Source organism: Dermochelys coriacea, chromosome 2 (genome assembly GCF_009764565.3).
Source record: "Dermochelys coriacea isolate rDerCor1 chromosome 2, rDerCor1.pri.v4, whole genome shotgun sequence".
In the NCBI taxonomy this organism is placed as follows: Eukaryota; Metazoa; Chordata; order Testudines; family Dermochelyidae; genus Dermochelys; species Dermochelys coriacea.
The window spans coordinates 211,242,062-211,818,777 of record NC_050069.1 but is presented as its reverse complement, the minus strand read 5'-3'; the positions used below and the strand labels follow the sequence as shown (position 1 = coordinate 211,818,777).

Here is a 576,716-nt window from a genome sequence, read left to right as displayed (position 1 = left end):
GAGACAAAAGTTTGCATTGTTGCTACTGAGTTTTACCAGTTCTAATGCAGAATGCCTCTGTTCTCCTGTCTCCTTGCTCCTTCAGGAGAAACTCTCCGATGGAATTATGGCATGCTTAGACAAGGATGACAGTGCCTTGTCTGCCTTGGGTACTTGGACTCAGTATGTCTTGGTTTCCTGACTTTTGTAGAGCCTTGGTTACTGTCTGCTCATATGCAGGCACCTATTGAGCTGCCCAGTCTCCCAGGAAGGCATCTTCTGCCCAATTTGTCAGGTGGCTTAGAGGTTCCTTTTTGTGTGTGTTAGAAGGAAGATGTACTTTGTCTTGAGACTGGAGGGTTCTACTTCTTCTTTCTGTAATTCTGAGGTGGAGGCAACATTTACCATCTTAAAGAATTTAGCTGCAAACTCTTTGCGAGGCATTTCTTGGTCCAATTTCTCTGTCTCCATGCTCTTCTGGAGAAGAATCATCTGCGGAAAGTGAGGACATCTTTTTAAGATTTTTTTAAATCTACACTTCCTTTTTTACTCTTTTTGGGAAAGGGAAAGAAAAGAGGACAAGAAATCTGTAGAGACATCCCATTCAGAGGACTTGAAGGGATTAGAAAGAATCTCAGCTGCCTTCTCTTAAAGTGGTCATGTTCTTTCTTAATCAAGGATTTTTGCTGCTCTGAAGTTTGGGAGGGTTACCCTGGTACCTTAAAGCTCAAACTCATACTTATGAAGAAGCTGAGAGGGCTCAGGAAGACATGAGGGGGCAAAGCTGAAACAGACTGTCTTTGTAGAATCCCAGCTTCTTTGCCTACAGCTAAAGGGGATTTGGTAGCAGTGGAGGAAGGCATCCCTGCAGAGGCTGACAACCCTAAGAAACTGATCAGAACTCTGTCAGAGTGAACTACACTGCTAGACACAACCCCCCCTCCCCGAACAATGGTAAAAAAGCACTTTAATAATCAAAAACAACATTTCTGCTACGACAGGGAGTGTCGCAGATGGCCTGCAACTCAGCGGAGGCAGGACATCTGGGAGTGTGACTGGGGACACAGCTGGCCAAATATTGAGGGCTTTCTTCTCTACACTGTAATCATGTCTACACGGTTTGAAGAGCATTATAGTAACGTGAACTAGGAATCTTTTAGTTCTCGCTTGCAGCATCCACATGGGTGAGTTACAGAGCAGTACTCTGGTGCACACTGCTACTTGTGCCCCTGTAACTCAAACTGTGGGGTCAGTGTAGACAAGTCCAGGTCTCCGCTGGTTTCCTCCCCATCACTACCAAGTACATGAGAATCCCCATCAGAGAGGACTGCCAACCATGCACTCAGCTGAGAACAGAATTTTGATTGACCTTTCTTAGGATCAGAGCACAGAGTACTTGCAAGCTTTGCTTGCAAAACAGATTCTTCTCTTTTTATGTCACTTACTTCTAAGAATTGTTAGCTTATTAACAGGACTTGTTAGCTTCAAATAGATAAAACTACTGAACAAAATTATCTTGTATAGAGCTTGTAAGGTGCAAATACAAACAGAATGAGCATGTTTTTTCAAATCTCTGTGGTTTATTGTTTCAGTCTGTACACCAGCTAGTCATGTAATTTCACTGAAATACCTTTCAAAGTTTCTTGCATTAAGTCTGATGATGAGTAATTCTAATGAAAAACTAACAAAATAATAGACTATAAGAACATAAGAACTGCCATACTGGGGCAGACCAAAGGTCCATCTAGCCCAGTATCCTGTCTTCTGACAGTGGCCAATGCCAGGTACAGAGGAAATGAACAGAACAGGTAATCATCAAGTGATCCATCCCCTGTCACCCTTTCCCAGCTTCTTGCAAACAGGAACTAGGGACACCATCCCTGCCCATCCTGGCTAATAGTCACTGAAGGACCTGTTCTCCATGAACTTATCTAGTTCTTTTTTGAACCCTGTTATAGTCTTGGCCTTCAGAACATCCTCTGGCAAGGAGTTCCACAGGTTGATTATAGAGTCCTCTGGATTATGGTTTACTCTAAATACTAGATTCTTTCCCATATTTAGAAAAAATAAAAATACCTCAAAAAAGTAGGTGTATGTTAAGCACTGTACAGGAAGCATGATACACGACATATGCTGACTCCCCTGAAGAATCCTGATTGGGAGATAGGACAGCCAGTTGGACCCTAAATGTTTTGTTGAGAGAAATGAGACTTCCAGCTGCATCCTAAAAACCTCAGAGGAGTTTACACATTGGCTACTCCTTGAAAATACAAAAGGGGCATAATGGCTGCCAGGTTTTCACCCTCCCCCAACCAAGAAGGCCAGGTTCAAACCTTCCTTCCTCAACCCTAGCAATGTCAACACAAAGCTATGTCTATCTGACAAAGCGTTTACACCAGGCTCATCATGGTGAGAGCCTAACATGTACATCATGCCTCTGTGCCATCCTAATCACCACAAATGCAACAGGAATGCATACAAGTCCACCTCTATGAGGGGCCTATCAACCAGTGTAGAATAATCCTGGGGCCCCACTATCACCACCACAACTCTGAATGTGTATCGATAAACACTGTAATCACAAATACAGTTACATGTTCCCATCACATATGACTCATGAAATGGCTCACTTAAGTAAACAGTTGTGTAAGTCATCCACTAACACATAGTGCTGCAGCCAATTACTCCTCCCTAAGTATGATTATAAAGTGTATAACACTTCAATACAGAAATAAATACAAATGTGCTATATGGAACGGCAGCAAGCTTCACGCGACTTGACCTGTGGCCAAACTCCTCCAGAGAACCTGGAAGTAACCCAACATTTTAATTTTAGATTGGTAATATATTGCCTAAATATTAAACTGAAGGGATTCCAGGTGATCCAGTCCAGATTTTATTATTTTAAAACCTCCCACATTTTGACTTCTGGGGCCACAAACTTTCCTGGTGATCTGCACAATTCATAAAAACTTTTAATCTAAACTCCTTTTTTTTTAAAAAAAGGCAACTCTTAAATGTATTGCAGTCTTATGGCGTACCATTCAGATTGATTTATAGGAAACATCTTGGATTTATTATAGCTGAATTAACAAGCATAAGCCAGGTAAGACATCACATTAAAAATAAATTTACTATGGGAACTGTATATTAAAAGTTAAATAATGGCTTGATTTTTTTAGCTTAAACTGAAATATTTGCTTTTCTGCCAACTAGTCAAAAACAATCTCTGAAAGATTGCATTATTTTTGCTTCCAAAATGATGGTTTTTGTTCACTGAAAGTCATAATCATTTGGACAAAACATATAGAATAAAAAGTGTTATTTTACATATTCTGACCTGCAGAGTTATTACAAGGTCACTTTCTCACATCAAAAATGGACAGGTATAGCCTTACTCTGGCATAAGGATGGAGTTATTTTTTTCCAGCTGTAGTCATTATGAGAAGTGATATACAGATATTTATATTTATAGCATGTATGCACACAGATGCAATATTTTAGTATTTTAAAAACAGAGAATTACAAAAAAAAAATTGTGCATGGTACTATTTTCATATGCCTCCTGAAAAAACAGGCTGTCTTGTTGTTTAATACTACTTGCTACTTCAACTGCACAAGCCTTGAAAAGTGAGCAACATTCTCATTAATACCATGTAGAACCTTTTAAGAATGATCTAATATTTTTCTAATCATAATAATGTCTGCATTTTAAGCTTTTGCAATCTACAAGGCTAAATGAAAATGCCTTAGACGAGTGAAAAGGAGGGATTCCAAACTGTCCAGTGCTATAGAGAATCCGCTTCCATTCATAAAGTTCTCCAAACCTTAAACTTGGCACTGGTTCAGGATTGAATATTGTCTATCCTCTACCTCAGAGCGGTGTCATTTTCAGAAAATAATCTATATTTGAGAGAAAGAAGGAAATATTTTTGCAGCAGAGATGATATCAGAAGTAGCATCACCATAATCAGTAGTTATAGGTGAACTTCAAAAGATCTGAGTTTGTTAAATATCTACTAGCTCAGATATTTATTACAATATTAAACAACACTTTGAGTGGGAAATTGGTCTGAAATCTCCTGAGAACGGACTTTCTCCCACACGATCTCCAGCACTTATTCATTCAACCAGAAATACCCGAGAAGTATTTCTTATGGTATAGCCACATCTTCACATTCACTTTCAGCTGAAGGCACGGGGAAGCCCTGAAATACAAAAAGAAAAAAGTTAACAGTTTTTTTTCTCAAACATTAAATGATTCATTTGGGGATCAGCTGAGATTTTGGACAAAATGTCAGGTCATTTCTTTTTATTTGAGCTAGGGTATCCATCCCTAACAAGGAGACATGTGAAGCAAACACTTAATCTTACAAATTGATTAAGACTTTTTTTATGTTGCTGAAACTTAAGCAAAGTTCTCATTCTGCATAAAGATCCAAGTAGTTCCCTTCATGAAATGAAAGGGAGGCCCTCTACCCATGTTTAGAATCCTCACTCTGTTTATGACCAAGGAGTGCTTTACATTAATCAGGAATGTGCACTATTTGGTTGTATTGCAAAGTACACACTATAACTCTCCCTGCCTCCAGTGACTTATGTTTCTTCTCTTCCCCCTTTTCCCTTTGGTTACCCTACATATACACACAAGGATAGATTCCCCCGGGCTGGAGCAGGGAGGTGCAAATTACCATACTCAGGGCAGATGCACTCCCAGGAAATGCCCTTCCCTGCCTCTGCCAGGTGACACATCAGGGAACAGCAGCGTTAGTTTCTATTATGTGGCCTTCACTGGCAGAGACCGTGGCAGGAACATGCTGAAGCAAAACATCCTATGGTCACACTAGCTATGCCCTCATTCGGAGTTGCCCACTTTTTGGACTCCATTGGTTCCCTGCTAGACTCCCATTAAGAGGAATTGCAGTTACCTTGTACTCGTGGCAGACTTTCTATATTCGGAGATTTTAAGGGTGGAAGGGACCCGCACCCAGTAATTTCTGCTAGCTGCCCTGCACACTCATTATGCTAGAAGAAGCCACTGTAAACAAGGGGCATGTCTGATCCATAGATCTTATTACTAGGAAGAGCAAGCAAAGGGTACTGCAGGGTAGTGGACTCAACCAGCAAAGGTATAGCTATCCTCATCAGAAAGTGGTATAGGATATGAAAGAACATTTATAAAAAGTGTATAAGTAGTATGTCCATGCAGAGTACTGAATATTCAAGTTCACTGGTATATTATAATATTTGGGGGTAGTTTTCCAGTAACTTCTCATAGCTGCTAATGGTAATTTTAAAGTAAAAATGTAATTGCAAAGAAAGCATGTCTTTTACCTGGTCAGTGAGATACTGTACAATAGATATGATTTACTGCATGTGTTGTGAAATTTCATGATTGAGCAGCACTGCTGCGAATGCTATAAAAATGCATAAAGGTAGAATTATTTAACAACTTACTTTCTAGCTTCCCAACTGTGGTGTTAGTTGTGTTTTTATATGCAAGTATTCTTTTTATAAACATTAATTATTTGATTTTTATTCTCTGAGCAATTAATGACAAATGAAGGCAGAAAACCATTGCATAAAACAGTGCATGTCAGCACTTATAATTTATTCTGGATGTCAGCCTTAAAAAACATTCTCTCACATTTTCTTCTAACTGTAAAATATATTTCATTGACAGGAAATACAAATGGCTTTTCTATAATGCCTAAGAATAGGTATGTGATTCATCTACCAGACAGGAAGTCTGAAGTTGTGATGGTGAATCTGTGCCATGCAATGTCAAGTTTACTAAAATACACCTCCGGTATGATGAATGGGGTCAAGCAAGTGATGTGGCATAGTCTGACAGCATGCAAGGGCACTATCTCGCACCCTGCGAATATGTGGGTTAATTCAAGCTCTGCTTTCCCCATACTTGTACAGGAGCTCAAGAGAAGGACTCTAAGAGTGGCCACTTAGGAAATGAGGGAGGAGAATGCCACCACATCCTATGGACGCCACATCCTATGACCATAAGGCTGACTTAAACCTGGAATTGGGGACTTTTTTGTTTATTGTTCTGCCTATTTTACTAACATTCCTTGAGCAAATGGATTTGTGCCTGATATTTTTTTTTTCAATTGAGTTATTTCAACAACATACACCTCCCTCTGCTTTTCAGTGCAAGGAGAGGCCTTTCAGCTCTTGAGAGTTTTCATGCCACACTCCTACTAATTAATTAGCCTCTTACAGTTTGTATGGCAACTTCCACCTTCTGTGTGTGTGTGTGTGTGTGTGTGTATATATCTTCTTACTATATGTTCCATTCTGTGCATCTGATGAAGTGGGCTCACAAAAGCTTATGCTCTAATAAATTTATTAGTCTCTAAGGTGCCACAAGTCGTCCTTTTCTTTTTACTCTGACTAGGGTGCAGCTAACCAACCTAGCGCACTTATTTGCTCAGGCATTTGCCTGCAGTGGAAAGAGGAGGGGAGTGGAGGGATGTAGTTTACCTTTGAGTGGGCAGGAGATTTTTATGGAGTTCTTTAAAGTGGGTTTTGTATGAGTCCTCTGATTGACACTGGGTCATTTTGCCATGCTGCATCAGTTTACCGTGTTTTGCATTATTAGTATAAAGAGTCCTTTGTACATACGCTTGGAAAACTGTAACAGTGCATTTTATGAACTAGATAAATAAATCAATGTAGTGAAAGCCAGCCTCACCTCATGCCTCCCAGAAGGAGTTTACATGATCTCATGCTGGTCAAGAGCTTTCTGTTCCCTTACCATGAGGGGAAAAGATGTGTATGAAACAAAGATAGATGGCAGCTGTGGTTGAGGGAGGAAAATGCGGGAGACTGTGATGGCCCTCACTCAGGATTGGCTGGTAGGGGAGTGCTGCCTAGTGGTCAGGGCTTAGGCCTGTGACATGCAGGGGGGTTTTTGATGGGGAAGCCCAGGCCCTCCCACTCCACCAGGCTCCAACCCAGGGCTCTCTGAGGGCTACCAGTGCTCTGACAGCCAGAGATTCTTAAGGCAGCCCTCCTTGAGCCACTTTCTACCAGCTCCCTGTGATGATCCCAAGGTTTCTATCTGAGGTAAGGCAGCACGAGGGTTATCCGCTCGCCAAAGGCACCTTCTGGTGGCTGTGTGTAGCGAGGTTGTTCTCCTTTCCTCTCGGACGGCACCTGCTTCCTGCTGGGTATGGCCCAGCCTCCCGGGGCCAGCTCAGTCCAAGCGCTTTCCCCTGCTGGGGTAGTCCAAACAAAAAATTAAGAGGATCAGTGAAGTCTAGCGTTCATATGAGAGGGAGTGCTTCCCTCTCAGGTGGTCCCTGCAGTAGGGCCTCCCTTCCCTGAGGGGCAGTTGTTTAGCTCATCTCTCCTGGAGCTGCCAGTAGCACACGTCTGCTGTCTTAGCCGGTCTACCTCAAAATGAGCTGTTCTCTTGCCTTTTAACTCCTCCTCCATTTGGCACATTTGCTACAGGTGTGGCGGGGCTGGCTGCGCCCAGAGTATTTCTTTAACCCATGGTTGCTCAGTGTGGGGTTTGTACACCCCAGCACACAGAAATTACACTAACTAAGGGAAAACAGAGGATTTGCCTAGAGCACTGGCTCCACACATTCATAAAATCTAAATCATAACACTGAGGTCAAAGGGTTAAACTTCAGCAACAGTTAACACTATAACTGGAATAAGGGGCAGAGAAGCTTCTGATCACTACATGCACAGGCTGGCCTTTAACATATGTTTGTAAAAGGGAAAATAGACTGCCTTTGGGAGAGCTGACACAAGACATAACCGTATTCCTCCCCTTGATCGCCTGGGTAGTGTCTCCTCAGTGGGTCTGTCCTCTTTGTGGTTTACAATTCAACATCAGAGTTACATCCAACGAGTTCTTTATCTGGTCAATGCTGACCTCTCAGTTTTACATCAACAGCTGTCAGTCATATAAGAAGGATCTCACCCCAGAAGCTGAGATGTCAGGGAAACCTTTCCTCCCCAGATATCTATTGCCCAGCATACTGACCTCTGTATTGTTGGCTAAAGGCTGCAGTGGCAGACCCTGGCCCTGGAGGGAAATTCGGTGACTTCATTACTGTCCATTATCTCTGTTCGCCCCCTTAACTGTAGGAGGCAAACATAATTTTTCTATTGTCTTTCGAATTTTCACTTCAGATAGCTGGAAAGTAGAAAGCAGATTCTCTTCCTCTTCTCTTCTCTTTTGTTACAGTCTCTCTGACTAGGTCTTCTTGACATACCCATTGCACATAAGCCAGTAAGTATTTAACAAGGCATTTTTCCTGGAAAGGGCCTATTTACACAAAACCTGTTTAATATTGATAGGAACTGAGTCATAGATCTCCTTTAATTGCTAAATCTATCTGTTAATTTAAAAAGAAAAATGTGCATGGAGGCATTTTTCAGTAATAAATACAACTTACACTTAATTCTGTCTTAGTTTATTTGCACTTAGGACCAGATAGTGAAAGAATGGGTGTTTCCCAGAATCCTGACTCAGTAATGTGTGGCAAGTAATTTCCTTACAGGACCATGGAGAGTGCATTTATTGGCCCTGAGAGGAAAGTCTCTGCTCTCTGCAGTTGGAATATAGTTAAAATAAATAAATGTTTACAGGTAAAAGGATCCTTAAACTGAAGATAAGGCTGAAGTACCTATAAATGACTTGAGAATGACAACATTCTCTTAAGAAAAATCCCTTAAGAGAATGTTGTATTTAGCTCAGTCCATTGACAGCCATCCTGCACACTTGTCATTCCTTGCCTGTAAGATATTTTGCTGAAGGAAGTTTCAATAAGGACTTTAGTCCGTGCAGCCTTTCACTATGGAAATTGTAAAGTAGGAGTTCTCAAATGTTTCCATACTGTAGACTTCACTTTAGCAGAGAGATGGTCTCACAATTTGCTTTTCCTCCCATTCACAACTGCACAAAGCCTCTTCCTCCCATTGGTCATTGTGTATGTACTGTCTCCCCTTCTCATTCATGATTGCATTACATCCCTGTGTCAGCTGCAGTAGTTGTTTACATAGGGAGGTAATATTAGGAAAGCATTTAATGCATTTTTAGCTCTGTCTAATGCAATTTTAGCAGGTGAAAACAAGGAAAGTTGGCACAAGGTAGTCAGCCAGCTCTCCTCTGCGGACTGCAGTTTGAATACCTCTGCCTTAAAAATTTTAAGGTACATAGCTGCCTATGAAGATGGACTCTTGAGTGGAACTTTGATTTTATACAAACATATGTGTGAAACATAAACCAAAGACATGATTTTGCTATCCCTGCTCATGCTGAATAACACCTTACTCTGCAAGAAGTCCCTTTGGTTTCAGTGGAGATATTTTTATTTAAATGGGACTAATCATAGATTAAGATACTATTCATTGTGTGTTCCAGTGGCATAATCTGGCTCCAAATCTCACTATTGCATATGAAAACCTGTATACTTTGGAGCATTTGTCCTAAACAATTACCCTGAATATGGTTATTTTGGTGAAGAGATGTGAAAGCCTGCCTTTCTCGAATGACTCAATGACTTTCTCTCATGATTCAGGAGTAGTTGTGTGTTGGGAATAGGATTGCCTCCTGTTTTTCAGTGGATGATAATACAAGGACAAACTCTGTAGAACCAAATTAAATTAAATTACAAAACTTAATTTAAAATACTCCCCCTAGTGAAAGTCATCAGTCCTTTACCAAGACTAAAGATGGAAACAAATTTGGAGTTTCTAGTAGAAGCTGATTTGAGTTTTAAAGAGACACAAAATCATCAGAAAAAGTTATCAGTAGGTGACATCTTTTTTCCCCTTCAGATTTCCCAGATACCTTGTCTGATCTTGTCTCTAACCTTTCAGAAAAAAATCTATCTTGGCAGAAGATCAGGCTTACGAAATTTCAGGCAGATGTCTTGGCAAAGTTAGCATGAGCACAGGGCAAAATCAGGTCTTTAAATAAAAGGTTGGCTTCATCCTTTACTACAGAAAGACTAATATCTATCCACAAATGTAGCCTTTTAAAATTTATGTAGCTTTAATTACTCAAGTAGCACTTTGATGTTGTTAACTCTTTTAGAATAATTCATGATTTTTTTTAGAAAAAACTGTTCATCTATAAATCCAAATTCTGAAACAAAAAGAATTCTGGCAGTGAACCAAATCCATCAGAAGGTATCAAGCAGGAAATAATCTCTGCATGGGAAAAACTTATTCTGAAAAAAATTGCAGTCCAAAAATTAAGTGAATGGAAAAATTACCAACCTGTAAGAAAATAAGCCTATCCATATGTATAATATAGATAGATATAAAGAGTGTCTGTGTGTATTTACATGTAGATTTGATTTCTATATAAACATACACATATGTTTATATATATATAATACATATGAATAAGTTTATTTTCCGACAAGTTGGCAATTTTTCTGCTCAATTTTTGGACGGCAATTTTTTTCAGAATAAGTTTTTTTAATCAAATAAGTTTATAATTTTTTTAAGAAAACAGTGCATGACAGGTGTTTAGTTACAGGTTATTATTAATGTGGGGATGAAGATTTGAAACTGGACTCTAGGAGCAGCTGCAGAAAAGATTTTTTTTTATAAAGAGAGAAAGCAAACACTAAATTGTACTAGAAAACAACAGATTTGAACAAGTTCCAAAAGAATACCTGAAATTCCAGATCCTTTTCTCAGGCCTTCAGCAAAAAGCCTTTTGTAGTTGTTGTCAGTAAAGAAATGCTATACAGCTTGAACAAATCAAACACTTTCCATTCAAGACTGTCTCAGAGGAATGGAACTAACTAAAAGATTAGATGGAATCTGATTTTTAGACCTGAAATTCATCCTTAACAGGATTCTTTTTAATAGCAAATGCTATTTAATATTATTGATGTGGGCGTTACAGTACCCCAAAGCATGTCACCTCCTCAAGGAGCTCTATAATTCCTTTAGTAAGATGACTGTAAAGAAGTCTGCTACCTCTTTGATAACTGACCCAGAGGGCATTTACTGAGTTCAAAGAGATGGGAAAGATAATTTTTCCCCATAAAGGCAAAGTCTACACAGAATATAGAGCACAAAGTATCTCACTCTTTCTTTCTTTCTTTCTTTCTTTCTTTCTTTCTTTCTTCAACCAGAGGATTGATTTAATATGTGCATACAAGCATGATCTTTCTTTTCAAGGCTATTGACTCAGCTTTATTAAGGTCCATTTTTTTAGTATGCAACTGTGAGCAACTGTAATGGAGTAACCCTTTCTGTTACCTATGGCCAAAACTAAACCTATTCCCTCTGTCTCTGAGCTGGCTCCACCAGAAAGCAAGAACTAAAACCCACTAGGGTGCTGGGACTGAATTTAGTGAACAGACAGAATTTCAAGTGAACATGACAATGCATTTGGATACAACATCCACATTGCCCGCAGCAAAACACATGACCAAGTCAAATCAAAAAGAAAATTAAATGACTTTACAGAAATTGATCTATGTATCTTGTTTTCTCTCTCTTGACCGTGGGATGTTGTCCTAGGCCCTGGCCCATATTAACAACAAGGGTGAAGAAACATAAGCCAGAACAGAGAAAAAACAGGTTAAAGAATAAGTGGGCAGAACCTGATGAAATTCACCATAGGGTACTTAAGGAATTAACTGAAATAGTCTTGGAACCATTAGTGATTATCTTCAAGAACTCATGGAGGAGAGGTGAGGCCCCAGAGGATTGGAGAAGGGCAAAGTACCTATCTTTAAAAAGGGGAACAAAGAGGACCAAGGAATTATAGACTAGTTAGCATAACTTCAATACGTGGAAGGATACTGGAACAAATTATTAAACAATTAATTTGTAAGCACCTAGAGGATAGTAGTGTTATAAAGAATAGCCAGCATGGATATGTCAAGAACAAATCATGCCAAAAAACCTAATTTCCTTCTTTGAAGGGGTTACTGGTTACTGAAGGGGGGAAGCAGTAGACATGATATATCTAGATTTTAGTAAGGCTTTTGGCACAGTCCCACTTGACATTCCCATAAGTAAACTAGGGAAATGTGATCTAGATGAAATTACTATAAGTTGGGTGCATAATTGGTTGAAAGGCCATTCTCAAAGAATAGTTATCAATGGTTCCCTGACTGGGAGGGCATATCTAGCGAATTCTGTAGGGGTTAATCCAGGATCCAATATTATTCAATATTTTCATTAATTACTTTGATAATGGACTGAAGAGTATGGTGATAAAATTTTCAGGTGACACCAAGTTGGGAGGGGTTGCAAGCACTTTGGAGGAGAGAATCAGAATTCAAAATGACCTTGAAAAATTAGAGAATTGGTCTGAATTCAGCAAGATGAAATTCAATAAAGGTAAGTGCAAAGGACTTCACTTAGGAAGGAAAAATCAAATTCCAACTACAAAATGGGGAATAAATGGCGAGGTGGTAGTACTGCTGAAAAAGATCTGGGAATTATAGTGGGGCACAAATTGAATATGAGTTGTCAATGTGATGCAGCTGCGAAAAAAGCTAATCTCTCTGTGGGGTGTATTAAAAGGAGTGTCATATGTAAGACACAGGAAGTAGTTGTCCTGCTATACTCAGCACTGGTGAGGCCTCAGCTGCAGTACGTCCTGGTGCCACACTTTAAGAAAGATGTGGAAAAATGGCAGAAAATCCATAGAAATGAACAAAAATGATAAAAGCTTCAGAAAACCTGACCTATGAGAAAAGGTTAAAAAACTGGGCATGTTTAGTGTTGAGAAACTGAAGGTAGGGCAAGAAGTAATGTGCTTAATCGGCAGCAAAGCCAATTTAGGTTAGATATTAGGGAAAATGTTCTAACTATTAGGGTAGTTAAGCTCTGGAATTGTCTTTCAAGGGAGGTTGTGGAATCCTCATCACTGGAGATTTTTAAGAACAGGTTGGACAAACCCCTGGCAGTGCAGGGGACTGTATTTGATGACTTGTGTGGGTCCCTTCCAGCCCTATAATTCTATGATTAAGAGAATTCCCTTGTGTGGAATCCTGATCACTATAATTCTGAGGAAAGTGGCCATTTCAGATGCTATGTATGCAGTGATGAGCTGCCAAAATCTTAACAACCAGTTCCCTATAAAAAGTTCTGATTTTAGGGATGTGCCCCAGTATGTATTTTTTGTACCAACAGGGTTATCATAGTCCATATTTTCCCAGGAGGAATTTTTAAAATTTAAAAATTCCTCCTGGACGGCGATTTAAGAACCAAAAAAGCCTGACCTGTTCAGGAAAATACGGATGTATGTTAACTCTGCCTAAATTTCGTTTTTAAAAAAATGGGCCTGAATTAGAAATGAGCTCTGTTTCACATGTGTGGGTCCCTGCCACTCCCTGGGGATGTGCTAGGGTGACCAGATGTCCCGATTTTATAGGGACAGTCCTGATTTTGAGGTCTTTTTCTTATATAGGCTCCTATTACACCGCCCACCCTCTGTCCTGATTTTTCACACTTGCTGTCTGGTCACCCTAGGGTGTGCACATGTGTGGGTCCCAGCTGCTCCCTGCACCCCTCATTGAAGCAGGTGTGCAGGGTTACTGCCCTGGGAACTGCAAGGTACCAGTGGACATGGGGCCAGCTGCAGACAGGGGCATGGGGCAGGTCTGCGGGCAGGGCAGGGGGTGCGGAGCTGGCTGGAGACAGGAGGGTACAGGGTTGGTTGGAGGCAAGGGGGTGTGGGGCTGGCTGGAGACAGGGCAGGGGCTGACTGGAGGTAGGAGCTGGCTGCAGGCAGGGCAGGGGGGTGTGGCAGGGGTTGGTGCAGGCAGGGCAGGGGATACGGTACAGGCTGGCTGCGGGCTGAGGGTGCGGGGGTGGCTGGAGACGGGCTGGCTGCAGGCAGGGCAGGGGGTGCGGCAGGGGCTGGCTGCGGGCAGGGGAGGGGGTGTGGCAGGGGCTAGTGTGGCCAGGGCAGAGGGTGCGGGGGTGGCTGGAGACGGGCTGGCTGCGGGCAGGGCAGGTGGTGCATGCAGCAGGGGCTGGCTGTGGACAGGGGGTGTGTGGTTGGCTGCAGGCAGGGGGTGCAGGGCTGGCTGGAGACAGGGCAGGGGGTGCGTGCGGCAGGGGCTGGCTGCAGGCAGGGCAGGGAGTGCGGGGGTGGCTGGAGACAGGGGCTGACTGCAGGCAGGGGGTGCGGCAGGGGCTGGTGCGAGCAGGGCAGGGGGTGCGCCGGGGCTGGTTGCAGGCAGGGGGTGCAGCCGGGACTGCCTGCAGGCAGGGCAGGGGGGTGCGGGGGTGGCTGGAGACAGGGGCTGGCTGAAGGCAGGGGGTGTGGCCAGGGCTGCTGCGGGCGGGAGTGTGGGGGTGGCTGGAGACAGGGGCTGGCTGCAGGCAGGGCAGGGGGTGCGGCAGGGGCTGGTGCGGACAGGGCTGGGGTGGCTGGAGACAGACTGGCTGCAGGCAGGACCGGGGGTGAATGCAGCAGGGGCTGGCTGCAGGCAGGGTGTGCGGGGGTGGCTGGAGACAGGGGCTGGCTGAGGGTAGGGCAGGGGGTGTGGCAGGAGCTGGTGCGGGCAGGGCAGGGGGTGGCTGGAGATGAGCTGGCTGCAGGCAGGGCAGGGGGTGTGTGTGGCAGGGGCTGGTTGTGGGCAGGGGGTGCAGGGGTGGCTGGAGACGGGCTGGTGTGGGCAGGGGTGCTGGGTGTGCGGCAGGGGCTGGCTGCAGGCAGAGCAGGGGGTGGCTGGAGGCAGGGCTGGCTGCAGGCAGGGGGTTCGGGGGAGGCTGGAAACGGGAGCTGGCTGCGGGCAGGGTGGTGGGTATTCATGGGGAGAGCAGCAGGACGCAGCCCAGGCCCAGCAGAGCAGCCGGGGACCCACCAGGCAGCATCGGGAGCCCCAGGGCCAGAGGAGCAGCAGCAGCAACAGGGCTCATGCCCAGGGCCAGGTGGCAGCCCACATGGCTCCCACAGCGCAGCGCCCCCAGTGGCCGGAGCAGGAATTACATCACTTCCGAGCCGGAGCCCATCAAAGTCTCAGCTCCCCCTGCAGGGAAGCGGATTAACAACCAGTTCTAAAACTTCTTCAAAATTTAACAACTGGTTCGCGCGAACCAGCTCCAGCTCACCACTGCATGTATGGAGAGAAAAGAAGTGCAGCTGATGATCCATGATTATATTAGTTGGATATATATTGGTTGGATGGTCTAGATCAGTGGTGGGCAAGCAGCAAACCATCAGGGTAATCCACTGGCAGGCCGCGAGACAGTTTGTTGACATGGACCGTTCATGCCACCCACAGCTCCCATTGGCCATGGTTCGTGGCTGGCCAGCGGATTACCCTTACAGGCTGCAGGTTGCCCACCACTGGTCTAGATAATACTTAGTCCTGCAATGAGTTCCTGGGACTGGACTAGATGACCTCTTCAAGTCCCTTCCAGTCCTATGATTCTATGCACTGGTTTGTAGTGTTGCCATATTTTAGTTAGGTTGAATAATTGTCCATTTCTATTTGTCTTCCTTCTTATTCCCATCTCCATTACTTTTAGCAATTCCACTATCCTTCTTGGCCTATAGGCTTGCAAGTAGGTAATTTTATTAATGTCTCCCTTTCTCTCCCTCCCTTCCATATGAATCCTTTTGCTAACTCCTGTTGGCTTCTCTTCTACAACATCTATGAAATGCATCCAATTCTCTCCATTCCCACCACTAAAATATTTGCCTGGGATATAATCATCACTTCTCACATTAAAAACTGCAACCTTCTCCTCTCTGGACTTCCACCTTTGTCCTCCATCTTCCTTCTGACCAAAAAGTTGCAGCAGAAATCAACAACTTTGCCTACTGCTCTGATCGTATCCAGCCCTCCTCCTTTTTTTTTAAATGTAGATTTTTATTTAAGTCATATCCACACATCGTCTGTAAATCAGTCTAATAATACACGTTTCCAAGATGCAGTATAGGTAGTATTTTCAGTGTTCATTTTTTACTTGTGCATATGCAGAACTTGCCTGTGAACTTTCCAAATACAATCATTTTGAGCACACCCTTCCAACAGCTTATCTCCTGACTGTACACAAGCGTTGGCTTTTTGTGCCTGAAAAACTTATTGGGGGCAATGTTTTTCTTGTAGCTCTAAAATTCATTTTAATTATTTTAAAATGTCATTTTCTCCTGCAATTGTAAAATATGAAAAATTTAATGGAGACACTTATATTTGTAATTTTCCACTAGCTACAAATGAGGCAGGAAGACAATCTCTGCTATGAAACTTCTGAAAACTGCACTGCTTTGCTTCTGTATTTTTTTTATTGTCCTCCAGTTTCCTCTCTGTAAATATCTTTTTAATCTCCAACCCCTCAGTATACTATTTTTTCTTCTTAGATCCTTCTTTAAATGATTTGCAATTGAGGTAGCCCTTTTGTCATCAATTAAAAGTTGCTACTGTAGTTACACATGGCACCAAGCCAGCATTACAGTAAAGACATTATATCAATCACCTGTTTAATTTTGGCATAGACACCAGCATACTGACATGGCATTTTTAATTCTACCCTCCTGTTCTGTCACTCTGTATGCACTTAGTGTCTATCATCTGCTAGATTAACCCAGGAGTTTCACCCCTTCTCATTCCAGAAGTTGAGCACTGCCCCGATGGAATTAAAGAAGTGAAAACCAATTCAAAACAAAATGTCATTACAAGTAGGAAGCTTTTGTCTGTATTAATAAACCACAGTATTTTAACAAAGATAATTGAAACATAATACCCCTTTCCTGTATATTCCACTCTACATACATGCACACTAATTCATTAATTAATCAATCAATCATTTTATGTGCTGTTCTGGATTTGCCACCTGTTAATGGAGAGTGGGGAAGCCCCAGATTTTCTTGCCACAGGACCAACATGTACATCAGAAAATGAATCCAACCCTCTATTTACCTCTTTGTCAACAATATTGTCAGCATTGTCAAACTGAAGAGTTAGGCCTCAAAAAACTGACAGACTTAAAATCGTAACATTTAAATAAATAATGTTGTGTTTGTCTTGTGATATTGGAACCTTATGGGACAAGCTTCTTCACCACCAGTTTATGTGAGACTATTTAAGTTTGAAAGTGGCCTGACATACATACAAAAAACATGGGCCTCCCTATAGCTGCCAGAGGCAGATTCACTGACCTCTCTTACTCCCTGCAGTAAGGGAGCTCATTAGACTTAACTTTCTTCTCCATCCTACTTCCTTCTTCTGCTTCCCCCACTGCCTCCTGTTCCCTCTCCTCAGTCTCTTGCATCTTTCCATCACAGTTTCTTGCCCTCAGTCTTTCCTCACTGTCCCTGCATCCCCACATTCCCTTGGCTCCACCTTCCTCCCCTTCTCACCCAGTCTCATTTCCCTACCACCGACACACGTTTCCTTTAAGCACCTAATTGCCATTTGTGCCTTGAAAATCCCTCCACCCCAGTCAACAATATGGAAAAGCAAATATTGACCTTCCATGTTACACAAACAACCCTACCACTGACCCACAAGACATACTTACCAATCTGAAGACATACATCATAAATATGTATTAATTACTTTTTAAAAACTGCATCCCGTCCACAGAGACTGCCTGTCACCATGCTCCCAGCTGGAAAACTTTCTCAAAGGGGGAACCGGACTATAAAAAGAAGGGGGAAACACCCTCAATGGACCCCCCTCCTCCTCTCTTATTTTCTCTGCACATTCTCTCTTAGCCAATAAACCCGTTGAGAGCATGTGCTGAGAAAAACATTTCTTTGAATTTAAGCTAGTTTGTTAAGTTAGGCACTAGTTGCATTTTGTCTTTATTTTTCTAGTAACTATTTCTGACTTTTGAGCCTCATTTCTTGTATTAACTTAAAATCTAGCTCTTTGTAGTTAATACACTTGTTTTATTGTGCTATCTAATTCAGTGTATTTGACTTGAAATGTATGGGAAACTCCATTAGGGATAACAGAATGTGTGCATATCGTTTCTATTAATAAAATGATGGACTTCGTATAAGCTTATATTGTCCAGAAGAGGGACGGGCAGTACAGGACATACATTCTTTGGGGAAAATCTAAGACAGGGAGTGTGTTGCAGTCACCCTGAAGTATAAACCAGGCTGGTAAGAGCCTAGGTGTGGCTCACACACAACCCAAGCTGGGAGTGACTTACATGCTAGAGACTGTGAGCAGTCCAGGACTGGAGGCTACAGCAGCAAAGCAGTGTAAAGGGCACTCCAGGTTAGAGGGCAGGGGGACATAGCTACTCAATAGTCTGGATTGTACCCTGCGTATGTCACACCTCTATCAATAAATTTTGTGTACACAGATTATAAACTTTCATTTATAACATGAATAACAGCTAAAAATTATCCTAAATCCAACATTAAAAAAAATAAACCAGCAGCAGATCTTCTCTACCACTGTTTGTATGGATAGACAATACATTGTCAGAAATATTAGGTCAACAATTAAGAGTAGAACTGCAAGGAAAAATTTCAGCAATAGCCCAATTTCAAAGATATGCTCATAAAAATGTATGGAGATAAACGAATAAACAGTACATAGAAAATTCAAAGGGTATAAAACTGCCCTATGTGAAATGTAATACCAACTGGTCACATACTTTCATAGCTAACTGGGCATTTATGCCCCATTTTAAGCCAGTTTTAGAATGGAACCCTAGTTGCTACCAACACCTCCCTGCAACCTAAGAGGGGGGTCCACAGGACCTGGAAATCAAATAAGTACGGGGGACAACTAATGAAATAACAGGGACAGGAGTGCAGTCAAAGGATCAAACAAGGGAACAAAATGGAGACACTGAGCAGAGAACCACGGACAGCACCCACTGCTCCCTGAAGGCATCCAGGGAGTCAGTGGACGCTGCCCAGAGGAATTCTGCCTGGATACATGAACAGATGGAGGATCGGAAATAGGCCCCGCAATCACAGGAGACTCCATCGTCCAACCTCCTCACTCTGGTTTTATAGATGGCCACTTTAGCCAGGGCCAGGAGGAGATTGACCAGGAGGTCCTGTGACTTTGTGGGGTTGCAGATAGGGAGTGCATAAATAAAAAGGTGAGGGGAAAAGTGTAACCATAATCTTAATAAGATATCTAAGAGGAGCCGCAATAGGGGCTGCAGCCTGGCACACTCCAAGTATATGTGTGCCAGGGTTTCCCTCACACCACAAAAGGGGCAGGTGTCCAGGACAGAAGTGAACTGCACCAAGTACACGCCTGTGCTCAAGGCCCTGTGAAGGAGCTGCCGACTGATATTCCCGGCGGGCCTCGGAACCAGGGTGGAGTATAGGCTGGCCCACCAGGGCTCCTCACCCTCTAGGGGTGGCAGGCGGTCCCGCCACTTTGTGTCAGGGCGGGATTCGAGGGTGAGGATGTGAAGGGTGTGGCGCACGAGCGTGTATAGATGTTTTCTTGGCGCGGTCTGAAAATGGACCGGCTGCAGCTCGTGTAGCCAGCTCACAGTGAAGGAGCGGGGGGGGGGGGGGCGGTCGGGTCCACGGAGCAGGGGCCCGATGAAAAGGTCTGGAGAGTGTGGCATGGAGGGGGGTGGGGCACACCCTCCCTTAGAACCCAGTCGAGGAAAACCCAAGCAGTGGGCAGCAAAGTGGCCCTTACCTCCTGAAGTACGCGCAGGGGAGTACAAGGTCTGGAGAGCCCCATGCACTGACCGAGCATCAGGGGATCTAGCCAGTCTCCCCAGTCGTAGTCCAGGAGGTCTCCGACTCTGGTGACTTCTGCCAGGACCAACCTCCGGCACACCGCGGGGGACTCCGCCACCTGCACACGAAGCTGGGGGTTGTGTAGTAGGGGCTCCGCGAGGAGATCTTCCCACATGGAGGCCGCCTTGGACCTGGTCACTGTGAACAGTTTCCAGGTCCGGAGAAGGTCCTGGTAGAAGACTGGCAGCTCGGAGAGGTCTCGCGGAAGATCTCTCGAAAGGAGATAAAGGAGCAGCCGGTCATATCGGAGCCCCCGGAGGCGACGCAGAAAGGCGTGCGCCAATACGCTCCACACCGGACTAACTGCACCATAAAGGAGCCTCTGCAGGGCCTGGAGGCAGAAGATACAGACCTGAGTGCGAAGACACTTCAGGCCCTGCCCTCCCTCCTCCAGGGGTAGATGGAGGACCCCTGCAGAGACCCAGTGCAGTCCTGACCAGAAGAACTCCAGAATCAACGTCCAGAGGTTGGCCAAGAAATCCGGAGCCGGGACCAGGGTGTTGAGCCGGTACCAGAGCATGGACAGGACTAGTTGATAAGCACCAGTGCCCTCCCTCGAAGGGAGAGATACCGGAGTAGTCCTGTCCATCTCCGGAGACGCTCTACCACCCCTGCCCTCTAAACCGTGCCAGTTCTCCAGCGGAGAGGGATGCGTGGCAGAAAGGTAAACACCGAAATAGAGCAGCGGACCCATGCTCCACCGGATGGCCTGAAGCACAGGTGGGAGGGAGCTCGCCTGCCACCAGTCCCCTACCACCAAGCCAGAGCTCGTGACCCAGTTGACCTGGGCGGAGGAGGCTGCCGAGTAAACGGCCTGGCAAGCCTCCACCCGTGCCAAGTCGCCCGGGTCCTGGACCACGAGGAGCACATCGTCGGCATACGCCAACAGGACCAGTCACAGCTCTGGCTCCCGCAGCGCCAACCCCATCAACCTCCTTCGGAGGAGACAGAGGAAGGGCTCGATCACCAGAGCGTACAGCTGGCCCGAATGGGGGCACTCCTGCCGTATGCCGTGCCCGAAGCGGAGCGGTTCAGTCAGGGTGAAAGGGTGGGGGGGGCCGGTCAGGCCTGACCAGACACTCTGCGGAGGGGTACAGAACCTGGAGAAAACCCACAAACTGGGGTCCAAAGCCAAACGCTCGCAGAGTGCTCAGGAGATACCTGTGATCCACCCTGTCAAATGCCTTCTCCTGATCCAGGGACAGGAAGGTGAACGACAGACCGTCCCTACACCCGAGTTCCAAGAGGTCCTGGACCAGATACAGGTTGTCGAAGATGGTGCAGCCCGGGTCGGTGTAGGGCTGGTCTGGGTGGATCACCTCCGCCAGCACGGACCCTAGCCGAAGTGAGATGGCTTTCGCTATGTACCTTGTAGTCCGTGCTGAGGAGCGAGACGGGACGCCAATTTCGTAAATCGCAGAGGTCTCGCCTGCGGCTCGCCTGCACGGAAGAGGGAGGACCCTGCTCTGCGAAGACTTGGCCCTGACGGTGACTAGGTCTGGGCCAAGGATGTCCCAGAACACGCAGTAGAACTCCAGGTCCATGCCCGGAGATTTATTGGTGGGCATGCGGCGGAGGGCTTCCGAGAACTCGGCCAGAGTGAGAGGCAGCTCTAGCCAGTCTCGGTCACCCGCGCTGACCGTCGGGAGTTCACCCCAGAGCACTCTTCAAGCGTTAGGATCGGTCAGATCCGGGGAGAAAAGGCCTGCGTAGAAGGCCCTGGCCCTCCCGCACATCTCCGCCGGATCCGTGAGGGGGTGCCGTCCTCCGCGAAGAGGCAGGTGACGTGCTTCTTAGCTCCCCTCTTTTTCTCCAGGGCGTAAAAGGAGCAGAAGCCGCAATCCATCTCCTAAAGGAGATGGATGCAGGATACAACAGAGTAGTCTTATTGGGATCCGGGAAGTGGGTGGGCAAAGCCCATCCACTGCTAAAGGATCCCCCCCAGCCTAAAAGGGAGATCCACAGGACCTAGATACCCAAAAAATTCCGGGGGACAACTAATGAAATAACAGGGACAGGAGTGCGATCAAAGGGTCAAATGAAGGGAACCGGATGGGGACACCGAGCAGAGAACCCCGGACAGCGCCCACTGCTCCTCAAAGGCGTCAAGGGAGTCAGAGGACGCCGCCCAGAGGAACTCTGCCCGTATACGTGAACGGACCGAGGATCGGAAATAGGCCCCACAGTCACAGGACACTCCATCGGCCAACCTCCTCACTCTGGTTTTATGGATGGCCGTTTTTGCTAGGGCCAGGAGGAGGTTGACCAGATCCCATGACTTTGTGGGGCCATGGATAGGGAGTGCATAAATGAGAAGGTGAGAGGAGAAGTGTAACCAAAAACGTAATAAAATATTGGTGAGGAGCCGGAATAGGGGCTGCAGCCTGGCACACTCTAAGTATATATGTGCCAGGGTATCCCTCACACCGCAAAAGGGGCAGGTGTCTGGGATTGAGGTGAACCGCGCCAAGTACACGCCCGTGCTCACGGCTCCATGAAGGAGCCGCCAACTGACATCCCTGGCGGGCCTTGGGACCAAGGTGGAATATAGGCTGGCCCACCGGGGCTCCTCACCCTCCGAAGGTGGCAGGAGGTCCCGCCATTTTGTATCAGGGCGGGACACGAGGGTGCGGGCATGAAGGGTGGAGCACGAGCGTGTAGAGATGTTTTCTTGGTGCGGTTTGAAAGCAGACCGGCTGCATCTCATGCAGCCAGCTTCTAGTGAAGGGGTGAAGGGGTCGGTTGGGTCCACGGGGCAGGGGTCCAATTAAAAGGTCCGGCAGGCCTGGGGTAATGGGTGGGCGGGGCATGCCCTCGTGCAGGACCCGGTCGAGATGAACCCGAGCAGCGGGCGGCAAAGCGGCCTTCACCTCCTGAAGTATGCGCCGGGGAGTACAAGGTCTGGAAATCTGGAAAGCCCCATGCGCTGAGCAAACGTTAGGGGATCCAGCCAGTCTCCCCGGTCATAGTCCAGGAGGTCTCCGACTCTTGTGACCTCTGCCAGGACCAAACTCTGGTGCACCAAGCAGGACTCCGCCACCTGCACACGGAGCTGGGGGTTGTGTAGCGGGGCTTCGCGAAGAGATCTGCCCCCTCGGTGGCCGCCACGGACCTGGTCGTTGAAAAGAGTTTTCAGGTCCGGAGGAGGTCCTGGTAGAAGACCGGCCGCCCGGAGAGCTCTCGCGGAAGACCTCTCGGATGGAGATAAAGGAGCTGCCGGTCATACTGAAGCCCTCAGAAGCGACGCAGGAAGGCGTGTGCCAGTATGCTCCACACCAGACTACCTACACCATAAAGGAGCTCTGCAGGGTCTGGAGGCGGAAGACATGGATCTGAGTGAGCAGACATTTTAGGCCCTGCCCTCCCTCCTCCAGAGGGAGATGAAGAACTCCTGCAGGGACCCAGTGCAGTCCTGACCAAAAGAACTCCAGAATCGATGTCCGGAAGTTGGCTAGGAAACCCGGGGCCGGGACCAGGGTGTTGAGCCGGTACCAGAGCATGGACAGGACTAGTTGATTAAGCACCAGCGCTCTCCCTCGAAGGGAGAGGCACCAGAGTAGTCCTGTCCATTTCTGGAGCCGCTCTATCACCCCGCCCTCTAAATTCTGCCAGTTCTCCGGCAGAGAGGGATGCATGGCAGAAAGGTAAACGCCGAGATAGAGCAGCGGACCCGTGCTCCACCGGATGGCGGGTGGGAGGGAGCTTGCCTGCCGCCAGTCCCCTACCACCAAGCCAGAGCTCATGACCCAGTTGACCCTCGCGGAGGAGGCTGCCGAATAGATGGCCTGGCAAGCCTCCACCTGTGCGAAGTTGCCCGGGTCCTGGACCACGAGGAGCACGTCATCAGCGTATGCTGACAGGACCAGCCGCAGCTCCGGCTCCCGCAGCACCAACCCTGTCAACCTCCTTCGGAGGAGACAGAGGAAGGGCTCGATCGCCAGAGCGTACAGCTGGCCCAAGAGGGGGCACCCCTGCCGTACTCCTCGCCCGAAGCTGACCAGTTCGGTCAGGGTCTAGTTGAGCCTGACCAAACACTCTGCGAAGGCGTACAGCACCCAGAGAAAACTCACAAACCTGGGTCCGAAGCCAAACGCTTGTAGAGTGCTCAGGAGATACCCGTGATCCACCCTGTCGAACGCCTTCTCCTGATCTAAGGACAGGAGGGCGAACGACAGACCATCCCTACACCCAAGTTCCAATAGGTCCCGGACCAGATATAGGTTGTCGAAGATGCTGCGGCCCGGGACGGTGTAGGTCTGGTCTGGGTGAACCACGTCACCAGCACGGACCCTAGCCGCAGCGAGATTGCTTTTGCCATGACTTTGTAGTCTGTGCTGAGGAGCGAGACGGGACGCCAATTTCGTAAATCGCAGAGGTCCCCCTTCTTCGGCAATAAGGCCAGCACGGCTCGCCTGCACGAAAGAGCAAGGACCCCGCTCTGCAAAGACTCGGCCCAGATGGTGACTAGGTCTGGGCCCAGGACGTCCCAGAACACGCGGTAGAACTCCACAGTCAGCCCGTCCATGCCTGGAGATTTATTGGTGGGCATGCGACGGAGGGCTTCCGAGAACTCGGCCAGAGTGAAAGGCAGCTCTAGCCAGTCTCGGTCACCCGCGCTGACCATCGGGAGTTCATCCCAGAGCACTCTTCAAGCGTTAGGATCGGTCGGATCCGGGGAGAAAAGGCCTGCATAGAAGGCCCTGGCCCTCCCGCACATCTCCGCCGGATCCGTGAGGGGGTGCCGTCCTCCGTGAGGAGGCAGGTGACGTGCTTCTTAGCTCCCCTCTTTTTCTCCAGGGCGTAAAAGGAGCAGAAGCCGCGATCCATCTCCTGAAGGAGATGGATGCAGGATACAACAGAGTAGTAGAAGGCAGATATACTGGCCACTGGGTTAGCAGTTTTCTGTTCCCTGACTGACAAGAGCAGGGGCTGCTCCAGGCTAATGAGAACACCTGACTCCAATTAACCTGCAAAGAGTCAGGTGAGGCCATTAAGTTAATGTGAACACCTAACTCTAATTAAGGCCATTCTGATACTATAAAGGGCTCACTCCAGTCAGGCTGAAGAGAGCCAGGGGAGAGGAAGTACGGCTGAAGGGCTGAGTAATGAAGATAGCCCAAGCCATCAGGGAGCCCTAAGGTAAGGGTGAAGAAGAGAGAAGCGGGAGAGCTGTGGGGAAGTGTCCCAGGGAAATGTAGCAACTCTGGCAGTGAAAGGATTTGAATGAAATAGCTGTTGCTATTAGGGTCCCTGGGCCGGAACCCGGAGTAGAGAGCGGGTCCGGGTTCCCCCCAACCCGCCACTACAGAAACACCTCTTGGCAGGGGAAGATAGGCCCCTGTCAGGGCAGGAGGCTAAACTATTATGGAATAAGCCAATGGGGAAACTGAGACTGTGGGAGTTCTCTCACCAACCTCCTTGCTGGCTTATGATGAAAAGGGCTCAGTAGACTGTAACCCTGGCCCTAGAGAGAGAAGAGCTACATGGAGGGTCACAGTGAGCCTCTGAGGCTAGCATAAACCACCTGGAAGCACAGAACCCATAGGGACAAGCTCTGCCACAATACATTAAAATGATTTGTAAGTACATCTTCCTGATCACAGTTAAGATTGTTTATTAAATCTGTACAATTAATTTTTTTTTGCTACTGTGAGCAGCCTAATTTGCTTTCAGTCACAGGTCACACATTGTGCAGTGTCCAAATTCACCCTCTTTTGCGGATTTGGTTTTATTGACTCATAAATTAACAAAGTTCAGCCTTTTTCCTAGGCTTGGCTTCTCCTAGAGTTCCCATTTCAAGCCTGCTCAGCCCACAGCCTAGTTCCTTTTTTACTGGAAAGCCAATCCAAGGTTCCTTATGTTTGGGTGGGGTAATGAGCAGCAGATCCCACCTAACCCTTCCCCAGCAGGATCAATACCTGCTAACAAGATGGGGTGTTTCAGGTAAATACTCCAGCCTGTGGGAATCATTTGGAGAAATTCTGTGCTTTGTGTAAGGCAGGAAGTCAGACTAGATTATCAGAATGGTCACTTCTAGTTTAAAAATCTATGAATCTTTGTTATACCTACTTCTATTTCTGTAGATTTATTTTAATGATGACTGAAATCACTTCTTCAATTGCTTCTTCAGCCTGTGATAGTGAAGAATAAATTGTTTCAGAGCAGTGATACAGGCAGTAACTCAACTTCTAGCCATTCAATATATTTAGGGCATGCAAACACTAACACACAGCATGCCAAGTACTTCCGGTGCTACTTCTCACTCACAATACTGCTTTGCATGTTCAGGAAGTGAATAACAGAAGACAGCATGTTGGAAATCAAATTAGTTTAAAGTAGCATTATCATTTTCTTTTTAACAGTATTCATTCTTTATAAATTTTAAATTTCCTTTTGAACCAAAAATCAAATCCTTAGACAAATCTTGGAGCCCAAATATTTGCAACCCTGACATTATTTGCAACTAGGACTTCAGTGTAGTATTGCTTTATCGATGTGTTTTCTCTTACTGATGTCTATTGGTACATTCATGGTCTATGTATACAGGATTTGAATGAAATAAATTATACATTAAAGATTTAGAATATCTACTTGAAAAAACAAAAGTATTAATCTTGTTTTGTGTCTTTGCTTTGAAATTTCTATAGTATACTAAATTGTGAATTTAATTGTGAGCTGTATAACATGCTGTAGTTTTAGATCTCATATAATATATTATTAGGTAGAGCGATCCTCTGAGTATTACCCTGTATAAAACAGGCTTCAGAGTAGCAGCCGTGTTAGTCTGTATCGGCAAAAAGAATGAGGAGTATTTGTGGTACCTGAGAGACTAACAAATTTATTAGAGCATAAGCTTTCTGGGCTACAGCCCACTTCATCGGATGCATTGAATGGAACATATAGTAAGAAGATATATATATACATACAGAGAAGGTGGAATTTGCCATACAAACTAATAAATTTGTTAGTCTCCTCGTTCTTTTTCCTGTATAAAACATTTGCTAGATAAATGAGAGACTTGCAGTGATAGTGTAGGCCAAAAAAAAAAAGTTTTCCAAGTTCTAACCTCAGCTGATCTTGTGAAATATTAAATGCCTCCTGTAAGAGTCTGAGCACCCTCTTAGTCTTGTAGAATTTAACAGAGCAGGGTAATCTTTATATAGAATTGTTAAACTAGTTTATAGAATAGTTTGGCTTTATTTATCTCCCTAGGATGTACATAAATACCAAGTAGAACTATACAAATGAGCAGAAGCAAGGGATCTGTGTAGTTTAGATTTCTTCACAGAATGCTGGGTAGATGCATGGGCGATCTTCCCCTTCCCCCCATGTGCTTTCCAAGCTCCATTGATTTTTGGAAGAGAAGATAGCTATAGACTAGTTGGCAGCACTGTGTGACCCCTCTTATGGAGTCCTGGAGCATGAAAAAGGGGCAGCACTAACTAATCTCCAGTTTCCACACAGACTTCATTTGCTGCAGGAAATATGCTGGATATAGTGGCTATGCTCATTCTTCTCTCCTTGCTTTCTGGCTATGATCCCATTTCCTATGAGCCCTGTAGGATAGGAAAGTGACAACTATGTGCACATCATTTATAGCTGCCCTTCTCTCATGTATAGTCCCACTGTGTTTTTTTTCCAAGTCTTTGCTCTGCACTGCCTCACACAGAAGAGTCAGGGATACATAGAAGCCTTTGGCATCAGTTGATTGGATTCTTAAGCAGGATGATGATGTTTACATTTATATTGGAATCAAGTGACTAAACAAGACTAAGTTTAGAGATCTAAACTTTGCTCAAGACCTACTTACAATATTTACATGAACAGCTCAAGGCCTGGAATAATATAGTAACAGACTACAGAAAATCTAATAGATATGGACTATTAATCAGTGCATGACCTCTACAACTACGAGAGCTGATTTTTAAGGAGAATGAGCTGTCAGTTGCTGTCAGAGACTGGAAGGAGTAGGCTCCTTCATTTGTCTTCAGAGTTGGATCATGATAGATAGATTGCAGAAAAGGAAATGAGTGTGAGAATCAATAAGGCTACCAATACTTTTGTCTGCTATATACAATCTGGAGCACAATGTTCAATATCTACAATATAGCATTCCATTATTATCAGTCCTTTCATATGACAGTGAGACCAGACACCTATACAGCCCAACAAATGATGAGACCATATTTCTCAGACATTTCAATGTTTGAGAAAAATAACAAGGATACTCTGTCAGAAGCCTACTTCTGACACAAAAACAATTAGCTAATTTAGAGCTAAGGTTGCTCAAGTGTATTTCCTATCAAGGCAATCACTAACAGTCAGGAAAATTACTATTCACAGCCACACCAAACCAACTCACATCCTTACCCCAAAAACATCATAATATCCAAACATACTCACAGACTCCTCAATTCCATAAAAAAAATCACTTTCAGTTCGCTTCTGGAACCACCTGCAATGCACCAATCCGATCACATTGATTGGATCACATCAATATGACACAGAAATGGAGAACCTAACTTTAACTTTGCTAAATTAAGCTATATTCCTTATAGACATACAGGTAGTGGCCCGATTTTCAAAAGTACTGACAATCCACAGCTCTTATAGTGTTCAATAGGAGTTACAGATTCTCAGCATTTTTGAAAACCAGGCCATGTAATATTATTTGCACATAGAACATAGGAGGTCAGAGTTAAAGGGTGGGATCGTACACTGCATCTCCAGAAGCTGCAGCATACACAAGTGTACTGAGGGGAGGGGCAAGGATGGCTTTCAGTCACTGTTGTTTGTAGGGTTTTCATGCAAGCCGGACAAAGCACAGCAGCCAATATGGTTGGTAGCTAAGCCGTTTATCTTTTATTTTCTCATTGCTTTTATACACTCCTTTTACATAATATTTTCAACCCTCTCCAAAGTCCATCACCCGATCACGGAGACATCTCGTTGGTCGAGCAGCCTCAGCACAGGCTATGCACGTGCGTCCTTCCTCTTGATTGGAGCACAGCTGTCCGCTATCTGTTGTCAACAAGGTCTGGTGTTGCCAGTTTGCCTGGGTCACGTTCCAGCCTGTAACTATCTCTCAATGGTTCATTAAAAGTTCACCGCGATCTTAACTAGCTCATAAATATTCTTAACTAGCTCACAAATACACTATGTTCCCACATATCCCCCCTTTTTATTACATGATACACGGACCACCGGTCACTTGCGTAGTTCCATCCAATTCTCGTTCATTAACGGGGTGACCTAACGGGCGGAGCGATGCATTTTACAGAATATATCAAACAAGGAGGGGAGACATTGCAGACAGCAACAAAGGCAAATAAGACCAATACATACAAAAACTATAATTCCAAATAATTGCCGAAGCCACCCCAAAGAAGGCAACCACCCTGTAAGCCAGTCCCAAAATCCCGCAAACCCGGTATCTTGACGGATGTGCTCAGTGAGAGAAGTCAACTCATCCAGGCGCTCCTCAATGGATCGGCTATTATCCGTAAGATTAAAACAACACATATGTTTAAAAGATTCACATGCCATATGATGCTTAAGCAATAGAAAATCAATCACAGCTCGATTATCTAAAATGGCATCTCTCAATTCCTGTTGTTCCCTATTCAAAAGAGCAATAGCCTGTGAAGTAGCATTAAGCACTTTAACAGCAAAACAAGCTAATGCATTCAAGGTTTGTTCCGTGTAATAAGTTGAAAAACCAGGAATGCCTGCAACGGCATTCATTAAGGCCAAATATTCCGAGTGACTATATAAGGTAACATCGGCGGAACACGTGTTTTGCAGGGCCGTGCTTCACCGACTTCGCTGCTGATTTATTCCAGGCAACAAAAGAGTCATTCGGCTAAGGCAGCATAAGGTATTATGACTTAAATTAGCGGGAATATAACTGAAAGTCCGTGCGCCGCAGGTAAAAAACCAACCAGACGGCAAAATAATATGCCCATAATTAAAAGAGACATTAACCGCATTAGTACAATTCAAAAAGGGGGCACTTACGGTCTGGCAGCCCATGGGTACTTTTGCGCGTGTGCAATTAACCACTCGCGCACACGTTACATTATTCACCCCGGCTGGATACGGGGTATTAAAGATAGGGCCCCAGGGGGTAAGGAATAATTGGCGGGGCCCCAATTTGCCATATTCGAATACTGTGAAGACAAATTGGCATAAGCTACAAGCATGGTGTGACTGCCAATTTCTTCGGGATGATGACATATGGGCACAAGACAAGTGCCCAGTAGTTCCCCGGCTGCCACAGAATCAGACAAACAATAGTGTGTGACATTGGCTATCAATGCTAGACGTTCCCATAGGTTATACGTCATTCGCACGCGTAGGGGTACAAGGAGCCCCCCTTGCAACCCAAGCAATAATACTATAACAATTTTGGCAACCCACATCCTCATTCTGGAAATAAACAGGATATGGCCGCAAGCACAACCTCCTCTGATGCTTCCTCTCCAAGTGCGGGATCTTGTTCTCCAGGCGCCGGGTTCCAGGGCGAGCGAGGTTGCTGTAGCCACAGACGTACCCACTTGGCCGGGATCCACCGGGGACCTGCATCAGTAGAAACACAAGCATATCCCCTTCCCCAGGTTAACAATTCCACCGGCCCTTTCCACATCTGTTGGCGATAGTCAAACCAGCGCATTTGGGGCCGGGCGATTTGTTCGTCCCGGGTCAACCCAAAGAGGTGCCGGAACGCAGGGGGTGTGTCATGTTGGCCAAGCTGTAACCAATTTAAAACATATAATACCTTTATAACAGACGGGCCTGCAGAGTATGCTCAAGTGCATCTGGATGTGGGTCAGGGGTTACTCCCCCTTTTTGTTTAAGTAATAAAGATTTAAGGGAAGCATGAGTACGTTCAATAATAGCTTGACCCGTGGAATTACCGGGAACCCCGGTGATATGGGATACACCCCAACGAGCAAGGAAACGAGCCGTGCGGCAAGATATATAACCGGCACCATTATCCGTTTTAATAGTAGTTGGAATGCCCATAACGGCAAAGCAACTTTGCCAGTGGCGAATAACATCGCGAGTGCCAGTGGAAGAAAGGGCGGTAGCCCAAACATAGCCGGAAAAAGTGTCAATAGACACATGAACGGAGCGAAGGCGGCCAAACTCAGGGAAAATAGTAACGTCGGTCTGCCATAGTTGGAGAGAGGCAAGACCGCGAGGATTAACACCGAAAGAAAGGGGTAGGGAATGCCTCTGACAATCTGAACAAGAGGCAAAAATCGCACGGGTGTCTGCAAGGGGTAATTGAAACTGACGCGCAAGAGCGCGTGCAGATTGGTGAAAAAAGTCATGGGAAAGGCGAGCCTGAGCAAAGGAGTTAGGAAGCTGAGCATATAATTGTGGGGGATTAACAAATGCATCGGCTCGCGCGCTACCCTCCGCAAGGAGCCCAGGAAGACCGGAATGGCTACGGATATGCATAATAAAATAGGGGACTAAACGAGCATTAAGGAGGTGCCATAATCGTAAAAAGGCACGCCAGAGGACAGGATTAGGAACGCGGCGAAGAAAGGCACGTTCCATCTGGCATACCACCCCAACAACATACAGGGAATCAGTAACAATATTAAGAGGTGTGGTAGGCCATTTTTCAAAAGCACGAATAACGGCACAAAATTCAAGAACTTGGACAGAACCTTCTACCACAACGGCCTCATGGCACCAGCGGTCAGCACTACGCCAAAAAAGGCCGGCACGGGCAACGCGGCCACTGGCGTCAGTAAAGACCGTAAGGCCAGAGAGAGGGGCCAGAGAAAGAACGGCAGACGTTCCAACGGAAGGGGAGCAGAGAAAAGACGGTGCGGGGGGTAATGATTGTCCAGACGGCCAGCGTAATTTAAGAGGGCCAACGCAAAAGGCAAAGATTCCGCAAGTAAACGAGTAAGGGTGCGGGAATCATAGGGGAGATAAATAATGGACGGGTCACAACTGAGCGATCTCGAGCACTTATGAGAAGCCGGGCAATAGCATCGACGCGAGTGGTGATTGTACAGGAGTAACGCGAGGGTGGGAAGATCCATTCTATCACAATAAGAGGATCAGAGAGACTGGGGTCCCACTGAAATAAAAGGGCCTCCAGGGAGGCAACGTGGGAGAGTAGGGCGATACAAAAGGGGAGATTAGGAGCAATATGGCCAGAATATCGACACGCAACCTTATCTGCGATTTTTTGAAGGGCCACAATATGAGCCGGAGAAAGGGAACGGGGATCGTTAGGAGTTTGTCCGCCTTGAAGCAGGCTAAAAAGGGGTTGCAAATCATCATTAGTAATATCGCATATAGAGCGGACCCACTGGAGATCTCTAAGCAAACGCTGTACATCGTAAAGGGAGCGGATATCAGTATGAAAGGTAAGTTTTTGGGGCCGCACAACGGCATCAGTAATTTCCATGCCCAAGTATTGAAAAGGGGAACTCTGCTGAATCTTATCAGGGGCAACTACAAGGTCAGCCACCTGAAGGGTGGATCGAATTTCTTGAATAGCTGTATCGGGACACAAATCAATACCAGCAAATAGGAGATCATCCATATAATGGTAAATAAGCCAGCGAGGGTGTGTGTGGCGAAGGGGAGCAATGGCCCAGGCCACAAAAAGCTGGCAAATGGTAGGAGAATTTTTCATGCCCTGTGGGAGTACGGTCCACTGAAAACGATCAGCGGGCTCAGCTTTATTCAGTGACGGGACCGAAAAGGCGAATTTCTCGCGGTCCATCGGATGTAGGGGAATAGTAAAAAAGCAGTCTTTCAAATCGACAATAAGAAGGGGCCAATCGCGGGGGATCATGGTAGGGGTTGGCAGCCCAGGCTGCAAGGCACCCATATCTTTCATAACAGCGTTGACCACACGGAGGTCCTGTAATAAGCGCCATTGTCCATATTTTTTGGGAATAGTAAAAATAGGAGTGTTCCAGGGACTAGTGGAAGGCTCCAAATGACCTGCCAATAACTGTTCGTTTACAAGTCTTTTAACATGGGCGAGCTTTTCTGTTGTAAGCGGCCACTGTGCAACCCACACAGAAGAGTCGGTCAACCATTCGAGTCAAGGGGTCGGTCGCCCATCAGTGGCCGCTAAGCAAAAAGGGGTTCATTTTGTAGCGTGACGCCCCATTGGTTCAAACAATCCCGGCCTAGGAGCCAAACAGAAGTAGCAATAACATATGGGCGTACCCACGCAACAGTAGAGGGGTTTTGAGTGTCAGTAACAGCAATAAATTCGGTACTAATACGGGTGTTCTGAGTTCCCCTGATGCCACGCACGGGGGTGTTAAGTTCTTGCAGGGGCCAATTTGAAGGCCATGACTGGAGTGGGAGAACAGTAACATCGACCCCGGTGTCTAAAAGGGCATTATGATAAAGCAAGTGTCCGTCGGGGCCCTTATAACATACGGCTCGAAGCGGTTTGCTGGCAGTTATTTTCATTGCAAAAGCGATCTCAGGAATTCCAGTAGACCCAAAACCACCAGAGCCTCGATGAACTGGATTAGTATGGGGAACTGCGCTCTGAAAAGGGATTAATTGTGCGATACGAGTGCCTGCTGAAATGAGGACAGGAGGACAAAAAACACGCACCATGATCTTTATCGGGCCGGTATAATCTGCATCGACAAGGCCCAGAAGAACAAAAATACCCTGTCGGGAGGCGGAGGAGCGACCGATTATCAGGACACTTAGTCCATATCCCAAGGGTCCCGTGGCAGTGGATGGGAGAACATGCACTTGTTCATCATCTATGGAGGTGTCAGTGGCGAGGGCCAGGTCCACTCCGACACTGCCGGCAGTGGCTCCTGTGAGGTGTTCCAAACAGCCGGTCGAGGGGGAGGCATTTGTATCCACGCGCCCCTCCGTTGAGCACTCATCTGTCCGTTTCCCGGTAGGGGGGTTCCATCCTTCTTATAGCGAGAACGGCATTCCGAAGCACAATGCCCAAACTTATCACAGCAGTTGCATGTGCCAGCAAATGGGCGAGAAGAGACGGAAGGCACAACCCGTTGCCCACCCCTGTCGTTTCTGTTGGGACAATCTCGTTTCATATGGCCAGGGTGCCCACAGGCAAAACACGAACCTGGGGGCCGAACGGGCCCGTGAGCCCCAGGGGCATGGCCAATGAGTGGTTTAAGAGCGACGGCTAAGGCTGTCGCTTGGGCCTGCGCATGAATAGTAGCCTTTTCCGCCTCCTCAACTGCCGTGGCACGGTTACATGCCTCAATCATTTCCATTAAGGAGGCTGTTTTTGGCAACGAGGCCAAAATGCGACGGCAGGTAGGGTTAGCATTCTGTGTTGCTAAGTCCATTCCCACCGCCGTTCTGGCATCCTCCGTTAAGTTAGGGGATCTTTCTAAGGCCTGCCGAAGGCGGTCCAAAAAGGCGGAATATGGCTCCGACGCGCTCTGAACAATTTTTGCATAAGGAGGGGAAGGTTTCCCCATCTGGGATACCTCCTTAAACGCCGCCAACGCCAGACCCTGCGCCTGCTGCAGGATGCCAGGGTCTAGGCGGGCCTGGAGTTGAGGGTTGGTATATTCCCCAGTTCCCATCAAAACATCTAGGGTGACCGCCCGTAAGGGGCTGTCGTCCGGCTGATCCATATTACGAATAATCGCCACCTCAGCCCTGCGACGCCAGCTATCCTTCCATAACAGGCGCTGGGTCGGGGTCAACAGCATATCTGCAAATTTTTGCGCGTCATAAGGACACATAACTTGACTAGTGAACACTTGCTCAATTAGAGATTGGACATAATGATTATCTAAGCCATATGCCATAACGGATTTCTGTGCTTCTCTAATCAATTTCCAATCAAGGGGGGCCCACTTTCGGCGCCCGTTGGCCTCCGTAGTAACAGGGTAAAGCACGGGCGACTCAAGAACTATTGGGTACGCCGAAGGGAAAAACTCCCCCTCGATAATCGCATCCTTTATCACCCCGTGCCAGCGTCGTGCCGGATTTGGGGGGCCCTTTCCCCGCTTCTGCCCTGGGAACTCAGGGGATTCCTTCTCCTCATCAGAGGAGTAGACCGGGGGTGGGGACGAACCACCCCGAGTCCCTAATACTTTCGCCACCTGAGAAGGGCCAGGAGGCGGATCGCCTGCCATAAGGGCCAACTGCCGAAGCATGTCAGTCAGCTGCTGGCCCTGCTGGCGCATCTCCTGCAGAAACGCGTCGGATTTAGTCAATTTAGTAAGATCGGGATAGGCAGGCTGGGAGGCATGTTGGGGAACAACAGCGGGAGAAGTATTTGCAAAGGGCACTGACTGCCCCGGATCCCACTGAAGCGTATCTGAAACGACAGGGTGGGGGTCATATGTAGGCATATCTCTAACCCAAGAACGGTCGACATGCTCGGTGGCATCCATAGGCACATCATCTGGTGGGAGCGGAACAGTACTTGGGTCTGGCGCCGGGACGGGCGCGGAGGGAGCCACAGGAATCATGGTCTCGGGGGTACCAAAAAAGTCTCGAGCCCCCACAGGAAGAACCTGTGGGGGATCATCCTTAGGTTTGGGACGGAACATCTCAGAAACCGTCGCTTGCACCTCCGCCTCAGCTGCAATGGCCGCTATAGCTTTCTTAACCTTGCGCCAGGTCTGGCTAAGGGACACAGCCTCCTTATTCCCATGGGCAACGGAGTCCCAAAGATCCTGTCCCAATCGCTCCCACACTTGTCCATCAAAAGCATGGTTTGGCCTCTTCAGAAACCCTCTCCTCTGTCCCCATTTCAGCAGATGAGACAAGGATTCGGCAGTTACTTTCTCGCCCTGTCTCTCTATGATACGAAGTAAAAATTCATGCACAGTTTTCTCTTCAGCTGATACAGCGGTACCCATTGCTACTTAAAGCCGCTCACCTGTGCGCACTTGCGTCACTCTCGGACGCCCAGGAGCCGAAAAGCCGGTGCCTCCTGCCGCGGCTAGAACCCTCGCCTTTTCAGAAGGGATCACGTCGGGGTCACCATTTGTAGGGTTTTCATGCGAGCCGGACAAAGCACAGCAGCCAATATGGTTGGTAGCTAAGCCGTTTATCTGTTATTTTCTCATTGCTTTTATACACTCCTTTTACATAATATTTTCAACCCTCTCCAAAGTCCATCACCCGATCATGGAGACATCTCGTTGGTCGAGCAGCCTCAGCACGGGCTATGCACGTGCGTCCTTCCTCTTGATTGGAGCACAGCTGTCCGCTATCTGTTGTCAACAAGGTCTGGGGTTGCCAGTTTGCCTGGGTCACGTTCCAGCCTGTAACTATCTCTCAATGGTTCATTAAAAGTTCACCGCACCTTAACTAGCTCATAAATATTCTTAACTAGCTCACAAATACACCATGTTCCCACAGTTGTTCTCTTGAGATTCTGGGATGGTTGGCGGCTGATACAGCCCCAAGCACAACATACTTGCTAAGAAAATATGGGGGGGGAAATCAATGTCTTAAAATATGGCCCATGGTGTCAGTAGTCTGATAACTGGTCCACATACCAGTTCTGAGGTAAATTGTATTCATCTTACCTCTCCAAGACACTAGATCAGAATACCAGCAAACTGATTTCCTTTTTCTAATTAAGCAATGGGTGAATGTGTGTGTGTGTATGTATATATATATGCAGTGGTGAGCTGGAGCCAGTTTGCACCGGTTCGCTAGAACTGGTTGTTAAATTTAGAAGCCCTTTTAGAACCCGTTGGGGGACAATTGGTTCTAAAAGGGCTTCTAAATTTAACAAGCAGCCAAAAGTGGCGCCTTAGGCGCCGACTCCATGGGTGCTCCGGGGCAACCACGGGGAAAATTTGCTGGGTGCAAAGCACCCACCAGCAAATCCCCGCCCCATGTCTGGCCCCAGCTCACCTCCGCTCTGGCTCCGCCTCCGCCTCCTCTCCTGAACGCGCCGCCTGGCTCTGCTTCTCCGCCCCCCAGGTTTCCTGCAAATCAGCTGTTCTCGCAGGAAGCCCTGGGAGGGCTGAGAAGCGAGTGGCGGCTTCGCGCTCAGGCGCAGCGAGGCGGAGCCGAGGTGAGCTGGGGCGGGGAGGAGCGCAAGGAGGGCCGCCCTCACCGCAGCATATAACCTGGGGGGCGCAGGGAAACCGCTCCCTGCTCCAGCTCACCTCCACCTCTGCCTCCCTGTGCCTGAGGGCGAAGCCACCGCTCGCTTTTCAGCCCTCCCAGGCTTCCCGTGTGAACAGCTGATTCGCGGGAAGCCAGGGGCGGAGAAGCAGAGTGGGGCGGCACCTTCAGGGGAGGCGGAGGTGGAGTGGAGGTGAGCTGGGGCCGGGCGCGGGGTGGGGCGGGGAGCTGAGGGGGGTGCTCTGCACCCACCACATTTTCCCTATGGGTGGTCCAGCCCCAGAGCACCCACGGAGTCTATGCCTAAGATGCCACTTTTGATGTGATCAGTGGGGGGAGCGGCTGCTCCCCCTGCTCTCCCCCAGCTACACTACCCCACCCCTAGGAGCCAGAGGGAACTGCCGGATGCTTCCTGGGAGCCACCCCGGTAAGCAATGCCAGGACTCCCCACCTCACCCTCTGGCAGGTGACTCTGGCTCTTCGGGGCAGGTTGGGCACCCGCTACGGTGGCCCACAAGACCTTCCTGCCCGGTTCTGGGGTCAGTCAGGGGATGGGGAGGGGGATGGATGGGGTAAGGGTCCCAGGGGGGGAAGGGGCATCAAGGAACATGGGGGTTGGATGGGGCAGGAGTCCCGGGGGGCGGGAGTGGTCCACAACCCCCTCGTGGGGTGAGGAGGGAACCGAACCGGTTGTTAAGATTTTGGGAGCTCATCATTGTGTATATGTATATGTGCGCGCACACACACACACACACACACACACACTCTCTCTTTCTCTCTCTGTAACAGGGTGCTGGCCAGGAGCTCCTGAGCCAGCCCCTTGTTAGCCCAGCTCCAATTAAGAAGCATTAATTGGGGCTGGCTGAGTATGCCACACCTAATTGATGGAAGGGAAGCACCTGCAGACCTCATTAGCTAGGGGGCTATATAGGGCTGGCTGGCAGGCAGGAAGGAAGTGAGTGGAGGAAGGAGCGAAGCCAAAGCCAAAGCCAAAGCCAAGGAGCCATGTGTCCCTGCTGGGTGCAAAAGCTAGCTGTCCCCCAGGGTGCTTGGAGCAGTCTGTAAATAGAAGGAAGTGGGAGCTGACACTGTAAATAAAAGGCACTGGTGATTGCACCCAAAAGAGGTCTCTGGCTGATTTTGTGAGCACAGGGGTCCCATATCGTGAGGGCCAAGTGAAGGCCTTGTTACACACACACACACACACACACACACACACACACACACACGGTACATATTATCCCTGTTTTACAGCCTGTTTGAAAGTAACAACTTTCTTTTAAGTAGCTCTTTGAAGTTTGTGTGTTGTAAGTGAATGAGGGCTAGAAACTTACTTTTTTAAAAATGAAAGCTGAGATTTTCACATAATCATATGACTTCAGGGGCAGGGGTTTCAAGAAAAGCATTAAATGCTACAAGACTTGTATTAGTTAAAATTGCAATAGTTGACAACACAGCCTGAAACAGAATGAGGCGCTGACAGGGTGAATACTGAGGAGTTCAGCACTGAGGAGAGCGAGTTGCTAAATTATTTGTTAGTGGAGTAAAGCAAAGAAAATCTGTTAAATAAAATAAACAACTAAAAATCCTTAGACCTTTCACCATATTTGCCATATCTCTTTTGTGCATCATCCTCTCCTTCTTGGCTCCTCCACCTCTTGAATTCCATCTCAATCCCACCACCTGCTCCACCTCCACTGACCATGTCTCCTGCTCCATGACCAATGCAGTCCAATCGAGTGGGGGCAGAATTCAAGAGGGGCCATGAGGAAGACATACACTCCCTGCTGGTGGTCTCAGAACAGAGTTGAAGGATCTTCCCCTACCAAAAAATACTGTGACAGGAATTACGTCAGAATAATTAATAAACCCTAATGTTTGCCATAATATGTAAATAGGTAAATAGGATAAACTTTGAAATTGTATGCCATTCATGGAATTTGTATCTGCATTTTATATTCTGATTGAGTCAGTCTTTCCATGAACTACATGATGATTTCACAAGAAAAGAAATAAAAGTATTTGATATTCTCTAGAATGTACATTCTATCAACATTGGCTTCATAAAATGAATAGACAATGTTTTCAGTAAAAAATAATAAACTAGCCTTATGCATCTTTTTGTGTGCCATTTGCAGACAATCTCATGTACTTGTAATTGTTTTTCCTTGTATTCGTTTTTCTTTTTCTATTCCACTAAGCTAACAAAAAATCTGGGTTCTGAGCTCGTCACTCTATTTCTTGGGGTGTGGGGAAACAACTATTGCTAAATCCAAAGTATATAAGCTCTCTATGCTCAGTTCTGAAAAATCAGCACAGCCTTTCTAATAAAAAACAAAAGAGGAAAAAAATATAACAAAACTGTCATTATTCCAATTCCCGGAGCATACTAATATATAGTTAACCAATTTGCCATTGTTGACATTCTTATATTTTCTGGAAGCTGCCACTTGTGATCACAACACCTGTTTTATTTAGAGATAAAACATTTTTTTAAAGAGGAAGCCTACCATTTTTATGACAGCTGAGGTATGATTCTGTATTTGAACTGAAATCATCATAACTGAGATACTTTCATAAACAGCTATAGTAATGTTGCAAAGAATACAGATCAAGCCAAGTATAAGTAATATTGAGCTTGATCCTTCTTCCACTGAAGTCAGCTGAAAAAGTTCCATAGATGTTGGTGACTGCAGGATTGAGTCAATAGGATGAAATTTCCTCATGTGTCAAGGTCCAGCACAAAGCCCTCTGCTTCTCATATAGTTTCATTCATATAGTGGGTATGCTGGCTGCAGCGTCGCATACGGGTGCAAGAGAAAAGGTCTGCATGTCAGCCCTGTATATACCAGCACAGAATACTACACTGGGAGGTGGGCTGGGGTTAGTGCAGGGGGGAGCCGCCGATCCAATGGGCCCAGGAGCTGGCATAACTGGTGTAAAGGGCTATGACTGCCATTGTAGCCTTTATAGAATAGCAGCCATGGGGTGGGGGGGGAGGGAGGAAGGGGAGAAGGGTGTGTGTGCAGCAGCCCTGCATTTGGCTCTGTCTTATGAGAGGTAGATTTCACCATCTCAATGCTCTGTACTCCTCCCATATAGAGCTCAAATACATGGGCTTGATGTGAGTAGAGTGTACATCAGCCACAGCTTACAGATATAGCCTGATGGGTACTACACTTTATCCCAAATGTATTATGATGCTTTGAATTGCACCCTTAATAGGTAATGAGTTTGAGAGAAGAGTGTTCCCTTAGTCAAGAAGACAGTGAATGTCAGGCTGCTGTGATAATGAAGAGGTGAAATCTTTAGTGTATAAACTAATAGAAACCCCAAAGAACCAAAAAGGGGTCAGCTGTATCAGGCAAATATGCTAGAGCACCGTGAAAGACAAATAAACAACATAGAAACATGTTTTAAAAGATCATAGAATATCAGGGTTGGCAGGGACCTCAGGAAGTTATCTAGTCCAACCACCTGCTCAAAGCAGGAAGAATCCCCAACTAAATCATGCCAGCCAGGGTTTTGTCAAGCCTGACCTTAAAAGGTATTCCACCACCTCCCTAGGTAACACATTCCAGTGTTTCACCACTCTCCTAGTGAAAAAGTTTTTCCTAATATCCAACCTAAACCTTCCCCACTGCAACTTGAGACCATTACTCCTCGTTCTGTCATCTGCTACCACTGAGAACCGTCTAGATCCATCCTCTTTGGAACCCCCTTTCAGGCTATCGAATCCCCCCTCATTCTTCTCTTCCGCAGACTAAACAATCCCAGTTCCCTCAGCCTCTCCTCATAAGTCATATGTTCCAGTCCCCTAATTGTTTTTGTTGCCCTCTGCTGGACATTTTCCAATTTTTCCACATCCTTCTTGTAGTGTGGATCCCAAAACTGGACACAGTACTCCAGATGAGGCCTCATCAGATATTATTTCTGGTCAACAATCTTCATTATAGTCTCCCCAATTTATTGATTTAAAGAACTCAAGAAAAGGATTTCTAAATCTTTTTGGTTTATATGATACTTCACGACTAAAAAGTACATTATATATCTTATCTACTGTCTTCATAATTAACTAACCATGGGTTGTTTAACTTAAGATAATACCAGTGACGTTTCTATTGTTTTCAGTGGAGTTACTCTGGATTCTGTCTGAAAGAATTTCTTACATTATTTAAATTCCACATGTTGTTGTTGCCAGGAATATTTAAAAGGGAAAGAAAAATGAAAAAAAAAAAAAAACAAAATTGAAACCAGACTCTGTAAAGTTCTTGTTGGAGCAATTTTAAACTAGATTAATGTAAGAATAATAAACTTGTATGTTATGTTGAACAGCATTAAACTTCTCTGTAACATCTTCTTAGTAATGTTATATGTTTAATATCTTCTTAGTAATGTTATATGTTTAATTGCCTGTTGTTCTAATACTATCTACCTAATATTAGTAGTACCCTTCTTAAAATTTGACATTTAAAATGTATTTCAATTAAAGTCTAGCATTTTGAATTTCTGGAAAAGAGGAACTTGCTATTATACTTCTATAGTACAAGATAATTGGGTTTGAACTGAAAATAAATGTAAGAAAAGAGATTCTTGAGCACTAAGGTATAAGAAATTCCAAGACATTTCTTCTGCATTTAATGCTATCAGTTTACTCATTATAAAAACAATATGGTGTTAAATTATGGAAACATAAACACATTGCTTGAGACCAAACTATATTCTACAAAGTAAAGTCTGGATTGGGCATTTTGAATAATTTGAATGTCCTTTAAGCTTAGACAAAAAATAGTAACAAATATTTATTTGTTTTCTGAAGATCCATATCTCAATGGATGCCAGCTGTGTGTGTCTGTGTGCCTCCAAATGGGCTTAAGGCGGGACTCCAACAAGTCTGCAGTCTACTATCCTATCAATGCTGTTTCTAAAACTGCCAGCAAAAGGCACTTCAGAATAATGTAAGATTTACTTACTACACTTTCTACATGCCACCTGTTAATTAGTTGAGCTGCACTCCACCCCAGCTGCCAACCTGGGAATAAAGAAACCCAGTGAGGAATTCAAGCTCAGACCCCTTACATGTCAGGGCATGTTTGTGTCCTTTGAAAAACATTTATTCCATCTCTTGGGTAGCTCCAGTTTCATTTTTCCTCCTTGGCCATAAAACACCCATAAAAAGGGGAAAATATTTTGTACATATGTCTACCAAACAGACCTCTAACAAACTAACTCAACAAATTCCGGAGCCATGATCATCGTCCTGTTTGACTTGAAGGGCTACGAAGTCTTTTGACATTGAGTCAGCAGAGCAAGACTGTAATACAGATAACATAGAACATAACATCTGTGAAAACTAGACTTCTATCAGTCTATGAATCCATCCTATGAATCAATCATGAATGTGTCCATTCATTCTTTTCATAGGGCCTAATCACATCAGCCACACTATCAGAGGCTCCTTCACCTGCGCATCTACCAATGTGATATATGCCATCATGTGCCAGCAATGCCCCTCTGCCATGTACATTGGCCAAACTGGACAGTCTCTACGTAAAAGAATGAATGGACACAAATCAGACGTCAAGAATTATAACATTCAAAAACCAGTTGGAGAACACTTCAATCTCTCTGGTCACTCGATTACAGACCTAAGAGTGGCTATCCTTCAACAAAAAAGCTTCAAAAACAGACTCCAACGAGAGACTGCTAAATTGGAATTAATTTGCGAACTGGATACAATTAACTTAGGCTTGAATAGAGACTGGGAATGGATGAGTCATTACACAAAGTAAAACTATTTCCCCATGGTATTTCTCCCCCCCACCCCACCCCTCACTGTTCCTCTGATATTCTTGTTAACTGCTGGAATTAGCCTACCTTGCTTGTCACCATGAAAGGTTTTCCTCCTTTCCCCCCCCTGCTGCTGGTGATGGCTTATCTTAAGTGATCACTCTCCTTACAGTATGTATGATAAACCCATTGTTTCATGTTCTCTGTGTGTGTATATAAATCTCTCCTCTGTTTTTTCCACCAAATGCATCCGATGAAGTGAGCTGTAGCTCACGAAAGCTTATGCTCTAATAAGTTTGTTAGATGCTAAACAAAGTAATTTAAACCCTGCTTTAACTAAATTATTCAATATTGCATTAACTAGGGAGGAAGGATGGTCTAGTGATTAGGCTGCCAGCCTAGGACTCCTCAGATTTGGGTTCAATTGCTTGTTCTATTCTAGACTTTCTGTATCACCCAGGGCAAGTTACTTAGGATGTGTCTACACTTTGAGTTGCAGGGGTATTCCCAGCAGGAGGATACATATATGCTGTGCTAGCTAGGAAGTTAAAAATATAGATAAGGTTGATTATTTTTTTCTTTCTGGGTTGATGTTTGTTACAAGGTGTGTGTTTATGAAACCACCATGAATCAACATTCAAGATGTCATGTACTCTTCACAATCTGGACCTAAATTTTGCAGAAAGGCTCTAGCTGAATTCTGCAGCAAATTGGAAATTCTGCAGCAGTGATGAAAAGTACTATATAAGAGCTAAGTATTATATAATGAAAAACTGAGGTAATAACTGAATTAAATATGAAAATGAATACTACAATCAGTACATTTTTCTTTACCTTATTTATTTTGCAATTCAATTCAATTTATATTAATACTGCTCTCAGTGTGCTGTAGATTTTTGGGGGGGGGGCGGGGAGGAGACACAGTGCATTACTGCATTACAGAAGTTATCTGAGGTGTGTTCAAGAGGTTCGTGGCGAGCTGGAGGTTTTGATAGCTGTGGCCCTCAAGTCTTTGTTACCACACAAAATTACTTGTGGCTGGCAAATTTTTTAAACCACATCTGAAATCATGTTGAATGCTGTTTGTCACTAAGTTTGCAGCTAAACTCTGATCAGCTCTGGTTTCACTGCACTCACTGCTGATTCCGTTTGTCCTCAGTGGGTAATTTAGCCTATGCCTACAGTAACAAAAGATGCTCAAATTCCTGCAAATGTCACACTGATACCTTCAGTTCTTTTTTAATGTGTCCAGTATTGGTTGATGAGCCATGTCCCTTCTCTTTGTGATACTGTCTTCAGATGCAAAAAGAAAAGGAGTACTTGTGGCACCTTAGAGACTAACAAATTTATTAGAGCATAAGCTTTCGTGAGTTACAGCTCACTTCATCGGATGCATTTCCGATGAAGTGAGCTGTAACTCACGAAAGCTTATGCTCTAATAAATTTGTTAGTCTCTAAGGTGCCACAAGTACTCCTTTTCTTTTTGCGAATACAGACTAACACGGCTGCTACTCTGAAACCTGTCTTCAGATGATTTGTTTAAATATAGCAAAAGCCCAGCAACTTGGGTTACCAGCAAAGCTGAGCTCAAGTCAGTGACCAAACTGTAAAATCTGAACAAAACATTGATTAGTTTCAAACGAAAAGCTGAATTTTGTTTTTTTCTCAATGAAACAAAAAATCAATTTGTGTTGAACAAAACTTTTCAACCTCGGTGCTCCCTCATTCCTGAGTTGACTGTGTACCATCCCAGTCCCTTGGAATAGCAGGCTCTAAGTTATTCCAGCTGCCAACAGTCGTAAGGGACTAATATGGCAGCCAGGAATCCATGGAGTATAGTGAATTCCCAGCCATACCGCCTACACTGGCAGCTGGGGATGGGAGGAGGACTTAGTATAGGATCCTCTATGCTACAAGAAGATTCCCCCTCAATGTGATTATTTTTCCATGATTGGCTATGTCTGCTTTAGGGACAGAATCCTCCATTATGATGGTTCTAAGCATCTGCAGATCATGAGGATCACCATATGCTCTGCCCATCCCCGGTACACTCCTCCTCCCATATGTTGCCCATAAAGCAACCAGAGAAGGGGCCAATGTCTGCCTACTGTTGAATCTTAATTTAAAATGATATTTTTCAAATATATAAAGAGATTAATGTATTTTATATTAAGTTTTGTTTTAAGGTTACTTGTAACTTTGGTATGTTTTATATTCAATTACCAAATATAAGAGTGCCAAAAATGTAAAAGATCTCTTCAGTTGCATAGAACTAACTTACTTGTGCAGTGTTTGTCCATTTGTCATTGCAAACATGTATTCAGCAGGAAGCCACATCAGATGAATTAGGATTTCCTGTTCAGCTTTCAGAGTAGCAGAAAGCTATTGACGTGTCTAGCTAGTTTAGAGTTGTTATCTACCATTACAGGAGATACAACTTTGACATAAAAACACTTTAGTAGTTCTTCACTGGAAGGCTAAAGTGTCTGGGCTACATGGTGTCAAATTAGTTCTGTCCACCTCTGTGGATTGCTTGCAGCAACATGCAGCTACTGGGACTAGCAAAGTACAATAAATTGCAGCCTAAGGAAGCTGTCTTTGATGTCAGGCAACTGTGCTTGTGCTCTAAAATAAAAAATATGTATGTGCGGTCATAAATCGAGATGCTCTTCTTAGCCAGATGGAGACCTGTTCATGGCCATTCCCTTATTTCCAAGCAAAAGAGCTCTCTTATCTCTTAGCAACAACATCTTATAACATCACATAACTCCAGGTAGTATCAGAAAGCAATTTCCTTTTCTCTCACACACAATAACTAAGACTTGAAAAACAGAAAAGAATTTTATGATTTATAATTTGATTTTTAACACTATGTGGGTGAATTATAGCAATCTGCATGAAGTTCTTTATAAACCAGAAAGCACTTCTCATATCTCTACCATAACTCAATCACACACACACACACACAAAAAGGTGGGGGGAGGAGATATGACCAGTATAAAATGGCATAGTCATTTTCTTGACTCGTTTTTTAGCAACTTTTCCTTGAATTTCTTCTTTGGGTTTTTTTTTTTAAGTGATCACAGAATCCTGCCACAAGACATAACACTCAACAGGGAAAACTTAGTACAAAACAAGAACAAAAATATATAGGAGCTTTTCACAGAGGTTTAATTTTCACTACAAAGATCAGTTAAGTTTAAAATGTTCTAACTACTAGGTGTTTTTAAAGCATGGGGCCCCATCCATGAGGACAGAGGTATTTCCTAACTTGTCTTTCTTGGATGCCTTCCATTTATCTTCCATCTAGAGATAGGAAATGGCTTCTTTAGTTTCTATTCTGAGGAACAGATGGCAGGAGGTTTCAAAAAGAGTGGACTAAATTTTCTGCCAATTCTTAATTTTTGAAATGGCATGTACATTTTTGAGTTAAATTTGCAGCATATTTATACCTGAATGTCTTTCATTTCTGCTATAAACTTTTTGAGATAGGGTAACTAGAACTGAACATACTATTCCAGTTGAGGGTGTACTATTCATTTATATAAATGGCATCACATTTTTGATATTTTTCTCCATCCCATTCCACATGCACTCAAACATTTTGTTTACTTTTGTGTCTGCCATTGTACACTGATCAGATGTTTTCATTGGGCTCTCCATAGTCATATCTAGCATCCTTAATTTTGGCACTTTCTAACTTTTGAATCCTTGACTTTGCAACCTTAATGGTACGTTAAGTTTTTGTAACTAATTAATAAATATACAAAATTCAGTAACACCAGTTGTAGTATGGATCATTGCGGCACTCCATTACTTAACCTCTTTCAGTGCTGAGAATCAATAATTTATTCCTATTCTTTATTATGACTCTCTTAACTAGTTTCTTGATAGTCTCTATAATCATGACTACTTACCAGCCTCTTAGCAGAACTTTGTCAGACTCACATAGAATTCTAAAGGGCTGATAAGGCACAGTTTTCTTTCAGATAAGTTGTTCTGCTTTGTCCCTATCCTACCAAGTGAATTTTGATGTCAACTCTATTTTTAATCATTTTAGCTAATTTACCTGTTCCTGAATTAAGGCTCATTTTTTGTTAGCAGCTCAGCAATTTCATTTGTACTTCCTTCATAACTCCTGGATAAATGCCACCCATTCCTAGTATGCAGTGTTGTTGTAGCCGTTTTGTCCCAGAATGTTAGAAAGACAAGGTGGGGGAGGTAACATCTTTTATTGGCCCAACTTCTGTTGGTGAGAGAGACAAGCTTTCAAGCTTACACAGATCTGGAAAAGAGCTCTGTGTAAGCTTGAAAGCTTGTCTTTCTCACCAAAGAAATTAGTCCAATAAAAGAGATTACCTCATCTGTCTATTTATTCCTAATTATTTATTGCAGTTTAAATTGTCAATTTATTCCACCACTACCTCATTTACTACTTCAAGCGCTGGCAGTGCCTTATTTTCATTATCTGCAACAAGTAGCTCTTGGGTAGGTGTTTTCCTCCTTGTACTACATGGTGAAGCTGGCAGAGAAGCTAAATAGATTCTTCCTTTGCATCACTGTCCTTTTATTCCAAGTAGCTTAGTGGATCCCTTGACTCTTGCAGGATTCTGATTGCATATATAACCAAAGAATGTATTTGTCTTTGGATATTTTCTTTTCAAATTCTATCATAGACTTCCCAGCTTCCATTATATAATTTACCTGACACAGTTTGTCTCTACCTATTGGTATCACTTGGGCTGAATTTTTACTTTTTTATTGATACTTTTTTTACTTGAATAAAGTTTTTAACCAACATTGTTTCCCTTCTTTTCTGCTTGTTTCTTGGTTTTGGAATAGACATGCACCCTGTCATTCTAGCATGGCATGCTTACATATATAGATTCTAATTCGATGCTAAGGATTTTACTTTCTTAACTTTTGTCTTCAGTCTCATTTTTAAAACAGGGTTTTTTTGTTTTTTTTTAAACTTTCTAAAATTAGGATCACTTTACTAATCCTTTATTATCTTATGGTTATTCTTACTTAGTCACTCAGTTGCAATTACTTCTTAAACCCAAATCTTGTTTGTTACTTAGGACTAAGTCTCTTGTGCACTGGCAAAGCCAGATATTCCTAGAAGCTATTCTTTATGGTGTAAGGAACATGCTTCTCCAAACTGTGTCCTGAATAGACATTTGATGGCGTGGATTGCACCCTCAGCAAGTTTGCAGATGACTAAACTGAGAGGAGTAGTAGATATGCTGGAGGGTAGAGATAGGATACAGAAGGACCTAGACAAATTAGAAGATTGGGCCAAAAGAAATCTGATGAGATTCAACAAGGACAAGTGCAGAGTCCTGTACTTAGGATGGAAGAATCCCATGCACTGCTACAGACTAGGGACCGAGTGATTAGGCAGCAGTTCTGCAGAAAAGGACCTCGGGGTTACGGTGGACGAGAAGCTGGATATGAGTCAACAGTGTGCTCTTGTTGCCAAGAAGGCTAACGGCATTTTGGGCTGTATAAGTAGGAGCATTGCCAGCAGATCGAGGGACGTGATCATTCCCCTCTATTCGGCATTCATGAGGCCTTATCTGGAACAGTGTCCAGTTTTGGGCTCCACGCTACAAAAAGAATGTGGAAAAATTGGAAAGAGTCCAGTGGAGGGCAACAAAAATGATTAGCAGGCTGGAGCACATGATTTATGAGGAGAAGATGAGGGAACTGGGATTATTTAGTCTGCAGAAGAGAAGAATGAGGGGGGATTTGATAGCCTGAAAGGGGGTTCCAAAGAGGATGGATCTACACTGTTCTCAGTGGTATCAGATGACAGAACAAGGAGTAATGGTCTCAAGTTGCAGTGGGGGAGATATAGGTTGGATATTAGGAAAAACTTTTTCACTAGGAGAGTGGTGAAGCACTGGAATGGGTTACCTAGGGAGGTGATGGAATCTCCTTCCTTTGAGGTTTTCAAGGTCAGGCTTGACAAAACCCTGGCTGGGATGATTTAGTTGAGGATTGGTCCTGGTTTGAGCAGGTGGTTGGACTAGATGACCTCCTGAGGTCTCTTCCAATCCTGATATTCTATGATCAATTAAATCTAAGTAGTTGAAATTACCTATTTATTATTGTTTTACTAGTTTTTGTGTCCTCTTTGATTACTTTTAATATTGTACATCCTTTATCACTATCCTTATCCAGAGGCCACTACTAAATTGCCATTCCTATGAATTGGAATTTGTATCCAGATAGAGTACCTGGCATCTACCGCTCCAATCAGAAATATTATTTCAAAAGAGTCTGAGATTACAATTGAATCAACTTGAGATTTTGTTTCTTTGTCTTTTTTACCAAAGCTTGGGGGTGCAAATTCCATCTTGAGTCCTCCTCCAACACCTGTGGTATTTGGGGACTTGATACTTCCAGGAGGTACCCCTCATTTTCCTCCAGTAAAGACCACTATAACTACTGAGAGCTCATTCAGTATCTCCCCCTGCTACTCACTGCTGCGTTTTTCTCAGCTCTCAGTCTCCAAGTGCAGCCTGTGCTTCTGGGAACTGGCAGGAGAGGAGTTAATCAGCCTTCTTCCACCTTCTATCCTTTTGGTTTAACGGGTGAGGGTCCAGATTTTAAATGTGTTATGGATTTGGCTAACCTTATTGAAGTTGGTGGGCTTAACAATGGCCTTTCTTTCAGGATAAGTGTAAAAAGCAATTGAGATCTCTAGAACCAGATAGCCAAAACAACACGAGCCTCCACCCAAACACAGGCACATGACAAGGCTTGAGTAGAAGTTAAGCCATGTGGCCCATGGGCTTTTGTTGGGGGGGTGGGGTGGGGTGTGTGTGCGTAAAAACCAAAACAAGCACTGGGAGCATGGCCTAAGAAAGCCTAAAGGGAGAGATTTTTGGTTTGAGTGCTAGCTGAAAGTGGCTTGGAATTTTGCGCAAAGGACATGTCTGCTGTAGTTTGATTCCTACTGTGTTCAGGGATACAGGATGTTAGGCTCCTAAGTCACTTTTGAAAATGGGACTTAGCCAACTAAGGCCATATCTACACTACACTTGCTACTGCAGCTCAGCTATGGCACTGCTGCTGTGCCACCAGAGTGCAGTGGTGTAGACACTTCCTACAGTGACTGAAGAGATTTTTTCCCTTGCTACAGTTAATCCACCTTTCAGAGAGGTGGTATCTAGGTTGACAAAAAAAAAAATTCCATCAGCCTAGCCATGTCTACACAAACCGTTAGGTTGGCTTAACTACGGTGTTCAGGGATGTGAATTTTTCACACCCCTGAGTGACATAGTTAAATCAAGCTAAATTTTAAATGTAGGCTAGGGCATCATTACTTAGGCCTTGTCTACACTACAAAATTAAGTTGACCTAAGTTAGGTCGACATACAGTCATCGCAGTAACTACTGCATTTTTTTATGTCCACCCTAGCCGCTTCTGTCGGCAGTGCACTTCCTCACCAAGAGTGCTTCTACTGACTGATATGGGGCATTCTGAGATACTGACAGCTGGAGCTGCCCCCCTGCTCCGGGGCTGATAGCCCGGAGTGCCTGCCGGGGCTGACAACCTGGAGTCCGCTGCTACCTCCTAGTGAGGGCCTGGGAGAAGGGAAGGAGAACCCAAGCCTGCCAGCCTCCCAGTGAGGGATTTGGGAAGGGAGTTAAGGAGATCCCAAGCCTGGCAGCCTCTCGGTGAGGAACTGGGGTGGGAGGAGAGCCTGAGCAGTGGCTGGGCTTGGGCTCTCCTTCCCCACCCCCATCCCCAGTCCCTCACTGGGAGGTGGCAGTGCAGCTCTGGGCTGTCAGTCCTGTGTATCTGACAGACAACAGGCAATGGTAGTAATGCAGCGTCTACACTGACCTAAGCTCTACGCCTCTCGCAGAGGTGGAGCTATTAGGTCAATGTAGTGACCAGCTTACATTGTTGGGAGCACCATTGTAATGTAAACATCTATAGAGTTAGGTCAACGTAAACTGCCTTATGTCGACCTAACTTGGTAGTGTAGACCAGGCCTTAGACCTTGCAATGCTGAGAACAGCAACACCTAAATACCTTTATAAATTTGGACTAATGTATCTGTGAGAAGGGTCAGGTTCATGCGTACATGGGCAGACCAGGTGAAAGGAGAGAAAGATAGAAGGAACCTACAAGGACATAAGTGGTAATTTGGGAGCAGCAAAAGCAATTTAGGAGAGAAATGGGGATTTGGATGAAAGAGTCACATTGGAGGGCAGAGAGAGATGAGATGAAAGATAGGGAAAAGAAAAAAGTATAAACTGATGGGGGAAAGAGATATTTTAGTAGCCAGCAGACAGAAAAGTTAAGAGAAAGAAAACAAGATTGAAAACAAAAACTAGGATAGATAAGAAAGAGAGAAGTAGAGATGAAATAACTAAGATTGGACTCAACTAAGGTCAGAAGAGTGGGAACAATTTAAAAAATAAAAGGAACAGAGCCCTGGAACTATTCCAGTTAAAGGGCTGGGCAAGAATGAAAACTGGGATGGGTATTTTGTTTTCTCTGTCCCCATTCTTTATTATACAGTTTCCCAAGTTTTCTTTAATTTCTTCCAGTAGCATTTAGTGTGGCTGTCTATAACAGAAATATGTGCTACAAGGGTTGATCGAACTCCTGTTTAAATAAAAAATCACGAGTTCAGTGGGAATTGGACCCACCTAAAGCTCTTTTTCAGCAGGCAGTGGAAGTTTGCACACTGGGTCTTGTAAGGACCACGCTTTTTATCTGAATGGCTAAAGAGACAAGACTCAGAAGACTTGAGGAGGAGCTGGAGGAAGGAGTTGGGTCATGAGGGAAATATGGGATATAGTAAAGGAAGAGGGGTACTAAGTAGTATATGAGAGGCCCACTTGGATATAGCATAGTAAGTAAATATACAAATAGTTATACCTTACTGAAACTACCCTTATTTCAATTCCCACCATCTCTCCATCACTGCCTTCCAATGTCACTCTCCCCTATTACCCAGTTAGGTATCGGGCTGGCAGGGCCTTCAGAATTGAACACTTGGGGCCTGATTTTAAAAGGTATGCAGAGAGAGGCCTAGTGGAATTTCAAAAGTGCTTATACAGGTTAGGTGAAAAAGAGGGAGGTTTTTCATTATAATTCCTGCCCCTGCAGCCTAGCCTTTATGCAACCTTTGTTTGTTTGTTAGTCAACAGTTCTAACTCCAAGGTTTGGAACAGGACCTCGAAATCCAGCAGGGGAGGATAGTTCTTGGGGCAATGATGTCATGTGCTCTTCTCATGAAAATCCACCCAGATTTGGTTGAGTTATAAAATGTGGAATATTGCTATTTGCACATGTGAATTAACAATTATTCAGCGCTTGCAGTTTCATTTTCTGAACATTCTAGCTGCACCACACAGGCTCCTCAGTGCTGCTGGAAAAACCTAGATGTGGCTGGGCAATTTTAAAATGGAGTTTGTGTCCTTTTTTATTCTTTATGATGCTTAAAGAAAGCCTACAAGATGTTTCTTTTTGCTGTGTTTTTCACTTCAGAAACCTCATTAGTGGTAAGCCTGCTTGTCCTTTTTTCTAGAAGACTTGTTGGAGGCCTCAGATGGGTATTGGTAGCTTTCTCACACCTTAATGAAGGGGGAAGTTTGATAGATATTTATCAAATAAGATATTTCTCAAAAATACTTAGGTTTTGAAATTAAATAGATGTTAATAACTGGTGTCTTAAACTTTAGTCTGACTATTTCCAATCTTCAGCCTCTTCTGGTGTCATAATTTCACAGCTCTTCTTTTGTTTGGAGTATATAGTGTTGTCAAGGTCTGGACTTGTAATGAAAATGAGCAGATTTACAAAAATAGAAAAAAGGTTTTCTTGCCTTCTTTATACATTACAACATTTTTAAAAAGGGACACAAGCCTCTTGTATGAGAAAGGTATAAGGAAAATAGCCCACTGGGCATCGACTTGCGCCATTTTAAATCAGCAGCATAGGTTGCAACTGGCCATTAATAACACGGGCGTGGCTTGTCAAGTGCTTTGAGATGCCTGGCACGGAGGCCGCGGTTACTCAGACATAAGACTACAAGGCAGCGCTTCCCCTCTTGCTAGCTGGTCTGCAGCCAAGTAACGGGGAAGGACGCGCGACGGTTTCAACTGCTCATCCAACCTGGAGCCCCCCAGGCCCAAGGCAGGCTCTTAAAGCCTCACCCAGTGGGCACCATAGGGGACTGAATGGCATCTCCTTGGAAAGCCTGAGGACTGCAGCTCCTCCGCTTCTACTCGCCTGGAAACCCTCGACCTTCCCGCTGGGAGCTCTGGTGCAACCCAGCTGCGGCACGCTGCCCACCCTCTCCCGGGGCTGCCCGAGGGCATCCCTCGGCCCATGCGCAGACCGGAAACTACACATCCCGGCATGCTCCTCACCGCACCTGGGCCAATCGGCAGGGAGAACCCACTTCCCTCCCCACCCCACCGCCGGGTGCGGGAAATATCCACGCGGGGTGGGAAAAGGCACCTCAGTTTCCCCCCGGCAAAGTGCCGCCGGCTGGTGCCAGGGCGCAGGGAGGGCGCGCTGGGCAGGCTGCAGTGTCTCGGCAGCTGGGCCCACAGAGGAATGAGGCGCGGCCGCAGAAAGACCGATACAGGGGGGTAGCGGGTCCCGCACAGAGCTGGGGGTGGGCTGAGCCCGGGGTGACTGAAGGGCAGGCGGGGGAGGGCCGCGTCGGGGACTTGGCGGTTACAGCCCAGCGCGCTGTCAGTCAGGGGGCGTGAGGTCCCCGGCTGCCGTTTGGTTGGCTCAAGCCGCGCGAGCCCGCCCACGTGCTCTTTTTCTTGTTCGCGCGCGCTGTCAATCGGCGTTCTGGCGGCTAGAGACGGAGGCGCTTTGCCGCGCACCACCCCCGGCTTGGCTCCTCCCCTTCCTCGCTTCGCGCTGTCAGGCAGCTCGGGGAGCCCTACGGCCGGCGAAGGTTCTCTTAGCTCAGCTCGCGCCGCCTTGGCCCCGCCCTCCCCCTCGGCTTGTTCTGAGCTTGGGTCTCGCGCCGCCCTAGCCTAGCCCCGCCCATTTGCGAGGAGCCCAGCTCTGTCGGAGAGGAGCGGCCGAGTCGGCTGCTGGGCTCGGTTTCCTGCTCAGTGGGCGTCAGTTGGGCCTCTCTGGGCCCCGCCCCTCCTTCCCCCTCGGCTGGCTCTGAGCTGTCAATCAAGCGCCGGGCTCAGGGGCAGGCGGCGGCGGCGGGCGGAGAGAGGCAGCTACGCCACAGCCCAGCGGCGGCCATTCGTGGAAAAATAGGCCGTCCCGCTCCTCCCAGCTCCGGCTGCGACCGGCCTTCTCCCCGCTACCCCCACCCCACCCTCCGCCTCCTCCGCCTCCTCCTCCCCCCCCAGAGCGGCGCCTCAGCGGGGCATTAATGCGGGATGAGCGGTATGTAACCCCCTCCCTCCTTCAGCCCGCTCCATCTCCATCCCTCATGCCCCTTTCTTCTCCGCTCTCCCCTCCATGCCCCTCTATCCCGCCCTCTTTCAGTCCTCCTCTGACCCTCCTTCTTCGCCCCTTTCTTCTCTTCCTTCCCTGCCCACTCCGCTCTTCGTCCCTCCTCTTTCCCTCCCTGCTCCATTCCCCTCTTCTCCCGTAACCCTTCCTCCTGTGCACAGCCTTCCCTCCTCTTTTCCTTCCCTGTACAACCCTCCTCCTGCCTGGCCGTCGATGCTTTAGGGGCAGGAGGAGGAGGAGGAGGGTTGTGGGTGGGTTTTTCCCCCTACTGTCGGGGAAGAGGAAATCAAACCTCCCCTTTCTGGGTGTTAACTCTCCAGCCCCCATGGGTTGGGTTTCAAACCACGTTTTTGGGACGGGCTCTTTTGTGATAATGATTTGGATTATGGTTTTCACAGAGAGGTAAAATCGAAGGGATTGGGTACCAAAGAGGAGGTGCCAATGGGTTTTCCTTTTGTATAAAGAAAGGTGAATAATTAACCTGTTACGCTTCATCTTTTTTGCAGATCAAAAGAAGGAGGAAGTTATGCCCACAGAGGGAGAGAAATCTCCTGAGGCAGAGAACAACAATAATAAAAAAAATAAAACTGGAGGCTCACAGGTAACTCATGCACACAAAATGGGAACTGCACACCTCTTAGCATTTTAAACGAAATGTGCAGTTAACTGCATTTCCCATCCAAGGCGTCTTTCTTTGGGGTGGGTGAAACATGAATGGTAATCTTGACTGCCTGAACATGTTTTTTGGGTGGATTATACTTTAAACTGATAAACTTCTTGCTGTGTATTGAAGAATTTTGTAAAAAAGACTGGATTGAGGAAGAAACACTTCGGCAGTAGTTTAATTTATTGGTGATAAAAGGCCTTATTTTTTCAAGCATATATGAGGATGTGAGAATGTACTTCCTCATTCAGTACTGTATGATCTCTCCTGAGTACTAAAACATCTTAAGCATTTTTGTGTTTCCTGAATAAACTTTGATAGTTGAACTGTCAGAAATAACTCTCAGCCACTGTTATAAATTTGCTGCTGTTTTCTCTCTTTATGGGTAGGATTCTCAACCTTCACCTCTGGCTTTGCTGGCCGCCACTTGCAGCAAAATAGGGACTCCTGGTGAGAATCAATCAACTGGACAACAGCAGATTATTATAGATCCAAGCCAAGGTTTGGTGCAGCTTCAAAATCAACCACAACAGTTAGAATTAGTAACAACTCAGCTTGCTGGAAATGCATGGCAGCTTGTTGCTGCTGCTCCTCCTGCTTCAAAAGAAAACAATGTTGCTCAACAAGGATCTTCTATTGCATCAAGCACAGCAAGTCCTTCCAGCAGCAACAATGGGAATACATCTCCTTCAAAAACTAAATCAGGCAATTCTTCTGCTACTAACCCTGGACAGTTTCAAGTAGTACAAGTACAGAATCCAAGTGGTAGTGTCCAATACCAAGTGATCCCACAGATTCAGACAACGGAAGGTCAGCAAATTCAAATCAATCCTGCCAATGCTACAGCTCTACAAGATTTACAGGGTCAAATTCAGCTCATCCCTGCAGGGAATAATCAAGCTATCCTCACAACTGCAAATAGGACCACTTCGGGGAATATTATTGCTCAGAACCTGGGAAATCAGACAGTTCCAGTCCAAATTAGGCCTGGTGTTTCAATACCACTGCAACTGCAGACTATTCCAGGTACTCAGGCTCAGGTTGTAACAACCTTGCCTATAAACATTGGAGGAGTAACTCTAGCATTGCCTGTGATAAACAATGTGGCACCAGGAGGTGGTTCTGGACAGGTTGGCCAGAGTGCTGATAGTGGAGTTTCCAATGGGAATCAGGTAGTATCCACGCCTGTCACCACTGCTTCTGTTAGTACTATGCCAGAATCCCCTTCCTCTTCTTCCATTTGTACAACCACTGCCTCAACATCTCTGACTAGCAGTGACACTTTAGTAAGCTCAGCAGAGGCAGGCCAGTATGTAAGCACAGCAGGCAGCAGTTCAGAGCATACCCCTGAAGAACCTCAAACAACTGCCACAGAATCAGAAGCCCAGAGCTCCAGTCAGCTTCAGCCTAATGGACTACAAAATGTGCAGGATCAGTCAAGTTCACTTCAACAGGTGCAAATTGTAGGTCAGCCTATTCTACAGCAAATACAGATCCAACAGCCACAACAGCAGATTATTCAAGCCATTTCTCCACAGTCATTTCAACTCCAGTCAGGGCAAACTATTCAGACCATCCAACAACAGCCTTTGCAAAATGTTCAGCTGCAAGCAGTGAGTCCAACTCAGGTACTCATCAGGGCTCCAACTTTAACACCATCAGGGCAGATCAGCTGGCAAACTGTGCAGGTTCAGAATCTTCAAAGCCTTTCAAATTTGCAAGTTCAGAATGCTGGGTTACCCCAGCAACTAACCATCACCCCAGTGTCTTCAAGTGGGAGTGCAACTATTGCCCAGATTGCACCAATGGCTGTTGCTGGTACCCCAATCACACTGAATGCTGCCCAGCTTGCTTCAGTGCCTAACCTCCAAACAGTAAGTGTTGCCAGCCTCAGTGCAGCAGGTGTTCAAGTTCAAGGAGTTCCAGTTACCATTACTGGTGTTGCAGGTAGGTGTTCTGTCACACATATTTTCTTATATTTAATAGTGTTGGGCATTGAGAGTGTTTTTGCTTATACTTCTGGGTGTAACATTATAAGAAAATAAACTAACATTTTAAAAGTGATTTTTTTTTTAATTGATACGGAGACAGTTCAGGGGTTCTCAAACTGGGGGTTGGGACCCCTCAGGGTCATAAGGTTGTTACCTGGGGGGTTGCGAGCTCTCAGGCTCCACCCCAAGCCCTGCTTTGCCTCCAGCATTTATAATGTTTAAATATATAAAAAAGTGTTTTTAATTTATACGGGGGGGTCGCACTCAGTGGCTTGCTGTGTGAACGGGGTCACCAGTACAAAGGTTTGAGAACCATTGAGATAGATGTATCCAGATCTCCCATCTGAGGCCTTTTCTAAATATGGAACTTGATTTCATTTGATTATCATTTTTGAAATTGTATTTGAAAAAGTGTTGTTTAGAACATGAATGACAGAAAAAAGTGACCACTTACTGTCAGTTTACCAAAGGTATGCTTTTTAGGGTTCTTTGTGGTCTGAGACTCTAGTAGTAAAACTTTCTGCAACATTAAGTTTTCGGAGAACATTCAACTCTCTTGATCTAAGGCTGGTAATTGCTTGTCTTGGTGTAGGTGAAGATGGAGATAGCAAGTGAACTTGGCTAATCTTGTGGCCAGTACTCACTTCAGTTGATTATAGAATTGCTCATCATTATGTAATTGATCCCTTTACAGTCAGGGTTTCACAAATGTATCACATGGCTGTAGAATGAGTAAAATGCTCTGAATTTGTACATATAGAACAGTGATTCTCAATGTGGAGGTTGCTTGCAGCCCAATCAGCACACAGCTGCGGCCCATGTGATATCTTCAGGGCCATATAGGTAGTATATATGTTGTGTGGATGGGGCCCACAATGGTAAATAGGTTGAGAATTACTGATATAGAGCGTAATTCCCATAGTCTGTTTAAAAATTACTCTTAGCTGTGGTTCGTTGTTTAGTATTGGAAGTCTTAATTTAAATTGTAATATACTTGTCTGATTGCTCTTCTGATAGGCTAGGAAGAACAGTTTTTTAAATACCTAAATGCTGATAAGAACTTTTTCATAAATATTCTGAAAGTGAATTCTGCAGGGTCTCTGCAGTTCCACAGTCGGGGAGAGGGGAAAACAAGTTGGTAGGGGCATGTGTATGTCTGTGTGTGAGAAATATATAAAATTTTAAAGTTAATTTTCATATGTAAAGTTTTAGCAAAATATTTCACTTTTTTAATTACTTTTTAATTGACATAATTTAGAGATTCTTCCCATTTTAGTAGTAAGGAATAGAAAAATCTCCAGTGTGTAGACTTGTATCAAATTACCACTAGAAAAGGTTTGCTAGTATAGCTATACCTAGTGAAGATGCAGCTTCTACCAGCAAAAAATGTTTTTGCCAGAATACTTCATATACTTTTCTTGAGCAAAATAAGCTGTTCTGGCAAAAGCACTCTTTTTGTCAGTGAACTGCATCTGCACTAGAGGTTTTGCCAGTATTATATATACATTTTAGGCACTCCATCTGACATTATTATACTGTCAGAAGTTTTTAGTGTAGATGTAGCTTTACTGTTGTACTAGTATGCATATGCTAAGCAGGACGTTTCATGCCAAATGAATTAAAACTGTTATAGCTGTAGGCCTGAGGATTCTTCATTTTTTTTTTTCTTTTCAGGGGGGATTAGACATCATTTTTAACTTCTCATAAGCAGACCTGAAAGTTAGTATCTCCTGTGGTACGTTCTTTTTTTTTTTTTTTTTTTCGTGGTTTTAACTGTCTAGAACTAGTTTGTAGTGATGCCATCATATCTCTGTATTTTCATTTTCCTCTGCAATATGGAGTTCAGGTCACTTGCTGGGATTATCTGGGTAAAGGTCACTTAATCAGTTTCCTTCCACTGTAGGGTCCTTGGGCATTGGTGCACCTCTGTCACTTCTAGTCTCTATCTGTGGCATGTAATAGTGTGGTTTCTTATGGGCTCTAACACTTTGGTCTGATTTCAATTGTTGGATTTAATGTGCAGGTGCAGGGTGGTGGTTGTAGCCCGTAATATATACGGGAGGTCAAACTAGATGATCTGAGGGTTCCTTCTGGCCTTAAACTCTGACACCCTGTGCTGCTATTAATACTCCTGGGTTATTTGAAAAAACAGTAAGTTTGTTTCAGTGGTGTCTCATTTCTAATCAACATTACAATCTTGACCTTTGGCTGCTCTGGTTCAAACAAATAATATTGCACTCTGTGAATGGATTACATAGTTCTGCTGGCCAATTTGGTTTGGAAAATTGTCTTGGAAGGGAGATTTTGCATATAGTCAAAAGAACTCATTAGCATGGAACTCTTACTGGGAAGACTGCTTGGGGAAGCAATATAGGAAACAACAAATTTTCTGTTTCCTGTATGCTGTTTAGGCCTCAACTGTGTTTAGGCATAAGTGGGAATTTGACTGAAAGGATAATGAGGTTTTTGACCATGCTGCTGTTCACAGAGTTTACCAGCCCAGGTTATGATGTCCTCTCTTGGAAGGCAGAGGGAACAAGACAAAAGGTGGGAGGAGAGAAATCAAATGGCAGTTGTATGGTACTAGGGAGGCTTCACAGTAGATGAAGGTTCTTGTCCCTTCCTCCGAAAACATTGTTCACATACAGAGCACAATTGCTGAGTGTTCTTGTGAATGAGGTTAGGTGAATATTGATTAAATGTCTCTTAAATATACCTACATCTTTCCTTGAAATATTTCTCCATTAATATGAATATTGTGGGATAGAGGAGAGGAATAAAAATTAACTGAGTTTTACTTGTGGCTGTCACTAGTGGAAAGCCTTAGTTAATTAGGAGACTCCATAGACTGATTCACTATGATGTCACATGTAGAAATTAGATTGGAGTTTTGTGACTTAATGGAGATTCTACCACCATTTATAAACTTAATATTTTAAAAAAGACACTGCTTTTTGCTAGAAATGTTCTCAAGTGCATAATAGAGGTGAACTACTATAAGCTAATAATTATATTCCATTGTCATAGATCCATAAATACAGATGAAAAGGGGAACTGTCATAATTGTCTTCAGGTAGTGTATTTTTTTATTTTATTTTTTTGCAGAGTAATGTCCATCAGTAAGTTCTGTCTTGCTTTGGCAATTTATTTCATGTCTAACTGCAGTGGGGGGTCACCCCAGGGGCTCCTTGCATTCCTCAATTTTACCTCCTCCACCCATAGCTCTGTGTGCCAGACTCGCATCCCCCTCTATTTCAGGAATTCCTGTGACTTCCACCTCTCCAAACATGGAGCTCTCTGTGCCCCTCATTTCCCTTCTCCAACGGTAGGGGCTGTGTGGCCCCTTATTCTCCCCTGTGCTGCATGCCAGATTCCCTCAGTCTTTCTCTTATAAGAGTTTTGTGGCCTCCCATGTCCATCTCTTCTTCCACACTAGAGGCTCTTGTGCCTCTTTCCCCCTCCCCTCTTATGACAGAGATTATGTACACATTTTCCTCACTCCCATTACTCTTTCTGCCTGGGAGATGGATCATTGAAGGTTTCAACATGTTAAATTCTGTTGGGAGGATAGGCAGAGAGGAGATTGTGGTATTTTGTTGGAAGGCACTAATGAATGCCATCAACCAGTTGTTTGACCTATAGGTAGTTACAAAGGTGCTTGAAACTCTGGCTCTGCTAATCATAAGCAGGGCTCCATGAATCCTCCATGTTTCCCCTTTCTGATTTTTTCCCTAAAATCAATAGGGTTCTGGCCACTGATGCCTAGAATACTTCCTGAAATTGTGGAATTGATTGGGTGTGGACAATCAAAAATTATCACATTACAAAGGCACAAACAGAAATGCTGTCAAGTTGAATGCCAGGACTTTGTAAGCTTAGTCAATAAAGAAGTAGTAGCGCATAGAGGATACTTTATTAACCATTAAATATATGTAATGCATACTTCGCTAGACAGCCTTTTTACAATAATCTATTGCTAACTTTTTATTCTTTTGATAGTCCAGTGTAGTTAGCCGCTATGTAAATTTGTATTAGTTTTATGCTGTCCATTCCACACTCATTTGTAAATGTTTACATCTGTTAATGTCAAATTTACTAGAATTTCAACTTGCATCGTTGAATTCTGACACGATCAATGCAATTAAGCTTTGTCCAGCATTTATAGTGAAGACCTCTATCATAGCATCCTAGTGTAATAGTTAACCCTGGGCTATTCTAGCAGATAACCTCAGCTAACCCATGGTGTTATCTGCCAGATACAGGTTCTGGCATTTTATGATTGATTTCAGATGTGGAAAGGTCAGATTTACGTGCTGAAAAGTTGCTTTCGCCTAATGCTCAATATGTAGGTCATGAATGGATTGTGGCTTGAAACCTTGAACTTGCTGAGACCACCTTAGAGCCATGTAGTTCTAGTCATCCAGAATTCCTAAAGACGTACAGGGCCCGATCCTGAAGTCAGCGGAAGTTTTGCCTGAACATGGACTGTAGGATCTGGCTCAAATTGGATGTCTCAATTAACATAAGACAAGGAATCATTGCATTCTTCCAGTCTGTTAAAAGGATTGGTCTTTATCTGATCAGTTTGGAATCCAAGGTCTGATCTTGTTTTCAGTTCTTAGTAATATGAGGACTGTTAAGATTGGGCTTCTAGTCAGAATGTCTTATGTAACTTACAGTACATATCGTGTGTGCTAGATCATGCTGTCCTTTGGAATATTTTATTATATGTATTGCAGTAGTGCTTAGTAGCCACATCTGTTGTTAGTGTTAATGTAATAAAATGGTCTCTGGAATACAGACTCTAACTCAACATTTTTTTTTAATGTGGGGAGTCCCCACACCTCTCTCCAGTGGGCACAAAGAACATGCTAGATGCGGGCAACAGATAAGCCCTCTGTTGTCCCGAGTCTTAGCATTAACTAAGGTCTCTATCTGGTAGGATTGTGAAGAAAACCTTTAAAAAAAAATTACCAGTATTCACTGATATAGCAGTGTCTACATGAGTTTGCAGAAAGCATGATACAATAGCTGTTTGTGAAATGCCCTATTCATTTCAATAGGTGCTAACTCAAATTCTGATTATACTTTAAAAGGCAAAATTAATTGCTCATCAAAAATGTAAGAAAGGAAACTTGTGAAAATCTACTGTATTGTCTCATTTCAGGAAAGCTTTTAACAATACATGATAAAGTTGGAGGGGCTGTGTTTGGTTTTCTTTTTCTAAAGAGGTGGGTGGGAGTTGGATTTGGCATTGAGAAGTTCAGGAAATGTTGTTGTAACTTGATGACTGTTCAGAAATACTGTATTTTGCAAAATGTCATGTAATGTTTGCTATTAACTTGTTGGAAAAAAAAATTAAGTTGGTAGACAACTTCAATTTCAGTGTTCACGTTATAAAGACCTTTACTTATTCCACCATTAGCTGTTCTGAAGCAAAGTTTTTTAAGTCTGACAAATTACAAGAAAAACTAACTCTTGGGTTTTTGGGTTTTTTTAAGTTCTTCTCGCATAATGGAGACAATAAAAAAACAAATGATTGAACTGAAGTGTTTTGTAATACTTGAATTTCCCCCTCACAGACACTTAAAATATTTAGGAAAATATATACACGAGGGGTTAAACTAACTTACAAACATGCACTATTAAAGCTTGAAAACTCCACCTGCCTACTTAATTATAGCAAGTAGGAAGCTTTCTTTTTCGCTGCTATCAACTTCTATAAAATCAAGTTTCACACTAAAGAAAAGCTTCTAGTCATTATAGTTACAAGATATATATAAACTTTGTAACTGAAGCAGTCACCTTCAACATCTGGGGACTGACATATCCAGTACACTGACAGCAATTCTCAACTTTTGTCAATATAGATACTTGTGGGCAACAGCGAAACTAGCAAGGTAGTGGAAAGAGGGAGGAAAAAGTTAATTGCCAAACCCTGGCAGGCAAACTTCAGCCAGAGGAAAACAAATAGTCTTAACTACAGTTTTTGGTAAGATGTTCAGCCCTTTCACAGGGATAAAGCAGTCTGTTTCCCTTGTTCTCCTTGCCTCTCTTTCTCATGGGCTGGCCTGAGATTCTCTTGCCTTCCAATCTAGAGATGTAGTGAAGCCAGGAGAGAGCGCTTTCTTCTGAGAACCCCAAGCTACATCCCTTTCATTTTTATATACCTGCCTGCATGAGTCCAGGTAGGGATCTTTTCTTTCCAGTTGGCAGACTGAGCCATTTCTCCAGGACAGGGTTTGTGCCTAGTTTCTTTTGAAGGCATAAATCCTTTTCCATATCTGAGTGAATGGCTATGTACACTCCATCATGTATGGGTGGGGAGGAAGGTAATCAGCCAGAAGGTGGGTTTTTTTGGTAGGTTAGGAAAACTGTAAAAGACCCTTGTGGATCTCCCTCTTCTTCTCTTTCTCTCCCCCCTCCCCCCAGCTCCAATTAACTTATATGCCCTACTAGAATATTTAGGAGATCTTGACACCAAACCTTCCTGCTCTTGGAAGCTGTATGTGACAGAAGATGGCTTATACCTCTTGGCTCTGGCAAATAGCTACACTGATTACTGGTCTTAACAATGAGAACAGCAGGTGTAGTGCCCATAATACGCACACTCATAAGACTTTCAGGATCCCGTAGGCTCAGTAGTCTTTGGCTACACAGTCTGTTTTATTGTATACAACTGATTTCTCCTCTTCCCCTGGGTTCTCGACGCTGTTCTGGCTTGGTAGCAATGCAGAAACAGTTTAGGTAGGAAAGGAAGTTCCAAATTAATCATGTAGTCCTAGCTCTGCAAGTACCCTGTCTTAAATAAGGTCTTCGCTGGACTGTAAACTCCTTGAGACAGAGACATCTTTGACTTGCCTAAAGCACCACACAAACCTATGGTAGCATCTACATTAAAATATAACTTGGTCTCACCAGAAAAAAGTTATGCAAAAGTCTTCTGTTTAGTAAGGTAGTCCTGAATGCACAAGGACATTCAGAGATCTGGAACCACAAAAGGTATCCCTAGTTCAAATGGATTATCAGGTCACCATATAATATGTCTTTGGTATTTTTTGTTTGAGACACTGTACCTTTCTACTTTCTTAGCAATGCAAATTGCCCCCCCAACTCCTGTCTGAAAGTGCTGTCTCAGAAACAGGTTAAAAAAATCAGCGTGGAGCTACATCCAAACTACTACTTTTAGTTTGCAAAAAAACCCTGGAAAATAACCATATTGAAAGGGGATACTTTTTCTCCTCTGATGAGGGATGGACACTCACCTGTACTTTCCCACTAATTGTTCTGATAACAGGTTATGAACAAGCTCAAAAAAGACAGGTTTTCATGGTTGACATTGGCAGTGAGAAATATGGGTTATTCCCCTTATGGATTGCTGTGGCTGATCCAGCTTGCTGGATCAAATGTGGGCAAATCCTCAAGCTGGATCAGATGTGGGCAAATTCTCTTGAAGATTTGCCCACATCTGATCACACTGTATCAGGGCATCCTACATACCAACTCAGGATCCAATCTGTTTGCAAGGCTGCTGAGAAGTTTGGTATTGAGCCCTCCTAAATACGCCAAAAATGGCATACAAATTAACGTGGAAAAGGTGGGAGTTGGGGTAGTTAGTTTTACTTTAATCCTAGAGACTTGTGGGTGGTAAGAGCTAGACAAATTTATGGTTTTTATTTTTGTTTTGTGTTTTTTCCCTCTTTTCCCCACTTCAGTTTTAAACAAAAACTCAACTCTGTTTTAAAGTGTAAGCGAATTTGAAAATTCAAAAAAAAAAATTCAGCAAATCAAATGTCAGTTTTGGGTCGAATTAAATGTTTCAAAACATTTTGTTTGGATGTTTTTAAAGATCTAGATTCACAAAGAAGGAAGGATGGTGGTGCTCCCCCTTTATAAACTTTAGCCCATTGTTCAGGGTCATTGCCAAGGATGTTCAAGACCTGGGTTTATTTTCCCTCTTCGCCTGTTGTGGAGAAGGGATATGAAACTTGGATTCCCCATATTTCAAGAGTGCCCCTAATGAATTAGGAGATGTGCTTTATCTATACTCATTTAGTTAAGCAATTAAATAGTTTAACTTACATTTTTTCAGGTTCTTAATTTTTATATTTTTTACATTTACAAAACAGTGAGTGATAAATTTCTTACCTACTAGATAATTGTTTGTGATTTGTGTCAAGCCCTACTTGAACAGAAATTAAATTTCAATTTAAAATGCACAAACAGCTTTTTCAAATTGTTTATTAGTTAAATAAAATTACCTATATGGTGTAATTTTTTTAAATGTAAGTGCAAAACGTATTTTGATAAACTGATTTATTAAACCAAGAAACTGATTGTTTCTGGTCACTATGGTCTTTAAGATTTTAGAACTAGCAGATGTCCTTTTATCTCACCTTGTTTTTATTCATAGATAACTCCCGAGAGAGTTATGTGCCCCCCCCCCCAAAAAAATTTCTGTACGCTATTTTAAAATTCTGCATATTTTATTTGTCAATAAATAAATGTGGAGGCTCCAGCATGGCAGTGAGGAGCACTAGCAACTGGCTGCACAGCGGTGGGAGATCACCCTGAAGCCCGCCCCAGGATACAGACTCAGCGGTGAGGCTGCACCTGACCTGACACAGCTCAAGACCTGGGCCTGCCCTGGAGGTCTATATCCTGGGGAGGTTGAGGGGAGGGCTGCAGGGTTATCTCTCATTTCCATGCAGTCTGTGTCCCTACTGCCATGTTAAAGCCTCCACATTATTTATTGACAAAATTTGAAGAATTTTAAAATATTGGGTACTGAATTTTTTTGTTTTTGCTTGGTTGTCTCTACATCTCTATGGTTGTCTATCTTCTCACAATGAAGCAATGAGAAGATAGAGAGATGAGTGGCATTTCAGCCTTTTTCTGCAAGACCTCATGAAACTTTTTTTTTAACCCACTAGACCAAACTTTAATATGTACTTTAGGTACTGGGCTGAATTAGGGACAGCAAGGGAGAAGTCAGTCAGGGAGGGAGCTGGAGGTCTCCTAGCTGAAGAATGACTCTGCCTGTACAGCTTGTATATAGATGGACACTGGTGGGGGACAACCTTAAGTAAATAAAGATACGGGTGTTGCACGACCCTGAAGCCTCTCTGAGCCATATTGTGGAGAGGAAGTGAGCCCCAGAAAGAGTGGCGGGTCATGAACCCTGTTATAGTACATAAGGGAAAACTTCCACTTCACCTTTGATATTTTTCCTCCCCCTGCCCCTTCCAACCACAAACATTGGTCTTAAAAATCTACTTTCAGTAGACCAAGAAATGGAGAGAGAGCCCTATATTCTTCTTTCACAATGTTCTCAAAAATGCTTGAAGCATTTTAATAATCAGTCTGTCCATATATCAGACATACAAAGCATCCATTGATAAGGCCCTTTCTAAAGGCATGAAAGTATATTCCGCAAGGGGCTCATGTTCGTGGGATAAGAAACGGCTTTGACTGTGGAGTTCACAATGGTACCATTTTAGATTTGCAATTACTTCAGCAAGCATTATAAGACTGGCATTCTCTTCTTGGCTGGTGCAGACTTTGTTCCTTTTGGGTGCCCTCAGTGTTAGTTAAGCAAGTAAAATTAAAAATACAAAATCTAAAAAAATAAATTTTTCAGGATGGAATTTCTTAGATTTGTTGCCTTATTTGATATCTTGTCCTTATTGCTTGCTATTTTCTATCAGTGAAGTATGTTTTATGCTTGCAACTTCTATTTTTCATATTTGAGAGCATCCATTGGTTTGGACTCACCATTCCTATATGCCAATGTTCTTGATTTAAAAATTAAGCTTGTAGAATTTCTGTTAATTCTGTGGTGTTAATACCACAGCCTATAGTATTCATTAATATTTTCTACATAGTTTTAGTTTCAGATTTTGAAACCCTCTTTGGCAAAGGGATTGTGAACTCTGGTGTGCCGGAGCCTAAAGTGCCTCCATTATAATGGATGGCTCACGTCTAACTGTGAGCAATAGCCAAACAACTGCATGATCTCTGCTATGAGAAATAAAAATTATAGTTAAGAAAATTAATTTTGTCCTTAACTTAAAAACAGAGAGGACTAGAAACTTCAAATGTGGCCTGGTGTGAAGTAGTGCTGGCTGTCATTTTCAAGAAAAGTAGGTATATGTTTGGCAATTCCTGATTTCCCTTGAATGACTTCCCACATGTTACATTTTTCAGAGTAGCAGCCGTGTTAGTCTGTATTCGCAAAAAGAAAAGAAGTAGTGGCACCTGTTACATTAACTCATTGGCACTCCCTGTTCACTAAATAATTAGAGACTGTGGTGGTTTATATTAGAAATCATAAATGCAAGCCCTTTTCCTGGAGGGAATAGTCTTCAAAATGTAAAGGGATTGCTGAGTGTGTCACTATGATTCCTAAGCTTAAAGAAAAATCAGAGTGCCGCTCCTTTCCCCTTACAATCCAGGCACTTTTGTCGGTGATGCTAGCCTCCTCTGCTTCTGTCAGCTATAGCACTGAATTACTTTCAAAGTTGTTAATTAGTAATTAACTCCTGATGGGCAGCATCATCTCCTTCCCTTCTTGCAGAATGGGTACATAAACATACTTTCAAGTTGTTCTTGATTTTGGTGGCTACAGCAACAGCGATACCCAGAGAAAAACTGTGTTCCCTTCTCCAGTACCAGTGCACTTATCTCCAACTTTCCTATAGGAGGTCTTGCTGAGTGGAGATACCATTTCCTGACACTTTTGAATGCTGATGAAATTATTCTCACCCTGTGTTACATTTAATTTTGAAAGAGCATGCTTGGGTACTACTAAACACTATAGAAAGATCTGTTACAAACAGCTACGCTTTCCCCTCCACCACAAAAAAATCTGCATGCCCCAGTCTCTAAGAAAACAAGCCTCACACTTTTTCAGCAGCTTTTTTGTCTCCGTGGGTTTCCCTCAGATTTCTGATGCAGTCTCCTGCTGTACCCTGAGGGCTATGCTTGATCATGGAACCAGAACCCAGGTCATCTGCAGTACCTATTATACAACACTTCATTTTTCATTTTTCTTCGAGTATCTGAGTAAGAACTCTTGGGCTTGGCAGGTTCAGAGGGAAAAGGAGTGGTAGATATTGCACTTAGAGGGGGATGTGGGACTCCTCAATGCATCACAAGTGTCATGGAAGTCAGTAACCAGGAAGACCAAGGGACAGGCCATGTAGGTCTTGAAATCCTGGATCTTGGGCATATTAATAACCCAAACATTGTCGGTTAGAGGGGGCGGGGAAGGGAAGAGGGGAAACACCTGGACTTCTTCTACCATTATCTAACTAAAAAATCTAAAGCTAGCTGGAAAAGAAAGCTATTTATAGAAAAAACTGGAATTTGGAACAGCAACACTAGCACAGCTGCTTACACTGACAAGTTGAGTCTTGGACCAAGGCAATGGAGAGATAGTAGGTCTGTGCTACCCTTCATGCCCTTGGTTTGTAGCATGATGAAATGAATGGCTCAGGCACGGACCAATGGATGCTGCTAATTTTAAATCTTCAGGTCTTAGGTGCATGGAGTGCAGATACACCTTGAGTGGAATATGCATAGGAACCATCACCATAGATGTTTTGTATACGTCAATCCCATGCTGAGCTCATGCACCCCATGTACAGATCAGAATCTTTTAACAGGTGGCTGTCACAGCCACTCATGCACCCTACAATAGCCTTGCCCTCCCCAACCCCACCCAGCGTAAAGGGTGGAGCACCTCCAAGAGTTGTCATACTGTTCCTTCACCACCCAGAATCCTGGTCAAAAGAATCTAAGCTGCAGGGAAGGAGGGTGGGCCATGAGATCCATGTGTATAGAACATCTTGAAGAATCGGTTACTGTAAGATAAGAAACTGTTCTTTGACTATCTGTACACATATGGATTTCATTCTCAATGATTAGCCAACAGTTAACTCCTCCAGGAGATGGGAGCTAGGAGCTCATCTAAACAATAATTGCTGACATGCCTGATCAAACTGAGCTGGAGGCTGACATGGATGAATAGTGGTTGATGAATGTTTGAACAGAGCTCTATTCAAGCTGAAAGCTGCAGAGCAGCTCTGGGAATTCTACTAAGACATGCTGCCCAGGTCACTTGTGGCAGTAAGCAATGAAATTTAATGAGAGGTGGAGGAGTCAACTTATAGATATCATAGGCTGTTTTAATACAGTCTGTGATCCATTTTGAAAGTCTTTGTACTGAAATAGCTTGCTCTTTGGACCTATTTCCAACTGGCATGAGCAATCTCAGCAATTTGCAAAGGTAATTGGACAGTACTCTTCTCGCATCCAAAGTATTCAGTTTTACCTCCCTACAAGATGGATAATGGAAGAACACCAGTAAATGTATCTACTAATCGATATGAAAGTCAGAGACTACCTTAGGTGTAAATCTGGAGCAAGGTCTCATAGTTACTCTGTCTGCATAAAATATCATAGCAAGGGGACCCATCATCAGAGCCTGAATCTCACTCTCTGAGCAGACATGATTGCTACCACAAATGCAGTTTTAGTTGTCAGTTAATATAGTGAACACAGTGTCATGGGTTCAAATGGTGGGTATATCAATGAAGTAAGCACAAAGTTCAACTCCCACGAAGGGGAAATTTTCCTGACAAGTAGAAAACTTAAGACAATCCTTTTAAGAATTCATAAACAGTAGGGTGAGACAAGGCCAAGCCATTTTGGACTGGGGGATGATAGGCAGATACTGCTGCTACGTGAACTTTGATGGAACTAACTGAATGACCGGAGGAAAAACATTTTCATTTTGCATTATATTTACACTTAGTACAGGGGTGGGCAAACTTTTTGGCCCAAGGGCCACATCTGGCAATAGAAATTGTATGGCAGGCCATAAACATTCACAAAATTGGGGTTGGCATGCAGGCGGAGGTGAGGGCTCTGGTGTGGGCCAGAAATTAGGAGTTCAGGGTGCGGGAGGTGGCTCCAGCTGGGGGGTGCGGCTCTGGGGTGGTGTTGGGGATGAAGAATTTGGGGTGTAGGAGGGTGCTCTGGACTGGGACCAAGGGGTTTGGAGGGCGGAAGGGGAATCAGGGCTGGGGCAGTGGGTTGGGGTGTGGGAAGGAGTGCAGGCTCTGGGGTGGGGCTGGGGATAGGAGGTTGGGATGCAGGAGGGTGCTCCATGCTGGGATCGAGGGGTTCAGAGGGCCGGGGGGAGATTAGGGCTGGGGCAGGCGGTTTGGACATGGGGAGAGGCTGAGGGGTGCAGGCTCCGGGCAGCGCTTACCTCAAGTGGCTCGTGGAAGCACTGTCATGTCCCTTCTTCGGCTCCTACGCGGAGGTGCAGCTCCTTTGGAGCACCAGAGGGGGCCATTGGAGCACGTAGGAGCCAGAGGGGGGCCATGCCGCTGCTTCCAGGAGCTGCGTGGAGCGGCCTCCAACCCTGCTCTCTGGCTGAAGCGGTGGAGTAGGGCCATGCCACCGCTTCTGGGAGCGGCGTGGAGCAGCCTCCAACCCTGCTCCCCGTCTGGAGTGCCGGAGCGGGGACATGCCGCGGCTTCTGGGAGCCGCGTGGAGCAGCCCCTGACCCTGCTTCCCCAGCTGGAGCGCTGGAGTGGGGCAAGCCCGAGACCCCACTCCCCAGCAGGAGCTTGACGGCCAGCTTAAAACAGCTGATGGGCCAGATTCAGCCAGCAGGCCATAGTTTGCCCACCCTGACTTAGTGGAGGATTTTCTAGTCTGAAGTAGAACACTGCGTCTTCTACTGAACAACTTCTCTCCGCTGATGTCAGCCCCATAGCATCCATGCTATCGGGTCCAGGGACCAAGGGTCCAGGTGAAGTACTAGACTGTAGCCCTTAGAGTTTTTGCCCATCCAAGGTGGATATGTTGTTATAAAAAGATGATCTGAGAGATATAGTAGGTCTGAAAACCAAAACTGACATGGCTGTGCTGGAGACCTAGGAAGGTCACCTCTCATGGGGTCATTTCTGATCCCCAAGTGACCCACTTTAGGAGTAGTGGAGGCCCTTGGTTTGTTGTGCTTTTTGCTTCCATCTGGTGGCTGGTATAAACTAGTAGACCTTGTGATCTGTAGGATGCTATACATTATAGTTGCAGGAAGCAAGGATCAGATTATAGGGATAAATCATTTTATTCCATGAAAACTAGGGGCAGATTAAAAGGGAAAGGGAACAGGCAGGGAATCAAGAATGTTAACTAAATGAGTAGTCAGCCAATCCTACAAGAATAATTTAATAATTCAAAAGTCCAGAACAAAGTAAAAATAGTTTCCCATCCCCAATGTCTTCCTGTGGGCCTTACCTGCTAGTTGGAGTTGATGCTTAAAGAAGAGTCTGGTACCATATCTGGGAGGTCCTGGTTGTCCCCTGTCATGCAGCTGGCAGTCAGTTCTTCCTGGCAAGAATTCATCTTGGGTCTCAGTCTTTCCTTTATGGAGAAGTGTGCTGCTGGTCAGGCTCAAGCTCTAGCTATCCCCTGAATCCCAATGCAGGGGAATCATACCAGGCTTAGCTGGAAGACAGCTATTTCAGGTAGAGAGAGACAAAATGGAGTCTCAGATCTTTTGTGGAAGAGAAAAACTCAGGAGCTGCATCTTCTAATGCTGTAACCAGATTCACTGTAGACAGTTCTCTTCACAAATGCTGTCCCTGCCTGAGCTCAGCTCACATGTCAGGGTGGTCCCAGCCATGGGCAGGCTTTCTGGATCCTATAGTTGGTTGGCCAGATATGTCAGTCAGGTTCTGGTCTGGTAACTCTACAGTTTCGCCCCCACTGCTGGGCTAGATCTCAAGCACAGATTAGACAGGCAGTCTCAATTTCAGTTCCCCAAGGCTGTGTGGTGTTGCTGAAGATTGCTTTTCTCAAATCCTCAAAATCGCACACAGGGCTACATGAGTTGGAAAAATTAGTTAATTTGTTAAATGAGTAATCTCTTATACAACAAAATGGCTATATCTTCAGCTGAGGCCTAGAAACTTGAAATTATTTATGAAGCTCTGGGTGACGGTTAAGTGGCAAATTAGGAATATCAGACTGTTCCACTTACATGATGTGGACACTTAAGGTCTACTACCAAAGCTCCTATTTTAAGCTTTACTTTTCCTTGGAGAACTAGCAAGGTTCATAAAAGGTATGTCATGACAAGTTTGACAAAAGCTCAATGGACTTCAGAATTCTGTAGCTTTGGAACCCCCTGAAGACTCCAGAGGGCTTTGGAAGTTTTATATGCAGTACAGGAGATCATCTAAGCTTTGTATAAATCAGTAACTCCTCTGAAGCTCTTATGTTCCATGAGCTCATTCAAATTGCCTGCAGACCTTACAGAGGTTAAAGGAATTTAAGTAGTGCTTGTAAGCTCTTTGGGGCAAGGATCATCTTTTTGTTTCTAGCACAGTGGGGTCTTTTTTCATGATTAGGATTCCTAGGCACTACAGTAATAGAAATAATAAATAGATCTTCAGGTATAGCTTGGAAGGTACAGCACATTTTGGTGGTGGTCTGTCAAGGCTGAAACTATGATACTCTAATTAATATGGTTGCTAACTAGGGTGTAACCTAGTTTTAAAAATGTTTTATTTGGACATAAACATACAAGAACATTTCATGGAAGTATTAATACATTTTATTCATAAACTGTTATCTTCTTAAAGTACCCCTTTATGTTTTATCTGTGTTTTTGTTTATATTCCCAAAATGTTAATCAGATGATATAAACTCTACTTGATCCTAATTTAAGGCTGGCTGTCACTTTTTTCCATTGGAAGTATTTTCCATACTTTGTTTTTCATGCCAATAATGTTGAGGGAATCTGTCCTTTTCCAAAAAGCAGCTACCATGCATCTTTATATACATAGTTGATAATACATACAGGTACTTTCATATTGCAGCGATACGAATATTTTCCTTGATAACGGAAAGCGAAAATTAACTTCAGCTTTATAAAATTTTTGTCTGATAAAGATGTAAAGCAATTACTAAATAATGCTGAAAGTTTTAAAGAAATATTTGTAAGTTGTAAAATTTAAGATTAAAAAAAAAAACCTACACAAATGTTAGAAAGAATGAATACAAAGCTGAGGTATCTGTAACAGCCTTAGCTCGCCTTCTTCCACCAGCATCTTATTACCTAATATTCAGTATTATCTTTCAGATTCTGTATTTTATTTTCATTAGTGCTGTCAAATGACTAAAAAAATAAATTGCAATTAATTGTGAGATTAAAAAATAGTCACAATCGCAGTTTTAATCACACTGTTAATAACAGAAGACCATTTATTTAAATATTTTGGATGTTTTCTACATTTTCAAATATATTGATTTCAATTACAACACAATACAAAATGTACTGTGCTTACTTTATATTTTAATTTTTTATTGAAAATATTTGCACTGTAATTTTTTTTAAAAAAATAGTATTTTTCAGTTCACCTATTCAGTAGAACCTCAGAGTTACGAACACCAGAGTTACGAACTGACCAGTTAACGACACACCTCATTTGGAACTGAAAGTACACCTCTACCCCGATATAATGCTGTCCTCGGGAGCCAAAAAATCTTACTGCGTTAGAGGTGAACTGCTTTATATCGGGGTAGAGGGATTAGAGTGTACAAAGAAGTAATGTGCTTTGAAATTTTACTAGGAAAGATATTTTTTATTCCTTTATGATAAAAATGTTTGTAAACTTGCAAACTAAATCATTTTCATTAGTAGGGGCAGAGGGTCTCGGGCGGGGGCACGGAAGGGAGTCAGGAGCCAAGCGGCAAAACCAGCCAGCCCGGCAGAGTGCGCAGCAACCCTTGGCCGGGGCACAGGTGGGAGGCAGGAACCCAGCACAGCGGCAACGGTGGCAAAACCGCCCAGCCTGGCAGAGCATGCAGCACCCCGTGGCTGGGGCGCAGGAGGAAGGCAGGAGCTGAGTGAAATGGCAGCGGCAGCAGCGGCAAAACCACCCAGCCCGGCGGAGCGTGCATGAACTTCCAGCCATGAGCCGCCCCCCAGGTCGCCACAGTCTGGCCGAGCCCTGCTGCGCTGCCCCTGCACATCTGAACCGATCCCTGTTCCCCTTCCCCACATGGCCCCATTATCCAACCCCACGGCCCCAGCCCAGCACCTGTAACACACCGCTCAGAACAGTGTGTAGGAGCTAGACACGCTGATGCGCTGATCCGCCAGAGCACGCAGCCCTGGCCCCCAGAGCTCTGCTTTACTGTGTTATATCCAAATTTGCGATATATTGGACCGCGTTGTATTGGGGTAGAGGTGTACACAATCAAGCAGCAGTATGGGGAAGGGGGGGAAAGCAAATTGAGTACAGTACTGGAAAACGTAAATTACGGGGAAAAAACTTTCTATGTAGTAGAGTTTCAAAGCTGTATTAAGTCAGTGTTCAGTTGTAAACTTTTGAAGGAACAACCATAATGTTTTGTTCAGTTACAAACAGGTCAGAGTTACGGAACAATCTCCATTCCTGAGGTGTTTGTAGCTCTGAGGTTCTACTGTACAAGTACTGGAGTGCAATCTCTTTATTGTGAAAATGCAACTTACAAATGTAGAATTTTTTTTACATAACTGCACTCAAAAATAAAACATGTAAAACTTAGTCTAAAAGTCCATGCAGTCCTATTTCTTGTTCAACCAATCACTAACAGAAACAAGTTTGTTTACATTTACGGGAGATCATGCTGCCGGCTTCTTATTTACAATGTCACCTGAAAGGGAGAACGGGCATTCACCTGGCATTGTTGTAGATGTGCCATGTGAACCGCAAGGTATTTACGTGCAAGATATGCTAAACATTCATATGCCTCTTCATGCTTTGACCCACCATTCCAGAGGACATGCTTACATGCTGATGATGAGTTCTGTTTGATAATGTTCTAAAGCAGTGCGGACCAATGCACATTCATTTTCATCATCTGAGTCAGATGCCATCAACAAAAGGTTAATTTTCTTTTTTGATGGTTTGGGTTCTATAGTTTCCGCATCAGAGTGTTGCTCTTTTAACACTTCTCTCTATGTTCCACACCTCATCACTCTCAGATTTTGAAAGGCACTTCAGATTCTTAAACCTTGGGTCGAGTGCTGTAGCTATTTTTAGAAATCTCATATTGGTACCTTCTTTACATTTTGTCAAATCTGTAGTGAAAGTGTTCTTAAATCAAACAATATATGCAGGGTCTTCATCCGAGACTGCCATAACATGAAATATATGGCAGAATGTGGATAAAACTACAGAGCAGAAGACATACAATTCTTCCCCAAGGAGTTCAGTCACAAATTTAATTAACATTTTTTTAACAAGCGTCATCAGAATGGAAGTATGTCCCTTAGAATGGTGGTCGAAGCATGAAGGGACATATGAATGTTAAGCATATATGACATGTAAATATCTTGCAACACTGTCTACAACGGTGCCATGCAAACACCTGTTCTCCCTTTCAGATGACATTGTAAATAAGCGGGCAGAATTATCTCCCATAAATGTAAACAAACTTGTTTGTCTTAGCAATTGGCTGAACAAGAAGTAGGACATAGTGCACTTGTAGGCTCTAAAGTTTTACATTCTTTTGTTTTTGAGTGCAGTTGGGTACAAAAAAATCGACATTTTTAAGTTACATTTTCATGATAGAGATTGTACTACAGTACTTATATGAGGTGAACTGAAAAATACTATTTATTTTCTTTTTTTATAGTGCAAATATTTATAATAAAAAGTAATATAAAGTGAGCACTGTACACTTTGTATTCTGTGTTGTGATAGAAATCAATATATTTGAAAATGTAGAAAACATCCAAAAATATTTATAATAAATTTAAATTGGTATTCTATTATTGTTTAACAGTGCAATTAAAACTGATTAATTGTGATTAATTTTTTAATCCAGTTAATTTGTTTTGTATTAATCACTTGAATTAGCTGCAATTAATTGACAGACCTCATTTTTATGGTTATGGATTTATAGAAGTTAAATGAACCACTTATTATGGAAATGTTGTGAAAAACACCTGTTCTTCCCAGGATAAATCTGAATTTCAGACCTTCTATTATTCTCCCCCTCCTCCCCCCAACTTACTGCAGAGAAAAGCCTGTAAGGTAGACATAAGCCAAGTGATTTGACACTGCTGAGGTAGAGATGACAGTCCTGGTGCGGCTTTGACTGGAGCCAACTAGTATGGTTAGAGCTCTTTCAGACTAAGCATGTGATCCAAACAACTGAGAGCAGCAGGAGAACCCACAAGAGCTTACGATAAAGACTGTATTGCCAGTGCTAAAGGTTCAAAACTCATAAGTCAAGTTCCATAAATCAGAGATTTAAAAAAGAAAAAAAGAGTATTCATTATTTACATACTTGTTTCTGAGCCTTAAGGGTACACTTCATGTTTTCAAACTGTTCTCCACTGCTATGAGGACTAGGAACTTGATTTATTTAAAATGAAAGCTGAGATTCCTATGTAATCTGATTCCAACAGGTGAGTCTCTTAAAACACAAAATATTATGAGAGTTGCCAGTGTGGGAGAGGGGAGCTGCCTCTTCTGAAGAAAATAATACTGTCTTTCAATGAGAGGAGAGGGCCAGACTCCTTTCTTTTGAATTATTTTGTTTTTTCTTCCTCTGCTGCTACAATTGATCTAGTGTACAAGTAAACTGGCTTGGAGGGAATTAACTCCTCCTCCTCCCTGGCTCTCTAGACCATAAATGTCCTTGGCCCTACTCTCACAATTTGCCCCCACCTCTTTCTGTCAATGGTTATTTTTCACATTGATTGTAATTCATATTAAGAACTCTTTGGTCATGCTTAATATTATCCCTCCATCTTCTTTTTGGTTGAACACCATAAGGATGTCCTTCCAAGAGGTGCTTAGCAAACTGATCTGTCTTCAGTCATCCTAATTTTGTGCCCTACCTGATGAAGTCATTGGGATTTCATTACATTTACTATATTTGTTTTTTCATAGACCTCCCACAGTTAGCTATTCTATCTTCTCCACACATCATTCTCCATTACCAGCCCAAAAATTCATCTCAACACTTATTTTCTAAGGTATTTGGCTGGGTGTCTTCCTTCTTAGGGTCTCACATACATATAAAACAATAGGCCTTATAATGGTCTTATATAGCTGAAGTTTAGTCTTTTTCAGGAGTTGTTTGAAGCTGACAATTCTCTTGAGAGAAGTATCAGGCATTCCCACTCTTTAACTGTGCCTTAATTTTTTCCCTTACCAAATTATTAGTAATTAAAGCTCCTAGGTATTTAAACTGTCTGTCTTACTGATATTTATGGTCATCAACTGCTTTGTGAGCTTGTCCAATATCTTCTCATCATCTTACAACCATATATTTGAGTTTATCTTCATGGGGTTTAAGTCCCATATTTTCTGGTTGCTCTCTTCAGGTCTCCAGTCATCCTTTGCATTGTATCTCTTCTCTCTCTGCTATGATGACCAGGTCATCGGCATATTCAAAAAGTTAATGGAGGCCATTTAAATTCACTCCCATTCTGAGAATTTTGCCGTGATAATACCACTTTTTTTTCCCATAGGCAGAGTACTAGGGATAATGCCTTAGTACAGCAATGCTGTCAAAGGGGGCAGATTTCATTTCCGTATTCATACTCAACTTTTTGAACCACAAACACACTTGTGCCATCCTGTTAATTTTGTCAGGAATTCTGAATGCTTTCATTATGGCCCAGTAGTCATCTCACAAGTACTATCATATGTGTCCTTAAAGTCTATAAAAGCTATGTATTCTGATCATATTCCCATCTTTTCTCGAAGAGTTGACAAATTGAAAATATTTGATTCACAGTGAACCTATTTTTTTCGAATTCACACTACTAATCTGTCTTCTGTGTAAAGAGTAAGATCTGGTCAACATAAAAAGTTAGGTCGAAGGAAGCCGCCTTAAATCCACCTGTTTATGTGTGTCTACACTACCGGTCCTTTATGCCAACCCAAGTCGACTTCTGCAATCCATCTCTGCAAGAGGCGTAGCACTTAATTCAGTTTTCATGGGTTGACTACAAGATAGTGCAGATGCAGCGTTGTGTAATTTGACTTAATTGGCCTCCAGGTGGTGTCCCACAGTGCTCATCTGTGACCACTCTGGAGATCATTCTCAACTCTGTTGTACTGCAGCCACATACACAGGAAACAGCCCCTTCCCTGCTAAAGCCCCAAAAAACTTTTTTTTCTGCTCTCCCTCTTTACTTATGTTTGTTAAATAAAGTAAATGGATTTGAGAAATAAATGTTCTTTATAGAGTAGAAGCAGTGTGTATGGGTGGGGGGTTGGCTTTACAGGGACAGTGATACAAGCCAGGTAAAGCTTTGGGAGAGCACAATGCTGACAAGCAGCTCACATTACTGTGACTCATTATTGAAATGGCTTTTCAAAGCCTCACGGATATGCAGCATCCCTTGCTATGCTCTTGTTTTTGCCCTGGTATCTGGCTGCTCAAAAATGGCTTCCATGTGATCTGCCTCAATAGCCCACCCCTGTGGAAAATTTACCCCCCTTTTTTCCACAGATATTATGGAGTACACCGCAGGCAACTATAACCATGGGAATGTTCTCTTCGCTAAAGTCCAACCTTGTTAGTAAAAGTCTCCAGCGCCCTTTTAAACTACCAAAGGCACATTCAACCACCATTCTGCACTTGCTGAGCCTATAGTTGAACTGCTCCTTACTGCTGTCCAGATGGCCAGTGTATGGCTTCATGAGCCATAAGAGCAAAGAGTAGACTGGGATAACTATAGGCATTTCAACATTATCAGTGTTCATTTTGTGGTCCAGAAAGAAAGTCCTGGATTGCAGCTTTTTGAACAGACCCAAGGTCATAAAGATGCGTGCGTCATGAACCTTTCTCCACCATTCTACATTGATGTCAATGAAATGCCCACTATGGTCCACCAGTGCTCGCAACACCATTTCAAAGTGTCCCTTTCAGTTTACGTACTCTTTGACAAATTGGGCTGGTGCCAAGATGGGGATATGCGTGCCGTCTATTGCCCCACCACAATTAGGGAACCCCATCGTGGCAAAACCATCCAGTATGTCCTGCACATTTCCCAGACTCACGAACCTTCGTAGCAGAAGTCGATTAATGGTCCTGGACACTTGAAGCGCAGCAGCTCCCACGGTTGATTTACCTACTCCAAATTGATTCACCACTGACGGGTAACTGTCTGGCGTTGCAAGCTTCCAAATAGTGATCGCCACTCGCTTCTCCACTGTCAGAGGAGCTGTCATTTTTATGTTGCTGAACTGCAGGGTAGGGGAAAACTCTGCACAACATTCCTGGAAGGTGGCCTTCCATATTCGAAAGTTCTGCAGCCACTGTTTGTCATCCCATACCTGCAAAACAATGCGGACCCACCAGTCAGTGCTTGTTTCATGGGACCAGAAATGGCACTGAACAGAGTTCAGCTGCTCTGTGACTGCCAGCAGCAACTGTGATTTGTTTTTTTCAATGGCTTGCAGCAGGGCTGCTTGCAGGATATTGCTATGGGATGGCTCTGGAAATACTGCAGGAGAAGGCGCTAGGTGTTTGAGATGCTCACAGCAAGAGTGCACAACTGAGCTTCTGGGGTTATGGCGTATGCCTGGCGGTTTTAAGGCGCAAAAACCACTGAGTTGTTTGCCGTTGATATGAGAGAGGGAGCACAGTGCATCATGGGATGCTGATTCAATGTTCCCATTCTCCTCTGTGACAATGTTTTGGTCCCATGAGGCATTGCATAAACTTCCCACAACATGCTGCGGCAAGTTGCATTTTGGGATCGGTACCAGCAATGCACTGCTTTGTCTATCAATGCAGGCACGCTCCATCAAGACAATAAGCCTGGTGTGACCACTCATAATCAACTTCATTAATTTGGAAGCTCGAGGTTGAATTACATAAAGTCAATTTAATTTTGTAGTGTAGACAAGCCCTAAGTCTATGTAAGAGTATCAGAGATAGGATTTTATAGACCATAATGAGGAGAAACATTTCCTTCCTCACAATTGTTTTTTAAATTCCATTTTGTCATCTTTTTTTCAAAATTGGGCATATGACCAACTGCTTCCATTCCTTTGGAATTTTTCATCCCTCTAGATCCAACAAAATTACTTTATAAAGATTACTTGTGGCACCTTAGAGACTAACAAATTTATTTGAGCATAAGCTTTCGTGAGCTACAGCTCACTTCATCTTCATCCTTTTCTTTTTGCGAATACAGACTAACACGGCTGCTACTCTGAAACCTGTCTTTATAAAGATTATAATTGTACAAGGGAACTAAATTCATTGGATAAGAGGGGAGAGAGGAAATAATGAAGAGAGAAGGAAGTGTTTCTTGTTTCCACTCCCTCCTCCCTCCCAAAAGGAAATAGTTGTCTCAGGAAAGAATATGCCATTCCACTCTTCTGATTGGCTTAGTTCTCACGCTACATGGTCTTTGGTTGTCTTAGATGAGTGAATTCTGCAGACAAGCACGGCAGACTTTAAAGCAGGGTCGGCAATCTGCAGCATGCATGCCAAAGGCAGCACATGAGCCGATTTTTACTGGCATGCTGCTGCCAGCTGGGTTACCGACCACTGCCCCCGCTTAGCCCGCTGCTGGCCTAGGTGAACGGAACCCCGGTCAAAAAAACACTGTTAATATCATAATTTTTATTACTTGTATTTAAAAAGTTTTCTGTATGATCATCTCATGTTTTGCTATATATTAAAAAAATTTGAACTAGGTTGTCCCTTGCCTTAAGAGAAATTAACAAATTTGTGTTGATAGTTTCTCTGCATTGTTGGAATAATATGAAATTGTTTCCTGGAAGCACTTTGCTATACAATCAACAGTATATATGTTCTTCACCTGCTCAGAGGTCTTATGGACAAAATCAGGGCAGCCATCCAAAAGAACCTGAGGCATTATCTTGTTTGACTTGCTAACTAAAACTCTAGTTTGTTGTGTACTACAATGATCTGTTCCAGGAGCAGCAACACATTGTGAAGAACCACTGAGCACCAACAGATGAATTTATTTTATTATATTATGTTCTTGGAGTTTTATTCAGTATATTATATTGTTCTGTGGCTCTTTTACTACAGTTCAGTACCTGCTATAACAAATATGAAATAAGTAAATAATTTTTTTAATTAAATGAAAAACACTATCAAATGGAAAATCTCATTTCTATCTGAAAATTTTTGAAGCTACTATTATTGCCCTAAAGAACATAGCTAAAATTTTAGAATTCAAAAGCGATTAATTGACTTAAACTTCTGAAACCTCTTCTGCCCTTTTGCATATTTTACTCTCTGCTGGTGAGGAACAGAAATACAAATAGAAAACCTTTCTCCATCTTTTTTAAGAGGAGATTTTAAAAGTTGATAGCATCCGTCTTAAAAACAAGACTGCTAATATACCATTATTGCTAATTTTAAATTCAAAACTATTTCTCATAACAGCAGTAGCTTGGCTCCCTTGTTTGTCTATAGGGGCATATTTAGTGGTGTGCCTCCCAAGAGCTATGACACAGCAGTCACAGGCCCGGTGAGGGACAGAAGTGGCTTTACAACCCCCAGTGTGAACTCGAACAACTTCAGTGGCTGCTCTAGCTTATAGTAGCATCCTTGGAGCTGCCTATTGGCTGGCTGCGCAGCAACTCATGTTCTCTGTAACACTTGGCATTATACTACTCCCCATCCTGCCGCAACTCACTCCGTTCACTAGGGAATGCATAGGACTAACAGGGGTCCTGTACTGGGGAGTTTTTCCCTGGCCACTTGTAACACCTATACAGCCCTATTTGTCACTAGTTCAGGGCCAGAGAGTAGTACAGTATAGTGTCTTATATTGCATATTTTTTAACTTGTGCCAAAATATGTGTTATGACTTTTGTGGGAGGTAGCCTATAGGATAGTTTAAGTTAAGAAAAAAATAAGGTGAAATTCAGTTTTGGGCCTAAGTTAGCCAAAGTGTTGAGGAGTATGGGAAATTGAAGTTACCTGTGTGAGATAAGTTGAAGACAAATTGTTATGGGAAGATAAGAGTTAGAAAGGACGTGACCCAGAATAGTATTACCATTGTGCTTTGGTTTTAAAAACCACTGGAGCAAGGTTTTTAAAGAATGTTTTTGAGACTTGAGAATGTTTTATAAAAATGCTATCTATATTGATAGTATGGGAAGGACATTGTTGCAGATGTTAATTTTAAATAATGGGTAACATAAAGAGCTAAGTGAGAAGGTGGTGAAAATATAATTATGGTAAAGGACATTTTAATATTAATTATATTATATAATATTACATTACATTATATTATAATGCAGTACAAAAGGAGTAATTTCGTTAAATTGAAGGAGAGCTCCAATCAAAAGGATACTGTTAGGTTCCAAGATTATAAGGCTGTACTTCACTCTGTTGTCAGCAACTGATCACCAATTCATGTACCATTTCATTTTTGAGTGAGAGTATAATTGTAGTGTTGTGTAAGTAGCAATTGCATGCCTGTTTGTTTAATTAATCATTTTTCTTTTTAATAAAATTTGGTTGTATCATACATAGTATTGTCTAGTGGTCCTCTACTAAATACATTTTCTCTAACTGACCTAGAGGCTCAAACCTGAAAACTAAGTTGGGTTTTGTTGCATCCTTATCTTCAGCAACTTAATATTATTTCAGAACATTTCAACATACAAGTTACAAAAGGGTTACAGGGAGCCTAACTTTACATTTCTGTTGCACGTTTAAATTATAAAACATAATTAGGTATTCACAGTTTTTGTTTAAGTGCAAAATGGTACCAAATTTTTAGAGGATCACACACTGAAATAAATGCAGAGCTTCAAATATATTCCCATTAGGAATCTACCATCTCAACTCTTTTTGGTTCTGTGAGAACCTGACTAAACTTAATCAAAACCCCTGGTGTATGTATCCAGTTGCCATGAATGGGAGCCTGGTGGGGAGAAAAAAGGAGTAGATTGCTCTGAATTGAGATGGCAGGGGGAAAGGGAGAGGACTTCTATAAACTGATGATGATACATACAAGCTTGTCAGCCCCAATCCATTTCATCTAGGCCCTCCCATGAGAGTGTCTGCTCACTTCCATCCTTCACGCTAAAAGCCTGCTCTGAGTGTTTCATTCCAAAACAATGTAGCTGTTTCACTCTGTTCTCCCCACAACCCCAATTGCTAGCACTCTAATCTGGCACACTTTCCCAGTCCCTTTTTGGGACCTATTCTCCAACCCTAACAATGATACAGATTCAATGCTGGAATATCCTTTTTTAAAAGGTTTTCCAGTGATCTTTGTGAAGGGCCCATTGCTGGTCAGCTTTTGCCAAATAGTAACAGAAAAGCTTTAGGGGATACTTACACTGCTTGATCCTTAAAGCAGATTTTAAAATATCCTTTTTCTAGTCAGTCCACTTTTGCTGCACCTTCCCTTCAAGATCCATCTCCTAAAAATTGTATTTCTTTTATCCTTCTGATTTTCCAGCAGAATTATGGTTCTTTCTCCTTTCTGCTGCTGCTTTTCTTACATTCTTGCTTTCACCAGTATTGGAGGAGCAGCAGGTTTGCCTACTCAGTCACGTGAACCAAAATGATGTTATAGGGATTTCCCCTCTGTCCCCCAACTCTGTGCCACCTGGGCTAAAAGGAAACTGTTCTGTATTTATAAGAACATAAGAATGGCCATACTAGGTCACACCAATGGTCCATCTAGCCCAGTAACCTGTCTTCCGACAGTGGCCAGTGCCAGATGCTTCAGAAGAATGAACAGAACAGAACTATTACTCAGTGATCCATCATCCAGTCCCAGCTTCTGGCAGTCAGTGGTGTAGGGACACTCGGAGCATGAGGTTGCATCCCTGACCATCTTGGCTAATAGCCATTGTGGACCTGCCTTCCATGAACTTACCTAATTCTTTTTTGAACCCAGTTATAGTTTTGGCCTTCACAACATCCCCTGACAACAAGTTCTAGAGGCTGACTGTGCACTGTGTGAGAAAGTATTTCCTTTTGTTTGTTTGAAACCTGCTGCATTAATATATAATACCTGCTGTATAATACCTGCTGTATTAATTTCATTGGGTGACCCCTGGTTCTTGTGGTATGTTAAGGGGTAAATAACACTTCTCTATTCACTTCTCCACACCATGATTTTATAGACTTCTATCATCTTGCCCCTTAGTTGTCTCTTTTCTAAGATGAACAGTTCTAGTTTTTTTTACTTTCTCTTCATATGGAAGCAGTTCCATACCCCTAATCATTTCTGTTGCCCTTCTCTGTACCTTTTCCAATTCTAATATATATTTTTGAAATAGGGTGACCAGAACTGCATGCAGTATTTGAGATGTAGCATGGATTTTTTTTATAGTGGCATTTTTCTGTTTTCTTACCTACTTCTTTCCTAATGGTTCTTAACATTCTATCAGCTTTTTAGATGTTGTACAGAGGTTTTCAGAGAGCTATCAGTGATGACTCCAAAATCTCTTTCAGTGGCAACAGCTAATTTAGAACTCATTATTTGTATGTATAGTTGGGAGTATTTCTTCCAGTGTGCATTATTTTGTGCTTATCACCATTTGAATTTCATCTGCCATTCTGTTGTCTAGTCACTCAGTTTCATGAGATTTTATAATATTATCTTTGTAACGCTTCGCAGTCAGCTTTGGACTTTACTGTCTTGAGTAATTTAATATCATTTGCAAACTCTGCCTCCTCACTTTTCACCACCTTTTCCAGATCATTTATGAATATGTTGAACAGCTACCGGTCCCAGTACAGATCATTGGTGGACCCTGCTGTTTACCTCTTTGCCTTATGAAAATTGACCATTTATTCCTACCTTTTGTTTCCTATCTTTTAATCAGTTCCTGATCCATGAATACCTTCTTTCTTATCCAGTGACTGCTTACTTTGCTTAAGATCGTTGGGTATAGGGCCTTGTCAGAGGCTTTCTGAAAGTCCACATACACCATCAACTGGATGATCCTGGTCCACGTTTGTTGACACTCTCAAAGAATTTGAATAGATTCTGTAGTAGTTTAAGGAAAAGGTTAAAGTCTCACTTTCACCTATCATCTCTCCCCCGTCCCAAGAAAAAGGACTGTCTACCAGCTTTAATAGTCAGAATTAAAAATCCAGAAAATGACAGGTTCCCTATTTACTCTCAGATAACTAGGCTAATGATAAACGAGGTTAACAAAAAAGTAAGAAGTAGAAAAATAAATCTTCCCATTCCTGTCATAGAGACTGTGTAAGGTAGTTTCTAGGAGAGCTGGGACTAGATCCTCCATTTGTTATGGCAGATTTGTCATCCACTAAGCGTCAGTGGATTTCACTTTGAACATGTGAAGTCTATGTGATTGGCTCTGCTATCTGTAACCACTACTCTAACACCTTTAGAGAAGATTCATAGATACTAAGGTGAGAAGGGACCATTATGATCATCTAATCCAACCTCCTGCACAACGCAGACCACAGAATCTCACCCACCCACTTCTGCGAAAAACCTCTCACCTATGTCTGAGCTATTGAAGTCCTCAAATCGTGATTTAAAGACTTCATGGAGCAGAGAATCCTCCAGCAAGTGACCCGTGCCCCATGCTACAGAGGAAGGTGAAAAACCTCCAGGGCCTCTTCCAATCTGCCCTGGAGGAAAATTCCTTCCCGACCCCAAATATGGTAATCAGCTAAACCCTGATCATATGGGCAAGATTCACCAGCCAGATACCCAATAAAGAATTTTCTGTAGTAACTCGGATCCCACTCCATCTAACATCCCACCACAGGCCATTAGGCTTATTTACAATGAATATTTAAAGATCAATTAATTACCAAAATCACATTATCCCATCATATCATCTCTTCCATAAATTTATTGAGTTTAATCTTAAAGCCAGATGGATCTTTTGCCCCCACTGCTTCCCCTGGAAGGCTATTCCAAAACTTCACTCCTCTGATGGTTAGAAACCTTCGTCTAATTTCAAGTCTAAACTTCCCAATGACCAGTTTATATCCATTTGTTGTTATGTACACATTGGTACTGAGTTTAAATAATTCCTCTCCCTCTCCTGTATTTATCCCTCTGATATATTTATAGAGAGCAATCATATCTCCCCTCAACCTTCTTTTAGTTAGGCTAAACAAGCCAAGCTCCTTGAGTCTCCTTTCATAAGATAAGTTTTCCATTCCTCAGATCATCCTAGTAGCCCTTCTCTGTACCTGTTCCAGTTTGAATTCATCCTTCTTAAACATGGGAGATCAGAACTGCACACAGTATTCCAGATGAGGTCTCACCAGTGCCTTGTATAACGGTACTAACACCTCCTTCTCTCTACTGGAAATATCTCGCCTGATGCATCATCCCAAGACCGCATTAGCTTTTTTCATGGCCATATCACATTGGTGGCTTATAGTCATCCTATGATCAACCAATACTCCAAGGTCCTTCTCCTCCTCCGTTACTTCTAATTAATACATCCCCAGCTTATAACTAAAATTCTTGTTATTAATCCCTAACTGCATAACCTTACACTTCTCACTATTAAATTTCATCCTATTACTATTACTCCAGTTTACAAGGTCATCCAGATCCTCCTGTAGGATATCCCGGTCCTTCTCTAAATTGGCAATACCTCCCAGCTTTGTATCATCTGCAAACTTTATTAGCACACTCCCACTTTTTGTGCCAAGGTCAGTAACAAAAAGATTAAATAAGATTGGTCCCAAAACCGATCCCTGAGGAACTCCACTGGTAACCTCCCTCCAACCTGACAGTTCGCCTTTCAGTAAGACCCGTTGCAGTCTCGCCTTTAACCAATTCCTTATCCACTTTTTGATGTTCATATTGATCCCCATCTTCTCCAATTTAACTAATAATTCCCCATGTGGCACGGTATCAAACGCCTTACTGAAATCTAGGTAAATTAGATCCACTGCATTTCCTTTATCTAAAAAATCTGTTATTTTTTCAAAAAAGGAGATTAGGTTGGTTTGGCACGATCTACCTTTTGTAAAACCATGTTGTATTTTGTCCCATTTACCATTGACTTCCATGTCCTTAACTACTTTCTCCTTCAAAATTTTTTCCAAGACCTTGCATACTACAGAAGAGTCAGGGACAAAATCCTGGAATCCTGATCTTGAACATTTCACTGTTTTCTAGCATTTATTTGTGTAACTTTCTGCCATATGGTTGCTGCTACCAGTTATTCCTTTACCTTTAATGGTAGAAGTTTGCACTATGGATCTTAAGGTCTGGAAATTCAAACTATGCTGACTATCTCTGTATGGTCATTGGAGAAAAGCCGTCATTACAGTGGCATATGATGGAATTTTTATTTATTTTTAGTTTTCATTTTTAAAAACTTGGGTAATTTAATTAAGTAAAATCATTAAAAGTATAATGCTCTGGTTGCAAAATCAAGCACTAAAAAATTAGGAAGTGCCATAATTTCATAATTCCATCAGAATAATTACTATCTGAGTATGTAATTAAAGATTATTTAAATTCAGCCATACATTGGGGCAGATTTCAGATTGCACAGGCAATCTTAATTCTGGTATTTCCTACCTTTTACATGCTTGACTTTACAGCGTTAATGTTCTTTCAGTATAAATTTGTTTTGAAGAAATCCTAATGGAATACATCGAGATACTGCATTTTTTATGTATAAATGAAATTTTTGACTCAGTTGCTTGCAAAAATAGTAGGTTAATTCCATAAAATAACTTTAAAAATAAATGTGTGAGAGTTTTAAATAGAAATATGGTTTCCAAGGTTGTTCTACGGAAGAGCATCAACAGTAGAAAATGAATTCTGTGTAATGCTTTGTTTCATATCTTCTACTGATATATCTCTTCATTCTCTAAAAAAAGAAGATGCCTGTAAAACTAGTTATTTCCTGTTGAGAGCACACATTTGTCTTTACTGTACTCTTTTTCTAATGAATTACATTAATCAGGGCTCTCTAAAGTTGTGTATAAAGTCTGTTTGTAGTATACTAAAGCACACTAGTAAACTTACCCAGTTTAATATTTTTTCTGTAGTTTTCATCCATCCTATAGTCCAGGGGTAGGCAACCTATGGCACGCGTACCGAAGGCAGCACGTGAACTGATTTTCAGTGGCACTCATACTGCCCGGGTTCTGGCCACTTGTCTGGGAGGTTCTGCATATTAATTTAATTTTAAATGAAGTTTCTTAAACATTTTAAAAACCTTATTTACTTTATATACAAGAATAGTTTAGTTATATATTACAGACTTATAGAAAGAGATCTTCTAAAAACATTAAAATGTATTACTGGCATGCAAAACCTTAAATTAGAGTGAATAAATGAAGACTTGGCACACCACTTCTGAAAGGTTGCCGACCCATGCTATAGTGGATATTCTCTTGAACAAAAGGCATATAAAATATTATGTTGTGACCTTTCTGAGATGATCACTAAAATTTACAAAGTCTTTCTTATTTTACAGGTCAACAGCAAGGACAGGATGGAGGCATGAAAGTACAGCAAGCCACAATAGCTCCTGTAACAGTAGCCGTAGGAGGTATTGCTAATGCAACAATTGGTGCTGTTAGTCCTGATCAGATCACACAAGTGCAGTTACAACAAGCCCAGCAAGCTTCTGACCAGGAAATACAACCTGGCAAGAGGTTAAGAAGAGTTGCCTGCTCATGTCCTAATTGTAGAGAAGGAGAAGGAAGGTAATGTTAGTTTGTCAGTTAAACTTTAGGCATCTTGTGGGACCTGCCTTATTTTGGGGGCTTTTTTCCTTGTAGTACTGTCATGTTTCTAATCATGTCCATAGGAAATCATGCTTGTAAATTTTCTATTCAGAAAGAGGATTATAATCAACTTAATTTTACAATTTCACATTTTTCCTTAGCTGATATTTTAAAATAAAATCACCTAACTGCTTAACTTTTGATCCTGTCAGAGGCAGCAGTGAGCCAGGAAAAAAGAAGCAGCATATCTGCCATATTGAAGGATGTGGAAAAGTTTATGGGAAAACATCTCATCTCCGGGCACACCTTCGTTGGCATACTGGAGAAAGACCATTTGTATGCAACTGGATGTTTTGTGGCAAAAGATTTACACGGAGTGATGAGCTGCAACGACATAGAAGAACCCACACAGGTAAGTCGACTGTCTATATTCGATGGAGTAATTCCTTTAATGATGGTGGCCATCGTGAACAGTGATTTTAAATAAAGTAGTTACGAAGGCTATCTAAATAATATGCTGAATGTATTACATTTGAAATAATCCAGCATGTTTTAAAATTTGTTTTAAAAAGGTTATAATTTATAGGGTTATAGTTTATTAAAGGTTAATTTTCCCTTGTGCCGGAGCTCTGTGGTAGACTAGGCTAGAATTTGACTAGTTAATCAAGTTTCAAGCTGGTTCCCTGCATCTGCATTAGAAAAAGATTGAGTTTAGGACATGGTTAACTAGCATGCATTGGCTAAAAGCCTGACCTAAACTTGACCAATTTTCCTAATCAAGACAAAGCCTTGGGGTTTTTTTACACAGGGGTTTAATCCACAGTAACTCTGGTTGGTGTGATGTGAAAATACCAGCATGCACACAGCACAATTTGTTAGAATGTAGTAACTCCAAAAGCTCTGGAATACTCTTTCAAAGAGAATTATGTTTAATGCAGATTGAGTTAGTGGGGTGCATTGTTCATATGCACATAGTGCTGCTATGCACTAGTGTAGCAGTCCTCCAACTGGTTTCCAACACTGTTTGCGGGCATCCATTACTGATCTGTCTGTTTACTTGTGTACCCTCCATTGCTCTCAGATCAAGTTGACTGGATGTCCCTCCTGCATTTAAAAACTGTCATGAGGCCAGAATTTGCCCATTTGCTCCTGGATTTGAATATATCAGCATTGCTACAATCCAGAAGGCTTACAACATGCCTCCAGCAGTTGCTTAGAGCCGTGCTGAGACGCTAGATCTTATCATTATCTGGAGGAGCAAGCTCTTGTGAAATAAAGATGTTTTTGTGGATGTTATCAAGTAGATGTCCATGAGGGGCCACAACCAGGACACCAACCAGTGGCAGATCAAGAGCAAACAACTAAGAGGATTTACATTAAAATGAGGGATCCCAGGAAGAGGTCAAGCAATGGAAATGTAATTTGTCCATTTTTTGAGGAGCTGGACAGTATTTGATTAATTACACCACTGCCGAACCCAAATTGGTTGTGGACCCTGCTGCCTCCCCTACAGCCTTCCCCTGAGGACAAGCAGCAAGAGTCATCAGAGGAGGATCACGAGGAAGGCAGTGAAGAGCTCTTCCCAGAAAACCAGGATCTCTTTGAGACTCAGGATCTGATTCTGTCCACGTGGGAAGCAAGGTTATAGTTATGTCTACACTGCATCTGAGAGTGAGCCTTCCAGCCCAAATACAGTAGAACCTCAGAGTTACAAACTGATCAGTTAACCACACACGTCATTTGGAACTGGAAATATGCAATCAGGCAACAGAGACAAAAATTAAAGCAAATACTGTACAGTACAGTATGGTATAGTAGTGTGTTAAATGTAAATTACCAAAAAAGAAAGGGAAAGTTTAAAAAAAAAAAAGATTTGACAAGGTAAAGAAACTGTTTCTGTGCTTGTTTAATTTAAATTTAGATAGTTAAAAACAGCATTTTTCTTCTGCATAGTAAAGTTTCAAAGCTGTATTAAGTCAAACTTTGGAAAGAACAACCATAACGTTATGTTCAGTTACAAACATTTCAGAATTACGAACAACCTCCATTCACGAGGTGTTTGTAACTCTGAGGTTCTGACTCTACATAGTGGGGCTTGCGCTAGGGCGCTAAAAATAGCTGTGTAGATGATGCAGCTCAGGCTAGAGTCTGAGCTCTGTGGCCGTGGAAGCAGTGTCTACACAGCTATTTTTAGTGCAGTAGCACAGGCCCTTTTAGCATGAGTCTGTGAAGCTGGGCTTGGAGGCTCACTCCCAGATGTAGTGTGGACATACCCTGTATGGAAGGGGTGGCCAAACTGTGGCTCATGAGCTGCATGCGGCTCTTTTATAGTTAAAGTGCATCTTGCGGAGCCCTTCACTCCCCCTTTCTCCACCTACCAGATTATTTGGGGGAGCTCAGGGCTTCTGCCCTGCAGTAGGGTGGTGGGGCTAGGGGCTCCTGTTCCAGCAGGAAGAGAAGTCTCAGGGCTTCAGCTCCATGGGAGGCGCCTGCCAGGGCTCAGGGTTTCAGTGGGAGCGGGGCTGAAGCCCAAGCCCCAGCAGGTGTGTCCTGTGTGGCAGAAGCCCTCACCCTACCACCCCACCACAGGACTGAAGCCCTGAGCCCCAGCAGGCACACTGTGGCTCTCAAACTTCTGAAGATGGTCATATGCAGCTCAGAGGGTCAGTAAGTTCTTCTTTGAGTGCTGGTCCCTATGCGGATTCCAGACACGGAAGAGTAGCATGCAGTGGTTAGCATGGAGGGAAGGGAAACCGTGCTCCATGAATGAGTCATGAGGTTTGGGGTAGAAGACTGAAAGGTGTATACTTTGGTTGAGGTGGAAGGGGGAAGCCATCTTGGGTAGAAACTTGGGGTGTAGACATAAGGAGACTTTGTCCTTATGGAAGACAGTGAACGGTGGGTCTGCCATTATGGCTACCAGTTCACTGATATGGCAAGCAAAAGTGATAGCCATCAAGATGATGACATTCATGTAGAGGTGAATGAGGAAGCAGGTAGCAAGGGGCTTTAGTAAGAGTAGAGAGGACCAAGTTGAGATCCCAAGGCGGGGTGGACCTTTGTACAAGAGGAAAAAGAGTGAGGAGGCCCTGAGGAATCAGCAGGTCGTTGGGCGAGTAAAGACAGAGAAGCCGTCCACGGGAGGGAGAAGAGCACTGAATGCAACTAGGTGAACGCAAATAGAGGAGTGCATCAGGCCCGATTGGCGGAGATGGAGAAGGTAGAAAGTAGGAGAGTAGAAATGGAGACAGAGTCTGTTGGAATGTAACGGTGGCGTGCCCAGGCAGTAAAGCGATGCCACTTAGCAGAATAACAGGTGTGAGTGGATTGGCATCTGCTGTTAATGAGGATGTTGTGGATGGATGCAGAGCAGGCCTGGTCTACACGTGATCCCCAACCAAATACCAGGCCATGAAGTGAAGAGGGCACAGATTGGGGTGTTGAAGTTGGTTATGGTCTTGCCTCAGGAGATCCGGGATAGTGGGGAGGAGGATCTGGGGGCGAGCAGAGAGGTGGAGGAGATTGGTGTTCCAGTTCTGGTGAGGCCAGGAAGGAGCTACAAGGATTACTGGAAGTTCTTTGAGATGTGTGGTCCCTATCTGGATTCCAATCCCACCCTGCTTTCCCTCTGCTCCGGGCTTTTCTGTTGCTGAGTAAGAGAGAACTGGAGCGGCGTCAACCTGCGCAGCTTCTTAAAGCCTCAGATGCACTACATGGCCAATGGATGATGCACACACAGATCAACGGACACTGCTATGAACAGTTCCAGCGCATGGTGCCATATGCCCATTATGAATGGAATCCAGATAGGGACCACACATCTCAAAGAACCTCCAGTTACAGTAAGTAATCTTCTCTTTGGCCACCCCTGTTAATATGGCATCATTAACCACAGCAGCAGAAGATAAGGCAGCTCTTCCAGGATAACCAGAGCAATCTGTACACCATTAATGCCCATAGTGATCCTGGCAGCAAACTGTCTTTGATTCATTTAGGTAAATCCAGCTGAGCTCCAAAAGAGCCTAGCATCGTGGACCTTTCCAAATCACCCTCCTTTTATGTTTATAAACCTGCCTCGGTGGTCAACCAGCCTTTGGAGCACCATAGATAAGGCTGCAAGTCTGTCACAGTTATGGAAATCACGGATTCCATGACCTTCCACAATCTCCATGATTTCTGCGGCTGGCTGACCCCAGGGCTAGAGTGGCCCCAGAGCCAGCCGGTCGGGCAGCCCCTGCAACCAGCCCCACCAGCCACTGCTGGAGCAGCCCTGGAGCCAGCCGCCAGGCGGCCCCGGGGCCAGGCAGCCTGAGCAGCAGCGTTCCCACTGGGCTGCCCCAGAGGCAGCCTGAGCAGCAGCCAGAGCAGCACCTCCAGAGGCAGTCAGCCCCCTCTTCCAGAGCAGGGGCTAGCCATTGGCTCCCGGGATCCCCCAAAGGAGCAGCACCCCAGACAGCAGAACCCTAGGATCAGCTAAGGTTTAGTCAGGGTTTTAATAGTAAAAGTCATGGACCGGTCACTGGCAGTGAATTTTTGTTTATTGTCCATGACCTGTCCATGACTTTTACTAAAAATACCTGTGATTAAATCTTATACTTAATCATGGAGAATTGCCCCTATCTGATTATAAACTCCGAACCTTGTGTGGAGGCACATGAATCCCTGATTGCCCCAATACAGTTTGGGAACCCCAGGCATGCAAAGCCATCAATAATCTCCTGAGCATTACCAAGGTTTGTAACCCCATACAACAGTACCTTTCGCATGGCACCACACAGTTGCATGACAGTGGCTCCAACAGTCAATCTCCCTATGCAGAACCGGTTGGCTATGGACTGGTAACATTCAGGGGTTGACTGCTTCCAGATGGCAGAGGTGACCCACTTCTTGATGGGTATAAAGTGCTGCATGTTGGTATGCTGCCGCTGTAGCTCCAGGGCTAGTTCAGTACTTATCTCAAAAAAGGTCCCCTTCACCATCCTGAAATACTTTCACCGTCTTTGGTCATCTCCCCAATTGATGCTGGTTTCCCAAGCCCACAAGTGGCATTGCACTGAGTGAAGTTGCTCCAGGAGCAGTGCCTGTAATAGCGGTTGCTGGTGTAGTGCTCATCTTCGTCTTTGTCTTCCTAATCCTTCTTCCGCTGCTGCAGCTGCTGCTGGAGGAGCCTCTGCTGCTGTCGTGCTTGCCAGCATAGTGGCCAACATGGATCATTGGTCCATGCTGGCCAACAGCAATTTGAAAATGGTGCTCATGCTCCCAGAAAAAGAGGAAGTATGGGATGGAGAGAGCAGAATTATGGGTTTTTCTTTTAATTTGACTCCAAGACAATTCTATTGGCTTCCACTATGCATTCCACTGAGCAGCAAAAGAAAACTCAAAATGCACAGTGCTCAGCAGTGAAGCAAAGGACCATGGGATACCCTCTGAGAATGCCACCAGCTTAGTATGCAGCAAGTCCCCGTCATGTGTACACAATAGTGCAGATAGAAAGAGGGCACAGGTGTCCCGTGTGCACACTATTAGTGTGACTTGTGTATTGCACATTAACTCACTGCAGATTCAAACCCCCTGTGTAGGCCAGCCGTTAGTCTTGTAGGGTTGTTTAGTAATCAGTGGAGCTACTTACTCTCATGGAATTGTTTTTAAGCTCAAGAAGAATGAATTAGTTCCCTTTTTGAATTTGATCCACCTCGAAAGAGTCTTCAACATGTCTCAGATTCTAGTCTACTCTTCCCAGGAGAGGATTAGTAAGTTTTCTTAGGAGCTAAGGTTGGCAAGACATATTCGTCCATCTAATGAATATTCTAGATGCTAGGTGTATCATGTCAGTCATCACATAACTGGTCTCATGGGCCAGGAAACGCATCATCCCTTACTTCACCAACGTCTGGCTCAGAAGACCCCATGCAAAGATGATCTGCAGACCAGCATCATCCTAACTGGCCATCCAGAACTCCAAAGGAACCCTTGAATCTCTTCGGAGGGATGGCTGTCCTCGATCCTTAGGGGACAAATCCTTGGAGTATGGAAGCTACCTGGGTCCCCTCTCAGCAGTTCTTATTAAGTATTTTAGTCATGTTCTTCTTCTATCCACTGCTAGGTTCTAAGTTTATGAAAGAGAATTCTTATTGAGAAGAATAAGAATAAAATTCAGACCCCGCACTGAATAATCATAACAGAGGAAATATAGGCTGCAAGTTTATCTGTTGAAAGCATTTTAAAAGGAAAGTGTAGTTTATTCAATGGGTCTGCAAATCAGACATTTAGAGAAGATAAGGTTATATCTCTTTTGCAACTTTAGATACATCCAAACACTTTTAAAATGTTTTTGAATTGGGGGGGGGGAGGCTTGTTTGAATGAATGAAAGAAGTTAAATACCTTGAAATATCTATTTCACTGACATTTTTGTCTGTTTTTGTTTTAAATTAGGTGAAAAAAGATTTGAGTGCCCCGAATGTTCTAAAAGGTTTATGCGGAGTGACCATCTCTCCAAACATGTCAAAACTCATCAGAACAAGAAAGGTGGTGGAACAGCCCTTGCTATTGTTACTTCAGGAGAACTGGACTCTTCAGTTACTGAGGTTCTTGGCTCTCCAAGAATTGTCACAGTTGCAGCCATTTCTCAAGATTCAAATCCAGCAACCCCTACTGTTTCAACAAACATGGAAGAATTCTGAAAGGATCATTTATACAGACACCTAGTGCTGCACTTAAGTTTACATACCTTTCATGATATGGAAGTGGCCTGGTAAAATGGATTATAGAGCAGGAAATCATGTTTTCAGTCTTGACTTCTGTAAGTATTCCAAATTGGAGGGTCAGCATGAGAAGTGTACACTGGTGCAACAAGACAAATTTTCAAAAATACAAACAGCGCAAATTGACATACTGGATAAACAGTTGGGGGAATACTGCTTCCATACTGTACTTTTTTAGTTATGTGGCTCTATATTATATAATTGTTTTAAATGAAAATATCCCCTCTCTTTTAGCATTTGTGTGTTGTGTTTGTAAAATCAGATAATTTCAATATGACAGGGTGGATCTTGGTTAGGAGTGTTGTCATTTGGAGGTACTTTGTTTATAATCTGAATCTGTAATATTTTCATGGGAACTTCTTTTCCCATAAGGCACAACAAAAATGCATAAGAATTGAGTGGTAATTATTTCTTTGCTCAGTTCTGTGGAATATATAAATTGATTTTGGCCGTCTTTTCTCAAGTTTAGAAATTATTCAAATAGCAGTTGAATATACATGCTGCAAAGCAGATCTGAGGTGCAGCTCAGATAATTTTGACCACTACATTATAGTAGTGTGTATAAATGACAATCACTGAACTCAGATTTCTCTCTTTCTTTGGAGAGTTAAAAGATATTTAGATTTAATGTATACATTAGAAAAAAATTAAATTACAGAAATATATTAACATAAGATTTTACAGAATTAATATCTTTATGTAGGATAATAATAAAATATGGCAACTTGTGTGTTTAAGTTTTGATATTCCAGTTCATTACATTGTAAGGCATCAGGAATCCATTTGTTAACTAGAGTCACAAAACTCATACTTTTGAATATTTAAATTTTATGGAATACTTGGACATTAATTGGACACCTGAATTGTTTAATGAGTGTTGTAACTCATTCTCCAGTTCTGTTCTGTAAATATAAATTATTATTATATTATGGTGAAGTGAAGAATTCTTTATACTTTGACTAAACAGCCAAAGAAAAGGACAAATTATGACATTTTAACAACAAAAAAGGTAATTGTAAATTAATGTATTTTTTCTTTCTCTCCCTCTAAAGAGTAATCATCTTATTTTCTTTACAATTGTAAATGCATAGGCTGGTAAGGAATATCCACCACCCATTTTCTTATATGATCAATAATTTTGAGCCTCCAGCCACAAGAGAAACTGGGGCAAAAAAGGAATAAAGCAATTGAATATCATATTGCAATTGATTAAAAAGGTTTGATTACATTTCCAATATCTATTAACTTAATAGAACATAATTGTTGGAGAAATAAAACAACTGAGCTTTTTTTATGTAAAAACTCCAGTGCATACATGGAGGAAAGATGGCCAAATATTTCACACTCAGGATTTTGAATTATTTCCCATAGGCATAAATGGAATGTTTTACAAATTTAGCCATTTGGTATCTCATGACAGTCCATTTTTTTAAATTTATACATCAAAATATTTTTGTGATTAAAAAAGGGAGTACAGTGCAAGAAGGATAACTCTTTTTCCTGCCGATTAAAGATGAACAGTTTATTTGGGAAATGTTTGTATGAGACACATAACAGATATCTTGTGCATTCCCTCAGAAAACATACTTCTCATATGAATGCTTTATCAATCTTGTGATGTTTCATGTATTTTTGAAGAAAGAAATACCAATCATTGTTTACACTGTGTACACTTTAGGCCAGCCCTTTGTAGCGAAATATAAAGCTGAAGGTCTTTTATACTTTCAGTTTACGTTAAAAGCTTTGAGATTAAAGGAAAAACAATTTTACACTGTGGTTATAGATTTCAAGTTTCTTAAAGCTTTTGTAGACTTGTAACAAAGTCTTTAAATTTTAGTTGGGTTTTGTACATTCTTTTGTATATTTTATTTAAAGTACTCTCAGCTGATGTATCTGGATTTAAAACATCAGAATCAATTAGATTACTACATTTAATACAAATGAACATTAGGTAGTGCTAATTGTTAATTTTGTTATATAAGAACTGAAACATCAAATATATATTTTATCATTATGCTTCACAATCAGTGCTATACATTTCTTTATGCAAAGAAAAACTTTCCTAATGTTATAATCATGTTTCTTAGAAGTTAACAGTTTTTATAAACTGAAGCTATAAGCATTCTGCACAGCCATTTCATATTTTTTCATGCATACTTATGTATGCAGTTAAGAAACTGAAGTCATTTTTAATCTACAATGAGTCCCTATTACAAATGTATCAAAATCTAAATCCGGTTGGCTTCATAGTATCTAAAGTACATTCACTTATGTTAGCAGGTGCACATTTTACAGCTGGAATTAGAAACGTTTTGACAGTCTGTTCTGCATACCATTCTGAGTCCACTTTTCTGTCTTAGAAGGATCGTAAATTTCAATGTCCTTTATTTGACTGAGTGGGATATAGCTGTTGTAAGTAATAGGACACAGATGTGCAGTCGTATCTTGTTTAATGGCATTTCACTGTTCATTCCCTTTGCCACTGTTATAAAATTTTGCTTTATTGTAATTATCAGTGCAAAGTGTATTTATCATGGTAGAACTCCAGTGTTAGAATAGTTTTTTTCTTACAATATACATTCTTTGGTTAGTTTTGTGTATGTGTTGCTGATTACATTAGAAATTGGTGTTAAGTCATTATTTATCACACTCTTTCACGAGAGCAGTAATAAAAGTGTGTAATTTAGGAGAAAAAGTTAATTTGTCAAACTTAGGTAAGCATGATGTTTAGGTCCTATTTTTCAATTTTATAACTGTTTTATTGCAACAATATTTGTATTTAAGTCTTCATTTTAATGCCTTGTGGTGTTTTTTAATGCATGTCACTGAATTGTCATCCCGCATAAATTGATGTGCAGCATAGGGTATTAAATCTACATAAATGATTTTGAAACAGAGAAATAGTTGATGGTAAAAAATGTAAATGTTTTGCAAAAAATTCCTTATAAAAAGTTTTGTAGTAATATTTCACTTGTAAATTGTTTTCTAAAAAAATAGAAAAATGGAGAAAAAAAAAGAGAGAGAGAGAGAGAAATAAAACCAGATTTCCCACATTCTAGAATTTAGAACTGAATTCTGCCAGCAAAGCCTCTAAGGCATTAATTTGACATTTTTTTATTTTGCTGATTTTTTTTGGTAGATTTAAAACTAAAATTATGTACAAGTTGTTGCCTGCAATAACAATTTTGCAAGTAACCTATTAAAATTCCCTTGAGTTAAAAGTGTTTCTTCATTTAATTACTTATAATATGAAGCAGTAATAAATTATGTTTGAATGATCTGCTCATCAAGAAGAACCGTAGAAAGCAAATGCTTCTCAATGGAGAAGCATTGGCAGCAGCCTCTGGATTCATGTAATTAAGACCTGTACTTGCTGGTCTGCGTTCCCCAACTGGCAGACTCCCAGCAGGGAATTAAAAAAGCAGATTCCAGCTCAATGTGAATTTTGTCATGCTTGTTCAGCTATTGAGAATGGAAGTTATAGTTATGCCTGAACACATTCATTTTTATTAAAGAACGTTACAAGAGATGACTGAAGAAAAAAATTAACTAAGATGAGAAATAGAAGAAACGAAGAAAAAAAATTTGAGAATTGCAATTTTTTAAAGAGACAACAGATGATAAAACCAAAATGTCTTAATTGTGTTTCAGATTAGAAATGAATAAAACAAAAGTTTTATCCATAAAAAGGATGAAGGTACTCACTTGAGTTCTCAAAAAATTATTTGTGCTGCTGGAAAACAAAGTAACAATGTTTTGCACTTTTGTAATGCCTTCTACCCATCAAACTTAAAGCATTTTATAATGAAATCTCCCAGAATTCCAGTGATGGACATACATAATATTTTGCCCCCTTTACCAAAGAGGAAAGAGGTACAAGGAAATTGATTGACTTGCTCTGTGTTTCACACAAAATCTGGCATAGATGGGAACAGGGTAGATTTGATTAAAATCAATTTGATTTAAATCAATTTGACTTAAATCATGATTTAAATCACTAGTCAGGAAGACTCAATTTAATCATGGATTTCTACATAAAAGTGCATTCTTGTTGGTTGCTAGAACCTTAATACATATTCTTCACAACTCAGAGATAGATGTAGGTTTCATTTTTAGAAGGTACACACTATACATTTTTAAGTGATTTATTTTGAAAACCTTTCAGATTAGTTTTACAGTTATATCAGAAAATGAATGATTGCTAGGTTATTTCATTTACCAAAGGTAATTGAAGCAGATATTTATGAAGTCATTGTGAGGTCAGCTATCTCTAATTCAACAGGTTAATCATTAATATTTGGACGATTTTCTTGCCATGATGTATTAGGAGGAGAACGTCACCAGACAGACTTTAAATTGTTTTATTTAACCAAAACAACAACGTTACGTATTCTGGATTTTTTTCTTCAACAGCAAACATAATATTTTTACAAAATAAGCATATGAATTTTTGAATTTAAACATTCAAGTTTTTTAAAATCAGGTTTGTTTTTGTTAAAATTGTTTTTAACTAAAATAGTTAAATTAAAAAAAAATTAAATTGACTATGTCAGCCAGGTCAACATGAGAAACTTAAAATATTAGCTTCTGCAGCTAACTCAGTCATCTTCACCTTCATTTTCCTGTTTGTTCGAAATCTGGAAAAGAAAAACAAAAGCTTTCCTGCTTTTTCAGGTCCCAAATGATTTCTCAATTTGGAATGAATTAATCCAAAGGAAGAAAATATTCTTTCTACACTGGCAGAAGAAGCTACTGCTGTTAAAAGTGAGATTATCACTTCAACAGTCTCTGAATCCAAGAGCTTAAGTGCCTTCCACCTGTTCAATGGTGTGTCTTTCTTTAAAACATCAGCAGCAAACATATTTCTTGAATGGTTCATCTTTAGCTCTGAAGTTTATTATAGTTGGCATTATGGAAGGATGATTGCTGGATGTCCATGTCATAGCCAATTCCTCTTCTTCAGCAGTTAAGGTTTGACCCTGGTACCGAGTATTGAGAATATTTTCAAGAAAATGAGCTGGAGATAGTGCTTGTCCCATTTGTTGTTTTAATGCTTGTAATTTAACTCTGTCATTGCATATTTCTCTTTTTAAGATCTCAGTCAGTTCCTTCCAGATTTTAACAGAGTCAGCAATAAAACAGCTATTTCCCTGCATTTTGTTCAAGGGTACAGAAATAGGCTTCAGGGTAACTCAGCATGTGTTCAACGTTTCTCTTAAGCCCAATGTTGAGAACTTTGACTGTGACAGTGCCATCTATTTTTTCACAGTTTTGTTCACAAACTGTCATCAGATTAGGCCAGTTCTTGATATAGTGCTCAAAACAGTCCACTACTGAGTTCCATCGCACGTCTTGTGGGAGAGTTAGCTTGGTTCCTCCCACTTTTTTCAGAGCAGCTGCTGCAAAGTGGTTGTTATGGAAGTATTTTGCAAGTTTACAACAACATTAGCCTTTATTTCTGGAACACTGACATCTTTGGCTAGGAGGTGCATCAAATGAGCACTGCAACCGTATGTTATTAGCTTGGGCCTCTCTTCTAAATTTCTTCTCATCTTGGATACATTTGTAGCATTGTCTGTGACCAAGCTGCATACTAAACATTTTAATTTTTTTTCACAATTTGTTATAGCTTTTACTGGTACTTCTTGTAAGTATTCTAGTGTGTGTGCATTTCCTGATGTATCAATTGTTTCTGTAAGGAAGACATTCCCTTCTTCTGTTGTCACACAAGCACATACAACAGGATCATTGTGGACATTGCTCCACACATCAAGACTCAAGTTAACAATTTCACCCTCTAGACCTTTTGCACACTGCTCAATTTCTCCTTCATACACTTTATCCAGCAATTTGCCTGCAACATCTAATCTGTTGGGTGGACTGTATCCTGGTCTTAATGACTGAATCATTTTAATGAAGTGTGGGTTCTCAATCATATGGAAAGGAAAGTTTGTTGCATAAAGAAACCGGGCAATTTTTTCATAAATTATCTCTTTTTGTAATCTGCTGGTTCTTATCACAAACTTATCTATGGTTGTTTCTGGATGATGGAGACTTTTTTTTCTTTTTACTACAGGCTATGTGACATACATGATGGGACTGAAACACTATCATTGGCAGATAACTCTGAAACTATAGAAAATGATGGTGATCTTGAAGGTGGATAGTCTTCAAAATCCTGTATGTTGAGGATGGATTCTCCTAAACAAAATAAGTCAATGCAGTTATTTAATTATTATTACCATACTGCTCATTTAATATTACTCATTGCATTCACTGACACTTCAGTATTACTTTAAAGGCGAAATTGTAAAAGGAAGATCTGTCTATTTCAGTTATTTATTTTTTATCACAACTGCATCTAAAATGATAGTAGCATAGAGTAAAAACTATATGTTTTGCTCAAACATGATAATTCAAGAATAGTCCAGAAGGAAGACAGGCAGTCCTTAAGAAAAAAGTATGAAATAAAAAAGTTTACCAACCTGAAGATCCTGGATGTTCAGACATGTTCCATTCATCATCTTTAACGCAGCTTCCTCCTGAGAAGGAACACTCTCATGATGTTGTTTCATTTGGGCAACCAGGCCTTGCATTTCTTTGTTGCACTGTTTGCATTTTGCACACATGCCTGTCTCACCCAGAGCTAGAGGAACGTCATTAAAATATTCTGAAACTGGATCTCTTTTACAGCCTGCTGCCATTATAGGTTTTCCCTTCTTGTGAGAGAATGATATGGTAGATCTCAAATCAATGAAGGCTACACTCAGAAAGACCTCAAGACTTCTGGAATATGCTGCTCAAACAGTTTCACTTTTGTTTTTACTGCCTGTCCCTCCATTCTCACATTTATCTCCAGACTTCTTCTCCTTGTCTAGATCTATTCCACCCCCAACAATCTTCTGCTCCTTGAACTTTTTGAAACTTTGCACTTTTAGAGAGAGGTAACGGATTGACTCTGTACACAAATTCGCAGAGGGACAATAGGGTTGAGGTCTGTTATTTCTCACCTCTATATGTTGTTTGTTTGTTTGTTTGTTTTATTTAAAAACATTTTTGCTGTTAACAAGTATGTTATCTCTGGAGACACAAATCCACAGTTTGAGAACTTCAAAACTAGGCATCTCTGATGGTATCTTCTAGACTGAGCACTGAGTCCCATTGGGTAGATAGAAAGAGTTACCTAACTAATCTATACAGAAGCTCCTGGAACCCCATCAAATTGGGTCCCTAATCCATGAATTATTGGAACTAATTTCCAAAACTTTTCTTAAATATTACATTAATATATTGTCTCATACTATGGAATTAAAATTTATAATGCCTATTATATTATAGCTCAAAGATATCTCACCATGGATCTTAATTAAAACTATCTTTAGATAGGTTTTTTCCTCAATAAGCATTTTATCAAAAAAATCTATTTAAATTAAAACAATCTGTTTTTTTTTGTTTTTTTTTTAAAGAAATCATTGATTTTTATCCACCCTGCATGGGAACAGAATCTAAATTCCTGAGAGCTAGTCTTGATTTTAGACAACCATCCTTCTCCTCTAATAAAGACCTAGAATCTATGAGCTTCATTGTATCTATATGTTTGATGAGATGTGTTTAATTTCAAGTCTCATTAACTTCTGTTGGAGTAGAATGATAACTAATATTAAACAAAGCTTTCAACTGTAGCCAAAGTCTAACAGAATTTGAAGTAAGATCTATAGTTTCATGTAACCTATTACTAATTCTATATTACAAAATATTTTTAAAAAGACATTTTACAGGGGCACAGGAATTCTTGTTTTTAGCTGTTTACTGCTGCTGAATGTTTTAAATTGTTTCTTAAATTGTTGAGAAGAGAGAAATCCTCCACTTTGCATCCATCACTGTAGTGCAGTAAACCAATTAGGAGACTGAGGATAAATATTCAAACTTTCATTCTCTCCCCTTTATGTATGTGCCTTAAAATGTGACCTTTCTATCATCTACTTTTTGTCAAATGTAAAATGTAATTCCAAATGGAATTTCTTAGACAAGCTTAGATACAATAGTAATAAAAATAATGTATTGTACATACAGTATATACATTGATATACTTTTGTGAAATAGATACTGTGCAGGTAGGCTAATAACATATTTTATATCCAGTTAAGTGGCAAAATACAGTATTAGAATTTTTCTGTAATGACCATGGATCAGCTCCGTACCCTCCGCTCCCATACCCCAGCTACTTTGCACCTTCTAACAAACCTAGGAATTCCATTAGATTAAGGGGAATCCTCAGGTGGCTTAGTAGGCCCTATATCATTTTGCCCCACTCCTGTTGTCTCAGGAGAGAGGGGTATGTTAGGAGTTTTCTGAGGAAAATGAGATGTGTCTAGAGCAACGTTTCTCAAATGCAGCCACCAGGGGCTTTTCTTGTGGCCATAGCCTCCTAGGCAGTAACTGGGGCGGGAGGGGGGCAAGCTATGGGGGCAGCAAAAGTTGGACCCTACCCCTCTCTGGGACCATAAATTCCGGATGATTGGCAGCCAGTGAGCTCCCCACCTTCCCGGAGTGGTGAGGCTCAGGTTTCAGCCTTGGAGTGGTGGGCAGCAGGCTCTGGTCATAGGGCTTCAGGCTCCAGCACTGGACCCCAGCCATGGGTGCCAGCCCTCAGCTTATCACCCCCTGCATTGCCCCTGGCCCCCCCCCGCCTCCTCGGCCCCCCATCCATCCCCCCTTCACCACTGGCCCCCACTATCTCCCTATCCACCTCCCCATCCACGGCTCAATTTGTTCCTTGGCTTGCCAGGGCTGAATAAGTCTGCTGTTAAAATTGATACTTGTATGTTTGTTAATATCAATTTTCACAGACTCCCAGCTAGCTAGTAAGTCTGCTGTGAAAAGTGATATTAATAAATATACAATTACTTTTCACGAGCTAGCAAGTCTTAAAAAAACGAGCTAGCAACCAAAAAGCAATAGAAATAACAACAAAGACATGAATGTGCAAAGCACCTTATTTGTATTTCTCTTCTATTTAGGTCCAGTAAAGAATAGAGACAACTGTACATTATTATTATTGAGGCTGCAAAAAAAACCTCTACAGAAATAAATTACCATGTTTTGGACAGGTATATGTGCATATTTCCCCTCTTCCCCTCCCTCCCCCCCCCAAGTTAATTAAGTGTCTTAGGAAAAATTGTCAGAGCCGCCACCAATAAGAGTTAGTGGCCACACTCTGAGGCCACCAAAAAATGTGTTGTGAGAACCCTTGGTCTAGAGCACTGCTAAGCTATAGCTATTCTTGGCTGGAATAGCTGCTTGGTGGGTCATTGCTGCAGGATACAACTTAAAGCAGACTGGCTGTCCCATACACTCTAAGGATTGCTCTAAATTGAGCTGAATTGGCCCCACAATCAAGGGATGTAAAGGTGGCCTAAAGCCACCCTTCAGGTGGTCCATTAACACAGCTGAGGATGTGGCTCCATATGTCTGTGACACAATGGAAATGATTGCCATCATGAGAAGTGTTGTGAGGATTTTCATTTTTTCCCCAGAGTTCTAAAGTAATTGGAAAAGCACATCTGTCTTCCAGGAACACTAAAGTCCAGGCTTCCCATCCTGCTCATAGAAGGCTTTAAGTGACTGCGATATCTAAGAACGTCCATCAGATAGTTCTTATTGCTCAAATGGAATTGCTTTCTTAAATAACTCCATTGGCATTATTGAGGTGTTTTGTATTGTTTTTAACCAGATTCAAAAAATACCCATCCACAAATGACTCTGGATCAAGGAACTTGTATGCCTCACTGCCTTGCATAGATGTTAATGTTGAAGATATGTTCCATAGTTATCAGGGTTCGAGGTTAGCTTGTGAATATACTTTCTTTTCTGAATAGTCACTAACACTGAACCACAGTCTCAGTTAATTGCCTCCAATAATGAGTATAAAGCTGTTTCTTCTCTAACTTAGAATACTTTACTCATCATATTTTCCTGATTGATGTGGTAGCCTTTGAATTTCCCATAGAAGGGATCCTCTTTGGGACCAAATTGAGACTCCTGGGTACCACGTAATTTTGGCAGTCCTCAAGGTTGCACCAGCACCAGCTTGAGTAATATTTCAAAAGCTGTCATTTTCTTTCTCTTGAGTCTGCTCCCCTCCACTGCAGCCTGGCCTGATCTACTCTTAACCATGATTTACACAAGGCAGCAGTGCAGCCTGCCAGCCCCAATAGGATTTCAAAATGTCTGAAAAGCTCACTAAAATGGCCAGTTAGCAGAAAACTTCACCCTGTGAAACAGCCCAGTTTGTATAGGTAATGGGGCTCTAGCTCCCCACTTCAGGCAAAGAATACCAAGTCCACCTCTCCACTCTCAGGCTCTCATCCCCTGGCACTGTGCTCTGCTAAATTTGTGTCCCCCACTATAACCTACTCCAAAGGTAGTCCTTTGTGCAAGTTGCCCATAGGAAATAACACTTTCCAAGGATTTCTCTTTAAGCCAGTTCTTTATCTGAGTGGCCGTTTAGATGGATGGGGACAGCAGTCCATCCCCATGTATTATGGAGGCACTTGGTAGCATAGTTAGGGTTACATTTTAAAACGGGGCATAGATTTTCTAAAAGTTGGTGCACTGTTGGTGAGAAGTTTTTCTGAGCTCTTCAGGTGCTGGTTTCTGTGTATATTCCACATGCACCTGAGACCAGAGATTTTGAGCAGGTACATCTGTTGGTCTGCATTTACACAATTACTCTCTTTGTGCTATGTACTGAAGGTATAACGCAAGGTGCGTGCAGACTGATGTCTCTGCTGTTGCACATCCTGAGTCAGAATCCTCTGCTTCCAAAGCTGCTTCATAGTCTTCTTGTCTGTAAATGCATATTGTAAATAGTTGTTGGTATTTTACTGTTTTTAGTGTTTTTCTAGTTTATAGTTAATATTGACCAGTTTCTTCCTCACCTCAGGGACCCCCACTTTCTCCTCAAAAGAAGGACTATGCCCAGAGTTCCAGGGTTTAACAACTGTGTCTTCTGCCCCCATTCCTTCTCCATCAGCAATAAAAACCAGTGCTGCCTTTGCTACCCTCCATTCCCTCACTGCCAAGTGCAGCATCTCCCATTCCTTCCCTCCTTTGAACTCCATCCAGGTCCGGTGAGTCCTCACGTGGGGGTCCTGAAAATTTAGGTCCACATAAACCTGACCAAGACGATAAGGCTCCAGCTTATAGGCTAAAGGCTAGGCATCTACCAGTGCCAACTGGGAGCTCCACACTGGACTCCTCTTCAATAGTACCATCCTGCTCTGAGAAGGATCTGCTAACAACCATGCCAGTAGAGCAGTGGTGGGCAACCTGCATCCCGTCAGGATAATCCACTGGCGGGCTGCGAGACAGTTTGTTTACCTTGACCATCTGCAGGCACAGCCACCCGCAGCTCCCAGTGGTCATGGTTTTCCCTTCCCGGCCAATGGGAGCTGCAGGAAGCAGCAACCAGCACGTCCCTGCGGCTCATGCGGATTCCCTATTGGCCAGGAATGGGCCACTGGGAACTGCAGGCAGCCATGCCTGCAGACTGTCAATGTAAACAAACTGTTTCGTGGCCTGCCAGCAGATTACCCTGACAGGCCTCAGGTTGCCCAGCACTGCCGTAAAGGTACTGGATCCATAGACACCAGTTTCTGGGCCCCTTGCACTCTGGGATGTACTGAAATCTTCACCTCTCTGGATGATATTTCTCTTTGTATCCTATCCTCCTCCTCTGTTTATGGGTCCAGTCCTCCTCAGGGACATCTCTACACCATAAGAAGAAGCCACCCTGAGGGAAAAGAAATTGTCCCCATCCCTTCCACAAGTCGGAGCAGGTATCCACTAGTACCATCAGCACCTCTGGTAGAACGTGAACCCACCATCTCATCATCCGAGTCTGATGTTCTAGATGAACCTTCACCTCACAGAGAAGCCAGCCCATTCGGAGGCTCCAGGATATCTCGAGCTGTCCTAACAGATATGACTACCCAAGAGACCAACAGTACCCAGTGCCTTGGGGCCCTCCACAACCAGTCAGCCCTTTATACTGGCCATAGTGGAGTTCATGGTCTCTCTATGCTAGGCAACCCGGATCTGTGCACGAATCACAATGACCCTCTCCTTGTAGCTGACACCAGCTGGCTCTGTTGGAGCATTCAAAGGAAGAAATTGAGCTAGATCCAACAGTGCTGGCGGTTCCAATGGGTATGTCATCTCCCTCCCCTGATGATTCAGTTACTCCATTTGATCACAGACAATACCCAGAGTGTGGCAGAGGGTGGTGACTGAACTCCAGATCCCACTAAAAAAGGTCCATAACGCATAGGATCCTGCTTGTCTTACAAACCTCTGATCCTAGAAGGTGACCATCCTAGTCAATGAGGCCATAATGGAACTGGCCAGGGTAGTATGCCATACCCATCATCCTGTCCCACACCCTGAAATGGTCTCAGAGGCAATATTTTGTACTAGCTAAAGGGGTAAAGTTTCTGGTTACTCACCCATGGCCAACTCATTAGTGGTGCAGGCAGCCACTGAGAGAACCAGACTGTAGCACCCCAAGGCAGCCCCCACAGTCAAGGGATCCAAATGTCTTGATCTTCTTGGGAGGAAGATATTTTCATTGATTAGCCTTCAGTTCAGAATTGCTAAGTACCAAGCTCTGTTAGCAAAATATTTCACTAATTACTGTAAATTTGTGGAGTACAAGGACAAACTTCCCCGAGAGGAGAGGGCCCAATTCCAAGCCTTCATTGATGATGGTAAGCTGGTGACTAAGACTTCACTCAAAGCAGCAATAAAACCAGCAGATAGAGCTATAGCTATAGCCATAGTCACATGACATGAATCATGGCTTCATTTTTCAGTGTTCCCCAAGGAACTCCAGAATGCCATTGAGGACTTGCCCTTTGATGAGTCCGATCTCTTCAGCAAAAAGACTGATGAGTAGTTACACTTATTAAAGGACTCCAGGATGACCCCCCCCCCCATTCCTTGATCATTTATACATCAAACCTGAAAACATCACAGGCAGCTATATGAGCAGACCTCCCTCTCAATGGCTGATGCCCTCCTGTTATCCTGGACAGACCAACTGAGTTATGCCTTTCCTCCCATCCCACTGCTACCTCAGGTTCTGCAGAAGATTTGTCATGACAAAGGTTACGTCAACTGTGATCCAAGAACCCCTTAATGCTAACTGTCAAGAGAGTTACAGGATAACATCCTGATTCTGGTATGTACATTCTTGTTCATCAAAGAATATCATGTGAGGTCTTAAAAGCGAGGGTGTCACAGGTCATTAGTGCTGTGAAATGTAAGTACAAATGCTATGTAATGTTATGTGTAAAAAGAAAAGGAGTACTTGTGGCACCTTAGAGACTAACAAATTTATTAGAGCATAAGCTTTCGTGAGCTACAGCTCACTTCATCGGATGCATTTGGTGGAAAAAACAGAGGAGAGATATATATACACACACACACACACACAGAGAACATGAAACAATGGGTTTATCATACACACTGTAAGGAGAGTGATCACTTAAGATAAGCCATCACCAGCAGCAAGGGGGGAAAGGAGGAAAACCTTTCATGGTGACAAGCAAGGTAGGCTAATTCTAGCAGTTAACAAGAATATCAGAGGAACAGTGTGGGGTGGGGTGGGAGGGAGAAATAGTTTTACTTTGTGTAATGACTCATCCATTCCCAGTCTCTATTCAAGCCTAAATTAATTGTATCCAGTTTGCAAATTAATTCCAATTCAGCAGTCTCTCGTTGGAGTCTGTTTCTGAAGCTTTTTTGTTGAAGTATAGCCACTCTTAGGTCTGTGATCGAGTGACCAGAGAGATTGAAGTGTTCTCCAACTGGTTTTTGAATGTTATAATTCTTGACGTCTGATTTGTGTCCATTCATTCTTTTACGTAGAGACTGTCCAGTTTGGCCAATGTACATGGCAGAGGGGCATTGCTGGCACATGATGGCATATATCACATTGGTAGATGCACAGGTGAACGAGCCTCTGATAGTGTGGCTGATGTGATTAGGCCCTATGATGGTATCCCCTGAATAGATATGTGGACAGAGTTGGCAACGGGCTTTCTGAAAATATGTTCTTAAAGTCTGTATAAAGATATGAGTCGCCAGCAGAAGTGAAAAAAAACTGATTTTTAGGTCAAATGAGATGTCTCTTTACCTGGCTCTATCAGAATGTAAATTAAGCATTGTACTCTAATACAATGGATACTATTTACATACAAAGTCAACAGAGAGATGTGAAGTCAACAGGGAAGTAGCACACAAGAAAAATAAGATATAGATGGTTATCCTGTGTGAGTGTAGACAGTGAGCTTTTGAGAGTGTAAGTAGAAAGCAAAGATAACGCTTCCCTTGGGAAGTAAACGGGCAGCGTGTTTACATTCATGAAAACGGGATCTCAGCCAACCTTGGTTGAAACACTGCAGTGGACTTTGGGAGTGAGATTAACTCTTTTAGATAGGAGGTTAGTCTGTTAGTTGAGTTTAGTCTCCAGAAAGCATATTATGATCTTGTTTTAAATGTAACCATTTGTTTTGAATGCTCTTACTCACTATCACTTGAATCTTGATCATTAACTTATTCTGGTTTTCACTGTAAATATATCTAAGTCATGTGATATGAAGAAAGATGCTGATGCTAAGTTGAATCATACAAGCTGGTGCATACTATTCCTTTGGGGACAGCAGATTTCCTACTACTGTGGAAGTTCAGTGGATAAGGGGATGAACGCTACAGGGGGAACGCTTCCAAGGGACTTGGGGACTGAGGTCAAAGAAGGGCTGGCATAGCCCAGAGGAGAGTACTTGGGTAGCTAATTAACTGGTGGTGTCAGGGAGCTGACACCCAGTTAACCACAAGCAAGACTCCCTCATGCTGGAGACTGCAGGGTGTGGGGGGAGAACAAGTTGACTCACAGTCCTGAGTACCCCAAGAACTGTCATATTCTCATTACACCCAAGTGGCCCAGACAATTTTTGCTTATGGACCTCTTACAAATGTCAATATGTCTCTCATCAGCATCCATCCCTTCCTGGACCTGTTAACTCAGGAGAACGGCAAGATCAAACACCCCAACAAAAGCCATCTACACCTCATGGCCTGGTATTTGGACGCATATCAGAACATAGAGCATTCAGATTCAGAGGCAGTTTAATCTGTTCTCACTCAAAAAAGAAGACTCCAGAAAATTCTGTTTAGCTAAATGGAGTAGTTTTTCTAACTGGATGTAACAGAACTTGTTATTCCCAGAATCAGTGGACATCCCTGCTACTTTAGATTATCACCTGTCCCTGAAGCCGTCAGGGCTTTCCATTAGTTAGCTAGGGTCCATCTAGCAGCAATCGGTGCCTTCCATCCTCCAGCAGAAGGCTACTTTATTTTTACTCAGCCAACAACAGTTAGATTCCTGAAAGGTCTCGTTAGTACTTTGCCATTGGTGGTGAAACCTACACTGCAGTGGGATCTCAATCTTGTATTCTCAGTACTTATTATACTACCCTTTGAATTGTTGGCCATGTGTGTAGTGCCTCCCCATGAAAGTCACCTTCTTAGTCACCATCACATCAGCCAGAAGGGTGAATGAACTAGGAGCTCTTCTGGCTGACCCACCATACACCATATTTCATAAGGAAAAGGTATGATGGGTTGTTACTCCTGGGGTGCAGTCTGGGAGCTGTGGGAACTGCTGCACCTCTCTAAAACACACAGCTGGGTTGGGGACACAGCCAGGCTCACCCAGGCCCTGTTATCACCCAACATGACAACAGATGGCACCACTCACCCAGACTGGGCTACCTAAGTGCAAACAGCAGACCCAGCCAGTTTCTCAGCTCCCCAGGCCCCCCTACCCCCACAAGAATAAACCCAAAATTATATCATCTTGCACTGCACAGGGATCTGTACAGTGTAAGCTCATTAATATGTCTGCCCTTCCCTCAATGTGGAGAGGAATATGCACACATGGTAACCAAGCTGATATTTTCCACAGACACTTTACTTAAAGGCACACTGGTTTAGGTTAAAATATAAAACAAGTTTATTAACTACTGTACAAAAGACAGATCTTAAGTGATTATAAGTGAGAGCAAACAGATCAAAGCAGATTACTTAATACATAAACAAAAATGCAAATTAAGCCTAAGACGTTAGAAAGATAGGATATGAGTTAGCAAATTCTCAACCTGGCTGCAGGCTTGCAGAGTCTTAAGGGACAAGGTGCATTTGCTTTGCAGTTTTGGATCCCCCTCCCCCATTGCAAGTCTTTCTTTTGGAGCTTCTCTCAGGTGTTGAGTTATGGGGGAGTGAAAAATAACTGATGATGTAGCTTTAGCATATGGCGGGAACCTTTTGTTCCAAAAAACAGTTCCCAACCCAGTTTGTGGAAAAATATAGGTACCCAAAATGGAGATCAGCATCATGTGGTCTGGTCACATGCCTTTGCAGAGTCATAGCAGCCATTACTTACAGGCTGGCCGAAATGTCCACAGGAAGGCTAAGCTATTCCACAGCTCATTGTCTTTGCTGATGAGCCATTAGCACTGTTTGGCTTTTTCATTGTTTTACCGGAAAGGCTGGCTGTGGGTGTTTTCCACAGTAAGCCCATTTGAAATACAGATCCATTGTCAACATTCATAACTTCAGATACAAAAATGATACATGCATAAAATAGGATAATCATATTCAGCAAATCATAACTTTTCGAGGAGAGGAGACTTCACTCTTTCAATGTCAGATAGTCTTTAGCATTCTCTCTGCAAAGAATGAAACCAATTAGAAAATCACGGTGGGTGTTTGTTGCTATAGTAGATCAACCATGAGGAAAAGTATTATCTGCTCAGAGACTTCCTAAGTAGGTCTCAGGCTGCATCATTCTTTGTTATTAGTTGGCTCTCATTGCTCCCTTGGACAGGGTTAGGGCCCATTCTACTAGAGCACAAGCAACCTCAACAACATCTCTTTGAGAAGTACCTACACTGGACATTTGTAGGGCAGCTACCTGGAGCTCCATCCAAACTGTCACAAACATTATGCTTTAGTTCAGGCCTCTTCTGCAGATGCACCTGTTCAGACAACAGTTTTACAGACACCTATACCAACTGCATCCTCACACACACACATCCTCCTCTATGTATACTGCTTACCAATCATCCATGTGTGGAATGCATACAGGGATTGGCACTTGACGTAAGTAACCTTCATTTCTTCTTCAACAGGAGGTTCTTCGAGATGGTGGTGCCTCCTATTCTACTACCTGCCGGCCTTCCCCTCTGTTTTGGACTGCACCTGATTTGTGGTAAGGAGAGGCATTGGTCAACACCACCCCTTATATCCTCTGTATGGAGCACAAGGAGAGCAACTGCACAAGTGCTGACCAATAGACACTACTTGCAAGAAATCTCTGGTGCATGGAGTGTATGAGTACCCATGTGTGGAATACATACTGAGACCACACATCTTGAAGAACCTCCAGTCACATATAATTAACCTCCATTTTTCTATGTAGCTTTGTTTGGTTTATCTTTATAAACATTAATAGACATTAATATAAACATTAATAAGTCTTTGAAAGTGGGTTCTGACTGAAAAATTTGTCTGCGATTGTCTGACCTTTCATTGTTGGCTGATATATTTTAAAAAGCATTGTCTTTTACAAAACAAAATTTGATTGGGTTTATATTCTCAGTATATCTGGATCAGCATGTAGTTTTTAAAACAATTTTAATTTAGGATCTTTGTAGGTGTTATTTGTAATATCTGATAGTTACTGACAGCTAAATTTTATGCATCGTGTACATAAATTTGTTGGGCTATGTGCAAGTATGCATGGTGGGCAGTGTGCATATAAATTTGATAGACTTTTGGAAGGGCTTGATGCACCATGCACTCTTGCAGTCTTTCCGAGGAGCTACAATTTTTGGTCAGATTTTATTCTACAACAGAGAAGAGTTTTATGGTTAGCTGCTGACCTAATAGACATGGGTTCATATACGGTTGCTAATGGATTAAGTCTTTTCAGTAATCAGCTGCACTTCTGCTCCCTCCTTCAGGAATGTCCCCCTCTTATGCAACCCTCCACCTCTGCTTAAAACATTAAAAATAAGTAATGTGTGACAAAGTTCCTGCTCTACCTTAGTGGGTCTTGCGCTTATTGGCAGATTTGGTCACCTTGGAGCTTCATGGTGGCCCTCATCTTGGCTGTTTTTCTGAATTCACAGTCTAGATTGACTCCTCCTGTGTCTGACCAGGAGTTAGGAGGATTTGGGGGGAACCCAGGCCCGCCCTCTACTCCGGGTTCCAGTCCAGGGCCCTGTGGAATGCAGCTGTCTAGAGTGCCTCCTGGAACAGCTGTGCACCAGCTACAACTCCCTGGGCTACTTCCCCATGGCTTCCTCCCAACATCTTCTTTATCCTCACCATAGGATCTTCCTCCTGGTGTCTGATAATGCTTGTACACCTCCATCCTCCAACAGTCCATATTCTCACTCTCAGCTCCTCACACACACAAACCGAAATGAGCTCCTTTTTAAAACCCAGGTGCCCTGATTATCCTGCCTTAATTGATTCTAGCAGTTCCTTGATTGGCTGCAGGTGTTCTAATCAGCCTGTCTTAATTGTCTCCAGAAGGTTCCTGATTGTTCTGGAACCTTCCCTGTTCCCTTATCCAGGGAAAAGGGGCCTGCTTAATGTGGGACCCAGAGCTCTTGCTTTGATCACTCTTCTGTTGCCCTCTACCTTGGAGGAAAAAGGAGGAAGAGGGCTGTTGCTGCTCTAGCTGTCCCGACACCACTCCCCTTCTCTGCTACCTAGTTGCTAGCCAGCTGCTGGACCCCCCCACCCTTGGGTGCTGCTACTGCTCCCACTGCAGCCCCTTGGGAGGGGAGGGACCCCAGCCCCAGCCATTTACTGCTGTGGACACCACCACCACCACTTGAGAGGGGTCCTTTCTGTCTGCCTGAACCACCACCTGGAGTTCCTGGAGCTGCTGCTGCAGAGTCTGCTGCCTGGAGCTGCTGAAGCCCTGAGGAGGAGGAGGAGGAGGAGGAGAAGAAGAAGAGGACCATCTACCAGTGGGGGAGCACCTAGAGACTTTGCAGACCACCGTGGAGAGGGACTTAAGACTGAGTAACTTCTGAACCGTGCTCTTGTGGTGGGGGTCTTGACTGTGTTTGTAGGGACATAGGGGGTGTGGCATGGAGCTGCCCCCTGATCCATCTGTGTTTCCCCCAACCACTACCACCACCCCCACTGGCTGTTTGCCATCTGCCTCAGCTCCTGCCCCTGGACTCAGCTGCTTGCTTGGCTTGCCATGCCCAGATTACACCCTTTGGCCCAGAAGCAGTAAACAGACCAAATTGACTTTGTGCAAGCGCACGTGGGTGCACGTGCCCCACGCCCCAGACTGCCTACCTCACAGCTTTGCCCTTGCAACTGCCCCATTTGCCCTTTGCAGCTTTTGCCCCCCTTATGCCCCAGCCCCCGCTTACTATCTTCAGTTTGTTTGCCTGCAGCAACCTCCCACAGCCTCTGTTTGTTTGCCCTGCCCTACCTCCAGCCCACTTAGCCCCTTCTCCGTGTGCCCATGCCCCTCCCATGCGCTTGTGCAACTCCCCATTTTAGTTTCAACCCTCTTCACTGCACCCCCAATGTTGTATTCCCCCCCCCCCCAGTGCAGCTAGAGAAGCCGGAATTCCACCCTGGGTCGGCGACTGACCCTTAACCCCTCATTGCCCCCAAGTCCAGCCCACCCCTTTTGGTGCCCTCCTCCCCTGCCTGCAGCCTAGCATGGAGGAGTGGTTGACCTGCTTCCCCTCTCCCCTCCTCCTTCTGGTGTCTCCCCTTCCCTCCCTGCTCACGATTGTGGGGGACGAGACGCGTGGAGCCCCTCCAGCAGTCCCAGCTACCCCTCCCCCGCCTGCCCCTCTGTCACCTCCCCAAGCCTCTACCTCCACTGCCGCTGCTGAACCATCTGCCACCACCCCCGCTGGGGCGCCAGCAGCGACGGGCACCGGGATGACCTCCGCTGCTGCCACGTCCTTCCCCCCCTCAGATTCTGGGGGAGCCACCCCAGCCGGTGGGAAGGGCCAGGGTAAGAAGAAGGGGAAGGGCCCTGCTAAAAAGACCAGGCCCTCCATGGCAGGGGCTGCCCCCAATGCCCTGGCCCCACCATCAGCTGGGGCATCCCTCCCCGCTGTTCCCTCCACCAGCTCTGCAGGGGTCCCTCCCCTGGCCCCCAGGGCGTACGCCCAGGTGGCAGCAGCCCCCCTGCCTGCCGCTACATCATCTCTCCTGTCCACCGCCTCCACTACCATCTATAGCGGCCGGGGCCCCTTTCCCACCATGACCAGAAAGCACTGCGTCCGTTGCCTTCTGGTGCCCACCTCGCCCCACGTGGAAACCTATGTGCAGACATTGGCGAGGGTGGTGGGGCCCACGGCCATTATGGCAGCTTCCAAAATGTATGGCAAGGTTGTCTGCTTCTTAGCATCGGAGGCCGCCGCCCAGGAGGCAGTGGAGAAGGGCCTGGCAGTAGGGGGCGTGTTCGTCCCCTTGGAGCCGCTAGAGGACCTGGGCGTCTGCCTGGTCCTGACCTCCATCCCTCCCTTCCTTCCCAATGCCACCCTGTTACCCACCCTCTCTATCCTGGGGAAACCCATCTCTGTCATCCGCCCTCTCCAGTTGGGCTGCAAAGACCCCACCCTCCATCACGTCCTCTCATTCCGCCGGCAAGTGCAGCTTCAACTGCCGCCGGCGGCGCGTGATGGAGAGGCGCTCGAGGGGTCCTTCCTAGTCCCCTACCAGGGGGCCCATTACTGGGTGCTCTACTCCACGGGGGAGGCCCGGTGCTACCTCTGCCGGGCGATGGGGCACGTCCGGAGGGACTGCCCCTTGGACCGGCAAAGAGGGGCATCCGGGACTCCCGAACCCTGGCAGGGCACTGGCCCCGTCATTGCCAGCACCCCTGGTGGCCTGGCACCCGAAACCACCCCTCCTCCTTCCCAGTCCCGCTTGGGCTCAAGGTGCACCTCCCCAACTATGCCAGATGAGCGGGAGAGCCCTCCCCCCGCTGCTTGCAATCTGGCGGGGCCCATGGAGAAGGGTGCGGGAGGGACACTGCTGGGCATGGGAGAGGGCCCACCCCAAGGGGAATCTTCCCTCCCTTGTGCTGCCCCACCATTATCCCTCCCAAGTCCCTGAGCCATCGCCTCTGCCCCCTGACATGACCCTGCTAGCCAGCCCCCAGATGATGCCATGGAGGGCTGGGCCCTAGTCCAGGGGAAGCGGGGCAAGCGGAAGGCTCGAGCTCCGCTCCTCCCATCTGATGCGGAGGCCCCCCGGAAGACCAGGAAGGGGGGCACCAATGCCAAGCCTTCCGCTTTACCCACGGGTGTGCTCCATCCACCGATGCCAGCTGGGGAAGACGTGGCAACACTGGAAGGCAGTATCTCCCCTCCACGGGAGTCCCTCCCCTCCGAGGCCCTTGAGGGAGCCCCCCCTGCCCTGGCGCCATCTGAAACCTCAGTGTACCCCGAGGTGACCGTTGCGTCAGGTGCCAGCGGGGAGAATCCCGGGGTGGTGGAAAATGATTTCCTGTCCATATATGAGGAGATCGAGGCCCTGGGTCTGACCCCGGTCACCCAGGGGGAGGATGACCCTATGCCAGCGGGCCTCGATCTGGGTGACTTCACTCCAGCCCCCCCTTTCCCCATGCTCCCTCCCCCTAACTGTTGCTTCCACTCCCACCTCCGAGGAGCCCCTGGACTCCTCCATCAACCCGGCTGCAGATGGCACCCCGTTGAGGGCCGCCGAGCCTGTTGAGGCAACGGCCAGTGCCATGCGGCCGGGACCTGAGCCTACCAGGGGCACCCCTCGTTGGTGAGGAGCATTCAACCTCCTTCCCGGGAGGAGGCCCTACAGAAGAGAGTCCACCTCCTGATGCTGTGGCTGCCAAATCCACCATAGAGCCTGCACCCAGCATCACTGAGAACCCTCTCCCCGCCCAGAATCTCGCCTCTAACCCTGCCCCTGCCCCTGTCCCTATCCCGTCCACCTCCCAAGATGTTATTGCCGCCATGGGGCTGTCTCCTTCCCTTTTCCAATAGATGACCCCCAATAGATGTGTTTACCCGTCCCGACCCATCAGGGGCTGCTATCCTCCCTCCACCACCCCCTATCGCCCCAGGGTTCGAGGCGGGCCTAGTGGCGCCAACCCATCAGGAGCTCTGTCAGGGGTCCGCACCCTATCTGCCTGTCTCGGTGGGACACGGGGCTGTAGCAAGGGCCCTGTCGGGGAGTAACCAGGAGACAGTAACCCCACCCCCCCCCATGCACTGCGAGAGGAGTTGCAGGAGTTTTTAGAAGTCCGTGGCTCCCGCAACAAAGTACAGCTTGCTCTCCAGCGATGGGGGGACTTTCATTAAATCCTCCGGGCTGCAAGGGCCCTCATGGGGGAGGGTAAAAGGACTGGAAGGCAGGGTGCCGCGGCCTACCAGCGGGTCCGCCTCTTCCGTGACTCCTTACCATCGCAACATTGAACACCTGTGGCTGTAGGATGGGTCTCCACAGGTCCCAGGTGCTCTCCTTCCTTCGGGAGGGGGGGTACTCTGTGGTTTTCCTGCAGGAGACCCATACGGATCTGACCGCTGAAGACAGCTGGCGGCTGGATTGGGGGGACAGGGTCTACTTTAGCCATCTCACAGTTTGTACGGATGGAGTGGCAACCCTGTTCTCCCCCGACCTACGGCCCGAGGTGCTGGGGGTCGCCGATGCTGTGCCAGGCTGCCTGCTGCACCTCCGGGTCTGCATGGAGGGGCTCGTAGTCAACCTCATTAACATCTATGCCCCGGCAGCGAGCCCGGAGCGGCTGCAATTCTATCAGCAGGCATCCGCCTTTCCCGGCACCTTGGATCCTCATGAGTGCCTGGTCCTGGGAGGGGACTTTAACATCACCCTCGAGGAGCGGGACCGCTCAGGGACCAAGCAGAGCCCGGCCGCCGCCGCCGTCCTCCAGGAGATAGTCAAACACCACTCCCTGGTGGACGTCTGGCGCGACCACCACCCGGATGACACTTCCACGTTCACCTTTGTCCGGGTGGAGGCCCATCGGTTGAGCCACTCCCGGTTGGACCGCATTTATTTATCATACTTCCATCTTTCATGAGCCCACTCCTCCAGCATCCGGCCGGCCCCATTTTCTGACCATCATTTACCCACCGTGACAGCCTCCCTCTGCGCGGAGAGGCCGGGGCCGGGCTCGTGGCCGGGCTTCGTGGCATCCTTCCGGGAGTTCTGGCTGGCCTGGCGAGGGCAGCGGTGTACCTTTCCCTTGGCGCGGTGGTGGGGGGGACCTAGGGAAGGTGCGCGCCCAGCTCTTCTGCTGTGACTACACCCGGAGCGCCAGCCAAGGGAGGGATGCGGCGATAGAGCAGTTGGAATGGGAGGTCTTAGAACTGGAGAGGCATCTGGCCTCCTGCTTTTTCTACACCCTGGAGAAAGAGGGGGGCCAAGAAACATGTCATCTGCCTTCTGGCAGAAGACAGCACCCCCCTCACGGATCCGGTGGAGATGTGCAGGAGGGCGAGAGCCTTCTATGCAAGCCTTTTCTCCCCAGATCCGACCGATCCTAACGCTTGCAGAGTGCTCCGAGAGGAGCTCCCTACTGTCAGCGCAGGCGACCGAGACCGGCTAGAGCTGCCTCTCACTCTGGCCGAGTTCTCGGAAGCCCTCCATTGCATGCCCACCAATAAATCTCTGGGCACGGACGGGCTAACTGTGGAGTTCTACCACGTGTTCTGGGACGTCCTCGGCCCAGACCTAGTCACCATCAGGGCCAAGTCTTTGCAGAGCGGGGTCCTCCCTCTTTCATGCAGGCGAGCCGTGCTCGCCTTATTGCCGAAGAAGGGGGACCTCCGCGATTTATGAAATTGGCGTCCCGTCTCGCTCCTCAGCACGGACTACAAAGTCGTGGCAAAAGCAATCTCACTGCGGCTAGGGTCCGTGCTGGCGGACGTGGTCCACCCAGACCATACCTACAGCGTCCCAGGCCGCAGCATCTTCAACAACCTATATCTGGTCCGGGACCTTTTGGAACTCAGGTGTAGGGATGGTCTGTCGTTCGCCCTCCTGTCCTTAGATCAGGAGAAGGCGTTCGACAGGGTGGATCACAGGTATCTCCTGAGCACTCTGCAAGTGTTTGGCTTCGGATCCCAGTTTGTGGGTTTTCTCCGGGCACTGTACACCTCCGCAGATTGTCTGGTCAGGCTCAACTGGACCCTGACTAAACCGGTCAGCTTCGGGCGAGGAGTATGGCAGGGGTGCCCCATCTCGGGCCAGCTGTACGCTCTGGCGATCGAGCCCTTCCTCTGTCTCCTCTGAAGGAGGTTGACCGGGTTGGTGCTGCGGGAGCCGGAGCTGCGGCTGGTCCTGTCAGCGTACACTGATGACGTACTCTTCGTGGACCTGGGCGACTTGGTGCAGGTGGAGGCTTGCCAGGCCATCTATTCGGCAGCCTCCTCCGCGCGGGTCAACTGGGTCAAGATCTCTGGCTTGGTGGTAGGGGACTGGTGGCAGGCGAGCTCCCTCCCACCCGCGCTTCAGGCCATCCGGTGGAGCACAGGTCCGCTGCTCGGCGTTTACCTTTCTGCCACGCATCCCTCTCCGCCGGAGAACTGGCAGAATTTAGAGGGCGGGGTGATGGAGCGGCTCCGGAAACGGACAGGACTACTCTGGTGCCTCTCCCTTCGAGGGAGAGCGCTGGTGCTTAATCAACTAGTCCTGTCCATGCTCTGGTACTGGCTCAACACCCTGGTCCCGGCCCTGGGTTTATTGGCCAACCTCCAGACATTGATTCCGGAGTTCTTTTGGTCAGGACTGCACTGGGTCCCTGCAGGGGTTCTCTATCTACCCCGGGAGGAGGGAGGACAGGGCCTGAAATGTCCGCTTACTCAGGTCCATGTCTTCCGCCTCCAGGCCCTGCAGAGGCTCCTTTATGGTGCAGGTAGTCCGGCGTGGAGCATACTGGCACATGCCTTCCTGCGCCGCTTCTGAGGGCTCCGATACGACTGGCAGCTCCTTTGTCTCCATCCGAGAGGTCTTCTGCGAGACCTCTACAGGCTGCCGATTTTCTCCCAGGACCTCCTCCGGACCTGGAAACTTTTTTCAATGACCAGGTCCGTGGCGGCCACCGAGGGGGCAGATCTCCTCGCGGAGCCCCTGCTACACAATCCCCAGCTCCATGTGCAAGTGGCGGAGTCCCGCTCGGTGCGCCAGAGGCTGGTCCTGGCAGAAGTCACAAGAGTCTGAGACCTCCTGGACTATGACCGGGGAGACTGGCTGGATCCCCTGACGCTCGCTCAGTGCATGGTCTCCAGACCTTGTACTCCCCGGCGCATGCTTCAGGAGGTGAAGGCTGCTTTGCCACCCGCTGCTCGGGTTTATCTTGACCGGGTCCTGCATGAGGGCACACCTTGCCCACCCTCTACCCCAGGCCCGCCGGACCTTTTAATTGGACCCCTGCCCTGTGGACCCAGCCGACCCCCTCACGCCTTCACTGTAAGCCAGCTGCACAAGATGCAGCCAGTCTGCTTTCAAACCGCGCCAAGAAAACATCTATACATGCTTGTGCTCCACACCCTTCACACCCTCACCCTCGTGTCCCGCCCCGGTACAAAATGGCGGGACCTCCTGCCACCTTTGGAGGATGAGGAGCTCTGGTGGGCCAGCCTATATTCCACCATAGTCCCGAGGCTCATCGGGGATGTCAGTTGGTGGCTCCTTCACGGAGCCGTGAGCACAGGCGTGTTCTTGGCGTGGTTCACCACAATCCCAGACACCTGCCCCTTTTGCGGCGTGAGGGAAACCCTGGCACACATATACCTGGAGTGTGCCAGGCTGCAGCCCCTATTCCGGCTCCTCACCAATATTTTATTACGCTTTTGGTTGCACTTTTCCCCCCACCTTCTTATTTATGCACTCCCTATCCGTGGCCCCACAAAGTCACGGGATCTCCTGGTCAACCTCCTTCTGGCCCTAGCTAAAATGGCCATCTATAAAACCAGAGTGAGGAGGTTGGCCGATTGAGTCTCCTGTGACTGTGGGGTCTATTTCTGATCCTCGGTCTGTTCATGTATCTGGGCAGAGTTCTTCTGGGCAACGTCCTCTGACTCCCTTGATGCCTTTGAGAAGCAGTGGGAGCTGCCCAGGGTTCTCTGCTCGGTGTCCCCATCCGGTTCCCTTCGTTTGACCCCTTGACCACACTCCTGTCCCTGTTGTTTCATTAGTTGTCCCCTGGAATTTTTTGGCATCTAGGTACTGTGGATACCCCTTTTAGCCTGGGGGGATCCTTTGCCCGCCCACTTCCTGGATCCCAATAGGATTACTCTCCTATAGCCATCTGGCCCGACCCTGTCACATAAGGTAATACACAAAAAACTCTGTTATGAAGCACTAACGGGTGTAACATGCATAACAGAACTGATGCTAACTCCCAAAAGCCAAGCAATGAAAAGTTAAGCTACTGAACAGAACATGCCTGTGTCTCCACTTACAGGCGCACACCACTGCAACAGCTACCGTACGCCAGACCACAACTTTACTCTGCCCCATAAGGCTTACCAGCCTTCCACCATCCTCTTCACCGAACTACCCTCTCAGCTCTCAGAACACAAGATACTATTACACAAGACATCCACAACTAATGGTGTTGGAAGGGAATCATTTGTTAGAGGAAAAGAGCAAGTTGGGGTGTTGAGAATGACAAGTTTGGGGGTCAGGGTTACAGATGTGCTATTTCCCTGCATTCTTTGCATTTGGCAGTGAGGCTCATCCCTATTAAAAATGGCCATTATCTTCCATTGTTTCTAATAGGACTGAAGCCAAGCAAACTGTAAGGAAGGTGATTGCTTTCTGGGCTACTGGACAACAAACTATGAGGGGGCATGGAAATGGAAGTGTGCAGTAGGTAAGATTTAACATGCAAGAGGCAGGAGACTGAAAGGATTGAAAGAAGAAATGGGACATTGTGGGACAGGAAACGGGGGGAATGTGAAAGAGAATGTGAATGCGGCAGGGGAGGACTGGGTGAGGCAGAGATGGGGCGAGGAAGGGAGGTTCTAGCAAGAAGGTGAAGGCAGGACAAGTAGAGGAGGGAGTAGAAAAGGGAAAAATTAGCAGCTCCCCACCCTGCCAGATGTTAGGATAGCGGAGTGTATGTGGAGTCCCCCTCTCAGGAGCCATGAAGAAGGCAAGCATTTTTGTGTGTGAATTTTTTGTACAAATGCAGTTGAATTTTGAACCAGCTGGTAAACTTTATGGGTCTGAACACTTGGGATTTGCAATGCTGAAGATCATACAAGAAATTACCTTAACATTGACCACAGTAATAGGAATAGTAAGTTTTCAAAAATCAAAATCTCTCTCCAATCCTCTATAGACAAACTCACTGAAAAGGCTCAGGGGGTTTAAGAATCAGCTAACAGAAGGAGACCAAAGAATAGCAGCTTCGAACAACAGACACAGGTCCTTCCCCCTTATCCTGTAACTGTCTGCTTACATAACTTAAAAGACATTTTACACTCCATTTTACAGATTATCATAAAAAGAGATTTTTTTCCTACTCATGGAGTTAAAAAAAAGAGCAGAAAAGCTGAAGTCAAATTGTCTTAAGACTTCTTTTTCCATTTTAATTGTGTGTGTAATTAAAATGGAAATATTTAACTAAAATATAGATCAATTTCTTATTATTGTTATGATGTATACTTCTATTCAACACTATGCTGATTAATAGGGAATGTCTCCTGTAATTATTTTATGACAACCTAACATTTGGTATTCTTCAGACTATGTACTAATTAAGGAATCTATATAATATAATACTGTTATCGTTTTCATATAGATACACCCCCAAATTATCTCAATAGTCCTTTATTTTGTTATGGTGAAGCTTTGGCTGCTCCATATTCTGATTAAAAATTCTGAAGAAGCTCTGAAACGTGCAAAGGTTTAAGAGCAGAAAAACTGAAGTCAAAATGTCTTAACGCTTCTTGATGATATAGCCTTTAATTAGTACATAGCTTGGTAGCCCATGGGGCTACTCTCAGGTTTAAAGTCAGGCACCTATATAAAAACACTGATTAATCAGAGCCTAAGGCTGCTAAATAGGGATAAACTCACGCTCCTACTCTTACTCAAGGAGGCATTTTACCTTATTAATGTCTAACACAACCAAACTAAAAGCTTCAAATTACGTAATTTAGATTTACCATGGTTAATTTTATTTAATATTAAACTGAATACGCAATTTCATAGTGCTTGAAAAGCTCGCTCTCATAGAAATATGACTAAGGTGTAAAACGAGTGAAGACTGTAGGCTTTGTATATTATTTTATCATTGTGAATTAGCGGAGATTCACTGTGGTCTTATTACTGCATAGCTGACAATAGTCTGGCTGGACCTTTGTTCTGCCTTAATAGTTTAATAACTGCCCTACTCACTTTGCCTCAGCAGGGTATTATATATGGCTGTAGTTTAAGAATGTTATTAAATTTAGAAGTTTTATTTAATTAGTCAGTGACAACAGACTGATTACCCAATAATTTACCAGTGGAGGGTACCCTGTGGGGCAATATACATTTAAAAATAACTATTTAGATGGGAATTTCTTGGATACACACATTAATCTCATTTGGATTCTTGCAAATTCTGTACATGTAATTAACCATCCCTTGAAATGTAAGAGTTATTTCATTCTTGAAAAGGAGTTCAGGAAACAAACCTCGCAAATACTTAAGAACATATGTAATGCAATGAAAAAGGTTGAGTGAAGCAAATATTTGCCGCATTCTACTCTTCTTCAATTCTACTTGTTGAATGGAAATGATTTGTTAAGGAATAGTATAAGAGAAATTTATTAGGAAAATCAAAGCAGATTTGGAGGTCTGTCACAGAAGCAAATAAAGAATTATTTGGGACTATCTTTTTGTAATGCTGGAGAAATTTAATTTCAGACATTACATAATAACCTACACCAATCTGTTCTACAATTGTTCATGTCTTTATCTCAGTGATTTCTGTTCAGATGGTGTCCTTTGTTACCTCATGTATTTGTGCTATCCATTGAACTGCTTGCAGTAGCTATCAAAGATTTTCCAGAGGCTCAGAGCATCACAATAATAAAGAACGTAAATTGGCTCTTTGCAGATCAAGTACATTCAGTATCTTAAAGTGTTTTATAGCTCTACAACATTATATGTTTCATGTAAATATGACCTTCTCACAGGCAGGCACTGTCCTTTGCTGACCATCATCAGGACAATTGAGTATTGTTGACTGAGTGCCTGAGAAATTAAAATTGAGTAAGACTTACACACCAGTGTCTAGCTAAATTAATAAAAAGAAAAGGAGTACTTGTGGCACCTTAGAGACTAACAAATTTATTAGAGCATAAGCTTTCGTGAGCTACAGCTCACTTCATCGATGCATCCGATGAAGTGAGCTGTAGCTCACGAAAGCTTATGCTCTAATAAATTTGTTAGTCTCTAAGGTGCCACAAGTACTCCTTTTCTTTTTGCGAATACAGACTAACACGGCTGCTACTCTGAAAGCTAAATTAATGATGCTATGTCTGCTTACATATCTTAAATTGAGACTTTTAGTCTATGTTTGGCTGAATCAACTTCAAAAAATCCTCCATACACTGAACTACTTGCAATATAAACAAGATAGGCAGAATATGGAGCAACTTTATATGGAAAAGGGAGAGACACAATCAGTTTGTTCAGGCTCTAAAGTTACTTTGGCCTGATGATGAGACAGGAAGATATTAAGGGCTAGTCGGTTGGGTCCCATTCCTAAGTTAGTAGAGCTGGTCAAAACGTATTGATTTTGAAATTTTTGTTAGAAAGGCAGACACATTTATTGCAAAAAAAAACCCTCAAAAATTTACCTCCCTCTTTTTTTTGACCAGTTCACATTTCTAGAGTTCTGCTAGTGATGGTCCCTATTGTATTCTATTGTGGGTTGCACCTGAGTACCATCCTCCCAGAATCAGCGAATTTGAAAGTAGTCTCAGTTGGTCCATGAATGCACGCTGGCTTGCCTCATGCTTCCGACCCAGGTGATAAAGGGCTGGATGGACCAACTACCTCTCCAGTTCCTTCTCACCGCCGCATGGTCTGGGTCAGAAACTTTAGTGTCCTCAGTTCTGACGCCATTCTGAAAAACATTATTTTCGCTATAAATAGTTTGTAGTTTTAATAACACATAAATTTCATAGTTCCTGCACCTGTTGCAGTTTGAATTCATCTTTCTTAAACATGGAAGACCAGAACTGCACTCAGTATTCCAGATGAGGTCTCACCAGTGGCTTGTATAGCAGTACTAACACTTCCCTGTCTCTACTAGAAATGCCTCGCCTGATGCATCCTAGGATTCCATTAACCTTTTTCACAGCCACATCACATTGGTGGCTCATAGTCATCCTGTGATAAACCAATACATCCAGGTCTTTCTCCTCTGTTGCTTCCAAGTCCCCAGCTCATAGCAAACGTTCTTAGTTAGTCCTAGGTGCATTATCTTGCACTTTGCACTCTTAAATTTCATCCCATTTCTATTACTTCAGTTTTCTAGGTCATCCAGATCTTCTTGTATGATATTCTGGTCCTCCTACATATTGACAATACCTCCCAGCTTTGTGCCATCTGCAAACTTTATTAGCGCACTCCCACTCTTAGTGCCAAAGTCATTATTAAAAATGTTTAATAATATAGGTTCCCAAGACCTATCCCTGAGGCACTCCATTAGTAACCTCCTTCCAGCCTGACATTCACCTTACAGTATGAACTGTTGTAGTCTCTCCTTTAAACAGTTTCTTATCCATCTTTCAATTCTCAGATTAATCTCCATCTACTCCAATTTAACTAATAAGTTCCCATGTGGAACCATATCAAATATCTAACTGAAATCAGGTAGATTAGATTTACTGCCTTTCCTTTGTCTAAAAAATCAGTTATCTTCTCAAAGAATGAGATCAGATTGGTCTGGCATGATCTATCTTTTGTAAAACCATGTCAAATGCCTTACTGAAGTCTTAAGTATATTACATCAGCACTATTATCTTTATCAACCAAACTTGAAATCTCAACAGAAAAAAAAATTAAGATAGTTTGAAAGGATCTATTTTCAATAAATCCATGTTGATTTGTGTTAATCACATTGCCATCCTTTAGTTCTTTATTAATCCAATTCTGTATCAGCTGTTTCATTATCTTGTCTGGGGTCAATATCAGGCTGACAGGCTTATAATTGCCCAGGTCACCCATTTACCTTTTTTAAAACTTGGCACAACATTAGCTTTCTTCCAGTCTTCTGAAGTCTTCAGTGGTCTGAGACTTAATGAAAAGCAACATTAACAGTCCAGTGATCTCCTCGGCTAGCTCTTTTAAAACTCTTATGGATGCAAGTTATCTGGACCTGCTGATTTAAAAATGTCTGACTTTAGTAACTTCTGTTTAACATCCACCAGATATTCTAGTGCAAGGAAAAGAGTGTTACCATCACCATATGATGAGACTGAATAATGTATTTTTGGGGAAAAAATCAGAACAGAAATATTTATTGAACACTTCTTCCATTTCTGCATTAGTGTTCATAAGTCTACCTTCTTCTTTGAGTGCTTGCTCATGTCCATTTCATTGTAGGTGTGTGTGCCTTCCACATGCACCAGTGCTGGAAGTTTTCCCCTCAGTGGTATCCGAAGGGGACCAGCTCTGGCATTCTCTGGAGTGGCACACATATACCACGGTATAAGGGGCACTGCTGCCCCCTCCCCCCCTCCAGTTCCTTCTTGCCAGAAACTCAACTTCTAAAGGCGAACCCTGGTGTGAAGAACAGTGTAAATGCAGTTCACTATGGAGCAAGTTCTGTTACCTGGTTCTGAAGAAATAGCACAAAAATAAATTTGTAACTTTAATTGCAGGCTGGGAAGTATTGATTTATTATATAGTGTCTTTAACTTAGCAGCTTAGAAGTCCTCAGAGTGACAAAAGGTTCACTTTCCACCTGACCTGGTTTGTGTACGACATTCTGAGAGAGCAATTATGAAGGTGACATGCTTTTCTTTAATAGTCTTCTATTTTAGTTGTAATATTTATTTATCCACAGAATGGGTGCATGAAGTGGTATGGAGGGCTTCCCTACAATGCCTGCCAATGTGCCTTGACCTGATTCAGTCCATGGGTTCTCTGTCAAGATTGCCATCAAAAGTGCCAGTTAGGGCCAATTGTAATGATTAGTTTTGTGATGTCTACAGTCAGGGTTACCACCCATCCATAAACATATAAACCATGTATTTTATTTTTTAAATGGTAAACGGCCTATGCTTGCTGGAAACAAAGAAACAAGCCCTTCTGAGCAGTGAATGGTTGGCTATCTTGCAAAGGGAGGGCATGATCTCTCCGCCCTGGTGTTCACTCTTCTCCTGGTGCTGCTGCCTTTGATATAGGGATAGTGCATCCTTCTGAAGTAGATATCCTACCATATCAGCAGCAGCTGACTACTCTGACAGGTGGAGCTGCTGCTCCATTGCTGCCTGGAAATGATATGCCAGGTGCACAGGTGTAGTAAAACTCTGTCACGCAAGGAATCTCCTCCTCTATGTTCTGCTTGAATAAACATGTTCTGTTTCTATCTAAGCCTCAATATACTGCCCGTTTCTTTATTGACTCAACACAGAGCAGTTTCAAGTGGGTCAGTATGTTCTATTTCCACCAGCTGCTCTATGCTTCCTTCTTCTCTACTGCCCTCCATACCACAAGCCAAGCTCAGTGACTTTTCTGTGCTGCTATTTTTCTGCACTTTTCTCCTAGCTATTTGCCCCCAATGTGGCTATAAGGAGGTCCAAATGTGTCTAAATCTTGGAAGAATAGTGGAATGTACATCTTCACTTACTCTGAAGTGAAGAGAGTGTGTGGGGCATGTACTGAAAGCAAAGGGGTGGGTTAGGAGCTGGTACTGCCAGCACTGAACAGAGACTGGGTGGAGGGAAAGAAGAGGGGAGAAGATGATGTGTAATTTACATAATAAAGCTAAACATTTTCTAATCTTATTTTTATTTAAAGTAGTTTTATTTTTGATGAGTAGCTTTCTGCTAGCATTTTAAAAGTGTGTTTGAAAAAAACCTTTGTCATCTCCCCATATATTTTTCTGTGGGTTTATTTATGTACCTATTTATTGGGGGAGGGATTTTTCTTTTTTGGCAATCTTGTATACAGCTGTCCACTTGATACTGGACTGAGACTACCCACCCATTTCTGATAAGCCACTCATGGTATCAATTCTCAGTCATCTTGGCTATATTTGAACTGCTGACCTGAAAGAAAAGGGTTCTATAAATTATTACTAGAGCCCTACCAAATTAATGGACCATGAAATCTGGTCTCCCCTGGTGAAATCTGTTTTTTTTTGTGTGTGCTTTTACCCTGTACTATACAGATTTCACAGGGGAGACCTGCATTTCTCAAATTGGGAGTCCTGACCCAAAAGGGAGTTACAGGGCAGTTGCCAGGTTATTTTGGGGGCGGGAGGTCGCAGTATTGCCACCCTTCTGCATTGCCTTCAGAGCTGGATGACCAGAGAGTGGTGGTTGCTGATTGAGGGCCCAGCTCTGCAGGCAGCAGTGCAGAAGGGTGGCAATACTGCAACCATGCCATCCTTCCTTCTGCACTGGCAGCGGCTCTGCCTTCACAGCTGGGCTCCTGGCTAGCAGTCACCACTCTCCAGCTGCCCAGCTCTGAAGGCAGAGCCGCTGCCCATAGCAGCGCAGAAACAAGGATAGCATAGGTTTCAGAGTAGCAGCCGTGTTAGTCTGTATTCGCAAAAAGATCTTGGGAGACAGACCAGTCCTTGCTTACAGACAGCCCCCCAATCTGAAGCAAATACTCACCAGCAACCACACAATAGAACCACTAACCCAGGAACCTATCCTTGCAACAAAGCCCGTTGCCAACTCTGTCCACATATCTATTCAGGGGATACCATCATAGGGCCTAATCACATCAGCCACACTATCAGAGGCTCGTTCACCTGCGCATCTACCAATGTGATATATGCCATCATGTGCCAGCAATGCCCCTCTGCCATGTACATTGGCCAAACTGGACAGTCTCTACGTAAAAGAATGAATGGACACAAATCAGACATCAAGAATTATAACATTCAAAAAGCAGTTGGAGAACACTTCAATCTCTCTGGTCACTCGATCACAGACCTAAGAGTGGCTATACTTCAACAAAAAAGCTTCAAAAACAGACTCCAATGAGAGACTGCTGAATTGGAATTAATTTGCAAACTGGATACAATTAATTTAGGCTTGAATAGAGACTGGGAATGGATGAGTCATTACACAAAGTAAAACTATTTCCCCATGGTATTTTCCCTCCCACCCCACCCCCCACTGTTCCTCTGATATTCTTGTTAACTGCTGGAATTAGCCTACCTTGCTTGTCACCATGAAAGGTTTTCCTCGTTTCCCCCCCCCTGCTGCTGGTGATGGCTTATCTTAAGTGATCACTCTCCTTACAGTGTGTATGATAAACCCATTGTTTCATGTTCTCTGTGTGTGTGTATATAAATCTCTCCTCTGTTTTTTCCACCAAATGCATCCGATGAAGTGAGCTGTAGCTCACGAAAGCTTATGCTCTAATAAATTTGTTAGTCTCTAAGGTGCCAAGGATAGCATAGTAACTCCCTTACAACCTCCTTGCAACCCCCCCCCCTACAATAACCTTGCAACCTGCCCACAACTCCTTTCTGGGTCAGGACCCCTACAGTTATACTGTGAAATTTCAGATTTAAATAGCTGAAATCATGAAATTTATTATTTTTAAAATCCTATGACTGTGAAATTGACCAAAATGTACCATGAATTTGGTAGGGCCCTAATAATTCACCAAAGGGCAGCATTTAGATATATACAAATATTGCATGCATATGTATCTAAACTAACCATTGCACTGTACTTAGAATAATGTGCTTTCTTGGAATCTTGTTACAATCTTACATGCATGTTTAGGTTTGAGTATTGGGTATAAAACATGCTGACTAAGTACTGTACTGTTTTAAAAAGTGCAAAGGTAGAGCATTATTTTTCCACATTGACATTTTATACACCTTTTGCAGTCACTTAGTTACATTTTATTATTGCAACACCAAACAGCTGAGTTTATTAATCACAAAGTTGCCTTCCCCCCCACCCCCCATTTAAAAAACAAAACTGTCCATAAGCACTATCCCACAACCTTGGGTGTTGGGATTCATAGAATATCAGGGTTGAAAGGGACCTCAGGAGGTCATCTAGTCCAACCCCCTGCTCAAAGCAGAACAAGCCCCAACTAAATCATCCCAGCCAGGGCTTTGTGAAGCCGGACCTTGAAAACCTCTAAGGAAGGAGATTCCATCTCCCTAGGGAACCCATTCCAGTACTTCACCACCCTCCTCGTGAAAAAGATTTTCCTAATATCCAACCTAAACCACCCCCACTGCAACTTGAGACTATTGCTCCTTGCTCTGTCAAGGAAGAGCGCGCATTTCATGCCTACACCTCCTCATTGTCCCCTCTTCTGTGCTCCAAGGGTGTAGAACCCCTCCTCCCGCCAGCCGCAGACCGACAGGCCCCTCACATTCATCGCGGCCAGAATCCGATTCAGCTGGGCTCTCGGGTCACCCGGGAGGGGACCAGCGTCCTCCGACCTCTGTGAGCGGCCGGCCAGAGCCTCACCGAATGGAGACTGCACCATTGTGCGGGTGCCGGGGGGAGCGGACAGAGCGGGGCTTGGGGGTGGAGTGGAGGAGAAGGGGGAGGGAGGCTGAACTTGGAACTGTATCAGGGAGCGTGAATCATCCCCCCTCCCCTTCCCTCCCCCGCCGGGACCTTATTCTGAGCCCCCCACACCCAGCTGGCTCCGCAGAGAAGCTGAACATTCTCTGCCCCCCAGTGTGGCGGGCGACGGTGGTTGGTTCCCCAGGAGGCGGTGCCCTGATTGGGAAGAGACCTGGTTCTGCTCCCTGGAGAGGCGGGGCCGACTGTCCCCGTGGCTCCGGCATCCCCCGGGAGACGGGACGCCGCTGCCGTGCCAGGTATGGCAGCTGAGGTTGCAGCAGGCAGCAATGTGGCTAGTGCCCTGGCTGCTCCGCAGGGACCCCAGGGCAGTGAGGTAGCCGTAGGCGAACTGCAGATACAGGGCAGCGGAGGCAGGAAACTTTAGAGAAGTAACTGCGCTGCCCGGCAGCTGAGGGGATTTGTAATGCGGGACGAGCTGGGGCTGTAGAGGGCAGCTGAACTGCAAACCGCCCGGGCCAACCAGGGCTGGGGCATTTGCAAGGGGACGCAAAGGGGTAGCTGCTGTGTAGGCGGGAGTTTGAAGAAGGGGGGCAAGTTAGTCTCTGAGCAGCAACTGGTGCGGGAGTCCGCCTTGCGCTTCAGCGGCTCCCACCAGCCCCTCCAATTCTCCGGCTGGAGATGGAGGAGGAAGAGGCGGCGCAGGAAGAAAGGAGGAGGAGGAGAGGGTCCGGTTTGTGGGGCACCGCTTGGCACTGTTGCTGGAATTTCAATCAGAGAAATGGAGCAAGTAGCTTGAAAATGAGGAGAACCAGAAAATCCTGGCTGAGTTTTTGGACGAAACCGAACCAGCTTTCTTGCTGTTTTGCTCCCCTCTGGCAGGCACATTAACAGTCATGCAGAAGGTAAGGTGCTGACGTTTGAATGACAAATACTGTACCCTTTGGACTTCGGGGTGCTGCAAATATATTTGCTGGTGTTTTCTAGCGCAGAGACCTTAAGACATGCCATGAAAAGCACGATCCCCAACTACTTGGCTCTTTCAGGGTTAGGACTTCCCAATGACTGGAATCAAGCCTTTTAATATTAGTAGAGATGGGCAAAATTGGGGATAAACTGGGAGCAGAGTTTAATTGTACCTGAATCACCCTCACCAACAATGTTTAGACCCTTCTGGATTTGTCCCCACTGCAATGATTCTAAGGGGGAAATAACTGGAAATATATGAACACTTTATTGAAGTTAATTTCACTTTAATCTTTAGTATAGAAGTTCTAGCATAAACACTCTGTAGAAACTACTTTGGTGTCAGCCGTTCCTTTCCACCCCTCTGGTACTCTTATCCTTTTTCTTAAGAGTCTTCCCTTTTAAAACAGTGATACTCAGACTGAGGCTTGGGAGGAGCAAGTGGCTTTTTAAAGTGTCTCCTGTGGTTCTCTGCATCACATGATTAAAATACTGATTTTAATTATTAACCAATCAGGATCGTTTACTATGGTATTAACTAAGTAAGTTATCAGTTTGTACTATAAACTTATTTGCTGTGAGAATGTATATTTACATATTGTATTGTAGTAAATGAAACAACGAATTCACACTACTATGGCTCTGTTGGATAATGTTGATTGCTAATTTGGCTCCTGAATCACTCAAATCTGAGTATCACTGCATTTAAAATGTGATTTGGTTAAGGTAGGATTCAGATTGGGACAGGCATGCCTTTACACTTGTGAATAGTTACACAAATAGATCCATTGAAGTAAATTGGATTACTTGTGGAGTATGAGTATGGGGGACTCAGTCTGGTCCATAGTGACTGAGAGGACTCAACCCTCTTGACTATTAACCTATCCTGTTTAAAATACATGGATTAAATCCTGGCTCCACTGAACTCAATGACAGTTTTGCCATTGACTTCAGTGAGGCCAAGACATCACCCACTGTTATAGCTAACAAACTACTGGTATTAGCTAGGAATGCAAGTAACTGTGAGTACTTAATATTGTATATGTGTGTTTCTTAGTTAATACCTCAATTCCTAAAGATATCAGTGCACTTAGTTAAAATACCCACTGCACATCTATATCACTGGAGATTTAAAAAAAAATTGTTCTTGAATTATCTTGATCATTGGCTATCAGCTGCCGGAAACTTTTATTAGTAACACTATAATGCAAGTAACTGTCCTCCAAGACAGTTTCTACCACCAGAATTGGGTTTCTAGGGGAATAAAAAGAGTTACTTTGTTCAGTATACTGTCCAGTTTCCCTAAATTAATTTTTAAAAAATCTCAGCTTTAGCCCTCTTGCCCCATATTTCTTGACCTTTGGAGTACTATTTTTTGTTTTATCGCTTGTGTCCCTTTCCAAAGAATCGAAACAGAAAATCTAACTTAATTATATCAAACCAACGGGACAAGCATACACACAACAATAATGGGTGCTCCAAGCCACTGCCTGATGGAGCCGTTCCAAGGCACCCTGTGCCACTTAATTATAGTAAAAGTAATTTAGTTTCTCTTAAAATATCTTCACAGTACTGCCTTGAATGTGTGACTTAATCCAGAAAAGGAGCACTTTTGTGGCTTTGTGTTTTTTTTAAAACCGTTCATAAGACAATTTTATAAAGCCTGACCCTGGTGGCAAACCGGATCTAAGTTCTACTTGCAAGCCCAGCTACTTTCTCTGGCAGACTGAAAAATGTATGGTTGCTTTAATTCATTTAAAAATCTCAGTTTAATACGAACAGAAATAATACAGTCAGCACGCTAGCTCTGTTTTTCTCTATTTTTAAATTTATTTTACACTATCCCCACACTTTCAGTTATTGTGCAGATTTTGTACTGACAACACATAGGTTTGTAGCATTGTTGAAAATGTCAGGGGTAAAGCTATGAAAGTTTTGGCATCTGGTTAGGAATCTCTTGGAGCTTTGATTTCAGGCTGTCTGCAGACCCTGGAAGATGACAATGTGTCAGTTTTTACACTCAGTTTGTTTGTACAGTTTCTTTTGCAACCAGGAAGTCTAATATTTTTTTTAATGAAAGTTTAGATTCTGGAGCACATTCTGAATAAGGGATGGAATCAATGGCAAATTCCATAGCTGTCAAATCATGAAATACATCCACCTCAAATAAACCTAAAATTGAAAGTTTAGGGCCAGATTGTTGTCCATCTAATGGTTCCATGAAGAGGGATATGGTTTTGGAAAGAGTTAATTTATTGTTGGATGTGAATTAATAATTAGGCTAAACTGCTGTCAGAAACATTCATTTAGCTTGTAATGAGTGGAAGTTATGGGCATATATCAAGGGATAGAATTTGGCCCTATATATCATCTGAAAGTATCTTACAGACATCATGTATGGGGTTCATTTCACCAACCCCTGAGATGCAACCACACTGTTGTCTGAAAATATGGCCCTACTTGTCTATCAGTATGGTATAAAACAGGGGGTTTGGTTCTTGTTTTTGCGGGATCCTGTTTTTTTTTTTTTTTTTTTAAACTGGTGCCTATTTGCAAAAGATCAACCACAAGCAGGTGAAAAACCAGACGTTAAAACAAGTCCAAGGTCTGGGTACAGAGTTTTGGACACTCACACAACACGGGTTCTGAAAAGGTGCTTCAGAGTCCCAGGCTGCTCTACTGCCAGCTATTTTTGTACCTCTGTGCTCTGCTCCCTCCACTTAGTCCCAACATGCCTGACCAGGACTTCAATATTGTCTGTCACCTAAAAGGCAGCTATTGGTGTTTATTCTCTGACTACTTTGTACTATGAAGATCATATTCTTGTAGAATTGATGACCTATGATTCTCTTGTTTTAGATACCCAGTGATATAACACACAAATTAGTTTGCATTATGAAGACCACAGAATGCATTGGAACAGATAATTATAAAAAAGATTTAGTATTTGAAGAGTTGTCTGCAACACCACTTGAGCATACAGTTGATTTCTTAGAAGAGGTATTTATAACTAGCCATTTGTGATAAAACTTAAAATTTCAGTCTTGCATTTATTATAATTTCCACCAGATAGTGGACTGCAGAAAAATAATGCTTACACTGGTAAAAGAAAAAAAAATTACAACAAAACTGCAGCTACTCTGTTGCCTAGACATGTCACAAAGGGATGGGTAGTGGAAGCGTAGTAATATATGTTGTTTTATTATTTATTTATTGGTTTCAGAGTAGCAGCCGTGTTAGTCTGTATTCGCAAAAAGAAAAGGAGTACTTGTGGCACCTTAGAGACTAACAAATTTATTAGAGCATAAGCTTTCGTGCATCCGATGAAGTGAGCTGTAGCTCACGAAAGCTTATGCTCTAATAAATTTGTTAGTCTCTAAGGTGCCACAAGTACTCCTTTTCTTTTTATTTATTTATTGTAATTGAAGTTATTTCATCACCTGAATTGTTGTGAAGTATGAAGCACACACTGAATATTTTGTATAACCTGCCTGTAATAGGTTAAGTGCTTGCTTGATTCTCTTCAGGTATCTAGAACCCATTTTCAGCAACCCAGATTTTGAGAGGGACATTGTACAGTACTCTGTTTGTCCAAAGGATGTCAGCATGAAAGATGGGTCATGAATCGGTTCTCCTGTGGCTGATTATTATCTCTCATTCAGGAATATTGAAATAGCAGATGGTAGGGCTGCATGCCAAAAGTTAAGGGTATATGCAGTCATTATTCCAGATCAGAACTATGTTAATTTTAATAATTAAAAATAGCTTTCATAGTCACATGACCAAAGGTTTTTTTGCATCTGATGAATCTATAACTATTTCATAGGAAGAGCAGGGGCACCGGAACAATTTGTTTAGTGGGGTTGCTGACAGCCTTTGAACCAAACTGTAAACCCTGTATGTGATGGAAATCACTTCAAGTCGGGGTGAGGGGTGGGTGGGTGGGGGTGCAGCAGCCCCTGCAGCACCCTTAGCTCCAGCAGCTATGAGGAAGGGGTTATAAGCTCTGTGAGGAGGGGTGTATAAAAGAAGTTTTCCCCTCTAAAAGGAGTTCAGTTCCTGTAGATCTCAGCCAAAATTTTACTCCACTCTTGCTGAACCTTCCTCTGAAATGTAAATCAAAAGCTAAATAGATAAATATATATGTAAAATTTTAAAATCTTGTCACTTTTTGGTTATATTATTCTATTTCTTAAAAGGAGGAATATGAAAACAAGTAACTGGCTGAGATAAGTTGTATAGCATCAAACAGAAATCATTCATGTGGTATACATGTGATTTTTTTCTGTTACACAGACACATAGTCATATTATCCAAAACACTTTACTTTAGTTGTTTTTGCAGCCTGTGTTAGTAGGTTCTCTGGATCAAATTCAATGCTGATAAAAGTAGTGCAACATGTTTGACGTCCATGAAGTTGCCTGCTTGCACCAGAGTTGAATTTGGCTCTGAGTTTTAAAGTTGCATTTGGAATCTTATGGTTGGAAGAAGAGCTCTTTTTTTTTTAATTAGAAATGTAAATGCTTTATTCCCCAGATCTCCAGGTATCAGTTCTTTGTGTTTGGATCTATAGCAAGACCACTGTCTCCTTTTAAAATTGTACTTAAAATATTTCATATTGTCAGTCACTGCTTCTCCTGGCAGTCAGTTAAGACGCTCACATGTGGTCAAATTCTGGTCTGAGTTACACTGCTATAAATCCACTGAAGTAAATCGAGTTACTCTGGATTTATACCACTGTTACCCAAGGCAGAATTTGGTCCTTAGTGTGAAAATAGCTCAGTCAGAATACAAAAACTTAAAATTACTGGTAAGCATTAGAAAAACAGGACTTTGGGAATTTTAAATATGAAAATGAACACAGTAGAAATGACTATATTAATACTTTTCCAAAATTGTTCCCTCTGCATGAGTCTTTTTTTTAATGTTATAAATGTAATTTAATTTTCAAATTCTTTGATTAATTAGGAATATATTCAAATGTATTTCAGTAAGGTGAAAAATATGTGCAATTAAGACATAATCAAAAATATTTTAAAAAATTAATAATAGTGAAAGATGCTAAGACTAGACGGGCGCTATAGATTCTCACTATGTTGGCCAGTGACTTTGTTGACCCTCAATTGGTCATTATTTTGGGGTGGCCATGTCATTTGAGAGGAAGTTATTGTCTTGGAGTCAGTGGAAACAAGCTGGTTAAGAGCAAAAGAGGTAATAGAACTTTAGCAAACTTACACTGGAAAGATAAAGGATGAAATTCTGGCCCCATTGAAGTCAATAGGAGAACTCCAATTGACTTCAGTGAGGCAGGGTTTCACACATTTCGTTGGGAATCCATTTTTTATAGAGGTTGGTAAAATCAAGTGGTTTTTTTGAAAAGTTCATGGAGAGAGGGAGTGAGGCCACAAACTATAATGAAGAGAAGAGGGAAGTTTGCTGCTGATGAGATCAAGGATACATCCACTACATGGATGTCTTAATTTCAAATTCCACATTTAGTTGGGAGCCTATTCTCCTTTGTGAAAAATGATGTATTTGGCTTGGCTATGAATTCAACTTGTTCAGATGTATTTCTTATTAAAAATGAATTACTTTTTCCCCGTTTTGTTGCTATGGAGGATGTACAGCAACAAACAAGCATTTGGAATTTAGTTGTAACAAACCATACTGATAGTGCTACTCTCGCTGTTTACCTGACTAATACATTCTGTAGAAATCAACTGAGAATTTCACAACAGTAGCTCTTGTTCAAATATTTGATTTAAAGATCTTGCTTAACCTGAGACGACTCAGATTATGTGTTGCTAATTATCTACATTAGAGGGCATGTCAAAGACTTCAGCAAACACTGAAAACAAAAATGCAGTTAAACCTTTTTAAAAGCAGTAAAAGGATAGATGGATGAGAAACTGGAAGGTTAGGCATTTTAAAAGCAGCTTCATTATGTCTGTTTAGTATATAAACAAGAAATTTCATTGAGTTCCTTATGTTCTCACTTAAAAAATTGTTCACAATATGCAATAAAATTTCACACCACAAGGGAGTATTCAACAAAAATAAGAAAATAAAATGAAAAATCAAACAACTTGCTCCTTTTCACTTTCCCTTCAAAACAAAATCAAGCCGTAGCTGTTTCCATAAATCCAGGAAGGTTAAAGAGTAGCCTTCTTAATAAAGTCTAACTCTGACTCATTCTTCTTGTCCCTTTTAACACTGTAATATGTTCAAGGCCCAGCCCGTTTAAGAAAAATATGTGCAAATTCTGAGAAGAATCACCAACCATGCTGGGAATGGGTGCCAGGTGCCCAAGCCCTGTAACCATCTGCTGAGGCTTAAAAAGGAATTCCCAAGGGAGATTAGTGTCATGAGACAGCTTCCAGGAGGCTCTTCTGTGAGAGAACCCTGCTGATGGTGGCGATGGGCCACCAAGGCCAGCCAGGAAGGAGGATTGGGGAGACCTTCTCCTAAAGGAAGAGGGAGCTTTGATCTCAGGGACTGGGATATGGATCCTGAACTTCAGAAAAGCAGACTTTGACTCCCTCAGGGAACTGATGGGCAGGTTCCCCTGGGAGGCTAATATGAAGGGAGAAAGGAGTCCAGGAGAGCTGGGTGTATTTTAAAGAAGCCTTACTGCGGGCATAGGAACAAACCATCCCAAGGTGTAGAAAGAATAGCAAATATGGCAGGTGACCAGCTTCCTTAACAGAGAAATTTTCGGTGAGCTTAAACACAAAAAGAAAGCTTATAAGAAGTGAAAACTTGGACAGATGACTAGGGAGGAGTATAAAAATATTGCTTGATCATACAGGGGTGTAATCAGGAAGGCCAAAGCACAATTGGAGTTGCAGCCAGTAAGGGATGTGAAGGGTAACAAGAAGGGTTTCTACAAGTATGTTAGCAACAAGGTGGTGGTCAGGGAAAGTGTGGTCCCCTTACTGAATGGGGACTGCAACCTTGTGACGGATGATATGGAAAAAGCTGAAGCGCTCAATGCTTTCTTTTGCCTTGGTCTTCACAGATGAGGTCAGCTGCCAGATGGCAGCACAGTATGGGGAGGAGGTGAGCAGCCCTCAGTGGTGAAAGAACAGGTTCAGGACTATTTAGAAAAGCTGGACATGCATAGGTCCATGGGGCCAGATCGAATGCATCTGAGAGTGCTGAGGGAGTGGTCTGATGTGATTGCAGAGCCTTTGGCCATTATCTTTGAAAACTCATTGCAATTGGGGGAGGTCCCGAATGATTGGAAAAAGGCAAATATAGTGCCCGTCTTTTTAAAAAAAAAAAAAAAAAAAAAAAAAAGGGAAGAAGGAGAATCCAGGGAACTACAGACCAGTCAGCATCACCTCTGTCCTTGGAAAAATCATGGAGCAGGTCCCTAAGGAATCCATTTTGAAGCACTTGGAGGAGAGGAACGTGATCAGGAACAGTCAACATGAATTCATCAAGGGCAAGTCATGCCTGACCAACCTGTTTGCCTTCTATGATGAAATAACTGGCTCTCAGGATATGGGGAAAGCAGTGGATGTGATATACCTTGACTTTAGCAAAGTTTCTGTTACGGTTTCCCACAGTATTCTTGCCAGCAAGTTTAAAAAAGTATGGATTGGATGAATGGACTGTAAGGTGGATAGAAAGCTGGCTAGATTGTCAGGCTCAACAGGTAGTGATCAACAGCTCGATGTCTAGTTGGCAGCTGGTATTGAGTGGAGTGCCCCGGGGTCCATGATGGGGCCAGTTTTGTTCAACATCTTCATTAATGATCTGGATGATGGGATGGATTGCACCCTCAGCAAGATGACCCTAAACTGCGGGGAGAGGTAGATACACTGAAGAGTAGAAGACCTAGACAAATTGGAGGACTGGGCCTAAAGAAATCTGGGTCCTGCACTTAAGATGGAAGAATCCCATGCACTACTACAGGCTGGGGACTGACTGGCTAAGTGGCAGTTCTGCAGAAAAGGACCTGGGGATTACAGTGGACGAGAAGCTGGATATCTGTCAACAGTGTGCCCTTGTTGCCAAAAAGGCTAATGGCATACTGGACTGCATTAGTAGGAGCATTGCCAGCAGATCAAGGGAAGTAATTATTCTCCTCTATTTGGCACTGGTGAGGCCACATCTGGAGTACTGCCTCTAGTTTTGGGCCCCCCACTACAGAAAGGATGCGGACAAATTGGAGAGAGTTCAGCGGTGGGCAAAGAAAATGATTAGAGGGCTGGGGCACATGACTTATGAGGAGAGGCTGATGGAACTGGGCTTATTTAGTCTGCATGAGAGAAGAGTGAGGGGGGATTTGATAGCAGCCTTCAACTACCTGAACGGGGGTTCCAAAGAGGATGGAGCTAGACAGTTCTCAGTTGTGGCAGATGACGGAACAAGGAGCAATGGTTTCAAGTTGCAGTCGGGAGAGGTCTAGGTTGGATATTAATTTTTGTTTTTGTTTCACTAGGAGGGTGATGAAGCACTGGAATGGGTTATCTAGGGAGGTGGTGGAATCTCCATCCTAGGAGGTTTTAAAGGGCTACCTTGACAAAGCCCTGGCTGGGATAATTTAGTTGGGGTTCGTCCTGCTTTGAGCAGGGGGTTAGACTAGATGACTTCCTGAGGTGTCTTCCAACCCTAATCTTCTATGATTCTATTATTAGGATTCCTTGGGGAAGGTCTCCCTTGAGAGAGGCCAAAAGGTTGGAACGGGACTGGCAGAGCCTCTCTGCTCAGAGAGAGCTAGGGCCTTGTCTACAATGCAGAATTAAGTTGACTTTGACAACCATATGCTGCTTTAATTACATTGGCTGTGCATGTCCACACAATGCTCCTTGTGTCAGCAGAGTGCATCCACAATCGATCCTCTTGCATCAACAGAGAGTTGAATTGTGGGTAGCTATCCAAACCAATGGTAAATAGAAAGTCCTAAGAGAAGGAGGGTCTTGAGCCTGAAAGAGCCAGAGGAATTTTATTTATTTTTGTAAGGATTTAATAAATTAGATCCCAAGTGGAAGAATACAAGTTAATAAACACAAACAAACCCACTCCTGGGTGCATGAGAGCCCTGAAGATTCAAGGAGGCTGTGTGGTAGTAGAAACTCTACCTTACCTGGCTTATCTTTTCACCCACACAGAAAGTTCACTGTTATGCAGAAGCAGTTGGAACTGCATCACAGAGTAAAGAGGATCTTTTTCTTTTCTTTTTGGTTTGCTTTTCTCTTCTCTTCTTTGCTTTTTTAATGCTATTTATTAACGGATCCATTCGTTGATAATAGAAATCTTATAAAACTTGTTTTACAACTTAAATAGAGAGAAACTTAGTATATACCCAATTATAAATTGGCCTTGTAGAAAGGGTTTCTCCCATCCTTCATTTAAGAACTTTCTTTGAATATTATCAGGTTTGATGAGGGGGGACAGTTCTCTTTCAGTAAACTCCAAGAAGTTCCACCAGATTTCTAAGTAGTTACCATTTTAAGAGGATCTCTTTCATGCACTATGGACCACAAAAACAATGAGGAGTCCGGTGGCCCTCTGACATGAGGAGAGGCTGGCAGAACAGATTTATTTGGGCATAAACTTTCATGGGTAAAAAAACCCACTTCTTCAATTTTCCCTCTCTTGATATTGACACCTCCTCATCAATTATTGGGAGTGGATAACATCCACCTTGACTAAATTGGCCTTCAACATTGGTTCTACACTTGTAACTCCCTTCTGTTCATGTGACAATATACATTTATGCCTGTATCTGTGATTTTCACTCCATGCATCTGAAGAAGTGGATTTTTTATCCATGAAAGCTTATGCCCAGATAAATTTGTTAGTCTTTAAGGTGTCACCAGACTCCTTGTTGTTTTTGTGGACACAGACTAACATGGCTACCCCTCTGATACTGAGGACCACAGTGATTACCGAATACCAAAGAGGAGACTGAGGTGCAGTGATTGCAGTGCCATTTTGTGGGGTGGCATGCTCTGGGGATGCTTTGTGCCACATCCTCTCTTAACATGCACTTTACCATGATGCCTATAGAACACTACAGAACAACTGACAGTAGAAAGGCAGGTGAGGAGTTCAGGCCACTGTTGATCTGTTCATCTGTCTCTAACAAAACAACTAGAATCAAGGTTTAGAACTACAAATTTTGCACTTAGTCTTTACAAAAACATGATTATACTGTATCACTGTTTTCCCTTCCTTCATCCTTCACCATTTATTTCACCTCCCTGTTGTGCCTTATTTTAAACTAATACCCCTAATCCTACAAGGAGTCCTGCACAGGTAGAAGTCAGTGGGGCTCTGTATGAGCTGTTCATAGCATTCAAGCCTAAGACGATTAGCTCATTCATTGTTTTATGGCTGTACAATATTGAGCCTAATGGGGCCCTAACCGGACTGGGATCTATGTGCACTAATGTAATAAAAATAATCCTCAAAAAGGTCCCTATGTGACATTGGTATGCAGATTTAATTTACCTATTCATGATTTAGACCTGATTCATAAAAGCACTTAAGCAGGAGTTATGTTCTACCCACGTTTGGCAAAGTGCTTAAGCACATGCTTAATTGTAAACTTCAGTGAGAAATAATCACATGCTTAAAGTTAAGCATGTGCTTAAGTGCTTCAAAAGTACAGTGATATGCACTACAGAAAATGTAGCTAGGAGTTAGGAAATGTTTGTTTATATGAAGAAATTAAAGGCTTTATAAATAAATGTTTTGAATATGCAATATTCTGTCACAGACAAAACTACACATTTGCACTAATGGAAAAAATATTTTTACAAAGGCTTATTATAGAAGGGTATTTTTACTCTAAGATTATTCTAAATGTTGAACCTGACCAGAAATTCAGTGATATTTTGGGATTACTCTGTTTGTTTATTAAACCAAGGTACTTGGGGACTGAGATGTTGATGATGATTTTGTGCCCTCTGATGGGAGAGGTTGGATATAGATACTTGGCTATTTATTTCTCTCCCTCTTTTTTGTGGGGGAAAAGGTGGAGAAATAACAAAAATAGTATAATTCATGGTTTCTGAAAAAGAACCTCGATGTTGGGGCTCAGTTGATTTGTGGAGAGTGTAAATACATATTCTTTTTGTGTACAACACAATTAGAATAGGTTTGAACACATGTATATCAACAGAAAAATATATATTAAAAATCAAAAAGTTGACTTTGATTTAAGTAGTCATTTGTTTCTGATGTATGCTTTAGTTTAGTTATGGTGTGTATTGTTCCACTCAGGATTTAAAGAAGCAGTATATTGTGAAATACCCTTGAAAAACTTTAAACATTTAACTGATTTGTAACCCCTCTTTCCCTGCTCTGCCTCTAGGTTTTAGTGCTTGTTCTTTCCAATAAGAAAAACCATGGATCCTGGCCACATTTTATTTCACAAGACATGGAACATCATGTGGAAACTATGAAAAATAAGGTGCATGTTATGAAGGGAATGATGTCAAGAAGAACCCTTCTTCCCATTCCGACAGTTGCAGCGAAGGCTGACTTGCATCAGATGTGCACTGAAAATAAGTAAGAAACACAACACATACAATACAGCAAAGAGCAACTGCACCTGATGGTCTTTCAGCCACAAAAAATTAAACTGGTATTAGTTGCATTAGTGAAAGAAATGCATCAGTAAATGTTAAAAATATCTCTTTTGATATTAAACTTGGAATATTAATGATATTGAATTTGGAACACTTTTGGTTATAATATAACTCCCATGAACATTTTAAAGAGTGCCCCAAATTATGGTTATTGCCTCAAAATGCCAAAAGAGATTTTTACAAAATAATTAAATATTGAAATTGCTCTCTGGCATATGAGAGGCTACATAGAATGTATCCTTAAGGGCTTCTAGTAGTAGCCAGTTAACTGCAAGAGCAAGGCAGAAGTTGTTTGTGTATTCACCAGAACCTCTACATGAAATTATAGCCTCATAGTATGAAATATGGCTAGTTTTTTGTTTTTGTTTGGATTAAATTTTTGAATGTACTGCCAATAGGTACTACTTCCTCTCTGTGGCATAGATCCAACAGAGCGCTTGCAAACAAGTTTAACTTCAATCACATGAGTAATCTTAGTGCCTTCAGTGGAACTATTCAAGGGCTTTAAAAGTTAAGCAGGTGCTTAAGTGCTCTGCTGGATGCAGCCTATTCTCTCGCTCCCCTTCCATGTTCCCCTATCTCTTTTCCATTTACTTTGTATTTCCCTTTCATTCTTAGTGCTCTTCATTCAACATGACTTCAGTGGCTGTTTCAATGGGAATAGCAGTAATTGGTTGAATGTTCTAATTTGAAGGGGTGGTGTCATGTACAAGGTTTAAGAGGGGTTTAATTTTAAGACTGCTTTTCATGGAATTATTTATATATAGTGCCTGGATTTGAGGACAATAACAGTAAAATACTGTTTGAGGGAGGGGAAAAATATTTAAATGGTGATGTAATCACTGAAGAATTTATTGCACAACAGATCTAATTTTTGTATCCCTTGGGCAATATTTTACAATGCTACTGTTTGAAATACTAGATGTTGTTTGTTTTATTACTCTCAATTGTTTATTACATAAAAGTACATGTGGTGTTTTAAAGGGATGTGTGTGCTACATTGCTCAGGTTTTCTTTTGTTTTATTTCTAAGAAACTCAATGTATCACAATATGTGCACTGACTTATTCTCTAATATTTAGCAGCCATAATGCTAAATTTTAGCCCACCTGTTGCTGTTTCAACCAGAGTTAAGAAAATAGAAAAATGTGATATAATGGACCTGAATCTTTCTGATGTTAATTGGAGGGACCGAAATATGGGACCAGATTCTTAGCTGGTTTAAAATTGAGCTCCACTGCTGTCAATGAAGCTATGATAGTTTACAGCAGCTAAGGGTCTGGCCCCTGATCTATTATAATATTTAGACACAGTGCTTGTAAAATTCTGGAAGATGTATATTTTAGAAGTCCAGGAAATTCCATCCTTTTTGATATCGTCCTTTTAGCAGGTAGCGGTCATTGCAGTTTCAATAAACAATATTAAAGCACCATAAATTTACATGGCAATGACACATTCCAGTCCCAAAGAGCTTAAAAGTTAAATAAGACAAACACATGACAAGAGTTCAGGACAGGTTGTCTGCACAGATTATTGATGAGGGGTAGGACTTATTCTTATTGTTGTAATGTGTAGGGCCTAGGGCCTCAATCAGGTTTGAAGCCCCGCTGTGCTAGGTGGGGAGAGAAGAGTGAGGAACAGAGGGAGTGTTCCAGCAGCATGACATAAGCATGAAGCCAAAAATGGGAAAACAAGTTGCAGAGTGGAGTAAGGGGTGAAAGGACTCTGAAGGAGAATGGAGAGAAATTAGATTAAATTGTGGGTGGGAGAGTAAGATTATGTAGAGCCTTGCAGGCGAGGACAATCTTCTTGAATGTAATGTATAAAGAGATAGCAAGACAACAGGAGCAGTGTGGTGTGAGATGGGCAGTGGGAGAAGATGACTTCATGAAGGCATTTTAGACACACAAGAGGACAGGGAAGGTGAGAGCCAGGGGTCCCAGACAGAAAGGAGAAAGTTGGGGCTTATCTACACACAAACCTACCCTGAAATAACTAAATATGTTTAAATTCACAACTCTTGTTAATAATGGTTTTTTTAACCCCTTAAATGACATTAAAAAAATAAAGCTTTTAGTTCAAAGTAGTATATCCACAAACAGACTTGCACTGAAACAACAAAAGCTGGGAATTTTTAAACTAATTTAGTTATTTCTGTGCAAGATTGTATGTAGAGGAGCTGATATCTCCTAATCGGAGATAGGTGCACACCTTAATATTCTGTAAATATAATTCACTTCAGCTTTGCTTGCACCCTTCCTTGTCTTTGTGGGGCCTGAACTGTACGTTATAGCAAACAAACTAACAGGTTGGAATGTTACCAGAAAGAGTGCATGTTAGGAAATGTTAAAGAATATTCATAGGAAGTGAATTTTGAACTAATAAATGTTGAATATTTGGACTGGAAACCTGATTGTAACTTATAATCATCCAGTCAAGAAATGGGAACAGTATCGTGTGACTTGGGACTAGTAAACTAAGCAACAAAACTTTGATTTTGAATACTGAACACTCACAAACAAAGAATTATTCATGGGGAATATTTGGCCAGTAGCTTTGAACAGTGTATAGAGCTGAGGAAAATTTGTAGTCTGTTTACAGACAGTCAGACTCTTATTCTTTCGTCATAAATCAATCCTTTCGGCTTGCTGATCATTTAGTTGTAGTGGTTTGAATTTTATCTTTCTGGTAATGTGTTGGCCAGTACCAGACTCAGTATTCTAGGTGTTCACACTAAAGTGTTTTTGTGATAAAGTGTGAAGAGATGGACAAGGACACCTGTTGCTAGACCACTGCCCTTGAACATCACCTGTAATTCAGAAAACACTGATTTTTTTTTTTCTGTTTTTCAGACAATATCCATATGCTAGGGCAGTGCTACATGCAATTGAATCTATGGTTGTTAAATGGTCGCATCAGATACGGGACATACTAACAGAAGATTCTATTCAACCTCTTCTGCAAGGCCTCCATTCGGATCCCCAAATTGAGCTCAACTTCTGGAAGACAAGAAAAGATAATTTGTTGTACATATATGATCAACTATGTGTTTTCAGATATTGAGGGAAGCCCTCTATGCTTGTCATCTTTTTGCATGCAAAATGAGCCACTGTTTTCAGTGTTTCAAATAACCTACATAGAAGATGGGCACAGCTGAAGATCTGGATTTCTGATTAAACTGGCTTCATAGATATGCCCAAACAAAATGGAGTTAAGGATGTATGGTGGTGTAAATAACGGAGTGATAGTTAGTGATTAAGGACTACATGGCAGTGGGGAATTGTCTGGATCCCTTAATTGTTCATTTCTAAATTATCTAACACGTGTGTGTTGTCAAGAAAGCATAATTTTTTGTGGTGGTTAGGCAGACTCCACTGAAACACACCTTCAAACTAAACTCATTAAGTGAGCTTTTTGTTTGAGAATCACCCTTTTTATTTGGTTGGGTTTAAAAAAAAAATCAACGGAAGTTTAAAAGAGGTGGTTGTGTCAGATCTGGAGTCGGGGAAATGCATTCCAGCATTTCCATGCCCCTGCGTCCCCGGCATCCCGCTCTTTCTTCCCCGTTCCTTTTATGCCCTTCCTCTATGCTCTTTGAAAATAATAATAATAATAATAATTAATAATAATAAATAAATTGGGAGTTGGTAGCATAGGTAGGGGGGTCACAGGCAACTTTCTGAACCCACAGCTTCTTTTAGCCAATCCTTTAAAATAAACAAACGAACCACTTAGTTATTTATCAACCCTTTCTACTAGGAAAAAACTTTAATAAATGTGCTTTATCTCCCTTGCATTTGTTCCCCATCCCTCCAATTCATGTTTAGCCTTTCCCCTCCTCTGTATCTTTCCTATGTACCATTAATCTTATTATGCCTCTTCCAGTCTATATCTTTGCACTCTCCCCACACAAAACAATACCACCGAAATAAAAAGATACGAATAGGCATTTTCCCTCACAGGTAAAGTAAAATAAAATTTGGAGTTCTTAGGCCAAGCCATTTGAGAGACATATGAAGAGCCAGAAAATAATAAGGAAAACTGTTAAAACTTGAATGACAAAGAAAAAACTGAAATATCCTGGTTGACCCTGTGCAGGAGATTTAACTACACATGTTCCATTAATTTTAAGGTACGTATGGCTAACTTCCCTGTGCTGATCTGGAGCTTTAGAAATCTTTTCCTATGTCTCTCCCCCAGAAAATGCTACATAAGGGGAAAGATTTCTTTCTGAAGAAATTGGGTTTGAAAATCAGGCTTATAATGGAAAAGTAGATTCAACCTTAGCTATGGAATGGAGGCTGCTGCTTCAGAATACAGACTTGTTAAATTGGGTATTACAAATCCTCCAGCTGTGTCTTATTAAAACGTTGTGCAGCTATCAAGATTTACATTTTAAATATGAACTATTGCTTGGAGGTGGAAAACATGTTACTATCCTCTTTTTTTTAATTCTGTATTTTCACTATCCTGGTGATTAGCAATGCTCCAGTATAAATTGGATAAACATTATTAGCTTAGAGAGCCTGACCCATTACCCACGGTAGTCAATGGGAGTTTTTCCATTGATTTCCATGGACATTGGATGAGGCCCAATGTGCATATACCTGTTTTGGGGATTTTTTTTTTTTTAAATAAACACTTTGGGTGAAATCCCGACTCCATTGAAGTTGACAGTAAAACTTTTGATTTCACATTCTATATCCAGATAGACAACCTACACCACTTTGTGACAGACATGTTTTGTGTTTACTGAAAAAATTTGTTTGATTCTAGCTTCAGCCTCCTGTTGTTCAAGAAATGATTAAGATCTTAAAAGCCAAAGAGAGCAGCTATTATTCTACTTCTCAGAACATTTTGAAGGACGTAGAAAATGGTAAGGGTAGCTTGAATGAAATTTATATTTTGTCGACTTTTATATGTTTGTTTATAGAATAATCTATAATACTGATTGCAATAACACTATAATATGCCACTGCTAAGCTGATTCTGTGCCGGAGGAGCATGTACACATTAAATCAAACTGCTTTGTATTTAGACTTTGCTCATTATTTACTTTTATAAAGTTTGTCAATACTTTTCCTTCCATAAAAGTCATGGAGAGATACAGCACTAATTAAATTAGTGTGTGGGAGGGAGAGGGGGGTTCTAAACATCATTTTGAGTCTTCACATGTACTATATCTGTTGGTATGCACACCTTATTGCTAATAGGAATGACTGTGCAGTTTAATGTATTAGCCAAATATTCCTTTATCATTAGTTTGTATTTGAAATACATCAAATGAAATTTCAATGAAATATAATAAATGCCTTTTATTCTTATAGTGCCATTTATCTTGTGATTTGTTAGCTTAGTAAGAAATAATATTTAGCTCTTACATAATACTTATTAGTAATTCTCAAAGTGCTTTACAATGGAGGTAAATATTGTTAGCCCCATTTTACAGACAAGAAAATGAGACTAAAGGAGGTGAAGTGACTTGCTCAAGGTCATTCAGTAGCCAAGTGGCTGAGCTGGGATTAGAATCCAGGTCTCGTGAGACCCAGTCCACTGTGCTCTCCACTAGGTCATACTGTCCCAGTTCAGCCTCCCATCCTTGTTAAGCAGGTAAATTATGCTTATTTTATGAATGGGTCTCTTTCTCTCTTGTATGCAGATGTCAGCGTTTGATGTCCAGGTTCCATAACCAGATATATTCTGCATCAAGGGAGGTTGGGTGTTGTAAACTGCCCTCTAGATGCTACTCTTCCACCGCATGACTTATTATCTGCTATGCTGCTCCACAGTCAGTGTGGGGAGGATAGGAGGCTGAGCCAATGCATGGTTGCAGCACTTCTGTTTGAGCCAGAGGGTAGCCTATTAAGCCTGATCTAGAACATAAGAACAGCCATACTGGGTCAGACCAAAGGTCCATCAAGGCAGTATCCTGTCCTCTGACAGTGGCCAATGGCAGCTGCCCCAAAGGGAATGAACAGACAGGTTATCATCAAGTGATCCATGCCCTGTCACCCAATCCCAGCTTCTGGCAAACAGAGGCTAGGGATACCATTCCTGCCCATCCTGGCTAATAGCCATTGATGGACCTATCTAGCTCCCTTTTGAACCCCGTTATAGTACCTGCCTTCACAACACCCTCTGGCAAGGAGTTGGAGGTTGACAGTGCATTGTGGGGGGGGGGAATACTTTCTTGTATTTGTTTTAAACCTGCTACCTATTAATTTCATTTGGTGGCCCCTTGTTCTTGTATTTTGAGAAGGAGTAAATAACACTTCTATATTTGCTTTCTCTATACCACTCATGATTTCATAGACCTCTATCATATCCCCCCCCTTAGTCACTTCTTTTCCAAGCTGAAAAGTCCCAGTCTTATTAATCTCTCCTCATACAGAAGCTGTTCTATACCCCTAATATTTTGTTGCCCTTTTCTGAACCTTTTCCAATATATCTTTTTTTGAGATGGGGTGACCACATCTGCACACAGTATTCAAGGTATAGGCATACCACAGATTTATATAGAGGCAATATGATCTTTTTAAACTTATCTATCCCTTTCTTGATTCTCAAAATTCTGTTCACTTTTTTGACTGCTGCTGCACATTGAGTGGATGATTTCAGAGAACTATCCCCAATGACTCCAAGATCTTTCTTGAGTGGTAACTGCTAATTTAGACCCCCATCATTGTATATGTATAGTTAAGATTATGATTTCCAATGTGCATTACTTTGGATTTATCAACATTAAATTTCATCTGCCATTTTGTTGCTCAGTCACCCAGTTTTGTGAGATCTTTTTGTAGTGCTTCGCGGTCTGCCTGGGTCTTATTTTGAGTAGTAGTCTAGGATCTTTGATCAAGGGGACAAGGAGACAGGTACAGCAATGAGCTCTGAATTTACTTAGGGGATTAGTCTTTCCCATCGATGCTTCCACGCTGTAAGGACGTAGTTTTCAGCTCCCTAGTGGTGCTGGCATTCCATGCATGCTAAAGGGCCAGTAGTACTCTTGTCCAGGAGTGTGTCAACTGCTGTAGCAAAGGGATGTCGAGAGATCAGCCATGGTGTCACACCCCAGACCACAGAAATGGGATTCCTCCCATGAAAACAAGCAGACTTGAGTTGATTCAGAGTGTTAGTCTCTGTCTGAGAATGAGGCATCAACCAGAGACGTAACAGGTTGGTTCATCTGTCACTGCTCTCCAGGCAGACTTAACAGTAATGGCATCTTGTTGAAGGTCTGGCAGAGCTGTGTTTACTAGTACATGCAAATTGAAGGTTTGTGTATAGTTCAAACAGCCACTAATAATATAATACAAGTGGTTGAATTCAACTCCATGTTGACAAGTTGAGTATGGTAGCTGCACCCCCAGATGGCTGAGCAGTATTCTGCTGGAGCAAACATCAAGGCCAGTACAGATGTGTGAAGGACCAAAGAGTCTCTAGCTCAGGAGGTTCCTCACAGTTTTCATATCAAGGCAGCATGGGAAGAGAACTTCGTTTTCAGGTGTTGCAGGTAAGGCCAGTATGTCACGCTATGTTTGTTTGAGTTTTACTCTCAGGTATGTGACAATTGAATGGAATGGTAATGGCTGTTCTTGGATATGAATCTAGATGGGTTTATTGGCAAGAAGAATTTTTTTTTAGCTGTTCATAACGCTGAGGTTCTGATTGTATTCCTTGTAGGCTGATGTGGTTCACCCAAGGTATGATTAGCAATCTAAGCTTCATCCTGCAGGTTGGGGAGAAAGTCAGTCACTTTAACAAGGGTCAGTTTTGGCTCCCTTTTTGTTCAATATATACACATATGACCTTCTTGAAATGCAGCCCAAGAAGTATGTGTATGCTGATATCTATAGTGTTGACACTGGAAACAACTTCCACAAGATTGAAGAGAATCTCAGCCAAGACATGGATACTTTGGCCACTTACTTCCAACAGTGGAGACTAAGTCTCAATGAAACCAAGAAAGGGGCAACTGAAACAAGAGAAAGCAGTGATAATTTTCATAGCATCAGCATGGCTGGGACAGGTGTTCCCAACCCTGATTCATCTGGTGACATGTCTGCCTCTGCATGTCCTCTAATGACTGACCTAGGAGTCAGACTCCATAACGCTCCCCAGTATATCATCCCTGTATCTCAAGGCTTGGCTCCTCAATGGTTCTTGGGCCTAGAGCAGGAGCGTTCTCCCAAAGTCCGGCTGGTTCTTTTAAATAGTAGGAAATCTACCATGTATAGGACTTGCCTACAGAAGTGGAAGCACTTCAAACACTTTCTCCTACTGATTTTTTTTTTCCCTTGGCATCCATCCTCAACTACTTATTAAACATGAAATCTATGACTGTCCCTGAGCTCTATCAAGTTTTATTTAGATGTCATCATGGCATTCCATTCACCAGTAGAAGGTTTGTCAGGCTTCACACATCCTATGACAGCAAAATCCCTTAAGGGCCTCCTTAACCAGTTCCCTTCAGTGTGGGACACTATCACATCCTAGGACCTCAATTTAGTGCTTAACATGTAAGGAGACCCTCCCTTCAAGCCTGATCACTACTCAATCTGTCCTTCAAGACATCGTTCCTTGTGGCAATCACATTGGCCAGAAAGATAGGGGAACTGAGAGTCCTCAGGGCTGACCCACAATATATATATGGTGTTGTGTTGCATCTGGACAAAGTTACATTGTATCCCACCCTCACTTCCTCTCTAAAGTTTCATCAGAGTTCCACATCAATCAGGACATTCAACTGCCGATATTTTATCCCAAGCCCTGCTTGTGCAAAGAAGAGACCAGTCTCTGTACACAGGATGTAAGACAAGCTGTGAGTTTCTACCTTCACCATACTCAGCCCTTCAGAGTTTCTTCTATATCCTCTTGTTTCCTTTGCTTAGAGGATGAGGGGTCAACTCAGTCTCCTAATTGCATATAGGGGTGTGTTTTGGCATGCTACAGTTCCTCTCGAATGCACCCCCTCCTAGAGTCACTATTCATTCCACAAAGGCTCATTCTAAAAATGTTGCTCTCCTTAGGAAGGTACCCACCAATGACATTTTCAAGGCTGCCACCTGGTCCTCCATTCATACATTTTCATAGCATTATGTCTTACTGCATGCTCCAGGGTGGATGCAGTCTTTGGTGAACTGTTCTAAACTCTGTACTGGATCCACTTCCTCAGCATCCTCCTTCACATCAAGGAACTCCTTGGGAATCTCCTCATGTGGAACACCCATTGGAGCAATAACTCAAAGTACAGTGCAAGTTAAGTAACCTGTCACCTGAGTTCCTCAAGATATTTTGTTCCTATGGGTGCTCCACTATTTGCTTTCCTTTCCCTTCTGCTTTGAGGTGTTACCATGTTCTGAGTTTGAAAAGGAACAGGAGTGGTGTGGGTTTGCTCTTCACTATATGCCCTCTTACTGGAGCACAAGGAGGCATATGGAACAGACTTGGACCCATGGGCATGACTAGCAGAAAAAAATCTCAGGTTGAGAATGCATAGGAGCGTGCATGTCCTCATGTGCGGCACCCATAGTGACATCTTGAACTCCAATTACTGTACAATGTAAGTAACCTCTCCTTTTAGTGATTAGTCCAAAATGAGCGACAAATTTGCTATGGATATTATATAGACCAGGAGCCTTGTTAGACTGCAGTTGATGTATAACCAGGTCAAGCTCTTAATCACTGAAAGGAATCATCAGGTTCGTGTCTAGACCCTGAGGCCCCCCCCTCCAACCACTATCTTAACTGTAGGGCTGAAAGCTTTGTCTCAATTAAGGGTACTGTCATTGGCCACCAGCTGGGATGTGGTGGAGTTTGCTGTGATTTGTTTTTTCCTCTTGCCCAGACTAGAATCTCTGGCAAACTGTTAAGAGGCTGAGCTGACTTCGACTAGAATGTGAGATTCAATTTATAAACAGTTTCTATCATTCTTGTCTGGTTTGATCCAGAAGGTGAAAGTCTCTTTATCAAATACTTCCTGTTCATACTTGGTGGATTTAAATTCCTAATAAGAGTCTAGTTGCATGAGATGACCAGCCAGGAATGAATTGTGGATGAAATCCCAGAGGTATAGATTTCTTTGCAGCAGCCTGAATTTTATCACAGAAAGCTTGATAGATGGCACTGATTCTGTCTGGCATATCTGATTCTGAGTCTTTACCCACAAAAGATTCAAACTCAGATTGGAACAGATCCCACCTTGCTTTTCAGAAATTCCCAAGATTTCTAGAGGTGCTTGTAGTTGGAATTTGCATGCCCATTGTAATCAGGCATGGCCAGTGCTGGGATCAGGAAAACATATCAAGTACTTTATGCTCTGTGTTCAGTTGTAGAAAAGGTGAGGTCAGGAGAAGAATCTGAGGTCCACCTCTAGCTTTGGGAAGAGGGTGGCTGCTTAGGATTGTATAGAAGATGCAAGTCAATCATTGATGCCCATTCCTCTAGCCTTACTGTGTCCACATTCTCAAAGTATCCTGAGTGGGAATGATGCGAGTTAAAAATCACCACATTAGACTGAGGGTCTTGAGGAGAAGAAGAGTGAGACAGGAGCTGGCCACCTGGCAAATGGGAGTTTGAAGATGTTGACAAAATATTTCTTGTGAAAGACAAGTGTGGACAAAATTGATGAACAAGCAAACAATAAGCACTGGAAATAGTATTTTGAGAGCTATCCAGTGTGCATAACACCGTAGATAAAATGGTCCTGGAGAAGCTTCCCAGCACAAATGAGGGAGAGCAGATGCTGTAATTCTTAGAAGTAAATATCTTGATAAAAAGTTTGAAAATAAATATGTGCCAGGAGGTGACAACAAAATCACAGAGCTGAGGTGCAGGCGAGGAACACATGTAAAGGCGATGAACAAGCTATTCAACAAGATTTACAAATGAACAAGCATCGACTGAAGGCAAGAAAGTGATGATATCGATCTATGAAAAAGGAGAGAAGAGTGAGTGCAAGAACTTGAATGAATTAGCTTATTATGTGCGCTGGTAAAAGCATTCACCAAGATTTTGCAGAAGCGAATGAAGTATGTGGAAGCAGCACTTGCACAGGAACAGACCAGATTTAGACTAGGACGAATTACAATAGATCAATTGTTTGTGATCAGACAGATATCAGAAGTGTATAAACTCTATCAAATGGGTTACAACAATTTTATAGACTTCAATCAGGCTTTTGATAGCATTTCACAGAAAGGGATATGGCAAGTTATGAGAATGTATGGCATGCCTAACGAATTAATCAAGTGGATAGAAAAATTTACAGCAAGTCAATGAGTGTGATAAGAGTAGACAAGAAGCTGATGGAATGGTTCAGGATGACGGTAGGAGTGAGACAATGATGCACCCTGTTACCAGATTTGTTCAACTTGGTACTAGAAGCAGTAATGCCTGTAGCACCGAGAGATGAAATGCGAGGAATCACGTTATGTGGTAGGACCCCGCAAAACCTTAGATTTGCAGACAATATTCACCTGACCGCATTGGCCAAGGAGGGTTGACAGACATAACTGTCAACTGGGAAAGTGGAAAATTTGGATTGAAGATCAGCATGGAGAAAACACAAATTATGACAAATGGCAGATGTGACGGGATTGGGACTCACTACTGCAGCGCCTTCTGCTGTTCACTCTAGGAATTATCTCAGTTCATGCAGAGCACCCTCTGACGGTGGTGTCCTGTCTGTCTCTCACCCTTGATTGGCTTCTTGACCCACATTGCTCCCAGCTTGCAGTGTCCTCATCAGGACACTGCCCTCTGGCAGTGCCCCTCTTCAGCCCAGCCACAGTGGCCAACCACATCCCCAAAATCTAACCCCTTCTATCAGGGGTCAGGTGTAGTCCACTATGGCCACTCCTAATGGCCGGGTGTAGTACAAGGGAGAAAGGGAGGGGGGACCCAGGCCCACCCTCTACTCTGGGTCCCAGCCCAGGGACCCTCTGGCAGCAGCCTCCCTGCCCTTATTTGCCTTTCCTCCCTGGGCCACTTCTCTTTTGGCCCGCTTGCACCTTGTGGGCCCTTCTATCAGGGCCTGCAGCCTGGTGGGTATTGGGCTGGAGCTCTTCTCAGCTCCCCCAAGCCTGCCTAGCACTGCACTGTCCAGGGTGCTGGTCGTTTTCACTCAGGTGATGGACCTTCTCCCTTTAAAGGACTGAGAGAGACTGCCTGCTCCCTTCCTGGGTAGCCTTTATATAGGGCCTAGCTCTGACTGGCTGGCTGTAATACTGGCCCTGATTGGCTGCCACCTTGCGCAGCCACTCTGGCCTGTTTTGTAGCCCAATCTGGCATGGGGGTGGGGCACCCCCCACCACAGAAGATGTGAGAAAAGGTAAACAACATACTCTGAGACAAAGAACTAGAACGAAGTAGAAAAATTTGTGTACCTTGGAGGACTGGTATCGAAGAATGGGAATTGTGAAGACAACATAAGAAGAATTGGACTAGATGCTACTGCATTCAGAAGACTGCAACATCTGGAAGTCTAAAGACATTCTTATAAAAACAAAATCGGCGTACATGAGAACTGTCATGCTGATACTACTGTACTGAGAGGAATGCTGAAGTATGAGGAAGGCCTATGAATGAAAAGTTTTGACTGCAGACATGAACTGGCTGAGGGGAATACTGAGAGTTTCAGTACTGCAGAAGATTAAAAAATGAAGAGATAAGAAAATAGCCAGGGCAAGAAATAATGCTGTTACAGAAGATTCAAGAAAGATTGCTGTGATGGTTTGGATATATGTCAAGAAAGCACCCGGAAAGGATACCATACAAGGTGATACATACCAGAGTGCAAGAAACTAGAAATAGAGGAAGATCAAGGATGTGTTGGATAGAGGACACAGTTAAGAATGACAGAACAAAAAAGTTTAAAGAAGATCAAAGCTGTGCAGCTGGTACCGATAAAAAGTGGTCAATGACTGCAGTTGGCCCCATCATTGCTGTTGAGCTGACAGATGCGAATTAAAGAAGAATCAGAGGAAAAGAGTAGGTCCTTCATTTTTTATTGCCTGACTTTCTATGACATCATTTGTACCTGATGAGACAGGAGTTGCTGGAATACCTTCTCTGATGTAGGATCCCATCCCATATTACCTATGACAAAGCTGAGATATAACAGCAAAGCTAGGAATTGATAGCTGAGTGTCAGTGGTAGAGTGTGTTCCCTGAAGCAAGGTGACATGTGCTTCATGTTCTAGGGCTGACTGGAGGAGGATGTCCCTCTTGGCTGCTGAGATTCCCTCAATATTGAGGTGCAGCATCTTGGGAACTGAATTCAAGCTAAAGTTTGTGACTCTGGCCTGGAAGAAGATCCCATTTGGAGGACCACTCCTTTGGGCTGTATTTGTCTCTCTCTTTCTTTCACTTTTTTTACAAGAAGAACTTGAGCTCCAATTTTGCATTTTATCTACTTTAGCTTCCTTTTTCACTACTAACATTTGCTTTTTATGACTGTAACAATAGCACTTCCTATAGGCACCAACTCCGTGGGTGCTCTGGGGCTGGAGCATCCACAGGGGAAAAAATGGTGGGTGCTGAGCACCCACTGGCAGACCCCCATCAGCTCCTCCTTCCTTCCTGGGGAAGGGGGGGAAGAGCAAGAACATGGTGCACTCGGGGTGGCAGCAGAATGGGGTGGGAAGAGGCAGGGTGCGGGTGGGGACTTGGGTGGAGTGGGGCAGGGCCTGGGGCAGAGCCAGGGGTCGAGCACCCCCCTGCACATTGGAAAGTTGGTGCCTGTGGCACTTACCCAGAACTGAGTTCTGGCACATGCGGTTTTTCCCTTTGGTTATCTGTGGCCAGTGGTGAATATAGTGTGACAGCCTGCCTACAGTATTTATTTTAACAGTTGGAACAAAATATCTGAGAAAAACTATTTTAAAACAACCAACAGTCCACATGCACATCTATCTTACCTGAAGTCTTTCCAGCCCCTGGTGGTAACCTAGGCAGGTTTAACCTCTTCAGAAACCTGAGTGGTATGTAGGGTACATCTACTCTTCCAGTTGAAGGTGTAAATTCTAGCTTGAGGAGATGTATCTGCACTAGCTCTGTTAAGCTAGTGCAGTGAAAATAGAGTGTAGCTGTGTCTGCATGAGCGATGGGAGGGACTAGCTGCCCTGAGTATATTATAGTATCTTGGATGGGTATGTATTTGGGGCAGCTACGCTCTTTTGTGTACTGGCTCTATCAGAGCTAGTGTGGGTACATCTCCTCATGCTGGAATTGACAATTTGAGTGTGAAGTGTCAACATGGCATCCTTAGGCTGGCTTCCCTGAACACTTCCCCCATCTCTCTTAAGAGTCCCTTTTTTAAACTGCTGTAGTCCTTTTGGTCTTTGGTGTGTGCAGGCCTTTTACTGTTATGGCATTGTCTCAAAACATCCTTCAAATGTTTGGGATGAAGTGGCTTAACTTCCCTCACATTACATTACATTCCCCCTTATTACGTTAACCCAACATATTTGTACACTATCCCAATAACTAGGTCAACATTCAGTATTCATACATTATTACAGAGCAGCTCCTACTCCATCACATAGTGTGTCACTCAGTGGGCTCTACTCTGGTGAAAATATCCTCAGCAGTTATCCCATTGAGGTTTTACAGACCTCTGGACTACAAGGTCACAGAGGCCTTTCCCTATAGTAAAGGACTGCTTATGTGACTGCCAAAGCTTGCTCCCTTTTCAAAGATAGTCACAGATCCTACCAGTTGGGCTCATGGGAAAGATGTTGGTGTGGCATGTTGTGTCCCTTGATACCTTAATGCAAAGGGAATAGGAAGGGAGACTTCTTTCTTGACTGTCTGACTTTGCTGATATAGACAGCAACACAAACACACTGCTCTTTGAGCACGGTTTGGAAACATGCTGCTTCTCCAACAAACACAGTTTTTAAAGAAGACTACAGGCCTCTGACTTCTCCCTCTTATCATGAGAACTTGTTGGAATTGCACATGCCTATTACTGAAAATGTAGGTCTGCAGTAACTTCTGCATCACTCCAAGCTGGTTGGCTGAGGCAGGGGGAACAAACAGACAAAAAAGAAAGCGTTGTGATGCACAGATCCCTAACTCCCAGCAGTAGAACTGGTGAACAGGGAGTTGTCTGAGCCTTGTGCTGTGTGGTCGAGCTTCTATACCTTCACCACAATACTGTCTTATGCCCCAGAAACCTATATATATTTCTCCCTGGATAAGGACTGTTGTCATTTTATATATGTGTGGGGAAAAATTTAAAATTCTGATTAAATTTACAAAGTTAATCTCCTCCATTGACTGTGAATAACCTTCTAATTTTTACAGTTAATGCATTGAAAATATTTTCCTTTTAGACTGGAATAATTTTTCATTCCTAAATGTAAACAAGCTGATTTAGAAACAATCATATCTGAAGTTTTAGCGTTTTCTTTTTACAGCACTTATGGAAGCTCAAGATATTGAACTGTACCTGAGACCACTGAGAAGACACATTCAGTTTCTTCAGGAGACAGAATTCCCCAAGATCCAGGCTTTAATTCCCCCCTTGTTTCACACCATTTGCCTGATCTGGAGTCACTCCCAGTTTTATAGCGTGCCTGCACGAATAATAGTTCTACTGCAAGAGTTCTGCAATACGTTCATTGACCAGGAAGCTCAAAATATAAATCATAAACTATGTGCATCTAATAAATAAGGGCCAGTCAATAAGTAGTATGCTAATAACAAAAGAGAATGAATTTAGCGTGTGTTAGTTTTTTCTAATAAATAGCTGTCAAGATTCCTTCCCCACTCCGAACTCTAGGGTACAGATTTGGGGACCTGCATGAAAACCCCCTAAGCTTATTTTTACCAGCTTAGGTTAAAACTTCCAAGGTACAAACTATTTTCCTTTTTCCCTTGGACTTTATTGCTGCTACCACCAAGCGTCTAACAGATATATAACCAGGAAAGAGCCCGCTTGGAAATGTCTTTTCCCCCCCCAAAATCCTGCCCAAACCCTACACCCCCTTTCCTGGGGAAGGCTTGATAAAAATCCTCACCAATTTGCATAGGTGAACACAGAACCAAACCCTTGGATCTTAAGAACAATGAAAAAAACAATCGGGTTCTTAAAAGAAGAATTTTAATAGAAGAAAAAGTAAAAGAATCGCCTCTGTAAAATCAGGATGGTAAATACCTTACAGGGTAATTTAGATTCAAATCATAGAGAATCCCTCTAGGCAAAACCTTAAGTTACAAAAAGATACAAAAACAGGAATATCCATTCCATTCAGGTATTTTATCAGCCATTTAAACAAAACAGAATCTAACGCATCTCTAGCTAGATTACTTATTAAGGTCTCCATTCCTGTTCTGTTCCCGGCAAAAGCATCACACATGCAGAGAGAACCTTTGCTGGTCATTTTGGTCAGGTGCCAGTGTGGTTATCCTAGCTTCTTAACCCTTTACAGGTGAAAGGGTTTTTTCTCTGGCCAGGAGGGATTTTAAAGGTGTTTACCCTTCCCTTTATTTTTATGACAATAGCACAATTAGAAGATTAATCATGTTTCTGCAGAGATCTCAAATTACCATTTCGCTACTAAACCTCTAGCACAGCCAAATAATTAGAACTATCAGTGCTGCCAGTTCATAAGTTCTTTGTTTAAAAAATGCAATAATCTCTGCATAAAGAAGAAAAAGTATTCTTCAAAAATTATGTGGCGCTCAGCAAGTTGTTTCTTCTGTTGCCAGGTGGGTCTAATGTCTCTTTTCTTAGTTATCATTACACCTGCTATTTGCTTTATCAAATTGCAAACTTGTGATAAGAGCTACTCAGATCAAGAAAATACGGAATTGGCAAGCAAATTGTCAGTGAGTGACTTTGAAATGCTGCATTTTCTATACTCCCACAATTAATAAACCCTCCCTATTTAGCAGAGAAAGTACCAGTAATGTAAAACATACTGGCCTTTCCCACTTTTCCATTCAAACATCTCCTAACCTAACATATTTCAGTGGCGTTAAGCCATGTGTTCATAGTGGTAACTTTTAAATGTAGCCATTTCCTGAGGTCCAGTGTTGTGGACACTGTTCTTCTGGCCAAGCAAATATGGCCAGGACTCCCTTAAACAGTCAACAGCGTTTGTTAATTGGCCAAAAAAGTCAATTTGATAAACACGAGAAATTGACGCTCCCTAGTTTACTTCAGAGCAGGAGTGCACAGCTGTCACAGCATTCTAAGCTCCTGCTGGTCAGGGAATGAGAGATGAAGGAACTGATTTTCCTTTCACACTAGATATTACTCCTGATTTATGCCACAAAGACAGAGACTTATCAGAGTTCTTGCTGAACAGGGAGCAGGACCACTAGGAGACAGCTTTGGGAGGACCGAATGTACTGTTGCCACTGCAATATTTGCATTTCATGTTTGCATGTGCTCAGCTTTTCTCAGGAAAAAAATGGTGTGAGCACCTGTGCCCCAGAAGAAAATATATAGTTATTTTTGTGAATGCAAGATGTGGAACCAGCGTGACAGAAGCTAACAGTGGTTGCTGTGCCAGTATGCAGTCATGTAGCCAAGCCTTGAGAAGAGAATTGGGCTCCAGAAATCTACTTTGTCTCCCACATTAAACAACACTATGCCACTGAGTATTCCCTGTCTATTTTTATTTATAGATTAGGTTTTTTCAGTGGCCTGTCCCTATTTTGTCATGCCTTCATTTTTCCATGCCATCTGCTTCCCTGCTACTATGTTTATGCTGGATTCTGGAAGGCTGAGTTACAAAGTTTGAATGTTCATGTTTCCATTGAAGCTTTCCTGAATGCTCTAGATTTTCTGCAGTGACTATTATTACATTCTCCCTTTTTTATTCTGTATTTACAGAGTAATTAATCTAGTCTTACTATTGCTACCAACATGTTTTTTAAAATAAAAAACATATGCTAAAGGCCACAGAAATAAAAAACATAAGCAGAGGCCACAGAAACCACAGTATCTATGAATGCTCCAAACATAGAAGACAGATTCTATTTTAAAAGAGGAACTATTAGTAGACTAGTGTTAATGATGTAGGTGCGATTCTGTTTTACTTCTTAATTCTGATCTCTGACAGAATGGGCAGCAACATTTGGAACCAATTAGAAGTAATGCTGACTGACTTGAAAGGAAACTTCAATGACTATATGGCCACTTCTGTTCTGGCTGCAAAGTAGAGGCATGGAGAGTGGTGGAGTTAAATAATGAAAAATAACTGGGGGTGGGAGTATAATGTGTTCTCTGTTTGGGAGAGAGGAGCAGTGAGAGAAAAATAAAAGTGAGATAGCAGCAGAGCTGGATTTTTCCAGTCTGTTGTGTAGGTAACTTCTCATTTGAAGTATACAAATTTAATACATTCAGTTCTTAGATCTGATGTAACAACCGTTAATTACAAGTTTGCATCAAATTGGAATAAGCCTGACCAGGTAAAAACAATAATGCTTTACTCTTATATATAGACAGAGAATTTTCATCCAAGGCTGTTGGTTCATCTTAACAGATGTCAGCTGCATCATTTTTACAACACCCCAGTTGTTGTTATAATCCCCATTTTACTGTTGTGGAAACTGAGTGCCTAAAGTGGTACTGAAATTTATGGGTCAGTGGTAGGTCTGTGGATCTGTGTAGGTATTGGATTGCTTTTTGACAGTAGGACCCAGTTTCCTGTCTAACTGTGAGACCACTGTCTCCTGGTACTGTTCTACAGCAGTCCCATCTATCTATCTATTTATTTATTTTTTTATTTTATTTTATTTTTATTAAATAATACAGGACTGGGTGTCCAAATATCAGGGTTATTTCCAAACTCTGTCACTGACTCCAATTTGTGATGTTGAGCTGCTTTATTGACCACTCTGTGCTTCAGTTTTATTATCTGTAAAATAGAGATCCTAATACTTGTATACCTCACAGGGATGTTGTGAGACTTAATTCATTAATGCTTGTGAAGCACTTTGAAGTAATCTGATGGAAGGAGCTATTGAAGTACAAATTATTATTACTTATTATTATTGTTTTATTTATTTTAACAGTATATTTGCTTCCACAAAAGGTAGATATTTTTACCATGCACTGATCCTATATTACTCAAGTCAACTGAAAGTCAAAATGGGCTTCTGTCTCTGTATTTAAAATGTTTTCATCTAGTTATTTCATGCACTACTTTTAGCCATTAAAGGAGTCAGTAATAATATATTTACTCTGTTATTAATTAATTGTACCATACCAGTTTTAGTAGAGTAATGCTAATAATTAAATACTTTTTCAGGGGCTTTGAATGTAACCATACACAGTTATGTAATAACCTCAAGAGACTAAATATATTTGCTATGTGCCTATTGAGGCCTTGATTAGATTGGTTGTACTGAATGGTTCACTAGAGCAAAGTACTTAATATGAAAATAGACAATGAGGATAAACAGTCATATACAGGAATGCTGTCTATAAGATAGTTAAACTTAGCTATTTTTGTTGAAAAAGCTAGTAAATTTTAAAGAGCCTCATCTCATATTTAATACTTAGACAAAACTTTGATTCATTTCAGTGGGGCATTTTGAGAATAACTTTAAATGTAATAGAGATCCCACTGGTAAAGGCTTAGTCCAGGTCACTGTTGTAATGAGCAAAATAGATAAGCAACCTTTGTGTTGGGCTACAATTTTGTTAAATTATTTCTTAGATTCTTTGGAAATTGCTTTCTATTTCACAAAGAAAATTTTTTGCCTTGCAATTTTTGCTGTTAAAGAAAAGTTCAACTATAGATAATTACATGGTTGCTTAACTTCTTATTTAAAAATATTTATAGTTAGAAAACTACTATCTTGAAACCTCTGTAATTCTATCCAGAGTCTATATGCAAAATTATTACAAAAAACTATGTTAGAATGTTAAGGTTGCAAAGTCAAGCATTCAAAAGTTAGGAAATATCAGAATTAAGGTTGCTCGTGCAACCTTTGTGTGTTTGTATTATGACACCCTTTAATTACATGATCATTAACTATTTTGTGCACAGTTGGAACTTTGGGTTGGAGGAGTTCTGGGTTCAATTTAGTCTTGAGGGGAGTGTTCTCTAGTGGTTAGACCCTGCTGCTCCCTCCTCACCCAGCCTGTCCCCCCCCCCCCGCTCCTGTCCCCTGACCTATGCCTGTTCTCCCTTCTCTTATCCCTTTTCCTACCTCTGCTGCTCTGCTTCTCACCCCTCTGCATTTGAGTCAGGATACCTTCCTCCTTCTCCAAAGGCTCTACTGAGCATGTGCAAATGGTAATTTTCCAAGGTTTATAATTTGGTCAGATTTGGCTGCATTCTCAGGGAGAAAACAAAAGACAACTTGGTGACTTCCGTTGCCAAATTTCAGGTCCCTGCTCTAAAGAACAGAAGTGCTAGAGCATCTCAGTGAAACACTTGTAAGACTTTTTAACATGAATAGAACAATGTCTTTATTTCACACTTAGAAATGGCAGAACCTTTTTTTTTGCAGAACTTGAAAAAATGAATAAACATTGTCTTCATCTTGAACAATTAAAGTTTTGTAAAGTTATAAGTAGCAGGGTCTTATAATGGGAAGTGTTGGGCAACATGATTAGTGGTTGTGCTGCCAGATCTGCCTACAATAAAACAGTTACTATGACATAGCTATTTCTGGTTTTCATTTTGAATAGCTAAAAAGTCCATGAATGAGCCTTCTTTTTTTTTTATGTATGTATGTATATATAAAGTCCAGTAACTTACAAAATAAAAAAGTCATACCAGTCTGAGGCTGGCAGTTCTAACAGTATGTGTAATAAAGATTAGAGAGCTAAAATAGGAATTTAGCAATAAACAGATAAACCCATCTCTAATACTAAGTAATATTTTCCCCAAGTGTTGCCGATCTGTTTTTGTTTGTGTTTTTCCCCCCATCCCCCAAACAAACCATTAATTAATGAACAAACCATTGCACTGTCACTGTGTACAAAGATAGCACACCAGGGCTGGCTTGATTCTGTGGGTTGCATGACAAATTTGACATTTGTGGACATGATATGCTGCAGCAAATATTGATTTTTTTAAAACCTGTTTTTGTTTCAATCATCTTAAATGTAACTTGGGAAAATTGACAAGCTAGAATTTTTAGGCTTAACAATTTTTAATTATTAATATATAAATATTATAATTAATTTAAATATTTTAGCACTTGTATAGAGGGTAAGTGTCTTTTTGACTGAAGTTATGGCTAGCTTTGATAAGCAGTGACTTTTTTTGTTCTTCCCCTATCTTTTTTTAAATTCTAGGCTAGATCATACTTCTCAACACAAGATCTTTTGAAAGGAGAAATTGAAGAAACATTGGAACATGTGCAAATAGCTGTACATACCTTAAGAAGCTTTAAGAATTTCTTCTTTAGCCACAGAGAGAAGTTGGCAAGTTATTTCACCAATGGCAAGGAATTTAAACCATGGGATTTCCAATCTAATATGGTCTTTGCCAGATTTGACCTATTTCTCAACAGCTTAGTGAAAATTGAGGTATTATTTACAATTTGCAATTATATTTATCCATTTTTCAAGCAGTGTAGATTATCTGAGAATGCCTGCACCACATCTGAAGCAGTGGGGACAGTGTCCGGGCTTGCTGGAGGAAAGTAACAGTGCTTTGAGTGGGGTGGGGGGGAGGAGTTCAAAAACGGCAGCAAAAAGGTGGGTGGGGGTCAGCTTGGGCACACTGACTCATCCCATGGGAATGTAAGGCAAAAGGTTTAAAAGGTGCAAGCCCAGGCGTTAAAGCCCTTTCTCCAGGCAGCAAGCAAGGCACCACCCATCCTTCCTCCCTCCCCTTGAGGTGGCGAATATCAGGTTTGGTTAGGACCTGCTGTGGGCATTGCGCTAGTCGCTTCTTTTAGGGGGGCTCGGAAGGAATTTTTCTCTCACCACCAGATTGGCCTAGGTGAAGTGGGTTTTTTTTCTGCCTTCCCCGCAGTGGGACGTGTTGGGCGGATGTCCACTGTGGGTACTCCAGTGACTAGATAAATGGCCTCGTAAAGGACTTAAAAAGGAGGTACTGGCTAAAGGAACAGAACATGTTGGGAGGAGTTCGGGGCTCCTGTGATTGGTATGGCAGGGAGCCAAGCCCTCTTTCGTATAGCCCACTTTAACCATCCTTTGGGGGGGGTGTGAATGGTAACGTCCAAGCCATGACAGGTTTCAGAGTAGCAGCCATGTTAGTCTGTATCTGCAAAAAGAAAAGGCAGACTTGTGGCACCTTAGAGACTAACAAATTTATTTGAGCATAAGCTTTCGTGAGCTACAGCTCACTTCATTGGATGCATTCAGTGGAAAATACAGTGGGGAGATTTATATACACAGAGAACATGAAACAATGGATGTTACCATACACACTGTAACGAGAGTGATCAGGTAAGGTGAGCTATTACCAGCAGGAGAGCGGGGGGGGGGCAGGAAGGGGGGGAAAGGAATCTTTATGTAGTGATGATCAAGGTGGGCCATTTCCAGCAGTTGACAAGAATGTTGTCTGGGGGACCTGGGTGGAAAATGAAGAGAGCTGGTGGAAGTCCCGGGTAGTTATTTGAATAAACATGGAGTTGCCTGCTGCACTGTACACTTTTATCTGCTGGGTAGTCCCAGACACCTCTAATGATTAAAATTGTGACCTGATTAAATCCATATCAAGTGTCTCCTGTCCTCCTTTCGGTATACCCGGACAAACAAGTTTTCTTCTCTTCCTGAAGGGAGTTGGAAGTGTGTGTGACAGGTTTGGTCACAGAGACCCCCCTTGGGACTGTCAACTGATGTGCTGAAACTACCTCTGAGCCCATAAGGGAATAGGGACAGAAAAGTAAATAGGTGAGAATGAAGCTCAGAAGAAGCTAGAACAGCACAGGTTGCAAATTGCTAAGAAGGAAAGAGGTGCACAAAGACTTGTATCCTACAGGTGGAAGTTGGGATCCTGGTAACTGCTGCTGTGGGAACAGACCCCACGGACTCTGTAGCTGGAAGCAAGCCCAACCTGAGTGAAGGGGGATGGGGGGGGAGGATTTTGTTGGCCAGTGAAAGGTCTGTCATAGCTGTGAGCCCACAACTGGATCAGGGTCACATTTCCTTTTTGGGGACACAGGTGTGTCTTCCTCAGCAGGGAGCCCAGAGAAGAAAGTCCAGATGGAAGGTAAGGGGGAACAGGAGGGTCTGCCCACCTTTTGTACGGAGGCTATTCCCCAGGAGGAGAGTGAAGGATCTGCATCTGAAATGCCAGACCCCTCACCTGTGGATCAAGTTTTAAGGGAGGACTGGGTGTCAGATCTCCTGGAGGGGAGAGTCGTCCCAGACGATCTTTTGGGAACAGAGAGTGGGGTATCCAAGGGGATCTTTGCGATCCAAAGCACTCCATTAAAAGATGTTCCTGCTATGCTTGTAAGAAAACTCTCTTCAAGGCAGGAGGAAGAAAAACTTTGCATTGGGAAGCTTCACAAGCAGGTGGAATCAACACAAAGAGATTCCAGAGGGAGGGGCCGAGTGCAGGCATGGTTGTAGTGCACCCTTTCCTTGCCAAAACTTCAAACACATGCCTGAATTAAGAGCTTTCTCCAAAAAGGCAAGAGAATCTGTGTCTGAGCACCTACCATGGTACACAAAGGGATTCGAAAATGCAGTAGACACTGGGCAAGCCAGGCTATGTGAACAAAGTCTGTCCGTCATAAGTTGGCTGTTAATCTTGTGTCTTTTTCTACCTCATCTATGGGTCAAGACAAAGAAGTTGATGCTAATGGTAAACCCTTTTAAAAATGTGTAACATACCTGATTTGTGGAAAAAACTTGTATACATGCTTGGGATGGTGACAAAACAGCAACACACTTGTGGGACTTTTTAGCTTATACCTGGAAACTTGGCACAGCAGCAAAAGCATAACAGGCCTGCACTGTTGTGTGGAAGGGGAAACCGAGGCACATCGCCTCATGGCATTTGTGGCTATATGCCAAGATGCCTACACTTTAACAGATGTGGCCACCTTCATTCTCTTAGCAATACTACTCCAACATGTTTTCAGGCACCCGGGGACCAGGAACTGCAAACCTTGCTTGGACACCCATGAATGACATCATATGGTTTAAAGGTACTGGAGGGTGTGTAACCAGAGACAAACAGGTATTTTACATGTACTGCCTCTACCATGGACAGTGTCCAAGACTCTGGCAGTAAGTTCAAGAGGAGGGTGTGATGTTGCACTCCATATGTTTTATGGAAATATGTTTATAAGTGTGAATATGATTTAACTGGAATATGCTTCATGCAAAAGATCTCTTGTAAGGTGTCATTACAAAGCTTATGATCTACTGAGTGTGTTCATCCTATTCGTTTGCATGCATTATTTCTATGTCTGGAGTCCCAAGCCATCAGAGAAAAGGGGCTCAGAGGTAGTTTCAGCACATCAGTGACAGTCCCAAAGGGGTCTCTGTGATCGAACCCCTCCCAGTGTGCATTTCTAAATACATTATCAAACAGTTCCCTTAATCCCTCTGGGACACAAGATACTTATTTCCTTCATGTGAAATCAGAGAACATAGAAATTAAATTTAATTTGGCATAGATACCAAGAAGGTGACACTAGGTTCAGCCTGACTTCTCTGAATAAAATTTAAGTTGAACTTTCATGTTAATATTTTGTTGCGCATAATGACAAGAAATCAATACGTTATACATAAAAGTGTTTAAGTTCCACTAATTCTTTGTACCTGGATGCTGATGAAATTAAAACAAATTTTACAGTTATATATTTGGATTGGATAATTTTAATTTGTTTCCACTTGAGTTCTAATCTTGTGCATGACTCTCTGCGTGGATGAACCCTGTGTCTACATGGAGTCACTTGAAGTATCTGGACCTTCCTTTTTTACATCCTGGTTACTCAAGGTGGTGCAGATTTTAACTCGGTTTTTGTTTGTTGGTTTGGTCAAAATGCGTAAAACTAGGCAAAAATGTCTCAAATATGATGGTTTCCACTGTTTTGTGTTAAGGTATATAGTTAATTATGCTTTTCACTGATTTTAGGATATCTTTGTTATCATGTTGGAATTTCAAAAGCTGGAAGAGCTGGAGTTTGGTGGAGTCGAGGGGAAAACTTTGAATGAACAAATCTACAGGATGAATGAAGAATTTATAGAAAGCTGTAAAGTTTTTAAGGAGAAAACATACGATCCTTCAGATTACAATAATATGGTAATGTTGCACTTTTCATATTGGTGTTTCTTCATTTTTTTCTTAATAGTTATGAAAAGATTTAGTGATTGTTAAAGTGAAAAATTCATTTATTAGAGCCAGGCAGAATATAGGTAGGCATTGTACAGACTTCCCACGCAACTTCACTAATGCACCCAGGATCTTACCATCATCACTTCTTGCTATTCTATACTTATCTTCTCAAGAGCAGTTTTCTGTATGTTTTCTCCTAGCTGAATTCTTTGGGGGCTGTATGAGGTGCAAAAGTGTCAAAAAAGCTTCTATCAGGATCTTTTGAGGATTTGAACATTGGTCTTCAGAAAGAAAAAAAGGCTAATATACTAATCCATTTTGCCTCCTAGCAACCAATTAACCATTCTGTTTAAAATAGTTTGCTGACAATCTTAGCATTTATATACCGCTTAAAATTGTGTATTAAGACATACTTCATATTGACAGTTTTGACATGATTTAGGCACGAGTAATGAATTGGAACTTCAGGTAGGTTCTATTGGGAAATTGGGGTAAGAGACTTGTAAAGCATATGTGCTATGTAATGTCTTACAATATGGTAAATATTATTGTAATATCATCGTTAGTACAGTTTTAACACTTATTTTATATAGGATTACATTTCACATTATATAAATATATATTTTGATATTAAATATAGTATATTGTAGGATCATCTTTATTTATCTGAATATTGCAGTATTGACTCATTATTTATAATTAAATCTGGAAACCAAAATTCCATTTTTCAAGGATTCTGGCCCCTTTTTCAATGCTTTCAAATAAAATTTGTATCCAATCAAGTTGTCTAGTGGGATTTGAAAGGATTAGAGGAATAGGGTTAAAAATAAATTGCTATGGGTATCAACATTCTCTTTTTTTGTGCCCACACAAGGCACATATTTTCAGCTGCAATGTGCCAAATCTTGATATCCCATAATTTAAAATATTTGTTTTGGTATGTTATGTTCACAGACAGAGTTTTAAGTGAGCCAGAATAGACATGGAATACCCAAGAGGAATGGCTTATTCAGATGAATAAGACTAAAACTCTTAATTTCATGCGTCTTTCTTTTTAAAGAAATATAAGGTGACCCAAATAGAAGCTTGGATTAGGCACTATTAATTGGCTTTTGCAACTTTCATAAAAATGTATTAGAAGAAGTGAATTTCTTTAGTTTAATTTATATTCTTATATATACATGGTATTTGGGCAGCCTTATTTGTGGTCTGTGGCCCAGATCTACAAAGACCTAGGTGTTGTGATGCTGAGTGTAGCAACACCTAACTTTTATACACCTAAAAAAAATCACTGGAACAACAATAAAAGGAGTACTTGTGGCACCTTAGAGACTAACAAATTTATTAGAGCATAAGCTTTCGTGAGCTACAGCTCACTTCATCGGAGCTGTAGCTCACGAAAGCTTATGCTCTAATAAATTTGTTAGTCTCTAAGGTGCCACAAGTACTCCTTTTCTTTTTGGAAATACAGACTAACACGGCTGCTACTCTGAAACCTGGAACAACAATGTGATCCACAAAGCCTGAGTTAGCCACTTGGGGTCCCTATACAAGGAATAGGGAGAGAAAAGTGACTAAGAATGCAATCCACAAAATACAGCACTTGACGTGGCTCCATATTTAAACTAGCCCATGGGAGATGCTGATGAGGGGGTTGTGTATCCTAAGCCTCACCTCCTCACGCTACTAGATGCCTAACTCCAGGCTGCAGGCGGGTACCTATCTCTCCTAGCAATCCACAGCCAGCAGCTCCTCTCCTGGAGTCAGGTAGTTTAGAGGCCTAATTCATTCACTCCACACAAATGGGCGTTGGCAGAGGAGGAGGTGGTGATGGTGCTGCCACCACCCACCTTATGATTTTTAGCCCAATGATTAGAGCACTCAGAGGGATTTGGAAGACCCAGGAACAATTCTCGCATCTCTGACCAGGGGAGCGGGGGGAGAGAAATGATTTGAACATGGGGTCTCACCGTCCTCTCAGGAGAGTGAATTACGGGATAGTCTGATGCAGGGCTCCCTCAATCTCTCTTGTTGAAATTGTTCCACTGTGTATAAATACTTAGCTAGCCATTGGGCCGAAGAAAAAGAGAGACTGAGAATGACTCTCTAATCCTGTGGTTAGGGCACCAACCTGGGAGATGGGCATGGGCAGCGAGTATAATAGGACAGGGGAGGCAGACTCCCCTGGGGCCATCAGACCTCTTGTTGCAGGGTTTGGGGGAAGAGTTTTTGATTTATTATGCCCCATGGAGGTTCCAGGGTGGCTGAGGAGGCGGTATGTGCTATTCAGCTTCCTGGGTGAATCAGTAATCTCCTTAGGCTCCAGGGAGATTACTGATGAACTCAGGAAGCTGAATAGTACATACTGCCTCCTCAGCTGCCCCAGAACCTGCATGAGGCATATCAAAAGCTTCTTCTGGACCTGAAATGCTTTTTCCTGGGTGGCTTGGGGTCTGGGGAGGGGAGGTGCGGTGTGGCTGCAATTGGCCTGGGGCCCCTCCAGCCAAGTGTTTGGGGCTCTGGTTGTAGGGGGAGGGGGCAGGTGGTTTCAGGGCTTTGGCCATGAGGGGCATGTGGGTGGAAGGGGTGGAGCCGGGGCTAGCCTCCCCAGAGGAGGGCTCCACCCGCTGCCCATGGAGATGGGACACCCTGGGTCCAGTTCCCCTTTATCCATAGTGACTCTTTATCCATAGTGGCACAGGTTCAACAAGAGAGGCTGAGGCAGCCCCCCATCAGAATCTTCCATGGTTAAACGGTTGGAGCACTCTTCTGAGTCATGTGGGAGAACCCTGTTCAAATCCTTTCCCCAGCTCAGGTAGAGAGGAGAATTGAACCTGATCTCCCACATCCCAGCTGAGCGCTCTAACCACTGGGGTAAAAGTGATAAGCTGGGGGTGGGAGGGAGTGATATCGCTACTACCTGCTGCCACTACAAGATTTTTAATGGGACCCAATCCAGTAGGTGGCCTCTGAACACACTTACTAAATCAGGCCCTATTGGTGAGTTAGGCGCTCCCCTGCCTGTCTTTCCCGGTTCCTGGATTGTGCTGGGGCTTAATGGGTGATGCCTAGAGTGAGGCAGCAGTGTACATGCCCTAAAGTAGAAACTTGGGTGCCCAGGGAACTTTTACCCTGAAAACGTAAGCACTGAGTGAGTTTAGGCACCTACAGGGTTAAGTGGCAGCTGAATGGGGACTGTGTGGATCTCAGTAGTGTCTAAGTACCTTAGTGGATCAGAGCCTTTGTCAGTTTGATACAAATTGATAGATTCTGATTGCATGGTTCCACTCTGACCAAATGGCATTATGAGTTTCCATGTTTCTCTCTCCATGAAGCCAAATCAAGTGGGAAATCTTGGCCTTATTGAAGTCAATGGAAGTTTTACCATTGACTTCAATAGGGACAGGATTTCACCACAAGTGTTCTTAGTTTACAAGTTAAGAGGTTTTCTAACACCACCTCTGCAAACTCTACTTGCATTCTGAAAGTCAAAATAAGTTTTTCTTTCTCTTGGGTCTTCACCAGTAATAAAAATTCTGCATGCCCAAATTATAACCTAGCTACATTTGTGTAACTCCTCTGTCTTCAGATTACGGCCATCATGACATCTGTTGCAACCCACTGCCTTAATTGTGTTCGTACAGGTACAAATTATTGGAATTTAGGTTTCCTTTATCCTCCTTGTGGGTGCAGAAGGGCTTTCAGCCATAAAGCTCACTTGTTAATTATTTTTGTCACTAAAGCAAGCAGCTAGAACTCTGAATGCACATGGGGGGCACATCTTTTGGGTAAGGAGATGCCCTTTTACAGACACTGTTTAGAACAAAACCAAATATTAAGATTATGCAAATGAATTTCATGTATGTATTTTATTAATAGAGTATGGAAGAAAATGAGGTACTATGAAGCATGGTGGTTTTTGCAAATATTTGAAATATTTTAGGGTTTTTTATTATAAAAAAATGCAAAAATCGTGCAAGTATAATCTGAAATTTATTAGTTTTTATTTTTCTAGCTGTTTTACTATATTAACATTCATAAGGTGAAAGCCTGAGCCTACTGAAATCAATGGAAGTTTTGCCATTGACTTCAGCAGGATCAGGATTTCATCTGTAGTGTGTATATTGCAAAATATACTGTTTATAAGCATGAAACCATTGTTACTAAACTTCAACTTAAAACTGATCAGGCTAAAATTCTGGCAAAATATTAGGACCAGATTCTAGCCCCATTAAGGCTACTTTGCACTGCATGAAAGCCTTAAAGCCATTCTGGAAAAAAGAGCTGGTTGTTATGACTCTTATGATATCTCTCTCCTAGGCCTAAGGGATGGTGATTTGAGAGAGCATGGGCATGGCTGGAACACTGCTGTGTTCTGACAATCCTTTGTATCCCCAGCATAGTTCAGAGCCACGTTGCCCTGACTCCGTTCTGTATGCAGTTTGCACTATCTAACCTTCAACTAGTATTCCCCTACCCCTTTAAAAATATTTATTGAATGCTCCCTGTATTAACAGGTATAAGAAATGTGATTAAACATTGAAGCTTCTTTTATAAAGGTTCTAAACCTTAATTAAAATACAGCTATTGTCACTTCTCACAAAATGGAGATTGCAAGTTGTTACAAGTTAATCAGTTGTTAAGGCATCGATTCCTTATTTAGTGACTATGCAAAGGCAGCATTCACAGTGTACCTCAAACACTCATTCTATATTTAAAGCCTATTGACTTTTCAGCTTAGTGCTAACTCAAGCGTATTCAAAAAGTATTAACTTTTTTTTTTTTTGGTGAGCATTCTTACTTTTGTAGGCAGCCTTAGTGTTGACTGAACAGACAAAAAAGTAAGACCAAGCAGCAATTAACTGTAATAAGAAAAGGAGTACTTGTGGCACCTTAGAGACTAACAAATTTATTAGAGCATAAGCTTTCGTGAGCTACAGCTCACTTCATCGGATGCATCCGATGAAGTGAGCTGTAGCTCACGAAAGCTTATGCTCTAATAAATTTGTTAGTCTCTAAGGTGCCATAAGTACTCCTTTTCTTTTTGCGAATACAGACTAACACGGCTGCTACTCTGAAACCTGTAATTAACTGTAATGTTTTTCTTGTCATCACTAAAACATTACTTTTATTCAGGTTTTCAGGAAATGTTTGCCTTTGGGTTTTGTAACGCTAACAAGAAGCTTCAATAAATAATAGCTGTCAGGGTAAAGCTAATGTGTGTGCAGAAGCTTCAAAGTTCATACTATTCATTGCACAATATATGAGCTATGTCAAGCTATTTCCTCACAAATGTTCTACATGCATCTCAATACACAGTATATTCAACATGGATAGTTAATATAGTATATAAATTATTGAAAATTCAAAAACTTCTTCAAATGATCAGTTTTGTTAACATGATTCTGTTCTCAATCAAGACCGAAGAAAATCTTTGTTCTTGGAGCACAAATCTAGGCTACTTAATCTGATATAGGAATATGTCACATCTCATTGGTAGAAACATATTTGAGTTTCTCTTATTGTCTAGATGTGGGATAATACATATAGTTCTCTTCCCCCATTTGTTTTCATCTCATTTGATTGTTGTGTGTTAAGACTATTTTCTATGTAGTATTTTTGGAGATTATAAAGAAAGAACTAAAAAGACAAGAAATGATTTAAAACTTTTTTGTGAAGATTTTATTTAGCCGTCTATCTTGTGCACTGTCCCTTACCTTATCCTTATTGCTTTACTTCCAGCAGCTATCAAAGATGCATTGCTGGACTTATCCTATCAGTGACCCTTGATAGCCAACGTTTGTGAGACTTAATTAATCTAATTAACATTTGTGTAAATCAAAATTTTTAAATGTGTAAAAAAATATACAACAAATGTAATTTTTATTGTGACTATGACCGTGCTTGAAACTGCATGTGACTTAGAGAAAATCTTGCTAAAAAGATAGACACTCCTGTCTCTGGGTTTCCATTCAGTTATAACGTGAGCAGATATCAAGGCTCTTTTTCCTGTCCTGGGGTACCTTACGGAAGGTGCCCAACTTGGAACATACTTAGGCACCATGATTGTGCAAATTAGTCTTTTGAGTCTGACAAGAACCATAGTAATTTTAGTTTTAAAAAATGGTGCTAGTGACAGTGCATTTGCCTAGATTTTGGTTTTTTTTATTTATGATTTGTGAGGTCAGTCTGCATAACTAGCCAGCCATAGATGAGGGCAAGCAATGGGGCTGCCTGCGGTGCTATAAGCTGCTAGAGCCTACTACTGGAATTTGGAGTGTTTGCCCCCAATTGCTTGTTTTTAGTAGGTGCCAAGTCCTGCTTTGCTCAAGGCTAAGTTACACCAAAGGTCTGACAGATTGGCTTCTCAAAACTGGTATCACAGTCACATAGGGTCTCATCCTGCATCAGTGACGTTGATGGGAACTTTGCCATTGACTTCAGTGGGAGCATGCCCATGGTGACTTATTTTGTTGTAATAAAATCAAGAGGAAATGTCTGCTTGGAGGGTGAGGTACATAGTGGAAAGAGAATCCTGTGCATGAACTCTTCTCCATGGGAGATACTCACACTTGTTCTTTAGCCAGCTGTGTTTTCAGCTGAATTACTTAGCCAGATGGGGAGTCCAAACCTACAAACAGTGCTCTCTGTAGAAAGAGCCCCAAGATATTAACCTAAACTTGAGCAATAATTAGTTAACTGTTGTCTTTTAAATATTAAGGGAGTATTGTGTTATAGAAAGCGCTCCTGTAGAAAACAACAGTTATTCTGTTGCCTAATATACAGCAGCTGCTGATTCTCTGGTTATCTTAATAAAACATATAGTATCTTTGACTCTAACTCATTGCTTACTTAGTTGATTTGAAAGTTAGTGTATTTGAGTAGAAGTGTGATGCCCATATATCTCACTTTCTGACAACAAGTAAAGAGATAAGTTAGGCTGGTTAAAACTTGTTGGGAACCTCTGTTTGACTGAAGGACTAATGACATAGGAATGAAAGTAAGGAGTAATGTTAGTTGGCTTATATTCAAGAAGAAAGTAGACATTTCTCTCCATACCACACCTGTCCAACAAAATATTATAGAACAGCTCAGTTTTCTTTTCAAATTTTTGTGCCATACATCCATGTATTTGGCTTACAATAATATCACAAGTCAGTACAAATAATGCAATTATTAACATATAATCCAATTCGATTTATACTGGGATTTCTTCATAAGAACTTAAAAGGATGCTGTCAAAATGTCAGAGAGAAAATTTTACTATTTATTTTATGCCTTTAAAAAGTGCCTAGCCAATAGTCCCTTGCACCGGCATATCAGTTTAAATATTACTTACAAAATTTATAATAGAGACAGCCAGTCCAATCAACCTAGCTCCATATAATTAGAGCACCAGAATAATCAAACAAATCCCCCATTCCCTCTCACATCCACCAAATGACCTGGAAAAGGGATGGGCTTTACACAATGCTTTGACGTTAACAAAATTAGGTTCCTTCAAACTGAGATTGGTGGTGGAGTAAGGGGGTTAATTCAAAATTTGAGAGCAACTCAAGCAAAATGTCCTGCCAGTAGCTCCTTCTTACCAAAGGGCTCTATCCTGAATGCCTCTGCTGGTCACAAGGGTAGAAGTATACCATGGAGTGAGAGTTTCAGAGTAGCAGCCGTGTTAATCTGTATTTGCAAAAAAGAAAAGGAATACTTGTGGCACCTTAGAGACTAACAAATTTATTTGAGCATAAGCTTTTGTGAGCTACTGCTCACTTCATCGGATGCATTCGGTGGAAAATACAGTGGGGAGATTTATATACACACACACACACAGAGAAACAATGGGTTTTATCATACACACTGTAAGGACAGTGATCACTTAAGATGAGCTATTACCTGCAGGAAGGAGCGGGGGAAGGAGGAAAACCTTTTGTGGTGATAATCAAGGTGGGCCATCTCCAGCAGTTAACAAGAACGTCTGAGGAACAGTGGGGGGTGGAGTGGGGGGAGAAATAACATGGGGAAATAGTTTTACTTTATGTAATGACCCATCCGCTCCCAGTCTCTCTATTCAAGCCTAAGTTAATTGTATCCAGTTTGCAAATTAATTCCAATTCAGCAGTCTCTTGGAGTCTGTTTTTGAAGCTTTTTTGTTGAAGGATAGCCACTCTCAGGTCTGTAATCATGTGACCGGAGAGATTGAAGTGTTCTCCGACTGGTTTTTGAATGTTATAATTCTTGACGTCTGATTTGTGTCCATTTATTCTTTTACGAAGAGACTGTCCAGGTTGACCAATGTACATGGCAGAGGGGCATTGCTGGCACATGATGGCATATATCACATTGGTAGATGCGCAGGTGAACGAGCCTCTGATAGTGTGGCTGATGCGATTAGGCCCTATGATGGTGTCCCCTGAATAGATATGTGGACAGAGTTGGCAACGGGCTTTGTTGCAAGGATAGGTTCCTGGGTTAGTGGTTCTGTTGTGTGGTGTGTGGTTGCTGGTGAGTATTTCCTTCAGGTTGGAGGGCTGTCTGTAAGCAAGGACTCACCTGTCTTTCAAGTAAGCAGGTCCCAGTCCATTGAATAGACTTCGTCAGATGCACTATTGTTGCTTGTGGAAAATTTTCTTCACATGTGCCTTAGAGTCCACCCTGTGGTGGAAAAGAGAGAGTGTTCATTTAACTGTTGCCTTTTTGTGACCTTTTTTGTTTTAAGCAAAGAATACATCATTGTAAAACAGAAGCTAGAAAAGCTTTTTACAAATACATAATCAACGTGGTTATCTCCAGTTTGTCACGAGTGTGACTAAAATGAAAAGTCTTTGGAACTGTTTGGTTGATGTGCAAATCTCCAGATTCAAATTTAGGATCCTTTGAGGCTTTTGCTGGGTTCATATGGAGATACATATACCAGATGCTATAGTGTACATTTCTGTAATTTGTGTGTTTGCCACTATTTTCAGTGGACAGCATTATATCTGGTTTATCTGGGGAACAGGAATTACGCTTATGGAACACATTCACAATAACATATGTAAAACAATAGAATTCACATCTTCATAACTTGAAATTTCCATTTCTTTCCCTAAAAGAGAAGAGATCCTGGGTGATACCCCTTAATAAGCCTATCACATGTGGTCAAAAGACCCCACATTGCAGCAGTCCTTGAATTAAAGAAGGGTTGATGCTGCCCCCACTAGAAACTTCAATGTCAATCAGAATTTACCCAGGCTCCAATCATTGAAGGTATTTAGGCTCCGAAATTCCACTGAAATCAATGGTTCTGGGTCCCAGTGATTTATCTTTGTTAGATATGTTGTTTGGAAGCAGTTTCAAATTCTCATTCCCATGAGTTAAGCATGCTGCCTTCACTGCACTTAATATCTCCCAGCATGCATCCCTCAGTGTCAAAAATATAGATTATAATTTATTTGGCCTCTTCTTTTTTTTTTTTCCTTTCCTCCCTCTTCCCAGGTTCTCATTGCCATAATTTTTGTCATCAAGGTTTTTTTTACATGATTTAGTGTTATTTATTGATGTTTCCATCCCATTCTTCTGCAAAACTGTTCTGTGAGTCTGGTCTTCTGTGAACCTGTTCCAGATGGATATAAACCAGGGGCGGGCAAACTACGGCCTGTAAGCCAGATCCGCCCCCCCCCCAGCCATTTTAAGCTGGCTCTTGAGCTCCTGCTGGGGAGTGGGGTCTGAGGCTTGTCCCGCTCTGGCATGCCAGCTGGGGAGCAGTCAGGGGCCACTTCACATGGCTCCCAGAAGCAGCAGCATGGCCCCCCCTCCGGCTCCTACGCGCTCCAGTGGCCTTCTAAGGTGCTCCAATGAGAGCTGCAGGGGTGGTGCCCGCAGATGGGGCAGTGTGCAAAGCCGCCTGGCCACGCCTCTGTGTAAGAGCCAAAGAAGGGACCTGCCACTGCTTCCAGGAGCTGCTTGAGGTAAGCGTTGCCTGGCGCCAGCACCCCTGAGCCTCTCCCCATGCCCCAGCCCCTGCCTCAGCCCTGATCCCCCTCCTGCCCTCCAAACCCCATGATCCCAGTCCGGAGCACCCTCCTTCACCCCAAACCTGTCATCCCCAGCACCACCCCGAGCCCGCACCCTCAGATGGAGCCCTCACCCCCCCCACCTCAGCCCAGAGCCCCCTTCCACATCCTGGACTCCTAATTTCTGACCCCACGCCAGAGCCCGCACCCCAAACCAGGGCCCTCACCTCCTCCTGCACCCCAACCTCAATTTTGTGAGCGTTCATGGCCTGCCATACAATTTCTATTTCCAGATGTGGCTCTCGGGCCAAAAAGTTTGTCTACCCCAGTATAAACAAACACACATTTTATTTTAAATTCCTTTTCCATTTAAGGAGTGAGCAAACATTAAGACGACATGGTTGGTTCCAAGGATCTCAATAAATGAAATCACTGATGGCTTAAGTCTGTTTTGGAATCTTTATTGGTGTTTTTCTGGAAAGAGTTGTGATAGTTCTACTTCTTTTTAGTAGATTAAAAAATTCTTATAATACAAATTAAAATTTGGATTTTAAAAAAATATATTTTACAGGAATTTGAAGATCACTATGTTGAGTTTAAAGCAAAAATCCTGGATTTTGACAGACATTTTGGGTCAATCCTTTGTGTAGGATTTCTTGACTGTTCTGATTTAGAATTGGCATTCAAGGTCAATTCTGAACAAACATAACTATAAATCAGTTCTTTGTTTAAAAGTCACCATGGTACTAGATAATGGAGTTGAATATTTTTAATTTTTAATCCAGATGAAATATTACTAAGTCATATAAGTGGCTCAATAATACTCACAAATACTAGATATAAAGTATTATAATAATACGTTTTCTCAAGTGCAGTTCATCTTTAGGAGGTTATTCTAGGACATCTCTAATCAAGTTGAAAGTTGGAGACTAAGGGCAGTCGGCTCCTGTTGAAGTCAGTGGGAGTTTGTGAATGACTTCAGTGTGAGCAGGATCAGCCCTAATATTTTTAATACTACAGACATTTTAAATAAAGTTATGAATGCAAGTCCCTTCCAGACATTGATGGGCTCTGGATCAGGCTTTTGTCCCCCTAGTCCAAAAAGCACTTAAGTGTTTTATTTTTAAGTATATGAGTAGTTCCATTGGGCTCAATCCTACAAGGTGCTGAGAGCCTCCTGACCTGAGGCAGAGGCGATGTACTTGGGGGGGGGCATACAGGATCACATGCCTCCCCAGATTTCTGCCTTCCATTTCCTGCACTGGGGGGCTTGCAGGGCGGAGCCACTGCAGTGCAGGGGGCTCAGCAGAGTCCCGGGAATCTCCATGGAGGGACTGTCCCTGCCAGGCCATTGGAGCAGGTGGTGGCAGCAGGAGGGACAGGGTTGTTGCTGGCACCGAGAAGTGGGAGCCGGGCTGGGGGGGAACCAGCAAATCCCATCCTTACCTTCCCCGAACCAGCCATGGGTGCTGGGCTCCACAGGGGCTTCAGTGGATGGAGAAGCCTAGAGAAAGGAGAAGCCCTGCACACCTTGGGGCCAGAGCACAGGCCTACCAGGGCAGTAGAGGGGTGAGGAAGGCTTGAAGCCATTGCCTGGGAGGCTGCTGCAAAGCCTGCGAGTTTGGGGCAGGAAAGGGCTGGAAATCACCTCTACCTGCTCCACTCCAGCACTTACCTGAGGAGCAAAGAGGCTCTCTGTGCCTGCACTGCATGGGGCTCCGGGAAGCTTTGGCACACGCAGGGCTCGGCTCCTGTTGGGCTGCATGCTGTGCGGGAGGGCTTTCCTGGGGTCCTGGCCCAGCCAGAGGCAGCGAGGGAGGAAGGAGCCTGCTGGGCAGGCTGCAGGTGTGCTGAGTGCTCCTGCCAGGGGCTGGTTCTCTGTACAGTGCTGAGAGCAGCAGGTGCTCCACCGGGGGCATATGGAGCAGCAGCACAGGTTGGGGGCTGAAAGGGCAAAGCAGGGAGGGGACAGTGAGGGGGGAGGCAGAGAGAAGGAGAGCATGCAAAGGGCCGATGGAGAGCAGCAGAGGCAACGTGTGGGGTGGTGAGGAGCCCCCCATTACCTTTAAATTGTGCCCCCCCCTTTCAACGATTACCTGTCGTCTCTGCCTGAGTGGGAGTTTAGATCATCTAGCACTTCCCAGAAGCCCTCAGCCCCTTGAGGGAGTGGGCTCATAGAAAATTACTTTTCTCATTGTTTATAATCTTTGTGAAGTAATCTTTTCTGGTATTTGTATATATAAGTACTTTTTAAAACATACCCACTATGCTGAGCTTATTTATCTGTTTTTTGTGGCAGTAGATTTTCTGTGACTGGCATGTTTAGTACTATAGGTGGAAATTTGCCTTGGAGCTCCCAATTAATGTTTTGTCTTCTGTGCATTGCATGCAGAGGATGAAAGCTAAATAATCTCAAATGAAAAATAGCTCTGTGATTTTTTCACTTTGTCACTAAAACCTGCTGCTTTATCCAGCCTTTGAAGAACTATTTGTTTGCCTTTTGGATTTTGTAATGTTAAACATAAGGTACGGAAAACAACTGTCAGGACAAAGTCAATACTGTGATTTGTTAGTCAGGTAGTAGCTATACACCATGTGGATTACACTCAAATTGTGTCAAGGTAGGTCTTGTAAACTGTTTAATAATGCACAGTGTGTCTAGGACAATTGTAGTTAATATTCAACTAAATAATTTGAAGTGCGTTTTTCTAAGGTTGCCACCTTGGATGCAGTTGAACGTATGCTTTGTTGTAATTCTCTCTCTCTCTCTCTCTCTCTCTCTCTTTTTAAAGTTATGCTATTTCTTCCAATGAATTTGGATGCACTGAGCAGGGTTAAGAAGCAGGGTAGTTTTAAAAATTCAGTTAATGAGTAATTTATTGGCCTCAGATCTGTTTAACCTTTAAATAATCCAGGCCTAGCATATGCCATGAAAACTGAATCTAATATATTCTTCATAGAATGTAGCTGTTTTTCCTGCTTCTGGATTGTCAAATAGTAGACTTTGTTTTAGAAAGGCATTCACCTACATAAAAACAGCCATACTGGGTCAGAACAAAGCCAGTATCCTGTCTTCCGACAGCGGTCAATGCCAGGTACTTGAGAGGGCGTGAACAGAATAGGTAATCATCAAGTGATCCATCCCCTGTCACCAATTCCTAGCTTCTGGCAAAACTGAGGCTAGGGACACCATCTCTGCCCATCCTGGCTAATAGTCACTGATGGACCTGTTCTCCATGAACTTATCTAGTTCTTTTTGAACTGTTATAGTTTTGGCCTTCACAACATCCTCTGGCAAGGAGTTCTACAGGTTGACTGTGCCTGGTGTGAAGAAATATTTCCTTTTGTTTGTTTTAAACCTGCTGCCTATTAATTTCATTTGGTGACCCCTAGTTCTTGTGTTATGAGGAGTAAATAACATTTCAATATTTACTTCCTCCACACTCGTCGTGATTTTATAGACCTCTATCATATTCCCCTTAGTCGTCTCTTTTTTTCAGGCTGAAAAGTCCCAGTCTTTTTAATCTTTCCTCATGCAGAAGCTGTTCCATACCTCTCATCATTTTTGTTGCTCTTTTCTGTATCTTTTCCAATTCAATATCTTTTTTTTGAGATGAGGTGACCACATCTGCTCACAGTATTCAAGATGTGGGTGTACCATGGATTTATATAGAGGCAATATGATATTCTTTGTCTTATTATTTATCCCTTTCTTGATGATTCTCAACATTCTGTTAGCATTTTTGACTGCTGCTACACAGTGAGTGGATGTTTTCAGAGAACCATCCACCATGACTCCAAGGTCTGTTTCTTGAGTGGTAACAGTTAATTTAGACCCCATCATTTTATATGTATAGTTGGGATTGGGATATTCATCTATGTGCCCTTATCAACATTGAATTTCATCTGCCATTTTGTTGCCCAGTCACCCAGTTTTGTGAGATCCCTTTGTAACTCTTCGCAGTCTGCTTTGGACTTACAAAACTACTCAATTTAGTTATCTGCAAATTTTCATCTGCAAATTTTGCCACCTCACTGTTTTTACTCCCTTTTCCAGATCATTTATGAATATGTTGAATAGGACTGGTCCCAGTACAGACTCTTGGGGGACACTACTATTTACCTCTCTCCATTCTGAAAACTAGCCATTTATTTCTACCCTTTGTTTCCTATCTTTTAACCAGTTACCGATCCATGAGAGGACCTTCCCTCTTATCTCATGACAGCTTACTTTGTTTAAGAGCCTTTGATGAGGGACCTTGTGAAAGGCTTTCTGAAAATCTAGGTACACTATATCCACTGGATCACTTTTGTCAACATGATTGTTGACCCCTCAAAGAATTCTAGTAGATTGGTGAGGCATGATTTCCTCATGTTGATTCTTCCCCAACAAATCACGTTCATCAATGTGTCTGATGCTTCTTTTTTTTACTATAGTTTCAACCAGTTTGCGTGATACTGAAGTTAGGCATACCCACTTGTAATTGCCAGGATCACCTCTGGAGCCTTTTTTAAAAATTGGCATCACATTAACTATCCTCCAGTCATCTGGTACAGACGCTGATTTAAATGATAGGTTACATACCACAGTTAGTAGTTCTGAAGAAACTCAAATGTGAAATTGAAGAACTCTTGTGTGACTACCATCTGGCTTTGGTAACTTATTACTGTTTAGTTCAGGGGTGGACAAACTACGGCCTGCAGGCTGGATCTGGCCCACCTGCCATTTTAATCAGGCCCTTGAGCTCCCGCTGGGGAGCAGGGTCGGGGCCACTCCATGTGGCTCCCGGAAGCAGTGGCATGGCCCCTCTCTGGCTCCTACGCATAGGGGCAGCCAAGGGGCTCTGTTCTGCTTGCTGCCCCTGCCCCAAGCACTGCCCCTGCAGCTCCCATTGGCTGGGAACAATGGCCAATGGGAGCTGCAGGTGCGGTGCCTGCAGGCAGGGCAGTGTGCAGAGCCGCCTGGCCGTGTCTCCACATAGGAGCTAGAGAAAGGACATGCTCAGTGCTGCCCAGAGGATTCAGGGGTCGTGGGGCAAAGCAATTTTGGGGGCCCCTTCCATTAAAAAAAAAGTTGCAATACTATAGTATAGTATATTGCCCCGGGGCCTGGGGCAAATTGCCCCACTTCCCCCCCCCCCCCCGGTGGCTCTAGACATGCCGCTGCTTGAGGTAAGCGCCACCCAGAGCCTGCACCCCTGAGCCTCCCCCTGCATTCCTACCCCAGCACTGATCCCCCTCCCACCCTCCAAACCCCTTGATCTCAGCCCGGAGTACCCTCCTGCATCCCAAATTCCTCAGTCCCACCCCAGAGCCTGTATCCCCACCCGGAGTCCCCTCCCACACCCTAAACTCCTCATTTCTGGCACTACCCCAGATCCGGCACTCCCAACCAGAACCTGTACCCCAACCCCAATTTTGTGAGCATTCATGGCCCACCATATGATTTGTATTCCCAGATGTGGCTCTTGGACCAAAATGTTTGCCCACCCAGGTTAGTTTATCAGTTTGTTCCAAAAACTCCTCTAATGACACCTCAATCAGGGACTGTTCCTCAGATTTGTCAACTAAAAAGAATGGCTCAGGTTTGAGAATCTCCCTCACATCCTCAGCCATGAAGACTGATGCAAACAATTCATTTAATTTCTCCGCAATGGCCTTATTGTCCCTAAGTGCTCCTTTAATACCACGATCGTCCAGTGGCCCCACTGGTTGTTTAGCAGACTTCCTGCTTCTGATATACTTAAATTTTTTTTTTGCTATTTCTTTTGAGTCTTTGGCTAGCTGTTCTTCAAATTCTTTTTTGGCCTTCCTACTTATATTTTTACACTTCAGTTGCCAGAGATTATGTTCCTTTCTATTTTCCTCAGTACGATTTAACTTCTGCTTTTAAAAAAAGTGCCTTTTTGCCTCTCGCTGCTTCTTTTACTTTGTTGTTTAGCCACAGTGGCACTTCATTGGTTCTCTTACTATGTTTTTTTAAAATTTGGGATGTACATTTAAGTTGAGCCTCTATTATGGTGTCTTTCAAAAGTTTCCATGCAGTTTGCAGGGAACCTAAAACTACATGTTTTATATGAACTTGTGGGATCACATTAGATCAGGAGACCAGTGTCTCACTGGGAAAGGAGGAAGATCTCTGGATAGTGAGAAAATGGAAGAGAGAAGATCTCAGAAAGATCAGAGCAGGCTGGGATTTTGAAAGGAGACTAAGGACGTTACTTGCCCTTCTTCATTTGAATTTGAAAATCCCAGCCCCATCGTTTTAAGTGTCATAAATTAAACATTCACACCAGAAGCCTTTTCCAGTACACTTGTTTAGTACAATTTAATACCATATTGGCAAATATGTAGGGCCAGATTCTCAACTGGTGCAAACTGGGGGTCTAGCTCCATAAAGATTTGGCTCACATGTTTCAGGAATGCTATTTTTGATGTGAAATTTTCAGTGTGAAATAAGACTAAAAAGGTACTTTTAATACAAATTTGAAGTATTATAAATGATGGAATCTGACATGCTTTAATTTTTATAGCTTTTAGCCATCTTTGGCTATTTTCTGGAGAAACCTATTATTATGGAGATTTTTAGCCCAAATTACATCATCTTACTGCAAATGTTTGATGAAGAGCTGAATAATTGCAAACACGTGTATGAAGAGCGCATTAGGCAGGTATATAGCAAAGCAAAAATAAAAGCAATATTTTTCTGGTTTTTGTTAGGTGTAGCCGATGAACTCTTACTTCATAATTGATTGTATACTCATTTTGTTATATTAATGCTTGCAGGTGGAAGAGGGGAATGAAATAATAAACAAAAAAAAGCCATTTACTTCAGGAAACCTTAAATGGTCCAAAGCACTTCAAGAACGAATACAGACATTCTGGTCAAACTTTTTGTATTTGTCTCACCGGTGAGTGTTCACACTGTTGTTTATGACTGTAGCATTAACGACCCTTGAACATGGCATTGCCAGTTATTGGTGAAAAAAAGTACTTTGTCTATGTAAGCGTTGTTCATCTCTCTCCCAGGAATCTACCAAATATGCATTGCTTGCATAATATGATTTTTCAGATTTGTAGAGATTGTCTTAAGGTAAAGGGACCTCATGGCTTTAGCAATTTACTTATTGTTTCACTGTAATATCAAGATTTGAGAGATGGAGACATTTTGTTATCAGACTGGAATTGACAAGAACTCAAAACATAACTATTGTATAAAAAAAAATCTATTTGTAGATGAAATTTTAATAGCTTCATATACAATTTTATTATTTACTTTTATTATAGCACTTGAGAGCCCCAGTCATGCACCAGGATCTACTTTTAAAGGAGGTCTCTAAAATTACACGATAATCTTGTATACCATTTTAATGTAAATGTTTTTCTATGTGCATAATCTTTGATGTTAAAACAAAAATAGCATGTATATGAAATGATGGGCACAGTTTTAGAGGCTGTATTGTGGCCCCTTTGCAACTGTGGCACTTTTTAGTTTACTTCCTTGTTTGCGCATTAGAATTGTTGATGTCAATACAAGTTGAGGAACAGTTTTAGGGCCTGAATCTGCAAAATTAACCACACATATACAACCTTTAGCCAATGCAGCTCTTTGCAGGTTTGGGGCCCTCAGTAGTAAGTGCTGATACACACAGAGTGAACTCCTCTTATGGGTATCCTGTACAACCTCAGAATTGCTTTTTAATGTTTATAAAAAGTGTTGTCTGATGAGTAAATCACAGACAAAACAAAGCTGAGAACATCTTAGCTTTTGAGACAACACTAACTTGTATTCTGTTTAAGCAAAAAGTTTGTTCTACATGGGTAAAACTTTCAAAAGTGCCTAAATGGGACTTCGGGGTGTTCAGAACCCACACTGGGACTAAGGAGCAGACTCTGCCCCACCACACCTGCAGAGCCTGCTGCAGCAGGAGCTTCAAATGGAGCCAGACAGCTCAGAAGGAAGAGAGACCAGATAAGAAGGACAGACCTGTCTTGAGAGCTCTCGTGCAACGGCACAGCAGAAGCCCTTACTGCAAAGAGGGGCCTTGGGAGAGGGTCCAGGGAGGAGGCCCAGGAGAGAGGTAGCTGGAAGCTTTCTCTCTTGGGCTGAGGACTGAAAGAAGCTTGGGAGATGGAGTCTTGAACTGGGAGCCTGACAGAGTCAGGTACTAATCAGGGACTGCAGCAGAGTGTGCTAGCTCCCAGGTGGGCAGTTGGGGGAAGGGGGGCCACAATTTGTGATCTTGGACCAGTATGCAGCTGGGGCTAGCTTGCAAGGAACAAGGCTATCAGCTGAGCTCAGTTGGGCTGAAGATTCTGTTTTTGCTATTTTCTGTTAGATTTTAAGTAAAGAACTTTGAGGCCTTGTGGGAAGCAAGTGATAGGAGGTAGGTGTGGTGCTGCCTTTTGGAATATTGGGCAATAAGTACAACCACTGAGGAAGGCAAGCATGCCCTCTCCCTTCCACACAGCTTTTTTTATTGTCCTCAGTGAGGCTGTTAGGTCTAATGCATTCACACTCTTGGTCTCCGTTCAACTTTTTATGTGTTTTGACTGATGAGACCAGAATTAGGAAAATATTTATAAACAGAGGACATTCTCTAAATTTTTACAATGTCAGAGGTGAGACTTTTGCATCTAAATTTATTTGGCAATGTTATTGTTAATGAATAAAGTGGATTGAGTGATTTGTTTCTCTCCCAGAATCCTGGAAGGTTCTGAGACTGCTTTAGTTTATCAGAAATATATAGAGGTGTTGACTTTAATTGACCGATATGAAGAGCAGATCTACTGTGAATGGAAATCTCAGGTGGATGAAGTTTGTCAATTTAATTTAGATCAACCACTAATTAAACGCAATCCTGAAAATGGTCTCCTAAGTGTGAATTTTGACTCTAAGGTACGATATAAAGCATTACAGTTAAATGTGTTGTCCAGTGTTTTTTCCCCGTGAATTAGAAATGTTGACAGAATTATAAATCAGGAATATTCCTAAAGTGAAATTAATATTTCAGTATATTATTAAATCATAATGCTTGGGGAAAGTGCCTTTGTTTTATGCTACAGTTCCTATGATTGTTTATATTATTGTCTTAGTTTTTCACTTGGAAAATATGGTTGCCCTGTGCCAGCATTGGAGAGAATTTTCACCTTCAGAAATAAAGAAGGTGGTTGTAATATTGAATGCTTTCTCTAGAGACAGCTGGAGAATAATAATAATAATAATAATAATATTTGGCAGTTACAGTACAGTATATAGCACTTTTAGATTGCTAAACCCTGCCCAACCTCACCCTCACTCTCTTGGATCTAATTGAAAGAGGCTCTATTCTATAGAGGTTCTTATAACATGCTCACCACCATAGTATCTGAGCATCTTACTATCTGAGGTTACACACAATTAAACAAAAAACACATCTTCTGAAAGGAGACTTAAAAAAATACTGCTTTGTTTCTTATAGCTAGTGGCTTTGTTGAGAGAGGTGACATGTCTCCTGACGTTGAATCAATCTGACAGTCCAGATTCTGCGTTAGCAATATATGAGAAAAGGAAATTTTTTGCTAAGGTTTGTGTTTTCAGGAAGTATGAAATATATCCTTTTTATTGCAAAATTTTTTGGTGTATGTGTGTGTGTGCGCACTCTACTTATTCTTCTGTACAATATCATTGAAATATGCCTTTCTCTGCATAATCTGGGGTAACTGGGTTTTGTGTGGAGAACTCTGCAGGAGACCAAATAGTTCCTGCAACTGGCAGGGAGGTAATGGGGTTGTAGCACAGTTTGGAATAGTAGCTATAGCATCCACACAGGCAGATCCAGTTCAGGCTGGCAGATCCACTTTAACTTCATAGTTAAAGTGTGGATCTAATAGCTCCTTGACTCGTCCAGCTCCATGGTCCCACAATCCATTTCATGCTGGCCCATTTGGGGCCAGAATGGTTCTCCCTTTTTAGTGCACAGGGGTATAGTGGCCCTACTGAATAGCTGCTTTGCCAACATAAAGAGCCATGTAGGCATTCAAATGGCACTGGGGGCCCTACTTTAGAGGAATTTCACCCTATGAATGTCTTTTTACACCAACAGTATATTGGAAACCTTGAACTCATTGTTCAGTGGTACAACAAACTGTTCTGGAGACTGAATATCCTCTGATTGAAACTGGGCTGAGAGTCATTGATGATCAGCTAAGAGAAGCAGAAGAAGTGTTCACGTGGCAGAAAGAGAATTGCTGGAGATGTATTGAATAAGTGAAAGCTACAGTGTATGATTTGGAGCAGAGAGTTCAACAGTCAAAGGAGAATATTAAAACAATTCAGCAGATTATGAATGCATGGCAGAACACACACTCTTAGCCAGGAAAGATGATAGGAAAGATGCTTCAAGTCTGGAGGATAAAGAAGATAGACTTGCTAAGAAATACAAGTTACTAAAAGAGGATGGCTACAGGATTCATCCGCTTGCTGAGATAATTTCTGCAATAATCATACATAGTTTTTACGTGATCTTCTAATCTTTTTCTAAAAAGCATATTTTAATTATTATTAATTATTCATAACCACACTTGTATTAGCATCCTGCAAAGAATGTGTTTAAATTAAGGATAAGTGGGGTATATCTAGAGTAACAAGAAAGGGGTTATATATTTGGTGTTCTATAATCTGCAAATTGTTAGCATTCAATTAAATTAACTGATGTATACTTGACTGTTCAAGTATTGAAATAGTTATACAAATTATATAATAGTCCCTTTAAAATTAACACATTTAAAGACAAATAGGGACAAGATGGAAAAATAATCTTGATACTGATTGAAATTAGCATTGCTTTTTATCTCATTAGATGAGGAATTACTGTCCAGATTGAATTACGGCACAGCCATTGTCTGTTTCGTTTCCCTGATGCCCTGTGATAAATTTTTCCTTTGACGTCTACAGGTAAAATCACCTTTGCAACTGGAGCTATACTGTAGTCTATCTTTCAGAGGGCATATTTATAACATAATTTCTTTCTAAATTTGAAGATTACATAAATTATGTGCTTAATTAAAAACGTTTAGTGTTTAATTTCCCTGTTATTTATGAATGCTAAATAAAATGTAACAACCCCCCCCAAATCCCTCAAACATCAGCTGCTGTGCCTCACAATTACCAGTAATCTGCAAGAAAGTAATTCTGTATCGAAGCACTGACATGAAAAGAGATTTCCCACCCCAATTCCTCGCATGCCTCGCCCCCTTTTTTGCTGACTTCCTTGAAAATTCTCTGCTTGTCTGTTTTCTGGTGCAAATTGCATGTCAGATGAAAGAGAAAATAGACTTTAAATATTTTTTCTTTATCCAATAACTTTTTTTTTTATGCCATTACCTTGACTTTGTCTTCTGGTCCATGTTCTAATCTCTGTTTGTTGATAGTGGCAAGTAAAGAGTTTGTTTTTATTTAAGAACTAGACCAGATGAGGATTTTTATCTCTTTGAAAAATATTATATGTAGATAAACCTAATAAGAGCTTAAACTGGGGTGCAGAACAAGCAGTAATGTGCAGTAGTAGTGTGCAGTGATATTCTTTCAACATGGTGATGCTCCATTGAAATCACAATGTAACATAATAATTCAGGCCCTGAACTGCAATCTGATACATACAGGAACCTTGTCCCTGCACAGAGTTCCACTAACATCAAGGGGCTGCAAACAGGTGCAAGGTCCACCCAGGCAGATAAGATTTTAGGATCAGGGCCATACTTGTTAAAATGGGTATCACTGGTATCTTATTTTGTCCTAGATACTTACCACATAAAATGGTATTGAAGCAGTTAAATATGTTGAATGATGAATCATTTGCACTAGATAATTGTATGATTAAAACATTTTGTAACTTGTTTTTTCTTTCCCAGGAAAACTTAAAGCTCTTCAAAGCAGATTCCTCCTCAGACTCTTGGAAGATTTATATAGAGTTCATTGATGACATTATAGTTGATGGTTTCAGAGTAGCAGCCGTGTTAGTCTGTATTCGCAAAAAGAAAAGGAGTACTTGTGGCACCTTAGAGACGAACAAATTTATTAGAGCATAAGCTTTCGTGAGCTACAGCTCACTTCATCGGATGCATTTGGTGGAAAAAACAGAGGAGAGATTAATATACACACACACAGAGAACATGAAACAATGGGTTTATCATACACACTGTAAGGAGAGTGATCACTTAAGATAAGCCATCACCCACAGCAGGGGGGGGAAAGGAGGAAAACCTTCCATGGTGACAAGCAGGTAGGCTAATTCCAGCAGTTAACAAGAATATCAGAGGAACAGTGGGGGGTGGGGTGGGAGGGAGAAATACCATGGGGAAATAGTTTTACTTTGTGTAATGACTCATCCATTCCCAGTCTCTATTCAAGCCTAAGTTAATTGTATCCAGTTTGCAAATTAATTCCAATTCAGCAGTCTCTCGTTGGAGTCTGTTTTTGAAGCTTTTTTGTTGAAGTATAGCCACTCTTAGGTCTGTGATCGAGTGACCAGAGAGATTGAAGTGTTCTCCAACTGGTTTTTGAATGTTATAATTCTTGACGTCTGATTTGTGTCCATTCATTCTTTCATGTAGAGACTGTCCAGTTTGGCCAATGTACATGGCAGAGGGGCATTGCTGGCACATGATGGCATATATCACATTGGTAGATGCGCAGGTGAACGAGCCTCTGATAGTGTGGCTGATGTGATTAGGCCCTATGATGGTATCCCCTGAATAGATATGTGGACAGAGTTGGCAACGGGCTTTGTTGCAAGGATAGGTTCCTGGGTTAGTGGTTCTGTTGTGTGGTGTGTGGTTGCTGGTGAGTATTTGCTTCAGATTGGGGGGCTGTCTGTAAGCAAGGACTGGTCTATCTCCCAAGATCTGAGAGAGCGATGGCTCGTCCTTCAGGATAGGTTGTAGATCCTTGATGATGCGTTGGAGAGGTTTTAGTTGGGGGCTGAAGGTGATGGCTAGTGGCGTTCTGTTATTTTCTTTGTTGGGCCTGTCCTGTAGTAGGTGACTTCTGGGTACTCTTCTGGCTCTGTCAATCTGTTTCTTCACTTCAGCAGGTGGGTATTGTAGTTGTAGGAATGCATGATAGAGATCTTGTAGGTGTTTGTCTCTGTCTGAGGGGTTGGAGCAAATGCGGTTATATCGTAGCGCTTGGCTGTAGACAATGGATCGAGTGGTATGATCTGGATGAAAGCTAGAGGCATGTAGGTAGGAATAGCGGTCAGTAGGTTTCCGATATAGGGTGGTGTTTATGTGACCATCGCTTATTAGCACCGTAGTGTCCAGGAAGTGGATCTCTTGTGTGGACTGGTCCAGGCTGAGGTTGATGGTGGGATGGAAATTGTTGAAATCATGGTGGAATTCCTCAAGAGCTTCTTTTCCATGGGTCCAGATGATGAAGATGTCATCAATGTAGCGCAAGTAGAGTAGGGGCATTAGGGGACGAGAGCTGAGGAAGCGTTGTTCTAAGTCAGCCATAAAAATGTTGGCATACTGTGGGGCCATGCGGGTACCCATCGCAGTGCCGCTGATTTGAAGGTATACATTGTCACCAAATGTGAAATAGTTATGGGTCAGGACAAAGTCACAAAGTTCTGCCACCAGGTTAGCCGTGACAGTATCGGGGATACTGTTCCTGACGGCTTGTAGTCCATCTTTGTGTGGAATGTTGGTGTAGAGGGCTTCTACATCCATAGTGGCTAGGATGGTGTTTCTATCATGCATTCCTACAACTACAATACCCACCTGCTGAAGTGAAGAAACAGATTGACAGAGCCAGAAGACTACCCAGAAGTCACCTACTACAGGACAGGCCCAACAAAGAAAACAACAGAACGCCACTAGCCATCACCTTCAGCCCCCAACTAAAACCTCTCCAACGCATCATCAAGGATCTACAACCTATCCTGAAGGACGAGCCATCGCTCTCTCAGATCTTGGGAGATAGACCAGTCCTTGCTTACAGACAGCCCCCCAATCTGAAGCAAATACTCACCAGCAACCACACACCACACAACAGAACCACTAACCCAGGAACCTATCCTTGCAACAAAGCCCGTTGCCAACTCTGTCCACATATCTATTCAGGGGATACCATCATAGGGCCTAATCACATCAGCCACACTATCAGAGGCTCGTTCACCTGCGCATCTACCAATGTGATATATGCCATCATGTGCCAGCAATGCCCCTCTGCCATGTACATTGGCCAAACTGGACAGTCTCTACGTAAAAGAATGAATGGACACAAATCAGACGTCAAGAATTATAACATTCAAAAACCAGTTGGAGAACACTTCAATCTCTCTGGTCACTCGATCACAGACCTAAGAGTGGCTATCCTTCAACAAAAAAGCTTCAAAAACAGACTCCAACGAGAGACTGCTGAATTGGAATTAATTTGCAAACTGGATACAATTAACTTAGGCTTGAATAGAGACTGGGAATGGATGAGTCATTACACAAAGTAAAACTATTTCCCCATGGTATTTCTCCCTCCCCCCACCCCCCACTGTTCCTCTGATATTCTTGTTAACTGCTGGAATTAGCCTACCTGCTTGTCACCATGGAAGGTTTTCCTCCTTTTTCCCCCCCCTGCTGTGGGTGATGGCTTATCTTAAGTGATCACTCTCCTTACAGTGTGTATGATAAACCCATTGTTTCATGTTCTCTGTGTGTGTGTATATAAATCTCTCCTCTGTTTTTTCCACCAAATGCATCCGATGAAGTGAGCTGTAGCTCACGAAAGCTTATGCTCTAATAAATTTGTTAGTCTCTAAGGTGCCACAAGTACTCCTTTTCATTATAGTTGATGGTTTCTTTAATACAATAATGCATAATTTAGACTTCTTCTTGAAGGACACAGAGAAAGGTTTGAAGCCTGCTCCATTTTTTCAGGCACAAATGATCCTTAGCGCCCCAGAGATCGAATTTAAACCTTCACTGATAAAGAGGCTGGAGATGGCTTTTATGACCTAGTAAAAGAACTTTTGAGCAATGTTTTCAAAATATCTGCCCAGGTGAAAAGAGTAGCAGCACACTTGGAAGTAGAAAATTACCAAGTATTTTATACTTTCTCCATATACATGGGAGTAATAAATCTAATTTAATTTAAAATAAATGTGGATTGCAAAAAAATTGAGCTCCACAATTAATGCATCATTGTGAGGGAGGGACCACAAGCCTCAAAGCTGGGCCCACAGGCAGCGCTCAGGTCATGACCGCTACTCAGCCCCTCGCTACCTGAGTAACTATGGAAAGATCAAGGGAAGGGCTAGCTTGCAGAGGCCCCGGCCCTCAAAGCTCCCAATCTGGGGAAACATCCAGCTCCGCAATTAGCTAAAGTGTAGTATATAAACCAGGAAGTTAGAGGAATTCTTGGCTGACTGAGACTATGGCCCCCTTCTGCTTACCTGACTCCTGAGCCCTGCATTCCTGCCTGTTCCCAGTTCCTGCTTCCCCTGCTGCTCCTGGTTCCTGTCTTCCCATCCAGACTCCTGTTTACTTCTATTTCCTGCTGTCCTGCCCTACCCCAGACACCTGCCTTACTCTGATGCTGTCTCTAGCTCTGACCCTTGGTCTTGCACCTGATTCTGTCTCCAGCTCTGATCTTTGGTTTGGTATCTGATGCTATCTTTGGCTTTGACCTTCTGCTCGAACCATTAAACTTGATTGGCCACACCCTGGTCACTGCAATAATGTGCAAATAGCATCAGATTGTAAATACTAGGTCTTATAAAAATCAATGGACCTCAGAATACAAACATCAGTGTAACCCCTATGGATTTCAATAAAGTTACTCCTGATTTTTACCCGTCAGTTGGAAGAGAATCTAGCCCTACATGTCTGTTTTCTATGATATATTAAAAAGAAAAAATTGCACAGTAGAAAAAAGTTGTCCCTTTAAACAGATTTAAACAAAATATGGAAAAAGTTACCTGAAATGTATATTTAAAAATATGCATGATATTTTTAATAAAACTTGTCTTTTTGTTCTTGGTGTGAGATTCAATCTTCCTTGTATGTCCTTCTCAGCCCTGAAGGTCCACAAAGTGACTTTTTCGGTAACCAAAGCTTAATTAGTTGTGGAGATGAGAAGGGCAACATCCTCTACCTGGAGATTTGAATTATATTAATTCCCTGAGATGTTCAGCCTCAACTAGCTTGCTGAAGATCTCAACTACTTTTTTTGAAATGCCTGTTTGGTTTTTTGTCAGTACTGTATATGGCATTGTATCCAGAAATATAGATAGCTTCCCAGATTGTTTGTTCATGGAATCACTGAAATCTAGGGCTGGAAGGAACCTCAAACGGTTATCTAATCCGGACCCTTGCACTAAGGCTCAACAAACTATACTTGGACAATCCCTGACAGACGTAGCTTTGCAGTTTTTGGTGGCAGGGGTGATGGGGATTCCTGAGTTTTGCAGTCAGATAGCAAGTGTAAACTAGTTAATGATTGATATATTAATATTAACCCAATACTTAATATAGTTGGCTTACAGCTGTAAAATAACTACTTTTCTTTTCATACCTAGAGCGATATGGACAACATGTTAGATCTATCTGAGATCAGGCAGGAGATTATGGACAGAGTGGCAGATGTAATCAGAGAATTTCTGTAGTCCAGGGCTTTCCTGGACACCTACGGTTATCTCTGGGTAGATGACAGGGCTGAGTTTATGAAGCAGTTTCTGCTGTATAGTCATGTTTTAACTTCCGAAGAGATAGAAGCTTATGCTGATGAGGGAATGCCTGAACAGCCGCTGACTACTGAGCAGTTTAAACAACAGGCAAGCAAGCAAATATTCATTTGCAGCTTTAACTTGCTTTATATTTGAGTGAGACAAGGTAGGTGAGGTAATATCTTTTATTGGACCAATGTCTGTTGGTGGAAGGGACAGGCTTCTGAGCTCCACAGCGTTTTTCAGGGTTGGGGAAGGATATCCATGTCTGAACTAAATACAAGTTGGGACAGATGAAGCATAAGGGGTAAGGCATCTTGTAAGAGGCCACTTGAAATGGAGTGGGTAATAAGGGTTAGATTGCTGTGCAAAAGGGTTTTGAAGTGAGCTGCTAAGGGTTAGCAGGCAGTTAGCTGTGTTACAAATTGTTGTACCCAGTGTCTCTGAGTCCATAATTTTTAGTGTCTGGTTGCATTATCAATTTAAGCTCCCAGGCTTGCCATTTCAAGGTTTGTGCAGGTTTCCTTTGAGGCTGAGGATTGAAAGATCAGATGTCGAGTGATTGTTTTGTGAAAAGTGTTCACCCAAAGCTGATGCAATGTTTTTGGCTTTATCATTTTTCTGTGTGAGTTTATTTGAGAGCATAGTGATTGTCTGGCATCACCCACATAGTTATTGGAGCATTTGATGCACTGGATGAGGTATATTGCATATTGTAGGCACATGTAGGACCCGTGGCTCTTGAAAGATGTGTTGTGTGGGGGATGGTTTATCATTGTAGCAGTGGAGATATGTCTGCAAGTTTTGAATCGGTTGTTCTGGCAGGATCTGGTGCTGCTCTGAGTTGGTGTGTCCTGGTCTGTGGGGAGCTTGCTCCTGATGATGAGTTTGGTGAGATTGGGAGTGTTCGTTTGAAGGCCAGAAGAGGGAGTTTTGGAAAGGTTCTTTCAGGATGTGGTCCCCGTTAAGAATGGGTTGTAATTGTTTGTGTATGTAATATAATCTTTTATCTGCTGTAGATTGACATCTATGAGAATCTTTACATTCAGATGAGCAAGTTTGAAGTCTTCAAAACATTTGAAAGCTGGTTTAAGGTGGATGTGAAACCTTTCAGAATGAGTTTGTTAAACATTATTAAGAAATGGAGCTGGATGTTCAAGGAACATCTTTTGAGATTTGTCATTGACAGATAAAATGCATCCTATTATTTTCAGAATAATTCTAACTTGCTGTTTTCTTCTTAATAGTCATTAATATCTATTAAATAATGTAATACTTCAGTAAACTGAATTTTGCTCTGATTTACACTCTGTGCAACCTTTATTACCTTAAAATTGTTTATCATAGAATATCGGGGTTGGAAGGGACCTCAGGAGGTCATCAAGTCCAAACCCCTGCTCAAAGCAGGACCAGTCCCCAACTAAATCATCCCAGCCAGGGCTTTGTCAAGCCTGACCTTGAAAACCTCTAAGGAAGGAGATTCCACCACCTCCCTAGGTAACCCATTCCAGTGCTTCACCACCCTCCTATTGAAATAGTGTTTTCTAATATCCAACCTAAACCTCCTCCCCCACTGCAACTTGAGACCATTACTCCTTGTTCTGTCATCTGGTACCACTGAGAACAGTCTAGATCCATCTTCTTTGGAACCCTCTTTCAGGTAGTTGAAAGCAGCTATTAAATCCCCCTCTCATTCTTCTCTTCTGCAGATTAAACAATCCCAGTTCTCTCAGCCTCTCCTTGTAAATCATGTGCTCCAGCCTCCTAATCATTTTTGTTGCCCTCCACTGGACTCTTTCCAATATTTCCACATCCTTCTTGTAGTGTTGGGCCCAAAACTGGACACAGTACTCCACATGAAGCCTCACCAATGACGAATAGAGGGGAATGATCACGTCCCTCCATCTGCTGGCAATGCCCCTACTTATACAGCCCAAAATGCCATTAGCCTTCGTGGAAACAAGGGCACACTGTTGACTCATATCCAGCTTCTCGTCCACTGTCACCCCTAGGTCCTTTTCTGCAGAACTGCTGCCTAGCCACTTGGTCCCTAGTCTGTAGCAGTGCATGGGATTCTTCCGTCCTAAGTGCAGGACTCTGCATTTGTCCTTGTTGAACCTCATCAGATTTCTTTTGGCCCAATCCTCTAGTTTGTCTAGGTCCCTCTGTATCCTGTCCCTACCCTCCAGCATATCTACCGCTCCTCCCAGTTTGACAGACTGTACATCCAGGCAGAATTTGTGCTGCTAATATGCAATCTTAAATCTGGATGTTTTAAAATATTTGTGTATAATGGGATAGACTTTTAACAGTGCTTTTTAATTGGGTGTAAATGACCTGACTTTCAAAATTGCTGAGCACTGGCAATTCTCATTGCTTTCAATCTAAGCTGCAGGTGCTCAGCACCTTTAAAAGTCAGGCCAAAACTGTTTTAAGATATTCTGAATGAAAAAGGTAAGTAACCATAATGGAAATGAAATTTAAAAATCATTGTACATTGGATCACATTCATTTAAAAAAAAAAAGGTTTTCAGAGTTGAAATCTTATTTTCTTCTCTTTTGATAGTCTGACTGACTTAGAAGAGTTCATAGAAGTGACAGATACTGGACTCCAAAAAGAAGTGAATGAAAGAGATATAATGGACTAGTAGAAATCATGGGACATCTCCTGGCTGTAAGAGACAAACAGGCATCTACTGATGAGCTCTTTGAACCTCTAAAAGAGACTATTACACTGTTGGAAAGCTATGGACAGAAGATGTCAGACCAAGTTTATGTCCAGTTAGAGGTACTGTAAGATTAAAAATAAAAAAGAACACTCCATACTTATGTATGTATATGGCCCCTCGCCATTCTATCTGAGCATTTCACGATCATGTAGAAATTTATAATTGCAGTCACTTTCTTCCCAGCCATAGAAAACATAGCTCTTATAAAATGTTTGAATTTATTTGTTTTCTTTGTATGTGAAGAACTTATTGAGGGGAAAACGAAGTCAGAGAACTGTTTGCAATTTAGTTCTGAACAGGATGGAGACCATAGTCCATTTTTGCCACCTCAGACTGTGAGTTCCATAGACTAGGTCCAGTTCCTGTGAAAGTTCTGTCCCCTGCACTTGCAAGCCACCCCCTAGGAGCTGACTTTTCATGATTTCAGTGAAATATGGCTATTATGATCATGGATGGAGAAGGAACTTCTCAGGCATCTAGGGCCAATCCCATGAAAGACTTGGAATATCAGGACAGAAACCTTGCACTGAACTGTGGACTCTGGGGAGTCAGTGGAGTGATGATCATAATGGTCTGGGTTGCTAAGCAGGCTCTTGCATTTTGTACCATTTGAAACTTTTTCAGGTTGTGTGGCTTTGAAGACAATCAAGCTTCAAGGTTACATATGCATGGGTAGCGGTAGCAAGGTCTGAGGCTGATAGCATAAGGTGCAATCTTCTGGCCAATTGCTGATGGAAATTGGGGCTTTTTGCCACCATGTTACTTTGGGCATCCAATAGCATTGAGGAGTATAAAAAGACTCCAAGGCTACAAACTAGGGAAGATGCCTTCACTATAATATTTATATTATTGAGGGCAATTTTTCCAAAGAGCTTCCCTCTTCCTACCAACATCTCAGTCTTGCCTAGAAAACTTTGAATTTGAATTTTCTTTTGGGGGTGGGGAGGATGAGACAAAAAGGAATTTGCATAAAATATTTTAAATTTCTTATCTCAGTGCAAAAACAGCATTTCGTGCACAAAATTCTGAGTTCTAAAATGGTCTAGAACAATGTGAACTTTTTTTGGAAAGAGAAATTACTTTTGTAAAGGTTTATAGTGAAATCAGCAGCTAATATAGGCAATACACATCCTGTTTTCCAAAACTCAATTTGGCTTGTCACATTTATTTTTACTTGCATTTATGAAATGCAGTAGGGGGACCCCTTTGTTACTAGTGAGTTCTTAGCACCTATGACTCACCTTGGGGTACATACCCCCTCCGTCTGCCTATTGGGGAGTCAGGAATTCATCTAGAAAGCATTCCAACCACTTATCAGTAACAAACACTCAACTTTATCGGCAATGTCTGTGTCTATTCTTGGGGGAATTCTACGTCACTGTTTGTGCACAAAATTCATGTCCCCTGTAGATTTCTTTGTTTCTATGCAGAAAAATTACTACTTGCCATTTCCCTTTGCTTCCCCATCAGAATGGTCACGTGTCCCTCCCTGGCAGCACAGGCAGGTTGGTTTGGGCACCTGGAGCAGCCAATAGAGATGTAAATCACTGCCCAAGGTTGGGGGGCTTTCCAGGGTGGGTGGGTGGGTGTGTGTGTGTGTGTGTGAGAGAGAGAGAGACACACACACACACACACTCTCTCTCTCTATCCCTCTCACTCGCTATTGCAGCAGGCTTGGCATGGAGGGGCAGGGCTTCAGGGTGTTAGGCGTGGGACAAGCACTGTCCCCTCGGGCAGAGCAGAATTTAGCAGCGTGCCTGCTTAGTGCATTGTTCCCATCTCTTTGTGAATTCCCTGAGGAGTATAAAACAGGTGTAAAAGTTTTAAGGCTCCTTTACATTGCCAGAGTGGTGTAAAGGACAGTATGGCCTTATAAATGCTTATGTTGATTTTGTGATTAGAAATAGGAAATATCTTCAGTCCAAAAAGGTTGACCATCAGAATGTGCATCATGAACAGTTTGCTACTGACCTTTCTGGAGATATTCAGTAGCTAATATAAATTGTGAGTTTGATTCCACAGCCCTCACTTGCTCTTCAGTTGCCTATGATGTAACACTGAGCACATGGCTGCATATATTTGTTGACTAATAACTAGAAATAAAGGATCAAACCTAGTTACATTACCGTTAGGCAAGGAGGTTTGGGGATTTCCTCCAATGCTCCCCACTCTCATTCTCCATCCATTGTATTGTAGTTTAAATAAATTACCGAAATAATTGAAACCAGAGGGATTATATTCTGTTTTGACAAATAAAACATGCAGAATTTTATAATATTGCATGCAGAATTTTTAATTTTTTGCTACAGAATCTTTATTTTTTTGGTGCAGAATTCCCCCAGGAGTGTGTCTCAGTCCCAAACAAAGGTTACCTTTGCTTCCTTGCTGAGTCCAGGCAGCTTTCTGTGTGATCTTTTCTATAGCAGCTTTCATCTGTCCCTCCCTCTCAGCACAAACAAAACTGCTGCCAGCTGCTGCCACATCTTATCCAGCTTTTGCGCCAGCTTCAGCCTCTCAGTCACGGAGTGAAGCATCTCATTCCCTTTTAGCTCTGTCTGATTCCTACATGCAGTGCAATGCATGCTTGAGGAACCACATGCTTAGGGTGCCTTGGGCTTGTCCCTGAGTCCAGAGCTGATTCGCTGCTGGCTGTGTCCCTGCTGCTATTACCATAGCTAATTGGTGCTCACATGACTGTGTGCTGTACCTTCTTCCCAGGAGAGCTTGCCACAGGAAGTTGAGCCTGCCATTTCTCTGCCCAGCTCCTGTTTGCTCATTTCTCTCCCATCCACCCACCAATGAGAGGGCCGGGACCAGCTTCCATAGCACTGTCCTTCTTTTTTGGAGTGGGGTTTCCCACCTCCCCAGAAATGTAGCAAATTAATCTTTTCCACTTTGATCTGGCTGTCAAACTACAGATAGCCTATGTTTCTTATAAAGGGTTGTGTGTCATTGTTTTGCTAACAAGCTCTTGCCTAGAAGAAACTAACGTGAAAAATTGGCAACCTGGAACTCATAATTTCCTCATGCGTAGATCTTCCATGAAAAATTGAAAATTAACTTATTAATTTTAAAAGAACTTAATCTTGTCTTAATTGCATTTACAGAAGTTAATTGTTCATTGCCCTATTTGCTTCAGCTGAATGCATGAGTTTTAGGGACACTAAATCACTTGACCCAGTGATTCCAGCATCACAGTTACAATGTTTTCATTACAGACTAGCAAATCATTGCATTATCTTGCTGAGTCATTTCTGGAAATTAATGTTGGTTATACTCTTCCCTTCCCACTCTGCCCCTCGACCCTCCATATCAAACTTCTCAAGACCTTTTGTTGTGATGTCTAGAAATCATCAACCAACCAAATGTTGACTTGGTTGCTGATTTTTGTGGATATAACTTCTGGAAAAAACTTTCAGATGACTAAGGACCATCAAAGTTGTGCACACAGCAAAAATATGTAACCATATGATCTTATTCTTGTTAACTTCATCCTCTTCCTTTCCAATAATTTCTTATGCTTACTTAATCATTGGACTGGAAGGAACCTTGAAAGGTCTTGTAGTCCAGTCTCCTGCACTCCAGGCAGGACTAAGTTTTATCTAGATCATCCCTGACGGGTGTTTGTCTAACCTGCTCTTTAAAATCTCCAACGACAGATTCTACAACCTTCCTAGGCAATTTATTCCAGTGCTTAACCACCCTGACAGTTAGGAAGTTTCTCCTAATGTCCAGCCTAAACTGCCCTTGCTACATTTTAAGCCCATTGTTTCTTGTCCTATCCTCAGAGGTTAAAGAGAACAATTTTTCTCCCTCCTCCTTGTAACAACTTTTTTATAAAAAGAAAAGGAGTACTTGTGGCACCTTAGAGACTAACAAATTTATTAGAGCATAAGCTTTCGTGAGCTACAGCTCACTTCATCGGATGCATTTGGTGGAAAAAACAGAGGAGAGATTTATACACACACACACACACACACACACACACACACACAGAGAGAGAACATGAAACAATGGGTTTATCATACACACTGTAAGGAGAGTGATCACTTAAGATAAGCCATCACCAGCAGCAAGGGGGGAAAGGAGGAAAACCTTTCATGGTGACAAGCAAGGTAGGCTAGTTCCAGCAGTTAACAAGAATATCGGAGGAACAGTGGGGGGTGGGATGGGAGGGAGAAATACCATGGGGAAATAGTTTTACTTTGTGTAATGACTCATCCATTCCCAGTCTCTATTCAAGCCTAAGTTAATTGTATCCAGTTTGCAAATTAATTCCAATTCAGCAGTCTCTCGTTGGAGTCTGTTTTTGAAGCTTTTTTGTTGAAGGATAGCCACTCTTAGGTCTGTGATCGAGTAACCAGAGAGATTGAAGTGTTCTCCAACTGGTTTTTGAATGTTATAATTCTTGACATCTGATTTGTGTCCATTCATTCTTTTACGTAGAGACCGTCCAGTTTGGCCAATGTACATGGCAGAGGGGCATTGCTGGCACATGATGGCATATATCACATTGGTAGATGCGCAGGTGAACGAGCCTCTGATAGTGTGGCTGATGTGATTAGGCCCTATGATGGTGTCCCCTGAATAGATATGTGGACAGAGTTGGCAACGGGCTTTGTTGCAAGGATAGGTTCCTGGGTTAGTGGTTCTGTTGTGTGGTGTGTGGTTGCTGGTGAGTATTTGCTTCAGATTGGGGGGCTGTCTGTAAGCAAGGACTGGTCTGTCTCCCAAGATCTGTGAGAGTGATGGGTCGTCCTTCAGGATGGGTTGTAGATCCTTGATGATGCGTTGGAGAGGTTTTAGTTGGGGGCTGAAGGTGATGGCTAGTGGCTTTCTGTTGTTTTCTTTGTTGGGCCTGTCCTGTAGTAAGTGACTTCTGGGTACTCTTCTGGCTCTGTCAGTCTGTTTCTTCACTTCAGCAGGTGGGTATTGTAGTTGTAGGAATGCATGATAGAGATCTTGTAGGTGTTTGTCTCTGTCTGAGGGGTTGGAGCAAATGCGGTTATATCGTAGCGCTTGGCTGTAGACAATGGATCGAGTGGTATGATCTGGATGAAAGCTAGAGGCATGTAGGTAGGAATAGCGGTCAGTAGGTTTCCGATATAGGGTGGTGTTTATGTGACCATCGCTTATTAGCACCGTAGTGTCCAGGAAGTGGATCTCTTGTGTGGACTGGTCCAGGCTGAGGTTGATGGTGGGATGGAAATTGTTGAAATCATGGTGGAATTCCTCAAGAGCTTCTTTTCCATGGGTCCAGATGATAAAGATGTCATCAATGTAGCGCAAGTAGAGTAGGGGCATTAGGGGACGAGAGCTGAGGAAGCGTTGTTCTAAGTCAGCCATAAAAATGTTGGCATACTGTGGGGCCATGCGGGTACCCATCGCAGTGCCGCTGATTTGAAGGTATACATTGTCACCAAATGTGAAATAGTTATGGGTCAGGACAAAGTCACAAAGTTCAGCCACCAGGTTAGCCGTGACAGTATCGGGGATACTGTTCCTGACGGTTTGTAGTCCATCTTTGTGTGGAATGTTGGTGTAGAGGGCTTCTACATCCATAGTGGCTAGGATGGTGTTTTTAGGAAGATCACCAATGGACTGTAGTTTCCTCAGGAAGTCAGTGGTGTCTCGAAGATAGCTGGGAGTGCTGGTAACGAAGGGCCTGAGGAGGGAGTCTACATAGCCAGACAATCCTGCTGTCAGGGTGCCAATGCCTGAGATGATGGGGCGTCCAGGATTTCCAGGTTTATGGATCTTGGGTAGCAGATAGAATACCCCAGGTCGGGGTTCCAGGGGTGTGTCTGTGCGGATTTGTTCTTGTGCTTTTTCAGGGAGTTTCTTGAGCAAATGCTGTAGTTTCTTTTGGTAACTCTCAGTGGGATCAGAGGGTAATGGCTTGTAGAAAGTGGTGTTGGAGAGCTGCCTAGTAGCCTCTTGTTCATACTCCGACCTATTCATGATGACGACAGCACCTCCTTTGTCAGCCTTTTTGATTATGATGTCAGAGTTGTTTCTGAGGCTGTGGATGGCACTGTGTTCTGCATGGCTGAGGTTATGGGGTAAGCGATGCTGCTTTTCCACAATTTCAGCTCGTGCACGTCGGCGGAAGCAGTCTATGTAGAAATCCAGGCTGCTGTTTCGACCTTCAGGAGGAGTCCACCCAGAATCCTTCTTTTTGTAGTGTTGGCAGGAAGGTCTCTGTGGGTTAATGTGTTGGTCAGAGGTGTGTTGGAAATATTCCTTGAGTCTGAGACGTCGAAAATAGGATTCTAGGTCACCACAGAACTGTATCATGTTCGTGGGGGTGGAGGGGCAAAAGGAGAGGCCCCGAGATAGGACAGATTCTTCTGCTGGGCTAAGAGTATAGTTGGATAGATTAACAATATTGCTGGGTGGGTTACGGGAACCATTGTTGTGGCCCCTTGTGGCATATAGTAGTTTAGATAGCTTAGTGTCCTTTTTCTTTTGTAGAGAAGCAAAGTGTGTTTTGTAAATGGCTTGTCTAGTTTTTGTAAAGTCCAGCCACGAGGAAGTTTGTGTGGAAGGTTGGTTCTTTATGAGAGTATCCAGTTTTGAGAGCTCATTCTTAATCTTTCCCTGTTTGCTGTAGAGGATGTTGATCAGGTGGTTCCGCAGTTTCTTTGAGAGTGTGTGGCACAAGCTGTCAGCATAGTCTGTGTGGTATGTAGATTGTAATGGATTTTTTACCTTCAGTCCTTTCGGTATGATGTCCATCTGTTTGCATTTGGAGAGGAAGATGTCTGTCTGTATCTGTGCGAGTTTTTTCATGAAGTTGACAGATTTCCACTCTATACGGCTAAATTCAGTGCCTTGCATAATGACAGGTTTCAGAGTAGCAGCCGTGTTGGTCTGTATTCGCAAAAAGAAAACGAGTACTTGTGGCACCTTAGAGACTAACAAATTTATTAGAGCATAAGCTTTCGTGAGCTACAGCTCATTTCATCGGATGCATTTGGTGGAAAAAACAGAGGAGAGATTTATATACACACACACAGAGAACATGAAACAATGGGTTTATCATACACACTGTAAGGAGAGTGATCACTTAAGATAAGCCATCACCAGCAGCAGGGGGGGAAAGGAGGAAAACCTTTCATGGTGACAAGCAAGGTAGGCTAATTCCAGCAGTTAACAAGAATATCAGAGGAACAGTGGGGAGGTGGGGTGGGAGGGAGAAATACCATGGGGAAATAGTTTTACTTTGTGTAATGACTCATCCATTCCCAGTCTCTATTCAAGCCTAAGTTAATTGTATCCAGTTTGCAAATTAATTCCAATTCAGCAGTCTCTCGTTGGAGTCTGTTTTTGAAGCTTTTTTGTTGAAGGATAGCCACTCTTAGGTCTGTGATCGAGTGACCAGAGAGATTGAAGTGTTCTCCAACTGGTTTTTGAATGTTATAATTCTTGACATCTGATTTGTGTCCATTCATTCTTTTACGTAGAGACTGTCCAGTTTGGCCAATGTACATGGCAGAGGGGCATTGCTGGCACATGATGGCATATATCACATTGGTAGATTATGTCCCCATTCAGTCTTCTCTTCTCCAGACTAAACAAACACATTTTTTTTCAATCTCCCCTCATAGGTCATGTTTTCTAGACCTTCAGTCATTTTTATTGATCTTCTTTGGACTTTTTCCAATTTATCCACATCTTTCCTGAAACGTGGTGCCCAGAACTGGACACATTGCTCAGTTGAGGCCTAATCAGTGCAGAGTAAAGCAGAATAATTACTTATCGTGTCTTGCTTACAACACTCCTGCTAATACATCCCAGAATGTTTGCTCTTTTTTTTTTTTTGGCAACAGCGTTACACTGTTGACTCATATTTAGCTTATGATCCACTATAACCCCCAAATCATTTTCCACAATACTCAGTCTTTCCTTTTTCATTTTGTATGTGTGCAACTGATTTTCTTCTGAAGTGGAGTACTTTTGCATTTGTCCTAATTGAACTTCATCCTATTTACTTCTGGACAAACTAGACAAATGGTCTGATCATTTTGAATTTTAATCCTATACTCGAAAGCACTGGCAATCCTTCCCAGCTTGGTATCCTCGGCAAACTTTGTAAGTGGCCATTATCTAAATAAACTGATGAAGATATTGAACAGAACTGGACCCGGAACTGATCCCCATACGACCCCACTTGATCTGCCCTTCCAGCTTGACTGTGAACCACTGATAATTACTCTCTGGGAATGGTCTTTCCAACCAGTTCTCCACCCACCTTATAGTAGCTCCAGCTAGGTTGTATTTCCCTAATTTATTTATGAGAACATCATCTGAGATAGCATCAAAAGCCTTACTAAAGTCCAAGATATACCAAATCTACTGCTTCTTATCTACTTGTTGCATCATATTTCAAATTAGATTAATTTTTCAGGGCAGGGATTTCACATGTGTGGTTGTGTATGTCTAGCACAATGGGCTTTAATCCTGACTGCACTGTTACAATATAATAGCCCCTGAATGGCCTCTGAATCTCTGATATGTCGAGGCAATGAGAGTTGAGTGCTCCAGTCACTGCGTAAGAGGTGCCTAGTACCTTGTAGCTTATGTTTTATGTAATTATACTAAAATCTACATGGAATAGCTTAGTGAAGCACATTTTAGTTATTCTGTATTTTCAGAAAAGTTTGACTTGCTGTGCTGCAGCTATTAAAATCAATCCTACCAAGCCACTGCAAGGAAAAAATCCTGCGACGTCTAACTTGCTATTAAAATGTCCTTCACAATTTCTTTGTCCAAAAGAGCTGAGTTGTGAAATAATAATGAAAGTTAATTGTTCCCTGAATATTCGAGAAATTTGAGGTCATATCAACAGTTTGCATAGATGGTTTCTAAGTGACCTATTCTGCTGTGTGAAATCTTAAAGGTCTCAGACGAGATAATTTTACATTGTTCAACAGGAGTTGCCTGAAAAATGGAATACCACCAAAAAAATTGCTGCATCCATAAAGCATGAAGTTGCTCCTCTTCAGACTTCTGAGGTCACACTAATCAGAAAAAAATGTGCTTCGTTTGATGTAAGCTGAACTCTGAATTCAGTTTTCTAACATGTTTCCGATGAGAATAAGATCATTTACGTTTATTGCCTGTATTTCTTTTCATCAGAGGAAGTAGATAGATTTAGAGTAGAAGCTCCCTTTTGCTTTGATTCAAAAAATCCATATGTACGTCTAGATAAGGTAATGGGAAAATCACAGAAATGCACATTTTCCTAGAAATCTTTCAGTATAAAATTAAAGTTTCAGTTTATGCATTAAAATAATTGCACATTTTGTATTTGACATGGAACTGATAGAGCTTGAGATTTAACTGCTGTATTTCTATCTGTAGCTCTTAAAACCACTACCAAAAACACATTGCATTTGTTTTTTATTTTTACTGTGTACTTGCATATTCCTTTAAAAAGTATTTGTGTGATGCACTTTTGAATGCATTTTGCACTATGTCTTCTTTTTGAAGAAACATGCAAGCATACTGTACTATATATAGTACAAAATGCATACAAAGGTGCATCTTAGTGATACTTTTATATATAAAAAAAACTCCTGAAATGGTACTAATTTTTACTCAGTTCACAGAACAACTTTATACTGATAATGAGAAAAGTGACTTGCCCAGAGAGGCAAAATTGTGTATTTATTACAAGAAATCAAAAACAACATTAAGTGATACATTAAGTGAAATTCTACATTGTAGTCCCTACGTTTTTGTGTATATACGTATGGAATATAACTGTGTATTCTACCCTGTAGTCCTCTGAAATATCAAAGACTGAAAGTGAAACATGTAACATCTCTACAATATTTGCTGTAGGCTTTTGTTTTCAGATATACTGATTTGACTGTCATTCTGAACTTACCTAGACCTATTTTATAATTATATTCATGAGTCTTCTTCCCAGATATAGACTGGAGGACCAGTGCTAGTAATAATAATAGGGCTCAGATTTTCCTAGATGCGATAGCTGATAGATTCCTTCATCAAGTAGTTGCTGAACCGACTAGAGGGGATGCCATTTTAGATTTAATTTTGGTGAGTAGCGAGGACCTCATAGAAGAAATGGTTGTAGGGGACAATCTTGGCTCAAGTGATCATGAGCTAATTCAGTTCAAACTAAATGGAAGGATTAACAAAAATAAATCTGCAACTAGGGTTTTTGATTTCAAAAGGGCTGACTTTCAAAAATTAAGGAAATTAGTTAGGGAAGTGGATTGGACTGAAGGACTTATGGATCTAAAGGTAGAGGAGGCCTGGGATTACTTTAAATCAAAACTGCAGAAGCTATCAGAAGCCTGTATCCCAAGAAAGGGGAAAAAATTCATAGGAAGGAGTTGTAGACCAAGCTGGATGAGCAAGCATCTTAGAGAGGTGATTAAGAAGAAGCAGAAAGCATACAGGGAGTGGAAGATGGGAGGGATCAGCAAGGAAAGCTACCTAATTGAGGTCAGAAGATGTAGGGATAAAGTGAGAGAGGCTAAAAGTCGAGTAGAGTTGGACCTTGCAAAGGGAATTAAAACCAATAGTAAAAGGTTCTATAGCCATATAAATAAGAAGAAAACTAAGAAGGAAGAAGTGGGGCCGCTTAACACTGAGGAAGGAGCGGAGGTTAAAGATAATCTAGGCATGGCCTCAGTCTTTAATAAGGCTAAAGAGGATCTTGGGGATAATGGTAGCATGACAAATGGGAAGGAGGATATAGAGGTAGATATTACCATATCAGAGGTAGAAGCGAAACTGAAACAGCTTAATGGGACTAAATCGGGGGGCCCAGATAATCTTCATCCAAGAATATTAAAGGAATTGGCACCTGAAATTGCAAGCCCATTAGCAAGAATTTTTAATGAATCTGTAAACTCAGGAATAGTACCGAATGATTGGAGAATTGCTAATATAGTTCCTATTTTTAAGAAAGGAAAAAAAAAGTGATCCGGATAACTACAGGCCAGTTAGTTTGACATCTGTAGTATGCAAGGTCCTGGAAAAAATTTTGAAGGAGAAATTAGTTAAGGACATTGAAGTCAATGGTAAATGGGACAAAATACAACATGGTTTTACAAAAGGTAGATCGTGCCAAACCAATCTAATCTCCTTTTTTGAAAAAGTAACAGATTTTTTAGATAAAGGAAATGCAGTGGATCTAATTTACCTAGATTTCAGTAAGGCATTTGATACCGTGCCACATGGGGAATTATTAGTTAAATTGGAGAAGATGGGGATCAATATGAACATCAGAAGGTGGATAAGGAATTGGTTAAAGGGGAGACTGCAACGGGTCCTACTGAAAGGCGAACTGTCAGGTTGGAGGGAGGTTACCAGTGGAGTTCCTCAGGGATCGGTTTTGGGACCAATCTTATTTAATCTTTTTGTTACTGACCTTGGCACAAAAAGTGGGAGTGTGCTAATAAAGTTTGCAGATGATACAAAGCTGGGAGGTATTGCCAATTCAGAGAAGGATCGGGATATTATACAGGAGGATCTGGATGACCTTGTGAACTGGAGTAATAGTAATAGGATGAAATTTAATAGTGAGAAGTGTAAGGTTATGCATTTAGGGATTAATAACAAGAATTTTAGTTATAAGTTATAGAAGCATCAATTAGAAGTAACGGAAGAGGAGAAGGACCTTGGAGTATTGGTTGATCATAGGATGACTATGAGCTGCCAATGTGATATGGCTGTGAAAAAAGCTAATGCGGTTTTGGGATGCATCAGGAGAGGCATTTCCAGTAGGGATAAGGAGGTTTTAGTACCGTTATACAAGGCACTGGTGAGACCTCACCTAGAATACTGTGTGCAGTTCTGGTCTCCCATGTTTAAAAAGGATGAATTCAAACTGGAGCAGGTACAGAGAAGGGCTACTAGGATGATCCGAGGAATGGAAAACTTGTCTTATGAAAGGAGACTTAAGGAGCTGGGCTTGTTTAGCCTAACTAAAAGAAGGTTGAGGGGAGATATGATTGCTCTCTATAAATATATCAGAGGGATAAATATAGGAGAGGGAGAGGAATTATTTAAGCTCAGCACCAATGTGGACACAAGAACAAATGGGTATAAACTGGCCACCAGGAAGTTTAGACTTGAAATCAGACGAAGGTTTTTAACCATCAGAGGAGTGAAGTTTTGGAATAACCTTCCAAGGGAAGCAGTGGGGGCAAAAGATCTATCTGGTTTTAAGATTCTACTCGATAAGTTTATGGAGGAGATGGTATGATGGGATAATGGGATTTTGGTAAGTAATTGATCTTTAAATATTCAGGGTAAATAGGCCAAATCCCCTGAGATGGGATATTAGATGGATGGGATCTGATTTACTATAGAAAACTCTTTCCTGGGTATCTGGCTGGTGAATCTTGCCCATGTGCTCAGGGTTTGGCTGATTGCCATGTTTGGGGTCGGGAGGGAGTTTTCCTCCAGGGCAGATTGGAGAGGCCCTGGAGGTTTTTTTGCCTTCCTCTGTAGCATGGGGCATGGTTGACTGGAGGGAGGCTTCTCTGCTCCTTGAAGTTTTGAACCATGATTTGAGGACTTCAATAGCTCAGACATGGGTGAGGTTTTTCATAGGAGTGGGTGGGTGACATTCTGTGGCCTGCGCTGTGCAGGAGGTCGGACTAGATGATCAGAGTGGTCCCTTCTGACCTTAGTATCTATGAATCTATGAGTCTTCTTTTTCTCCAAGGAAAATCAAGAGCTTGAGGTATTGGAAGAAGAAATTTTACAAATGCAGAAATCTGCAAATCTTTTTGAAGTGGTTGTTCCAGATTACAAACAAACAAAACAGTGTCGCAAAGAAATACGGTTGCTCAAAGAAGTGTGGTTTTATTTGTTTTTTAAAGGCACATTATAGCTCTGGAAACTATTCTGAATGCACTATCTTAAGGGTTTCTTGAAGCATTCATAGTTTTATTCTAAAGGAAGTTTAAAAGCTAAGCTGTAATGTGGGAACTTTTTGTTCTAATTTTTAAAAATTATTTATAAAAAGATGGTATATAGGAGTATGAAGATCAAAATATTGCTATTCTCAATTTTAACTACTTTCAAAATGCTTGCATTATAAAAACAAAACAAAAAAAACCCCAAAACTTTAAGCTGAAGGGTAGATTGTAAACATATATCAGTTACCTAAGGAATAAAAAAACATTGTTACAGACGTTTTTGGTTCTGTTTTTGTTTTTTTTTTAAAAAAGACAGACCAAAAATCCAGAAAACAAGAAAATTCAGTGTTAGGGTAAAGGAAATGGAGAGTTAAAACAAATATACATTGCAAAGTATGGAAAGAAAGTTTAAGATACCGAAACAACAGCCTTAGCTCTGCCTTCAGATCTCTACCACCCTGTGCACCCTTCACACTAGCAGTGAAATTCTGGTACCATTGAACTCAATAACAAAATTTCCATAGATTTCATTGGCGCTGGGATTTCATCCTATGAGTCCATGACAAAAGTGGTGGTATCACAGTTACTGTAGTTCACATACTAAACACTGATAGTCTAGCAGGGAACCCTGGAGGCTGGGTACATCTACAACCCTGTTTCCTTTTGGCACTGTATTTCACCTGTGGCTTCAGAAATTTTAAAGCATGTTGAGAATGAGTTATGCAGTAAAAGATATGTAGCCTAACCACAAAGGTATATGTTTTGTTTGCCATCTCAATGGATAGTAAAACAGGGAGAAGGCAGAGTTATGTTGTACTAAACACATTGCATATTGTATTGTGTGTGGTATCCATGCTGTATATCAAAGCTGTATATCAAACCTAAGTCTGACAGGCTATGTTGTAATGTTAAAGAGAAAAGTACTTGCATCCAGTTGACACCTTCATGTTACATCAGCCTTGTAAAATTCTACTCACTCCAAGAAAGTGGATAATTTTTCTCTAAAACAAATGTCAGTGTTTTGCTGTTTTTTTTTCTTTCCCCATTAACGTGGTAAAGGAGAGATGTGGGTTTGTTTGTTTTTGACTGGCAGGTCTCGTAAGTGTTCATGGCAGTTTCAGGACTCTGTGTGTATATCCTATCATATCTAGAAATGTAGATACAGTACTATGTATAGTATAATAAATGATTATACACACATGGCTCTACTGGCATCATCAGAGACTGAAACTTGAAATGGCTTTAATACCTGTTTTATGTTTTAGCCTTGAAGACAATGGGTTATTTGGTATAGTTTGGGCTGGCAGTGGTGGTGCAGGCTTGAAAAGTAGAGATACTGTTTCAGGAACTTGGGCTATCACTGGATGATAGAACCACCCATCATATCCATTTATCTACTATATAGCAGAAGCTTGTTTTCACCAACTGTTGTTGACACTTTTATGTGTACTTACTGTTCCAGAGCAACATTGATGATTGGACTAAAACCCAGTGGAGACAGATTAATGTGGAACAGATGGATGCAGAGCTCAGAAGGTTTGCCAAGGCAGGTTCCATTGCTGTCTATTGCTGCAATTTATCTGTCTCCCTGCCAACCCTTTTTCACTTTCCCCACCCGCTATCTGATGTTTCAGTTTATTTGTTGCTTTTGTCCAAACTGAACATTCTGGAACTTTTTTTTTTTCTTTAAACCTTTTTATCCTTCTGGCTTAGGTTCCTCATGCTGTGAGTGTATATGGTAAAATCTTACTGTCACTTTTCTGAATTGAGGCAGTTGGAAAATATAAAGAAGGTGGGACTCTATGTGGGGGTTTCTGCAGATGAAAGCCATTAGTCCAGAGATCAGTGGAATTTGCAGGTGTTTGTGTTCTATATTTGGACAGATTTTGCTAGTCCAGGAGCACTGAAAGTCTGTTGAAGACTTTCACTTGTAGAGGGAAGAATACTTTTTGAAAATATGGAACTTCTTCCCTTAAAATATTAATAATGGTTTCCTGATGGGAGCTGTATAAAGGAGAAGGCAATAGTTTTATAGAACATGGGGAGATTGGATCAGAAACAGGAAATGAGATACTAGGAGAATTGGCAGGACCCTCTCTTATATCATAGGGAAAAGTGAAAGAGAGGTCTCTGTGGGCATGGATCTCCCCCCAGACTGGTTTTACACCAAATTAACTGGACTTTAGTGGAGGTACTCCTTACTTATACTGGTGTAAGTGACAGAAGAATCAGGCTCATTGTGAATCTCTCTCAATTTTAAACCATGGTTTTAAATAAATAATGTCCCTCTAATCCGGACAACTGCTATACATTACATGTGACATGTATGTCACATTCATCACATCTCTGCATGTACCAAAGATTTCCCTCTAGTTATGCCAGTCTGTTGGAAGTAGTTTCTTACATGCAATAAACTAACTTATAAAAATATTAGACCGAGGTCATAAGAGCCATAATAAAGGAGAGGGTTCTGGTTTATACAGTGATTATAAAAAGATTTTGGTTAAATATATTCATTTATTTATTTTCAGTTTACTTAAAACTGGTTCATCGAGAGCTTTAGGTTAATCTACAAACTTTTTCAATAAAATAGTACAAGTAACAACATGGATCAACAACCCAACTAAAACCATCCCTAATCTTGTCATAGTTAAGACTCCCATATTTATGTACAGAAGATACTCTTGGGGGAATTCTGTGCCACTGCGTGTGCACATAAAAATATGCGCAACTCATTAATTAACTTTTTTTGTGCAGAAAAAAGCTTTTGCTAAAAGTTGCTGCCATTCTGCCTTTTGCCCACCAGAGGGTGCTGTGGCAATAGACCAGAGCAGCAGCTCCTGGCGAGCTAGGGAAAAGAAAGAGCCTGCCTTCTTCACAGTGCCTGTCTAGCCAGGTCATGAGATGGGGCTATGGGAGACGGAAAGCGTGGAGCTGCTGGGGGGCGACACATACTGGCTCATAAGGGCTAATGGGGGAGGGCATCCTGGGGATGAATGGGAGTGGAGGCGCAGGGCCACAAGGGGGAGTGGGTGCAGGGCCACATAGGGATGGGGGGAGTAGGTGTCTGAGTGGGTATGGAGGGACATGTGGACAGGGAGTGCAGGGACACATGGGGACACATTGCTTGACTGAACGGGAGAGGCTAGGGGTCAGCCAGGGTCTGCGTGGGAGAAGTCCCCTAACAATCCCTCCCCGCTCCTCAAAAAACCCTGTTCCATACTTTTCCCACCCATACCCAACAACCCTCCAAGTTCACATCCAGGCTTCTTCCCAGCAATTACTTCCCTCTCCCTCAGTTCCTCCATTACCCCTGACTCCCCCACGCCTTTGCACTGCTTCTGAGGGGTGCAGGAAATACAGTTCTGTATTGTAGTTTAAATGAATTATTACTCAGAGTTCTGTATTAATATGCCTAGTAAGGAATCTATATGTCAAAAACATTTTCTCAATCTTTTTTGTTGTCTGTATTGTTACAGACGTACTTGCTGACAGGTGTTTTGAAATAAATGACTAAAAATATTTGAAACTGGTGTGATTATATTGTGTTATTTTGACCGATAAAATATGCAGAATTTGCAAATGTTATGCGCAGAATTTTAAACCTTTTGTTGCAGAATTTTTGGCACAATTCCCCCGAGGAGTAAGAAAAGAATTTTGGAAAGAATTTTTTTTAAACACTATCAGCAAGATGAATGGTGACTTTATGAAAGTAGCATGTAACCATGACCATTATTTTATCCTGTTTCTTAGGAAGTGTGGTCATTGGACAAGGAAATTCACTCCTGGGATGTATACACAGGTCTGAAGTTAACAGTGAAGAACCTAATGACATCACTGAGGGCAGTAACAGAATTGCAGAATCTTGCAATAAGAGAGAGACATTGGCACCAACTCATGAATGCAACAGATGTAAGTATCCAACAACAAACAATGCTTTCTCATGCCATCAGTATAGTGGTACTTGGTGGCATCCAGTGTCTAATTAAGCTAGTGGTGCCAAGAATGAAGGAATGAAAGGAGATGATTGGTCTCAAGGATCAGTCACAGCATATCCTGCGGGGGCAGAAAGGAGGGTTTTGGATTTAGATCCCTTCTGTGTTGAGAGGTGACTTCACAGTTTATACAAGAACAAAAGGAAAAATCCAATCTTCTGAAGTGAAACCTGGCTTGCTTAGTAAAAGGGTTGCCAACTAGATTTGAAGGGAGAGTTTGATTACGGGAAGGGATGATCTCTTTTCTGTGTGTACCGTGCCCAGTAAATGGAGCCCAATCCTGATTGAGGCTGTTATAAATATTTACAAATAAGCAGCAGCTGAGTGCTGCATTCAAGAAGCCCCAGAACACAAACATGGGAAGTGCCGTAATACGCCTTTCCAGCTCTGAGAATAAGTATGGGACCAGTGTCCCACAGCATTCTGGCAGGATTAAAATACTGCTAATAATTATTGTTAAAAACAAGCTAATAGTAATGAGGATGAAATGTTTTAAGGTTGTGATGGAGCCACTGATGAAATGAAGAATGCCAGAGAGAGGGAAGGATGCAAATGAGGTTTGTTTGTTTGTTTATTTATTTATTTATTTAGAAGACACACACAACCTTTTCATAGCAAAGGCTGAAAGAATGGGAGGGTGGATTGTGGGGCTGATGCTGGATAAGACAAAAAAGAGGGAAGCTGGTGTAGGAAAAGGGTTGTTCATTTTACATAAATGTTTGGGAATAGAGCTGGTTGAAAAAGGAATTTCACAAAAAAAAATAGAATTCAAATGGACCAACTTCTTGGGTTAGGGATTGTAATTTGTCATGAATTTTTATAGGATTTTCAGCTATTTCTGAAAAGGAAAAAATAGAAAACCGAAAAACACAAAACATTTCAACTTCAATAGAAGGCCATTTTTGGAGGAAAATTTTTAAATGTAGTAATTTTTCAGTCAGCTCTTATTCTGAGTATGCATGACATGACTTCTGAATTAGAAACATAGATGATGAGGGCAAAGTATGTTTTGGTTGAGGTGACAGATGTGGCTAAATCAAGACAACTGGAATATTGAATAAAGAGGGTTTAGAGTTCATGAAAGAAATGGACTTACCAAAAGAGGAGGAGAAGTGACAGTATGGGGAAGGGAAAATATAATTTACAGAGTATTTGATGCAAGCAGGCAGCTTCCATTGACTTTAGTGGAAGCTCTACAAACACATCAGACTTTGCCTCTTACTTGTCTACACCAATACAAACGAGGGAAGCTTTTAGGTTCATGCATGCAGCATCCACACAGGGGAGTTCTGATGCAGCACAGTGGTGCTCACTGCTATTCACGCTTCTGAACTGTGGGGCGGTGTAGACGTAGCTTTTGTCTCCAATCCTGAAAAGATTTACTCATGTGCTGGCATCTATGCACTATAAGTACGACCCTTGACTTGAGGACTGGCGCTCAGTTTCCTGCCAGTTCACTCAAACAGTATCTATGCACTGAGTTCAATGGTGAAAATAGTCACGAGAGGACTATAGCTGTGGCTAGTGTGAGGATATTGACTCCTGAGGACACTTAAATCAGATTCTATAAAACCTCAACATAGGTGCTGTTTCTTTATACTTCTTGATATAGTACTACATTGAGAATTGCACCACGTTTTAAAAACTATAAAAGCCTTGCTTAAATCTTAGACTTTACGGATCTCTAATTTTCCTAACATCTATATAAGGAGAAGTTTTTGAGATTACCTTACATTAAAAGCCTGCTTCAGCCATACTCCACTTGGGAATATGTGTTCATGTCGGGCAGGTATTTCCAAATGGGATAATCTTATTTCCAGTACAGTTGATGGAGCAATACAAAAGCACAGTGGGTATCTATGACATTCCAGGGTGCAATCCAGACTCATGAGTGGCTGTGTCACCCCTGCCCTGCGAACTTCGGTGTCTCTCAAGGCTTTGCTGCAGTAGCTCCCACCTGGGCTTCTCACAGACAGCCTTCCAGCATGCAGGCAACACCCGAGTCTGTGCATAGCTGCAGCCTGGCAGCCACATGTCCGTCACACTCTGGTTTCCACTAGTCTTGGTTACCACTTGTAGGGTGACCTCAACACAATCCCATGATTTCTCCCCAAAACATGTGTTCTGCACTGTCAAGCCCTCTCCTGGGCAGTCCAGTATATTAAGTCCCTTGCTCCTCTAAGGGAATCAATATACAACAGTTTGCTACCCTAAATGGAGTTACTCATACAGCTCACAATGCTGGGTTAGTTTTGATTTAAAGAATAAAACAAGTTAATTTAGCTATAAGGGGAGAGATTTTAAGGGAGTACAAGTATAAGGCATTAAAGTCAGAAATGGTTACAAGAGAAAGGAAGCTTCCTAGTAAACTTAACAAACTAGACTTGGTTTAAGTTGAAATCTCTTACCACGTTTCCAGTACCATTGCTGACCAAATTCTCAGGCCAGGATCTGCTCTCACAGGCTTGTTTTTTTTTGTCGTCTTAGGTGCAAGAGTGAGAGATGGATAGGGAGAGAGAACTTGGTGTTTTTGCCCATCACTCTTATAGTTCTGTCTCCTTTTGATGATGCATTTTCCTGAAGGTTACTCCTAGATTACGTTCATTCCCACTGTGAGGATGGAGACAAGGGGTCTGGTGGTGGAAAAAGGTTCCATGCTGTTGTTTGCTAAGATGCAGATTTCTTTGCTCTGGCCACCCTTTCTTGCCAAAGAATGGCCACTTGAAGGTGATGGCCCAACAGCTTTGATGACATCTGTCTGGATGCGTCAGCTTGTCCTTTGTCTTTGAGAAACATGTTTACTTGCTCCCCAGACTTGTCTGGTAAACACACTTCAATCATGATTTCAGCTTATTTTCATAATTTTACATATAATGTTGCTACACACATTTCACCATGATATTGACCAGCAAGGTATTAGTTTTCAAATATGCCTCACAAGGCATATTTTGTACAATGATTTTGTTTATTTTACAGGTCAGATTGTGAATAACTGAAGGCACAACCTTAGCAGACTTGCTGGGACTACAGCTGCATAAGGTGGAAGATGAAGTGCGAAGCATTGTTGACAAATCAGTGAAAGAGCTGAGCACTGAGAAGGTGGGTTAATTCCATTTCTCTTTTTGTTATCCTTTGGCATAACAATCCTTCATATTAATTTACTCATGAACATGGACAAAACTTAGCCATAACTTTCTTTATGGCTGACACACATGGTTTCATGTGACCTAGTTGGAAAGTGATATGTGATCAATGGCAGTAGATGAAAGAGTGTTTTAATTGCTTGCATGTGGTGTATTTTACAAATACTGCTTTTTGAAACAGAACAGTTTTGTTTTGCAACCTGAGGCATCAAACTTAAGTACTGTATATAAAAGTGTTGCTGCTACTGTTTTTAACCAGATTCTTACAGAGATCAGCCAAACATGGGCTACCATGGAATTCTGCTATGAAGAGCATCACAGAACCAGAACTCCATTATTAAAATCTGATGAACAGCTTTTTGGAACTTTAGAGAACAACTAGGTAAGACTTTGGTGTATTAATATTACCAGTAATGTATTCTCATTATTCCTGATGTATTTTTAATAGTTTAAACTCGCAACTTTTTCTAGAATGTTTATTTACAGTGAATCCTATTTGCCCCAGATGTTAGTCTATAAAATTATATGTATGCTGTTTAACTATGTATATCTTAAGGAAAATTCCTGTCTCTCTGTAGGAGTTAGCAAAATTACAGCTCCCTGGTTTTATATTTTCCTAGATTCTTTGAAATCATTTAATAATATGTTGTCCATTTGCAAGGCTAGAAAATGTCTTATGCTCTGATATACAACAATAATAGTTGCAAGAGCATTTGTAAAAGTTTACTTAGCTATGGCTCCTGTGCTTGATAAGTTATTTTGATTACCACTTTTTTGCTGCTCTCCTTCCGTTTTTCTAGGTTCAGTTGCAAACAATTCTGCAAAGTAAGTATGTAGAATATTTAATTGAACAGGTCACAAGCTGGCAAAGGACATTGAATGTGGCAGACTCAGTCACTGTCACTTGGATGGAAGTTTAACGTACATGGTCTCATCAAGAAAGCATCTTCCTTGGCTCTGAAGATATCCGAACCCAGTTGCCTGAAGACGCTAAAAGATTTGATGGAGTTGATGCAGACTTCAAAGTTAGTAGGACATAATTTATCATAACATAGTAAAATGGTTCCTCTTGTCTTTTTATTTTAGGAAAAGTAGAGTGTCCATTATCTTAAATACACATCATAAAATATTATTTTAATTCTGATGTGTGGATAATTAGATTTCATTAATAATGAATAAGAAGAAAACCAAATACAACAGTGGAAAAAACCTTTATGCTAAGGAGCAGCACACCAGGATCAGCACAGGGGAGAAGAATCATGATTCAGGCTATATCTATACTACAACTTCTATGCCAAAATAGCCCCTTTGTGTAGATGAATCATATAGAAGGAGGAGATCTGTCCCGCATAGGAAAGCTACCTCCCTGAACCACAGTAGCTAGGCAGATGGGAGCCTTCTTCAGTCGGGATAGCTGGAGCCACACTCGGGGGTTTTGTCAGAATAAGCTCCATTGATGGGAGGTGGGGGGTAATCTTTTGCACACCCCGACCAACATGGCTATGCTGGTATAAATTTTGAGTGCAGGCCAGGGCTCTGAAAGACTTCCATGCTGCTTTAGGGGGTAGTGATCTGCTACTGGTCCTTATCAGATAATACTCACATGTTTAAACATGGAGAAAGAAATTAGTGCTCCACCCAACCTCTGCCCCATCTCATCCACTGGTTTGGGTGAGGGAATAGAGCATGTATACAGCACCTGTTTGTCCCTATAAACCTGGACCTAAAGTGTGAGGAGTTTTCTCCCCCTTATGGTTATATAGGCAGGGACATAATCCAGTCCATAGTATAGGATGATCGCAAATATTTCCAGTAGCTCAGTGCTGGACAAATTGTAATGAGAAAAGACTTTTCAAATTAGTTTTTTCATCTAATGGATGCATCTTGATTTAACTGAGATCTGAATCTTTTGGGCTTGATTCTCTGTAGCTCTGGATCTTGTGTCATCACTTATGCCAGTGCAAAGGAGTTGTAAAACACTGCCATTCTGATTTTGTAGTATTTTATGCTTACTTCTCAGCTTTTTTGTGTAGGTGTGAATGATCACATAAGATCCAAGGCAGTGGAGAATCAGGTCATTTATATTTCAGTCCAAGCAAAGAAACATGATGGGAGTTGATACTTTTCTGCTACCGTTTGTCACTCTTGTTAGAAGAGATCATGTGAAAGTGATCAGGAAAGTGCAGCAGAAGTTTCTTTTTCGGGCACAATTGACTTGTAGTGTATTTCTACATTTATTTAATGCTTTTACCTTCAATTTAAAAAGCTATAAAACTAAATAAATAGTTATAAAAATGGAACCAGAAATAAACTAATTAGTACCATTCTCTCCAACTTTTGTGCACCTTTATTAACTCATTTTAGCAAATGGTATGAAAAGGAATTTCTTGGTTTGAATTTTAGATGTTATAATTAACACCTCTTCACTTTCGCACAAGAATTAATGATTGTGACAGCAAATACAAAAGATGTGATAGAAGCTGCAACCAAACCAAATCTATATGAAAAACTTGAAAGTCTGCAACACAGGTAAAATTTAAGCTATAATTTTGAATAGGTTCTGTTTTGTTTCTTCAGCTGATTTACTTGACATCCTCTCAAAAGGAACACAGCCAAGACAGGTAATATTGCTTGCACATTTTTGCAATTTCATTATGTCCAAAGAAAGACCTTCTCAGTATTAATTGTGAGGTGATAATGTATGGCTGCTTGCTTCTTTAAAGTATGATTTCACTGTAAACAAAACATAAATATTTGTAAATAATACAGTCCCTGCTTGTTTCTTTGTTTTTTGTGGGGAAAAATTGTAAGTGCTTAAACAGGGTGTCACATTTTCTGGTATGGCTTACAGCAGAGAGTGCCAATCTTAGGTCAGACTGTCAGAAAACAGAGCAGACACTCCAAATTGGTGGAATTTCACTAACCCAGGAACAAATGTGTGCTCTGGATTACTATATTAGTCTCACCAAGGAGCCACAAACAGTCCCCTTAGGCTCTCCAGCCTCTCTTTACTACCCAGACAAACTGGACATTGTGATGAAGGGTTATTAAAACCAAAAATCATTAAGTTACTCCCAACCACAAAGGGTTGGTCACTTACCCCAGGTCAATGGATACTCTGGATCTCGCATTTAAGATAATGCTGACAGCCAATTTCTCTAGTAAACTAACTAAAGGTTTATTAACTAAGAAAAAGAAATGAGTTATTGAGAGGTTAAAGCAGGTAAAATACATTAACAAGTGAATCAAAGTTTGTAAGTACTAAATCTGCTATTATTTTGGAATCTGCTAGTTTTTCATAAGTCTCTCAGGATTACCTACAGAATAGCTCTAGGGATCTCTGTCCAACCACTCACCATGTCAGAATCCATCAGTCCAGAGATACAGGATCACTTGTTTCAGAGTAGCAGCCATGTTAGTCTGTATCCGCAAAAAGAAAAGGAGTACCTGTGGCATCTTAGAGACTAACAAATTTATTTGGGCATAAGCTTTCATGAGCTACATCTGATGAAGTGAGCTGTAGCTCATGAAAGCTTATGCTCAAATAAATTTGTTAGTCTCTAAGGTGCCACAAGTACTCCTTTTCTTTTTGAGGATCACTTGTATAGCTGCCTTCCCCAGAAAGCAATCTGGCTAGTGTCTCCATCACAGCATGGGTTTTTCCTTTCTGTTGACTAAACACAGACTACATCTGTGGATTTCCCATTGTCGAACACAATGGTCCATGCTTTGAAATTAGCATGCTTCTTCATTTACAGTTCCAAGGCACCAATTCTTTTTATGTATGTATCAGTAATTGGATTGTACATCAATGTATTTATTTACAGCAGTCCAAACAATCTTTCATTAATTTTCATGAAGTTTTACACATTAAGTAAATTTTCATCCTAATACTAATGCACCTTTGATCTAGGTTTCAGAGGGGTTGCCATGTTAGTCTGTATCAGCAAAAGCAACGAGGAGTCCTTGTGGCACCTTGGAGACTAACAAATTTATTTGGGCATAAGCTTTCGTGGGCTAAAACCCCTATAAAATTGTTAGTCTCTAAGGTGCCACAAACTCCTCATTGTTTTTTTTTTTCTTTGATCTAGGATTACCTAATTACAGGATATACTTTACATGTAGTTAATTTAACGTGATAACAGACAACAGAATACAGATAGGCAAAAACAATACTATCAAATCTCCTTTTGATTTATTCTAACAAATGAATTGGCTTGAACACACAATGACCTTTTAGCATTTCTTTGATATTTACATACACCCTATTGCTCTAGCCTGAGCTGGCTATCTGCTAGCCAGCATCATGCAGGGAGAAATGAAAGGAGGAAGTGTTTCAAGTGCTGTGCCTTCTTTTACAGGAAATATTACAGATGGCATATGCACAATATCTCATAGAAAGTCAAAGATGGAAAAGACCTATGAGATCATCAAGTCCATCCTGCCTGTGGCCCAGCATTTGTTAGAGATCAAATCTCAGGCATGCCACTTGTAACAATGACAAGTAGTACAGAAAGATCTATGGTGTTTGTTATATTTGTCACTGACTGAGCTTCTGACTATTGTACTTGGAATGTTTTTGTAACCATGACTCTGTTTGCTCCCCTCAAACAGTAATCTGCCAGGTTGTGTGACAGCTAAAGGCTCATTTATATTGAAGCATCTGCACTTGAATATTATTCAGAAGCTTTACATCACCTTATCTACAAGCCAGATGACATCCCAGTAGAGACCACTCCTGTTGCAGCCATTAATTCTTAGGGTATCAGAATTATTTCTGTGCCTTCGGTGCAGCATATTTTAGAAGGGATATGATGCCTAAAGCAAGGAATAATACTTTACCAAAGAATTATCCACCTACCAGCCCTACTTCCAATACCCATGGAAGCCCTCTCGCCATTGCTAACATACCCAGTGACCCATTATTCTGCCACTTCCACCGCCTCGGCCCAACTTCACTGTCATCCAAGCAGCCCTTTTGATTCCCCCTTCAAGACCCATGAACCACCTCACACCCTTCCTTCAGCATCCCAGATCATCTTCGGGGACTGACTTGCCGTGTTCACCCACAATTGGGGCAAGATCACCACTGATCAATGGGTACTTGACGTCATCTGTGGGGCACTCTCATTATGAGTTCCAGGTCCCTACTCTTTGGTATTACCATTGCTCCGCATGTGTTTATGAAGGTTTTTGCCATCGTCACAGGTCACATGCATCATCTTGGCCACTCTGTTTCCCTACCTGGACAACTGGCTCCTCATTGCACGGTCATGAACCTGTGTCCTTTCTGCTATCTAGACTCTTCATGCCCTCCTTGCTGGCCTGGGTATCTGCATCAATAGGGACAAGTCCCATCATCCTCCCTACCCGTACACTCTGATTTATCGGGGTGTGTCTGGACTCTCTCGCAGGCTGTGCCTTCCTCTCAGTGGAACATTTTGCTGCCCTCACTTCACTCATCGCGCAGCTCTGCCGCTACCCTCATACACGACTTCACCAGTGCCTTTCCCTCTTTGGCCACATGGTAACCTGCACCTCCATTACTTCTCGTGCCTGCCTGCATATGCACTGCCTCCAACTGTAGCTCCAGCAGATTTACAAGCCTCAGATGGACCACTTGAGCAAGCATATTCTGCTTCCCACTTCTGTTCTAGCTTCCCTCATGTGGTGGACCAACCCATCCAAGGTCCTAAAGGGCATCCCGTTTGCTCTCCCCACACCACTCTCACCACGGACATCTCCCTTGTTGGGTGGGGTGCTCATCTGGAGGGCTGTATGGCTCAAAGCATCTGGACACTGCAAGTAGCATGGATGCACATCAATATATTGGCATTTCAGGTTGCCCACCTGGCCTGTCAGGCATTCCTGCCCCTTATCAGATCCTGCCACATTCAACTGAGCTTAAGAACTGGTTTGCAGAGTTGGAAAATGAAGAAGGGGCTCAGCAGGTAGTCACTGAAGGTGGAAGGGCAAAGAATCATAGAATCATAGAATCATAGAATATCAGGGTTGGAAGGGACCCCAGAAGGTCATCTAGTCCAACCCCCTGCTCAAAGCAGGACCAAGTCCCAGTTAAATCATCCTAGCCAGGGCTTTGTCAAGCCTGACCTTAAAAACCTCTAAGGAAGGAGATTCTACCACCTCCCTAGGTAACGCATTCCAGTGTTTCACCACCCTCTTAGTGAAAAAGTTTTTCCTAATATCCAATCTAAACCTCCCCCATTGCAACTTGAGACCATTACTCCTCGTTCTGTCATCTGCTACCATTGAGAACAGTCTAGAGCCATCCTCTTTGAAACCCCCTTTCAGGTAGTTGAAAGCAGCTATCAAATCCCCCCTCATTCTTCTCTTATGCAGACTAAACAATCCCAGCTCCCTCAGCCTCTCCTCATAAGTCATGTGCTCTAGACCCCTAATCATTTTCGTTGCCCTTCGCTGTACTCTTTCCAATTTATCCACATCCTTCTTGTAGTGTGGGGCCCAAAACTGGACACAGTACTCCAGATGAGGCCTCACCAGTGTCGAATAGAGGGGAACGATCACGCCCCTCGATCTGCTCGCTATGCCCCTACTTATACATCCCAAAATGCCATTGGCCTTCTTGGCAACAAGGGCACACTGCTGACTCATATCCAGCTTCTCGTCCACTGTCACCCCTAGGTCCTTTTCCGCAGAACTGCTGCCGAGCCATTCGGTCCCTAGTCTGTAGCGGTGCATTGGATTCTTCCATCCTAAGTGCAGGACCCTGCACTTATCCTTATTGAACCTCATTAGATTTCTTTTGGCCCAATCTTCCAATTTGTCTAGGTCCTTCTGTATCCTATCCCTCCCCTCCAGCGTATCTACCACTCCTCCCAGTTTAGTATCATCCGCAAATTTGCTGAGAGTGCAATCCACACCATCCTCCAGATCATTTATGAAGATATTGAACAAAACGGGCCCCAGGACCGACCCCTGGGGCACTCCACTTGACACCGGCTGCCAACTAGACATGGAGCCATTGATCACTACCCGTTGAGCCCGACAATCTAGCCAGCTTTCTACCCACCTTATAGTGCATTCATCCAGCCCATACTTCCTTAACTTGCTGACAAGAATGCTGTGGGAGACCGTGTCAAAGGCTTTGCTAAAGTCAAGAAACAATACATCCACTGCTTTCCCTTCATCCACAGAACCAGTAATCTCATCATAAAAGGCGATTAGATTAGTCAGGCATGACCTTCCCTTGGTGAATCCATGCTGACTGTTCCTGATCACTTTCCTCTCCTCTAAGTGCTTCAGGATTGATTCTTTGAGGACCTGCTCCATGATTTTTCCAGGGACTGAGGTGAGGCTGACCGGCCTGTAGTTCCCAGGATCCTCCTTCTTCCCTTTTTTAAAGATGGGCACTACATTAGCCTTTTTCCAGTCATCCGGGACTTCCCCCGTTCGCCACGAGTTTTCAAAGATAATGGCCAAGGGCTCTGCAATCACAGCCGCCAATTCCCTCAGCACTCTCGGATGCAATTCGTCCGGCCCCATGGACTTGTGCACGTCCAGCTTTTCTAAATAGTCCCTAACCACCTTTATCTCTACAGAGGGCTGGCCATCTCTTCCCCATTTTGTGATGCCCAGCACAGCAGTCTGGGAGCTGACCTTGTTAGTGAAAACAGAGGCAAAAAAAGCATTGAGTACATTAGCTTTTTCCACATCCTCTGTCACTAGCTTGCCTCCCTCATTCAGTAAGGGGCCCACACTTTCCTTGGCTTTCTTCTTGTTGCCAACATACCTGAAGAAACCCTTCTTGTTACTCTTGACATCTCTTGCTAGCTGCAGCTCCAGGTGCGATTTGGCCCTCCTGATATCTTTCCTACATGCCCGAGCAATATTTTTATACTCTTCCCTGGTCATATGTCCAACCTTCCACTTCTTGTAAGCTTCTTTTTTATGTTTAAGATCCGCTAAGATTTCACCATTAAGCCAAGCTGGCCGCCTGCCATATTTACTATTCTTTCGACTCATCGGGATGGTTTGTCCCTGTAACCTCAACAGGGATTCCTTGAAATACAGCCAGCTCTCCTGGACTCCCTTCCCTTTCATGTTAGTCCCCCAGGGGATCCTGGCCATCTGTTCCCTGAGGGAGTCAAAGTCTGCTTTCCTGAAGTCCAGGGTCCGTATCCTGCTGCTTACCTTTCTTCCCTGCGTCAGGATCCTGAACTCAACCAACTCATGGTCACTGCCTCCCAGATTCCCATCCACTTTTGCTTCCCCCACTAATTCTACCCGGTTTGTGAGCAGCAGGTCAAGAAAAGCGCTCCCCCTAGTTGGCTCCCCTTCTCTTCTCTCTTCTCAGAAGAAGAGAAGAGCGGCTAGCCCTATAGGAAAAGGGGAAGAGTCAATGGAGACTACACCAAATATGAGCCCCAGGAGGATGCAGGATGGGTTGAAGAGGATTACAAGGGAGAATAGGAATGGAAAGAACTTGCAGCCAGAGGGAACAGGGGATAGACTTGGAAATAGCACCGTCACCAGGAAAAGGCAGGTCTATGTGATCGGGGAATCTTTACTGAGAAGAATAGACAGGCTTGTAACCAGAGCTGATCCAGAGAATAGAAGGGTGTGCTGCCTTCCAGATGCTAAGATACAGATGTAGACCTGAGGTTGAAAAGGCTCCTAAAGGGAGCAGGAAAGAATCCTCTAATTATCCTTCATGTGGGAACAAATGATACGGCTAGATTCTCACTGGAAAGTATTAAGGGAGACTATGCTAGGCTGGGGAAGATGGTTAAGGAAATCGAGGCTAAGGTGATCTTTAGTGGGATTCTGCCTGTTTCTAGAAAAGGGCAACAAAGGTGTGACAAGATTCTGACCATCAACAGATGGCTCAGGCAGTGGTGCTATAAGGAGGGCTTTGGGATGTATGGCCACTGGGAGGCATTCATGGACAGAGAACAGTTCTCTCAGGATGGTCTTCATCTGAGTAGGGAAGGAAATAGACTTCTGGATGGAGGCTGGCACAAGTGATTAAGAGAGCTTTCAACTAGAAATCTGGGGGAGATGATTGGGAGATGTCCAGGTAATCTCCATGCCGGATTTTAGCATTGTGAGGGAAGAAAACGAAGTAAGAAAGGATACGGCCGTGGGTAGGAGAACGTATATAAGGAGGAAGGGCAGTGTAAGGGCAGATACCAGTCTAATAGGTTATACTGGCTGTAGAATGACCATGCCTAATAAGGTACAGAATGTAAGCGAGGCCAAACAGCAAAAATTAAGATGTTTGTACACCAATGCGAGGCGCCTCAGTAACAAAATGGAACTAGAGCTACTGGTGCAGGAAGTGAAACCAGATATTATAGGGATAACGGAAACATGGTGGAATAGAAGTCATGACTGGACTACAGGTATTGAAGGGTATGTGCTCTTTAGGAAAGATAGAAATAAAGGTAAAGGTGGTGGAGTAGCATTGTATATCAGTGATGAGGTAGAATTTAAAGAAATAAGAAGCAATGGAATGGATAAGACAGAGTCCGTCTGGGTAAAAATTACACTGGGGAAGAAAACTACTAGAGCCTCCCCTGGGATAGTGCTTGGGTTGTGATATAGACCGCCGGGATCTAATTTGGATATGGATAGAGCCCTCTTTAATGTTTTTAATGAAGTAAATACTGATGGAAACTGTGTGATCATGGGAGACTTTAACTTCCCAGATATAGACTGGAGGACCAGTGCTAGTAATAATAATAGGGCTCAGATTTTCCTAGATGTGATAGCTGATGGATTCCTTCATCAAGTAGTTGCTGAACCAACTAGAGGGGATGCCATTTTAGATTTGGTTTTGGTGAGTAATGAGGACCTCATAGAAGAAATGGTTGTAGGGGACAACCTTGGTTCAAGTGATCATGAGCTAATTCAGTTCAAACTGAATGGAAGGATTAACAAAAATAAATCTGCAACTAGGGTTTTTGATTTCAAAAGGGCTGACTTTCAAAAATTAAGGAAATTAGTTAGGGAAGTGGATTGGTCTGAAGAATTTATGGATCTAAAGGCAGAGGAGGCCTGGGATTACTTTAAATCTAAGCTGCAGAAGCTAACCGAAGCCTGCATCCCGAGAAAGGGGGAAAAATTCATAGGCAGGAGTTGTAGACCAAGCTGGATGAGCAAGCATCTCCGAGAGGTGATTAAGAAAAAGCAGAAAGCATACAGGGAGTGGAAGATAGGAGGGATCAGCAAGGAAAGCTACCTTATTGAAGTCAGAACATGTAGGGATAAAGTGAGACAGGCTAAAAGTCAAGTAGAGTTGGACCTTGCAAAGAAAATTTAAAACCAATAGTAAAAGGTTCTACAATCATATAAATAAGAAGAAAACAAAGAAAGAAGAAGTGGGACTGCTAAACACTGAGGATGGAGTGGAGGTCAAGGATAATCTAGGCATGGCCCAATATCTAAAAAAATACTTTGCCTCAGTCTTTAATAAGGCTAAAGAGGATCTTAGGGATAATAGTAGCATGACAAATGGGAATGAGGATATGGAGGTAGATATTACCATATCTGAGGTAGAGGCAAAACTCCAACAGCTTAATGAGACTAAATTGGGGGCCCAGATAATCTTCATCCAAGAATATTAAAGAAATTGGCACCTGAAATTGCAAGCCCATTAGCAAGAATTTTTAATGCATCTGTAAACTCCAGGTTGTACCGTATGATTGAAGAATTGCTAACATAGTTCCTATTTTTAAGAAAGGGGAAAAAAAAGTGATCCGGGTAACTACAGGCCTGTTAGTTTGACATCTATAGTATGCAAGGTCTTGGAAAAAATTTTGAAGGAGAAAGTAGTTAAGGACATTGAGGTCAATGGTAAATGGGACAAAATACAACATGGTTTTACAAAAGGTAGATCGTGCCAAACCAACTTGATCTCCTTCTTTGAGAAAGTAAGATTTTTTTTTTTTTTTTTTTTAGACAAAGGAAACGCAGTGGATCTAATTTACCTAGATTTCATTAAGGCATCTGATACCGTGCCACATGGGGAATTATTAGTTAAATTGGAAAAGATGGGGATCAATATGAAAATTGAAAGGTGGATAAGTAATTGGTTAACAGGGAGACTACAGCGGGTCATACTGAGAGGTGCACTGTCAGGCAGGAGGGATGTTACCTGTGGAGTTCCTCAGGGGTCAGTTTTGGGACCAATCTTATTTAATCTTTTTATTACTGACCTTGGCACAAAAAGTGGGAGTGTGCTAATAAAGTTTGCAGATGATACAAAGCTGAGAGGTATTGCCAATTTAGAGAAGGACTGGGAAATCATACAGGAAGATTTGGATGACCTTGTAAACTGGAGTAATAGTAATAGGATGAAATTTAATAGTGAGAAGTGTAAGGTTATGCATTTAGGGATTAATAACAAGACTTTTAGTTATAAGCTGGGGACGCAGCGATTAGAAGTAACAGAGGAGGAGAAGGACCTTGGAGTATTGGTTGATCATAGGATGACTGAGCTGCCAATGTGATATGGCCGTGAAAAAAGTTAATGAGATCTTGGGATGCATCAGGCGAGGTATTTCCAGTAGAGATAAGGAGGTGTTAGTACCGATATACAAGGCACTGGTGAGACCTCACCTGGAATACTGTGTGCAGTTCTATATCTCCTATGTTTAAGAAGGATGAATTCAAACTGAAACAGGTACAGAGAAGGACTACTAGGATGATCCGAGGAATGGAAAACCTGTCTTATGAAAGAAGATTCAAGGAGCTTGGCTTGTTTAGCCTAACTAAAAGAAGGTTGAGAGGCGATATGATTGTTCTCTATAAATATATCAGAGGGAGAAATACCAGAGAGGGAGAGGAATTATTTAAGCTCAGTACCAATGTGGACACAAGAACAAATGGATATAAACTAGTCATTGGGAAGTTTAGTCTTGAAATTAGATGGTTTCTAACCATCAGAGGAGTGAAGTTTTGGAATAGCCTTCCAAGGGAAGCAGGGGGGCAAAAGACCATCTGGCTTTAAGATTAAACTTGATAAGTTTATGGAGGAGATGGTATGATGGGATAACATGATTTTGGTAATTAATTGATCTTTAAATATTCATGGTAAATAGGCCCAATGGCATGTGATGAGATGTTAGATGGGGTGGGATCTGAGTTACCCAGGAAAGAATTTCTGTAGTATCTGGCTGGTGAATCTTGCCCATATGCTCAGGGTTTAGCTGATTGCCATATTTGGGGTCAGGAAGGAATTTTCCTCCAGGGCAGTTTGAAAGAGGCCCTGGAGGTTTTTCACTTCCTCTGTAGCATGGGGCATGGGTCACTTGCTGGAGGATTCTCTGCTCCTTGAAGTCTTTTAAATCAATTTGAGGACTTCAATAGCTCAGACATAGGTGAGAGGTTTTTCGCAGGAGTGGGTGGGTGAGATTCTGTGGCCTGCATTGTGCAGGAGGTCGGACTAGATGGTCATAATGGTCCCTTCTAACCTTAATATATATGAATATATGAAACTGCTGTCCAACAAAATGGTTATTATATAGATCAACAAGCAAGGCAGTGCCCGGTCCCCCTCCCTTTGCACGGGGGCTATACTCCTCCTGAACTGGTGCCTCAGGCACAAGGTCACCCTCCATGTCATGCACCTCCCAGGCACCAGCAACACTCTGGCAGACATGCAGATTTCTATGCAAATCACGAGTGTAAGCTCCATGAACCCATGCTTCGCTTGGTCTTATGCCAATGGGGCATACCAGACGACAGCCACAAACCACAAATATCCCCTTTTCTGCTCCAGAGGAGCCCTTGGACTGGGATCACAGGGTGATACCTTCTCCTTCCCTGGACCACTAAACTCTGCTATGCCTTCCTGCCCATTTCCCTGCTTCTTCAAGTCCTGCACCAGGTGTGATGGGATCATGCTACTGTCATTCTCATAGTCTCCTCCTGGCCTTGCCAGTATTGGTTCACCATCTCCTCCACCAGTCCACTTGCCCCCCAAATCTGCCTTCCCACCCTCCTGAATCTTCTCTCACAGGCATACATTTCCACCTCATGGCCTGGTATTTGGATGAGGCTCACGTGTAGACAGGGAGTGCTCCGCCCCTGTGCACGACATCCTCACTACAGCAGATGGCCATCTATTAGATCCCGCTACCAAGCTAAATGGTGACACTTCACCCACTGGGTGCACCACCACCAATATCCTCTGGACTTTCATCTCCATTCCCATACTCCTGGCCTATGTTCTGCACCTTTGACAGATGGGCCCCACACATTCCTCTGTCCACATCCACCTGGCGACATGCAGTGCCTTTCTCCCCACTGTGGATGGGTTTTCCATCTTCATTCACCCAAGCACTGCACACTTCTTTCACAGTCTTCTAAATGCCTTCCAATCCATGTGGAAGCCTATCCCCTCTTAGGACCTGAATCTCATCCTCCCTGCCCTCACTAACCATCCTTGTACATGCATCCGACGGAAGTAGGTATTCAAAAGCTTATGCTCCAATACATCTTTTAGTCTAAAAGGTGCCACAGAACTCTTTGCCACTTAAACCATTCTTCTCACCCATCTTAACCTGCTCTCTCACCCATCTTGCCATGAAAGTGATCTTTTTGGTGGCTATCACCTCTGCACGCTGGGTTAGTGAGCTGGCAGCATAACGACCAACCTGCCCTTTACTCTCTTTCACAAAGTGCAAGGCAACTGTTCTGCACCCCAAATTTCTCCCCAAGATGGCCTCCCCGTTCCACCTAAACCAGTGGAACACACCTCCCAATCTTCTACCCTAATCTGCTCATCTCCCCCAGGGCACAAACACTGCACTTTCTTGATGTCTGCCAGGCACTGGCCTTTTATCTCCATCGCATCTGCACCTTCTATGCCTCACCCTGGCTCTTCCTCACCATCATGGAGCACTGCCGGGGCCACGCCCTCTCCTCGTAACACCTCTCCAAATGGCTCTCCCACTGTATTGAGGAACACTAGGTGTTCTCTCACATTTCTGTCCCCGCCCCTGGAGTCATAGCCCACTCAATGTGGGTGCTTGCGGCCATGTTGGCCTTCCTCACGAGCATACTGTGGCAGGATACCTCTCTGGTGGATGTAGCAGTCGGCCACGCCATCCTACAGACTGCTTGCAAGTCTGTGAACCCCCCTCCAGGCTAAGCACTGCTTGCTACTCTCCCACATCTGTAATCCATATAAAGACCATTACTCGAAGAAGAAGAGCAGGTATGGATTCCAATACCTGTCCTCCATACCCTCTGCTGCTGACTCCCATTGTTTGTGGGTAAGAGGACCTGGAGCGGCATCGACCCACTCAGCCTCTTAAAACCTGGGATGTGCCATGTGGCCAATGCACAATGCACATATGGGTCAATGAACATTTCTACAAACAGTTCTAGCTCCAGCACATGGTATGCATGCACACCCACATCTGGAATCCAAATAGGGACCACACATCTTGAAGAATCTTCAGTTACAGTAAGTAATCTCCTCTTCCTGAGCATACTTATTGACATTTATGTTGCAAAATATATTTAATAGTAGAAAGTAAGAAGACATGCTGTGTTTAGACACTTGGGGCTATGGAAAAGACAGGTTATGTTACATTAGATGTCTGGGAAACCTAATAACACCACAAGAGCTGTCAAAAAAAATATGCACCATAAATTTTGAGCCCAGCGGCTCTGAGTAAAGGCAAGTATGGGCATCAAATAAAAAATGAGTGAAGGTAAGAGAGCCCAAAAATAAAAGGGACAAATACAAAGTAGAAGCTACTTGTATGTTTGTGCACAAAAAACTACTTTTGGTTATGTGGTTAGTATGATAAGGAAAGTTACAACAAGATGGAAAGCCTGCTTATGTCAACTATTTTAAAGAAATTAAACTTCATGTGAATCTGCAAAGCTATCGAGATCAATATCTGTCTGGGTTTCCAGCCAAGTAACTGTTTAGGGACTTGGAAATCCACGTATCTCAAGGCTTTCTACACTTTTTTTTTTTTTTTTTGGATTTCAAATACCCTTGTTCCTTAATTATTTAGAACAGATCCTTTTCTCTCTCATTGTCCCTTGTTAGATTTGCCTGTGTGTAACCCTAATCTGCTGATAGGGAAACAAGCACATTTAATCAAAATATCTATCTTGATCTTTTAATTTTTGCAATAATTGGAGAAACGTCGCCATATAAGCCTCTTATTGATCAAAATGCATTGTTATCTCCTGTCTCATCAGTGTGCTGCCTGTAAGGAGAGAGAAATAGTTAGTTGATTCTATCTCAACCTGTATGTCAGTCATTTTCTTTTTCGGTTATTGTTAGAGGCTCTCCCCTGCCTTTTGTGGTGTGGATTGGCAGATGGTGTTGCCTTAATGAGGGATCCTTGTTCATATCCTGGCCCAGTTTCCTTCATCTCTCCATTTTCTCACTTCTTATCCCTTTCTGTCTCTGTTCTCTTTTTGTTTTGGTTGAGTGTTGTGATATTTTTTCCTCCCTCTCTTCCTTGGTGATAGCCTCCCCCATTTTCCTTCCAGGGCAGTTTTCCCTCCTTGTTCTCTACTCACAGAAACTTGCATGCCGCTCAGAGAAGCGGTTTCCATTAAGGATCCCTTGGGCTGCTGCATGAGCCTGTAGCCCTGTATATGTGAGCTGTTCTTGCTGCCAAACACGTTATGGGAGCTTCCATGAAACAAATATAGGGAAAGTAGGTGGTTTTCAAAAAGCAGTGGCTGGGAAGGGATGGGGACAGGATGGATCGAAGGGTCATGCAGCTTTCTGAGGCAAGTTTGTGCTATTTCCTTCTACCTCTCCCCACACCCTACTTAGACAGGCACCAGTCAATCTGGAAAATACTGTTGCACACCCTGAAACCTTTAAACAATATTTTATGTCTTCAATTAGCGGTCATGTATACTTGGCCAGGAAAGTTGAAATGAGACTTGACACTGCATAATCTGTAAATACAAACAGAACATGTAAGCAGATATTAGTCTGCGATCAAACTTAATTTTAAGCCTTTTATTGCAGCCAACAAAAATCTTCTTTCAGTAACGTTAAATTTCAGACAATCGGGTTAAATTCCTTAATGCTACTGAAACTGAGAATTGAAAACCTAGGCGACAAATAACTATTAGCTAAAACTACAAGCACTGATTTAAAGAAAATTATATTTTCCAACTGAAGAAAAAATACATAGTTCTTGTTAAATATACACCATAATTCTTGTAAATGTGTTTAATTTTAGGGGGAAATGTATGTGACTAGAATGCTTCACCTATATTTGGTGTTCTTATGGTTATGTTCGTTTTCTACAGGAGGCTGCCAAGATCTATAGCACCAGTTTTTGGGCCTAATATTTTGACTGGTTTTCTAAGCCCACCTAGTTCTTTGTTGTTCATTGCACAATAATTGTTAATAAATAAATAAATAAAATAAAAAATGGGACAAGATTAGTGATGAGACGCACACAGAACTTAGTTGGGTAACATCTGAAAGTAGTTACCATTTGGTGACTATTGAATGACAAGAATTTGTTGGGCTTGACTAATATGGGCAGTGGATCAAGAGTTCACATTAAAAAACTGCTCTCACAGCTGGCACTAATTGGCAACCTTGTTGATTGTCTGTCTGAGTAGGGAAGCCAGAGACTTCAACCTGCCTCTTAAAGGTGGTTCCACCAAAACAAGGTTTTTGCATGTTGGAAGAGTGACATCAGGACATTGCCAATGTCCGCTCTGTACTAGTTCTTTAGATAATAAAGAACTTTTCTGTGCAGGGCTGTCAGGCAATCACGTTTTGAAGAGCTTTAAAGCCACACACACACACACACACACACACACACACACACACACACACACACACACACACACACACACACACACACAAACGTGAATAAAATAAAACTATGCTAGTATCGCAACACTCATAAATATCCTTGAAATACCAAACAACCATGATGAAAACGGGGTGAAACATGGAAAGAAACTGGTTCTAAATGGAAGTCGAAAAAAGGGTTTGTGTGTGTTTTATTTTATTAATGAGTTCAGAGAAATACCTTGACAAATAGCTGTTTAAATACTATTCATTATACCAATAAAGTAGGAAGCTACTCCCTCATTAAAATATTCTGAACTCTGATGCAGCATGTCTCTTTTTTTTCAAAAGGTGGAGACCTGGTTACAACAACTTGAAGAAACCATGTGTAAAACAGTGCATCGTCATATCATGGAGGCTATAGCTGCATATGAAGAAAAACCCAGAGAGCAATGAATTTTTGACTACCCGGCTCAGGTTTCACTTACCAGCTCACAAATCTGGTGGACGACAGATGTAGGAATAGCATTCAACAAGCTGGAGGAGGGATTTGAAATGGCCCTGAAGGATTACAATAAAAAACAGGTATTGATGTATTGCTTATATTGTATGAAAACAGGGTTCCATTTTCATATTGTACCAATCACCCAGAAATGCTTGGCTGGCATGTTTAAATGTTTTTTTTTTAGTCAGACTGTATTTATTGGCTACCTGCTATTGCCATCCTCTGAAGAAAAGGAAATATGCCTCTTGCTTCTAATTCTCTCTTCCTCTATAGATGATCAATGAAAATTGCCCTTATAGCTTTCTATGGGTTCATTTTGGAGCAAGAAGAAGAGTAAAAGCCAAGGTGCTACAAACTATAGGATTTTTTTTTCCTATAAGTATTAGCATTTCTCAAACATGGATAGTTTGTGACCTAAAACTGTCTCAAATCTGGAAACGTAGATAATACCAAATCCAGCTCTTTGAGGTAGGTATTTTTGATAATTAAAGACAGATGAAGGGGCATTTATTCAGAAAATGTGATACGGGCCTCTATTTTCAAAAGCTATTCATGATTTTGGGTGCCTTAGTTGTATGATCTGCACCTTGAGTCATCTTTCAGGGACTTGGTTTTCAGAAAGTGCTGACCACCACTCTCTGAAAATTAGGAAGGATCTGCTGTCATTCAGCATTCCAGAATTCCTGCTATTCCTATTGTAAGGCATCTCAACTTGAGCACCCAAAAATTGGGACACCCAAAGATCACTAGTAATTCTGAAAATGTAGTAATTCAAATGTACTGAATACTGGCAGACAACAAAAAATTTGATTGGGCCACCATGATATTATGGAAAGTTTAGGGTGCACACGCCCATACATATATGTGCCTGAAGAGTGGGAGGGTAATAATGCATATGTTAGGAAGTCAAAACCTGTGGGTCTGTTAGGACCGTGCTTCATTTGATTTGACAATAAGCCCTCTGAGCTCAGTTTGAAACTTTGGTTAGTTTTAGTTCCAGTCCCCAAATGGGTATTTCCTGGTGTTTTAATAGCAGCTATGCTGTTACCCCATGATTCTCATTTAAAAATGGTGTTCTAATGTTTGCATTCTTTTTTCTTTCAAACTTTAAAATTAAATAGCTTAATTTTTAAAAACTAGATCTGATTTGATTATAATGGATGGTTTACCAGAACTAAATAATTTTTTCATCATATCTGCAAACTAAGAATGAAAAAAATCAAACCCATCAAATTATGTAAGTCAGAGCACTTCCTGATATTGTGCCATCAATTTTTAAGCAGAATCTCCACATCTCCCCTTGAAAGAGGTAGAGAAGTCTACTTAAAAATTGATGACTTGCTATGTTTTTTTGGTATTTCTTCATCTAACAGATACATAATGTGCCTCTTGTCCTTTTGCTCGGTGGAGCATGGCAGGTGTGCTCACAAGGAGCCCATTCCTTGGTTCTCAGCCCTGGCCTTGAAGCAGGCTTCTCTAAACTGTGCCAGCTAGCAGGGATTCCTCCTTAGGCACCATACACCACTACTTTGTGTTCCAGTTATTCCCCTTTGGGACACCCTCCCCGTGGGAGGATTTTGCTCCCTTTGCACCCCTAAGAGTATGGAGTGGACCTGAGAATCTTATATACATTAAGTAGGGTGACCAGATAGCAACTGTTAACAAATGGGGCAGGGAGTGTGGGGTAAAAGGTGTCTATATAAGAAAAAGTCCCCCAAAACAGGACTGTCCCTATAAAAACAGGACAGCTGGTCACCCTAAACTTAGGCAACTTTCTAAGATTTTATAAATGAATACTATTTTTGTGGGGGGGGAAGTGTTTGAGATTTATCAGGGTGCAGAGTAATTCAACTTGAAATTTTGCCATTCAAATGTCCTTTGTGATCAGATTAGTGTATCCCATAAAGTTATGGTATGGTAACCTAAACCCAAGGTAAATTACCCATTTAAAAAAAATCTTGCTATAAAGTAAACAAATTAGGAATTACAATGGTCATCACTAAGTTATCACTTAGATAACTACCAGACCCTTAAATCTGGGGACTACAAGAAAGCTGATGGCTAAATTGCATTATGCTAATAATGAAAAAGCATAGCTTTTGAGGTCTCATTCATCCTTGAATCCTTTTTTGTAGTAGGGTCTGAACACTGACCAACATGGCTGTATCCTACATCGCTTACACAATACATTATATGCACTCTATTAATGTTATGTTTGCCTAATTAAACATGTGCCCAGCCACAGGCTATGATCTTCTTTACTGTCAATGTGAAGTGTTTTGAAGAAAACACATTCATTAAGGATATTTTCACAGTGCAGCTATAAGTAACTTCATTAATATCACATTTAATAATTCCTCCATTCATTGTGTTGTATTTCTTTAAACCTCAAGCCATTGTACTTTCATACAATATATTTTCAAGTACTTTGTCCAGTAAAAATGTCTGAAGCAAAGAATCATTTTCCCCCTTTCCTTGAAAGGCGTTTCTGCAGTCTAATAGATCTCACCGTTCAGAAGGTTTTCCTGATATTGATTATAAAAGTTTGTTTAACTTTATCGCAATGTCCTATTTACACTCCTCTGAACCACTTTAATCATTTCTGCTCCTGTTTGGGGCCATTATTGTATACTTGTTTTTCAGACAACCTAACTAGTCCTTTCCCCCAAACGCCTTCCAAATAATCACCATATTTTTACTCCTGATATGCCCAGAACTGATCCAGTGTTCCAAACATACTTGGTGAGTTATAACCATGCATGTGCAAGATAGCTTATGTGGTAATTGAATTCATTATATAGGCAGAATTTATCTCCTGTAGTGGTGGTGACTGGGGCAGTGGAATGAAATGTTGCAACAAAATTGTCATCTTTTTTAGATTGCTCAGTTAAATGCTCTCATTGCTCTGTTGCTGAGAGAACTTGCCTCAGGTGACAGACAGAAGATCATGACCATTTGCACTATAGATGTTCATGCTCGAGATGTGGTGGCAAAACTTGTTGCTCAAAAGGTAAATTATAGGGTGTAACTTTTTCTTCATACAATTTTTAGGGTTTAAAAGAAAAAAAAGGACTTTAAACCAAGCATGTGTCCAGGCTTGCATGAGTCTCGCGAACCAGCTGAGCGGCAGCGAACCAGCGGAGCAGCGGGGACAGCAGAGCAGCTCACAGCAGGAGTTTGCCTGGGACTGGTAAGTATCCGAGTGTGTGTGTTTGCTTGCTGAGGAAGTATCCGAGCGTGTGTTTGCTGGGAGGGCAGGGAGAGAGCCTGAGTGAGTGTCTGATTGGCTGCTAGCCTGCAGGGGGCGGGCATTAGGGTGTCTGTGTGTTTGCGTCAGGGAAGCCTGGCTGTTTGAAAATAGCCAGAGCCTCGCGAACCAGCTGAGCAGCGGGGACAGCAGAGCAGCTCACAGCAGGAGTTTGCCTGGGAGTTCGCCTGGAGTGAGCCCAGTGAGGCTTACATCTTGCCAACGTCTCTGAGGAAGCTCATAGTAGGTAGGTGATATGGAAGGGGGGGGTTCAGCTATTGTGACCTGCACTGGATGTGCCATGTTTGTCTTTCTTCCACAGGACAGAAGCGACTTTGTCTGTACAAAGTGCAAGCTGGTCTCCATATTGGAAGAGAAGATTGAAGGTCTGGAGCAACAGGTAACGACCCTGCGTTGTATACGAGAGACTGAGGATTTTCTGGACCAAACTCAGGATAGCCTTCTAGGGGCACAAAGCTCTAAAGATGTAGAGCAGGTTGCACAGAGGAGCCAAGAGGCCAGTGAAGAAGCTTGGCAACATGTGACCTCCAGAAGAGGTAAGCGGAATGTCCGGGTTCCAGTAACACAGACACAGGTAACTAACCGCTTTCATGTTCTCTCCACAGGTACCATTGCGGAGAGTGGACCAGATGATATGTCTGGGGGGAGAAAGCAGAAGGAGACCCCGCTGGTTGGGAGGCATGAGATGCGATGTCCTGAGGTTGGGGGTTCCACGACCACCACTCCCAAGAGGAGAAGGCGGGTGGTGGTGGTCGGGGACTCTCTCCTCCGGGGGACTGAGTCATCTATCTGCCGCCCTGACTGGGAAAACCGAGAAGTCTGCTGCTTGCCAGGGGCTAAGATTCGTGATGTGACGGAGAGACTGCCGAGACTCATCAAGCCCTCGGATCGCTACCCCTTCCTGCTTCTCCACGTGGGCACCAATGATACTGCCAAGAATGACCTTGAGCGGATCACTGCGGACTACGTGGCTCTGGGAAGAAGGATAAAGGAGTTGGAGGCGCAAGTGGTGTTCTCGTCCATCCTCCCCGTGGAAGGAAAAGGCCTGGGTAGGGACCGTCGAATCGTGGAGGTCAACGAATGGCTACGCAGGTGGTGTCGGAGAGAAGGCTTTGGATTCTTTGACCATGGGATGGTGTTCCATGAAGGAGGAGTGCTGGGCAGAGACGGGCTCCATCTTAGGAAGAGAGGGAAGAACATCTTTGCCAGCAGGCTGGCTAACCTAGTGAGGAGGGCTTTAAACTAGGTTCACCGGGGGAAGGAGACCAAAGCCCTGAGGTAAGTGGGAAAGCGGGATACCGGGAGGAAGCACAGGCAGGAATGTCTGAGAGGGGAGGGCTCCTGCCTCATACTGGGAATGAGGGGCGATCAACAGGTTATCTCAAGTGCTTATATACAAATGCACAAAGCCTTGGAAACAAGCAGGGAGAACTGGAGGTCCTGGTGATGTCAAGGAATTATGACGTGATTGGAATAACAGAGACTTGGTGGGATAACTCACATGACTGGAGTACAGTCATGGATGGTTATAAACTGTTCAGGAAGGACAGGCAGGGCAGAAAAGGTGGGGGAGTAGCACTGTATGTAAGGGAGCAGTATGACTGCTCAGAGCTCCGGTACGAAACTGTGGAAAAACCTGAGTGTCTCTGGATTAAGTTTAGAAGTGTGTGCAACAAGAGTGATGTCATGGTGGGAGTCTGCTATAGACCACCGGACCAGGGGGATGAGGTGGATGAGGCTTTCTTCCGGCAACTCACGGAAGCTACTAGATCGCATGCCCTGATTCTCATGGGTGACTTTAATTTTCCTGATATCTGCTGGGAGAGCAATACAGCGGTGCATAGACAATCCAGGAAGTTTTTGGAAAGCGTAGGGGACAATTTCCTGGTGCAAGTGCTAGGGGAGCCAACTAGGGGGAGCGCTTTTCTCGACCTGCTGCTCACAAACCGGGTAGAATTAGTGGGGGAAGCAAAAGTGGATGGGAATCTGGGAGGCAGTGACCATGAGTTGGTTGAGTTCAGGATCCTGACGCAGGGAAGAAAGGTAAGCAGCAGGATACGGACCCTGGACTTCAGGAAAGCAGACTTTGACTCCCTCAGGGAACAGATGGCCAGGATCCCCTGGGGGACTAACATGAAAGGGAAGGGAGTCCAGGAGAGCTGGCTGTATTTCAAGGAATCCCTGTTGAGGTTACAGGGACAAACCATCCCGATGAGTCGAAAGAATAGTAAATATGGCAGGCGACCAGCTTGGCTTAATGGTGAAATCCTAGCGGATCTTAAACATAAAAAAGAAGCTTACAAGAAGTGGAAGGTTGGACATATGACCAGGGAAGAGTATAAAAATATTGCTCGGGCATGTAGGAAAGATATCAGGAGGGCCAAATCGCACCTGGAGCTGCAGCTAGCAAGAGATGTCAAGAGTAACAAGAAGGGTTTCTTCAGGTATGTTGGCAACAAGAAGAAAGCCAAGGAAAGTGTGGGCCCCTTACTGAATGAGGGAGGCAAGCTAGTGACAGAGGATGTGGAAAAAGCTAATGTACTCAATGCTTTTTTTGCCTCTGTTTTCACTAACAAGGTCAGCTCCCAGACTGCTGTGCTGGGCAACACAAAATGGGGAAGAGATGGCCAGCCCTCTGTAGAGATAGAGGTGGTTAGGGACTATTTAGAAAAGCTGGACGTGCACAAGTCCATGGGGCCGGACGAATTGCATCCGAGAGTGCTGAAGGAATTGGCGGCTGTGATTGCAGAGCCCTTGGCCATTATCTTTGAAAACTCGTGGCGAACGGGGGAAGTCCCGGATGACTGGAAAAAGGCTAATGTAGTGCCCATCTTTAAAAAAGGGAAGAAGGAGGATCCTGGGAACTACAGGCCGGTCAGCCTCACCTCAGTCCCTGGAAAAATCATGGAGCAGGTCCTCAAAGAATCAATCCTGAAGCACTTAGAGGAGAGGAAAGTGATCAGGAACAGTCAGCATGGATTCACCAAGGGAAGGTCATGCCTGACTAATCTAATCGCCTTTTATGATGAGATTACTGGTTCTGTGGATGAAGGGAAAGCAGTGGATGTATTGTTTCTTGACTTTAGCAAAGCTTTTGACACGGTCTCCCACAGCATTCTTGTCAGCAAGTTAAGGAAGTATGGGCTGGATGAATGCACTATAAGGTGGGTAGAAAGCTGGCTAGATTGTCGGGCTCAACGGGTAGTGATCAATGGCTCCATGTCTAGTTGGCAGCCGGTGTCAAGTGGAGTGCCCCAGGGGTCGGTCCTGGGGCCCGTTTTGTTCAATATCTTCATAAATGATCTGGAGGATGGTGTGGATTGCACTCTCAGCAAATTTGCGGATGATACTAAACTGGGAGGAGTGGTAGATACGCTGGAGGGGAGGGATAGGATACAGAAGGACCTAGACAAATTGGAGGATTGGGCCAAAAGAAATCTAATGAGGTTCAATAAGGATAAGTGCAGGACCCTGCACTTAGGATGGAAGAATCCAATGCACCGCTACAGACTAGGGACCGAATGGCTCGGCAGCAGTTCTGCGGAAAAGGACCTAGGGGTGACAGTGGACGAGAAGCTGGATATGAGTCAGCAGTGTGCCCTTGTTGCCAAGAAGGCCAATGGCATTTTGGGATGTATAAGTAGGGGCATAGCGAGCAGATCGAGGGACGTGATCGTTCCCCTCTATTCGACACTGGTGAGGCCTCATCTGGAGTACTGTGTCCAGTTTTGGGCCCCACACTACAGGAAGGATGTGGATAAATTGGAAAGAGTACAACGAAGGGCAACGAAAATGATTAGGGGTCTAGAGCACATGACTTATGAGGAGAGGCTGAGGGAGCTGGGATTGTTTAGTCTGCAGAAGAGAAGAATGAGGGGGGATTTGATAGCTGCTTTCAACTACCTGAAAGGGGGTTTCAAAGAGGATGGCTCTAGACTGTTCTCAATGGTAGCAGATGACAGAACGAGGAGTAATGGTCTCAAGTTGCAATGGGGGAGGTTTAGATTGGATATTAGGAAAAACTTTTTCACTAAGAGGGTGGTGAAACACTGGAATGCGTTACCTAGGGAGGTGGTAGAATCTCCTTCCTTAGAGGTTTTTAAGGTCAGGCTTGACAAAGCCCTGGCTGGGATGATTTAACTGGGACTTGGTCCTGCTTTGAGCAGGGGGTTGGACTAGATGACCTTCTGGGGTCCCTTCCAACCCTGATATTCTATGATTCTATGATTCTATGATTCTATAAGGAAGGGGCAGATGATATAGTTGTGGGCACAAGGACTACCTGCTTCTCACCCATGTACTGAACCCCTGGCCATACCTCTCTCTGTGGTACATTGCCTTCTGGAGTCTCATACTTGGGTGATGAATCAAACCAAGAACTTTTTTTTTTACCCATTTGTAGGATGGTTCAAACCAGGTTCAAACTTTGATCAGCAAAGGGTTCCTTTCAGAACCTTAGATCATAAAATTTATGAGCGCAAGTTATTCTTGGGTAAGCCAAGTCTGTTCTTCAGATGATGGGTTCCATGAAGGCATGTCTGGAACTAGTCTGTCCTTCTATGTAGCTTCTCCATCTTTGATTATTTAGCCATTAATTGTTTTGTTCTGATCTCTGTTTAGCCCTCCAGAACTGGAGGCCTGTCTGTCTTGCATGGTGGTTGCAGGATAAATATATTCCTACACACAACTTTTTTGTTGTGGTGAAACTGAAGTTACAGATACATGTCAGTTGTTTGAATGCATATCACCTTATAATGGATGGAGAATGAAAAGGGCTTGGGAGGTAATCATAGGTACTGAAACCAAGGATGCTGGGAGTTCTGCTGCACCCCCCTGGCTTGAAGTGGTTTCCATTATATACAGGGTTTACGATTTGGTTCAATGGCTCTCAGCATGCCTGGAAGTAAGTATAATCCCTTATAATTGCTTGTAGTAGTTATTACTTGTAAAAGACAAGGTGTGAAACCTACTGATGACAGTTAAACCTGTTGGGAGTGTCTGGTTTCTTTCATCTCCACAGCTTCTGCATGACACTATTTTTGTGCAATGGTTTTAGGTCACTAGTTCCCAAGCTTTTGCTTGGCTGTCACAACTACGCCATAGATGGGATGAGGCCCAGAAACACTGCCTTGCCAACATTTGCGATGCTCAGTTCCAGTACTTTTGGGAAATACCTCTCGTCTAGTTATTACACCTCTGACTGACGGGTACTGACTATTAATAATGAACTGTCTCTGCTTGATCCATTTAATAGAATACAAAGTTAAATTTTCCATAGCAAACCTCTGTGTTCTTTCATAAATATGTTTACGGTCCTTCTTAATATGACAAATGCAATACCTTTGTGTGTGTGTGTATAAATAAAACAAATGATATGATCTTTGTGTTTGTAAAATAGATAAAATAAAATATTCCCTACTTGATGTGCTATAGGTTCTCAGTGTAATCTGACAAGTATTGCAATTAGTGTATGTACCATTCTACACAATTGGCTTATATATGTAAAATAAATATTTTCAAATTAACGTCGCACTTCACTTTTTACATGGTCCATATCATGCAAGATCCTATTATAACATATATGCACAACATATATACAATTAAGGTTTTGGTGATATCCTAAATTTCCCAGCTTTTGTGCTTTTAAAATCTCCACCATGTTAGTAACATTCTTTGCATGTAATAATAGTGTCTCATTGCTTAAAGGTGTTACATTACTCTAACACAGTCTCTACACCTGACAATGAGTGGGGCTCCTGCAGGGCCAGCTGGCACAGGCAAAAGAGAGACCACCAAAGGCCTGGGCCATGCCCTTGGTATGATGGTCTATGTCTTCAACTGTTCTGAACGGATGGACTATAAGGTACGGTATTTTATCAAACAGTGGTTTCAGTACTATTTTATTTTTTTAACATACAATACATTAAAAAACTTTAATCTTTCTGAAAATAAATACTAAATGGCTGATTCTATCTTTTAGTCCATAGGAAACATCTATAAAGGTTTGGTCCAGACAGGTGCTTGGGGATGCTTTGATGAGTTTAATCGAATTTCAGTAGAAGTCCTATCAGTGGTGGCAGTGCAAGTAAAGACCATACACGATGCCATTAGAAATAAGAGGAAAAAGTAAGTATTTTAATGTCATTTCTTTTTATAAGCCTTTGCAAAGACATAAGTACAAAAATTTAGAAGTATATTTCTAAAAATCCTGTTATGGACAGATGTTGAGCCCTCCCTTGTAAATTCTTGTGTGTGTGTGTAACATATATATATATATATATATATATATATATATATATATATATATATATATATATATATATAAATCTATCTAGAAGCTAATTTAATATCTAAGATTAGCCCTCTCCCCAAAATTATAAGAAGAAAACACCTAGAATATGGGTGAAATACTGGCCCCACTGAAGTTAATGGGAGGATTCACTTTAACTCTAGGATTTCACCCTGTATAGAGTTATTACATACTATGGAGCAGGTCCTTGGCTGTGGTAGATTTTGTCCTAATTCCATTGAAGTCAATGGAGTTATGACGGTTTATATTAGCTGAGGATCTGCTCCATTTCCTTCTATATCTTTTTGTTATATTTTTTCTCTTGGATTGGCAAGCACCATAACAACCTACCACATACCTCTTCTTGGTCACAATTGCATGCACAGATTTTTTTTTCCCTAAATCAGACAGTCTGTTCTCCATTTTAAATGCAGTTCTGCATTCTGAGGTTTTCCTTTGGATTTATTTAAAAGGTGGAAATAATTGTTGGTCTCTAATCAAACTGCAGTATTATAGCAAGTCATTTACTTACATCATGTCATGGCTATTGCAGATTTTTATTCCTTGGAGAAAACATTACACTGAAATCATCAGTTGGGATATTTATTACCATGAACCTGGGTTATGCTGGTCGAACAGAATTACCCGAAAATCTCAAAGCTCTATTCAGGCAAGTAAACTGTAGATTATCATTTAGAGTACTCATGCCACCTAATGTCACTGGCCTGGTTTGCAATGTAAGACATTTCAGAGTTTCTGTGAAAATGTTCAACACGGTTATTGTTTCTGCCCATACAAATTGATAGGGATGGATGCACTTAATAATGGAACTTTTTTCATATTTTTACATATATAAGGTGTAAAACTTTTGAGTATTTAATAACATGGAAGATCTACACATAAAACACACATGTATACAAGGATACCCACTATTTTGTGAGTAATTACAGCAATTGTATATGGAAATCTATCCATAAAGGTTGAAAGGCACCAAATTTACCTTTTTATTAAGGCTGTCAATTAATCACAGTTACCTCATGCAATTAACTCAAAAATTAATTGCGATTAAAAAAATTAATCACGATTAATTGCACTGTTAAGCAATAGAATACCAACTGAAATTTATTAAATATTTTTGGATGTTTTCTACATTTTCAAATATATTGATTTCTATTACAACACAGAACACAACGTGTACAGTGCTCACTTTATATTTTTATTACAAATATTTGCACTGTAAAAATGATAAACAAAAGAAATAATATTTTCAATTTACCTCATACGGTACTGTAGTACAATGAAAGTACAACTTACAAATGTAGATTTTTGTTCGTGACATAACTGCACTCAAAAACAAAACAGTGTAAAACTTTAGAGCCTACAAGTCCACTCAATTCTACTTCTTGTTCAGCCAATCGCTAAGACAAACAAGTTTGTTTACATTTACAGGAGATGCTTCTGTCTGCTTCTTATTTACAATGTCACCTGAAAGTGAGAACAGGCATTTGCATGGCACTTTTGTAGCCAGTGTTGCAAGGTATTTATGTGCCAGATATGCTAAACATTCATATGCCCCTTCATGCTTCAGCCACCATTCCAGAGGATATGCTTCCATGCTGCTGATGCTCATTAAAAAATAATGCCTTAATTAAATTTTGAGACTGAACTCGTTGGGGGAGAAATGTATGTTCCCTGCTTTTTTACCCACATTCTGCCATATATTTCATGTTATAGCAGTCTCGGATGATGACCCAGTACATTTGTTTTAAGAACACTTTCACAGCATATTTGACAAAACGAAAAGAAGATACCAATGTAAGATTTCTAAAAATAGCTACAGCACTCGACACAAGATTTAAAGTTCAGAAGTGCCTTCCAACAGCTAAGAGGGACGAGGTGTGGAGCATGCTCTCAGAAGTCTTAAAAGAGCAACACTCTGATGCGGAAACTACAGAACCTGAACCACCAAAAAAGAAAATCAACCTTCTGCTGGTGGCATCTGACTCAGATGATGAAAATTAAAATGCGCCAGTCGTTCTGCTTTGGATCGTTATCGAGCAGAACCCATCTCAGCATGGACTCATGTCCTATGGAATGGTGGTTGAAGATGAAGGGATATATGAACCTTTAGCCCATCTGGCACGTAAATATCTTGTGACGCTGGCTACAACAGTGCCATGCAAATGCCTGTTCTCACTTTCAGGTGACATTGTAAACAAGAAGCGGGCAGCATTATCTCCTGCAAATTGTAACCAAGTTTGTTTGTCTGAGCGATTGGTTGAAGTAGGACTGAGTGGACTTGTACACTCTAAAGTTTTATATTGTTTTATTTTTGAATGCAGTTTTTTGTACATAATTCTACATATGTAAGTTCAACTTTCATGATAAAGAGACTGCATTACAGTACTTATATGAGGTGAATTGAAAAATACTATTTCCTTTGTTTCTTAAAGTGCAAATATTCAAAAATAAATAGTGAGCACTGCACAGTTTGTATTCTGTGTATTCAAATCAACATATTTGAAAACATCCAAAAATATTTAAATAAATGGTATTCCATTATTGTTTAACAATTAGATTAATCACAATTATTTTTTTAATTGCATGATTAATTTAATCGTTTGACAGCCCTACTTTTTATATGCTTGCACAGATGTAAGTATGCCCATGTACGTACATGTTTCATATGCACTTATTGAAAATGTGGCCCTTTTTTTAGTCGCTAAATTGTTGGGTTGGTGATTATTGGACAGACATGAAGCATAAACACTGCAAAACAATTTAATTTTTGGTCATTTTAGTAGCTTTACCTAAAATACATGTTGCATAATACACCATATTTCCAAAGAATGTAATTAAAATGTAGGAAGTGTAAACTCTAACCTTTTATATTGTCTTTAATTTCCTTTACATGTTGCATATATAATTCTAACCTGTGGTGGTTGTTAAATTGTCAAAATAGGTTTGTAGGACTAAATTCACCTCTGTATAAGTAGGTATGCCTCCATTTAATCCACAGAATGGTAAGCACCTATGCCAATGGTGATTTTAATCTGATGATTAGATTTGAAATTCTGCTTGGATCTGACTGGAAATATATTTTTACTTCAGTGGAGTGACACCTGCTTACATAAACATTTGACTGACCCAAAATCTTTACTTTTGCCTTAGTGCTTTTCATGATTTCATCCAGCCTCAAAAGAAAATGAGTGATTTTGAAGTTCACTAGACCTCAATATTTTAAGTGACTGGAGTAAGCTGTAAGACTTTTTAGGGCTGAATTGGCATTCCAAGCTCTCACTCACTACCTGGGATTTGCCTCTCAGAGCCATGCATTTCTGTGGCTGATTTTTACAAGGTAGAACTTTAGGGCAGAAATTGGCCCTGTGGGTTTTTGATTTGGGGTTCTTTTTAGCAGTGCATGTTTGTTCACTGATACTACTTTCTTCTACAACTATTAAGAGATGAGGATGAATAACAAGTGAGTAGCTGCGGATACAAATTTTATATCCTCACAAGGCTCTCCTCTTGTCGCCATCTACAAAAATCTCAGAAGAGACAGCTAAAAACATATTAAATAGTAAACTAATATTCCATGGAAGCCATTGCTGTGTTTGCCACTTGAGTTATGTTCTGTTAGGTAGGATATAGATGGAGTATAAACCTTCATACTTTAGGATACATGGCAACCACTAATAAGGATTAGGAAGAATTTTCCATATACTTTTATTCCAGAATTGTCCACTACAGGGTTTTTTGCACCTTGATGTATGTGAGGAAAATTCCTTGGAATACATGAAGCACTTGTTCTGAACCTTTTTTTTTTTAATTTCTCTTTCCCTTCATGATTGTGAATGGGAGACGTCCATTTGATCGCAGAAGGAAGGAAAAGGTGTTCCATGAGACACAATCTCTGTTAAAATGTAATCCACACTATGGAAAAAATTAAGAACTTCTACATGTTTCAAATAGTGATTTAATGAGGGGTGTCTTTGACCTTCTCTCCTTTTTTGTGTGTCTGTTTTTGGTTTTGTGTTGACTGAGATGTTTTAATGGCTGGATGGCTTGCCAATGTGTATTCTGTTTTAAAAACCAGGAATAAAAAATAAAGTATTTTTAAAAAAAAAAAAGGGGGGGGAGTTTTATTCCATCTTAAACAGTCCTCCAGGAGAATTCATTCTTGAAAAGAGCAAATCCAAAATGGTGACCATGACTCGAATGGCATGTCTTTGTATGTTCCAGTATTCACTGCACCTTGCAAGTGTCTTCCAGTTCATCACACTAAGTGACAGAATCGTATATTGTTCTGAGGCACTAGCGCTGAGGTGGCTGCAGTATGTGACTTGAAAGCTCTGTACTTTTCAACCGTGTCCTTTCTATGTAGCCGTGTTACTGAATGCTAATAATCCACAGTGCCTAATTAACTATTATTTTTTAATTTGAAGTAGAGTCCTTGTTCGCTCTGACTGACGCACATAATTATGACTCTCTTGAGCTCTGTTTAAGAATGTTTATACACATCAGTCACTTGATTTAGGTGACTTGTTCTTTCCATGCTTAAATACTAATCTGTGTATTTTGACTTTTTTTTTAAAACCCTGTGCCATGGTTGTCCCTGACATTGAATGGATCTGTGAAATTATGTTGGTTCCTGAGGGATTTATTGATGCACGCTTGTTAGCCAGGAAGTTTATTACCTTGTATACTCTCTGCAGGGAGGTGCTTTCTAAACAGGTGAGGGTCTGTTTTGGACTTCTGGGCTAGATATATGCTAATTACCCCCCACTCACCTCCGATTTTGAAATAGTGATGTTGGGCAGAGTGAAACTTGCATAATTTATAATTTTATATATTTTTTTAAATTGCATGTAGATCTTTATTATATCAGCTAAGATGATGCCCAGTAAAACAGTTGTTGACATTTAAAATAGTGGCTCCATGCATTCAGAAGTGACTTTTCCCCCCTGGTACTTAGTGTTTTTGTAATACATTAATTTTGGAATAAATAATTGACTATTAACTGTTCAATACATAGTGAGGTGGAATTCAATCCTGCTGTTGTAATGCACCTATACTGGGATTTATTGAAAAAAGAAAAACCATTAGTCAATGTAAGAATGACAATCGGTGATTTATGACTAGCTATATTTGGATGAGTTTTAAAATTTACCACACACATACAGTAAAGAGAACGTCAAATGCAGGAAGTATAGTATCATTGCTAAATTATATAGAAATTACACTAGGAAGAAGTCGTGTTCACAATACTTACCTAAAAATGTCAGTTATAAAAGTCAGAAGATTTATTATTTCCTCTCCTCAGCTTATGCTATTCATTCATTTCCAAAAGTATAACTCGTTACAGGTGAAGGTATTCTTTATATTCAGTTTCATTAGTTGAATAGCCACTGTCTGTCTGAACAACCCGTCAGCTTTACCCATAAATCTTGGCAAATAAAACCACTTGTGAAAGAAAAGAGTTTACCTTTCTAAGTGCATAACTTTGTAATTCTTGCCTCCTGTAAATAGACTGAAGTTCCCCTCTCATGCTCTTTAAAACATGGCTCAAGACCATTCTGATTTCTTTCAAATTTTTTATATATTTTTGGCATGTAGTGAAAGGAAGATATTAATCTGTGATTACAAGAATGCGAGCCAGGGACTCCTGAGCTCCAATGCTACTTTGAGATGGAATCCCTTTCTGGGTTTGGGCAAACCACTTAACTAGTTTGCCTTAATTTTGTCCTCAGTAAAATATGGATGACAATACTCACTACTAGTACTTAACATCTGTGGTACCTCAAAGAGATCTTGTGAGATTTGGTTATTGTTTAAGTTTTTTGAAAAGGTAAAAAGGTTTTAAAGGGATTATTAGTATTATTTTTATTTTTGTTTTTCCTCTGTAATTTATTATGGTTGCTTAGCTCATTCTTTTAGTATGTTATCAGATCTCTTTTTGAATTGTGAAGCATTGAGTACTTGCAGATAAACACCTGTTTGTTTTCTGTCATTTCATAAAACCATTTGCATTAGACAGGCCAGATTCTGCTGTCAGATACACCAGTATAAATCAGCTCATTGTAAATCTTCTGAAATCAATGATGTTACTTTATACTAGTCTAAAATATTCTAATATGTTGTAAATTCTAGTTTCTCTCTCCATCTAGCTATATATTAAATTGTATATACTTCTAAGAAAGGTTTTCTCCTTAAATATTTAAATTTAACTTTCAATTCATAAGGTTTCATGAATAGTCAGTGTTTGTTTTTTCATAGGATCATTATGATTGGGGACTTCGTGCTGTTATGTCAGTCTTGGTGGTTGCTGGCTCATTGAAGCGAGGAGACAAGAACAGACCTGAGGACCAGGTTAGGTACCTTTTATGTACATATTTAAGTTTAACAATCATCAGAACTTCTGATACTGTGTTTTATCTCTGAATCACTGGGAATAAAGACTGAATCCTGAAGAGAGGGAGATGGGTTTAAAGCCCTGGCTGATATGATATGTGATTTACCATCCTTTTCCAGGTACTTATGCGAACCTTAAGAGACTTCAACTTGCCTAAAATAGTGACAGATGATATCCCAATTTTCAGTGACCTATTTCTAGCTCTGGATGTTCCAAGGAAGAGGGACCTGCATTTTGAACAGATGGTTAAACAATCTACCCTGGAGCTTCACTTGCAGCCTGAGGAGAGCTTTATTCTCAAAGTAAAATAATCCATTGCTTTTAATTACACCCCTTAAGAGTTTCAATCAACATAATTGCAGTCAAGTTGTATTAGACATGAAGGTTAACTTGCAGTACGTTGCAGTGTTCCTAATGTGTCCTGAAAGTCTAGGTGTTTCAAAGGCACTGTGTCATGAGGGCATATTGCAATTCAATACAAGTAGATTCATGTTAGTAAATATGTAGTGTATATACTCCCCATATGGAGACAGGGAAATATTTCCTGTTTAAATACCTCTGTGTAGAAGATTTCTCTTAACATACAGTACAGTAGGTTTACAGTGCCAACACTTTAACACCAGCAAATAATAAGTATTATTATGTATAGCATATAGTGTGTTTATTTTAGACAAGACACCATGAGTGACAGCAATACACAGTGCAGTAGCAATAATGGGAAGGGAGAACAAGGGTTGAAGTTAGATCATGTAGTTCTTTGAGTGGCTCTGCATATTCCCATTCCTGAGTATTGCTCTGCCCAATGGTAGAACTTTCTAGCAAGTGTCCCTTGGGGTGTTCTCTCACCCCCCACCCACACCACCTTTCCCTTCAGTGTCTCCAAACATTCTCAGAATAAGGCTGTATTGGAGAGTGCTGCATCCTCTACTACCTCATCTCCTTCCAGCCACGTGCCTGGATAGAAGTGAACCACTCCAGTCTGCTCAGATCCAGAGTTCTTTCTCCTTCAGTGTTCATTTGTGTTTTGTTGTTGTTAGTTGGTAGGTAGGTGTTAGTGTTTCAGTTCTGGGTGATGGTGGAACTGCAGGGGAAGAAGAAGCCGGGATTCAAGAGGCATGCTTCGTGCGCTGCTGTCTTCCCAGTGTTGGATATCAGGTGCCTCAAGAGTTTGGGAGAGAGTCACTCTCCATCTGGGTGTCGTATCCGTTTGGAGACGGGCGAGCCCATTTTATCAGTCCATGGAGACTTATTACATCAGACAAATGGGTTTAAGAAATTATATAGAAAATGTCGGTGCCATACAGTTTGAAAGACTACTCCTCTCCACTTCCATGTATCTTTCCCTTTTTAGGGTATCTTCTTGTGAGGATATTCTACTTTCAGAAGTAAAAAAAAAATTACTTTTGATTGAAGCTGTCAAGGAGGTACCTGAATACTTGGAGTTGAGTTCTATTCTAGGTACTTTGTGGTGCAGAAAAAGGATGGGGGAATTGTGGTGATCCCCTGGTGATATCTGGACCGGTGATCTGCGAGGTCACTCCAGTCCTCAGCTCTGGCAGCCAGCCAGCCTTACCCTGATCTGCTGTGAGAACCCCCACTCCTGGGTTGTTCCTGAACAGCCTCTAGCATGTAAGCTGCTCCCAGTTACGTGAGTGAGCACTTTTGGCCAGCTGCTGCTTGGATTGTGCAACCAAATGACACTAGCCAATATCTCCAGTCCCAGACACAACCCTAGGAACCTCCGTCTTGCAGTGTTCAGTTATGCCTGCTGGATGCTGCAAGCTTATATGAGTGCATCAATTTAACAAAGAAATTGATATGTACTAGGCTTGTTATCCCAAAGGGAGTCTCTGACACACTTCAAACCAAATGCACTGCTTCAGGTAGAATAAACAAACATGTTTATTAACTACAAAAGATAGATTTTAAGTGATTATAAATCAAAGCACAACAAGTCAGATTTGGTCAAATGAAATGAAAGCAAAACTCATTCTAAGCTAATCTTAACACTTTCAGTTCCCTTACAAACTTAGATGCTTCTCAGCACAGGCTAGCTGGTTGCCCTTCAGCCAGGCTCTCTCCTTTGATCAGCGCTTCAGTCACTTGGTGGTGATGTCTATAGATGGAGGTGGAAGAGAGAGAGGAAGAGCTTAGCAAGCATCTCTCCCTTTTATCAAGTTCTTTCTGTCCTCTAGGCTTTGCCCTGCCGCCTTCAGGATCAGGTGAGCATTACCTCCTCATAGTCCCAAATTGACAGGGGAAGCGGGGGTGACTCACTCGAGAGTCCAACAGATCCTTTTTTCCTGCCTAGGTCAGTGTCCTTTGTTCCTGTGAGGCTGGGCTGGGTTTGTCCAATACATGCCATGATGAGGTATGAACTGCCCCTCTGTTTCTGGAGAGTTTTGCCTGGGCTTGTTTTAAGCCATGAGAACACATTTTCAGCCTCATAACTATATACATGAAATTACAACCTATAACATTACTATAACAACAATGCTCAGTGCATCATGAGCCTCCCAAAGACACCCAACATGACAAACTTTGCATTGGATACCGCACAATCATATTATAAGGATGAATATGGGGGTGCAGGATGTTCCCCCGAGATGCAGAGTGTCATTCAATTATAGACTTAAGGAACCTGAATAAATACATATGGAAGTTTTGAATCCCTGTCTTAACTTTGGCCTCTGTAATCCCTTCACTTTTGATTATGGATTCATTTGTGACTCTTGATTTAAAGGACATGTATTTTCATATATTGATTCATCACACTCATTGTAAATACCCTTGTTTCATGGTGCCAGGACACTATTTTCAGTACAAGGTGGTGCCATTTGGCCTCTCCATGGTGTCCAGAGTTTTTACAAAGTGCCTCTCTGTGGTAGTGGCTCAACTGAGAAGGCAGAGTTTTTTTTTGTTTACCCCAGCTTGATCAATTGGCTGCTGATGGCTGCTGTGCGCAAGGATGTACTAAACCATATTGCTTTTACAACCACCCTTTTCTGAGACCTGGCGCGTCTTCTCAATGTCAAAAAGTCAAACTCAGAGATTTTTTGATCATTGGCTCCATATTGGACTCTGGAAGGGAGAGCCTATCCATTAAGACAGATTTCTGAAAATATTACAATATGTTTTAAGCATTCAAAAACTTATTTCTGGATCTCATGGCAGACACTGCTTATGTGATTCTGTTCTCTCCTCTAAGAATGAGGCCTATGCAGTGCTGGATGGCTCAAGTCTACAGAACAAGTTGGGACAATCTTCAAATATTTCAAGGCATGCTGACCAACATTTTAGACTCACTAGCATGGTGGTCAGTCAGAGTAAATGTTCTCAGGAGTGTACAGTTCAATCCCCTGCCACCATCTCTGATGGTAACTTCAGATGCTTCAAACAGTGGTTGGGCCACAGTGCATTTGAGTCATCTGACAGTTCAGTGCCACTGGACTTCTCAGGACAGAGCCTTGCGTATCAACATAATGGAGTTGAGAGCCATTCACCTGGCCCTCAGATTATCCCTCACTTACACAGGAGGGTTGTGCAAATGGTAATAGGCAATACATCTGCTATGCACTACTGTGATGCTGTCTAAAGTGGAAGGTGACCATCTACACTAATATAGTCACCACTTTTACAAAATTGTAATAAATCTTGTTCACAGTGTGCCTTCTGAAGTATCATTGGAAAAGTTGTAATCTGCTGAATATTATTATCTGGTTATAATGTACATCTCGACATTGTGTGTGGAATTATGAGATTTTGCCATATGGTTTTTAACTAAAACATTTTTGTGAGTATGAGAAACGCTCACAGGTTAGCTCTTCAGGAATAACAAATGAACTCTAAACAAGAGCCCCTGCATGTCGTCCCTGAGGATGCCTCAAATGGCACATATGGAAAATGTCCAAGCAGAAATTTGCAATTCATATGAAGAACTGATGGCAGAGCATATATGCTGTGGAACTGTTTAATTCCATAACACCTCACGGATTTTTCCAGCAAAAAGGGTCAAGATTAAAAGAGGGAAAACAAAGGCCCTGGCCACCTCTTTCCTACTTCATCTTTGGACTGGTGAATTCTGACAGAGGAAACTTTGAACAAAAGAACCGAGGTCCCCAAAAACTATTTGGGCAACCCAGAGAGACTTATAAAAAGTTAGCAGATTTAACATCCATGCTAACATTTTGGAATACATACTTTGATCCAACTATAATGTATTTTATTTGCTTTAACTTTTTAGAACTTTTTTTTTCATAGTTAATAAATCTTCAGTTAGCTCACTAAAGGATTGGTAACAGCTTTGTGTTTGGTGTAAGGTCCTGAGCATCCATTGACTTAGATAAGTGACTGGCCCCCTGGAGCTGGAAGAACCTAATGTGTGCTGATTTTTGGTTTTAATAACCTGTCATCACAGAAGTCCAGTTTGTCTGGCTGGTAATATAGGCTGGATTGTCAAAGGGGACTGTCTGTGGCTCCATGTTAAGCTAGTTATAGTGATCCAGGAGCATACATTTTGTTGCTGGTTTGTTTAAATATAATTATAGAATATACCATCTGAGGGTGTCTGCCCAGTTTTTGGACAGTCTGGCCTGAGATTGGCTCTCTCAGATGTGATCCATACCAGGCATGGTGACAACGACGTCAACAAATAGAGGGCTGCTTACTCTACTCTCCTTCTGTGCAAAGGCAAACAAGTTATGGGATTGGTGCATTCTTCAAAATGTTTATCTGGTGGCCCTGCGTTTATCATAGAAGAACTTCTGAGTTGCAGGTTGTCTCTGAAAAGACAATTCTAAGATTTATGAGTGGTCCCTAAAGGATCAATTTGTTCAGAAGATATTTTCCAGTTAGGGTTAACCAGAAGTGAAGCTGTTCGCAATGATGTTCAACAAAAAGTGTTGCCTCTTCTGCTCCAGAATGAGCAGGAACAGTCAATTCATATCATATGCTTTTCTTCTGCAGTGGGGAGGGGGGCTGATGTATGCTTTTCCCCCTTTCCATTAATCCAGAAGGTTGCAAGGAAAATGCATCAGGACAGTGCAAGGATGATTCTCATTGCCCTGGCTTGGTCACATCAGTGATTTACTGATCTCCCTCCTCTGTCTGGCAGAGCCTTCGTGCATCTTCCTTTTTCTCCAGATCCGCGCTCTCAGCAAGAGGGCCAGGATCCTTCATCCACACCTGCAGTCCCTTCACTTGACAGTGTGGGCAATCAGACTTCAACTTTGTCTACTTTTGAACAGTTGTGTTCTTTGTCTATGCAGGATGTACTACTTAATTCTAGGTTTCAGAGTAGCAGCTGTGTTAGTCTGTATTCGCAAAAAGAAAAGGAGTACTTGTGGCACCTTAGAGACTAACAAATTTATTTGAGCATAAGCTTTCGTGAGCTACAGCTCACTTCATCGGATGCTTTTTTTTTTCCACCAAATGCATCCGATGAAGTGAGCTGTAGCTCACGAAAGCTTATGCTCTAATAAATTTGTTAGTCTCTAAGGTGCCACAAGTACTCCTTTTCTTTTTACTTAATTCTAGAAAGCATGTCTACCAAAAAATGTTACCACTTGAAATGGCCCAGATATGTAGCTTGGATGAGGAGAAAAGATGATTCTCCTGCCTCAGCTCCCATACCTTGTGTTTTAGAATATTTGATGCACTTAATAGCTGCAGGTTTATCTAACTCGTCTCTGAAAGTTCATTTGGCAGCTGTCTCTGCTTATCATTTTTTGTTGGTGGCTGATGTCTGTGCGCAATGTGGTGAAGAAATTTATGAAGGGTTTAATCTAATGTGTATCCCACTATGAGAAATCCTTTCCTTTCTTGGAATCTCACTTTGGTCTTGGCTACACTTTTATGAAGTCATCTTCTGAACCCTTAGCTGAGTGTTCGTTATAATGCCATTTTAAGAGAAAAATAATAATATTGCCATAATGTCAGTCAGAATGGTGACTGAATTGAATGCCTTGGGTGCTGAACCACCTGTTTTTATTTCTTTTTATAAAGGTAAGGTGGTTCTTAGGCCTGATTCCAGGTTTTTGTCAAAAGTGATGTTTGATTTTCACATCAATCAGACAGTTAATTTGCTGCTGTTTTTTTCCAAAGCCTCATGTGAATAAGGGGGAATCATACTTTGCATACAAAAAGAGCTTGTGTGTATTTAGACAGAACTAAATTTGTGAAAAACATCTAAATTATTTATATCTTAGGCTAAGAATCACATGGGTTATTTGGTATCTTCCCAGATTATTTTTAGATGGATTCAACAAGGACTTGTTGAATGTTGCACATTAGCAGAAATTATTGCTGCTATGTTGTTCTAACTCCTAGCACCACTTAACCTGTGATATGTGGTTACTATTCTTCACACCATACAACAAAAAGTTTGATCTCCATTCTATAGCCCGTGGTATGGTGATGGTTCTCATTTTCTTTTACTAGTCTCCATGATTGTGTAAATCAATTAGTTGAAAAATGAGATTTGTTTTAATTTGTTGAGGTATATTCATTCATCCAAATAAGACTGGTCTTTGCCTAAGCCTTAGAAGACAAACTCAGTTCCCTTGGGTATACACATTTTTAAGTTAGCTACGAAGGCAACAGTTCATTTTCCTGACTAAGGGGAAACGTGGGAGGGAGATAATATGTGGGAAATAATTTAGTGTCTTGGTGATAATGGGAGGACAGGAAAACAAAACCATTAGCTATGTACTAATTCTGTTTGGCAGGTTGTTCAGCTGGAGGAGTTTCTGGCAGTGCGTCACTCTGTCTTTGTGGTGGGAAATGCAGGCACAGGAAAGAGCACGGTACAGTAGACGGTACATTTTCTGTCTGTCTTTTTTTTATAAAAAGCATTTCATTAGTTTACAGAGAAAAATATTCTCTTCCCTTCAGGCTGAAATATGATACCATATTGCTCAGGCATTCCCAGCAGCAGGGGTATGAAGTGCAATCACAAATCTCAATGTTAAAGTGTAGGGTTTGTCTCCTACGTATTACTTGCATGACTCAAAATGAGAATAGTCATGGCAATGCATAATGGAAACTATATTTGGCAAATAGGTTTGAATGTTTGTTTTGGGATGTCAAGCTGGAGGGTGTAGTTAGATTACTAGCCAGGAATAGTGAGGTCAATGTTTCTTTGTTCCCAAAGTAGTAGCTGAATATTTTTGGAAGATGATACTCTTACATCTCAGCTGCTATGTTTTGACAGTCATCATATAACGCCATGTTTTTTCAATATTATGGTCCTTTAGATAGTAAGCAAAACTAGATGCCCTGGTCATTACTATATATTATCTCCATTTTACCCAAGGGAATCTGAGGCCCAGAGAGAGATTGATTTGCCTAAAGTCACACAGGGAGTCTCTAATAGAGCTGGGAACTAAACTCAGATTTCTTAAGTCATAGCTCAGTGGTTTGACTACAAGTCCATCCTCATCCAAGCTTCTCCATTGGACCAGCTTCCTGTGGTTTACCAGAGTGAAGCTTTAGCAGGATTGTCAGACCAGGATTCCTACTGGTCACTTTTATCTGTTCGATGGGAGGCTGGTGGTAAAGTAGGGCAGAGAGGAGGGAGCTCAGGGAAACCAAGACAGCTGTGGATGGAGGTTGACAGATCTTTCATTATTAACAAACAATAAATAAGCTAGAAACTTTTTGTTTGGGGTTCAGTGACTAAGTCACATGCATTGATCTTTTTTTTTCGCTCCTGCCCTTCAGGTTCTGAGAACTCTGAACCAAACGTATGTGAACATGAAACAAAAGCTTGTGTGGAATGACCTAAACCCAAAAGCTGTGACCACTGATGTGCTGTTTGGTTTTATACATCATGCAACCCGAGAATGAAAAGATGGCTAGTAGCAGTTAATGCTACTTTCATCGCTAAGATCTATACAGTCCTCCACCAGGAAAAAAACAAATATGGAGCATGCCTACCGGCCGAGGAGTCCAGAGCAATGAGGGTTTCCTGTATATTTCCATGCAATGAGATTTTGGGTCAGGACAAGGGTAATGGCAGTGGAAAGAGAATAGAGTAATTGATCCTTTGCTATATGGATCCTCTGGCCAGTTCCCAGCTGCAGAACAGGGGTGCTGAAGTAGAGGAGAGAGAGTGAGATCCTGCAGGCTGTTGCAGTGTCTCAGCAGCTTTCTCCCTAGCTCCCATGGAGCCTCCTGTACCTAGCCCACATAATGAGGGTTGATGCAGTGGAAAGGGTCTCCCGCTCAAATAGTACTATCATGCAGTCACACCTGAAATCAGCCATTTTTATAGCCAGTTAATTTGCTGTATAACCTGCTCACTGAGCCTATTTCCTCTTTAATTTGAATGGTTGTTTAATAAGCAACCAGAAGGAAACCCGTTCTTACATTGTTACAAAATCTTTTGTGTTTTTAATGTTGCAGTAATATTTCAGGAATATTTGTTCCAAAAGGTTGTATTGAAGCACCATATTGATCTGGATTTTATTTAAACACAATTTGCAGGTCTCTTCTCATCTCTTCTAAGAGAGCAGGCTAATATTACCCAGGATGGGCCAAAATGGATTCTCCTAGATGGAGATATAGATCCTATGTGGACTAAGTCACTGAATACTGTCATGGATGATAACAAGGTGAGTAACAGGGGAAAAAAACAACCAAAAATAGTTAAATAAATGGTATTCTATTATTGTTTAATAGTGTGATTAATTTTTTTAATCGCAATTAATTTTTTTAATTGCAACAAATTTTTTGAATTGCATGACAGCCCTAATTTTAACCATTCCCTTTTTATCTTCACTATTACTAATTAGTGCAATGCCAGTTGGTAACAACCTTATCTCTTTCATACCTGATCCTACACAATGGAGATGTTTAAAGTCATTCTGTCTACACTGTAAAGGTATATGCACCTCTCAGTGAATATGTATGTGTAATGGGGGTTACAAATGTACTCAAAGCATCAGCCAAAATCTAGTAATTATGTTAACATTAATTATTTGCATTTGCAAAGAGCTTTTCCTTCAAAACTCTAAAGCAATTTTACACTCATTCATGAATTAAGCCCAACAACACTGCTATGAGGTTGGAAGTATTATTACACCTGAAGTGCAGAAATTGTAAGTGACTTGTCTGATCAAGTTAGCAAGAGAGACGGGAATAGGATAGAAACCTCTGACTCCCAGTCCTGTACTCTAATTATGTTTGCTACAATGCAAGAAAAACAACAGTGTTTGCTACAAGAAATGCTGCAATGTAATTAAATACATTCTAAACTTAATTTTACAAACATTATTGTAGCTCATACCTGACCTTTAAACACTCTTCTTTTTTTAAGATTAAATGACATGTGAAAATTATTTTGAAGTGTAATAATTATCTTGAATATATACACACCACTGAAAATAAACCTATATAGATTCTGCTGTCTCTAAAAATTAACTGAACTGACAAGCATATGGTATGCCATAAATTGTGGCCTCTAATTTATGCTCCAATGTGTTTTTTAAAACAAATATCATGGCTTTAAATTTGGAAGAATCCTATCATGTCCAGATTCATTCTGAAGGGTGTGCATGCGTGCAAATATGTGCTATAAATAAACCTGAAATCTACATGGGTCTATAATATGTACAGGCCTATTCATGATATATGCTTGTTAAAATGCATGTCTTAAGTTGCTTTTGTTCAGTGCTTTACTGGTGATGTTTAGGTCCTGACCCTTGCCAGCAATGAACGTTTCCCTCTGACTCCATCGATGAGGCTGCTGTTTGAAATGCATCATTTAAAAACCGCTACCCCAGCTACAGTGTCTAGACCAGGTGTTCTTTATGTAAACCCCCAGGATCTTGGTTGGAATCCGTGAGTATTTTATCTTTTAAAGATACCTTCAAAACAATGATAAAACAATATTATCAGTTAGTTTAATAGCAATAGAATCTATTAATTTACATGATTGTCTAATTATTCTAGTTATGATAATTTAATATTTACTATATATAGATACTTGTACACATGCATGTGTATGCACACTGAGTTAAAAATTGTCAGCATTGGGATTATCTGTTCCATATTTTATATATCCTTTATATCCCTGGTTTATTTGTCCGTCTCAATCTGGGCTGTTCTGAATCTGATTCTCAGCTATTTACAGTGCAATCTTGGCAGCTGCAAGAGGTAGGTCTCAAGCAGTGAACTGACTAGATACACTAGAGGCATCGGTCAGCCTTTTGTAACTATCCCCTTGTTTTGCTCCGCTGATACCTGTTACGGATAGTACAGTCGTGAGAGTGCCAGATCAACTTCCCATTTGTCTTCTGAATCATGTTTTTCCCTTCTTTGATTTATTTTAGAGTCATAATTCTGTGAAACTTGATTACAAAAACTGTGTGTGTGCACTCAAAATTTGAAATTTCAATGATAACGTTTGATGGAAAAATTGAAATTTGGGAAATTCCTACTGTCTCTAATTTAAGAGCAGCCACTCCTGAAATTGGGTCCTCATTGTGCTCAGTGCTGTACAAACATATATTATATGTGTTGTCCCAGAAGAAATATAGCGAACATGAGAATTTAATGTAAATAATGGGAGGTTGGTCTAGGTATGCAAGATCTCCAACAAGGAGAATGAGTATTGGAGGGTTAACATTAACATATGGATACAGTACTAGACTAATAATCTCACAGTAAGAATTGAAGAGTATTGAGATGGGTTTGGGAGGGGTGACCCTGAAAAGTCAGGTATCAGAGTGGCCAATCTAACATAATACGGTCATACCAGTTTAGAGAACATTTGGTTAATATTCCTGAAAATCCATCCCTCAATGTTCATTTAGAAGCATTTACAGTGAACAAATCAGATCTTTCCCCCAAATGTTTATCAGTAGCTCCAAACACATGACAAGTCCAGCCTCAGGTCCATGTCATGATTAGCATCATGTTAAGGAAGTTCTACTTATCCATTGTGGTAGGAGCTAGAGGATCAGTAAGTGTGTCTCTGCTACCTATAGATATATTATGCTCTTTCCAGTTAGGTCTTATGTTACAAACAATACTGAAAATAATTCTAATAAGTTAAATGTAACTCGGACAAAACTGAATCATGTATAAAATGTGGATATTTGTATTTACAAATGGCCTCTTCTATAAAATATAAGGCCAAATGCTAGCCTGAGCTCCAGAAGTTCTGTGCTGTTCCAGCAGCATGACAGCAACCAGAAAGCTGGCTGGGGCTCGCATAATTATGTCACCCTCTTCCCTGCCCTCCCTAAAGGAGAGGATATGGCCAAGGAAAGAGGGCATAGTTGGATGCCACTCTGCTCAGCTGCCACAACAGCTCTTTGGGATGCAATGGTTATGATGAGATCTGCTCAAGCAAATGCAGCTGCAATGGATCTGGAACATTGAAGTGGCAAAGTCAACAGATGATACAAAATTATTCAAGATGGTTAAGTCCAAAGCAGGGAGTGAGGCTTTACAAAGGGATCTCACAAAACTGGGTGACTGAGCAACTAAATGGCAGATGAAATTCAATGTTAATAAGTGCAAAGCAATGCTTGCTGGAAAAAATAATTCCAACTGTACGTATACAACAAAGGGTTCTAAATTAACTATTACCACCAAAAAAAGAGAACTTGGAGTCACCAGCTATAGTTCTTCTGAAAACTTCAGCTCAGCATACAGCAGTGGGAAAAATGGCTAACCATATTTTAGGAACTACTAGGAAAGGGATAAAAAATAAGTTAGGAAATATCATAGTGTCACTATATGAATCCATGGTGCACCCACACCTTGAATCATGGGTGCAGTTCTGATTGCCCAGTCTCAAAAAAGGTTCATAGAAGGGCATCTAAGATGATCAGGAGTTTGGAATGGCTTCCATACTAGGAGACACAAAAAAGATTAAGGTTATTCGGCTGAGAAAAGAAATGACTAAGGGGATATGATAGAGGTCTATGATATGGTGTGGAAAAAGTGAATACAGAAGTGTTATTTATCTTTTCACCCAGTACAAAACTGGGGTCAGCCAATGAAATTAATAGACAGCAGGTTTAATACAAACAAGGAAGTACTTTTTCACACAATGCACAACAACTCATTGTCATGGGATGTTGTCATGGCCAAAAGTATAACTGGGTTCAAAAAAGAACTGGCTAAGTTAATGGAGGATAGGTCCATCAATGGCTATTTACCAAGATAGTCAGGGACACAACCCCATGTGCTAGGCGACCCTAAACCTCTGACTACCAGAAGCTGCAAGTGGAAGATGCGGTACATCACTTCATAATTGTCCTGTTCTTAACTTCCCCCTAAAGCTCTGATACAGTCTGCTGTCTGAGACAGAACACTGGGCAAGATGGACTATAGTCTGACCTACTATGGCCGCTCTTGTTCTTGTGGTGCTGGCAACACTTGTGTACTGTTCCAAGCACTACTGTGTGCGGACAAGAGGTACATCACAAGTGTGTCATGTTGCAAGGGCCTGACTCTAATCTCAGGAAAACTATTGTCTGTTGGACTTCTCTGGACTCCCCTACAAAATCAGGTATTTTTCTGTTGTGTTTTGCAGGTATGTTGCCAGTTGGATAGAAACAAGAAGTCACCAATCTGAAAAAGCTAATTTAACTATCCTCTTTGATAAATATGTGCCTCCCTGTTTAGATCAGCTCAGAACAAGCTTTAAAACGATCACCCCTATTCCTGAGAATAGTATGTGCAGGTATGCATTAGAATTATATTAAAATATAGGTCAGTAAGTATAGATAACAAAATTCCTGAAATCTATTCTGAATATGCAATCTTATTTTTGGTGCACATGAAGGCAAGCTGTTAAAATAGGTGTGTGTCTGGAAACTGTGTAAAGTTAGTGGGTTTTACATTTATTTTATGGAAAAATTTAGACACATTTTTAGAGTCCCACTTCTTTCCATAATTACTGGGAGTGGAGAAGGAGGCAGTGATCCAAAAATGTTCTTCTCCAGGGGTCCACTCTAACAAGAAGAACTATTTAGGGATTACAACACTGGACTGAGATCCAGGACATCTGAGTGCTAATCTTGCCTCTGCCACAGACTTCCTGTGTGACTTGGGGCAAGTCATTTAATCTGTCTGTGCTTCCATTTTGCATCTCTAAAATGGGGATAATAGTTCCCAACCTCACAGGGGTGTGGATTAATTTATCCACCTTTGTGAGATGCTAAAATACCATAGTGTTGGGAGCCATATAAACACCTATAAAGAGAGAGAAATCCATTCTGTTGATGTCCAGTAAATATGACATTGGTACCAATTATTGAATGATAGAAGAGGATAAAACTGAACACCAGTTTCCTTCACTGAACACCAGTCAGCCAACACACACAGCTTTCACGTGAGTCATCTTTACAACTCTGAATCTTTTAAATGATCATGAGGCAGGGTTCATGTGGGGAAAAAAGTGTGTGATCATATAAGAGTGCATCCTAACCTATATACCTGCACTTTGTCATTTTCTGAATTTCAAATGCTTCACTTTGTATCTTTGTAAAGCTAGGTGGAGAAATTTTGACAGAACCACATTCCACCGTTATATATGGTTCTATTGAAATGCTTGGCCAAAATTTTGTTTTGGAAGAAAGACTGAAAAAAAAGAAGTCCTGACAATGAATGTCAAAACATTCTATTTTGACATTTTTATAACTAAATGTTTCAATTTTTCATTTTGAAACTACTTTTTATCTACATTTTTATCTACAAAATGTATTTGTCCAAGTGAAATGTTTTGACACAAAAAGAGAATGTTTGGAATTTTCCTTTGCAGAGAATTTCAAAATGTTTGGTTTTCATTCCAATTTGGAATGAAGCCAAATCTTTAAATCCTTCCTGAAATGGAACTTCCACTCTCTGCACAGATCTGTTTGTAACCTTAATGTTGTTTTAAAGTAGTCTTTCTGCATGCAATAATAAGTTGATTGCATGGGTAGCTTGAAATTATTCTGCGAAAAGCATCACGAGTTGTACAATATTTGTGTATTTTTGTTGTGTGATTTTTATATGTTGATAAATATAGGAATAAATTGGAAAATGTTCCTGAACATGGATTCTTTCTCTATAGTCTGAATGCTTAATAAGGGTTTTTAGACTTCCCCATTGTTTCCAGAAAAGAGGTTCTGTCCTGTCATACATGGGATGTTCTTAACTCTTTCCTTTCAAAGGCATGGAATAAAACATCTTTCAATGATGGTAGAGTAAGGGGCAGTGTGGATAACTTACTTAAATTTATTTTATTCTATTCTATTCAGAGATTCTGGGTTGTTTTTTACAATTTTGTACAAATAGTGTAGACAGGAAAAAATATTACAAGCAGAAATACCATGCAGCAAAATTCTGTGTCAGAAAGAAACTAAAATGAAAAGGTGTTATGAATTAAAAATACCGTAATATGTAATCTGAGTAGTAATTTTAGCAGTTTAAAAGAACTCATGGAAATTTCTGTTTTTATGGGAACAACCTTTTGGTGTTTGCTCTTGTGGAAGCTATTTTTATTTTGGTGTATTTAATTTGAAGTACTTGCATTTAAGTATGGTTCATTCATATGGAGGAGGATCTTGACTGACTGACTCTTGAATCCTTGTGTAGAGCCAGAGGATTACTTAGTTTGGATTAATGTACAAGTGGAGAGGAAGGTACAGCAGACAGCACAGTTCTCAGTGGTAAAATTAGCCTAACAAACTTGTCACTGTGGTTTCTCATTTTTCCTTCTTTAAATGCCACCCTCCTTTTCTTGCATTATATAGTCATGATTGCAGCATACTTAGTCATCATGTTGCCTCTGAGATTGAGTCACCATCACCACCCTCAGGAGCAAGGATTCAAAGATCATGCTCTTCAACACCTTTTTTTTTTTAGACCCTTTGACTGCCCAAGAGAGCTCTATGAGATGTACTTTGTCTTTGCCTGTGTTTGGGCATTTGGTGGTGCGCTCTTTCGAGATCAGGTATGCTAGAGAGCAGTTTACACAACCAAATTATTTTGCTGTTCATTAAAGAAATATAGGGCTAAATTGTACCTCTTCAGCTAGCAATGGTGCACTGCCCCTGCAGGTGCTCTTGCAAATGATGCATCTGAAGGTCAGAACAGCCCTTATTTATTATTAGGTATTGTAGCCCTTAGGAGCCTCGGTCATGGACTGATACCCTATTGTGCTAGGGACTGTACAAACAGAATAAAAAGACTGTTCTCTTTCTAAAGGTGAGACCGGCACTTCCCTCTTATCAACTCAGCTCTGGTGACATGTGACTATGGCTCAGCTTACAATTTTAACCCTGCCTCTCTGCTTGTAGGAGGCTAGCACCATTATCTGCACTAGCCTGGAGCATTAACCACACCCACAGAGTGCAATGACTGATACTTGCAAGGGGGCAATATGGGAATGGAGTATGCTCTCCAGTACATCATGATATATCCTTCCTCTAATTGAGACCATTCCTGAGACCTTTTGTGTGGATCCATCACATGCTGTGGGTAGGAAATCTCTGTTGGATAATATCATCAACAAGCATTTAGACTTTTTTTGGATCAAGATGTCTGCTGTGTCCTGTAATTTCTGCCCAGCCACACCTCTGTATTAAAGATTAACATGACTGAATTAGCTCAATTTTAATGCAGATAAGGTGCAGTCCTCGTGTGTGTGATGGGGTTTATAATGTCCAAGAGGTAAAGGAGGAACTCGCATACACATTAAGAAGCAGGAAGTGCCCCAACTGGACTGATAACAGCTGTTATCAAGGCTGTCCCATCAGAAGCCTGGGTAAAGATCTTTCCTTGGAAGAAGAGGCTGACCTCAACAGCTAGAGGGGCCTTGGGGCTCTTTAGAATTCCTTCAGCCTGCCCCTGGAAAGTTATTCCTGGATAATAAAGAAAAAGAGCAAGGGCATGGTTGAAGCAAGTCAGCCCTTGAATCTCATCACTTTTTAAATTTGAGCTACACTTAACTGCTTACTTTTTGGCAATGAAGTGGGGAGTGGGGAAGGTGGGTGGGTTTAATCTGGAGGGCTCCTGATTTCAGCCTTTAAAGGAGTGACACCAGCTGAGCATCAGCCACTTCAGTCAGAAGGTCCACATACCCTGAATTAAACACAGTTTGACTGCCCTTGATTACTACAACTGCGTTAGGGGGTTATAAACAATCATCAAATTTGTAGGTGTGCCTGCAGTGTTTGTTTTGAGTCTTCTTTTTTAATATGCATCTCTAGTTACACATTGTAAGAACTTCATGCTGTAGACATAACACAGTAGACCATAATATATTAAAGAACTAAATAACAAATAAATTGTAATATTTTTATAGCTTTCAAATTATCAAGCTGAATTCAGCTGCTGGTGGCTCAAGGAGATGAAAGCAGTGAAGTTTCCATCCCAGGGTACAATTTTTGATTGCTATCTTGACCCAAAGACTAGGAAATTCTTGCCCTGGACTGATAAAGTTCCAAAATTTGATATGGATCCAGAAACACCTTTACAGGTACAATATATGTGTACTGAAGGCATGCCTGGATGAGCACTGTTTTTTGTAGTTTATTTTTATTTTTATAATGTCTGAATATAACATTCTCCAAATATAAGTATTTGGGTAGATCTTTATTATTGGCTCCATACTCCATATCTGAGAGACTTAGGGATAATAACAACACTCAGCACTTACATACTGCTTTACATTATAAAAGCACTGCACAAACACAAATTAGTTGACACAATACCTCATGAAATAAGTGATTATGATCTTCATTTAATAGATGAGGAAACTGAGGCACAAAGTCAGTTTAATGAAGTGGCCAACAATATCCAAGTCATTAATGAAAATATTGAATAGCAGTGTATCCAGGACAGACCTCTGTGGGACCCCACTAGATAAATCCTATCCCCAGTTTGATAGCAAACCATTGATAACTATTCTTTGAGAAAAGTGTCAAGAAAGACCCATACTCAGACCCATATCAATGATCTCTGTCAAACTGAGGGGAGGGAGGAGGAGGAAGTATTTAGTGGGGTCCCACAGAGGTCTGTCCTGGGTATGGTACTATTCAATATTTTCATTAATTATTTGGATAATGGAGTGGAGAGTGTGCTTTTATAAAAATGTGTAGATGGGGGGGGGGATTGCTCACGCTTTGGAGGACAGAATTAGAATTCAAAATGACCTTGACAAATTAGCACTTGTCCTGTATTCAGTTTCATCATCTTGATTTCAGACCAATTTCCTAAGTACTACACTTAGGAAAGAAAAATGAACTACTACATAATGGGGAAGAACTAGATAAGTGGTAGTATGGCTTAGAAGGATCTGAGGGTTATAGCAAGTCACAAATTGAATACGAATCCGCAACGTGATGCAGTTGAGGAGAATCATAGAATCATAGATTTTAAGGTCAGAAGGGACCATTATGATCGTCTAGTCTGTCCTCCTGCACAACGCAGGCCACAGAATCTCACCCACCCGCTCCTGTAACAAACCCCTAACCTATGTCCGAACTATTGAAGTCCTCAAATCGTGGTTTAAAGACTTCAAGGTGCAGAGAATCCTCCAGCAAGTGACCTGTGCCCCACACTGCAGAGGAAGGTGAAAAACCCCCAGGGTCTCTGCCAAACTGCCCTAGAGGAAAATTGCTTCCCAACCCCAAATATGGCTATCAACTAAACCCTGAGCATGTGGGCAAGACTCACCAGCCAGACACCTAGGAAAGAATTCTCTGTAGTAACTCGGATCCCACCCCATCTAATGTCCCATCATTAGAAGGCTAATATAATTCTGGGGTGTTCAACAGGAGTGTCGTACGTAAGACATGAGAGGTAATTGTCCCACTCTACTCGGTGCTGGTGAGGCCTCCATTGGAGTACTGTGTCCAGTACTGGATACCACACTTTAAGAAAGAAGTGAACAAATTGGAGAGAATCCAGAAGAGACTAACAAAAATGATAAAAGGTTTAGAAAACCTGACCTATGAGGAAAGGTTTAAAAAAAAAAGTTTAGTCTTGAGAAAAGAAGAGTGAGCAGGGTCCTAACAACAGTCTTCAAATATGTTAAGGGCTGTAAAGAGAATACTGATCAATTGTTCTCCATTTCCACCGAAGATAGGACAAAAAGTAATGGACTTAATCTGCAGTAGGGAGACTTAGATTAGATTTTCTGAAAACCTTTTTAATTATGAGGATAGTTAAGCTCTGGAATAGGCTGCCAAGTGGAGTGGGGGAATCCCCGTCATAGGAGGTTTTTAAGAACAGATTAGATAAACACCTGTCAGGAATGGTCTGGGTGCAATAGGTCCTGCCTCATTGCAGGGGGCTGGTCTTGATGATTTCTTGAGATATCTTCCAGCCTTACAGTTCTGTGAGTCTGTAATAGTAGAAGACTCATAACTACAATTGTTAATTACAATATTAACTTTTCCCCTTCCAAACCTTCTGCACGTGCTCTTTCATCAACTACCTTCTCTACACACTAATAGTTATGGATAGTTGGTGTGGTGGGAAGCAGTAGGTTTGTTTAAGGGGGTGATAGAAAGCTGGTGTTCCTAAAAAGGTTGTGATGGATGGTTTGTGGTAAAGTGTGTGCCTCTGGGTAGACGAGTAGAAAGCATGTACTACTAGTTACAAAACCACACAAAATAAGGACATTAAAAGTTAAGGTATCAGATATGTTATGTGTGTAACAATCTGAAATGGATCACAACAATTTTTTGTGTGTATTAATTTCCTAGGGGTTTTTTAAATGCTTAAATGAGAGTAGGATTATTATGAGGCGGGGTGTGGAGAAATGAAAAACATTTTAATCTATTAGCAGCCACACAAAACTTCTTTGTTGTAGGATAAAGTCTGACAGAAAAGCATAGCTCTTGTAGAGAAAAAAATGGTTTTGTCTGACAGAAGATTTTATGGGCTCATAGTGCAGAAAGCTTATCTATTGGCAACCAATGGAACATTCTTTGTTATGATGAATAACAGCCAAAAATTAATATAAATCCAAATTTAAAAAACCCTACCCATTGCACTAGATCTATTCAACATTCACCTTTCTACTATTTTTTTTGTAGATAGTGGTTTTTTAAATATTGGCTAGATTTCAGCTAGAGTCCAATTTCAAAGATTTCCTATTAAAAATTGAGGGGGGGGGAAGTATTCAGAACATTCAAAGGGCATAAAACTTAATCCTGTGTGAAATTTCACATCAATAATCTTCTTACATTTAAAAGCAGAAAGTTATGTCCCATTTTAAGCCTGTTTAGAATTCCACCCAAGCTATATATATGCAGCCACTACCAGTTATCTCCATAATATTTTTAAAGAGCCCCAAAAGATCACTTGTGTTGTATTAACTTAAGCAAGAAGTAAAAACTGTTGCTACTCTTTCTCTAGATGTTTCAGACAGTCCTTGTTCACACATCTGAGACCACACATCTCAAATACTTTACTGATTTGCTCCTGGAGAAAGGCAAACCAGTCATGCTTGTTGGAAATGCAGGAGTAGAAAAAACAGTATTTGTAGGGGATAGACTTGCTGCTTTCTCTGATGATTACATGGTGTCTAATGTTCCCTTCAACTACTGCACTACGTCATTGGTGCTACAAAGTAAGTCCCTCATAAATATTACAATATGAGAAACCTGGATAATTCTTTTGGTGGCAGAGACCAGAATTCAACCAACAGTGCCTATAAGATTATTAAGATACTGCATACCTACAAAGTGCCTGGCTGGTACAGTCTGTGTTTTGTCTAACCAAAATGTTTTTCATGAATTATGTATTACAGGATGAGTAATGGGATGTTTAAACTTTTATTTATATAATATGTTAAGTGATTTAGTTCATCTAGACTTTCAGTGAAAATTTTATGCACTCTCTGTTACTGCCAATGGCTCGGATTATCACAAGGGTCTTAATAACCTCCAGTCAGTATATTTTCTAGGGCTGTCAAGTGATTAAAAAAATTAATCATGCGATTAATCGCACTGTTAATAATAGAATACCATTTATTTAAATATTTTTGGATGTTTTCTACATTTTCAAATATATTGATTTCGGGTACAACACAGAATGTAAAATGTACAGTGCTCACTTTATATTTATTTTTATTACAAATATTTTCACTGTAAAAAACAAAATAAATAATATATTTCAATTCACCTAATACAAATATTGTAGTGCAATCTCTTTATCATGAAAGTTGAACTTTCAAATGTAGAATTATGTACAAAAATAACTGCATTCAAAAATAAAACAATGTAAAACTTTAGAACCTACAAGTTCACTTAGTCCTACTTCAGCCAATCGCTCAGACAAACAAGTTTGGTTACAATTTGCAGGAGGTAACGTTGCTCATGTCTTGTTTACAGTGTCATCTGAAACTGAGAACAGGCATTCACATGGCATTGTTGTAGCCAGTGTTGCAAGATATTTATGTGCTAGATGCGCTAAAGATTCATATATCCCTTCATGCTTCAAGCACCATTCCAGAAGACGTGCGTCCATGCTGCTGATGGGTTCTGCTCGATAACTATCCAAAGCAGAGCAGACCGACACATGTTCATTTTCATCATCTGAGTCAGATGCCACCAGCAGAAGGTTGATTTTCTTTTTTGGTGGTTCAGGTTCTGTAGTTTCTGCATTGGAGTGTTGCTCCTCTAAGACATCTGAAAGCATTCTCCACACCTCATCCTCTCAGATTTTGGAAGGCACTTCATATTCTTAAACCTTGGGTCGAGTGCTCTCGCTTTCGTTGGAAATCTCACATCGGTACCTTCTTTGCATTTAGTCAAAACTGCTGTGAAAGTGTTCTTAAAACAAACATGTGCTGGGTCATCATCCAAGACTGTTATAACATGAAATATATGGCAGAATGTGAGTAAAACAGAACAGTTTTCCCCCAAGGAGTACAGTCACAAATTTAATTAACGCATTATTTTTTTAACAAGCATCATCAGCATGTCCTCTGGAATGGTGCCTGAAGCATGAAGGGACATATGAATGTTTACCATATCTGGCACATAAATACTATGCAATGCCAGCTACAAAAGTGCCATGTGAATGCCTGTTCTCACTTTCAGATGACATTGTAAATAAGAAGCAGGCAGCAGCATCTCCTGTAAATGTAAACAAACTTGCTTGTCTTAGCAATTGACTGAACAAGAAGTAGGATTGAGTGGACTTGTAGGCTCTAAAGTTTTACACTGTTTTGTTTTTGAGTGCAGTTATGTCACAAAAAAATCTAAGTTTGTAAGGTACACTTTCACGATAAAGAGATTGCACTACAGTACTTGTATGAGGTGAACTGAAAAATATCATTATCATTTTTACAGTGCATAGATTTGTAATGAAAAATAATATAAATTGAGCACTGTGCACTTTGTATTCTGTGTTGTAATAGAAACCAATATATTTGAAAATGTAGAAAACATCCAAAAATATTTAATACATTTCAATTGGTATTCTATAGTTTAACAGTGTGATTAATTGCAGTTAATTTTTTTTAGTTAATCGCGTGAGTTAACTGCAATTAATTTGACAGGCCTAATATTTTCTCATTGATTTTACCCAGGTTTTCTCCGGGCTTCTATTGAATACTTCTGTACTAAAGCCAGCTAAACAACTGAGTTATTTTTCAGTTAACTTTGTATATTACTTTACTGTTCTCTGAAATATTCTTAAATGCAAATTAACATCGAACCCTAGGATGCATGAATGTACTTTTCTCAAAGAGCAGGATGGAGAGATTTGATTTCTTCCCTCCCTGCCCCCCATGCATACAGCCAGATCCTCAGCTGGTGAAATTGTCATAGCCTCTCTAATGGAGGATCTGTCCCACAAAGTATCAGATATCTTTATTTCATTATGATTGGTTTACCATTTGCAGCAGAAAACCATGAACAAGGTACTAAAGCACACAGGCATAACACTTTCCTTTGTAAATAGATTCAGATGAAAGGAACTCCTAGGTAACTGCTGCTGAAGGCTATGTATTCTTTGTACAGGAAACTTCTTAAGTAAACCAAATACTTAGTCAAAGTGACAAGTGTTTATTTGTTGAGTTTCCAAACCAGTCATTAATACCACAGCAGTTAGTCTGCATCAATGGGTGTTCGCAAAAAGAAAAGGAGTACTTGTGGCATCTTTGAGACTAACAAATTTATTTGAGCATAAGCTTTCGTGAGCTACAGCTCACCACAATGGGTGTTGTCATTTAAATTAAAACTCCTGTCCTGTATAAACTTAAAGGAATTTGGACCTATAAAAGTTCATTATAAACTAGGCGAATGCCTTCAGATTTTAAATAACCATTTAAAAACATGTTTGAGTCTTGTTTTTAGGAATTTTAAAAAGGAACGTAAAATAAACAAGCACTTCCATGGCTTATCTAGAGCTCATCAATCTCCAATGCTGTTCTAAAATCAAGTGCCCCTTACTGAAAATGCTCTACCATAACCCCTCACAATTAAATTAAGGGACAATCGCACAGCTAATCTCAGCTACTGGAGTATCACGATGGGTATGGAAACAAGTTTACCTTCCTTTTCAACAGCATGTGATCCTTTTTGCAACTAGCTGTGAATTCAATTGTCATCTAGCCCAGAATATTACTGCCTCTTGTGTGATTTCTGGTCTTGTTTAGAGCTGCCTTTTTTCACATACAATACATTGTAGTAATTTATTTTAAATTATTATGTATCTGTCTTGTATTACTATTGCAATTAATTATTTATGGTCCCAAACCATACAGTTGCTGGAAATTAATATTTTTCAAAGCTGCCTAGGGAATTGGAACATCTAGTTTCCACTCATTTTAATGGGACCTTGGACCTTAAGCAACATTGAAAAAATGTCAGCTGAAAGGCAAGATAAAGTAGGGAAGTATTCTGAAATTTTTCCCTTGCCCACCTTTTCTTTCAAAAGGCAGGCTTTGGCCTTAGAGGTTTTGGAGCAGAAGGCCAGAGGCATCACAATTACGGCAGACTTTTCCCAATCCCATGGTTATATAGCTATAAGAGTTCTGAGATTCCTCAGGATCTCTGACTTATCCTTCAATGAACCTCAGTTGTTATTTGTTTACATCTCTCCTCCACACTCGCAGCCATCCTTCTAACTGAACTTACTACATGGGATTCCCTTGGGACCCCGTTACCACATTATCTGAATTGGCTAGAAGAGTCATTGTTGACAGACATGAGGCACTTCTTCCCTGTGCCAAGAAACTAAGCGAGCTAACACCACAATGCACCATCTCCTGCTGGAAACTGTAGCAAGTGACTTATTTGTGAGGGGATTTTTTTCAGGCTCTTGGTATTTAAGAAACAAAATGAACTAATATAAGTCAGAATCACAGTAATATCAAGCACCCACACATAGGTACATTGCATTCATGTGTTCCTGTACAAATATAGTTTATTTCCAATGGTATGCAAGCAATCCTAAAAACCCGGTAGAATTTAAAAAAAAAAAAGTCCAATGTCAACCCTTACATTTTGTTCTCTGCTCTGTTTCTTCATTTGCACAGCCCAATTGAAATGAAGGAACACTACAACACATTAAATAAGGAATTAGAGTAGGTTATCCTATTCATTCTCATTTGCTCTCATTAACCCTACAATCCAGGTGAAAAAACAATAACTCACAAACATCAAGTATGTGCTTTTTGGGTCACATTTTCAAACAAATGTGATGTGCACACACTTTTACCACAACTGTACATATAAATCAAGTAATTGCTTGTGAAAATGGCTAATTCTGGTCATTTGCATGGGCAATGATATGATTTGTATATATAATCAGCCTAATGTTCTTCATTACAAAAGCTGCTTCCCTGATAGTTTTCTCAAGTGCTTTTGTATGAAACTTGTCATTCATGCTTATATGCATTGAAAAAGTTGATAACCATTGTTTATTTGCTATTCATCTTGGGAAACGTTAAAGTACAATAGTGATTGCATTGCTATATGTTCCAATTATTAACAAACATATTTCACATTTTATATGAATACATTACAACGTTAATACGTTTTAAAATTCTAAGGATGATTTTATAATAGTCCAGATCCATTTATCATGTGAGGTTGTGAAGCCAGAACTGTTCAGGATATAGCTTTCCAAAGCACCTGGGAAACCATTCTTAATCAATAATGACACTATGGACTAGATTCACAAAGAAACTTAAGCCTGGTGAATATCACCGGGATTTGTCTAGAAAATCACTGGGATTCACAAAGTTTGAGTTTGGTGCCTGGCTCCCTATACAAAGAATGAGGAGAGATGGGCAACTCAGATGGGATTCAGAAAAGCCAGCATGCTAGGTGGCTCTGTGCCTAAAATTGCCTAAGGGAGATGCCAAGCTGAGAGGTCTGACGCAGGTGCCTAAGTCCAAACTGCCTCACTCCACTTGGGATTCTCAGCTGCTAAGACTCTCTCTTGGCATTAGGCACCTATGTAGCTTTGATGAGAAGCCAAGGGGCGGGGGGGGAGGAAGGAGTTTACTTATAATGTTTTACTCCCATGGTTGTGATGCTGTCCTGAAATCTACCACCTCTCAGATGAGTGCGCTAGCCACTGGGCTGGGGGATATTCTGATGTTGGATTCCCTCCCACTCTCCTGTTGAAGTTGTTTCACTGTAGATAAAAAACATTTTAAAAAAATCATTGGTGCATGGGGGACTGGATCTAACCACCTGACTACAGAGTCACTCTCTTTCTCTCCCCTCACCCCCTCAAAATGGTGAAGCTGTTCCTATGTGGTTAAATAATGAAAGAATCATTGGCCCAGAGAGACAGCAAGCATGAGAAACGAGTTGCACACCTTCAGGATTTGTGAGCAGCTGAGGGGGGACTTTGTGAATCCCAGTGAAGCCTGATTCTGTGATTTAGGCACCTAAAGTGGCAGTTAGGCACCTTAGTCCTTTTGTGAATCTAGCCCTATTGCCTTAGGGAATGTTGCTCAAATCAGATGAATTACTGTAGATTTCTCAACTCATTTTGCTGTACAAGTATATTTATTAAAAATGAGTTGCACAATCCAAGATTTAGCTTTTCCATTTTAAAAGGTAATTCTATTACCTTTATTACAAAGCCACTTATGCTTACATCAGATATATGAATGATTAGATTTTCCAGCTTGTACATAATTCTTTTTTTATCTCCCTCACCTATCAATTACATAGTCTGAATACCCGCCAGAGAGGTTTAACCTGCTTGTATTCTTTTTTTACTACAGTGTCTTAGCAGCAGAAGGTTTGTGTTGGATATTTGATTGTAACAGGCTTCAGACTTAATTGTAAAAGGGGAAAAATAATATTTTGTAGTTCTGTGGTGCCTCAGCCAGATGATCACAATACACTTACATACATTAAACTTCAGAAGTTAATGATGCTACTTCTCTAAAAGAAATATAAATGCTGTGATATATAATATAATATAAATTTATTCTTAGAATCTAGAATTTTAACAAACACAACCAAAAACAGAGAAAAGAGAAGCAGGCTGTTCCGTAAGACAGAGAAGCACACCTTGCTGGTTAGCTGGCTCTTTCTGACTCTGAATGTATGTTAGAGACTAACAAATTTATTTGAGCATAAGCTTTCGTGAGCTACAGCTCACTTCATCGGAATGCATCCAATGAAGTGAGCTGTAGCTCACGAAAGCTTATGCTCAAATAAATTTGTTAGTCTGTAAGGTGCCACAAGTACTCCTTTTCTTTTTGCGAATACAGACTAACACGGCTGCTACTCTGAAATCTGAATGTATGGTTTCCTACAGAGCCCTGTAGCCTGCAAGCAGGACCAGGGAACACTTTAATTTTTTAAGGAAACAGCCTGCAATTCTAACATGCCTTTCAAAAAGACCACAGCTAGTTGTTGGTTTGTTCGTTCTGTCAACTTCATGTTCTTTCCGGTGGATGTCTTAGAAAATTTGGGTTTGTTTTATGTTGTAGTCCTACAAAGTGATGTACCTGTGCAGAGCCTCATTGACTTCAGTGGGTCTCCACAAAAGGTGCAGGAGTCTGCCCACATACAGCACTTTGCATGACTGGAACCTAATAGCCAGCTTTTTAAAGGTAGTTAGGTACCTAAAGAGGTAGTTTGGCACTTTTGACAATCTCATTAGGTGCCTAAGTGCCTAACTCCCCGTGAAATCAACTAACTGCTTTTGAAACATCCCAGATTTTCAAAAATCTGGCCCTACGTGATTTAATTTTTCCCCTGGGTGAATTAATTATGCATTTTTGATTTAGTCTCTGAACTGTTTGAGTATCATAACTATTTGTCATATACTCCATAACATTTTAGAGATTCTTCAGAAAAGCCTAGAGAAAAAAGCTGACAGTAACTATGGTCCTGTAGGAAACAAGAAATTGATTTATTTTATTGATGATATGAACATGCCTGAAATGGATGTGTATGGAACAGTTCAGCCTCACACACTGATTCAACAGCACATAGACTATGGACATTGGTAAGCAATTACTACTTGTTTTATGCTAAATCAAAATTTGATTGATATGGGCTAAAATTTTTAACCATTTTTCCCATGCCAAAGAAAGAATTAGCACAAGTTTTAGACTTCTAATTTAGTTTTACTTTATTTTTCCATAGAGCAGGAAACTTGTTTTATTATTGTGATGGTTATAGTGGCAGAGTTTGGAACAAAGGAATATGCATAATATCCTTTTGGCATAGCTGGCTATGGAGGAAGCTGCTTCTTAACTCCAGAAAATCAGTGATTGACTTTGCTTTAAAGCATGAGGGTTGATAACCCTTGAAAATGTTTATCCTTGCTTGTGTAACTGCAGATGATATTTTTGTTCATATAAACATCTATTTTTTTATAAAATCCTATTGCACCCTTTGCCCTAATTATATCATGGAGGTGTGAGTTCCATTGGGTAACTATAATAACTAACTGCCTAAACTAATTTCACTCTGTTCTTTAGCTTATTTGGTCGAATTCTTGTGAACTCTTTATTACATTCTGCTTTTCTCCATTTTCTGCCATATTCATTAAAACTGCTTTGATAAGTTCTAGGCTGAGCTCTAGAAATAGAGGGTGGAGACATCTAAAATGTGTTCAGACCTTTAAAAATATAATAATTGTATAATTATATATAATAATTATATATTATATATTGTGATAGAGCCACAGTCATGGTCAAACACAGAACAAATAGTCCCTCACCTGAAGAGCTTAATGCAGGATATCAAGAGTGTCTAACTACAGAAAAACATTTCAAAAATGAAGATGAGGACAATCCAAAATTAAAGGAAAAACTAGTGTCTTCTTTCACTGTTCCTTCAGAAAATCTTTCTTCTGTCCCACTGGGGCAGGCTTAGTTTTGCCCTTTACTTCTTTCGTGTAAGAGGGTACCTTAAGTTAGTTGTTCTTCTTGCTGATTGACTTACCAGAGACATCCAGAGAATGCTTTCCTATATTGTGACTGACCTGAGCGGGCAGGGAGCAAGTGAACTGATGAATGAACAAGCAAACATTCCGCTAAAAAGCTATTGCCAGGACACACACACAAGTATATATATTTTGGCAGTATTGAAAGGGTCAATTCCTTCTCCTTCACGTGTGGTCACTTTTTTCATATATTTACATTTTTAATTATTTGTTCTTTCTCCCTACTAGGGAATTAGGGACATATGTCCCTCTGGAACTATACAGCACAGGGAAGTTTGGTGATGGCCTGTGTGTTTCTTCTCTTTCCTTACGTGTTCTTTGTAAGGACCCTTATCAGAGCTGGGGCTGGGATGAAGCGTTAGTATATGTGCTATTCCCAAGTCTTTTAAAGTAGATTCAATTTAACTCAGTAAAGGACATAGTAGGAAATATAATGTACTCAGAAATGACATATGATATCTTCTGAATATCTTCAGATATTCAGGGGAAAAGACAGGCAGAGAGGAAAGTGAATATTTAAGTCCGAGATATCACTAATTCAGTGGAATCAATCAGCTCCAACTCAGAAAGCTAATATTTTTTAGAGCCACCTGCCCCGGGTTGTAAATTTCCCTAGCTTTAAATTTGTTTTTAGAAAATGTTCCTTGTTTCTGATTTAAATATTATGAATATTTAAAGCTACTGAAGCTATCTTCTTTAAACTTGGCTTCATTTTTTTAAAAAAAAAAAGTTTCAGTTCTATAGAACAAGCTGAGTTAGGAGAAAGTTGATTTAGTAATTTTAAAGTTCGGAACGTTTATTTCTGGTAAATTAATCCTAAACCAGAGTGTACTTATCTGAGTTCTAATCAGAGTATATGGAGAAGGTACATTTTTCAAATGCTTAGATTATTCAAAATGACTGCACTGAATTTGTTCAGACTTTAAAAATACAACCCATGCCCCTTTTGGCATGAGACGCAGCATGGAAAACTTCAGCCCAAAAGAAATTTGACAATGGTAATGAGGAGCTGAATAAGGAGATTTAGAATGGAAGTTGATGTTCAACATTAACTATAGTGGGATGCTATATGCACCCACTCTAATAAGTGTGCATCTGTCTGTCTCTATTTCTCTGTCTGTCTTATTTAGGGCTTGATTCTGCAAAGTGCTCAGCACTGTGTCCTCAGTCCAGCAAAGGACTTAACTTCTTGTATGGGAGTAGTTACATTGACTTAATGAGACTACTTGCACTTAAGGTTAGACATATATGTAAACCCTGGCAAGATCAGCGCTTATATGAGAAAGAAGGACAATACAAGACTGTGTGATAAGAGGTAAAGGATTTATTGCAATGGCAGCATTACTCTTGAGTAGAAAACTTATAAGTGTTTTGGTTTGTTTTATTTCTTTTAAATTGGTGGCTGCTGGAAGATGCCAGAGGCTTGGAATGTTAATTGTAATCCCAGTGATGATAGATTAATAAGCAGAGTGTATACAAGAAGTTTAAAGGAACTAGATAAATGTAATGTATCACACTATCATAACCACATATTGTATGTTTGAATATTGTGCTGTTTGTAATGCTGAATATAATAACTTATATCAGTGAGATGCATAGAGGTTTGCACCCAAATTTTCAAAACAGACTCTAATTTTGGGTGCTTCAATTTTTGGGTGCCTAACAATGTTTGGGTGCCTTCAGATATGTAGTGCCTGATTGTAAGAGGTATGGAGCAGCTGCATCTCTTATTGCCTTTTTTTGAAAATATGAGTGCTATTGACTTCTAAAAATGAGAGCCTAAGTTTTCCAACTTAGGCTCTCAAAAATGAAGTTACCCAATGTTAAATTGAGTTAAATTTGGAAAAAGTGGCGTAAATGACTTGTCCAGGTCACACAATGAGCCAACAGTAGAGCCAGGAATCGAATCCAGGTTCCCTGACTCCTTGTCTCATGCCCCATCCATTGGGCCATACTGCAAAAAACAAGATGTGGTCTTCTAATCACACCTATTGCCTTTTGTTGCTTTCTGTCAAATATGCTCAATACCTGTTTTCATGGTGCCCTGCACATGAAACAACTTCCCTCTTCCTATGTGCCAAGCATATTTTTGGCTCTCTGTCTATGATGAAACCTGCTAATTTTAGCTACTTTTACTCTACAAAGGGTCTTATGTCTACAGTGCAGGTGGGAGTTAGCCTCCCAGCTGTGCAGACAAACTTCTCATGTAGTGGAGGTCTCTCTAATGAGCTAAAAATAGCTATGTGGATGTTGCAGCACCAGCAGAGACTTGAGCTAGCCACCTGAATTCAAGCTCACCCTATTCCCTGGGTCCGAGCTGGGGTGGCTAGCCTGAGTTTCCACTGGTGCTGCAATGTCCACACAACTATTTTTAGTGTGCTAGTGCAAGCCCCATTACCATAAGTCTGTCTACCTGGGCCGGGAGGCTCTCTGCTGCAGTGTAGACATACCCATTGTGTTCCCACACTCATGCTACCTCCTTAAGTGTACTGTACTATATCTGTCCATGTTAGATTGGGTGCGGGGACCTGTCTATATTGGAAAGAGTCATGCTAGAGCAGATTGAAATGTTTTAGATGGAACAATTTTCTGTCGGAAAATGCAGTTTTGTCAGAATCAGAATGTTTCATGAGACTTGGTTGATTTTGATGAAATTTTCAATGGGGAAATTTTGAAACAATTCCAAATCAAAACAAAGTACTTTGTATGTAAGACACAGGAGGTAATTTCCTGCTCGACTTAGTGCTGGTGAAGCCCCAGTTGGAGTACAGTGTCCAGTTCTGGGCACCACAATTTAGGAAAAATGTGGACAAATTGGTAAGAGTCCGGAAGAGAGCAACAAAAAAACTGAAGGCATAGAAAACCGACGAGGAAAGATTAAAAAACCAGGCATATTTGGTCCTGAGAAAAGAAGACTGAGGAGGGACTTGATAAGTCTGCAAATATGTTACGGACTGTTATAAAGTGGATGGGGATCAATTGTTCTTCAGTCTACTGAAGATAGGAGTAATGGGCTTCTCTGCAGCAAGGGAGCTTTAGGTAAGATATTAGGAAAAACTATCCAAGTATAAGGGTAGTTAAGTTCTGGAATAGACTTTGAAGGGAGATTTTGGAGTCCCCATCACTGGAAGCTTTTAAAAACAAATTGGACAAACACCTGTCATATTTGTTCTAGGTTTACTTGGCCCTATCAGAGTGCAGGGGGCTAGGCTTGATGACATCTCAAGGTCCCTTACATTCCATCTATTTCTATAATTCTATGACGTTCTCATTTTGTTTCTAATATATATAGATAAAGATTGTTTCAACATTATCTAAATGAAACGTTTTGTTAAAGTCATTTTGTTGTTTCCAAATCAATTTTTTTCAGAATTTCTCTTCTACACACAATTCAGAATTTCAATTTTCATCCTGAGTCACGACAAAAACTAATTTTAAATGTTAGAATTTCCATCTTCCAACTAGCACTAAGCCATATGCTACCTATGATGCTCTGACAGTAATTATCAATCATTTTAAACTAAAGTTGTTATATTTTCCATCTTCTAGGTATGATAGGGAGAAGTTAATGGTAAAAGAAATACATAATTGCCAATATGTTGCGTATATGAATCCAACTGCTGGCAGTTTCATTATCAACCCTCAATTCCAGGTACGGTTTCAAGTGCTATATCATAGTAACCCTATATTTATTATTTAATATGTTAGATATAATTAGAATTTTAGCTTTTAATTGTAACAGACATAAACACTAATTTGAATATGGTCAGTCTCTCTTTTCGTCTTGAACTTCCAGTGATGCCAATAGTAGCTCTGTACTCCCAACCAGCAGATTTTATCAAAGTGTATAGATTGTTGGTCAGTATGGGAATTCCCTGTGTGTGCGCATGTGCTCTGTGTGTCCAAAACTCTTCAACAGCAGTATCTGCTGGTCTTTGCTTTCACCTTTGCCTCATGCTCCAAAGTGAGGCCATAAGAAGCAGTCCAGACCGACCACCTCTCTTGTTCCTTTTTATTGCTCTCAGTCTGGGAGGAAAGCTTTCTGTGTCTGTAGCCTTCTAATGTTCCTTTCCGACATCGACTCTATAAATAAATTTTAAATAGATGCTATTAGTTTAGTCAGATAATTTGGGGATCAGGTTTCCTGTTCCCTTTGTTCCCCCATGTATCAGAGCACTTTGTATGCCCAGGACTCCAGGCCTCAAACCCTGCCTGGTCTATCCTCAGAACTTCCTGATGAGTGACCAGCACAAGAGCTGCCTGAACTGCCTCTGAGGGCTTGTCTTCACTACCAGGGTAAGTTACGCTACTCCAGCTATGTGAATAACGTCGCTGGAGTCGAGGTAGCTTAGGTCGACTTACCCCGGTGTCTTCACTGTGCTGCATTGATGGGAGATGCTCTCCAGTTGACTTCCCTTACTCTTCTCGGAGAGGTGGAGTCCTGGGGTCAACCGGAGAGCTCTCTGCCATTGATTTAGTGGGTCTTCACTAGACCTGCTAAATTGGCCCCGCTGCACTGATTTGCAGCAGCATCTATCTCCCTGTAGTGAAGACCAGCCCTGAATCACACATTCCTTCGAAGTGTGATATCTCCCTCTCCTTTCTCTATCTGTATTTGATTGGAGCCATTTTTCTTTCTTAGATCATGTCGCCTCCACTGTAGTCCTACCTGCATCCACTCTTGTTTCTTTGAACAACTACCATTGTTCTTTTATGTCCTCCATCAGTATCTTTAACTTTTCAGATCTATTGGTAAGCTGCAGTTTGAAATTAGCCCTCTGAGCTAGATCTACTAACTATCTATCTAACATCATACATTTCCTCTACTTTGTGTAGTATTACCTGCTGTAGTTTTTTTTAATCCCAATAACTATATCATGGTCACTTCCAACACCAACACTTGTGTACATCCAGGCATCAAACAGTGATCTTCTCCAGTGCCTACTAATGACAATGTTTTTGAGTGAAACCATCATCTGATCACTGTCATTTTATTTCTTTCTTTGTGTGAAAATTGTGTACACCCAAGGCAAAGATTGCTCTGGTTGCACATTCCTTTGTTGTCAGTCTGTCCTAGGATGTCATGTCTGTCCATAATGTGTTCATCCAGTGTTTATCATCACCAACCTGTGCATTTAGATCTCCCATGAGGATAACAATGTTATATTTATTGAGCTAAGGACCATCACAAATGTCATCACTTTTTGTTCTAAGTGCAAGGAGTATTTTTCTGACCTTGCCTTCTCTAACAAAAATACATAGCAATGTCTGTGTCTCTCTGCAAATTCCAAAACAAAAACTACACTGCATAAACTTCTCCCTCTCCAAAGAGGTTTGAAAGGCCAACCACGAGACAGATATTAATCACATTGCTTAGATGATCATAATGGTCCCTTCTGACCTTAAAGTCTCCGAGTCTTAAAGTCTGAGTCTATAATGCATGAGTGAAAGTGCTCAGATACTACAGTGGTAAGTGTGATACAACAACATATATAGAAGAGAAAATAAAATAGAAGTTGGCCATATACCTAGTCTGTGTAATCATGTGCTGCTACCACTGTTACCCTTGTCCTTCCTTTCTCCATCTCATTTTTTAATAAATCTACTTGTTGCACTTTGTCTCTGATTAGACTAAAACTCTTCAGGACAGGGACTATACCTTTGTGTGTGTTTGTTCGCTATCTGATACAATGGGGCCCTGACTGGGAGCCACTGTAACATCAATAATCATATTAGTTTCATTGCCAGAGAACTGAATTAAATATTCCATTTCAGTAGTTATCTTGAACTGTTAATAATAGCTATTATCAGTTACATACTGAATAATTTAATCATTTGTTTATCAAGTATTTCTGAAGTTAAATATGGAAAATATATAAAGTAAATACTATTCTAAATGCCCTAGAACTGGCTTGGATCTGCTGGATTTTTTTTTAAGGTGAAGCATGTGCTTTGGGCCAGATTTGCAAAAGAGCTCAGTTATGAAGAATTCCCATTTAAGCACCTTAATAACTAACCAGATTTTCAAAAGTCCTCACTGAAAGCAATGGGAGGTGCCGAGCACTTTGGAAGATCTAGCTACTTCATTCAGGTGCAAAAAGTGGGAGATGAGATCTCTTAAAACTCTGCCCCATGTTTCCATGGAGGCAGTGCCATAGGACAAAGCAGGGCTCTTCAGATACAAAGAATACAGAAAGTTGTGCTGCAGCCTATTCCCTGACTGTATAGTGGCAATATGCCAGAGCCACTGTGTTTAGGGCACTTGGCACCTATAGATTTGGAGGACGAGGTCCAGATTTCTGACTTGCAAGCCTTACACTTCCTCCTTTAATCAAAAATGTTCCAGATCATTTGCTGCTGCTAAGCTTGCTAAGTTTTAAAAGTTGCTGCATAGTCAGCCTTGGCTTGTCTGGGGGGAACATGCCGTTGCTTGCCTTTCTGGAAAAGTCTCAAAGGTCAGATCTGGTCTCTCCATGCCTCAATCACTGCACACCCCAGATCAAAGCACTAACAGGCAACATAGCCAAAGTGAGGCTGAGCTGGTCAGTGCTGCTTTTTATCTCCATGCTACGCAGTTCTCCCAAAACACAGCTTGAATGTCTAGCATTAGCTAGGCCCTTTCCCTTCCCCTCTGCCTGACAGCTCAGTTCTGTTGCTCAGCTCAGCCATTTCTCCCCGTTGCCTGATTCCACTACCCTTCAGCTATTCTGGCTCCCCTTCCCTCTGACAGCTCAGTGTTGTAGTAGGCCCATCCCAGTCTCTCCTGTTGCCCTTGTCTGCTGTTCAGAAAAAGCTGATGCTTATTTTTCCAGGTTCTGTTTGCTCCTTTCTCTATAATGGGAGTTCAGACTTAATGGAGCTCTCCATGAGACCCATTTTGGATCTGTTCCCACTCCCCATCTGATCAATCTGAATCTCTAGATCAGAGGTGGGCAAACTATAGGCCACATCGGACCCAAGGGACCCTCCTTCCTGACCCAGGAGGCTAGTTCTGGCCCCTCCCTGCTGTTCCCCCTCCCGCACAGCTTCCGCTCACTGCGCTGCTGGCACAACGCTCTGGGCAGCGGGGCTGCAAGCTCTTGCTGGGCAGCACAGCTGCACGGCCCGCCCTGACCCGGTGCTCTGTGCTGTGCAGTGGGATGGCTGGCTCCAGCCGGGGGGCATGGCTACCTGTCCTGGTGCTCTGGGCGGCTTGGCTTTAGCACCGTCAGCGCTCCAGACAGTGCAGTAAGGGGGCAGGGAGTGGGGGGGAGGGGAGGGGTTGGATAGAGGGCAAGGGAGTTCGGAGTGGTGGTCAGGGGCGGGGGTGTGCATAGGGGGTGAGACGGTCAGAGGACGGGGAATAGGGGGGTTGAATGGGGGCAGGGGTCCTGGGGGGGCAGTCAGGAATAAGAGGAGGGGTTGGATGGGGTGGCAGGGGGCAGTCAGGGGCGGGAGGTCCAGGGCCGGTCAGGGGACAGGGAGGGGTGGAGGGGGAGGGGATCTCGGGGGGGCTGTCGGGACAGGGAACGGAGGGTTTGGATGGGGCAGGAGTCCAGGAGGGACGTCGGGGGGCAAGAAGCAAAGGGGGTCGGATAGGGGGCAGGGCTGGGCCATACCTGGTTGTCTGGGGGGGCACAGCCTCCTCTAACCAGCCCTCCATACAATTTCGGAAACCCGATGTGGCCCTCAGGCCAAAAAGTGTTCCCACCCCTGCTCTAGCTAGTGCCCCTCCAGCACTGACACTTTCCAGCTTGGAATCCTCCAGTAAACCCAAGGACTCCTCTGAATGGAAATATGAGGGAGAGTAAGGAGGAATAGTCATAAAAAGAGAGAAATCATGCACAAGTCCTCTAAGAAGAGGATTACCTCTCCTCTACCTCCCCCCGGCACCAAGTGAGATTTCATGTCCTGATTTCCATAGAGATTGCCTACAAAGGTTGGGCTCTTGCCGGCCTCTTAGTCTGCATCGGTGCATGTTGCACTGGTAGCACTGGATCCACCGAGAGCATTGTTTTCATCTCCAGTTGAGGTGGTGGCACCAGCCTCTCCTTCACTCTTGGAGGATTATAGACAATACCAGGACCTCTTGAGGAGGATCATGGACACCCTTGAGATCCCACTGGAAGAGATTCAGCATCTCACCCTTAAACTTCTGAATATTTTCCACTCTACAGCTCCTTCCAAGGTTGCGTTCCCGATCAATGAGGCCACACTGGATCCTGCTAAAGCTATTTGGCACACATCAGCCCCCTGTGCCATGACCCCCAAAAGTGTAGAGAAGTACTTGTGCCCTCCAAGGGAGTGGAATTTTTGTTGTTCTACCCTAACCTGAACTCTGTCATTATCCAGGCATTTGCAGAGCAGGCTGCACCAGCCCAGGTCCACTGTCTTGGACAAGTCTATCAGAAGACAAGATCTCTTCAGCAAAAAGAACATCTCATCAGCCAGCCTACTCTTCCATATTGCAAACTACCAGGCATCGATGTCCTATATTACAACAAACAGAGTTCACCAATAAAATACCGTAAGAATTCAGGTCCCAATTCCAGGCCATTCTGGATGAAGATAAACTGGTTGCCAGATCATCCATCCAGGCATCACTTGATGCAACAGCATTGCAACCTCTATAGCTAGGAGGAGGGCCTCTTGTTTCTAGTTACTGGGGACAGAAGGCCCAGGGTACAGTTGAAAATGTCCCTTTTCAGGGTAGCAACCTATTTAGTGAAAATACTGATGAGTAACTTCATTCTTTCAAGGACTGATGGCAGCACATAATGGTGGCACAACTTATAGGTACCTACTGGCCCTTCAGCCCTTCTATCCTCAGAGGGTCTTTGAGTCCACATGGAAATACTACAGCACAGCAAACACACTGCCCCACAAGCATCCTCTTTTCAGACCCAGCTGCCTACCAAGAAGACATTTTGATGAGATGCTTCAGAGCCATCAACCAGTCCATGCACAACCAGTCCTTTCAACCTCCTTCAGTGGCTCCCTGGACCATTTTCTTCTGATGTAGCACTGCATCACATTGGAAAAATTAGTCTTAAATATCATGCCAGCTGGCTATACAGTCAGATTCCTATTTACCTCTTCTCCAAAACCCCTCTTCAAGGACCACTCTCATTAGAGGATACTCAAACAGGAAGTGGCTGCCCTAATCCAGCTAGATGTATAAAGCCTATACCCTCCCAACATGGGGGAAGTGCTTTTACTCCAAATACTTCCTAATCCCCAAAAAGAATGGGGGCCAGAGACCCATCCCCTGAACCTCAGACAGCTGAATGTCTGTCCTGGCTGCTATAATGAAGGTGGCTGGTTTGCGGCCCTCCGTTTAAAGGATGTGTATTTTCACATAGACGCTATCCAGCACACAGGAGATTGCTGTGCTTTACAGTGGGCCCAGAGCACTTCTAAAACAGAGTGCTCCCCTTCAACCTCTCAGCGACCCCAAGAATCTTTACAAAGTTTCTGTTTGTGGCAGCAGCCTACCTGAGCTGACAAGACAACCTAATATTTCCCTACCTAGATGACGGACTGCTTATGGGACAGTCATGTCAGAAGGTGCAGATGGCAGTCACATTCTTACTTGACCTGTACCACACTTAGATTTTTCAGGTAAATTCAGAAAAGTCAACTTTAACCCCTCCCCAAATCTATAAAATTTATTATAGTGAATCTGATCTCGATTGCAACCAGAGCATGCTTACCTCAGAACAGATTCGTGGTGATGAGAAACCTCATTTCTCAACTTCAGCTCAGTCTTCAGACATCAGCCCAGTCCCACTTGACCTTGCTGGACCACATAGCCTCATGCATCTATGCGATCCCCATCTATGTTGCCTCCAGGCCTAGCTGAGAAAAGTCTATGTTCTCTGAGCAGAGACGCTCTGGACAAACAGGTCTCACTTCTTTGCAGTGTCCTGTTGTCATTCACCTGATGGGAGGCAAAGAACAATGTCTGTGTAGGGGATCCCTTCGTTCCCGCTCCACCTACAAAGACTGTCAGTTGGAAGACATCTGCCATGAGTGCACCAGGGCGACCACACAGCTCAGGACTCCTAGACTCCACGAGAGTCTACGCTGCACAACCACCTTCTTGAGCTTCAGGTAATATCTGAATTGTGCAAGAGATCCCTGCCCTTTATCAGGTCCTCTGATGTCTGGGTCAGGTCAGACAATATGATCTCTCTTTCTTATATAAACAAATAATGGGGAGCAAGATCTTCCTCACTCTACAGAGATGCAATCAAGCCCTGGAACTGGGGTATCCACCCTCTCTGCAGTCTGCCTACCAAGAGTAGAGAACTCCCTATAAGGCAGTCTCTGCAGACAGTCCCTTCAAAAACCATATGTGGGAACTCCACTCTTTGGTGATCCAGCAGATTTTCAGCAGTGGGGATCTCTTTGCAACCCAGAGAAACTGGAAATACTGAGATTACTGCTTTTGAGATGCTTAGGGGCCCAGTTCCAATAGAGATGCCTTCTAGTAGAGTGGTCTGACTTCCTGATGTACTCATTGACGTATGCTTTGCTTCCCATCCCCCTGCTTCCTTGCATCCTCTGAAAGCACAAGCAGACCAAGGCAGCAGTAATCCTGCTATCCCTAGTGGCCAAGGTAATTCTGGTCCACTACAATCCTGCAGTTGGCAATCTCTCTCTCTTCCCAAAGACTCTTGAAATGGGTTTCCAACTGTATCCTTGTTGGCTATGAATGTACAAAAGCCCCTACTCAGTATGTCAGGGCTCATTCACTCAGAGTTCCAGCTGCCCCTGTGGCTTCCATACAAGGAATTCAATTCTTGGAGATCTGTCAAGCAGCAACATGGGACTCCATTCATATGATGGTTAGACATTATGCCCTGGTTCAAGCTTTGTTTAAGGATGCTTCCTTGAGTTCAGTGATCCTGTGAACAGTGATGCAGAGCACCTCCTCCCCTCCTCCTCAATAGACATTGCTTGGGAGACATCCACAGTGAATGTTTATAGGGACCAGCACTTGAAAAAGAAAGGAAAGTTACTTACCTTAAACTAACGGGAGTTCTTTGGGAAGTGTGGTCCCCATGGATATTCACAAACCACCCTCCTTCCCCTTCGCTTTGGATCTTTATACTAGGGTTATGTATGGTAGAGTAGGAACTGGAAAGGCAGTTGATCTGCACTGGCCTACCCCATTTGCTCTTGGTTTGGAGCACAAGGAACAGGGAGCACAGGCAAGGACTAAGACACTGCTGTTTGAAGAGTTTCTGGTCTCAGGCTCACAAAGGATGTGCACACTTGCCGTGAATACTCATAGATACCACGTGTCTCACAGAGCTCTAGCTCCTATAAGATAAATTAACAAACTCCTGGGCCATGTTCTCTGGCCTGCTGCTCCTGTAGCACAAAGGGAGTATAAAGTAGCCAGAATCCCCATGGGTTAGGGAGGATTATAACAGCCACAATCTACTGCAGTCCCTGGCACAGAGGTTGGGAATGGGCCGTGACTGGAGTACACAGCTATCCCTGGCTGGCAGATGGCCAGTCATAGTTAGAACACCGTTGGGGACTGTTGTACAAGAGCCTCATGGCTGGGGCCAACATACAAGTAGTCTCGGAAGCAGAGTACCACGGCCTGCTCCCTTGTCGTCCCTCTGAGGGTGGGTGTACGCTACATCGGGGAGTGAGCCTCCCGGACTGCCTAGGCAGACTTGAGCTAAAAGAGTAAAAGTAGCAGTGAGGATGTTGTGGCTGAGGCTGCAGCTTAGGCTCTCAAGCCCAACCAACCCCTAGGCTCGAGAGCCTGAGCTGCAGCCCAAGTTGCGACATCCATACTGCTATTTTTAGTGCGCTAGCGCATTCCTTGCTAAAGCGAGTCTGTCTACCAAGACTGGGAGGCTTGTTCCCAGCTGCAGTGTAGACATACAATGGGTGGCACACGGCAGTCAGCCTCTTTGCCTCAGTCTGTTGGAATTATCAGGTGGTCATTGATTTCACTTCTGTCTTCTCTCAGAATAATAAAAAAAAAATTTCTTATTTTCAGAGACATTTCACAGTGTTTGCTCTGAACTTCCCCTCTGCTGATGCCCTGAACACCATCTATAGCAAGATCCTTGGTTTCCACTTCCAGAGGCATGTTTTTAATCCATCAGTGTTAAAGAATGCTCCAGCCATGATTCAAGGAGCAATATGGCTTCATCAAACTATGGTTCAGAACTTTCTGCCAACCGTGGTTAAATTCCACTACATCTTTAACCTAAGAGACCTCTCAAACATCTTCCAGGTCTGTATCATAGACTGACTTTCACTCTAAGCATAGCACATTATTATTATTATTATTTAATATTTATTATTTATTAATATTTGTTTATTATACAGTGCCTAGGATCAACCAAGAGTATGGCCCCATTGTGCTAGCCACTGTCCCAATAGTAACAGATAGTCCCTGCCTTGAAGAATTTACAATCTAAATAGACAAAACAGACAGCAGGAGAAAGGGATGTAATGCTCAGAGTGATGGTTTGCAAACATCATGTTAAGTCTATGATTTTGGGGGTGGTGGTGGTGAGGTTTTGCTGGGAGGGAAATGTCTAAATGAAAAGACAAAGGAAGAGGTGACATAAAGCTTAGAAGGTGGGGAAGCAAAGAAGGGTGGAGGAGTGAGGCTGAGGTAAAGAGATTGACTGGCTGTTTTCTCCATTCCCTAGCCTCAATCAGTGCATGGGAGTTAGCTGGATTCTGTGTTAGCTCCTGATAGCTTGAGAGTTTTTTGTGGGATGGATTGCGGGAGGGGAAGTGATGCTCCTCCCTGGAATATTCTCTTAACCAACCCACATGTCTTGGGGGGAGGGGTTTCTGCATGGGTCTGGGCCCTCAGAAAGAAGAGGGTACCACTCCCCACAATACATGCACTGTTGTAAGGATACTAATTCGGAGTGTTTTGTGCATATGTCATCAAAATCTCTTTCTCAAATAGAAAGTAGTTAGTTTTTTTTGTATTGAATACATTTTCCCATTAATATGTGCTTTCTAGTCTGACATAATATATGGGCTTTCATGCTTCTACAAATACAGAAGGAGAATTTTAGAACCTAGCATTTTGAGACTGTAGCACTAACTGTAACTTCCAAAACTATAGGCTATGATTTATCTATTGGAATAAGAATTAATATTTAAGGTAACAAGGAAAACCTTAAGTCTTGTATACTGGTGTAAATAATTATCTCTAGTGAATCAGAAAACTTGCAAACTCCTGTAATAATTCACATAGACTATTTCATGAGAGAATAATTCTCATGTGAGGTGCTCAAGGCTGGAATTCTGAAAAATTAAATAGAAGACAGGAAAGAGCTGAGTAGTGCTGGAAATATTAAGGGGACCTTCACTAACCCACACTTCTGTAAACTTCAAATGCACACTGAAAATGGATTTTTGTGTTTGCAGTTCACTGAAATACTAAGGGGATGCCTACACAACAAGCACTACAGTGGCACAGCTGCGATGCTGCAGCTATGTCATTGTAGTGCAGACACCTGCTACCATCGCTGTAGTAAATCCATCCCCTTTAAAGGCGGCAGCTAGGTCAATGGACAAATTCTTCCATTTAACCTAGTGGTGCCTACACTGGGGCTGAGGTCAGTTTAACTTTATCTCTCAGGAACATCATTCTTTTTCTCATCCTGAGCATCCCTAGGTCGGCCTTAGTTTTAGGTGTAGGCCAGGCCTCCAGCACGCAGACTAGTGAGATTCTGTTGCTGTGCTGAGGCAGGTCCAACACTTGTGATACGTTCCTATGATGGACTGTACCAGGCCTTTGTTGGCCCCCTGCTGGAGGCCTCATGGTCTTACCACACCCCACTCCAGGAAGGAGCTGCCAATCAGGACCCAGCAGGCTCAGATAAAAGGAGCTGCAGGGTCTGAGCCGGTCAGTTCCTGGCTGGGGCCAGAGGAGCAGAGAAAGGTGCTCTGTGCTGGTCACAGGCACTCGAGGGAGAACCAGAAGATGTGTTCTGGTGATACTTGCATTGAGCAAGGAGGAAGAGAATTTGAGAACTTCAGCCCTGAGGTGTGGGTGAAGAGAGAGAGGGGCTACGTGGGAAAAGGCCTGGCGAACAGCAGCAGTGAAGTGAAGGAAGCAGTACATGGTTGCTGTATGCAGGATCCCTGGGCCAGGACCCAGAGTAGAAGATGGGCCTGGGTCACCTCCTCCCCCCCACCCCGCCAGTCACTGGCAAAGTGGCCTAAGTCCCAAGAAGAGGGCAAGGCTCCTTTTAAAAGCCCAACCAAAGGACTGGATTAAAAAGGGCCTAGAGATGGTGCTGAAGACCCTGGTGAGGGCTGACAGCATATTGAACTCTTTGCTACCCTGGAAGGGGTTCATCCAGTTGACCATGTGATTTGGCCAGAGGGCCGAGCCATTGAAGGCCTACCAAGCTAGGTCAACAACTTACAGAGCATGACAGGAGCAGGAAAGGCCTGCAATACCACACCCAGTTGCTAGGAGGCCCTCCTGAGGTGAGTGCCCCATCACAACTCCACACAGACTTAAAAAGGAGTGCTGTGTCATCTTGACTATGATAAAAAGGTGTTATTTTTAGAATAGTTAGCTAGCACTCATAAAATAGCATATACGAGGCAAGTCATGCTTTAGTGCATGCTAACTAGTTGAGTTGAAGCCTTCGGCTTGGATTAATTAATTTATGGCTTCAACTCAACCAACTAACACATTCTAAATAGTCTTTCTTCCTGGCCAAGACAACCCCTTTCAGATTTTCCTCAATAATGCCTTGAAACAGGGCTATTTATAACTGGCTCCTAGTTGTCCTCTCCATCCTGCCATGCATCAAGTCCTCACACCTCACTGATCCACACTTGACCGCCTTCTCTTCAATGCAGATTAGTGAAGTTCTACTGAATGTTTGTTTGATGATGTATTCAATTTTTTCACAGAGTTGATAAACTGTAACACTTGCTAATCTGCAAAGGGACTTGAATGCAGATTCAAGAATTTACAATGCAAGAGACAAATTATATATATCAATTAGTACAATCAAGTTCTGAGAAAAAGAAAATGTAATGAACATGGAATGGCAGTTTAGGGAAATTAGGTGACTCATATTTTAGGAACTAAAAGAGCAGAAGGTGACTGGAATTCTAGAGTTCGGCTACTTTTGCTGCTTAGTGACAGAATTTTTTAAAATGTGGCTGTATTGTATTGTTTTTAGGGAATTTTATTTGCTACACCTGAGTGTTTAAGGCAACCAAATGATCTTGTCTGTCTTTGGCTTCTTGAGTCTTCATGTGTTTATGGAGATAAACTGGTGGAACCAAAAGACTGTCATTTCTTTCATAAAAAGCTGATAGACACTGCACACAAGTATTTTGAGGTAAGGCCATAGACTGGAAATATCTTATTCTGCAATGTTGATTAAATTAAAGTTACTCAGGGATATGTCAAGTTTACGGCAACTATAAATCACCACAAAAGTACCATACTGTAGCACAAGAAATTGCAGCCAGTGAATGTGCTGATTCAACATACTCCTTTTAACGTCATCTGCTAGCAGGGTTTCTGTTGAAGAAAAGTAAGCACCTGATTGATATGGTAGAGGGTACTAGCTTTCTAATGCCCATAATAAGTAAGGCTTTTTCAGTCTGATATCGTTAATACTTGTCTATGCAAAGGTGGTAATAATTTTCTTCTTGACTATAAAAAGAAAAGGAGTACCCGTGGCACCTTAGAGACTAACAAATTTATTAGAGCATAAGCTTTCGTGAGCTACAGTGAGCTGAAGTGAGCTGTAGCTCACGAAAGCTTATGCTCTAATAAATTTGTTAGTCTCTAAGGTGCCACGGGTACTCCTTTTCTTTTTGCGAATACAGACTAACACGGCTGCTACTCTGAAACCCTTCTTGACTATAGTTGTCTACTCAAGTGTGATTAGCTGTGAGGATTTTCAAGTATCTGCTGCATTATTGTTAGCAACTTTAAGCAAACGCTTGAGGCTGTCCTTAAAATGGAGGCAATGACCTTCTCACTGACCTGAATCTTCATGTAGTTGAGTGTATTTGAGGTAACAAGATGGTGTTTATTTGATCTGTTTTTTTTATCATAACAATGATAAAAATATATTTATTTAATACCTTTTGTAGCTTTTTCCTTATGAGACTAATTTTTTATTTTGCATTAGAGTTTTCCTCCAATAGTTTGACTGATTAACAAAATGTATGCAACTATTTAGTGCAAAACAAAATTTATCTTTATTACTTAGTTTTTAATTGCGGCATTTATTTGGGCATCAGATCACTTAGTTATAACAACATATAGTTTTGTCGTCTTGGCATTTGCAAGTACCATAAATATAAGCCAATCTTACAGAAAATAAACAATAATTCGATACACAGTAAACAAGGCTTGCAAATAAATACAGGTTATGGTTTCAGATTAGATTTTCTGGGCTAAATTCTTGTCTGATTTACAATGCAGTTACAAGTAATATGCCTTTTCCTCTTTCTTTATTTTGTTTTTTTTAACAACACTTTCATTCAACTTTTCTACAGCCGTCTCTCCCCTTGTCTAACATGGCATGTATAACAAACAAAATGTGTATCTGGTGCTGTCCGTTATATTGGGCATGGCATAACATTCCTCTGGGAATGCAGCAAAATGTCAGCAAGATACAATAGCTGGATATTAAAGCCTGTCAGTTTCTTCCTGAATAAATGGGTATATTGGTGCTTATACCAAAGTGTAAATTAATTATATAGTGCTGTGGTTCTTCAAAAACATTTGTTACTCTGAAATATATCCTTTCTTTACCAGACAACCAGCTGTGGGATTATCTGAAATGGAGCTTGTCAAAAAACGCATGTGTATTTCATGGGAGGGAAAGTTTTTTCTTGAAATTTTTTGCCAAAAAAACCCCAACTCCTCCCGCTCCCCAAATTTCAAACAAACAAACCCATTTTTGACACTTTGGGTCCACACACATACATACACACTTTTATCACTGAAAAAAGAAATGAGAAGAGGAAAAACAGGTAGTTTTTTTGGGGGGGGGACGACTAAAAATTGGAAATCTTTTTGGGGCTTGGAGGGTTTCATTTATTTTATTGTTGAAAAATTGGAAAATTTAGAAAAACATGAACATTTTCTGCGCAAAAAAAAAATTAAGAAAGGTGATGTATTGTCAGAAAAAAAGTTTCAAATTTAAAAATTTTGATCAACTCTAAGTTAAACCTTTCCAGCAAACTCTCTATCTATTTGGCAGTATTGTGGGCTTTTGCTGCACGGTTGGACCAGCCATTAAATGTACGACATTTCCTATGTTTTTGGACATTTTTTTTCCTCCCCACTTGCTAGGGTGTGGAAGATCACATTCTGTTCCAGCACCTGCTCATTTATTGCCATTTTGCAAATGGGGTAGCTGACCCTCACTACATGCCTGTCAAGGAATGGGAAATACTGAGGAAGATACTTACAGAGACTCTAGAAAGCTACAATGAGCTTAATGCTTCTATGAACTTTGTTTTATTTGAGGATGCCATGCAGCATGTGTAAGTAGACTTTTTGAAAAAGCCGCATTTAAAGATTTATTTATGCAATACTCATACAGTCAGGTTTAGAGGAGATGCTATCAGAGAACTATTGGGTAAGAAATTGCCTCTTTTGCTAAAATGATTATATTGAGAAGACCATCCAGCAGTGTTCAGGGTAAGAGAACATCACTGATACCATTATGGAAATGCAGGTCAAGACTCTATAGTTAAGGTTGAGTTCCAGTTTACCTGTAAAGCAGGGATTCAACCTCTTTGTTTTACCCTTTGAGTTCAGAATGATTTTTCTGAGAAATTACAAGTAAACCCGTTAATTTATTCATTGAAATAATTTTAAAAATGGGTCCTTTGAGAAATTTAATATGTGTGAGCCTTTATTTAAGGAAGAGAGGGTGGAAATATGAAAAAAATCAATAATCTCTAAAAATCAGGCTAATCTAATCTGGTACCACAAATATTAAAATCATATGATTATGGTATGGTGTCACTACAGGGCAGAGCTTAGGGTTTTTTGGGAGCCTTAACTGCACAGTTCCACACCTCAACCTATCTGGATTTCTTGTAAGCATAATCTGAACTCTGAATTTCCTTGGTTTGTAATACTTACAACAACCTGTAATACGTTTCACCCTTAGGTTACTAATATGTACTCTCAACCTTGCATCCACCTTATTGTTGGTTTTTGTATGGGACTGTATATTGGAATCCATATGGCAAAAAAATGGCAGTGCAGTTTCTGAAATCCAAGTTAAGCTGCAGTAGTTATGTTTACTGGCAATGGAGGCAACTGAGCAACTTTTCTGTTTTCAGGAGCTAATGGAAGGATTCTGCTCTCTCATTGGAGCACAGACGCAAAATAGCTTCTACTTTTCACCATTTAGATTCTGTCTAATATATCCAGTCTCTCAATTAACGTGCAACGCTGTGATTCTCAGGCAGTTATAGTGATCCCTGCTGACAAAGCTTAGTTTTACTAAAGCAGTTGCTATTGTTTCTGGAGACAAAACTTCTAAAATGGAAATCTCTGCCCAAGCAGAAGTTTAAATTAGAAAAATAATCCTATGGATTTTTTTTGAGGGTTGTAGATTTAGTTCTTGTGATTGGGAGATTTAAGTGGTTATCAGAATGCCGAAGGCGTCTCTTGAAATGTTGGTAGCCCATTAACTTCTCACGGATAAAGTCTAGAGGCAGCAAATAGCGTCCTTGTGTGTCAGGTAAAGTAGCGGAGCTTCTTCAGGAACCTCAAGAGCAGCAGCCCCTGAAAGGTACATTTGAAGCTAAATCCCCTATAACTTTCCTCCCTATTGTTATTACTCTTACGAATCAATTATCCAATCAATTTAGAGGCTTGACAAGGATAGCTTTGCCCATGAGCTCAACATATCAGCCTTGGTTTAACAGGTTTGCTATTCTCCTTTTCGGAGGTATCCCTATTAGACACAGATCCCCTTCTACTGCTTAATTCAAAAGATTCCACTCAAGAATAGATGTCAGGAATGATTTCTGGAATGGGATAAGATCCGGTGTGATGACAATGTCTAAATTATCACACCATGTCTAGGGTTCTCAGTGAGGCAAAAGGTCAAGGTGTCTTAAGACACTTCTGTTATGGTGATATTGAACAGAAATAACCCTAGAATTAGAGGACTGAAATCTTGACATTTCAAAAGACAATTTTCAGGATTTTTTTAAATAATGAATTTTTTTAACTAACTCAACCTAGACTATTATTTATAACATGTCTGTTTTCTCTTTAACTCTTAGAAGCACTGATCAAAATACTTCCAACAGATCCTCATGGAACTAAATCATGGTTATTCTGAGCCAAATTCTCATCTGGTGTAAACTGGCACAGCTCCGTTGACTTCAGCTGAGAATTTGGTCTGTGGTTTAATATCACTTTTGGCTTAGGATGTTTGGTGACTAGTCAAGTTCTTTCTTTAAACTCTAAGCAAAAAAATGCCAGATGTAAATTGAAGGCTGATCTTCAAACATGTCTTCATGAAGTGATTCTATAGCAAAATTTAGTTACAGTAACTCTTCACTTAATGTTGTAGCTATGTTCCTGAAAAATGCAACTTTAAGCGAAACAATGTTAAGCGACTCCAATTTCCCCATAAGAATTAATGTAAATGCGGGGGGTTAGGTTCCAGGGAAACTTTTTTTTTTTTTGCCAGACAAAAGGCATTATATACATTTTAAACAAGCAATTTAATACAGGTATTAAACAGGCTGTCAGCCCCCCATCAGCTCCCCTATGCTCCCCTCCACCCAGCACCTCCCACCTGCCGGCGGACCCCATGGATCAGCACCTTCCCCCTTCTCCTCCTGCCCGCAGCAATCAGCTGTCTTGCAGCATTCAGGAGGCTGGGGGGAGGAGTGAGGACACGGCGTGCAGCCTTCCCCCTGCCTCCTGAACACCACAAACCGACTGAGTGCTCCGGGCAGGAGACGGGGAGCAGGAGGAAGGCACTTATCTGTGGGGTCTGCCAGCAGGCGCGGGAGGGGGAGGCGCATAGGGGGTCTGCCAGCATGGACAAAGCAGGCAGCCAAACAACATTATAGGGGGGCATTGCACAACTTTATATGAGCATGTCCTGTAATGGAGCAGGGACGTAAGATTGAAACAAAGTTAAGCGAAAGGACGTTAAGTGGGGAGTTACTGTAATCCCTTCGTCTTGATGGTCCAGATCACCTAGTACTAAATGCCTGATGTGCTCTTAAATGCCTGATCTATGCCCATTGAAGTTAAATGAAAGTCTTTTTACTTCAGTAGGCATTGATTAGGCCTTTAAAATGTTGCTGAACAAGAGGTCACCTTAAAGGTTGTACATCCTGTGAACTTAGGTGGAGGAATGGTGCTGCATCTATGCTATTTGGGCAAGGAAGATTAATCTCATCTATCTATCAAGATTTCCAAATATTGGAGAAAATTGGCAATAGAAAGATGAAATGATGATAGCATGTATATGGAGGTCAGGAGCACCCTAATACAAAAATAGTTACAGCGTTAAATTAAATATCCAGGGAAATTAGAAACTGCATAAATATGATCCTTGTATTTGATATTGTATTCATTTTTTCATCATCAGATGCCGCATTAGTCGTATCTTGGAAGGCCCTCGGGGTTATGCACTTCTTATTGGAGTAGGCGGTAGTGGAAAACAAAGCTTATCTAGGCTGGCAGCATACATGGGCTCCCTTGACATGTTCCAGATCATGCTGAAGAAAGGCTATGGGATCCAGGACCTAAGGGTAAACCAATAGATATTGTTTGATTCTCCTAAGAATTAGTGACTTTGAGAAGTTGCTGTTTGGAACCTGTGTAATGACGATAAGAGTGCAGGAAGGGTAGTACAACTTCAGATTAGAGCTGAGCAAAAATTTTCAGACCAAAAAAAGGTTAAAAATACACCCAAACCTGAAAAAGATGTTAAGTATTTTGCTTGAACCAATATTTTTCAACTTTTTCAGTTCTCTGAAAAATTAAAATAATTTTGTTTTGGGTCAACCCTAAATTAATTTTGTATTTGGTGGTTGTTTTTTCATTGGCTAGTGAATTGAAAAATCAGTTATTTTCACAGCTCTTCTTTCCATAACAAAACTTGTGGTTCCTATGGTTTTCAGCTGTGCTTTTAAAATTTTCTTTAGCTCAACAGAGAAATCATAGGTGGAAGGGTACTTTTGTCTATTTACATATTTTACAGTATTTTGGTTGTTTCCTTTAAATCCTGTGGAAATTCCTCCCCTGCCCCAAAGGTAGCTATTTTCTAAGCTTCAACGATCTGGGTAAAAACTATGGTACTTACAATTATCCCCTTTGTTATTAGTATTTGGTGACCAGTTGTGAGCACATTAAGTAGAATAAAACAGCAAAATTCTGTCCTCTATTACATGTGTGCCATTTAAATTAATGAAGCTACTCATATACTTAAAGTTAAGCCTGTGCTTAAGTGATTTGCTGGATCAGGGCTGGATTGTTGAGGACTTTGGGGATTGACTCCTATGTGCACTAATAGGGGAAGAGGTTATATAGAATTTCTTCTCCCCCACATTCCTTGTGGAGCAGCAAGTGAAGATTCCAAACCTAGTGGCCAGAGTGCTAGATGAGGGTCTATGTATGACCCTGGCTGGTGCATTATGGCCCCAATAAAAAATTATCTGCCAGTTTGGACCAGGGTCAAGCCACCAGAGCATATGCTTCATTGGCTATTAAGTGCAAAGGGGAGGTACAACAGTAAAATATGCTAGTAATAGTGAATGGCAAGAGTGTATATATTTATGATGCTTTTCTTCCCTATTTGAAGAATATTAATTTAAAACCACCTGGAAGTTAAGGGGATTGCATGGAGTTTGTAATAGCAGAATTTGGACCTCACTGAGCTGCTCTTGCCACCTTATGAAAAACTCTGTGAAGCATTCTAGCTAGGAATGATTTCAAGTATTGAGCCATTTGTTTTTTGTATTCAGTTTTTGTGTGAAATAATCCTTGTATCCTGAAGTCATCATCTTCTGCTAGTCTTCCTGATCATTTCTAAAATTAATTGCGATGTCAGATTTGGAGGACATGGCTTCAAGTGAAGACTTGGGGCTTTTCTACACTGCCCTGCAGTTCACACTACCGGGGTGTGAATGGTGGTTTGCCGCAAAGTTCTGTGCTGTGACTCCTTCATGTGGACAGTGTGGGAACAAACCAAAAGGTTCTTAGTTGACATCCTGTTTGATGACGACGATGTTCAGATGAACTAGGAACCTTAGTTCATGCCTACAGCATCCACATGGGGAGTTACAGCATAGCATTTGGTGTAAACTGCAGTTCACAGTTTGGGCTGTGTGGCAGTGAAGACATAGCCTAAGATGTAGCAGCAGAAGAACTTTTGCCCTAAAAATTGAGGAGGGGAGAGGAACCTACTGACCCCTGTCAGAACCAGAAGATCTCTCTATCACTGTACCACATGGCGGGCTGAGCATATCAACTGGCATGGTATATCATCTGTATCGCAAAAGAAATCAAATTGAGATGCCGTGATGTCTTCTCTTTTTCTAAATTATTTGTTCCGTATTTGTACAACGCTTAGCCCAATGCGATCCAGATCCATAACTGGGGCTCCTAGGTGCTATCGCAATACAAATAACAAAAATAACATCCCATTCCTCTCTTAGCGAAATCCTTCAATGCTCTTCCTAGCAAAACAAACAAACCCTTTGCATTCTGCATACAACAGATACAATAAGAAAACCAATCAAAAAGATTAAGCTGGCTTTTCTGTGTGATGCCCAGATATTATTAGCATTATTAAAACTGTTCTAGAGAGGGAGTTACTTGGCAGAGGTGTTACAATATCAGTTTTCACTATAGTAGGAGGTAATTTTTATTGATTAGCAGCCTGTTTTCATCATCACCACTTGGTCATGTCAAAGCCACCGTTCTTGTCATCAGATGTCAAAAACTGGAGATAACTTGCTTTTTTCCCTTTGGACGCAATGTGGCAAGCTAAAAAGCTGTAAATAAATTGTACAGGCAACGAGGCATTGCTGTCAATTACATGCATTTCATGTCTTTCCCCTCCTCCCCCCCGTATCAACACTTTAACAAACCGTGAATGATTGCCTCTTTTCCTTACAGGTAGATCTTGCCAATTTGTACATCAAGACTGGAGCCAAGAGCATGCCCACTGTGGTTTTGCTGACAGATGCCCATGTTGCAGATGAGCGCTTTCTTGTGCTGATTAATGACTTGTTGGCATCAGGTGATTAGACTAACACATTTCTTGAAAGATCTTCCCCAATGACAAACGATCTGTGGTTTCAGTGAACTTTAGAGAGAGATTATTTGTCTTTGAGATGTTTGCAGGGGGAATCCTTCAGAAGGAGCCATTTTAAACCAGCCAACTTGAGTATTATACCTAGTTTGCTTAAGGAATCAGTGTCCCCTTGAGAAGGCTAATAACAAAGTCATATAATTCATAGATTGTAGACTTCATGCATCTGATTCTTCTCTTCACTGATGTCATTTTACACTGGTGTAATTCCACTGATTTAAATGCATTTATTCTGATTTTGCCAGTGTAAGAGAGAGGAGAATCGGGCTCTGTTAATATTTTGGGATATGGATTCTGAATTTGGAGGTCACAAACAGGACGAGGGCAGGTTATGACCAGCATCCCATTCTTTGTAGCTTGAGGGGAGTCCTGAAACTCTTTTTCACTTGTAACAGGGGTAACTGTCTGGAAAAAGTAGAGAGCTACTGTTTTAGAAGACAGCACACACATGAATGTACTTCATGGTTTGTAGAAGTAAAACACAGAATTTTTTTCACTTGAGAGAAAATTCTCTCTTTTGATAAAAATGTCTGGGTAGCACTAGCTGTTGTTTATTCCCATAGCACCTAGGATCCCCAGTCATGGACCAGTAGCCCATTGTGCTAGGGTCTGTACAGACAGGACAACAAGGTAGTCCCTGCTGCCAGATCATATAAAATATACTTTAGTTAATAGTTTGGACTCTTGCTTTTTGGGACTTTTCTGATTTCTTCTCTCTGCTGCCCCTGTCCCCCTTATGCTGTTATGCAGGAGAAGTTCCAGATCTATTCAGCAATGAAGATATGGATGGCATTATTACAGGAATTAGGAATGTAGTCTGAAGCCTGGGTCTGATTGACACCAGAGAAAATTGTTGGAGATTCTTTTTGGACAGAATACGACTACAACTAAAAGTAAGGAAAATCACATGCTAGAGAAACTTTGTGAAATCAGCAGCTGGTGATGGAAAATTGGATTATTTGAATATGGTATAGAGTGTGTTTAGAATCCAGGATGCTACACATAAAGCTGCACATTTCCACATGGGTAATGCCTTTGACAATGAGCTTACATTTATATAGTGGCTTTCATGCAGAAAGATCCCAAAGTAACATACAAAGGGTTACAAACTATGGACTTAATTCTTCCCTAAATCAGTCTTGAAGTTATTGGGAGCTGGACTAGGCTGTAGCATTATATGCAAGTGTATTTAGATACAGGCCTTATCAATACCGGGACTCTGACTACTGGTTAGCTGCACTGGTGTAAATCATGTCTGCAGTAAGCATTTGCACTAGTGATTAAAATTTCACTTTAGAGTCCCCTTCACTCCCTATCATAATGCAGTTGTTTTATAGGTAAAATGTTGGAGCTGTTTAACAGAGCAACACTACAAAGCAATGTAGGGTAGGATGTGAAAAAGAATGCCATATACTATTGAAACCTAGTGTCAGGGAAATGTTATGTAGGCAGAACATAGTTATCCATTTTGGAAACTGGAAAACAGAAGCCAGCCACTCTGCTCTTGTGAAAAGTGTCATGGCATCTTTAAAGGCTTTAAGGTCACACACACCTCAATTTTACATCTCATCTATACAGATAACAAGAATATCCACTTTTATAACTGTTTTTTTTTTTTAAAAAAGCAGCAGTTTTGGATTACAATGGATATAAATTCTTGTACTGCAGGGATTAAGCTGATCTCTAACCAATTTTCACCTCTCTTCACATCCACTTACTCTCCGCTGCTTTTTTGTGTTTTCTGCCTTCCTCTTCTATTGCCATCACTTCTGTCCTCCACTGGTGATTTTTTCTTTAACCCAGGACTGTGGTGGATTGGATATTGGTCTCTGGGAGACATAGGGAGGGTTTGGTATGAATTGCATTCTCTGCTACTTTTGAACATCAGGCTTCATGTGCATCAGAGCTGAATGGGGAAAATAGCTGCCCACTTGATATCTAGCTCTAGTTAGTGTTGTTAGTCTCTCAGGCTCATGAATATCAGATTCTTTTTTTTAAGAAGGGAGGAAAAAAGCTGTGAATTCTTGTATATCTCCTCCTCGGTTTATTCTTCTCCCTTCCCTTCCCTTTGTACCCCTCTGATTGCTCCTATGACTTCATTATTTTTAAAAGGCCTTTTTAAAAACCTGCTTTCAAAATGCCTCTTACCTTGCCACCGTTTTGCAGGTCTCCCACTGTGCAAATTACCATTTCTGGAGACAACAACAGGGGGTATCTATTCACATCGCAAAGACTGCAAACTAGAGATTTTGTTGGTCTATAGGAGACATAAAATTCATGAGTTAACACACTCACAGATATCTGTATGTACTTATGGTTATTGCTGGGTGACCCTCCTCCTCCTCCCTACCTCCTTTCCCCAGATTTGCAGTGTAAACACAGAATAATAAGATATAAAAGAGAATATATTAAGTATTTCAGTCAATTCCTGAACCTCAAGCTGAATGAAGATAAAAACATCTCTTTTACTATTCAACGTTTTTACTAAAATCAACACTATAGATTAAGCCCCTGTTTTCTTTGTGATCACTGCTTCTGTTGTACCTTAGTTAGGTCAGGGAGTAAAATCTGGACTTCAGATTAAATCTGGGTCCTTTTTTTTGACAAAACATGCAAGAGTAAAAAGCAAAATGCCAGGATAAGAATGACAAAATTATTCTATGTGGAGCTTCAAAACAACTCTGCTATTAAAGTGTGGGGCTGACATCAATTCTGCTTATGCTGGTATAAATACTAACAACTTTTGTTAAGGTTACTGTTGCTTCAACCAGTTCCCCTCCTCTCCTCCATGACTGTTAATTCCTCACTTTTCCCACCTCCTGTCTCCTTAGTTATCTTCATCATTTGCTGTAGAAATTAGCTCTGAAATGCTTTTGAATTCTGGGGCCCTTGCCTATAGGTCACCAAAATAAGCACTGGTGGCAGTTTGTTGGCTACATCAGAGCAAATGCAAGAACACTTTACAAGAATGTACATTTTAAAATCTCAAAAAGTTCTGTGTGTGAGGACTGGAAAGCAGGTGGGTTGTGTAGATAATTCAATAAAACCACAATTTATATGCTATGAGGAAGTTAAAAGAGAGCATAAAAAGTACAGTACCTTGTAGATACTAGTGAGCTATTTTGAGGTGGAAAAACCAAGTAAGCTTAGGTAGAAAAGCATCTGTACCCCAAAAGTGCAATATAAATAATAATTCCACAGGTTTAATTAAATAGGTCAACAAAAGTAATTATTATACCATAAAAGTAATTGTTCCTAACATTTAGAAAGGAGAGAAACTACTAGTTGGGATGGAAGACTGAGAAACTGTTAAATTCTGAGTCGCTCCTTGCTTAGCAGCATGTGCAAGACTTTGGATTTTGATTGTCCTTGCATCAAAGGTACTCAGAAAGCTGGGTATGAAATCTGCATGAATGTGAGGAACAGAGGCTTGGTCTACACTACAGCATTAGGTCAACATAAGGCAGCTTATGTTGACCTAATTATGTCAGTGTACAAACTACAGACTTGCTCCTGCCGATGTAAATGCCCTACTACACTGACATAATAACTCCACCTCCACAAGAGGCGTAGGGCTTATGTCGGTGTAGTTAGGTTGATGCAGTGTCCATGTAGACACGGCAGGTTACTTGCATTGGCTGTTGGTTGTCATTTTTGTCAATTTCATGGCCTCTATGCTACAGCTATGAAATTGACAAGAAAGCCCTGAGGCTCCCGGCCTGGAGCAGAGCTGTGTCTGCCTGGCTCCCCAGTCCCAGCCAGGCTGTTGCCCGGGCTCCTGGCTCCCCATTCCCCGCTGGGAGCCCGGCTGCATTGAAGCTCCCTGCTTCCCACTGGGAACCTAGCAGCTACTCAACAGGGAGCCGAGAGCCCTATTGGCAGCTGTGCTCCTGGTGGGGAGCAGGGAGCTGCAAGTCCTGACATGTGGCGGGGAGCTGAGAGCCGCCTTGGTGCCTGCTATGCTGCCTGCGGGGAGCAGGCTGCTGCTCCCCTGGGCTCCCAGTGGGGAATGCAGTAGCTGTAAGTTGACCTAACATAAGTTGACTTACGTTTGCAGTGTAGCCATACCCTTAGTTAAGTGGGAAAGAAGTAACAGCTTCATGAGACTGGAACGTAGTTTTGCAACATAGAAAGGGAACACGTGTAAAGGTGTAATAAATACAACTTGGTGTTACAATTGAACTGCATGGTTGCAGAAAAGTAGGAGGGCTGTACGGAGGAGGGGGAACTTGTTTGAAGATCACAGAGGAGAGGAGGCATGAAAAAGGGGCATGAAAAAGTTCAGATAATCAGCCATACTTTTGAGATTCTCTAACAGAACCTCGTATCCTATTTTTGTTCACTCAACTCTGGTTCAAAGCTTATTATTGCTGACACATTCTCAAGTGCTATCCAGGATAAATGTACAAGTGAGTTATGGGTAGAGAAATCTGAGGTAAATATGAGAGGGTTGTTCCCTCTGTCTGTATATAAACTAGATCAACTGGGGAAAACAGAGTGACTACAGCAAATCAAATCTCCATTATAACATGAAATAGTCTTTCTTCCCCCCCCCATGCCACACAAAGAAATAAACACACCGAGTCATAGCTATAGCGAAGTGAAGCATTGTGCCAAGCATGATGGAAATTGAATTGCTACATGTGAGCCACAATTAATTAGGAGTAAAATAAAAGAGGGTAAATGGAATAAAAAATGATGAGGGGTGCAGTGCAAAACTGAGACCATGATCCCAAATGCATGGATTTGGGGCCTTAATTTTGTTTTTTATATGTAGGATTTTTCCCAGTAATAGCTCCAGTAGCCATCTTATTAGCTTAGCTGGTATTTTCATGTTGACAGTTGTCTGTCTTCTTTACTTCATCCCTCCTTTTCCTCCTCTCCCATCACTTTGTTCTCCCTCACTGCCAGTCTTTCACTCTCTCCTCCTCCTCCCCCCATCTCCATAATGATTTCCAAAAAGATTGCTGAAATTGTGCTCTTTATGCTAATCTTCTGGCCAGTAGCATTTCCCTCTGAGAACAGTGCCAGCGGTTCTGTGAAGCTGTCAGTGATCACACAGCCCTGCTTCTGGAGCCAGCACTATACAGAGAAAGCACCACTTTGCCCCACACCACTAATTGTGAATTCAACAACAATTTCCTTATCACATTGGTAGAAAGAGGTGGAAGCATGGGCGGAAATCCCTATAACCATGCACTGATTTCAAGCCCTTCAAAGCTAGAACAGACTAACGGCAAAGTGACAAAAGCCACATGGGTGGTGGTGTTGCAACAGACTCTAGAGGTGCCAGTCAGTGATGAGGGTCTCCTTGTATGAGCCAGGGCAAACCAGTGTAAGAAAAAGACAGTCCTTGCCCCCAAAGAATTTACAGTCTGAGCATAATCTTCATTATTTGAATGGTAGAATTCCGAGTTTGGGGTGATTACTGCTGGAATTTATTCACCTTTGCCCATAAGTACAGATTGATTACAACAAATTTGTCCATATGGGTTACTCCCACACGGAAGAATTTGTAGAAAACTGTTCTGTAGTAGCTAGTCTTTGGTATTTCTTTTTGTAGGGCAGCCACTCATCCCAACTTGTCTCTCTTTCCCTTCCTCTCCCACGGGTCTGCCATCCCTGCCAAATGTTATTCCTGACCAATCCCCTCTATTTTTAATCCTTCCTTGACTTCTCTTATTTCACCCCTCTATATTTCCCCCACCCCAGCTTCCTTTATCTCTCTGCTTTTCTTCCTTTTCAGCTGGCCTCACTTTGCTTCTTGACAATTTTCTGTGAATAAATTATAACGGCAGTGACAGATGTCTAAAGAGGCAGAATAAACCTATCATCTATCTAAAGTGCTCCGCCAGTCTCTGTCCTGGCTTCTGCAGTTATTAGGAATGATTATAATCAATTCTGGATGTTTTAGTGAAAGTACTATTTTGTATTTTTCCACTGGAATTAATAGTATTAAGATACTTACTCAAACAGATGTTGATACCACATGATTTGAAGTAGTCCTAAATAATAAGAGAAACAATGCATCTCATCTAGGAGGGTAGAAATGGGCAAAAAAACTCACTCCTTCTCACTTTTGACAATCCAATGCTTGACAGTTAGCTAATTATCTTAAATCAAACATAACGCTCTAAAAAGATGTTAAGTAGAGCAAATATTCACTCCACCAGCTCCTCCAGAGTAGCTTTTGCAAGACCCTGATATCAACAAATAGTCTCATTGCAGTATTAATTGTTATTATTTAGTTTATTTTTTTATTTAATTTTTTTGTGTATTTTTTATTTATTTATTTATACTTTACCTAGATGTTTTAGCCCTGATGTGGAAGCTGTATTCTGCTTTCCAGAAAGAATAATCATTGGAAATGCATGTACAAACTATGAGCCCTTTTCTTTTTTTTCAGATGCCTTTTGAGCTCGCAGGGAGATATTGGAACAGTATTAGATATTACTTTAACCTACATAGCCAATCTAACAGGCTAACTCTAACTGTCTCTGTGTTGACAAAATTTTACAGTCACATTACTGATTTTAATATACATCAAGCTAAATAACTGATACTAGCTTGGGGAGGAAGGGGAAGAATCGACAAGCAGGCGTTGTTTGTATAATATACAATATAGTGAGTAAAACTTATCTGTATCAGGTAAAATTGTAGTTTGCCTAAATTCATTAGCTGCTAGGCTGATTGGAATTTCAGTGTGAACCCACTTGCAATGGCTCATTGCCATGGTTCACTACATTCCTTTCTTTAATCGCCTCAACTTGCCATGTAATTCTTTACTCTCTTTTCCCTCCTCATCTCTGCAGATCATTTTGTGTTTCTCTCCAGTAGGTTCCACGCTGAGAGTTAGAGCTCGGAAGTTCCCAGCCATAGTTAACTGCACAGCTATTGACTGGTTTCATGAGTGGCCGCAGGAGGCCCTGTACTCCGTCAGCAGGAGGTTCATTGAGGAGACGGAGGTGATTGAGGTACAGAATTTCAAGCTAGTCAATCAGATGAGAAAGCAACACAGATCCCTGAAAAATCAATAATTGAGTAAGCTGAAAAAACAATTTCCTTTTTCATTCCTTTTGCATATTCATTGTCTTTTAAGGTTATAAAGCTTACCCCCGCTACTGACTGCATTTCTATGACATGGGGTCATAGAAGGGAGAGGGGAGAGAAACAGTGCTGAGACTGCATGGCTTATCTTCCCCAAAATTTCTCTGGATGTTGGGCTTTTGGAGATCCCACAGATATGGGATTGCCCCAGGCCATGGGGTAGATTTAACCCTATCAGTATAATTAGAGGTGTTCACTAGCACAGTAATAGATGGGGTCCCCAAACATTTGCAGTCTACAACCCAGATTGTTACCTCAGCAGAGCTAAAAGTTTTCCATTCACTGAAGTTCTGGACAGGTTGAAATCTTCCCAGCAGCTACATGTACAATGCAGCCAGCAGTTTAAAACCTGGGGACTGAGTTATTTCCTTCCCTTACACTGGAGTCTGAAACTTGACCCACCCCCAAAAATCCCATGACAATATGTTTCCTTTTAGGCTTTCAGTTTGTGTTTTAAAAAAAAAAAAACACCAAACATAGCTTCTGTGATGGGCTTTTAAACGGCTTGACAGCATTTTTCCAATTGTTTTTTTTACTCCCGTATTGTCTTCGGGGTAGTATGGAGAAAGGAGAAAGCTACTCATTAAAAGACTTTTAAAGGACATTGACCTCCTTCTTTCAAGGGTGTTTTGTTTCTGTCCCTCTTTCAACCTGATAGGGATGTGAGGGTGTATATCTGATCAGGCAGCTGGCATAGTTACTGATGCTGATGGCAGAAACTGATGTGAAAGCGTAGATAATCCAGTTCCTGATACTACAGTGCTTGCTACTATATAGTTCACATTAATCCAGAAAAGGTGTTTAATCTCTTTCAACAACTCTGAAAATATTCCTCTGTGAATTTTGCATCCCAGGATTTTGGGAAGACCATGGATTCTCTCCCTTTTCACAATGGTAGGTTCTGAGTTGTTTTTCTAAAGTAGTGTGTAAGTGAATTTGGTGGCTGTGAAGGAGAGGGACTCTCAGCAGAGGCTGGTGTGCCAGCTTCTATATGCATTGGTGGCTGGATCCTGACTTTAATATATGATTTACTATTCTGGTATTCAACGTCCTTTGGACAGAGACTGCCAAGGATCTGATATCAGCTTGTGCAGTGGCTTTGTGAAGTAGACTACTATTTTCGCTAATGAGCTACATGCCAATTTGAACTCTGATGTCCAGATGTGAGAAGTTGGTTCATTAGCCCCTCGCTCCCCCACATGTGGTTGTTTTTAAAAGTTAGAATCTAATGTGTGTGGAAATTTAATGCAGAGAGGGTGCTGATACAGTTTCATTTATAAGCAAGAAAGATGTAGGGAAATGGTTGGTTTTGGTTCAGTGGCAATTAATGTGTAGCAACTCTGACTTTCAGGGGACAGTACTTCCATTTTCCTGGGTCTGTCTAGTGATGTCAGGGATTTGTAGAGACCTGAAGCACAGGATTTCAGGAGTGCAAATGAAGAGCCTAGCATCTCAAGTCAACTATCTCCAGGCATTAAGGAGAAACCCCATAGGGAGAGGTTTCCAGGCAACTGAATGCTGTGGGAATGGCGAAACCTGCAACTGAAGGTCTGGTAGTGGCAACAGGTAAGATACCTCTTAGAAAAGAGCTTGCAGAACTTGATGCCACCGGTTAGATGCAATAAGGACTGGAACTTCGGAGAAAGAGACAACGAATTTTGTGCTGGTTTAATATATTTTCTGTTACTGATAAACATCTGATTTCTGTGATAGACTTTAGTTATTAGTTAGTTGAAAAACCTGAATAGGGAATAAAATTTTAATGTGAAGGAGACAGCAGCATTTGTGTTCCATTCATAAGGAAAAAATACAGAATCATTAAAGAAGAAAGTAAAGAAGGGATGGAGGGCCCTCTTTGGTGATCTTTACATCCTGGTAGCAGAGCTATTTTGTGTCCTTTACCTCTTTTGCCATTGACAGTGATCAGTGGCAGGCAAGCTGTGATATGAAGCATGACCAATGACATCTACTGGCTATGGAGAGACTTGCTTCACTTCTTATCTCAGTGTCTCACATCACTGCTGTAGCCCGCTCTACAGTGGTATACTGTTGCCTCCTATAGGATTCTAAGAGCAAGAGAGAGAGAGACTTAGAAATCCTTACTGTTTTTGATAAAAACAGTCCAACCTTGCCTTGTAGGGTACTTAAAGAGATTTTATATATATATATATTTTTGCTGTTTTATCAACTTAACATTCCTGTTCAGTTTAAAGGAGAAATGAGGATAATGTGCAGAAGAGAGAGCATGTTTAAGGTGCACTTTCTTTTGTCTAAAGGTTAAATACATTTATTTTGATTTGAATGAATACAAATTTTGATCACTTCCTTAATAAATTGTAATCCACACCATTAAGAACACAACATGTCATCGCAATTTAGGCGTTTAATATTAACGGACCCTTTGCTAAGAATAATGTTTTTACATTATATAAAATACCTGCTTTGGACATCTGGAAATAAGTCATTAACAGAAGGATATGTGCATATGTGATTCTCTTCTGTACAGAGGCACAAATGAGTGGATAACTGTCCCTAAGAAATATTTTTCCTGTTCAGCCTAATAATGAAATAAATGGCAATTGACCCAATAGACAAAATAATTTGACGTTTTATCATCATCATCAGACATTTATTTTAGGACTCTGTCTCAGCACTCTCTCTTCTCAGAGTAGCATTTGATGGCTGAGACAGTCCAGATAATGTCAGTGGGTATGTGAAGCCAATTAGAAGACTAACATGGTAAAACAAAGTATAAAAAGACGGGCAAGGAGGGGTGGGAGTGGAAGGGGGTAGGGTGGACTTGGAACAGAGAAGGACAGAGCAGCTATAACAGCTGTCTTTTTGAAAGAAAAAAAAACTAAAGGAGACAGAAGAGAAGCGGAGATGAATCAGAAAGGCAGGTGAGGTGAGTAGCATAGCAAAGAGGGCAGCTGAGAAGTAGTGGAAAGTGTCGTGAAGAGGGAATGATCAGAGAGGAATGGGGAGCAAAGGGAGGGCCAAGAGAGCGGCAGAGATATATTAGGGAATCAGGGTGGGAGAGGATCACTCTGAAGAACAGAGAGAATCTTAGCTGGTTTCTGGCCGCCTCTGTCAGCTGAAAGGGTTTATGTGGGTGGGTTTTTCCTTTTTTCATTTGTAATGCTGCTGTGTATCATAGGCAGTTCAATTTGCTTCCTTTTAGATATTTAGATATCCTTTTATCGCCTCTTATCAGAGGAGGCTTGTTAGCCACAGTCCACCTGTGTCCAGACTATTGGCATGTATTATGATCATGCCATCCAGTAACTTGGGAAGATGAATGCCAGATCTACAGTTAAGCACTTGGTTATTGGTTTAACCTACACTCAACTTTTAATTGTCCCAAACCTGTGTTTTAAGAAAACCGCAATAACTACAAGAGGTTCGAGTTTGAGGCAGGTTTTGAAACTGTGCTTTAAAAGAAAAAAATCACTACAAATAAAATAGTACAGCTGAGTGACCCCTTTAAAAATAAACCTCTGAATTTAATGCCAACTCTCTTGTGGTGAAATGAAATGAAAGAAATTCAGGCCAATGGAGAGTAACTGGATTTTGTGGTTGGTTTAGGGTTCAGCATTTAGGCAGCATCTTCAGGTGAAGAGAGAAAACCAGCTTTCTCCCCACCTCTAGAGTGAAATCCTGGCCCCACTGGAGCCCATAGGAGTTTGAAACCAAAGGCAAATTGGGCCAGGATTTTACACCTATTGTTTAAAAATTCTAACACTGTATTTTGGGACAGGGTTGGGGGAAGGACTGGCAACATCCCAAAGCTTCATTCTCATGGGTTACTAGAATCTTTGGATGCAACTAGGCAATGGTTATTGCATATCACCATGTTCATTGGGACTGAAAGTCTAATCAAAGAACTTCATTTGGACTAACAGAGGATTTACAATGGCTCTTCTGCAAAACCCACATTGATTTTCAGTAAACTGCTTTTTGCTTTATTTTTGAATTGTGTTTAAAAAAACTCAGCTATTTGACTGATCCTAGCAGCAGGATTTCACCTGACCTGCACTCAGTTCTTTCTCTTCTTTCTTCCTGTGCAAGGGCTAGAAATACCCAGAAGAGAGACAAAATAAAATATGTGAAGATCAATGGAGTGGTAAATGATGATGAGAACAGGGCAGAAACGCAGAGCAATCTGGATCACTTGGTAAACTGGGCCCATACAAACAAAACCTATACAAAGTTATACAGAATGAAGGGGACCTTTATTATGGAAAGCTGTGACTATGAAAATGATCGAGGGATCATAATAGAAAAGCAACTGAACATGAACTCCCAGTGAGATACTATGGCAAAAAGGGCTAATGTGATCCTTGAATGTATAAACAGGGGAGTAGAGAGCGGGGGGTGGGGTGTTTGCCTCGCCTCTGCATGTGGCACTGGTGAGATCAGTAGTGGAATACAGCATACAATTCTGATCATGTTTTTAAAAGGATGTTGAAAAATTGGAGAGGGTGCAGAAAAGAGCCACAAAAAGGATTCCAGGACTGGAGAAAATGCCTGAAAGTGAGAGACTTAAGGAGCTCAATCTGTTTCGTTTATCAAAAAGAAGATTGAGAGGCATCTTGATTTACAGTGTTATAATTATTCTCATTAAGAAAAAATACTGGTACTGTAGGGCTCTTTAATCAGGTGGAGAAAGGTATAACAAGATCCAATGGCTGGAAGCTGAAGCAGACAAGTTTACATTGTAAATCAGACACATGTTTTTAACAGTGAAGGTGATGAACCACTGGAAAAAACTACCAAGGGAATCTGGTGGATGTCTTCAAATCAAGACTGGGTGTCTTTCTGGAAGATATGTTTGACTAAAGCCTAAACAAGTTAATGGGCTCAATGATGGGTATCTGGGTGAAATTTAATGGCCTGCGATATACAGCAACTCAGAGTAGATGATCTAATGATCCCTTTGGTCTTAAACTATGAATCAATGAACAAAGTGTGCAGCTGAGAAAAGAAAGTGACTTGCTTTATTCAACAGCATCCTCTCCAGCTGTAGGAGTCTTTCTGGAAGGGTACTGGCCATAGTGTGGTAAAGTGAGGAAGAGAAAAGGAGCTTCAAAGTGAGAGAGACTGGGGGGGAAATGTATAGCATCAGAGTAGAAGTCAAGTTGGTTCTGGTGGGGTTTTAAAATGTTTTACAGCAAAAACTCAAACTGATAACATTAACACACAGCCTGGCAAAAAGAAAGAACCCCGAGTAGAGATGCTGAGATTTAAATGCCATATATTGGGTGTATAGCGTTAACTTTCCATTATTCAACTTTGGTTGGGGCTGAAATAATGATTGTAAAGTGTGTTCTCTGAGGTATTGGCCCTATCTGTCTAATCTTAGTATGCCATGTAATCTCCACATCCCACAACCAACTGTAGTTTCATGTATCAACTGGAAACATAAAATAAGGGGATCCACAATTAACCTCTCTTTCCCATCCTTTTTCGGGGGAGGGATGGCTCAGTGGTTTGAGCATTGGCCTGCTAAACCCATCGTTGTGAGTTCAATCCTTGAGGGGGCCATTTAGGGATCTGGGGTAAAAATTGGGGATTGGTCCTGCTTTGAGCAGGGGGTTGGACTAGATGACCTCCTGAGGTCCCTTCCAACCCTCAGATTCTATGATTCAAACAACAACAAACAAAAAAACCCTTCCCATTCCTTTGAAGTTTTTCTGCTATGCTGTCTTCCACTATAGTGCTGGAAGCTTGGTACTAAACTCTGCACTTAGTTTAAGAAAATTTGTCATTCTACCCCTTGAGGTGCTCTATCTTGCATAAGATACAGTGAAATCCAGCATAATATGACATAATGGCAGCTTGAAATATCATCCGTTCCTGGCTTCCAATTCTAACAATGGATAGGTTTCCCTCCCTGTTTTGATAACTGCCTAAATTACACAATCAAGAGGTTCAGTTGCATCAGTCATTTCTGCTGTTGCTTAGTGCATTTTCAGCTTACGGAACTTGTTGGCGAAAGCTGAGATCTGTAGTCAGAAGGTAAATAGCTGGTTTGATAATGACTAGTTTAGATCCTGAGAAAAGCAATAAATAGCCTTCCTTATTCAGACAAAAGTCGTCTTAACTCCAGTAGTGACCCAGAGCGGATACAGGATTGTCTGAGCTCTTGCATACACAAAAGCCAGTATGCCGAGATCTAAAATAAAGTGATTTCCTTGGTGCATCGGAAGTAAAAAAAAAAAAAAAGACGTTGCCTTTGTATTTTGTTACAAAATAGATACAAACTCCCCCCTTCCCCCCACATTCTCTTTAGGAATATTGAATATTCTTGATTCAGAACTTGGTAATCATGATTATTGGCTTGTTGCTATTTTATACTTCCTAGTGATCAGCAGTTAAATAAAAAATTGAAAGTGTCAACTAGTTTTACATAAAGAAGGCCAAACTAGCAATAATAATTTTCTTTGCCTACATCTCTGAATGGGCTTATATTGAAAAATGCAATGTAGCATTAAAAAAAGGAAGAGATAAATGAATGGCAGAATAAATAATTTATGCTAATGAAATTACTGCAATTAGTAGTTCCACAATGACCCTTTTAAAAGCCACAGCTGTTAATGTCAGGAAGTGCTGTCACTGCTGACCTTATCATAAGAGAAAGTGACAAATTGAAAATGCAGGGAAGACCAATCATCAAAGAGGTCTGTTCGGGAACGATTAGAGTTTTCTGAAAAACAGTGTGAATTACAACCAGCTGCTCTCTGGCTCAGCATATCTCCCATGCTGTGCCATTTTGTTAAGCTTGATAACAATAGTTATTTTGCCCCATTGAGACAAGTTGTCTCAGGCCACTTGCAGCTCTACCGGAACCCACTTCCTCCCTCGCTGATTTACAAATGAAACTGTTGTTAAAGAGTGCTTTTCAGGACTGCTGAGTAGAGACCTCTCATAAGCATCATGATTGGGTAGGGGCCAGTTACTCTGTAAGAAGGTTGCCCTTGGCTAGGATGGGTATCTGTACTGCAGTGTTTGTGTGTATAATAGACATTTAAAAGTAAAAGACAAACAGATTTCTGCTTGTGACCAAATGTGCATAAAATATTTTTGTTTCCTTGCTTTAAGAAACAGATTTCTGTATTGTATTTTATATTAGCTGGATTATGCTACCTTTGCTCCAACAAAGGATGTGGAGACTCTTATTTTTTTGTTTTAAAGGCAATTTATTTCAACTTTCCATGTATGCAATCGTTCTGTATTTGGTTCCTGCTTCCGATTTCTGTTGTTGCAATCACAGGTGAAACTTTTTTTTTTAAAGCTAGCTTTTAAAGCCACAAAATATAATGAGGCTTCTCACTAAGAAAAATTGTAAGTCTGTCTACACCAACCTCATTGTAATATTAATGATGTAGGTTTGAAACGTTTAACTGCATAGCAACCACTCACGAGCAATTTTCCAAAAGATCTCTCAGCATTATTGACAATGCTTTGGTAAATTATGTGTGAATTTCCTAAGAGTTGGTGTAGCTCATTTAATTCATATTTAATTGATTTTTAGGCTTCTCTTGATTAATTGAACTGGGTTCGTCTTGTACAGAATGCAATAAATAATCATTAAAATGAGGGAGATGTGACTGTACAGATTATAAAGTTAAGTACATTAGAAGTCAGAGAGGACAAAATGGAAAAAAAAAATTTAACCCAAGGAGTATTTTCCCAATCTCCAAGTTCTACAGAATATATATGTATATATGCTAGTGATTCTAATTTTCTTAGACTTGTATTTTTTTAATAAAAAGCCCAAAACATTTCTCATGGAAAATTAGCTTTTCATTCCAAGCTTTATTCAGTGAATAGTGCTCCAGATCAAAGCCCCAGGATAACATATCTTATCAGCTGGGAATTTTGGAATGGAAATAATTTAAAGACCTGCGCTTAGAACGCTCCTTGTCCTGTCCCTTCCCATCCTCTCCATTTAACTCAACCTAAGTGGATAAAGACGGAGTTTCACTTTTGTCCATATTTTGTGTTTGGCATGGGACTACGTGAGTAAATATTATCCCTTTCAAGAGCTTTAAATATGCTTTGTCTGTTTTGATTATCATGTAGTATATTGGAAGAGGTTATACAGGATCTAAAGGATCATAAAGTAGGATTGTCAAAACTATAGGAAAGAAGTTATGAAGAAATGCTCCATTGGTGAGTACAATATACATACATCAATGGCTCTCAAACTGTGGGTCAGGACCGCAAAGTTCATCATAACTCTATTTTAATGGGGTCGCCAGGGCTAGCTTAGACATGCCCAGGACCAAAGCCCGAGAGCTTCAGCCCTGGGCATCAGGACTCAGGTTACAGGCCCCCTGCCTGGGGCTGAAGTCCTTGGGCTTTGGCTTTGCCCCCGTCATAAAAATAAAGGGAAGAGTAACCACCTTTCTGTGTACAGTGCTATAAAATTGTTCCTGGCCAGAGGCAAAACCCTTTCACCTGTAAAGGGTTAAGAAGCTAAGATAACCTCGCTGGCACCTGACCCAAATGACCAATGAGGAGACAAGATACTTTCAAAGCTGGGGAGGAGGGAACAAAGGGTTTGTCTGTCTGGGTGATGATTTTGCCAGGAACAGATTGGGAATGCAGTCTCAGCTAACCAAATTCTGTTAGTTTAGTAAGTAATCTAGCTAGAAATGCATTAGATTTCCTTTTGTTTAATGGCTGGTAAAATAAGTTGTACTGGGTGGAATGTATATTCCTGTTTTTGTGTCTTTTTGTAACTTAAGGTTTTGCCTAGAGGGATTCTCTATGTTTGGAATCTGATTACCCTGTAAGGTATTTACCATCCGGATTTTGCAGAGGTGATTCTTTTAACTTTTCTTTAATTAAAATTCTTCTTTTAAGAACCTGATTGATTTTTCATTGTTCTTAAGATCCAAGGGATGGGGCTGTGTTCACCTGTACAAATTGGTGAGGATTTTTATCAAGCCTTCCTCAGGAAAGGGGGTGTAGGGCTTGGGAGTATATTTTGGGGGAAGACGTCTCCAAGGGAGCTCTTTCCCTGTTCTTTGTTTAACACACTTGGTGGTGGCAGTATACGGTTCAAGGACAAGGCAAAGTTTGACCTTGGGGAAGTTTTTAACCTAAGCTGGTAAGAGTAAGCTTAGGTGGTCTTTCATGCAGGTCCCCACATCTGTACCCCAGAGTTCAGAGTGGGGAAGGAACCTTGACACCCCCCCCCCGCGCACTGGGGGTTTGAGCTGAGTCAGGCTTCAGTCCCTCCCTCTTCCCCCCCCCCCCCAGGGTCACGTAGTAATTTTTATTGCCCAAAGGGGGTCTCGGTGTAATGAAGTTTGAGAACCCCTGACATACACTAAGTAATGGATTAAATGCCTGACCCAATACTCATTGAAGTCAATAGACTCCCTTTGACTTCAAATGACATTAGATTGGGTGCAATCCTGTTCTTTTGAAGTCAATGGCGGTATCGCTAATTGACTTCAAGTAGGAACTGGATTGGGGATTATGACATATGTGGGAGTCTGTGGGGATCAGTGGAATCAGAGCAAGACCATCATGCACATTTTTACTTGACCTGAACACTATTTTTCAATCAAGAGTTCCAGAAGTGAAATATCAAATTCCTAGCACATTAACTCTACTTAATAGTACACTGGTGATTAATTATAGATCTTAACATTTTTAGCCTTCTGTTGGTGTTTTTTAAAAATAACTCAAATCAGGGATGCTGGAACAGGGAGGCCAGGGGGCCTCATCGCTTTTTACCAGCTGTAAGGGCGAGCGACGGGAGAAGGGGACCGAGTTGGGGATGGGGTCTTGGAGGAGAAGAGGCGTGCAGGGGCGGGGCCTCTGGAAGAAAGGGTGTCATGAAGGCAGGGGCTCACAGCGAAGGCACAGTGTGGGACGGGGCCTCAGGGAGAAGGGGTGTAGTCTCAAATATATGGTGAAAGTATGCATAGCACTCAACTGTTGTGGCAATGAAAGTTTTGTGAGTACTGTGAGAATTATTCTAAATTGTAAAAAGTTGGGGAGACTCAGTTTGATTATTTGAATACTTTGTTTAGTGCACTGAAAGTGTTATGCTTTTGAAATGGAGTTTGAAAATTACTATTGATGGCAATCCTTCCTTAGTTGTGTAATTGCTTCTGAGGTATATAACTATATTTATTTCTTTGAAATATTCCTTTTCCCTGTCATTTAAATTTGTTTTTGTTCCTTTAATGTTTTCAGCCACGTGTTCAGGATTCCATTTGCCTTTTTATGGCCTGTGCTCACACCAGTGTCAATGAGATGAGTGAAAAATATCAGAACGAGAGGCGGTACAATTATACCACTCCAAAAAGTTTCCTGAAGCAAATCTCACTTTAGAAGATCCTGCTGGAGAAGAAATACAAGGAGATGTTCAAGCGCATGGAACATCTAGTGAATGGCATTCAGAAATTAATTTACCTGAGAAGCTGTTGTTTTTATCACATAAGAGGAAAGACATATTCTTGTCTGTCTCTCCTCTAAGGAATGCATTTTTTTTTCAATCTGATCCTGGCAATATTGGTAATCTTATATTGAAACGTCTGTGCACCTTTTCAGTAGGCTGCTGAGTTCTGGCAGTGCCAGTTCAGTGCTGTACTAGGTCTCTGAAACTGAATTTTATTTTATGTAGTGCCTTTCAAACTCCTAGTACGTGTAGATGACTGTCAAGGAAATGGATTACTATCTTAACATTTGAGCTAGATTGTGGCTCAAAGTCAGAGCCTACCCTGGAGGGGTGAGAAGGGCCCCAGAAGAAATTTTGAGAGGCTCAAAGTGCAGTAGCAGCAGGGCCACTCTAGGAAAAGGTACAGACATGCTCCTGTCTGTGACAGCTGGCTGACTGATGGGAAAGGGAGGGTTAGAGGAGTGAAGCCATGCCATCATTTCTTCCTGTCTCTTTTTAGGAGGCTAAGGGTATGTCTACATTACAAAAATAGGTCAAATTTATAGAAGTCGGTTTTGTAGAAAGCATTTTTATACAGTCAAGTGTGTGTCCCCACACAAATGCTCTAAGTGCATGTAGTCGGCGGAGTGTGTCCACAGTACCGAGGCAACCATTGACTTCCGGAGCTTTGCACTGTGGGTAGCTATCCCATAGTTCCCACAGTCTCCACCGCCTATTTGAATTCTGAGTAGAAATCCCAGTGCCTGATGGGGCTAAAACATTGTCACAGGAGGTTCTGGGTACATATCGTCAGGTCCCCGTTCCCTCCCTCTCTCTGTAAAAGCAAGGGCAGACAGTCTTTTGCGCCTTTTTTCTTGAGTTACCTGTGCAGATGCCATACCACGGCAAACATGGAGCCTGCTCAGCTAACAGTCATCGTATGTCTCCTGGGTGCTGGCAGACGTGGTACTGCATTGCTACACAGCAGCAGTTTATTGCCTTTTGGCAACAGACCATGCAGTATGACTGGTAGCCGTCATCGACGTAGTCCTGGGTGCTCTTTTAACTGGGTGCCTGGGCAAACATGGGAGTGACTCAGCCAGGTCATTTCCCTTGTTTCGTCGCATGGCGATTGAGTTCTAACAGCAGTGCACTGTCTTTTAATCTGCAGCCAGCAGAAGATGATGGCCAGCAGTCATACTGCACCAACTTCTGCCGAGCATTCAGGAGGTGACAATGGCTAGCGGTCGTACTGCACAGTCTGCTGCTAGCAAGATGTATAAAGATAGATGAAGTGGCTCAAAACAAGAAATAGACCAGATTTGTTTTGTATTCATTTTCTTCTCCCTCCCTCCCTCTGTGAAATCAACTGCCTGCTAAACCCAGTTTTGAGTTCTATCCTTGAGGCAGTCATTCAGTTTCTCGCAAAGCCACCCCCTTTGTTGATTTTAATTCCCTGTAAGCCAACCCTGTAAGCAATGTCGTCAGTCGCCCCTCCCTCCATCAGGGCAACAGCAGACAATCGTTCCGTGCCTTTTTTCTGTGCAGATGCCTTACCACGCAAGCATGGAGCCCACTCAGATCACTTTGGCAGTTAGGAGCACATTAAACACCACATGCATTATCCAGCAATATATGCAGCACCAGAACCTGGCAAAGCGAAACTGGGCGAGTAGGCGACGTCAGCGCGGTTACGAGGACATGGACACAGACTTCTCTCAAAGCACGGGCCCTGCCAATGTGGGCATCATGGTGCTAATGGGGCAGGCACATGTGGTGGAACGCCGATTCCGGGCCCGGGGAAACAAGCACAGACTGGTGGGACCGCATAGTGTTGCAGGTCTGGGACGATTCCCAGTGGCTGCAAAACTTTCGCATGCATAAGGGCACTTTCATGGAACTTTGTGACTTGCTTTCCCCTGCCCTGAGGCGCAAGAATACCAAGATGAGAGCAGCCCTCACAGTTGAGAAGCGAGTGGCAATAGCCCTGTGGAAGCTTGCAATGCCAGACAGCTACCAGTCAGTCGGGAATCAATTTGGAGTGGGCAAATCTACTGTGGGGGCTGCTGTGATGCAAGTAGCCAATGCAGTCAAAGATCTGCTGATATCAAGGGTAGTGACCCTGGGAAATGTGCAGGTCATAGTGGATGGCTTTGCTGCAATGGGATTCCCTAACTGTGGTAGGGCCATAGACAGAACCCATATCCCCTATCTTGGCACCTGAGCACCAAGCCAGTGAATACATAAACAGCAAGGGGTACTTTTCAATAGTGCTGCAAGCATTGGTGGATCACAAGGGACGTTTTACCAACATCAACGTGGGATGGCCGGGAAAGATACATGATGCTCGCATCTTCAGGAACTCTGGTCTGTTTCAACAGCTGCAGGAAGGGACTTTCTTCCCAGACCAGAAAATAACTGTTGGGGATGTTGAAATGCCTATAGTTATCCCTGGGGACCCAGCCTACCCCTTAATGCCATGGCTTATGAAGCCATACATAGGCAGCCTTGAGAGTAGTCAGGAGCTGTTCAACTACAGGCTGAGCAAGTGCAGAATGATGGTAGAATGTGCATTTGGACGTTTAAAAGCGCGCTGGTGCAGTTTACTGACTCGGTTAGACCTCAGTGAAACCAATATTCCCACTGTTATTACTGCTCGCTGTGCGCTCCACAATATCTGTGAGAGTAAGGGGGAGACGTTTATGGCAGGGTGGGAGGTTGAGGCAAATCGCCTGGCTGCTGGTTATGCACAGCCAGACACCAGGGCGGTTAGAAGAGCACAGGAGGATGCAGTGTGCATCAGAGAAGCTTTGAAAACCAGTTTCATGGCTGGCCAGGCTACAGTGTGAAAGTTCTGTTTGTTTCTCCTTCATGAAACCCCCCCTCCCGCCCCTTGGTTCACTCTACTTCCCTGTAAGCTAACCACCCTCCCCACCTTCCTTCAATCACCGCTTGCAGAGGCAATAAAGTCATTGTTGCTTCACATTCATGCATTCTTTATTAATTCATCACACAAATAGGGAGATAATTATCAAGGTAGCCCAGTAGGGATGGTGGAAGAGGCCACACAGCACTTTAAAAGTTTAGAACTTATTGAATGCCAGCCTTCTGTTACTTGGGCAATCCTCTGGGGTGGAGTGGCTGGGTGGCCGGAGGTCCCCCCACCGCGTTCTTGGGCGTCTGGATGAGGAGACTATGGAACTTGGGGAGGAGGGCGGTTGGTTACACAGGGTCTGTAGCGGCGGTCTGTGCTCCTGCTGCCTTTCCTGCAGCTCAACCATACGCTGGAGCATATTAGTTTGATCCTCCAGCAGCCTCAGCATTGAATCCTGCCTCCTCTGATCATGCTGCCACCACCTTTCAGCTTCAGCCCTCTCTTCAGCCCACCACTTACTCTCTTCAGCCCATCACCTCTCCTCCCGGTCATTTTGTGCTTTCCTGCGTTCTGACATTGTCTGCCTCCACGCATTTGTCTGTGGTCTGTCAGTGTGGGAGGACAGCATGAGCTCAGAACATTTCATCGCAAGTGCGTTTTTTTCGCCTTCTGATATTCGCTAGCCTCTGGGATGGAGAAGATCCTATGATCCGTGAAACACATGCAGCTGGTGGAGAAAAAAATGGGACAGTGGTATTTAAAAAGACACATTTTATAGAACAATGGGTACACTCTTTCATGGTAACCTTGCTGTTAACATTACATACATAGCACATGTGCTTTCATTACAAGGTCGCATTTTGCCTCCCCCCATCGCGTGGCTAACAGCGGGAAACATTTCTGTTCAGCCATAGACAAACAGCCCAGCAGGAACGGGCACCTCTGAATGTCCCCTTAAGAAAAGCACCCTATTTCAACCAGGTGACCATGAATGATATCACTCTCCTGAGGATAACACAGAGAGATAAAGAAGGGATGTTGTTTGAATGCCAGCAAACATACACTGCAATGCTTTGTTCTACAGTGATTCCCGACTACGTGCTACTGGCCTGGAGTGGTAAAGTGTCCTACCATGGTGGATGGAATAAGGCTGCCCTCCCCAGAAACCTTTTGCAAAGGCTTTAGGAGTATATCCAGGAGAGCCACGAATGCCAGGGCAAATTAATCATTAAACATGCTGGCTTTTAAACCTTGTATAGTATTTTAAAATGTACACTCACCAGAGGTCCCTTCTCCGCCTGGCAGGTCCGGGAGGCAGCCTTGGATGGGTTCGGGGGGGTACTGGCTCCAGGTCCAGGGTGAGAAACAGTTCCTGGCTGTCGGGAAAACTGGTTTCTCCGCTTGTTTGCTGTGAGCTATCTACAACTTCATCATCATCATCTTCCTCGTCCCCAAAACCTGCTTCCATGTTGCCTCCATCTCCATTGAAGGAGTCAAACAACACGGCTGGGATAGTGGTGGCTGAACCCCCTAAAATGGCATGCAGCTCATCATAGAAGCGGCATGTTTGGGGCTGTGACCCAGAGCGGCCGTTGGCCTCTCTGGTTTTCTGGTAGGCTTGCCTCAGCTCCTTAAGTTTCACACGGCACTGCTTCGGGTCCGTGTTATGGCCTCTGTCCTTCATGCCCTGGGAGATTTTCACAAATGTTTTGGCATTTCGAAAACTGGAACATAGTTCTGATAGCACGGATTTCTCTCCCCATACAGCGATCAGATCCTGTACCTCCCGTTCGGTCCATGCTGAAGCTCTTTTGCAATTCTGGGACTCCATCATGGTCACCTCTGCTGATGCGCTCTGCATGGTCACTTGCAGCTTGCCACACTGGCCAAACAGGAAATTGAAATTCAAAAGTTTGCGGGCCTTTTCCTGTCTACCTGGTCAGTGCATCTGAGTTGAGAGTGCTGTCCAGAGCAGTCACAATGGAGCACTCTGGGATAGCTCCCGGATGCCAATACCGTCTAATTGCGTCCACAGTACCCCAAATTCGACCCAGCAAAACTGATTTCAGTGCTAATCCCCTTGTCGGGGGTGGAGTAAAGAAATCGATTTTAAGATCCCTTTAAGTCGAAAAAAAGGAGTTTGTCATGTGGACAGGTGCGGAGTTAAATCGATTTAATGCTGCTAAATTCGACCTCAACACCTAGTGTAGACCAGGGCTAAGCTAGCTAGCTGTAAACAGTGCCTGTGCTCCCCACTAAACTGTGACTCATTTCTGCACAGGGATACCAGGAGGGGAAAAGCTCTTTGGATCCTCTTTTCCCTTCTCGGCCTCAGGCACACACTCATGGCTGGCAATTTGTTTGCTAAAACTAAGAAGTCTCTGTGTTTATAGATCTAGAAAGAACATTCAGTTGCAGTGTTTGCACGGCATTGCAACTTTGTGCTAGTGTATGAGAACCGGGGGGGGGGGGAACTTTATTCCTATTGTTCAAGCTGAGGGATGTGAAAAAAGTAAACAGCCAACATAAAAGCCTTTTATTATTGTATTAACAGTCAGCTTTAGGATACCACATGGTGTTCATGAAACAATGCGTCGAGGGTTAAGTGGGAAGATTCCCAGGGTTCTAACAGAGGCAAAGATGGGGAGAGGTTGTGTAATTTTTTTTGGGGGGGAGGGGGCTTCAGCATTTCGCCTTAATGTTTTCCAGCAAACAAACAGAACAGCCCTCAGATCTTCTGTTGGCTTTGAGGTTTAAAGCCACTATTACTGACTTGGCACCTGTCTGTATCAGGTTATAGTGTATCTCTGCCGATTTGATACAGAATCATATCATAACCAACAACCAGGTAAAGTGCTTGAATGAGTAAAAAACAAAAAAAAAAAAACAAAAAAAAAACAAAGAAGAATAAGAATATATATTTTAAGCACTTCCATTATGCATGGAAAAATACTGTTGGATATTTTGATGTGGGTGACTAGCATGTCAGGCAATAAATTGCTCTTTCAACAAACAGGTAGCCTTTGTTAAACAAAACCTGATTTTTTTTTAGTGCAAACCCTTCAGCAAATCTCCATTAAAATTATCTATGAAAGGTTCTTCAGAGCGATTAATGAGCATTTTGCAACATGTCCTATTGCTGGTGTTTATACAGTTGCATCTATGGCAGGGCTTGCAGCACCTTGTTGAGCTGCTTAGACATCTGGTTTCAAGAACAACCTTGGTCTCCCATAAACTGGACAGATCATGGTTTGGGCACATCAGAGGAGCTGCTGAGGTTTTGGTGGGTGTGGTTTGATTGTTTTGTATAATTTTGTTAGTTCATTGAGAAAGCAACAAACTTCTCCCCTGAGCTACAGAAATGGGGCTGTAGTATGGAAACAAATCATAACAAGTGAAGATGAAAAATAAGGGATGGATACTATTTTTCTTTGAAATGGAACTGAAAACAAAGTTAAAGTACAAGTTGTATCCAAGTGTTATACATCCCCCTTCAGGAAATGTACATGTTCAAGAACTGTGCCTGATTAATGGCTACTCCAAAAAATTTCTTCTCTGTTGCACTGTAGGTAGAAGACCTGAAATCCAAACTAGCCTCTCAAGAGGCAGAACTACAAGTGAGAAATCAAGATGCTGAAGCTTTGATTACTAAGATAGGGCTTCAGACCGAGAAAGTGAGCCAGGAAAGAGCCACTGCTGATGCAGAGGAGCAAAAGGTCAGTCTAATTCCACCATTTAGGGTTGTTGAGCTATATTTAACACAAAATAAACCTTTTGTAGGTGAACAGTTTTGAACAACTTTCTCTCTAGGGAGCATGAAGTCTAAAAAATTACTGTACTTGTAACAGCATTTCAGACCATGATTTGACCTTTCTTTACATTATGCATTTGCTCAATCTTTTAGTTCTTTTAATGATATGAAAGAACAATAAATACTGAGCTCATTCAAGCATATAATGGATGTGGATCTTCAGAATCAGGCCTATCTGTAATACAGTAATGGTCATAGAGACCTCTCTGAGAACTTTAGCTTTCTAAAGGCTTTGTGGTTTTAATTAAATTGAACAACTCAATTGATATCAAAGTCCATTCCATTGCCTTACATTTATTTCCAAATTTTGAATCCTAAAATCCTTCTATGGGATGTATAAGTAGGGTGACCACATGTCCTGTTTTGGCCAGGACAGTCTTTTTTTTTTTTTTTTTTTAATAAGCCCTGTCCCAGCCATCCTGACTTTTTTGGGAAAAGTGGGGCATTTTTCCTGTTTCCTCTTGCCAACTGATCAAATTTGCAAGAGCAAATGGGAGAAATACCCACCTTTGTCAAAAAAAAGTGTGAGCAGCAATGCCAGCCCCATGCAGGGCTTGGATAGGGAGCAGGCAGGGCTTGAGCAAGCAGCAACACCAGCCCCAGCCTCGTGCAGGGGTGGGGGTGGGGCACAGGGCAGGCAGGGCTTGAGTGAGCAGCGACACCAGGCCTGAGTGGGGTGGGGAGCTCGGGCAAGCAGTGATGCCAGCCTCGCATGGCCGGGGTGCTCCTGCGAGCAGCTTGGGCCAGCCCCAGACGGGGAGGGGGAGATGTTGGGCAAGCAGCTCATGCCAGCCCCATGCATCAGGGTGGGGGGCAGGTGTTCAGGCTAGTCCCATGCAATGTCCTGTTTTCCTTTTTGGAAATAGGGTCGCCCTATGTGTAATCAGTTTCAAATCTTCATCCTTTTTCTCTGCTCTACTCGGCATATGGAATCATCTATCAATTTTATTATTAAAAAGACAGAGAAACTAGACTCAGATTCAGGGTTTTATCCTGAAATGAAACGTTTAAACCACTAAATGAAGCATCCTATTTTTGCACTAAAAATACAGTGACTATATCTTTGTTATCATAGCTATTGATCTGTTGAAGTCCCTCCTACCCTGTGGCCTAATGGACTTCTGCAAGCTTGGCAGTTTGCTGTGAAAACTGATGCGTGTTGTCTCTATTACCGACATCAGAGAGATGACTTTCCTAATGTTTCAGAATAGCAATTAAACTGTTTTGTTGTAGGGACAGATAACTCAAGTCACAACAAATTTTGTAAACTGAGTTGAGAACAGTCACGGTCATACTGTGCTGTCTGTAGGGATTCAAAACTTTCACCTTTTCTTGTGGCTATCCTTCATCCCATAGCTGTTGACTTGCTACAGGGGTTACTATTAGAGGTGCTTTATTTTGTTAATGCAGCTTTTTGAGCCTCATTCTGCTTTCATTAAAGATGGTGGTTTTTTGTTTTGCTACTAACATAAGTAGAAACTGGATCAGACCCTTATTGTATCTCTCCATTTTATGCTAATTATGGGACGTTAACCTTGACAAATCCCATTTTATACAAGAATTTAAAAGATTTGCCGTACATGTTAAAATCAAAGTAGTGCCACTAAACTTGCACAGATTGGATTGCTCAGGAAAAGCTCCCCATTTTTTTTTTTCAACCACCTTTCAGTGGACTTTTTATTGCATCTGTTCTGCATATTTCTGATAGATTTAGGATTGAGGAATGTCCTTGTCACAATTCAAATTACTTCATTAAGCAATTAGGTACAACACAATTAGATATCCCAGGCCATTTTTTCACACTAAAGGCATAGCCTCATGCATATAACAATTGCAACAGTCCCTTTAGTTGTCTATTGCTCTGCTAAAATATTTTAATTGGGATAAAGTTATCTGTGTGTGTGTGTGACACTAATCCCAAGATATTTTAAAAAGCTGCAGATGGTCTATAAAGACTAATCTGCACCTGAATTTTTTTATAAAAAGTGATCAGCAAATGAGAATTCAAGCAGTTTATAAATATTTTTCAAACCATGGAATGTTGGCAATTAATCACACTTATTTTAATTACTTTAGTTTAGGAAAGTGTGACAAGGTCCCCAGTGTGCGGCCTGGCCTGTGGAACTGCTGAGCCTCTCTAAACCCACCAACCTGAGGTATCCCTCACATTTTGATGCTGATGTCAAACTACAAACATCTAATAAGCACTCAACTTACACAGACATCCACAGGCAGGGACATACCTGTGATGCATGAATGATCTCCCAGCCACTCATGAACTATCAATAGGGAGGCTCCAGCCAATTCCTTCCAGCTCTCCACCCTTGCATCCCAGAACTGTACCATCTTGCACTGGGTCAGTACCCTCGCCAGTGCAAATTCATTACCTAGTTTGCCACTTCTTTGTGGAAAAGTGGACATGCACTAGCCTTTGTAACCTGTGCAGATTTCCCAAGCACTTTAGATAACTCCACTGGTAAGGATAAAACATCAAAATGAGTTTATTAACTACAGAAAGATAGATTTTAAGGATTTTAAATGGTAGGCATAAAGGTCAGAGATTGTTACCTTAATCCTAAACAAGAGTTGAATTAAACAGCATTTCTTATCCTGACAGATGATACAACCAGGTTACAGTTCCTCTATACACAGACTGGACTCTCTTTCTAGCCTGGGACCAAACTTCCCCAGTTCAAAGCCGTTGTCTTCCAGATGAGCTTCCAGCTGTTGACATGGGGAGGGGTGAAGAGAGACCAAGAGATGATGTAATTTCCCCTCTTTTTTTAATTTTCTTCCAGCTTGCTGGAAAGATCCTTGCTGTTTTGATGGGATCAGGCACTCCCCATTGGTCAAGCGGTCTCTATTTCATACATGATTTCTCTAAGGAGTCTCTAGGATAGTGGATTCTTTTCTTTATAGGTGTTGATGAGCTATTAACACTGTATGGCTACTGATGGTTACTCCTTTGTTGTAACTGAAAGGCTGGTTTTGGGTGTTCCCAGCCTGACAACATATTTCAGTAACAACACTGCACATACAATGGCAGTACATACAATCCAATGGGATATTAATGTTCAACAGATCAAGACTTTTAAAATACCACCTCAGAAGGTATATTTTGTACAAAACATATAAACATATCACCATGGTGAATTTGGGGGTTCTAGGGTGCTACTAGTACAGAATATCACAGGAAGCTAATGGTGTAGGGATTTTGTAAGTTTTAAAGCATTTACTAGATGCCTTTACTAGAGGCCTTCAGAGATGCCCTGCCTATAGGGGAGGGATGGGGTGGTCGGATCACATCAGAATCATCCAGAGAGGAAGGATGAGTCTGGATGAGACCAGACCCATGGTGTAAGCCGGAGCTTGTACAGGAGTCAGGAGAGTCTGCTTACAGGTATCACTTCTTTTGAGCTTGTAAACAATGGCAGTAGCACTGCAGCTACTCTGTGGGCAGCTGCAGTCACTCTTTGATGTGGTAGATTGACATCACCCAGAGTAGCTGTACAGCTGTAAATACATTGTGATATGTCTTGCTTTCTGATAAGGAACCTGCCCCCTTCAAAGCAGAAAACCACACAGTCACACTAGCACAGTGTAGTATAGGTATTGTGGATGCTAGAATTAAATTGGGTAAGCATGGGGAGTGAGGCTGGAACCACTCTGACTCCCCCGCTCCAACTAAAACAATGCTTTTTGTTTCTATGCTGCACTTGGATCATCATGTTCACTAGTCCAACTACTTTTTACATGTGATTGTACATTTTATTTCCAGCAATTCAGATATTGCTCAGGAGCTCTTATCTGTAGGAACTTCCGCCCTGAACTGGACGACTAAAATGTTGGAGATAGGTTTTTAATACTGATCTCCACTTGGAGGAGTGGACTGATTGAAATCACCTTTCTGTCTCCCATTCCATTACTTTTTTCTTAAAAATCAGTATAGCTTCTTAACTTCCTCCAGCCACCAAGAAACATAAAGTAATAGCACAATAAACAAGAACAAGGAAGAGAAAATTAGGGAAATCAGAAAATGGAAATAAAATTAAAGCATAAACTTGTGTGATATTTTAATTGTCTATTCTGTTTAATGGAAAGGACTACATCATATTTGAACCACTTCATGGTACTGTTTATGATGCAGGAGAGTTCAGCTGGTACATATTCGTACCATTTTTAAATGGTATTACATATGTTGTATATTGGTCCCAGGATATTAGAGAGACAAAGTGGGTGGGGTAATATCTTTTATTGGACCAATTTATTGAAGAGCTCTGTGCACCTCGAAAGCTTGTGTCTCTCATGAATAGAAGCTGGTCCAATAAAAGATATTCCCTCACTCAACTTGTCTCACCACAGCAGTTGAGCTGATCTGCTGACTTGTATCTTCACATATTAATGCAGCTTGTCTAAAACAGAATTTGTATTTTTTCCCATGTATAGTAGTAGCAGTAGCTTAGGCTAGCTGGCTTGCAGCACATAGAAAGTGTGAACCAAGGAAGAGCTGAAAACTAGTACTTAATTTTAAAGTATGCTATGTCTGTGATGCAAACTGACGAATGCTGGGGAATTCAACCTATAACTCCCACCAACTCGATCTTGAACTCATGTTGTTTTGGAGGTGGGGAAAGGCAGGAGGGACTGTTAAGCTTCACTTTGAGTTTCCTGGTTTAGCAACGTGTCACTTAATCCGAGTTTATTCCTAGTTTATTGTTTTCGTCGGGGGGGGGGGAGAGTGTGTGTGTGTGTGTTTGTGTGTGGTGTTTATAATACACACACACACACGCCTGCCAGCCCAGATTATTGTACAAACTACTACTGTAGTTAGGACTACATAGTAACAATTCTTATGGAGACTTTTTACTGCCAATGCACTGTAGCGGCTATCCAAATATTAATATCCCAATCACTGTAATATTTTGCTTTCTCTGTAATTAGACTTTATTCAAGCAAGACCTAACAGGAAATGTGTGCATGAGAAGCTATTTCACATGAGTTGTGAGGTACAAGGATAAAAGCCAAACTACTTACGACTGACTTCAGCCCCGGGCAGCATATCCTTACAAAATAAGTACAATAATTTCCCAAATATGTAATTGTAAGCATAGGCGCCAAATTCTGCTCACACCTGTGGGTGCTCGACTGCCCTGACTCCACCCCTGCCCTGCCCCCATTCCACCCCTTTCCCCAAAATACCCGCCCCAACTCTGCCCCCTCCCTGCCATGCCCCATTCCGACTCCTTCCCCAAATCCCTACCCCGGCCCCACCTCCTCCCATGAGCATGCCACGTTCCCGCTCCTCCCCCTCCCTCCCGGAGCTTGCTATGCTGCCAAACAGCTGTTTGGCAGCGGCAAGCGCTGAGAGGTAGGCAGAGGAGCAGGGATGCGGTGTGCTCAGGGGAGGAGGAGGAGGTGAGATGGGTGCAGGGTGCAGGGAGGGGAGCTTGGCTGCCAGTGGATGCAGAACACCCACTAATTTTTCCCCGTACAGAAATTCTGTTCTAAGGTCTTGTCTACATGAGAAATTTGTACTGAGATAACCCAAATCGGTTTTAAACTGATATAGTGAAACCATTGCACAAGGATGTGTGGATGCTCTTATTTCAGTTTTAACAGTGGCTTAATTTGGTAAAGCTTAAGCCTGTTCCTAATAGTTTTATATTAGTTTGTCTGAAATCTATCTTAAACCAAAATAAGAGTGCCCATAAGGAAACTGTATTGATTTAACCATATCTGTTTAAATTCCCACCTGAAATTAAACCAGTGCAAATACTAGGGGAGCCCATTGCACTGTGTCAGGTTACTCCTGGGGTCTCCTTAGAATCCCTGGATGTGTGAATGGTAGCGGAGACCATCAGTAAGTATCAGAACAAGAGAAGTCTCACCTATATAGTAGTCAAGATATAAAATGGGACAACCTGACAGCTAGAGAAAGAGAAGCTGTGCTGCTCAGCTACACAGAGACTTCTGGGAGAGAAGCCTGCAGGCACTGCCCTGGTGGTGAAGGCTGGGGATGTGAAGAGTGGGGGCTGTGGTAAACACCTTCTCCCTGCAGGTAGCAGCAATAGCAGGAAGATAAGCAGAGGTTGGGCAACTTGTTCCTTCACCATGAGGTTCAGTCACTGCAAGGAGCCAAGCAGCTTGCTCCCCTACTGAGCCAGGAAAGAGCAGCATTAGGAGCACAGGGAGACACTGGAGAATGAGCCACCCACTCCCTGTTTAGAGGAGAAGTAGCCACTGCAGAGGGTTTGGCTATGTCTACACTACCACGGTAAGTTGACCTACGCTACACAACTCCAGCTACATGAATAACGTAGCTGGAGTTGACGTACCTTATGTCGAGTTACCCCGGGGTCTACACTGTGAGGGGTCAGCAGGAGAAAATCTCCTGTTGTCTTATTTTACTCTTCTAGTTGGGGGTAGAGTACAGGGGTCAACTTTACTAGACCCGCTAAATCAACTGCTGGTGGATCGATCTCAGAGCGTCGATCCCAGCTGTAGTGTAGACCTGCCCTTAGAGACTGAGCAGTGGAGGCAGGATCTCCACTGCTGCAGTAGCTGGTGTGGGAGCTGGTGTGGAAGATTGGGCCAAAAGAAATCTAATGAGGTTCAATAAGGATAAGTGCAGGGTCCTGCACTTAGGATGGAAGAATCCAATGCACCGCTACAGACTAGGGACCGAATGGCTCGGCAGCAGTTCTGCGGAAAAGGACCTAGGGGTGACAGTGGACGAGAAGCTGGATATGAGTCAGCAGTGTGCCCTTGTTGCCAAGAAGGCCAATGGCATTTTGGGATGTATAAGTAGGGGCATAGCGAGCAGATCGAGGGACGTGATCGTTCCCCTCTATTCGACACTGGTGAGGCCTCATCTGGAGTACTGTGTCCAGTTTTGGGCCCCACACTACAAGAAGGATGTGGATAAATTGGAAAGAGTACAGCGAAGGGCAACAAAAATGATTAGGGGTCTAGAGCACATGACTTATGAGGAGAGGCTGAGGGAGCTGGGATTGTTTAGTCTGCAGAAGAGAAGAATGAGGGGGGATTTGATAGCTGCTTTCAACTACCTGAAAGGGGGTTTCAAAGAGGATGGCTCTAGACTGTTCTCAATGGTAGCAGATGACAGAACGAGGAGTAATGGTCTCAAGTTGCAATGGGGGAGGTTTAGATTGGATATTAGGAAAAACTTTTTCACTAAGAGGGTGGTGAAACACTGGAATGCGTTACCTAGGGAGGTGGTAGAATCTCCTTCCTTAGAGGTTTTTAAGGTCAGGCTTGACAAAGCCCTGGCTAGGATGATTTAACTGGGACTTGGTCCTGCTTTGAGCAGGGGGTTGGACTAGATGACCTTCTGGGGTCCCTTCCAACCCTGATATTCTATGATTCTATGATTCTAAGAGAGTGAGGAGATCTGGTGTGCTGCTGGAGAGCAGGGGAATTCTGATATCACAGGGGTAACTTGGAATATCCCTCTGCTACTCCCAAGGAATGATGGGGCCTGCTGAAATTCTAAGAGCTAGCTGCACCAAAGGGCCCCAGCTAAACCAGGATTCCCAGCCAACAACTCACCTAAACCATTCTCCAAGAAGCTTGCAATGTATTTTGAGGGATCAGAATAGCCTAGTGTGGAAGAATCTGACAGGTTCAGACTTGGATGAAGCAAGACTGGTGGAGTAACTCTGAGCTTGTAGGGAGCCAAGACAGACTTCTTATCGGCCAGGCCTCAAATAATTCAACTCGCATATTAGGTGTCTGATAGACAATCAGGAGTTCTGTGGTCACCGGGGAGACACTGAGGTGGTACTTGTGCAAGTGACTGTCCGACAGCATCTAGAAGGGAAAATTACTGGTGGCCTAGGCTATTTTTGATGGTCATATTTCTGAAATTTGTTCTTTGCTCTGGGGGTAGATGTGATGCTCCTTGGGGCACTCAGGACTGTGAATCACCTTGTTGCCACCTGCTTGCAGTGCAAGGAAGACTTGTCTGTGCCAGCTGGATGTTAACTCCCTGACACAATCAGCCTGTCAGGTGCTCAAACACTCTCTTCTAAGCTACACCAGTCCTGCCAGTTGAAAATAGCTGCACTCCAGCTCCAAGTCCCTTCAAAATGTCCCCCTGTGATGTGCAGCCCCTGATCACTGGATACCCACAGAAATCCCAGATCCTCCATTTTTAAAGGAATGTTGTACTCTAGTTTTGCCTTGGAACACTGCTCCTGCATCACATGCAGCATTTGAGTTCAATTATAATAATCAAAGAGAAATTTATGTAAGAAAAAAAGATTAAAATAGAAACCCAAGGGAACAAATGGTTACATACAAAACAAAACCATAAAACAGGAGCTAGGGCCTACACTTATTAACAGTTACCTTTCCTAGCTAATAAAGCAGATTCTCACACCCAAAGTTCAGTCTTTTGTAGCAATCACTAGCCCCAGGGAGCCAGGACCCAATCTTTCATGAAGCATTTCTGCTCCTCAGAGAATGGATCCAGAGTATCTTTCTCCATCCTGTTGATATATTGAATCAGTCTGTTGCCTTTATTCACAGACAGGGCGACCCCCTTGCTGTCATATCCTTCCTTTCCACTTCCAGATGATTTCAATGTTTATAGTTTATCTTTGATAGTTTTCCATTGGCTTTTTTGGGTTGTTGCAATGGCTGACAATAGATCAACATATTACATATTTGGCTAGCCTGTGTGGGGTGACAACACCCTCCAACTTGAATGGGCCTCCGCCAAGACGTATGCTTTTTCTCTGCAATGTATTAGGTATAGTGAGTTTGTCAGGACTGAGACAGGAGTTGCAGTGAATCCTGTGCCAGTTGGCACCCATTGTGTTTTTGTGTCACTGTATGGCCAGGCCTTTCCTATCCTCTTTCCAAACTCTCCACTTTCCACCATGCAAACCGAGCAGAAGTTCAGCACTCCCCACTTATCTATCACCACCCCGGTTTTAAATCCCCAATTTCAGGGGGTAGCAGTGAGCAAAATTACCCTTTTCAACCTGCCCCCAATCTATCCTTCAGTGAGGGAATGACCGTTTTTCAGAGATCATTTCCCCGAATCAGTGCCCTCCCTCTATTCTCTTCTTCTCCCACATGGCAGAGCTGATCAAACTGAGTAAATAGGCCATGAGATGCTCTCATCTCTAAGGAGACTGTATCATGAGGCAAAGATTAGGAGCTCTTCCACAATCGCTCCCAGCCCAGAGGCCCTCACTTGGCCAGCAAAAGGGACTCAGATAGGACAATATTTAAGACCTCTGGCTTTACCCAGCACCAGCCAAGACTCTTCCAGAGAAACCTCTGCAACAGTGGTGAGCTGGAGCCGGTTCGCACCGGTTCACGCAAACCGGTTATTACATTTTTAAGCAGTTTTAGAACCAGTTGTTAACCCGCTTCCCTGTAGGGGGCGCTGAGGCTTTGATAGGCTCCAGCCGGGAAGTGATGTAATTCCTGCTCTGGCCGCCAGAGGCGCTGCGCTGCGGGAGCCATGTGGGCTGCCGCCTGGCCCTGAACACGAGCCCTGTTGCTGCTGCTGCTCCCCTGGCCCTGGTGGGTCCCCGGCTGCTCTGCTGGGCCTGGGCTGCGTCCTGTTGCTCTCCCTGTGAGCACCCACCACCCTGCCATTAGCCAGCCCCTGCTTCCAGCCACCCCTGCCCCCCCTGCCCTGCCTGCAGCCAGCCCCTGTCTTCAGCCACCCCCTACCCTGCCTCCAGACACCCCTGCCCGCAGCCAGCCCCTGCCCTGCCTTCAGCCAGCCCCTGCTGCACCCCCTGCCCTGCCAGCAGCTAGCCTGTTGCCAGCCCCTGCCGCACGCACCCCCTGCCCTGCCCGCAGCCAGCCCCTGCAGCACACACCCCCTGCCCTGCCTTCAGCCAGCCCCTGCCGCACCTCCTGCCCTGTATCCAGCCAGCCCCTGCCACATGCACCCCCTGCCCTGCCTGCAGCCAGCCCCTACCGCACCCCCTGCCCTGCCCGCAGCCAGCCCCTGTCTCCAGACACGCCCGCAGCCAGCCCTGCCACACCCCCTGCCCTGCCCACAGCCAGCCATCTCCAGCCACCCCCGCACCCCTGTCCTGCCTGCAGCCAGCCCCTGCCGCACCCCTTACCCTGCCCACACTAGCCCCTGCCGCACCCCCTGCCCTGCCTGCAGCCAGTCCCTGTCTCCAGCCAGCCCTGCACCCCCTGCCCTGCCTGCAGCCAGTCCCTGTCTCCAGCCAGCCCTGCACCCCCTGCCCTGCCTGCAGCCAGCCCCGCGCCCCCTGCCCTGCCTCCAGCCAGCCCCGCACCCCCTGCCCTGCCTCCAGCCAGCCCCTCACCCCCTGCCTCCAGCTAGCCCTGCCCCACACCCCTGTCTGCATCTGGCCCCACATCCACTGGTGCCCTGCCTTTAAATTTTAAAAATTCCTCCCGGGAAAATACGGACGTATGGTAACCCTGTTGCTACAAAAAATACATACTGGGGCACATTCCTTAAATCAGAACTTTTTCTAGGGAACTGGTTGCTAAGATTTTGGCAGCTCATCACTGCTCTGCAAGGTTCTTGGAACTATACAAATCAGACCATGCTCACTGATCAAGAACCATTCAGGCTGGCTTTTTGGGATTTCCAGGATTCCCTGAGAAAGGAGCACAACAATTTGATGACTCTCTTATATATAAACAGGCAAGGAGTGTTGTCCTTATTCTCTACACAACAGAGAGAATATGGGGAAACCACATGGGCACAACTGGATTCCAAATAATGGTATTTACTAACTATATACCAACGCACAAGACTTCTCTAGATACTGTGACAGAGTCAGGACAGATGACTACAGGGGAGTGTTGGTTTTTTGGTCTTTAATGTGACTTTATTCTTTCATCAAAAAGAAGAGTGAACTCTTATGCGACCAGAGCAGAGGCAGTGGATGACTTGTACTTCCAGTTGGGTGGGAGTGCTCTCTTGGTCTTGTAGTAACGAGCCAGCCTGTGAATTCTGCTCTCAATCAGAAGCAGACAATATTTGGCATCTTTATCCTTTCTGCATAGCAGCCGTGTTAGTCTGGATTTGCAAAAATAAAAGGAGTACTTGTGGCACCTTAGAGACTAACAAATTTATTTGAGCATAAGCTTTCGTGAGCTACAGCTCACTTCCTCGGATGCTGTAGCTCACGAAAGCTTATGCTCAAATAAATTGTTAGTCTCTAAAGTGCCACAAGTACTCCTGTTCTTTTATCCTTTCCGTTTCTCTCAAGATGTTTACGAACAGCAACAGCTTCCTTGATCAAGTGGTACAGATCCTCTGGAAAGTCTGGGGCAAGTCCCTTGGACTTAAGGATCCTTAAAATGTTGTTGCCAGTGACAAAAAGAACTTGGGCAACACCATGAGAGTCCCTTAGGATTACACCGATCTGTGAGGGAGTCAGACCTTTCTTAGCCAGTTTGTAGATCTGTTCCTTTACATCATCAGAAGTAAGTTTTAACCATGTGGGCACACTGACTAGGACAGGCCCTTCCCCGAAGTGTACATGTGACCCATGATGGCGAGAATGTTAGAAGGCAGATATATTAGTCCCAGATTAAGCAGGTCCATTTTCCCTGGGTAAAGTAACCGGGGCTGTTCCAGAACAAGAAGGAACTTCCTGGAACAAATTCAGGCAGGCTAATTAGGACACCTGGAGCCAATTAAGAAGCTGCTAGAATCAGTTAGGGCAGGCTGGCTAATCAGGGCACCTGAGTTTAAAAAGGACCTCACTTCAGTTTGTGGCATGCGTGTGAGGAGCTGGGAGCAAAAGGTACTAGGAGCTGAAAGTGAGAAGGCATACCACTGGAGGACTGAGGAGTACAAGCATTATCAGATGCCAGGAGGAAGATCTTGTGGTGAGGATAAATAAGGTGTTGGGAGGAGGCCATGGGGAAGTAGCCCAGGGAGTTGTAGCCGTCATGCAGCTGTTCCAGGAGGCACTCTAGACAGTGCAATCCACAGGGCCCTGGGCTGGAACCCGGAGTAAAGGTGGGCCCGGGTTCCCCCCAAACCTCCCAATTCCTGATCACACACAGGAGGAGTTGACCTGGACTGTGGGTTCCACCAGAGGGGAAGGTCTCTGCGCTGTTCCCTGACCCACATGGTGGATCAGCAGAGACTGCGGGGATTGTTCTCCTTCCTTTTTCCCATGCTGGCCAGTGATGAGATTAGCTGAGTGAACAGCAGGTTTGAGCCACTAGCAAAAGTGGCCAAACTGAGGGCTGCCCTGAATCTCTGAGGCAAGCAAATCCGCCAATAAGTGCAGGCCCCACCAAGGCAGAGGAAGAACTTTGTCACAATACCTATGTACGATGTTGCTCTACCAGGCTTCTGAATGTCTTCAGAAGATAGGGAGACCCACTTGAGGGCTCCCAAATTGTTTAAAGGGATAGTACCCGATTCCTATACATTGTGAGGTGGGGACAGGAAACTCAAATGTATTTGCTGAAGTGGGCCAGATTGTCTCCTGGGCAGAAGACCACCCCAGCTACATCAGAGTGATTTACATAAGTGGGACACTGAACACAAAAGCGGGCTGTCTAAGCTATCAGTAGAGAGACTACAGGGAATGCTCCCTGAACCTAGAACTATTTCAGTTGATTTCCAGTACCGCAGGCTATCTCCAGGGAGATCTATTTGCATACAATCAAAATGCAAAGGTGAAACTCTTATTCACTGTCTGTGGCACTAGCGGGCTCAGGAATTATTTTAATGGGTAAAACATAAACGCACTGACAAGTGAATTGATAAAAATGCACAGCGGCAACGTTTATTGGATAAACAAAGTTATGCAGTGGCTGGGGAATAGAGCGAACGGTTTGCCCATAGACAATTCAAATTATACAACCTCTTAGGCAAAGGGGAAGGAGGAGGAGTTACAGACTTAAAGGTGATAGGAAAAGTTACATACATACCACACATCTGAGCCTATTGACCAGCAGTGCAGACAACAATCGCATGGTAGGCATAAGGTAAGTTACAATGAACACGACATGACACGGGCCGGCGCTAACGGGAGGATTATCTCGGCCAACGGATGATCAGTCTCCTTGGCGTACACGCGAAAAATCCCCCCCGTTTTGCTTGTTGGCTGCTGTATTTTATGGGGCTTTGTTGGGGTCATTTTGTTTTGCTATAGGTCGCTTAGCTTTTCCGCCTTCTGGGTTCCGGGTTGGGGCCCTTTTATGTCAGCCCTTTTGGTTCTCTGCACATGACACCTTTGATTTATGCACTTGACACGCTTTTTCGCCTCCCGGGTTGGCACCCTTTATGTTAGCAGGTCTGTGCACGGCTCCTTTTGGTGTACGTGACAAGAACCTGCTGTAAGATGTGGGAGGGTTTTGTTGTTTCTTGTGGTGGGCTGACAATTGGCCAGCCCGGTTGTTTACCTTGGGTTGTGACATTCACCTGAAAAGACCACCACACCTCACTGGGATTGGACACTCTGACTCAAATCTGTTTTGGCTCTGTGCTTTCCCTGCCCTTCTGCTAGGAAGAGTCACTCAGAAGGAGAAAAAAGAGGAAATTTATAGAAGAAGGCCATGGTAGCGAGAACTGTTTCTACTTGGTCTCTCACCTGACAGAATCTTCTGTCCTTGAGCCATGTCCTGATTTTGGAGCGTGACAGCTTGGCTAACCTAGATGGGTTACTCTTTCACAATAATAAACTCTCTTAGCATCCCACAGGCCTTCTACTCTCTTAGCCTACACAAGAGTTTAGACAAAATTCTACTGATACCAGGCTAGAAAGACCATTCCAGGAAACTCGTCATCCTAGCTCTTCTGGATGTCTTGCAAGATGACCTAAACTTGGGCCCAAGACCTCCTACCATTATATCTCATGTCTCAGCACTACATAGTGTTATAAACACAGGCTCTTCCATGTCTCTGGTAAATCACGCAATAGTAGTCAGGCTCTTTAGGGGAGCATATCTACCAAAACTAGCAGTCAGACCTGCCTTCCCTACCTGGGATCTTGCCAACAATTCTGTAGGTTCTCATGACTCATTCAAACTGATGGCATCTAAGTCCCTGTATTTCATTTCCATACAGACCTGCTTCTTGATCACAGTCATATCAGAAAAGTCTGAAGCCTCTGCTCTAACTATATCTTCCATAACAACAGTCATTTTTCCTACCACTGAATTGATTGTTACCAAGATAAACTCTTCTTTCCATACATCACAGAAAATTGTTCTTCCTTTGTTTTTCCCAAACAGGTTTTCTGCACCTGTATGAAAGAGTTGTTCATTTTTACCTTAGGAGAACTGATTTATTCTGCTATCTGTTCATTTCTTTTGCCCTAAATGTCTGGGCCTGAAAGCTCCTCCATAGCCAGAAATCAAACCAAGTCCAAGGGGATCAGTGCCCATTCAACATTCTTCATGGCAGCATCCGGGGCAAAAAGGGAGTCAACCATTGAGGAGGATCTGTCTCTTCCTGCCTCTCCTCCTTTGGCAATATTTATGTGAGTTGTCATGCCAATAAAATCTCACTGCATTGAATTGAAATTGTGTAAAGCTGCTATGTAGTCACTCCCAACAACACTGTTTTCACTGAGTGCTGTTGGGTTGACCTTCATTCCTTTACAGAAGGAAAATTCCTTGAGTGGAAAGTGCTCCAAATCATGGTACCTAAATAACTTAATTATACTGTTTTTAGTTTCCTCATTCTACAGATGTTGTAGGCCGCTCATACTTGTCCATGAGGATCTAAGAAAGAGCCATGTCCCTTCCACTTTCACTCCAAATGAGTGCTTCCACAATTGTAATGAAACACTAAATTTGTACTAGTAGATTAAAAATAAAACTTTAACAGTAGCACTTTATTCAGTCACATTTATTATACGCTTCTGGAATGAGAGCAGGAGGAGTGTGGTCAAGGTGTGGAGCCTCATGGACAAATCTGAGCTGCCTGTGATATTTGCAGAAAGCAAAAAGCAATCCAAATGTCTTTGAATGGCAAAGAGGCCATATCCAGAAAGGAAATTATCAGGTAACAAATTTTGCAGTGTATTTCCAGGGTGGTTTCAGGATAAGAGTAATTGCTCTGTGTAGGTGGTAATTTAGCCACTGGTATACAAGTTCTCCTTTACAAAGTGCCTTGTAGCTGTTCTAAAATGGCTTTTTAAATGTATGTTTATTTAATTAGCGGGTATTATTAAAATAAAGCTGACACCATTAAGTTATCAGAAAGCTTAATTTATTTCCACATTACAAAAGCAATGTCATAAACCAGAAGCTTTGGGCAAATGTCTGTTTTTTAAAATTCATGCTGTTTTTCAATTACACAATTACAAAAAACCCAAACTAGTCTAAACGTCTATTTTCTTACTTGATGTATTAATACAATCAAAACCAATTTTAAAAGAAAAAAATATATTCCAAGAATAAAATATATTCACCAAATTTAAGCCTGGCAGACATTTTTTTATTTTATATTTAGTTATAAAACTGTCGGTGTGATTATGATGGAAACTATCAGAGCGTTTAGCCATGACCCTGACCCAGAGTATATTGTGATTAAATAAATGGGCAAATGATTGCATAACTTAACTTTTTTTTTTGTCAAGGTGCCAGATAAATCGGTCTGAGACACACAAATCCACAAATGTGGCAATTTTGCTGCCATTTTCTAGCTCCTCCATTTGCCTGCTCACTCATTTTGCCTGTATTCTTGATATCAATGCATTTTTCCCACCAAGAAATTCAGTGGGTATCCTCCATCTTCTTCCATGTTTCTGCTCAGAAAAGGACAGAACAGCAAGAGGGAGCAATTTCATGATTCAAGACAGCAAAGAGAGCAGCTAGGATGAAAGGAACATGGCACTCTCTGAACACTTTGCGGATGGCTAACTCTGTTTGGCAGCTTTCTGCTGATTTTTTTTTTTGGGTGATTGCTTTTCAGATTAATCTCACTGAATTGAAAGCCTTCCTCAACCTACCAATTGCAGTAACCACTGTTACTGCTGCAGTCATGATATTACTGGCTTATAAAGGCAAAGTGCCCAAAGACCGAAGTTGGAAAGCTGCTAAAGTCTTCATGGGAAAGGTGCTGGACAGTGGGAAATCATCTGTTGGCTATGTGTGATGGGTGAGAGAAGGGCTAGTTAATTAAATATTACAGTCAAGGGTAGTTTTGAGTCAAATGTAATATCACTCTCTTACAGACTTAATTGAAGGAGCTGGATGTCATATTGTTATAAATCATGTCTCCCCATGGCTTCAGTGGCATATTGAAGTCAACATGAGTATCAACTAGGAGTTACTTATTATTTTGCAAAACTGAGAGCAGTCAAGTATAAGAGGAAGAAAATTGTATATATGTTTTTACCCAATATCAGACAATTTCCCAAATTACTTGCAAAGAGGGATTCGGGTGGTTGGGTTTTTTTGAGGGGGTGTAATGGGTTCTGTAAATGAATGATTCCTGTGAAGGTGTGCTTCATGCCAAAGCCCCCCCCCCCCTTTTTTTTTTTCAAAATTTGTATTCGCTCAGTGCAATCTCCGAAAACAAACTAAATGCAGAGTGCCCATTTTGCTTTTATATTTTAAAGTCATGAAAGGAGGAGTTAACTTGTGATCTTGAAATGTTCTCTGCAGTGTAAATGGATTGGTTACATTAGGTCTCTTCTCCTTGCAGGTTGATGACTTCCTACAAGCTTTAATTAGTTATGATAAGGAGCATATTCCTGAGAACTGTCTGAAAGTGGTCAAAGAGCATTACTTGAAAGATTCAGAATTCACCCCAAATTTGGTCCGCATGAAGTCCTTTGCAGCAGCTGGTCTCTGTGCCTGCGTTATCAACATAGTAAAATTTTATGAGGTACTATATATCAAAATATGTGGTCTCTGACTGGACAACTAGGTGGATTTGGAAGGATACTATGATAGATGCTTGTGACTATTTCAGCAGGTTCAGTGTATAATTTTCAGTGAAGATATAAGACTAAATGCAGATGGAGGTTGAAATGGAAAACAGTGCTAAGGCTTGAAAATTTCATTTTTAAACAACAAATCTGTGGCCATTAGGGGTTTGTAATTGTCATTATGATGTAACAGTGGGGATGGATAGTATATCCTTCTTCCTCAGATACACATTCCCCTTCCACTTGAACTAAAGGAAGATCTCAGCTAGCTGTCTACATGACAGGCAGTCTGAGACACAGTTGAGCAATTCTGATTCTCCAGTAGATGCCAGTGGTATATATGCAAATTAGTGAGCCCATTGCAGTGTGATGTCTGGATGTCCTTTAATTGTGAATATTAGAAAATCTACTTGATTACAATGTATTTAAATTAAATGCACACTTTACCCTTTAATTCTGAGACCAAAATAATTATTCCACATGTGAATTGATTTGATTTGCACAGCAAACTGGTTTTCCCAAATTGGAAACTCCTCCCCTCCCCCTCCCCATTCTGTGCTAAGGAAACAAAAATTTGAAAGTGTTTGGGATAAGTGGGCAGCGTTCATTTCTATTTAAGATATTCTTAAATAAGCTACTGTCAGAACTACAAGGGATAACTCCTCTCCCAGAAAGCAAGTAGTATATGTGTATAGCTATAATTATGTATTTATTGTAGGTTTGTATGTATTTCACTACCATGTACAAAGGTAAAGCAAATGTATGCAACCTGTGACTTACTGGTTCGTTGTACAGATTAGAAGCTCTTTCATCAGGTGTCATTTGCAGTTTTTGTGAATGAATTCAAGACTTACTTTTTGTCCAAATAAAACTATACTCTCTATTTCTCGAGCTGTATTGTGAAGTGGAGCCAAAACGTCATGCATTGGCCCAGGCAAATGTCGAACTAGCAACAGCCACTGAAAAGCTAGAAGCAATTAGGAAAAATCTTGTTGTAAGTACTGTCTGAACAACGATAGTCCTCTTCAAGTATCTTGAACTCATTTCATTGGCTTGTGTCCATCTCTATGGCAAGGCACTATCTCTATCCAGAAAGATAACTGGTTTTATTACTCCCTAGCTCTGAAATGCCATAAAGTCCTTGTTTTAGTGTCAAAGATATGGTTGTACTGTATTAAGCTTTATTACTATTTTTCCTGTAAATCTATTGAAGAGCATCCTCCATTTTCAGTTGGAGCACATTAGGCCATTAACAAGAAATTACAGAATTTCCCCAAAGCCATTCAGCTACATATAAAACCAATAGATTTAATAAACAAAAATGGCAATTGATATAAATAACAGAATGACTTGTATGAGCTGTATATCCCTGCAGAATCAGTTGTCATATGGCTATTGACTTATTGGTGGATAGGAATAACTTCCAGAATGGGCATTGGAAGATCATGCCCATCTGCATTTATGCTTGGCATTAATTAAATAATAAAAATGATATTAAATCCCTTCTGAATCTTTAAGAAAAACATTGGAGATAGAAACCAGGACCTCAGCTTCTTCAGACCATCCTGTCTTTTGAGATATTGGTTGTACCAAAAAGTATAGTTACCACGAAATATTTATTGAACTCTTTCTTCTGTGTTTATATTCAGAGCCACATATACTTACTTTTTGGACAAAAATAACTCTTTACTGCTTTCTTTACTCCTGTCAGCCCTGCAGAATCAACTTAGCTGTGAGAAAACGATCTGGGATGCTGTCCTGGCTTGCTCATTGTCAGATTTATTAACAAAATTCCAATAGAAGTAGCAGATTCTATCCTGAGTCAGACCTACGCAACTTCATTTCTAACTGGGGAGAATTTGGTCTGCAGAATCCTTATTATCGGGGAGTGACATACAAGAAGGAAAGAACTCAGGTTGACTTTCAGTTCCCAGACTGAGTTTGCAAGGCTGGCAAATAGGTGGTTGAGAGGAGAAGGAATAAATCCTTTTAAGCATGTCTGATGGTAGTAATGATCTGGAAGTCATTGTGAAATAGCATGTGGGACTTCCACAGTGCCTTTCTTAGTCAATTTTCAGAGTAGAAAGCTTATGCTTTCTTGTTCTGTGCGTAATAGCTCAAAAAACTTTTTACTGTCTGCTTATTCTTATAATTCAATAAGGTCCAATCTTTGAGTCCAGTTTCTGACCCTTGAGATATGTGCATTTCCCATTTTTTTCCCTTATGAATTTCTCTACATGTGGTCATGTGCTTATTTTGCTTTAATTATGGTGAGTTTCCTGTAGGAAAAGTTGTACACCAAAGGTTAAGTTACAGTTCCCCTTGCTGTTATCTGTTTCCCATATATGGTCAAATATGTCATCACATTGCATATTTAACATGAATATTTTTCTCAATAGCCATATAGAATACACAATAGATCTTCAGCCATGCTTCTTTTCACAGAGGGGCTGGATGTGGTTACTTGTTCTAGTAAAACAGACAATAGAATGACAGGTTACAGTTTTGTCTTTTAAAAAGTTAGTCAAGTCCAGAGAAGATTGTGAGGAACTTCAGATGGATTTCACCAAGCTAAGTGAATCCACAAAACTATAGCAGATGAAATTAGATATTGATAGATGCAAAGTAATACACATTTGAAGGAATAATTTGATCTCCTCCTCCACCTTTCTAGTTTCTAAGTTAACCGTACCATGTGAGGAAAGAGACTTGAACATCATTATAGACAGTTCAATGAAGACCTCTGTTCAATATCGGCAGTGGTCAAAAAAGTAAACACAGTGCTAGAATGCATAAGAAATTGTAGTGTAATTACTGGGTTGGTATATTGATTAATTTCTTAGCCTGCAGTGATTTATACAAATGTATAAAATAAGTGGCATAGAGAAGTTAACTTAGGAGCTTCTATTCACTCTGTCATGTAATACAAGAACAGAGAGGGTAAATGAAATTGAAAGGTGGCAAATTCAACAGGAAATACTTTCCATATAATGCATATTTAACCTGTGGAACTCATTGCCACACGATAGTCATAGATTTTTTTTTTCAAGGCCAAACGGGATTGTTATGATGATCTAGTCTAATCTCCTGAATAATACAGGCCATTGTATTTCACTCAGTAATTTTTGCATCAAGTGTGTATCTTGTGGTTGAGCTAGTGCATATGATGGAGTCCAAGAGCTGAGCGGGATTCAAAAGGGATTAGACCTTTGTATGGTTAACAAGAATATCCAGAGTTTTATAATAAATATTAGAAATGAACAAGAGTTTTGGAAGAGAAATAATCCTCTCTGCTTCAGGCCTTAATGCAACCTCGATCTATTGAGAATTAGGAAGAAACTTTCTGTGGGGGCAGGCTATCCTATAAGCAACTAAGGGATATCTTACCTTCATGTGACTCATTTGGTGAAAGGATGCTGAACTAGATTGACCATTGGTTTGATTTAATGTTGCAGTTCCCTTAGAGTAAGGGAATCATGAGTACTGCAAGATCTCCTGTTGAGCTGGAGAACTCCATGCTTGCTTCTTGCAGCCCACATCTTGGATCCCCTCAGCTTCAATTATGGGGTGGTTTGTCCAAAGGCCAGTGGAAAAAATCTTGCAGTTTATCCAAATGCCTTATGTTTTTCAGCAAACTATAGGAAAAAGGGACTATTTCCCAGTGTGTTTTGCTGTTTTACGTGAGTAATCTGATTTAAGTAGCTCATTTGTATAAGTTACAAATATACTCAAAAAGGCATCCTGAAGCTATGTGGCGTTATCAGATTTCGAAATGGGCTCACAATGATTCATAGATACTAAGGTCAGAAGGGACCATTATGATAATCTAGTCTGACCTCCTGCACAACGCAGACCACAGAATCTCACCCACCCACTCCTGCGTAAAACCTCTCACCTATGTCTGAGCTATTGAAGTCCTCAAATCGTGGTTTAAAGACTTCAAGGAGCAGAGAATCCTCCAACAAGTAACCCGTGCCCCATGCTACAGAGGAAGGCGAAAAACCTCCAGGGCCTCTTCCAATCTGCCCTGGAGGAAAATTCCTTCCCGACCCCAAATATGGTGATCCGCTAAACCCTGAGCATATGGGCAAGATTCACCAGCCAGATATTACAGAAAATTCTTTCCTGGGTAACTCAGATCCCACCGCATCTAACATCCCATCACAGGTCATTAGGCCTATTTACCATGAATACTTAAAGATCAATTAATTACCAAAATCATGTTATCCCATCATATTATCTCCTCCAGGAAATTATCGAGTTTAATCTTAAAGCCAGATAGACCTTTTGCCCCCACTGCTTCCCTTGTAAGGCTATTCCAAAACTTCACTCTTCTGATGTTTAGAAACCTTCATCTGATTTCAAGTCTAAACTTCCTGGTGGCCAGTTTATATCCATTTGTTCTTGTGTCCACATTGGTACTGAGCTTAAATAATTCCTCTCCCTCTCCGGTGTTTATCCCTCTGATATATTTATAGAGAGCAATCCTATCTCCCCTCAACCTTCTTTTAGTTAAGCTAAACAAGCCAAGTTTCTTGAGTCTCCTTTCATAAGACAAGTTTTCCATTCCTCGGATCATCCTAGTAGCCCTTCTCTATACCTGTTCCACTTATTGTAATCTAGCAATAGATAAAGGAAAGATACCACTTGGCAGTTACTGCAATGTGTTTGAATTGTCCATTTAAAGGTAATGTTTTAATATCTATTACTGAAATAATTGAAACATTTTTTTTAAAACTTTGTGCTTATCTGACAGTATTATATAAGGCTTAAAAAGATTAAAGTCATTATAACACTGCAGTCTAAATCGCCAAGAAACATATACAAACAAACACCTTTCCAGGATTGTCAACTAGATAAAAATAAAAATTTCTTTTAAAAAAATATAGTTAAAACTCAGGCTATCAGGTGATTAAAAAAAATTAATCGCGCCGTTAAACAACAATAGAATACCATTTATTTTAAATATTTTTGGATGTTTAGTACATTTTCAAATATATTAATTTCAATTACAACACAGAATACAAAGTGTACAATGCTCACTTTATATTTTTGTTTACAAATATTTGCTCTGAAAAAACAAAAAATATTTATTTTTCAATTCACTTCATACCAGTTCTGCAATGCAGTCTCTCTATCATGAAAGTTGAATTTACAAATGTAGAATTATGTACCCCAAAAATGCATTCAAAAACAAAACAATGTAAAACTTTAGAACCCACAAGTCCACTCAGTTCTACTTCTTGGTCAGCCAATCACTCAGACAAACAAGGTTGGTTACAATTTGCAGGAGATAATGCTGCCTGCTTCTTGTTTACAGTGTCACCTGAAAGTGAGAACAGGCATTCTCATGGCACTGTTGGAGCCGGCATCGCAAGATATTTACATGCCAGATGCACTAAAGATTCATATGTCCCTTCATGCTTCAACCACCATTCCAGAGGACATGCTTCTATGCTGATGATGGGTTCTGCTTGATAATGATCCAAAATAGTGTGGACTGACACGTTCATTTTCATCATCTGAGTCAGATGCTAACAGCAGAAGACTGATTTTCTTTTTTAGTAGTTTGGGTGCTGTAGTTTCCACATCAGTGTGTTGCTCTTTTAAGACTTCTAAAAGCATGCGCCACACTTAGTGTCACTCAGATTTTGGACAGCACTTCAGATTCTTAAATCTTGGGTCAAGTGCTGTAGCCATTTTTAGAAATCTCACATCGGTACCTTCTTTGTGCTTTGTCAAATCTGCTGTGAAAGTTTTCAAATCTGCCATGTACATTGGTCAGCCTGGACAGTCTCTATGTAAAAGAATAAATGGACACAAATCAGACATCAAGAATTATAACATTCAAAACCAGTCGGAGAACACTTCAATTTCTCCGGTCACACGATTATAGACCTAAGAGTGGCTATTCTTCTTCAACAAAAAAACTTCAAAAACAGACTCCAGTGAGAGACTGCTGAATTGGAATTAATTTGCAAACCAGATACAATTAACTTAGGCTTGAATAGATACTGGGAGTGGATGGGTCATTACACAAAGTAAAACTATTTCTCCATGTTTATTTCCCCCCACTCCACCCCCTACTATTCCCCAGACGTTCTTGTCAACTGCTGGAAATGGCCCGCCTTGATTATCACTACAAAAGGTTTTCTTCCTCCCCCTCCCCCCCGATCTCCTGCTGTTAATAGCTCATCTTAAGTGATCACTCTCCTTACAGTGTGTATGGTAACACCCATTGTTTCATGTTCTCTGTGTATATAAATCTTCCCACTGTATTTTCCACTGAATGCATCCGATGAAGTGAGCTGTAGCTCAAAAAAGATTATGTTCAAATAAATTTGTTAGTCTCTAAGGTGCCACAAAAACTGCTTTTCTTTTTGAAAATACAGACTAACACGGCTGCTACTCTGAAACCTAAAACAAACGTGATGGGTCATCGTCCGAGACTGCTATAACATGAAATATATGCATAATGCGGGTAAAACAGAACAGGAGACATACAATTCTCCCCCGAAGGAGTCCAGTCTCAAATTTAATTGACACATTATTTTTTTTTAAACAAGCATCATCAGCATGGAAGCATGTCCTCTGGAATAGTGGCCGAAGCATGAAGGGGCATACAAATGTTTAGCACATCTGGCAAGTAAATACCAACGCCAGCTACAAAGGTGCCAATGTAAATAAACTTGTTTGTCGTAGCGATTGGCAGAATAAGAAGTAGGACTGAGTGGACTTGTAGGCTCTAAAAATTTACACTCTTTTATTTCCGAGTGCAGTTATGTAACCAGAAAAAAATCTGCATTTGTAAGTTACATTTTCACGATAAAGAGATTGCACTTCAGTACTTGTATGAGGTGAATTGAAAAATACTATTTTTTGTTTGATTTTTACAGCGCATATATTTGTAATAAAAATATAAAGTGAGCACTGTGCACTTTGTATTTTGTGTTGTAATTGAAATCAATATTGAAAATGTAGAAAAACATCCAAAAATATTTAATAAATTTCAATTGATATTCTATTGTTATAAGTGCGATTAATCTCAATTAGTTGTTTTTTTTAGTTAATCGCATGAGTTAATTGACAGCCCTAGTTAAAACCACGTCTGTACAGAAAGCTGGGGAAATAACCTCCAGTTAGTAAAAGTTAGATTGTAGGAGCTTCTGCTACAAACAAATTAATCTTATTTTGTTACCAGAGTCTTATGATAAAGATCAGTCAGAATTCTCTTCCCAGCTTTGCCACAGAGGTTGTCAAGTTTCCCCACCTGTAAAAGTTATGGGATGTCCTGAGGCTTAATTCAGTTAGGTTAAATATTATGAAATATTAGGTTAGATAATAGGGAAAACTTTAAGTATAAGACTAGTTAAACTCAGAGGAGGCTTCCAGATGAGGTTAAGAACAGGTTGGACAAACAGTTATCAGGCATGATCTAGGGTATACATGGTCATGCCTCAGTGCAGGGGGCTGGGCTAGATGACTTCTCAAGGTCCCTTCCATTCTACATTTCTGATTCTATGATTATAAATCAGTTTGAGGTCCTCAGATGGAAAACAAACCAGGGTTACTATACATATTTCCTATTTTGACAGAATCTACACCTACTTATTCCAGAAAGTCCAGCACTTCAGTTTTGACCTAGCTATCACCCAGCATTTCACAGGTCATCTCCAGTTTATGGCTATTCTCAGCTTTTCAGGGTTAGTTTCCTTTCTTCTGCATCTACTCCCACTGCAACGTTCTTCTCCCAAACAAGTTGCTATATGCAGTCTAGGATGAATAACCTCCAGTTGATCTAGAATTTGTGGACCCCCACTCTGCCACACCCTGTCCCCCAAACTCTCTTCTTTTTTTATACTCAAAATTAGCTTGGACTCCCAAGGCTTGTCTACAGTGGAAAAGTTATCTTGTGTTAGATCACATGTTTAGCAACACAATGACCCACCTGACTTTATACTGTGTTAAGAGACAGGCTGTCATATAGAACTGTAGAGTTAATCATGACCTGCTGACAAAATGTTTAACATCTAACATGATAGACTTTGCTACAGTGGGGGCCAGATTCTATAGTGAATTTACTTTCCCTTTATGCCACTCAGGCAGCATAAGTGAGTCATAGTCTAGCAGTAAATGTACAGAGGATTCTCCAGTGTAGGGGAACTCTGCTTAGTGCTCATTAGCTGGATTCAGGTCTGTGCCAGGGGTGACAGAACAGGGGTTATCAGGGGGCCATGGCCCCATCACTTTTAGGGAGCTTCTGACACTCCTGGTCTGTGCCTATGCCCCCCAACATCTAGGTAGGTAGCCTGTAGAGCAGGGATGGGCAAACTACGGCCCCGGGGCCGTAGGTAGCCTGTAGAGCAGGGATGGGCAAACTACGGCCCCGGGGCCATATCCAGCCCTCCAGATGTTTTAATCTGGCCCTCGAACTGTCGCCGGGGAGCGGGGTCTGGGGCTTGCCCCACTCTGGCACTCCAGCTGGGGAGCAGAGTCAGGGCCTTGCCCCACTCCGCGTGGCTCCCGGAAGCAGTGGCATGTCCTGCCTCTGGCTCCTATGTGTAGGGGCAGCCAGGGGGCTCCACACCCAGGAACCATGGCCAATGGGAGCTGCAGGGTGGTGCCTGCAGACAGGGCAGTGCGCAGAGCCACCTGGCTGCACCTCCACATAGGAGCCGAAGGAGGGACATGCCGCTGTTTCTTGGAGCTGCTTGAGGTAAATGCTGCCCGGAGCCTGCACCTTGACCCCCTCCCATACCTTGACCCCTGACCCAGCCCTGATTCCCCTCCCACCCTCCTAACCTCTCAGTCCCAGGCTGGAGCACCCTCCTGTACCCCCAACCTCTCATCCCCACCCCCAGCCAGAGCCCTCACCACCTCCCAGAGCCCAACCCCCAATTTTGTGAGCATTCATGGCCCGCCATACAATTTCCATACCCAGACGTGGCCCTCGGGCCAAAAAGTTTGCCCACCCCTGCTGGGGGGGGGGATGCACTGGGGGAAGGAAGGTGCATATTGGAGTTTATCTACGCTACACCAATCTTCCACCAGCACAGGCTCTACTAACCGTCCTGTATGAGTGGTGCAACATAGAGCTGCATGACAACTGTTCTAGTATGTATTGATTCTGACAGTCTATATTGCAGTTGGAGAGAGCCTTCCAGCTGAGGTAGTCACACTTGCACTACCTCTGCTTGAGTTAGCATTCCAAAACCAGCAATGTGGATATTGCAGCTTGGGCTGTGGCCCGGGTGATCCCCTGGGTTTGAACTCATGTGGCTAGCCCTAGTCTCTGCCAGAGCCACAGTGTCCATGCTGCTGTTTTTAGCATGCCCGATAGAGCAAAGCGAGTGCAAGTCTGTTAACTCGGGGAGAGGCTGGCTCCCAGCTGCATTGTAGATATGCCCTCTGACATCCTGCTTCTCCTCCTGCACTAGGCAGAGCTCTGGCACAGGACTGAATCTTGCCCTGCGTGTTTAATGGGTTAGAACACGTTGACGCATGCAGTGTAACTTTTCAGTATAGACAAGGCCTAATACAATACCTCCCAGCTGATGTGCTACCTTCTACAGGGCACTCCATTCGCAGTGTCTCCGATGCAGTGCCCCAGGTTTGACAGTGAATACAGTTCACCAGGGATTTGAAGGTAAGCAGTATAGGAGAGTGCTGTAATAGAACAGTGGGGAAGAGTCTCATTGTGGGGTATCTGAATCCAGTAATAGTGGGCATGGAGAGAAGGCAAATGTGATCATTCAGGGGAAGAGAATGTGAAACGGGCACCCCGCAGACCAAGCACCAGACCTTACCGCCCTTCCAGCTGCCAACAACCTTCTTTAGCCAGCCTTCCTAATAAGATTTACTTTGTTTGTGGCCTTCCACAATACAAGAAAAAATAAAAATTGGGGCCCTCTAATATTTAAAGATTCACTCCTGATTTAAAGTGCTTGCCCTCCTCTCTCTATATCAACAGTAACCTCAGTCTGAGTGAGCCCAGGAAAGTTTCCAAGACTAACTAATCACCAGGTGCCTATACCATCACAAGCAGGTATTCCGCATGTGTAAAATAACTTACACCAGTGTCAAATCAAACAGTGTAATAAAAAGATTAAGATTGTCCACATCAGTTGTGAGCACCAGTTCCCATTATTATGATGTAATTAACTGCCCACTCTTCCTCTTTATATTGGAGCATAACAAACAGGATAAGAATGGTGCAGGTTACTTTTCTGTCAAGAATCTCTTGATTCATCGTACTGAAGTAGGCATTTAATTTTTTCCTACAGCTATCCAAACATCAGTCAATCCATTCACTGGCCTCTATCCTTCAAGGCACTCTTGAGACTTTGGCCATCTCTGTCCAGCTCACTCCCCTTCCCTGTCCCAGTCTTTTGAAGAATAGAGTTAAAGGCAGAGTGTCATTAGTGACCGCTGTCTCTAGACTAGACTCATGGATTTCCAATGGCTCCCTTCTCTATGTCCCAGTACCTTTTTATTGGCCAGCAGAGAAAGTTGTAAATATTTTTCAAATGGAAGTTTTTGTAGATTAATAATCATTGCACCCATTAGTTATTAATAATATTTAGTCAGCTTAGGTGACACTGAGCTTCACATTTCACTTTTAATGCCTTCTAAAATATATTGTAAAATGACATTAAAATCCTTGTCAAGTGTAAACAACATCATAATGATTTATTGTAGGTTGTGGGGTTTTTTTGTTGAGTTTTTTTTTAAATAACAGATATACCTACTGGTGCAAATGCTGTACGTTGTTTAAATATTGGTTGTGTTTTAACACCAGTTAAACTTACTAAAAGAAAAATTAAGCACACAGATTTCTTCTTGAGTGTTAAACCTTTAAGGCTGGGTTTACATGCTCATGCCCAAGCCTGCAAGTGCTTATTTCAATGACAATTCCCAATATTTTTAATGAAACCACTTATGATACTAGGTACTATCCTCTGAAGTAAATGTATGGGGGAATCAGGGTCCATATTAGGAAATACAATAAATAGAAAACTGTTCCATTTTTAAAAAAAATTAGCTGATAAATATTTGACCCAGCAGGACTCAGCAACCCCACTGTAAAGACATTATAGTCCATTACTTCAGTAGTGTTGGGGGCATACTATACCAGAAGCACCACAGTAAGACCATATGCTAAAAATCCTTGTGAAAATTGTTTAGACACACCCACACACAGAGATAATACGGTGTGAATTAGATCTCAGACTAGGCAGGGTTGAGCTAGGTTGATATTTGGATGGGAGATGTTGTTTTTATTTATCTTTAAAATTGTTTGCATAACACCACAAATTTATCCATCGCTTTATAATGGTGTAAAATACATTTCTTATCTTAAAGAGATTACAATCTAAGGGCCTAATCCAGCTAGCATTTACTACTGAGTGCAAGTGCTTTCTACCATCAGTGGTCTAACAGAGATTCCAGGGCAACATTCATAGGAGTAGGTTTCAGAGTAGCAGCCGTGTTAGTCTGTATTCACAAAAAGAAAAGGAGTACTTGTGGCACCTTAGAGACTAACAAATTTATTTGAGCATAAGCTTTCGTGAGCTACAGCTCACTTCATCGGATGCATTTGGTGGAAAATACAGAAGGGAGATTGATATATATACACACACAGAGAATATGAAACAATGGGTTTTATCATACACACTGTAAGGAGAGTGATCACTTAAGATGAGCCATCACCAGCAGCGGGGGGGAGGGAGGAAAACTTTTCATGGTGACAGGCAAGGTAGGCTATTTCCAGCAGTTAACAAGAACATCTGAGGAACAGTGGGGGGTGCGGTGGTGGGGAGAAATAACATGGGGAAATGGTTTTAGTTTGTGTAATGACTCATCCATTCCCAGTCTCTATTCAAGCCTAAGTTAATTGTATCCAGTGTGCAAATTAATTCCAATTCATCAGTCTCTCGTTGGAGTCTGTTTTTGAAGCTTTTTTGTTGAAGGATAGCCACCCTCAGGTCTGTAATCGAGTGACCAGAGAGATTGAAGTGTTCTCCAATTGGTTTTTGAATGTTATAATTCTTGACGTCTGATTTGTGTCCATTCATTCTTTTATGTAGAGACTGTCCAGTTTGACCAATGTACATGGCAGAGGGACATTGCTGGCACATGATGGCATATATCACATTGGTAGATGCGCAGGTGAACGAGCCTCTGATAGTGTGGCTGATGTGATTAGGCCCTATGATGGTGTCCCCTGAATAGATATGTGGACAGAGTAGGCAACGGGCTTTGTTGCAAGGATAGGTTCCTGGGTTAGTGGTTCTGTTGTGTGGTGTGTGGTTGCTGGTGAGTATTTGCTTCAGATTGGGGGGCTGTCTGTAAGCAAGGACTGGCCTGTCTCCCAAGATCTGTGAGAGTGATGGGTCGTCCTTCAGGATAGGTTGTAGATCCTTGATGATGCGTTGGAGAGGTTTTAGTTGGGGGCTGAAGGTGATGGCTAGTGGCGTTCTATTATTTTCTTTGTTGGGCCTGTCCTGTAGTAGGTGACTTCTGGGTACATGCTTTGCTCAGTAATAAGAGTTTAAAAATGAGTGTGCACCATCCCATAGAATTTAAAGTGATTTAGGATGAAAAAACTCTCTATAACTATAGGTTTCAGAGTAGCAGCCGTGTTAGTCTGTATTCGCAAAAAGAAAAGGAGTACTTGTGGCACCTTAGAGACTAACAAATTTATTAGAGCATAAGCTTTCGTGAGCTACGAAATGCATCCGATGAAGTGAGCTGTAGCTCACGAAAGCTTATGCTCTAATAAATTTGTTAGTCTCTAAGGTGCCACAAGTATTCCTTTTCTTTTTTCTATAACTATAGTTATACAAACATTGGTGTAGGTGACAGGAAGTGTATTGTATAATAACAGCAGTTTACTTTAGGTATGTTGAAGGTCATGAAGCTAAAAATGCATCCCGATCAGAAAGTGCCATAGAAGCAAGAAATTGAGAGAGATTGTTCTTAGAAGAAGATCACTGGCCAGATTCATCAGTACTTTTCCCGTGACAGGCACAGCTCACACTCTGATGATTTTTGTTCAAGAAAGTATAGGGTTTTTCTTTATGTATAATTGCAATATTGCCAACTCTCGTGATTTTTTTTCATGAGTGACAGGATTTTGGCAGGGGCTGGAGTCTGGTCTCTCAATGTGAGAAGCTCCAGTCTTCTAACCAATTTGAGCCCTGCCAGGTGGCAAACCCCTTCTGATTGGTTGCTTAGCCCCACCGGGTGGGCAAATGGGGCAGGCAGCCAATCCCAGCTGCTGCAGGAAGAGAGCGCTCTCCTCCTTCCCCTCCCCTCAGCAACCTGAATCTATCCTCACAGGAAGGAAGGAAGGGAGGGAGGGAACAGGAGGGAGCTACAGAACCCAGTGGTTCAAGATGGCTCCATCTACTCTTTTTCCCTCTTCTTCTGTGAGCAAGAGGGTCAGGGTGGCACCGTTGCTTCTGCATCCCCTGGCCTGGGAAGGGGCAGAGAGGGTGAAGAACGCCAGAACTGCTCCCCACCATCCTGGAAGGCTGGGAGGCAGAACAGATGGAAGGTGGGAGCCGAACTGATGTATGGTGGGGGCTGTCGGGATGGCTGAACTGATGTGGGGACAGGATTGATTTGGAGGTTGGGGGGCAGAATTAATTGCAGGGATGGGTATGGGCAGCTGTGGGGGTGAAAAATCTCCTTACCCAGTTAAATGTGGGAGAGCGAGAAACACTAATTGTCTCTCACGCACACACACTAGGGATGAGCAGGAGGAGTTCAAAAGACAGACCCAAAATAAAACACAATATAATTTTAAAAAAAAAGCCATGAATGTTTGGGGAAAATCTCATGATTTTTGATTTTTTGAGGTTGGCACTACTGTAATTTGCACTTCTCCAGAAAAATAATAAAGGAAAATCCTGACTGTGTTCTGTCTTTATAATGCTAAATTCCCAGTTGCTGGCCTCTGTAAATGGGCCCTGGTTAATGTCTGTCAGGAATTGGGACAGGAGCAGTCAAGTCTAGTGGTCAGAGCCAGGATACACAAGCCAAGGGCCAGAACTGGGTTACCTGGAGTCAAGGTTGAGACGGAGCTGGAACAAGGCCGGCTGTATCTAAGCAGCGGGTCAGTGATCTGCCTTGATGCACAGACAGCCTCCAGGTGTTTTCCCTATGTCTTAAATAGTGTGCCTGGGCCAATAAGGGAATGTGGCAGGCTCCTCTAGTCAGGGCCTCTCTGGGCAGGACATCCAGTGGTGCTTGACCTCACAAGGCTCACAGCCCATCAATCACTGCTCTGCCAGACCTGTTGAGTGGTAGCATGGATGTGGCAATTTCTCATGGATCCACAGACCGAGGTTCTGGCTCCCCAGATTATCACATTATGGTGGTTACAGGGTGAGCTGGGCTTTAGACCCCTTTTTAGTTCCTGTCAAGTGCACCTCTTTGGTGACTGGTTTCGCTACCATCACCTCTTTCTGGGTAGAACCATGCAGTCCTACCACTCTAAGAGTGGATCTCTGGGCTGCAGCTCCTCTGTTTACCAACTGTGATAACAGGACAGACTCAGTTGTGTTTGGCACCTGTAAGCCATCTTCTTCCAGGAGCCTGTAACCAGTAGCTGATTAAAAAGTTGATTTAAAACCGGAAGCTGACTCGAGAGCTTCTTCTAAGCCAGTGGTTTTCAACCTGTGGTCCGCAAAACCCTGAGAGTCAACAGACTGTCTAAGATTTCCAAAGGGGTCTGTACCTCCATTCAAAATTTTTAATGGGTGTGCAAATGAAAAAAGGTTGAAAACCACTGTTCTAAACAACACATTTATTTATTTATGTATTTATTAGCCCAAAGGTACATAACAAGCAGAGCGCAAAGGGATAAAACTACAGGAGGTCTATATGCCTGTGCTATACCTAAACTTTATTTTTATTTCCTTGCAAGTTTTGGGTAAGTTCTGTTCAGCCCAGACCCCTGCTCCAGGTTTGGGGAAGAAAGCCCCTTCAGCATTCTCTGTCTCTCTCTGTTGGCAATTGCTCACTAGAGCTGGTTAAGACTTGGAATTTCTGTTTTGTGGGAAATTTTGACATTTCAAAGTTTTTTGTTTTCATTCCATGTCAGAATGAAAACAAATATTCTTGAAATTTCCCATCAAATGAAAATTCTGAAAACTTTTGTTATGGAAAAATTGTTTTAGAAAATTTTTGGAATTTTATATTTCATATCTTTTTTCTTTTTCTTTTTGTATTCCTTCATGACATGTCATATTATGCAATGCTGCTACTGATGTCATAATATAATAGTTGAAAATTTCTATTGTTTTTATTTTATTACTAAAATCATTAAGAGCATCCGCTATTTAGTACTAACTGAAACATTATAATGTCTTTTCTAGATAGTCTCCCCTCTTCGTGTTGTATTTAAACAGTTTAACAAAGTGTTGCTTCCTTGAGCCATTGTGTCTCTAATGGTTTAGTGCCACTTTGATCCAAGGCTTGGGAAAAGTTAACCTGGTCTGACTGGAACCAGGCAGGTGGGCATTCCCCAATAAATAGCTCCTGCATTGTTTTCATGAGGACCCTTTGTATTCTCACTGGTGGGGTATCTTCTATCTTTGTTATTGTTTTGCTTCCTATTTGTTCCCCCCAACAGTCTCCTTTGATTGGACTCTATGCAGTCAGGCAGGATAATATCAAGCAGATAAACTGAGATGCATGTGGTATTCATAAAAGATAATACAGATATCTCCATTGTTCTCTACAGTCATGAAAGAAAAACTTTTTTAGCTTTGTATGTTACTCTTCTTCTTATGTTTGCTGCATTCAAGACTCACTCAGTCCATTAAATCTGATAGGATCACAGTTCACATTCCATCTTTCTCAACTGTCCCTTTGGAAGCCCTCAGAGGATTTTGTCACACACAGTGGGTCATCTTTAACTTTCAGGTTTAAAATCATCATCATCATCATCATAAACACTTCTATAAACAAAACAGAAATCTTGTGGCTAATGAGGGAGCCAATACAAATCACCTTTACATATCAGGATCTAACCTGGCATTCCAGCTATTCCCTTCTTTCCAACATTTTATTGCTCTCATTGTACTGCTTGAATTCTTTGAAATTTTCCTGATTGTCTGTTTTCACTCCCATGGATTTGCCTATCCAAACTACTGGTCTTGGTAATTATAGTTTTAAACATTTCTTCCTAGGAAATCATTCTGTTGTGGAACTGTGTACTCTTTGCTTCTTGGTAGCTCTTCTCCTAGTACCTCTGAAATGGAGTTATTTTTGTACAAGGCAGAAGTTAGCTAAGCAGTTTCTGAAACCGCTTTTGGACAGCAACTCTCTGCAACTGCTTTCTTTCAAAAGTCTTTTTTACTGTGTTCTTGCAATGCCTCACCTGGATGTTCATGTGCAAAAATGAGACTTTCCAACTGGTTACCTTTTTGTTAAATCTTACATGACATGTCTGTCACTCAAGCATCTGACTTTGGTGCCATCTTTCTTTCATGTTTCTTCACTCATTTATCTTTTTATTTTTTTGCTGTGCTAGGAAGCATTAATTTCCCTTTGGAAGTATAAGGGGGAGGATGCCTGGGCGATGGAGAAACTAAATCTATGATCAACACATTGGACTTTTTTGTCTACCTTCTATTAATGATTGTTAAAGGTGACCTGTGAAGGGAGAAGAATGTGTGTGTCTTTATTTGATTTTTTTGTCATAAATAAGGCTACGATTTAGTCACGGGTACTTTTAGTATAAGTCATGGACAGGTCACGGGCAATAATCAAAAAGTCACAGCCAGTGACCTGTCCATGACTAAAAATATCCCAAACTAAATCTTAAGTGCTGGAGGCGCTCCAGCAGATGCTGCTGTTCTGTGGGAGGTGAGGGGGGTGTTCTGGCCATTGCTGCTGCTCTGGGGGGTGGCAGCCCAGGATGCCATTGCTGCTACTCCTACAGGGGGAGGTGGCCCGGGGCACCACTGCTGCTCCCAGATTGCTGTTCCACAGCAGCTCCCGGGACCAGCTGCCTTGGGCCGCCCAAGCAGCAGCCCGTGTGGCTGGCCCCAGGGTCACCACAGCTGCTTGGGCAGCCCTGGGGTCAGCCGCTGCAGCAGTGGAAGTCACAGAGGTCCTGGAAAGTCACAGAATCTGTGACCTCCGTGAAAGACTCACAGCCTTAGTCATAAACAGAAGGTGGCTTTTAATTTTTGGTTGTAGAAGTAGGGGAAATGCAGAGTCTTTCCTAGCTTTTTGGTCTTGTTGGAAACTTTCAAGGATTATTGAGAGCTTTCTTAAGCTTTAATGGAAGAGTTGGGCTGACTAATCTTTAATAATAATAATTAATAAAACAAATTCTCCGTGTTTCTCAGATGTTTCAGTTAAAGAGGGATGAATAGAAATAGTTTTAAACATTCTTGTCTAAAAATCCTTTCCCCTCTCATTTGCCCACCTTTCAGTCTCTTGTGATACTACTAGTTCTTCAGTTAACCATAGAATCTTCCAGGTTAGAAGAGACCTAGAATTCTCATGTATAACAATGAGCAGAGAGGAAGAATCACGATGGTCTTTTGGTTAAAGCCCTGGACTGGACTTGAGATCTGCATTCCCTTTCTGTATCCACTACAGACTTTCTGTGTGCCATGGGGCAAGTCACTTGATGTCCTTGTGCCCTGATGCCCTTCTGTAAAATGAGGATGATTACAATTCCTGTCCCTCATCTTTTTGCTGTCCACTTACACAGTAAGCTCTTTGGAGCAGAGATTATTTCTTGCCATGTGTTTTGTAAGGTGTCTAGTACAATGGGGTCACAGTCTTGGTTGGGACCTTTAGGCCTTACCATAATACTCATCCTCGTCATATTAAAGCAGAAACCTGATTCCTTTTAAAACAAAGTAACTTCAGACTTTCCCCACCTATCCCTATGGTGCAGTGTACTCTCCATTATGTCTGTCAATGTATGCTTAATAAGAAACTCTGGAATTTGTGTGTGTGTGTGTGTGTATGTGCGCGCACACGCACGCAGCACACAAAATCTGCCAGGAGCTCCACAGGCATATAGAAGACACAGGTCCTGCTTTAAAGACTTCACATCCTTCAGAATGAACGTCATTATATACATGTAAACTATTTATTCAAATAGAGGAAAAAATGGCTGAGGTTACAAAACCTATATCTGACTCTGTTGTGCAGGATCTGGATAGCAATCTATGCAGACTCACAGCATCATTTGAAAAAGCAATAGCAGAAAAAGTCCGATGTCAAGAAGATGTGAACTGAACCAACAAAACAATTGAGCTGGCTAACAGACTTGTCAAGGGACTTCAGGCAAGTAGATTTTTTTCTTAATGCTGTTTCCAAAATTAATAATTGGAATATTTTAATTATTAATTTTGGAAACTATTTTGATTACATTAAAAAATTCTAGAGCGTAAGATATTAAATTCCCAGGTAAATCACTTCAGTTAAAAAACAAGCAAGCAAACATAACCTAATAGGCAAGGTAAGGTAATAGGCAACCAAAATCTGAGAATACTATCAGAGGTGTCGTGCATTTTTTTTAAAAATCACATGTCCCTCACTAGGTTATGTTTGCATGGCCCACAGAGAAAAGTCTCCATAACTAAGTCACCACATTTGTACACAACTGTGAACACATTATGACAGCAGGGGCAGCCTCTGGTTAATGAGCAGAGAAACTGAACAATCCTCTAGGTCAGGATTGAGTCATATTGCATCCGCCCACATTACACTTAGTCTGTAAGTAAGTAGAATACGCTAGTTGGATTTTTTTATATATATGGCTGTTGCAAAACTATTCATATTTAATAGAAACTAAATGCATTTTTATTAAAAAACATAGTATAATTTTCAATGTAGCCATTATCTTTATGTGTAGACAAATATCATCATAGTAAAACAGATGCCTGTTTAATGGACAGTTTCTATATAGCCATTCAAATAAGACGTAGTGCTGCTATAAGGCTTCTCTAATTACTCACACAGATGATGCTATCTTGACACAATATGTGGAATTTATTACACATCCTTTCTTGGTAAATTAGTATTAACAATAATAAAATAATAAATACATGGAAGATGGTTATACTACTTATATTCCTATGTTCTTCTAATGTATTTTTAAAAGATTTTTTTAAATGTAGTAAAGTTCAGTTTAGGACTGTCGATTAATCGCAGTTAACTCATGCGATTAACTCAAAAAAATTAATCGTGACTAATCGCAGTTTTAATTGCACTGTTAAACAATAGAATACCAATTGAAATTTATTAAATATTTTGAATGTTTTCCCACATTTTCATATATATTGTATTCTGTGTTGTAATTGAAATCAGTGTATTCTATTTTTATTACAAATATTTGCACTACAAGAATGATTAACAAAAGAAATAGTATTTTTAATTCACCTCATACAAGTACTGTAGTGCAATCTTTGTCATGAAAGTGCAACTTACAAATGTAGATTTCTTTTTTGTTACATAACTGCACTCAAAACCAAAACAATGTAAAACTTCAGTGCCTACAAGTCCACTCAGTCCTACTTCTTATTCAGCCAATCACTAAGACAAACAAGTTTGTTTACATTTACAGGAGAAAATGCTTCCCGCTTCTTATTTTACAATGTGACCTGAAAGCGAGAACAGACGTTTGCATGGCATTTTTGTAGCTTACATGCCATATATGCTAAACATTCAGATGCCCCTTCATGCTTTGGCCACCATTCCAGAGGACATGCTTCCATGCTGATGATGCTTGTTAAAAAAAAATGCGTTAATTAAATTTGTCACTGAACTCCTTGGGGGAGAACTGTATGTCCCCTGCTGTTTTACCTGCATTCTGCCCTATATTTCAAGTTATAGCAGTCTCAGATGGTGACCCAGTACATGTTGTTCATTTTAAGAACACTTTCAGGTTGCAGATTTGACAAAACACAAAGACACCAGTGTGAGATTTCTAAAGATAGCTACAGCACTAAACCCAAGGTTTAAGAATCTGAAGTGCCTTCCAAAATCTGAGAGGAACGAGGTGTGGAGAATGCTTTCAGATGTCTTAAAAGAGCAATATTCCGATATTGAAACTACAGAACCCGAACCATCAAAAAAGAAAATCAACCTTCTGCTGGTGGCATCTGACTCAGATAATGAAAGTGAACATGAGTCAGTCCACACTGCTTTAGATGGTTATCAAGCATAACCCATCATCAGCATGGACACATGTCCCCTGGAATGGTGATTGAAGTATGAAGGGACACGTGAATCTTTAGCACATCTGGCACATAAATATCTTGCAATGCCGGCTCCAACTGTGCCATGAGAATGCCTGTTCTCACTTTCAGGTGACGCTGTAAACAAGAAGAGGGCAGCATTATCTCCTGCAAGCGTAAACAAACTTGTTTGTGTGAGCGATTGGCTGAACGAGAAGTAGCTCTGAGTGGACTTGCAGGCTCTAAAATGTTACATTGTTTTATTTTTGAATGCAGGGTTTTTGGTACGTAATTCTACATTTGTAAGTTCAACTTTCATGATAAAGAGATTGCAATACTTGTATTAGGTGAATCGAAAAATACTATTTTTTTTACAGTGCAAATACTTGCAATTCAAAATAAATATAAAGTGAGCACTATACACTTTGTATTCTGTGTTGTAACTGAAATCAATATATTTGAAAATGTAGAAAACAACCAAATATTTTTAAATAAATGGTATTCTATTATTGTTTAACAGTGCGATTAATCACACGATTATTTGCGATTAATTTTTTTAATTGTTTGACAGTCCTAGTTCAGTTAGATTTCATAAAGTCTTTGTTTACCTATTCTGCAAGAACATAACTCACTTATTTTCCAAGGAATGCCTCCATTTCTGCAGACAATATGGGTGAGGTAATATCTTTTATTGGACCAACTTCTATAGGTGAGAGAGACATGCTTTCAAGGTCACCTGAAGAGCTCTGTGTAAGCTTAAAAGCATGTCTCTCTTACCAATAGAAGTTGGTCCAATAAAAGATATTAGCTCACCCGCCTTGTCTCTAGTATTCTGGGACCAACACGGCTACAAAACACTGTATTTCTGCAGTCAGGCAGTGAAGACTGCAGTCAAGGAGATTAAGTAAGTTTGAAAAGCAGAATGAGAGAGCTTAATTTACTGAAACCATCTGATGCGATTAAAACAAACCAGTTTTTGTCATCTAGTTAATTTTAATTTACATGTCAGACAAAGAAGAAAAACATTACTCTGTTACAGCACAGTGAAATCAGTGGTGTATTTTCTTATTAGCTAGGATTGAACAGTTTTTTAGTTGGAGCAAGACAAACTTCAAATTCTCAATGTTAGCCAGATGTTGCAAGTACTTACTACCACGTGTAATCCTACGGAGTTCTCAATGGGTCTATGCCCGGTAGTAATCACTAAGACTTGGTTTTAAGGGTTTATTTCAAATGTGAAGAAAATTATTTCCAAAGACTGAGAGTTTTCTTTAGTGGTGGTATTGTGTAAGATAAGAGAAAATATTTTAAAGGATTCATTCAAAATGTCATCTTTTCCTCTGAGAATAAATTCTTTTTGACTAGAACAGGAGACAGTTAACTTCTGGAAAGCATCAAGACTGATGATTTTGTCTATATAGCATTGACCTGGAAGCTCAGTCATTCAGACTAATAAATCAGGCAATTTATATTTAATCATTAACTAACTCCCGAGCTGAACAGCTGTTCAAAATTAGAAATGGGTCACCCCGGCCAGGATGACATTACAGGCAATCTATAATGCATTAGAATAAAATTATAGTGATTTTTAACTGTCTGGAAATTTATTACACTCCATGTTCCAACTCTTAAACCCTTGTTAGCCAACGTCACTAGTGATTTATGGTTCTTGGGTAGTATGGTAAAATTCCTGAAGATTTAAATAGACTATCATTCTATGTTTAGTAAATCTTCAAATTTCAAAGTTATTTTGGAAGATGAGGTGGGTGCACTTTGTTTATGACTTACCAACCAGTGACAACAAGGAAGGAGAATGGATAAATCTAAAAGCCCTCTTGTACATTAATGGATTTATTGTCTGGTTGACTTAAGTTAATGATTTAAGGAAGAATCTAATAGGGTCTAAAAAAAGTACTGGATATATAAAATACTTCAAAATGAAGGTGTTTGATTACAGAAGTAATTGTTAGTGCTTTAAACAAAAACAGTCCTTACTCTCACCATTTGTTGGACATCTCTTATGCATGAGAACACATTTAAAATTAAGCACCATCACATGTATCAAGTTGCATTTCATGAGTTTGCACCAGGAGGCTTAAAATGCTCACACAATTAAGAATTGTGATTTGGGTAAAGATACTTCCGTTATCTTTGTGGATAATTGGGATGCACATTGTTATTCCTGAGAGTATTCTGTGCACAATAGTTTAAAATTCTACAAATTATATTTGTCAAACAAATGTGGAGGCTCCAGCGTGGCATTGGGGAGCACAGGCCACTGGCTGCCCAGAGGTGGAAGATCACCCTGCAGCTCCCCCCTCCCGCTATGGGACACAGACTAAGCAGTGAGCCTGCACACAACCCTGACAAAGCACAAGGGCTGGGACTGTCCCAGAAACACCCCAGGGCCCTTCTCCTCTGTACCATGTGCACCAGGTTTGGGCAGGCAGGCTCAGCAAGGCAGTATCCAAGTGTGGAGGGGGCATAGTGTGAGGAGATCCAGGTGTGGGTTGAGAAGGTTATGTGTGGGGCAATCTGGGTGCAAGCAGCTCAGTGGGGGATCGGGGTGCAGGAGGGATCTGGATGCACAGGGGCTTGTTAGGGGGTTCCGGGTCCAACTGTAACGGGAGTCTGCTGTGGGGGCCAAGTGAAGGTGGTTGGGGCTAAGTAGAGGGGGTCTGGGTGTGGGGGGGATAGAGCTTGGCAGGCAGGTCTGGGTGTGGGTGGTTCAGGGGAGGGGTTCCAGATGTGGGGGAGTTGGGCTCAGTGACGTGGGGATCTAGGTGCATCTGGTTGGGGCCTGGTGGAGTGGGGATCTGGGTGTGGGTGGCTTGTCAGGTGATCCAGGTGCTGGTAGAGTGGGAACATCTTTCAGAATCCTCATCGGGGATTCCGAATGCAGGGGTGAGGCTCGGCAGGAGGGTCTGGATATGTGGGGGTCTGGATCCATAGGGATTGGGTGGATAGGGGAGCAGCTCTCTGTACAGGGATCCCTCCCCCTGCATCTGAGGAGTGATGGGCACAGGTAATAGGGGGCGGGGGACTTTGCAGAGCTTCCTGCAGCTGGGGGAGAAATCTAGGGGTGAGTCTGATGCTGGCCAAGGAAGAGGAAGTCTCATCCTCCCCAGCCCAGATGAAACTAGCAGCTGAGCCCGGCGCAGTGTAGGAGCCACCAGCCAGGTCTTCCCCAGTCATGTCCCCTGTCCCACAGTGATTTACCTCTCTGCAGGCTGCCCTGGGCACCCAAAACATACTGCTGGGGAGAGTCACATGACAGCTCTTGTGGCTTCCCTTTGCTTCCCCATCAGAAAGTCATTTTTCTACAGGGAAGTAAAAAAAATCTGCAGGGGATATAATTTCTGTGCATGTGCAGTGGCACAGAATTCCCGCAGGAGTAGGACACGTGTTAAAGCAGAGGTTTTGGAATTGTCTTTTTGGGAGTCTTGTTCATACACAGTGAAATGATTAATTTGAAATGTATGTTACTTTTCTGCTGTGTGACTATCACTGTCGTTTGTGTTGATCACACCATGAAAGGGACTGAAAAACTAGAAAATGACATGTATTGTGTATTTTTCTAGTTTTTTTCAGTCAACAAAATTAAATTTTATGTTAGAGGCGGTGGGGAGAGCCCTTATCAAGTTGGTCTGCTATGTGCTTCCCTGCACTCATGCTGGCAACTGCTGCATGGGGTCTGTTTGCTCATTGTGGGGTAATCTTTTGAGGTCTCCTGGCTATCTGCAGCCTTTCATGCAGGTAAACATGTTTCAGAATAACATATGGCCACCTCACTAGTGCCACTGATATTCCTGAGAGAAGCAGAAATATTCCTATGAATGTATTTGTACAGATATTTCAGATCTGCAAAAAAGTACATAAACAAATGTATAGCAGTGTCTAATATTTTACAGGATATATCTTTGTCATTCAGAATTCTGCCACAGTGAAATACATGTATTTACCTCCATCTCTGATATGTTGAAAATGTACATTAATTTTTCATATTAATATCCTTAATCATAATATACAAAAGTAGTTACTGAACATCTTTCAGAATTTAGGCCAAATCTATGCTTTCAGTAGCCTTTGGGACCCGATGCTGCTGCCAGTTCCCTCAATGGGAATTCCACACACACAACAGTTTCAGGGATAGCATGCCAAATGCTTTAAAATTCATTTTTATAATGTGTTATATATTTTGATTGGAAAGCAGATAGAGCCAATTTTTAAAATCTATTTTTAAAAATATTTATTTTGATATATTTAAAGTGCCTATTCCAGTGGCTCTAGATGCTTTAACAGCTTTTAAATACACAATAAACTGTTTGCATAAGCCACTTAGGCTAAAATAACAATTGCCTATACTTCTCCTAATAATAACCCCTGACACTAAACGCACAAGATCTCTCCAAAACATCCCAAAATGTGGGACTGGAAAAAAGATGTACTTTGCAGAAATCCAGATGCTGAAAAAATAAGAACATGGAGTAGAGCAAGATCTGAAGTCAAAGAACCTCTTATTGTGAATGCCCTACCACCAGCCCTTCTCCCTTACAAACCATTAAGTTGTTAGTGTGAGTACTTCAGCTGATTGCATCTTTGGTGGTATCCCATGAGGAGAAAGTCAATCTCTTAGCTAGTCATGCTTAAAACCATTCAGATTTTTCCCCTAGCTGTTCCTTTCAAGTATCTGGCCCTCATTATAATGTTTTCCAACAAATACAGTGAAGTTGGAGAAAAAGAGTTTATGTTCCCAAATCATTGCAGTTTTTAATTCAGTAAAATCTTCATGACTCATGATGGGTGAGTCAAGCAAGACAAAATAAGAATGAAACTTCTTTAACCAAAACTTGAACAAAAATTGTTATGTTTTTGTTGAGGGTCAAACAGTTGACTTTTCCCCCTTATTATTCTTCATTTCTGGCCAGAAGCAATGAAATACCACATGAAACATTATCATCAGAGTATACGTGGCCCAACCAGAAGCAAAAATTACTGGAAATGTGGTGAAAGAGAGAGACAAAAAAATCAAGCAAGCATATTTTTTCAATAATTCCATCCTATGGTTGCAGACCCAGAAGTTGCCAATAGCCACAAAAAAGTATATGAGAGACAAGGTGGGTGAGGTAATATTTATTAGACCAACTTCTGCTGGTGGAGGGGACAAGCTTTTGAGCTTCACAGAGCTCTTCCTGATGTCTGGAGAAGGTAACCAGGGTGTCATCGCTAAATACAAGGTGAGGCAGATTGTTAAGCATAAAGGGTTCACATGTTCTAAGAGCCCACTTATAAACAAAGTGGTCACTTAAAACTTCCTGCAGTTGCAGGATGATGGAGGGTTAATAGGCAGTGGAGTGTGTTACAAATTGTTGTAATGATAAAACCAGTGACTGTTAAGTCCATGATTTTTAGTGTCCAGCAGAGTTAGGAATGTAAGTGTCCAGGCACATCTTTTGAAGGTATTGTGCAGGTTTCCTTGGAGGACAAGGACTGATAGGTCATATATGGAGTGAACTCTGTGAAAAGTTGTCTCCCACAGGTAAGAGTGTTTTTGTCTTTTATCGTTTGTGTTAGTTCACTGTTAACCTCCCTCAGAACACCATTTTTATCACCAAGGATGTCACCTTCCTATACACCAACATCCCTCACCATGACATTAAATGTCTACAAGACAGTGGATAACACTCTGATATCCATTGCAAACACATCACCAAACTCATCCATTTCATCCTCATCTACAACAACTCTAAATTTAACAACAAACTCTTTGCTCAAAACATGGGAACAGCAAAGAGTACCAGGATAGCTCTCCAATATGCCAGCCTCTTCATGGGCCACCTCAAGGAAGAATTTTTTTAAAATGCAATATGAAATATATGGTATACCTGAGATACATTAATGATATTTTCATCTTCTAGTCAGATGACCTAAATTTCCTCATAGATTTCCACCACAACTTCAGCAACCACCAACCCAAATTCTCTCTAGAGCATCTTCTTGGACACAACAATCCACTTCAAAAATAGAACCCAACAGACAGCCATATACAAGAAACCCATGGATCACCAAGCTTATCTCTACAGTAGCCATCCCATCAAGAAATCTGTTATCTACAGCCAGGATCACAGATGTCACAGAATATGCTCCAAAGAAAATTTCCAGGATACACATGTTAACACTCTTAAAACTGCCTTCACTAGATAAGGACACTTCACCACAAAAGTAGATTGCATTATGGAATGGGCCACCCAAATACCTCGAGAGAAACTGCTTCAACACAGTTTAAAAAAAACAAATCACTGTTCACACACCCCAAGTTGTCATCTATCACTCAAAGCATACAGAATTTCATCCATTAAATACAATCCATACTTGATGGGGACCACATACTGAAAAAGATCTTTTCCAAACCTCCTTTTCTGGCCTTCAAACACAACCCACCAACCTTGCCAAACTCATTATCAGAAGCAAGTTCCTCTCAGGCCAGGACACACAAACCCAAAACAGCACCAGACCCTTCCAGAATAACAGATGCAAAACCTGCAGCCATATCTGGACTCATAGACATTATGGTTAGAAGGGACCATTATGATCATTTAGTCTGACTTCCTGCACAATGCAGGCCACAGAATCTCACCGACCCACTGCTGCAATAAACCTCTCACCTATGTCTGAGCTATTGAAATCATGGTTTAAAGATTTCAAGGTGCAGAGAATCCTCCAGCAAGTGACCTTGTGCCCCATGCTACAGAGGAAGGAGAAAACCCCCCCAGGGCCTCTTCCAATCTGCCCTGTAGGAAAATTCCTTCCCGACCCCAAATATGGCAATCAGCTGAACCCTGAGCATGTGGGCAACATTCACCAGCCAGATACTACAGAGAATTCTTTCCTGGGTAACTCAGATCCCACCCCATCTAACATCCCATCACAGGCCATTGGGCCTATTTACCATGAATAGTTAAAGATCAGTTAATTGCCAAAATCATGTTATCCCATCATACCCATCTCCTCAATGCACTTATTGAGTTTAATCTTGAAGCCAGATAGGTGTTTTGCCCCCACTGCTATGATATCTCCCACAACACACACCTTTCAAGATCCATGGGTCTGACACATTCCTATCCCAGCATGTGATTAACCTCATCTAGTGCATCAAATGCCCCAACAACAACTATGTGGGTGAAACCAGACTATCCCTATACTCTCGAATTAATTCTCACAAAAAATGAAAAAAGACAAAAGCACCCTATGGCCTGTGAGTGAACACTGTTCACAAAATGATCATTCCATATCTGACTTCTCAGTCCTTTTCCTGAAAGGAAACCGTGTAACACCTTCAAGAGATGTGCCTGAGAACTTAAATTCATAACTCTGTTAGACACTAAAAATCATGGACGTAACAGAGCCCCTGGTTTTACGGTTTTATTGCAACAATTTGTAACATACTTTGCTACCTATTAATCCTCTTTCCTCCTATAACTGCAGAGGTGTTAAGTGCCCACTTCATTTATAAATGGTCTCTTAGAACATGTGAACCCTTTATGCTTAACAATCTGTCCCACCTTGTATTTAGCTGTGATATTCTGGTTACCGTCTCTAGACCTGAGGAAGAGCTCTGTGAAGCTCAAAAGCTTGTCCCTCCACCAAGAGAAATTGGTCTAATAAAAGATTTTACCTCACCCGCCTTGTCTCTTTAATATCCTGGGATCAACACGTCTATAACAAAATTGAAAACAAAAAATATGGATTGTTGTTTGAACCAAACCTCTAAATCTTTGAAGTTCATCCTGTGATGGGTTTGATCACAGAAACCCCTTTGGGACTGTCACCTGAGGTGCTGAGACTACCTCTGAGCCCTTTTTCTCTGCCAGTATGGGACTCCAGAACCCTGCCTTGTTGAGCCAGACACGCCAGTGTGCTCCAACACAGACCGAGGGTGTGAACCACACGCCCCAAAGCTGCATACTTAACTCAAAACAGCTTAAGAAGTGCTCCTGTATCCAGCACCCAGACACCCAGCTCCCAATGGGATCCAAACCCCAAATGAATCCATTTTACTCTATATAAAGCTTATACAGGGTAAACTCATAAATTGTCTGCCCTCAAAAGCACTGATTAGAGAGAGATGCACAGCTGTTTGCTCCCCCAGATATTACTTACTTACTCTGGGTTAGTTAATAAGCAAAAGTGATTTTATTAAGTGTAAAAAGTAGGATTTAAGTGGTTCCAAGTAATAACAGACAGAACAAAGTAAGTGTGATTAGGCAAGGCCAGATGGCTATAGAAAAGTAGTGGGAGATAGATATATTAGCTCTAGGCTAAACAAATCCCTGGTACCAGGTTAAGTGAAATGGAAGCTGCTCCAGGTCAATTAAGACACCTGGGGCCAATTAAGAACTTTCCAGAAGGCAGGGAGAATGCTATGTTGACCGGGACACCTGAAGCCAATCAAGGGCTGGCTGAAACTAGTTAAAAGCCTCCCAGTTAGTCAGGTGGGTGTGAATGTCAGGAGCTGTGGGAAGAAGTTGCGCAGTTGGAGAGGCTGAGTAGTACACACCATATCAGGCACAAGAAAGGAGGCCCTGAGGTGAGGGTGAAGTGGAGCTTGAGTAAGTGAGGGCTACTGTGGGGAAAGTAGCCCAGGGAATTATAAATGTCATGTTTCTAAAAGGTCAACTACCATAGCTGATACTATTACGGTCTCTGGGCTGTAGCCCGGAGTAGAGGGTGGACCCGGGCTTCCCCCCCTTCCCCAACCTTTGCCCCCTGTTTAATCCCTGAGACTGGGAGACAACAGAGACTGTGCAAGGAAGGATAACTTCTCCTTACCTCCCTCGCTGGCTTATGATGAAAATGGCTCAGTAGACTATGACCCTTGTCTCTAGAGAAAGAAGGGTTACGTGGAGGGTCACAGTGAGCCTCTGAGGCTAGCAAAATCCACCAGGAAACGCGGGACCCATGGAGGGAAGGACAGAGCTTTGTCACAACTGGTGTCAGGAGTGGGACTTTGTTCACAGTGTGGCGGAAGAAAGAGGTTTTTAAAAAAAAAAAAAAAAAGTGCACTGGGGTTTTGGATTTTTGTTTGTTTGTTTGCTTTATACTACAATGGAGGAGGTGGTAAGAGCTCTGGTACAAGCCACGGCAGCCCAGCAGGAGGCCACCCAGGTTCAGGCAATGGCACAACAGGAGTCTATGCGGCTACAGCAGGAAACCAATCAATTATTGATGAGCCAGGCGACCCAAGATCGTGCCCTCTTGAGAGAGGTGGTGGATCCTCACCACCCAGGCCCAGGGGTCCGATGGGACGCGAACTCTGAGGGCTGCTGATTGTCTGCCAAAGATGACGTCGGGAGATGATGTAGAGGCATATCTCCTCTCATTCGAAAGGACTGCTCAGCGTGAGGCGTGGCCCCAGGAGCAGTAGACCAGCATTCTCGACCCTTTTTTGTGTCGAGAGGCCCAGAAGGCCTACTTTGACTTGCCTGCACAGATGCCACTGACTATACCTATCTGAAGTCAGAGATCCTAGCACGATCAGGGTAACGGCAGCGGTAAGGACCCAGAGGTTCTATGAGTGGAAATACCAGGAGAACAAACCCCCGAGGTCCCAGCTATTTGACCTCATACACCTTGCACGGAAGTGGTTACAGCCCGAGGTGTGTAGTCCGGAGGAGATTTTGGAGACCCTGGTCATAGACCATTACATGCGGGGACTGCCGCCAGATCTCCGCAAATGGGTAGGCCAGAACAATCCATCCACGTACGACGAGATTATCACACTGGTAGAAAGATGGATGACAGCCAGGGAACTGACCCGACTACTCAAGGAAGGCCCCTTTTGAAGCAAGCATCCGACCCCAACCCTGGAAGGTTGGGCAGCCAAACCCCCGGGGAGTCCTAGATGGAAGAAGGGGGGGGCCGAAAACCAGCGGGGCCGAAACCACCCCCCCCCGAAGGAAGGGATTGGCCTGAGTGGGGGGAACCCTGGGACTAAATCCCCTAACTCCCGGGATAGGGGAGTGATTAAAAGCAATTTTAGATGTTATGCATGTGGGGAGTGGGGACACATAGCAGCACAATGTCCCAACACCAAGGAGCCTATGCAATGTAACTTGGGGGATTGGGAGGTCCCATGCTCCCTTATCCACCTCGCGGGAGTCGCATTAGCCCTGCATAATTACACCAGGCCAGTGAGGATAAATGGAGCAGAGACTACAGCGCTTGTGGACTCTGGGAGTGCTATCACCCTCATATCGGGTAAGCTGGTAAAAAATAGTCAGCTGCTACAAGTCAAACGTGTAGCAGTGATGTGCGTGCATGGGGCCGTGAGTCATTACCCCACCATCCCAGTGGAGATAGAGGTTCAGGGAAACCCCATTGAGGTGACTGTGGGCGTAGTTCCTAAACTCCCATATCCTGTAGTCATTGGGAGGGACTATCCAGGGTTTCATAATTTACTCCCCCCGGAGAGGCTGGAGGGAAGTGGGGACCCTGAGGACAGCGACTCGTCACCGGGGGAATGTCAACCCCTGATGTTCACTGAGATTTCTCAGGATCTGTTCTCAGCCCCCCAAAAGACCCAGAAGACAAAAAAAGAGAGGAAGGCCGCGAAGGCCTTGGGAACCCGGATCCTGACCCAGGGCCAGGAGACCTCCCAAGCAGGCAGATGGACGCCAGCAGCCAACAGAGAAACTTCCACCACAGAAGGTGATCCAGAAGCTGCCCCCAGCCATGACGTCGGCGAGCCATTGGAAGAAGCAGAAGCCGGCCCCTAGGAGCTTGGGCAGGTTAGTCCCGGGAGAGAGACTTTTGGGTGGGACCAGGCGGAGGATCCCAGATATGATAACGCCAGGAAAGAGGTGGCCGAGATCGATGGGATACCCGTGGATGGGAAGGTCCAGGCCTTACTTTATAGTGAAGAAAGATCTGTACCATGTGGTGCAAATGCAGGAGCAAGAGATGCAACTTCTGGTGCCACAAAAACATCAAAAAGCCATATTGAGTCTCGCCCACAGTCACCTGTTTGGAGGACACCTAAAGATAGAGAAAACCCAGGCACGGATCCTGCGGAGGTTCTTCTGGCCAGAAGTACATGAAGATGTCCGGCAATACTGCACCTCTTGTCCGGAGTGTCAGTTTCATAGCCCTCGCCCACACTTGTAGGCTCCTTCGATACCTCTTCCAATAATAGAGGTTCCTTTCAAATGGATAGCCATGGATCTGGTAGGGCCCCTAGAGAAGACAACTGGGGGCCACCAACATGTGCTTGTTGTACTAGACTATGCAACCCGGTACCCGGAAGCTGTTCCCCTGTGCAACACAGCTTCCAAGACAATAGCTAAGGAGCTAGTACAGATCTTTTCCTGGGTTGGGCTACCCAAGGAGATACTGACTGATCAAGGGACACCTTTCATGTCCAAGTTGATGAAAGATCTATGTTCATTGCTCCATGTACAAGCCTTACGGACCTCTGTATACCACCCGCAAACAGATGGCCTTGTGGAAAGGTTCAATAGGACCCTCAAGGCCATGATCAAAAAAGTGGCGAGCCGGGATGGGAAAGATTGGGATACCCTATTGCCTTACCTCATGTTTGCCATCCGGGAGGTTCTACAAGCCTCCACAAGTTTCTCTCCATTCGAACTAGTATATGGGCGCCACCCTCAGGGCATATTGGATATAGCCAGAGAAGCCTGGGAAGAGGAGCCAAATCCCGGAAGGAACATAGTTGAGCATGTACTGAAGATGAGAGATCGGATAGCCCGAGTTAGGCCCATTGTACGGGAACACTTGGAGAGAGCACAGAAGACCCAATGAACCCATTATAACCACCAAGCGAAGCTTCGACGGTTCCAACCAGGGGAATGGGTGATAGTACTGGTGCCCATAGCAGAAGGTAAACTGTTGGCCCAGTGGCAGGGACCTTACGAAATAATCGAAGCCGTGGGAGAGGTGAACTATAAGGTGCGGCAGCCAGGCCACCGGAAATCGGAGCAAATTTACCACATCAATCTTCTAAAACCTTGGCACGATCGAGAGGCATGCATAGTCATGCAGGAGACCCTTCCCCAGGAGGATAACTTACACAAGCAAGTGAGGATATCGTTTGACTTGATGCCGATCCAAAAAATCAAGGCAGCCTACATGATTAATCGCAACAGAGATGTGTTCTCTACAAAACCAGGGTGGACGACTGAGACCTATCATCATATCCGCATGATCCCTGGAGCCAAGGTAACATTGAGACCCTACCGAATCCCAGCAGCCAAAAGAGAGGAAATCAAGGCCGAAGTAAAGAAAATGTTAGAATTAGGGGTTATTGAAGCATCTTGCAGTCAGTGATCCAATCCTATTGTTCTAGTGCCTAAACCTGATGGTACCATGAGATTCTGTAATGACTTTCGCCGACTGAATGAAATATCTCAGTTTGATGCATACCCCATACCTCGCATCGACGAAGTGGTTGACCGACTGGGTAGTGCCCAGTGACTACACTGGATCTGACAAAAGAGCACTGGCAGATTCCTCTGACCAAAGAAGCTAAAGAAAAGACAGCATTCTCCACCCCCGATGGGCTATTCCAGTACACCATCCTCCCTTTTGGGCTACAGCCACATTCCAGTGCCTCATGGATAAGCTGCTGCATATGGTTATGCAGCTGTATACCTAGATGGTGTCATCATCTATATGCCAGACTGGGGAACCCACTTGGAGAAAGTTGAGGCAGTACTGCTCACCTTAAGGTGGGCTGGCCTCACTGCTAATCCCGCTAAATGTGCCATAGGGCTAGCAGAGGCTAGGTACCTGGGATATATTGTGGGAAGGGGCATAGTGAAGCCCCAAATGAATAAGCTAGAGGCAATTCAAAACTGGCCTCAGAAAGAAGCGGGTCTGTGCATTCCTAGGTGTGGTAGGTTACTACGACGGTTTATTCCCCACTTCGCCCCTAGGGCAAGTCCCCTAACAGACCTGGTGAAGGACCGAAGTCCAGACATGGTAAACTGGACCAACACAGCAGAGGGGGCATTTACAGACCTTTGGATGGCCCTCTGTAATGACCCCGTACTCATAGCCCCAGACTTTAACAGGGAATTTATTTTACAAACAGACGCTTCCGAGGTGGGGTTGGGAGCAGTTCTGTCGCAAATGGTGGGAGAAGAGGAACACCCGATCCTCTACCTAAGCAGAAAGCTTCTCCCAAGAGAACAGAAATATGCAGTAGTCGAGAGAGAATGCCTTGCTGTCAAATGGGCTATGGAGACACTGCGTTATTACCTCTTAGGCCAGTGATTTACTCTTGTGATGGACCATGTACCCCCCCAGTGGATGCAGCAGAATAAGGAAAAAAATGCAAGGGTCACCAGGTGGTTCTTATCCCTCCAACTATTCCAGTTCTGCATACAGCACAGGGCTGGATGCCACCATGACAATGCTGATGATCTGTCACGAGCATACTGCCTGGCGTCCCAAGTTGCTCAACTCTATGGTGTTGAGCCGGGGGGGGATAAACAAGCTAAACAAATCCCTGGTACCAGGTTAAGTGAAATGGAAGCTGCTCCAGGTCAATTAAGACACTGGGGCCAATTAAGAACTTTCCAGAAGGCAGGGAGAATGCTATGTTGATTGGGACACCTGAAGCCAATCGGGGGCTGGCTGAAACTAGATAAAAGCCTCCCAGTTAGTCAGGTGGGTGTGCATGTCAGGAGCTGTGGGAAGAAGTTGTGCTGTTGGAGAGGCTGAGTAGTACACACCATATCAGGCACAAGGAAGGAGGCCCTGAGGTGAGGGTGAAGTGGAGCTTGAGGAAGTGAGGGCTGCTGTGGGGGAAGTAGCCCAGGAAACTGTACATGTCATGTTTCTAAAAGGTCAACTACCATAGCTGATACTATTAGGGTCCCTGGGCTGGAGCCCGGAGTAGAGGGTGGGCCTGGGCTCGCCTCCTTTGCCCCCTGTTTAATCCCTGAGACTGGGAGACAACAGAGACTGTGCAAGGAAGGATAACTTCTCCTTACCTCCCTCGCTGGCTTATGATGAAAATGGCTCAGTAGACTGTGACCCTTGTCTCTAGAGAAAGAAGGGTTATGTGGAGGGTCACAGTGAGCCTCTGAGGCTAGCAAAATCCGCAGGAAACGCAGGACCTACGGAGGCAAGGGGGACAGAACTTTGTCATATAAGTTACCAAGCAAAATGACTTCAATAGCTCAGACATAGGTGAGGTTTTTCGTAGGAGTGGGTGGGTGAGATTCTGTGGCCTGCGCTGTGCAGGAGGTCGGACTAGATGATCAGAATGGTCCCTTCTGACGTTAGTATCTATGAATCTAAAATAGAACAAAACACGCAAGTCTAAGCCTAATACATTAAGAAACTGATTACAGATAAAATCTCACCCTCAGAGATGTTCCAATAAGCTTCTTTCACAGACTGGACTCCTTCCTAGTCTGGGTGCAATCCTTTCCCCTGGTACAGTTCTTGGTAGCTCTAGTTCAGATGGTAACTAAGGGATTTCTTATGACTGGAACCCCCTTTGTTCTGATCCACCCCCTTTTATAGCTTTGGCATAAGGCGGGAATCTTTTGTCTGTCTGGGTCCCCATCCCTCCTTCTAAATGGAAAAGCACCAGGTTTAAGATGGATTCCAGTACCAGATGACATGGTCACTGTCCTGTGAAACCCCAAGCCTTCATTCTTCCTGGCCTGACTCACAGGAAGGCTTGCAAGTGAACAGAGCCGTTTACAACCAATTGTCCTAGTTGATGGGAGCCATCAAGATTCCAAACCAGCATTAATGGCCCACACTTTGTATAATTACAATAGGACCTCAGAGTTATATTTCATATTTCTAGTTTCAGGTACAACAATGATACATTTATGCAAATAGGATGACCACACTCAGTAGATTATAAGCTTTGTAATTATACCATACAAAAAACCTTTGGATGAAGCATATTCCAGTTACATTATATTCACACTCATTAGCATATTTTCATAAAATCATATGGAGTCCACAACCATCACTCGTATTTTGCGTTTTCTTACACCAAATTATTGTGCTTCTATACATTTTTAAGTTATTTTGAGGTTGACTTGTCTGCCTACTCCGAGTTTAAAGAGGCAGTTAATAATGTATCTGTCCATGAAATGTGATAATTTTGTATTTTAGGCTGAAAAAATTCATTTGAGACAGTCTATTAAACATTTTGAAGCCCAAGAAAAGACACTGTGTGGTGATGTCCTGTTAATGGCGGCTTTTGTGTCCTACGTTGGATCTTTTACAAAACAATATCGTCAGGAACTGGTGGAACATATGTGGATTCCTTTCCTTAAATCACAAAAGATAAAACTTATTGTACAAAATGGTGGCCCATTCTGGAAGCTCAGGTCCATTAGCTTCTCTGTAGTTCAGAATGTAAAAGTACAATTCTGCTATTAAGATTTGACTATAAAATGTCTTTGTGGAGCTCAGTGTTTTGTCTTTCAATGGCTTTGTATCAGATTATATCAGAGTACAAGTAAAATATTGTTTTCTCTAACTGTAAGGCTTGCAAACTCTACTTGGAGTCTAAAAAAGAAAAGGAGTACTTGTGGCACCTTAGAGACTAACATTTATTAGAGCATAAGCTTTCGTGAGCTACAGCTCACTTCATCGGATGCATTTAGTGGAAAAAACAGAGGAGAGATTTATATACACACACACACAGAGAACATGAAACAATGGGTTTATCATACACACTGTAAGGAGAGTGATCACTTAAGATAAGCCGTCACCAGCAGCGGGGGGGGGGGGGGAGGAGGAAAACCTTTCATGGTGACAAGCAAGGTAGGCTAATTCCAGCAGTTAACAAGAATATCAGAGGAACGGTGGGGGTGGGGTGGGAGGGAGAAATACCATGGGGAAATAGTTTTACTTTGTGTAATGACTCATCCATTCCCAGTCTCTATTCAAGCCTAAGTTAATTGTATCCAGTTTGCAAATTAATTCCAATTCAGCAGTCTCTCGTTGGAGTCTGTTTTTGAAGCTTTTTTTGTTGAAGGATAGCCATTCTTAGGTCTGTGATCGAGTGACCAGAGAGATTGAAGTGTTCTCCAACTGGTTTTTGAATGTTATAATTCTTGACGTCTGATTTGTGTCCATTCATTCTTTTACGTAGAGACTGTCCAGTTTGGCCAATGTACATGGCAGAGGGGCATTGCTGGCACATGATGGCATATATCACATTGGTAGATGCGCAGGTGAAGGAGCCTCTGATAGTGTGGCTGATGTGATTAGGCCCTATGATGGTATCCCCTGAATAGATATGTGGACAGAGTTGGCAACGGGCTTTGTTGCAAGGATAGGTTCCTGGGTTAGTGGTTCTGTTGTGTGGTGTGTGGTTGCTGGTGAGTATTTGCTTCAGATTGGGGGGCTGTCTGTAAGCAAGGACTGGTCTGTCTCCCAAGATCTGTGAGAGTGATGGGTCATCCTTCAGGATAGGTTGTAGATCCTTGATGATGCGTTGGAGAGGTTTTAGTTGGGGGCTGAAGGTGATGGCTAGTGGCGTTCTGTTGTTTTCTTTGTTGGGCCTGTCCTGTAGTAGGTGACTTCTGGGTACTCTTCTGGCTCTGTCAATCTGTTTCTTCACTTCAGCAGGTGGGTATTGTAGTTGTAGGAATGCATGATAGAGATCTTGTAGGTGTTTGTCTCTGTCTGAGGGGTTGGAGCAAATGCGGTTATATCGTAGCGCTTGGCTGTAGACAATGGATCGAGTGCCAAGTGAGTTTCTTTTCCTTTTACACATCTTCATTCTGTAGGCCAAATTATGTCCTCCGCTACTCCAGTGCAATAGCATTTGTTGTTGATGGGGATGTGTAAAGATCAAATTCCATTTAACTTTCAGATTCCAGAAGAACTTTGAAATGGCTTTCATTATATTGATTATTGCAACATCCTCCTCTCTGATCTCCCGAACACACCCATCAATTCAAAATGCAGCCACTAAACTCATTTCTCTTGCCTGTTGATTTTATCATGTAACACTGTAACATGTCATGTACCATGTAACTTCTTTGAATCCATCTATTGGCTTTCCATTCAATATAAGCTTCTTGTCACCAATTTCAAAACTCAGTCACTCTGCCCAGTCCCTTGTGAAGTTTTATGTTATCTTCCCCCCCGCAAGCCCTCTGCTCTGTGAGTGAATGCTCCCAACCTCTGTGTATTTCTTATTCTACTCGTACAGTCCTCATAGATTCATAGATTCATAGATACTAAGGTCAGAAGGGACCATTCTGATCATCTAGTCCGACCTCCTGCACAGCGCAGGCCACAGAATCTCACCCACCCACTCCTATGAAAAACCTCACCCATGTCTGAGCTATTGAAGTCCTTAAATCATGGTTCAAAGACTTCAAGGAGCAGAGAAGCCTCCCTCAAGTCAACCATGCCCCATGCTACAGAGGAAGTCGAAAAACCTCCAGGGCCTCTCCAATCTGCCCTGGAGGAAAATTCCTTCCCGACCCCAAATATGGCAATCAGCTAAACACTGAGCATATGGGCAAGATTCACCAGCCAGATACCCAGGAAAGAATTTTCTATAGTAACTCAGATCCCATCCATCTAATATCCCATCTCAGGGGATTTGGCCTATTTACCCTGAATATTTAAAGATCATTTACTTACCAAAATCCCATTATCCCATCATACCATCTCCTCCATAAACTTATCGAGTAGAATCTTAAAGCCAGATAGATCTTTTGCCCCCACTGCTTCCCTTGGAAGGCTATTCCAAAACTTCACTCCTCTGATGGTTAAAAATCTTTGTCTGATTTCAAGTCTAAACTTCCTGGTGGCCAGTTTATATCCATTTGTTCTTGTGTCCACATTGGTGCTGAGGTTAAATAATTCCTCTCCCTCTCCTGTATTTATCCCTCTGATATATTTATAGAGAGCAATCATATCTCCCCTCAACCTTCTTTTAGTTAGGCTAAACAATCCAAGTTCCTTAAGTCTCCTTTCATAAGACAAGTTTTCCATTCCTCGGATCATACTAGTAGCCCTTCTCTGTACCTGCTCCAGTTTGAATTCATCCTTTTTAAACATGGGAGACCAGAACTGCACACAGTATTCTAGGTGAGGTCTCACCAGTGCCTTGTATAACGGTACTAAAACCTCCTTATCCCTACTGGAAATGCCTCTCCTGATGCATCCCAAAACCACATTAGCTTTTTTCACAGCCATATCACATTGGCAGCTCATAGTCATCCTATGATCAACCAATACTCCAAGGTCCTTCTCCTCTTCCGTTACTTCTAATTGATGTGTCCCCAACTTATAGCTAAAATTCTTGTTATTAATCCCTAAATGCATAACCTTACACTTCTCACTATTAAATTTCATCCTATTACTATTACTCCAGTTTACAAGGTAATCCAGATCCTCCTGTATAATATCCCGATCCTCTCCGAATTGGCAATACCTCCCAGCTTTGTATCATCTGCAAACTTTATTAGCACACTCCCACTTTTTGTGCCAAGGTCAGTAATAAAAAGATTAAATAAGATTGGTCCCAAAACCGATCCCTGAGGAACTCCACTGGTAACCTTCCTCCAACCTGACAGTTCGCCTTTCAGTAGGACCCGTTGCAGTCTCCCCTTTAACCAATTCCTTATCCACCTTTTGATGTTCATATTGATCCCCATCTTCTCCAATTTAACTAATAATTCCCCAGGTGGCACGGTATCAAACGCCTTACTGAAATCTAGGTAAATTAGATCCACTGCATTTCCTTTATCTAAAAAATCTGTTATTTTTTCAAAAAAGGAGATTAGGTTGGTTTGGCACAATCTACCTTTTGTAAAACCATGTTGTATTTTGTCCCATTTACCATTGACTTCAATGTCCTTATCTAATTTCTCCTTCAAAATTTTTTCCAGGACCTTGCATACTACAGATGTCAAACTAACTGGCCTGTAGTTACCCGGATCACTTTTTTTTCCTTTCTTAAAAATAGGAACTATATTAGCAATTCTCCAATCATTCGGTACTATTCCTGAGTTTACAGATACATTAAAATTACAAAATTCTTGCTAATGGGCTTGCAATTTCAGGTGCCAATTCCTTTAATATTCTTGGATGAAGATTATCTGGGCCCCCTGATTTAGTCCCATTAAGCTGTTTCAATTTCGCTTCTACCTCTGATATGGTAATATCTACCTCTATATCCTCCTTCCCATTTGTCATGCTACCATTATCCCCAAGATCCTCTTTAGCCTTATTAAAGACTGAGGCAAAGTATTTGTTTAGATATTGGGCCATGCCTAGATTATCTTTAACCTCCACTCCATCCTCAGTGTTAAGCGGCCCCACTTCTTCCTTTTTAGTTTTCTTCTTATTTATATGGCTATAGAACCTTTTACTCATCACTGTAACATTTCAGCACCTCCCAATTATTACTGTATTTTATCCTCAAAACAGCCCTGGGAAGAAAGGAAGTATTATCATCTTATTTTCAAATGGGGAGCTGACGCAAAAGGGTAGGTTAACTGGTGTGTCCAAGGCCACACCAGAAGTATGTGGCTAAACTGAATTTAATCCAGGTCTCCTGAGTCCACCCAGTCCAGTGCTGTATCAGCTGAACCATCCTTCTTCCCTCATCCATTTGTTTGTCAGATTCTCACACAATCACCTCTGTGACCAATATGACCTTCCTGATCTTTTCTGCAGGACCCATTTCTGCCTTGCAGCCTCTAGGTAACTTCTATGTAAATTACCTTTTGTTATTCCTTGCCCCCCCTACTCTCCAAACTTCTTAGTCTTTAGACTGTGTGCTCCTTGGAAAAGGACTATCCTTAACTCTTAGCACATTGTGATCACTATCTTAAATTAATCACAATAATTTCTCTAATACACTCTCTAAATACTGAGATTGCTAGTCAAATCAGCTTTTACTGAGTGGCAATTGCCAAGATTGATTGTCTCAGTTTTGACATGTTCCCCATGGAGAGAGAGAAATATGGTTAATTACTTGTTTTAAAAGCACCAGGTGCTAGCTAAAAGCTCTTCTTTATGAAAAGTAGAAGCTACAGTGATGCAGTCTTAGTTTTGTACAGGTTTGGGACACTAGATAAAGTTACATGTTAAAATAATACCTTGCTTTGTAAGAACAAACCACCATCACCACCACAATGCTATGTTGCTTTCAAACAAATTTATTTCAATCCTTGAAACTGACTATACTATTTGTCATGTTTTACTTCATGAAATTGATGGCTGTGTGATTAGAATCAGGGTTTAGGCAATGGTAAAGAAATACATTCCTTGCCATAGTTCAGTAATAGTCTTACCCAACAACAAAATTGTTGCCACAGCAACTAAACTGGAGATTATCTAATCTATCTATCTCATCTAAATTGGGGAATAAGAATAACCTAGAGAATTATAGTCAGTTTAACTTTGGCACCCAGAAATATAATGGAGCAAATAACCAAACAATCGATTTGTAATCACCTAGAAGATAATAAAGTGATAAGTAACAGTCAACATGTATTTATCAAGAACAAATCATGTCAAAACAACCTAATATCCTTCTTTGACAAGGTAACAAACCTTGTGGATAGGGGGAAGCAGCAAGTGTGATATATCTCGACTTTAGTAAAACTTTTGATACTGTCTCACATGACCTTCTCATAAACAAACTAGGGAAATATAGCTTAGACAAACCTACTGCAAGGTGGATGCACAATAGGTTGGAAAACTGTACTCAGAGAGTAGTTATCAATGGTTCACAATCAAGTTGGAAAGGCATATCATGTGGGGTATTGCATGAATCTATCCTGAGTCTGGTTCTGTTCAGTGTCTTCAACAATGATTTGGATAATGGCATAGCGAGTATACTTATAACATTTTTGGATGATACTAAGCTGGGAGGGGTTGCAAGCTCTTTGGAGGGCAGAATTAGTATTCAAAATCTTGACAAACTGGAGAAATGGTTTGAAATAAATAGGCTGAAATTCAATAAGGAGAAATGCGAAGTACTACACTTAGGGTGGAATAATCAATTGCACAAATATAAATGGGAAATGACTGCCTGGGAAGGAGTACTGCAGAAAAGGATTTGGAGGTTACAGTGGATCATAAACTGAATCTCAGTCAACAGTGTAACACTGTTGCAAAAAAAAGTGAACATCATTCTGGGATGTATTAGCAGGAGTGTTGTAAGCAAGACACACAAAGTAATTCTTCCACTCAGAACAGATAAGGCCTCAACTGGGGTACTGTGTCCAGTTCTGGGGAAGATGTGTAAAGATTGGAGACAGTCCAGAGGAGAGAAACAAAAATTTATTAAAGATCAAGAAAACGTGTCTTGTGAAGGAAAGATTGAAAAAAAAAAAGGGTTTGTTTAGTCCGGAGAAGAGAAAACTGAAGAGGGACATAAGTCTTCAAGTATGTGAAAGGTTGTTATATAAAGGCAGGTGATAAATTCTTCTCCTTAGCCACTGAGGACAGGACAAGAAGTAATGGATTTAAATTGCAGCCAGGGAGATTTAGATTAGACATTAGGAAAAACTCCCTAACTGTAAGGGTAGTTAAGCACTGGAACTAATTACTTAGGGAAGTTGTGGAATCTCCATCATTGGAGGTTTTTAAGAACAGTATAAATAAGCATCTGGCAGGGATGGCTTAGAAAAAAAACTTAGCCTTGCCTCAGTGCAGGGAACTGGACTAGATAAACTCTCAAGATCCCTTCCAGCCCTACATTTCTATGATATGGTACATTCCTTTTAGTGCTGTAGATTTCGCAAATCTGGTTGACCATAAAACATCATTTCCTGTAAACATTAATTCAATACTTAGACTTGTGTGTGTGTGTGTGTGTGTGTGTGTGTGTGTGTGTGTTGGGTGGGTGGGGAGGAATAATTTTGTCCCCCTTCCCCAAAAAAGTGTTAAGTTTTGGAATTCAGTTCCAGCTGCTATTTTCCAGAAATAAAAACCTAGGGTGAAATCCGGACACTATTGAAATCAATGGGAGTTTTGCCATTGACTTCCATGAGATCAATATTTCACTCTTGGAGAGGAAAGTTCCAGTATCCCATTATCAGTCCTCAGACCCATAGAGTATACTACCTATTTCCTTAAAACACTTGCTTTTTTTTTTTTAATTCTTCCCCTCTTGCATGTGCATCTCCATCCCCCTACCTTCATGTTTCATGACTTAAGATTTTCATTTCTTTTAAAGCACACAGAAGCATGATAACACTTAGGATAGGTATGACTTCTGATGGCTCTTTGGCTTGTGTGAAATGAGTTGGAGGTGGCAGTGCAGTTCCCAGTCAGTTGGCTCTAATTGGTGAGATTTTGGCTGTCTTTGCAGAGAAGCAATAGTAATGGAGATTGCCCTATCCTGTGATTTATGTAGGTGACCTCTTTATCACATAGCTGAAGCACATTAGCAAAGTGGTGCAAGAAGCCTGTTATGCTGCTATCCATATTGTGTACCTTTTCCCTAAGTAATGAGATTTATTCTCCAGAATTACCAATTCAATGCCATTCATGAGCACTGAATTTGTTCTCCTCTTTAAGTGTTAAAAGCTATATACACTGCAAACTATATACACATACGCTGTTTACTTGATTTAATACATCCTAAATAAATATTTATGAAGTTTCTAGAATGAAAAGAAAACATCATTTAAAAAGTACCACAGTAAACTATAGGATTATCTGCTTTGCATTTTATATATATAATCTCCTGTTTATTTTGGCATCTCATAGTCCACAGGAAACTTACTTTCTTTAGATAGATAGATAGATAGATAGATAGATAGATAGATAGATATAAAATAAATCTCTAATTACATTGGCTCCTATTATTTTGTACATCACACTGAGTCTTGTCTTGCTACTTTACAGCCTTGCTGGATTATTATATTTCACTCTGATTCAAAGGTTCCTATTCCAATAACTGAAGACCTGGACCTGATTGCCATGTTGACTGATGATGCTACGATTGCAGGATGGAATAACGAAGGACTGCCCGGTGATAGAATGTCAACAGAAAATGCCACTATTCTAACAAACTGTGAGCGCTGGCCTCTGATGATAGATCCCCAGCAACAGGGAATTAAATGGATAAAGAATAAATATGGAACTGACCTTAAAGTCATACGTCTAGGGCAGAAAGGGTAAGTGTGCGCACTGAAGAATTAGCACTCGTATTTACTTCTATAAATTTCCCCTAATTTTAAGAAGGACTCGGTGTGTGTTGTAATGTATTTACTTGTAGATTTGAAATATTATAATACTGCTACTTATTTATCCATAGTAGCATTTCTCATTTTAAAAGCTCTGCTTGAAAAAGACACTTTCTGCTGTACTGTTTTCAAGTGCTAAAGAGGGAATAAAGTTAATGTGGGAAGTGCATTGCACATGAGGGCAAATTGGTTTTCCCATAAATAGGGTGCTAAAAGCAAAGGCTTTGTTTAGTTTCCTGATTATTAGACTTTATATAGTACAATGTAGTGTATAGGATAATGGCATATATGTACCTAATACAGAGTGAGAGACTCAGTCTAGTGATATTACACAGAAAACTGCATTCAGTAGCAGATTGTCTAAGACATTTTGAATTCTGTCAGCTAAGTTTGAATGGAATTAAGTTTAGGTTCTGTGGAATGGGTCTGTTTTTATCTCCTGTCATGCTGACTTTGATTTATTGAGGGGATTGTGGTCCGTTTTGAACTGAATGTTGTTTTATCTGCTGCAGTAAAATATCTTTGAAAACTACCAAGTCTCTTTTAATAGTCTTTAAAAGGTTTTGAAAGTTATCGTACTAGAAGAGGCTAAGTTAGTTTATTTTATTGAAATCCAGGTACAACAGATAGTTACATAGCAGAGTACAGTAAATAGTCTCAATAATGCTTCATTTTTAAACGCTTTGAACAATTTAGGTCCTGTCTGCCTCCCTGAACTCATTTTTTTTATACTTTTTCCCACTTGGCCCTTTCTTGTTTTGCTTTCCCAAGTCATACAAATAATTGTCCCCTTTGTGACCTCTTCTGCATGTCTTCCATGCAGCCATTTTATGCCTGAAATGATATAGTTTGGCGCATATTATAATGACTATTGATTTGAATTACTGCTATTTATTTGTCTTGTGGTAATGCCTTGGAGCCCCAGTCATGAAACAAAACCCTATTGTAATAGGCACTGTGCAAACACAGAACAAATTAATTGAGAGAAAACATCACCTGCATATGAACTTGATTTCATTGTGAATGTTCAATGTAAATGTTCATATCAATAGTTCTTCAAGGTAGGACCTTGTGCTTGTACAAAGCCTAACTCATGTTTGTTACTACATAAGCAGGAATAAGGAGCAAAGACTTTTGCCTCAAATGCACAGAATTGTTAACCACTGGAAAATATCTTTTTGAGTGCAATACAGGAGGTTTTGATAGAGCTCTTATACAAATATTTCTCGTTTGTATAATCTAAAGCAGAAATATATTGCTCCGTAACTAGCACATCATCTAATAGGTAGGGCTTGGTTTTTGTGTTAAGGTTTTTGAAGACCATTGAAAGAGCATTGGCCTGTGGAGACACCATCCTAATTGAAAACTTGAATGAAACAGTAGACCCAGTACTTGATCCCTTACTGGGAGGAAACACAATTAAAAAAGGGAAGTAAGTATTCTTGAGCAATCAGGATTTTTGCCTGGGAGTGCTGCCAAGGACACTGTATATTTTTCTTTTTCTTACTTCTCATCATAACTTTCTATGTAGAATTTTTGTTTTGTTTTTTAAGAAAGGTGATGACTTAAAACTGGTGATGAGTAAATATCAAATAATTGGGCATCTGGATATGGTTAGAGAAGCTCCCAAAAGTTCATATGCACATCAGAATGTAAAACCATCAATGCCATCCCAATCTTCAAAACTTGTCTGGAAATATTCTGACCAGACTTTCTTGTGGGATTTCTAATGCTTTGTTTCTAGCCTTAGCTAGAAACTGGAAGTGCAGAGACATGCAAAATTGGGAAAAAGTAAACCAAATTTCTTTGAACCTCAGCAAAAATTGGCACCCTGACAGCAGGATTGTCTGGCTATGTAGACTCCCTCCTCAGGCCCTATGTTACCAGCACTCCCAGCTATCTTCGAGACACCACTGACTTCCTGAGGAAACTACAGTCCATTGGTGATCTTCCTAAAAACACCATCCTAGCCATGGATGTAGAAGCCCTCTACACCAACATTCCACACAAAGATGGGCTATAAGTCGTCAGGAACAGTATCCCTGATAATGTCACGGCTAACCTGGTGGCTGAACTTTGTGACTTTGTCCTCACCCATAACTATTTCACATTTGGGAACAATGTATACCTTCAAGTCAGCGGCACTGCGATGGGTACCCGCATGGCCCCACAGTATGCCAACATTTTTATGGCTGACTTAGAACAACGCTTCCTCAGCTCTCGTCCCCTAATGCCCCTACTCTACTTGCGCTACATTGATGACATCTTCATCATCTGGACCCATGGAAAAGAAGCTCTTGAGGAATTCCACCAGGATTTCAACAATTTCCATCCCACCATCAACCTCAGCCTGGACCAGTCCACACAAGAGATCCACTTCCTGGACGCTACGGTGCTAATACGCGATGGTCACATAAACACCACCCTATATTGGAAACCTACTGACTGCTATTCCTACCTACATGCCTCTAGGTTTCATCCAGATCATACCACACGATCCGTTGTCTACAGCCAAGCTCTACGATATAACCGCATTTGCTCCACCCCTCAGACAGAGACAAACACCTACAAGATCTCTATCATGCATTCCTACAACTACAATACCCACCTGCTGAAGTGAAGAAACAGATTGACAGAGCCAGAAGAGTACCCAGAAGTCACCTACTACAGGACAGGCCCAACAAAGAAAACAACAGAACGCCACTAGCCATCACCTTCAGCCCCCAACTAAAACCTCTCCTACGCTTCATCAAGGATCTACAACCTATCCTGAAGGACGACCCATCACTCTCACAGATCTTGGGAGACAGACCAGTCCTTGCTTACAGACAGCCCCCCAATCTGAAGCAAATACTCACCAGCAACCACACACCACACAACAGAACCACCAACCCAGGAACCTATCCTTGCAACAAAGCCCGTTGCCAACTCTGTCCACATATCTATTCAGGGGACACCATCATAGGGCCTAATCACATCAGCCACACTATCAGAGGCTCGTTCACCTGCGCATCTACCAATGTTATATATGCCATCATGTGCCAGCAATGCCCCTCTGCCATGTACATTGGTCAAACTGGACAGTCTCTACGTAAAAAAATGAATGGACACAAATCAGACGTCAAGAATTATAACATTCAAAAACCAGTTGGAGAACACTTCAATCTCTCTGGTCACTCGATTACAGACCTGAGAGTGGCTATCCTTCAACAAAAAAGCTTCAAAAACAGACTCCAACGAGAGACTGCTGAATTGGAATTAATTTGCAAACTGGATACAATTAACTTAGGCTTGAATAGAGACTGGGAATGGATGAGTCATTACACAAAGTCAAACTATTTCCCCATGTTTTTCTCCCCCCCACCCCATCCCCCACTGTTCCTCAGATATTCTTGTTAACTGCTGGAAATAGCCTACCTTGCTTGTCATCCATGAAAGGTTTTCCTCCTTTCCCCCCCTCTGCTGCTGGTAATGGCTTATCTTAAGTGATCACTCTCCTTACAGTGTGTATGATAAACCCATTGTTTCATGTTCTCTGTGTGTGTATATCAATCTCCCCTCTGTTTTTTCCACCAAATGCATCCGATGAAGTGAGCTGTAGCTCACGAAAGCTTATGCTCTAATAAATATGTTAGTCTCTAAGGTGCCACAAGTACTCCTTTTCTTATTGGTGGGACTGTGCTGTACCTGTTCTATGGCTGAATGGAAAAGTTCAGTCTCCAGTGCTTTCCAGCACTTTTCATAAGAATTTCAATTTGTATTTTATGAGTATTAAGTTTTTAAAATAAATGTATAGCACATCAGCAGCTGCTGCAGTTACCTTGGAGAGAAATTTTGGTTACATCAGTGTAATCCTGGAGTGAATCTTTTCAGTTAATTGATCTTTTCAGCTGAAATATGGCAACGTGATCTCTGGTCAAATAGGACTTTTTGTTTTTACAGGCTGTGAAAAATAACTCCAAAGATTTTGAATTCTGCGAGAGTGAAACATATAGCAAGAGTTTGTTTCCCCTATACTTCACTCAATGTGCCATGGGCTCTTTGAGGCCTTCCTGGATAGCCACAGAGTCAGGCAGAAGGGACCATACTTTCATATGTCCCTCAAGCAGATGAGACCAAGTGAAATATGCTTGTTTTATTAGTGATTTGATTACTTACACAACAGGAAATTAGTCAGAGGCAAAATACTGCTATTTGTGTTGCCCCCCCCTCCGGACCCATTTTTTGGCAGGTTACCCAAATTTTCTCCATATTTGTCCAAGTTGCACATAAAGGCTATGGAGTGTACATGAGTTCAGCTTCTTGAACACATCACTTGTTCAGGCCTAGCACCATTTTATGCAAGACACAGCATCGCCCTGCACTGTACCCCTTTGAAATGTTTCATTTTCATTACGTTTTAGGAAGTAACTGAAAAGTCTCAAACAACTGCTCAACTCTTCCCCCATTATCTCTACCTTCTGCATTCTTGGTTAGATGATAATCATTAGTTACTATTTTTCAGTCCACAAAGGTTTGCTAGGTACCTCACAATACAAATAAGATAACACAAGGACTGATTCTGCTTGCACATACACCGATGTAAATCTCAAGTAATTCTATTAAGGCCTAGTTACACTGGTATAAAACTGGTGTGATCAGAAGTCCCATGGTCCTGAAAGTCTTACTATCTAATTTCAGACATGATGTAACAAAGAGGGTTATAAAATAGTAGGGAGGAGTTGAGGTGGAAAGGGCAGGGGTCATAGCAATATAATTATACAGTAACTCAGTAAAGGCTTGCACATAGCATGATGGAGCAATATATATAAACACTAGTCAATTTAATATTTAGTAATCAGTGTGTTTAAGTGTTCTTTACAAGATTGAATAAAAGGTCATCCAGTTAACATTTCAAAGACATTACACACAATGAATCATGGAAGATGTGCCATGTTTACCTCTTGTGGCAGTGGAACTATGCAGACCTCCCCTAGCAAACAAGCAAAGTTTTCAGCATTCTGTTTTTTAGTAGTTTTGTCAGGCATTTGTTTTTTCCTCCTAATAAAGAAAGACTAGAAAGATGTTTGTGATAGATATGGTGCAGTCCAACAGTTGAAGTTCATTAATAATTGGAATGTTGTAGAGTACGAAGTAATGAATACTAATTACTCCTTTCATGTCTGACAGCACCCTGCAGACCAATACATCAGCCTAGACTTTAATTTGGTTCTAGTAATGGTTTCATCAATAGTACATTAATTCTGTGTTTGAAAAGATATACAGTTGAACCTGACCCACACAGTAGATACCACTGTCATAAAATGGCCACATACTGACAACAGCTGGATAATTAGAAATAATTAAATCCACTGAGCTTCAGACAATCCTAATTTTAAGTAAAATATGTCTTATGATATCAATCGACAGAAAGCATAGCTGGGAAGATATATCAACTTGTAGTCCTTCCAAAGCAAATTTATTAGTTTACATATTAAAAAAACTTGCTGATTTGTGAAGCAACTTCATAAAATTATATCTCCCCATAGTTAACTGAGGTTATTCTTGAGTTTAAATCTTGTACAGTCACTCTATAAGGAACATACCATAATACCAATTTATGGTGGTGTTTCTGAATGAAGACTGCTGTCAAAATTCCATTTTAGAGAACGTCATATATATATATATATAATCTTCTCCTACAACATGAGTGACTGCAGTGGGGGCTGTGGGCACTTGGCATCTGAAAACCAGGCTTACTATCTTTAGGCATCTACATTTTAAAATGTTGGCCGTGCAAATGTATTTCCATTCACTTAACAGGGAGTATGTAGTGGATTGTGATCTCCTTTTCACACAAAAAGCATTGGGGCATTATGAAGTACAAATTGTACTTTGAGATGTTTTCAGGTTTGATTGAGCATATGGTTGCAGCATTAGCTTGATAACATTGTGTCCATGCATGTGAGACATGACTGTTATGTATTCTTTAGGAAACAGCATAACAATTAACTCAGTTTCTATTCAGGAATAGCTTTCATTTCCTTGAACGTCTTGCCAGCTGTGCAACTTCCAGGCAGAATTTTTTTCCACAAAACTAGTTTGACCAACTTGTACAGTCTGCCTGCTGTGATTGCTAAGTAACAGCTTCAGTCTGCATCTGATTAGTTCAGCTTTGCTCTCTGCATTAGTTGCTGGAGTTCACAAGTGTGAGACAGAAGCTTTTAATTTAAACAGCAGGGCTTGAAATAAAGCTTTTCATAAATCAATTGAAAGGTAGTTTTTCTTCCCCCACAAAGTAGGAAAATATTCTTTCCCTTGCTTTCTTGTCTGAAAATCTATGTGCCACCTCTCTTCATTTTGTCTGGGCTGCTCTGAAATGCAGTAGTAGTAGGAGTCTGACGTATTTTATACCATTTAGAGGCACAGTTCTTTAACAGGAACTATCCATCTTGAAATTATACAGGAGGTCAGACTAGATGATCTGATGGTCCCTTCTGGCCTTAAATGCTGTAAATCTGTGAAATAAAAATCTTTTAATTTTAAGTAGTCAAACTACACCAGACCCTTTCTAGAACGTGCGTCTATATAGCATAAATTTGCATATAACGCAGTCGCGCCCATGGATCCCAAATGTAATGACTTTAATTGGAATTCATTGTAACGCAGTCCCCACTATAACGCGGTACCGTGCATGGATCCCAAATTCCGCGTTCTAGCGAGGGTCCAGTGTATTTACTAAAAAAGCTGTTGTTCAAGTTTCAAGATGGATCAGGGATTCTCACCTTTTTTCATACAATGAGGCCATATTCATCCACTCAAGACTTCCTCCTCAGCAAGTCTCTTCTTCTATGGTCTTGGGTGTTATCCTGCCTTTTCTCCCAGACAACATACCTGTAAGGGAAGAGCTGTTCCTTTGGTAGATTGGTCCAGCCATGGTAATTAATCCTCAGGATGTGAAGTTTCATCCTCCAGATCATTCAGAGAATCTGCCAATGCAGGGGATTGCCTTCCATAAAATGGCTCTCTTTGAGTATGTCTTCAAAACTTTCTCTCTTCTGGTCCTTTGACCCAGGAGCCATTCATCCCTTTCACCTGGGATTGGAAGAAAAAAATGAGGTGTTGCTTTGGGTGTCAGGTCCTAAGAGAGAGACAAACAGGGATGATTTTGCAGGCTCTCTTGGTGGTCTCTGTGTTCTCAAACCTAATCAATCTCATACTGAGCTGGCCCTGGAAGCTCCCTCTATTCCAGATCTACTCTCCCAAAGATGAATTCCTTTTGTCCACTTCTGGTGCCTCAAACTAATGCATGTAAACTGACTGAAACTGCTTTTTAGATTAAGGCTTCTTCTCTGAAGTTGCTGAGTAGTGAGCAGCAGAAAAGTTGAAGCTGATGAGAGCTCCTTGGTATTTTTGAAACTCGAGTCACTTTATTTAGGTACACAATTATTGATTTAGGCACCTAACTTGAAGCTCCTATTTCTGAAAATGTTGGCTTTTGTGCCTACTCATCAGCTATATCTATTGTTCATAGACCCATCAGAAGACAGGAGTTTAGTTCCCATCCTTACATTCCAAGATTCTTAAAACAAAACACCACCAACAACAAAACATTGTTGCAAAGACCATGCTATTTTCTTGGTGTTACAGGTACTTTGGGATTAAACTCTGGAACATGCATCTCTCACTTTATTTTGAGGCAGCCCTTTGGGCTGTAGTAATTTCTACTAGAAAAGTGGGGGTGATCTATCATTTTTTCATTTTTCTCTGAAAGTCTCGAACTAGAAGGAAGTGGTGGTTCTGCAGCTTATATATCAAGCTTGTTTGAAAGTTCTTCTGCCATGTTCCCTGACAGGGCAAAATTTACTGCAGTCTGTTCTGATTGTCCCTGTTGGTAGGATGGGAGAAGAAAAGACTATAAGTGAAGGAATTACCAAAAGTAATCCTTTGTGGTAATTCATGTTGAGCCACTCTTGCACTACCTCTCCATTCAGAATTCCACCCATAACGCTTACACACATTATATTATTTCATACTCCAGAATTAATTTCTAGATAGATATAGTTCATGGAAACAGTGAAATGATTGTGTTGTGTGTTTTCCGCCCCTCAGGTTAACATCATTGTTGCTCATATTTTTTGACCCATGAGAGAGCAATAACAAAACATTTATTTTTCCCAAATCTGCAATTAACAAAAAAGTCAGCATAGCTGCAGTTATAAAACCCACTGAATCATTCTGTAGTTTTTGCCTTTCATAGATGATAACCACACAAATTGATAATTTATTACTTCTGTGAATTGAGAACTCATAAAATAATACTTCTATACAAGAGTCCAGGGCTCATTTAACCGCCAGACTTCCTTTCATTTCTATAAGGTAGTATTGTTCCCTTGATAGTCTCCCCACTGACAAAGCTAACTGATGTACTCCTCTGTCAGAGACCTGGTTCCAACACCCTTATGCCTGTGCATATGTGTGTGGCACTGAGGTCAAAATTACCCTCTTAGTTGTACTCAGCTGTGTTCAGGTCTGATATTTTGCTCTCCATATCAGTTTAGAAATCCACATTAGGCACTTTAACGTTTTGCAAGAACACAGTGTCAGAATTGAAATCTGCCTTGTTGACCTGAGAAGTGAATTTTATCGCACCCAAAAAATGATAAACTGGATGCTGGATCCTTTTTAGTACAGTTTTATATAGGATTTGGTTAATTTTATTTTAAAATCCAGGCCTTTTATATACAGGTGCCTAAATAAGAATTTAGGAGCCTAACTTCATGCTGCCAAGTTTCAAAAGTTTGGCTACAGTTCATATGCTTTTTGCAGGCCATCCAGGTTCACCATCTGCCAGTATTCAGAGGCTTTTCATTCCTCTGATTCTCTAACCTTGTAAGCTCAACAGCAGTTAGACTGAGCTAGTTGTTGCGGTGTGCAGGATATCACCTCCTTGTTGTTCAATCTCGTATGTATTTTTCCACTTCATGGTGCTCTGAGGTAAAGAGGTAAAATAATAAGAGACCAAAGACTACAGAACATTAACTTTTGTTTTTCAAAACTATGTCATAAAATAAGAGGGCTAGGTCAATGGTACCTTATCTCCATGTCTCATCTTGATGCCTTTAGTAAGGTCTCCTGCTAACAGTAGCACCACAGCAAGGGCAGAGCCAGCAAGCAATGCCTTACTTAAGGGATCTTAAGTGGAATAAAAAATTAGTTTAGAATCACTCACTCTATGCAGCATGTGACCTAGTAATTAATTTGTTTTGAACAAAACATTTTGTCGGCCACCTTTAAAAATCCTCTTTTGTTCCTCAGTCGACAGCCCTGTGTCTCTTCCTGTCATTTGTCAGTTTATCAAACGTATTTCTGTTTATTTCTTTGTGTTAGCCTTTATAGCTGGAATATTTAAAAGATGGTAAAGAAAACAATTGTAAGAACGCACACAGTTCATGTAAGAATTATTTGAAAACTTGTCCAAGTTTATGATAAGGAGCAAGGACACAAGGTTACCTCTGAACTGTTTGAACTCTACAATGAACCTGTTTCATTGCCAATAAGCCACAATTGTATGCTATATGAGTAAGTGAACCTATGGAAATGAAAAGGATGAAATGATGGCAGAGAGTCTAAACTTCATTTGCTTCAGGTGAATTTTATTATCCTCATTTTGTGTCTCAAATTGCAAATATTGAGCATTTGGTTTGTGTCTGTTTTCTGTGGCATTAAACTTGTACAGTACTGGTCTTATGTAATGTAGGATATTTGTGAATTGCTTTATTCAGTACTGTTTCCATCACTGTGCATGTTAACTATTGTCAGGTATATCAAGATTGAAGACAAAGAATGTGAGTTCAACAAGAATTTCCATCTGATCCTTCACATGAAGCTTGCTAACCCTCATTATCAGCCAGAATTACAGGCTCAGACCACCCTCATTAATTTCACTGTCACAAGGGATGGGCTAGAAGAGCAGCTGTTGGCTGAGGTTGTTAGTGTTGAAAGACCTGACTTAGAAAAACTTAAGGTGAGACCACCTTTTGACCAGTCCATTGTTGTTCCCCAGGGTCTAAGGCCAGCATTAATTTACCCAGTTGAATCTACTGAGCAATGATTGTCAATAACTTGTATATCAAGAAGATACCGAGAGGTGCGTGGAGCACTTGTTTAAGTCCCACTGATTTCTCAACTCTGCAAGTCTTGGGGTTTGGTTCTAACAAAGTATTGCTAGAATTTATATATCATGATCTTATTCCTATTTTTCTTTCTGCTCTTCCATTTTCACCATGTCTGTGAAAGGTGAAATGGATTAACCCCCTTCAGTGTATTTTGTGAGTCAATAGTCTTGAGCCAATAAGCACAAACTAAATTTCATGCCAACCTGTAAGAGGAAATGACTGCACTAGTAGGCTCTAGGGCATTGGGTTAGTTGTACTAAGAATCTATTCTTGCTGTTTGTGGAATGAAGAAATGTATTTATGGCAGAATAACATTTTACAGTAATTTATGAACAAAAATATTTTTATAAATGGTTGAAAAGGGGTCTTGATTAGATTTGTCATATGATTACTGGATGTTAAATGAAAGATTAAAAATATGTAGGTGAAAAATTAATAATAAAAGTACTTCATATTGCTATAGCACATTTCTTTCAAAGATCTTGAAACACTTTACAGACTCAAAGGAGTCAAGCCTGACAACACGGGTAAGAAGTTGAGACTATTTTACCCATTTATAGAAGAGTAAACGGTGGTACAGATGTTAAATTACTTTTCAAGGAACAGAGCTGGGAACATTGTCTGGAAAACTTCTGAGCCAGATTCTCCCTTATATCTCTACTTGGGGCAGAATTGTGGGGACAGCTGTCAGGGATGCAGTTGTGCTTCCCTGATCATCTGAGTTATTTTCTGCCAGCCACATGATCCAGTGGAGTGCCCCTAGTAAGGGACCATATGCTGATTGGGTGTTTCCCTAAAGGATCATAAATCAATGGATGATCAAGATAGAAGAGCAGACCTTTGCCGTGCTTTCTCTGCCCTAGCCCGCGTGCTGAGGTGAGGGGGAAGTGGCTAGTGCAGGAGCTGGCTCCATCAGCTTTACAGGGGAATTTCCTCTGCCAGGGAATTCTCCACTTGCCAGTTATGACCAGATCCTGCTCACTTTGTGCAACCCTGAGCAGAAGAAGGGGGTTAGAGCAGAATCAAGAATCAAGCCAGGTTCTTGGTGTCATGCTTTAATGTTTGACCATGCTTTCCTCCTATCCGGTTGCTATAATTGTAACATACTTTTTCATTAGAATAGAAGAGGTCATCTCTTTTTTTTAGAAACAAAATTGAAATAGAGTCATTTAACTGAATGGAGAATAATGGCCAAAGATTCTGCAAAACAGATGGTCATCCTTTGTTGCTGTTGTTTAAGTCTAAATTTTTCATTCCCTTTGTTAGTCTCTCCTGACCAAGCAGCAGAATGATTTCAAGATTGAGCTGAAGCACCTGGAGGATGATCTTTTGCTTCATCTGTCAGCTGCTGAGGGTAGTTTCTTGGGTGACACGGAACTGGTAGAGAAACTTGAATCAACAAAATCATCAGCGGCAGAAATAGAGTACAAGGCAGTAACAATTTGTTCTTTTATTAGTTTTAAAAGTTTTATCTGTAAAATTCAAATTAATTACATATTTTAAAATGAGGGTTTTTTAGAATTATCCACAAGTAGACTTTGTTTTGTTTTAATGTCGCTGTTATGCATAGTTGTTTGGTAAATGCTTTATATGCAATGACTATATTAGTGGCATGTGACTGGTCACATAAATCACGTGGTATAATTTTTGCTCTCTGGTTGGATGCCTGAAGCTTCATAAACAGCACTAGTGGCATGAACTGTGATTAAACATATTTGTGTGTATTATTCTTTGTCACAAATGAATACGGATACTCTCAAAAAGAACTGCCATTCCCTAACATTTAAATGAATGGACGGTCTATATGTATGAAAGCTCATGGAAATGCAAAGGGATGTGAATGTGGCTGAATCCAAAATCATTTCAAAATCTAAGAAACCTGCTTTCAAGTAGTTTTTCTCACTATTTGCCTCCTCTAAGACAAATTAACAGACTAGCTAGAGATAAGAATGGCCATACTAGGTCAGACTAATGCTCCATCTAATCCAGTATCCTGTATCCAACAATGGTCAATGCCAGATGTTTCAGAGGGAATGAACAGAACAGGCAATCATCAAGTGATCCATCCCATCGCCCATGCCCAGCTTCTGGCAATCAGAAGCTATGGACACCCAGAGCGTGACGTTTCATCCCTGACCATGTTGGCTACTAGCAATTGATGGACCTATTCTCAATGAATTTATCTAATTCTTTTTTTAACCCTGCTATAGTTTGGGCCTTCAGAACATTCCTTCGCAATGAGTTCAACAGGTTGTGCATTGTATAAAGAAGTACTTCCTTCTGTTTGTTTTAAACTAATCTGTTTGTTTGCTAATCATTAATTTTATTAGGTGACCACTGGTTCGTGTGCAATGTGAAGAAGTAAATAACACTTCCTTCTTCACTTTCTCTACACCATTCACAATTTTATAGACCTCTATCATATCCCCAGTTAGTCATCTATTTTCCAAGCCAAAAAGTCCCAGTCTTTTTAGTCTCTTCTCATATGGAAGCTGTTCCATACCTTTAATAATTTGTGTTGCTCTTCCCTGTACCTTTCCCAATTCTAATATGTTTTTTGAGATGGAGTGACCAAAACTGCATGTAGTATGCAAAGTGTGGGTGTACCTTGGATTTATATAGTGGCATTATGATATTTTCTGTCTTATCATCAATTTCTTTCCTAATGGTTCCTAACATTCGGTTAGCTTTTTAGACAGCTGCTGCATATTGAGAAGATGTTTTCAGTGAACTATCCAAAATAATTCCAAGGTATCTTTTTTGAGTGGTAACAGCTAATTTAGATCCCATCATTTTGGGATTATGTTTTCCAATGTGCATTACTTTCCATTTATCAACACTGAATTACACTAGCCATTTTGTTGCCCATTCGCCCAGTTTTGTGAGATACCTTTGCAAATCTTCGCAATCTGCTTAGGACTTAACTATCTTGAGTAATTTTGTATTATCTGCAAATTTTGCCACCTTGCTGTTTACCCCTTTTTTTAATCATTTATGAATGTGTTCAACAGAACTGGTCCCATTACAGATTCCTGAGGGACATCACTATTCATCTATCTCCATTCTGAAAACTGACTGTTTATTCTAATCCTTTGTTTCCTATCTTTTAACTTGATCCATGAGAGGACCTTCCCTCTTATCCCATGACTGCTTACTTGGCTCAAGAGCCTTTGGTGAGGGACCTCGTCAAAAGCTTTCTGAAATTCCAAGTAAATTTTATGCACTGGATCTCCCGTGTCCACATGTTTGTTTTGACACCCGCACCTCCCCCATTACTCAAAGAATTCTAATAGATTGGTGAGGCATGATTTCCCTTTACAAAAGCTGTGTTGACTCTGCCCACAAATTGTGTTCATTTATGTGTCTGATAATTCTAGGGTTTTTTTACTATAGTTTCAACCAATTTGCCTGGTACTGAAGTTAGGATTACCAGCCTATAATTGCCAGGATCACCTCTGGAGCCTTTTAAAAAAAATTGGTGTGTCATTAGCTATCCTTCAGTCATCTGGTAGAGAAGCTGATTTAAATGATAGGTTATATCCCAGAGTTAGTAGTTCTGCAATTTCATATTTGAGTTCCTTCAGAATTCTTGGGTGAATACCATCTGGTCCTGGTGACTTATTATTATTGTTTAATTTATCAATTTGTTCCAAAACCACCCCTATTGACACCTCGGTCTGAGACGGTTCCTCAGATATGTCACCGAAAAAGAATGGCCCACGTGTGGGAATCTCCCTCACATCCTCTGCAGTGAAGACTGGTGCAAATAATTCGTTTAGCTTCTCCGCAATGGCCTTATCTTCCTTGAGTGCTCCTTCAGCACATCGATCGTCCAGTGGCCCCACTGATTGTTTGGCTGGCTTTCTGCTTCTGATGTATTTTTAAAAAAAATTGTTGTTAGTTTTTAAGTCTTTTGTTAGTTGCTCTTCACATTCTTTTTTTGACTGCCTAATTATACTTTTACATTTGACTTGCCAGAGTTTATGCTCCATTCTATTTTCCTCAGTAGGATTTTACTTCCAATTTTTAAGCATGCCTTTTACTTTATTTTTTTAGTCATCGTGGTACTTTTCAGTCCTCTTGCTATGTTTTTTTAATTTGAGGTATACATTTCTTTTAAGCCTCTATTATGATGATTTTAAAAAAGTTTCCATGTAGTTTGCAGAAATTTCACTTTTGTGACTGTACCTTCTAATTTCCATTTAACTAGCTTCCTTATTTTTGTATAGTTCCCTTTCCTAAGTGCTACTGTGGTGGGCTTCTTTGGTGTTCCCCCCACAACAAGGATTTAATTATGCTATGGTTGCTATTACCAGGCAGTTTAGCTATATTTCATCTCTGGGACCAGTTCCTGTGCTGCACTTAGGACTAAATCAAGAATTATCTCCTCTTGTGGATTTCAGGATTAGCTGCCCCAAGAAGCAGTCACTTATCATGTCAAGAAACTTTACCTCTGCTTCCACTCCTGAGGTAACATATACCCATTCATTATGGGAATAGTTGAAATCCCCCATTATTATTAGAGATGCTATAAAAATAGAAAACTATCTCCCAGAGCATTTCACAATCACCATCACCATCCTGCTCACATGATTGGTAGTATTTTCCTACTGATATATTCCTATTATTCAAGTATGGAATTTCTATCCATAGAGATTCTGTGGTACAATTTGATTCATTTAAGGTTTATTTGACTCTATTCTTTCTTTCACATATAATGCCACTCCGCCACCAGCATGACCTACTCTGTCATTCCTATATATTTTGTACCATATCCTATTGATTATCATCATGCCACCAAGTTTCTGTGATGCATATTATGTCAATATCCTCATTTAATACCAGGCGCTCCAGGTCATCCACCTTAGTATTTAGACTTCTAGCATGATGATGGGCTTGATTAATAAGTTCCTTAATAAAATAAAGGCAAGTTTATAGTGTCATCATGCAACCAACCTTTCTGCATCAAGAAAACAAATATAAAACTCACACCACTGACATAACTTCTCTTAAACTGCTGGTTTAAAATTATAGTAATGTATAATAAAGAAGATCAAGTCAACTCTGATTTCTAGCCAACAAGGCTGGAGCAGAGTGTCTAGTTTAAATCTACATGTGCCAAACAGTTTTTATTGTTTCAGATATGTTTCAGCTTTCCAGGCTGTATCCATGTTGCGTTTTTCACTTTGCAGTGTTAAGAATTTGTCAATTACATGTGTGTGACTTAAGCTATGTCTACACTTAACATGCTACAGCAGCACAACTGTAGCGCTTCAGTGTAGACACTACAGTGATGGGAGAGGTAATGCACCTCCCCAAGAGGTGATAGCTAGATTGATAGAAGAATTCTGTTGAGCTAGCACTGTCTACACCAGGGGTTAGGTCATCTTAACTACATCTCTTAGGGATATGGATTTTTCACGCTCCTGAGAGAAATAGCTATGCCAATATAACTTTTCACTTTAGAACACCCCTTATTCAGATCAGTGTGATAGTTACGACCAATTTAAAAATGAACTAGATAACTATCATCCTACAGGTAGCTGAAGCAAAAGAGAACGAAGTTAAAATTAATGAGGCCCGAGAGCATTACAGACCAGCAGCTTTGAGAGCATCTCTTCTTTACTTTGTTGTTAATGATCTGGGCAAAATCAACCCCATCTATCAGTTCTCACTGAAGGTAAAGCTTTATTTCTGGTGTAATACAAAAGAACAAGCATGGGGGTTTGATTCCAGCAATTAGCAACCTTTTATATTTGTATCAGCTATTAATATTTGCTATGTAAGGGGTGTTTGTGTGCGAGAGACAGGGTTGTGCATTTTCCCACAATTCCTCACAATATTGAACTTCCCAGTAATCTCTCTTGTCAGATGTTTACAGTCTGATTTATGTGAGTAATACTTACCTTATTTTTGTTAAATCTTCCTGCAAGGCCAAGTGAATAGAGAGATTTGAAGCATTCACTAAACAATGAGTTGCAATAAATATACTAAAAGTAACTGGCTGAGGACGGAAAGTCTTCTTCCTTGAAACCACCAGCCTTTTCATTTTGAGGGAATGTATCGGTTTTAGGATGTCCAGTGGGCGGGAAAGATTGGTGGAGTCAGTCAACATGTGTTGTTTGCTCCTGAGTTAAATGAGTAGACTGAAAAATGTTGCCATTTGTGATCTCCAACCACTTTTTCTCCTCCCCCCCCCCGCCCCCTTTGAGAAAACAGTCTCCACGCCTACTATTTCGGTGGGAGGGAGGTGATCTTGTACAGTGTCTCCATTTTATACAGCTCAGGCACTTACTTTGAAAAGCCTTACATTCGACTCTATTAAATTGCTCTTAAAACAAACAAAAATCCTTTAAAAATAATGTGACCCTACCTCTCATTAGGCCTTCAACACAGTCTTCCATAAAGCAATTGATCGGGTTGAAGCATCAGAGGATCTGCAGGGTCGCATCACCAACCTGATAGAAGCTATTACATACTCTGCCTTCCTTTACACCAGTCAGGGACTTTTTGAAAAGGATAAACTCACCTTCCTAGCCCAGACAACATTTCAGGTGAAGAAAAAAAATTCAGGCAGTAGTGGTGAAGTGTGTGGTTTATAAGTAAAATAATAGGTGCTGTGGTTGTACAACACCTAACATACTGTGAATGCTACTGCAATATAAATAATATCTTCCACAGCTATTTTATGTAGGTCTTTATTTTCTTTGTTGTTATATTCCTCTGAGTACGTTATAGGGATGAAAATTATGGAAGTGCTGCTTGCAGTTCCCTGGGTGTACAGTTTGTGTACAGTTTGGCACTTATAGCAGAGATTCTCCAAGTAATAAAAATATCTTGATTTTGGGATGAGACTATATAAAGCTTCAGGCTAGGTAGGATACAAGTAAATAATAAGTAGGTCCTGCTGTCCTGCTTGACCCATCAGTCCCTGATCTTGAGGTTGGGTGAGACAGGTTACACCCCCTACATCGTTTGCCTTTCTGACAATCTGGTCCCCTGATCAGCATGTATGTGAGACTCTTGAGTCACAGGCTATCTTCTATCCATTTCAAAGTTCCTTTGTTCAAGAGTTCCAGCCTGAAGACCTGAGGTTTTGAGAATGTCTCCTGAACCTGGTCAAATTTCTGATGCATTTCTCCAGAGGTGATAGGAGGTAGTCTTCCAACAGTGGATTCACTGTATTGTCCATCTGAGCACTAGGAAATTGAATTAATCATTGCTGGATTCCTGGGTAGCTGGGGAGAGCTCAGCTGGAATTAACTCTCGGGATAGAGAGTTATCCACAGATTCTAACATTCATAAAATGAGTACACATAATTCCCATTCTTCAGTGTGCAAGGGGAGGAGAGAGAACACAGATGGTGGTGGTAGACATTTTGTTAGACACATTTAGATTCAAGATTTTTATTGTACATTCAACCTATGGGCTAGATTTGTCTCCCCTGATATAGTTTTGTGGTATTCCTGACATGTTTAACTTCTGCAGATTAAGATTTCATTTAAAAAAAAAAGTCACCATCCCTTCTCGTTGCAAAAAAAAAAAAAAAAAAAACCATTCCAAATGTGAGTCACTGTGGTCTCCCTGAGTCTGAATAAGAGCCTAAAACAATTACTCTGACGTGTGAACTTCCTGTCCCTCAGTACGTGTTTAAAGGGGGTGGAGGACAAATGTAGGGAGTTGTATGGAACTCAGGTTTCCTTAGCCACTTCAGTAGTGCTATTGGAAGAAAAAATCTTGCACAATCGAAGCCCAGAATAACTCTGATCTTTAAGGACTATGGTTTTATTTTATTTTTTTCAAATAACTCCTTTTACTCTAGCTAAAGAATCATAAATCATAGTTACTATTGTAATCTGGCCATTTTTAAAAAATGCAAGGACTTGGGTGCTACTGCTAGCATAGAGCATAATGACAACTTTAACTTCTGCAAAATTATTTAGTTCAGAGGTTACTGGTGGGGGTTTTTGGTGTCTGTTTAACAGTCTGAGGCAAGTTCTGCAATGTGTACTACAAACACAGGGCTAAGGTTGAAAGCATAATCTATTAGCTTTGTGAATAATGAAGGTCTAGGAATTGACCTCACTCCATTACTACTTTTATAATGTATTTCTATTCCTTATTTTAAAATAATTGGCTCAAGCTAAATTCTTCTATTAGAGCTACAGAAGATTCAGTCACCAGAATTTTCAGTGCTTTATGCTGCCTATTCAATAACGTCTGTTGAGTGGTAAATGCTTTAAGTCACAAGTGACTGCCAAGTAAACCTGATGACCTTTTTCAATTTTGTATGCTGTCAAGATTCTGCTGAGAAGTAAAGAGATAGAACTCCTTGAATTGGCTTTCCTGCTTCAATTCAGTCAACCACACACTCAAGAGTCCGGTTGACTTTTTAACTCCTCAGTCATGGAGTGCCATTAAAGTAGGTTTGGAGAATTGCTTTTCAGTTTCAAATCTTATTTTATGTTGTTTCTGGAGATCTACTAGAGCTAGATAGTGTCAGATAAAGTCATATATTCCATAGTAAATTTTAATACAATTTGCAGTGCTGTTGAATGAGTTGTCCTTGCATTTTAACTTTTTTTTCCCCCTGAGATGATAAAAGCATATATTTATTTCATGTGGAAATGCTGATTTTCTATAATCTCTGCATTCCTCCAGGAATGCAATTCTAATCTTCACACAGCTCCTTACTCTCAGAAAAACCTAATCTTATGTGTTACAATGTGTGGTAACTGGGTATTTAACTGTAAGCAGATTGTATGGAGATATGAAATGGAGTAGTCTTTTACAAATAAACATTTATTCATATAGGCTGTAAGTATAAACTGCGCTTTAAATTAGGCCATAGGTGTCAAATAATAATATTAGTAAATATTATTAGTAAAATGTATTTCATTATCACCCCAACTATACCTCATGGGCACATCACCCATGTGTGTGTTTGGTGTGTTCCAGGCCATTGCTCTAATGGATGAGTTCCGAGGGTTAGACAGAGATATCGAAGGGTCTGCTAAAAGATGGAAGAAATGGGTGGACTCAGAATGCCCAGAAAAGGAAAAGTTCCCACAGGAATGGAAAAACAAAAGCTCTCTTCAGAAACTTATCATACTGAGGGCACTGTGCCCAGATAGAATGACCTATGCTCTTAGGTACAGTCTTTGACATTGTGTCTATCCATGGAACCACACATGAAGATGATTTATTGGATGTGTAGCCCGCTGTGATGAAATTTTCAATTATAGGAATCTAATTTACAAGCTAGCTGGTCAGTCAGAGTCTGAGATTATTGATTATTGGCCTTTGTGGCAATAGTACAAGGCCTATCTATTTTTTTTCAGGTATTTGTGAGAAGGTGGTAGGATCAGGTTGGCTGTTTATAGGGAATTGGCTTACTTATTTATAGATTGGTGATTTTATTAGATTCTATACATGTGCCCTGAGCCACAAGGAGTGGCTCATTTATAATTTAAAAAAAAAATCCTTGCTGCTGACTGCCCACTTTTTAGTCATATTTCTCTCTTAATATTCATTCTTTTTCTAGGGATAGCAGTTAGACTCATGGGATGGTAATACTCCATCTCGCTTCTTTAAAAATCTGTGATCCTCAAAAAATGTCAGCCTTGTCCAAGCCCTCTGAGTTTGTTTTAAATCCCTTGCCTCCCAAAGAATAGTACCTTTTGCCCGACTGCCCAAACCCTACCAGCTATACTACTATAAGTGCTGGAACTAGGGGTGCTGCGGGTATGGCAGCGCCCCCTGGCTTGAAGTGGTTTCAATTATATACTGGGTTTGAAGTTTTGTATAGTGGCTTTCAGCACCCCCACTATACACATTATGCCAGCACCCCTGTATGCTACCCGTGCTCACACTTTCCTAGAAAGAAGCATTCCCTAGAAGAAGCAAGATCACTTGCTGTGCCTAGCTGTCCTTTCTATCACATAGTCATTGTCCCCTTTCCTGAACAGACACATGCCAGATTTTTCTGTACCCTCTTTACCACCTGGCTGCCCTTCCCTCCCTTAGCTTGCTTCCCTGACACCTGGCTGCCCTTCCCTTTCTTTAAGGAAACTGCTGCTAGGCTAGTAGCAGCAGATTATGTAGTCTGAGAAGAATACAGGACCCAAATCTGTAATTGTGGATATTCTTGGTGTCTTCAGTTTATACTTTATATTTATATAGAAACTTTGTGGAGGAAAAACTAGGTTCCAAGTATGTGGAGAGCACCAGGATGGACTTAACAAAATCATATGAAGGGAGCAGTCCAGCGACTACAGTGTTTTTCATCCTCTTCCCTGGAGTAGACCCTTTTAAAGATATGGAGACACTTAGTGAGTCTGTTTTCAATGGGAGCTGTGCTTGCACAGGAGAAGAAGAGAAAATATCTATAGGCCCAATCCTGCTGCCATTGAGGACCATGGGACTTTGGGCTTTCGTTTAAAGGGAGCAGGATTGGGTCCTAAATTTTAAAATCTTAAACAAAACAATGTGTCATCATAAAAGAATAGAAATTAATATGACAAAGTTGGAATGGGTTTATTTTTAACAAAAGAGTTAAGTTGTGAAGTCGTCCCCCCCACCTATTTGTGGTAAATGGCGTGGATGAAAAATGCAAGGCTATTAGCACTATAGTATGAAGAAATTTTTAGACTGAACATTCCTCTGCTTGGCATAATGCAAGTTTCTTTTGTACTGTTTTCTACCTTTTGACTAGATGAGAGCCAGAGGGCAATTTTCTCCATGCTCATGTAATCTTGTGCCCACTGTGACTAAATAATGGTCATTATACAAACTATATTCAATTGTGTAAAGCACTGTCGCTTTATGCTTAGGATTACTATTCCCCACAGACTACACTGAGAATACCAGGTTAATACAGCTGTGACCTGACTGTGCTCAATTTAAACTCGGGCCCCACAAGGTGAGAGGCTTGTGCATTTACCCACTGAACCAATCAGTTAAAAAACTGATGTGATATCTACCACATGTTGCTCCTTTTTTATAAGGGAATTGCTTTGTACCCCCTGTAAGAGTTTCTAAAGCTCACAATGCCTAACATCTGTCAAAATGTCAAAAGGTTCATTATCTTAAAACCAAGGGAACAGATTTCTTCAGGCTTTTTCTAATACCAGCAATAAGGCTGCTGTTGAGAGCTCGCAATTTTGCTTGTTGAAATTGTAAGGGTTTAGTGAAGTGCTTCAGAAGAACTAATGAATATTGCCCCAGTGATAGTGGAATTGATGAGATGTTATCATTTTTTCCCCTTTCTGGTCTGTTCGTTTCCTACCCCCGCCACTTCCCTTATAGGAAAAAAAAAACTTGGGTTTACTATCGACTCTGGAAAATTCCATAATATCTCTTTAGGACAAGGTCAAGAGATGGTGGCAGAAGAGGCACTAGAGGAGGCTGCTACACATGGGCATTGGGTCATTCTCCAAGTAAGTGTTAAACGTCACAATAGATGATATTGGTGCACTCAGTTAGGTGAATGGCTGTGTTTGCTAGTGAAGTGACTGCAAGGTAAGGATTGTCCAACAAGGAACAACTTTCTGTGGAATTCAAAAAGGCCACAAACAGAACATGTTTTGTTCTGTTTTGTTCATGTTTTGTTTTGTTTTTCTTTTGCCTTTGCAAAAGGCAAGATAAATGTTCACATGTATTGTGTGTATATGGCATTTTACCTTTACCCTCACATTTACAAGCACTACCTTTGTATTCCCAGTGAGGCCAGGAAAGATAATACAAGAAGGCTCCCTATGGCTAGGCATGATTATGTCCTCAGGAACACTCTTCTCTTACATAATTAAGAACTCTTGTTCCATTGAGTACGCCATAATGGAGTCTTCTAATAAAATTAGAATAGCTAGCCTTTGGGAAGCTGTCTAATCAGCACTGGAGTGCTGCTCTTCAGAGATAGCAGTAGCAGCTTTGGCTAGCATTGTGTGAATGGAGAATCTACTCTCTGCAACAAACAAAAGCCTCTTTACAATACCCTGGTGAACTATCATTCTTGGTGCAGCCACAGAAGTTGACAGGAGCAATGGGATTGTTAGTATCACTAACACAAGGTGCTGTGACCAGCAGTTTTACATTATATTGTATAGTGTGCTAATATATAAAATGACATTGTCCTGAAATTTCAGAGTAGCAGCCGGGTTAGTCTGTATTCGCAAAAAGAAAAGGAGTACCGGTGGCACCTTAGAGACTAACAAATTTATTAGAGCATAAGCTTTCGTGAGCTACAGCTCACTTCATCGGATGCATTTGGTGGAAAAAACAGAGGAGAGATTTATATATATACACACACACACAGAACATGAAACAATGGGTTTATCATACACACTGTAAGGAGAGTGATCACTTAAGATAAGCCATCACCAGCAGCAGAGGGGGGGAAGGAGGAAAACCTTTCATGGTGACAAGCAAGGTAGGCTAATTCCAGCAGTTAACAAGAATATCAGAGGAACAGTGGGGGGTAGGGTGGGGGGGAGAAATACCATGGGGAAATAGTTTTACTTTGTGTAATGACTCATCCATTCCCAGTCTCTATTCAAGCCTAAGTTAATTGTGTCCAGTTTGCAAATTAATTCCAATTCAGCAGTCTCTCGTTGGAGTCTGTTTTTGAAGCTTTTTTGTTGAAGGATAGCCACTCTTAGGTCTGTGATCGAGTGACCAGAGAGATTGAAGTGTTCTCCAACTGGTTTTTGAATGTTATAATTCTTGACGTCTGATTTGTGTCCATTCATTCTTTTACGTAGAGACTGTCCAGTTTGGCCAATGTACATGGCAGAGGGGCATTGCTGGCACATGATGGCATATATCACATTGGTAGATGCGCAGGTGAACGAGCCTCTGATAGTGTGGCTGATGTGATTAGGCCCTATGATGGTATCCCCTGAATAGATATGTGGACAGAGTTGGCAACGGGCTTTGTTGCAAGGATAGGTTCCTGGGTTGTGTGGTGTGTGGTTGCTGGTGAGTATTTGCTTCAGGTTGGGGGGCTGTCTGTAAGCAACGACTGGCCTGTCTCCCAAGATCTGTGAGAGTGATGGCTCGTCCTTCAGGATAGGTTGTAGATCCTTGATGATGCGTTGGAGAGGTTTTAGTTGGGGGCTGAAGGTGATGGCTAGTGGCGTTCTGTTGTTTTCTTTGTTGGGCCTGTCCTGTAGTAGGTGACTTCTGGGTACTCTTCTGGCTCTGTCAATCTGTTTCTTCACTTCAGCAGGTGGGTATTGTAGTTGTAGGAATGCATGATAGAGATCTTGTAGGTGTTTGTCTCTGTCTGAGGGGTTGGAGCAAATGCGGTTATATCGTAGCGCTTGGCTGTAGACAATGGATCGAGTGGTATGATCTGGATGAAAGCTAGAGGCATGTAGGTAGGAATAGCGGTCAGTAGGTTTCCGATATAGGGTGGTGGTTATGTGACCATCGCTTCACATCACATCGCTTCACATCGCTTCAGTGTCCTGAAACACTACTGGAAGTGTAGGTTCCAGGCCTTGCCAATAAAAGATATTAGGGGAGCCATATTATTCCTTCCAATTCTATTTTTACACCATCAGCACTGCATCACCTTGTCAACCTAATTATCTGCTGCAAATGTTAGCTGCTGTTTAGCTGTTCTTGTAATAAAATAAATAGTACTGACTAAAGGCCCCAACTGAGGTCAGGGCCACATTGTGCTAGGCACTGTACTGAAACAGACAATTTTTTTTTAAAATTGAGATTTTAATTATAACATTAACATTGTCACCACTTTTTCAACCCGCCTTACCAGTAAGCTATTCAAGCTTATCTACCAGGAGTTGTACCTTTCAGCTAATATTGATACAGTTCTTACTAAGTAAACAATGGTATTATCTGAGAAAACAGAGAGAGAAGGAGCTGAAAAGTGGTGTATTTCAATGGAATTCGAGAGTGCTCAGCACCTCACAGGCTCAGGCCTAGAAGCAGGGGTAATGAAGGCCGCCCAGTTTCAGCCATGGCACACCTCTGAAGCCTTGGGTATCAAAAGTCAAGGCTCAGACAGCTTTTTGGTGATATAGTGCTTTTCAGCTCTTCTGCTCTTGGTGCTTTTGTAGTCTAACAACCTAGAAAATTGCACACCATTCTTGTCTAATATGCCCAGGCTGCTCACACTTGAAGCATACAAAGGGTCCCCCTCAGCCAGCACCTTGAGGGCTTCTACTAGACTGTGGGACTATCTCCCCCCCCCCCCCCCGTAGCTCTTGTACATTACCCTGTTTTGGCCATTTGAGAATTTTCCCTTCGAGAGCTTCCCTGGGCCACCACCTTTGGCTTCCCCTCGGTTTACCATCCTGCCCTGGCTGCTTGTCTCTCTTGGCCTCAAAGAAGGCCTCTGCCCCTTCAACAGCTTCTCCCTCCCCAGCCAGCTGAAAGTGTCTCACCCAGCTGTTGGCTTCCAAGGGGACAGTCCTTAGGAATTGATCCAGGACAATTTGGTCCATGAATCTCTCTCTCCAGCTGACAGAGCCATGGAGGCATGAGATCATGTAATTTCTGAGCCACCACTTGTGGCATTTTCGTGCCACTCACGAAAATGGTTCTACCTGAAACCAGTGTTTCTAGGCCTCTGGAGTCAGTCCCTCTCAATCAAGAATGGCTGCCTTCACTGCCAGATAGATCACCTGCTCTTTGCTTATTGCTCGGGGTAAATAGCCTGAGCTTTGCCCATTAGGAATGGTGCTACAGGTTGCTCCTTCTCATCCTGCATTGCTTGCCACTCTCTCAAACATTCAGAGGAAGCCTTTGGGATTGTGTTTTGGTCCCTGCTTTGGCAGGACTGGGGCTAGCCAGTTCATGGGTCCATCACCAACCGTGTTGCCTGGCATTCCTTAGCCCAACTGTTCTGTAACCACACTTGTTGAAAGGGGGCCTTGTTACCTCTTGTTACCTCTGTTTAATGGCGAACTGTGCCTCCTGCTGTTTCTTCAGGTTCTTCATCAATTACATAAGCAGAACCTGGGGCGGCGGCTGCTGCTGCTGCTGCTGTTGCCGCTGTAGCATGGCCATCTGCTGCTGCTGTCCTGTGAATAGGCAGATTGCAGCCTCCATTTTTCCTCTGACCCACCCAAATGTGATATGGGACAGTCAATGTCATGGGCTCAGCTTTCTCTTCACTGGGCACAAAAGATCCACCTTACTCCCACCTCCCTAGTACCTGATTTGAGATGCCCACATTCTCCACATCTGTGACATGACAAGGCTTCTCCCATATCTGAGAGGCATACGCTGCCACACCCAGTCTCCTTTCCTTTAGGTATATTGTCCAAACATAAGCCAATAAACAAACAAGACACCAGTCCCTTAGCTCACCTTTTGTCCTAGGGTTTTGTGGACTCTCTTCCCTAGGATCTCTGGTAATCCTGCTTCTGGCAGCTTTGTAGTCCCAGCCAACTCCCTTCTCAGCCAGCCCTCCTTCAGCTCTGCTGCTCTTCTGGAATAGCAGCTCTAGGGCAACCTTCCTAGGCACCTGGCCCCTTACTCCAGAGGCCACCACTGGAGTTAGTGCCACTCCTCTGGGGTTCCTCTTCCCAGGTACAATGTGTTCTAATCACTCCTCCTCTTCCTGCCCTGTGACAGGCCTTTATAGCCCAGGAGTAGCACGTCCCCCTTCAACAGGATCACCTGGGCTCACCTGCTCTGACACAGGGGAGGTGAGCCCAGTCTATTCATAGGGACTAGCTGTCCCATGATAGGGCCCAGTTCCACAAAATACTTTAGTATGTGCTTAAGAGCTTTGCTGAAGAGAGGTGAAATTACTCATATGCTTAAAGTTAACCACGTGTTTTAGTGCCTTGCTAAATCAAGGCTTGAAACCTTCAGAGGCTAGTGAAGTATCTGCTAATGTAACCGATGTCCTTCTTAGAATCCTTAATTTTTCTGCTTCTGCACCACCAACTCATTTAATAGTGAAATGTCATTTGGAGTTGAGTGCCTGTTCCTTTTCATGAAACTGCCTTAACAGTGTTTTTAAAGGTATTTTTACCATGTGTGTATACTTCACATCTGAAATAATAAACCTATTCTCATCTCACAATGAATATGTTGCATGTTTTCCAACAGAATGTTCATCTAGTAGCCAAATGGTTGGGGACCTTGGACAAACTCCTTGAACAATACAGCAAAGGAAGCCACTCGGATTTCTGAGTCTTTATGAGTGCTGAACCAGCTCCAACCCCAGAAGAATACATCATCCCTCAAGGAATTCTAGAAAACTCAATTAAAATTACCAGTGAACCCCCTACTGGGGTGCTGGCTAATTTGCATGCTGCCCTCTACAACTCTGACCAGGTAAGAACAACATTTACATAATCTATGGGTTTGGGTTTTTTTAATTACTACAAACTTTTGTAAATAACTGGTCTACCAGGGCTGGGAGCTTGTTGTTGGGGTCACCGTATCCATTCCATATGAAATCAAAGGTCACGGAAGGCTAACCAGCTCTGCCTATCCTGCCTCCTTGTCATCAGTTTCCCATCATCATGGGGCAAAATGCTTCAGATACTATCCCTGATTGTATTTCGCAGTATTAGGTAGTGGAGCAGTGTAGGGTTAACCAACACAATGCTTTCCTTTTGTCAGTCAGGAAGCAGCACATCAGACATGTAGCTGTACTGGCCATCTCGACATCAGAGAAATGTTGCTGTGGCCCAGCATTTGATACTCTGCCTCCCAACTAGCGATCTAAGAGTGCCATGTCAGCTCCCGCTTTCCTACCCTGATGTCTTCCAACTGCTGACAGCTCCCCCACGGCTGCAAATTCCTGCCAGTGCCTGTTACATATAATCTTTGTATTATTCTTACATATAATCTTAGTAGGAGTAGTATTTTCAATTCTCAGAAAGAGATTTTATAGCCCAAATCATGGTGGTGTATCCTTCTCCATTATCAGTAGGTGGCATGTGTCCATCCATCTCTTTTCCTTGGTAGCCCTAGCTTTTCTGGAGGTGGATGGATGAGTTGATTGAGGGTGATTTGAGGGAGCAGGGAGGCTGGTGTGGGTCGTACAATGTTGGAAAGAGGCAGGAAGGACTTTTCTTTGGTTAGATCTATAAGCGTCACTGTGTCTGGACACCCTACTTTGTTTTTTTTAAAGTGGATATTATGTAATGCTTGTTCATTCCAGCAACACATTACAGAAAGGGCTGGCTTAAAGAGTCACTTGAAGAGTCCCTCAGTGTCTGGGATTCCCCAGATTTTGAAGAGTCTCCACAGTGATTGCTACAATACTTCAGCAAAATAGGCATGGCTGCCTAGTGTGTCAAACAGCCCTGGGGCAATGGGAGGCCAGCATAATGTAAGCCTTGTGACTGAAATGTACCATGCATATGCTGAGCAGACAAAGGCCAGGCTGAGCATCAGGCATGTATGTAAGTGGGACTTTGCACAATTCAGGTAGCACAAAGTAGAGGTATTCTGGCCATAGTTGGTCAAATTGTACAGGGAAAAGTCCACAGACAAAAATCTAGCTTATACAGTGGGACTGGCTCCTGTGCCAGCCACTCCACCACTTCCTCAGGAATGGGGGAAACCATTAGCTGCTGTGATAGTAAATTGGTATTACTGTAGATTGTTTAACTGCAAGGCATGTGAATGGCGATCTATTTCAATGCAATAGCAATTCTGGGTCTTGAAAAGTTTGTATATTTCTTAATTTAGGTGAAGTTATGTAAATTATAGAAACTCAAACTACATAAACTAAATTTCAATAAGACCTATTGATCATCTCTACAATGAGACCTTGAGGTAATTTTTTAAATCTCAGTCTTGTTCCTTTTTAAATATGGTTAATATTATTTTCTTTTATGATGACGAAGCAAAAAACCCTTATTTCCTTACAGATTAATTCTAAGGTTGATGAATTAGGTACTTAAGATGAATCATCTCTTTCACTTGCCTTTAATGTTAATATTTGTAAGATTCTTGATCATCCATGTTAATGTATATGCCATAAGCCAGCAATATGACTGTAAATTGTCAGAAAACAGTGATTGTTGTATGCAATATCTTGACTCTTTTATTGATAGCCTCTACAATTAATTTTTATTATTTATTGTAACTTCAAGATTATTTAGTGGCCTTTTTCTTTAGTTTTGAGTCTGATTGTAATATCACAGCCTTTTTTTGCAAACCAACTGTTTTGACTCTATTTTGAAACTATAAAAAAAAAACCCCAACAAAATGTATATAACGAGTTCATTAGTAGTCCCAGTTCTTCCCCAAAGAAAAGCCTTAGTGAAGAATTTGACCTTACTCTAAAAGTAGAATTGGTTGAGTACACAATATTTATGAACATTTGCTCCATTCCAAATAACTCTCTTAATTTGCTGGGCACAATGTGGTTTTTTTGTGCACAAATGTTTAGGGACTGGCTGCATACCCTTTTTATGAATTCTTGTTCTTGTATACAAGTAAGGGTATTTGCTGATTGATGTTGGTCTTTCATTATTCACCTGTATAAAAAAATGTTTTAAAACTGCTGGGAAGGAAAGAATAGGAAGAGGAAGCAATGGCCAACTGCCTTAGGGCCTTTCAGAAAGGAGGTGTATGGAGAAAGGGGGCTTAAAAATGGGAGAATAGAGTTCCTTGACACCTATTTCTCCCTTGACATCCTGTTCCTCTTGGAGTCTGTTCCTCTGGGAGGACTTGTAGATCACTTTCCAGTTTCAGTTCAGGTCAGCCCTTCTATAACAGGGTAAGCTGTGCTTACAGAATCAAGCTCATCCATCTCATTGAAATGTGCCAAGGTAAAGACTATTATAACTGTATGTACTTTAGTATTCTAGTGATTCAAATATTTGATATACAGGAATTTTGTCTCTAGCACACATGAAGGCAGGGCCTGAAGTTATTTGCCTTAATAAAAATGAGGCATGATTGTGAAAATTTTAAGTACCACTGTTCTAAGGAACCCCTTTGGGTAACACAGAATACAGAGAACTCCACATCAGGTTTTCTGGGCCAAAAAAATGGCAGTTGTGATGTAAGGGTGGTAGAGGAATTGAAGGAGGAGATCCTGAAAGGTTCCTAGGGGAAATAATTGTGTGTACTCTTGGTTAAGCAGACAGTTTTTATAGTGGCAATGTTTGTTTTACAATGATATAGTTGTTTATAATACATCGTCACAACATTTTTTTTAATAGAAAGCTGAAATATATTGGCAAAGACTGTTTTTAGCAAAAGCATGTTTCACGGAATTGTTTAGCTAAAATATTACTGATCTATGGCGAGGTCTTCAAAAATGGGAAATGCCGTTATGCCTAGGAGGGTTGTTTATCTGAAACATGAATCTTAAAGCTGGCACAAAGGAAAAATTATTGCAACTTTGATTTTCTGACACCTTAATTCATCCTGGGATGTTGAAAAGGCATCTAGTAAGAAATAGTTCTCATACAGACAGGACATCCTGAAATTTGAAGAGATACTTTAATTTAATTCTGCTCTAAATTAAGATATGGATCACTTGTTTAGAAATTGATAATCCTGTTCAAATCTTTAAAAAGGTGAGATTTTCAACAGGAAACTCTAGTTGTATTTTCTTATGGTTGTCAGTCAGTGGTGGTTTTGGCAAACTTTTGTGCTACGGACTCTTTTTGGCAGATATATCAAGACTAAGTTAAGTACTTACTGTCTTTATTATGTTTCTTGTAAAGTTATTTGACATTTCAATAGGAGCAACTGCACTTTTAAAAAACATTCATTACACTATATAGCCAGCCCCAGGTAGGGCATATTTTGTGTTGTATGGATTTCTATATGTGGGTCAGGAAGATTGAGTCAGATTCATAAATCTTACACCAATACTATATTTCTGATTATTTAATTCACTAATTTGACCAGAAGAAATTTTGTTATAGGACTTGATGCTCCCCATTATGAGATGTTTCCCAGTCTTTGTGTGGGGGAAACATGTTCTCCTGCTCACAATTTCCTACTCATTCTTCCACTGGGGAAGGTGATTTGCCTTGACAGCCAGAGATTTAGCCCCCAGAAATTTTTATACTTAAGATGTACATGGATATCAAAAAGAAAAGGAGTACTTGTGGCACCTTAGAGACTAACAAATTTATTTGAGCATAAGCTTTCGTGAGCTACAGCTCACTTCATCGGATGCATTTCGTGAGCTGTAGCTCACGAAAGCTTATGCTCAAATAAATTTGTTAGTCTCTAAGGTGCCACAAGTACTCCTTTTCTTTTTGCGAATACAAACTAACACAGCTGCTATTCTGAAACCTATGGATATCAAAATGACTCTTTTAATTTGCTGGACACAATGTGGGGTTTTTTTTTGCACAAATGTTTAGGGACTGGCTGCATACCCTTTTTATGAATTCCTGTTCTTGTACACAAGGGTATTTGCTGATTGATGTTGGTCTTTCATTATTCACCTGTATAAAAAAATGTTTTAAAAATGCTGGGAAGGAAAGAATAGGAAGAGGAAGCAATGGCCAACTGCCTCAGGGCCTTCCTTTACAATCAATTGTAATATTAATTACTTCTTACACACAATTATGGCAATTCAAAAGAGCTTGGGGGTGCAAGGAATGTAGATTCAGGATCAAACTTTAGAAAAAACATTTTAAAGTTTGACTTGGGAACTTGGAGGGGAAAAAAAAAAGCTGTACAGAAACTCCTATTTCCAAGCATCTGTCAATGAAGACTAAAGAAAACAGTTAAATTACAATTACCAAACATACCTTTTTTGGAAAAAGCACATAAAATCTGAGCGAGACTGGTAACTTCTCTATGGAATTTTAAACTACCCTATAGAATTCTATAGTGAGAATACCATTCTCTGTGAGATTGTCTTTAAGGTGGTGTATTTTATAAAAATGTCCTCTATTAAATTATATGACTGTTGATTAATATTAGAAACTTATTTAATTTCTATAGTCATATTGGGTTAAATAAGGGCAATACAGTGCTCCTTCTTAGATAATTTATCTGGTCAGCAATTCTGTTTAACTATAATAAAAAGTATATAAAGTATATGAAATACTTAGGCTCCAATTTTGCTAACAACGCTCCATTTGCTTAACTTCAAATGTGTGAGTAGTCCCATTGGCCCAAGTAAGGCAACTATGCCTATACAGTAATGTAATGGTCATTTGGTAAAAACATTGCTTTTCTTCTTTGGCAGGACACACTTGAATTGTGAAAAGGGAAACGGAGTTTAAAAGCATACTCTTTTCTCTGTGCTACTTTCATACTTGTGTGGCTGGGAGGCTCAAGTTTGGACCACAAGGCTGGAATCGAAGATATCCTTTCAATACTGGAGATCTCACCATTTGTGTCAATGTCCTCTACAACTATTTAGAGGCACACACTAAAGTAAGAATTAGTAGTCAAGTAACCTTTTACCAAGATTGTTCTGAATCTGTCAGTCTTGGATACAGGAGTGGGACATAATTTCTCTCTGCAGCTGTTATTAAAATAGCTTACATTATATGCATGTATTGCTGAGTATGATGAATATACCAGAGCAAAGGTTTTTCAGCAGTGGATGCTTGAACTTGATAATATAGGTCAAACCAGTTTTGCATCAGCAGCTTAGCGCAAAAAAAAAATGTCCTTCATTATGTTAACAAAAACAGTGGTTTACATGTGCATATATGCCAAATTCATTAGGCAGGTAATGAAGCATTTGCACAAATGTAATTACATACAGCAATTCTGACAGTTCATAACACTGCATTAATAATCACTACAATTAGTTCTGATGATGGAAGCAATTTACAACACGTCACATGTATAAATAATGGTGCATTTCCTGCATGTGTCATTATTATGTATTAAGGATACCACCTTGTTGTGACTTTCTCTGTAATGTTCCCCCGAGTGGAAGTTAAGAGTAGATGAGTGATTTTATTTCTAAGCTACAGCATATTTTACAGTTGCGTGGTTTAAATACTCAGTTAATGTCATTTTTTAAGTTCTGTAAATCCAAAGCCTGAATAATAGAATGATTATTCAGCATTTAATGGGGTAGATAGTAAGTAGGCTCTCTGATACCACCGTTTTCAATAACTTAGACATTTCAGAGATCAGCAGAGGGTTTTTAAAAAAAATATGTGAAATGTTACCTTCAATGACGTACATTTACTTGTGTGTCCTGGTTTGTAGTCATTACATGTATTTGTTCTTGTTTTCCTTTTATTCTTTTCATTGGTGCTTTTTGCTAATAGGACATGAAATTGAATTTCCTTCATTTGGTATTTAGTGTCACATTTGAAATAATTGTTTAATTTTATAGTGATGATTTATGGTTCTTCTTTAGAAAATGACTCTGTAAAATCAGCTTATTCCGACCCTTATTTTTCTTTACTAATAAATCTCCTTCTCTCTTTAGGCTCTGTTCTCAAAATAACTATTCATAAGCTTAATAAGTAGCTACTAGTAGCTGAAAGCCATGCTGTCATATGGGTATAATATATAAAGTCAAGTGTTTGTTTAAAAAAAAAACTAAAGACAGGCCAAAAATGGCTGAGAATTTAAAAATTGGTTGGTAGCAGACCACGAATCTCAGCAATGATTGAACCTAATGATATTCTAAACAAAAAGAGCTCTCAATCATACTACTTGTTGTTTCCATCACTTCACGCTGACTCGACAGACGTTGCTAGTTGTGTGGGTGGTTCTGTTGATTTGTGTGGGTGGCAGTTGGTGCACAGGTATGGCTGTTTGGCCAAGTAATCCACCATTTGTGCAGTCTCCCATATATAACCAATTAAACTGTTACATGCAAATTAGCTGTAAAGTAAGGATGGTAATTTGTTGAGTTACTGCTGATATCATAGTTATCAATGGGCTAGTCTACAATAGAAGTACTATATCACTACATCTGGTGAAAACACTCTATGCTGAAGGGAGAGAACAACTCCTGTTGTTGTAATAAATCCACCTCTATGTGAGGCAGTAGCTACATTGGCGGGATAAACTCTCCTGCTGATGTAGTGCTGTCCACATCGCCTATGACTCTTGGTGTGGCATAGACACATGCCTTACTGTAGCTGTACACTGCCTGGGTATAATCTGTAAAGTCAAAATGGTTGAGAATTTAAAAAACTATATGGTAACAGACCACAACAACCAGAGATGATTCAATCTGGTGATATTCTGAATAATAAGAGTTCTTGGCCATACTTGTAGCTGCTTCCATTGCTTCGCATGGACTCAACACACATTTTAGGCTTCAGAGGGACACAGAGTGTGACATTCCTGGACTCTTATTATATAAATACAAGTTTGGGTGGGAAGTAGGAGAGAGAATTACTTAACCTTGCCTTTTGGTAGTATTGCATATTTTTCATATTAATAATATTTTGTGGGTGAGCAGGTTGCATCACATTGCATTGTAGCTTTATGGTCATTTAAAAATGTAGGTACAAGAGGAAAAAAGGAATCTTAAAAGCATCAAAATGTGGCGTGAAGACAGAGCCAAATCCTGCTCATCTTGCTCATTTGGGACTTCTTGCCTTAGTAAGATGAGCAAGAATTGACCCATGGAGCACAAAGCCTATGTTGAAGACTGGGGGGCAGATTCTCAGCTGGGGTAAATTGTCACAGCTTCATTGAAGTCAATAGTGCTATGACAGTTTACACCAGCTTAGGACCTTATCTTTGGACAGTTAATCCTCTTGTGGCTCTGAACTGACACGACCCAATCCACTTCCCCATGAGTGAAATTCCCTTCACCCACACAAAGCCCAAGTATTATATAAGCTCTCTGCAAGTGGAATTCAGAGTGCTTGTGGAGACAAAATCAACCCAGGGCCCAGGTTCAGGGCTTCTGTTCAACCCACTCCTTCACCTATCACACTTGTTTTTCAAGTATATGGGATGGAACAGCGACCAGCTGTGTAGGGTATTGAGGCTATTTGATCCTTCCACTATGTGGCATTCTGTACCAGAATGTATGAGATCTTTCCTGTGGCATGCAATTGTGTAGGTGCCCCTATGCAGCTGCTGAGTAGGTAAACTCCTCCTACAGCATAGCCCCTGTGCTGGACTTGAGTAGTGTGGAGGTTGAATTTCTCTCTCCATGAACACATCAGGCTAATTTCCTACACAATACAATATTAATTATGCAAACCTGTTATCCAAAAATACCTTTTATCCAAAACAGAGAACATGTCCCTGATCTCTTGTGATTACACTGAAATTTCTCTCTTAAATCAGAAGCCTTGATTATCTAAACATTGTCAATGTTCCCCATGACATGTGGCTAATTGAGGTTATACTGAATTAGAATATTGCTATACTCTTGTAAGACACACTCACTTTGAACAAGGTTATGTGGCACAAAGAGAAAAAGCAATTTCCTGACCAACAAATACCAGTGTATTGAAATAAATATATAGTAGATTGAGAAATGTATTAGTAGCATTTTTATAGCCAATAAGGAGAAAAACTTGTTTAATTGTAAGTTTATTCTTTTTTTATTCTGAACCAAAAGTTAATATTCTTCTTAGAGATGTTCTTTCCTAAGGCAGTATGTAGCATAGTTTATTGCATTCTGGTAACTTCTTTCTCTTTTTCATTCTTTTTCATTCAGTTCAAACCAGTTTAAAAGGAAGATGCAATAAGACTTTCACTTATTCAAATTCAAATAAACTTGTAGCAAGCGCACTGGAGTAGGTGCAGCTATTTTACTTGTTCTGTTCTGTCACATCATGCAACATACAAAGCCTATAATTAAGGTTTTTACTTGAACTGTTAGGAGGCAAATACTGCCCCTGAGGGTGTAAAGGTTTTTGTCTGGAAAGGCTTCATCACAAACTGGCAAATTTTGCAAACCAAGGATAGCAAAGAGAGGCTTTGAATCTTGCTAAGCCAAATAAAAAAAAGAGATAGTGGTTTCTTGAGTAAAATATGCTATCATTAATCAGAAACTGGAGGTATGGCACTATGACCATAACCACAATGAACATAACCCTCAAGCGATTTGGTAGAGATAGCAAAAATATTAATTCCATTTTTACTGAAATTCTTGAATGCATCCCAAATTCAAATAATATAGACTTTCACTTACTCAGTATTTCCTAGACAGGAGATATAAAAAACTGCAATCAGATAAGTTTTTGTTTTCCCCCTTAAAACAGACCTGGTAGTTAGTAGGTTTCCTTCCAGTTACTCATAAAGACTCTGTTTTCAAAGGTCTGGATAGGGAAATACATATGTCCCTCAATGAGTTATGTTCTCTTACCTCATGGAATGTTTTGAAAATGTACTTTGCTCCTTAAAAGATTTTTCACAAGGGCTAGACTAAAAATCATGACTTATGGCTCAACTGATATTGGTTTGCACAATAGTGATTTTAACTGTAACCATGATATTTTTTAATCAGATATCTACATATACACCTATAACTGGAATTTAAAAAAAACCCACATTGCAGTATGATTATTTTCTAAATAGAAAATAATAAGAATATCCAATGTTTGCAACTTCTCAGGCAAGTGTTTTGATTTTCTTTTGTTCTGAATAAGGATTTTTCATGCATTATTATTCTGTGTGACTTTGGTTTGTCCTTTGGAAAGCTGACTTGTTTGTTTGTTTAATTATGCATTCCATTATCTTCTGTAGGTTCCATGGGAAGATTTTCGTCATCTCTTTGGTGAGATTATGTATGGTGGACACATCACTGATGACTGGGGCTGCAAGCTGTGTCATATGTATTTAGAGGAATTCATGAGCCCAGCTATGGTAATTTTATATATACCGAAATACTCCTAATTTGTCAATATTACAAGAAATAAAATATTTTCTCTTTAATTTTAATACATTAAACGCCATGATGAATATTTCTTCAATGATCTGATTTGCTAAGAGCTGAAGCATTTTGAGGTGACACTCAGCCCCACCCCATCCATACAAAAATCTTGTATATCTGTCTTGGAATAAATGATCTGATTTGTAATGAGTGCGGTACTTCATCACAAAAAAATCTTGTCTGCAAGGCTTTTGTAACTTGGTATATTCCTTACTTAAGTGCTTCTGCAAATACCCGTAGTTTAGCAACATGTATTAAGTGTTTTGGAACAATACTATATAGTGTATAGACTAACTGAACTGCATTCTGAACAGTGTATTTAGGTAACAGGTTTTCCTATTAAAATTAACCCCTCTTTGATGCACTCATGTTTTGAAAACTCTTGATGGGGTAGAAAAGCTGTACAATTGAAAGATACTTCAGTTATAGCACCACAGAGTGACACACGTACCAGACACCCAAGAACCTACACTTGTCTTATATTTTCTTTTCTTGTTCATGAAAAGCATCAGAGCAGAATGGCTTTCCCTCCTTTCCTGATGTTTTCGGAATATGAGAAGCAATAATAGACCACTTCTCCCTTTCTGCCACTCCTACTGAATTTCTGACTCTTAGCTGCAGCTATAGCAAACATCCCCCGCCCCCGACCACCACCACCAGATATATGTAGCACAATGTATATTAATCTTAGAAATCTGGAGTTGGACAGCATTGTCCATCCGTCCAAAGGGCAAAATTTCCAAAAATGTTTCTAAATCCACAGCTTCTGCATTATAAGCAGAGTTAGTTGTTTCAGTGTTGTGTCAGAACATACAGCATGAAAAATCCTGGATTTACTTAATTTTCTTTCTAGAAATCCCAGTGACTGTGCTGGCATTACTTTACTCTAAATTTCTCTGGCTGCTTCTCTTAAATTTATTAACTAGTCAAAGAGTGGAGAAATGACTACTGAAAACAGATTTTTAACTTTTTTTACAATTTTATTATTTTGCTTTGTCCAAACACCTTATAGGTGGGGGCAGGGGAGAATTAACATGTAAGCCTTGAGCAGATCATTTCTGGAGCTTGGATAACTTAGGGGAAATGGACTTTTCAGCCTTGCCATTGCAGTTGAAGTCTGTCTTGAAGGTTCTAAGTGAAATGAGTGCGCTTGTGTCTCCTCAATCCCTAATGAACAGGTTTTCATATGTCAAAAAGCCACATTCAGTTTAATACAATTGGAAGTCACTGTTCAGAAGACGATGCTGGAGTTAGTTACCATGGAGATGGAAGGATAAACACTACTGTACTTCTGACCTCTACAGAGGCTGATTTCTCCAAATGACAGCTGAGGTCATGGGGTTAGTGTGGGAAGCTCATTCCATGTTCCTGCTCTGTGTCTAGCCTATGGATAAGTAAAGAATTACTGTTTCCAGCCTAGGCAGTCCATTAACCTTCACAAGCCTGAACTTTCATTCAATTAATTGTAAAATAAATATAGGTGGTGAAACCTGAGGAGAATCACTGGTGTTGGTATGCCCTTTGGAAAGTTTAGGTACCCAACCCTGAGTAAAGATCCACTGATGTTTTAAATAATGAGATGGTACATTTTCAAGCTTTTGCTGTAATAGGATAATGTTACTCCCCTAAATTACCAGAGGAAACGAGAACGCTTTTATTGACTGGCAGCCAAGTAAACACAAACAGATATGGTAACACATACATTTAATCAGTGTGGTTGTCTTTTTATGTTTAGCTGGAAAAGTGACTTGTCTTTACTTATTGGCACTCCTGGTGAATTCTTTAGCCGCAAATTTAATCAATAAGGCAGGATGTGGACAGTGCTGTACTGAGATTTTCCCTTGTGTTATATGTGGTGTTTGGCATGTGGCGAAAGAAGCAATGGGTTCCCACTATAAACTTGCAGTGTCCTGTTGTGCATATGAATCTGCAAAAAATACAGTTCGACCTATTTTAAGTGCCCACCAAAGAGACCAGACAATACAGAATAACTAACAGAAGTGGCTTTTAATTGAAGGTAGAATATAATTTTATTGGAAACCTTAGGGCTACTTTAAAGTGGTACCTTGAGATGACCATTGTAGGTGAGGTCTGTAGTTAAGGTTGCCAACTTTCTCAGTGCAGAAAACCGCATGCCCAGACCCTTCTCCGAGGCCCCACCCCCGCACTCTCCATCCCCTCCTCCCTCCATCACTCACTCTCCCCCCCACTCGCTCATTTTCACGGGCTGGGCACGGGGTTGGGGTGCAGGAGGTGGTGAGGGCTCTGGCGGGGGGTGCAGGCTCAGGTGGGGCCAGAAATCAGGGGTTCAGAGTGTGGGAGAAGGCTCTGGGCTGAGGCAGGGGGATAGGGTGTCGGAGGCAGTACAGTCTCTGGGCTGGGGGGTTTGGACTGAGGGAGGGGGTGCAGGCTATGGAAGGGAGTTTGAGTGTAAGAGGAGGCTCATGGCTGGGTTGAGGTGTGGGAGGGGGTGTGGGTTGTAGGAGGGAGTTTGGGTGTGGGAGGTGTGTGGGCTCTGGGTGGTGCTTACCTCAGGTGGCTCCCTGAAGCAGCCGGCATTTCTCTCCAGCTCCTAGGTGGAGGCACAGCCAGGTGACTCTGCCCCCGAAGCTCCCATTGGTTGCAGTTCCTGGATGCAGTATGGGGGCAGCATGTAGAGCCCCCCACAGCTGTGTCTCCACCTAGGAAGGGAGCCAGAGGTGGCAAGTTATATGGACCCATGGTGCCCATTCTCCAGGAATATTCAAGTCCTGGGGGCCCGACTCCACCAATGTTCGGGGCCGGGTCTCTCTCCCGGCCTCGTTTGCTGCCCCCACATGCCTCCCCAGGAGCGTCTCCTGACCCTGCCTGCCTCCCCTGGGTGATTTAAAAGGGCCTTAAGGCTCCCAGCCACCACTACCAGCAGTGCATAGGGGCTAAGGCAGCTTTCTGCCCATCGTCGTGCCATGTCCTTGCGGCCCCAGGGGGCTGTGTGTGTTACCTTGCACTGCCCCCTCCCCAAGCACCGACTGGGGGGCAGTGCCTGTGGGCAGCAGCATGCTGAGACTTCCCGGCCCTGCCTCCCCACCTAGGAACCGCTGCCAGATGGGTGTGCCAGTCCCTTTCGGGAGCCACCCAAGGTAAGCGCCACACCCCTCACCCTCTCCTGCACCCCAACCCTCTGCCCCAGCCCAGATCCCAACCCCTCAATCCACCTACACCTAAACTCTCCCTCCCAGAGTCCAAACCCCTTCCTGCACCTAAACTCCCTCTCAGATCCTGCACCCCAACCCCGTGCCCCAGCCCAGAGCCCGCACCCAAACTCCCTCCGAGAGCCCACACCCCTCCTGCACCCAAACTCCCTTCCAGAGCCTAAGGCAAGTGTTTGGGGGTGGGCAGGACTTGAACCCATTCTTGGCACCACCAAAAATTATACAAACTGCCACCCCTTGAGCCAGAGGGAAATTCTGGCCACTTCTGGGAGCTGTGTGGGGCCAGGGCAGGCAGGGAGCCTACCTTAGCCCCGCTGCGCCGCTGACCAGACTTTTAACAGCCAGCTGTGCTGACCGGAGCCGCCAAGATCCCTTTTCGACTGGGCATTCTGGTCGAAAACCAGATCTGTAGTGCAGGTTCCACAGTAAATGGCTGGTTGTAAGGCCAGAATAACTTCTGTTTGTGTTAGTTTCTTCTGTGACTTTTTCTTGACTTTGCAAAATACTAGAATGCCTTTGAAGTGGCTATATGGAATAGATGAACAGACTGGAGTGAGACCATTCTGGCCTGTGACACTGAATTCAAAGGACTCTCTGAATCCATTCAAGTCATTGCTGCTCAGAAGTGAGAGTGAAGGAAAGCAAAGAGCTAATGCAATTGTATGTGTGTATTACTGCTTTTATTTTCCCTATGTTATCGCTGCTAGGTAGGCCAGACCATGGATAGCACATCACACCAGTGCAGTGAGCTGCACACTGACTGCATATTCAATTCTAGATCTTTTTATGACCCTGATTCTTATTTTTAAAGTCCTAAAGGGGTAAGGACCTGCCTACCTCAGAGACTCTCTCTCTCTCTCTCTCTCTCTCTCTCTCTCTGCAGCTTTCCATGGCAACTGTGTTCTATAGAGACACTGCAGCTGGTGGAATCCAGGTTCAATCCAGCAATAAGGAACAAGGCTTTCTCAGCTGTGAAACTTATTACCACTGAATATCTAGTTGAGGCCAAACCTTGCCATCTTCAGTATGCAATGCAAAACTCCTCTCTCTTTGCAGGACACTTACCAGCTGAGAGGTGGAATGGAGAGTAAACATAGCCTTCCTCTGCATTTCACCTCTTGGATGTTAGGAGCTAGGTGGAATGAAGAGGGCGGATGCTATAATGCACAGAGAAACCTGCTACCTGATAGTGACTAAGCAGGTGATGAATTGGGATTGCTGCTCCTGTTTGGCTAAATATGGCTCACATCCTATTATTGTGTTACCCTGTCTCCACCACCACCCATTCTGGTGTGCTTTTTTTCCTCATGCACCTTGTAATGTCTTCTCTTTCAGGCAAGGGCATACGTTTGCTATAAGTCTGCACTCCACCCTGACCTGGCTAGGCTGTAGATGGTATTACAATATAAATGTTTAATAATGATGATGATAATAAACAATACAGTCTTGTGGTTAAGGCACTTAACTGGGACTCAGGAGATCTCGGTTCCATTCCTGCCTCTGCCACAGATGTCCTGAGTGATTTTGAGCAAGTCACTGCAGTTCATTATGTCACCGTTTTCTCACCTATAGAATTGGATAGTATAAATTCCTTACCACTCAGGGCAGTGTTGAGGGGATAAATTCATTAATATTTGCTCTGCTATTACAGTAATGGGGCTGCAGATGGGTATCTAAAATGGCCCTAACACCACACATTTGAAAGTGAGGGATAGTACAAGCACCTCAATACTATGATGATGGGAACTTTAGAAATGTGTGTAGTTAATAATTGTAATACGAATACTTAATAACCATCTTCCATTGTGCCACTTCTAACAGGCTTCCAGTGAACTTAATTCCTGGCACAATGGAAATTTTTGGGGTGGGGGGGGAAAGAACTGATAGTAAGGTTGTTCATTCTCTTTTTGAAGCTTGAAGGAGAACTGGCATTGGCACCAGGGTTCTTAGCACCCCCAAATTTGGATTATGCTGGATACCATAAGTACATAGATGAAATGCTTCCAGCTGAAAGCCGAGTGTTATATGGATTCCATCCCAATGCTGAAATAGAATTCTTGACAGTTACATCTTTTCAAAAGTGAGAATCTTTTCAAAACTCTTTTGGAAATGCAGCCCACGAATTTACTTGTGGGAGAGGAATCAGGACAGTCTGCAGAGGAAAAGGTAAGGTGGTGGTTTTTCTTGATCATGTTTCCCATAGGAATGCTTCTCATAGTGCCAGGGGATGCCGCTAAAAAGGGAGCATTTATCGTATCACATTATTTCACTGAGATAGTTAACTTCTGATAATGGGAAATTTACCCAGTTTACCAAGATAAGCTCAGCTATTCTAAACAACAACAACAGGTCAAATTTAAACTTGGTGTAACTCAGGGTTGCATCAGGGATGAATTTGGGCCCATAAATAAAATAAGAGCAATATTTAATTTTTAATGGAAACCACTGATGCCATTTTCACTTTGAAAGCTGGGGTGCCAGTGAATAACTCTTTGTTTTTTTGTTAGTTTTTTTTTGTCTGTTTTTTTTAAAGAGCAAAGAAACACTGAATAAGAAAAACATTGTTAAGGTTTGTCTGATTTTCCTTTTCTTCCCCTTCCCTGCCATTTTCTATAAATTGTCAGTTAGGAAGCAGGTAACCTTTTACCTTGACAGCTACTTCAATTTTTACTTTAAGTGCCTGGTACTGATGTGGTTAAGATCAGGCTTCAATTCCCAGCTCTGAATCAGAGTTCCCATGTGATTCTGAGCAAATCATTTAGGGGCAGATTTTCTGCTGTGTCCAGCTTCCATTGAGTGCAGTCAAATGGGGGAATGTCAGGAAGCCACTTATGGACCCCTGATTTTTCTGCCATGGCAATAGTCCCCTAGGGCCTCTACATCAGCTGGGGATAGCAAGAGCACAATATGCTTCAGCCAATCCCTCATGCCCACAGCTCTGTGGAAATGCAGCAAAATGTCTAGGAGCCAGAACACCTAGGTCTAAGCTTGCGGGCGACTCTCCCTCATAAGGGGTATCCCTAGCAGGGGACTTGCAGGAAGCTTCTGCTCTCTTTGGGCCACCTAAGTGGTGCAAATAGAGCAGATGTGGGAAGGGAATCTGCCCCTCAAACTTTCTGGGCCTCAGATCCCCATATGTACAACATATATTTTTAATGGAATAGGCGTGCTGAGGGGATAAACCCATAAATCCTTAACTAGCAATCAGATACTGCAATAATGGGGGACATATAAGCACTTAGACAGAGAAAGCTCTTGGTGGTGCTATATGTGCTGATACATTATGCAGTTCCATTTAGTGTCAGGAATAACCCAGATATTTTCATACAGCCAAAATTGTTCCCACGAGAAATAAAATGTCTAGTTTTAGGTATGGATGCAAAGCAGCATGGGCTATTAACAGAGTACATGCAGAAAGGGGTGAGATTGGTAAGACACATAAACAAGTAATGACAAGGTGCACTCCAGTATCTTAACTCCTTGGCATTAAGAATCAGGGTTTCACAATATGACTAAGATGAAGACTGGCCATGCTGGTTTCAAGAGGCCCCTCTCGCTTCACTTTAGAGCAGAGCAGCACCTATGCAGTTTTTCAAGATGCCCAGAGTTCTGACATTCCTGGTAAAGTACCATCAAGTGGCTGTTTGGAGGCCTAGAGCATGCATAATGAACTGTTGGCCACTAGATCCTTGTGGACTGTTATCCATATCACACAAGGCCACCTCACAATTGGATCTGTTGTTGGAAAGCTCAGCAGTGAAGCCAAGGACTGAACTGGCATGGGAAGTCCCGATTTCAAATCTCAAAAGGTCCCTCATAAACCCAGCTTTCAAATATGTCATCATTTTATTATAAATTGCATTTAGTCCAGAAATTGGGGAGGGAAAAATGTGAAACCAGGTTTGTATTACATTTGCTTGTTTAAGATGTAGAAGACAAACTGTCTGATCAGATTGTAACCTATGTGTGTACGTGTACACACACGCATACCAATGTGCACGCATGCGCGCACACTCTATCTCTTCTCCCCATGCTAATAGATGTAGGGTGCTCACATTTATAAGTGTACCAGTTACATCAAGAAAAAAGAAAATCTGCCATCTTCTTCCCCAGAGGGGAACTTGGTACTTAAAGAAAGCTCAACCCAATGCTTTTTGAAATGACTAAGTTGTTAAAGTTTGAAATGGCATTTCCTGATTTTGACCATAGAGGACTTATGTTCCTTTGATATCCAGTTTGCATTCATATTATTACCATACTCAAAATCTAATTTCCATAAGGAAAAAGCAGGTGATTAACTCAGCCAAATTTGGATGGCATTGTTAATCCCTATAAAGATACAGTAGAATGATGGAGTGGGGATTTATTTGGCAATAAAAAAAAAACACCTTTCCCCATTACTATTTAGCTTCCTGAATTCCTGACAACTAGCAAACTACTGTTAATTAAAGCAACTTGAGTATGATTGTTTTAATGAGTCTGCCGCACACCATTTTCATAATTAACTTAAAATATGATTGTCCTGTGAAGGCAACATGTGTCATGTCTGTTCACGTCATGACCGTTACCTAGTCGCATTCAAATTATAGGGGACATTTTGTGAGAACTACCTAAACTTGTATTTGTACTTTCCTATGCGATTCCTCCCTGTGTTTCGCTCCCACATAAAAAGCTACAGAAGGAGAAAACATAGGTAAAAATCGATGTACGCTGGGCTGCCCCAGAGGTCTGTTGCATGTTCCCCTCTGAGAGTGGACTAATGAGTCTTTGGCCAGAGCTGGATCAAGACAATCTGGTACCATAGGCACACCACAACATGGCTCCTCCACGGCTCCTTAGGGCCCCACCCCATGTTGGGAGTCTCGGTGGTGGGGGGCATCCCTCCCATTCCAGAGAGGCAGGAGCATACAATATGGGGCTCAATCTTTTCCCCCAGAATTGGCAGCAGGGGCTCCCCCTCCTTGGGAAGAGCAAGTGTCCTCTCTAAGGCATGGGCAGCACTTACCCTAGCTGTGTGGGGCATCTACTGGGGATGGGTGCATCTGCTGCACTCTTTCCTCCTGGGCCAGCCACACATCCCCATCTATAGTGATGTTTGCAGAAGGCAAGGCCAGGCAGGCAGGCAGAGTGAGTTAACACCCTTTGAGATGCCTGAGGCAACCCTCATTTTTGGGGCTATTGTGTCAGGCTCTACAGCCAAAGGCAAATACTGCAAGTTTAGTTACACTCGAGTCATGTTTTCAAGCTTGTCTTTGCAACTCTAAGGGCTACAAACATACATATATATTTTGGTGAAACGAGGTTCTAATGTAGTTGACTCAAGCAACAGGCCCAACCTGGGATTCCAATCTGACTTAAACCGGCCCTAATTATGGAGTGATCTGGGGCATGGCCCTTAAAGCTGGAGTGCTAGGAGACTATACCTCTCAAGCCATGTGGATCTCTGCCACCTTTACATGTCTTCCATCCTCTTCCTGTGCATCCTCCCTGTGGACTAGGGAATATGTCTTAGCAACTGATTACCATCTGTCCACTGTAATTCCTTCTGTCCTGTCCCTTACTTCCCATGCAATAGGCCATGGAGATTTTGCAGAGAGAAATGCAACGGTTATGCATAGAGGGATGGGACTGCTCCCTACATCATCTTTTTCCCAGAGGGTTGGACCCTCTGTGGTTGTTCCAATTTTGCTCCTATCTCACCGCACAGCATGGGAGTATCATACGGGCTTTAGGGTCTAGTCTTGCAAAATACAGGAGGTTGAACTGGAGTCAGGTGCTTTTAGTTTACAAGTCCTTATTTAGTCGATAAGGAATGATCTGTGCTCTTGTCTGATTCCAGGGCTGTGCAATGAAAAATCAGTATTAGATTGTCAGCTGTTTGGCGCAGGGAGTGTTTGTCTTGCACAGTGTTTAGCACAATGTCTGGGGCCATCAGGCACCACTGTAATACAAATAATCTTGGTCTTGTATGTTTAAACGTGTGAATCCCTAATGCAGCAATTTCTGATCACTCAGTATTGATGTGATAAGGTTAAGAATGTCCTGGATGATATTCTGGAGAAACTTCCCGAAGAATTTAACACGACAGAGATCATGCAGAGGGCCACTGTTCGGAACCCCTGTGTCCTTGTTTGTTTCCAAGAGTGTGAGAGAATGAATCTCCTAATTCAGGCAATATGCAAATCACTTAAACAACTGGACCTTGGTTTAAAGGTAAGAGAAGTGAATTTCGTTTACTAAAGAATAACTATTCAGACTTCTTTGATGCCAAGTATACTTATTCTTCACAGGGGGAGCTGACATTTCGCCTGACATGGATGCACAGCAGTCAGCATTGCTTTATGATATTGTGCCAGATGTGTGGACCAAGCTGGCTTATCCATTCACCTATGGCCTTGCACAATGGTAAATTTGCTTCAGCACCTTACCAAAGAACTGTAACTTGTGGTGTCTAATTACCATGGATATGGTTATTCCATTGCTGTAAAAGTGCAGCATGGTTCTTTCCCATGTATATAAAATCTGTCATTTTAATTAGATTCATTTTCACTCTAGAGACCAAATAAATATTGCTGGAATACTAATCTTTAAAGTGTTTCTAAACGTTTCCTTCTATGCTTTCTGCAAAGTTGGAATTATACAGTGCAACCAATAGGGCCTGTCGTTTTCAAAAGGAATAATGTCTCTGCAGCCCCGTGACAGAGTAATTGGACTGTGTTCCTAATTGCAGATCCACTAACCTCACTCCCCCAGCCCTTTTCATGCTCGGCTCCTTGCACTACTGTCTTTGGGCTTGTCTAGATTCGGAAACGAGCTAATCCCACCCTAACCTTGGCCTCTTAATCTGCACTTTTGACTGCTTCAGCTCCATGCTTTCTTCCCACAGAGACAATGCAGAGCTCAGCTGGTACACAGCATCTCTATACTTGATTGAATTTCATCCTAATGAAACTGTCACTTTTGTCCACGACTATGCCAGCATTGAGGTGGCTGCTGCTTCTTCTGTTTCAGGATTAATGACCTCCTCATGCGGTGTGGAGAACTTGATATCTGGACACAAGATCTTGTGCTTCCAGCAGTGGTGTGGTTTTCTGGATTCTTTAACCCTCAGTCTTTTTTGACTGGTGAGTAGTAATGGCTAATAACATTTGAAGGAACAGGGTCATATTGTTTCAACCCCAAATTGTAGGTTGAAACAGTTTTTACAAGCAGGTTTTATTTTTAACCTAAACATGCCTTTATGGTGTGAGCAGTGTTTAATGATGCTATGTTATGCTACTGCATGAGAATGGATGAGTGAAATTGACTAGAAACAGACTGGTTTATTTTCAATATCCAAATTGAAAAGATTTATAATAAATTAAGACAAATAAAGATTTTAAAAATGTTCATTTTTAACCATCTAATATGTTCTAGAAGTGTTCAATATCATGTTTGTTGTTCTTGACACTGCCCCTTTAAAAAATGTGTTGGCAACTTTGCTGAGTACATCCAGGGCCCTTACTACCTATGTGAGCTACTACCCATGTGCTCCAATCCTATACGGAGTACTTCTTACTCATGCAAGTAGTCCCTGTGACTCAGTAGGATTAATGGCATAAGTAACAATTTGCACAATCAGGCATGTGAAAATAGTTTTTTTTTTTCCCTCCGTCATAAGTCTTCAGTCTCCAAATCATCATGTTGAAGTCTGGAGGTGAGAAAAGGAAAGAGATGCTGAATTTGAGTTATATTTTTGTGCTTGATTAAAGTCTTAGACTTAGTTTGCTAAAGTAACCATAGCTTTTCCAATCAGTATTCTTTAATTTAAATGTGTTAATGTACCACTCTGTTTCACTCCTTCTGTTCTTAACTCGTAAAATATTTTAACAGTGTAAAGGAAGAGAGAAAAAGTGGTATTCCTCCCACTATATGTACTGCTACAGTATGGGATAAAAATATTCAGCAGTGTATTAAACTGCTTCCTTAGGCCTTGTCTACCCTCCGGGAAAAGATCGATCTAAGTTACGCAACTTCAGCTACGTGAATAACGTAGCTGAAGTCGATGTACTTTGATCTACTTACTGCGGGGTCCACATTACGCTATGTCGAGGGGCGACGCTCTTCCGTTGACTCTCTTTGTATTTCTTGTTCAAGTGGAGTACAGGAGTCGATGGGAGAGGGAGCTGCGGTCGATTTAGCAGGTCTTCACTAGACCCACTAAATCAACGGCCGATGCATCGATCACCGCACATCAATCCCCCAGTAAGCTTTCAGTCTCCATGTTTACAACCCACATGCATGATTTCAGAATCTAAAGCAACTACCTATCTCTCTAGAAGCCACTGTCAAGCTTCAGCACTTTTTCATTCTGCCCACTAGTTTGTAAAACCAAATTCCTCTCAGGGACTTGCCACCCCACCAGTCCCAAGTCCCTGACTGCTGGTGTCTCAAAATGGTTAATTCTGTAGAATCCCAAGCCCTGTCAATGGAAAGTTGGTGATCCACAGGCTATAGTTTGGAAATCAGTGCACTAATGGGAGTTACATAATGAAGAGAGACTTGTAAAAATGCTTTAATTCAAATTCTCAGTAGCCAATAAAGACATTAAACTAGCCGTTCACGTTAGACCACAGATTCTTAGAGCACAGCCCTGAAGCTTATACAAACACACACCCCTTTCTCTCTCAGCCCCTGTTGATCCAGTTTGCTGTCAGGTATCATGATTTTCATCAGAGCAAGTCAATATTACTCCTTAGTCATCCAACTCACTGAGTGACACAAGCAATGAATATGTAGCTTTTGCAGCTTTCCTAATCAGAGAGCAGGCATCTATTTTTTGGCTCAGATGGAAATGTGTTTTGCTCTGTTGCAGACTGGATGCAGTATTCCGTTTGTTTTTCATTTCTTAAAAGCAATTTATACAACCAATTTCTTGCAATTTGAGATATGGCAAACAACTGCCAGAGCGCCCCAATTGTGTAGCTTTAGGCTCAAACAATCCTGGGTAAGGTTCCAGGGGAGCAGTTGTGGCATTAAAATTATGGTCTATGGTGAACTGCTCAGAGTAATCCGTTGGCTTTTTTAAAAGCTATTATGCAGTGCACGGCCCGCAGGAATGACTGGCCTTTGGATAAGATGTGTCTGACTGTAGATGTTACCAAAAAGATCAGAGAAGATTATGGCCACCCACCTAGGGAAGGAGCATATATTTGTGGTCTTTATATGGAAGGTAAGATGTCTATTTACATTGCTCGATATCATCTGCCTCATAATGTTTGTTTGAATTTTTCTGCATGCCTCATGCATACACTCTGCTACTCTAAAGTGGATTACTCTCGCCCCATGGAGTTGGATGTAAATTCACTGGTGAGTTTGGGACTGATAATGATTTAGTTAGTTCTTAATTTGTTTAGGCCAGGATTCATTCATACATTCAGACATGGCCAGTGTCTCTGTTTAATAAACTTACTCTACTATTAACAAAGTATTAAACATGACTGTATAATAACAGAGCAGCAGCTCCCTTATATAATTAAACACTTCCTGTTTAAAAGACTCTATGACTTTCACTTGGATTGTCTTGAAATTTGCAGTGCTTCAAGGGAATGCAGAGTAACATTAACAGGGCAAATTTGGTGTCATTTCAGCAAAGGGTTTCTGAGATAGGGCTCCCCTAAAAATTAACTGTTTATAAAATCACCTGGTTCCTCTAACATCTTTTTGCCCACACCTGAGGGCAAAGCTATCAGTCACTCTTAATTTCCCTAAAATGATCTCAACCACCTGGAATTCCCCAAAGAGAATTTACTGAGAGGAAGCAATATTGAAAAAGTTATCAGGGTAAAGTTTGAATCTTGAGGTTGGCATGAACTGATCTGCCTCAAAGCATGAAATATGCATAGTCAGCAGGAATAGGGATCTTCTGAAATTAGAAGGTTTTCAGGCTGTGAACCACAGTAACTGGTGGCTTAACATGTCCAGCTATGGTCATTGAACCTGAGCTCTATGTGTGAGCCCTACCTTAACAGCTTTCAGAGAACAGGGGTTGTGCTTGCATTCTGCAGGGGCTCATTTAGGAAGTTTTGCCCTGAGAACAAAACTTCTAGTTTAAATCAACTTTCAGACCCTTTCACTTTCAAAATGCTGACAAGGAATGAGCCTTGTTTAATAGACAATGATAGAAGATTGTAGCAGGCAGTTATGGTAATGTAATCATGTTCCATTGTGCAGGAAACTGAGTGTGATCAAAGGAAAGCAAGTCATTGGGTCAAGGGGTTCCTAATGCACAGAAGCTGCTTATAACATTTTCAGGTTCTGACTTTTTGGTGCAGAGCTAGGAAAGCATTCCCTACGCTGCTTCTTGCAGTGGGGAAAGGATTCCAAGGTCACTGCCCCTGCTGCTTCTAGAATGGAAGTGGGATCAGAGTATTTAGCAAAGATTTCTGCTCTTCCCCCATAGTACTGAGAGTATGCAGAAATGGGGGTGAGGAGGTGGGAATAGGTATGTTCAGTGCAGTTCATTAAGGTGAATGAAGCAGTTCATCTATCTGCAACATGGACGGCTCAGAGAAATGTAGAAGAGCCCTGATCTGGATTTCTGCATCTCCACTTGGCTGCTGGTATATGTGTTCCTTATAGCCCCACTAACAGGTGAGAAGGGCTGCAGTGTGTGTGAGAATAGTGTAGGGAAGAAGAGGGTTGTGTTGTGCAGTGAGGGATTCACCTCTATCCTCTCCTTAGTTAGTCCCTTTACTCTGAGGATTCCTGTGTATGGGCAGTAGGGGGAACTGTGGTGTGCTAGACAAGGAGATGATGCAAAGATAGTGAAATGACTAACATGCAGTCAGTATATTCTAAGGCACATGAGGATGCTGTGAAGTTATTCCAAAAACAACATTTTGGATTATTTAATAAGTTAAGGTTTGCCTTGTGCTCTTTCAAAATGTTAATTTCAGCTACACTCAAACTTCTGAATCCCAGAATATACAAAGTTATGGTACCTGCCATTCCAGCAATGCTACCTTACCCTCTGAATGATGTCCCAACACACATACTAGATGTTACAGGATGGAGAGGTTATTTAACTTTGCATTTGGCACTGGACTAGTGTCCAAAAATTCAAGAAAGATATTGATAAATTGGAGAGGGTTCAAAGAAGAGCCATGAGAATGATTAAAAGACACCAGCCCTGCCTCATAGCTCAATAATAATTATGCCAACCTGGTTTGACTAATTCCTCCAATACGGATACACCTAACAGTGCATGTTCACTTAGAACTTCCTCATGACTACTTATTATCCCCTCCTCCTTCCCTTACTGAATCATTGATAGCAACAATAACTTGATGTTTCCTGGTTCTAAGAGGTTAGTGAACACAACATCTGGAAGGACACAAAGCACCATGTGGCAACTTTAACTTTTTGGTCAAACACTCAAGTCTACTGTAGCTCTTAGATTTGTTAGTACCAAAAATATTTGCATCTCTCAAATCTGCACACAGCTATGTTCCTAAAATGTACACTAGGCTAAAAGGTCAATACAAGATGAGCTTTCCCTTGTAAGTCTAATCATTGGATATGCTGCAAGACAGGATAACCAATGTCAGTATGGCTTTATACTGCTCTTATCAAAATAATGCTCTCCTCAATTTCCTTATAAACCTTACACTAAGCAGAATTCAGAAATGACAAGGGGGCTTTGCGCACACAGAGGATTTGTTTAAAAAAAAAAACAAACCACCAAAGTAGTTACTTTCTTTGAAATAGTGTGTCCTGCTCCCTCTCTTAGGGCATATTCCTGTGAGCTGCTGCAAACCTTCAACTCCCACTCAAGTTAATTGCAGGATCTGGCCTAACACAGCAGGTATTACCTTGATGAAGCTTGCTGACCTTCATTAGCTATATATCATGGTAAAAACGTACCTGGGCCTTTTCTCCACTGAAACTTTATAGCAAACCAACTAAGGCCACTGGGCTGTCATCTCTTTAGAAGAGCACACCTTCTTCTCCTGTCAGCCACTCACTAGGTTTGTCTTCACTAACTCCAGTACAAGTCCATGCCTGGTCAACTGAGGGCATTTCTACACAGCAACAGAAAAGCCAGGGTCAGCTGGCTTGGACTGCAGGGCTAGTGTAGCCATTTGGGTTCAAGTTGGAGCTGGGGTTCTGAAGCCCTGAGAGAAGGGAAAGTTTTAGAGCCCAAGCGTCTACACTGCTCTGTTGAGCCCTTGACCTGGGAGTCACTGCTGTGGGTTTTTTGTTGTTGTACCTGGAGTTACTCCATTTAGATTGGATTCTCCTCTCATACCAGCCCTCTATATTCTAGTTTTAGAAGTGTTTATCACGTTTCCTTAAGAATAGACCATAGTCATTTAATCTAGAAGGCACTATTAACACACTACAGGTTCTAGCAGGCAACGTTCTGTATGGAATACTAATAGCTAAGCTCAAGATTGGTAACTCTGGATCTCATCACACAATACTGAGTGTGACCTACAGTTTTGCCACTTCTACTCTATCCTCAGGAAAGGTATCTACTACTAAGCAACTATTAAGTACAGCATTGCAATGTACAAATGATTCAAGTCGCCATTTGGAACTCTGTGTTTTTGATACAGGAGCACGATGGGACATCCAGTCAGGGGTCATAGCTGAAGCCCAGCTCCAGGATCTGACTCTAGCAATGCCAGTCATCTTTATAAGGGCTATTCCAATTGAGCAACAGGAAACCAAAAATATATATGAATGCCCAGTATGTAAAACTAAAAACAGAGGGTCCACATATGTTTGGATGTTCAATCTGAAGAGCAAGGACAAGTCAGCTAAGTGGGTGCTTGCAGGAGTAGTCTTACTCTGTGCTGTGACACAGCATGTAGTCAAAGTGTACATAACAGCTGAATGTGAGAAAAAAAAACATTTGTTTAGCAGCACTACATCCTACTGTGTGAAGAGTTATGATACTCAAATGTTGTACAACTCCTCCAAACATGTCTGTCTCGCTAAGCTGGATTTATACCTGTTAACATTTTCCTTCAGAGAGACAGGTTGATTATTGAAAATTAAACACTGTATTCATGATGAAAACCCCCCACAAAATGCTCCTCTAGTGAAAATGCTTTTATTATCTCTACACGGAGTAAAACATACAATATTTTACACAAATTTTGACAATCTGAGGCTGCAGTAATGTGGGTTTTTAAAATGTGTTTGTTAAGCCTGCTTTTTGTTAAGCAGACACACAGGAATTATTAAAAAATTTTAGCACTAACATTAAAAAAGTCAATATCACTCTCAAACGGCCCAATGCTCACCAACAGCAGTGATGCACCTGCTAAGCCCCCAATTACCTTTTTTTCTGTTTAAAAATAAACTAAAGAACATGTATCCACAACACACCCCTTGCACTTACAAATTCTCATGGTTGAGGGGGAGGGGAGGAAAGAGGAACAGTTGACTGATAAACTGCACACACAGTCTAACCAGAACTGAATAAAGTTTTCAAAAGGACTCCTCCCATCGTTGCAGGGGCAAAACTTCCTTTTGTGCATGAGCAAATCAAGTAACTGCATGCCTCAGTTTGTGGGCAAAAGAGGCGGCTTTGGAAAACTTGTCTCTTTAGGTCATATAAAAATGTAATGGCCTAAGCAAACTATTAAGAGCCCACCCTCCTACCTCCACTGGTTAAATTTTTAGTGCTTCACAATTCCCTTCACAGCCTTTGGAGTTAAGCATCTACTTCGTTCTGTAGCTCTACTGAAAATTAACCACTGAAGTTTTAAAAGTGCTGTTCTGCTCTGTATACAGGTGTCTATGCATAAAAGAATGTTCTGTATATAGATTCCTCTACTAAAACATTTCCTGAGAAATCATTGTATAAGACCAATCAATAAAAATATCCAAAGCTATATTCTACAATTCTATCTTGTATAAACATCATTGTAATACAATTTTTTAAACCCTGAACTAAGAAACTTGTCTGCAGGTCAGGCAGCTGTGCTCAGCATCCTCAACTGTCTTCACTCAGTTGCTTCTGTAAACTAGAAAAGAGGTAGAAAAATGTTATACTTTATGGGCGTCTGATGCTTTGATTTTAGATGGTCACAGCTCTGCAGAAGCACACACAAAAATTGAATCAATTTAACAAGAACAAATACCCAAGTCTAACTCTTAAATATAAAATAATGGTTCAGTTTTCAAATTGCCTTATTCATTTACACAGTAAAGTTGACTGTCTCAAGATTTCACATGCAGTCAAGTTCTAGTTTCACTGAAGTCAAGGGGAGTTTTGCCATCAATTTCTGTGGGCCCAGGCTGAAAAAGTCAACAGGTACCTACTTAGATGTTTTAGCAAGTTTCAATATTTTGTGACCGACTTCGGTCTGGGTTAAAGCTCCACAAAATTGTTATTAAATTAAAACATTTTGAAAGCCTGATTAGGCAGCACATTTAAAAGTGTGGATTTCAATTCTAAAGCAGTTATGTAATTATCTTACCTTTCAAGATATTCTTTAACATTGTCATAACCATAAAATTTTGCCAAGTGGATGAGCATTCCTGTGGCACAGCGGCCATCACGCTTGCGACAGTAACTGCAGTTACAGACACCACGACACGGAGGGCAAATCCAATCCTGAATTACAGACAGACAAGGAGGGAAATATATAGGGGTAGAGTTATCAACAGAAGTATTAGATGCAAACCTGTCTTCTCCAACCCCCTTTACCCACCCAAAACAGCAGAAAGTGCCACTGTTATGTAACAATGCCTTATACACAGGGCAATATTGTATTTCATAAACGAATACTTTAATGGATAATATTAATCAATCTTTTGATAAAAAAAGTTTGCAGTACTGAAGAAACAATGAATATCCATTCTTTACTTGGAATTTTTCAAAGCTCACATTCAACAAATTCTAGTAGTACTGATTTCCCTGGGGGCATAGTGTTGTAACAGAATATAAAAAGCAGGGCTCTTCTGTTCCAGCACCCTAGGCTCAAGTGATTAAAAAAAATCTCCATTATTAAGATTCAAGGTAACTATGGCTGAGTCATGTTGAAAGGTTGGTCCAATTACCTGCAACCAGGATTTAAAGAGAGGTGGAATGTCTCTGAGCCAGAGAACAAGGCAGAGAAGGTCCTCAGGCAGGATCCCTAGGCTAGGATTTATGTTTAAGTTACAAGTGAAGCCAAATTTCAGGAAGGGGTGGGTTTGGACACTAACTCAGAGGCTGTATGAAAGAGAGCCACACGAGACATTCAGTTAATCTGAAAGGAAAAACATTTAAAAAGTGATAAAAATGTTTTTTAAAAGGACATTAAAAAACAGACCAGGGCTCAGAGCAAGGAGAGGAGGTCTGCTGCCTGCAACACGTGACTTCAGGAGCTGCATTAGACAAAAACGAATGTGGCCATTGCTCTGGGGGGACAGACCTAAGACCTTGTACAAAAATGTTGGTCTGTCATGCTGAAAGGGGGATCTGATTACCTCCACAAGGATATGAAGGGGGGAACCAGGATAGTGTCTCATAGGGGAGAGCAACAAAGAGGCAAGCTTGAAGAGGAAACATTGATTATGTTAATGGTCTGTGAATTGCCTAGACAGCCAGATCCCGTGAAAGGGATGGATTTGGACACGACAGGTCTATGCACTCTGCTGAGGACAGGATAGGGGCTCAAGGAAAGAAAGGGGACCCAACCCTAAATTCTTGAGGTTCTTTACTTCCCAACCTTTAAGTTTAGTATCTGAAACAAGGTGCTTGCATTGCAGACCAGACCAGACCAGACCAGTAAAAGCATCAGGGAAGGAGACAAAAAGCTACACAAGAACTTGGTAGAATCAGGTCCCCCTTTGTCTTCTAAGCCTCATGAGTGTTCTTTCCTCCACCTGAGAGCAACTAAGAGCAGGCCGAAAGTCCTGTAATCTCTTTACTACCTCAGCAAGATAAATATCAATCACAGCCACGCTACTGTGGTAGAATGTTTGAGTTTCATGTTATCCAAGAAATCCACGATGATTGTGAAGCTAACAAAGCCATAATCATACTGTCATTTTAACCCAAAGAACTGGATACTTGCTGGATCCAGAAGTGCCGATTTCACATCTTCACCATATCGATTACGAAGACATGGTCCACAGAACTGTCCTCTCACACCCCCGCACCCTTGATTACGACAAACTGTCTTAGTATCAATTGTTTTCTGCCGACACTGGTGGCACGTACTACCCTAAAGTTGGAAAGGAGGGAGAGAGACATGTAAAAATTCAGCATTTCACATCATGTTGAACTTCTTGACTCCAGGTGGAATTCTCTAACACACCTCTCAGCTGGAGGTGAAAAGTACTAAAATTTCTCCTTGGGAACCAGAGGCAACTAGATTAATAAAACATTAGGAAAAAACACAACCTCCATGATTATTTCTACAGTGCTCAGAAGTACGCTAGGTATTGTACAAAACAAAGAGATGGTCCCTGTCCTGAAGGCTTAGGAATCTAATGTGCTACATGAGCCCCATGTTATATTTCTGGTTCCAATCCACCCATGGCAAATGCTAGGAACCCACAGAGTCACTCAGCAGTGATTTCTCTAGGAGAGTAAGGTACACCATTGATACAAACCAAAAGGATCCCCATGCAGGTCTTTGTGGCCAAAGCATGGGCCCTTAAAAGGGGGGGATGTTAAAAAAGGGAATATGGCGATTCTCTGAACTCTCAAGGATGCAAAAAGAGACTCAGCTGGGGAAAAAAGCACTGCCTAAGGGATGCATATATTTACTAGTCAATACATTAGACTGTCCTCCTACAGCACCTGCAATCCACTGCGCTAGAAATTCAAACCTATGGCTCCCCCAGGGTAACAAGCACCACTAACCCAATCTTTGCTGGCAGGGTTTCTGAAATCAAAGAACCTGAGAGAGAGAGAGAGAGAGAGAGAGAGAGAGAGAGAGAGAGAGAGAGAGGAAGACGAGTGCAATCTCCATAGGGATTCAAAAAAAAAAAAAAAAAAAGATTACTGCAACTTGTTTATTCTCCTACCAATAAGACCACCAGATGAAGAACACGATATTGCCTACAAACTAACAATATCCACCATTCTAAAATTCCAGGGTATGAGATAATCTTCATGCAGTGATCCCTGTGACAGCATCAAACCCCAAAACAGAGAGGCTCATGTTCATTTTAAATCTATGCACAGATAAGGTTGCAAAGCAGGTGTTTACAAGAATAGCCCTGCTTATGCAACAACATGCCACAGACATGTATTAATGTCCTTTTGAATAACCCTCGCTCTTCCAGGTTTCAGCACTCCTCTTGTGTGATAACACTTCAGAGTAATTTTTTGGCAAGGGAGATGGGAACACAAATGGGAGTTGGAGCAATTTCCTTCCAGGTCACTGGCTTATACTGCACCCAGATCTTTCATGGCTATGTCCACTTCCATCTAATAGCTCTTTAGTGGAAGTGAATTAGTGGTCTCAATATAGTTCCCACTCAACAGGTAACAATAGCATAACACTGCCACAACTGGCACCTGTTTGCAGACAGCAAGAGATGGCTAAGCATAGATCGAGCACTACCTTCTCCAGTGCTCCTCTGAAGCAAGGGAGAGAAGCTTCCCTGCTGTCCCCGCAGAGTAGATAAACACAACACTGCAGTCCCCAGGGCTCTTATTCTGGCACTTTTCAATGAGCATTATAATCCCTTCATGAAATGAAGTAGTTTCATCTTCTGCCCCTCACTCTAAGCAATCAAAAGGAAAAAGCAGGCACCTACCAGGACTTTATCATAAATTTTATCTTTAACTGTAATTGCGATATTCTCCAAGTCCTCATCAGTAATATCTTCAACAGGACGGTAAGATGAATATTTAGATGACCTCCTTCTTTTACGCATTCCACAGTCACCCTACAAAACAAACTAATCTCATCATCTTTTGTCTTATGATGGGTGAAATGCTTTTACCTTTAGATCAAATATGCTCTGACTATAAGAACAGAACATATAACTAGAGTTTGTGGTCACCTCCAACTCCCTATCCTCCCTACCACTCCAACCTTTATTGCTCTCAGCAGCTGTAGCTCCTCCTCCTTATCTTCGTTCACCTACCCCTTCAAACACCCTCAAAATCCTTATCCTACCACCACCACATCTTTCTTTTCCTCTGAGGAAATCTGCTACCCTTCATACATCCGGCATCTTCCTCCAACAAACTCCTCCTGTTTTCCCTCCAATGACAATCAACCGTACTATCTATCCGCTTCCTCCTTCACAGAAAAAGATCACTACCATCCACTTTTTTTATCTCTTTCCCCTCCATCTCCAGCACCCATTGAAACCTCCACAGCATACTCACAGCAGCCTCTCTTTCTCTCCTCCATGACTCATCCTCAAGAAAGGTGGTGGAAGTGTTGGGCATCTGCCATGTCCCGCACCTTCCTCCTTATCCAGTTCAACCCTTCATTTTCTTTCAGCAATCTCCCCATTAGACTCTACACTCCCTCTCCATGTAACTTATCTGCCAGCCACCAACATCCTTCTCTGGACTTAGATACACCAAGCTCTCCCGCTTCTCCTTCCACCCCATCCTCCAGAGGTTTCAGCTTCCACATTGATGTCCCATCTGACTCCTTAGTCTTCGCCCTTCAACACTGGATCAAGTCTCCAAAATGGCCGTTCACTCAACTTCATCTTCCCTCAGCACTATTCCCTCTGATTTCTCAGTAACTGAGTTCCCTCTACAACCAGCACCTCTATTTCAACTTTGCCCACCTTTTCATACCCTGACCTCCCAATCCAGCAATGTCTATGACTTCTCTGAGCCCTCTCCTGATTTTCCCCTCCCTCTCTTGTTGTTTAATAAAATTAACTCTACTTTCTCCTCCAGCACTGATTCTTTTGCAACTCTCCCCAACCGAAGTCCACCCCAACAAATCTCAGCCCTGGCTTACTCCCAACATCTTATTTCTGCATGCCTGATCTACTGAATGCCTCTGGCCACATGGACATCCATCTGAAAATTCATTCTCTCCTCATTCCCTTCTGCCACATCCCTCACCTAATAGTGCTAATTTTCCTCCTCTGTTGTTGCCATTAATATTTATCTTGTGGTAGCACACAAAAGGACCCAAGAAGGATTACAGTCCTATTGTGGTTCAGCATGGCACACAGACATAATAAGAGATAATCCTTAGCACAAAAAGGATTTACATTTAATAGCAGACATGACACATGAATATGACTGACAAAAGGAGGAATGGGGTAGGAGGACAAATGTAACATCACATGGCTCCAAAAACATTTTGTTGCTTATTTGCAAATTCTGTCTTCTTTCTCAAGTCCTCTCCCATCCTTCTCTCTCCACTCAAGTTCTTACCAATTCTTAAACTGAAGTTCAACAAGCTCAGCCTTGATTTCTGCTCCCTTCTGACACTCTCCCTACTCCTCTGCCATCATCAAGAGTGAAGCTGTTCACCTCTCCTCCTATTCCCTCCCACCACCTTATCACCCCACTCTCTAGCCTGCCTCCAGCCTAGCACAGTGTGGGCACTACTGGATTTCAAATACTAAATTATACAAATATTAATCTGATAATCATATAATTAGATACACATTCAAATGGGCTGGGTTACATACTGAAATAGCTTGGGTGACTAAGGGTGGGGGAGGCTCCAGGATCCTTTTTTCTCCTGCTTCTAATCCCAGCACAAAGGTTCTAAATGCTAGTTAGCTTTCTGCTGCATTTGTCCCCACTCTGGCCAGCTCAAAGTAGCTTGAGTGACATCTTCAAAAGACAAAGGCTAACAAACAAACAAAACTGGCAAATACCCCACTGAATCTCTTCTTTATTAGGAGATTTTGTTGTCTGTAATTATGAAAGTGTTCTGCAAATTTAGCCGCAGACACAGTGAAGTTTTCCAAGGCAAATTTCTCAGGTGGACGAGCGTTTCTGGTTGGGTTTGTACGACGCTCTATCTGGCCTTCAGAAAATGTTCTCCTTGGGGTTTTCTTCTGTTTCTGGAGGAGAAAAAAAAATGTTTCTATTAGAAGTGTCTCATCAACCTCACCGTTGTGTGTTTGGGACAGGGAACTACCAGAGATTATATGGGCATGGGACTACCAGACCTATACATGTATTTGCACAGCTCTAGGAGATCATCCTAGCAAACTTGGTGCCACAAATAAATTTGTAGGGAAGCTCTTTAGATGGGGAACTTGCTGCAATTCTCTAATTGTTACTTTAAATGAAAAAGTGAGCATATATGTACACGATGATAAGTGGGGAACGTTGTCAGAAGGATTGGGGCATTCTAACACTATATCCCCAAGGTTCTTTCCAGAATAAAAATACAGAATACATATTACTGGAATCCAGAGATTTATTTAAAGTAGGTTTAATACATCACAATAAATACTTGAAGTGCAGCCAACAAGGAGCTAGCCTTTCACATATTTACAATTTCGTCACAAATGACTTCATTATCAGGGCAACATCTTACAAGGACTTCCCAAAGTCAGGAACATGGGTGTGCAACCTTCATGGAGTATGTGTGGACTTGGAATACTTGATAAATTAACATTATCCCACAGTAATCACAGAGGATTAGGAATTTCTATGCTGGTAGCAAAAAAGAGATGCTCCAGAGGTAGAACATAAAAACATCATGCTAGTTTTCCCATTACAGTTCTAATGGAAACACGGACTTTAAGAGAGGAAAATTAGCAAAAAACACACAGGATCTGAAAACAGTAGTAGTTTCTTCACTCTCTTTAGCTTTCCAGCTACAAGATCCTATTTGCTCTCCAACCATCGTTCTCAAATATATACATTTATTTGTCCAGTGTTTCATGAGCCTCTCTGGGTCTAAGTTAATGGAGCAGTGCCTAATTTTAGGTCTGTTTCTTTGAATATACATTGCTTAATTTGAGCTGTTTCTTTACCTGTATATCGTGGTAGCCTAGCCCTGCCTCTTTATACAATATAACTAATATCAAGTCAATACAAATAAAATTACAAAAAAAAAAAAAGGATAAAAATATTCATCAGAAGACATCTCATTCAAGTTCAGCAACAATATATATTATATTTAAGCGAATACGGAAACTTACAGAAGGAGTTGAGGTGGGCATTTTCACTGGAAATAGTTCAGGTATAGAATTCAGTTCTGCTAACAACTGGGCAAGCTGAAATTAATAAAGATATCCTATTGAAGTCTCATTGCAAACTTGCAAATATTTAACCTACTCAGTCCTTACCATGCTCTGTTTTCACACACACTGAGTTATTTCAAATCCCAGTGTAAATAACCATTCTTTAAAATACTTAATTTAAACCTCTATCCCTAAACGTTCGAAGCTCTAGAGCAGATTTTAGCACCATGACTCCCATTGATTTGTACGGAAGTCGTGCAGCTAAAAATCAAATCCAATGCTATCAAATGTGGCTCTAAAGAAAAGTGTGTTATACTGAGGTTACAGTATCCATGACCAATAATGACTGAAATTTGCAGTTAACATGGGAAAGCTAATCCCTTGACAACAAGAGTGGACCTAACTACATCAGGGGATTATAAGAGGTTTCTTGTGGGTTATCTTGGCACATACTTTCCTAATACAAAATTGCTGGCACACTGTAAGTTATTTTGACAGTGGGGACTTAGGCTATGTACGTACTACAGCTTATGTCGGTATAAGATATGTCACCCGGGGTGTAAATAAGCCAGCCCCCTGAGCGATATAAGTTACACCAACCTAAGCGCCAATGTGGACAGTGCTATGTCGGCAGGAGAGCTCCTCCCACCGATATAATTACTTCAGCAAGCGGCGGTAGCTAAGTCAACAGGAGACCTCTTTCCCGTTGGCATAGAGCAGCTGCAAGCTCTGTAGTGTAGCCATAGTCTCTGACTTTTGTTGGCTGGTCAGAATTTTCTCCCAGTCATTCTTTATCAGAACCCAGTGAAAACAGTCAGAACCTTCCCTTATAGAATACCCCAGCATGAGCTCTCTATTAGTGAGGCCACACTGCCTCATTCCACGCAGCATATTGGAGCTGGCCTATAGTAATCAGGCTCTGTGTGTGTGTGTGTGTGTGTGTGTATAAAACACACCCCTTTGCAAAACAATGTACTAAAAGACTCCTGTTGGCACCCCCACCCCACAACAAGTTTGATATCACCAGCACAGTGCATGCTAAGCAAAGTGGCATTAATACTCTGTTGTACTTGTACTATACGAGAGACCCTGGACCTGTGCCTCTTCTCTACATCACCTTGGCTGGCCGTTTTGAAATACTATTGACTTGCTCTGAAGGGACTCACACCCTGAGCTTCAACAGCTGCTGGCTTTAGGGAGCTTCATAAGAAGGGAAGACCTTAAATGGGGAAAATGGTAGCAATTCTTGACTGCCAAACATCTGAGACAGCCATGGCAGAACTGCATGTGGCGTGAAGAGGCCACAAAGAGTGCATGACATTTTTCAGTAAAGATCTAATATGCTTTTAATTATCATCTAAAAACAGTCACATTTAACACCCTCATTAGTGATCGGGAGGAGAATAAAGAAGACATTAATGAAATTCACAGAGATACTGAACTGAGAGTAGCTGTAAATACCAGTAAGGACAGCACAATTATACAGAGGAACCTAGATAGATTAGAAACAAGAGTATGGCAATGTCTACATTTATCAGTGGTTCAACGCATGACGATCGATGCATTGGCGGTCGATTTAGCAGGTCTAGTGACGACTCGCTAAATCCACCGCAGATCGCTCTCCCGTCGACTCCTGTACTCCACCTGAACGAGCAGAGCAAGAGTTGTCAACGGGAGAGCATCTCCAGTCGACATTGCGTAGCATGGACCACGTGGTAAGTAGATCCAAGTACATCGACTTCAGCTATGTTATTCACATAATACTACAAAATGAGCTTTTACTTGGAAAGATACAAGCCAGTAGCCCTAGGGGGAAATCATCAATATTAATGCCCAATGGGAAGCAGAAACATCAGAAGCAATAAAGCTGAAAGGGCAACAGGGAACCCAAATGAGGTATGGGTTTGTATCACAATATGGCAGCAGAAAAGGATAATGGGACTTTGAGCTGCATACCCAAAGGCATCAGGACAAAGAGCAGGAAGGTAATAGTCCCCCTCACACACTACACATTAGTAAAAGAGGAAAGTTTTAACTCTAAACTACACTTCTCAAACAAGTGAACATACACTTAGAGATGCAAAAGTCTTGATTGCTTTATCTTATTTTTCCATTTAGTAAACTGCAATAGGTTTCTCAGCCAATGTAAATTAGCAACTCTCTTGTATAATGACACAATGGATCATTTAAAGTTAATGGATGGCAATGCTTTTTGATAGGGTCTGGTTATAAGGTACGTCTTCACTACAGAGTTAACCTGGACCTTTACTCAGTTGTTGCCCCCTAATCCTGCTCCCGTCCACACGTAAAAGCCTCTACCCCGAGTTTTGTGACACTTTCAACCCAAGCTAGCTGGCAAGGCTCAGGGTATATAGGCTAGAGCCCAGGTGAGGATTTCACTCAGGCAGGTAACCTGCGCATTTTGTAGTTAGGACACAAATTAAACCACTCCAATGCCTTCCCACAATTCTCTCAGTGAGCCCAGGACAGACAAATACTCCCACAATTCACTGTGAGTGGCTGTTTACTGTAGCACAAAAAATCATGGGATATCCTCCCAGAAGGCCTAGTGACACACATACAAGAGAGTGCAGCACCAGTGTGGACACAATAACTCAAGTGTGGCTTTGCAGTGACTGCTCACAACCAGGCAAGGCTAACCTGAGTGCTCAGACTTGGATGCCAATCACCCAGTAAACTCTGTAGTTAAGACATACCCTTAGTGAGTACTGGCTTTTGCTTGCTTTGTCTTACCATGGCTTTATTTTCTTTGATGTTTATAGCTCTTTTAAGCAGAGCACTGGAGCTTTCTTCATGCATCTCTTTAACATCCTCCTCAGACTCTGAGGCAGACCCTTCTAGTTTCTTCCATTGCTTGCTGCTTTTCTCTCTTGTGAGAGTTTTAGGGGGTTTATTGTCTTGCAAGTGTAACTTGGAAAAAGTTGGTTCAGGCACCTTCTTCTTGGCAGACTTTCTTGTGGGGAACTGAAATGCCACACGAAGGCCAAAGCTTCTTCTCTTGGGGGAAGCCTTCTCTTCCTCCTCCTCCTCACTACCCAGTAAAGATAAATTATTGTTCTCGCCATCACTCAAATCTGATTCCACTGGCTGAAAGCAGAGATAATTAATATGATATACTGACAGCTGTCACATGGGAACAGGCCACTTTTTATCCTCATTATTAGCATAGTCTATGACTAAGTATCAGAATCTGAAAAACTGGAAACTTCGTCTTGTGTTTAGCTAAACCAACAATTAAAAAAAAAATGCTCAGAGTGGGTGCAATTCTGCCCTTTACAGAGAGCAGTGCAATGTCCATTAACTATTTAAGGATGCGGGACTTTAGTAGCACATAGATTTCGTGCTGGACCTCTGCACAAGAGTGAATTTCCTTCGGTGTGAACAGTAACCAATCCTCCTTCCCTTAAGCAGATGGTTCTTCATTACATGCACTAGTAGATATTCTCCATCTCTGGCTTTTATGATACATTAATAAAAGATTAAATATTAAGGAAAATTTGTAACACAACATTTATCTTCAGCACAAATATTTTAAACATTAAATATTGTTAAATAACAAAATAAATTTCAACCAGCTGCATGAAAACAAGAGGATTATAAAAAGAAAGAAGAAGGGGGCGAGAGGAGTCTGTATGTGCGTCTTAACACAATGAAAATGCTAGCTTTACCATCATTCCATTCACATTGTTTACATCCAGCTCACTCGGAGCAAAGCCTTCAAACACTTCACTTTCTGAATCAGTGTCTTCAGTGAAAATTCTCCTCAGTTCTTCAGTCAGGTACTTGGATTGAAATCGAACATCCTGTTGAGCAAGCATACGAAAATCACGACAGCTAGGGCACAGTTTGCCATACAAAGAGCATTCATATAATCTTTTCCATCCAAATCAGAAAATGCTTAATGTTAAGGAGTTACTGAGCAGATGGTATGCTCGTGTGAAAACGTTAAATGCAAAACCTGTCACAAGAAAAAGACACACTGGATTTCATCCCTATCAATTATTTCAAATGAACATATATACTCTCCAGTTCTGCTGTCTTTTTAAAAGGTGACCTGCAAAGGATTTTTTTAATTGAGTTTGTGTCTTTTTTTGATTCATTATGGTACATAAAGCAGACCTGAGAAGGATTTGCTTTTTTTAAAAAAATTATTATTTTTTTTTTTTAAAAACCTCAGAAATATCAACTCTGGTCTTCTCTGGGTTCACTGGCGTTGTGGGGCATCTCAGAAGATGTATATTGTTACCTTTCACACTTTAGTGGAAGAGGGAGCTTAATCAGCAAAGGTTTCCTCTCTCCAAAAAGTCAGTTAATCATTGAAGTTAAATAAGTGAAAACAAAATTGAAAAGTTTTAAACAAAACTAACTAAAAATCCCTTTTGCTCAAAAAGAACCCCCCAAACATCTTTGGGCCGTGCTTGTACATCATCTACTTAAACAAAAAGGGGCTGAAGCCCATTTGTTTCTCTTTTTCACACCATCTTTACGCAGAATGGGTTTACTATACATATAACAAAAAAGCAACAATATATGTCCCATGATGAGGGAGATTTTAAAAGAAACAATATAGAAAACCGTCAGAGCCTCTGTCAACGTGTCATTATTGCTATCTTGAAAAACAGGACTAGCTCAGGGCAGGGGATGTACACACAATCATACTGCACCTGCCTTTTGAAACTCAGCATTCTTCACTTGAGACAGTTTACTTCCCCAGTTTTTCTTGGATGTTTTTAACTCCCACACAAGATACAGAAATGACCTCTCATACAACTGCACTTGGCTAAATATCTTTATTCTCTCCTTCAATTCCCTCCCATCCCCAACTTTAATTATACACTTCTTTATGTTGAGATAATATCTGGTAAAAAATAGATATAATAGATGAGTGGAAAAACTTCCAGGGGAATAGAGGAAAAATCATTGCATATACTGTTTCTTTACACTTAAAACATCTACAAATTATTATGTGTAATTGGAGTGAGTTTTCTCTGAGCAAAATTACTTTGTTCTTTTGTTGATAGCTGCAGGGCAGCTGTTTGAGAAAGGAGCAAACACAAAAGGGAAGTAACTTTAAAGTGAAATTGTATTTCTCTTTGAGAAAAAATGTTCGCTCTGTACTTGCATAAAACTTTGCAGCGCTGGCTAGAAAGACTGTCGGTCAGTTTGTTACAGTCACTGAAAATAGGGAATGAGGACCAATGATGTGCAAGAACAGTAAAGTGTGGCATTTCCTATACAGAGGTGTCCTTAACAGTAATGTTACTACATAGGAAGCAAACAAGCAAGGAGAAACTAGTGCAACTAGGCTATGTCTACTCTACATGTGCTACAGCAGCAGACCTGCAGCAGTGCAGTTACACCACAATAGTGCTGTAACATAGGTGCTTTCTACATTGACAAAAGGGATTCTCCATCTGTGTAGTTAAAACACCTCTTCAAGAGGTGGTAGCTAGGTTAATAGAAGAATTCTTCCATCGACTTAGCTGCACCTATACTGGGGGTTAGGTTGCCTAACTGTGGTGTTCAGGGAGTGAAATATTTCACAGCCCTGAACAACGTAGCTAGGTTGAGCTAATGTATAAGTGACACAAATGAGAAGATTACATGAGAGACTTTCAGGAAACTCTGCAAGGGAAGAGACATGCAAAACTCTATACTGATAATAGAATTTGTTTATCTAAGTCCCTGTGAACTACTAAGACACAAATACGATCCAATTTATATTGATTACCTCAACTTCTTTGCCCTTTCCTGCCCAATTACATCCTGCAGAGCTTCTCTTCCCTTCCCACCCTTTTGCTCTTTTGTTATAGGATAATTCTTCCCTAGGTAAATCTGCCTCTTGTGCAGCATCACACCTGAGGCTCTTCAGGGCTTAAATTATCCAAAGGATGCTGTTTTGGAGATCCGGAGGGTGAAACTCAGGGAAGAATCTGTCTCCTTCGAGACCAAGGAGTGGAGATCTGGGGATTTAAAATAATTCATAATAGCCTAAGCACCCAAGCGGAGAGAGTGGGAGGGAGAATATTACAGTCCACTTGGAAAGCCCTTACAAAGGTCATTCCTCCTATCCTAGTCTTGACAGCATAAGGTATTTTTACTGTTCCTGATCAGTCTGCTGCATTCAGCAACATTGATCACTATCTCTTCCTTGCCTTCAATGAGAGTACTCTACTGGGTCTGTTTTGATGGGTTAAAAAGGTGTGGTTTATGTTTGCTTCACTGAAGAGTCCTCCGCCTCCTCTCCAGGTCCCTATATATCCACACAATCTCTCTAGGTGACCTCATTTCCTCCCAGAGTTTCAGCTAAATCTTTACACCGATGACTCAAATTTATCTCTCGTCCATAACTTCCCAGTACTGTTGCTTCTTCCCCTTCAATATAATAAAAATCTGCTCTTTCATTATTAACATCACTACTAAAACCTTTGTCCAAGCATTATTCATCTTTCTGTTTACTGTAACTCTCTCTTTTCCTCACATCTTCCACCTGCAGTCTATCCAAAAAACCACGAAAGCCAACTTCTTCCTTCCAGTGTGCTATGCCACCCCCCTTTCTTGAATCTCTTCGCTAGCTTTCTGTCCCTTATCACAAAAAAACAGATGCAAGTTCATCACCATCAAGCCCAGTAAACTTCGCTCTCATGTAAACCAGTTTCTCTTCTTTGCTCTCTTCCCTGTGTCCTTCTCCTCATACTCTCCATTTCCGGTACTTCCAACTGCCAACTCAAACAACAACAAACAAAAAAACCCTACTATATCTAGTCCTCACACAGTTTGGCTATTCCATTGCCAAGGCACAAAATGATATCTGAGAGCCTCAACGATATAATGCTAGCTGATGATTTCTACAGATCAAAGGAATAAAAACATGTGTTAGCATCATGGTATTGAAACAGCAACTCAAAGAGTGAGGTTCCAATAGAATCCCACTTCAGTACTGCAGACGTGCAACTGATTCATAACACCACATTTTACTGAGCTGTAACGCATTCTCCAGCGTAGGCTATCACTGAATGACCATTTTTCTCATGCTATGTGGGCAAGTTATGAATACCAAACTCACTCTAGGCTCTCCTCCTAATGAAGAAAGGAAAATGGATTTCATTCATACAAGACCCTTTTTAAAAGATCATTACAAATTAAAAGGAATTAAAGGTGAGTAGTTTTTTGTTTCTAATAAAAGGATTATAGATTCCACTTCTGCCAAGAGTTAAGGTCAATGCTGCTCTGAAACAAATTCAAAGAAGTTTTACTGTTCCAAACCAATACACTAGGGTTTATGATAAAACGTTCCTACCTTTTTTGCTGACTCCAATGAGTCAAAACTATTAGAGCTGTCATCTGAGGACAAGGTTTGCATGGGATCATCATCTCCAAAACCAAGAAAATCCTCATCATCACTAGGAGAATTAAAAATGTCAGCCACTTCCTTGGGTATCTGTTTTCAATTCAAAATGAGATGGAAGACAAAGTCAGTCATTGCAATAATCACCTACTAAAAGCTCTAAGGGGAATAGCAGCCTCTTGTTCATTTGTCACTCTCTTATTCACATACAAATATACATTATGTAGAATATGTGAATCAGAACTGTATCTCAATAAGCCAAACTCCACAGGATGCTGTGCAGACTGCTTTAATGTATAAATACAGGCCCCAATCCTACCGACATTTCTGCACGTGCTTAATGTCACTCCATGGGGCAGTTCATGGAGTAAAGATAAGAACAATACATAAAAGTGTCTGCAGGATTGAGGCTACAGATTTTAATCACAGAAATATGCCATATTGATCTTTAGATCAAGGTTTAAGTAATATCTTCAAACTCACTACCTTCTAATGACAGCAAACTGTTCAAAAATGAGGACGGTCACAGATTTCAGGCATTTCAGAAAGGTCTGTCTGTGCAAAGAGACTTCAATTGTAAGGTGTTATCCTTTTTGTAACTATATTTATAGTAATAATAAACAACAGTTTGCGATGTTTTTTAAAATAAAATTAATATGCATTTAATACTCATCACCACACAAGGCTTATTTTGGGACATTCAATAAGACAAACCAAAAGCATGCTGCCCAGAGCTTTCTCAGCTAGGAACCCAGAATTTAATCAGCTGGGAATCTGTGGACAAAGACATATTCCAGGTCTTCTTAAAATGATCAGGTTTGTGCTTAATCATACTTTCACACAAGGAGCAAATACCAGGGGCACAGCCCAAAGGCTAAGAAAGTTCTGCCACCAACACCCGGAGCTTCCCTTTTGTGACGTTACATTCTAACATTCTAGATAAGCCTAACTAATGGTGGCAGGTCAGAGATGGTAAAGGAGGTCCTTAAGGCAGCTCTCAAGCCTATACCATTTAGAGCTTTTGCATATTGCCTGACTGAATGCATATGCCTAACAACTGTAAAAACTTGGCTAGAAAGTGCTCTGCATTGTGTGGTTAGATCTAATTAATGCCCTTTCTTACCTTAGTGCTTCAGAATACATATTTATACACTGATTCAAGCTTAGCATTACTTGATTGACAGAATGCTTTAGGAAAGACATGCTCAGCTAGACAGCGTCTACTCAAGTGCCCAAACTGCTCACCAGTGATCAGGTAGTTCATCCTCAGAGAAACGTGTACACTTCAGGCAAACTTCTCTTATTCATTGTGTGGATCTCTCTTGCATATTCTGAAGTCATTCCCCACATGCAACTTCCAGTGAAATCGATGAAGGCACAATAATGCAGGAGAGAGATCCACAACTGCTTGATGAGAAGGATGGGGTCTTCAAACAGAGTTCACAAGGTTTTATGTTACAAGAGAATGCCCCCTAAGTGAACTCAGATACGCAGAATGCCATGTGGCTATCTCCATTAGCAGACAAAACTAAGGAGTTCCTAAATAACCCAAAATGATACAGATTTTCCTCAAGCTTTCATCTTTACTAAGAGCAAAGCTTTTTCAAATGGTAACTGCCATTTTCCAAACATTGGGGGGGGAGAGAAATCAATCACCTTACTGGCCCACTTCCACTTGGCAAGTGTGTAATAATACAAGAACATTGAAGTGCCTAATTTTATTCTCATACTGTTTTTTTGCCAGCAAACCTCCACAGATGTAAATAGATTCAATCCTGACTTACACTGGTTTAGGCAAGATCAGAATCAGTCACTAAACAACTGGCCCAAAAGCTAGCAGACTGAAAACAGTTTAGTCACTTCAGCTAATTCACTAATGTACTTCAGCTGGAGCTGCACTAGCCATACTAGAGTTTTGGAGTTCTCCCCAATCCCAAATCCTTTTGCTGTGGAGAAATTTCATTCTTCACTCAACAGAGAAGGGTTAAAAATGGAGCACTATACATTTTAATGACTTAATGGAAAAACATACAAGGAGCTGTGAGCCTTGTTGCTATGAATAAATTGCTTCCAGGAACAACTGCATTAGTTCTTGTGCTATTGTACAGCTGAGCTAGCCACTGCTGCGATTACTGTATGCCTAACTAATTCTTCTTCCTCGTCCATTACTCTGCATCTGCACCAGAGGAGCCATTATGGGGGTGTAATTACCGATTATGAACAAAGGAAAAAAAAAAAAACATACTTTCCCAGTAGAGGACCTTTTTTTTGATCTCTATGCATTCTCAGATACTATGGGGCTCTGATTAAAGTAACTTGCTGCAGAACTTCAAAGAGACTTTTAGTTGTGACCCCCTCCTTTGATTTTCAAGAGTCTCATTAAAATGTTCAGGAGTCCCCATTCTGGCTAACTGGTTTAAATTTAATAGAAGCAAAGAAGGCATGATTTATATAAGGTGGACATAGTCAATGAGTTTGCATAGGATATCCTGCTAGTGCATCATAAAAGTTATGTTCCTAGTACCAAGAGCTGTCATTTTCCTGTCCATCTCCTTTAAGAGTTCATCAATGATTTACTAATTATTATGCAGTCTACATACAATGCATAACTAGTTTTTTTAAACTCTGTGCTCCAACTGTATCAAAAATCCAAAGGGAAAGCAAAAAAAAAAAAAAAAAAACACCCAAGAAAATCATCATTTCTAAAGAGAGCAGATTATTTGGGGCTGGAAAGGATGGAAACAGTGGATTGTGGAACTTGATGAAACTGCAGATTATTTTAAACTTTGCTAGTTAAAAGTAGAAATTTTAAATGCATCAACTGCTGGTTCTTCCCCTTTTATGAAAATACTCTGTGCAGCGCAGCTGTCTCAATCTCAATGCTCCTGCTCAGAGTTGAAAAGCATGAACAATGCAAGACTAGAGTCGAACAGCTCTTAAAGCATGCGGGTTTTGGAGAAATGGACAGATCTGTATGGCATCTGCTGGTCTCAAGCTGCACAAGTATTTCTTTTTTAAAAAGTTGTAAATATAAAAGTTTAAGAAAAACACATTCACTGTAAAAAAAAAAAAAGACTACTTTTAAAGCACCATACAAAGGCCGTGTTCAGCAATTTTGTAAATGTCACAACGTTCTGGATCGGGTACATAAAGAACTAACTACACAGCTCTGCTGCTGCAGGCACAAAGCGCATAGACTTAAACATCTTTGTACATTTCTCATCATTTAACTTGTTTATTTCCTGTAGTCCTAGAACTCACACAACTGGCCAAATTTATTCCTGATGTAACACAGCACTGATAGTAACAGAGCTACACAAAGATGAATCTGTGCCAATGTCTTTTGTATGGTGTGGTCACGCTCTATTCGTTGTGTAAAATTTTGACAGCCATGCACTTCATTCTCTTGTATGGATCAATCAAATGCATTCAAGCAGCTAAATAATTCTTACAATGTTAGATCCTATTCTTTTAATTCTGGGAAACAAAATAAGATAGCAAAAACATGTTTGCCCTAAACACATGTAAAATATTGATCGAGGAACTGCCTACTCAATGTACTTGCAGGATAGAAGCACCTCACAGAGTTTCTAACTTTTTCACACTGGCATGATGTATAAAAAAAACCCCACAGAGCTAAGGAAGGGAAATAACACTCCAAATATGCTCAAGGAGAATTTATACTGAATATTCCAACATAAAACACCTCAGTTAAAGTGAATTAAATCTGCAGGGACATAGCAGAAATATGAGCAAATATCTTTCAAGAACATTAGAGTGACACAAAAAACAAATGTTGAACACCCAGGGAAAAGCTTGTAACAAACCAAAACCTTTGAAATGATGGAATTTCACAGGTAACATAGCCCCATTTTGGCTTGGAACAGAACAGTAGCCTAAATCTAATCCAAACCTGAACTTCACTTCCTCAGACCATCTACATTAATAGTACATTTTAAGATGCTTATTTATATGCAGGAGCACCTAAAATGTCCCAGGTGCTTCCAAATTAAGGTAAAAAATAGTCCCTGCCCCAAAGAGCATACAATCAAAACATTTCCAAAATAACCACACTTACTGAGTTGTAAATATGCCTGGCCTTTGGTCTGATGCCTGAAAAGCAATCCCAAGACACTCGGGTACCTAATGCTTTGCTAGGTCTCAGTTTCTTCATCTCTAAATTTGAGATATTGAAGTATCTTATCTACCTTTTTTTAAGAATGTGGAGATCTTTGTACAAGAGTCACACTAAGTGCATTCATATTAGATACAAGATATAGACAGTGAAATTGATGGCATTGCAATTGGTGTAATTCAGGGAATCTGACTCATTTGATTATTCACGTTGACAATTCTGCTCCCATTGTAACCAAAGGCTGAGAACGATACACACAAAAACTAGCTTAAAACAGACGTTACTATTTCAACACAATAAAAAAATACAAAGTTTAAGTGACATCTTGGTATTCAACATACGTGTATTATATTTTCTCTCTCTACAAGTCAAAACAAGATTTTCCTTACTGCCAGCACCACAAATTGCATCTGAATCATTACAGAGAAAAATAGCAGGTGGTGTGGTTTCCCTTTTAGACATCAGAAGCAACAGGAAAGATTCTGGCTTGAGGAATTTAGCAGGCAGCTTTGTTTATGCAAAGGGCAGAATAGACGACAGTTCACTGTTCTGCACCTCTGTGGTTTTGCCATGCTAGGAGGAATAGACCCTATTAAAGGGACACGCATAATGAATGTTTGTTCATATCTGAGTTCTAATGGATACAAATTCTGAAAGATAATAAACATTTTCCACGGTAGTATCAAGTATTGCCATTATATGCACAAGTTACCCTACACACTTTTCAACCAATCATTATAATCTCCATTACTATCACCATTCCACTGTTAGCATCCTTTTCAACAACAAAGAAAAGTAATATATCAGATGACTGCAATGTAACAATGAAAGTTCATTTTTCTTTATTTTTCAGTTTGTTTATATTGTGAATAGTGTTGCTGTGGCCATGTTAGTCTCAGGATATGAGAGAGACAAGGTAGGTGAGGTAATATCTTTTATTGGACCAACTGCTTTTGAACCTTCCACCAAGCTTTCAAGCTACACAGAGCTCTTCTTCAGGACCTTATTCCACCAACAGAAGTTGGTCCAATAAAAGATATTACCTCACCTACCTTATCTCCTCTTACAGTGTGAATAGTCAATTTCCCCATTTACACGTACAATTGCTCAGTCTCCCTGTTATTTGCATAGGTCTTTCACCACAACAGGAATTAAAAACAAAAACAAAAAAAGGTAATTATAAAGCCACAAAAACTGGATGGGGGGACTAGAAGCTGAAACCTGAAACAACTTTTAACTCATTTCTTTAAAAAGAATGTCCCTTAACTAAACAGATACAACTGGGAAGACACATGGGACTGAAGACTGCTAAAGTTAGGTCTTGTCTACGCACATGGTTCAACTAAACCATTAAACAAATCTCAGCAAACTTGTGTGTGAACACTCCTGTTTCAGTTTAAGAATGGCTAATTTCATTTTAGCTTAGTCAACTTTAATTAAACCAAAATAAGCTTGGTTTAGACCAAATGTGTGTTCACACATCCTTTTGCACCAATTTAACTAAATCAGGTTAAAAATCACACTTTAAATTGGAGCAGCTGTGCATGTAGACAAGTCCTTACTCGCAACAATCCTATGCGCAATCAACAGGCCTAACCGCATATGCAAATGCATTCCAGCAGAATTTGACCCATTCTGAACAGGAGCTGCATCAAAAACAGATTTTCATGGAGTAACTTCTGAGCACAGACCTACTTCAAGGCTTACAATAGTTACTTGCATTACAGTAGCATACAGAGGCCCCAGTCAGGATCATAGCCCCTTTGGGCTAGGTACTGAACAAAAATACAGAAAATTCCTTGCCATGAACTATTTACATTCCAAGGCTTGCTCCTACAATCCGATCCATAAAGATTAATATGATTGTAGAATCAGGACCTAATTTAAGACACACTGTAATAAGCGGCAATAAAAGAAATGGAAGGAAGATGGGAAAGGGAAGAGAAGAAGAGTGACAATGATAGAAATCACATGATACACACGTTCACATTAGCTATGTGAACAAGTAAATAGTTTTTTAAAAAAAATATAGATATCAGAAGGAACATATCAGAAGTCCTTGACCTATACCAACTGGTATCTGTTCACAATTTCCCTCCAGAAGCACGGTACAAGTTGGCTGGTAGTTGAAGGGGCTTTATGAATAGTTTGGGGATGGAGGTATTCCAGCCACATGAAGTGTCCATGGAAGAATTAATGAAAGTGCTTTGGGAGAAGTAGAGAAAAAGGTGATGAAAAAAAGCATGTATACTTGAGAGATCAAAATATTAAGACTTTTGGAATACGTAAATACCATCTGAGAGGAAGATAGGTTATCGCCACAGTGGTATATTGTGAAATTTTTGTTTTTTTCATGAAAAGCTATGATCTTTATTGCCAGCCTATTATTGAAGAAGACTCTTCAATTAATTTTTAGCAAATTTGGCTCTATATATGTCTAGATGGGAGTATGGGTTTCTAAGTGGTTTTTAATTAGTAATTAAACTGAGTTAAGCTATTTTATGGTAAAATAAGGAATATTTGACTTCTCATGAAGTCTTATGACAAGCAACTTATTTACAATATTGTGTGATATGACTCTTTCTTTAACCCCAAACTTACAAAAAGCATTTTCCAACATCACTAAGCCATAACTTTCCCCATTGTTTATCATTACAACCAACCAGCCTTCATAATCAGGAACCAAAGCCCTAATGCTGCAATTTAACAATGTGGGCAGACTGCTACACCTACATGGAGCCCTCCAGAAGTAAATGGGACTCAGCATGGGCACAGCAGTCTATCCACACATTGTAAATCGGAGGAACGAGATTGAACAATTGCCTTTTTATAGGTGGTGTGAACCTGCAATCCATAAAGATGCTTTCCTAAAAGATTGCTAACATAATGAATATGAGAACAGTATAGATAGTGTGACCATACTTCAAATTCTCTCTCATTTCTCCTATCAGCTCTTCCCCACAATACCTAATTTTTCATTGATACACACACGGAAGCTAGTTATTTCTGATTTAATTTTGCCTGAAACAAGAGCAGCATCCTCTCATCTACTTCTGAATCCCAACTTTCCAGACAGCAGACTTGCACAGTACCATTAAGTTGACTACTAATACAGTATAGAAAAAATAACCCCAATTGTGCTAGTTGGCGTTGTGGAGCCATGGATGTCAATGGAGCTTCAGGCAGGCACATGGGTCTACCTGCCTGGAGTCACTTGCAGGCCTGGGGCCACAGATGGTATTTTCTAGTGATATTAACTTGAATTCTGTAAGTCAATGTCAATTTTACAAACTCCAAATATATGAATCTCTGAGATACCTGAAATGAATATTTGGTCCTGTAGATTAAACTTCAATAAAAACTGCCACTTGTTTTTACAAAACTCCCGTTTTAAGAAAGCTTTGGATGCCTCCCAAGACATCTGTAAAACTGGGGTTCACTTGTATAACAGTATACATTCTACAGATATGTTTAAATTAGGCCTTTTTGTTACCAAACAGTATAAACAAACAAAGCAGGTCTTGTGGCTCAGAATAGTAGGCTAGCGATTGGCTAAAAAGGGGTCACATAACTATCCCACCAAACTAGTTTGTGTTTATAATCTTTGAACCTCACTGGGTTTTGTAAAGGAGCTAACATAGTCGATAGACTATATGATGATTCAGAGAGACAAGGAAGCCTGAAACACATCTGAACTCCTGAAGGAACTGGCTCCATGTGTAGTAAAAACGTGACTGGGGGCAATAATGCCATCTCCTTGTAGCATCAGGCATTAATACTTTGCACTTCCATAAAACGCCTTCCTTCAATCAAATGATCTCAAACAACTTTACAAGCACCCAACACTCCCTAATATTGTTATCCTCACTTTCAGACAGAGAAGCTGGGGATCAGGTAAAGTTGATGAGGCAGAACCAGGAATAGACTTCAGGTTCCTAATGTATTTGTATGGAAGACCATGTACTAATTTAAACATCTTTCTGCTTCTGAAATGTTTAATAAGGGCTCTAGTTTGTGTTCAACATGTAAAGCTGCTTTCCCTTAAGCTTAACTGATCCACTAATCTTATCTCAATTAAATTATGATACACCGGTACGTTCTTGGAAAGTCACCACATGTATTATGCCTGATCCTGCAAACACTTTCACAAGTAACTTTATGTGCCTGAGTGTCCCTTTAACTACTCTTTGCATGTGAAGTTCAACAAGACTACTCACAGGTCTTGGGCCCCAATCTTGCAAACATTTACACACATACTTTATGTTACTCACATGCATGTTTATAGGACTGGGGTCTAAACTAACATTTTTAACATAAATAAACAAAGGATAGAAGCAAAAGAACTATCATTATTAAAATGTTTGCGAATCAAGCTGCCCCAAAGACTTATTTTTTTTTAAGATGGCCTTTTAAAAAACAATAAAAAGAAATTCACTAATAGATTAGGCCAAACATTTGAAGATTTGGTTAAAAAAATACAAAATCTAATATTAAGATATGTTTTTAAAATACAATTTTGTATTCATTTCCTTGAATACTGCAGAAGAAAGATAGCAGAAAAACAAAAAGAAAATCTAACTACAAATAATTCACACGACTTTATTTTTCCTAATGGTATTTTGCACTCAGCTTTGACAAACACAACAAATTAATTGTAATGCATCCGATGAAGTGAGCTGTAGCTCACGAAAGCTTATGATCTAATAAATTTGTTAGTCTCTAAGGTGCCACAAGTACTCCTTTTCTTTTTTGCGAATACAGACTAACACGGCTGCTACTCTGAAACAAATTAATTATATTTTTAGTGTTTAGTTTTATAATATCATAAGATCATAATATCACAAGTGAGGGAACTTTTTAATTTTTTAAAAACACAGCAGTGTCCACTTAAATATGGCTTCAAAAAACTTGGGTTTTGAATTTTAACACTCTGTCGCTGCTGATCATGCAGCAGGAGGAAGCAGGGGACGTGGTGTTGCCAGCCCCCTGCCAGCTAGTCTGACTGCTGATGTTCCCAAGTGCAGACAATAACGTCCCCAGGTTTTATTCCAAATCTAATATGCAAGAAAGATTCACACTGAATTAGGGGAAGATATATGAAAAGGGAAACCAAGCCTGGCACGTCAAACGAGCAGAGAACTGCAGGAGGAAAAGCAGCCCTACAAAGACACTGGAAATACCTCTCCCAGCGACACCAAGCAACCGATTCGTTATTTGAAACTTTTGAGAACTTTTTTCTGAGAACCAGGGTTAAGCAACTGCCTTTTAAGAGCCAACCTGAGAGCCAGGCAGACTTGCAAACAATACAGGGACCAAGTCTGCCCGCAAAGCCAGGCTAACAGAGCAATGACACCCCCCCCATCATCATCATCATCATCCCCCCCTCCTCATTAATCAGAACGCCAAGGGTTACCCCCTTTGCAATGCGCAGAGGGGTCGGGGAGGAGGAAAGGGACGAAGGCAGACCAAGGAGGAGGCGGCGGCAGCGGCGGCTGGGTAAGAAGCCCTGCACAAGCAGCCGAGCGAGCTCTTTGCAGGACACGCGCCACGTGGTGGAGAACAAACACAGGCGGTCGCTGCTGCTGCTGCTGCGGGGGGGGGGGGGGGTCTGGCTCAGCGGGGCAAGAGCGCTGCAATGCCCTGCCACCGGCGCCGCCCGCTCCCCGGGGAAGATCCGGGCAGTAGGCGAGGGCGCGTCCGCACGGGCGGCACTTGGCGCCCAGCTGCCCGAGGCCCGCGGCCCGCAGAGCCAGCGCGCTGCGGGCGGGGGGGGGGGATGGAGGAGAGCCTCTGGGCGCGCCCGGGGCCGCCTCACCTTGCACTGGGTCACCGCTGCCATCCTGCTGCGACCCTCCCCCTCCTTCCCGCCCGCCCGGGACGCGCCGCCGCCGCCGCCGCCCCAGCCCAGGAGCTACCGCGCCGCCGACGTTGGGCCGCAGAGCGCGGCTTCCCCCGGACGTGCGGGGGGCAGGGCGGGCGCGGGGCCCAGCTGCAGCCTCCGCCGCCTGCTCCGCCCGGGGGCGAAGCGCGGGCTCCGCTGGGCCCGCCCCCGAGCCCGGCTCGCCGCGCGGCGACTGCGAGGCGCTCGTCACCCCACTCCTCGGGCCCTGGCCGCCCGGGCCGCAGCCTGAGGGCGCCGTGGAGCCTTCCCGCCCCGCGCGCCGTTAGGGGCCGCCGGCGGAGACAGGGCGAGGGCCCTGGTGGGGATCTGGCCGTCAGCCTGGCTACCCCTCCCGGAGAGGCGGCTTAAAGCCCCTGCCCTCCCCCTGGGGAGCGCCTACTCGCTCGGGGCCTCGCTGCCCGTGCATTGCAACAGTGCCGCCCAACTGGAGACCGGGCTGCCGCGAGGCTTGCTCCCGGCGGAGGGGCTTTGCTCCCATGGCCCGCTAGCGAGGCAGTGAGTTGGGACAACTTAGGTTCCGTTCCCCGCTCTGCCCCTGAGCTCCTTGAGCAAGTCAGTCAGCAGCCTGGCCTACGCTAGGAGCGTTTGCAGAGCTAGCCTAGCCGGGCACGGATAGCGTGGATGCAGTTTGTACCGGGAAAACTCCGCCCTGTTGCTAATACAGCTGATTTAAGCCCCTCATCTTTCGCCACCCAGGCCCCGGGTGAAATAAGCTACAGTGGGGAAAGCAGTTTGCTGGTATAACGATCTGCGCTAGGGCCTTCCAGTGGCATAGCGATGTGGGCCGCAAATCAGTCCGAAACGCCCCTCCGACCGACATAGCTATGCCGGGAAGAGTTTGTAGTGTGGTCGTTCTGTAATGTAAATTGGAATAGGTTGCCTTTCCCTACTTCACAGGGGTGTTGGAAAGATCAGTCCATTAAACATTGTGCAGACACTGTGCTAATATGGTAACGTGTGCCACAGTGAGTTGCTTAGACGTAACATTTCTCTCTCCAGCCTGCTGCTTGCTATGCTGGTGGTCACCCTCCATCCCTGAAGGGGCTGTATGTCCGTCCCACCGCTATTTATTTACCCCTTATCTGTGCTGATGCTATGCTCTTCCATGCATCCGATGAAGTGAGCTGTAGCTCACGAAAGCTTATGCTCTAATAAATTTGTTAGTCTCTAAGGTGCCACCAGTACTCCTTTTCTTTATGCTCTTCCAGTCTTCAATCCAAAGTGTTCAGAATTCATGATGAGTCAGTCCCCAAAATCATGATTGACGTAAAAATCAGGGGTATTTGTAATTGATCTGTTTTGGTGTTTTCTAGTTTTTTAGTCTGGAGGTTTCACATTTTCAAACTCTTCTCTGAAATAAGAAGAGCTAGGGTTTTGGTGGGGGGGGGGGTTGTTTTGTTTTTTAATGCAAACCAAGGTTTGTGACTGCAGCAGCTGAAGCTTTAAGAAAAACACCAAATATGAACTTGTGATAAAATAGGACTGTGAAGCCTCCCATCTTTTCACGTAAGGAAATTTAAGCCCCACAAGCAAGTACGTTGGGAGAAATGGTAGGGCTTAAAGCCATATATTAGTCCCCTGATCCCTGCTCCAGCCTCAGCTGTTATAACTTTTGCCACTGGTAATGGCCCTATCGGGCCAATATGCTGGATCACCACAGCACAGCATTCTCCAGCACACCTGTGAGGGAGTACAGATCCAGTTATGCAGGCTTTACCTTGCTAAGGGAGTTCCCAGCTATGCCTTTAAGGCTGCAAATGGGCTGTACAACAGGCCAGGATGTGTTCCTAGATTTATTTATTGAGAGAGAACTGAAACAATTACTTTCCAATACAAATGAAATATGTATTCCGTAGTCTATTGTCAGGACGTTCCCTTCCCCCTGCCTCCCATAACAAAAACAACCAAAACTAAATGTAGCTAATGCTATTTAAAGGTACTCTGGTAGTTTAAGCCCTGAGCCTGCAAGTATGAAAGCATGTGCTTATAATACAGGTTTTGGTACAAGTACAGTTTTGTAAACCCTGAAACGAAGAATATAAATGTTTTCATGAAAAAATGATTGTATAAAACAGTCCTATGCTGTTTTTAACCTTTACTGCGATATTGTGCTAATACAAGTGAAACCAAAGGTGAAAGTGAGTGGAAGCAGATAAGCTTTGTTGCAACATTCAACCAGGAGAAATGCAAAAGGAAAACAAATATAGTTTCAAATGTTGAAAAGTAAAATCAGATTGAAAGACAGCAAAAAAGGGAAACTTAAATCATATCTGTTTTTAAAATAATTTCCCCCTCTAACAGTTTCCTATTTTAATCTTTACTTCCAAATTCCCAATAGCAGGAAGAAAAATAAAAATAAATAATCAAAAACAATCGCTTCCAGCTTCCCATCAATAAGCTCCAGTTAGCTGCCTTTAAAAGCAAATTAGGGATACTATTTTAAAAATATTTGTGTGAGGAGGTGCCAAATATATGTATTGATCAATCTGTTTGATTAATGCACTCCTAGATCACTGTATCTAATAGCACACAGTGTGCAAGTGAGCATAGTGTATACAATTTCTGTCATGGGAGATTCTATGGTTATGAGTGAGGTTCAGTGACTTGGCCAGCGTTCATACAAATTTTTGAACATAGGACTTGCAATAGTAAATCATACCAAAGGTCCCTCCAGTCCAGTAACCTAATACCAGATGCTGATTGCCTTGTACTGAAAAATTAGTGGAGATGGATGTACAAGCCAGAATGAATAGTTTGACTTTACATTTCTAGGTTTAGTTTGCAGGGCTGGTAGTTGGAATATATATACTTGTAAACTGAGTAGCTGTGGCATGGCAATTAAAGACACAATAGAGTTGGAAGCTCATAATGGATGTGCTATTACAAGATCACTTTTCAATCACTTGAATGTTTTACTTGACTAGAAGATAGTAACAGATCACCCCTAAAGATGAATGAACCAACCTGAGCTTTTGCCCCAAACTTTAGCCCAAAGTGAACATCTGAGGATCAAAAAGTTAACTTTTTTCTCTTTCAGAGTAGCAGCCGTGTTAGTCTGTATTCGCAAAAAGAAAAGGAGTACTCGTGGCACCTTAGAGACTAACAAATTTATAGAGCATAAGCTTTCGTGAGCTACACCTCACTTCATCGGATGCATTTGGTGGAAAAAACAGAGGGAGATTGACATACTCTGTGTGTGTATATATCAATCTCCCTTCTGTTTTTTCCACCAAATGCATCCGATGAAGTGAGCTGTAGCTCACGAAAGCTTATGCTCTAATAAATTTGTTAGTCTCTAAGGTGCCACAAGTACTCCTTTTCTTTTTTCTCTTGCCTCTCTTCCTGCTTTTCTTTGATACAGAAATACCAAATATTACAAGACAGGCTATTTTTGCAGTCTATTCTTGAATTTTCAAGATCAGTTCTTATGAAATTTCCAGTCTGGTAATGGAAGAAAGAGCAAACTATCCCTTTACCACTTTCTTCAGAAGAAGAAAATCCACATCATGAAATATATATAAAATGGCAGAAGGGTAGCTTTATGTAATTTACCATTTGATCTTGCTCAATGTAACAAACACTAATTGATTCCTAACATGGGCCATCCAGTTGAGCAGCAGAGTACTTCTATGCCTCTATATACTAGCCACGTGGGGATTACTTGTTAGAATTGAATCTGAGGAAAGGGGTTACCAGAAAACAAAGAACCATTAAGCCAAAGTATACCATTTAAATAATGGTTTGCTTTGCAGCATCCACTATAGAGAAACCCGCAGTTGTCACTCAGGGCACTGAAGTAAGTAAGTAGAAGATTCAACAGAAGATAAAGGGTGAGAATTATGTATTATATTAGCAAAATGAAATGTGAACATTTTAAAATATAAAGTTTCTTGTGTGATACAAGGCTCATACGTTCCTTAAAGATCTGCCCTTTATATCCTATTGCTGACTCTGGGTTTCTGCTCCTCTTGCTTGTTCCCAACCGTCTAGGTTATAAAGCACTCCATTCAGTTAAAAAGCTGTCAAGGAGCTAGCCTGAATTGTGAACAGCAGATTTCAAATTATTGTGTTAGAATGTCCTGTGTTAAATTAGATTGAATTAAATTGCATTCTATTACAATACAAATGTGTGGCTGTTATGCTGTTACAGATACATTATAAAGTGTCTAATCCTGTGTTATTTTATGCCATTTGCTGCTTTTTTTTTTAATTTCCCACTTTTGTACCTCTCACAATCATTCTCCTTCCCAATATTTTTTTAAAATCCTTTGTCTCTTCTACTGCTCTTTCTGTCCCGTTTAGCCACTCTGGATTCTGTTGTTCTTTTAACTTTTTTTTTATTTTACTGGAATTAATTTGATTTTACCTCTCCAACTGTATTTCAAATAGCTCTCACCTTACCAGTGTAGATTTCCTATGCATTACTGAATTCCTGCCAATTTTCTTTCCCGCTTTTCACATTACTTCAAAGTCTGCTTTTCTGAGTTCCAGTCGTCTTTGTGTTATTGCCTTTTCTATATACTCTCATCAGCATCTCAAACCTGATATTATAACTAGATCCTAGGTGCTCTTCAACCATCCTTAACCTTATATATTAGCCCTGAATTACTTTACAACTATTGGGTCCAAAATAGCCTCTGACCTCGCTCATCATATCAGAGCATTTTTGATAGTCTCTGAGTCCAGACATTAGACACTTAAACTTTGTAATGAAACTTATAACCTTAAGTTCTGCAGCTCAGGATGAACACTATAACTGGACTACAACACTTCTGAACTGTAGCTTTCTGAACAGACAAATGCATACATGATGAAATTATTAGCTACTGGGAAGATATATCAACTGTATCAAATCTATCATTTTATATGGGCCTCATCACTATAGTGCCATATTGATATACAATGTAATTAAGGAATAGGACCACTGTCTCTTCAGAATGCCCTGGTAAATTGGAATGATTACTATCAGTTTTTAATTGGATAATTACAAGGAAAATCTAAGTTACAATATTGGACATTAATGCTTTCAGTCCCCCAAGCAGATGAATATTAAACCCAGTCTCTGTTCCTGAGCTCCATTTCTAATGTTTCCTCCAACAGTTACTAATTTGGGGACCATTGTAATCATGACTTTAGGAATTTTGTCTCCCACCTTCTGCCACCTCATTTCTCCAAGACCTGTCAAGCATTTTAAGTAGTATGCACTTTCCCACACTTCTCAATGAATGCTGACATACCTAACTTAAAAGGATTACTTTCTGCTGAGAGGAATTGTAATCCTCTTTTCCTGCTGTATAAATCCTCTGGTAAGTGAAAAAGAAAGGCCAAGATCTGTTCTGCTGTGCAGGGCAAATCACCATCTCATAAGGCATAGCTGAAACATCGAATCTAAGATTTACTTGTGGTCACACTTGTATGGGAACTGTCTCTGTTGTATTAATTCATAAGGCCTCTTACATCACCTTTTTTTTAAGCTTTGATATTTTCTGTTTTTTTAAATATATGTGTACACACATAATTTATTTTAAATGTATGCAGAATATAACCAAGAAATCTAGCTATGGTATTTATAAGTCATTTATGATATTGAATTGCCTAAGCATTAATACAGCTTTTAGTATTATAATTATAAAGACTATAATAATACTCTAAAGCATATTTATCATATTTAAAAACTAGTAATTTTCCAAACTAGCCAAAACTGGGAAATCTGCAGAATTTTCAGAAGTTGCTTTTTTAAGGGAGTTATCTGGTATTCATGAAGGTCCTGACTCTGAGGACTTGTCTTCACTTATGAGTTAATATGAGGTAACACAAGATTGAGTGTTCCCCTTCATTCAGCTTCTAGCCACACAAAACCCTTCACTCGTGTGTGGCAGCGTTAGTAACACAAGCTGTCTGGCACATCTGGGGGTATCAGACAGACCTCAAATGAGCTCACTGTGTCAGCCACTAACAATCTCTCTCTCTAGTGGATGTAGGTTAATGCTGTCACACAACAATCAAGGGCCAGAAGTCTTCCCATGCCTTCTCAGGATTCCCTTACCGCCCTCCGCCCTCTGATCTTTTCTTGTTATCTACCTATTTCCTGCTTCCTGACCAGAAGTCACATATCCTTACACATCAGCTTGCTCAATGTTTGTTCCCCACATTCACACACATTCAGTATCAGCAACTGAATTCATCCATCTCTGGTACTGAACTGTTTTTTGAGAATGGCACCCAAGAAGAGACAGCCTCAGCATGCTGCCAACTGGCCAGAGGCTGACACCCATGTCCTTTCACTAGGCACCTGTGATGTTCTGTCATGGCAAGCCTTAAATGTATAATAATCCTTGTTTTTTTTTTTTTTTTACAGTACCTGCCTTTAATTGAACTGCTTCCCTTAATTTTTGCGTTATGGCTTATTTCTCTTGTTTTTCAAACAAAATTTAACAACTTTTCTAATAGTTGAATGTCATGAACCAGATTAGAATCCCCCTTTTGACCATGCCTGTTAGACACATAGCCATACGTACAGGGCTCATGGTGATCAGCTCCCGTCTTCCTCATAAGGGGCCACTTCCTCTTCTGGTGGATTGCTGCAGAGAAAGATTCAAATTCTGTGGCAAATTCCACAGCCTCTCAAAGTGTCTTTGTCCCCCTTTTGCTGATCTTGAGCTGCAAGATCAAATCCATCTGAGCATCTATAAACTGGTATGTTGCCAGTCTATCCTGGAAGGCCTTAGTGGTAATATTGTATGTCAGAAACACAAGTCTCCTGAGGTCCTCTACCATTTCAGATGGGGTTTCTTCTTTCCCTCTCCTTCTAGCTTTTAGCTGTGCCCTGGCAAGCTCAGTTTAATGGCTGGCTCCAAAATGCGTATCAAGGGCTTGCACCAGGTCTGCATAACTCCTTTTCTTTTCTGGGGCTAAGTTCTGCAGCATTACCAGAGCTGGGCCACTCAAGTTGGCTGCTAGAAACCGCTCTCTCTGCTCATCTCCCCAGCCATTTGTTTGGGTTTTGATGTTGAACTGAGCTAAATAAGCTTCTAAGCAATCTTTCCCCCTCAAAAAATAGTGGGCTTTTTTGCATTATTTGAGCAGGAACAATCAGACTTCTCTCCTCTGGTCCTTTATGGATTACAGAGTAGAAAACTGTTTTAATGGCCAGTCTTTCCCAAGTTCTCTGGCTGGCCCAGTTCCTTATCTAGACAGCTGACTTCCATTGTGAAGTTGCTTTTTTAAGGGAGTTTTTTTTTTTATGGGCCTTTGATTTCCTTCTGTTTCTGAAAGTTTAGCTTCTTCAGTCTTTGCTGTAGCTCATCTCTGTTAGCAAGTTGGCCAAAGATTTCCTGGTCTCCTCTTCTTCCTGGAAAACCGTTTTATTCATGGCAGTCAGATTGCTGGTAACATTGTTGATCCATCTTGTTATTCCAGATTGGCAGTGTTTGCAGCTCGGCTTCCCAATCTGCCTAGACAGTTTGTAACGGCTGCCCCAACAAAGATTTTATCTCTGATTTCAAGTCATCTCATAATACTTTCTGGAACGCTTCAAGATGTGACTTTATTTTCTTCTGTGAAGTCTCACCTCTTGTTTTAAATTCCTTTGGCCATCTTTGATTTGAGCATGCACCTCCATTATTTGTTTGATATTGGTTCAGCAGGAGTACCTGCTCACAACTTCTTTCCTAGGTAACCAGTTCCCACCCCTAAAACTAGTTTTGCCTCTTTTAGCACAGGCAGTGAATCCATATTTGGATCCTTACTGAGTTGTTTCCTTAAGACATAACTAATGCTAAAGTCAGGTATTTCTTTGGTGCAATCCTATTTATTTACAGAATGTACACAAAATCCTCTTTCTCTGAACATAGTAAGATCAAACAACAAGAGGATGTTTCTTTGCTTACAGGTCCAAGCCTGCCTTTCTAGCCAGCACTTTGTGTCAAAAGAAAAGGAGTACTTGTGGCACCTTAGAGACTAACAATTTTATTAGAGCATAAGCTTTCGTGAGCTACAGCTCACTTCATCGGATGCATCCGATGAAGTGAGCTGTAGCTCACGAAAGCTTATGCTCTAATAAATTTGTTAGTCTCTAAGGTGCCACAAGTACTCCTTTTCTTTTTGCGAATACAGACTAACACGGCTGCTACTCTGAAACCTGTGTCAAAAGAAGCTCCTCTCTTGTCTTCCTCTCTGGGCCACACTCCCAGTGCTTCTCTAGCTTTTTCCTGGCTTTGGTTTCTGTCACACGGAGCTATAATCCATTCAATGTCCTAGCCCCTACATTCACAATCAGTTCTTAGAGAAACCCGTTATTCTCCCTGAATTAGTTGTTGTTCAAGCCTTTTACAGTCAGTGCTTTGGGCAGTGGCTTCTATTGTTTCGGCTATCTTACTCCATAAAAGAAGCTTAATCAGTGCTAATGTCTAAAAAAGAAGCGCTGGAAAGCAGGCCGGGGGGTGGCTCCAGGAGGGAGCAGGCGATAGCAAAGGGAGCGGGGAAGTGGGGAAGCTGAGGGAGGCCTAGAGGATATGGGGTTACTCCCCCCAGAGCCCATCTCTCCCCCACCTGTGCTCGGCTCCTGCTCCTTTCAGGGGGCTGCACTGTCCAGAAAGCCCTGCTACCCTGCTCCTGACATCACCCCGCTCCCCCCAGGCTCCCAGTAGCTCTGGCTCTGCTCTGGCCAATCCTGGCAGTAGCATCCAAGCACCCTCTGCACTGACCCACTACTAAGTTTCCCCTCCCAGCCCGGATGCAGCATCCCTGTCTTCCTTTGTGGTGACCCCACTCTGAGCACCCCTCACCCAAGTCCAGCACTGGCACCTAGGAGTTATTCAGCAGGGAGGGAAAGGAGCCACTTGGCCTGGACCTGGCAGAAGTACTGGAATGCCATTGTTGTACCATCAAGCCAATGAAAAAAGGACTGGAATGGCCTTCCAGAGCATTCTGGCACAACTCGAGCATCAAGCTGATTTGCTTTTTCCGTTAGCCAGAATAAAGGGCAGCTAGCACACCTAGCAGCTTCAGTGAGCTCTGTGATTGCCCACAGATCAAAGACCTGCTTGCTGGAAGCTACCACCACCCTCCAGCATAACAATTGTATTCCATGGCAGGTTGTGGGGAGGGTTAATTCCCAATCTCAATCACTGTATTGGGGGATATTACAAAATGGCGGGCGGGTTTTACAGTAATGGCAGTTTACATTTTTTTTTTAAAGATGGAAGTGTCTCCATTTTCCCTGTCACCATCTGCATTCACAGGCTTCTCAATGGATTCCAAGTGGGAATGGGGGGGGAATTAAAACATACAAGCAGTTATTTAGTGTTACAAACAGCATTACATGGGTGAAAAGCACATTAGTCAAGCAATCCCCACAAATGCAGGAATAGGGGTGGCACAAGTCTATATGCAACATGCATATATAGATGTGTGCTACTTATCACACTGGCACTTGCATCATAGCGTATTCCTAGGAAAGCAAAACTTATAAGAGACCATTGGCCTAGGTATTAAGTGCAAAACACTATGAAGTGCTCTTGTGCAAGCCTAATGTTCAGTTGAGTCGGTGGATGCATAGTAAAGGAACCTCCATAGTTTTTCTGTGCTGCTGCATCATCACCGTATCCTGTTCTTGTAGGTTTGAATTATGGCACGCACTTGTGGAGTAATGCAGGAGAATTTTTAATTCAATAGAAACTCCAGTCTGTCAAGTTTCTGGGTACTGTGAATTTCCCATGCCCCACTTGGTAGCTCACTTGTTCCTTCCAGTCATTAATCTGCCCATCAGTCACCAGATGGTGAACGATTTCCGTGGACAGATGGATGGTTTTCTACCAGAAGCCTGGAACAGCTGGATAAAGGAAGTGGACGTGGTCAGCCATACACAAAGCACTCCACCCCCATGCCAGCATGTCTGGGTCAGACCAATGGTCCATCTAACCTAGCAGCCTGTCTTCCGACAGTGGACAGTGTCAGATGGTTGAGAGGGAATACAAAGAACTGGGCAATTTACCAAGTGATCCATCCTCTGTCATCAATCCCCAGCTTTTGGCAGTGAGAGGTGTAGGGACACTCGGAGAATGGGGTTACGTCCCTGATCATCTTGGCTAATAGCCATTGATGGACCTATCCTCCATGAACTTTTCTAATTCTTTTTTGAACCCAGTTATATTTTAGGTCTTCACAACATACACTGGCAACAAATTTCACAGGTCAAGTACTGTGAAGAAGTACTTCCTTATATGTTTGTTTTAAACTGGCTGCTGTTTGTTTGCCTTTGGATATGAGATAGCACTGCTTGGGAACTATACCCACTGTGTGCTCCTGCATTATATTTTTTGGCAACTGGACAATCATTTAATAAATGATTTTCGTACAACAATCCTCTGTTGTGTATGTTCCATAAAAGGAAACTGCCAGTCATTTAGAAGTAAACATTTTAATAAAGTCTCAGATTTACAATTCTTGCAACTGGAACTAAATCATGTATACCCAGTAATTATGAATCTCAGTCCTTATCCCACTTTTAAAATTAATCATAAATAAATTTATACTGGTAGCTAATGTTGTGCTTGCATTAAAATATCTGTCCCTGTAAACCAAGGATGTGAGAACACCCTTATTTTCCTGGCCTTCCTGGACCCAGCCCCAGTTGCCAGAGGTGCACTAATAGATTTCCTGTAAAGCAGCACAACTGTCAACCCTCTCCTACCCAAAGCACTTCCCCTTATTCTCACAGATGTGCAGTGTCATTGCACATTTTACTGCTATCCTAAACATGCTCACTGTGTAGTTAAACTTTCTTCTGCTGGACACTTGCAAATCAGCATGGCCTTTTTGACTCAGGGAAATAGACAATAGGCTCAGAATTACAATGGGGACCAACACCCTATTGATATCTTCATTATTAGGAAGGAACATAGTACCACCCAGTCCATATGCAAATCAGCAGGCCCTCTGGATTATTCTGACATTATGCATTTTGCTAGTGCACCAAACATAGGCATCCATGAACCTCCCTCTATGCCCCACTAATGCCATGTAACGTGAGTATTATCCTTTCCTGTTTATACACTTGTGTGCACCTTACGGGGCAGATAATAGGCACATGTGTGCCATCCATGTCCCACCACTATTCAGGAGGCCCATCCACTGAACATCTACAATTATTTGGGGGTACATTGCCCACCCTCATCATGGCTGAGTGAATCAAAGGAATAATTCCCTGACAAACATCCATCACTACAGATCCAACAGTTGACTGGCCAACACTGAACTGATTAACCACAGATCTGTAACAATCCAGGCTAGCCATGGTAATAGCAACTCATCCATGTTTCCCGGCACTGAAGGGCTGGAGAGAGCTCCTCACATAACTCCAGGAATAGCGGCAAAGAGTCCTGTGGCACCTTATAGACTAACAGACATATTGGAGCATAAGCTTTCGTGGGTGAATTCCCACGACAACAAAACATCCGACAAAGTGGGTATTCACCCCCGAAAGCTTATGCTCCAATACGTCTGTTAGTCTATAAGGTGCCACAGGACTCTTTGCTGCTTTTACAGATCCAGACTAACATGGCTATCTCTCTGATACTTAACTCCAGGAATGTGGCCTTTCTCATATGGAAGTTCTAGGCCCACTACTGGTCATCCCATGTCTGCATGATGATGTGGTCTCACCATTTAGTTCTTGTGGGCCTCATCCAAAATCATCAGGCAGCACAGGAAGATTCATTAAGTACTAAGTCAGCTGTCTCCACTGTTCCAGCTCTGCATGTGGCTTGTGTGCCCTCCTGCTGCTGCTTTTGCATAGTGCCACACCACTGCCAAAATGACCACCTCCATGTCGCGAGGCCCTGTTTCTTCCTCCTCTTGCCAAAATGAGAGTTCATTAGTGCCAGCATTTGGTGCAGGTCATTGCTCTGAATTGAATCCAGGCCATGCCACCACTTGGAACTTAGGCACATTCCAGATTTCTGTCTGCAGACAAGCCAGAACTGGTTTACCTGAACAAGTTGCTGGGTCCATCCCATTTCTGCCCAGCATCCCCAGAAGGGACAGACGAGTTTTCCCACTATACACTGTGAAAGCATTCTGAGTGGTGTAATTTGCTGAAGTGCTATAAACTATGTGATGTGCATCCAGAAGTCTTAGCACCACACTCCAGTGAGAAGAGCACCAGTGTGGATGCAGGGCGTTACAACAACTTTCCCAGCACCCCATTGTCAGTTGGTGATGTGGATGCTGTCCCTTGTAATGGGCTAGAATAGATTCACCCTCAAAAGTGCTGAACGTAAAGCAATTCTTGCACTTCCCTGATCTGGGGACTGCTGTTTGCCAGTGCTGTCCCCTGGCAAAGCTTAGTACTGAATGAACATTATGCCAACTTCTGCTAGCTGCACAGGGACAGTTGCAACTAGATCATATAGATGCTCCAGCCAGCTCCTCTTTTACTTGGCTTTTGACGGGTGTGTATAGAAGCTATGCTGCTGCTCTATATCACCCAGGCATCTCCCTATGCAGAAGGGATTCTCTTACAGCTAGTTAAGCCAGATTTATAGCTATTCTTATTCCAGTATGAGTGTCCCCGTATATGAAGCTTCTGGAACCAACCTACTTCCCAAGTTGTCTCTCTTGCTTGGTAACCTAAAATAAGTTTCAATTTCCCTTGTAGCCATCATTATTAGTATGTAGAGTGAATTTTAGCAGCAAGGACAGAGAGAAAATGTCAGATATTGGAAATGTTATAAAGGAAAAAGCAGCAAAATTTGGTTCTGGTCTGGATGTGCAGTGTGAGGGAAAGAGTAAAAGCAAAAATGATGCTCAGATTTCAAAGTGGGGGGGGACAGTTTGTGAGGGAAGTGTGTTCTCAGTAAGAGCCTATGTTTAACAATTCAGTTATTTGTATTAGGGCTGTCGATTAATCACAGTTAACTCATGCGATTAACTCAAAAAAATTAACTGTGATTAAAAAAATTAATCGCGATTAATTGCACAGTTTAACAATAAAATACCAATTGAAATGTATTAAATGTTTTTGGATGTTTTTCTACATTTTCAAATATATTGATTTCTATTACAACACAGAATACAAAGTGTATGGTGCTCACTTTATATTATTTTTGATTACAAATATTTGCACTGTAAAAATGACAAACAAAAGAGTATTTTTCAATTCACCTCATACGAGTACTGTAGTGCAATCTCTATCGTGAAAGTGTAACTTACAAATGTAGATTTTGTTGTTGTTACATAACGGCACTCAAAGACAAAACAATGTAAAATTTCAAGTCTACAAGTCCACTCAGGCCTACTTCTTGTTCAGCTAATCGCTAAGACAAAACAAGTTTGTTTACATTTACAGGAGATACTGCTGCCTGCTTCTTATTTACAATGTCACCTGAAAGCGAGAACAGGTGTTCGCATGGCACTTTTGTAGCCGGCATTGCAAGGTATTTACATGCCAGAAATGCTAAACATTCATATGTCGCTTCATGCTTCAGCCACCATTCCAGAGAACATGCTTCTATACTGATGATGTTTATTTGTATGCGTTGATGGTAAGATGTTGGAAATGGTTCTTTAAAAATGGAATTAAAAATCTGTTACACTAAGGCCAGGCTCTTCTCTGAATTTAGACCACACTTACTCCAGTTTCTGCTCCTCTGGAGCTATGGCATGTCCTTTTCTTGATTACTAAGTTGTGCTGGGCTGGCAGTTCCACAATCAGTATCATCATCATCAGTGTTGCAAGTGGAATCCATTTCTTACCGGTACGGCAGGAGTAGGACAGGGAGCTCATGACCTCCTCACATAACCCTCCTCGTGACTCCTCCCTACTCTGTTGGCATTATAGCTACATTACATCAGAAGGTGAAGCAGAACCAGAAGCTGTATTGTGTGCATGAAGGCACTATTTTATCCAGTCACAGATATCTGAAATAACAACAGCAGGGATATCAAATATTACTGGCAAAGTATTTTCTTTTCATTTTTCTCCCAAGATTTCCTCACGATGCCTTACCAAGACTTACAGGATAAACTGCTCTCCCTCTGGTGGTGTTGCTTTCTGGAATTAGCTTTGTCTGCTCCAGGAGCATCTAGAACTATACAGCACAAAATGTTCTCAGGGCCTGAATATTCACTGCTTTGCACCTCACTTACGTTTGCACAAGACGGTGTAAAACACTACCCAATCATAACAGTGACATTTTGCACCAATTTTGCACAACTATAAACATTTAAGTTTCCTCTTTCATAAGTGAGGAATTTCCCTTTCAAAAGTGCCTAAGTGACTGAGATCTGGTCTATACATCTATAATTTAGGTCAATCTAACTACATCATTCAGGGCTCCAAAAAAATTTCACATGCTATACAACACAGTTAGGTCAGCCTAATCCCCACTGGAGACTCAGCTAGGTTGATGAAAGAATTCTTGGATCAACCTAGTTACCACCTCTTGAGGGAGTCAATTTACTACAGTGATGAAAAAACCCTTTTCGTTACTGTAGTGTCTACACTACATCAGCATAGCTTCAGCACTGCCACTGTGCACTTGTAGTGTGGACATATCCTTAGAAACCTAAGAGTTTGGCTATACTTGCAAATTAGAGCACATTAAAGGAGCCCCGGGCACACAAGCTCACTACCCATCCACACTGGCAAGGCATGTAGAGTGCTCTGACTCCGCCGCTAGTCCGCTCCTGGTACTCCACCTTGGCGAGTGGAATAATGTTTTGTGCGCCCCTGCTGGAGCACTGTGGCACCAGTGTGGACGCCCTGGTCTCTTAGTATGCTCTGATCAGCCTCCAGAAGTGTCCCGCAATGCCTGTTCTAGCCACTGTGGTCATCACTTTGAACTCTACTGCCCTGCCCTCAGATGACCAACCATCAGACCCACTCTTTAAATTCTCCGGGAATTTTGAAAATCCTCTTCCTGTTTGCTCAGCCAGGCGTGGAGTGCTCTCAGCGAATCTTTCCAGGTGACCATGCCTCCACGTGCCAGGTGATCCCCAGTATGGAGCAATGGCGAGGTGCTGGATCTCATCAGTGTTTGGGGGGAGGAAGCTGTCCAGTCCCAGCTGCACTTCAGCCATAGGAATTACAATACCTTCGGGCAGATATCAAGGGTCATGATGGAAAGGGGCCATGACCGGGACACACTGCAGGGCAGGATTAAAGTGAAAGAGCTGCGGAATGCCTACTGCAGAGCCCACGAGGCAAACAGCTGCTCCAGTTCCTGCCCCGCGACTTGCCGTTTCTACAAAGAGCTGGATGCGATACTTGGGGCCAACCCCACCTCCACTGCGAATACCACCATGGACACTCCAGAGCCCAGTTCAACAAGGGAGGAGGAGGAGGAGCAGCAAAGCAGGAGCAAGGGTGCTGAGGCGGAGAAAGACACCCCGGAATCCCTAGATGCAGGCAGCCAGGAATTGTTCTCAAGCCAGGAGGAAGGTAGCCAGTCACGGCTGCTGGTGCTTGGGGAAGGACAAACACCAGACGAGGTTCCCGGTAAGCGGCTTTTATTTTGGGAAGGAAGTTATTCGGTTCGGGCTCTTTGGGTGAGGAGGGTTAGGGCTGCATGCACGCCTAGATGTGGAATAGGGCATTGATGTGCTCTTTCATGTTGTGGTAATCGGCCTCAGTGATCTCTTCAAAGGTCTCATCCAGAACTTCGGCAATGCACTTGCACAGGTTTCTCGGGAGAGCCACTGTGTTTTTTGTCCTAGTAAGTCTAACTTGTCCGTGCCACTGTGCTGTGAGAGACGGGGGGACCATTGCTGCACACAGGCAAGCTGCATATGGGCCAGGGCAGAATCCACATTGCAGTAGAAGACCCTCCTTTGCTTCTCAGGTCACCGTCAGCAGCAAGATATCTTCCAGGACGAACTCCTGTGGAAAACGTGGGGACAGTGTTCAGTATAGGGGCCCCCTGTACAGAAACCCAGGGGATAGTACAGCTGTGAAGCAATCAGTCACGCTTGACCCTGTGCTTACTCACCATTTTGGGGCTCCCGTGGGTTATGTGCGCTCGCTTTGGGATGGGCAAATTATGCTATTGTGTAGACTGTGCTTGCCCTTAAGTATGGGGGAATCATTGCTCTCTCTGGTGTGAACAATGCTGCCTCTGTTAAGTGTTGCATTTTGTCTTTACAGATGCAACCTTGAGATTTCAGCCATCCATGTTATCACCGGCTGAAAGACTCCAAAGAATCAGAAAGAGGCCATGTAGAAGCAAGGAAGATATGTTGCATGAAGTAATGCAGCATTCAAGTAATGAAAATCAAAAAGTGCAGGAATGGCAAGACAGTGAAAGGAGAATCCACCAGCAGAATGAGGAGCGCCGGCACAAAAACGCGGTGCTCCAGCAACAAAGCACGGATCGGCTGATAAGCATAATGGAGCTCCAAGCAGACTCGATCCAGGCGCTCATAGCCCTACAGGCGGAGCACTACTGTGCCTGACCCCTCCGCTGCAGCCTTTGTCCCAAAACTCTTTCCCTTGTACCCCCATGTCACCTCCAACCCACTTTCCCCAACATCCGGGTTCTTCCCACCATCAGCTGCCTCCAACACCTGTCTTCACCAGCCAGCCCTGAAAACTATGACCCTTACCCACTTCACTCAGGCCCCATCACCATGCAGTATAGCCATCCTGAAGTTCAGCACTCATTGCACAGCACTCCAGACAGGAAGGCTGAGTATGATAACAGGACATAAGCAAATCTGTGATTGTACTATTCCTCACCCCACCCCCTTGCCCTTTCTGTTTCCCAAGACGTTGTGTATCTTTTCAGTAAATGAATTTTCTTTTTAATAAATGGATTTTTTGGTTTTGAAAACATTCTTTATTATTGCATAAAGTAAAAGATACCTTAGCTCAGGAAAGAAACAGGCACTGCAAGTCAGTGTAGCAAACATAGATTCCTACTAACATTGGAACCACTGCACTTCACTCCCATGCAGGGCATTAGACATTACTGGTGGCTTTCAGCCTCTAATTGCTCCCTCAAGGCATCCCTAATCCTTGCAGCCCCGCACTGGACCCCTCTAATAGCCCTGCTCTCTTGCTGTTCAAATTCAGCCTCCAAGTGTTGAACCTCCGAGTTCCATGCCTGAGTAAATCGTTCACCCTTCCCTTCACAAATGTTATGGAGGGTACAGCACGTGAATATAACCGTGGGGATGCTGTCATCGGCCAGGTCCAGCTTCCCATATGGAGAGCGCCAGCGGCCCTTTAAACAGCCAAAAGCACACTCCACAGTCATTCTGCACTGACTCAGCCTGTTGTCGAACCGCTCCTTGCTGCTGTCAAGGCTCCCCGTGTAGGATTTCATGAGCCACGGCATTAAAGGGTAAGGGTCTCCAAGGATCACAATGGGCATTTCGACTTCACCTACGGTGATCTTCTGGTCTGGAAAAAAAGTCCCAGCTTGCAGTTTCCTGAACAGGCCAGTGTTTCGAAAGATGCGTGCGTCATGCACCTTTCCAGGCCAGCCTGCGTTAATGTCAATGAAATGCCCACAGTGATCCTCATGCGCCTGGAGAACCATAGAGAAATATCCCTTCCGATTAACGTATTTGGAGGCTAGGTGGGCTCGTTCCAGAATTGGAATATATGTGCCATCTATTGCCCCTCCGCAGTTATGGAAACCCATTTGTGCAAAGCCATCCACAATGCCATGCACATTACCCGGAGTCACGGTTCTTCTGAGCAGGATGCAATTAATGGCCCTGCAAAAACTTGCATCAACACGATTCCAATGGTCGACTTCCCCACTCCAAACTGATTAGTGACTGATTGGTAGCTGTCTGGCATTGCCAGCTTCCAGATTGCAATAGCCACCCACTTCACCACCACCAGGGCAGCTCTCAATCTCGTGTCCTTGCACCGCAGGGTGGGGGCGAGCTCCTCACACAGTCCCATGAAAATGGCTTTTCTCATCCGAAAGTCTGAAGCCACTGCTCGTCATCCCAGACTTGCATGACGATGTGATCCCACCACTCAGTACTTGTTGCCCGAGCCCAAAAGCGGCGTTCCATGGTGGTAAGCACGTCCGTGAATGCCACAAACAAACTCGTGTAATTTGCGTTACTCGAGTCGATATTGTCGTCAGAGCCTCACTGTCACTTTAGATCATAAGGAATAACTCGAATGCCAAACATGATGTGCTGGCGAGACTCATCAGCATACTCCTAAGCAGTTCAGGCTCCATTCCTGCAGACCAAAAGGGAAGACAGAGCGCGCAGTACAAAGAACGTTGAACGATGGCTCCAAATGTGGACGGAAGCACAGGGATTGCTGGGATGCAAACCGATGCATCACGGGGCGTTGGGACAGGACCCAGAATGCCCTGCACCTCCCACCCTCTTACCACAAGCCACAGTGCCAGAATAGGAAGAGGTGCTCTGTGGGATAGCTGCCCATAATGCACCACTCCAAATGCCACTGCAAGTGCCGCAAATGTGGCCACACCAGTACACTTGTTCCTATCAGTGTGGACAGACTTCAGCGCCTTCCCTACTGCGCTCTCCGAAGGCGGGTTTAACTCAAAGTGCTCTACATCTACAAGTGTAGCCATGCCGTAAGCCCCTGTCTCTACACAGGTTGTGTTGCTTTAACTATACAGATATAAAGTGGTATCATAGAAACATAGAAGATTAGGATTGGAAGCGACCTCAGGAGGTAATCTAGTCCAACCCCCTGCTCAAAGCAGGACCAACACCAATTAAATCATCCCAGCCAGGGCTTTGTCAAACCAGGCCTTAGAAACTTCTAAGGATGGAGATTCCACCACCTCCCTAGGTAACCCATTCCAGTGCTTCACCACCCTCCTAGTGAAATAGTGTTTCCTAATATCCAACCTAGACCTCCCCCACTGCAACTTGAGACCATTGCTCTTTGTTCTGTCATCTGCCACCACTGAGAACAGCCGAGCTCCATCCTCTTTGGAAACCCACAAACCTTCAGGTAGTTGAAGGTTGCTATCAAATCCCCCTTCATTCTTCTCTTCTGCAGACTAAACAAGCCCAGTTCTCTCAGCCTCTCCTTACAAGTCATGTGCCCCAACCCCCTGATCATTTTCTTTGCCCTCCGCTTGACTCTCTCCAATTTGTCCACATCCATTCTGTAGTGGGAGGCCCAAAACTGGACACAATACTCCAAATGTGGCCTCACCAGTGCGGAATAGAGGGGAATAATCACTTCTCTCGATCTGCTGGTAATGCTTCTACTACTGCAGCCCAATATGCCATTGGCCTTCTTGGCAACAAGGGCACACTGCTGACTCATATCCAGATTCTCATCCACTGTAATCCCCAGGTCCTTTTCTTCAGAACTGCCACTTAGCCAGTCAGTCCCCAGCCTGTAGTTGTGCATGGGATTCTTCTGTCCTAAGTGCAGGACTCTGCCCTTGTCCTTGTTGAACCTCATCAGATTTCTTTTGGCCCAATCCTCCAATTTGTCTACGTCACTCTGGACCCTATCCCTACCCTCCAGCATATCTACCTCTCCCCAAAGCTTAGTGTCATTTGTGAACTTGCTGAGTGTGCAATCCATCCCATCATCCAGATCATTAATAAAGATGTTAAACAAAACTGGCCTCAGGACCGACCCTTGGGGCACTCTGCTTGATACCTCCTGCCAACTAGACAATGAGCCATTGAGCACTACCCATTGAGCCCGACAATCTAGTCAGCTTTCTATCCACCTTACAGTCCATTCATCCAATCCATATTTTTTTAACTTGCTGGCAGGAATACTGTGGGAGACCATGTCAAAAGTTTTGCTAAAGTCAAGATATATCATGTCCACCGCTTTCCCCATATCCACAGAGCCAGTTATCTCATCATAGAAGGCAATCAGGTTCGTCAGGCATAACTTGCCCTTGGTGAATCCATGTTGACTGTTCCTGATCACCTTCCTTCAAATGCTTAGATTGGTAAAGCTTCAGGGAAGGGAATAAGATGTACCAGTATGAGTACATTTATATCAGTATAAATGTGTTCACATTACGGGTTGTTCAGTGTAAATATTTCCATTTTTTTTTTAAAAAAGTATCACACCCCTGACCAAAAATTTATACCAGTACAAAATCTGCGTGCAGACCAGGTCCAAGTCTCATTGACTTTCAATAAGAAAAAAAACTTAAAAAGAAAAGGAGTACTTGTGGCACCTTAGAGACTAACAAATTTATTAGAGCATAAGCTTTCGTGAGCTACAGCTCACTTATGCATCCGATGAAGTGAGCTGTAGCTCACGAAAGCTTATGCTCTAATAAATTTGTTAGTCTCTAAGGTGCCACAAGTACTCCTTTTCTTTTTGCGAAAACAGACTAACACGGCTGCTACTCTGAAAAAAAACTTAGGCTTCTCTGAAGCTTTGTCTACACTACAAAGTTTTGTTGGCAAAAATGCCATTTTAATTAAAGCACTTTAATTGAACTACTATTGCATGTCCACACTAGCAGCTCTTGCATTGACACAGAACAGTGCACTGTGGGTAGCAATTCCACTGTGCAACTGGCCGCAGGATGCTTTGCAGTGCCTCATGGGCAGGTATAATGTCACATAATGCAGATTTCTCAATCCCATCGTTCCATTAGCATAGCAGATTGTCAGCTGTTTTTCAACTGAAGTGTGGGGCAGGAGGGAGAGGAGAGTGTGTGACAGGGAGTTGTGTGTGTGGCAGGGAGAGACAGAAACAGTGTACGTGTTGGGGACAGTGAGTGAGTGTGTTGGTATGCTGTCTCTTTAAGTTCACACAGCAGGCTGATCAATCTATCCTGAGGCAGAGGGAGGAGGACATCAGCCCCCAGCTCTGCAAAGCAGTCTCCCCCCACCCCTCCCGGCTGCCACAGAAGAAGCAGCCCACTCTGCCTGCCTGCCTATGGTTCAATGATTCCCTCCAAGTTCTCCCACAGCCTCCTCAGCTACCAGGAGCAGCATCCTCAGCAACCCTGTGAGCTCTCCATGCTGAGGAATGTCAAAGCAGCGCTGCAGTCCCCCCCATTTATGGCCCCCACCACACAGCAATAGCAGTCTGCCTGCTGCTATGTTAATGATTTGCTCTTTGCCGTTGAAGCAGAGCAGAGTGGCAGGCACAGCTGTCAGAACTTCCCAGAGCTTTGAAAGGGCAGGGGCACATGCCTGCAGGACAGCCGAGATCAAAACACTGAGCAGAGCAGTCACGGCAAGCATTATGGGATACTGGGGGAAGCTAGTTATGTCTACATAATGAACAGCCACATCTAAGCTGACGCTTTGTTGCTTTAACTTTGCCGTAAAAAGCTTTATGCCTCTCGTCGAGGTGATTTTATTTAGTCAGTAAAACAGCAGTTTGGCCACCAACAGTAGCTTTGTAGTGTGTACACCTCCACTGTTTTGTCAGCAAAAGGCAGCTTTTGAAGACAAAACTTTGTAGTATAGAGAAGGCCTAAGTCAGTTAGGCCATGTCTACCAGCTGTACAGGTATAGTTATACTTGTATAACCCCTCGTGTGGACACTAGTCTGGTGTAAGAGTGGGCTTTGTTGGTTCAGCTTCAATCCTTTCCTAAGAGATATAAGCAACGTGTCCACATGGGAGGTTATACCAGTATAACCTTATAATTCACACCTTAACTTATACCAAAAAACCCACCTTTCCCATAAAGACAAGACCTGAAAGCACTTTTGAAAATTTTACTCTTGACCATAATTGCACTGGTTAAGCTAAAGGTATTTTACACCAGTATAGTTCAAGAAGTATGAAACCTTGTGTGGACACTTTTAATATGATATAAATATGGCTTATATCAATTTCACTTCAGGTTCACACAAGGTTCATTTTAAACCAATTTAAACTTAATGCACTTTTGAATAAAGATGAAGGCTAATTTTATTAGTCTTATGGATATTTTAGGAACAAACAGCGACATATGTTGCAGTCAAATGAGCAAAAGTATGTTGATAGCACTAAAAAAAACCCCACACCAATGAAACATAGGGTATCTGTACACAACAATTAGACACACACAGCTGGCCCGTACCAGCTGACTTGGGCTCATGGGGCTCGAGCTAAGGAACTGTTTAATTGTGGTGTAGAAGTTTGGACATGAACTGGCACCCAGGCTCTAAGACCCTGCAAGGTGGGAAGATCCCAGTGCTCGGGCTGCAGCCAGAGCCCAAATGTCTACACCACAATTAAACAGTCCCTTGGCCTGAGCCCTATGAGCTCAAGTCAGCTGGCACGGGCCAGCCATGGGTGCCTAATTGCAGTATAGACATACTGATAGATTACCTCAAGAGTCCAGAAGGAGCCTGGCCAGTTAACACAAGCAGAGGCAACTTTATAACTATTAAATATAACTGACTTTGGAGCTGGGCAGGGATCCAGAGGCTTAGCATCTGGGTGCTATAATTGCCAAAAGCAGGATGGCATAGTGGAATACTCCATCCTGGCTTCTTTTGTTTGTTCTTTATTATGAATTATTTAAAACAAAACATGATGCTAATCATCTGGCCTTCTCTCTATATTTTACAATCCCTTTCTCACCTGATTGAGGGAGTGGAATAAGATTGAAAAAATCAAAAATAGTGTCTACTTTAGGAACTTATTACAGTTCTTCTACTTTTATTTACTGATAACTGTGGGCCTATCCAAAGCCCACTAAATCAACAAGAAGACTCTTTGGATTAGCCCCTACCTGCAGTACGTGGAAAATAGTTAATGCATTAGTCCAATGAAATATGGGTGTATTTGTTACAGGAATATGGGTTTCCACTACTGTGCAATTAGGAAAGTACTCTATAGTTAAGAATCTGTAATTTGCTAAGAACTCTTTTTTTAGTTGTTATACAAGTGAACTCATTAAAATAAAGCTCAGTACACACTCCAAAGAAGAAGAGGTAAGGTAGTAATTAAGAGAATTGTGCAAACTCTTCACCTGCCTGTAGCAAAAGTATAGTTTGCAAACACGTATGTATAAAAAGATTTGCTAGGCTACTTTCCTCCAGGAATAAACTTTCCTCCATGAATAAACAACTTCTTGTATAGGTGAGAGACCCACACTCCTTGGGTCAACCCTCTCTATATAAGTTACACCCTCTGGGAGGTAGCGGAGAATCAACAGTTGCAACAAGAGGCAAGGAAGGCCATGGTTGCTTTTGCTCCCAAACCCGGGGAGCCAGCAATCTTCCCCCCACTCCCATGTACACCCTCCTCAGGAGAAAGCAAGAAATGCAGGAGACAGGAGGCCTTTAGATACTTTCGTAACTTTTTAACACAGGCACCAGCTAATTGTCAGCTATCATCCTCGCCCACTGCCCCATACACACAGAGGGCCTGGTGGAGCATGTGGCTGAGGCACCTGAACAGAGGGGCAGGGAGGAAGATGGTTTGGGGTGGGGAGTTAAAAAAGGCTAACACCAAGTTCTGTACTTATGTTATTTTGCTTGCATGTTGCCTGTAGCTTACTAGTTAATGTCCTGTCTATTTAGATCATAAGCTCTTCAAGGCAGGGACTGTGTCTTCCTATGTTTTTGTACAGTGCCGGGAACACTGGGACTCCAAGTATGATTGGGCCCTTGGGACACTACTGCAATACAACTAATATAAAGATACTCAAGTGTACCCCACAGAGCCATGGAGGAACTGAAACATTTGTGTTATAATGTTCTTTCAAGACATTACCACTAAAAAGTGATGATGTAGTGGCAGCATGCTTAGCCCCGGAGGCATGAAGGGGCTCCTTACAACACTATCTATTGACACACACAACACACACACACCAAACACACCCCGCAAGCCAAAGCAAACAGCTGCACTAGCATTGAAGAATGCCACAGAAATGATTGCTATAAAAAAAAAACAATCAACCAACAAACACAAAAAAACCACCAAGGGAGGGGGGTAAAAGGGGAGAAACTGAGATACTGGGGGCACCAACAGAGGCTCAAAGGAGAATCCCTCTTTCCATCCAGAAAAAAGAATACTAAAGCGGTCTTTCTTGTTGCCATCCCTATTTTCTAAGCACAGAAGAGCCCAAAGATAAATAATACCCTTAAGTAAACCACCATATTATCACATAATCATAAGGCCAAATCCTAACCATGGATTATAGGGGTAGGGAGAGGCACACAAGCCCCAAACAACTGCCTAAATTGGTTGTGCATGGGCTGGCCAAGCCCAAGGACAGGAACTGTGTGGGCTCTGCTGGTGGAAGCAGTGGATCTGTTTGGGGGCTGGGGAATCCAAGCAAATGGCTTCATCCCCAAGTTCCTCCATCTAGGTACTCTTATGGGCCTCACACCAGGGTATTAAGCAGCTCACAAGCACGGAGATATGTATGCTCGCACACTGTGAGGTAGGCAAGTGATATTTAACTGATGGGGAACTGGCACACAGACAGATTTTATGACTTCTCCAAGGTCACACAGAAAATCTGACACTGAACCAGGTCTCCAGGAATCCTACTCTCGTTCCTTACCCGTGCAACGCCATTCAGAGCCTTGATTCCATCTCTGCTTTATGCTAGGCTATCGTGGGTGCAGCAGTCACTCCAGCCGTGCCTTAACCCTCTCATTGGTGGGGAATGAGGAGAAAAGAGAGTTGATGTGGGTCGTGTGTAGCCTATGGGGTAGCTAGGGGCTCTTTCCTCTGCCAACTAAACCCCTTTTCTCTTGTGAATAAAGTGTCAGCCCAGCTGCTTCCTTTCTCCGTGCCCCTCTTCCACCTGAAATGTACTGTTGCCTCCCATCAGCTCCTCCCCTTCCCTCACAGGCCTCTCTTTGCTCTCAGCAGGGGAGGCAGTGGGGACTGATGGCCAGGGGGCCTAGAGATGCAGCAAGGAAGAGAAGCAGCTGAGATTCCTGGGCCCCAGGAAAGCAGCAGTGAGGTGGAGGAGGAGGAAGAGGCAGTAGCAGCAGCAGCCCTAACATAAAGCTGGCCAGCAAAGCAGGCCAGGGGATGACAATTCAGTTTCGTGGCAACTTTTAAGGTTTGAAATTTCTTTTCAATCCGCCTTGGAACGAGACCAAAACCTTTCCAACACAAGCATGAAACAGAATTATCAAAACATGTTGGTTTGGATTTAAAGGTCAGGTTTTTGATTTTTTTCTCTCTCTCTCTCTCTGGTCAGATGTGACCAGACAACCCTGTACTGCAGAAACCTTTCTGTCAAAACTTCATCGAAATCTATATGACTCAGCAAAAAACATGTTTTGAGTGAAGCAGCATATTTAGATGAAAATACATTTAATTGAAAATGTTCTGCGCAGCTCCAGGGGCCAACATTAATTGGGAGATTGCTTTAAGTTATGGGGGGGAGGCAGCCAGTAGTCGGGCACATCTTCACTACCAACTTTCCAACGCAAGTTACGTCGGCATAAAGCTGCCCCAGTTTGTATATCACGTGTGTGCCGGCATTCTTGGCTCCTTGTGTAAACAGTGCACATACTCACCAGGAGTGCTTGTTCTGATGTACACTGTGGTGCACCACACGTAGGTATCCCAGTGTGCAACCTGCCACCTCCAGTGCACTGGGAAGTTTTGGAAATGCATGGTGGGGCAGAAACGGGGTAGCTTGGTCTGCAGGGTCCTGTTCCCATCATGCAGTTTTCACCACCCCCTAATGCCATCTCTACTCCATAATTTTGGTGCCTATTTTGAAAATCCTATGAACACTTGTGGGACTTGTTGCTGTCCACCATCTCTGACAGAGGCATGGAGACTGCACAGCTCTGCTGCACTACTGTCATGAGCGTTGCAAGTACAGGATGCACAATACTCTGGTATTTGCAGAGCTGCAAGAAGAGCCTCGGGGAACATGATGATTTCTTGGAGGGCAGATTGCTGTGGGACGAAATGAGAACCAATTCAAGATTGTTGGTGGCGTTCACAGAGCGGCTGCAAATGGTGGAACATTGCTTCTGGGCCTGAGAAATGAGCACTGACTGGTGGGATTGCATCATAATGGGATGATGAGCAGTATCTGCAGAACTTCTGGATGCGCAAGGCCACCTTCCTGGATGTCTGTCCCAAGCTCTCCCCATTCCTCCAGCACAGGAACACCAGAACAAGAGCTGCACTGACAGTGGAGAAGTGAGTTGCAGTCGCACTGTAGAAACTTGCAGTACTGGATTGCTACCAGCCCTGTCACAGCTCCCACAGTGGATTTCTGAATTAAATGATTTCCCATGGACTGGTAGCAATCCAGTATTGCAATTTCCACAGTGCAATTGCAACTCATGGCACTTCCCGCTGGTTGCTCAGGGATTAGCTTCATCTCTCAGCTACACCCTCCCCTGCGGTCTCTCCACCCGTCTTCTCTCTATATGTGGCTATCTCACTCTTGGTGCTGCCACTTCCGGTCCGTGGCTTGGTCCTCCAGCTAGGTCACAAAGTCGCTCTCCTTCTGGGGAGAGCACAGTCTTTCCAGACCAGCTGTACAGCAGGTGTCTGCTGCGCCTTGAGCCACTACCCAGTGGCTGGTAGGAGAACCCAGTCCCACCCTCTAAACCAAGTTCCAGCCCAGGGACCTGATAAGATGCAGCCTAGGCCTGTACTGCCTTTGACCTTTGCTGCTGTTTCTCTGGGCTTTTCCCTGCCTAACTGGCTCCCCCCCACACCCTCTGGGTTCACCAGCTTCTCCGCTCTCTCCTCTCAGGAAGTTTGTGCCGCCTGCCTTCCTGCGGACTCATACACGCTTCCCCCTTTCCAGGAGTAACTACCCTTCTGTAGTAGCTGGCCCTTAGCCTGTAGCAAGCTACCTGTCTTTCTACAGGCCTTGCCTGTTCCCGCCCAGGTGATCTCATTCCTCCTCAATTAGCTCCCTGGTTGTAGCTTAATTAGTAGGTTGGACAGATCTGGCCACGCCCAGCTTTTGCCTGGCCAATGCGGTGCATGCCCCATCACAAGGCCATTGTCATGCAGGTGTGCAAGGCCATTAATCATCTCCTACTATGCAGGACTGTGACTGTCAGGAATGTGCAGGATTGATTGGATGGATTTGCAGCAATGCGGTTCTCAAACTGTCGTGAAACAACAGATGGTAAGTATATCCTTATTTTGACACCAGACCACCCTTGCCACAGTGTACATCAACACAAAAGGCTATTTTTTTTTATGGTTATGCAAGAGCTGGTGGAGCACTAGGTATGCTTCACTAGCATCAGTGGTGGCTGGTCAGGGAAGGTGCATGACTCCAGCATCTTTAAGAACACAGGACTGTTCAGAAAGCTACAGGCAGGGGGGGCGGGGACTTTCTTTCCTGACTGACAGGCTAACATTGGTGATGTTGAAATGCCAATAGTGATCTCAGAGGACCCAGCCTACCTCTTACTCCCCTGGCTCATGAAGCCATCACCAGCCACTTTAACAGCACCAAAGAAATATTCAGCGACCTACTCCGCAGGTGCAGAATGACAGTTGAATGTGCTTTTGGTAGATTGAAAGGATGCTGGCGTTGTTTACTCACCAAACTAGATCTCAGTGAAAAAAACATCCCAATGGCTATGGCTGCCCGCTGCATCCTGCATAATATCTGGGAAGAAAGGTGGGAAAGTTGCTGTCAGGTGGAGGTAGAATGACTGTCTGCTAAGTTTGAACAGCCAGACACAAGGTCTATCATAAGAGCTAAATGCAGAGCTATACAGTTCAGGGAGGCTTTGAAAGACCAATTTAAGAGAGAGCTACAGTAATGTGTTGTGGTGTACTGTGCAACAAATGGCCCTGCAGTTTGGGGACCTGTTAGGAATTGTGTGTTGCTTGGTACACACCTATGAACATAACACTGACAATGCACCTGTTAATGTTGTGGTGCTTACTGTATGTTTATGATTACTACACTATGTTTGTCACTGATCCTATGGGTTGTGTCATAGTGGACAATACCACTTCTTTCACTACCACCAGACGTTATGCACCATATGTTGGAAACAATAAAGAAATTTACTTTCCAATCCAACTGAGTTCTGTAACTAACAAAAAATCTCAAAAACAAAATTTGTGCAAGTAAAAGCAAACATATTAAAACCTTAATAAATGTATGGAATAGAGTGTAAAGAAGGAACATTTATGTCCTTTTAGCTACACATACATCAACAGTGGCTCTCACAGATCAGTGTATGTGGAGCTGTGTTGTCCTAATACCACCAAGATGGACGGTAGGGGTAGAGTGATGTGGCCTCTTGATGCCATGTGGACTGTTGAGGGGGTGTATAGGGAGGTTTGTAATGGAGTTCTCCAAGGACTGCAAACAGGGCTGGATTAGAAGGGGGCCCTCGCACAGCAGGGTCAGGCAGGGCTGCCTGCATGTCGTGGCCCCAACATGCTCAAGAAGAGGGGCTATAGCAATCTGCGGGTGGTGTGGTGGAGAGATGGCTCCATGCGCTGCCCAACCCCAGCACCATCCCCGCAGCTCCCATTGGCCAGGAACCAGCCAATGGGAGTGGCAGGGGCAGCGCTTGTGGGGCGGACAGCACATGGAGAGAAACTGTCCCCCTCGTCTCAGGGGCACGCAGACACATGCCAGAGCGGCCGCTTCCAGGAGTGGCATGGGGCCATAGCATGCAGCCTGCCTGAGCCCTGCTGCGCCAGCAGCTGGGAGTCACCTGTAGTAAGCACCTCCTGGCCAGAGCCTGCACCTCGCACTCCCTCCCACACCCCAACCCCCTGCCCCAGGTCAGAACCCTCTCCTGCACCCGAACTCCCTCACAGATCTTGCATCCCCCTCCCACACCCAATCCCTTGCCCCAGGTCAGAATGCCCTCCTGCACCAAACTCCCTCCCAGAGCCTGCACCCCTCACTGTGTATGGCATCTCCTACAGCACCTGCCATGGTGACTATGGGTGAGGGAAGCCATGGGTGAGAGAAGTGAGAAGGAACTTGCTCAGATGCATGAAATTATATGAAGTACAGGGCAACAGCACTGAATACAAGCATTTTTCACAGGCGGGGGTGATTTTAGATGATATCTCACTCTTGAAGGTAACAAAATCACAGAGGGCACAGCTTCTGGTGTTCCACAGCCGCCCGGGCCCCTATGCTACTAGTTTATTGCAATGGTGCCTGCCAAAGTTATTGTCAACTGACATGGGAAAGCGTCCTATCACTGAGGAAGAAATAAGGCTGCCATCCCTAGAAACCTTCAGGAATATTGCAAAGTACCTCCATGGAAGTTTTATCAAGATCTCTCAGAAGGATTCAAGGGACATCCCTGTGTACAAAACAAACTGCTCTACATAGTCTCCCTGCCAAACCTAAAGGGGAATGAAAAGTAGATAACTCTACCTATATTTGTTGTTCCACTACCTCTTCTAGTACAAGTAAATTAATTAAAAGTTGATAGTTGTGTCCTGCTAAGTTGGGAGCACCATTACTGTAATGGGAAATAAATTTAGACACCAGAGTTTCCTTCCCCTGCATCAGGCTCACCCATGCTCAACTGCTTGGATTGACTGGACGACAGTGGATTCTCAAACAGATCCTGGCTCATAGCTTATCTGGACCTATCTGGTCACATCTTGTCCTCCTCTTCCTCATCCACTTCCTCCTCACTGTTCAGGCCAGGGACTTGTGACTCGGGCTACTTAGAGGTATCCATGGTGCTGTGTGGGGTGGTGGTGGGATCGACCCCAAGTATGGCATACAGCTCTTTGTAAAAGCGTCAGGTCTTCAGCTCAGCACTGGATTGATTGTTGGCCTCTCTGGCTTTTGATATGCCTGCTGCAGTTCCTTCACTTTCATGTGGCATTGCTGAGGATCCCTATCACCCTTTCTCCTGCATCCCCCTTGCAATCTGCTCGTAGATGTTGGATGTTCCTACGGCTGGTCCATAGCTGTCCTTGCACAGCTTCTCCCCGCAGGCCCAGGAGATCCAGTATCTTCTGTCTACTCCAGGCCAGAGCATATCTGGAGTGTGTAGCCAGCAGGATCAGCTGAGCAGTTGTGTACTACAATGAAGAGCTGCTAGAGGTGTACTTGCCAAGATGCACCATCAGGAAAAAGGCATTTCAAAAAATCTGTGGATTTTAAGTGTGTGTGGGGGGCTTCTAGTCGCAGTGACTCCTGGGCAGTGTCTTTAATAATTGTGACCAGAGTGGTCAGTATTGGGCATTGTGGGACAGCTTCCGGAGGACTGTTAGGGTTGATATAAGTAATGAAGTGTCTATACTCACTCTTCGTTGATCTCAGCACATTAACCAATTAATAACCACATTAATCAATGCCGCTTGGGAAGGTGGTGTTACTATGTGAGTGTAATGGAGAGCTAACATCAGTAGGAGGCAAATTTAAGTGTAGACATGCACAATTAAGTCGAGGCAAGGCGGCTTACATCAGCCTAATTTTGTAGTTTAGACCAGGGCTTCTATATTGTGGGAGAGGGACAGCCCTCTTACAATAATTCAATTTTTCAAAGCAAGTTTCTACAACAGCTTGAGCAGCAAAAACTAAAACTTATTTAACAGAGCTGGCACAAAATGATACCAACAGCTACCCTGGCCTATCTAAAAAGGACAGACACAAGTCAGTAGTGTCTGAAACAGTGGAAGTTCCACATATGCTTGGATGAGAAAGGGGTCTGCTTAGATGTGTGTAACTTGTCTACAGAAGAGATACAAGGTACTTTAAAAAAATGTGTTGCAGTGTTTAACAGACTGGGCTGTGTTAAGAGTGTAATGCATCCCACAGATCTAGATACCACTGAGAAATCATAGATATTGACAGACAATATTTAAGAGGCTAAATAATCCCTTCATCTTGCAGGAGTTCAGATCATCTATCCTAACCCCTCATCCTGGATGTTTCCATTTGTGTGTTGCATTATTGAGCTAAATTCTACAGTTCTTTTTTGGCTGGTATATTTTATTTGATATTCCAAAAAAGGGATAGTCTTTGGAGTGAGTAGATATAGATCCCAAGGATCTGACTGTTTTATAACAATGACCAATGGCAGAGGACTGGGCCCAGAAAATAAAGACCAGTCTTTTACTAGCACTCCTGGGTCCCATATTATTAAACAAACCTTATGGTAGCAGAGAACAGAGCTGATCATCTCAAAACTCCTCGTGATTAACTATTTAAAACAAAAAACAACCATCAAACAACCCTCCCCCTACATTTGTTAGAAAGCCTTGTGCTTTCACAGCACACTCTGCTTTGATCATTTTTGTCAAAAAGGAGGTGGCTTATCTCTCCTTCCCAGTGTCAGTCTGCATCAGGAACACAATATTGGTTTAACAACCAATGCCAGAAAATTATCTGAACCTGCAGGAAGAGAGAAAGTCTTTTAAAAAAATCAATTCATTGGGGCTTGCAGCCCCTATCTGATTTTTGATGCTCAGCTTGAGTTCAAGGATCTGATCAGGAGTATTTTCAAAACCTAACTACAATATCTTTAACAATAGACCATATTCTTACCAGACTTTCCATTTTCAACTCCCAAGTAAGCATTTACCCCTCTAGTATAAAACATACCATATAGTTTGTTTTATTAATTTTTAATTAAAATTTAATGGAGTATGTATGATTTCTAGCAAATGGAGGACAAGGCACAGCTTTGACCCTGGTTATGTTTTTGTTTAACCCCCTTCAGAGAAGCACAGTCACTGTACTTTAATATACAGCCTGTCACCACCAAACCTGTTAGTGTACATTATGGATAATAAGTAATTATATTGTCAAACAATTCAAACTGGGTAACAATACAGGCTCCTCTGAAATGAGATGCGCTATAGGTAATGAAACCTACTTTTCTTTATACAGTCACAAAACCCTGGTTTGAGCAATCTGATGTTAAAATAAATAATGGGTCTGATTGCCTCCTCCTATAGGAAAAACCAGGGGGGGGAGGAAATCTCCAGAAGGTTCTCCTTGTGGAGATTTCTTCTAAATTTTTCCATGGGGGAGGGGCATACTCCCTCCTGACAGGACAGCCCCTAACCTTAGATTGGGTGAGAACACACCTGTGGATGTTTAACACAGCCTAAAGAAATTTCCAGGGGAATGTCTGCTGGCCAGGAAGGGGGAAGATGCATGTCTCCCTGGTCAACCCCCTCACCACTTGTGGATCCCTGGCATGCAGAATGCCCTCCAAGGGGTCTGGAGCATGTGGACGGTGGGGTGGGCAGGAAAGGGGGCAATTGCCATGGAGACTACCGACCCTCCTTTCCATGAAAGAGAGGTGTGATTGATGTGCCGAGGGTCCCCTCTGCTCCTGTATCACAGGGGCACAATTGGACCTAGTTTATCTGAGGAAATGTAAGAATGGAAACCACATTTCAGTCTTCAGTAGACTGTTTGCTACCTGTAGTTAGTTTCCTGCAAACCTCATACAGTATTAAAGGGCTCTATGGTGACAATGAATCTAGCCCATCAAAAGCAGGAAGCCTAAGGAGTACGGCCCATGACTTCCATCCACTCATTTTATTAAGTTAGCTCTCTCTCTCTGAAAACAAAATTAAAATGAAGCCAGTGAAACTCTGCATGTAATATGTCTGTAGGGCAGTTGAATCTCTTACCCTATGAGTAGGGCCCTACCAAATTCATGCCCATGAAAAATGTGTCACGGACTGTAAAATCTGGTATTTTGTGTGCTTTTACCTTATAGTATACAGATTTCATGGGAGAGACTAGGTTTTCTCCAACTGGGGGTCCTGACCCAAAAGGGAGCTGTGGGGGGGGGTGGTCACAAGGTTATTTTAGGGGTGTCACAGTATTGCCACCCTTACTTCTGCACTGCCTTCAGAGCTGGGTGGCCGGACAGCAGTGGCAGTTGGCCGGGCACCCAGCTTTGCATGCAGCACCCTGCCAGCAGCAGTGCAGAAGGATGGCAATACCATACCATGCTACCCTTACTCCTGCACTGCTGCCTTCAGAGCTGGGCAGCCAGAGAGTGATGACTGCTTACTGAGGGCCCAGCTCTGCAGGCAACAGCATAGAAGTAAGGGTGGCAATACCATACCATGTCATCCTTAATTCTGTGCTGCTGCTGGCGGTGGTTCTGCCTTCAGAGCTGGGTTCGCAGCCAGCAGCCACCGCTCTCCAGCTGCCAAGTACCACAACTCCACATACAATAACCTTGCGGCCCCCCCCCCACAACTCCTTTTTGGGTCAGGACACCTACAATTACAACACCGTTAAATTTCAGATTTAAATCATTAAATTTATGGTTTTTAAATTCCTATGACCATGAAATTGACCAAAATGGACAGTGAATTTGGTAGGGCCCTGCCTATGAGACCTGAATTTGGGAACAGCTTCATGACTCTTGCAATTGCAGGGTTATAGAAGTTGAAAGGATCATGCAGATAGTTTCTTTAGTCTGTCTCTGTGCTAGAAGTAGTAATATATTGTTTACAGGAAGGCAGGCAAACACACACAGCCAAAGGAGGAGGATTCAGAAAACCACCACAGGGTTGAGAGAATGACAGGAGGAAAGGTCAACAAATAAATTTGTTAGTCTCTAAGGTGCCACAAGTACTCCTTTTCTTTTTAGGAGGAAGGGTGTGAGAGATAATCTACTCATACTAACACACTTTTTTTCTCTGATACTATCCCTGGAAGTTGAAAACCCGCTCTCCTAGGACAAAGCCAAGTGTGAGAGAGAAAAAGGAGGCTAAGTCTGATCCCTGGCACAAAAAGGGAAAGGGAAAGAGAAAGAGGAGCATAAAAGGGATCCTTTCTTGGAAGTGGTGCCATAGTACAAGTCACTATCTTGCTCTTGTTGTGTAAGATTAGAAGTGAGAGAACTTCAGCTCCATTTTGCTTTAAGCTGCCACCATTTTTTGTCCCCATCCTCCCAGTCTTCGGGTTCATATAAAAAACAGTTTAGAAGACTCCACGCTAATGAGAAAAAATGATGTCCCAGGTCGTCAGCTGATATAAATCTAGAACTTCAGTGGAGGTAAACCAGTTTACACCAGCTGTGGACCTGCCACACATGTCCTTTCTAAAAGGGGTGCTGCATCGATAGCTTAATTGGTGCCTAGGAACTGGAGGAGTGCTGTTAGATATTCTCTCATTCTCCTGGTTTTGATACAGTTTACTGACAGCCTGTACGCTATTTAGACACACTTTCCTACAGATGAATTATTTTGTACTTTGATGCTGCAACGCTGCCATCTTCTGGAATAAAATCCAAACTTTAACATTGTCCCGGGAGCCCTTAGATTACAGGAAAGAAATACATCTTTTAAATCTCTTTCCGCAGTGGTGCAGTTTGCTATAGAAGTACAGTTGACATAGTTTTCTCTTCTGTGTTCATCAAAGACCTTGGTTTTGCATTTTAAATTTTTTGTATAATGTTGACATTGATGAGAGTTTGCCTGAGTAAAAGCCAGAAGATTTGGCCACTCCCACCCCCACATATATGATATCCCAGGAAGATCTATTTGTCAGTGGTTATACAGAAGGTGGAAGATTTGGGGCTGAGGAGCAATTATAGCCAAGGGCACCAGGGAAAACGCCTATAGAAAATGCCACCAGATGTGTAGTCAAAACAGAGTAGATGAGACCTTGGGTTCTGAAGCTTTCATTTGAAAGACACACACACACACGCGGGCCTGATTCCGCTTTCACTTACACTGATATAACACCATTGATGTCAGTGGTATGATTCCTGATTACATCAGTGTAAGTGAGAGCAGAATCAGACCTAGATAAATCCACATAGGATTCAATTTTCTCTCACTCAAACGCTGAATCGCTAACTCAACCACACTGGGACTCAAATCTATGGTTTCAGAGAGATTATATATGTCACATCTGAGGGTTAGTCACTAAGCAATCACCATCCACCATACAGCTAGTAGTTGCAATTTGGTGACTAGTATTGCCACAGAAATGTCATTTTGGTAAAGGAAAAACGAAACTATGGAAACTTTCAGTCTGTTCATCAAAACTGTAAGAAGATGGAACAATGCTAAATACTGGGGAAAGAAATTAGCCTGGCTCCAAAGCACTTCAACGTAAAAAAAAATCCTAGACTACAGAAGAGAACAATTTGTTCATTCTATTCACTCCCTGCCAGTGCAGATAAACAATGAACAACAATTCTTATTAGCCATAGCATGATGTACTGTACAGTATGGATCCAATTCTCCTCTCATTGGTGTAAATCAGGAATAACCATTGTAGCCAATGTAGATGAAGTGAGCTGTAGCTCACGAAAGCTTATGCTCTAATAAATTTGTTAGTCTCTAAGGTGCCACAAGTACTCCTTTTCTTTTTGCGAATACAGACTAACACGGCTGCTACTCTGAAACCAGTTATAATACTGGTATTATAAGTTTCTATGTCTATTTAAATACTGACCTCTGTTGTTGATTCTCTCATTGTTAGCCTGTTGGAAATGATTGCCAGACATGCACATGCTTTTATCTACACTACATTGTATCATGTGAAGCTCTCTTTTATTGCCTTCGATCTTTTTTGCTCTTTTTATTTCTTTGACGAAATGCAGGATTATTATCCCAAACATTAGCCAGCTGGCATGCTGGGGTTCTTTAGCTGGATTCAGGGGTTTCTCTTTTTCTAATCCTCTCTTTATGGATAATCCTTTGCTACATTCTAATGATTCTTGGCTGTGGAATGTGTTTTGTTATTACTACCTGTTGATTAGAAATTCACTTCATTCAGTGTAAATGGTGCTAATTGTTTGCTAATGAAAATCTCACAGAGATCAATGCAGATCAGGATTATGTTGGTTTTCGTGGTGATTAATGCCTCCCCCCACCCCTTCTTTTTAGATTTATTCATTAATTTTTACTTGTAAATGTTAAGTCTAATTCTACATTTAGGGCCCAATCCTGCAAGGTGCTGTGTGCTTCCAAGAATCATTGGGTGCTCTCAACTCCCATCTGAAGTCAATAAAAAATGGCAGGATTTGGTATTTTGTAAGCTGCAGTTTGTGTGCATGCAAGTGTATGGGCACAGACGCAATGAATTACTTCACATGCAAATGCTGTAGCCTCTAAGGTAAACATGGTGACTATTTAATTGCAGAAAGCAAAAGTACACCCCATGTTTCAAGCTGGTATTCATTTCCTGTCCTATCTACGTGAAATTGAAGATGGAAGTTAGGTAGGAATATTGTAATTTCCTAAACTGGAATTTGGCCAGCACTCTTTGGCTAACATTTCTACATTTACATACATTATTTATATTCCAATAATGCCTAGAAGCTTCAGTCAACATGCGGGCCCTATTACTTTGGGCATTGTGTACATACGCACATAAAAGACAATCCCTATTCTAAAGAGTTTACAATCTAAATAGACAAGATAGATCAACAGAAACAGGCAGATGAAAAGCAACATCTATGCCAAAATACAGAACTCGTTAGTTACATTTTCCCTGATTCCCTGACCCCCATTAATTTCTTCAGACCAAACACACCCACCCTCATTACATCATGAGGGGCAACCACCCTCCTTTCACCCAGTTCATTTCATGAAAAGAGCTGCAGGTGCAATCTGGTAAAAACACCCAACACTCCAAAATATATGTATATATAAATATCAGGATCTCTAAAGAATGTGTCAGGATTTTGGTCTGGTAAAATGAAGGTGAGACCCAAGCCAGTTATCTCCATGTAAAGGCCCCTGTGAATAGGGTGCATTGCAATTCAAACATAACCTTAAACAAATATTTAGGGCCCCTTGCTCCCTTTCATCATCATATATGTAAGGGAACCAGCGTCCACAGAAGGAAAGAGTTTTGCTGCTGAAGAAGCTATTCTGTGGCTGATCAATGAAGCTCCACCTCCAGGCTGTTGGAAAGGGAGGAGGTGGAGTATGCTGAGAATCAGAGGGAGCAGGATGAAGTTGTCTGAGCGCCTTTGGATTCTTTCCTCCTTCTTCCCTTAACCTGAGAGAGAATGTAGAGGAAGCAAATGTTACCTGAGACCATATTAACTTGCCCTGGATTTCCCCTCCACACTCAAGGTTCTGGAGAAACCAAGGCATAGGAGCTCCTGGAGGGAGGTGTGGTGTCCAGTGGCTGGTGGGGACAAGTAGCAATTGGCACTTCTGCATGGAAAATCCATGTGGATGCTGGGATCCATGGGTTTTAGGACTGATCTCTGACTTCTTCTGTAGAAGGCAAACCCTGCCTCTGATGATAACATTCCTAGGAAACTCCAGGTCATCCCCATACTGGGGAAAATTAGGGTCCTTAGTAATTAATTGTAAGTAGGGTTAGGCTTGAATTAAATCCATGAGTCTAGACATCTCCAAACTCAGAAATTAAGATCTGGACCTGAATACTGTGACTCAAGCTCATCTCCAATTTTACATATACATTTCATACAATATATTAGGTATTTTCAGAATGCAGAATTCTATGGCATCAACAACCTCTCAAAAATGCTGCACCATACAGTGAGCTACTAGCACAACTTCTACAACTTGCTGAAAATGCAGCAGTATAAGAGGAAGAGAAGAGAAGACTATGGCGGGGACATGATAACAATCTTCAAGTAAATAAAAGGCTGTTATAAAGAGAAGGGTGATAAATTGTTCTCTTTATCCACTGTGGACAAGACAAGAAGTAATGAGCTTAAATTGCAGACAGGGAGATTTAGGTTTGACATTAGAAAAAATGTCTTAACCAGTTTTTTAAGAACAGGTTAGACAAACATGTGTCAGGTATAGTCTAGATAATACTTACTACTTAGTCAGTGGAGAGGACTTGACTAGATAAACTATCAACTATTCCAGTCCTACATTTCTTTTAGTCTAAGTTAACTTCTGAGGGTTTTTTTTTAAGACTACCACTATGCCACAAAAGGTGAAAGAGTGTTTTATTTAATCAGCTTTAATTAATTTAATCAGTTTTATTTAAGTATTTGCTGGCTGCTGGCTACTGAAATGCTGTAACTTATTGTTCAGACCCTGAACCTTTCCAAGTTCCTTTGACAGCTGACTTTGTAAGGATAGAGTACTATGGTACCTCACTATGATGTTATTCAGCTGATCTGTCCATAATGAAAATATAAATATCTTTAATTTTATTTTTGCCAGCTGCCATTGCCAATTTCTGCAGGGTGAGTTGATTCTATATGTGGCTGATAGAACCAGGCCGGTCATGTGCAACCATATAATTCATTTGCTTATTTAGGCTTAAAGCTAGCAATGTGTTGGCACTAGCTTTTCAGAACTGGCCTCTGTGAAGGTTCCCTCCCCTGAACTGAGCAAAAGGCTGGGGATTGGCATAATTGGATGTGTTTTAGAAGTAAAATCAAATAGACAGGCCAGTGACAATGCAGCATTCTGCAGCTTGCTAGGCCACTTGACATTAATTGAATTTCTTGGAACCCTACATGGGGATTTGGTTACTTTTCCCCTTTAAATCAGCAACTAAAATGTTCTTGTTGCTATGGCATAGTTTTAATTCTACTTAACTCTCCAATGGCTTTTTATACACTAGAAATGGACAGCATTCTCACTGACCTAACAATGCTGGTGTGTGGCTGAGACACCAGTATGACAGCACTCCGGAGAGAGCTGAGGTGGCACACAAAGCAATGGCAAAGTTGTGTTTTGCCCCATGGACTTGGTAAGGGAGGTAGCAGTGGGAAAGCTGAAGAGTTAGAAAGGCCCTGCATTGTGATCTTTAAGATTATTAAGGGTAAAGTGAAGACTAGAAGCTATAAGACCAATTCAAAGCTGATTTACCCATTATTTGATACCACTGAAGTTTAGTTAAGTGGAAAAACCAAAGAGGCCAGACCTCTCTCCATTAAAATCAGTGGGAACTTTATAACAGACTTCAGAATGAGCAGGATTCTATCCTACATATTTAAAGAAATCTACTCAGAGCCATGCTATACCCAAGAAAGGATTCTTAAGAGGTTCAGGAACTTTTACTTGTTACATGGTCAGCATGTAAAAAGAACTGCACCACAACCAACAATAAGCATTTCTCCAGGATCTAACCTTTTATATATTCTGATAAAACTGAACAGTTTCATCTGAAATTGCACCATCTGGTGACTTCCATTATTATTACACCTCCTTCTAAGAAGAAGAAAGAAAATAAACTTTTCTATTAAGATACTTGGCTTAGTTGCAATTCTTAGTTCAATCAATTATTTGTTCAACTCAGGTAAATTGGACATTATTAAATGAACTTGTACTTCAAGAAACTCTTCCACAATGCCATGCCACACCAGAAGCTATTTATGGTACATGCTTGTGTAACAAGCCCCTCTGTCCTAGCATCAGTCCCTGAGTCTGCCTTAGTTTCCCTTTAGTTTCAGTCATTGACCAGCTCTCAGTGCTGTCAGGTCACTGCAATGACCCAACCTACAGCTCAGTCCAAAAGTCCACCCCTTCTGGGCCATAAACCAAATAGTCCAATCAAACTCAAACACTGCCCTTCTCCTATGCTCAGCTTCTAGCCCCCCAGGGCTCTAATGTGACCCATCATCCTCTCTTTGTCAGCAGGAGTTGCTGCACCCCCTCACTAGGTGGCAGCATCAACAGTCTCTCAGACCTCACCCTAACAGCAGAGGTCACTGCAACCCATCTCAGGATGTGAGCATAGTGGGAACCCACATCCATCCTCTCCTATGAGTTCCTGGCCCTGGGAACACTAGACAACTGGGCTATCACCTCATTCACCCCCATAGTCCAAAGCACCCTGTCTTCTTCCCAGGGCTTCTTCCTAGACTGCCAGCCCTCCGACTGCCCTCCCGCTCTTTATAGAGCATTTATTCCCTCATCTTCTCTCCTTCCCTGTTGAGCCCTCCTTACTGAGCTACAGTCTGCTCTTGTTTTCCCTACAGTGCTGCTCTTAATCACCTGCCTCTTTGTCACTCATCTTCTCCACCTGGGAAGGCTAGCTAAGTCTGGCCCTGAGGGAGCTGAGCCCCAGCCCCTGTAAAGAGGCAGCAAACTCTGTGACAACTTTTTTAACTCTAAAGTTGTATTTCTGCAGGTGGAACATCGTTTATTGTAGCCTTGGTGATGACCAGTTGGCAAGAGCAAATGGGACAAAGCCCAAAACGTGGGGTGGGATCCCTAGCAGGACGCAGAGGAATGTGTGGGGATAGGGGTGGGAGGGGCGACTGGCAATGCCAGCCCTGTGCTGAAGGAAGGGAGAGGGGGGCCTTAGGCGGCCCCGTGCATGGGTGGGCAGCAGAGGGGCTCAGGCCGGCCCTGGGTGCCAGTTGCGAGGACCACCTCAGGCAGGCCCTGTGCAGACAGGGTGGGCTTGGATGGCCCCGTGTGTGGGGGAACAGCGAGGGGGCTGGGGCCGGCTTCAGGAGGAGAGGAACCTCAGCCTGACCCCACGCCAGTGGGAGGCAGGGAGGGCTTGGGCTGGCCCCGTACTGTGGGTGAGGGGTGGCTTGGGCTGGCCTGGGGGATATCCCTTTTTCCCTTTGGGAAAATATGGTCACCAATGGTGTAAGCACTCACAGCTGAACATATCTTCCGTTCAGTCTAAACATAGTTTATGTCCATGGATGCGAGCCCTTGGATCACCGGCTTCCCTTCTTGCAGAAACAAAGCTCCAAGTCTCTATTTGGGTACATCCACCTTAACAGCTTCCTCTTTATTTATATAACATATGCCTCCATGCTAGCACTGAAAATTAGTTGCTTTATTTTGGTGAAGGCAGAATCTTGTTGGGTATCCCTGAAAATTCGGAGTCTTCCTTTAGGAGACCATCTGGCGATGCCATATGCTCTATAAGATGCAAAATAAATCTGTCAAAGTAAATCACATAGTCACTATAATTCTCCAGTGGCCTCCTCTTAGCAAATGTTGCTACTTTTGCAGGGTTAGGCTCAGCTGAGACACTATGCCTGAAATACTTAACTTTGGTGCTCTGATGATGCATTTTTCTGGATTTAACATGACACTTTCTTTTTGTAGATCTTTGGAGTATGACGCATAGATTGGTAGCGTGTTCTTCCATGGTAGCTCCAGACACCAGTATCTCATTCATAATGGCTGCAACCCCACAAAGGCTTCCATAGACTTAATCCCCTTTCCTTTAAATACTTCTCAAGGTGGATACATGAATGCCAAGAGGTAAGCAGGGGAATCTGTATCTCTGTGATGCGACATTAAACACGCAATTAACTTTCTCCAGTTTTATCTGCCAGCACCCAGACCTGGTATCCAGATCTGTCAGAATGGAGCTGCCCTGTAATAATTTATTAATAGTGTAGGCTGATTTGGCTATTGGGATGTTTAGTGAATGACTACATTAGTTTAGTTTAATAGGGGGCTGCAAGTAACAACAAGCAGGAGGGGGAAAGAATGACTCCAAATAAGCCACTTCTTCACAAACACCTGAGGGTTGTAAAGAGACCACATCAGGATAAGAAGCAGCCCAGGAACGCATGAGATCAAAAGAACTATAGTGGGGTTTAAAAAGGGACTCTTTCCAGAGCTAGGGGAGTTCCTTGGAGAATGAGACTGGGACAGAGACATCTGCTGGGGTGCCTAAAGAAGGCAGCCTAGGAAAGCCTAACATCAGGAGATGATAAGCCTATAGGCAAGATAGCCGTGAAGATTGCTTGTTTTATAAAAATTTTTCTTTCAGTGCTTTGTTCATAGATACTAAGGTCAGAAGGGACCATTCTGATCATCTAGTCTGACCTCCTGCACAGTGCAGGCCACAGAATCTCACCCACCCACTCCTATGAAAAACCTCACCCATGTCTGAGCTATTGAAGTCCTTAAATCATGGTTTAAAGACTTGTTCCTCTCTTGCCAAACAAGAAATACTTTCTCTGAAGAAGTTTTTTGTCACTGTATATCACTGGTCACATTCCTGAAGGAAAACACAGGTGCCGGAATGCAGTCAGACCTGCTTGGTAAGTACAGTCGATTCTCAGAGTACTGCAGCACAGGGCCCTGTCTCAGGGTAGGGGAATTGTGGAATTCTACCCCAGGATAGGTAAAGGAATGAGGTCTGACACCTGAGGGGTGCACTCAGAGAGACCAGGAAGGAGACAGAGGAGCAGCTAGCTCTGTAACTATGACACCAGGATGCTAAAAAACTGGACAGTAATCAATTTACTCATGACTGCATCAAACACAGGCATCTGAGAATGCTTTTGCTTGATTACCTTGATCAGGTCTCAGGGATCCAAGCAATCACAGCTCTCCTTTGCCTGGTTTCTCCAATATTTTATTCTATGCAGGTTCTTGTACCAGTCTCTTCATCATACTATCTAAGCAACTTCCAGGAGTGCATTAAACAATGTGACTAGTATTTGTTCTGTGTGGTTCTCTTGCTCTTGTCTTCTCCCCAGGGAAGGATTGCGTGTAGTTTTGTTTTGGGGTTTTTATTGTTTTAAATGTATCCATGGTTCTCTGTTTATGTTAGAGAAGGCAGGTGGGAGAAGTGTGGCTTGCTCTTGGTGTAGACTGTGATGAGGTTTGTGGTGGTCCTTAGTTCTGGAGAGAGTTCATTCCGCAGCCTCTGACCTGCATTCTGCAGCCTCAGGCTCTGGCTCCTGCACAGACAAGTTTCCACTCTATACGGCTAAATTCAGTGCCTTGCATAATGACAGGTTTCAGAGTAGCAGCCGTGTTAGTCTGTATTCGCAAAAAGAAAAGGAGTACTTGTGGCACCTTAGAGACTAACAAATTTATTAGAGCATAAGCTTTCGTGAGCTACAGCTCACTTCGTCGGATGCATTACTTATAGCTTATGCTCTAATAAATTTGTTAGTCTCTAAGGTGCCACGGGTACTCCTTTTCTTTTTGCGAATACAGACTAACACGGCTGCTACTCTGAAACCTGCACAGACAAGCTTTACCCTTACGACAGGAAGTTTCACTGTGTCTGAAGAGGGGATTTGTCAGTCATGGTCTTCATCCAGAATTTTAGTTGATCTTTTAGGTATCTGGGGGTCAGGCAATGGAGGGCATTGAAGACAAGGACCAAGACCTTGCCCTTGATTCAATATCCTATGGGAAGCTAGTGTAGGGAGTGGAAGACAGATTTGAGGTGATCACCGTAGTCCATGTTGCTGAGGAGATGTGTTGTAGTCTTATTTTATAGGAATTATAGGAAACTGGTTGGAGTTTCCTATAGGTGGATGGCTTTATGCCCACTACCATAGGGTGTCTGTGTGTTTGCGTCAGGGAAGCCTGGCTGTTTAAAAATAGCCAGAGCCTCGCGAACCAGCTGAGCGGCAGCGAACCAGCTGAGCAGCGGGGACAGCAGAGCAGCTCACAGCAGGAGTTTGCCTGGGAGTTCGCCTGGAGTGAGCCCAGTGAGGCTTACATCTTGCCAACGTCTCTGAGGAAGCTCATAGTAGGTAGGTGATATGGAAGGGGGGGGTTCAGCTGTTGTGACCTGCACTGGATGTGCCATGTTTGTCTTTCTTCCACAGGACAGAAGCGACTTTGTCTGTACAAAGTGCAAGCTGGTCTCCATATTGGAAGAGAAGATTGAAGGTCTGGAGCAACAGGTAACGACCCTGCGTTGTATACAAGAGACTGAGGATTTTCTGGACCAAACTCAGGATAGGCTTCTAGGGGCACAAAGCTCTAAAGATATAGAGCAGGTTGCACAGAGGAGCCAAGAGACCAGTGAAGAAGCTTGGCAACATGTGACCTCCAGAAGAGGTAAGCGGAATGTCCGGGTTCCAGTAACACAGACACAGGTAACTAACCGCTTTCATGTTCTCTCCACAGGTACCATTGCGGAGAGTGGACCAGATGATATGTCTGGGGAGAGAAAGCAGAAGGAGACTCCGCTGGTTGGGAGGCATGAGATGCGATGTCCTGAGGTTGGGGGTTCCACGACCACCACTCCCAAGAGGAGAAGGCGGGTGGTGGTGGTCGGGGACTCTCTCCCCGGGGGACTGAGTCATCTATCTGCCGCCCTGACCGGGAAAACCGAGAAGTCTGCTGCTTGCCAGGGGCTAAGATTCGTGATGTGACGGAGAGACTGCCGAGACTCATCAAGCCCTCGGATCGCTACCCCTTCCTGCTTCTCCACGTGGGCACCAATGATACTGCCAAGAATGACCTTGAGCGGATCACTGCGGACTACGTGGCTCTGGGAAGAAGGATAAAGGAGTTGGAGGCGCAAGTGGTGTTCTCGTCCATCCTCCGTGGAAGGAAAAGGCCTGGGTAGGGACCGTCGAATCGTGGAGGTCAACGAATGGCTACGCAGGTGGTGTCGGAGAGAAGGCTTTGGATTCTTTGACCATGGGATGGTGTTCCATGAAGGAGGAGTGCTGGGCAGAGACGGGCTCCATCTTACGAAGAGAGGGAAGAACATCTTTGCCAGCAGGCTGGCTAACCTAGTGAGGAGGGCTTTAAACTAGGTTCACCGGGGGAAGGAGACCAAAGCCCTGAGGTAAGTGGGAAAGCGGGATACCGGGAGGAAGCACAGGCAGGAATGTCTGTGAGGGGAGGGCTCCTGCCTCATACTGGGAATGAGGGGCGATCAACAGGTTATCTCAAGTGCTTATATACAAATGCACAAAGCCTTGGAAACAAGCAGGGAGAACTGGAGGTCCTGGTGATGTCAAGGAATTATGACGTGATTGGAATAACAGAGACTTGGTGGGATAACTCACATGACTGGAGTACAGTCATGGATGGTTATAAACTGTTCAGGAAGGAGGCAGGGCGAGAAAAGGTGGGGGAGTAGCACTATATGTAAGGGAGCAGTATGACTGCTCAGAGCTCCGGTACGAAACTGTGGAAAAACCTGAGTGTCTCTGGATTAAGTTTAGAAGTGTGTGCAACAAGAGTGATGTCATGGTGGGAGTCTGCTATAGACCACCGGACCAGGGGGATGAGGTGGATGAGGCTTTCTTCCGGCAACTCACGGAAGCTACTAGATCGCATGCCCTGATTCTCATGGGTGACTTTAATTTTCCTGATATCTGCTGGGAGAGCAATACAGCGGTGCATAGACAATCCAGGAAGTTTTTGGAAAGCGTAGGGGACAATTTCCTGGTGCAAGTGCTAGGGGAGCCAACTAGGGGGAGCGCTTTTCTTGACCTGCTGCTCACAAACCGGGTAGAATTAGTGGGGAAGCAAAAGTGGATGGGAATCTGGGAGGCAGTGACCATGAGTTGGTTGAGTTCAGGATCCTGACGCAGGGAAGAAAGGTAAGCAGCAGGATACGGACCCTGGACTTCAGGAAAGCAGACTTTGACTCCCTCAGGGAACAGATGGCCAGGATCCCCTGGGGACTAACATGAAAGGGAAGGGAGTCCAGGAGAGCTGGCTGTATTTCAAGGAATCCCTGTTGAGGTTACAGGGACAAACCATCCCGATGAGTCGAAAGAATAGTAAATATGGCAGGCGACCAGCTTGGCTTAATGGTGAAATCCTAGCGGATCTTAAACATAAAAAGAAGCTTACAAGAAGTGGAAGGTTGGACATATGACCAGGGAAGAGTATAAAATATTGCTCGGGCATGTAGGAAAGATATCAGGAGGGCCAAATCGCACCTGGAGCTGCAGCTAGCAAGAGATGTCAAGAGTAACAAGAAGGGTTTCTTCAGGTATGTTGGCAACAAGAAGAAAGCCAAGGAAAGTGTGGGCCCCTTACTGAATGAGGGAGGCAAGCTAGTGACAGAGGATGTGGAAAAAGCTAATGTACTCAATGCTTTTTTGCCTCTGTTTTCACTAACAAGGTCAGCTCCCAGACTGCTGTGCTGGGCATCACAAAATGGGGAAGAGATGGCCAGCCCTCTGTAGAGATAGAGGTGGTTAGGGACTATTTAGAAAAGCTGGACGTGCACAAGTCCATGGGGCCGGACGAATTGCATCCGAGAGTGCTGAAGGAATTGGCGGCTGTGATTGCAGAGCCCTTTGCCATTATCTTTGAAAACTCGTGGCGAACGGGGGAAGTCCCGGATGACTGGAAAAAGGCTAATGTAGTGCCCATCTTTAAAAAAGGGAAGAAGGAGGATCCTGGGAATTACAGGCCAGTCAGCCTCACCTCAGTCCCTGGAAAAATCATGGAGCAGGTCCTCAAAGAATCAATCCTGAAGCACTTAGAGGAGAGGAAAGTGATCAGGAACAGTCAGCATGGATTCACCAAGGGAAGGTCATGCCTGACTAATCTAATCGCCTTTTATGATGAGATTACTGGTTCTGTGGATGAAGGGAAAGCAGTGGATGTATTGTTTCTTGACTTTAGCAAAGCTTTTGACACGGTCTCCCACAGCATTCTTGTCAGCAAGTTAAGGAAGTATGGGCCGGATGAATGCACTATAAGGTGGGTAGAAAGCTGGCTAGATTGTCGGGCTCAACGGGTAGTGATCAATGGCTCCATGTCTAGTTGGCAGCCGGTGTCAAGTGGAGTGCCCCAGGGGTCGGTCCTGGGGCCCGTTTTGTTCAATATCTTCATAAATGATCTGGAGGATGGTGTGGATTGCACTCTCAGCAAATTTGCGGATGATACTAAACTGGGAGGAGTGGTAGATACGCTGGAGGGGAGGGATAGGATACAGAAGGACCTAGACAAATTGGAGGATTGGGCCAAAAGAAATCTAATGAGGTTCAATAAGGATAAGTGCAGGGTCCTGCACTTAGGATGGAAGAATCCAATGCACCGCTACAGACTAGGGACCGAATGGCTCGGCAGCAGTTCTGCGGAAAAGGACCTAGGGGTGACAGTGGACGAGAAGCTGGATATGAGTCAGCAGTGTGCCCTTGTTGCCAAGAAGGCCAATGGCTTTGGGATGTATAAGTAGGGGCATAGCGAGCAGATCGAGGGACGTGATCGTTCCCCTCTATTCGACACTGGTGAGGCCTCATCTGGAGTACTGTGTCCAGTTTTGGGCCCCACACTACAACAAGGATGTGGATAAATTGGAAAGAGTACAGCGAAGGGCAACAAAAATGATTAGGGGTCTAGAGCACATGACTTATGAGGAGAGGCTGAGGGAGCTGGGATTGTTTAGTCTGCAGAAGAGAAGAATGAGGGGGGATTTGATAGCTGCTTTCAACTACCTGAAAGGGGGTTTCAAAGAGGATGGCTCTAGACTGTTCTCAATGGTAGCAGATGACAGAACGAGGAGTAATGGTCTCAAGTTGCAATGGGGGAGGTTTAGATTGGATATTAGGAAAAACTTTTTCACTAAGAGGGTGGTGAAACACTGGAATGCGTTACCTAGGGAGGTGGTAGAATCTCCTTCCTTAGAGGTTTTTAAGGTCAGGCTTGACAAAGCCCTGGCTAGGATGATTTAACTGGGACTTGGTCCTGCTTTGAGCAGGGGGTTGGACTAGATGACCTTCTGGGGTCCCTTCCAACCCTGATATTCTATGATTCTATAGCATTTACCTACTCTGTTGGGTTATCTGCTTTGACAATTACCCCTGCTTTTTCAATTCTTAATATTTCTTTAATCAACTGGTTTTGTGGCAAAATTGTGATTTTTGTGTGTGTGTATATTATGGGATCTACAGTTGTATCTGCTTTAATCCTGTATGCCTCAGGAGCACTAATCCTAATCCAGGAAATACTTTTTGCATTTTTTCCCATTAGGTCATCTGGCTTCAGTGTTGGTGGCAATAGAGCTGAAATCCAGTCATTATCAGTTTGATTCATGTAAGATCCAGCCATGCTTTCAGGTCAAACCCCAGTGGTGCTTCTGTGTTTACAATTTTAGACATTTGGCACCCTCCAGGGAATCTTCCTTGCACATTCAGTGGCTCACAAAATACTGAAAAAAACAAAAAACAAAAACAAAAAAACCCCCATTTTTCCTGGTCTCCTCTGTGATAATTTTTTAAACCCTTCTCTTAGCATTCATGGACAAAATTCAGCAAGATTTACAGTGAGTTTCCATCTGGAGTGAATGGGAAGGTGTGAATGTAACGAAGAACTTTTTCACGAACGCAGTGTTGTGAAGTTGCCTAGGTGTATTATGGGTTGTTGTTGGGTTTGTGTGGGTTTTTTTTCCCTGCCTTGGAAGTGTTAGTGTTGGTCTCTGCATGATGGACTTGATGGATCTGCTCTTTTATGGCAAATTCTGTGCTCCTTCCTGCCAGGATAGATAAGAGTTTTTGCATGTGCCAGTGAAATGGAGCAGGAAAATAGTATCAAATCAGGGAGCAAGGATAGTTTTGTGGTTAGGCCCTGGCCTGAGCATCAGCAGCCTTAGGTTCAGGTCAAGCTCAGCCTGAAGTTTCTGCGTGCCTTGGCTCCCCAGGTGTGAAATGGAGATAAAGTTCCTATTATTGGTTTTGTCTGTTTAGTTTATAAACTCTTTGGGGCAGGGACTCCCTTGCTGTGTGTTCAGACCGTGCCTAACACAATGGAAGTTGAGGCCTCTGGGCACTACCGTAATGCAAATAATAGTAATAAGCTGCAGCCTCAATCTTAATGAAAACATTTTGAAAGTGAAATGCACACCACCATACTTGTATCTGTACACTCTGTTCAGTACTGTCCTCAGCATGTTTACAACTTGGCTGAACAACCAAACACATGCCAGTTCTACAGAAGGTCTGACTAGATGGTCCCTTCTGGCCTTGGAATCTATGAAACCAAACTAAGTTGGAGCAGGGGATGTGCTTTCCAACACCGTTGGCTAGAAACATGGAAAAAGCTAAATGTAGTCGTGCAGGAAATAAAATCTGCCTAATTTAAAATATCTTTTTAATCACCTAGCTGCCTTTCCTACATTAACACAAAGGCTTCTGAATGGGGAAATTTTTGTTTCCCATAATAGTAATCTTTTTGCTATTAAATGCTCTTTTTTCCCCTTCTCTACTTCTGGCCTAAATGACTGATATGGAGACACATGACTGGCTTGGTGAAATCAGGCACTTAGCAACACTAAGAACAGATGCCCACTGAATAGAATGCCAAAGAAAAACACTGGCATTCTCCATGTTTTGGAAAGATGATTGGAGCTAACGATTCCATGGCAACCTGGTTTGCAGGAACTTGAAAAGCATTGTCACGGTCCATAGAATGCTACATCCTGTAGCAGAGCGTTAGGATGCTGAGTCTGAAAGCTGCAGTATATAGCCCAGCCATCACTGCTGCAGTAGTCCGTAAGAAAAACGAGTTTGTTTGCCCCTGTTTTAGCAATGGTGACAATTACTCTATAATGTGTGCTGCCCACGATCAGCATTTTGTGAGAGCAAAGACGCAATGTTATACAGTTGATGCCCGTTCTATCAGTTCTCATTCCTTCTGCACAAGTTTTGGTCATGCAGACTACAACACAAAACTACATTACATAGCAGATCAGTAACAATGTGAGTGCACATGCACTCTCCCAAGCATTGCCATATCTTATAATTTTATCTCAAGTCTCAGAATAATTGGTATTTTACTAAAAGTTGGACCTCCTGGAGCCAAGACTTTACATGAGAGTCTCAACTTTCATTTAAATAAAGTGGTAGGTTACTAGCCCTCATAGTTAAGGAGAATGTACCCAAGTGTATGCTAAAGTATCAAAAACCAGATGGTAAATAAAATTATCTAAAATTTATTATTTTTTAAAATTGCATTATTTTTAAGGCAATCTCATGATTTTTGAAAAAGTGAGGTAGGCAGTACTGCATGTTGAAGACAAAGCTTAGAGTTCCATACTCAGAGTTTTGATGCTGATTTGGCATCTTTACTTCTCAGGGGAAAGAAGAAACATTTTATCACTTATCAGCCACTCGTACTAGTCACTCAACCGTGATAGTAACTTACCTTACAGGATGTTCTGTTCAGCCCTTGGAGTCATGTGGCACAGAGACCTGTCTGCAAATACAGTAACTAGACTGAGAAAACCAACTCCTTTGACATAAAGCACTGAATAAGAGAGAAGATGGTAGCAACTTTTAGTCTCCCCTGACCTGGGTGGATTTGAATCGGTGATCTAGAGAGATGCATTGTAAATCCATTCGCCAGCATGATGCTTATTATTATACTCACTTTACTGAGAGAGAGAGGTTAAGTAACTTTTCCACGGATAGGTTTCAGAGTAGCAGCTGTGTTAGTCTGTATCCGCAAAAAGAAAAGGAGTACTTGTGGCACCTTAGAGACTAACAAATTTATCTGAGCATAAGCTTTACACAAAGTAAAACTATTTCCCCATGTTTATTCCCTCCTCCCCCACTGTTCCTCAGACGTTTTTGTCAACTGCTGGAAGTGGCCCACCTTGATTATCACTACAAAAGGTTTTCCCCCCCCCGCTCTCCTGCTGGTAATAGCTCACCTTACCTGATCACTTTCGTTACAATGTGTATGGTAACATCCATTGTTTCATGTTCTCTGTGTATATAAATCTCCCCACTGTATTTTCCACCGAATGCATCCGATGAAGTGAGCTGTAGCTCACGAAAGCTTATGCTCAAATAAATTTGTTAGTCTCTAAGGTGCCACAAGTCCTCCTTTTCTTTTTCCAAGGATATATATTGATTTGGGAATCAAACCCAGAAGTTTGACTCCTAATCTTTTGCTCTCTGATAGATCATAGAATCACAGATATCTATGGTTCGAAGGGACCTCAAGAAGTCATCAAGTCTAGCTCCCTGCGCATGGAAGGACCAAATAAACCTATACAACCCCTGACAGGTGTTTGTCCAAACTGTTCTTCAAAACTTAAAATGATGGGATTTCCACAACCTCCCTTGGAAGCCCATTCCAGAGCTTAACTACCCATATAGTTAGAAAATTTTTCCTAATATCTAACCTAGATCTCCCTTGCTACAGATTAATCCCATAATTTTTCGTCCTACCTTCGGATGACATGGAGAAAAATTGATCACCATCCTCTTTATAACAGCCCCGAACATACTTAAAATTATTATCAAGTTCTCCCTCAGTCTTCTTTTCTCAAGACTGAGAAAAGTTCTTTCAACCTTTCCTCACAGGTCAGGTTTTCTAAAGGTTTTACCATTTTTGTTGCTCTCCTCTGCACTCTCTCCAATTTATCCACATCGTTCCTAAAGTGTGGCACCTAGAACTGGACACAATAGTCCAGCTAAGGCCTCATCAATGCTGAGTACAGAGGGACAGTTACTTCCCATGACTTACTGTAATGAGGCTGGTTCTGGAGGGACCCAACTGAGAGTGCCAATTCAGGACAAATTGCTTAAAGCAGGGCAGTTACAGCCCAAGGCTGGGGTTTCTATGCACACCAAGGCAAACCAAACCAGCCAAACAGAGATGACTTTGGTTTTACCCCACTGGCTAACCACAAGTCACACAAGCAATTCCCTTAGACACTCCAGTTTCCCAGTATCACCACCAGTGCCACTCATTATGGGGATGAATGGTTATGAAAACCAATACCCCAGTAAAAGAAAAAAGGTTCCCTCGATCCCAAAGGACCAAGCCCCAGACCCAGGTCAATGTAAAAATCAGACCTTACCCACAAATCACGCTGTTGCCAATCCTTTAGAATCTAAAATCTAAAGGATTATTCATAAAAGGAAAAAGATATAGATGAGAGCTAGAACTGGTTAATTGGAATCAATTACATACAGTAATGGGAAAGTTCTTGGTTCAGGCTTGCAGCAGTGATGGAATAAACTGCAGGTTCAAATCAAGTCTCTGGAGTACATCCACAGCTGGGATGGGTCATTCAGTCCTTGGTTCAAAGCTTCTGTGCAGCAAAATTCCTCCAGAGGTAAGAAGCAGGACTGAAGACAAGATGGAGGAGCTGCAACAGCTTTTTATATTCTCTTGCCATGTGGTCTTTCTTTCTTTGTCCCAAGGACAAGCTGTCCATCACATGGCCTGGAAAAACCTCATAGTTCCGTCCATAGGCAGGTCCCTGCATACCTTGCTGAGTCACGAGGCGTGTCTGCCTTCTCTCAGTGGGTCACTTGTATAGCTGATGGTCCTTAATGGGCCATCAAGCAGGCTAGGCAGAGCTGACACCAACTTGGCTGGGGTGTCACCCAGAAGCATAGCATAAGTTTGGAATACAGACAGTATAGAGCAGTACTTGTATCCTTAAATACAAAAATGACACATGCAAACAGATAGCATAATCCTAACCAGCAAACCATAACCTCATCTTAGACACCTTATTTGACCCCCTTTATACAAAATTTGGTGCCACTACAGGACCTTGGTTGCAACAATGTTCTATACGGTCCAATTTCAAGTCAATAATGTCACACTTACATATCACACTTCTGTTAACACACCCCAGAATATTAGCCTTTTTCGCAACTGCACCACACTGCTGACTGATATTCAGTTTATGATCCACTATAATCCCAGATCCTTTTCAGCAGAACTACCACCTAGCTTGTTATTCCCATTTTTCAGTTGTACACTTGATTTTTCCTTCCTAAGTGAAGTATTTTTCAGTTGTCTTTGCTAAATTTCATTTTGTTGATTTGAGACCAACTCTCTAATTTGCCAAGATCATTTTGACTTTTAATCCTGTCCTCCAAAGTGCTTGCAACACCTACCAGTTTGGTGTCAGCCACAAATTTTATAAGCACACTCTCCACTCTAGTGTCCAAGTCTATAATGAAAATATTGACTAGTACCAGACTCAGGATTGACCCTGGCAGAACTGCACTAGATACATCTTCCCAGTTCGACAGCACATTATTGAAAACTACTCTTTGAGAATGGTCTTTCAATCAGTTGTACACTTACTTTATAGGTTTCAGAGTAGCAGCCGTATTAGTCTGTATTCGCAAAAAGAAAAGGAGTACCCGTGGCACCTTAGAGACTAACAAATTTATTAGAGCATAAGCTTTCGGGGGAATGCATCCGATGAAGTGAGCTGTAGCTCACGAAAGCTTATGCTCTAATAAATTTGTTAGTCTCTAAGGTGCCACGGATACTCCTTTTCTTTTTACTTACTTTATAGTAATGTAATGCAGACCATATTTCCCTAGTTTGCTTATGAAAATGTCATGTGGGACTGTGTCAAAAGCCTTTCTATGATGAAGATATATCACATCTACCCCTGCCCTATCTACTAAGCCAGCAACCTTTTCAAAGAAGGAAATTAGTTTGCTTTGGCATGATTTGTTCTTGAAAAATCCAGGCTGGCTATTCCTTATAACCCTATTATCTTCTAATATTGTTTAAAACTTTAATATTGATTGTTTAATACTTTGTTTCAGCATCTTTCCAGGTATCAAAGTTAGGCTGATTGGTCTATAATTCCCCAGGTCTTTTTTGTTCCATTTTTTAAAGATAGATATTATGTTTGCCCTTATCCAGTCCTCTGGGACCTCATCCGTCCCCCATGGGTTCTTGAAGATAATTGCTAATGGTTCCAAGATTGCTTCAGCTGGTTTCTTAAACATCCTCAGATGAATTTCATCAGCTTGAACACATCTAACTTCTTTAAATATTCTTTAACTTGTTCTTTCCTCATTTTGGACCTGTTCTTTCCCTGCTTTAGTGATGAGTGCGATAGGATAGTCTTTGTGATTCAAGCACTGGACTGGGACTTAGGAGATCTGGGTTCTGCCACAGACTTCCTATGTGGCCTGGGCCAAATCATTCAGTCTCTCAGTAATATTTCCCTATCACAGTAGGGTGCTGGGATTGTTTGTGGGTAGTAACATTCTATGGTCATACGGACCACATAAATATCTAGAAAGAGATTTACTCTTGGAAATACCACAAGACTCGGTGCTAGACATGTTGAGTTGTAGTTGGCAGAATTTAGAACTAAAAAACAAATGAAAAAAAGGTCAAATCACATAGTTTGGCTAATGCAGCAGTTTCCTCTGGAATTGCCTAGAACTTGAAAGCAAAGGTATTAGGTGTTGAAGGTCAGGACTGAAATGGATTGGCAAAGATATACAGAGGCATGTTGCACTATGCCAGGCATAGCCAGTGCTGGAAGCTCTCACTTCAATAAACACTAAAATGTCACTCAGAGCACTGAAAGGAGAAACCAAAATTGCAGTTGAGTGATGATTACAATACAGAGCAAACTATTTCTAGCAACAAAGGCCCTGAGCATATTAATTCATTCAGCTAGTTGCATTGTGTATAATTCTTGCTTACACTTGCTGTCATGCACTGGAGTTAAAATTTACACTCCTATTGATGTGAGCAGATATTTTTATATAGACTATTTTGTAAGCCATTTCGCTTCATAATAATTAATCAAATCCTCAAAGCAGTATCATACGGGGAAGAGGATTTATTTGCATTAAGATATTCTAACAATGTATTTGTGTGTGGTAATAGCTTTGCTAAAATATGGGCATCTTGTTTTATGACAAGTTACAATTTTCTTGTAATGCTAAGCTGCAGTTCGTCTCAATAATTATGCTAAATTAAGCAGTTGTGTGCATATAGGAATAAATATTTTTAAACTGCATTAAAATAAATCTAAGAATGTAATTTGATCTCTCTAAAGCCAAATAAAGTTGGAGCTGGGACTGCTGTTCAATCTTTAACTCACCCAGTTATGGTTACATATAGAGCCCCCCACTTTCTCCAGGCCCACTGGATGCTAGAACCCTGGGACAAATCTTAAAAGGTGCTGAACAACTTTAACTGCTAGTGACCTCACTGGGAACTAAGGCCACTCATCATCTCACAGGAGATGCTCAATATCAGGTGGGATGAGCTATAATATCTCAGCCATCCATAGACAGACCAAAGGGTGACTTTAAGGTGAACTGTAAGGGGAAACAATTTTTATTAAGTCCAATATTGACAACTCCAAAACATTCAAAAGTCATGAGTCAGGCCTCCCAAAATCATGAGATTGTTTGAAAAATAAATATATTGGGGTTCTTTTTGTTTGCCTTCTGATTTTGTAAACTTTAGGTTACAGATTGGTCACATTTTCCAGCTTCTTCTTAAGCATGCTGGTTAGAAACTTACTCTCCCCCCCCCTTTTTTTTTTAAATGAAAACAGAGTTTCTTACAACTCTGGGACCCAGGGCTTTAATAAAGCATGAAATATCACAAAAGTGGCAACATTGCAAAGTCTTTGGCCTTTTTGGATGGAAGCAGGCGTAGGAGGTTCCTCACCCCTCATTTGAAGGAAAAAGGGCATCAAATTTCACGAAAGAATAGCTTTTCACAAATATTTATCAGGTCCAATTATGTGAATGTTAACAAAAACATGCAAAAAACCAAAGGTCCAAGTTCACAAACTTTAGACAAAGTTAGACAGCTACGTCCATATTGAAATACCTAAAATGGCCTGATTTTCAGAGGTGCTAAGTAGATTTCACTGACTTCAAGCCCCTTTCAGAGTCCCATGTAAGCTGTAAAGCAGTTATGAGATGCTGTGGCTACCAAAGCTATATATGCAAGTTGAAACTAGTTTTCTTTTATGTCCTTCAACTGGTCCTCTGTGATCTGAACCCTTGTAATTAACAGCCATGTGTTTTGCCACATAATTTTGCCACAGATTCTGAACCACTTGCAGAATCGTGCTTCAGAATCTCAGCTTTTATGTAAAAAAGAAAAAAATGTTTCTCCCTTGTATGGTTATAAAGAGAACTTTGTGAACAGGAACTGAGTGTCAGCCAGCTAATGCAGTGTTGCCTATCTGATGCTGTAGAGAGGCTGAAAAGGGAAGTTATTTATGTTTGTAACGAGTTCTTTGAGATGTGTCATCCCTATGTGTATTCCACTGTGGGTATGCAGGTGCTCCACGCGCCTGAGACTGGAAAATTCTTGTAAGAAGTGTCTTCTAATCCTTGTCCCGGCTCTCCTAGTGCTCTGCAGTAAGGGTATAACAGACAGGGTGCACCATCTCTTCTGTTCCTTCTGTACTGTGACTCTTGCCAAGATCCAAAGAACTTGGGGAAGAGGGGCAGGTAATGGAGTACAACTAGGGACCACACACCTCCAGTGGTCCCTAGCTGAACTCTAGTTACAAAGGTAAGTAACTTCCCTTTCTTCTTTCTGTGCTTGTCCTTATGTGTATTCAACTGTGTGTGAACGAGAAGCTGTATTCAGAAAGGAGGAGGGTGTGAGGATCCAGGTAGTATAGTACTTGTAAAACTACTATCCCAAAGGAGGTATCAACAGAGGAGTCTTGGATCAAGGAATAGTGTCTTGAGAATGTGTGGCTGGAACTCCAAGTAGCTGCCCTGCAAATATCAACCAGGGGTTCCTCTTGACATGATACCACAGAGGCTGCTTGTGTCTTGGTAGAGTGAGCCCTTACCCCAAGAGGGGGAAGAAGCTGTGTCAACTAACAACTGACTAGGATATAGCCAGAGGTCCATTTAGAGATCCTCTGAGATGAAATAGCTTGACCCCAGACTCATTCTGTTATGGCAACAAACAGTCTAGGTGACTTTCTAATCATTTTAATTACTTGCCAGTAAAATGCCAACACTTGTCGCACTTTGAGGGAATGAAGTTTGCTTGGTGCTGAACCACCAAATTTGAAAATTTTACTCAAAACATTTAGAACAATCTGATTAAATCCCCCCTCCCCCACTGCAAATCATTCAGTGTTCAGCCTCGTCCCTTGACCCAATAGAGAGGCCAGAGATCCACTAGGCCATAGGAGGAGACAATCAAAGGGAAGGTAGTCACCAAGGCATAGTGTTATTTCTTGAGAGACTGACCTCCGGGAGTTTGGAGGCCCAGATCTCTCATACAAAGGCCCCTTCACTATTCTTACTATTATGGAATTGCCCAGAGGCCTCAGTTGAGATTCGGATCCCATGAAAAAGTCCCAGTCCTCAAGAGCTTGTGATCTAAACAGATAAGGGAACTATTAGTGGCATTGTACAGATGGGGAACTGAGGCAGATTGTAAATGATTTGTGAAAGGTTACCCAGAAGTCAGGTACTGAAACCATCTCTCTCAAGTCCTGGTCCAGCACCTTAACCATCAGATCATCCTTCCATACCGGTGTCAGAAAAGGACCTTAAACTTAGTGGAAACAGCTTCTGGGGGCTAGTGCAAGGAGGTACATGGCTAGTCCTGAAGTGCTGCAAAGACTGTACAACAGCCCCCGGCAATCCCCCCAACACACACTCCCTCTCCCCAGTGTAGGGACTGTGCTGGGGTGGGAAGGTAAAGTTCTGACTATTCTAACCACCCACAGCCCCTCTCTGCATTGACTAGCTCTCTTGGCCCTGGCAATTAGGCTGCACAGGGGGGTGAAAATAATACAGCTTTGGAGTGTGTTTTTGTTAATAAGCTGCATGGGATGCAAGGAATGTGTGTCCACTTCACAACCTGCCCCACCTCCCCACAGCATGAATCGCAGACCAGTGAAGAGTCTAAGAAGCATGATGGAGATGATTATTAATTATTATTTGTATTATGATGTGCATAGGGACCCCAATCAAGGATCAAGGTTCATTGTGCTAGGTGCTGTACAAACACAGAACAAAAAGGATGATCTGTCCTAAATAACCTATAATTACGGTGTAATTGTAAAAAGAAAAGGAGTACTGGTGGCACCTTAGAGACTAACAAATTTATTAGAGCATAAGCTTTCGTGAGCTACAGCTCATGAGCTGTAGCTCACGAAAGCTTATGCTCTAATAAATTTGTTAGTCTCTAAGGTGCCACCAGTACTCCTTTTCTTTTTGCGAATACAGACTAACACGGCTGCTACTCTGAAACCGGTGTAATTGTAGCATGAGTAGGTATATTCACACTCGCTTTCATCTAGCTAGCGAAGGCACAATAGTAGTGAGGTCATGGTGGCATGGGAGCCCATTGAGGACATACTTGGGTTGCCGGCCCATGCCAAGGGCCATGCTGCCACATCTTCCCATTGTTACGCACACTGCAACTACACCTTAATATGTGGTGTAGACATACCTGAAGTATAAGGCAAGAGACAACAGATGCAGGTGCACAGCATGGTACGGAGCAGTCATGAGATGTCTAACCACATCTTGTGGAGACCTTTGCACAAAGCATTCCCTTACCCAATCTCTGGACTGATGTACACAGCATTGGATCTTAAAAGCTATTTGATTGGGATAATGGATCAAAGGCCAGAAAATTGTTATCTTACTTGTTTTGAAAGATGCCATGAGATCTTTAAATGGGGCACTGTCACAATAGTCACACAAAAAAAGAGAGGTTAAAGTAGTTTCAGTTACTGAACCTGCTGCTAAATCCTTTGTGAATCATTGTGGTTTTGCAACCATTTATATTTTAAATGTTTTCTATTTGCTTTGAGAAGGATCAACACTTCTTAATGACTTCTAATAACAGGTAGAAAAAGTTTCTGACAAAAGCGTGTTTTTTAATATAGTCTCTTTAATGGGGGTTTTTAATGAATACTAATGGAAAATGCGTGATCATGGGAGACTTTAACTTCCCAGATATAGACTAGAGGATAAGTGCTAGTAATAATAATAGGGCTCAGATTTTCCTAGATTCAATAGTTGATGGATTCCTTCATCAAGTAGTTACTGAACTGACAAGAGGGGATGCCATTTTAGATTTGGTTTTGGTGAGTAGTGAGGACCTCATAGAAGAAATGGTTGTTGGGGACAACCTTGGTTCAAGTGATCATGAGCTAATTCAGTTCAAACTGAACAGAAGGATAAACAAAAATAAATCTGCAACTAGGGTTTTTGATTTCAAAAGGGCTGACTTTCAAAAATTAAGGAAATTCGTTAGTGAAGTGGATTGGACTGAAGAACTCATGGATCTAAAGGCAGAGGAGGGACTAAGGGATTACTTCAAATCAAAGCTGCAGAAGCTATCATAGAATCATAGAATCATAGAATCATAGAATATCAGGGTTGGAAGGGACCCCAGAAGGTCATCCAGTCCAACCCCCTGCTCAAAGCAGGACCAAGTCCCAGTTAAATCATCCCAGCTAGGGCCTGCATCCCAAGAAAGGGGAAAAAATTCATAGGTAGGAGTTGTAGACCAAGCTGGATGAGCAAGCATCTCAGAGAGGTGATTAAGAAAAAGCAGAAAGCATACAGGGAGTGGAAGATGGGAGGGATCAGCAAGGAAAGCTACCTTATTGAGGTCAGAACATGTAGGGATAAAGTGAGAAAGGCTAAAATTCAAGTAGAGTTGGACCTTGCAAAGGGAATTAAAACCAATAGTAAAAGATTCTATAGCCATATAAATAAGAAGAAAACTAAGAAAGAAGAAGTGGGGCCGCTAAACACTGAGGATGGAGTGGAGGTTAAGGATAATCTAGGCATGGCCCAATATCTAAACAAATACTTTGCCTCACTCTTTAATGAGGCTGAAGAGGATCTTAGGGATAATGGCAGAATGACAAACGGGAATGAGGATATGGAGGTAGATATTACCATATCTGAGGTAGAAGCCAAACTCCAACAGCTTAATGGGACTAAATCGGGGGGTCCAGATAATCTTCATCCAAGAATATTAAAGGAATTGGCACCTGAAATTGCAAGCCCATTAGCAAGAATTTTTAATGAATCTGTAAACTCAGGGGTTGTACCATATGACTGGAGAATTGCTAACATAGTTCCTAATTTTAAGAAAGGAAAAAAAATTATCTGGGTAACTAGAGGTCTGTTAGTTTAACATCTGTAGTATGCAAGGTCTTGGAAAAAAATTTTAAGGAGAAAGTAGTTAAGGACATTGAGGTCAATGGTAAATGGGACAAAATACAACATGGTTTTACAAAAGGTAGATCATGCCAAACCAACCTGATCTCCTTCTTTGAGAAAGTAACAGATTTTTTAGACAAAGGAAATGCAGTGGATCTAATTTACCTAGATTTCAGTAAGGCGTTTGATACCGTGCCACATAGGGAATTATTAGTTAAATTGGAAAAGATGGGGATCAATATGAAAATTGAAAGGTGGATAAGGAATTGGTTAACAGGGAGACTACAGCGGGTCATACTGAAAGGTGAACTGTCAGGCTGGAGGGAGGTTACCAGTGGAGTTCCTCAGGGATTGGTTTTGGGACTGATCTTATTTAATTTTTTTATTACTGACCTCGGCACAAAAAGTGGGAGTGTGGTAATAAAGTTTGCGGATGATACAAAACTGGGAGGTATTGCCAATTTAGAGAAGGACTGGGATATCATACAGGAAGATCTGGATGACCTTGTAAACTGGAGTAATAGTAATAGGATGAAATTTAATAGTGAGAAGTATAAGGTCATGCATTTAGGGATTAATAACAAAAATTTTAGTTATAAGTTGGGGACGCATCAATTAGAAGTAACGGAGGAGAAGAATGACCTTGGAGTATTGGTTAACCACAGGATGACTATGAGCCGCCAATGTGATATGGCTGTGAAAAAAGCTAATGCGGTTTTGGGATGCATCAGGCGAGGTATTTCCAGTAGAGATAAGGAGGTGTTAGTACCGTTATACAAGGCACTGGTGAGACCTCATTTGGAATACTGTGTGCAGTTCTGGTCTCCCATGTTTAAGAAGGATGAATTCAAACTGGAACAGGTACAGAGAAGGGCTACTGGGATGATCCGAGGAATGGAAAACCTGTCTTATGAAAAAATAAAAGGAGTACTTCTGGCACCTTAGAGACTAACAAATTTATTAGAGCATAAGCTTTCGTGAGCTACAGCTCACTTCATCGGATGCATTTGGTGGAAAAAACAGAGGGGAGATTGATTTACACACACAGAGAACATGAAACAATTGGTTTATCATACACACTGTAAGGAGAAAGAAAAGGAGTACTTGTGGCACCTTAGAGACTAACAACTTTATTAGAGCATAAGCTTTCGTGAGCTACAGCTCACTTCATCGGATGCATTTGGTGGAAAAAACAGAGGAGAGATTTATATACACACACAGAGAACATGAAACAATGGGTTTATCATACACACTGTAAGGAGAGTGATCACTTAAGATAAGCCATCACCAGCAGCAGGGGGGGGGGAAGGAGGAAAACCTTTCATGGTGACAAGCAGGTAGGCTAATTCCAGCAGTTAACAAGAATATTCAATCTCTCTGGTCACTCGATCACAGATCTTAGAGTGGCTATACGTCAACAAAAAAGCTTCAAAAACCAGACTCCAACGAGAGACTGCTGAATTGGAATTAATTTGCAAACTGGATACAATTAACTTAGGCTTGAATAGAGACTGGGAATGGATGAGTCATTACACAAAGTAAAACTATTTCCCCATGAAGAAAAGGAGTACTTGTGGCACCTTAGAGACTAACAAATTTATTAGAGCATAAGCTTTCGTGAGCTACAGCTCACTTCATCGGATGCATCCGATGAAGTGAGCTGTAGCTCACGAAAGCTTATGCTCTAATAAATTTGTTAGTCTCTAAGGTGCCACAAGTACTCCTTTTCTTTTTGCGAATACAGACTAACACGGCTGCTACTCTGAAACCTATTTCCCCATGGTATTTCTCCCTCCCACCCCACCCCCCACTGTTCCTCTGATATTCTTGTTAACTGCTGGAATTAGCCTACCTGCTTGTCACCATGAAAGGTTTTCCTCCTTCCCCCCCACCTGCTGCTGGTGATGGCTTATCTTAAGTGATCACTCTCCTTACAGTGTGTATGATAAACCCATTGTTTCATGTTCTCTGTGTGTGTGTATATAAATCTCTCCTCTGTTTTTTCCACCAAATGCATCCGATGAAGTGAGCTGTAGCTCACGAAAGCTTATGCTCTAATAAATTTGTTAGTCTCTAAGGTGCCACAAGTACTCCTTTTCTTTTTGCGAATACAGACTAACACGGCTGCTACTCTGAAAACTGTAAGGAGAGTGATCACTTAAGATAAGCCATCACCAGCAGCAGGGGGGGGAAAGGAGGAAAACCTTTCATGGTGACAAGCAAGGTAAGCTATTTCCAGCAGTTAACAAGAATATCTGAGGAACAGTGGGGGGTAAGGTGGGGGGAAGAAATAACATGGGGAAATAGTTTTACTTTGTGTAATGACTCATCCATTCCCAGTCTCTATTCAAGCCTAAATTAATTGTATCCAGTTTGCAAATTAATTCCAATTCATCAGTCTCTCGTTGGAGTCTGTTTTTGAAGCTTTTTTGTTGAAGGATAGCCACTCTTAGGTCTGTAATCGAGTGACCAGAGAGACTGAATTGTTCTCCAACTGGTTTTTGAATGTTATAATTCTTGACGTCTGATTTGTGTCCATTCATTCTTTTACGTAGAGACTGTCCAGTTTGACCAATGTACATGGCAGAGGGACATTGCTGGCACATGATGGCATATATCACATCGGTAGATGCGCAGGTGAACGAGCCTCTGATAGTGTGGCTGATGTGATTAGGCCCTATGATGGTGTCCCCTGAATAGATATGTGGACAGAGTTGGCAACGGGCTTTGTTGCAAGGATAGGTTCCTGGGTTAGTGGTTCTGTTGTGTGGTTGCTGGTGAGTATTTGCTTCAGATTGGGGGGCTGTCTGTAAGCAAGGACTGGCCTGTCTCCCAAGATCTGTGAGAGTGATGGGTCGTCCTTCAGGATAGGTTGTAGATCCTTGATGATGCGTTGGAGAGGTTTTAGTTGGGGGCTGAAGGTGATGGCTAGTGGCGTTCTGTTATTTTCTTTGTTGGGCCTGTCCTGTAGTAGGTGACTTCTCCTTAGTGTGTATGATAAACCCATTGTTTCATGTTCTCTGTGTGTGTATATCAATCTCCCCTCTGTTTTTTCCACCAAATGCATCCGATGAAGTAAGCTGTAGCTCACGAAAGCTTATGCTCTAATAAATTTGTTAGTCTCTAAGGTGCCACAAGTACTCCTTTTCTTTTTGCGAATACAGACTAACGCAGCTGCTACTCTGAAACCTGTCTTATGAAAGGAGACACAAGGAGCTTGGCTTGGCTTGTAGCCTAGCCAAAAGAAGGCTGAGGGGAGATATGATTGCTCTCTATAAATATATCAGAGGGATAAATACCAGGGAGGGAGAGGAATTATTTAAGCTCAGTACCAATGTGGACACAAGAACAAGTGGATATAAACTGGTCATTGGGAAGTTTAGACTTGAAATTAGATGAAGGTTTCTAACCAGCAGAGGAGTGAAGTTCTGGAACAGCCTTCCAAGGGAAGCAGTGCGGGCTTCAAGATTAACCTTGATAAGTTTATGGAGGAGATGGTATGATGGGATAACATGATTTTGGCAATTAATTGATCTTTAACTATTCATGGTAAATAGGCCCAATGGCCTGTGATGGGATGGAATCTGAGTTACTACAGAGAATTCTTTCCTGGGTATCTGGCTGATGAATCTTGCCCACATACTCGGGGTTCAGCTGATCGTCATATTTGGGGTCAAGAAGGAATTTTCCTCCAGAGCAGATTGGAAGAGGCCCTGGGGGTTTTTCGCCTTCCTCTGTAGCATGGAGCACGGGTCACTTGCTGGAGGATTCTCTGCACCTTGAAGTCTTTAAACCATGATTTGAGGACTTCAATAGCTCAGACATAGGTGAGGAGGTTTATTGCAGGAGTGAGATTCTGTAGCCTGCATTGTGCAGGAGGTCAGACTAGATGATCAAAATGGTCCCTTCTGACCTTAATATCTATGAATCTATGAATAAATATCCACCACCACCAGGCAGAAGGGACCTTCATGTTTTATCTGAAGGGCAGAATTTCTAGCATTGGACACACCAAGCTCCAGCATCATATTATTTGGCAGGTCTGAGCCTCAAAGCCCTAGAGAATGTTTATAATGGAAATGGTCGCAGACCCTTATGTGCAGTAGATCTGCTGTGAGCCACTTAATAAACAAAAAAAGCCATTGTAATAAACACCATGTTTTTCTTTTTACTTCTTCAAAAAAGGAAATGGTTTCCCTAGAAACCATTTTTCTGGTAAATAAAAAGTCACTGTTCTTAGTTGGATTTGCCTAATACTGCTGAAAATGCTTTAATAGGCATCAAAACATAATGATAGGCTATGTGCCTTTGACTGTAGCTATGGAAAGGAAATATATGTATATATAAAGGCTACATGACATATACCAACAGAAAAAACCTACCTAAAGAGGAACATTTCTCCAAGATGTCTTGCTTTGTGCTATCTTACATAGCATACATTTTAAAAAATATCCATGAGAAAGCACTGCCTCTGTCACTTGCATTTACACTACAATGACCAAGGTTCACTTTCCTTCTTCCCCTCATGCAGGAGGATAGCAGAGCAGTAGATTGTATGTGGAGTTCTTCCTTTTCAGTAGACAGTAGGTTCTTCCAGTTATAATAGTGAAGTTATGACTGTCATTTTTAATTCTGTATCGTAACTACTAAAATAGTAGTAGCTTGCTGATAAAAAGACTTTTGTAGTTATTTATTTCTGGCTGTGAAAAAAAATATAGATGTCTAATTTGGAATATTTCTCTCAGTGCCTGATCCTACTCCCACTGAAGTCAATAGGAGTTTTGCCACTGCTTCAGTGGGAGCAAACTCAGGCCCTAAGATATGAGGAGTGAGCACTTTGGATTCCACAGAAAACTGTATAAATCCAAGTATATTTGTAATTATTGTGGCCTTTTAAAATAATTGGGGGAGCTATTTCTGGGGCTAAAATTGATCTAGCTATTTAATTTATCCTAAAGCAATTATATCGTGTTTTTGATACATTTTTATCATCCAGGAACAGAAATACCAGAAAAGATCAGACCCCGAATTATTTCAGGGCCATAATTGGCACCCGACAGGACATGTACTTTGAGGTTTGTCCAACTGAGTCTGAAGCTAACATACCTGTTTTGATTACTTCCTTGTTTGGGAACCAGCATCCTAGAGGACGGCAGCAGGAGTGAACACAATTCGGGGATCTCTTTGCTAGCCATTTGTGCCATTTTTCACATGTTCTAAAAATAACGATTGAAGGCATTGTTAAAAAGTGGTTAGTTTTTGAAACACAGTACTTTCATAGCAAGGCTTGAACAAAAAAGACTTAGAGATGAACTTCATGATTCTATTTCTCCTCTTAAGATTCTCAGTTAACATCAGAGGAAAAATTTGGAGCCCCATTCTCTTGGAGGTACAGCACAGAAAGTGAAGCTTTAGATCACCTTCAGACCACCGCTATGCGGCCCAGATTCTGAACTGGCTGATGTAGCCGTTCGTGTAAATTAGAGCAGCCCCAAGGCTTTCTCAGATTTCTGGCAGCTTTCTAAAGTGTTGTGTCATGGTGCTGTGGAAATTTCCCCTCCTACCCCAGCACATCCTCTTCACCAGGGCTGGTGTGGGGAGCAGTGCAAGTCTGATTACACTGACACTATATTGATAGTGTGCTCAGGCAGTTCTCCCCTGGTTCCTTGTGGAGTTTTTAGAGTACGCTACTGGAGTGGCAAACAAAAGCTAGGGCGAGGGGGTGCGGGGAGACTCTTTTCTATGTTTTTTATAGTCAGGTGAACTTGACTTCCCAGTTATGTCAATTAAACCATACTGTTTGAATGCAGGAGCCCATTAAGTGCTTAATTAGCACTAGCAGAGATCCCCATTATGGAAGTTCTATTTAGACATGGGCTCAGACTGAAACAGAATCACCCCCAAAACACTTAACCTATACATGGGCACTCAAACTGCAGGTTACTGCTATATTTTGAGGTCATTACTAACATGCTGCATATTGCCATACCACTCAAAAGGGGTGACTTTTTACAGCTGACAAAGTAATGCTTGGAGACCAGCTGGATTACAAAATACATAAAGCTTTACATTCATCACTGCTTATCCATCTGCAGAACATGCTCCATTTCCAGGCACTTCTTTTTAGCAGTGCTGAGACTCAGACAGAGCCATCAGAGAGGCAATGCACAAAGCACAGTCTTACTAAACTCTTTATTTTCTTTCCTCACAGTCCAGAAGATTCAGATATATTGCAGCTTCTGCTGATGGCTAAAAGTGCCAGTCAAGACAATGACTTAATGGAATTATTTCTTTGTTCCACCCACACTCTTCACCTGTTTTTGTTTCTTTACTTAAGTAAGGGTATGATCTTAATTATGGGAAAGATGAAATAATAGAATCATAGAATATCAGGATTGGAAGGGACCTCAGGAGATCATCTAGTCCAAACCCCTGCTCAAAGCAGGACCAATCCCCAATTTTTGCCCCAGATCCCTAAATGGCCCCCTCAAGGATTGAACTCACAACCCTGGGTTTAGCAGGCCAATGCTCAAACCACTGAGCTATCCCTCCCCCCAATGCTGCTGGTTATCATAAGACCCAAGATGCAAAGCAGCAAATAAACAAGACTGCTATACAGTGCCTCTGTAATTAGTATGCTTTGCTGTACAGCATAGGCAAGTTGGCTTTGTCTTCCCCACTTTTCTTCTCTGCAGTTTCCCTACTATGCTGTAGTTCAGGATCTAGGAGTATTTCTAGCCTCAGTCTTCATTCTGAGGTGGATGTAAAAGTATTGAATGAGTCACTGAGAAAGAGTCACTGTGAAAGGGTGTGTACACACACATTGGTGCCATGGTCTTTTTTGTAAAGTTTGGTAGAAATTTAATGAACTTCAAACAAACAAACAAACAAACTTTCCATGGGGTTTTTTTCCCTTGCACATATGATATCTGAGACAACCCCCTCAAGCTTTCAACTTTAAATTTTGCAGTTAGCCATTACAATGTAATTCAAAAGCTCGTCTTATTTAAAACATTTTTTTAAAAAGTCTACCAAAGGTAAAAAAATGTTAATATGTTGGTGGCAGTTAGGGGATGGGAAAGAACTGGCTCTGAACTATTCGCTGTTTTCTCTCTATGCAAAAGTTATTTGTTCTCTCCACTGGGAAAGATTCTTAAGCTTTTGGATCATGGCACTCCTGTTGGGCAGAAAACTATGAAAAGACACTCTTCCAACCCATGCTCCTAGCTTGTGGTAGGTCATCTTGAATATACTGTTTGACAGCCACATTATTGCATCTCAATCTTCTCATTTCCCAAGCAATAGCACCTGGCCTCGCAGAATGTAACCTATTCCAGCTGAACTGAAGTTAGAGCTGGCATCCTTTTTCTCCCTGCTTGAAATGAGGGGCAGTATCAGTGTTTCGTGCCAGTTGAGAATAACTAGTCAGCAGGGAGCGTGGCAAATAGGCCTGATCTTCAAGAAGGACATATGGCAGTATCAGGTGTATGGGATGCCCCTTCAAACTCTTAGTTTTTGTAATAAAATGCTTTACTGGTTGCATTGCTGAAAAAATGGCAGTTGCCTCATGTTAGTTCCCACACTTTCTCAGAGAAGTTGTAAGACTAGTGATGACTGTTTGGGAGAAAATTCTCTATGCTGGAGAATACCCTATGGGGTATACACCAAGAAGAAGATGATGTTTGCAAATGGTATCAGCATTTACCCGCGTGAATTCTGACTAGTTTCTTATCTTTACTCAGCTTTTAGTGCCTTGGATTGCGAGGTTCAGGAAGAGATTTGCTGCAGTTAAAGTGACTGGACTTTGGAGGGGAAGGGATCCAGAGCAAAGACTAATAGAAGTTACTTTTTTCTTCTTTGTTTTCCTCTAAGATGCAGTCTTTCTAGAAGCTGTTTGGGGCATTCTATGGATTTGGAGATCCATTTCTCTAGATGGTATGGGTGTCAGGCTGTCATTTTGGGTAGGAGCTCCAGATACCACGTACACTGCCTATTCTTGTCTTTTCCCTTTTACATTGTCAAGAGGTGGTGGGGGCTATATTATTTCTGATCTGTTCAGGCTCTGCACCAATTAAAACCTAGCTGCCTTTACTAGGAGTTTCTGGTCATATGGCAGAGCATCCTTCTCCCATAGTTGTTCAGCTACTTCTTGCATTGTCATTCTCTGATATAGACTTTAGAATAGGCCAGCAGTTCTCAAACTTTAGCAACCTGAGGACCCCCATTTTGATTTAAAAATTTTCATGGACCCACCCAAGCCGGCTTCTAATTTTCCCTGAGGGTGCTCAGCCCCAGGCCACACCACCACTCCACCCCTTTCCCCAGGGCCGCACCCCCACCCCACCTCTTCCCGCCCCTGCCCCTCCTCTTCCCTGCCTCTTTCCACCCCATCCCCCGAGCGTGCCCCATCCTCATTCCTCCCCCTCTCTCCCACAGCTGTTCCACAGCATACAGGAGGCACTGGGAGGGAGGGGGAGGAGTTGATTAACAGGACCGGTGGCCCCACACATGACTCGCAGATCCCCTGGAATACTCTCATGGACCCCCAGAGGTCTACGGACCCCAGTTTAAGAATCACTGTAATAGGCCACAGATGGTCAAGAGCCTAGTCAATTACCAAGGAGGCAAGAGTCAGTTACACTTGGGATACATTTGACCCAAGGGCAATTCCACTGAATTCAGTGTTAAAACTATCAGTAAGAAATTTCATCCTTAGGATGAAACTCACTGTACATTTGGTAAAATAGTGTAGATGATTGAAGACAGAAAGTCATTTACACTGCTTCTGTGTTTGGAACCTTTGAACAACTAATTTTGTAAGCGCTAATTATAAGAAAATTACATGCAGAATAATATAGTTACATTGGGCAGTCACTGAATAGGCAGCATGAACGATAAATCACTTCATGGCAGAAAATTATGAACATGTCGCAAATTACTGTTATAAGAATACTGTAGGAAAAGAGACCACTATAGCCAACAGCATTCCTGGGAAGTAATTTCCCCATTTTGTCAAACTGACAGCGTAGGGGGAGTAGTTTGACTGCGGACCTCTTTGAATATCCTGCTTGGGATGGGAAGGAGGGGATGGGAGAAGTGAACTTCCTTCAACGCATGAGACCCATGGCATCCCCTTCTCAACCCTGCCTCCCCCTAATTTAATATTATGTAAACTACACTTCATAAAAAGCAATATTCCTTTCCACTCACCACAGAGACACAACTGTAGTTATGAAATTTTTATAACACAAAGTAATACAATTTAACTCTGAAAATGACCTCTGAAATATTCCTATACCACCATGAGGTTGGTCCATATTTACCTAATAGCACAATCTGTTATACATAATCATAGAAATATAGGCCTGGAAGGGACCTCAAGAAGTCATCAAGTCCAGCTCCCTGTGCTGAGGCAGAACCAAGTAAACTTAGACCATCCCGACAGCTGTTTGTCCAACCTGTTCTTCAAAACCTCCAGCGATGGAGATTCCACAACTTCCCTTGGAAGCTTAGTCCAGAGTTTAACTACCCCTATAGTTAGAAAGTTTTTCCTAATATGTCATCTAAATCTCCTTTGATGCAGATTAAGCCCACTACTACCTTCAGTGGACGTGGAGAACAATTGATCACTGTCCTCTTTAAAACGGCCCTTAACATATTTGAAGACTTAGGTGCCTGCTCAGCCTTCTTATCTCAAGACTAACCATGATCAGTTTTTTTAACCTTTCCTCATTGGTCAGGTTTTCTGAAACTTTTATCATTTTTGCTGCTCTCCTCTGGACTCTCCAATTTATTCACATCTTTCCTGAAGTGTGGAATCCAGAACTGAACACTGTACTCCAGCTGAGGCCTCACTATGCTGAGCAGTGTGGAACAATGGTCTTCCATGTCTTCCATATGACACTCTTGTAAATACACGCCAGAATGAGATCAGACTTTTATGCAACTGCATCATATTTGTCGACTGATCCACTATAAACCACAGATCCTACCACCTAGCCACTTATTTCCCATTTTGTAGTTGTGCATTTGATTTTTCCCAACTACAAAATGGGAAATACCTGGCTAGGGAGTAGTAGATCCTAAATTGAATATGAGTCAACAAATATGATGCAGTTGTGAAAAAGTGTAATATCATTCTGGGGTGTATTAACAGGAGCGTCATATGTAAAACATGGGACACTGAAAGATGGTGAGCTATATTGTACTTTCAATCACAGTAGTGTAAATTTGGAGCAACTCCACAGAAGTGAAAGTTAGTTTGGATTTATGCTAGTGTAACTGAGAACAGAATTTGTCATCCTATATTTCCGATCACAGAGCCCAGCCCTCTTGGGGCACTCAGCACCAAATAGAATCAATAATGGTGATAAATAACATAGCCACCATAGAGCAGAATTAAAGATACTATGAAGACGTTTGTGCTGAATTTTTTTGTTCTTGTGGCTTTAAAACAGACCTTAAAGTAACAGATGTGAAGGATTTTCCCCTCAACATATTCTTACAGGTGAGAAAGTAAACAGCTGTAGAATAAAATCTCTGATAAGAAGTATAAATGAACATAGTTCTGGCTAATGAAGAACAGCTAAAAGTATAATGATTACTTAAGCTAACCATTTCCTGTGAGGCTCATTCTGCTGCTAGGATGACTCACTACAACATAAATCCACAGTGGGGAGGACCTAACTTGAGGACAATTACAATGAATCATGTGATTTCTACAAACAGTTTACTCTGTGGGAAAGTCCCTATCTTGCAACTACCAGTCTTTCATTGAGCCTTGTTTTATTTTTCTTTGCCACAGTAGGGGTAAAAATTTCCTTTCAATTATACTGGTGCAACTCTGTCTGTGTAAATGAGGAGAATTTGGCCCCAGGAAAGGAAACAGATGTTATTGCTCTGGAGGCCAGAAAAGGGCTCCGTATATTGATGTGGGGGGGGGGGGTGTTTGCAGGAAGGAGGAATAGGGGAGTTTACACCAGTTAGTTTCTAAATGCTATGAAACACCTATGTGTGAGTAGAAAGAGAAAAAGTAAATGGATTCAGCTGGATTAACCCAAAATGGAATTAAAAGGCTGTGAGAGAACAGATGGCTTTTATTCACTGACCACAGTGAGTTAGTGCTTGCCACAGGAAGGGGCAGTTTGCTTCTCTGTCAAAGTGAGATTTACAAGTTAATACATTTCCAGGTATATCACATGACCAGAAATTAATTTGATGTATATCTAACACTCATTCAGTTGGCCTGACTACAACTGCTTCACATCTGCACAACAGGGCTTTGTTACAAATTAGTCACTTGTTTGGTCCAGTAGATACACGGCAGGGGTTTCAGTATGCTACAGTCATGGCAGAAATTAGCATACAAAATTTTCTCCACCAAAATTAAGTGGGTCCAGTTACACTGGATCTATTTAATTATTATTGACACAGGAGTGTGGTGATCTACAAATGTTAACAACAGCACTTCGCCCTTTCCTGTGTTGCCATTAACTAGGTAGCTTTTAGAGCGAACATGCCAGCTTTACAAAATATTACAGTAAATATTTGTGCTGCTGGTGTTCTGTGCACTTCACAGAAGTAGGCGTAATCACTGTAGAAAAAAAGGGAAAAGATCAGCTTACTGAGCATCAAAAGTTCTGTGTCTCAGTTTTATAGGTTTAGTAAGAATAAGATGATAAATTCCTCCAGAGCCTCTCTCTCCCAAACCATGGCACAGGTCATCAGCCTAGCCTCTCACTAGTAAGCATTACTCCTTGTATTCTTGCCTTATCTGAAACAGTGTCCACTTGCTTCTTGAATCTACATTTCACAATTTGCAGAGCAACTTCCAGGAGGAGGAGCTTAGTACCAGAGCTGTGTGCAAGGATTTTGACCAAAACTGTTTTGGTGAAAAACGAAGACATTGAAACATGTAGTGAATTCATGTCAATTTTGCAGAATTGTTTCACCTGGGGGGGGGGGGGGGGGGACCAAACAAACCTAACATTCTAGGGTGGGGGGAATCAAAATGTTTGTTTTAGCATTTTCAAAAGAAATGTTTCAATTTTTTTATTCAAAATTGTTTAAAAATTTCCTTTAATTTTATTTAAAATTATTTTTTTTAAAGTTAAGTGCTCAAAATCAAAATTAGACTTTTTGTTTTGGGTTGAACTAAAAGTTTTTTTTAACCCACAACTAATTTTTTTTCTATTTCTCAGAACTGAAAAATCTATTGTTTGTATGGTTCTGTAACACAGCTCCTACTACTCTGGCAGCAAATGAAACAAGGGGGGCTCCCTTTTGACTCATTTTACAGAATAGCTGCTGGAAAGTAAAAGGAAAATTGGAATTTTAACCTATGAATGATGCCACCGTTTCTCCGATTCAGCTGTCTGGAACTGCTGGATCAGTTAATGTCATTATCAGAATGGAAGGCAGAAGAACCTAACAAATAGCAACAAAAGTTTTGGCAACAAAAATTTGAGTGATTGTCAGTTTCTCAGATTAGGATTCCATATCGCCAGGAATAGGCATATGAAAGGAAGACCATTAACATGTCAAAAGAATTATTGGTTACGCTTACTTTTTAGCGAAATAAAGGTAAATAGGCCAGTGGTTGTTAAAACACAAGAATAAGAGTTAACATATGGATTCCAGAACTAACATCTGACTATTAATAGTATGAGTGAGGACCAGATTCTATGGGGATGAGCACATTATACAAAGAACTTTTATAGCTATACCACTTCAAACTGATGTAGCAGAGATGCAGAAACATTTACAGGTAGAAATGGGACAAAATAGGAGCCATTTATTCAACATTTCCCCCTAAACTTGGGGGGGGGAGGAGTTGAATAAAAAGGCACCATAATTCTAACATTTGCAACTCTGATAAACCAGTCTGTAACTGTTGGTATCAGTCTCATACAGAAAGTGGGTTTGAGGACCAGGAGCACCAGAAGCTCCCTAGAAGAGTGTGTGTGTGTGGGGAGGGCTATTGATGCTCGAACCAGGGCTCTACCCCCACTCTGCCCCTTCCCCAAGGCTACTCCCCCCACTCACTCCTCTCTGCCCCCCTGTCCCATCCCCCATCACTCAGCCTTAAGGTAGGCAAAAAGTGATGGGACCATGGTGCCCTGACTCCTGTTCCAGCACTCCTGTTGTGGACAAAAGAGGGATAATTCAGGAATATCCATTCAGCAGCATGCAGCCAAATCTTAAAGCCACGTCTGCAGGGCATTAATGTCAATCCTATAATTTCTAGTGAGAGAAGGCAAAGAGGACGAGTCTATGGTTTCACATAGTGCATCTTTTCCATTGAAACTGCCTCTCTCTGTGCCCAGGAAGTGGCTATTTCCTAAGCAGAGTAAACCCCTATATGGAATACAGGGTGCCAAATGTCTTTTTACCAAGACCGACCCATTTTGAGGGATATTCCAGTATGCCCTCCTCCGCAGCTTTGGAGTAAGAATACTGGCATTGTGGGGAAATGGGGGACCTACCACCTCCACTATCACTGTCTTGTGCCTCCCACACTCCGAGGGATACGTCTGCCACACCCCTGGAACTGCTGTCTCCAAAACGTTTCCCCCTCTGCAGTCAGCGCTGCCACTGTGGTGGTGGCAAATCTCCCCCCCTCATTGCGAGGCAGGGGGATATGCCACTCCTGCCACAACGTAGCCCCTTGGTCATAAGGATTAAACCACAGTTTTTGCTTTAGCATTTATGGCATTTTTAAAATTACTGTTTTTATGGATGAAGGGTTAATAGTAAATGAGGCATGCAAAACCGACCCTACAATAGTCACTGGGACTTGGTTGCGAGTTTGTTGCTGTTGAGGCCCCGAATTGAAGGCCGAGACGTGGGTGGGAGGCCCCAGGTTGCCCTCAACAGGGGTGAAATTTAACACATTTATACCTTCCTCGGTGTCTAGTAGGGCCATGCAGGGCTATTCAACGACTACAACGGCAATTTTGGGGCATCAGTTAGAGTTTTAGGTTACTTTATTTTGATACTGCCAGCGGGACCCCTGGCCGACAATGGGGCTGCCCTAGCCAGAGCCCTCCCTGGGATCCCCAGTCCATGGGAGTTGATCATGGAGCTGGTGATAATTTTTTATTGGAGGGGTGGCTGCTGCCACGGGCCAGTGCGGGGGTGGCTGGTCACCTGCCGTGTGGATCCGGGTTTTGTGGATGTTGACGGTCTGTTTATACCCCCTTGGCTGAGAGGGTGAATAGCTTTTCTACCAACAGGACGGTGGGTTTTTTATTTTATTTGCTTATGGGGTTTTTTTGAGCCCTGAGGATGAAGTAAGTTTGTGTACGCACCTTTATTGCTGTTCTTTTCACATTTTTTTCGTTAACGGCGAGACCCGGCCCTCCCGATAGCACCAGTTTGGCCAGCTCTTGGCTGGCCCCTTTTTACCTTCCCCTGGCACTTGGTTGGTATATGTGAGGGTGCTTTTTGCTTTAGGATTAGCTTGGAGGGCTGTTATTTTTACTTGTTTAATTGGCTTTCCAAAACGCTTAGCAATTTGTATGATTTTACCTTTTAATGCCTCCCAATTTGCAGGTTTGCCTTTGGCTTAGAGCTCTAGTTTATTTTTTTTAATAATTGATTATTTATTTTTGTTAGCTTTTGTAGTTGAGCGACGGTCCATGGAAGCTGGCCTAAATGGCGCTGCTTTGCGTTCGCCGGCTGAATTTGTTCTAGGACAGCCGCAATTAAACTTTGTTCATAAAAATAGTTTAACCTGGTTTGCTTAGGGGCTTGAATTAGGTTGGATAAATACTTCCGTTTGTTTTTGGCGGAAAGAAGAACGTCTGCCATGGCTTGAACGATAGACAGCCCCTCTCCCGACAATTCGGTCACTGCAGGTTTTCAGGGTGGAGACCAGCTTCGGCCTGGCAACTGTGAGCACCTGCTTAATTTTTTTGCTGGGACAAATTATTTACATGTATGATATTTTAAAGGGAAAGGAGCCTTTTTTTTTGTTTTGAAGGGGCCGAGCTTGTGACCCAGCGGTCTCTGAATTCCAGCTGAAATACGCTGAGACTTGATCCAGATCCCATCCTGGAGTTATTTAGTGGACCTCTCCTTAGTCTTAATGAGGGCCACTATGGGGGTGCAATAAGAATCCGTCCACCCTGTGGATCCTCACAAAGGGAGAAATCAAAGCCCTTACATGGGTCACCCAAATCATCCCCCATGAGGATTGCCACCTGGACTAAATGCACAGCCAACTGACGTTTTAACTGTTTAATTTTTTTTTTTTTATGGTGGGCACATTGCTGTTGCGGCGTATGCTGAGCATGAATGGTCAAATTTTTGACGAGTTTTTGAAGCACCAGTGCTTGCTTAGCCAGTGCGTCCAGGCAGGTGCGTTTCACTTTTTCCACCTGGAAGTTTTGTCTTAAGGCTTGCAACTCCTCCTGGGCGAAGGCTTGGGTTTCTGCTTGATTAGTGATTTGCGCATTTAATTGCTTAATTTTTATTAGCTGTTGGATACATATTTTTTTTTAAAAAAAATTTGTTTTGATAATATTTGATACCATATGGCTTCTGCAGTTTATACTAATTTTACAGCTGCTCCTAAGTTTTTACCCTTTTGCTTTTTATACTTGGCATACAGGTTTAGTAAATTTTGCCAAGTATGCATGCTTTTTTGAAGCTCCGCCACGGTACCCCAGGGATTGTATTTCACTTTGGTGAGAGCCCTCTCCAACCGGGAGAGGTTTTTACCCCCCTTTGAAAGAAGCAACAGGGTCCTGTTCCCTTTTGCTGCCTGCCGTGTGTCACGGGCATTTAGTCCACCAGCCTTTTGGGACTCCATTGTTGATGCTATTGCTTATGACTGTGGGACTCCTGAGTCCGCAGCTGTATTTTTTTGTTTTTCTAATATATTATTACACATCGTTAGTACCACTCTGATGGTTTTTTAATTACTTGAGATTTTATGCTCCTTACATGAGCATCGGGGCTTACAATGCTTACCCTCCTGGGCCGGAGGAAGGGATGCTAAGCTTCCCCCATATTACTCGGTTTAGTACACCAAGGATCCATACACCACATACAAAGCCTCTTCCAGGCAGAGAGAGAAACCCTATGTTCTTTTTTTATACTTGGGCATGCTACGGCTGAGGGTGTATGGACCGAGGATTTTTCCCCTCACTTGGAGCGAGGATCCCTAAGTTCTCCTCCTATTACCCGGAACTGCTACAGCCGGGGGTAGACTTACCTGCATCCTTCCCCTGCCGACCGGAGTGGAGAAAGGAATGCTAAACCTCCCTCCAGTTCTCAGTCATGCTACAACTGAGGGTGGGTCACACCTGTAAGCATAAAATTCTTAACATGTAATACCAACAGTGCTGGACAGAGCAAACATGAAATGCCAAGGGCAGAACAGTTGGTGTGCTCCACAGAGCCCCCCCTCCACAATTCTCCACCAAAACTGTGTGACAAATTTATGTTACCAATTTGCCTGAGGCATCAGGTGATCAAGCTGAGGCCACAGGATTGTCAGGGGAGAGAATGAAGGAGCACACCAAGTGACTACATTTTAAAGCTTTAATAATAAAATAATAAAACAACAGCGGAGAGTGCTGGGGGTTCCCCACATCACTCAAAGGCAGGAAGAAAGCGTTAGTGCCCCAAGCCCTAACCCACTTTCATACTCACACCCGCACTGCCCGAGGCTGGCCAAGCCTGGGTGTAACATAAGAAGAGGGGGAAGGGTGGACAGGAGTTCTTGTCCTGTGCACTGGTCGTTCAGGGTCTGCTGTTGATCTCCGACCTGCCCTGGCTCTTGGGAGGATTTTTAAGCCCTTGGTTCTTCTGGGGACATTCCGTTCAGGGACCTCTGTCTCCTGTGCTCTTTGTACCAGTCCAAACCGGCTTCCCATGGCTTCCTCGGCTTTTCCAAAATGTACCGGCTTCAGGAACAAAAGATGGTTGTTTTTTTTACTCGCTGACCTTCACAGTCTCACTTGTTTTTGCAGCCCCTGCAATTTTGTTTAGCAACTTTTTTTTTTTTTTTTTTTTTTACGGCTGGTCGGGGTTGGAACCTCGAATTTCAGCCCCTGTCTTTCTTGGCAGGTAGCAGAGGGTGCAATTGCCCTGGGCTGGAGTCAACTTCTTATCTTCAGGTTTAGGTGGAACACTGAGTTAACCTGTTCCTTTCTCTTTTCCTCCTCCTTTGGCCTCTCGCAGCCTGCAAAGAAATCTTTCACTCCACACTCATACCTTCACCCCTCCAGAGATCCTTTCCATTACATGTAATTGCATTAGCACTACATAATGCTGGTGCTTCCCCAGGGGACTCCCGCGGGGGTAGCACTTATATTGTGACAGGGCCCTATCTGGTACCTGTGTTCAGAACACACCTACTGGACTGGGCCCTGCATGCAAGACAGGCATTCCCTTGCCTATCTTTCCTCATGTGAGGATCTTGCTGGGGCTCAAGCTTGAGACAGGCATCCAGATGCCTAGCGTGAGGCAACCATGTTCATGCCCAGCACAAAAACTTAGGCACTTCAAGAATTTTTGCAACAAAAATTTAGGTGCTGAGTGAGTTTAAGTGCCTACAGGCTTAGGCAGCAGCTGAATGGGGGCTTGGAGGATCTTAGTTGTGCCTAAATCAGGGGTTCAGATGCCAAAGTCCCTTTGTGGACTTGTGCATCAGTCTCTCCCTGACAGTTCTCCTCAACCCCACTGTAAAAATGAGGATAAAGATACTTCCCTACCTCAAAGAGTTGTTTGAAAAGATTAATTAATGTTGTGATGTCCTTGGATTCTACAGTGATAAAAGAATACTCAGCTATCAATGGTATTTGAACTAGTCACTGCAGTTTTCTTTCAAAACGTACTATCTACCATTTGAAGGCTACTGGTTGTCCCTAGCAGAGAACAGATCAGCTGTCCTAGTCTGTCAACCTTCTGGTATTCCAAGAATTAAATATTGGCTTTAAATCTTCTTAACACCATTAGCATTTTTGTTTTACAATTATTGGTGAAGCTAGTCTCTTCATAAATATAAAAGAGTGCATGCTTGGTGAGCAACAGACAGATAGGGAAACAGTCCAGTGCGACCTCCATACAACCATGTGCCCTGTGGTAAATCCTGGAGATCTGGCAGGTATGGTACTGTAGGCAAATAGATCATTGGAGCAGGATCAACTCTACCCCAGGATTATAAAGGAAGATCCTTTATAAATAATAAATAATAAATTAATAATAATGCTAATAAATAAGTGCTAATAAATTAGAGAATATGCTTAATGAAGCAGAGGCTGTAAGGTGACAAGAGTATTGGAAATGAATGTAGAGAAATGGAATCATCATAACACAAAATTGGCAGCACAGAAGACTGCGTGATTAGGCAGGGGGAATGAGTGTTGCTGAGTGTATTCTCTGGCCAGCTGGTGAGAGCAGAGAGGGAGCACAAGAAAGTAGTGAAATGAAAAGCACAGGCAGGGTGGAGGTTGTGGGGAAGCCTAACCCAAAAAAGTAACATGTATTAAACTGACTCTGCCAAAATAGTTGTCAGTTGGAAGGTGAAGGGAGACAAACTCCCTTAACATACAAATTTTCAAAGCAGCACAAAGAAGTGAAAGCATCTCTTGGAACCAAAAGAGGGATAAAAGACAAAGAAGGAAAGAAGAAAGGATGACAAGCCACGTAGAAGACAATGAGCCAATTATCCCTTCTTCTGTTTCTCTCTCTGCTTTACAATTTCCCCCTCTCCTCCCTAATGTTTATCCATCTATTGCCCCTTCCTCTCTTTTCCATCATTTCCCTGCTCTCACTTTCTGTTCCTCTGTCCTATTGTTTCCCTATTCCCCTTCCATTATACTTTCCTCCTCCCTTCCTTGGTTTTCCCTTCCCAAATTTCACTACTTGAAACAACAACAACAAAACACAATATCTTTTGTTGAGAGTTGCTAACACTATCCTGTCCCTGGTCTGTTATTCCTGCACCCGCATTGCCATGCTGTCGTGTGTCTGACATAATTCAGGTAGTCTCAGTGTTGTGGGATGGTCATATCTAGGGAGCACAAGGTGTTATAGAAGTAAGTAGCATGGCACTGAACTCCCAATGGTAAGTGGTACCAAAATGAGAAAATGCCATACTGTACCAGTACACGTGGCAGGTATGAAAATAGAAATTTGGGAAGGAGCCCAGAGAACTAAAAGGTATAGGCCGAGAGAGGACAGTAGCCAGTACTGAGACAGTCATCAAGAACAGAAGAGAAGGATCCAACAAGTGTTAGATCAACATCTTTTCATCAAAGTAAGAGAACAAGGAGGTTATTGCTGTACTATTTGCAAGATAAAAGCCTCTTGACCAGATGTGGCACTTCTGTGAGCTCTGAAGCCATTAATGTATTTTTGGAAGGCGTAGACCATGTTTTCTTCTACTATAGACAATGTAAACAAGAAGGAAACCTTTTATATTTCACCCCAGGTGTTGTGTGCTGAGATAGTGCCTTGTCCTTTAGCCGTAGACCAAGAAAAGACACATTGAGGATGCATTGTCAAGATAAGATGTTTAAAGGACCTTGGGAGTAAGATGGGTTGGACTAGCTCAGACAAGAACACTGTAACCATGACAGAGAAATTCTCTAGAATCAAGCTGATCAGACCTGGCTAGAACACAGTGGTGGATTTTTAAAAGGTGGATATTTCCATGCTAACACGTGGCCTGAGCCGTATGTTGCATCACACAGCTCAGAGCACTGGCACAATGATAAACCACAATCCAGATTTTTCAGCTAAAATGGCTTTACATTCAAACAAGCAAATTAACCATAAAATAAAGGGTTGGGGGGAATATTCAAAGAAAGAATAAACTGCAGATAATAAGTACCAATCTGGCGTTGAATGCAGCCCAAGATACTAAGTGAGTATAAAATGCTGCTGGACCAGGATGACAGCACTTTTCACCCACTTTGCACAGGTATAAATAGCTATACATATTTAAAAGGATCATTTTTAATCCTAAACACTTGTAAGAGATTTAAAATTCTTCTATATAGTTCAAATCCCTCCCTCCAACAATTTCCCTCTCCCCAAGAAGCCCTCTCTGTGGTGCTTTTGTAAAACAACAACAACAACAGCACTGACATTGTTAACTTCCAGACTTTGGGCCAGATTCATCAGTCTCTACTCAGGGAAAGGTCCTGTTGAAGTTAATGGGAGTCTTGCCAACAGAAGGACTATGGGATTGTGCCCAGATTCTCTCTTCCTAGTTCTTGGAACAGAGGGCTGGTTTGCTTTGGGAGTGGTGCATGCTTGGTTTGTGGGATTCATAATTTAAACTTCATAAAAAGCATGGCTCTCAGTGATTCATGTTATTTGACTAACAGAATCTGCATGCTCCAATCTTCCCGGTTACCAATTTGAGATTGGGATGTGGTGTGGTGTGTATGGATGCATGAAACAAAATGGATTATGAATTTGAAAATTGCCAATTACTTTGCATCACACAGCTCAGAGCACTGGCACAATGATAAACCACAATCCAGATTTTTCAGTTTAAATGGCTTTACATTCAAACAAGCAAATTAACCATAAAATAAAGGGTGGGGGGGAATATTCGAAGAAAGAATAAACTGCAGATAATAAATACCAATCTGGTGTTGAATGCAGCCCAAGATACCAATTGTTTTAAGTCACGACAAAGACAGCTGAATGCTCATCTTGTGGATACAGAGCATGGATGATTGCTTGCCATGAGTATCTTCTCTCACAAATAACAGTTTTTTTGCTCTTAATTTTCTGCTAAATTGGAAGCTAACTGCTTCCCACATTGTCATCGGAACACCTGCAGCTGTGCTGGATTTCTGCGCACCATTTCTTTTAGGTAAAACAGCACTCCGTTTCCTTCAGCTCATCATTATGCTGATGTCTTCCTTTCATTGCGCTGCAGCACTAATGATTCAGGCAGGCTGGTCAGTCATTAAGTGACAAGCAAATGATACCGTATGCAACGTGTGACTAATCGGTCTGAACAAATGAAATCACAGACTTGCTTTTCCCATCGTTCATTTCACAAACAGTAGCAATGTGGTGCACAGCAGGTAGTTCAGTTAAAACCAGCCTTGTAAAACAAATTTCATGCAGCCGTTTAAGTGCATTGTGATGGTCTGATGCTTCAGTTAGTAGGCTGTGTCCAAGGGAATTAATGAAGATTTGGGCAGAGGGAAATGGGGAGGAGAAGAAATCCTCAGTACATACATTACATTAATTGAGGGTTTGATATCTTATTGGTAAGATTTTCGTTTGTATGGATCTCAGAAATGACTATTGGATTAGCAAGCCCAAAACATACAGAACATACACAAAGCTCATCAGGAAAGAAGGAGCAACACTTTAAACCAAGGTCTCTGAATATGCATATTTAATATAGAAGTATAGAGACAGATTTGGTAAGTCAAATTATTGCAAACATGAACTGGGTGTTAGCATAGATCTAAACATACAAATTGTAATGGTTGAGTCCTGCCTTACTTGTGCACCCAAATCCCTCATCCACTGATTTTAATGAAGTGTTTTTCCCCAGCAAATAAAGCCAAATAATAGTATTAGAAATAATAAAATCACTAGTTTACATCCATTGAAGTTAGAGTTTCATGGAATAATTCCATCATTATTAAAATATTGCTAATATTAATAGTGGCAGTGGTTATCCAAAACCATGTTCTGACTGGCCGCCTGGACTGCTTTGGTGATATCACAACTATGACTAGTTGGGACCTCATGGCCAAGGAGATCAGGAAAATCTTTTAGTTCATTCTGTTAAAAAGAGTTCTAACAGATATTTTTGAAGCAAAACGGTGGGGAGAGCCCTAGGCTATTTAATATTTTTATCAGTGTCCTGGAAGAAAAGGTAAGATCATCACTGATAAAGTTTGCAGATGTCACACAGTCTGGGGAAGTGGTAAATAAGGACACAATTCAAGAAGGATGTTGATAAACTGGAGAAGATTCAGAGAAGAGCCATGAGAATGATTAGAGGATTGGAAAACATGCCTTATAGTGATAAACTAAGTATATTGAGCTCCTGGAGTCTATCAAAGAGAAGGTGAAGGGGGTGACTTGATCCACATTTATTAGTACCTACATGGGGAACAAATATTTTATAATGGGCTCTTCAATTTAGCAGCCAAATGTATCACAAGATCAAATGGATGGAATTTAAAGCCAAGTAAATTTAGACTAGAAATATGGTGCAGATTTTTAAACAGTGAGGGTAATGAACCAATGGAACAATTTACCAAGGGTTGTTGTGGATTCTTCATCTTTGGAAATGTTTAAATCAAGATTGGACATTTTTCTTGAAAGAGATGCTTTAGTTCAAACAGGAATTAATTCAGGGAAGTCCTATGGCCTGTGTTACATGGGAAGTCAGACTAGATGATCACAATAGTCCCTTCTGACTTCTGCTATTAAATTAATAGATTATTTAAACCCCTTCAGGCTGTGCATTAATAAGCTACTAGTGCTTTTCTCAGAAAACTGAAGGCACTGCCTCCATTTCTCCATAATGCACAGGTAGACCCTCATCACTGAAACACACAAAATAAATTCCTGTACACATTAGGTTACTGACTGGGGAGACAATTAATGCAAAGGGCATTTTGTGGAGATGCGAGCTGAGGAGAGGGCAGATGGAGATGGAGAGAAGGAGAAGCTGAAGGCTTGATCCTGCAAGGCGCTAAACACTCTGGCCTCGCTCCAGCAAAACTTTTAGCACATGCTAAATTTTAAGCATATGTATAGTTCCATGGAAATTAGAGGAACTGCAGTTATTCAGCACCTTTGAAAATCAGGTAACTTGTTTAAAGTGCCTAAATATAGATTTAAGAGCCTGTCAGCCAGGTTTGAAAGTGTTGACATTAATTTCTTCTTTTGACTCTTTAACTTATGAGCGATCTCTAAGCTAAAGCTGGGCAAAGCTCAGCGAAGCAAATAGTGATGCTACAAAATATGTTTTTGCTGTTAATAGTTGTAAGTAGTTGGGGTAGAAATGAAAGAGATTTTGTCTATTTCTATTGAAGGTTTTGTTTCCTTTGTTTCCTTAACATACTGTAACATGAGATTTCATATTTATATTATTTGTTTCCTCCTCCAGAGAAACAAGGCATTGCAATGACTAAAATATTCTGATTTTATATGGGAGTATTTTGCATGCCCTCTGATGTATTTTACTGCTGATTTTAACACACTTTTTCATTCAGGCACTTATTAATATTTAATCTCTAGCTAATGCGCAAGATAAAAAGTTACAGTTTCTATCTGTTCCACAGCTTTGTACCAAGAACTCATTGGTACATTTATGTGGAGAATGGTAATGGAGGTAAAGGAGACAGAATAGTAGACTAGGACAAAGAAGGGTCTGTTGGAGTGTTTTGTTTGTTTTAAACGAAAAGACTGCAAACTTCAGATCAATGTTCAGACATTTCCAGAAGCCTTCTGTTTCATTCTCTTTCCTTTTAAAATTACTGCAATTTAAAACAAGAAATACAAAGGAAGATGCCCCCATGGCATCTTCACTCAGACAGTAACTTATTTGTATATACTTTTTGCGGTTTAATTACTCCCGTCTTTTTGTTGTTTTTTTCCCCCTTTGGTTAAACAAGAAGTCTCCGCATTGCTGTGTGATCTTTGTATCTATGCAGCTTAGATGTGGAGAGTGAAGAAACTTGCAACAGCTTCATAAATCAGGGCATTAAGAAATCAGTCACACTCTTTTTCCAGTTAGCAAGCAACTACAACATAACATATTTTAGGCTTCTGGGTTTCCAATTTAGACCAATATTTTCTAGGAAAGACCTGCTGAAATCAAGCAGATAAAATAAATACAGCTTCAAGTTGAAAAAATCTCCAACCTTTTCTATGCCACTCTTACTGGTCATTTAGCATTATCCCTGCAGCCCTTCCCATTGCTTTTGGGTTAAAATATAATTCTATTATTGCTTATAATTTAACACCAACAATGTCCTCAGCAGGTGCTGTATAAGACACAAAGACAGTCTCTGCCCTGAAGAGTTTATAAACTAGAAGATTGAAAGAGAAAATAGGACACACTGGGAAATCAAGAGCAGGGAATACCAAGTTATTTTCTTGTGATTATGAACTCGCAGTTTGTGGGCATTATCTAATAAATGCATTTTTAGAAGGGATTTGAATGTGGTACATTTATATTACAGTTTTTAGTAGAATTACTAAGGGCTTGATCCTGCAAACCCTATCTGACTATGACTAAGATCATGTATGTCAGTGAGAGCTTTCCCCTGAATAAAGACTGCAAGTTCAGGCCCTAAACATGAGCTTTTTTGAAAAAGAAATAATGGAGAACACCTACTACCATCGTCTATTCACATGGATCACAGTGGTTCTAGGTGGGCCATGTTAAATGTGACCTGTGAAGTGGGGAGAAAGGTAAATGGACTTGTGACCTCTGCTTCTTTCTAATGTATAAGAAAAGCATGAAGATAGTTTTTTGCTACTGTAGCACATAAAACTGGAAGGGACCTCATGAGTCATCAAATCCAGTCCCCTGGTATAATCTGATTCATATATTTATCATGTGGGATTAATATCACAAGTGAGATAAAAGACAAGAAATGGAAAACTCAGCAACTGAACCATGAGAAGAAAGTAAGTCCGATTAATGCTTTGATTGGTTTTTGTTAACACTTACTTAATACAAATATCTAATATAGACTTGGAAAGGTATGTCTTTGATAAAAAATTGACACCCTGCCTTTTCGCTTAAAGAGAGAGAGAAAACTCACAATTCACCCCTGAGATCTGTATGAAGTCCTCTAGGGAAGCCAAGAGGACAGGCTTTTTTCAATATTAGAAATGTAAAGGGATGTTACCAATTTTTGCTTTATATGTCAAAGATTCACCAAAACTAAAGGCAAAGCAATTTTAAAAAATCCAGGATAACAGCATGGATTTTCTGACCCCAAAATGGTCCAGTAGTCAACAAACTACTAACTGTCCAGCACAGTTAGCTTCCACAAGGTAATTACCACACTCTTCTCCCCCCACTGCCTACCAGTGATAGCTCTCATCCTGGAGTGTTACCTCCGTGTTGGGGCTACTTCATCAAGGAGGTATAGGGAAACCTCCTTCTCATTCTGCAGTGTTGAAGTTGCAGCTACTCCTTTCTGGTCTTGAGTACAACTCAGTCGATGGTTGTGGTCCAGACACTAGATTGGTCATCATACTCAGGCACCTCATGGAGCCAGCATCTCCAAGGGGAAAGGGAGCATGACTGCCGCAGCAAAAACTCAAACCCCTCTGCTGGTTAATCTCTTCATAGGTACTGCAGTGCTAAATCTTCCTCCATGCCCATAGCATCTCAGATGAGTCCTGGCTGCTATTCAATAGTACTAAAAATACTAAATTGTGTTGTGCTGTACTATTGCAGTTGCTAAATACTAAAAAATACTACATTCATATTTGTTTTCTTTAAAGTTTGCCTGGCGGTCTGAGCTTTTATTGAGATACCAAAGGCCTCCAAAGTGCTTTGAACATTTCAGTTTCAATATTCAATCTTCAGTGCATGTACAAAAAATTCAAGTCTCCCTGCTGGCTCCTCTAAGGGAAACTCCATTTACCTCCTCTGTCCCCTCCTTCATCACTACCCTTTGCGCTCCCCTCAGTTTCCCTCCCGTACTCACATTCCCCCATTCTCCCTAAACTCTTAATGCACTCCCATACTCCCTTATCCCCACCTGTCTGTTCTTGCCCTGACACCACACCTCCCCTTTCCCCATTTTCCTCTGCAGCTCTTCAGCTCCTCACATTTCCCTGTCTCCTCAGTGTCCTGGCGAGCCCCCTAACTATAGAGTCACAGCCACCTTTCCCTGATGAAACCCTGGCTTCAGTCTTATTGTCAAAAATGGAAATTGGTGACCAAACTTTACCATGGGAGCTTAATTTCCACATGCAGACTGCAGGAAGTGGTGGCCGTGTTGCCTCACGTTAGCTCATTAAGACTACTGGATGACAGTCATATTGAAAAAAATAAAATTTGCAAGAAGGGAGGCAGGAATAAGGAAATCACGTGAAACTCCAGATATCATAAAACATTGTTTATGCTCCCCACAAGCTCTCACATGGCATTCTGAATCTCCCTGCCAGGGATGAGTGCCAGGAACTGTGGGATAAGTACCCAGAGTACAATGCCACTGCAATGGTACAGCACAACACAAGTGAGGCTATGGGGAAAAACAGATTGAAAACCATGGGAAGCATGAACACACTGCACCACTGGTCATTACACTGATGCTATCCTATCAGTTCAATTTACTGCTCAGTTCTCTAGGGTAAACACAACCCCAGCTACTGTCTAATACAATATATGTGATATAATATTATGAATCTCTCACAAAGTGGAATTGCATTTTCTCCCTGTGTGTGTGTCCCACTTTCTCTGGCTTTATTCAAAAAGAGTTAATCCTAGTAATTTCTGCTCACTGGTTTAAAGAGAAAATAAATCAATCTGTAGAATTAATATTCTTCTACAGGAACTTGCTACTGCTCTGTGCAATATTGATTTATGCCACATTACGAGAGACTCAAAAACACTTGTTTGATTTAGTTCTTTTTTAAATATTGAATAGTGGCATGAAATTCAAAATGAAAGCTACAGCTTTTATATCAAATCACCTAAGCAATAAAATGAGATGTCCAAATTTTAAACAATAACCAAACCATGATTTTACATGAAATACTGCAAAACCTACATGCATCTGAGTGTGGCTTTTATAAAGAGCAGTGGGGTGTCTTCCATGCGTTTAACATTATTTTTGCTATATTAAACAAGAAAATAAATCAGACAGATTTATATTTGTCATGACTAAAACACTGCTTCATAGTTATTATAAAGCAACGGGCAGAAGGGTCAAGATACAATTCTAAACAGAGAATTCCCTCCAAAAAATAAAGATTGGATTAAGCCATCTTGCTATATTTCCTTCTCTTTCCAAAATTTGTGTCCCCCCGGCCCCAAAAAACCCCTCTTCTTTCTCTCCTTGAATCCTGTCCTGACACCCTTTAATTAACACTTTTTTTTGGTTGGCACTACTACTGTAGGTTGCTTGCATGACTGGATTCCTACCCCTGCAGTGCTATTAGGCACCCTGTAGAGAACAAACAAAAAGCCCCAGAGAGCCTGACCCAACTATTTTCCTATGAATAGAACATCCTTTCTTTATTAAGATAAAAGAGGTGTGAGCGTGCCTGTGTGTTGTGTTTGGATAGAGAGGAGATATACATCTAGGCATAAGTATAGTGTGTGTGTGTATATAAATTTCTGAATATGCTGCAGATTGTTCAGCTTTAGAAAGATTTCATTCTTGTCTTCAAGACTGTCTGGAATATTTGCAAGACAGTTTTCAAACAGGGGCAAAAAGAGTCTTAGGAAAACCTCTGAGCTCCAGCTTGCCTTGGGGCAATGGTCTCAACAACACAGCACTGCAGACAGCCTGCCAGGCTTCCTTTGACCTGCTACTCATAGTATAGGATACACAGTCCCCAGCTCAGGATCTTCAGCTAGCCTGGCCCTGACTTCCTGCTGGCATGAACCAAGGGATGCAGCAGCTTCTCCTCTCAATAGGTACCCTCTGCTCTTGTGCTGATTAAAACTCCCCAGAAGGGCAGGAGGGTCCATCCTTCAGTGAGGACAGAAAGGTCAGTATCCCAACATATCAAGCACCACATTACAGATGAGAGATGCAAGGAAGAGAGTAAACTTTCCCCTAGATTTACCTCCTAAATGACCATCAAAACCAGGATAATTGATCTGCAAAGATGCTTAGTGGTCACCTAGATATTCGGGTGACGAATTAAAAATACTTGAGATAAAGGCTTGGTCTACCCTTAGAATGTACAATGGCATAGCTAGTGTCGGGGTGAAAAAAACCCACACCCCCTACTGACATAGCTATGCCAACCCTCAACGAAGACACAGCTATGTGGACAGAAGAGTGATGTCCCTGAGCCAACAGGAAAATTTGGGGGCTATGTTGGCATAGGCTCTGTAGAGTAGACACAGTCAAAGATACTCTAGTATCTGCCTATTTGACATCCAGGGACTCTATAGGGTCAGATAGCACCAGTACAACACTGGCCTACATTAAGGGACATGCAGAGCTACCCAGCCACAGTGAAGCCCATGGAAGGATTGTGCCATCAATTGCGCTGGGAGCAACAGACCCACTCTCTGCTGGCAGCTGGGCCTTTCAAAGCACTTAACTCTTCTAATATTGTAGCTAAGAAATCAAGATAAGTGAGATTCATTATAAACTCCTAATTTAGCCCTCATGGCAAAGTGAAAGATTAAAATGCTGGCTTGGCAACATGCAAATGCTTTTGAAAGACACAGCTGGGCCAGGTGGGTGTTGGGAAGAGCATCTGGGCAAGAAAGCACATTAACAAGAGATGCTGGAGGTGGGGACACAGAAGCAAGAAATGCTGGAAGGAGCAAGGCGGCTAATGATTCGAGAAGGGGAGAGCAGCAAAGCCACTCCATTCTTCAATCACTGTGTAATGTCCTGCTAGCAGCCCCTTCTCTTTTATAGCAGTAAGGCTGCTGCTCAGGCATCTCTGCTGATCACAGCTGTGGCAGTATGGTATAAGGAGAAAGGACATCTTTGAAACAGTTGGACTGGAAGCAGGGGCCGCTCTATCAATTTTGCCACCCCAAGCATTCGCGCCGAATTGCTGCCCGAAAGCTGCCACGGCAGGAAGAGTGGCGGAGCTGCTGCCGAATTGCCGCCACAGGACATGGACTGCCACCCCATTCTAAATGCAGTCCCAAGCAGCTGCTTGAAATGCTGGTGCGTGGAGCCTGCCATGACTGGAACCTGCCTACGTTTGATACATCAAAATCAAAGTCTTAATTTCTACTTGGTATTTAATCAACAGGGCAGATCCCAAATCACTAGTACAGTGTGTTCACTGACAGATGTGCCTTACAAGTAGGCAGGAGGGGTCTTATTTTGCAAGCTAAATTTTTTTCCCTAGGATTACTAAAGTTTCCATTTTATTCCCATATAAATTCTGTCACTGGGTGGCTGGCCCCTGTAAATGAAGCAGGTCCAGCTCCCATGTACCAGAATAAGCACTCCCAGTTTGGCCAATTAAGAGGATGAAGCAGACCTAGGGGTTATAGGAGATCAGACTTGGGAGCCTGGAGGAGGTAATCTCAGGGGAAAGTTGCAGAGAGCTCTCTACAGGTTCTCCCTGGAAAGAGGGAGGAATTATCAGGAAGCCAGGGGATGGACTAGCCAGATGGTCTTCCACAATCACAGCCACCACCAGGCTTTCTGAAAAAGGCTGGGGATAAGGAAGCCATCCAGGAAAAGAGCTAGCTGGCTGGCCTTTCTGAGCCAGAGAGCCAAGGCTGGCGAGGTCTGAAGGCAGAGGGAGATACCTGCTGGCTCTGGCAGGCCAAGAGTTGAAGCCAGAGGGTCAGAGAGGGTTGAAGGGACACCTGGACTGCGCTGGAGAGACGCCGTGGCTTTACTCAATGCACAGTCTGGACTATGGTTGTGGGACTTGGTGTTGAAATTTGTTTTCTTACAGTTTATGTGTATGGGACTTTTATAATAAATGAATCCCACAAGGATTATATTTGTTCTTAAAGACGATTTGAGCTATTTCTGGAACTCCCAAAGAGGGAAACTGAGGCAGGCATGCTTATTGTGCTGTGGCCTGCTGCAGGAGGGTGTGCAAGGCAGGGCCACTTGTGACATTGTGGTGGAGAATATGGGTATCTCAAATCAGCCCCAGGCAAGAGGGATGTAGCAAAGCCGAGTCCAGGGAGGAATTATCAGGGAGTGAGTAGAGGGCTAACCTGCTTCCCTTCCTGAGTGCCAGTGCTGGGAGGCTGAAAAGGGAGGGTTAGCAAGACAGCAGGGGGCTAGCCAGCTGTCTTTCCTGAGCCAGAGAGCCATGGCCAGAAAAGGATGAAAGCTGAGAGCAGCAGAGGGAGATACTAACTGGCTTTTGGAACCAGAGACCCAGGGTGCACCAGGGGACACCAGGATTGTATTTGATATATTGCCTGGATTATGATGTTGGGATCTATCGTGTGTGGAGTTTCCTTTTCTAATAAATTAACCCCACAAAAGTTATTTGCATCCAAAAAGATGCTTTCAACTATCTCTGGGGATTCTTGATAGGCGTGCTGGTCATGCTGCGGCCTGCTAGTGGAGGGTTCTCCAGCCAGGGCTGCCCTATGACACTCTCTTTAAAGACAGAGAGTGAGGGGAATTCTATGGTTGAATTCAATGGAACCAGGATTACACCTCATATTTTTTAAGGTTGTCAGAGCTTTTTGATTGTTCAGATTAATTGACTGATGAAAACTTGGGTGGTTTAAGTGATCATTATTCTTTCTTATTTTTATGATAGTTAACTGCTGTAGCTACATACACTGCTATGAACATCATGACGATAACTTGGTATGAGATGTGAAGAATGATCTTTTGGAACACTTAGAATTTCAGTTATGTTGTACTACTGTGGTTCGTTTTAGCTCTGCTCACCTCTTCTCTCACAGCTCAGATAGTGACCATAGTTTAACTGATCGGCACTTCCGCTACCACAGTGACACCGGCTGAAATTGTATGGTACTGGAGTTGCACTATAACGGTTTTCTCCACAGAACAATAGGCTGTAAAGTACATGACAGAACCACAGCTGTTGTGTTCACCCAGCAACATCCTGTACATTGTTGTGCATACTTTATTCTCTGTTACCATATCATGGTAACGGAAAAGAACAGAATTACTGAACAAAATATAAAGAAATTTGATAAAGAAGGGAAGCGTAACAGTTGCTAAGTAGCAGATAATGCCTAGTGCTAGGCGCTACCTTTACAGAAGGTAGATAGGCCCTAAAAAATGGCTCCTGTGATATTCTTGAAGAGGACGGATAATGCAGTGCTTAAGCTACCAGACTAGAAATCAGGAGAGTGAGGTTCAGTCCCAGCTCTGCCGCATACTTCAGAGGTGACCTTGTGCAAGTCTTTTAATTTTTGTGTAACCCAGGAGATAAAATAAGGATAATACTTCCTTCCTTTCTTTCACCCTCTTGGTCTTTATTTATACCATGTGGGTTGCTGGGCAGGAACTCTCTTATTATATGCATGAACAGCACTGAGTACAATAGGACTCTCACATAAATTGGGACCCTGGGGATTAGATATTTTAAGCCAATCAGTCAGTGGAGAAAGAGAAAAGAAAGGGGGGAAAGGTATTTTCAAAACTTTAGTGGTGAGAAAGGAAAGGTGTGCTTAAGGAAGTTAGTCACAGTAAGTGCCAAGGGATCCTGATGTTTGTGGTGCCACCAGCCAAAATTTCTTTTGGTGTCTCACTGCCCTTGTGTAGGGTAAGTTAATAAAGGTGCTGTTTTTCTGCCCCTTTCAGGCTCTCAAGAGTCCCCCCTCCCGCCCACACCCATAACATTAGTAAATTTGTTAATCTCTAAGGTGCCACAAGTACTCCTTTTCTTTTTGCGAATACAGACTAACACGGCTGCTACTCTGAAACCTGTCATTAGTAGAGCAGTAATCTTTGGGTCACTGTTGTTCAGGGGGTGCTCTTAACCTACTGCCCCAGTGATTTTATTCAGAATGGGAAGTCCTAAATTGCCCTTATGAATCCTTTAATGGGATTAGAAACCGGAGGGTGACTAACTTCTAAAGTAGGAGGCAGAGCATCTCATCCTAAGCAAAGCTTCCAAGACACTAGCCATGTGGGCATCTTTGGACTAGATTCACAAAGGGCCTTAGGTGCCTAACGGCCACTTTAGGCACCTGAGTCCCAGATTTAGGCATCACTGATATTCACAAAACCCCTGCTCAGCTGCCACTTGTAAGAGCCCAAACTCACCCAGTACCTAGGTTTTTAACCAAAAAAGTTCCCTCGGTGCCTATATTGCTGCCTCTGGACCTGTGCACTGCTACCATGCTGCGTGCCTGGGTACCTAAGCCCCATTTCCATCCAAGAGCCAGGGGAAGATAAGCAGAGGGGGTCCTATCTCGCCTGGTAGATGAGCTCAGAAGCATCTAGCTCTACAGCAAACAGGGAGGGGAGGAGGAAGAAAAGGAGGATCTCCCTCAAAACTTTTAGCCCAATGATTAGGGCACTCACCCGAGGTGTAGGGTACTCTGTCTGACGGGAAGGGACTTGAACAGGGCTCGGCCACCTCTCTCACCCCTAGGCTATGGTATCACTCATTTGCTCTGGCCCACTTAATATTTAACTTTTCAGTTATTTAATTGAAGAGGAACAACTTCAAGTGGAGAGATTGAGGGAGCCCCACATCAGAATATTCCATAGCTCAGCGGCTAGGGCACTCCCCACAGGGGGCAGATACCTGTTTCAATCCCTTCTCCCTCTCGGGTGGGGAGGGCACTTGAACTGGTGGTCTCCCACTTCCCCAGTGAGCATCCTAATCATTGGGCTAAACATTATGAGGGAGGTCATCATTGTCATCCTCCTTTCCACCCTAGCCCCCTGGCTCCATGAGAGGCTACCCAGCTACAAATGCCAAGCAGAGATAGATGCCTAATTCTTCAGAGGAGCACAGGACTCTCCGCAGCATCTCCCACTGGCTAGCTAAGGTGGCTCTCTGCCTTTTGGGAATGCCATTTTTATGCAGCTCTCTCTGTCCAGCACCGTATAGGGAGCCTAGGCACCAAACCCAGGCTTTGTGAATCCTAGTGATTTTTCTATATGCCTAAAGGTAGGCATCACCACACCGAAGTTTCTTTGTGAATCTAGCCCTTTGTATCCTCAGCCTGTACAAAGCTATACCTTATGAAAAGCATTTCCTATTGAATGCTATAGAACCTGATCTTGTTCACGTCAATGTCAAAACTCTTACTGACTTCAGTGGATGCAGAATTGAGACCCTGCCACTCTATGTGATTCTAGCCACTACCATCACCCCCTATCATTTTAGCCCTACCCATGTGTAAAGGACTCTAATCATTGCCAAGCCTTCACTAATAAAGACCGTTGTCCACAAAGAACTGAAATACCACTCGTGTCTTTGGCAGTCTCAATATGCAGTATATAAAAGTCTTCTGAAAGACTGGAATCAATCTTTGTGCGTGCTAAACAGACATCTAACCTGTCAGTAGCTAGCTTCATCAGTTCCAGTCTTTTAAGTTGCATGGTAACTATAATTTCTCCTGCTCAATGAAAAGGAAGAGTCTTCATCTGCTCCACAAGCTGGCAAGAGGGAAATGCCATCGCTAGTGCATTAGACTAGCCATTTCATTATTAGTTTCAATCCTGACTTATGGAGCTCACCAAAGTTAGAACTGATACTCTAAAAATACCTGATTATTAGCAGTAATTGCTATGTCTACATAGATCTTGACCTTTCTCTTGAGACTGCTAGTAAGGGTACCAATTGTGATGGTTTCTATAATATGGACGCTTGTCCACTAGGAATTGAACAGAGACTAATTCACTTTGCATAAACCACTGGACAATCACCAGTTGGTAATTTTTGAACAAGACGTGATTTGAACTGTTGACGTATTCTAAAGGGACTTGCCCCAGGCCCTGCAGTAAATCAGCAGTATAGCCAAGATTAGAACTCAGAAGCTTCTGATGACTAGACCTGTGCTCCAGCCCCTAGAGTATGTTGCATCTCCCCCTCAGCCGTCCAGTCATCATATGACTATCTTTGTCTTTATATAGAAAAAAGAGATGGACTAGAACTGAGCTTTTTTTATCTCCGAAACATGAAGTACATTCACCCCAGCTTATGGACAGAAATATCGCAAGACAAGAACCTGAATGATGAGACATGGAATTTCTACCATATTCCATAGGTTTCATTGTTCTATTGTTTTGTCTGTTAAATGCAGACCGTTAGATATGAAAGCTAATTCTTCCTTAGATTGCAGCCTCTCGCATACTAAGACCAGTATTAAATATTTTCTCACTAGGGGCTTGTCTCCAGGGCAAGTTGTTATGTGCCAAGCCAGGGTGTGAATCTACAGTGCACTAGCTCGCCCCACAGTAACATCCCATGTAGACGTTGCTGCACTGAAAGTCCCATAAGTACTAAAGTGTAGTAACCCAAATGACAATCCAAGGTCTCTTGTTTAGAATATGTACACAGAAAGTACTCAGACTTATAAGTACTTATAAGTACTTATATTAGGGCGGGTTGGGGTCGTGATACCACTGCGATAACCATCTATCAGACCATCCCTAGACTGAAGGCAGCACGACTCAGTGGCCACTAGGCCAAGATGGCTGCCAGGTGGCCTAAGTCCATATCACTGCCCTTGAAGCCAGGGTTGTGCAGCCTAGTGACCAGAGTCAGGGAAGTGGGCAGCCACCTTAGGGTGAGTGGCAGCTGGGGTAAGGGGACTTGGGCCCTCGCTCTCCACCGGGTCCTGGCCCAGGGCCCTGTCAGTGGTGAGTGTGGTCATCACCCAGTCAGTGGGGATCCTACTTCAACATGCTGACTTTCTTTGGGTGGGAGATACCACTCACCCTGCCTCCTTGGACCACTTCCTACTGTGAATCCTGAAACTGAGGTCTTTTGGTTGTCAGGGTCTCTGAGCTCCTCAGCACAGGTAGTTTGTTGGGACTCTGACTCTAGTCAGCCAGATGTAGGCAACAGGTCTCTGGTCTGGGCCTCGGGATCTCTGATTCCTGCAGTCAGGGACTGAAGCAGCTCCTGGTCTGAAGCCTCCATTGAGCATCCTTCCTCCTTGGCGGTCAGCCTAGAATGAGCTGGGCTGCTCCCTTTTATACTGAGGCAGCAGTTGGAGTATGTTCAGCACAGTCTGAGGGGTGGGACTTCACCACCCATATTGTGGGGTTAACACTATCTTATCCAATGCAGGGGTATGCACACCCCATCACAAAAGAGAAGTCCCTAATTTATAAAATGAGAGAGCGGAACCAGCTTCTGTAAGCGTTAAGGACTGTTTGAATGAGTATATAATGACAGATAATGATTTTACTATAATGTAACTCACTGTAATAGGGATTCCACAATCTGTTTTAGTGCTTAACTAACCATATGGTTGACAAAATTTTCCTTAATGTAAATTGGATTAGAATCAGGCTCAGGGTATCCTCAATGGAGAGAAACAGATGATACAAAAAAACAAACAAAAACCCAACAAGGTCTTGCCTCTGCATCAGGAAGGAGAAATGATTCGTAATGCTGCCTTCTAGAATCAAGCTTGAATGGTTGCTCTTGGTTTCCCATCCAGATTATGGAACTAACTCGGAGAATTTCCTGAAAAATGACATTGATACAAGTAGTTTTAATACATGGAACATGCTACAGATCATCTTAGAGCAGTGGTCCCCAGATTGTGGGACACACCCCCTAGGAGCACACAGTGAGGCCTGACCAGCCCCATGGGGGGCAAGGAGGGAGCGCCACCCAGCTCTGCCCTCAGTTGCAGCTCTGGTGCTGGCCTCAGCCCCCAGTTCCCAACTGCAACTTTGCTCCTGGCCCCAGTTCCTGGGGGAGTGAGGAAAGATTCCATTAGGGGTAAGAGGGGTGCAACAGGAAAACTTTGGGGACCACCTTCTTAGAGTGTTGAATATACTTCCTAAGATCTAAATATGCTGTAATATACCGTACTGGCCAGCATTACAGCTCTTCATAGAAGATTTGGTCAAGTAATAACAGGGGGCCTTTGGCTAGTTGGACTGCTGTTGGCCAGGGAGGAGTGTGTTTAGAATGCATTTCCAGCTACTAGAACAGGGGTTGGCAAACTATGGCCAGGGGTCGTACGCTCCGCACGGCTCCAAGAAGTAGAAGCATGTCCCCGCTCCAGCTCCTAGATGTAGGAGCAGCCAGGGGGCTCCGCACATTGCCCCCACCTCAAGTGCCGTCCCCGCAGCTCCCATTGGCTGGGAACCATGGCCAATGGGAGCTGCAGGGGTGGCACTTGGGGCAGGGGCAGCATGCAGAGCCACCTGGCCATACCTCCACATAGGAGCCGGGGGGGACATGCCACTGCTTCCGGGAGCTGCTTGAGGTAAGCATCGCCCAGAGCCTGCACCCCTGATCCCTTCTCATGCCCCAACCACCAGCCCTGATTTCCCTCCCACGCTCTGAACCCCTTGGTCCTGGCCCAGAGCACCCTCCTGCACCCCTAACCCCTCATCCCCAGCCCCCCTCCAGAGCCCACTCCCCCCCGCCCAGCTGGAGCCCTCATCCCCTCCCGCAGCCCAATCCCCAATTTCATGAGCATTCATGGCTCACCATACAATTTCCATACCAGATACCATTCCAGATGTGGCCCTCTGGCCAAAAAGTTTGCCCACCCCTGTACTAGCTGGTAGTAGAACTGCTCTGTAAAAAGAAAGTGCTCTGGTAATGCATCCGATGAAGTGAGCTGTAGCTCACGAAAGCTTATGCTCTAATAAATTTGTTAGTCTCTAAGGTGCCACAAGTACTCCTTTTCTTTTTGCGAATACAGACTAACACGGCTGCTACTCTGAAACCTGCTCTGGTAATAAGCACAGTAGCCACTAGATGGTAGTATAAGACTCCTATTGCACAGGTGAAAGTTGTACATTATAGCTTGGAGATTTTCCTCTCTGTTTTCTTTTTGCAAAGTAGGGAGGAGAAAAGGATCACTCCAATTTTGGTACATGGTATAGGTCTCCCTTCTTCATGCAAAACTCTTCAAATCAAAATAAGATGTTCCACCTTTTGTGAAGTTATTTTTTAATTCAGTGTCTTAGTATATAAAGCACATTTGTATTACAAATGCATTTGTATTATTGCCTTTCCATGTTATTGTAGTTTGTGTTTAGGCAAGAAGCCGTTCACTGTTATACTCAAGGTACATTTGCTTGGCAAAGTAATATCTGGTATTTCTGTAGCTCCTTACAAATGAGAATCTTAAAGCACTCTATGCACATTCATTGAATGAGTCTCAAAAAAAGAAAAACCAACAACAAAAAAACACTTCATCGGATGCATCCGATGAAGTGAGCTGTAGCTCACGAAAGCTTATGCTCTAATAAATTTGTTAGTCTCTAAGGTGCCACAAGTACTCCTTTTCTTTAAACGTTAGAGTGTGCTATACTAATGGCTCCCATTTCGCAATAGATAGCCAGAGCACTGCTCATATTAACAATAGTTTGAGCGCCACCTTTTAATTCTGTACCAAAAATACAGATGGAAAGTTGGGTATTGAATGGCTCAGAGCAATCATGATGGAATACAGATCCTTCTGTCCCAGGTAACAATCAGATCAAACACAGGGTGGTGGCAATAGGACTGAAGTTATTATCGAACAGCTATTTGAATTATATGGAATGAGCTAAATCCATGTAAACAGAAGTTATCCTTATTGGCAGGCTTAGGAAGAAAGAAAGGGAATGGGTGCTGAACTACTCTTTCACCCATGAACATGGTCTCTCCTAGCCAGGTGGTACCCACTATGTTGTTCTGATACAGGGATACTCAGACCTCAGTGGTTAACACAGTAACATAGACTACATTTGGTTAACATAGTAAAAGTCTCCTGATTGATTAATAACAGATCGGTTAATAATTAAATCAGTGTTTTAATATCACGTGCTGCAAAGAGCTGCAGAAGGCATATTAAAGCGCCACTTGCAGCTCGCGAGCCTGTCAGAGTATCACTGTTCTAAACGGTAAGAGAATGTTGGTTTCCAGGGGGTCTTAATCTGGTACAGTTCATGAGCACCAGATTAAGTTAAAAATTATAAACCAGAAGAAAAGAAATGAAAGGTGCTTTGCAGAATAAGTGGTTATTGAAAGTTCAATGACCAGAAGAGCTACAGTGGTTGACAACAACAGAATTTGTGATCACAAGAGAAAATTTTTCAAATGATGCCAGTTTTTTGTTATAGGAAGGAATTTAAGCCTTGTGAATAAACAGTCAGTGCAAGTAATACTAGGAGACCAAGCTGCTGTACTAAAGAGAAAATGAACAATTGTTTGGAGACACAGAGGCCATGCACTGCCAGCCAGAGAGGAACAATGATTAATGCCTGGTGCTCTGTGTATCTCAGATCAGCATTTGTCTTTGTTTTGTTCTAGCCTCTTTTGCTTTCATTTACTTTTGTCCACTTTATAATGGATTTACTGAGCACGCATGAGAGAACCATCAGTGGTCTAATATCAGTCAAGTCTAGGAGAAACGCAATCTGGATTCTATCCCTAGCTCTGCATGAGCTTGGCCAAGTCATTTAGCCTCTGCCTCATAGGGCAGGTCTACACTTGCAGCAGTATATGGATACAGACACATGGTATACATAGCAGCACAGACCACAAGACACTGCTTAGATGAGTAGAGTAGACAGACATACCAGAACATTAGGGAACGTACTGCACGTGGCTCTCTACGAGCCCAAGCAGTACCTTCCATGTTTACACTGCTAAAAATATCCCACTGCCTTTACTCACTGCAGTGAAAGACTCCAACAGCAGGGAAAGGCTCTAGTTCAGTGGTGGGCAACCTGTGGGCCATGGGCCACATGCAGCCCATCAGCGTAATCTGATTGTGGGCTGCGAGACATTTTGCTGATGTTGGCCATCCACAGCCATGGGCCCCCACAGTTCCCAAAGGCCGTGGTTCACTGTTCCCGGCCAATGGGAGTTGCTGGAAGCAGCGGGCAGCACGTCCCTGCAGCGCACCACTTCCTGCCACTCCCATTGGCCAGGAATGGCAAACTGCGGCCACTGGGAGCTGCGGGGAACCATGTCTGCAAATGGTCAACATCAGCAAAATGTCTCACGGCCAAGAATCAGATTACCCTGATGGGCCGCAGGTTGCCCACCACTGTTCTAGGTGCTCCTCACCACTTTCTCCCACCAGAGAGTCTTTCACTACTGTGTGCAGCTACACATTGCAGTGTGGACTCAGCCTGCTTTTCACTGCCGTGTGTAGCTACATGTATGCTATACTATGCCACAAGCATAGACAAGGCCTTCATTTCCTCATCTGTGAAATAGGGATAACCACCTCTCTCCCAGGGTGGCTGACAGAGTTAGGGCAGGCCTACACTGGAAATGCTACATCAGCACAGTTGCACCAATGCAGCTGTGCCACTCTAGCACATCTGATGAAGATGCTCTATCCTGACAGGAGAGCACTCTACCATTGGCATAATTACTCCACCTCTGCAAGAGGCAGAAGCTACATCAATGGGAGAGCATCTCCCACTGACATAGCGCTGGTGTGGACAGCTCTTAGGTCGCTATAACTTACGTCACTCAGGATGTGTGTGTCTTTTTCACATGCCTGAGTGATGTAAGTTAGATCGACTTAAGTGGTAGCGTAGACCTGCCCTTAGCCAGTTAATGTCTGCAAAGTGTTTTGAGATCTTGGAAGGGAGGTGCAACTGCAGTGAAAAATATTAGTTACTTTCTGTTGAGATTCTTTTTAAATTGCCATGCTGTGGAGGCTGCATTTTCCCTATGTCTACTAATTAATAGAAATTAACTATCATGTACACATTTATAAGGCTGATCTGTTTGTACAGGAATCCAAATGTGCTATAGGCCAAATTCTGTCATGACTTGAACCCTGTGAACATCTGCTGAAACCAAAGGGGTTGTACAAGGTATATGTCAAGGCAAAAATATATATATATGAATGACCCAAGGTACCTAATATTAAAATGCTCCATTGGAGCAGTTATTTATAAAAAAGTTTAATTTTAAAGAAAGTTGTTTACTAGCACTGAAATTATATCCTAAAACCTGCTGGAGTCCCCACCCTAATCCTGAAATGCTCAGTGGTTTGAGCATTGGCCTGCTAAACCCAGGGTTGAGGGGGCCATTTAGGGATCTGGGGCAAAAATTGGGGATTGGTCCTGCTTTGAGCAGGGGCTTGGACTAGATGATCTCCTGAGGTCCCTTCCAACTCTGATATTCTATGATTCTAGTACGGGATTTTCAGAAGTGCTTAGTGTTAGCTTAACTCGGCTTAATTCTGATTTCAACAGGAGTAAACACTGAGCATTTCTGTAAATCTCACCTATGCTGTATCTAGTCCAACTTTATGGCCATAAGAATCGCTTTGCTGGGTCAGAGCAATGGTCCATCTAGCCCAGTATCCTGTCTTCTGAGAGGGGCTACTGCTTTGGAGGGAATGAACAGACTAGGACAATTATTGAGTGAGCCATCCTGTCATCCAATCCCTAGCTTCTGGCAGTCAGAGGTGTGGGGGACACAGGGTCATATGCCCCCCAGATTTCTCTGGCCGCCTCTCGCTGGGATGCCCAGCAGTGAGGCAGCAGCAACTCCCCCTGGCGGCGGCATTTACTGTGTATCCATGTAGCGAGAGGAGGGAGGAAGCATCAGGGCAACTGGCTGAACTCTTTCCCCCTCAACCCCTGCTCTGCCACATGGGGCTGCTTCTCCTTCCCTGCTGCTGGAGTCCCAGCACTTCCTGCTGCCTGATTTACAGACTGTCTGCTGAGATGCGTATGGTCCCTAGGCAGAGGTGTGGCCAGGCGGCTCTGCACCATGTGCACTGCCAGCCCCAGTTCCTGGCCAATGGGAGCTGTGGAACTGGCGCTGGGGGCGCGGGTAGCACACTGAGCTTCCCTGATTGTGCCTATGGACTGGACATGCCGGACACTTCTGGGGAGCTGCGCAGAGCCTAGGCAGGCAGGGAGCCTGCCTTAGCCCCGCTGCGCCACCAACCAGCCTTTTAATGGCCCAGTCAGCGGTGCTGATCGGAGCTGCCAGGATCCCTTTTCCACCGCGCATTTTGGTTGAAAACCAGACACCTGGCAACCCTAGTTATGTGAAGGGGTAAATAACACTTCCCTATTCATTTTCTCCATACTATTTATGATTTTATAGACTTCTATCATATCCTCCACCTCCCCCCCCCCCGAGTTGTCTCTTTTCTAAGCATGAGCAGCCCAGCCTTTTTAATCTCACCTCATATGGAAGCTGTTCCATACCCCTAATCATTTGGTTGCTCTGACTTGTACCTTTTCTAATTCTAAAATATCTTTTTAGAGATTGGGCAAGCAGAACTACATGCAGTATTTAAGGTGCAAGCATCCCATGGATTTATATAGTGGCATTATGATCATTTCTGGTTTATTATCTACCCCTTTCCTACTGGTTCCTAACATAGCTAGCTTTTTTGCCTGTTGCTTTACACTGAACAGATGTTTTCAGAGAACTATCCACAATGATGCCAAGATCTCTTTCTTGAGTGGTTAAACCAGGCTGGGCCTAGAGGGGTGTGGGGCCCACGGGAGAAAGAGGCTGGGGAGGCTCCAGGGACAATGACAATGCGTGCTCTCCCTCCCGGCGCTCCGGGGCTGGAGAGGCTGCAGCGGCGCTGCTGTGCACTTTCCCTCCTGGCACGCTCTCCCTCAGGTGGAAGGGGCAGGGCTGGGGGCTAGCCTTCCCCAGCAAGCGGTTCACATGCTGGCCAATCATGCTGGCCCATGGGGGCCCCTCCAAAGCATGGGACCCAGAGCGGTCACTCCGATTTGCCATACCCTAGGGTCAGCTCTGGGTAACACCCAAGATAATCCTAACTATAGATACAAAATGATTCATAGATACTAAAGTCAGAAGGGACCATTCTGATCATCTAGTCCGATCTCCTGCACAGCGCAGGCCACAGAATCTCACCCACCCACTCCTACGAAAAACCTCACCTATGTCTGAGCTATTGAAGTCCTCAAATAGTGGTTTAAAGACTTCAAAGAGCAGAGAAGCCTCCCTCAAATGACCCATGCCCCATGCTACAGAGGAAGGCGAAAAACCTCAAGGGCCTCTCCAATCTGCCCTGGAGGAAAATTTCTTCCCGACCCCAAATATGGCAATCAGCTAAACCCTGAGCATATGGGCAAGATTCACCAGCCAGATACCCAGGAAAGAATTTTCTGTAGTAACTCAGGTCCCATCCATCTAATATCCCATCTCAGGGGATTAGTCCTATTTACCCTGAATATTTAAAGATCAATTACTTACCAAAATCCCATTATCCCATCATACCATCTCCTCCATAAACTTATCGAGTAGAATCTTAAAACCAGATAGATCTTTTGCCCCCACTGCTTCCCTTGTAAGGCTATTCCATACCTTCACTCCTCTGATGGTTAGAAACCTTCGTCTAATTTCAAGTCTATACTTCCTGGTGACCAGTTTATACCCATTTGTTCTTGTGTCCATATTGGTGCTGAGCTGAAATAATTCCTCCCTCTCCTGTATTTATCCCTCTGATATATTTAGAGAGAGCAATCATATCTCCCCTCAACCTTCTTTTAGTTAGGCTAAACAAGCCAAGCTCCTTTAGTCTCCTTTCATAAGACAAGTTTTCCATTCCTCGGATCATCCTAGTAGCCCTTCTCTGTACCTGCTCCAGTTTGAATTCATCCTTTTTAAACATGGGAGACCAGAACTGCACACAATATTCTAGGTGAGGTCTCACCAGTGCCTTGTATAATGGTACTAAAACCTCCTTATCCCTACTGGAAATGCCTCTCCTGATGCATCCCAAAACCGCATTAGCTTTTTTCACAGCCATATCACATTGGCAGCTCATAGTCATCCTATGATCAACCAATACTCCAAGGTCCTTCTCCTCTTCTGTTACTTCTAATTGATGTGTCCCCAACTTATAACTAAAATTCTTGTTATTAATCCCTAAATGCATAACCTTACACTTCTCACTATTAAATTTCATCCTATTACTATTACTCCAGTTTACAAGGTCATCCAGATCCTCCTGTATAATATCCCGATCCTTCTCTGAATTGGCAATACCTCCCAGCTTTGTATCATCTGCAAACTTTATTAGCACACTCCCACTTTTTGTGCCAAGGTCAGTAATAAAAAGATTAAATAAGATTGGTCCCAAAACTGATCCCTGAGGAACTCCACTGGTAACCTTCCTCCAACCTGACAGTTCGCCTTTCAGTAGGACCCGTTGCAGTCTCCCCTTTAACCAATTCCTTATCCACCTTTTGATGTTCATATTGATCCCCATCTTCTCCAATTTAACTAATAATTCCTCATGTGGCACAGTATCAAATGCCTTACTGAAATCTAGGTAAATTAGATCCACTGCATTTCCTTTATCTAAAAAATCTGTTACTTTTTCAAAAAAGGAGATTAGGTTGGTTTGGCACGATCTACCTTTTGTAAAACCATGTTTGTATTTTGTCCCATTTACCATTGACTTCAATGTCCTTAACTAATTTCTCCTTCAAAATTTTTTCCAGGACCTTGCATACTACAGATGTCAAACTAACTGGCCTGTAGTTACCCGGATCACTTTTTTTTCCTTTCTTAAAAATAGGAACTATATTAGCAATTCTCCAATCATTCGGTACTACTCCTGAGTTTACAGATTCATTAAAAATTCTTGCTAATGGGCTTGCAATTTCAGATGCCAATTCCTTTAATATTCTTGGATGAAGATTATCTGGGCCCCCCGATTTAGTCCCATTAAGCTGTTTCAGTTTTGCTTCTACCTCAGATATGGTAATATCTACCTCCATATCCTCATTCCCATTTGTCATGCTACCATTATCCCTAAGATCCTCTTTAGCCTTATTAAAGACTGAGGCAAAGTATTTGTTTAGATATTGGGCCATGCCAAGATTATCTTTAACCTCCACTCCATCCTCAGTGTTTAGCGGCCCCACTTCTTCTTTCTTAGTTTTCTTCTTATTTATATGGCTATAGAATCTTTTACTATTCGTTTGAATTCCCTTTGCAAGGTCCAACTCTACTCGACTTTTAGCCCGTCTCACTTTATCCCTACATGTTCTGACCTCAATAAGTTAAGCTTTCCTTGCTGATCCCTCCCATCTTCCACACCCTGTATGCTTTCTGCTTCTTCTTAATCACCTCTCTAAGATGCTTGCTCATCCAGCTTCGTCTACAACCCTTCCCATGAATTTTTTCCCCTTTCTTGGGATACAGGCTTCTGATAGCTTCTGCAGCTTTGATTTAAAGTAATCTCAGGCCTCCTCTACCTTTAGATCCATAAATTCTTCAGTACAATCCACTTCCCTAACTAATTTCCTTAATTTTTGAAAGTCAGACCTTTTGAAATAAAAAACTCTAGTTGCAGATTTATTTTTGTTAATCCTTCCGTTCAGTTTGAACTGAATTATCTCATGATCACTTGAGCCAAGATTGTCCCCTACAACCATTTCTTCTATGAGGTCCTCGCTACTCACCAAAATTAAATCTAAAATGGCATCCCCTCTAATCGGTTCAGCAACTACTTGATGAAGGAATCCATCAGCTATCGCATCTAGGAAAATCTGAGCCCTATTATTATTACTAGCACTGGTCCTCCAGTCTATATCTGGGAAGTTAAAGTCTCCCATGATCACGCAGTTTCCATTAGTATTTACTTTATTAAAAACATTAAAAAGGGCTCTATCCATATCCAAATTAGATCCCGGAGGTCTATAGCACACCCTAAGCACTATCGTAGGAGAGGCTTTACTAGTTATCTTCCCCAATGTAATTTTTGCACAGACGGACTCTATCTTATCCATTGCATCGCTTCTTATTTCTTTACATTCTACCTCATCATTGATATACAAAGCTACTCCACCCCCTTTACCTTTGTTTCTGTCTTTCCTAAACAGCACATACCCTTCAATACCTGTAGTCCAGTCATGACTACTATTCCACCATGTTTCTGTTATCCCTATAATATCTGGTTTCACTTCCTGCACCAGTAGCTCTAGTTCCTCCATTTTGTTACCTAGGCTCCTTGCATTGGTGTACAAACACCTTAATTTTTGCTGTTTGGCCTCGCTCACATTTTGTATCCTATTAGGCACAGTCATTCTACAGCCAGTATAACCTATTAGACTAGTATCCACACCACCCTCGCTCCTTATATACATTCTCCTACCCATGGCTGTATCCTTTCTTACTTCGTCTTCTTCCCTCTCAATGCTAAAATCTGGCATGGAGATTACCTGGACATCTCCCAACCATCTCCCCCAAATTCCTAGTTTAAAGCTCTCTTTATCAGTTGTGCCAGCCTTGATCCTAGAAGTCTATTTCCTTCCCTACTCAGATGAAGTCCATCCTGAGAGAACTGTCCTCTGTCCGTGAATGCCTCCCAGTGGCCATACATCCCAAAGCCCTTCTTATAGCACCATTGCCTAAGCCATCTGTTGACAGTCATAATCTTGTCACACCTTTGTTGCCCTTCTCTAGGAACAGGAAGGAACAGGATGATGGGGTCTATGTTTTCCAACATGCATTAACTTTGCACTTATTTCATGTCATTTTGTTGCCTGTCACCCAGTTTTGTGGGATCCTTTTGTAACTATTCACAGTCAGCTTTAGATTTTACTATCTTGAGTAATTTAGTATTATCTGCAAACTTTGCCACCTCACCGTTAACCGCCTTTTCCAGGTCATTTACGACTATGCTGAACAGGACAAGTCCCTGTACAGATCCTTGGGGGACCCTCCTATTCACCTCTTTCCATTATGAAAACTGACCATTTATTCCTATCCTTTGTTTCCTATCTTTTAACCAGTTACTGATCCATGACAGGATCCCTCTTATCCCATGATTGCTTACGTTAAGAGCCTTTGGTATGGGATCCTGTCAAAGGCTTTCTGAAAGTCCAAGTACACTATGTCCAATGGATCACTCTTACCCACATGCTTGTTGACACCTTCAGAGAATTGTAATAGATTGGTGAGGCATGATTTCCCTTTACAAAAGCCATGTTGACTCTTCCAACATATCATGTTCATCTACATGTCTAATAACTCTGTTCTTTGCTATAGTTTCAACCAATTTGCCTGGCACTGAGGTTAGGTTTACTCACCCGTAATTGCCAGGATTGCCTCTGGAGCCTTTTTAAAAAAATATCAGACTTACATTAGCTATTGTCCAGTCATCTGATACAAAGACTGATTTAAGCAACAAGTTACATGCCAGTTAGTAGTTCTGCAATTTCAAATTTGGATTCCTTCAGAACGCTTGGATGAATACCATCTGGTCCTGGTGACTTATTGTTTAATTTAACAATTTGTTCCAAAGCCTCCTCTTGACACCTCAGTCTGGGATAGTTTCTCAAATCTGTCACCTAACAAGAATGGCTCAGGAGTGGGGACATCCTCTGCTGCATAGACCAGTACAAAGAATTCATTTATCTTCTCTGCAACAGGCTTGTCTTCCTTAATTGCTCCTTTAACACCTTGATCATCCAATAGCTCCACTGATTGGTTGGCAGGCTTCCTGCTTCTGATGTATTTAAAAATTTTGCAGTTAGTTTTTGTGTCTTTTGCTAGTTGCTCTTCAAGTTCTTTTTTGGTCTGCTTAATTATACTTTTACACTTGACTTGCCCGAGTTTATGCTCCTTTCTATTTTCCTTAGTAGAATTTGACTTCTGAAAGGATGCCTTTTCACCTCTAATCATCTCTTTTGCACTGTGGTTTAGCCATGGTGGCAATTTTTTGATCATCTTGTTTTGATTTGGGTCATGCATTTAGTTTGAGCCTCTATTATGGCATTTTTAAATAGTTTCCATGCAACTTGCAGGCATTTCAGTCTTTTTAACTTCTGTTTAACTAACCTCCTCATTTTTCTGTAGTTCCCCTTTTTGAAGTTAAATGCTACATGGTAGGTTTCTTTGGTATTTTCATCTCTATACAGAGGTTTAAATTTAATTTTGCTCACTATTACCAACCCATTCAGCTCTATTCACATCTTGCACCAGATCCTTTGTTCGATTTAGGACCAAATCAAGAGCTGCTTCTGCCTTTGGTTCCAGGACTAGCTGCTCCAAGAAGCAGTCATTAATGGTGTCTAGACATTCTTTCTGCATGCCATTCTGAGGTGACATGTACTCAGTCAATATGGGGACAATGGAAATCCCCCATTTCTGAGCACCTGCAAGTTCCTATTGACTTCAAATATTTTGGATTCTCAACTCTTCTGAAATGAATGCCTTTAGTCCCTTGTACCTATTGATTTAGGACTGTAAAACAGAAATCATCATTTTTGATGTAGCGCATTTAAACTCCCTTATTGATATATAGAGACGTCCTTTGCAATTATTGTCCACTATTGATACAGAACAGTTTGTCACACAACAATTTTACTTCCAAGGATCAAATGAGGGTAGACCAGCACAGAGAGATCCAAATGACAACAAGGAACTGCAATGCTCTTCTCAGAAAGTCCATTCCGACTGCACACAAGATTGTTACTTTGATTAAAACAGTATCATGTCACTAACACATCAGACAAGGGATTTTGTTACTTTGGTCCAACTCATTCAGACAACTCTGCATATGATTGAAGGAGCTGTCCTAGAACAAATGAGCATGCATACTGTAGCAAAACTCTGCTGAGATGCTGACTCCATATAGAGAGTAACATAGCAGAAAGAAGCTAATGGATACAGACTATTTCTATCATAAGTGAATATGCATTTTCCATAATAAAAACAGAAAACTAAATCCACAGGGAAACGTGTACAAAAAAGCTGAACAGATATTTCCATCAGTCTATTTACATGAGAATCCAAGACAAATCTAATAAACTGAGATGGATGGACCACAGAATGCCTCTTACTGTGGCATTTTTCCCCCTTCAATCCCTTACCATCACACAGGTACAGTTTTAGGTTTAATTAAATAAACAAGGCATGTGATTCGACCACTAGATGTCACTGATATCTGAGGTTTTAATAGCCACAAGGAAAGTCATATTAGTAGGAATGAGAATTAGAGCCAAAGTGGGTGAGGTAATATCTTTTATTAGAGCAACTTCTATTAGTTGGTGGAGGGAACAAGTTTAAGTGTCACAGAGAGGAAGAGCAGTCCCCTTCACCAACAAAAGTTGTCCCCTCCACCAACAGAAGTTGCTCCAATAAAAGATATTACCTCACCCACCTTGAGTCTCTCAAATCTTGGGATCAAGATGGCTACAACACTGCAGACAAGTTAATTATTGGAAGAGTTGTTCTAGCCAGAAGCTCCCACTTCGATTTAACCAAGAGGAGTTTTTAGTTCTGAAAGAACCTTAGCACAATCTCCATGGGCTCAGTCAACAGAAAGCTTTCCTTAGCAAAACTGATGCATCTGGTCCTCAGGGGGGCTCACCATGGAGGTTCCTACAGGAGTCCTGCCCTAAACTCTTTGAAATCAGCTGATAAAAACTGTACACTAATTATTCTTAATAATAAAATGCAACATACAGCCCAGTCTCTTGAGTTTTGCTGGGAAGAAGTAGCCAATATCTGGTTTTGCCATATTAGTTTAGCTCAGTTTCCTTTAAAGTCTTAACATTTAGAAAACCAGAGCTTCATTCTGCTCTCATTCACAGTTTTGCAAATCAGGAGTTGCTTCGCTGAAGTCATTCAAATTACACTGATTTAAGTTAAAGCAGAATCCAGCCCTCTCTTTAAAATGTCAAGCCAGGTAGTCATTCCTGTACCTATATGCTGCCACTGTTAAGCCAACTTCTGCTTCCTTTCACACTCGTATAAATCTGTAATAACTGCAGTGTAGTCAATGGAGTTGTTCTGGATTTACACAGTGTCAATAAGAGCAGGCTCCCGCATCCTCTCCCACTGTTTCATTCAGGAACTGTCATTTCTTCCTCTTCCTCTGCCCCATCTCATACCTACAAAGTCTTGTGTTGCTCCATGTGACTTATGGAGATTTTAATAAGATTTGTATATTATTTCCTTGCCCCCATTCTGCCTCTTCCAAACGTCCCCCTATTCTCAACCCCCACTCCCTACCAGCTGCTGCTGCCGCCACCTGTTTTTTCCCCCCTTGGGGCTCCATGCTGGCCTCCTACCAGCAGGGGAGGCAGAAAGAGAGGGAAAGAAACAAGCTGCCAAAAGGCAGGTACTGCAATAGCCATGGGAATAACTGCAATCATTGCCTACAGCCTAGATGGATGCTCAAGGACCCAGCTAGGCTGGCAGCAGTCTTGAAAGGGCTGCCATGTGCACAAATGTCATGATTTGTACAACAGATGGCAGTCCTACCTGCTCTCATTCTTGAGCCCCATCATGAACAAACACTTTCCTCTACTTAAGTAATAGAGCACACAGACTATTCCCAAGCCCCTGCTATATGAATTCTGACCACCACCCTGCAGCACATTTGGCAGATCTTCCTCTCATTTCTATGTTGGCTTTTTGTATGCAGTCAAGTGTGTAGGTAGACTGTCATACAAAGAGATAGCACATTCTATCAACTTTGGGATTACAGATAAGACCTATAGACAGAACTCTGAGTTGACTTTCTATCTGAATCCTTATCACCATTGTTGGTTCATTGAAGACACAAGCATTCACTCACCTGATAGACAGCAAGAAAGACCACATTCTGAAAGTAGCCACAGTCTGGCCTACAAGCCTTTTGCATGATAGAACTTCACCATTGCTGACAACTGGTGTCAGTAACAGGTAAAGCTGTTAGTGCTCAATACAATTCAGCTGCAAATGTTGACATAGGCAAGCTGTGTTCAGAAATCATGTTCAGTTTTGTATTGTAGACACAGCCTACTTTTGAATTAAATCATTTGCACGTATAGAGTTTTTGCCTCCATACCCTACCTACATTCATCTTCCTGATTTGTGCATGCAATTGGTCACTGACTTTCTCTTGAAGAGCCAGATTCATTACAGCTGGCACAGAGATGCACATTACACCTTCCAGCACAAGTAAGTCTCCGTACACGGTAGGGGAGGGCAGGTCTTTGATCAAAGTTTTCCAACTGAAGGAGATAACTACTGTACCAATTATACTAGCAATAATTCTCTGGAATGCTGAAAATCAACAGAAATGTCAAATGGTATAACTGATAGAATTGCACTGTGGTTTCACTGCTACTGTTGTTAAGGAGATGTTTCACCTCTGCAGATACATGTTCCAATCTTTAAACTACAAGTGAAAGTATTTGGGGATTCCAGTTTATTGCAATCCCCAGTGAAAGTTTGCCCATAACACAGTTTAATCCCTAAACAATCGACATTCGTTGTTGGAGACAAGCCAGGAATAGAATTAGTTTTAATTTGATAACACTTTATTGGCATACCAAGCAAACACAAGTGGTGTCAAAGTGTAAAAAGAGAGATTGATCCCTTAGGCATCTCTGTCAGAGGTAGGTATAATTTGCCCACAGCTGGGCTTCAGAATGTGTTTGGGGTTTGAGCCCCTGTCTATTTCTGAATCAGAAAAAAAATATTAAAGAGAAAAACCTATTACTTTCCCCAATAAGTTCCCCTCCTGTGCAGCATTTTTCCATACAGTTCATTTTCTAGTAATTTGTCCCAGCAGGTGATAACTGTCTCAAGGGACATTTCACCACTTTAAATAGGTGAATTCCTTCAGCATCAGTTTTTTGTCCTTCCCTACCCCGTTTCCTTTGGGAGGCAATTCTACACTCCAATAGAGTTCACTGTCAGGACGTTTTCCTTAGTCTACATTTGCATGCTCTTAGTTTCATTTCATTATGCCTAATTACTGTTTACAGAGAGATTGTGTCTACACTATGCTTTTTTTCAAAATCTTAAAAAACACCATCAGCTGCTCTATACTAACTCTCTCACCATTACTAACACAATGGACCTGTAATGGTAATAATGCAATGGTGGGGGAATTTTAAGAGAAAACAGAGTGTAGTCAAAGCTGATATAGTTATAGACATAACTTACCCCATGTTAAGTGTTCCCTCTCCTTCCTTTGGCCACAGATATATAGGTTGTAACAACTATCCGTTACTACAGTCCCGTTTGTTATAATTTAGCAATAGTGAGTTCTGCTAATCTTGCCTCATAAATAACTCTCTGCAGTCCCTCTCATTTTGGGGGGTGTATTTCTCTGTAATCCCACCAGTTACTCTTCACATTCCTAGTAAAGAGATGCAGAAGGAGGAGTTCAAGATTTTGAGTGGACCCTGAAAGCCATGTAGGACTAGGACTTTGCATTGGAATTTTTTTCTGCTACCAGCACATTGTAAGCTTGAATTGGATTTGCCATCTGTTATCATCCTATAACCTCTTTTCTTTCCTGCATCCAGAAATTATTGCAGACTAGATACCAATGGGCTCTATCACCCTTTTACAGGAAAGCCCATTGTAGGACACTGGAGAGCTAGGGGGATTGGGAACAGGTCCAGCTATAAAGTCCATCCCACAAACTGGAGCCCCTTTTTGAGAAAGAAGTTTAGTTGGTTATTTTCAGGCCAGCACAATTACATCCCTTCAGAAAGGCTATTTCACAGGCTGCTTATTCAGACAAGGCTTACAGACAAAATGAATAAACAAAGGTACATACATTTGCCACAGTCCTATAGGGAATGCACAGGAATTTTCACCTAGCAGTAGCTTTCCTAAGAGCCTGATCTCTTTATATGAACTTCTGAAAATTCGATGCAGCTGTCCTGCCTCCCACCCTTGAACTCCTAAGGAAACTTCTCTGGGTCCTAATTTCCCACACTGTATGCAGATGTTATCTCTTCTCATTAGAGAAGCTGAGACATGAGGCTTAATGACCGCTGGACTCCCTTGTGGGTTCTGAAAGGGTCAGAAACGTGCATCAAAATGAAGAAATCTCTGCAAGCTTATCATGAAGATTCCTCCCCTATCACTGTCAGGAATGGGGGTTTCTGTCCTTCTCTGGCCCCCGGGGCTAGACCCCAGAGATCATCCAAGATCTGCATTGAGCCTAAGCAATCATCTGCACAGACTCAGTGTCTCTGCAGCAGCTTACAATCCTTCTCCTCGGCAGAGTGATTCTAATGCCAGAGACTCCCAGCTGCAGTTGCTTGCAGAATGAACTTAAATGGGGAGCAACTCTGTGGAATGGAGCTGTGAAAAGTAACACTGGCCTTGCTATATTACCCTTATACCCTGATCTCTGCAAGGCTATAGAGACAACAATGCAGGTGAAATGCGAAGGTCCAAAGCATCTGCTTTTATAGTTCTTTTGCATGGACTCCTGGATTCAGAATGCACCTTCTCTGTGGGGACAGGTGGAAATGGAGGTGCACAGGAGGACACGATTTGTTTATGGAGGGAAACACTTCTTTCCTTCCTTGAAGATTGGTACCATATTTGCATTTGTCCAGTCTCCAAGGACCTCCTCAATTCCCCAGGATTTCCAGCATGTTCATTAGCTAGTCCCCTTAATCCTTTGGAATCTACTATTATTGCATACATTTCTACGGGGCTCATCACAGTCTCTAGGCTCCCACTATACTGTAAGGCGGATATCCTATGGGAACTGGTTAATTTCCAGTCCTAAGGAGTGATCGCTGGAAGAAATATGCTGTCCTGGGGAGGCAAGAGGGTCTGTAGCTGGTGGGAAGCAGGCCCAAGTCTGAATTCTTCAGAGGAGTGGTTGTGAAACAGCTCCCTGAGAATCTCCCTACTCCTCCAGCCTGTACAGTTTACATGACTCTGCTGCCCTTGCAGCTGTTTTCCAAACACTCCTTCAGGCCAAAGAACAGCAAGGAAAGACAGAGTGTCATGGCGAGGAATGGTTGAGAGTTGGAATCACTGGGGGGAAGTATGTCAAATCTGGGAATCAGAGTACTTGTGGCACCTTAGAGACTAACAAATTTATTAGAGCATAAGCTTTCGTGAGCTACAGCTCACTTCATCGGATGCAAATCTGGGAAGTGGGCCTAGTGGCTGTGCAAGAGAAAATAAAAACTAATGCTCAAACACTGGTTTTATCATTACGCTACTGTATACTGAGCTGAGAAGTGTTTTATGATCTCTGATACTGGGAATCCCACCAGCTGGTATAGCAAATGATGCC

General features: G+C 42.2%; 3 protein-coding genes and 2 long non-coding RNA genes across 8 annotated transcripts; 4 read left to right on the top strand and 1 right to left on the bottom strand.

The window, feature by feature from the left end:
* The first annotated feature begins 53,403 nt into the window (after positions 1–53,403).
* Positions 53,404–98,417, top strand: SP4 (Sp4 transcription factor). 3 transcript variants are annotated; one of them, XM_038390311.2, is made up of 6 exons: positions 53,404–53,967; positions 54,543–54,637; positions 55,090–56,647; positions 88,182–88,413; positions 88,647–88,846; positions 94,868–98,417. In XM_038390311.2, the coding sequence occupies exons 1-6, from the start codon at positions 53,961–53,963 to the stop codon at positions 95,113–95,115; spliced, it is 2,340 nt and encodes a 779-aa protein (XP_038246239.1). In that variant the 5' UTR covers positions 53,404–53,960; the 3' UTR covers positions 95,116–98,417. The 3 variants fall into 3 exon arrangements, with proteins under 3 accessions (XP_038246239.1, XP_043365134.1, XP_038246241.1); XM_043509199.1 differs by having other exon boundaries at positions 53,407–53,515; XM_038390313.2 differs by lacking the exon at positions 53,404–53,967 and adding an exon at positions 54,171–54,438.
* LOC119851083 lies at positions 56,742–62,235 on the top strand. Its single transcript, XR_005291130.2, has 4 exons — positions 56,742–57,825; positions 58,366–58,426; positions 59,719–59,764; positions 61,041–62,235. It is a non-coding gene; the product is annotated as an uncharacterized LOC119851083 (long non-coding RNA).
* Positions 98,418–131,252: 32,835 nt separating the features above from the next.
* DNAH11 (dynein axonemal heavy chain 11) lies at positions 131,253–439,849 on the top strand. Its single transcript, XM_043507131.1, is given in 90 exon segments — positions 131,253–131,772; positions 131,775–131,968; positions 134,889–135,029; positions 143,359–143,555; positions 146,487–146,682; positions 148,417–148,510; positions 159,054–159,268; positions 164,903–165,136; positions 168,672–168,839; positions 179,433–179,549; positions 185,395–185,532; positions 185,648–185,772; positions 187,565–187,760; positions 188,323–188,427; positions 188,947–188,989; positions 188,992–189,201; positions 189,204–189,337; positions 190,754–190,838; positions 193,686–193,817; positions 193,820–193,938; positions 195,415–195,669; positions 196,581–196,743; positions 198,121–198,195; positions 198,198–198,349; positions 207,227–207,347; positions 207,432–207,505; positions 211,003–211,134; positions 212,661–212,744; positions 214,952–215,110; positions 218,170–218,292; positions 218,596–218,718; positions 219,137–219,361; positions 235,471–235,704; positions 238,503–238,634; positions 243,949–244,054; positions 244,057–244,099; positions 244,599–244,755; positions 244,873–245,018; positions 245,735–245,851; positions 249,777–249,915; positions 251,458–251,550; positions 251,713–251,895; positions 258,319–258,396; positions 259,313–259,470; positions 260,067–260,205; positions 261,285–261,433; positions 264,141–264,290; positions 266,459–266,546; positions 267,900–268,073; positions 270,971–271,175; positions 277,873–278,038; positions 282,533–282,635; positions 290,988–291,227; positions 294,169–294,330; positions 296,307–296,500; positions 299,593–299,755; positions 302,127–302,250; positions 303,073–303,215; positions 309,135–309,296; positions 319,648–319,876; positions 325,261–325,361; positions 326,276–326,422; positions 342,320–342,580; positions 343,172–343,354; positions 344,290–344,391; positions 361,584–361,718; positions 378,773–378,958; positions 386,534–386,769; positions 388,148–388,270; positions 396,640–396,844; positions 398,262–398,426; positions 402,535–402,675; positions 403,379–403,549; positions 405,298–405,353; positions 405,355–405,418; positions 405,955–406,148; positions 407,179–407,327; positions 408,304–408,434; positions 413,083–413,310; positions 418,160–418,172; positions 418,175–418,350; positions 422,605–422,724; positions 427,896–428,060; positions 428,062–428,148; positions 432,013–432,195; positions 432,273–432,279; positions 432,282–432,387; positions 432,994–433,106; positions 435,053–435,193; positions 438,582–439,849. Coding segments are annotated over 90 exon segments (13,254 nt in total). The 5' UTR covers positions 131,253–131,744; the 3' UTR covers positions 439,013–439,849.
* Positions 439,063–464,622, bottom strand: CDCA7L (cell division cycle associated 7 like). Of its 2 annotated transcripts, none has more exons than XM_038389676.2 (10): positions 464,431–464,622; positions 454,433–454,573; positions 450,801–450,935; positions 449,866–450,219; positions 447,070–447,144; positions 445,789–445,977; positions 443,737–443,868; positions 442,041–442,190; positions 440,457–440,593; positions 439,063–440,000 (listed from the first exon to the last, which is right to left on the bottom strand). In XM_038389676.2, the coding sequence occupies exons 1-10, from the start codon at positions 464,452–464,454 to the stop codon at positions 439,970–439,972; spliced, it is 1,368 nt and encodes a 455-aa protein (XP_038245604.1). In that variant the 5' UTR covers positions 464,455–464,622; the 3' UTR covers positions 439,063–439,969. The 2 variants fall into 2 exon arrangements, with proteins under 2 accessions (XP_038245604.1, XP_038245605.1); XM_038389677.2 differs by lacking the exon at positions 464,431–464,622 and adding an exon at positions 455,726–455,871.
* An 83,304-nt stretch (positions 464,623–547,926) lies between these two features.
* LOC122458988 lies at positions 547,927–570,252 on the top strand. The gene is made up of 3 exons (XR_006279374.1): positions 547,927–547,941; positions 554,888–554,891; positions 570,062–570,252. It is a non-coding gene; the product is annotated as an uncharacterized LOC122458988 (long non-coding RNA).
* Positions 570,253–576,716: the final 6,464 nt, after the last annotated feature.

Coding starts and splice junctions, on each gene's coding strand:
- CDCA7L (XM_038389676.2), bottom strand. CDS start 464,454: ATGGCAGCGGTGACCCAGTGCAAG. Junction 442,191..443,736: donor AAATTTATGATAAAGTCCTG/GTAGGTGCCTGC, acceptor TTCCAACTTTAG/GGTAGTACGTGCCACCAGTG. Junction 440,594..442,040: donor AATCGGCACTTCTGGATCCA/GCAAGTATCCAG, acceptor TCTGTAATTCAG/GATTGGATTTGCCCTCCGTG.
- SP4 (XM_038390311.2), top strand. Junction 54,638..55,089: donor ATAAAACTGGAGGCTCACAG/GTAACTCATGCA, acceptor CTTTATGGGTAG/GATTCTCAACCTTCACCTCT. Junction 88,414..88,646: donor TGTAGAGAAGGAGAAGGAAG/GTAATGTTAGTT, acceptor TGATCCTGTCAG/AGGCAGCAGTGAGCCAGGAA.